This window comes from Erythrolamprus reginae, chromosome 4 (assembly GCF_031021105.1).
Source record: "Erythrolamprus reginae isolate rEryReg1 chromosome 4, rEryReg1.hap1, whole genome shotgun sequence".
Taxonomy (NCBI): Eukaryota; Metazoa; Chordata; class Lepidosauria; order Squamata; family Dipsadidae; genus Erythrolamprus; species Erythrolamprus reginae.
The window spans coordinates 73966904-74463538 of record NC_091953.1 but is presented as its reverse complement, the minus strand read 5'-3'; the positions used below and the strand labels follow the sequence as shown (position 1 = coordinate 74463538).

Sequence of the window (496635 nt, the reverse complement as noted above, 5' to 3'; positions counted from 1 at the left end):
TCGTAAGACGAAACATTGTTTCCCATAGGAAACAATGTAAAGTCAATTAATCCGTGCAACCAAAAAAACCCCCGCAAAAAAACGGCTTTTGGCGACTGCTGGGAAGCCGCGCGGCTGTTTTAAAAGGTGACAGCCGGCCTGGGGGGCTTCCCAGCACCCCCCCCAAACCCGGGTTCGGGGTTCGGGGGTGCTGGGAAGCCCCCCAGGCCGGCTGTCACCTTTTAAAACAGCCGCGCGGCTTCCCAGCTGTCTCCCGAAGCCGAACGCCAAAGCCGAACTTCCGCGTTTGGCTTCGGGAGACAGCTGGGAAGCCGCGCGGCTGTTTTAAAAGGTGACAGCCGGGCTGGGGGGCTTCCCAGCAACCTCCCGAACCGAACTCAGGGTTCAGAAAAATTTTGCCTCTTCTTACGAACTTTGTTCGAGTTACGAACCGGCGTTCGGGAGGCTTCTGGGAAGCCCCGCCGCCCAGCTGTCACCTTTTAAAACAGCTGCGCGGCTTCCCAGCAGTCTCCGAACGCCGGTTCGTAACTCGAAAAAAGTTCGTAAGAAGAGGCAAAATTTTTCTGAACCCCGGGTTCGTATCACGAGTTGTTCGTAAGACGAGGGGTTCGTATCTTGAGGTACCACTGTACTTCCAGCTGTGAAATAACCACAGTACTGAATAATATAGAATTGTTCCTGTCTAGATATTGATTTCATAAGTTGAGTAGGGTTGGATACATTTATTTACATCAGTGTGTGGAAGTAATGGACTTCCTTTGCCCTATACTTCAGCAGTAACTTATTGTTTGGTACAGAAGCAAAGAGCATAGCCCACTTATCAGAAAAGTAGCACTCAGACATTCAAGTGGATGCAAGTATATTTGATGCTTTCAGATTTTGTTCAAGTCAAGATAAATAGCAACTTAACTGAAACACCTTTTTAGTCAAGTGTTGGAATCTATCATCCCTGTGAAGTATTTCTGTTCATGGATAAGTAGTCTGTCTAAATTATTTATACAAATCCATAAGTTAACTCTTGATGAATTGTTCATAAACCTCTGTCATGAAAAAGGGAAAGTACAAAACCCACCCGTTCAATGGCAAAAAAATAATAATTTTAGCTTATATGCCAGATAGCACCAAATTTTTTCAGCTGTTGACTAGGAGGGATTAAATGGTTAGTTAGCCATGCAGAAAATATGGACCCTTTACATTACCAAAGTATCATATTATCTGTAAGCTATACAATTGTAAATAATATTTTCACACTTGTAAAATGATTTGTCATGTTGTAACCACTGTCAACCCCTCAAATAGCATCTGAGAAATAAATTAGAATCCACTCCGCTGTTCTCAAGCAAAAAGTTCGATTTCTTAGCAGAGCCATGTTGGTTATGTTTCAGGCATTCTAGTAATAAATTCTTTCCAGTTCTCCACCCAGGTTAAGATTCATTTCACATCCCCACACCCAGAAGTGCAATCACATGGACCAGTCTGGTGCAGGAAGTAGGATTCACCTACTTCCTCTTTCATAGTTGACATAGAACAAAAATGACATTGAACACTGAGTGAAGGAATTTGTTGTGGCTATTTCTCTTCTACCCATCCCAATTCTCTTATGCTGTGTTACTGTGGCAGGTCAAAGCCTCTAACTCCACATGATGGCTTTCAGACTGATAGGTGGCCCCCCTTTCGCAAAGACCCATCTCCTGGAACGATAGAATGAACACATAGGGGTTAGTACCACTTTCAAACCCTCCTTCGTCCCCCATTAGGCTTGGTTGGGTAATTTTCAGGGAACTGCTGGATTAACCTATCAGCCTTGATATTCCAACCCAGGTAGCCTCCAACAGAAGATACCCCTTCCAATGAATCAAGTACTGTAAATTGCCCTGGAAAATGTGGGAATCTAATTTTTTTTCCACTTCATAGTGGGTTTCCCCCTGTATCACTACAGGGGGAGGGGGAGGCTGTGCGCGTGGCCTAATGTTGGACCCGATCACCGGCTTAAGCAGGCTGCAGTGGAATACAGGGTGGATCCTCCCTAGGATTCTGGGCGATGCAAGCTGCACCGTGACTGGATTGATTACTTTCACAATTGGAAAAGGGCCTAGAAATTTCGGACTTAGCCTTTTGCTAGGCAGAAATGTATTTAACCAAATGTATTTGGTAGACAGGAAAACCTTATCTCCCACTCTAAAAAGGTGTTGGGGAGATCAATGTTTAGCTGCTTGTTTCTTATAGGCTTGCGCTGCCTCCACCAGAGCCTCCCATTCTCTTTTCAATTTCTCCATCCACTCTTCCAATGTGATGGATGAGGGAGGTTCTGTAGGTAGTTTCGGCATGGGAATGAATTCTTGACCACTAGTGACCTGGAAAGGAGTTGCTGTACACTACTTCTGCGAAAGGCAGCAGTTCTGCCCAATTGTTCTGCTGGCAACTCACATAACATCTGATATATTGTTCCACTAGGGACAGAGCTTTCTCTGCTGCTCCATTTGTGGAAGGGTGGGACACAGAACTAAGTCCTTGGGTGGAACCAATGGTGCATACAAATTCCCTCCAGAATCTGGCAGTGAATTGGACCCCCCGATCTGATATGATTCTACTGGGGACTCCATGCAATCTGCAAATATGTTTTAGGAATAACTTAACCAGATGTCTGACTGTGGGTAGTCCTGAACAAGTGATGAAATGGGCTTGTTTGGAGAATAAGTCGATGACAGTCCAAATAACAGTGTTGCCCTTGCTCTTGGGGAGTTCCACTATGAAATCCATCGCTATTTCTTCCCAGAGTCTAGTAGGGTTGGCTACTTGCTGCAGAAATCCTGGGGGTTTTCTGGGTCTATGTTTCCTGGTGGCACAACTTCACACATAATCTTCAACTTCCGCTCTCATCCTGGGCCACCAGAACTGCCTCCACGCCAGGTGCAATATTTTCAGGAACCCGAAATGGCCCCCTAGTCTGGAGTCATGACTCCATTGCAGAATCTCTAATCGCAGGCTGGCAGGCACATGCAGTTTGGTTCCCTTCTAAGCCAATCCGTCCCTCAGTGTTAGGATTTCCTTATGGTTGTTGAACCATGGGTCAGTTGGCAAAGCTGATTTCAATTTGTTCTCCCACTCCCCCTTTCCTGGTGGAAACTGTCTCCTAGTCTGGTCACAGGTGTGGACAGGTGCAGCTTTCTCCTTATTTTCAGGATGTGGGGAAAGACATAGGATGATCAGATGGACTTCTTCCTCTCTCTTGCTATTGTACTGTGGTTTTCATGACAAAGCGTCAGCAAGGAGATTCTTCCCATCCGGGATATGTTTCAGTGTAAAATTGAAATGTCTGAAGTATTGGGCCCGTGCACTTGCTTAGGAGAAAGCCTCCGAGAGGTCCTTAATGCTTCGACGTTCTTATGGTCAGTCCACACTTCAAAAGGAATTGCTCCAACTTCTAGGAAATGCCTCCATGTCCCCATGCTAGACATACAGCAAATGCTTCCTTTTCCCAAATGGCCCACCTCCTCTCGGTGGGAGTTAGCTTTTTGGAAAGGTATGCACAAGGTAACAGCTGTCCTTTCCATCATCTTGTGAAAACACCACTGCTATTGCCATATCACTGGCATCTGACTGGATCACAAATTTTCACTTGGGGTCATGATGTTGCAGGATTGGCTTCTTTGCAAAAAGTCTTTTGAGCCTTTCGAAAGCCTTTTGGCATTACATCGTCCACCTGATTGGCTGAGATGGTTTGGGCTTAGTAGGGGTTGACCCAGTCTTTAGTAGCTTGGTTAGGGGCAAGGCACCTTCAGCGAAAGCTGGAATGAACTGTCGGTAGAAATTTGCAAATCCTAAGAAACTTTGTAATTGTTTGCTTGTTTGGGTAGGTTGCCAATCAAACACAGCCTTCACTTTGGCTGGGTCCATTTCTATGCCTTGGTTTGAAATGCGGTATCCCAAATAGTCTACTGACGTCTGGTGAAATTCGCATTTGGAAAATTTTACATAGAGCTTAGCAGCCAAAAATTTCTTCAAGACTTGTCTCACCAATTTGACATGGTCAGGCAGATTCTGGCTGTAGATAAGAATGTCATCTAAGTACAAAAGAACTCCGTTATAGAGATGGGCGTGTAGAACTTCATTTATGTACTGCATGAACACAGTGGGGGCTCCCTTCAGACCAAATGGCAGAGCTCAGAATTGGAAACTCTCCAATGGGCAGTTGAAAGCACTTTTCCACTAGTCCCCTTCCTTTATTCTGATAAGGTAATAAACCTCTCAAATCCAGTTTGGTAAATATTTCCCCCTTAGCTTGATGATTAAGTAAGTCTTTCATAAGGGGGAGAGGATAAGTATTCTGCACACACACCACATTTAAATTTTGGAAATCAACCACTGAACGAACCCCTCTATCTGTCTTCTCCTTAAAGAGAACTGGGGCTGCTGTCCTGGAATTGGCAGGCTGAATGAATCCCCTTCTCAGGTTGATGTCTATGTACTCTCTCAGCTCTTCCAATTCCCTTGGTGACATTGCATACAATCTAGGCTTTGGGAGAATTACCCCTGGTTCAAATTCTATTGCAGTCTGTTGGTCTGTGAGAGGGCAGTTCATTGCAACCTTCCTCACTGAAAATTCTTTCCAAGTCTCTGTATACCAGAGGCATCTTTCGGAGACCTGGGAGTGTCCCTTCCTTCATCACAGCTACTGCTAATGGGCCGTCTGGTTCTTCCTAGGGAGGGGGTTTTCTCCTGCCAGTCTCTGAAGGAGAGTTAAGGCCGAGGGGGTGGGTAAGCTTGCAATATCCATCCTCCCAACTAATGGTGGGGGTCCATTTGTCCAACCAGGCCAAACCCAACACGACTGCTTCCAACATTTTGGGGGTGACTATGAATCTCAGGAATTCACTGTGTTGGTCCATTCGCAACTCCACTAACTCAGTCAGGAGTGTGTCTGGAACTCCGCCCACTACTGTCTACTTGTTGGAAATGGATGGGTTTGGATTTTTAATTTCTCCACTACCTCAAGCACCCTCAGAGCCCCTATTTCTCCCTCCTCCCCCATGGCCATTACTTTAATCCTTGCTTCAATGAGGAACAGAGGGATGGGCTCACTCACCATTGGGTCATCTACTCCACCAGGCTCCTCATTCCAATCAGGGCTGGGTCCTTAAGGAATAGTTTCTTCACCTTTAGGAAAATCCTCAGGAGGGCACAGCTCCGTTGTTTGAAAGGGCCAGCGATCCGGCAGTTTCAGAGGAGAGAGGGCCGCCAAACAGTTAGCCCCCTTATGGCCAGTCTGGTCACACCAATAGCAATTTATTCCCCTCATGGCCTCTGAGCACGTGAAAAGATAGCGTTTTTAAAAATCAATAGGTACATGGTGAGGGGGAGGGTTCTTCTCAGCACAACTGCATCATCCAAAGCAATTTCCATGGCATGCCAGTTTTGAATGTCCCAGCTGCCTCTGCCACGCAATTCACAAGCTTCTCTCAATTCTGGGCCAATGGCACTTTTAAAAGTATGGACCAAAAGTTTTTCTGGCCATTCTCTCAGGTTGCAGGCAACTTTTCTGAGTTCCTCCACAAATTTCTTCACAGGCTGTCCAGACTGCCTTAACTGACAAATCTGGTTCTCTGCCTGTCTGGCTTGCCACATCATCAACCTCCGGGGCCCCTCATTGTGCAATTTAGCAGGCAGTCTTGTTGTCTCCCCCTCCTCCATCCCTTTTGAGAAGCTATCAATCAACTGCCGATCACTAGTGAACAAATGGTCATATTCCCCTCCAAACCCAGCTTGGAAAGATGGTGAGCCAATTGCAGTCACTGAAGCAGGAAGAAATGGGGTGAGCCAGGGGTGGAATCCTTCCATTGTGGAATTTCCTTGCTGAAAAAGAGGGCTTCCTCTCTGCCTCCTTTCACTTAGAGGGGGAGTCACTTGGGCAAAAGAAAAGGCTGCATTCATCTACATAGTGGCAGTGTAGAGAGGCGACTGCTGTGACACCCCCCCCCCCCCATGCTGGAGGTTTCCTCCCGTACCTTCAACTCTGATTGGATCCTCCAGGAGAGGAGGGTTGAAAACTCCAAGCCATTCCACCTCCAGGTTCTTGGTTAACATTCTCTCTTCCATTCTCTTGAGTCTACTCTCTGCCCATGGTGGGGAGCAAATGGATGGAAAGAAAAATGTGATTACTGGAAAAATGTGATTACTGGAAATAGCATCTGAAAAATAAATCAGAATCCACTCCGCTGTTCTCAAGCAAAAGGTTCGATTTATTAGCAGAGCCATGTTGGTTACGTTTCAACCAATCCAGTAATAACTTCTCTTCAGTTCTCCACCCAGGTTAAGGTTCATTTCACATCCCCACACCCACAAGTGCAATCACGTAGACTAGTCTGGTGCAGGGATTCACCGACTTTCGTACAGTTGACACAGAACAAAAGATGACCTTGAACACTTAGTGAAGGAATTTGTTGTGGCTATAACTTCTCTTCTACCCCTCCCAATTCCCTTATGCTGTGTTACTGTGGCAGGCCAAAGCCTCTAACTCCACATGATGGCTTTCGGCCTGACACCCACCCACACAGTGAAGGGCTACCAAAATTTTTACTACCACACTGTGGCTGTGCCTTATGCAGGAAGCCCTGCATACAACATCTTTCAGTGCAAATCGGTTGCTCTGGGGTGGAGCTCCATTTTTGCTACCCCACTGTGCTCCCCTCCCGGGCAGTAGCCCACCCCTGCATGCAGCCACCCCTTTCCAAATCCCATATGTTGCATTTGCTGGCCAAATTGGAAAGAACTGTTATGATATTCCATTAATGTGCAGTTAACAAAATGTAAATATTTTTTACTTTAGTAACACTAAAAGAATAAGTCTGACAAATTCTGCATTTATTTCCCTTTCTTTATATATAGTAGCTTTATTCATGTGCAAAAAAGAATGTTAAAATTTCTATGTTGATAAATGGGCATATTCTTGTAAAAAGAAACTGCCTGGCTTTCATAAGCTAGCTAATTTTGACCAATCATGTAATCATGGTCAGTCCACTTAGATGAACATGATCTGGAGATCCAGCATTCTAAGTAACTCTATAAAGTCTGAAAAACTGTTTCAGAAATCTAAATTGAATGGTACTGCTTATCCAGTATACCAACCAACTGGCCACAAAGCCTTATTAAGGAACAGATAAAGAACTGATCATTTTGAATCCCCCTATGAAGCATGTTACTTGTAGATGTAATTGCTATTTTGATATAATTTTCTTCTGACTTTCCTATTGGGGGAATAACATACATAGAGCATTAAGTAATCACTCATTCTCAACTGCACTGAGATCCTAAAGATATAATAATAATTATGAACTGGAAAAAGTTCAACATTCTCCAAGAGTCTGAAAATGACATACAGCAAAATCAAATCATTACTTTTTTTATATAAATCAAAGAATTTTACTTAGTTCACTGCCCGATCTGCCCTACATAATACATATGTAGGTAATCCTTGTTTAATTATGGTAATCAGAATTTCTATTGCTAAACAATGCAGTTGTAAAGTGTGGTGTCAATGCATCAATTTTCAATGGCAATCATAGCATTAGGCAAGGATCATAAATCATTAAGCAAAATTCTTCTCACAGGTTCCAACAGGGGGAAAGCCGGCAGGAAGTTACAAGTCCAAGGTGGCTCACAAACAGGCTAGCAGGCAGGTAAGTGGCAGGATGGGGAGGAATGTGTGGGTGACTGATGAAGTCCAGCACTAGCCAAGTAAAGCTGGGATGGCTGCTGCTACTCAAGAAAGCTTACCAGAGCAACTTTCATTTTTCCTTACTGGCTTCTCCATTCCCTTAGCTTAGGGGAAGCAAGCATGGAACTTCATAAATGATGCCAAGGGCTGGTTGCCAAGGGCCCACATTGTGATCACATAACCATGATATTGCTGGGATCGACTGGTTGACGGCTTTGGCTTGGCGACAATGGATACATAAATACCACTTGTTCAATACTAACTTTGAATGATTTCTGAATTAATCAAGACTTCCTCCCTTTCAGGAGGTAAAGTTTATATGTTCATAAGCTTTATCTTATGTATTTAAAAAGGCTAATTTCACTTGTAGTTTACACTATCTCATTCTTAGTTAATTGAAACAAGCATAATTTAATACATAATGACGTTTGAATACTAATTGAAAGTCTAGGCTGGAATTAAGTTAAATAAACTTTCAAAAATGCAGCCTCAAAACTGGTCATTCAAGATGTTTAAATAGTTCAGCATTTTAAGAAATAAATGTTATTTCTTTTTTTGACTCTCAAAATAATATTTCTAAACATATATTTCTCCGTGTGTGAATGTGTATGTATTGTTTATTAAGAATGTATTCAGAAAATCCAGAAAGAATGGATATAATTACTCCAAACTAACAGCCATTGACAAAGAAATTCTTATACGCATCTGAATTGATTCTAGAACAAATTTTATAAGAACTCATTGATGCTTAATTTAATACCTGCATTTTTAGCACAGAGAATTCCAAGATATAATTCTTCGGAGACGGGCGGCATACAAATCTAATAAATCTAATCTAATCTAAATCTAATCTTATTTCCAGATTAAGATATGAAATGAACTTGAAAATCAAATTCTTGAAAATCAAGAATCTTATGTCCTTAGGATATTCACTCATATTGATAATAATATAAAGCGTATGAATAGTTTATTTCAGTGCATATAAAGGCATAATATGTACTCCCTTGACACACACACAAAAAGTATAAGTAGAGTTTAAAATATGAACAAAATTATAAAATATTGCACAGATTTCAGCCTAAATTTACATATGATTGTAGTGTTTCCATTTTGTTGTATCACCAAATCAAACTTTTTGCATACTATATAAATGTAGTGCAGGGGTTGGCAATCTTAAACACTCGATTCGGATCAGTTTCCCACAGAAAAGAATACATCGGGAGCCACAAAACCTTTTTGACATCTAAAATGAAGATAACATTACATACATCATTTTTTACCTTTATGCGATATATTAAAAACTATAGTGTTGCTTATGGGAGCTCACAGCTGGCAACTGACTGCGGGTTACCCACGAATCCAATTGAGAGAAAAAACCTTCGACAAGAAACTTGAAAACAACCTTTTCTCTTTGGTGAGGCAACCCAGATTAAATCCAGGATGACCCTTTTATTGAAAGCAAACAAAGAAAGGCAGGCTTCTGTGATGCTACATTTCACATGGGTCTGTTACACCAATTCAAACTTATAACGTATTAAGCGTACAAAATATAACCAATAAAAATCACACAACTTGTGCTACATTTCAAAGTGCTGATTCATGAGAAAAAGAAAGCAAGAGCGAGAGAAGGGCCCCATCAGCCCACCTCATGATATATAATGTTGCACTTTTCTTAGGCTAGCAGCAAAGAAGGCAAGATAAGAGTGCAGGGAAGGAGAATGTTGCTAGAGAAACTGGGTCATCATACATGTCATGCTCAAGGTCTATGCTTTTCGCATGCACATTCCAAGACACTAGTTCCCGCGTTCCCACAGTTGCTGCTATTATTATTATTATTATTATTATTATTATTATTATTATTATTATTATTATTATTAAATTGGATTTCTTTTTATGAAATCAATGACCTGGTACAGAGAAAACACATTTTTATTTCTGCATGCAACAAAACAGTTTGAACTCCAAAAAAGAAGATGGGTCAAAAAGCTCAATATATCATGTGCCGGCAGGTGTTGCATATTTTATTTATTTATGTGATGCATATTTTGAGTGACAGGGAGCCACAGTAGAGGGATGAAAGAGACACATACAGCTCCAGAGCTACAGGTTGCAGGCCCCTGGCATAGTGAGTGTGTGTGTGTGTGTGTGTGTGTAAGTGAGTGTGTAGATAATCTACAACTGGCTGCCAGTTGTAGGTTATCTACACACTCACTTACACACACACACACTATGCCAGGGGCCTGCAACTTGTAGCTCTGGAGCTGTATGTGTCTCTTTCATCCCTCTACTGTGGCTCCCTGTCACTCAAAATATGCATCACATATATGCAACGCCTGCCGGCAGATGATATATTGAGCTTTTTGACCCATCTTCTTTTTTGGAGTTCAAAATGTTTTGTTGCATGCATGAAAGATAAACTTTCTACATTTAAATGCACCCACATACACATACACAAAAGAGATACATCTTTCTCCTTATTTTAATAATTATCCTTACAAGAAACAATAAAGGAATAATTGAACACAAACCTATAATGATAGACTTTTAAAAATATTTAAAATGTGGATTAAAACATATCAGAAGCTTATGACCAAGGAATGCCTAAGTTTGGCTTTAGAAATATAATGTGATAATGTTATGATTGTATACTAATAGAAGTACTGTAGTTTGTTGTTGACCCAAAAGAAAATAATTTTAAAATGCCTGGTGTATGTTAAGTTTAGGTACAGTTCTGGAAACTAGAAGCTGAGTAAAGGAAGATCTGGCTGGTAATTAAATGGACTAACATGGATTAAATAGTTTCCACGGCTCCTGAATAGAGTCTATTGGTCTGTTCATTCATATCCAGAATAAGATTAGTCTGTCAATTTAAACAGATCAAACCATAATAAGGATTTATGGCTGCTGGGTAAAAATAGGAAACATTTGCAAAAACATTTGGGAGCAAAATCTTGGAAAGAATATAAATATTTATTGTAGAAAAAGCCCTTTTAAAGGGGGATAGTGGGCCAAATAGAATCTTGTCTAATGCGATTTTTTTTTTAATCCAAAGGGTTTTTTGTGTTTGGTGTAAATTATTATTATGTAATTGGATATATTGATACCAGTCTAAGTTGAGGCCAATCTCTGCAAGAGTTTGTTTGGGTATTAAAAGGTCATTTGAGTCAAGTACTTGTTCGTAAGTTATTATCTTATTTATGGGAAGAAGTTTAGGATAAGTAAATACTTCAATTGGTGAAATACATTTTGGAATAGCTAGGTAACAATTCTTCTTAATAAATTGCAAAACATGGATTAATGCATTACGAATGTAATGTTGCTTGATATAAGGTGCTATTTTGTGCAAGTCTGTTAGTGAGATGGCATGCCATCCCATAAGGAGGTCATAGCCTTCTAGTACAAGTAGCCTTCTGTTTTTCAGAGTTATCCACTCCCTAATTAAATTAAACATTGAGGCTTTGTAATACAATTCCATATTAGGGAGTCCAAATCCTCCTCTTGTGCAGTGGTCAAACATACATTTCATTTTTATCCTTGCCTTCTTCTTTGCCCAGATAAATTTACGGAACTTTTAATGTGGTGACTCAAAAAAGGCTTTATTTAATTCTGTTGGGGCAGCTTGAAATAAGTATAGATATCTTGGGAGAATGTTTGATTTGATCGTGGCTAGCCTTCCCATTAAAGAGAGAGGAAGTTTTGTCCATTTTTTCAATTCTTTGTCTACATCTTCTGTGAGTTTATCATAGTTGCACAGTTCGCGGTGATCCATATTTAGGTGATCCTAAATATTTAATTTTTTTGTAGATTTGAGTTTAGATAGTTCTAGTTTAGTTATCTGGATTTGAGACAAATTTTTAATTATCATTTTGGTTTTTTCTTTATTAATATTTAGTCCAGACACGGTACCAAATGTCTCCATTTCTTTAATAAAGTTTGTAATTGTTTTTAATGGGTCCTGTAATATGAAAACCATGTTGTCAGTAAAAGCTTGAACTTTAAAATGTTCATGTTTTATTTTAAGACCTTATTTTAATGCCACAATAAAAAGTAATGGGGCTAGTGGACATCCTTCTCTGACACCTTTACCAATATATATCTTATCTGTGATATCATTGTTGACTAGTATATTCGCTGTCGGGATAGTATATAAGGCTCTACTTAGATTAACAAAGTGATTACCAAAGTTCATAATTTCCAGTTGTTAAATAAGAAATTGCCAGTGTAAACTATCAAAAGCCTTATAAAGGTCAACAAATATGAACGCAGCAGGCTTATCAATATTTTTATTGTAATTTTCTATGGAGTCAAGTATAATTCTAGTATTCATTCCAATGTTCCTTGTCGGGAGGAAACCATTTTGATCAGCATGTATAATAATATTTAAAATCATTTTTAATCTATCAGCGATAATTGTAGCAAAGATTTTATAATCTGAGTTTAGTAGGGGTATCGGACGGTAAGTCTGTATATGGGACCTATTTTTCTCATCTTTCGGGACTAATATTATGTAGGCTTCGTTTCATGTGTCAGGAATTAGAGCTTCTTCTAGTACTTCATTAAATAGTTTAAGAAGTATAGGATTCAAGACTTCCGGCAGGAGCACGACCGCGTCGGGGGTGCGGAGGCACAGCTCTGTCTCCGCATCCTACCTTTCCGGGATTGCAGGGCACAATTTGTGCTGTGCCGACACCCAAAGGGGTCGGCCCAGGACAGGGGGTCTCCTGGATCCCCCGGGACGGATCGCCGCAGCCCTGGGGGCTAGGAAAAGCCCCGCAGCTGCATCAATGGAGAGCTGCATCCAGGCGGCTGCCTGGGTGTAGCCAAAGCGGTTGCTGAGAGAAGGAAGTCAAAAATAGAACAGAGAAGTCTACGAAAAAGCAGATCAACGGATAAAGAAGTCTGATAGCACCACAAGATAATCTTTTGGTATCTCAACGATAAAGCTTGAAAAGAGAAGATCCTAGATTGAAAGGCGAACATAAACAAAGTAAAAAAACCTGTAAGTGATATCCATACGCTCAGAAGGAAAAACGACCGGAACTACTTGCCTTTGTTAATTTTAATAGTATAATTTTCTTTTTTGAATTTTAAGACCATAGTGTGCTCTTTTTTCCTTGCTATTCATATTTTTATAATCATATTATCTTTTTTTAAAATAGTAATCAAAGACTGAATTGCTAATTAGTCAAATTGGATGAAGTAGGAATACCTAAATGAATTGAGCACATGAATACATGAACTGAATAAACTGAACTGAATTGAAATCACTCCATTTGAATGAAATTTTACTGAAACTTTAACTATTTGGAATACATTTTGGACTGTCTATTGTAGTTTTTCATTTTTATATTTTTTTTCTTATTTTTTTTTCTTATTTTCTCTCTTTTTCTCAGAATTTGTGAGACTATTTTTCCTAACCAGACATCGGAGGCGTAAGGACTCTTTTTTTTCCTTTTCTTGTATTTTTTTCTTTTTATACAATAAGAAGACATGGATTTCATTTTTATTTTTATTTTTATTTTGACATTATAGATATTATATTGGATATTGTCTTTGGAGTTTTTCTTTTTGGGCACCTTACATAAAAGCATAACTCATATTTGATATATTTGGACTTACCAGGTTTTTTCTTGGACTCTTTTTCTAGATTTTGATATTCTTTTTTCCTCTTTTTAAATTTTTGGTATTGTTATTACTTTTTTACCTTTTTACTCTTTTAAAATATTATAAATAACACCCTAATATTTTTTTTCTTTTTTCTTAAATAATTCTTAATAGTTTTTCTCCTTTCTCCTCTTTCTTTACCCTTCCCCACTAGAATTATAGGTTTCCCTTTTTTCCCCTTATTAATTAATTATGTGCTAGAAGCTTTATTTTCTTTCCTTCCTCACCTGGTCCCCCTCCCCCCATAAGCTTTGGATTTTAAAAAACTGAACTGTTGTTTTTTTTCTTTTTCTTTAATTAATTACTGTATTAATAGAATTGAATTGATATCCCCTTTTTTCTCTTTTAAATATTATTTTTTGTTTCCAGTATTATATATTTAAAACTTTTCTCTTCTTTAATTGAGAATAAATAAGACATTGATTTAAGTAATTGTTAAACAAAGTAGAAATTTTAGAATATGAAAGATTCTTACAGGGCACAAAGTGTGACTTCAGTGACAACAACAACAACGCGAAAACAAACAACTACTCCAACTTTGACTTCAACTCCCACACCTAAAGTCTCTCCAACATCATCTCCATTACAACAAAGGACTATAACTACTATGCTGGCCAAAGAGAAAGAAAAAGAAAAGTCATATATGGATCCAAACTTCCAGAGTATCCAAGATGCATTGGCAGGCATCCAAGATTTCATGCAGAAGACACAAACACAGACAAAAACTCAACTTGACACTAATAAAGAGGAAATGAAAATGCATCTCCAAGAAATGAAGCAAGAAATGAGGCAAGAGATGAAAGAGATGAAAGATGAGATCAAAAAAGAAAATGCTGAACTTAAAACTGAAATAACAGAAGTGAAAGGAAATGTTGCCAAAATGGATGGGAATATAAAAGTTATGCAACAAAACTTACAAGACAGTGAAAAAAGAATACAAGTGACAGAAGAAACAATGCAAGCTATGGGGCGGAAAGTGGAAGAATACGAAGACTACAACTATGCGGCCCGTAGAGGATTTGACATAGCAATAACTAACCTTGAACTCCAATCCGCATCACACGGCTTGAGATGTCAAAATATTGAAGAAGAAAGAGATGAAGACTTATTTGCAAAAATGGCAGAAGTTATAGGAGGCATTATGCAGGCGGATCCAGCAGAATTGGTAGGAGAAATCGATGAAGTTTACAGAGTCCAGACTGGGTATGTAAGATGCCATAATCTACCAAGAGAAGTTCATGTTAAGTTTTCAAGAAGAATGATTAAAGATGAGATACTGAGATTGACAAGAAATGAGACTTTCCAACGTAATGGAAAAGAAATCACGATTTTGAAACAAGTCCTGAATAGAGTGCGAGAAAGTAGAAGAGAATATTATTTTCTTACAAGCATTTTAATTAAAAAGAACATTGTCTTCAGATGGCTGGTACCAGAAGGTTTGACTCTAATTTGGCAATCAACGAAAGTGAAAATAGAAAGCGTGGAACAAGCAAGATCCTTCTTAGCACGCAGCGGATTGGACAGAACTGAACAAATCCAGATTGAACCAAAGAGTAGTGATGACATGATGGGGGCCCCAGGTGGAAGAGGGGAAGAATTACAGGTAGTGAAGCAGAAACAACCACAGGCTTCACAAGAATTAATCTTGGAAACGAGACTTCGAGAACCAAAAGAAGCTAAAAGGTACTACAAATAAAGATGACACATGATTTGAAAAATTTTCAGTCAATGTAAACGGATTGAATAACCCAAGGAAAAGGAACCAAGTATTAACTAAACTCACAAAACAAAAAACGCAGATAAATATCTTACAAGAAGTTCATACCAAAAAATCAAAACCAAGTCTTCTCAACAATTCAAAATTGGGGAAATTATATACTAGTTTGACCAATCAAAAGAAAAGAGGAGTGGCAATGTATATCAATGAATTAATTGAATCTAAAGAAATATATAATGATAGTGATGGAAGAATTTTGATAATACAATTAGATTTAGAAACAAAACCTTTTGTAAGTGTTTCAATTTATGCACCAAATGACAACCAAAAACAATTTTACAAAGATTTGCATGAAAAAATAAGTGAATTATCAATTGAAAATATGATAATAATAGGAGATTTAATGTAATCTCAGATGATCAAATGGATTATACTGGAAAAAGAAAAGAAAAGAAAAAAAGGTAATCTTACCTGTGACGTTTTGGAAAATGAGTACAGAACTATCATTAAAAGATGTATGGCAAGAATACCATTTAAAAGAAAAACAATATATTTTTTATTCTAACCCACATAAGACCTGGTCCAGAATCGATATGGCTTGGGCTCCAACCCATATAATGGAACAAATCAGTAAGATAAAAATAGAGACAAATATTTGGGCAGATCATAATCCTTTGTGTATATATTGGAAAGGCAAAAGGAAAATAAACAATTGGTCAATGAATAGGAACATAATAAAAGACCCAGAGTATAAAAAATGAATAGAGAAAGAATTAGAGATTTTTTTTAAAATAAACAAAAATAGCAATACTACTCAAAATTTATGGGACACAACAAAGGCATATATACGTGGGTTAACAATATCTTTCATAGCAAAAAAAATAAAGAAAAGAAAATACATTATGAAAAATTAGTAGAACTTTAAAAATTAGAAATGTTAATGCAAAGAGGATAACGGTGATAAAGTTAAAAATCAGAGAGAATTAATAAGACATGGCCTGAGATTAATAGAACAAGAACCAATTGTAGAAAAGTTAAAGAGGGCAAAACAAGAATATTTTGAACATGCAAATAAACCAGGAAGATGGCTGTCATACAAACTAAGAAAAGAGAGAGAAAATAAAATCATAAAAAATCTGATAGATTCAAAAGGTATAATAAAACATAGAAGAAAAAAAGGAAATTGTATTAGAATTTTATAGACAATTACCGTATATACTCGGGGCTGAAAACCCCGATCTCGTCTTATACTTGGGTCACCACAAGAGGGCGCCGAATCACCACAAGAGGGCGCCCTACCAGCAAGCTAAAGGGGGGGATGGCATGAACTCTCTCCAGGCTTTAGAAGCCTCCAGCCGGAGAGAGAAGCAGATTTGTTAAAGAGATCCACTTGGTACGGCAGCAGGGGAAGGAGGAGGAGGACAGCTCTTTCTTTTCCTCCTCCTCCCCCACGGCTGTGGGCTATTCTGGCTCTCCTCCTCCTCCTTTCCCTGCTGCTGTACCAAGTGGATCTCTTTAGCAAATCTGCTTCCCTGCACAACACATGGGGCAATAAAGGGAGACGAGGAGGAGGGAGGAACAGGGCTGGGAGATCCAGCCAACGAGCCAGCCAGCAAGCTAAAGGGGCGGGGGGGATGGCATGAACTCTCTCCAGGTTTTAGAAGCCTCCAGCCGGAGAGAGAAGCAGATTTGCTAAAGAGATCCACTTGTTGGGCAGCAGGGGAAGGAGGAGGAGGACAGCTCTTTCCTTTCCTCCTCCTCCCCCACGGCTGGGGGTTATTCTGGCTCTCCTCCTCCTCCTCCTCCTTTCCCTGCTGCCATCCCAAGTGGATCTCTTTAGCAAATCTGCTTCCCTGCACAACACATGGGGCAATAAAGGGAGACGAGGAGGAGGGAGGATCAGAGGTGGGAGATCCAGCCAACGAGCCAGCCAGCAAGCTAAAGGGGGGGGGGGAAGGCATGAACTCCCTCCAGGCTTCTAAAAACTCAAGTTTAAAGACCCATGGGTTAGGGTTAAAAATGCAAGAGTCTTCAAACCTGGAAAGATTAAGGCTTGTGGACTTCAACTCCCACTCCTGAGGTAGCATGGCTGGTGCAGGAATTCTGGGAGTTGAATTCCACTAGTCTTAAAACTGTCAAGTTTAAAGACCCATGGGTTAGGGTTAGAAATGCAAGTCTTCAAACCTGGAAAGATTAAGGCTTGTGGACTTCAACTCCCACTCCTGAGGTAGCATGGCTGGTGCAGGAATTCTGGGAGTTGAAGTCCACTAGTCTTAAAACTGTCAAGTTTAAAGACCCCTGGGTTAGGTTTAGAAATAGGTTTTAGCTTGGTTGCTGATTGAGCTACTTTTTTTACTTTTTAATTTATTGTTATTACCAGATTGCTTTTGTTTACCCTCTTTTAAATTTACAGAGCTAATTTACTGGTTTTCTTTAAAATAAATATTCTAAAACATTTAATCTACTGATGTCTCAATTAATGTAATTTTATTGGTTTCCATTTTTATAAGTTACCAGTAGCCACTGTATTTTCTAACCTCAGCTTATACTTGGGTCAATAATTTTTCCCAGTTTTTGTGGCAAAAACTGGTGCCTCAGCGTATACTCGGGTCGGCTTATACTCGAGTATATACGGTATATAAGAAAGAAGAAATAAGTGAGGATTTAATTTTTGAATATTTGAAAAAAATAGATTTACCAGTATTAACTGAAACACAACAGCAAAGAATAAATAAACCTATCACAGAAATGGAATTAAAGCAATCTATAAAGAATCAGAAAAACAATAAAGCGACGGGGCCAGACGCGATACCAGTAGAATTTTATAAACTGGATGTAGAAATACTTTTCTCAAATATGTTCGAGATATATAACCAAATAATGACAGAAGGTAAATTACCAAAAACATAATAACCTTAATACATAAGGCATTTATCTTTACTAGATAAATGGTCAAAGCAATGGAAACTTCAGTTTAATGTTTCCAAATGTAAAATAATGCACTTGGGGGAAAGGAATCCTCAATCTGAGTATTGCATTGGCAGTTCTGTGTTAGCAAAAACTTCAGAAGAGAAGGATTTAGGGGTATTGATTTCTGACAGTATCAAAATGGGTGAGCAGTGTGGTCGGGCAGTAGGAAAAGCAAGTAGGATGCTTGGCTGCATAGCTAGAGGTATAACAAGCAGGAAGAGGGAGATTGTGATCCCCTTATATAGAGTGCTGGTGAGACCACATTTGGAATACTGTGTTCAGTTCTGGAGACCTCACCTACAAAAAGATATTGACAAAATTGAACGGGTCCAAAGACGGGCCACAAGAATGGTGGAAGGTCTTAAGCATAAAACGTATCAGGAAAGACTTAATGAACTCAGTCTCCAGTATAGTCTGGAAGACAGAAGGAAAAGGGGAGACATGATTGAGACATTTAAATATGTTAAAGGGTTAAATAAGGTTCAGGAGGGAAGTGTTTTTAATAGGAAAGTGAACACAAGAACAAGGAGACACAATCTGAAGTTAGTTGGGGGGAAGATCAAAAGCAACGTGAGGAAATATTATTTCACTGAAAGAGTAGTAGATCCTTGGAACAAACTTCCAGCAGATGTGGTTGGTAAATCCACAGTAACTGAATTTAAACATGCCTGGGATAAACATATATCCATCCTAAGATAAAACACAGGAAATAGTATAAGGGCAGACTAGATGGACCATGAGGTCTTTTTCTGCCGTCAGTCTTCTATGTTTCTATGTTTCTAAGGCGGACACAGAAAAACAAAAAATTGAGAATTATAGACCAATCTCACTGTTAAATGTAGATTATAAAACCTTTATATCAATATTTGCTAATAGGTTTAAAAGTATTATAAACGGTATGATATATAGTGATCAAAATCGATTCTTGCCAGGAAGACAAATTAAAAACAATTTAGGAATAATAGTAAATACATTAGAATAGTATGAACAGCACCCAGAAAAGCAAGTGTCATTCATATTCCTAGATGTGAAAAAAGCATTTGATAATGTAGATTGGAATTTTATGAAAATACAATTAAACAAGATGGAGGTAGGAACAAGGTTTTTCAACATAATAGACGGTATATATTCTGAACAATCAGCCAAAATTATAAGAAACAGTGAACAGACTGAAAAAGTAGCAATACAACGAGGAGTAAGAAAAGGTTGTCCAATATCACCATTATTATTTATTCTAACTCTGGAAGCATTGCTGATAAAAATAAGAGCAGATAAGGAAATAAAAGGACTGAAGATTAAAAAAGAAATTTATAAAACACAAGCATTTGCTGACGATGTGTTATTTATTTTAGATGACCCAACAGAATCTATTTTAAAGCTAATAAATTTAATTGAAGAATATGGGACCATCGCAGGATTGAAAATAAATAAAGAAAAGACACAGATATTAACAAAAAATATGACAGAGACACAGAGAAAATATTTAGGAGATTTATCAAACATGAAAATCACAAAAAAGCTGAAATACTTAGGGATATGGATGACTTCCAAAGCCATATCTTTAAAAAATGACAATTACTTAAAATTATTAAGTCAGATTAAAAAAGATTTAGAGGTATGGAGTAATTTGCAATTATCATTGGTAGGAAGAATTTCTACAATTTAAATGGATATTCTCCCCAAAATTCTGTTCCTCTTTCAAGTCATCCCAGTAAACCCAGGATTGAAAATTTTAGCAGAATTAAAATAAGATAATAAAAAAGTTCATATGGCAAGGTAAAAAATCAAGAATAAAACAAAACTCATTAGAAGACCGTAAAGAAAGAGGAGTCCTCGGCCTCCCAAACTGGAAATTATATTATCACGCCGCTGCTTTGACATGGATAAAAGAGTGGTTGACCTTAGAAAATCAAAGGTTACTTAACCTAGAAGGTCATGACTTGATGGTAGGTTGGCAGGCTTTCATATGTATGAAAAATTAAAAACACATTCATATTTTTAAAATAATATTATTAGAAAAGCATTGATTGACGTATGGAATGAAATAAAGAAAAACTATTTCTTAGTAATGCCAGAATGGGTTTCACCTATTGAAGCCATCATGCATCCAAATCTTATAAAAAAAGGTAAGATTTGGAAATATAGAGATTTGTTAGATAATCAATTAAAACTAAGAACAAAACAAGAGTTACAAGAATTAGGCATTGACCTAGATTGGTGGCAATACACACAGATTAGTTCCAGATATCAAATGGACGTAAAAACTTATATTTTTAGAAAAGAAAATAATGTATTAAGTAAATTATTATTTCAAAATCAAGTAAAGTTAATTGGAAATGTATATAAATATTTACTAAATCATAGAACGATAGGTTGGATATTGAAAGACAACATGATCAGTTGGTGCAAAAATTTTGGCAAAGAGATAAATTTAGAAACATGGGAAAAGATATGGGTGTATAACTGGAAAATAACAAAATCAATTTCCTTTAAAGAAAATCAAATCAAGATGTTTTATAGATGGCACCTTCCACCATATAGAATTTCCAAAATGTTTCGGTCAGTGTCGTCTATTTGTTGGAAATATAAAAAAGAAATTGGCACATATTACCATACATGGTGGACATGTCCTGAGACTAAAATATTTTGGAACAAAGTAGAGAAATGGATAAATGAAATAACAAAGGAGAAGATTAAAAAATCTCCTGAATTCTTCCTATTGGGCATTTCAAATACAAAGTACAAAAAAGAAATTTATTATTTAATAATACATATATTGGTTGGGCGCGAATCTCATTTGTGCAGAAATGGAAAGAAAAGACAATACCAAAAGATGTTGAAGTATTTTAAAAAATTATAGAATGTGCAGAATTAGATATGATGACAAAACGTTTGAATAATCAAACTGAAACAGAATTTTATAAAATATGGGATAAAGTATATGATTGGTGGAATTTTAAAAATAGTATCAAAAATTAAAAAAGTAAGAATGTATAACTATTTGAAGAATTATAAGATAGAGTGAAATAGTTTATAGTATAATAAAGTTGGAAGTGTTATTTTTCTTTCTGCATTATTAATATTTTGCCTTTTTTAATAAGTATATAATATTTTATAGATAAAGAAATTTAATTAATAGGATCAATATAAAAAATAGAGAGTTAAATTTAATAAAAATGTAATGTACATGTGTGATATTTCGTTATTGATCTGACAACAGTTAGGGTTTTTATATTTCTGTATTAGTTAGACTTCTACGACAAGCGGAGTAATGGTAGCTCCTTAAATGTTTAATGTTGTTTGTCTTTGTCTGTCTTTTTGGAAAAAAAAAATTTTTTTTAAAAAAGAAGTATAGGATTCAAATTTTCTGAGGCTTGTTTATATAATTCAGCAGGAATGCCATCTGGCCCAGGAGTTTTATTGTTTTTTTGATTGGCAATTGCTTTGTTTAATTCAAAAACCGTTATTTTTTATTTATGTGTTCCTGGTGTTCTTTCTTTATTTTGATTAAGTCTGAATGTTGTAAAAATTCTAAGATCAAATGTTCATCTATATCTTCCTTTTTATACAAATTGGTGTAAAACATTTCAATTATTTGTTTTTTATCATTGTGGGCGGTTTTTAAAGACTCCCTGTTCATCATGTAGAGGTTTTGTCTTTCTTCTGTTGTGCGAGTTGAAAAGATAGCCAACTACCAGGTTTATTGGCAAATTCAAATTGTTTTTGCCTGGACATTCTTAATTTTCGAGATACTTTGTCTTGGTTTTTTATGTTTATTTCGTATTTAATCAGATTTATTTCAGATAGGATTTTATAATTAGTTGGTTTATTTGTAATTTTTCTTCTATTTTTTTATTTTTGTGTTTAATATGTCAAATTGAGGGGTTTTTTTTCTTTTTAGCTGTATATGCAATATAAATGCCTCTTATGTATGCTTTCAAAGTATCCCACAGATTTTGAGTTGATGTTGTTCCATCCTGGTTTATTTGAAGAAAAATCTGAATTTCATTTTGGATTAAATTTTAAAACTCTTTTTCCTTGAAAACTGCTTGGTTCATAGACCATCTTCGAAAGTGCAGACTTGAGGGAAATCTTGTTCTGGTTTCTGGTAGAAATTCAGCAAGTACAAATAACTTTTATCAAACACATTATTTCATAAACAAAGAAACTCCATTATATTCTCTTCTCTTCCTGATACACACACATTTCATACTGGCGTATCTCTCCTGGCTCCGTTATCTTTCTTAATTGCATTCCTTACATTCCTTCTCCTGCTCTGCTAGACAAGATTTATTTAGTAAAAGCATGATCACTAAAAAACAGCAGACGGGCAGTTAATCACACAGAATACTTGGCTTACTTGAAGAGCGGCATAAAAATCAACATCTTTTTGTTTGGCAATGTTGAAACTCCACCCTCCTTCTTCACTAGTCCCATGACGTGCCAATTACCTCACTCAATTATTTAACCCATTCATCTCCTTAATATCTTCTTTCAGACCTTTGCTTTCTACGTTTCTGAATTCTTCTGAATTTAGGATTAACCCAGCGTGCCTCTAATTCTCCCTCACTAGATCCTGAACTCATAGCCCCATCCTGTGGCTGGCCTCCCACCTGTTCTACTACCTGTAACCCCGGGGGCCCCACTACTTCATAAACACTATCTGAATCTGAGTCCTCAATATCTTCATCATCCCCCAACTGATCAAGAGTATGTACAACAATTCTTAGTTTCAAAGTTATGGGATTTTGGTCTGCCCATGTATTTGGAAGTATCATTAATGATTTCTGGGGTAGACCAAATCATGTCAATGCGTGACCATGATTTATGGGGAGCAGAAAAGAACATGTATTCTAGACAGTCTGGTTTGTAGTAATGCCAGACGTCTTGTAGTGCAAATTCCATACTCAAATCTTCAAAGGTTGATGGCAGTTGTTTTCTAGATTTAGCTTTAGAGCCTTTGTAATCCAATTGTTTGTTAAATATCGCATTGTAATCACCCGCAATCATTATATTTTCTAATTTTAATTCCATTTTTTTTAATGGAGATTGGAAAAGAATATGGATTGCCAAATTGATGGAGCATATATTGTAATTATATTCACTCTTTTTGAGCCTAGAGAAATTTGTATTATTAAAATCTGACCATTATTGTCAGAATAAATTAATTTTGGGGCAAGATTTGGTTTGGCATATACAACTATTCCTCTTTTTTTTACATTTGCAAGTGATATGAATTTTTTACCCAATTTAGTATTTGGGGCAATTTAGTATCTCGGCATCTCGAAATTTGATATGCATTTCTTGAAGGCAGATTAAATCAAAGTCTTGTTTTATTACTTTGTGAAAAGTTATCTTCCTCTTCGAAGGGGAGTTTAGACCATTAATGTTTACTGAGAATAATGCTATTTCCTTGTACTGGTGGTAAGTTTCAACATTCTCATCTCTTCTCCCTTCTGGCTTCAGTTTGGGCTCTAGTATTTTGTTCTTGTTAAGTTTTTGTGCCAGTACCTGATAAGGTTTTCTTTTTTCTCTTACACGTTGAGGTATTTGACGAAGCGTTATAATTTCTTTCTGTTTAAAAGAAACAGAATTGTCTTTAGATGCATTATATATTTCATCTCTGAAGGTATGCCTCAGGAAGCGAATGTGGACTTCTCTGGGCAGTCGGTTTCTTCTAGCATATGGCGTAGAAATCCTATATATTTCATCCATTTGTTGTATAATCTCTTGTGCGGGTTTATTTGTCATCGTAGCTAGAATTTCTGCCATAACTTGAGGTAGATCTTCTTCTTTTGATTTAGTTACATTTTGGAATCTTAAATAGAACACCATTTTTTCCAGTTCCAGATTTATAATGGCTTCCTCAAGATCTTTGTTGATGTACTCCGTTCTACCTTCAGCATTTTGGAGGCGTGTTTCTATTCTTTCATTGGCTTCTTCAATTTTTTGGATTTTTTGATCATTTTTCATAAGTATTTCATGCACCATTTCCATCCTTCCATTGAGGCATCCAATCCGGTCATCAATTTTCTTTATGTGCTCCTTCACTGTTCCCATAGTGTCTGTCATTGCTGCATAGTTCCTGTCGATAGACTCTTGCATCCTAAGTATCATCTCCTGCAAAGAGGTTAATGTTGTAACTGTGGTCTGATCGATCGGGTTTCTTTCATTTGGTGGGTTTGGCGGGTTGGGAGGATTGTCAGAACTGTGTTGATTAGAAGGTGTTAAGGGTTGAGCAGCCGTCTTTCTCCAGGCCTTCGTTATCGTATTGGTGCTTGAGGTAGACATTTTGAATTTAATCCAAAAGTATTTCCAGATACGTAGTAGGACAATAGTTATTGAAGTAGTTTAGAATTATATAGTGAGGTAGGACTAAGTTTTCATAAGTAATGGGAAAGTGGTTACAGAACCACTGAATTGTTAAAGAATATAGATATAGATAGGAAATGTATAGGCATTATATAGAATATAAAGATATTATTAACAATTATCTCTAAGTATGAAGGAGGAAAATATAAAATAAGGGACAGAATCTTAGTCTTAAAGGGTAACAATCTTAAAGGGTATCAATTCATTTATCAACAATTCATTCGTTAGCAATCCAAAATCAAGTAATATAATATACGTAAAGGAGTATAATAGATCTAATATCTCAAACTGTGATAGTAAATTAGGTTTCAGTGGTTATTATATAAAAAATTGATTCTCAAAAGTAGATCTATATAAGGCCTTATCATTTACTAGGTACTTCCTACTTTATTTAATTTATATCTCAACTTTTCAAGTTTATAATTGTATACAAAATATGTAAAATAAGGGAAATATGTATATATCTATAGCTCAGAAAGAGAAGAAATCAGAAAAGTATCAAACACTATAACACTAATAAGTACTAAGATGTTACTAACCAGCTATCATTAAACAGTAGTAATTAATAAGAAATAACCAATAATTAATTGTAATAAATAATTAATATATCAATGAAAGAGAGTTGGTTAACTATAGATTAATTGAGTTATATAGAACAGAATAATAATAAGTACTAAGCTATTACTAAACAACTCTCACCAAGCAGTGATGATTGCTAGGCAATAATTATTAGTAATTAGTAACCAATAAATTGATGAGAAAAGATTAATTAACTATGCATTGATTGAGTGATGTAAGACAAAATAAACAATTTTACTATTATTATAAACATATTATTATTGTTATTAAAGTAAACATTTATAGTATAATTACTATTGATTGACAAAGAACATATCCTCTAGTCGTTATCTGGAGATAGGCTGTTCCAAGCGGTGTTGTTGATACGTTTGTTACCAGAGTTCTAAAGGCAGAGAGTGTCCAGTCCCTTGATGGTTAACAGAAATTTTATAGATTTTGTCAGTGTTCGGTAGACTGTCTGCAATTATCTGCAATTGTCCGCAATTATCAGAAAGGTCAATGATTCACAAGGTTACAAAGTAGTTCTTCTAGAATTTTCTAGAGTCGCCAAGTGTTCACAATGTTCAGCATTGTTTGTGAATTCTTCTTTTGATGTTCTCTCTTTTCCCTTTCCCAATTTAGTGTTTCAACCGTAGATAGACTCCGACATTGTATCACAATAAAGTATAAGCCAATTTATAATCCACAAGTTCAAATGAAATTCCGGAGTTAAAATAAGATAAAAAATAGGTAGATATCCAAATAGAAAAAGCAATTCAGGGTTAGAAGAGGGTTAGAAGAAGGGAAAACACAATATAAAAAAGAAATTTTGGTCTTCCGGTTTTGTCTTTCTTGGGGATTCACTCCGTCCGCGATGTAATCCTTCAAACAGTTCACAAACTTCAAAAACTTCCACCAACCCTCGCAACTTCCAATGTCCAGCTCAAAACAAAATCCCCACTGCTAATCCTAATCAAGATTTTATCAGTCACTTTTAAATGTCAATTACTGGGACTTTAATATAGTTGTTAAAGTAAAATTTGCATCCTCTCTGGTCACCTACGCAGATCGTTTTAATATTGTCGCCATTTTAACACAGTCGCCGCCTTTCAAATTTGGCAATAAGCTTCAACCTCAGTCCGCATTGACACAAGCAGCAGGGATTCACTTTCTATAACCTTCTTATCATATATAACACTGTTTGTACGCTATCAAAAGAAAAGTCAAAGTTCTCACTTTCAGTTCCTTCTTGCCGTATATTCAGCAGCTTCCACAGAGGAATCTTTGGGCCGATCAAAATGATCGGGTTTTTCGTAAGTCAGTAGGAGGAGTCCTCGCTGTTCGGGGGGGTCTGCCCCCCCGGGGGGCGCTGGAAGTTCCTCTTTTAAAACCCCCAACTCTTCGGGTCAGGAGTTGCCTAAAAGGCACCGAATTTCACAAAAAGCCGGAGTAGCCCCGAGGAGAGACGGAGACCACCCAGCTGACAGAGCAACGCCAAAACTGGAAGTCCCTTCTTAACTTTATTACAGACAGAAACCTAGACTCTAAGGGCCAAAACAAAAGGAAAATGAGAAAACTCCTACCAGAATTTTTCAATGCAATGGTGAATGATTTCCAACTGAAGGATGTCTGGTGTATCCAACATCCCAATACTAAAGCCTACACTTTTTTTCACATTCATAAAAATCCTATTCAACAATTGACATGGCATGGGCCAACCCTGACTTCCAATTCCAACTTTTAGAGAAATCAAGATAGTCCCACATGGAAAAGATGGTCAATTAACCAAATAATGATTAAAGAAAAAAACTTCATTGATATGATGAAAAAAGACTTAGAAATATTCTTCCAAAACAACTATAATTGTATAAATATATGATTTAACAACCATCCAAAACATGTGGAATACCACAAAAGCATATATAAGAGGACTATCTATAGTCTATTCTGTAAAACGGAATAAAGAAAAACACACAAAAATAGATAATTTCACACGAGACCTATGCAAATTAGAAATCATCTCACCAGACGAAGCCAAAGAATTTTATGATCATATTCTAAAAACATCTGAACAGACTAAATCGAAGGAAACTGATAGCAGAGAGATACTCTCCACAGAAGAATTAAACTCTGACGACAATCTGCTGGACAAAGACAGAGAAACCAAAAAATTGGATGATGAATATTTTGGAACAAGGACCAATTACCCGAGAAAAGACTGAAGCCCGAAGAGAGAAATCAAAGGAACTCATACCCCAACAATAGACAAAATAAAATCACATTATTTTCTACTAACATAAACAGTTTAAATTTGCATAAAAAGAGAGCAAAAATCTTTCACAAACTGTCCAATTTTAATTATGATATAATATCCCTACAAGAAACCCACATCTCAAAAGATGAGATTACTTTATTACATTTTCAAAAATTTGAACTCTTCTGTTCATCCGCATCTGAAAAAAAAGAGGTACAGTGGTCCCCCGATTATCGCGAGGGTTCCGTTCCAGGACCCCTCGCAATGATCGGTTTTTCGCGAAGTAGTGGTGCGGAAGTAAAAACACCATCTGCGCATGCGCAGATGGTGTTTTTACTTCCGCAGCAGTAGCGAGGAGCCGAAGATTGGGGTTTCCCCGCCGCCCACGCAAACTCCTCGCTGCTGCCGCGCCCGCCGCTTGTCTTGTCCGCCCGCCGCTTGTCCGCCGCCTGCCTGCCCGCACGCACGCCGCTCGCCCGCCCTTCGCCCGCCCACGCCGTTCGCTCGCGCCGCTTCCCAGCTGAGTCCTGAAGCCAGAAGGCAAAGGCGAACTTCCGCGTTTGCCTTCGGGACTCAGCTGGGAAGCGGCGCTGGGGTTTCCCCACCGCCCACGCAAACTCCTCGCTACCGCTCGCCCGCCCTTTGCCCGCCCACGCCGTTCGCTCGCGCCGTTTCCCAGCTGAGTCCTGAAGCCAAACGCGGAAGTTCGCTTCAGGACTCAGCTGGAAAGCGGCGCGAGCGAACGGCGTGGGCGGGCGAAGGGCGGGCGAGCGGCAGCGAGGAGTTTGCGTGGGTGGTGGGGAAACCCCAGCGCCGCTTTCCAGCTGAGTCCCGAAGCCAAACGCGGAAGTTCGCCTTTGCCTTCTGGCTTCAGGACTCAACTGGGAAGCGGCGCGAGCAAACGGCGTGGGCGGGCGAAGGGCAGGCGAGCGGCAGCGAGGAGTTTGCGTGGGCGGTGGGGAAACTCCTCGCTGATGCCCGCCGCTCGCCCTCCCGCCAGCAAGAGGGGGAAGACCCAGGGAAGCCGCCCAGCAGCTGATCTGCCCGGCGCCATCTACGCATGCATGGCCATAAAAAAAGGGTGCGCATGCCCAGATGGTGTTTTGACTTCCGGGTTGAAAAATCGCATTATAGCCGTTCGCAATGATCGGGATCGCGATACCCGGGGGATCACTGTATAGCTATATATGTCAAAAAATTTATTCCCCTAAACTAACACATGCTGATGGAAACGGCCAGTTACTAATAGTTCAACTAAAACTAGGAAATAAAAAAATAACTATAATAGCAATATATGCCCCATCTACCAAACAATCCACTTTCTTTAACAACCTACATAAAAAAAATATTAGAATTGAATCTGACTAATTTTTTAATAATTGGAGACTTTAACGCCATAGTCGATAAAATTAAAGATCATAAGGGCAATGCTAAACATCACTCGCGCAATACTTTACCCTCCACATTCAATCAAATAACATATGAATTCGCCTTAAAGGACATATGGAGGTATTATCATCCAGACACTATACAATATACTTTTTTCTCTCCACCCCACAAATCCTGCTCGCGCATTGACATGGCTTGGTCTAATCTCTAAATTATAAATGAAATTATAGATATACAAATATTAAATGCAACTTGGGCAGATCATAACCCCTTATTGTTAACATTTAAAGATACTAATGATAAAACTTTCCAAAGATGGTCCATGCATCAAACAATTATCAACCAACAAGAATTTCAAGATAAAATACAAAATGATCTCCCCCTATTTCTTAAAATTAATTTAAATGGAGAGACATCTAATCAAACAGTATGGGATACTTCTAAAGCTTACATTCACGGCACCTACATCTCTTATTCAGCAAAAAAAAACCCAAAAGAAAAATATCCTCAACTACAAAAATTAAATACATCACTACAACTTGCTGAACAAACATTACACAATGATCCCCAAAACAATGCAATCTTAATTGAAATAAAAACAATTAAGCATGAAATAAATTTAATAACACAACAACAAGTTACATAAAAAATAAAAGCTGTGGAACAAATTCATTTCGAATCTGCTAACAAACCAGGCCGATGGCTAGCTCTCAAATTGGCTCATCAAAAGCTTGACAGGAATATTGATGCTCTAATTCAGTGTTTCCCAACCTTTTTTGAGTCGCAGCACATTATTCAGACTTACAAAATCCTGGGGAACATTGAGCGGGGGGGGGGGAGGGAGCGGGGGGGGGGGCTAAAAAAGTTTGGACAAAAAAACCCTCTCTTCCTCCCTTTTGTCCTATTTCTCCCTCCCTCTTTCTTTCCCTCTTTCCATCCCTCTTTCTTTTTTCCTTTCTTTTTTGCTCTTTCTCTTGCCCTCCTTCCCTCCCTCTTTCTCTCTTTCTTGCTTTCTCTCTCTCTGTTGCATTCTTTCTCTCTTTCTCTCTCTCTTTTGCTATTTCTCTTTTATTCTCTCTTTCTCGCTCCCTTGCTTTCTCTCTCTCTCTTTCTCTCTCTTCCTCTTTCTCTCTTGCTTTCTTTCTTTCTCTCTTGCTTTCTTTCTTTCTCTCTTTCTTTCTTTCTTTCTCTCTCTCTCTTCCTCTCTCTTTCTTCCTTTCTCTCTCTCTCTTGCTTTCTCTCACACACACTCTTTCTCTTTCTGTCTCCCTTGCTTTCTCTCTTGCTTTCTCTCTCTCTCTCTCTTGCTTTCCTTCTCTCTTTCTCTTGCTTTCTTTCTCTCTTCCTCTCTCTCTCTCGCTTTCCTTCTCTCTTTCTCTCTCTCTCTCTTGCTTTCTCTCTCTCTCTTCCTCTCTCTCTCTTTCTTTCTCTCTCTTGCTTTCTCTCTCACACACACTCTTTCTCTATCTCTCTCCCCCTTGCTTTCTCTCTCTCTCCCTTGCTTTCTCTCTCTCTCTCTTTCTCTCTTGCTTTCCTTCTCTCTTTCTCTTTCTCTCTTGCTTTCTTTCTCTCTCTCTTCCTCTCTCTCTCTATTTCTTTCTCTCTCTTTCTTTCTCACACACACTCTTTCTCCCCCCTTGCTTTCTCTCTCTCTCTTGATTTCTCTCTTGCTTTCCTTCTCTCTTTCTCTCTTGCTTTCTCTCTCCCCTCCTTTTTCTCTCTCTTTCTCTCCCGTGCACCACGCCAGCAACAGAGAGAGAGAGAGAGCGGAGAGAGAGTGGAGGGTGGCTTTCCGGTCCGTGGCCCCCTGGATCAGCGGCCCCGCATGGCCCCAGCATGGACTTCGCCTTCGCCTCCGCCTAAGAGGCAGCAGCCACATTCAACCCTTCGCCCTCCCAGGTGTCCATGGCACTCAGCGCACGGCCACGCACCACCTCCACGTCCCGGTACCCCGCCCAACCTCTACCTGCAGGAATGGGTGGTGGGGTGCCACGAAGGGCGGCGCTTGGAGGCCACCACAGCACCATTTTCATCACGGCACAAAGCCACGCAGTCCCGGATCGCTCGCTTCTCCGGCTAGCAAGCCGGCTGCCTGGGAAACCGGCGCGCTTTTTAAACGCACGCTTTTCAAACGCGGCGCTTTCCTGGGCAGCCGACTTTGCTGGCCAGAGAAGGGAGCGATTCAGGACTGCGTGGCTTTGCGCCACTTCAAAAAATTCTGCGGTATGGGGGGTTTCCTAATGGCTGTGCAGGCCCACGCTCACGCAGCTTAGAAGCAACAGTGGCCGGCGCCCTCCCACCGGGCCCCAAAAGCTCACTTCCCGTCACCATCAGGGAAGCTCCAGCCAAGCCGGGCTCACGGCACACCTGACCATGTCCCGCGGCACACTAGTGTGCCGCGGCACACTGGTTGGGAAACACTGCTCTAATTGATACTTATGGACATTTGAAAACAAGCAATGTTGATAAAAACCAAATAATTCAAGATTTTTATGAACATCTTTATAAAACTTCAACAATAGACAGTGATCTATTGTTGAAATATCTAGAAAATGAAAAAAAACATTAATAAATGATGAACAAAGATCTACACTAAACAATCCAATTACTATTACAGAACTTGAAATTGCAATAGCAAAACAAAAAAATAACAAAACGCCAGGTCCTGACGGAATTCCATCTGAATTTTATAAACAACACCTAGACATAATTTCACCCATACAGTTAGATATTTACAATTATGCAGTTACTTATGCGAAACTTCCTACTTCTTGGTCCGAAGCATATATAACACTCATTCGAAAAGACAATCAAAACAGGCACCATCTAGAAAATTATCGACCCATAGTATTCCTTAATACAGACTATAAAATATTCACTTCAATAATTGCAGAGCAACTAAAGAAAATATTAAACAACATCATTCACTTCGATCAAAATGGATTTCTTCCATTAAGAAACATAGCAAAAAACACAACAATAATACTAAATACAATCGAATACTATGACAAACATTACGACAAACTAGTCGCACTAATATTTATTGACATTTGATAGTCTTCAGTGGCAATATTTCATAAATCAAATTGAATATATGAACTTTGGTGAAAAATTTCTTAACTTAATTAAAACTATCTACTCAAAACAATCTGCTAAAATTCTTTTCAACAATGACATTACGGAAAAAATATCTATAACAAAAGGTGTTCGTCAGAGATGTCCACTGGCTCCTCTTATTTTTATCCTAGCAATAGAAACACTATTGAAAAGTATAAGAAGCAATAATTTAATTCAAGGCATCACTATTATAACTGAACAATATAAGCTGCAGGCTTTTGCAGACGATGTCGTGTTTATAGCACAAGACCCAATACAAACCGCTCTGATTTTACTCAATGAAATAAACAAATTTGGAGAAATATCTGGTCTGAAAATTAATAAGACAAAGACCCAGATTCTAATCAAAAATATGACACCAAAACAAACCTCACTTCTTGAAAATCTGATTAATATAAAAGTTGCCAAAAAATTTAAATATTTGGGCATATGGATGACCTCAAATTATAGCACCATAAAAAAGGACAGCTATGAACAGTTGCTTAAAGACATTCAAAAAGATTTGTCTAGTTGGTCTAAATTGAAATTATCTCTTATGGGGAAAATATTTTCCATCAAATCTAATATTTTGCCAAGATTTCTATATCTTTTCCAAGTAGCCCCAACAAACTTAAACAAATCATTTTTTGAATCACTACACAAAGAAATAAGGAAATTCATATGGGCAAAGAAGAAGAATAAAACTGAAAAATCTTCAGGATCACAGAATTAGAGGTGGCCTTGGACTCCCAAACTTTCATACATACTATCAAGCAACAATCTTAACTATGATAAGAGATTGGGTGATTCTTAAAAATAGAAGACTCCTAACCATAGAGGGCTTTGATCTTCTTGCTGGATGGCATGCATTCCTAATGATGGACTATTATAAAATACCTAAATATTTCAAAAACCATTACTTATGAAAAACTTTAATAACTTTAAGTAAATGGTTATCCCCAAATGAATTAATTATCTATCCCAACCTTTTTTCCACCACCAATATACTAAGATACCATCAGCTATTAGATAAAAGTAATGTTCTAATACCCAAACAACAATTACAAGATGTAAGGATAAATATAGATTGGCTATCATATCCACAAATCAAATCAAAATACAATGAACAAAAAAAGCAATTTGGATTTCAAAACGATAATGTAATAGATACAATTATTTTGGCCCATTATCAAAAATGATTTCCAAATTATATAATTATCTATTAATACAGGACAACTGTGAAGAACAAGTTAAAGGATGCATGATAGCCTGGGCCCAAAATTTCGGCTATGCGATCAACTTAATAGAGTGGGGAAAAACTTGCACAATAAATTATAAAATGACCACAGCAATGTCTTACAAAGAAAACCAATTTAAAATGTTTTAACGATGGCACCTCCCCCCACCAAGACTATCTAAAATGTTTCCTAATTTCCCCCCTAATTGCTGGAAATGCAAAATAAAACCAGGAACATACTACCATGCATGGTGGACCTGCATATATGCTAAAAAATATTGGACAAACATTAAAAAACTAATAGACCAAGTCATGTCAATTAACTTACTCCTTAAACATGAAACATACCTTTTGGGTATATTCAGGCAGAACCTTACCCAAACACAAAAATATCTTATTTTACAAATTTTGAGCGCAGCAAGAATTTCATATGCCCTCTTTTGGAAACAAGAAAAAACTCCATCAATATTAGTAGTCATTACCAAAATTATGGAATGTGCGGAGATGTCCAAAATTACAATGGAGATGCAAAATAAAAAAGACTCAGAGTACTACAAAATGTGGGACAACTGGTATAAATGGACCACAGCAAAAAAATATCTATCTTTTATGTCTTAAAAGTAATAAACCTATCTCATCTTTGACCGTTCTAAATGGAAATAAAACCAACCTACAAAATAATTCCAAAACCAACTAATATGAAACTCAATTTGAGAACGATTTCACATCATATCTCTCTTTGTCTTTAAACCAAATAGAAATTTTTACTCACACCATAACATTTTAATACAACTACTTATTAACGCCTATATCAACTTTTATACTCTTTTACGTAAGAATACATTTATTATATCTTACATATATATCCCCATCTTATTACTATATCATGTCATATCACCTAAAAACGTCTGTGTTGCACGCAGATTTACCCCCTCCACTATTTCTTATTCCTTTCTTCTCTTAATTAAATCTCAATTTTCTCTAATTATTTCAATTGATTACTAAAATATCCTCTTTCCTTAATTATACTCTTATTTTCTGGTCTCCTTTTTTCATATATTACTTTTAACTGACTAATATATATATATACACATTTGAAACTAAATGTTACGAATTATAAACAGAACATAAGATATATACGGTAATGACAAGGATACTTTGTATGTATATAGTTTAAGAAATAGAATATTGAGATATAAATTTTTGTGTATTACTATGTAACAATTCTATTATTTTCCTACACCCTATTGATTCTGTACCCCCTCCCCCTTTTCTTTTTGTTCATATTCCCTTCTTTTTTATTAACTTAATAAATAAATTTTATTTTTAAAAAAGAAATCAAACTACAAGAAAATCCCTCAGACAAAAAAATTATAGAAACTCTAAATATATTGAAATATAAAATATACTTGCTGACACAGGAAGAATTAGCAAAAAAACTAAAGGGAATGAAACAGATAAATTTCGAATTTGCAAACAAACCAGGAAGGTGGTTGGCACATAAAATTGCGAAACAACAATTAGATAGGAACATAGATGTCTTCATAGATTCTAAAGGAGAAACACAATATGTGAATAAAAACAAGAAAGAGGTAGCCTATAAATATTACACTGAATTATATAATCAAGAAGACACAGAGGAAGATTCAATTAAGGACTATTTGATCCAAAGCAACCTACTGAGTATATCAGACGAAGAACAAAAAATATTAAACCAAAAGAGAACCCTAACTGAATTAAGAAGCACAATAGATAAACAAAAAAACAATAAGACTCCTGGTCCAGATGGAATACCTTTTGAGATCCAAAACCCACATGATCTGATCATGCTTGATCTGTTTAATGAAATTTTGGAACATGGAATCGTACCTGAATCTTGGAAAGAAGGCTACATAACTCTCATTCTGAAAGATATCCAAAATAAAAATAAGATACTGAACTATAGACACATCCCACTTTTAAATACAGATTACTTATTTAATTTTATTTATTTATTTATTAGATTTGTATGCCGCCCCTCTCCGTAGACTCGGGTCAGCTAACAACAATAATAAAAACAGCATATAACAAATCTAATATTTAAAATAACTAAGAAAAACCTTATTAAAAACCAAACAAGCACACACACAAACATACCATGTATAAATTGTATAGGCCTAGAGGGAAAGAATATCTCAGTTCCCCCATGCCTGACGGCAGAGGTGGGTTTTAAGGAGCTTACGAAAGGTGAGGAGGGTGGGGGCAATTCTGATCTCTGGGGGGAGCTGGTTCCAGAGGTCCAGGCCCGCCACAGAGAAGGCTTTTCCCCTGGGTCCCGCCAATCGACATTGTTTTGTCATAGGGACCAAGAGAAGGCCAAATCTGTGGGACCTAACTGATTGCTGGGATTCGTGCGGCAGAAGGCGGTCCTGGAGATATTCTGGTCCGATGCCATGAAGGGCTTGATAGGTCATAATCAACCCTTTGAATTCTGACTGGAAACTGATCGGCAACCAATGCAGACTGCGGAGTATTGGTGTAACATGGGCATATTTAGGGAAGCCCATGATGGCTCTCGCAGCTGCATTCTGCACGATCTGAAGTTTCCGAACACTTTTCAAAGATAGTCCCATGTAGTCGAGCCTCGAGGTGATGAGGGCATGAGTGACTGTGAGCAGTGAGTCCCGGTCCAAATAGGGTCGCCAGAGCTGAAAGATGTTTCTCTAATGGGAGCTGTGGATCGAGGAGGATGCCCAAGTTGCGGATCCTTTCTGAGGGGGTCAATGATTCCCCCCCCCAGGGTGATGGATGGACAGATGGAATTGTCCCTGGGAGGCAAAACCCACAACCACTCCGTCTTATCAGGGTTGAGTTTGAGTCTGTTGACACCCATCCAGACCCTAACAGCCTCCAGGCACTGGCACATCACATCCACTGCTTCATTGACTGGACATGGGGTGGAGATGTACAACTGGGTATCATCCACGTACTGATGATACCTCACCCCATGCCCTTGGATCATCTCACCCAGTGGTTTCATGTAGATATTAAATAGCAGGGGGAAGAGGACTGACCCCTGAGGCACTCCAACAGGGAAAAGCCTAGAGGTCGACCTCTGACCCCCCACTAACACAGACTATGACCGACCAGAGAGGTAGGAGGAGAACCATTGAAGGACAGTGCCTCCCACTCCCATCGCTGGGATTCGTGCGGCAGAAGGCGGTCCTGGAGATATTCTGGTCCGATGCCATAGGTCATAACCAACACTTTGAATTGTGACTGGAAACTGATCCAGCCGACGCAGAGATCATCCATCAACGCGACCAAAGCAGTTTCCGTGCTGTAGCGGGGCCTAAATCCTGACTGCTGAGGGCCTAGATAACGGCTGGAGTTGGAGCACCACCACCTTCTCAACAATCTTCACCATAAAGGGAAGGTTGGAGACTGGCCGGTAGTTGTTAAGAATGGCTGGGTCCAGGGAAGGCTTCTTGAGGAGGGGGCACACAAGTGCCTCCTTATAGGGATCCGGAATGGACCCCCTCCCCAAAGAAGCGTTGACAATCTCCTGGACCCAGCTCTGTGTCACCTCCCTGCTGGCTGAGACCAGCCAGAAGGGACACGGATCCAGTAAGCAGGTGGTGGAACTCAAAGCTCCAACGGCCTTGTCCACTTCATCAGGTGTCACCAGATCAAACTCTTTCCAGACAGATGGACAAGTACAGGCCCCAGTCACCTCGACTGACTCATTGTCAGTCGACTCTGTTATTTATTTATTATTTATTATTTATTATTTATTATTTATTATTTATTATTTATTATTTATTATTTATTATTTATTATTTATTATTTATTATTTATTATTTATTATTTATTATTTATTATTTATTATTTATTATTTATTATTTATTATTTATTATTTATTATTTATTATTTATTATTTATTATTTATTATTTATTATTTATTATTTATTATTTATTATTTAGATTTGTATGCCGCCCCTCTCTGCAGACTCGGGGCGGCTCACAACAAAGTGAAACAATTTACAACAAATCTAAATTACAGTTTAAAAATATTTTAAAAACCCCATTTTCTAAACAAACATACATACAGACATACCATTCATGAATTGTATATGCCCGGGGGAGATGTCTCAGTTCCCCCATGCCTGACGACAAAGGTGGGTCTTAAGGAGCTTATGAAAGGCAAGGAGAGTAGGGGCAGTTCTAATCTCCGGTGGGAGATGGTTCCAGAGGGTCGGGACCGCCACAGAGTAGGCTCTTCCCCTAGGGCCTGCCAACCGACATTGTTTAGTTGACGGGACCCGGAGAAGGCCCAATCTGTAGGACCTAATTGGTCGCTGGGATTCGTGCGGCAGCAGGCAGTCTCGGAGATATTCTGGTCCAGTGCCATGAAGGGCTTTAAAGGTCATAACCAACACTTTGAATTGTGACCGGAAATTGATCGGCAACCAATGCAGACTGCGGAGTGTTGGTGAAACATGGGCATACCTAGGTAAGCCCATGACTGCTCTCGCAGCTGCATTCTGCACGATCTGGAGTTTCCGAACACTTTTCAAAGGTAGCCCCATGTAGAGAGCATTACAGTAGTCGAACCTCGAGGTGATGAGGGCATGAGTGACTGTGAGCAGTGAGTCCCGGTCCAGATAGGGCCGCAACTGGTGCACCAGGCGAACCTGGGCAAACGCCCCCCTCGCCACAGCTGAAAGATGGTTCTCTAATGGGAGCTGTAGATCGAGGAGGACGCCCAAGTTGTTGTCAATAATTCCCCCCCCCCAGGGTAATGGAAGGACAGATGGAATTGTCCTTGGGAGGCAAAACCCACAGCCACTCCGTCTTATCCGGGTTGAGTTTGAGTCTGTTGACACCCATCCAGGCCCCAACAGCCTCCAGACACCGGCACATCACTTCCACTGCTTCGTTGACTGGGCATGGGGTGGAGATGTAAAGCTGGGTATCATCAGCGTACTGATGATACCTCACCCCATGCCCTCGGATGATCTCACCCAGCGGTTTCATGTAGATATTAAATAGCAGGGGGGAGAGGACTGACCCCTGAGGCACCCCACAAGGGAGAGACCTCGGGGTCGACCTCTGGCCCCCCACTAACACCGACTGCGACCGACCTGAGAGGTAGGAGGAGAACCACTGAAGAACAGTGCCTCCCACCCCCAACCCCTCCAGCCGGTGCAGAAGGATACCATGGTCGATGGTATCGAAAGCCGCTGAGAGGTCAAGAAGCACCAGGACAGAGGATAAACCCCTGTCCCAGGGCCGCCAGAGATCATCCATCAACATGACCAAAGCAGTTTCCGTGCTGTCACCGGGCCTGAAACCTGACTGCTGAGGACCTAGATAATCGGCTTCTTCCAAGGACCGTTGGAGCTGGAGTGCCACCACCTTCTCAACAACCTTCCCCATAAAGGGAAGGTTGGAGACTGGACGGTAGTTATTAAGTACGGCTGGGTCCAGGGAAGGCTTCTTGAGGAGGGGGCGCACGAGCGCCTCTTTATGGGATGATGGAAAGGATCCCCTCCCCAAGGAAGCATTGACAATCTCCTGGACCCAGCTTCGTGTCACCTCCCTGCTGGCCGAAACCAGCCAGGAGGGACACAGATCCAGTAAACAGGTGGCGGAACTCACAGCTCCAGTGGCCTTGTCCACTTCATCAGGTGTCACCAGATCAAACTCTTCCCAGACAGGTGGACAAGTACGGGCCTCGGTCACCTCGACTGACTCGTTGTCAGCTGACTCTGTTTTCCAATTGGAGTCGAGGTCCGCCTGGATCTGAGCGTTTTTATCAGCGCAAAACATGTTAAAATCCTCGGCACTACTCTGTAAGGGCTCCCCAACTCCCCCCTGGTTAAGAAGGGAGCGGGTCACCCTAAATAGAGCGGCCGGGCGGGATTCCGCTGATGCAATCAAGGCGGCATGATACGCGCATCTTGCCGCCTTGAGCGCCACTTTGTAAGTCTTAATAAAAGCTCTTACAAGTGTTCGATCGGATTCAGACTTACTCTTCCTCCATCGCTTCTCTAGACGTCTTTTCTGGAGTTAAATTAATAACAGTTAAAAACACTAATAAAATATATCACATTTAAAATCCCTCCCCAATAAATTAGTTAAAATATTAATAAGTAAAAACTCTAAAATACTATCAGTAATTAATATAAATATCAAATAAAAAAAAAAGTTAATTATTAAATAGAAAATGAAGGGAAAAACAGCAGCAAGAGGGAGCCAAACTCCAGGTTGGCTAATGTCTTACTCTTAAAGTGTCTTAAAGTGTCTTAAAGCCAGTGTCTTAGTCTTAAAGTGCAATAATGGAGTGGACTTCTCAGTGATGGCAACTGCCATTAACCGGCACTCCAGGATCCGTCTCTTGCCTTATTTGGGGTTATTCCAAGTTCTCTCCCTGTAGCAGTCCAATTGGAGTCGAGGTCCGCCCGGATCCGAGCGATTTTATCAGCGAAATATGTGTTAAAATCCTGGGCACTACTCTGTAAGGGCTCCCCAACTGCCCCCTGGTTAAGGGAGCAGGTCACCCTAAATAGAGTGGCCGGGCGGGATTCCGCTGATGCAATCAAGGCGGCATGATACGCACATCTTGCCGCCTTGAGCGCCACTTTTTAAGTCTTAATATGAGCACTTATGAGTGTTCGATCGGATTCGGACTTACTCTTCCTCCATCGCTTCTCTAGATGTCTCTTCTGGTGTTTCAACTCCTGGAGGTCCTCGTTGAACCATGGAGCTCGACGGGGTCTAGTGCCGCAGAGAGGTCACAATGGCGCAATCCGGTCAAGAGCCTCCGCTACAGCCTTGTTCCAGGCCTCAGCAACAGACTCTGCCAAACTGTGGACGAGTGCATCTGGAATAACCCAAGCGCCCTCTGAAAGTCCTCTGGGTTCATCAGGTGTCTGGGGCGGAACCACCTAGTCGATTCCGCCTCCCTGCTGGGAAGGATTGGAGCCAGGAAGTCAAGCCGCAATAGAAAATGGTCTGACAAAGGCAACACTTCTAAGCCCCTTAGTCTCAGACCATTACTCAATTGCTCAGAGAGGAATACCATGTCAGGTGCGTGCCCCCCCTTGTGAGTAGGACCCTGTACTACTTGAGTCAGGTCCATGGCTGTCATGGTGGCCATGAACTCCTGCATTAGCCCAGAGGTTTTGCCGAGCAATGGTAGGTTAAAGTCATCCAAGACAATAAGTCTGGGGAACCCCACCGCCAGCCCGGCTACCTCCTCAAGCAGCACAGGCAGGGCTGTTGACACGCAACTGGGAGGCAGGTACGTGAGTAACAAGCCCACCTGAACCTCTAAGTCCAACTTCACCAGGAGGGACTCACAGCCTGCAATCTCTGGAACAACGAGTCTATGCAGACAAAGGCTCTCCCTGGCTATAATAGCCACTCCTCCCCCCTTCCCTGGGGTTGCGGCTGATGCCAAACCTGAAACCCGGCTGGGCAAATTTCAGAGAGAGGAGCTCCTCCCTCCGGGCCCAGCCAGGTTTCTGTCACACATGCCAGATCGGCCTCCTCATGCAGGATCAAATCCTGGAGGGTGGACAAGTACGGGCCTCAGTCACCTCGACTGACTCATTGTCAGTCGACTCTGTTATCCAATTGGACTCGAGGTCCACCTGGATCCGAGCGATTTTATCAGCAAAAAATGTGTTAAAATTCTCGGCACTACTCTGTAAGGGCTCCCCAAGTCCCCCCTGGTTAAGAAGGGATCAGGTCATCCTAAATAGAGTGGCCGGGCGAGATTCTGCTGATGCAATCAAGGCGGCATTATACACGCATCTTACCGGCTTGAGCACCACTTTGTAAGTCTTAATATGAGCTCTGACAAGTGTTCGATCGGATTCGGACTTACTCTTCCTCCATCGCTTCTCTAGACGTCTCTTCTGGCGTTTCAACTCCTGGAGCTCCTTGTTGAACCATGGAGCTCTACAGAGTCTAGTGCCGCGGAGAGGTCGCAATGGCGCAATCCAGTCAATCCTTGTTCCAGGCCTCAGCAAGAGACTCTGTCGAACTATGGACAAGTGCATCTGGAATAACCCTAAAACAAACAACAACAATAAAACTCTGGGACCTGATTGGTTTGCAATATATATAAACAATTTCTAAGTATTATAGAGGACAAAATTTTAGATTTATAGAATGAGGCACTAGAAAAGACTAAAATGCCCAAATCGTGTGGGGGAGGGAGGCCTGGTACAGAAAGAAGATGCAGATCATTGCCAAATTAGAAATTACATACCAATATCTTTATTGAATCTTGATTACAAAATTTTTGCATCTATTTTGGTGGAAAGATTAAAAATAATATTAAATCAAAGTATACATTCAGATCAAAACGGTTTCTTTTTTAAGGAAAAAAATATTGGTTTTCAAATATATTTTAAAACAGACAAATAAACACCAACAAAAGAACCAAGGACAACAATAACAACAAAAATTGTGATATCAGCAAACATTCAGTATTTCTGCATTGCTACATCAGATATATCATTAAATCCTATAATAATATACATATTAATTAATTACAGTAATATTTTTATTATTTCATACAATCACAAAATCCCTATTCAAATCATTCATATTTATATATTTATATTCTTTATTTTACTAATCTTTATATATCTTTTGTGATCTTTTTATTTCTATTTCTTAACTCAATCCATCTGTGCCCTTCTGCCCATATTTCAGGATACTCAGAATCTTTTTTGGCCCCTTAATTCCATTGTCAGTTTGTCCATTTCAGAACAATTATATATTTTATTAATTGCTGCTTTTTCTGAGTGGGTTTCTGTATTTTTCCAATATTGGTTTTTTATTTTGCCAAATAAATTTTTTTGTCATTTTATCTAAGGTTGTAAAATATTTTCTGTCTAGTTTAACTGGAACAACTTGAAATAAATATAATAATTTTGGGAGTGTATTCATTTTAATTATTGTTATTCACTCCAACAGTGATAATTGTAAGTTCCCCCATTTTTTAAAATCCAATTCTATTTGTTCTAACAGTTTTTTATAATTAGTTTCTTTTATTTGTTAAATATATCCATAAGTATTTAACTTTCTTAACTATTTGCAAATTCAAATCTCCTTCCAGTTCTACTTGTTGCATTGTCATATTTTTCATTAATACCTTGATTTTTTTGTTTGTTTATCTTAAGGCTGTTATGCCGGGCTTCATGTTACGAGCCCCAATTAAGTCCAAAGTATAAATTCAAACACACACGGTTGTAAAGTAAACAAAGAGTTGGTTTATCAACAAGAAAATATGGGACACACGCACTTTAAGCCTGGAATGCTGTGAAAAACAAAAACAAAAGCAAAGCAGATAAAAGGCAGCTGTGAAGATGTCACAGCCACCCCCATTCAAGAGTCCTCGCGCTGTACTTAACTGTGAATTGTTCAAAAAAGTCCTTGTAAATCCTGGAGCAGTTCAAAAGCAAACCACACTTCTCTCTCACCAAATGGATAATTTCCCACGCACACTCTCAACCATGCTGGCAATTCATCAGCAACCCCATTAGGCTAATTGCCCAAGCCACAGGAGTTCTCCCTTATTTCCTATAATACTTGTGCAGTTCTTCCCTCCTTGTCATAAACCTGCGCCTGTGAGCATCTATGAATCCCTCTTCTTCCAAGTCTAATGATGATAACTCACTAATGGGGTGATTAGCTAATGGGCTGCCTGTAACTACTCCATCATCTGATCCTGCTTCCAGAATCTTCCCTTCCAGAATTTTCCCTTGACACAGAAGCTTCACTGTCCGAAGCTGTTGGCAGTAAAACCGGTATTTGATAATATGGGGATTCTCCCAAACCAACCCCCGCAGTCCTTGGAGCAGGAGCTGGCCCAGAGCCAACCACAACAAAGGTCAGCTACTGAGCCATATTTTTCTAGTTCTTGGATTAAGCATGGGCCTGACTCTTGTGACTCTTCTAAGAAGAAAACCAAATCGTCGGCAAGGGCCTGTAGTTTATAAGCCTCCTTTTTGACTGTCATTCCTACGATTCCTGTATTTTCTCTAATTTTATTTAACAACACTTCCAATGTCAATATGAAAAGTAAAGGGGATAAAGGGCATCCCTGCCTAACTCCTTTCTGAATTGGAAATACTTTTGTCATGTCTCCATTTATTAATACTTTGTCAGACTGGGAAGAATATACTGTATCAATTATTCCTATAAATTTGTTGCCAAAAACGGTTTCTTACCAAAAAGACAAATTCTGAATAATACTAGTATAATCATGAATGTTCTAGAATATTATGAAATACATTTTAACAAATAATTTGCATTGATATTCATTGATATGCAAAAAGCTTTTGACAACCTTGATTGGATCTTTCTGACAACACAACTAAAAACTATGCAACTTGGTGACAAATTTGTTAAAACTATAGAAGCTCCCAGCAAACAGCTAATATCTTACTTAATAGAGATATGACAGAGAAAATAAATATTAAGAAAGGTGTCAGGCAAGGATGTCCGCTCTCACTCCTTTGTTCATCATGTCTCTAGAAGTCCTCCTAAATCAAGTAAGAGCAAACCAACAGATTAGTGGATTGTCTATAAAAACACAATAGAGAATTTGGCATTAATTGGAATAAATATCAATTGGTGGCCTTACTGTCAAATTCAGTCCAAACATAAAAAGAAATTAATACAATTTGGCTTTCAAAATAAGTACCAGGAATTAGACAAAATCGTACTGGGACCATAAGCAAAAAATTATCACGAAACTATACAATTGTTTAGTAAACACTCCTGATTTGGTGGTGTGGTGTGAATGTTTGTCTGGTGATGGGCACAAAGCACCTGTTTTATGTTGTGTGTGTGTTTATATTTGAAAAAATCAATAAAAAATATTAAATAAATATGTTAATATTAATATCCAAAATAATCATAACCATTTTCAATTTTCATTCTTCTATTTTCATTGTTCTATTATTATTCTATTTTTCTATTTTTCTATTGTTCCATTTTTCATTATTTACCCCCAAAGTATATCATAACATAGCTTAGATATAAAGCTCAATTAATATTCTTGTATCTTACTCACTAATTCCCTTTCTAAATGTCATTCATATCCCCATTGAATTTGTGTTCAATCTCTTCTCAGTATAATTTCTCTATATTAAATTTCAAATAACTTTATAATTCATCATTTATTTCCCATACATCCCACTCATTACTTTACAAAAATTAATTCTTCTAATTTCTAATTTATAATTTTATAATAATCTCGATCTTCTTCTTATTCATAAATTCTGCTGCCATCCATATTTTCTCATTTGCAAATTTATTCCAAATTACAGACTCTTTCTGATAATAATATCCACTATAGTCTGGAAGACAGAAGGAAAAGGGGGGACATGATCAAAACATTTAAATATGTTAAAGGGTTAAATAAGGTTCAGGAGGGAAGTATTTTTAATAGGAAAGTGAACACAAGAACAAGGGGACACAATCTGAAGCAACATGAGAAAATATTATTTTACTGAAAGAGTAGTAGATTCTTGGAACAAACTTCCAGCAGACGTGGTTGGTAAATCCACAGTAACTGAATTTAAATATGCCTGGGATAAACATATATCCATTGTAAGATAAAATACAGGAAATAGTATAAGGGCCGACTAGATGGACCATGAGGTCTTTTTCTGCCATCAGTCTTCTATGTTTCTATGATTGTCCTCAAATTCTTCTTCCCAGTTCAAATACTTTTCACAAAAGTTCTTGTTGCAAACAGAAGATGTTACTTCCTCCATTCTCAAAGGTAAACACAAAATAAACACATTCCAATTTCATGACCAAGACACTCCTGTACCTGCATGGAAGGAGATGGGCATTTCTGCCAAATTGGCAGTTGAAGATTGGTCGCGTGATGGACTTGGAGGTATGTGGGCAAGGGTTTGAACTTTCAACTGGGTGGAGATTCGGGTTTCTCGGAGATGTGCCAACATGGTTCTGTTTATAAATTGGAATTTTGAGGAATACTATTTAGTTTTGGATACTATTTGGAACTCTGACACTAACTTGAATGTCCCTTAAAATTCATCCAGCTACCCTGAATTCTTGGGGCACTGTTCAGGGTCCTGAGCCCCAGCGCCGATCTGCCAATGGACAGTGCAAAGTCTTAGGAAAGATGGAGGAAGAGAAGCATGCCATGTAGGGATATATTGTGTGTTCACACCAAGACCCTCCTCTATCCTTCCCAAGCCATGGTGGAAGCTGAAGAGGCCATGGAGGGGGAATGCCAATTGGGGGGCTCAGTGCAAACAGCCAACTCTTGAGTGCCTCTTCAGCAAGAGAACCTCTCTTTTTTTAGATAAGTTTTTTTCTCCACACAAACATGCCATATCATATATCTTCAATACAATACAATATAAACATATTTCAATCATCAAATATTGTCATTAGTAATTCTTAATTCCATATATATTTACTTTCAGTATGCATCATTTATCTCATACTACTTCCTTTCTAGTTTTGTCATCTGGACTTCTCTTATCAATTCCAATATAAATGGTGTTGGTTGTTAGTTTCTCTATTAGCTGTTTTCTCTTGCCTAACAAATCTAAGCCATAGTGCTTCAATCAATACCTAATATTTTTACTTAACCATTTGTATTTCTTAATCCCTATTTTCCATAAGTAAATGCCCTTTTTGTTCTGGTTTCTGGTAGAACTTTAGCTATTTAAAAATAACTCTTACTAAATGCAGTATTTCATAAACAAAGAAACTCCATTTTTATTCTCTTCACTTCCGTATTCAAAATGCAGTTCAGACTAGCACATTCCTTTTCTCCCATTATCTCTCTTAATTACATTCCACATACATTCCTCCCAGCCTCCGCCGTCTCCCAAGATTTATGTACTCATAGCATGATTCAAAAGCAGCAGGAATGACTGTAAAATAACACAGAATGAATTTGCTCACTCCGGAGCTGGACAGAAACACATTTCATTTTAGCACTACAACATTGAAACTCCCCCCTCTTCCCCACTGGCCCCCTGATGTACCAAATACATCACTCCAGTATTTAATCCATTCCTCCCCTTAATATCTTTTTCTGAACACCTGTTCCTTGCATTTTTGGACCCTTCTGAATTGAGGATTGACCCAGCGAATATCTGTTTCTTCCTCACTAGATTCTGGACTCATAGCAATATCCTGTGGCTGGCCTCCCAACTGTTCTAATACCTGTAACCCAGGGCCTACCACTAATTCATAAACACTATCTATATCAGAGTCCTCAAGCTCTTCATCATCCTCCAACTGACCAGGAGTATGTACAACACTTTTTAAAAGTAAATCCAAATTTACTTATCTTCAAGCAATAGATATCATTTCTTATCAACTATTTTATATCATTTATCTAATTATAACAATATAGGGGAAAAGTGAAAATTTATTCAAATTCCAATCCATTAACTTCTTTCATTATGTAATCATTATATTATATCTTCTCTTTTCATATTACTATCTATTCAATTCAATTCAATTCAATTCAATAAGTCAGAGATATCAAAGTATAATATAATTAAGTTTTTATATAATTAAGTTTTCCCTTAATTATATAATTAATATATAATATTCAAATGACAATCAGCATCCCGAACACAGGTTTTCATTAATCAAAAAATAATCAAATTCAAATCAAGTAATTTTATAACAATACATCACTGGCATACCTCCTCACCCATTTTTGTTTCTATTTTCCACTGTTAATCCCAGTATAATGATCTTATCCTATTCTATTTTTTTTCACTGTAAATCCTAGTACAATACTCATGTCCTTGTCTATTTGTTTTTTCACTGTAAATCCCAATGTAATAATCATACCCTATTCTATTTATTTTTCACTGTAAATCCCAGTGAAATAATCATACTGTCAATGCCCCAAATAGCATCTGAGAAATAAGTCAGATTCCAGTCCAATTCTCTCACATAAAGTTCGAATTATTATCAGAGCCATGTTGGTCATGCTACTGCCATTCTGATATTAACTTCTTTCCAGTACCCAACCCAGGTTAAGGTTCATGCCACATTCCCACACCCACAAGTTCATCACAAGGATCAGTCTGAATGCAGGGATTCCACCGACTTCCTCTTTTCTTCAGTTGATGCAGAACAAAAGAGGACCTTGGTTCTAAGAAAGGAATTTGTTGTGGCTAGTAACTTTCCCCTCTCATTCAACTGCCTCTCCCAATCCCCCCTAATACTATGTTATTGTGGCAATCCAAAGTCTCTAACTCCACATGATGGCTTTGGCCTGACAGGCGCCCCCCCCCCCCCACCTTGCAAAGAACCACATCCTGAAACAATAGAATAAAACACATATGGGTTAGTACCGCTTTTAAACCCTTCCCCCCCCTCGGGGATTCTTAGGCTTGGTGGGGTAATTTTCATGGAACTGCTTAATTAACTTATCAACCTTGACATTCCAACTCTTAACCCAGGTAACCTCCGACAGAGGATACCCATTCCAATGAATCAAGTACTGCAATTTACCCCAGAAAATTCGGGAATCCAAAATCTTTTTAACTTCATGGGTTTCCCCCATATTACTACAGGGGGAGGGGGTGACTGTGTACATGGCCTAATGTTGGACCTGATCACCAATTTAAGCAGGCTGCAATGGAATACTACTACTACTACTACTACTTCTTATTATTATTATTATTATTATTATTATTATTATTATTATTAGATTTGTACGCAGGAATACAGGGTGGATCCTCCTTAGGATTCTAGACAATGCAACCTGCACTATGCCTGGGTTGATTACTTTCACAATTGGGAAAGGACCTAGAAATTTAGGACCTAGCTTTTTGCTAAGCAGCTTTAAATGAATATATTTGGTTGACAGTAAAACCTTATCTCCCACTCTAAAAGGGGGTTGGAAAGATCGGTGTTTGTCTGCTTGTTTCTTGTAGGCTTGTGCTGCCTGTGTCAGCGCCTTCTTGGTGTCCTCCCATTCTCCATGGTAGGAGGAATTAGCCTCCAAGGATGGGTTTGACCTTATCCGATAGCCAATCAGGACTGAGTCTTAGAAAAGTATAAATAGCACCCTCCATCTTATATTTCCCCTCTTCGACTCAGTCCTAACCCAGGACGTGTGCTTGACTGAATCACTTCAGTCAAGAGTTCCTTTTTACATCTACCTGTCATCTACTTTTGCCACTGTGCGCTGAAATTTTATGAAAAAGTTCACACGAGACATTTGGACAAAGAGAACAGAAATGTTTATTCTCTCTGGGTATACCGAAAACGGTTTGCAAAGCGGGTACTCTTCCCAAGGGAAGAGACACTTGTACAGAAGCTAAAGAGCAGGTTATATAGGTTTTACAAATCACAAAGGTACATAGAATTCCTCAACCTATCATAGGGGTACACAGAATTCCTTGCCCAAATATGGTCCACATCCTGCCTCCCTCTCCCGGAGATGAATAGCACCTTATATGGTTTATTGGGTAAACAGCAAACATTTATCTTGTTAAACAGCAAACATTTATCTTGTTAATCAGCAAACATTTATCTTGTTAAAAACAGATTCCAAAATGACAGTCACAAGATAAGGAAAAACAGGAAATCCTAATCTTGTTAAAGTCAGAAACTACAGACAGCAAATACTGATATTCTTAAAATAAAACTTAAATTATTTTATACACAATGGATTTTTCCTTCAATTCCTTCATTTTTCTTCTTTGTTTTCTTTAATACAAAACTGTTTAAGATTTTATTTTATTTCCAACAACTTGCTTTTTCCCCCCCCTTCATTATTCGTTTTCTCTTCCTGAATAGTTTGCTGTTCATTCTCCAGTAATTTCAACTCTTCCCCAATCTTTTTCATTACCATTATAGTTTTAATTGATTATTGACCGGATACAATACTTTCAATGGAACTCTGGACAAAACTTCTAATTAAGGAAATAAGACACGGTAACATCATTAGTCCATACTTAGAACTATCATTATTTCACAAGGGACATATCCAATATTAGGGCATGGGGATCTATTCTATTTACACACCATCTAATCACAATCAGAGTTTGTAGTATCCATTAACTTTCTGCTTGTGTAATACTGTATTAGCCTCATCATATGGCATGCTTATATTCCATTCTACTGCTTCTAAGGGCCATTGGTCCCCTACATATTTTCCCACACACACATAACAATTGGACACATGTCTGAGCAATAGTTTTGGCAAATGTTAAGAACAAATTTCTGGCTCCCTCTGGTACTTAAAAGGTTTCTCAATCTCTTCCCAAAAGTCTGAGAAGAAGGTCTTACTTAATGGGTTTCCTTCTTCTACTAACTTACTAATTTTTAAATAAAATAAACCTCCAGGGTCAATCCCAGATCCATATATTCTTATTCCATGTTGGCTTCCCCATTTACTTATAAACTCTTGTGGATTATTTATGGTAAAATTAACATAATTACATTTATTGTTCTCACAATTACTTCGCACATTTACTTTGGTAAGGTATCCACTGGCTCCAGGGTTAGTATTCCATGTGGCCCAACCTACACAATTCCAATAAGGACAGTATTTTTCATCAGTATTAAAACACTGTTCTTTAGTCTCCTCCCATTTTTGAGGACAGATATATTTGTCATTATATATGTATGTTCTTTGCCAATCCATATTCCCACATCCAGTGGGTACCTTGGCCAACTGGCAAGCTTCTAAAAGTTTTATTAGTAGGATTTCTTATTCGCACTTTAGAATGAAGCTTTCCCTGATCATTTCCCTCCTTTACTTCTAACCAATATTGAACTGGGTTTTCCTTTGGATCATAACATGTCATTTTGCCTTGTTGCTTGCATACATGATATTTATTTATTATTTATTTATTTATTACTTAGATTTGTATGCCACCCCTCTCCGAAGACTCGGGGCGGCTCACAGCACGTGGAAACAAATCATAAATAATCTAACAAATTTAAAATTAAAAGATTTAAAAGACCCCATATACTAACAGACATACACACAAGCATACCATATATAAATTAAACATGCCCAGGGGAATATGTTTCAGTTCCCCCATGCCTGACGGCAAAGGTGGGTTTTAAGGAGTTTACGGAAGGCAGGAAGAGTAGGGGCAGTTCTAATCTCCGGGGGGAGTTGGTTCCAGAGGGCCGGTGCCGCCACAGAGAAGGCTCTTCCCCTGGGGCCCGCCAACCGACATTGTTTAGTTGATGGGACCCGGAGAAGGCCCACTCTGTGGGACCTGATCGGTCGCTGGGATTCGTGCGGCAGGAGGCGGTCTCGGAGATATTCTGGTCCAATGCCATGAAGGGCTTTAAAAGTCATAACCAACACTTTGAATTGTGACCGGAAACTGATCGGCAACCAATGCAGACTGCGGAGTGATGGTGAAACATGGGCATACCTAGGTAAGCCCATGACTGCTCTCGCAGCTGCATTCTGCACGATCTGAAGTTTCCGAACACTTTTCAAAGGTAGCCCCATGTAGAGAGCATTACAGTAGTCGAACCTCGAGGTGATGAGGGCATGAGTGACTGTGAGTAATGAGTCCCGGTCCAGATAGGGCCGCAACTGGTGCACCAGGCGAACCTGGGCAAACGCCCCCCTCGCCACAGCTGAGAGATATGCTATAACTCTAAACTGACACTGCAAAGCTTTTCCACTCATATTTGCTTTGGTAAACCAGAGTTTGCCCTATCTTGCTCCCTGCTTTTACTGTTTTATGCACTTCTAGCAATCATTTCCCTTCTCCCTTATGTCTATTTTCATTGTTGTTGTTATTATTATTATTATTATTATTATTATTATTATTATTTTAATGAGTGGGTGAATCATTTGCACCTTCTTTTCATCAGTCATCCAAAAACTCCGTTTTTAATATTCTGGTTGATTTTGTTATTTTAGTGTCCAAGGCACAATGGCCTGTCCATCCCATAGGTAAATCTGAATACAACTGATTTCCACATTTTATATTGACTGGAATCTTGTGAATAAAGGTAGATGGGATAGTCTTATTCCACCATCCACACATTGCCCATTTTTGTAATTCTGCATTCACCTTACATAATGGATCCTCAGCTCCAATTATAACATAACACTGAAATTCCTGAAATTCCTCCCAGAGACCACCCCAATGGCAAGGATGTGTCTCATCTTTGGGCCATTCAGTTACCATTTCATTAAACACATAAGTACATCTCTCTCGGGGCTCCCATCCCATTTCTCTCCCCTGTCCACCTTTTGCACTTATACAAATCCGATAACCCTCTGCTTTTCTCATTATCAACCCTAGCCATAATAGCATTACCCATCCTTCATTTCTCTTCTTGTGGGTGTACAGGCATCCAGGCTGAAAGGGAAAAATAAGCATTTTATTTTCTGGTTATCCGCAGCTTCAAGGGTCCGACAGGTTGACTTGTCCATGTATTGGAAGCACTGCTTTTCTTCACATGAGTATAATGAGTCCAGCCTCGTTCTGCAGTTCTAACAGCGGTATCTGTAGTCAGCAGCACCTGGAACGGGCCTTCCCACATAGGTTGGAGTTTCTTGAGCTTCCACCGTTTTATCAGAATCCAATCACCAATTTCTTTACTTTAAAACTCAGGACAGATGTTTGCAACAACAGGCTACTCAATCTGGAATATTCAAAAGACTAGGACAATGATTGCAAATATTGTATCAGATCTTTATATGGAAATCTCCTGTTTTTAATCCACTCCCCCCTTAAAGACATTCCAAACAACATTTCATAAAACGTTAACCCAGTGTCTCTTTGAGGCTGAATTCTAATTCTCAACAGAGCTATAGATAATCCTTTGATCCAAATTAGCCCAGTCTCCATGTATAACTTAGTTAAACAATGCTTTATTTTACCATTCATATTTTCAGCCTTCCCAGAAAGGTGCAAGGGCTATGTAAGTCCCAATAAATTCCCAACCCGTTTCATAATTCCCTGCACAATTCTCCCAATAAAGTGTCTACCTTAATCTGAAACAATTTGTTGTGCTGACCCGTACCCAGGTATAACTTGTTCTAGCAGTAATCTTGTTCTGTTTCATCTACACACGGAAAAGCCTCCACCCATCCTATCAACTGATCCACTATTACCAGTAAACATTTAAATCTTCCCACTTGTGACATTTCTATAAAATCTATTTGTACATTCTGAAAGGGATATAATGTAAGTGATCTTCCTTCTCGTTGTCATTGTCTTACATAGTTCTGGTTTACCTTTTGGTTTACACATTTATTCACCACCTATTGTGCTGTAGTATATATTTTTATCCCAGTAAATGTTTTCAATACTGTGTCTATCAATCCTTGAGTTCCCCAATGACTCCCTTCATGTAATCTTTCCATTATTCTCCTAAAATAAGGTTGGTTCAATACTTGTCTTCCATCTGGGAGGAATCATTTCTCATCGTTCCCCTCCTGTCCTCCTATCTGCTTTAGTTTTTCCTGTTTTCCTGAATTTCTTCAGGATCTAATACTTGAGGAATCAGAACAAACACTCCTTCCTCCTCCTTCTGGCCCGCTGCTTGAGCTTCTCTATCTGCTAATCTGTTTCCTTTCTTATCTTCTTCTTCCCCCTTTTGATGTGCTCGAATATGAATTACAGCAATTTCTTGTGGCCCTTTTAAGACTTTTAAAACCTGATATATTAACTCAAAATGTATTAAATTCTTTCCTTGACTTGCCACATATCCCCTTTCCTTCTAAATTTTCCCAAAGGTGAGTACAACTCCAAAAACATATTTTGAATCAATGTATATATATTTACTATCCTTTCTCTTACTTAATTCTAGAGCTCTCAATAAAGCATATAATTCGGTCACTTGTGCAGATCAGTGGTTGGGTAACTTCTTCTTCTTCTTTTTCTTCTTCTTCTTTTAATCACCGACCAAGTTTTCCTCTAATAAATGACCTTGATCATTTAGCTGAATGGTGTAACAACTGGCAACTTCAAATCTCAACCAACAAATGCTCTGTCTTACAGAATCAAAATACTAAATACATACTTGGAAATAATGAACTCATAGCTAACCCTCACCCTGTCAAAAACTTTGGAGTACTCATATCCAATGACCTATGTGCCAGAGCTCATTGTAACAACATTGCTTTTAAAAAAAAGGCATTAAGAGTTACAAACCTAACCTTACATGGCTTCTTCTCCAGAAACACTGAACTATTAACCAGAGCTTACAAAACATTCATCAGACCAATACACGAATATAGCTCACCTGTATGGAACCCACATTGCATAACTGACATTGACACAATTGAGACAGTCCAGAAATACAGTACTTCACAAGAAGAGTCCTTCACTCCTCCTCTCGAAACAAACTACCTTACTCCTCCAAACTTCAAATACTATGCCTAGACAGTCTACAACTACGTCTCCTCCAAACAACTGATTTAACTGTTGTTCATAAGATCATACACCATAACGTCCTTCCTATTAGTGACTACTTCACCTCCAACAACAACAACAATACAATAATAGATACAAACAAAATGTAAATCGCTCCAAACTTGATTGCAGAAAGTATGACTTCAGCAACAGAGTGATCAATGCCTGGAACTCACTACCTGACTCTGTTGTTTCTTCCCCTAACCCCAAAATCTTCAACCTTAAATTATCTACTGTTGACATCTCCCCTTTTCTAAGAGGTCTGTAAGGGGCATGCAAAAGCACACTATTGTGCCTACCATCCCTGTTCTTCTCTCATATTATCCTATTATCCTAATAATGGCATATCCATTGGAACAATGTCCTTCCACTAATCTTGAAGATCCATCTATCACATTCCAAGTATCCTTTCTCCTTGTCCAATTCAAAATCCCCATCTTCTATCTTGGCCTCTGCCTCTGCCTCGGGAAACAAAACCTCTCCTTTCTCTTCTACTAAACTTCAGAATCCTTCTTTACTGTCTCAATCATCCTCTTCCCAGTCTCTTACATTCCAACATCTTTCTAATTGGCTTAAACCAAAACTCCTTCTCTTCCTTTTCTCAAGGACACATCCATCAAGTCAGATCTAACTCTGGTCTGTAATTTAATTACTTCATCTCATTAATTTTATTTGATTCTTCTTCTAAATCTCTTTAAAACTAAGCTGGATTCAAGTTAACATCAGCAGTTAACACTAATCATTTGCTCCATAAGTATTCTCTCATATTTCAAACTCTTTCAATCCATCCGCCATCTACTGGTTTTTTTTGGTTCAAGACCAAAAAGAGAGGTGCTAACTACCACAGTTCCTCCAACAATTAATTTTATGCTTTCTTTCACTAACACTGAAAATATTTAAACCAGTTCTGTAACAATTTCTGAAGGGCAACAACTTGTGCTGTTAACAAATAAGCCCTAAAGTGGAGCACCCTGTCTTCTATTTTTTTTTTATCAATGTGTTCCACACAGAGACATAAAAAGGGGAAAAAATGAACAGCCCTTGCTTTTCTTTTCTTTTCAAAAAACAATCTTAATAGGTATTCTAAGTTAATGCTCTGAAATATATTTGGGGCAAACTTTAGAATCAATGCTTTGCTTTTAGTAAAATGAATCAGATTCAACTTCCATTCAAATGGAAGCAAATTCTCATAAATTAAAACATCAAAATCTTTTCAAAATCTTTTCCATATATATATATGTGTGTGTGTATGTGTGTGTGTTTGTTTAATTAAAATTCTTTTAAAAACCTCAAATTATCTTAAAAAAAAGAATCAAATCCAAACAGTGAAAGGCTTTATGAATAAGCTGCCCATGGTCCTTTCTCAAGCAAGGAGAAGGGGGAGTGAGGGGGGGGAACTGTTAAAAGTGAGCAGCTACACTGAAAGGGGGGGGCTATCCTTTCTCTCTCTTACTCCTTCAAGGCAAAAGAATCCTTGACAAGAAAAATGTCACATATATATATATATCTACACAGAAATGTAATACTTTTCTCCACTCATTATCTCAACAATTTTTTTCTCCTTCTAGCTTTAGTAAATAACATACATTTCATTACCACTTACTGTTTTAAAGAATCAAAAATGCATTCACATCAACTTTTTCTTACTGCTTGTGTAGATCATTTTCATATCAAAATTCCATTTCATACAAATCAATCTACAATTATTCCAGGGAGCTTTTTCATAAGCTAATGAGTTCCATTCTACACACAAACACACACATCATTCATTTGCCGGCCAGTCAAACATATCACAATCAATCCAATTCTACACATCCTTATTATGTTAAATCCCCTATTAATCACTCAGCCTCTTTTCTTACTTGGAGTAAACTTCATGTTTTGGGGAATTTCCATTCTCCTGAAATCTGCATAGTAGTTGGAGGGTCTAAATCAATTTCCAGGCATTTTCAAAATCTAACTTTCCTCCTTTTGTTACTACACAGCTCTTTAACTCTTTAACTCTGGGCTATCTGCCCCTTTAACTCTTTTACTTCCTTAAATAAAAGTTTTAGCAACTCTTTCCCTTCAGGTTCAGAGTCTGAACCAGGCTCTTTTCCCTCTCTCTCTCTCTTTTTCTCTATGTCTGCAGACTCTTTATTTCCCATTATTTTCTTTACTTCTTGATCTTGGATTTTTAAGGCAGTTTTCCCACTAGGAGATTGGAGTATCTTTTAGTCTCCAAACTACCTAGCCCACCCGAGGCAGTTTTCCCACTAGGAGATTGGAGTATCTTTTAGTCTCCAAGCTACCTAGCCCACCTTTCCAAGAATTATCTTGCCCTTGGATGTTAATGGTAGTTTTCCCACTAGGATTTCCCTGTTGGAGTTTCCCACTATTGAGACTTTCAATTCACACTTCACCAACTTTCGTGCCTCCTTTTCTGGCCAATTCCCTCGCGGGAGGATGGAACCGCAAATCAGGAGTCAACTCTCACATCGTCCTGCAGATCCTCTAATAGGACCCCTCAAAAGGACGTCTCACCACACACATTCAATAGTCTCCAAACAACCTAGCCTACCCGCCCAATAACCGTCTGAGTAAGTAGTCCCTTAGTTGTAAAATGTGATAGCAAATTACAGGTACTTACCAGACCTGTGCACAGGGTTGCCCGGTCCTCGAGGAGCCTTCTAGTATTTCTCTTTGTCTCTTTGTCTCTTCCTCTTTCTGTCTCCTTGTCCTAGTGATCTCGTTTAGCCAATTTTACGGGTCTACCAGAGCCAATTGCCTATCCATGGAAGTCCGTCCTCTGTCCAAATGGGACAGGGTGCACCTAAAGATGTTCCTCCCTGGACAGCCAACAGGATGGAATCCCGGACGAGCCCCCAAGTTGTGCGCTGAAATTTTATGAAAAAGTTCACACGAGACGTTTGGACAAAGAGAACAGAAATTTTTATTCTCTCTGGGTATACCAAAAACGGTTTGCAAAGCGGGTACTCTTCCCAAGGGAAGAGACACTTGTACAGAAGCTAAAGAGCAGGTTATACAGGTTTTACAAATCACAAAGGTACATAGAATTCCTCAACCTATCATAGGGGTACACAGAATTCCTTGCCCAAATATGGTCCACATCCTGCCTCCCTCTCCCGGAGATGAATAGCACCTTATATGGTTTATTGGGTAAACAGCAAACATTTATCTTGTTAAACAGCAAACATTTATCTCGTTAATCAGCAAACATTTATCTTGTTAAAAACAGATTCCAAAATGACAGTCACAAGATAAGGAAAAACAGGAAATCCTAATCTTGTTAAAGTCAGAAACTACAGACAGCAAATACTGATATTCTTAAAATAAAACTTAAATTATTTTATGCACAATGGATTTTTCTTTCACCACCGTTACTCATGAGTTCCTTCCCCCTGCTAGCTTCCCCAACACCAATCTGGCCTATAGTTGGGTTGAGGCAGATGTGGGATTTTGAATTCCAGCTGTCGCTCGCTACTCCAGCTGAAGGCCCACACATTCATTACTGCCAGATGCTGGCTGTAGGGGGAAGTGGGATGAGGCCTGACTTGGAGAAGATTTGCCTCAGAATGGATGGTGGTAATGCATAGCGATAAGTCGGGCAGGCCTTAGGTTCGGGAGCTATGGCCATTACTTGAGATAGGGCCCTGGGCACCGTTTGTGGTTTGCCTACCCCTTCCAAATTAATCCTTGGCCTTTTTTTGATCAGGCTGGCTTTTTCAAGCCTTCCTGTTGGAGCCTGTCGGATGGCCAAGGGATTGCTGCCGTGGCACTAGGCCAAAGCCATAAAAAGCTTCCTTCAGGAGCTCTCAGGCTTCCAGCTAGAGGTATAACAAGCAGGAAGAGGGAGATTATGATCCCGCTATATAGAATGCTGGTGAGACCACATTTGGAATACTGTGTTCAGTTCTGGAGACCTCACCTACAAAAAGATATTGACAGAATTGAACGGGTCCAAAGACGGGCCACAAGAATGGTGGAAGGTCTTAAGCATAAAACGTATCAGGAAAGACTTAATGAACTCAATCTGTATAGTCTGGAGGACAGAAGGAAAAGGGGGGACATGATCGAAACATTTAAATATATTAAAGGGTTAAATAAGGTCCAGGAGGGAAGTGTTTTTAATAGGAAAGTGAACACAAGAACAAGGGGACACAATCTGAAGTTAGTTGGGGGAAAGATCAAAAGCAACATGAGAAAATATTATTTTACTGAAAGAGTAATAGATCCTTGGAACAAACTTCCAGCAGACGTGGTAGATAAATCCACAGTAACTGAATTTAAACATGCCTGGGATAAACATATATCCATCCTAAGACAAAATACAGAAAATAGTATAAGGGCAGACTAGATGGACCAGGAGGTCTTTTTCTGCCGTCAGACTTCTATGCTTCTATGTTTCTATGTTTCTATTGATTGCTGCCTTTATCCACACCAAAAAACCATGCCTGCAGTCTTTGGAGGCCTGTCCATCAATGATCCCGGCTGTTTCTTCTTGCTTCAGCCTTTTCCCTCAGCTGAGGCCCTGCAGCACTCTTGCCTCCTTGACAACCAAGCTCTTCTGAATCGGGCGGTGTGATTGGCAGCAATTTCAAATTCATTAACTCCCTCTACGTGTGGTTGGTCGCCATTTGTAAGGGCAACAGGAAGCCAAGGTAGCCATTTTAATAGAGGTTCGTGGCAGTGGCCATTTTGGAGGGCACCATAGAGCTGAGGCAGCCATTTTGGAACTGGTAAACAGTGGTGGCCATTTTGGAGGGCACCATAGAGCTGAGGTGGCCATTTTGGAAGTGGTAAAGGGTTGTGGCCATTTTGGAGGACCTTTCTAGGCCATTATACCTTGCTTATGGGGGCCTCATACCGTCCTTATGGGACAGGCCATTTTGAATGGGCCTACTTATGATGGTCGCCATTTTAAATCTTTAAAAAAGGGGAGAAATGGTAAATAGTACAAAAAGTGAATTATGCATTTATTATTATGCATAAATTAGGAAAAACTCACAGAGTACTGGAACAGTGCTAAAGCATCAGACTATGAATTGTTTTGTTATGCACTGCAAGGAACTGTCTTGTCATGAAATCAGTTAAGGTAACTCAATACAATGCAGTGCAATGCACCCCTGTGTGAATCTGCAGTATAGGACAATACAAGATAATGCAACTTATCAAATTGTGTGTTGCAATGCATTATTCTGCTGTGCAGGGCGATGCATGCAATGCAAAGTTAACTCAACTCCTGTGTGCATCTGCAGTACAGGTCAATACCAGACAAGGCAACGTAGCAAATTGTGTATTGCAATATACTATTTTGCTGTGCAGGGCATTGCATGCAATGCAATTCAACCAATGCTGTCTTGCAAATGCTGACATGACCTGATATGCATTGCAATGTAATATTATGCAATTAAATGTGATACATTGTGGGGTTATAGAGTGTGATGCCATGCAGGGTTCTGATGCCAGTGCAAGCCCTTTCACTGAATTCATTCGATTGGTATGACTTGTAATACGATGCAACATTATGCATTGCAATGCAATGAGGGGCAATAGAATGCAACTCTATGCAATGCTGTGCATGGTAAGAATAAACAATAAACGGAATGTAAGATGATAATTTTCCCTTTGACAAATTCTTTTGCAGACTGCTCTGACTAATGCTGATGTGATTGGCAAGTTCAAAGTTACCTCCAACAGGTCTACAGTGGACAAGCCTCTCGCCAATTTGTTGCCCATCTGTCTCCACTCCTGTGACTCTTCGGCTGTTGGGTTACAACTTGAGTTTGGTGACTTAAGCATCAGAAGGACCAGTAGCCAATCTGATCCATTCCAGCGATGAGGGCGGACAGTTTAAGTACAACCATAGTCAGCCGCTCACAGGTAAGTGGCCGATTTGGGTAAATGGGACTGGCTGTAATGACCAATGCCATATAGAGCCTTTGGGTCACTCTTCTGGCTCATTCCTTGACAGTCAATGGGGCTCTTTCCATTTCCTGACAAAGGTGTCTATGGGTCTCTCTGTCTGGAACCAGATTCTTCTCTCCAGGAGGAGTAATAGTACTATTCCTGACTTTTTTGTTCCAAAGGAGGCCCAGGTCATAATTTTTAAGACATCTAGCTGGTCATTGAGGGTGATATCAGCATCTCGGCCAGAATTTATCAAGTGCTGGTCTTGGTTGCTACTTCCACCAGAGTTTCTCTTACCATGGTGGCCATAAATCAAGGATTAACTCTGCCTTTCTTGGCAAGGCAGCTTTGTCCTATTTTAGTCCTGCTTATTTCTGTCAATTTTCCCCTGTTAGACGCGACTAAATAATCCAGGCAATGCATGCCTTTCTTCCGCTGCAGCAGGGGGTTGGTTTAGATGACTTCCTGAAGGATTCCCAGTCCTGAATTACTATGGCATTGTTTAACTGCCTACTGAAGCTACCTTGAGCTCTATTCTCAAATTCTGGTGCATTCCTGACCTTGGCTCGTGGTCATACTCGCTCAACGCTCCTTAATTTCCAGGGACACTACATGGCCACCAGGTCAGGCATACACTCTCATGTGGTTTCCAGATTTATGTAAATGCTTCTGCTGTCAGAGTCCGGGTACACTGAGATCTTAAGGTGTTGCTGGCTATTGCCCAACTTATGTCCCAAACAATGTATGGTAGATCCATTTTGTACAGCACCATGGAGGTCCACAGTCATGATGGATGGTAGGCCTCTGTCCACCTTGTTTGGTCTCTGGTTTCCAAGCCACCCCCAGTCTGACTCACATGCGCGGACTTTATTCCTCATCCTTGTAGAGATGAAGGATAAGTGTAAACTGGACTCGCTCCTTCCTTCCATATTACCTTTGTCATTGTGGGGTCTTTTGAATTTTGAACACTTCCATGGGTAGACTTCTGGGTGGTACCAAGGGCGGTCTGGGTGGTACCAAGGGCCCAACAATCCATTTAGGGACAGTTAAAGTAGCCAGCCTTTTTGATGATCTCGTGGTCATCTGATCTACTGGATACGTAAATTCTTGTTAGATCTCATCTTAGGAGGATACATGACTTTGTTTGCCGGGTGAAATGAGTCCATCACCCCCCAAATATGGGTCCTTGGGACCCTGTCTTATGGCCTCACCTTTGAACCCATTCCCACTTCCCTGTGGGTTTGGTCTTCCCCGTTTCTTGGGAACACTGCCAGAATGGACTAGAAACCATATAATCATTTGATACTGGAATCAATGTTCCCTCTAATTTTTTTTCGGTGTGGGCCGAAAAGTATAATGTCTCAGCAGCACATTTTCATGCCTGGGCGTGGATCAGTTAGAAACAAAAGGGGGTCACGTGACCTCAGGAGACACAGCAATGGTCATAAATATGAAACGGCAGCAAAGTTTTGATATTGCAGTCATCGGGCTGCTGCAAAGGTCCTAAGTGTGAAAAGGGTGCATAAGTCACTTTTTTCAGGGCCATTGCAACTTTGAATGGTCAGTAAATGAACCATTGTAAGTCAAGGACAACCTGCCTTCCCCCCTAGATGTTTTCCATGGAGCTTCAAAATGGACTCCTGATCTGCTGATCTGCTTCTAAAAGAGTGCACTGGTCAGACAGATAATCCTTGACTTCTGTTCTGACCCCAAAGGAGGCCAACGTTTTTATCTCCTAAGTAAGACGATTATTAAGTGAGTTCTGCCTCACTTTACTACCTTTCTTGCCACTGTCGTTAAGTGAATCCCTGCAGTTGCTTGTCAGAAAATCCAAAAAGATGTTCACATAATCCTGGGGCATTGCCACCATCATAACTATGTTGTCAAGTGTCCAAAGTTTGATCCAATAACCCCTTTATTTTTCTAACAAAGTCCTTTCTTCCTAGAAGGAAGAATAGAAAGAATAAAATGGAAAAGGGGATTAAAAGGGGATACAAAAAATAAAAAGGAAAAGGGTTTGGTTCAAAGTTCTGCTTAGATTAAAGAAATTGGAGTTTGAGAAGGGTTAAGATTGGAGTATTGTTTTGTTTGCTCTTTTTTAACTTTAATTATTTTTTCTATTTAGATATATGAATTTAGGAATTGCTGATCTGTTTTAATAAAGTTAGAAGTATTGATTATAATAAGATATGTAGTAGGTGATACTGATTTGGATTAATGCATAAATGGAATTGAATTTAGAATTGTTGGGGAGATTAATGATGGTAATGATTTTAATTGATTGAAAATAGAGAATATTTAGATTCCCCCCCCCTTTTTTTTCTTTTCTCAAATTGACTGAAATTTAAGATTAATAATTAAGTTAAAAAATGTAGATAAGTATTGTTTTGGTTTCTGGTAGAAATTTAGCAATTACAAATAACTCTTATTAAATGCATTATTTCATGAATAAAGAAACTCCATTTATTTCTCTGCTCTTCTGGAATTCAAACACATTTCATACAGGCACTTATCTGTTGGTCCATTATCTCCCTTAACTGCATTTCTCACATTCCTTCTCCTTCTCCAATTAACAAGATTTATTTTCCTAACAGCATGATTTCTAAAACAGCAGCCCTGACTGTTAATCAACACAGAATACTTTTGCTTACTTGGGAGTGGCAGAGAAAAACCTCCATTTTTCTCTTCGGCAACATTGAAACTCCACCCTTCTTCCCCACTGACGTGCCAAATACATCATTATAGTATTTAACCCATTCCTCCCCTTAATATCTTCTTCCAGACACCTGTTCCCTACGTTTTTGGGCACTTCTGAATTTAGGGTTAACCCAGTGAGTGTCTGATTCTCTCTCGCTAGATCCTGAACTCATAGCCCCATCCTCTGGCTGGACTCCCACCTGTTCTACTACCTGTAACCCCAGGCCCCCCACTAATTCATAAACACTATCTGAATCAGAATCCTCAATATCTTCATCATCCTCCAACTGACTAGGAGTATGTACAACAAGTATTAATTGGCTAAATGTTAGATGGGCTGAAATAATTTTAAATTTGGGATTAGGTAAATGTACTATTTGGGGGTGGGGAAGAAGTCTAAAATTCGTATATGTTTATGTTTTGTTTTTAATTTTCTTTTGTTAACATCTGTCTATACAAGGTTTTTTTGGTTTATAGAAAAATGTAGAAAGAAAGAAGGAAGCACTTTGGCATAATGGTTAATAAGTTAGAAATATAATTGATGTTGTACTTTAAGGAACATTAAGGAGGGAATTTAATTAAAAGGAAATGGATGATCTCTGGCGGGCCCAGGACAGGGGTTTATCCTCTGTCCTGGTGCTTCTCGACCTCTCAGCAGCTTTCCATACCATCGACCACGGCATCCTTCTGTGCTGGCTGGAGGGATTGGGAGTGGGAGGCACTGTTCTTCAGTGGTTCTCCTCTTACCTCTCCGGTTGGTCGCAGTCGGTGTTAGTGGTGGGTCAGAGGTCGACCTCTAGGTTTCTCCCTTGCAGGGTGCCTCAGGGGTCGTTCCTCTCTCCCCTGCTATTTAACATCTACATGAAACCGCTGGGCGAGATCATCCAAGAGCATGGGGTGAGGTGTCATCAGTACGTGGATGATTCCCAGTTGTACATCTCCACCCCATGTCTAGTCAATGAAGCAGTGGATGTGATGTGCCGGTGCCTGGAGGCTGTTGGGGTCTGGATGGGTGTCAACAGACTCAAACTCAATCCTGATAAGATGGAGTGGCTGTGGGTTTTGCCTCCCAGGGACAATTCCATCTGTCCATCCATCACCCGGGGGGGGGATCATTGACCGCAATATGGGTGTCCTCCTCAATCCACAGCTCACATTAGAGAAACATCTTTCAGCTGTGGTGAGGGGGACGTTTGTCCAGGTTCGCCTGGTGCACCAGTTGCGACCATATTTGGACCGGGAGTTACTGCTCAGTCACTCATGCCCTCATCACCTTGAGGCTCGACTACTGTAACGCTCTCTACATGGGGCTACCTTTGAAAAGTGTTCGGAAACTTCAGATCGTGCAGAATGCAGCTGTGAGAGCAATCATGGGCTTTCCTAAATATGCCCATGTTACACCAACACTCCGCAGTCTGCATTGGTTGCCGATCAATTTCCAGTCACAATCCAAAGTGTTGGTTATGACCTATAAAGCCCTTCATGGCATCGGACCAGAATATCTCCGGGACCTTCTGCCGCACGAATCCCAGTGACCAGTTAGGTCCCACAGAGTTGGCCTTCTCCGGGCCCCGTCGACTAAACAATGATGTTTGGTGGGACCCAGGGGAAGGGCCTTCTCTGTGGCCGCACCGACCCTCTGGAACCAGCTCCCCCCAGAGATCAGAATTGCCCCCACCCTCCTCGCCTTTCGTAAGCTCCTTAAAACCCACCTCTGTCATCAGGCATGGGGGAATTGAGATACTCCTTTCCCCCCAGGCCTATACAAGTTATGCATGGTATGTTTGTGTGTATGTTTTGCTTTTTAATAAGGGGTTTTTAGTTACTTTAAATATTAGATTTGTCATACATTGTTTTATTATTGTTGTGAACTACCCCGAGTCTACGGAGAGGGGCGGCATACAAATACAGTGATACCTCACCTTACAAACGCCTCATCATACAAACTTTTTGAGATACAAACCCGGGGTTTAAGATTTTTTTGCCTCTTCTTACAAACTATTTTCACCTTACAAACCCACCGCCGCCGCTGGGATGCCCCGCCTCCAGACTCCCGTTGCCAGCGAAGCACCCGTTTTTGCGCTGCTGGGATTCCTCTGAGGCTCCCCTCCATGGGAATCCCCACCTCCGGACTTCCGTTGCCAGCAAAGTGCTTGTTTTTGCGATGCTGGGATTCCCCTGCTGGGATTCCCCTGCAGAATTGCAAAAACACAGAAGTCCGGAGGTGGGGTTTCCTATGGAGGGGAACCTCAGGGGAATCCCAGCAGCGCAAAAATGGGCGCTTCGGCTGGCAAAAGGGGTGAATTTTGGGCTTGCACGCATTAATCGCTTTTCTATTGATTCCTAGGGGAAACATTGTTTCGTCTTACAAACTTTTCACCTTAAGAACCTCGTCCCAGAACCAATTAAGTTTGTAAGACAAGGTATCACTGTATAATAAATAAATAAACAAACAAACAAACAAACCATTAGAGGTTGTATTTGCTGATATCATTGGCCCTAAGAAACCTAGTTTAGGTGGAGTCTGTTATATATTGAGTATAGTTGATCATTTTTCTATATATGGTTTCTGTTATCTGATGAAAACAAAGGCAGAAACATACCAGCATTTTGTAAACTGATTAAGGCTTGTTGAAAGAAAACAGGAAAAAATCCTGTTTAGTTTAGTAACAGATAATGGTACTGAGTTTACCAATAAGAGGTTTGCAAATATTCTAAAGAGAACTGGAATTGAACATAAGCGTTCTGCTCCTTATAGACCGCAACAATGACACCTTCGACATTACTTTTTATCTGAGAAGCATGGCTAAATGCATTCTATCCTGACTCCATGATCACAGCAATAAATTATCTTGTCTTCTGGTCCGACCATGAATCCACAAAGTCACTACAGTGATCCCCCGATCATTGCGAGGGTTCCGTTCCAGGACCCCTCGCAATGATCGGTTTTTCGCAATATAGTGGTGCGGAAGTAAAAACACCATCTACGCATGTGCGCCCTTTTTTTTCCATGGCGCATGTGCAGATGTTTTTTACTTCCGCACCTGGGAAGACCCCCGCCCAACAGCTGAGGAGCCGCCTGCCCGCCCGCCGCTTGTCCGGCCGCCGCTGGTGCCGCCGCCGCTTGTCCGGCCACCGCTCGTGCCGCCGCTGCTCGTGCTGCCGCCACTCGTCCGGCCGCCGCTCGTGCCGCCGCCGCTCGTGCCGCCGCCGCTCGTGCCACCGCTGCTGAGGAGGAGCGAGAGGAGCAACAAAGTCCCGCGCAAGTGCATCTTCTCCAGGCGGGGGCAAGAGCGGCGGGGTGAGTCCGCAGGAAAAAAGCCGCGGGCGACCGAGCGGATCCTGCCGTTTGCGGCACTCGATGGGCAGGGGCATGAAGGATCTCCCCGCTGGCCTCGGGAGCGCGTGGGAGGGTGGCGAGCCTAGGAAGACGAGGCGACGCCGGCTGCCGTCGAGGTAGAGGAGGAAGCGGATCGGTGCTCCGCCCCGCCAGGGTTCCTCTCCATGAGGGCGTCCGCCGAGCTGCCCGTCTTCAATTCACCGTCTCACCCGGGCTCCCGATCCTGCTGGGCGGCAGGGAGACTCGGCGGGGAGCGCGCGCGTCCGGGACCCAGAGCGCCCTTGTGGCCGCCCATTCATGCCGCTCCGTCGCTGGCTTCCCCTCAGGAGACGCGCCTGAGTGGCCTTTTTGCTGTTCCTCTCAGGAGTTCTTGCGGGGGAAAAGCCGCTAGCCGGCTTTCGGAGCTCCTCCGGCGTCACCCGGCTTCTGGTAGAAGCCTTCTCTCTTTTTTTTCTTGCTGCTTTTCCTCGCCAAGCGCACGAAAAAAAAGAGAGAAGGCTTCTGCTAGAAGCCGGGTGACGGCGGAGGAGCTCCGAAAGCCGGAGAAGAAGAGTCTCGCAGGCGGGGAGGTGGCGACGGGGCCAAAGGGGGCCGAGGGAAGCTCGGCTGCGGTCAAGAGAGGAACGGCTCGGGCTCGCCGCAAGAAAAAAAAGAGAGAAGGCTTCTACCAGAAGCCGGGTGACGCCGGAGGAGCTCTGAAAGCCGGCTAGCGGCTTTCCCCCCGCAAGAACTCTTGAGAGGAACAGAGAGGAACAGCAAAAAGGCCACTCAGGCGCGTCTCCTGAGGGGAAGCCAGCATGGCGAGCGACGGAGCGGCATGAATGGGCGGCCACAAGGGCGCTCTGGGTCCCGGACGCGCGCGCTCCCCGCCGAGTCTCCCCGCCGCCCAGCAGGATCGGGAGCCCGGGTGAGATGGTGAATTGAAGACGGGCAGCTCGGGCAGCTCGGCGGACGCCCTCTTGGAGAGGAACCCTGGCGGGACGGAGCGCCAATCCGCTTCCTCCTCTACCTCGACAGCGGCCGGCGTCGCCTCGTCTTCCTAGGCTCGCCACCCTCCCACGCGCTCCCGAGGCCGGCGGAGAGATCCTTCATGCCCCTGCCCGCCGAGTGCCCCAAACGGCAGGATCCGCTCGGTCGCCCGCGGCTTTTTTCCTGCGGACTCGCCCCGCCGCTCTTGCCCCCGCCTGGAGAAGATGCACTTGCGTGGGACTTTGCTGCTCCTCTCGCTCCTCCTCAGCCGCGGGGAGAGGCGGGCATGTGGGCTGGCGGTATTGGGCTTGGTGGAAAGTCTGGGGGCAGCTGCAGCAACTCCCCTCCCGTGGCTGCTGTTGAGGCGGGAGTGGGGGCAGTCTCCGGCGCGCGGCTCTCTCCATTCTTCTCTTTCCCCCTCTCGGGCTCCGAATGCGGCGGCGGGAAGAGGAAACGAGAGCGCGAGCGAGCAAGAGGAGGGGGGGAAGCCCAGACGGGATGAACCGTTTCTTGGGTGGCGCGTGTGGAAAAGGGGAGCGAGGGGCCGGGCGGGTTGAGGGAATCAAAGAGGGGTGGGGGTGCTGCTCTGAGGCGCTCGGAAAGAGTTTTCGGAAGGCTCTCGTGTTACGGCGAAAGGGCGTGTGGAGAGCCTGATGTTGGCGGAATTGGGGACCAGCGAGGAGCCGAAGAAACCCGCTGCCCACAGAAAGGGGAAACACGGATGTTTGGCTCCTCGCTGCTGCTGGTGCGGCCGCCGCTTGTTCGAGCGCCCACCGCCCGCCCTTCGCCCGCCCACGCCGTTGCTCGCGCCACTCAGCTGGGAAGCCGCGCTGGGGTTTCCCCGCCGCCCACGCAAAGGGGAAACCCCGGCAAGAGGGGAAAGACCCAGGGAAGCCGCCCAGCAGCTGATCTGCCCGGCAAACTCCACCATCTACGCATGCGTGGCCATAGAAAGAAAATGGCACGCATGCGCAGATGGTGTTGTTTACTTCCGGGTTGAAAAATCGCCATATAGCCGTTTCGCAATGATCGGGATCGCAATACCCGGGGGATCACTGTAAACCTAAAAACCCCATCCAAGTTGCACATGATCTTGCCCTCCCTGAAACCATTGTCTATGATCTATCCCTAAATGCCACACTTCACTTCCCCCTTTGTTACAGAGCCCCTGACTACGATATCACCCATGTGAACAAATTAACCTCACTACTAATGTGGGCAGCCTCCTGCGCATACCCCCTTATCTTCCTTGGCAACCTCAACTTACCCCACATTGTTTCCAATCTGGGACTTGACCAACTAGTAACAAACAATACTATACTCAACAGCTACCTATACCTCATATTCTGTAACAGCAAAAGCACAATTTATGGTCTACAAATAAAAGAACCATTTTCCAACAGCGACCACACAATCATTAACTTTAGCCTCAACCTACGCCACTCCAAGACTGCTGTACCCAACACCACTAGAGTCCCAGACTTCAGAAAAGCGGACTTTAACAAGCTCAGAGCGAACCTGGAAAAAAAAAACCTAGAAGGAATTCCTAAAGGGTAAAACCACACAGGAAGCCTGGGAGGCCCTAAAAAACAGAATCATAGATGCCCAAAACAATACAATTCCCATGAAAAAGAAAAACAGGAAAACCAAAATGAAACCAGCTTGGTTAAACAAAAAACTCGCAGACAACATAAAAGAAAAAAGAGCCAAATACAAAAAATGGAAAGAAGGACTCATAACCAAAGCGGAATATCAGCAAACAGCCAAAACCTGCAAACAAAAAATAAAAACAGCAAAGGCCCAACACGAACAATACCTTGCAACAAAAGTCAAAGACAACAAAAAAAGTTTCTTCCAGCACATAAACAATAAGAAGAAAATCAAGGAAACTATCACTACACTAAAAAATGAAGATGGTAATGAAATCACAGACAACAGAGACAAAGCACAGCTGCTCAACACCTACTTTGCATCAGTGTTCACACAAAATGAGACCACCTACCAACCAACCTGCAAGTCTGCAACAAATAGCCCCGGAACTGAACTCAACATAGACAAAAACACAATAAGGGACTATTTGTGGGAGCTCAATGAGTACAAATCACCAGGGCCAGACGGACTTCACCCCAGAGTCCTAAAAGAACTGGCAGACACCATCGCGGAACCACTTCTCCTCATCTATAAAAAATCCTGGACCACTGGAGACCTTCCGGAAAACTGGAAACGAGCTGACGTTAGGATTCCTGCTCAGGCAGGGGGTTGGACTTGATGACCTACATGGTCCCTTTCAACTCTAAGACTAGAAACGAGCCATCCACAAAAAAGGTAAAAAGACTGATCCAGGGAACAACAGACCAATCAGCCTGACTTCTATACCTGGAAAAATACTGGAGAAAATAATTAAAAAACAACTTTGCCACTTCCTAGAAACAAACAACATTATATCCAACAGCCAGCATGGGTTTGTCAGAAACAAATCATGCCAAACCAACCTCATATCATTTTTCAACACCATAACCAAATCAGTGGACCAACACAACGCAGTAGACCTCATATACTTGGACTTCAGCAAAGCTTTTGATAAAGTTGACCACAATCTCCTAATCCACAAATTAGAAAAAAATGGGGTAGGTTACAACAAATGCAGATGGATAAACAGTTGGCTGTCCAACCATACGCAACGAGTTGTCCTCAACGGTTCCAAATTCACATGGAAGAAGGTAGGCAGTGGGGTACCACAGGGTTCTTTCCTGGGCCCTGTACTCTTCAATATTTTCATCAATGACCTGGACGTGGGAGTAGAAGGGGAACTAATCAAATTCGCAGATGACACCAAGCTGGCAGGTGTAAACCAACACCCTAAAGGACAGGCACAAAATACAGAAAGATCTAGACAGATTAACACTATGGGCCCACACTAACAACATAATGTTCAACGTCGACAAGAGCAAAGTCCTTCAGCTTGATAAAAAAAACCCTAGACACAAATACAGCCTGGGAGAAACCCCACTTAGCACCAGTAACTGCGAAAGAGATCTTGGAGTCTTGGTGGATAATCAACTAAACATGAGCCAGCAATGTGCAGCAGCGGCCAAAAAAGCCAACACCATCCTAAGCTGCATCAACAGAGGAATACACTCCAAGACCAGGGAAGTATTAATACCACTCTACTATGCCCTGGTCAGACCACATCTGGAGTACTGCATCGAGTTCTGGTCACCACACTTCAAAAGAGACGTTGAAACTCTGGAGAAGGTGCAGAAAAGAGCAACCAAAATGATTAGGGGACTCGAAACCAAGATTTATGAAGAGAGATTTCGGTAACTGGGCATGGATAGCCTAGAGAAAAGGAGGGCCAGAGGGGACATGATAGCTGTATACAGGTATATGAGGGGTTGCCACAGAGAGGAGGGGGTCACGCTATTCTCCAGAGCACCAGAGGGCCGGATGAGGAACAACGGCTGGAAGCTGACCAAGGAGAGATTCAACCTAGAACTAAGGAAAAATCTCTTGACGGTCAGAGCGATCAACCACTGGAACATCCTGCCTGCAGAGGTTGTGAACTCCCCAACTCTGGACACTTTCAAGAGGAGATTAGACTGCCACTTGGCTGGGGTGCTTTAGGATTCCTGCTCAGGCAGGGGGTTGGACTTGATGACCTACATGGTCCCTTTCAACTCTAACAATAAATAAATAAATAAATAAATAAATAAATAAATAAATAAATAAATAAATAAATAAATATGACCGATGACACTGCTGATGACCTCTACAACATATTCTTGCTTGAAATCAAAAGAATTATCAGACTAAATATACCACTAATAGCTAATAACTATCATAAGCAAGAATAACAACCTGCCCATCTCATTAAGAAAACTACAAACAAACAAAAAAATCCCTCTGGCAGAAAAACAAAAAATGTAGCCAACATGTAGCCAACTTCAAAGGCTGCTACAAAAATATATGCCACCAAATAAAGACAGAATGCTTCAACTATCACAGCAAACAAGAGGAAAACCTCCTGCGCATCAAATCCAACCGTTCCTTCTACAACTTTGTAAATAAACTCAAGGACTCAAGACCCATCCCACCACTAAAAGGACCCAACAACAAAGAATGCTATTATGAATCTACCAAAGCTAACCTCTTCAACACATTCTTTGGCTCAGTCTTTTTAAACAGCAATGGCTCATCCTCAAAATTCATTAATAGCACCTCAAACTCTCACGACTTAACCCAACTAGACTTCACAGAAGACAATGTTGGAAAAGTACTACACGACCTTAAACCACCTCTATCAATTGGGCCTGATGGTCTATGTTCATACTATGTTCATACTAAAAAAGCTCTCCACAACCATAGCAGAACCACTAAGCATAATCTTTGAAAAATCATTCAGGACCAGCTCACTGTGATTGCCAGCAATGGTCATCCCCATCTTCAAAATAGGAAATCCCAGTCTAGTTGAAAAGTACAGACCAATCTCACTATGCTGCGTCACATGCAAAGTCATGGAATCAATCATAAACCAATCAATTACCCTTCACCTAGAAACTAACAACCTACTCTCTAACAAGCAATTTGGTTTCAGGAAAAAAAAATCTTGCAACCTGCAACTCCTTCACTGCAAAAACATATGGACTACACATCTCGATCAGGGCAAATCAATAGATGCAATTTATATTGACTTCTGTAAAGCCTTTGACTCAGTGTTCATGACAAGCTACTTCTAAAACTCAAATCCTATGGCATCCCTCCATAGTTGGATAACTGCATTCCTATCAAACAGACAACAAGTTGTCAAAATATGGAGAGCCTTAGCTAATCCTGTTCCAGTTAAGAGTGGTACACCAAGGTAGCGTACTTGGACCAATATTCTTCATACTCTATATCAGTGTTTCCCAACCTTGGCAACTTGAAGATATTTGGACTTCAACTCCCAGAATTCCCCAGCCAGTGAATACTAGGAATTCTGGGAGTTGAAGTCCAAATATCTTCAAGTTGCCAAGGTTGGGAAACACTGCTCTATATAAATTACCTTTGCAATCACATTACAAGCAACTGTGTTCTCTTCACCAATGATGTAAAACTTTTCAACACCACTGATAACACAGCTTTGACTTTATGTCTGAAAGGTCAAACATCTGGCAATTCTGTAAGGCCATGAAGACCTGGCTTTGCCAGCAGGCCTGGGCAGCCATGAATTAACAACTATCATGTATGTATGTATGTATGTATGTATGTATGTATGTATGTATGTATGTATGTATGTATCTATCAATCTATCTATCTATCTATCTATCTATCTATCTATCTATCTATCTATCTATCTATCTATCTATCTATCTATCTATCTATCTATCTATCTATCTGAGTTGAAAGTGACCATGCAGGTCATCAAGTCCAAACCCCTGCTCAGGCAGGAAACCCTACACCATCCCAGGTAGATGGCAGCCCAATTTCCTTTTGAATGTGTCAAGTGATGGGGCATTCACAACCTCTGCTGGCAGGCTGTTCCACTGGTTGATCGCTGTCATCGTCAGAAAGTTCTTACTTATTTCCAGGTTGAATCTCTCCTTGGTCAGTTTCCATCCATTGTACCTGGTCTGGCCTTCTGGTGTCCTGAAAAATAGTGTGGTCCCCTCCTCTCTGTGGCAACCCCTAAAATATCTGTATATATCATGTCCTCTTTGGCCCTCCTTTTTGCTAAACTATCCATGCCCAGTTCCAGCAACCTCTCTTCATATGTCTTGGTTTCCAGTCCCTTTATCATTTTAGTTGCTCTTTTCTGTATTTCTCTAGAGTTTCAATGTCCTTTTTGTAGTGGGGAGACCAAATTGAATGCAGTACTCTAGGTGTGGTCTGACTAGGGCAGCGGTCCCCAAACTATGGCCTGCGGGCCGCATGCGGCCAGCTGAGGCCATTTATCTGGCCCACGGGTGACTGACAGGAGCACAGGATGCGTCTGCATCTTGTGCTCCTGCCCACTGTTCCCTCTAGCCTTTGCGGTCAAACCCGGGCATCAGAGTTGGGGCAGGGAGCGACAAGGAAAGTGCGGGAAAGTCTTGCGCCAGCGAAGGTTCCACAAAGCCTCCTGTTCAACTTCCAGCCCACCTTGAACTTCAAAGAGACTTGGCACCAGCCCATCCACGATGAGCGGTGCCGGGCATGGAAGCGGCTCCCTCTCCTTCCCCACAGCCTGTGTCTATTGCTGGCGCCTCCTGCCAAGGCGATGATTGCGCCCGGAGGAGGCGGTGAGTCTCTGTGCCCGCTCACTGAGGCACCTCCGCATCCGAAGCCGGAGCGACAGCGGCGAGAATGTCCCCCTTGATCTCATCTCACCCGAGGTAAAAGAAGGCCTGCCGAAAGCCAAGCTGGGCACAACACACACACATATACGCATACACACCCCTCCTCCTCCTCTTTGAGTTGCCGGCTCCCGTTTTCTGAATGGGGATTGAATGGGAGTCTGGGGTTAGAGAGTGGAGGCTTGTGGGGCAAGTCCTGAATAGGGAGAGAAGAGGGAGGGTGAAAGAGGGAAAAGAGAGAGAGAAGTATAGAGAAAGAAAGAAAATGGAAAGAGAAGGGGAAAAGAGGGAAGGAAAGAGAAGTGAAGAAAAAAGAAGGAAGGGAGAGAAAGAGAGGGAGAGAGAAAGGGAGGGAGAGAGAAAGAGATAGCAAGTGAGAGAGAGAAAGAGTGAATGAGAGAGAAAGAAAGCAAGAGAGAGAGATAGAAAAGGAGAGGAAGGAAGGAGGGAAGGAAGGAAGGAAGAAGAAATGGAGGGAACAAGGAAGGAAGGAAGAATGAAATGAATGGAGGGACGGAGGAAGGAAGGACTTTTGGGGAGGGGGGTATAATTTTTAAAAAAAATTCTCTCAGCATACATTCAAACAATACAGTGTACCATCTAATTTTCCATGAATAAAATGCGGTATTTTGTTAGTAACTAATATCAATCATCAAAAAAGTTGCAAAAGTTTTTTTTTCTAATGTTGTCATCCAGATACATACTTTTCTTTTAATTAAATTCCCTTCTTAATGTTCCTTCAAAAAGTACAACACCAATTATATTTCTAACTTATTAACCATTATGCCAAAGTGCTTCCTTCTTTCTTTATACATTTTTCTATAAACCAAGAAAACCTTGTATAGCCAATCAGATGTTAACAAAATAAAATTAAAAACAAAACATAAACATATATGAATTTCAGTGTCAGGCCCAACATTCAGACTTCTTCCCCACCTCTAAATAGTATGTTCCCATTTTGTTTTTTTAACTTTAAAATAAGGTATATGCAGTGTGCATAGGGATTTGTTCATAGTTTTTTTATAGTCCATCCCTCCAACAGTCTGAGAGACAGTGAACTGGCCCCCTGTGGAAAAAGTTTGGGGATCCCTGGATTATATAAATCTAAACTGTCATTGCTTTATGTAATAAATAGAGATAATGAAACAAATTTAAATAGGGTTATAGGAGAGTTGAAGGGAAGAGGGATAACTAAGATAGAACAGTTATATGAGAAGGATGGCAGGCCAAGTAGAAACCATATAGAATGGTGGTTAGGTAAACGAAGGTGGTTACAAATAAATGCAATATGTAAATATCTTAACGAAAGGGAGAATAAAGAAGTACTATTGAGGGAGGAGACAGGGTTAGAGAAAATAATAAGAGAAAAAAGTGAGGGTATAAAGGCGCAAGCAACCAATATATATAAATTTCTAGTGCAGCCAGATGGGGACACGATTGAAGGATTGACTAAATGGTGGCAAAATGAGATACAAGCAGAGGTACAAGAGATGGAAAATATAGTAGAAAATATAAGGAAAATTAAAAATACAAGAATCAGGGAAATGAGAAGGAAAATATTACATAAGTGGTATTTTACTCCCGTTCAACTCGCACACTTTCAGCAGAATGTCAGGGGTAATTGTTGGCATGGATGTCAAGATAAAGGAGTGTTTATGCATATGTTTTGGGAATGCCCCATAGTGCAGGAATTTTGGCAAAAAGTGAAAGAGGCTATCAATACAATGCTAAATATACAATGGACAATCACTAAGGAAATGGCAGTACTAGTTAAAAGTAATGCGATGGGAGGATTTAGAGAAATAAAACAAGCAGCAATAGAAAGCGCTTAGGTGGTAATAGTTTTGGGTTGGAAGGATGCGACAAAATGGACAATGCAAAATTGGTATAGGTACATGGTGGACCATATTCAATTTAAAATTATGGAAAAAAGGATAAATTCGGATAATGAAACTGAATTGGGACAACTGATGGGACGGTGGGACATGGTAAGACGATATATGATGAGCAGAATCCAAGACCAAGCTACAAGAAATAAATTGGAATCACTCTATAATATGTAAATAGATATATTGCTCTTGGGTCAAGTGGATTATATAAGAAACACCCCCGATTTGGTGGTGGGGTATGTGTGTGTGTCTGGGTGGTGGGCACATTTCACTATGCACTGTTTTATGTTGTGTGTATATTAAACTTGTTAAAAATTAATAAAAATATTTTTTTTTAAAAAGAGTTAAGGAATGCTGGACGAGTTGGTGAACAGCACGTAACTCGTTGAGAAAATCACCAGCAAGTGGAAACGGAGAATCAGCAGGAGTGAGCGGAAACAAGTGGGGATGGAACCCATAGTTGGCGCAGAATGGTGTGGTCTGCATAGAGGTATGTTCAGAGTTATTAAAGGCGAACTCAGCTACAGAGATATATTTGGACCAATTGTTTTGCCTGTCATGAACAAAACAACGAAGGTATTGATGCCAATAACTTTTTCGGTGCCCCCGTTGGTTTGGGGGTGATGGGTGGATGCCAAGGAAATCTTGACTTGGAGAGAGGTCATGAGTTCTTTCCAAAACTGTGCAGTGAATTGTGGACCGCAGTTGGAGACTATTGTGTCAGGTAATCCGTGGAGGTGGGAGATGTGCTGGATAAATAGGTGAGCTGTGATTTTAGCTGTAGGGATTCGACGACAAGGGATGAAATGAGCCATCTTGGTTAACGTGTCAACTACTACAAATATAACACTGAACCCTTGAGAAACAGATAAACAGGTGAGCAAGTCCATAGAAATGGTACCCCAGGGTCTTTCAGGTGTAGGCAAAGGTTGTAATAATCCTGGAGGGGGTCCGGTGGCAGCTTTGGCTTGGCGACAATGGATGCATGAGTTAACGTAGGTACTGACATCATGGCGGAGTCTGGGCCACCAAAAGGTATGAGAGACGAGGCGTAGGGTTTTGAAGAGGCCAAAATGGCCGGCTATGGGATTATCGTGGCACTGGTTGAGGATGAGACCTCGGAGTGGGCCTGCAGGAACATAGAGCAGGTCACAGTAGCAGAGCAAGTCATCAGCAACAGTCCATGGAGAATCAGGTTCTAGATCTTGTTTCCTTTGGATGACAAAGGGGTCCTGGCGTTGTGCTTCCTGAATTTGTTCATGAAGATCTACCGCATCCTGGGTGGCTGTGATCGATGCGAGAGGCAGAATGGTACGAAGCGGCACAGGTTCTTGGGTTTAGGTGTATTCAGGTTTGCGAGACAATGCGTCGGCTTGCTTGTTGTCCCACTTAGAAATTTAGGTAATGGGGAAGTCGAATCTGACAAAGAAAAAGGACCATCGGATTTGTCTCTGGCTTAGCTTCCTGCCTTCCTCATTACCTCGAGGTTCGACTACTGGAATGCTCTCTACATGGGGCTACCTTTGAAGAGTGTTCGAAAACTTCAGATAATTGAAAATGCAGCTGTGAGAGCAATCATGGGCTTACCTAGGTCCTACTCCGCAGTCTGCATTGGCTGCCGATCAGTTACCCCTTTTCAGTTCTGAGCTCTCTGTCCAAAGTTAGCTGTCCCCATTGGGTTGAGTGCTGAGTTAGCTTTTCCTGCTAGGTTGAGTCCTAGAGGCAAACTCTCATATAAAGCTTGGACTAACTCCTCAGGGAAATCTCGGATCACAAAATGCGGTCCGATTCCATCTACCCCCACCCCTGTGGAACACAAACTGGTTACCCATTTTTATTTCTGAGCCCTCCGTCCAAAGGTAGCTGTCTCCGTTTGGTTGAGGGATGAGTTAGCTTTTCATGCTGGGTTGAGTCCCAGATGCAAACTCTCATATACGGTTTGGGCTAACTCCTCAGGGAAACCTTGGATCACATAGAGGGGTCTGATTCAATCTGCCCCCATCCCTGTGGAACACAAACGGGTTACACCTTTTCGTTTCTGAGCCCTTCATCCAAAATTAGCTGACCCCTTTCTGTTCAGTGCTGAGTTAGCTTTTTTGCTGGGTAGAGTCCCAGAGGCAATATTTTATATACGGCTTGGGTTATCTCCTCAGTGAAGTCTCGGATTAAAAAGTGCAGTCCGATTCCGTCTGCCCACGTCTGTGGAACAAAAATGGGTTACCACTTTCTCGTTTCTGAGCCTTCTGTCCAAACATAGCTCTCCCCCTTTTTTTGAGTGCTGAGTCAGCTTTTTCTGCTAGTCTGAGTTCCGAGCCAAACTCTTATATATCGCTTGGGCTATCTCCTCAGGGAAGTCTCGGATCACAAAGTGCGCACCGATTCTGTCTGCCTACATGCCTTTGGAACCCAAACAGATTACCCCTTTTTGTTTCTGAGCCCTCTGTCCAAAGTTAGCTGTCCCAGTTCGGTTGAGTGGTGAATTGGCCTTTCCTGCTGGGTTGAGTTCCAGAAGAAGGCTCTCATATACAGCTTGGGCTACGTCATCAGGGAAACTCAGATCACAAAGTGGGGTCCGATTCCATCTGCCCACACCTCTGTGAAACACAAACGGGTGATCTCTTTTCATTTCTGAGCCCTCTGTCCAAAGTTAGCTGTCCCTTTTCGGTTCAGTGCTGAGTTAGCCTTTCCTTCTGGGTTGAGTCCCAGAGGCAAACTCTTATATAGGGCTTAGGTTAATTCCTCAGGGAAAGCTTGAATCACAAAGTGTGGTTCGATTCCGTCTGCCCTCACCCCTGTGGGACACAAATGGGTTACCCCTTTTTGTTTCTGAGCCCTCCGTCCAAAGTTAACTGTCCCCATTCGGTTGGGTGCTGGTTGGATATTGTAGATTATGGATAGATGGGTATACTGATAAGGTGAAGTTTTTGTATGATAAGTTATTGGAAGATGAGCCATGGGAAGTTAAATGGAGAGGAGGGGATGACGATATGTTAGCAGATTTGAAAAAGGCATTGATACAGGTTCCAGTGCTGAGCCTGCCTGATTTGGATAAACCTTTCCACTTATTTGTGGCTATTGAAGATGGAATAGTAAAAGGGGTGTTGGCATAGGTCTGGGCTGGGAAAAAGAAATCTGTAGCTTTTTTAAAATCAAAGTTAATGAGTACCATTAGTTGGGAGCCAGGAGAAAGGGACGGTCTTGCCTTCTCTTTCTGCTCAGGATCCCCAAGGACAATTGTTGGGCCACTGTGACATAGAATGCTGGATTCGATGGGCATTGGCCTGATTCAGCATGGCTCTTTTTAGGTTCTTATGTTCTTAATGGTTATGGTAATCCATGGTTGGCCCAGGTGTATCCATGCAAGTGGCTGCTACTGCCCTTTTGGTAGAGGAAAGTAGGAAACTAACTTTTTGTGGGGCTTTGATGGTAAGTAGCCCTCATCAGGTAAGAAATGTGTTGATGCAGAAGGCTCATAGATGGTTTATTAATTCCTGATTGTTGCAATATGAAGTAATTCTTTTGTCACAAGAAAATTTTGTGATTACTATAGATAGGAATCTTAATCCATCTGAATTTTTATCTGGAGCAAGGCAAGAATAGGATGATATAGGGCATGATTGTGTGGAAGTGATTGATTTACAGACGAAAGTACGTGCAAATCTGAGAGACAGTATAATTGAAGAAGGAATAAATCTGTTCATTGATGGATCATCTTGAGTGAAAAATGGAAGAAGGAAGAATGATTATGCTGTAGTGAATGGGGATACGAATGAAGTACTGTATACTGATTCCTAATATGCATTTGGAATATTGCATATCTGGATGGAAAGTGGCTTGGTAACCAGTAAAGGTAAAGAGCTGAAACAAACTGAGCTGATTAATGCTCTATTGCAGGCAGCTGAAGGCCCGGACCAGCTGGCTGTAATACACGTTGAGGCACATAAAAAGGGAACTTTAAAATTAATTTTGGGAAATAAATTGGCTGATGCAGCTGCAAAGGAGGCAGCAAGGGGGGGGGGGGGAGAAACGGAAATAATGATTTTAATTCCTACTTTAGAATGGGATGTTACTCCAACATTTACTCTTATCTGTATAACACTAAGCTCTTTTTTCAATAGCTTTGCATGCAAGACTTTGTTCAAAATAGTGTAATTATCTATTCACAGCTTACAATGTGCAATCATTCCTAGGTTATTTTTTTGCTACTTTCATTAATCAAATGTCTCAAGTATTTTATCTCTTTCTATATTGTAAATTCTAACTAATCTCTATAACAATTCCTAAAAGGCAACAACTTATGATGCTAACAAACAAACAAACAAACAATGCGTAGTATGGAGCACCTTTAAAAAAAGTTTTTAATTTTGCTTCACATTAAAAAACATACATAACAACCCATATACAGTATCTTCATGCCAATTCATATGTTTATATTATCTCTCATAAACATTAATAAAGTTGGATCCATTAGGCACCTGGGGCAGAACCATGTACAGTGATACCTCGTCTTACAAATGCCTCGTCATACAAACTTTTCAAGATACAAACCCGGGGTTTAAGATTTTTTTGCCTCTTCTTACAAACTATTTTCACCTTACAAACCCGCTGCCACCACTGGGATGCCCCACCTCCGGACTTCCATTGCCAGCGAAGCACCTGTTTTTGCACTGCTGGGATTCCTCTAAGGCTCCCCTCCATGGGAAACCCCACCTCCGGACTTCCGTGTTTTTGTGATGCTGCAGGGGAATCTCTGGCAATGGAAGTGTGGAGGTGGGGTTTCCCAGCGAGGGGAGCCTCAGTGAAATTGCAGCATCGCAAAAATACAGGTCCGGAGGTGGGGTTTCGAGGACTTCGGTGTTTTTGCAATGCTGCGATTTCACTGATGCTCCCTTCGCTGGGAAACCCTACCTCCAGACCTCCGTTGCCAGCAAAGCGCTCGTTTTTGTGATGCTGGGATTCCCTTGCAGCATCGCAAAAACACAGAGGTCCAGAGGTGGGGTTTCCCATGGAGGGGAGCCTCAAGGGAATCCCAGCAGCGCAAAAACGGGTGCTTCGGCTGGCAAAAGGGGTGAATTTTGGGCTTGCATGCATTATACGCTTTTCCATTGATTCCTATGGGAAACATTGTTTCGTCTTACAAACTTTTCACCTTAAGAACCTCATCCCGGAACCAATTAAGTTTGTAAGACAAGGTATCACTGTAATTGGCTCCACCCCCCTGCCGTGGGGGATTTGCCTTTCAAAGTCCAGCCACAGCAGTGAGTGATCTGACCATGACAAGGGTGTGATGTCTATTAACACCAGATCACTCTTCCATTGCTCCGAGTGAAGCACTAGGTTGAACATAAGACACCCACCACCACCACTATGAAAGAGGAAACCCAACTCATTTGTCCACAACTCGGTGGAGTCCCTAGTGTCTTCCTGGAGTAAAGCTTCATTGGGGGCTCTAGAATGGATTGTGCCATTGAAGCCTCTCTGAAGCAGTAGATCCCGGAAATCTCCTTGATTTACCGAGGAACTCCAAGAAATGAAATGCCAAGAGTTGCCTAGAGCAGTGTTTCCCAACCAGTGTGCCGCGAGGTGTGCCGTGAGCCCGGCTTGGCTGGAGCTTCCCTGGCGGTGACGGGAAGTGAGCTTTTGGGGCCCGGTGGGAGGGCGCCGGCCACTGTTGCTTCTAAGCTGCGTGAGTGTGGGCCCGCACAGCCATTAGGAAACCCCCCATACCGCAGAATTTTTTGAAGTGGCGCAAAGTCACGCAGTCCTGAATCGCTCCCTTCTCTGGCCAGCAAAGTCGGCTGCCCAGGAAAGCGCCGCATTTGAAAAGTGTGCGTTTAAAAAGCGCGCCGGTTTCCCAGGCAGCCGGCTTGCTAGCCGGAGAAGCGAGCGATCCGGGACTGCGTGGCTTTGTGCCGTGATGAAAATGGTGCTGTGGTGGCCTCCAAGCGCCGCCCTTCGTGGCACCCCACCACCCATTCCTGCAGGTAGAGGTTGGGCGGGGTACCGGGATGTGGAGGTGGTGCGTGGCCGTGCGCTGAGCGCCATGGACACCTGGGAGGGCGAAGGGTTGAATGTGGCTGCTGCCTCTTAGGCGGAGGCGAAGGCGAAGTCCACGCTGGGGCCATGCGGGGCTGCTGGAAAGCCACCCTCCACTCTCTCTCCGCTCTCTCTCTCTCTCTGTTGCCGGCGTGGTGCACGGGAGAGAAAGAGAGAGAAAAAGGAGGGGAGAGAGAAAGCAAGAGAGAAAGAGAGAAGGAAAGCAAGAGAGAAATCAAGAGAGAGAGAGAAAGCAAGGGGGGGAGAAAGAGTGTGTGTGAGAGAGAAAGAAAGAGAGAGAGAGAGGAAGAGAGAAAGAAAGCAAGAGAGAAAGAGAAAGAGAGAAGGAAAGCAAGAGAGAAAGAGAGAGAGAGAAAGCAAGGGAGAGAGAGAGAAAGCAAGGGGGGGAGAGAGAGAAAGAGTGTGTGTGAGAGAGAAAGCAAGAGAGAAAGAAAGAGAGAGAGAGGAAGAGAGAGAGAAAGAGAGAGAGAAAGAGAGAAGGAAAGCGAGAGAGAAAGAGAGAGAAAGCAAGAGAGAGAGGGAGAAAGCAAGGGAGAGAGAAAGAAAGCAAGAAAGAGAGAAAGAGAGAGGAAGAGAGAAAGAAAGCAAGAGAAAGAGAGAGAAGGAAAGCAAGAGAGAGAGAGAAAGCAAGGGAGACAGAAAGAGAAAGAGTGTGTGTGAGAGAAAGCAAGAGAGAGAAAGAAAGGAAGAAAGAGAGAGGAAGAGAGAGAGAGAAAGAAAGCAAGAGAGAAAGAAAGCAAGAGAGAAAGAGAAAGAGAGAGAGAGAAAGCAAGGGAGCGAGAAAGACAGAATAAAAGAGAGATAGCAAAAGAGAGAGAGAAAGAGAGAAAGAATGCAACAGAGAGAGAGAAAGCAAGAAAGAGAGAAAGAGGGAGGGAAGGAGGGCAAGAGAAAGAGCAAAAAAGAAAGGAAGAAAGAAAGAAAGAGGGATGGAAAGAGGGAAAGAAAGAGGGAGGGAGAGAGAAATAGGGCAAAAGGGAGGAAGAGAGGGTTTTTTTGTCCAAACTTTTTAAGCCCCCCCCCCGCTCCCTCTCCCCCCCGCTCAATGTTCCCCAGGATTTTGTAAGTCTGAATAATGTGCCGCGACTCAAAAAAGGTTGGGAAACACTGGCTTAGAGTGACAATGGAAGTCCAATAACTCTGAATCAGACTGAACACAGCTAAGAGCTTTTATTAAGACTTACCTTGTGGTGATAGAGGTGGCAAAATATACAAATTTTTCCGCTCTTATTGCATCTGGAAATTCCCACCCAGCTGGCCTTTTTGGGGGGTGACCCGTTCCCTTCTACACAAGGAGAAGAGTCCTTGCAGGGTAGAGATGAGGAATATATTTATTTATTTATTATTTTATTTATTAGATTTGTATGCCGCCCCTCTCCGTAATTTGTTCAGTTTCTTGCAGATAAAGTACTCAGATTCAGAATGATCTGGACTCCAATGGGGCAATTCAGACCGAGATGACAGGGAGAGGTTTAGTTCTGTTGTATGGGATGAATTTGACCTGGTAACACCTGATGAAGTGGACAAGGTCATGGGAGCTGTGAGTTTCTCCACCTGATTACTGGACCCGTGCCCTTCCTAGCTGGTTTTGGCTAGCAGATAGGTGACACACAGCTGGATCCAGGCATTGATTAATGCTTCTTTGAGTGAGTGTTCTTTTCCGCAGCCACTGAAAGAAGCGGTTGTATGTCCCCACCTCAAGAAACTGTTCATGGATCCAGTTGAGTTGAAGAACTTTAGACTAGTCTCCAACCTACCCTTCTTGGATAAGGTTGTAGAGAAGATGGTGGTGGTGCAACTCTAATGGTCCTTGGATGAAACCGACTATCTTGACCCTTTTCAATCTGGTTTCAGCACCGGTCACAGCACAGACACTGCTTTGGTCACACTGATGGATGATTGCTGGCGAGCCAAGGATAAGGGTTATTCCTCTATCCTGGTGCTTCTTCACCTCTCAACAGCCTTCGATAGCATTGTCCATGGTATCCTTCTGCAATGGCTGAAGGGATTAGGAGTGAGAGTCACCACTTTATGGTGGTTCTCCTCCTATCTCTCTGGTTGTTCACAGTCAATGTTATTGGGGGGACAGAGATCCACCCCTCAGCCCCTACTTTGCCACAGAGGTTGGTCTTCTCCCCATACCATTTAATATTTAAATGAAACCACTAGGTGAGATCATCAGATGGAAGGGGGTGTGGTATCGTAAGCATGCTGATGATACCCAGCTATACATCTCCACCCTGTGCCAATTCAGTGAAGCAGTTGATGTGATGTGCCAGTGCCTGGAAGCTGTAAGGACAGGCTCAAGCTCCACCCCGACAAGACTGAGTGGCTCTGGGCATTTCCTCCAAAGGACCATTCCATCTGTCCATCAATTGTTTGGGGGTGGCTGTGGCCAGATCTTTGCCCAGGTTCACCTCGTATACCAGTTGAGGCCCTATTTGAATCAGGAGGCTCTGTGCAAGGTTACTCAGGCCCTCATCATCTCTCATCTAGATTATTGCAATGCGCACTACATGGGGCTACCCTTGAAGAGTGTTCAGAGACTACAGATAGTCCAGAATGCAGCCGCACAAGCTGTTATGGTTATATCTAAATACACCCATATCACACCAATGCGTGCTGCACCAGCTGCCAATTGGTCTCTGTTCACAATTCAAGGTGTTGGCCTTCTCCAGGTCCTGTCAACTAAACAATGCAGGTTGATGGGCCCATGGAGGAGGGCCTTCTCTGTGGTTGCTCTGACCTTATGGAACCAGTTGCCCCCGATGGCTGTACTGCTCCCATCCTACTGTCCTTCCAAAAGGCCATGAAGACCTGGATTTGCCGGGAAGTCTGGGGGCCGTGAATGTAACATCACAGCCAAATTGTAACTGATTCTGTATGCATGCATGTTTGTTTGGATAGTTCATTGGCTTAATTATGGTTTTACTGTTCTTTATTAACTAATATTTGACTTCTGTTACATTATTACTGTTGTAAACTGGCCAGAGAATTGGGATTGGGCGGCCTAGAAGTCAAATAAATTGAATTAAATTAAATTAAATTAAATTAAATTGTTCAAATTCTAATTCTATGGAAAGTAAATAGGATGGAGCTAACTAGGATGGAGCACCTTGACTCCTAAGCATTCAAAATACCACATTTTTCAGTGTATAAAACGCACTGGTGTATTAGACGCACCTAGATTTTAGAGGTGGAAAAAAAGGAAAAAAGTGTTCTGAACCAAATGGTGTAGTATTATACTGTTTAATAAAATACCAGTATAGCGGAATACTTTTCACAACCATGTATACATTTTAAAACCATGTACACTTTTTAAAACCCATGTACACTTTTTACAAAGAAAAAGAGTAGAAAGCATAAACCTCAAAATAGATGAATTGGGGCATCAGCAGGGGTGGGCTACTGCCTGGATCGGGGGGGGGGGGCACAGTGTAGTAGCAAAAATGAAGCTTTACTCCAGAGCACCCAATTTGCACTGAAATATGTTGAAAGAAAATGCATAAGCCACACCCACAGTGTGGTAGTAAAAATTTTGGTAGCCCTTCACTGGGCATCAGGCAAGATGATACCCTATTTTAAAGGGTTTTTAAAAAAACATGGTGTGAAAAAAAGCATTAGCCTCCAAAGTTTTGGTTCCTCTTTTATTCAGCACCCTTTTCCCATCTGCCAAAGAAATCAACTGAGAACCACGAATGATTAATCGAGTACCCACCCGAATCCAATCCATTCTAGCCTCTCACCACCCAAACCTCAATAAGGTTAGGGACTATCTATCCTAGCTCTGACTTTTTGTCTGCTCTGTATTGCATGGCAGCCAACTGTCCCATAACTGCTTACCACCCTCTGGGAAGCCACAAATACCCCAGCCCAGAGCTAGTTGCAATTCTCCTTCATGAGACTCCTAACCCCTGCCACCCTGCACTTTGCAACCACAGTAAAACTTTGCTGTTTTCTGTTCTCATTGCTGATGAAGAATGACCACCAGCTGCTAGATCAGACTGGCCTGGACTTCAGCTGGGGGGGGGGAGTTAAATGAAACCCCAGAGCAATAGCATGCTAAACACCCTTTTATAAAAAGCTCCTGAAGTACAGCATTCAAAAATGCCCCTTTGCAGAAAATGTTTCTGAGCCAGGCTAGCAAAGAAAAAGAAGAAAAGAGGGGGGAGGAGAGGGAAAAAAAACCCCAAACAGCCCCAGAATCATATCATGCCAAAAAGTCTTTTTGCCTTTCCTGCTTTAGGTTTTTTATTGGGGGGTGGGGGGATGCAAAGCCTGCCTCACCTAAAAGCTCTTTGGGTATACTATGGCCAGTGAAGGGCTACCAAAATTTTTACTACCACACTGTGGTTATGCAGGACACCCTGCATTTTCTTTCAACATCTTTCAGTGCAAATTGGATGCTCTGGTATGAAGTTCCATTTTCACTATTCCACTGCGCCCATCCCCCCGCATTCGGGCAAAAGCCCATCCCTGGCTATGGGGATATTTTTGGCTTTTATTTCACAGCTTGAAACCCAAGTCCAGGTCAACAATAAGACCAGCCATGTCTTGTTAGCAGAGCAGGAAGATGGCAAAGGTCAACTGGGACAGTACAGCATAACATCAAAAGGGCAAAGGAGAAAAATAGGTAGGTAATATTCCTGCTGTCGTAAGTCGTAACCATAAGATGACTGTAACAATTGTAACTTTGGGCATTAATCCTAAATTTCTTCATTTAGCACTGTTGTAACTTTGAATGGTCACTGGGTGAATTATCATAAACCAAGGTCTACCTATACATTCTTAAACTGTTCGATAAGCTGACGTGTTAGAATTGTGGATCATTTTTTAAATCTATAAATAGCTTCTAGGATAAATTAATATGGCAATATTTGCAGAGGTAAGAATTATGCAAATATATTTTCAAGTATCCTGAAGACTAAAATATAGTATTCTGCCCCAAAGAGGAAAAAGACAATGTGCGATATTTTTTTATAACAATTTATTGTTACTAGACATGAATTTACCTTATATAAATGATCTATACATCCAAATGATGCCCCCATACACAAGAGGAAGCTTTCATCAGGTTTGGGAGTGACCAATATTTTAGTAGATTGCAAAATAATAACAATAACAACAACTATTTCGAAGCTTGAGCAACAAGCTCTGTGAGTTAATGGCCATAATATCTAGAGATAATTTGGATCTGGTTGCCATAACTGAGACATGGTTTAGGGATTCTAATGAATGGGAAATATCCATACCAGGATATACACTGTATAGGAAGGATAGAATAGAGAGAAGGGGAGGTGGAGTAGCCATTTATGTTAAAGAAAGTCTAAAAACAATACTAATTCAAAATACATGTAAAGATCTGGAGACCCTCTGGATTTGCATGCAAAATAAAGACGGTTCTGTCATTAGAATTGGGGTGATCTATAGGCCTCCAGGGCAATCTGAGGAACATGACAACAAGATGGTGGATGAGATTACCCTAATGGCAGTAAAGGGAGATATTGTGGTTATGGGTGATTTCAACATGCCTGATGTTGACTGGAATATCCCCAGTGCCCTTACATGCAAAAGTAAGAATATAGTAGAGGCCTTTACAGGAGCAGCTATGGCACAGCTAGTTAAGACACCAAGTAGAGGGGAGAATATTCTAGATTTAGTTTTTACCAATGGGAATCGGGTTTCAGAGGTCAAGGTGGGAGAAAATTTAGGTTGCAGTGACCATCTATGTTTGTGGTTTGATGTAAAAACTGATGGTGAGCAATCCTATACTGCAACCAAAGTATTGGATTTCAGAAAAACAAATTTTAATGCAATGGGGGAATATTTAAATAATGAATTAAAGGGGAGGGATAAAATGGCAGGAGCAAGCACCCAGTGGACTGTATTAAAAAAGGCCATCTTAAAAGCCACAAGACTTTATGTAAAGCAAGTAACTAAAGGTAAAAGGAAGAAGAAACCGCTATGGTTTAGCAATGATGTAAGGGCTATAGTCAATGAAAAAAAGGCTGCCTATAGGAGGTATAAAGAGTCTGGAAGTATAGCTGATAGAGAGGTGTATAAAATGAGACAGAAGGAGGCAAAACAGATAATATATGCTGCTAAAGCCTCAAAAGAGGAAGAAATAGCAAAATCTGTAAAGAAGGGGGATAAAACCTTCTTCAGATATATTAGTGATAGGAAGAAGAAAAACTGCAGCATCACAAAGCTTAGTACCGGGAATAATACATACATTGATGGGAATAAGGAGATCGCTGACCATTTCAATAGCTACTTCTGTTCAGTTTTCTCAAAAGACACCTTACAAAATAATAATAATACTATAGAGGGATATAGCATTGCTTCCAGCTGTACGGATTCAGCTCCAGTGATCTTAGAAGCCGATGTCTTAGAAGAACTTGAAAGATTAAAGATAAATAAGGCAATGGGTCCAGATGGCATCCACCCCAGAGTTCTTAAAGAACTCAGATCTATCATTGCTACCCCCCTGACTGATTTGTTTAACAAATCCCTGTTAACAGGAGATGTTCCTGAGGATTGGAGAATGGCCAGTGTTGTGCCTATCCACAAGAAGGGCAGTAGAGAAGAAGCTGGTAACTACAGGCCAGTTAGCTTGACATCAGTTGTAGTTAAAATGATGGAGACTCTACTCAAAAAGAGGATAAATCAGCATCTAAAAAACAATAACTTATTGGACCCAAATCAGCATGGCTTTACTGAAGGCAAATCGTGTCAGACTAATCTCATTGAGTTCTTTGACTATGTCACAAAGGTGTTGGATCAAGGTGGTGCCGTGGATATTGCCTATCTGGACTTCAGCAAAGCCTTTGATACGGTTCCACATAAAGAGCTGATAGATAAATTAGTGAAGATTGGACTTAATCCCTGGATAGTTCAGTGGATTTCAAGCTGGCTGAAGCATAGACATCAGAGAGTTATTGTTAATGGCGAGTATTCTGAGCAGAGTCAGGTTACAAGCGGTGTGCCACAAGGGTCTGTTCTGGGTCCTATTCTTTTTAATATGTTTGTGAGTGACATAGGGGAAGGTTTGGTAGGGAAGGTTTGCCTATTTGCCGATGACTCTAAAGTGTGCAATAGGGTTGATATTCCTGGAGGGGTCTGTAATATGGTAAATGATTTAGCGTTACTAGATAAATGGTCAAAGCAATGGAAACTGCAGTTTAATGTTTCCAAATGTAAAATAATGCACTTGGGGAAAAGGAATCCTAAATCTGAGTATTGCATTGGCAGTTCTGTGTTAGCAAAAACTTCAGAAGAGAAGGATTTAGGGGTAGTGATTTCTGACAGTCTCAAAATGGGTGAACAGTGTGGACGGGCGGTAGGAAAGGCAAGTAGGATGCTTGGCTGCATAGCTAGGGGTATAACAAGCAGGAAGAGGGAGATTGTGATCCCCTTATATAGAGCGCTGGTGAGACCACATTTGGAGTACTGTGTTCAGTTCTGGAGACCTCACCTACAAAAAGATATTGACAAAATTGAACGGGTCCAAAGACGGGCTACAAGAATGGTGGAAGGTCTTAAGTATAAAACGTATCAGGAAAGACTGAATGAACTCAATCTGTATAGTCTGGAAGACAGAAGGAAAAGGGGGGACATGATCGAAACATTTAAATATGTTAAAGGGTTAAATAGGGTTCAGGAGGGAAGTGTTTTTAACAGGAAAGTGAACACAAGAACAAGGGGACACAATCTGAAGTTAGTTGGGGGAAAGATCAAAGGCAACATGAGAAAATATTATTTTACTGGAAGAGTAGTAGATCCTTGGAACAAACTTCCAGCAGACGTGGTTGGGAAATCCACAGTAACTGAATTTAAACATGCCTGGGATAAACATATATCCATCCTAAGATAAAGTACAGGAAATAGTAAAAGGGCAGACTAGATGGACCAAGAGGTCTTTTTCTGCCGTCAGTCTTCTATGTTTCTATGTTTCTACTATTACTACAGGAAAACTTTTAAAAGTCCCTTATAAACTGAACTTTTTGCAGACACACAAAACTGTTTTAATAGGGAAGGAGGAGTAAGAAAAATACAAATACAAAAGAAGAAGGGGAAATTAAAAATCCTTGAAGAATTTACCTTTGAAATAATTAAGCGTTGGCACTTCAACTATATCCTGATAGTTTTGTAATTCAGAAATTAAACTGATTTCTACATTTCAAGATACAGTAATTTTATTTAGTGCTGAACTGGGAAATATGAAGACTGGGAGTGCTCATTTCACTTGACACCTTTCCACTAGCTAATTGCAGTAGGCAATTAATAACCATATCTTTGGCTTTGGTGGTGTTCATGTTCATCTCTTGTGATAACTTCATGCTGACTTGATCTACATTTGTCATGATGAACTCTGAAGTCAAGATTTGAGTGGGAGATATGCTGCTGCCCATCACATCCATGATATATTGTTTATAAAGCTCTACTACTTTCTCCTCCAAATAATTATTCAGAATTGAATTTGAAAGAGGCTGCTGATGTTGCATGATGCTGGCCACCTGCCAGCATGATGAATTCCTTTGGGATGATTTCCATGGGACCTCAGCAAGTAGCATTGGAATTGAATCTATTGGCAATGGAATCTCTGATGATTCCAAGAATGGGCATTTTCCACCATCAAAAATAGCATCTCTTTTTATCGAATTCATTGGTAGCACCTGATCACCAGCGATATGCAGGTCACTGTAGTTTTTACAAATGCTTTTACAAGAAGACGGAACACGGTAAGTGTCCTTGCTTATGGATGATTCCACATAGATTTCTACAGGTTCAGATGCTTGCCTTTCAAATACTGGATATTGAATAATTTGTGTCAATGTTTCTTTCTTTTGTTTATTATTTTTGGGGTTTTTGGAAGAAACAGAAATCATAAATGTGTCCATGGACTTATAATTCCAAAATAAGCTTCTACTTTGCATGTTGTCTGTTGATTCATAAGTTACACCATTTAATGACTTCAATTCATGTATAGCCTCTTCTGTTTCTGCTCCATTGAGTGTGTAATTCAAGAGCTCATGATAAGGGATTTTACAGAGATATCCTTCAGACAACATTCTTTGGGGAGCAAGAAGAAAGAAAGATTATTAGAATATGTTAAATATTACTAATAAAACAGAGCTGACTGTGAGTTTACTGGTTGAAATATCTGGCATGGTATTTGAACAAATATAATAAGCATGATATCCAAAGTCATTCTTAATTCATCATAATCATTGTTTCAAAATTAAAACAGGACAAACCAGTCATATTGTATTCATGTAAGGCAGGGGTGGGCAATTAATAATAATAATAATAATAATAATAATAATAATAATAATAATAATAATAATAATTTATTAGATCTGTATGCCGCCCCTCTAATTTTGCCATGGGGCCGCATGAGAAATTGGGATGGTTTTAGAGGGCCGGACTAATATAATTAACTCAGTTCTACCCAATACTGTAAAGATGCAGACCTTGGCCTGACCTCTACAGACCCCTAATTGTTTGCTTTACAGCAACACGGTACACCATAGTCACTGCGCGTGAATGTTTGCATGGTTTATGTACTCGGCTGTTCTCAGTAGGAGGTTGTGGCCTGCTCCAGTGCAAGGATGAAAGAGCTCACCGCAGACCAGTCATAGATAGTGGGCGGGCCGGTCACAGACAGCGGGTGCGCCGGATGTGGCCCATCGGCCGCCCCTTGCCCAGGTCTGATGTAAGGGTTTATTGATAAATCAGGAACCAATTTCTATTAGGGTAGTCACACTTTTTATTTCCCAGTATGAAGACCATGATAAAGGAAAGCCAATCTGGTCCTTTCCATTACAAAAAATAGCTGCAGGGCATTTGCTGAGCTACCAAATAAAAGAACTATGCTTTTGCTAATTTGCTAATTTGGAAAGTACAAGGGCAGCATTACTGTGCTACATTTCTCGACTCCAGTAATTTTAATCACAGTCTTTGGCCTTGGCAATTCTAATCAAAAGAAACAAAGGACAAAAATAGCAATTCAAAAAACCCCAGCAAAAGATTTTATTTTATTTATTTTATTTTATTTATTGTTAAAGTTGAAAGGGACCATGAAGGCCATTGAGTTCAACCCCCTGCCCAAGCAGGAACCCTATATTACACCAGTCAAGTGGCAGTTCAATCTTCTCTTAAAAATGTCCAGAGTATTGGAGTTCACAACGTCTGCTGGTAGGTTGTTCCATTGGTTGATTGCTCTGACCGTCAGGAAGTTCCTCCTTATCTCCATTTGTTTATCTTCTTCACTTACTATTTTCCCAACCTTGAGGACTCCTCTTTATACAAATCTTCATAATATTTCCCCATTATCTTCTCTGCTCATTACCATATCTAACCACTCCACTAGTATCTCTCAATGCTAAAATACATGATTTTTCTTTCCTCTTCTTCAGATATCTCGCCATTTGCTAAATTGATCTTGTCCCCCAGCTCTGTATTTTTTGTTGCCTCATCATTCTCATCTTGTTCCATTTGATCTCATCATACACCATCAATTGTTTCTTTTTCAATTTCAATAAACTATTCCAATCTCTACTTTTAGTTAATCTTAACTGCTCTTGTATCAAATCTATTTCCCTTATCTTCCTTTCCCTCTCTACCCCACCTCTTCCTAATATCTGCTTCCATACATATACATTGTCCCCTCATAAAAGCCTTACATGCATCCCACACAATTGATTGTTTAATACCACCCACATCATTAATTCTAAAATATTCAGATAACTCTGTTTGCAATTTCTCTTTATCTTGTTCACTAGCAGTTACAACTGCATTATATCTCCAAATTCTTTGATTGCGTTTATTTTATTTATTATTTTATTATTTAGATTTGTATGCCGCCCCTCTCCGCAGACGCGTTCCTGACCTATTTCCAATTCTGCCAAAAGTGGGGCATGATCTGATAACCAAATACTTTTAATATCTACTTTTTAAACTTGAATATTGCCCCCCCTATTCATTAATATATAGTCTATGCAGCTAAATGTATGATATCTTGCTGAATAATATGTACTTCTGTTTGAAATATCTGCATGAAGATCCACCATATTAAGTCTGTTTAAATGTAACATCCTACTTTTTGCAATCCCATTTGTTAATTGCATATTAAAATCTGCTAAAAAAGTTGAGCCCTCCATAACGTTGTCTAACTTCCTCTTAGTATTTATTATAAATTGTTGTGTTTTCACATTTGAGGCATAAAATGCTGCTAATATCAGCTTCTTTTGATTTATTTTCCCTTTAACAAATATCCACCTTTCTTCTCCTTCTCTTATTCATCATTAACCTTCTGATGAATAAGAATCGCTGTACCTCTACTATTTTGCGTTCCTCTAGATTCAAACACCCATTTCCAATTTCTATCATTAATCAATTTATCCCTTCCTCCCCGTCTTTTATGTGTTTCTGTCAAAATCATAATATCCACCTTATATTGCTTAGCCATCCTTAATAGCCTAAAACGTTTCAAATCTGATCCCAAACCATTCACATTTAAAACCATTATCTTACACTCCATCATAATATACCAAAATAACCCTTTTCCCCTCTTGTTTTGCCCTTGGTTTAATTTTCCCCCCTTTAACCCCTATTAACCCCCCCAATGTGCCTCCCCCGTGCTCCCCCCCCACCAAGTGGGGGGAGGACAAGAAAAGCCGTTGTCCATTCATGAGGCACATTCTCTTGATTGTGTTCTCACTCAACTAGCTCCTCTTTCAACCCCTTTTAATTGTAATAAAAGAGAAATCTTCCCCTCCCCCTCCTTTCTCCTTTAAATAATTCCTTCTTTAACTTTAACTTCTTTAACCCCCCTTTCCCCCCCTTAGACTTCCCCCACCAAATAACAAATATACAAGAATCCCAAAGACATCTCCCCCCAAAAAAAGTACAAGACAAGGAGACCCAAACAACATCACTTTCTAGCTCTCTTCTCACGCTGAGCTCGTGTTTTTCTCTGCTCTTTTCTAATGGCCTCCACCTGCCCGGTTAACTCCTTCAGCTGCTCTTCCCTTTGTCTTTCCTCATCTTCTGGGGTACTATGACCGTCAAAAAAATCCTCTCCTTCTTGTGCTTGTGCTCCAGCTTCTTCAAACTTAATCCCCAGTTGATCCAATAAAGCCTTTCCCTCCTCCAATGTATGTGCTCTGTACATTTTATTTTCTTGGAACACCAAAATTTCAGCTGGAAACCCCCAAGTGAACATTTTTCCACTTTGATATAAGCGGCTTGAAATTGGTTTTAAAGCAGCTCTCGCTCTCAAAGTTTCCCAAGAGAGATCCCTCAGAACTCTTATCTCATTTCCATCTTGTTTAAGGCAAGTAGAAGTCTTCAAAGATTTGTAAACCATCTCTGCTTTTTTTTCACTGAGGAAAGCCACAACAATGTCTCTCTGCCTCTCCTTATCTCTTCGTGCTGCCGCCCAGTGGACTCGCAATAACTCTTCCAAGCTGACTTGAACGCCTGCTTGCTTATTTATCCAAGCAAAGACTGCTTCCATTAAGTTTGAATCAGAGGCGAAGTCTAATCTGAACCCACACAGACGCAAATTTCTTCTTCTCTGACGGTTAGCAATTCTATCATTCATTTGTTTAATTAATTCATCATGATCCTTCACTTGTTTTTCAACTTTCTGTATCTTTCCAGCAGAAGATTCCTCCTCCTTTTTAATTAACTTAACTTCTGAAGCCAGATCTCCCATTGTTGTTTCTACTTTAATAAATCTCTGCTCAAATCCAGAACAAATGTTCAGCAATTTATCCAGTTTTTTTTCAATGTTCGCTAAGCTGGAAGCTTCTTCTTTTTCTTTTTCCCCCTCCCTCCGCCATTTTAAGATTTATTGTACTCACATCACTTCCTCATTATAGAGAAAGAACCTCCATCTTTGCTTAAAACCGTAAATCTTTAAATTCTCTTTGATGTCCGTAGATTCCTGTACCTCCTATTTTTTTCTAAGAAGGATTTATAATATTTTTAAGGGAGATAAATCCCTTTACATTATATATTAGTTCGGAGCCAGAGGTGAAGCCCCTAGAAATCAAGTCGGCACATGCGCAATCTCCTCCTTATCTCCATGTTGAATCTCTCCTTGGTCAGCTTCCAGCCGTTGTTCCTCGTCCAGCCCTCTGGTGCTCTGGAGGATAAAGTGATCCCCTCCTCTCTGTGACATCCCCTCGTATACTTGTAGACTGCTATCATGTCCGCTCTGGCCCTCCTTTTCTCTAGGCTATCCATGCCCAGTTCCCTCAGTCTCTCTTCATAAGTCTTGGTTTCCAATTCCTTAATCATCTTGGTTGCTCTTTTTTGTACCTTCTCCAGAGTTTCAATGTTTCTTTTGAAGTATGGTGACCAGAACTGAATACAGTACTCCACGTGTGGTCGGACCAGGGCGTAGTAGAGTGGTATTAAGACTTCCCTGGTCTTGGAGTGTATTCCCCTGTTGATGCAGCTTAGGATTGTGTTGACTTTTTAAGCTGCTGCTGCACATTGTTGGCTCATGTTTAGTTGATTGTCCACCAAGACTCCAAGGTCTCTTTCGCAGTCGCTACTGCTAAGAGGGGTTTCTCCCAGGTTGTATATTTTTTCTGCCTAGGTGAAGGACTTTGCTCTTGTCGATGTTAAACATAATTTTGTTGGTGTGGGCCCACTGTGTTAGTCTGTCTAGGTCTTTCTGTAATTTGATCCTGTCTTCTAGGGTATTGGCTACCCCCACCAGCTTGGTGTCGTCTGCGAATCTGATCAGTTGCCCTTCTATTCCCTTGTCCAAGTCGTTGATGAAAATGTTAAAGAGCACAGGCCCCAGGATTGAACCCTGTGGTACCCCACTGCCTACGTTCTTCCATGTGGATTTGGAACCGCTGAGGACAACTCGTTGGGTGCGGTTGGTCAGCCAGCTATTGATCCATCTGCATGTGTTGTAGTCTACTCCCCTTTTTTCTAATTTGTTGATTAGGAGATGGTGGTCGACTTTGTCAAAAGCTTTGCTGAAGTCTAAGTATATGAGGTCCACCATGTTGCGCTGGTTTACTGATTTGGTTATGCTGTTGAAAAAGGATATGAGATTCGTTTGACATGATTTGTTTCTGACAAACCCGTGTTGGCTGTTGGATATTATCTTGTTTGTGTCCAGGTAGTGGCAAAGCTGTTTTTTTAATTATTTTCTCCAGTATTTTTCCAGGTATTGAAGTCAGGCTAATAGGTCTGTAGTTGCTTGGATCCGTCTTTTTTCCCTTTTTCTGGATGGGAACTACGTCCACTCGTTTCCAGTCATCTGGTAGGTCTCCAGTGGCCCAAGATTTTTGATAGATGAGGAGAAGAGGTTCCGCTATGGTGTCTGCCAGTTCTTTTAGGACTCTGGAGTGGAGTCCATCAGGTCCTGGTGATTTGTACTCATTAAGCTCCCTCAAGTAGTCCCTAATGGTAGCTTTGTCAGCAGGTATTGAGCAGCTGTGCTTTGTCTCTGTTGTCGGTGATTTCGTTACCATCTTTGTTTTTTAGTATGGTGACTGTTTCCTTGATTTTTTTCTTGTTTATATGGTGGAAGAAGCTTTTTTTTTTGTCGTTAATTTTCGTTGCGAGGTGCTTTTGCTGTTCTTATGTTTTGCTTGCAGGTTCTGGCTCTTTGCTGATATTCCATCTTGGTTATGAGTCCTTCTTTCCATTTGTTGTATTTGGCTTTTTTTTCTTTTATGTTGTCTGTGAGGTCCTTGTTTAGCCATGCTGGTTTCATTTTAGTTTTTCTGGGCCTCAATGATAGTGTTTTTTAGGGTTCCCCAGGCATCGCAGGGTTTATTCTTCAGGTTTGCTCTGAGCTTGTTGAAGTCTGCTTTTCTGAAGTCTGGGACTGTAGTCGAGTTGGATGTTCTAGTTAGTGATTGCACAATGTTGAATTTTAGGATGGTATGGTCACTCTCACCTAGTGTCCCTTCTCCTTCTATTCCCTCAATCATTTCTTCCCTGTTTGTTAAAATTAGGTCTAGTATTGCAGTCCCTCTGGTTGCTGTTTCCACTTTTTGAGTTAGAAAGTTATCGGCGAGGCTGGTGAGAAATCTGTCAGACTTTCCACTTGGTGCTGAGTTTGTTTTCCAGTTAAAATCCCCCATTATTATTGTGCTGTGCTTGTTGCATATTGCTGATAGTTGGGTTGTAAAGAGGTTGTCCATTGTATCTGTTCGGTTTGGGGGCCTGTAGTAAACTCCAATTGTAATGTTGTCCTTTTTTTCTTTTATGTTAACCCATATGGTTTCAAGGGGGTTATCTTCTTTGGATTGATATAGCTCAGTGGCGGTGTAGTGGTCTTTTTATGTATAGTGCAACTCCACCTCCTTTCTTGTTTGACCTGTTTTTCTTGAAGAGATTGTAGTCCTTTATCTGTGTGTTCCAGTCATGTGATTCGTCCCACCATGTTTCTGTAATACCAATTAGATCGTATTGGCCCTCGTGCATTAGTACTTCTAGTTCGCCTTGTTTGTTCCCCAGGCTTTGTGCATTAGTGTACAGGCATTTTAGGTGTTTGTGTCTGATTCTGGGTACACATTTTTTATCCTCTGAAATGTTAGTGGGGTTAATTTGCACCCCTTTCTTATTTGATTCGCTGTACAGTCTCTTACTTTGGTCACCCGCCCCTCTGAGATCTAGTTTAAAGCCCTCCTGATAAGTTGGGCTAGTCAGTTTCCAAGAAGGTTCTTTCCAGCTCTGGTAAGGTGTAGTCCATCTGTTGCTAGGAGCCCTTCTTGAAGGTATTGTAGACCGTGGTCGAGGAACCCAAAGTTGTTTTGGCGACACCATCTCTTTAGCCAGTGGTTTCTTTGTGGGATTTTGCGTTCTCTGTCAGGATGTTGTCCTCTTGTGGGTAGAATAGAGGAGAAGACGACCTGTGCCCCTATCTTTTTGACTGTATTGCCCAAGTGGTCGTAGTCTTTCATGATTTGGTTCATGTCTTTCCTTGTGTCATTTGTTCCTGCATGGATCACTAGTAGAGGGTAGTAGTCAGTGGGTTTTAGGATTTTAGTGAGGTTTAGCGCTATATCTGAGATTTTGGCTCCAGGGAGGCAGCTCACCTCTCTGAATTGATTGTCCAGTCTGCAGATGGCAGGTTCAGTTCCCCTGAGAATTGAGTCACCAATTACCACCACTCTCCTTTTCTTTTTGGTTCGGTTGGGGAGAGGGGGGGCTAGCCTTCGTGATGACTGTGTTTGATGGTGTTGTATTGTTGTGCTTGGTTCTTGGTGGCTCCTTGTCAGGTGTTTGTTGATCTTCTTGTGCCAGGAGTACTGCATATTTGTTACTTGTAGGCACTGGGGTTGGAGGGAGGTGGGTTGGAGTTGGTGGAAGTTTGGGGATGGTTTGTTTTTTTCTTCTTTGGGAGATATGTGTCCAGTCATTTTCAACCTCAGGGGGGTTGGTTCTGATGTGCTCTTCTGTGGTGTTGGATGTGTTAGGAGTACAGTGGTACCTCAAGATACGAACCCCTCGTCTTACGAACAACTCGTGATACGAACCCGGGGTTCAGAAAAATGTTGCCTCTTCTTACGAACTTTTTTCGAGTTACAAACCGGCGTTCGGAGACTGCTGGGAAGCCGCGCAGCTGTTTTAAAAGCTAACAGCCGGGTGGCGGGGCTTCCCAGAAGGATCCCGAACGCCGGTTCGTAACTCGAACAAAGTTCGTAAGAAGAGGCAAAATTTTGCTGAACCCCGGGTTCGGTTCGGGAGGTTGCTGGGAAGCCAGTGGCTTCAGCTTCCCATTGCTCCGTGGGAGCGGCAGACCGCCTTTGTATTTTTGGCTGGGGGGGAAGCAGGAGGCGCAGGATCGGGCCGGCAGCGGGCGCGCCGCGAGGTAGCAGGTCAGCATCCTGGGCGGCTGGGCGGCGGGCGAGGAGGCGCGGCCGAGCGGACCTGGCTCCGGCTAGACCTCCAGCGAGAATGGGGTGGGTAGTGGGCGCGGCGGCAGCGGTAGCGGCGAGGGTGCATCCGATTCGGGGCTGGCGGCCCCCGACGCAGTGGGGAACATCAGCGCGGGAGGCAGGAGAGGACCGGGCGACTGGAGCAGCAGCGCGGCTTCTTTTTGCCTGGGAGGGAAGGTGAAATGCCGGCGGCTCTAGCAGCTGCTACGAGCGGCATTTCACCTTCCCTCCCAGGCAAAAAGATGCCGGGGAGAGGGGCACGCCTTCCGCCTGGGAAGTCCGGCCCCATCATCCCAGAATGCCGGCATCTTTTTGCCTGGGAGAGAAAGTGAAATGCCGCTCGTAGCAGCTGCTACGAGCGGCATTTCACCTTCCCTCCCAGGCAAAAAGATGCCGGGGAGAGGGGCACGCCTTCCGCCTGGGAAGTCCGGCCCCATCATCCCAGAATGCCGGCATCTTTTTGCCTGGGAGAGAAAGTGAAATGCCGCTCGTAGCAGCTGCTACGAGCGGCATTTCACCTTCCCTCCCAGGCAAAAAGATGCCGGGGAGAGGGGCACGCCTTCCGCCTGGGAAGTCCGGCCCCATCATCCCAGAATGCCGGCAACTTTTTGCCTGGGAGAGAAAGTGAAATGCCACTCGTAGCAGCTGTCTCCCGAAGCCGAACGCGGAAGTTTGGCTTTAGCGTTCGGCTTGGAGAGACAGCTGCGAAGCGGCGCGGGTTCGGGGTGGGTGGGAAGCCCCCCAGGCCGGCTGCGACCTTTTAAAACACCCGCGCCGCTTCGCAGCTGTCTCTCCAAGCAGCTGCTACGAGCGGCATTTCACTTTCTCTCCCAGGCAAAAAGATGCCGGCATTCTGGGATGATGGGGCCGGACTTCCCAGGCGGAAGGCGTGCCCCTCTCCCCGGCATCTTTTTGCCTGGGAGGGAAGGTGAAATGCCGCTCGTAGCAGCTGCTACGAGCGGCATTTCACTTTCTCTCCCAGGCAAAAAGTTGCCGGCATTCTGGGATGATGGGGCCGGACTTCCCAGGCGGAAGGCGTGCCCCTCTCCCCGGCATCTTTTTGCCTGGGAGGGAAGGTGAAATGCCGCTCGTAGCAGCTGCTAGAGCCGCCGGCATTTCACCTTCCCTCCCAGGCAAAAAGAAGCCGCGCTGCTGCTCCAGTCGCCCGGTCCTCTCCTGCCTCCCGCGCCGATGTTCCCCACTGCGTCGGGGGCCGCCAGCCCCGAATCGGATGCACCCTCGCCACTACCGCTGCCGCCGCGCCCACTGCCCGCCCCATTCTCGCTGGAGGTCTAGCCGGAGCCGGAGCCAGGTCCGCTCAGCCGCGCCTCCTCGCCCGCCGCCCAGGATGCTGACCTGCTACCTCGCGGCGCGCCCGCTGCCGGCCCGATCCTGCACCTCCTGCTTCCCCCCCCAGCCAAAAATACAAAGGCGGTCTGCCGCTCCCGCGGAGCAATGGGAAGCTGAAGCCGCCGGCGGTTTCAGCCTCCCTTTGCTCCACGCTGCTCCGCCCTGCCTGTATTTGTGTTTTTGGCTGGGGAGGGGAGCAGGAGGACCTTCCTGACTCCCTCCCCCCAGCACTTCACCCAGGACAACAGGCAGGGCGAAGCAGCATGGGGCAAAGGGAGGCTCAAGCCTCCTTTGGTGGTGGCGGCCGGCTTCCCGGTTTCTGAGTTTTGGGCTTGCACGCATTAATTGCTTTTCCATTGATTCCTATGGGAAACAATGTTTCATCTTATGAACTTTTCACCTTACGAACCCTCTCCCGGCACCAATTAAGTTCGTATCTTGAGGTACCACTGTATATTGGTCTTTCTTGTTTTGATGTTGGTGCTGCAGGGTTTTGAGGTTTCTCTCTAGGTTTTCTATTTTTTCCTCAAGTAATTGGATTACTTTACATTTATTGCAAGTGAAGTTTTGGAAGTTTGATGGTAGGAGTGTATACATGGAGCACAGTGTGCAACTCACTAGGAAGTCAGCTCTTTCATCTTTGTGTGTGGTGGGTTTGTCTTCCATGTGGGTAGTAGGAGTATCTTCTCTCTGAGTTCGTGATTCGTTCTTCATGGTAGGAGGCTGGTAGTGGAGTAGTTGTTGAGTGCTGCTAATGAGTGCTGCTTTTGTATTTAGTTGTGTTTCGGTTGGTCTTGTTTTTGCTGATTTATTAGTTGATTATGCTTTGATTAAGCGTAAGGCTCTGGGGAAGCTCCTGCTTCAGCTGGGTGCCGGGTGTGATGCCAGGACTCAAGGAGGGCTCCGTGCATCTTCCGCTGTTGTCGGGGGTTCCGTGGAAGCTCCCATGTCAGCTGGGCGCCGGGTTTGATGCCGGGGGTTCGAGGAGGGCTCCAGGCTGAGTTAGAGTCCTCCGCTGTCGTTGGGGGCTCTGGAGAGGCTCCCGCATCGGTAGAGTGTCAGGTGTGATGCTGGGGGCTCAAGGAGGGCTCCAAAAATCTTGCCCCAAATCTCTCCAAAAATCACTCCCCCCAAAGCTTCCTATCTAGCCCCAAATCTCTCCAAAAATCGCTGCCCCAAAGGCTTCCTATCTAGCCCCAAATCTCTCCAAAAATCTCTCCCCCAAAAGCTTCCTATCTAGCCCCAAATCTCTCCAAAAATCGATATAAAATACCTAAGAATAATATGTTGCAAATCATATTTTTTACCGAGAAAATATTTTCATTTTCCGTTTTTCCCCATTCTACATCCTGTTTTTTAAATTGTTAACTTGCAAAAAAGGGGTTTTCCTTCCATTTTGAATTGTTTATACTCCTTTATAGGCTGCTGTGAAGGACAATAGTTTCTGGGGGAAAGTTGTGATTTTTTAGAGCAATATATATATTTTTAGCATATCTGAACACTTTGGTTAATATTGGTTAAGCTTAAAATACTAGCAAAGGTTCTCAAAATTATTTGAAAAATAATAAATAATTTGCAATAATTTGACCCAAATTAAACAAATTAATCATCAAGTGTCTCTTTAATAGTATTTATGCACTTAAAATAAGTTCTAAAAGAAAAGAATATCTGTAGCACAAACTTGAACTGTGGAGATCTTTGTGCTCTCTGAACTTGGTTGCTTGCTTGTAGAGGCTTCATTACCCAACTAGGTGACATACCAGTGACTATGGGGTTTGCTGTCTGTTTATATGTAATAGTTTGCCCTGCCAATTTTGGTGAAGATTTAATTTCTCCTTGGTGATTTCTTTGATCAGGTTGTTGTTTTCTGCACAATTGTTTTTCTGGCACTGATCCATTATCTGAATGGGGGCTGATAAAGGGGGATGTGTTGTAATCTTTTTGTTTGCATTCTAGAATTTTGTATTATCTCTTAATGCTATCTAGGCTACTACAAAGGTCTGAGTAATCTATCCCAGCCAACAGTCCAATAAAAATTACTCCAACTGTCTCACTTTAGAATTAGTCAGCTATAGACAGTGAACTTACATTATTTTCCTATAATCTGCTACATATTTTAATAGTAGATTAAATAGAAGATTAAATGGCCAGTGTTGTGCCTATTCACAAGAAGGGCAGTAGAGAAGAAGCTGGTAACTACAGGCCAGTTAGCTTGACATCAGTTGTAGTTAAAATGATGGAGACTCTACTCAAAAAGAGGATAAATCAGCACCTAAAAAACAATAACTTATTAGACCCAAATCAGCATGGCTTTACTGAAGGCAAATCATGTCAGACTAATCTCATTGATTTCTTTGACTATGTCACAAAGGTGTTGGATGAAGGTGGTGCCGTGGATATTGCCTACCTGGACTTCAGCAAAGCCTTTGATACGGTTCCACATAAAGAGCTGATAGATAAATTAGTGAAGATTGGACTTAATCCCTGGATAGTTCAATGGATTTGCAGCTGGCTGAAGCGTAGACATCAGAGAGTTATTGTTAATGGCGAGTATTCTGAGCAGAGTCAGGTTACAAGCGGTGTGCCACAAGGATCTGTTCTGGGTCCTATTCTTTTTAATATATTTGTGAGTGACATAGGGGAAGGTTTGGTAGGGAAGGTTTGCCTATTTGCCGATGACTCTAAAGTGTGCAATAGGGTTGATATTCCTGGAGGCGTCTGTAATATGGTAAATGATTTAGCTTTACTAGATAAATGGTCTAAGCAATGGAAACTGCAGTTTAATGTTTCCAAATGTAAAATAATGCACTTGGGGAAAAGGAATCCTCAATCTGAGTATTGTATTGGCAGTTCAGTGTTGGCAAATACTTCAAAAGAAAAGGATTTAGGTGTAGTGATTTCTGACAGTCTCAAAATGGGTGAACAGTGCAGTCAGGCGGTAGGGAAAGCAAGTAGGATGCTTGGCTGCATAGCTAGAGGTATAACAAGCAGGAAGAGGGAGATTATGATCCCACTATATAGAATGATGGTGAGACCACATTTGGAATACTGTGTTCAGTTCTGGAGACCTCACCTACAAAAAGATATTGACAAAATTGAACGGGTCCAAAGACGGGCTACAAGAATGGTGGAAGGTCTTAAGCATAAAACGTATCAGGAAAGACTTAATGAACTCAATCTGTATAGTCTGGAGGACAGAAGGAAAAGGGGGGACATGATCGAAACATTTAAATATATTAAAGGGTTAAATAAGGTCCAGGAGGGAAGTGTTTTTAATAGGAAAGTGAACACAAGAACAAGGGGACACAATCTGAAGTTAGTTGGGGGAAAGATCAAAAGCAACATGAGAAAATATTATTTTACTGAAAGAGTAGTAGATCCTTGGAACAAACTTCCAGCAGATGTGGTAGATAAATCCACAGTAACTGAATTTAAACATGCCTGGGATAAACATATATCCATCCTAAGATAAAATACAGAAAATAGTATAAGGGCAGACTAGATGGACCATGAGGTCTTTTTCTGCCGTCAGACTTCTATGTTTCTATGTTTCTATGTTTCTAAATAGTGTTTGACCTATATTTACCAGATATAAATATGGCACATATGGTCTTTGTACATACTTGTTCAGTTAACTTATTTTTGGAATAGTCATGTCATCATTATGTGATTTCTTTAATGCATGAATGTGCCACTAATTTCCTTGAATTATTTTATTTTAGACTATGTTTAAAATCCTTACAAATTTAGGAATTTTTAAATTTAAATTATGCAGACACTGTCAGGAATCAGTACTTCCCATGGAGGGATTAGTCTAGCTGTTAAGGCACGAGGCTAGAAAGCAAGAGACCATGAGTACAAGTCCTGCTTTAGCAATGAAAGCCAATTGGTCAGTCACCATCATATGAGAAGGAAAATGTGTGTTTGATAGGTTTACTGCCTAAATTGTAAAAATAACAAAGCTGGGAATAAATATCAATAAATAAATAAATAAATAAATAAATGAATAAATCCTCACTTACCTTCAAGAATTAAACTTTTCCTTTAAAGCAAGATCAGGGCCTAAATGTGTAATGATGAACAGAAATGTGGCATGACACTTTGGATGACATACACATACATATGCAATACTTTTTTTCCATTAATGTGAGCAAAGATTTCTTTGCCATGCCTGTCCCCCTACCATACCCAATTCCTGACTGCATTGTTCATGAAATGGAAATCCCCTGAATGTATTAAAGAAGGAAATGTACAAGTCCCTCACTTCTTTCTTCCTCTTTATTTTCATGTGAAACCTTTTTGTAGAACTGTATTTATTAAAATAATTTATTGTGTGGTAAGGATTTACAGCTTGATCAAAATTAATTAAAATTTAATTTAATTATTAATTTAAAAATGTCAGGTATGATTAGATGAAATGGCTATTATATATTTTGTAATTTCAGATTTCGAATAACATTATTTATAAATATGTGAAATATCCAATTCATGATTAAATTTATGCAGAACCAATGTGTTTGATAAATATATAGGCAAAAAATATTTTATCTTCTTTTGAGGAACAACAGCTTTTTGGTAGATACCCAAAGATCCCAATTTTATAGCCTACTCAGATAAGCTTAGAAAAAAAATAATTGCATAGCTGCTTTTGTTTCTAAAATTTGGTCTAGGTCTGTGATGGTGAACCTATGGCATGTATGCTACAGGTGTCACGTGGAGCCATATCTGAGGGCATGCGAGGTGTTGCCATATGTCAGCTCCAGCACGCTTGTGCACAATGGCTAGTTGATTTTTGGTCTTCCAGAGGATGGGAGGAGGCCATTTTTGCCCTCCCCAGGGTTTAGGAAAGTCTCTGGAGCCTGCGGGTGGCAAAAAGTGGGCCCAATAGGTCTGCTGGAAGTTCTAACTTGCGGTGGGCCATTTTTCATCCTCCATAGGCTTCAGGAAGATTGGTAGGCTTGTTGGGCCCATTTTTCACCCTACACAGGCTTCCAGGAGATTGGGTCCATTTTTTTGCAGCCTACAGGCTCAAGACGCTTTCCTGAAGCCTGGGGAGGGCGAAAAATGGACCAACTGGTCTACTGGCACTCTGGAGGCTTCAGTGAGATCTACGCACAGGTGAGGGGGCAGCATGGGAGGGAGTTGTGTGCAAATGCATGGGAGGGAATTGCATTATGGGTGTGGGGCACATGTTATTGTGCGCATGCATGCCCTTTTTGCATCCAAGCAAAAAAAGGTTTGCCATCACTGGTCTAGGTCATAAAATCACTATATTGAGTCTCAATTATTTGAATTGGTCAATGCATGTAAGTTAAAAAACATAATAGTTATTGTGGGATACTATCATCTCAGCTGAATTCTGTATAGCCCCGACTCTGCTTTTGCTCAACATCTACAATTAAGTTTCTTTTCTTGTTCCTTTCTAATTTTTCCTTTTTCAATTTCTAGTTATAAGATAAAATTGTAATAGTGAAATAAGTTCAATTAATTATTGATATTGATAGATATAAGCAGGGAAAAATTTAATAGAGTGGTATAGACTGTTAAAACATAATATTAATAATATTTTTTAAAAAATCAGTGAATGGTGATTTGGGCTAGAATAGTGAGAATGGCAAGAACAAAATAAGATCATTAGTGAAATGGCAACAATGACAGCAACTACCATTCTTAAGATGCAGAAGAAAGCTGCTTCTAACCCTGCAGTATCTACCCCCACCTCCTCCAGCCAAAGATCAATTGATAATATGCTGACTCTGGAAAAAGGGAGCAGTACGCCATTGATGCAAACAATGAATAACACATTAGTAGTGATGCAAGAGACAATGGTGAAGTTGCAAGAAACAATGACACTGAATCAGAGACTAATATGAACATACAGAAACTGGATGAGAGAATGGAGGTGATGCAGGAGACTATGGCGCAAAATGTTAAGAAAATACAATTGATAAAGACCAAAGCAGAAACTACAGAGAAGGTGGAAAACGTGGGTCAGAAATTTACAGACACAAAAAGAGAATTGGAAAATACCATAGTACATTTAGAAACGGAACTCTCAGCTTTCTACCTTCGATTTCAAAATGTAGTTGAATTGAGAGAATTGAGAGATGAAGATCTGGGGGGGACTTATGGCGGGTATAGTAGCAGAAATATTAAGAAAAGATATAAAGGAAGCAATGAATGAGATTGATGAAATTTATAGGGTATATACGAATTATGCCAAGCGCTACAACCATCCCTGAGAGATACACTCAGGGGTGTGCTGCTGCCCGGACTGGGTGGAACACTGTTCCACCAGCAAAAATGGAATTGTGCACACATCTCCATTGCCATGCGCCATGCACGCAAGATTTGGCCTAATCTTGCCACCCCAGCCAGCAGCAACAACATCCACTGCTAGGTGGGACCAGAGAGTGCAGCGCTCGTTCGGCAGCGTGGGGCGCCTCTGCCGCCGCTGCCACTGGGGCTGACCAGCGGTCATGGGGCTGGGTCCTGCGAGGTGTGGTGGTGGTCAGTCCCATCTGGGAGGTGCCAGCCAGCAGAAAGAAATCCTCCAGGGTGGGGCATGTGGGCGGGTGTGGCTGGCAGCGGGCAGCTACATAGGCCACCCCTCTGAGCTACTCAGCTAGCAGATACGCTCGCTGACCTGCCTGCTCGAGCCACTCCACCCCTGAAAGCGCCCCAGTTAGTAAAGAAAGTAGGGGCAGTAAAGAGGAATTAGTAACAAGAAGTCGGGAGGAAGAAGAATCACTTGAAGAAAGAGAAAGACTAAAGGAGGAAGGAAGGAGACAGGAACAACAGGAGGAACAAAGGGAGAGAAATTTAAGAGAAACAAGGAATCGGAAATACTACCAACAATAAATGTCGGAAGATATAGAAATTATATCAATTAATGTAAATGGACTTAACAATCCTAATAAAAGAAGATTAATATTTACAAAATTAAAAAAATTAAAAATGGACGTGATTGCTTTGCAAGAATTACATATTCATAAACAAAATGCAGACCTATTAGAAGATAAAAAATTAGGGCGCACTATGTATTTCTAGCTGATAAAAAAAAAAGGAGTAGCAATATATGTGAAAAAAACAATTAGTTCAAGAGAAATATATAAAGATCAGGAGGGAAGAATTTTAACAATAGAATTAGAAAAAGATCAAGCAAGTTTACTTCTAACAAGCTAATAAACCAGATAGATGGCTGGCTCACAAATTAAGAAAACAAAAAGAAAGGAAAATTATAGATAGATTGGAAGATGAACAAGCTATCTTAAAATATGACAAAGAAGAAAAGAAATCAATAGTAGTACAATACTATAAGAATTTATGTGTATATGAAGTAATAGAAAAATATATTGAAACGTCAAATATGGAAATATTAACGGAAGAGCAACAACAAGAATTAAATAGACCAATTACCTTAGTTGAATTACCTTTCTTTTTGTTGCAGCGATAAAACAACAAAAAAACAATAAAGCAACTTGTATAGATGGTATACCAGCTGAATTATATAAACAAGAAATAAAAATATTAGAAAACAATATGTTGGAAATTTACAATCAGATAGCCCAAGAAGCAAAAATACCCCAAACATGGTCAGAAGCACTAATATCACTTATACCCAAAACGGAAACAGAAAAAGAAAAAAAAATCAAAATTACAGACCCATATCTCTATTGAACATGGACTATAAAATATTTATTACAATTTACGCAACAAGGATCAAAACATATATACTAAACAAAATGCCAGAATTATTATTAATGGTGAACAGACAGAAAAATTTGAAATTGAGAAAGGAGTTAGGCAGGGGTGTCCTATTTCTCCACTTCTATTCATATTAACAATGGAAACATTACTAGTAAAAATAAGAACAAATGAAGAAATAAAAGGTCTAAGAATAAGGAAAGAAACCTATAAGGTCCAAGCGTTTGCAGACAATTTGGTATTTATAATTGAAGAACCATTGATAACAGCTTCCAAATTGATTAAACAAATAGAAGATTTTGGCAAAGTAGCGGGATTAAAAATAAACTAACAAAAAACAAAAATTATAACTAAAAACTGTACAAAGAAACAAATAAAACATTTAGAACAGATCACTAATATGCAAGTAGTTAAAAAAGTTAAGTATTTGGGAATTTGGCTGACAGCTAAAACGGCGACATTAAAAGAAGATAAGATTAATGAATCAAATTAAAGTGGACCTAAAAAATTGGAAAAATGTACAACTGTCATTAGTAGGAAGAATTAATTCAATAAAAATGAGTGTCCTACCCAAGCTCCTCTTCCTATTTCAAACAATCCCTATAAATCCAGGCAATTTTTTTTTAAAGAACTCGACAAAATAGTATTAATTATATATGGTTAGGTAAAAAATTGAGAATTAAATTAAAGGCACTACAAGATGTGAAAGAAAGAGGAGGCTTGGGGTTACCAAATTTTAAACTATATTATTATGCAACATCATTAGCGTGGATCAAAGAATGGATTATGTTAGAGAATAAACGTATATTGACCATTAAAGGTCATGATCTATTATTAAGTTAGCATGCCTACCTCTGGTACGAAAGAGAAAAACACATTAATATTTTTAAAAGTATATCTTAAGAAATTCTCTTATCCAAATATGGAAGAAAATTAAAACAACAACAATATACCAAGATACCAGAGTAGGTTTCGCCAATACAACTAGCATACCATCCTAGCTTAATCAGACCTCAAAATACAATTAGGTACAAAGAACTACTGGATCAACAAACAAATATAAAAACAAAAGAAGAATTAGAACAAAATGGCAAAATTATAGATTGGTGGACATACTTACAACTAAAAGATGCATACCCAAAGGATAAAAGGGAATATGGTTTCCAAGTGGAGAGAGGCAATTTGGATAGGACACTCCTAAAAGATGATGAAAAACTAATTGGCAAAATATATAAATATCTGATTAGATATGAAACAGAAGTGGAAATCGTAAAAGAAAATATGATAAGTTGGGGAATAAATTTCGGCTATACAATTGAATTAGAGAAATGGGGAAAATTATGGATTAATAATTGGCAGATGACAAAATCAACAGCTTTCATGGAAAACCAACTAAAATGGTTTTACAGGTGGCATCTATCACCGGAAAGACTCAAAAATGTTTCCAAAATTTTCACCATTATGCTGGAAGTGTAAAAAAGAAAAAGGCACATTTTATCATCAATTTTGGACCTGTATACTGGTAAAAAACTATTGGAATAAGGTAACAGATTGGCTCAAAGAAATAACGAAGGAAGAATTTGAAAAAAAAAATCCAGAATTATACTTCTTAGGCATTTTTAATTAAAAAATGAAAAAAGAAGGAATATACTTAGCCATTCATATACTAACAGCAGCTAGGATAGTATACACCCAGTATTGGAAAATAGATAAAACACCAGATAATAATCAAAAAAATACTAGACTGTGCAGAGATGGACAGGATGTCAAAAAACTAGAGGGAAAAGAAGACTCAGATTACTATAAGATATGGGGGAAATTTTTACGATTGGCTAAAGAAAAGAACAACGGAGAAATGATCAAAATTCAAGCAAAGCAACTCGTCAAATAAAAGAAATGACAAAGGAAAATTCTCTGATCGAACAATCAAAAAAGAAGTGGGGAAACTTTTGTTTCCAAAATGTTGTATTTATATGTTTTGGGGTTTTTTTATTTTAGTATTATTATATGTGATATTTATTGTTTGTATCCCTTTTTTGTTGTTTTTTGTTTTGTTTACTTGTTACTTGTTTTATTTAACTGTGTCAAAAAATGAAATAAAATAAAAAAAATTAAAAAAAATAAAGCGCCCCAGCCATGGCCAATGGCACCCACGGTGGCTGCCCTCTCCCTTTCTTGCTCATTACCTGCTCGGGAGAGAGGGAACCTTTCCTGTGCCCCTCCTGCTGCTTGTGCCTGGCCAAGGGCAGCCCAGGATTCAGCAGCACTTCGCTGGTCTCCTCCCCAGACTCCTGCGGCTCCTTGATGGGCTCGAACTGCCCAGCGTATCTCCTGGCCAAGCAGTTTGGAGAGGAGACTTGGCCAGGAGATGCGGACGGCAGCAGCAGGGGAAACAAGCAGTCTGGGCTGCAGCCAAATGCTGCCATTGCCGCCGCTTTCTCTTTAATTTGTCACCTGGCAATAGATGGGATGAAGAGACAAGTGCTGCAGTCTCCCGGTGGAGGGGAGGGCGAGGAGCAAATGAGAGACAGAGAGATTAAAGAATTCAGAAAGACAGCTCTTCCCTCACTCCGCATTCCACCCCACAACAAACCCCCAAACAAACCCAACATCTGCTGCATGGAATGTTTGGGCATCAATACAAAAGGTTTGCCAGGAATGTGGTCCTCCACTATTCCCTTTGTCCATCACTACAAGCTGGACTCCTCTGCCTCAAGTGAGGTGGACTTGGCCACTGAGTATTGATGCAGGTGGCAAGGAAGCCAAGGGATACCAGTCAGAATGAATGATCCTCTCTAAGGGGGGATGCTTTGGCATGTCCCATCCTTGGAGACTAGCTCTCCCTACTGTGGGAATGGGGTGTTGATACTCACCTGAGACACCCATTCTCTTGGGGTAGGGAGCTAGTTTCCAAGACCCACCCTTACTCTAGATTTGTCTGGCTGGGGTGGTCCAGTAGTACATGTTTTCATGTTGATACAAGTAGTTCTATATGAATATCACTATTGTGGTTGGCTCTAGGCCAGCTCCTGCAACAGAGAATTTGAACGTTGATTTAGGGCAGGGGTGGGCAATTAATTTTGCCATGGGGCCGCATGAGAAATTGGAATGGTTTTAGAGGGCTGGACTTTAATTATTTTTTATATTTAGATATATGAATTTAGGAATTGCAGATCTGTTTTAATAAAGTTAGAAGTATTGATTATAATAAGATATGTAGTAGGTGATACTGATTTGTATTAATGCATAAATGGAATTGAATTTAGAATTGTTTGGGAGATTAATGATGTTAATGATTTTCAATTGATTGAAAATAGAGAATATTTAGAATTTTTTCCTTTTTTTCTTTTCTCAAATTGACTGAAATTTAAGATTAATAATTAAGTAAGAATGTAGATAAATATTAATTGTTAGATGCGTTGAAATAATTTTTAAATTTGAGATTAGGTAAATGTACTATTTAGAGGGGGGGGAAGAAGTCTGAAATTCGTATATGTTTATGTTTTGTTTTTAATTTTCTTTTGTTAACATCTGATTGGCTATACAAGGTTTTCTTGGTATATAGAAAAATGTATAAAGAAAGAAGGAAGCACTTTGGCATAAGGGTTACTAAGTTAGAAATATAATTGGTGTACTTTTTGAAGGAACATTAAGGAGGGAAATTTAATTAAAATAAAATGTACCTGGATGACAAATTAGAAAAAAAAACCTTTTGCATCTCTTTTGATGATTGACATTTGTTGCTAACAAAATACCGCATTTTATTCAGGGAAATTAGATGACACACTGTATTGTTTAAAAGTATGTTGAGAGAAAAATACCCCCCCCCCAAAGTCCTTCCTTCCTCTGTCCCTCCATTCATTTCATTCTTCCTTCTTCCTTCCTTCCTCCTTCCTCCTTCGTTCCTTGTTCCCTCCATTTCTCCTTTCCTTCCTTCCTTCCTTTCCACTTCTCTTTCCCTCCCTCTCTTTCCCTCTCTCATTCTTTCCCACCAGGTCTCTCTCATTTCTGAGTATTTCCCCCTCTCCCCCCTTCTCTCTCTCATTTGTTTCTCCCTTTTTGCTCTCATTTCTCTCACCTTAATTTCGGGTGGGGGGTAGAGCTGCAGTGGCAGGCAAACAGCCGTTTTCTTTGGGGAGAGGCCATGTGCCTCTGTGGGGGAGGCTGAGCACGATCTTTAAAAAGAAAGGCTGAGGGAGGCTGAGGCAAGAGCTCCGGTTTGGGCAGCACTGTCACTGAGCAATGGGAGCGACCACCCCTTTTCCCCCACAGGATACACACACACATGGCAGGGTGTAGAAGTTCGCTCTGAGGCAGATTAGCTGTTGGGCAGCAAAAAACGGCGCCAGCTCCACTGCGCAGGGCTTTTTTTGCCCACGCCAGACACAGATAGCAAGCAGGCTGGTCATAGACAGCGAGCAGCCCGGATGTGGGCTGCGGGCTGCCCCTTGCTCACGTCTGGTTTAGGGGAATCCTCAGGGTCACAGAGACTTGTATTATTGCCAGCAGCTTCTGATAGTGAAGATTCATTGCCAAAGTCAGACCGCGGGCAAGCAGAATCAGACGGAGAGATGGGTGCAGCCAGCCGATGAGTTAATGACCCCATTAGTGAGTCATCAGACTCGGAGGAGGATCGGTGGATACATGCCCGAATGCGCAGGTTCATGGCAAGAAGCGACCAACTGCGCAGGTATCGTTGGAGATAAGGGAGAACACCTGTTGCTAAGGCAATCAAGTTAATGAGGTTGATGATAAATTATGGGCATTGGGGAGTGTGCATGTGGGTGTTTATTCATTTGGAGAAGGATCATTGCCAAGGTTTGGACTATTCCAGGATTTCTGTTGACTCTTTGGACAATTCACAGTTAACTCCCATGGACTCAAAGAAGGGGGAGTTGTGAGGAATCACACTGCCTTAATTGTTCTCTTTTGTTCCTGCTTTTGACCGCATTCCAGGACTGTTATCTGGGTGAGAGAAATTTGACTCTGCTTAAACGTGTGTGCTTTTAACGCTGTTTCAGATGAACTACTTTTATTTCTTCTGGCTGGCGTGTGTGTGTTTGACTTTGCATTCCTCTCTCACTGGGGGCTATTAACGAGAAGCCCAGCATAACAATCACTATTATTTTTTTATTGCTTGTTACTACTGTTCTTCTTTTTGTTCAATTAAAAAAAATCCTTTTTCATGTGTTGGAAATGCATGAAGAGTCTGTCAGTTGTCCTTCATCAAAAGAGTGGTAATCTAATGTGAGGGGCAACTTTTATAGTTGGCAGACTCAGTTATGATTGGCTGCTGATGAGGTCCACCCATCTTTGGAGTCTAGCTCTCACCCCCTGTGAGTATCAGGTGAGTATCAATGCCCCGTTTCCAGGAATAGACATAAACCTGCTCATTTGCCCCTCTAAGGAGGTTCAGTCCGTTTCCTCCCATCCACCCAAAACAAAGAGAGGCAATGCCTTCCCTTGTTTGTTCTATTTGTTGATTATAAGGTCCTTGGGGCTGAGAAAAATTGCTGGAAAATCAAGTTTTCTGAAGTGGACCACTAAACTCCTAAAAAACTTTAAAATCATCTAGTAAAAAGAAAAGTTAACCAAAAGACCACACGCAAACAAAAACAAATAAAACACCCCTAGGAGCAAAACAAACTCAACTTTAATTTGTGTGTATTGTTTGATGGACGGCAAAATAGGCAAAATTGACTGCTAAATTGGCCATGCCCACATGGCCAACTAGCCACACCCACCGAGTCACATGATCACAAATCCACATCTACTTTCACATGACCATGAAGTCACACGAACAAAATAAGCAACACCCATAGAACCAATAGTATTAATTAATTAGTATTTGTTCTGTATGAGGTGAATGGATATGGTATGAATGAAATTCTTGGCACACCTGACGCTGGAGAGGCAGGAGGGGAGGGGGCACCTATCTCTGGGGTGACAGAGGGTCAGAATATTCCAGTCTTGCTGGGGAGAGGCAGATATGGCGGGAGCCATGGAGCTAGCCATTCCAGGGGAAGGAGGGATCGCTGCTTAATAGCGATTTCTTCTTCCAGCTCCATGAGCTCAACTCAAGGCACTGGTGACGAGTGGAACTCTGGCCCTGGGCTCAGGCTGCTGCTACTCAATGCCAGGTCCGTGGTAAATAAAGCTCTCCTCATCCGGGATTTGATCCTGGATGAGGAGGCCGACCTGGCATGTGTGATTGAAACCTGGCTGGGTCCAGAGGGAGGAGTTCCTCTCTCTGAAATTTGCCCAGCCGGGTTTCGAGTATGGCATCAGCCCTGACCCCAAGGAAGGGGGGGAGGAGTGGCTATTATACCCAGGGAGAGCCTTTGCCTGTGTAGACTCATTGCTTCAGAGATTGCGGGTTGTGAGCCCCTCCTGGTGAAGTTGGACTTAGGAGTTCAGGTGGGCTTGTTACTCACGTACCTGCCTCCCAGCTGCATGTCAACAGCCTTACCTGTGCTGCTCGAGGAAGTAGCAGGGCTGGTAGTGGGGTTCCCCAGACTTATTGTCTTGGGGGACTTTAATCTACCGTCACTCGGTGAAACCTCTGGCCTAGCGCAGGAGTTCATGGCCACCATGACAGCCATGGACCTGACTCAAGTAGTACAGGGTCCAACTCATGAGGGGGGCACGTATCCGACATGGTATTCCTCTCTGAGCAATTGAGTAATGGTCTGAGACTAGGGGGCTTAGAAGCGTTGCCTTTGTCATGGTCAGACCATTTTCTATTGCAGCTCGACTTCCTGGCTCCAATAATTCCCCACAGGGAGGCAAAACCGATTAGGTGGTTCTGCCCCAGACACCTGATGGACCCAGAGGGCTTTCAGAGGGTGCTTGGGGTTATTCCAGATACAGTCATCCACAGTTCGGCAGAGTCTCTTGCTGAGGCCTGGAACAAGGCTGCAGCAGAGGCTCTTGTCCAGATTGCGCCGTTGCAACCTCTCCACGGCACTAGACCCCGTAGAGCTCTATGGTTCAACGAGGAGCTCCGGGAGTTGAAACGGCAGAAGAGACGTCTAGAGAAGTGATGGAGGGAGTGTAAATCCAAATCCAATCAAACACTTGTAAGAGCTCATATTAAGACTTACAAAGTGGCGCTCAAGGCGGCAAGATGCGTGTATCATGCCGCCTTGATTGCATCAGCGGAATCTCGCCCGGCTGCTCTGTTTAGGGTGACCCGCTCCCTTCTTAACCAGGGGGGCCCTTGCAGAGCAGTGCTGAGGACTTTAATACATTTTTCGCTGAAAAAGTCGCTTAGATCCGGGCGGACCTCAAGGTGACTGCGGCCTGTACTTGTCCACCTGTCTGGGAAGAGTTTGATCTGGTGACACCTGATGAAGTGGGCAAGGCCATTGGAGCTGTGAGTTCCGCCACCTGTTTACTGGATCCGTGTCCGTCCTGGCTGGTCTTGGCCAGCAGGGAGGTGACACGGAGCTGGATCCAGTAGATTGTCAATGCTTCTTTGGGGAGGGGGTCCTTTCCGGCTCCGTACAAGGAGGCACTTTTGTGCTCCCTCTTCAAGAAGCCTTCCCTGGACCCAGCCGTACTCAATAACTATCATCCAGCCTCCAACATTCTCTTTATGGGGAAGGTTGTTGAGAAGGTGGTGGTTCTCCAGCTCCAGCAGTCCTTAGAAGAAGCCGATTATCTAGGCTCTCAACAGTCGGGTTTCAGACCCAGTTACAGCACGGAAACTGCTTGGGTCGCATTGATGGATTATCTTTGGTGGGCCCGGGACAGGGGTTTATCCTCTGTCCTGGTGCTTCTTGACCTCTCAGCGGCTTTCGATACCATCGACCATGGTATCCTTCTGCGCCATCTGGAGGGGTTGGGAGTGGGAGGCACTGTTCTTCAGTGGTTCTCCTTCTACCTCTCTGGTCGATCGCAGTTGGTGTTAGTGGGGGTCAGAGGTCGACCTCTAGGTCTCACCCTTTTGGGGTGCCTCAGGGGTTGGTCCTCTCCCCCCTGCTATTTAATATCTACATGAAACCGCTGGTTGAGATCATCCAAGGGCATGGGGTGAGGTATCATCAGTACGCTGATGATACCCAGCTGTACATCTCCACCCAATGTCCAGTCAATGAAACAGTGGAATTGATGTGCCGGTGTCTGGAGGCTGTTGGGGTCTGGATGGGTGTCAACAGACTCAAACTCAACCCTGATAAGATGGAGTGGCTGTGGGTTTTGCCTCTCAAGGACAATTCTATCTATCCGTCCATCACCCTGGGGGGGGGAATTATTGACCCCCTCAGAGAGGGTCCACAACTTGGGCATCCTCACTGCTCACAGTCACTCATGCCCTCATCACCTCGAGGTTTGACTACTGTAACACTCTCTACATGGGGCTACCTTTGAAGAGTGTTCGTTAACTTCAGATCATGCAGAATGCAGCTGCGAGAGCAATTATGGGCTTCCCTAGGTATGCCCATGTTACACCAACACTCTGCAGTCTGTATTGGTTGCCGATCAGTTTCTGGTCACAATTCAAAGTGTTGGTTATGATCTATAGAGCCCTTCATGGCACCGGACCAGAATATCTGCGAGACCGCCTTCTGCCGCACGAATCCCAGCGGCTGGTTAGGTCCCATAGAGTTGGCCTTCTCCAAGTCCTGTCGACTAAACAATGTCGGTTGGCGGGACCCAGGGGAAGAGCCTTCTCTGTGGCGGCCCTGACCCTCTGGAACCAGTTCCCCCCAGAGATTAGGATTGCCCCCACCCTCCTTGCGTTTTGTAAACTTCTTAAAACCCACCTCTGCCGTCAGGCATGGGGGAACTGAGACATCTCCCCTTGCCTATGTAGTTTTATGTATGGTATCTTTGTGTGTATGCTTTTTAAATAATGGGGTTTTTAGGCTTTTAATGTTAAATTTTAGACTTTTAATATTAGATTTGTTATTATATATAGTTTTATCACTCTTGTGAGCCGCCCCAAGTCTGCGGAGAGGGGCAGTATACAAATCTAAATAATAATAATAATAATAATAATAATAATAATAATAATAATAATAATAATAATAATAATAGTAGTAGTAGTAGTAATGGTAAAAATTTTTAGAATCCATCCCTGAATAAACCAAGGCACGAGTAGTAAAAGCAGTTGTCATGACCAAAATCATTATGTGAAGTCCAAGGTGGGCTTGACACAGCTTGGGAATGTGAGAAAGAGAGAGAGAGATGCCACCACACATTCCTTTCTCCAGTTGCCATAGTAACAAACACAGGAAGGAATCAGGAATCCTGCATAGGATTGGCCCTCATGAATGCACTTGTGGGTGTGGGGATGTGAGATGGGGTTTTCACCCGGAAATATCTAAGGAACTCAGAGTTGAAATGATTCCAGTCAAATCCAGACATGGCTGTTAATTAATACTACCCAGCGAGAAGCAAAGGCATGGAATTGATTTCTTGCTCAAGCTATTTGGTTCGCAGACATTTCAATTCCAACTCTCCACAATCCAAAGAATGGAACAGAGAGAGTTAACCAAGAATCTGAAGGTGAAAGGGCTTGGAATTTCCTGCACCTCCTTCCCCCCTCTCTGCTGCCAGAGCCAGACAGTGTTTCAACTTTGCAAAGGTAAAGGGGGGGGAACAGTCTTGGGGCTGTAATGAACAAGCCAGAAACAATCTATCTTCCTGAGTGGGGGTGGCTGAGATGCCCATGGGTTTCTGAAGATCCCCATGGCCCCCTGAAGTTGCCTCTCTACACGGCAAAAATGAATAATGTAGACTTCCCTCCCACCCCCATTGCTGACTCCCTAAGTGAATTGCCAGATAGAGGCCAGCCAAATGAAGATCAAAGGGATTCCTTTGTAGCGGAATTTCAAAACCTGCTTGGACCCCCCTTTCCTACTCCTCTGATGGCAAACGGCAGATTGCTTCCTAAATTGCATAAGGAGAGGGCTTATGAGCCAAATAGTGCATCAAGTCATTTAAAAAGTGGGTACAGAATTTTCCAATTAAAACAGGCTGGCAAGCCTGTGAAGAATTTTATAGAAGAATTTCAGATGCTTGCCTATAGCCTGAAAGGGTGGCCGGAGAACTGTTTGGTCCATGTCTTCAAAACTGGCCTTGATCCAAAGTTGAGAGAGGCTTGTGAACTGCAGGTGGGAGACAGCTGGACCATTCAAGACTGGTATGCTATAGCAGTCGCTTTGGGTGATGTAATTCTTGCTGAGAAGGGACCTCCCCCACTCCATGCAACAAAGGATTTTTCAAGAGGCTGCCTTTTCCCTTGTCAACTGGGTTCCCCTTGTTCAGGGGTTATGAAGGGAACAAATTTCTACAGATGTGACCAGACTGGCCATAAGGGGACAGACTGTTTGACACCACTCTCTCCCCCAAAACCCAAGCCATGCCTAGTAGCAGAAAGAGGATCAGAAGAAGCCCCTCTGCAGAGTCTCTGGGCCTTTCAAACTACAGAGCTGTGCTTTCAAACTACAGAGCTGGGATTGCACATGTGCCGAATTGAATTCTAGGTGCTCCACCTCGAGCTCCGTACTAATTTATTATGTAAAGGGAAATCTCTCCCTTAAAAATACTATAAATCCTTCTTGAAGAACAGAAGGAAAAACAATCCACACACATCAAAGAGAATTTAAAGATTTATGGTTTTAAGCAAAGACGGAGACTCTTTCATTATAACGAGGGAGTGATAAGTGAGTACAATAAATCTTAAAATGGCGGAGGGAGGGGCAGAATCAAGCTTAGCGAACATCGAAAAAAAGCTGGATAAATTGTTGGACATTTGTTCAGGATTTGAGCAGAGATTTATTACAGTGGAGTCAACAATTGGAAATCTGGCTTCGGAAATTAAATTGATTAAAAAGGAGGCGGAGTTTTCTGCTGGAAAGATACAGAAAGTGGAAAAACAAGCGAAGGATCCTGATGAATTAATTAAACAAATGAATTATAGAATTGCTAATCTGGAGGACCATCAAAGGAGAGAAAAATTACGTCTGCGTAGGTTCAGATCAGATTTTGCTTTGGGTTCAAACTCAATTGAAGCATTATCTGCTTGGATAAATAAGCAAGCTGGTGTTCAAGTCGGCTGTGATGATATATTATGTGTCCACTGGGCTGCTCAACGCAGAAATAGGGAGAGGCAAAGAGACATTGTTATGGCTTTGGTCAGTGAAAAAAAAGCAGAGATTGTTTACAAGTCTTTGAAAAGTTCTGCTTGCCTTAAACAAGATGGAAATGAGATAAGAGTTCTGAGGGATCTCTCTTGGGAAACCTTGAGAGCGAGAGCTGCCTTACACCCAATTTTAAGCCATTTACTGTATATCAAAGTGGAAAAAGGTTTACTTGGGGATTTCCAGCTGCTATTTTGGTGTTCCAAGAAAATAAAATGTACAGGGCACGTATATTGGTGGAGGGAAAGGCATTATTGGATCAACTGGGGATCAAGTTTGAAGAAGCTGGAGCACAAGGAACTATGGGTGACACAAAAGAAGCAAAGGAAGGAGAAGATTTCTTTGACAGTCGTAGTACTCCAGACGAGGAGGAAAGACAAAGGGAAGAGCAGCTGAAGGAGTTAACTGGACAGGTGGAGGCCATTAGAAGAGAGCAGAGAAAAACACGAGCTTAGCGTGAGAAGAAAGCTAAAAAATGACTTTGTTTGCTCTCCTTGTCTTTTTGAATTTTTTTCTTGGAGATGTTTTTGGATTCATGTATATCTGTTATTCGATGGGGGAAGTATAAGGGGGGGGAAGGGTTAAAGAAGTTAAAGAAGGAATTATCTAAAGGAGAAAGGAGGGTGGGAGGGGAATATTTCTCTTTTATTACAATTAAAATTGGTTGAAAAAGGAGCTCAGTAGGGTGGGAACACAATAAAGAGAATGTGCCTCATAATTGGACAAGGGTTTTTCTTGTCCTCCCTCCTTGGTGGGGGGAGCATGGGGGGAGGCACGTTTGGGGGGGGTGACAGAGGTAAGGAAAGGGGAAAAAATTAAACCAAGGGCAAAACAAGAGGGGAAAAGGGTTATTTTGGTATATCATGATTGAGTGTAAGATAATGGTTTTAAATGTGAATGGTTTGGGATCAGATTTGAAATTTTTTAGGATATTAAGGATGGCTAAGCAACATAAGGTGGATATTATGATTTTGACAGAAACACATAAAAGATGGGGAGGAAGGGATAAATTGATTAATGATAGAAATTGGAAATGGGTGTATGAATCTAGGGGAATGCAAAATAGTAGAGGTACAGCGATTCTTATTCATCAGAGGGTTCCTTTTGAAGAGGTTGGAATTCAGAAAGACAGAGAAGGAAGGTGGATATTTGTTAAAGGGAAAATTAATCAAAAGATGTTGACATTAGCAGAAATTTATGCCCCAAATGCGAAAACAAAACAATTTATAATAAATACTAAGAAGACGTTATACAATTTTATGGAGGGTCAACTATTTTGGCAGGAGATTTTAATATGCAATTAACAAATGGGACTGGAAACAGTAGGATGTTACATTTAAATAGACTTAATATGGTGGATCTTCATGCAGATATTTCAAACAGAAGTACATATTATTCAGCAAGATATCATACATTTAGCTGCATAGATTATATATTAATGAATGGGGGGATATACAAGTTAAAAAAGTAGATATTAAAAGTATTTGGTTATCAGATCATGCCCCACTATTGGCAAAATTGGAAATAGGTCAGGAACGCAATCAAAGAATTTGGAGATATAATGCAGTTTTAACTGCTAGTGAACAAGATAAAGAGAAATTGCAAAACGAGTTATGTGAATATTTCAGAATTAATGATGTGGGTGGTATCAAACAATCAATTGTGTGGGATGCATGTAAGGCCTTTATGAGGGGACAATGTATATGTATGGAAGCAGATATTAGGAAGAGGTGGGGTAGAGAAAGGGAAATGAAGATAAGGGAAATAGATTTGATACAAGAGCAGCTAAGAGTAACTAAAATTAGAGATTGGAATAATTTATTGAAATTGAAAAAGAAACAATTGATGGTGTATGATGAGATCAAATGGAACAAGATGAGAATGACAATGCGACAAAAAATACTGAGCTGGGGGACAAAATCAATGCAGCAAATGGCCAGATATTTGAAGAAGTGGAAAGAAAAATCATATATTTTACCATTAAGAGACTCTAGTGGAGTGGTTAGATATGGTAGAGCAGTTAGAGAAGATAATGGGGAAATATTATGAATATTTGTATAAAGAGGAGCAGGTGAAGATAGGAGTCCTCAATGTTGGGAAAATAGTAAGTGAAGAAGATAAACAAATATTGAATGCAGAAATTACACAAGATGAAATTGCTAGAGTAATTAAAGGGTTAAAACAAGGCAAAGCACTGGGCCCGGATGGGTTTACAGGGGAATTTTATAAAACTTATATGAATGTATTGCTGCCGCATTTGGGGAAACTGTTCAATAATATATTGTTAAATCGTGATATCCCGCAGATATGGAAGATTTCAGAAATTGTTACTATTCGGAATATGGGTCGAGACTTAAGAGAGCCTGGGTCCTACCGTCCTATCAGTTTGGCAAATCAAGATTATAAAATATTTATGAAAATATTGGCAAATAGACTAGAAAATATTTTACAAAAAATAATTGAAGAGGATCAATATGGATTCGTGAAGGGAAGGAAAATAAGCAAACCAATTAGAAATGTAATAAATGTGATGCGCCATTTATTTATTCGATTTTTATGCCGCCCTTCTCCTTAGACTCAGGGCGGCTTACAACATGTTAGCAATAGCACTTTTTTTAACAGAGTTAGGCTATTGCCCCCACAATCCGGGTCCTCATTTTACCCACCTTGGAAGAATGGAAGGATGAGTCAACCTTGAGCCGGTGATGAGATTTGAACCGCTGACCTTCAGATCTACAAGTCAGCTTCAGTGGCGTGCAGTACAGCACTCTACCTGCTGCGCCACCCCGACACCATGCTACCATTACTAAAAGGAAATTGGGAGTTTTGAAACTAGATGTGTATAAAGCTTTTGATAAAGTTAACCATAGCTATTTATATAAATTATGTAAGGAACTAAATATGGGAGATAAATTTTGTGAAATTATAAAAGAGATTTATAAAGGGAATGAAACATATATAGGAGTGAATGGACAAAGAACGCAGAGAATTAAAATATTAAACGGCACCAAGCAGGGATGTCCTTTATCTCCAAAATTATTTGGAATAGCAATAGAGATCTTAGCTAATAAGATAAGACAAGATAACACCTGGGCAGGATATAGAATAGGGGAATTAGAAATGAAAATAAATTTATTTGCAGATGATGCAATTATATTGACCCAGACCCTGCTGGAGATGATTAAAGGTATAAGAAATATTTTACAAGAGTTTAAACAGGAATCGGGACTGTCGGTTAATATGGAAAAATCAGAGATTATGTGTTTAAATACAGGTCCGAGAGAGCAGATAGAAATTAGGACTAAAAAAAAATCAAATATTTGGGAATTTGGTTATTGAGAAACCCAGCGAAAATTGAGGAGGCAAATTAGAGATTAATATGGAGGAAAATGTTGAAACAGATGAGGAGCTGGAAAGAGAAAAAGTTAAGGAGAATCTCTAAAAGGACCGTTGAACTTACCTGAACGGTCTTCTCGATGCACTGCAAGGAGAGTCCAGGATGGGTTATTCTCAGCCTGATTGGCTGGGACTGAGTTTAATTTAAATAATTAAATATTAATCAGGCACCGCCCCCTTAGCCCTCCAGTCTAATAATTACGAAGGAGCAGTAATGCAAAAACAACGATTTATTAAACCAGGAACAACCCCCAAGTTCCAACAAGAACAACAACGAAACTGTGACCCTGGTCCCAAAAGAACCAGGCGGGTCTGGACTCTCCTTGCAGTGCATCGAGAAGACCGTTCAGGTAAGTTCAACGGTCCTTCTCCAATGCACTTGCAAGGAGAGTCCAGGATGGGATATACCCAAGTTATAGTTAGAGGGAGGGAGAAGGTTGGACCAGGGGCGCTGAAAATGAGCACACCCCTTGCAAGACCCTCCTTCCAAAGGCTGCTTCCGAGGAAGCAAACGAATCGATCTTGTAATGTCTTATAAAGGTGGATGGAGCTGCCCACGTGGCTGCTCGACAAATGTCCTCGAGTGAGGCCTGAGTCCTCCAGGCCGATGACACGGCCGCACTCCGGGTAGAGTGAGCTGTTATCCCTTGTGGAACTGCAGTGTTCTTAGCGGTATAAGCCTCGGAAATACAATCCCTCAACCAACGACTGATTGTAGTAGGCGACACTTTCTTCCCCATCGTTCTAGTGGAGAAAGAGACGAAGAGACCCTCGGAAGCCCGGAAGTCCTGAGTCCGACGTATATAAATTTTTAAAGCACGTCTAACGTCCAGTTTGTGCCACCTCAGTTCAGACGGGTGGCTGCCGTGGGTGCAGAAGTCTGGCACCACAATGTCCTGTGACCTATGAAAGGAGGTGTTCACCTTTGGAATAAAGGCCGGGTTTAATCTCAGCACGACTCTGTCCGGATAAAATTTACAGAGGTCCTGCCGTATTGACAACGCTGAGATTTCTGAGACCCTCCTGGCTGATGTAATAGCCACCAGGAAGGCAGTTTTAATGGATAGAAACCTCAGGGAGATGAGCCGTAAAGGTTCAAAAGGCGGACCTGTCAACGCATGAAGAACCAAGGACAAGTCCCAGGAAGGGAATCTATGAACCGCAGAGGGTTTCAAGTTGGTCGCTCCTCGCAGAAAGTCTCTGATCCACGGGTCCCTTGAGAGGGGCCGACAGTGGTTCCTGACGAGGACCGTTGATAAGGCAGCGACATGGCGCCGAAGAGTATTTGGAGCGAGACCCCTGTCCATGCCCGCCTGCAAAAAGGAGAGCACCATCAAAGGAGTGGCTCCCTGAGGGTCCACCTGCCGCTGCTTACAGAAATCGGAGAACGCCGCCCAAGTCGCCTGGTAGATCCGCCTTGTAGACGGTCGGCGAGCCGCCTGCATAGTGTCTATGACCGCGTCTGGCACGAGCTGGCTCTTCAGATGTTCCCGCTCAAGTGCCAGATGGTCAGCTGCCACCACTGAGGCTCCGGGTGACTCATTGCCCCCTGCGTGAGGAGTATTCGATGGTCCGGAATTCTCCAGTGGGCCGAAACCGATAGTTCCACCAGATCGGCAAACCAGATGCGCCTCGGCCAATAGGGAGCTAGTAGGAGAACCTCTGCCCGTTCCTCCAGTAGTTTTCGGATCACCTGCGGTATCAGCGGGATTGGTGGAAAGGCATAAAGTAGGCCCAACGGCCACTGTTGGTGTAACGCGTTCACTGCCTCCGCTCCGGGGGAGGGAAAGCGGGAGAAGAAACGGGGAAGCTGGGTGTTGTGGACTGTCGCAAACAGGTCCAGTATAGGTAGGCCGAACCTCCCGACCAGCTCCTGGAAGATCGTGGGGTCCAGGCGCCACTCCCCGGGATCCAGAGTCTCCCGACTCAACCAGTCCGCGCAGACATTGTCCACCCCCGAGATATGTTCCGCTGAAATAGAGGCTAAATTGGCCTCTGCCCACCGTAATAGGGACTCCGACTCCTCCATTAGGCGACGAGATCGTGTTCCGCCCTGCCTGTTGATATGGGCCCGGGTAGACACATTGTCCGTGAGGACCAGGATGTGACGCCCTCAAACCCAGGGGGCGAAACTCCGGAGGGCCAACGAGACCGTCTTCAACTCCAGGAAGTTGATGTTGAACTCCTGTAAGTCCCGACGGTCCCACAAGCCCTGGGCCAACTGGGAGGCAAGGTGGGCCCCCCATCCCAACAAACTGGCATCTGTTGTCAACGTGAGATGGTGTTTCGGCAGGTAGGAGCCCTTGTCCAATGCTGGAGAGGTCCACCAGCGAAGCGAACTGCGAATACCGCCCGGGAGCGAAATCCTCCTGTGCAGGTGGCTGGACTTTGTCCTTTGGAAAGGCAGCAGGAACCACTGCAACGGTCTCAAGTGATGCCTGGCCCACGGGACTACGTCTATACAGGATACCAGGGTCCCCAAGACCTTCGACAGGAATGAGAGTCTTGGGAACCGCTGACCGTCCAGATCTCTTACAAGCCTCCTGATGGAAGACCTCCTCTCTGGGGAGAGGAACACCATACCCAGGGTGGTATCGATGGTGGTCCCCAGGTGAGGCAGCCTCGTCGTAGGCGTCAAGTGGCTTTTGTCCCAGTTTACTGTGAAGCCATGGCGCTCGAGAGTACTGATGGTCAAGTGTAGATCCCGATGCGCCTGATCCTTTGTCTTTGCTAGTATAACAATGTCGTCTAGGTACGCCATAAGGCGTACCGACTGCTGCCTCAGAGAGGATGTGAGAACGTCTAAGAGCTTCGTAAAAGTTCTTGGAGCGGACGAAAGCCCAAAAGGCATTGACCTGTATTGAAAGTGGGTTCCACCTAGACAGAACCGGAGAAAACGCCTGTGTGGTGGAAAGATGGGGACGTGTAAGTAAGCCTCTTTGAGGTCGATTGATGTTAAAAAGTCCTTGTGCCTGACAGAGGCGAGGATGGTTCTCAGTGAGTACATCTTGAAACGTCTGTACTTCACATAGATATTCAATTGACCCAGGTTCAGAATTAGTCTGACCCCTCCGGAAGTTTTGGGGACAAGGAAAACGAGGGAATAAAACCCCTTGCCCCGTTCTTCCAGGGGAACCTCTTCTATGGCTCCTATCTCCAGGAGATGAGAGACCTCTTGGTAAAGGAGGTTCCTCTTTTGAGCATCCAAGGGGACCTGACATGTGACAAATCGCTGAGGGGGGAGGTGAAGAAACTCTATCCTCAGACCTTCGGCCACAGTAGCCGCCGCCCAAGCGTCTGAAGATAACATGGCCCATTGGTCCGCGAAGTGTGTGAGCCTGCCCCCCAATGGAACGGAGATGAAGGAGTCATTTGTGTTTCCTAAATCCTCTCCCAGTTCCTCTGAAGGGTCTGCGTCCCTGATAGGGCCTGCCGCGATCTTGAGTAGCTGACCTATCCGATCGAAAGGACCCTTGGTTGAAGGAGCCCTGGAAGTAAGGCCTCGATGCCTGGGTGGTGCTCGAGGAGGGCTCTGAGCGAAAGGGCTGGTGCCTTTGGTAGGGGGTGAATCGTCTTTCCGGCTTTTTGGACCTTGGCATGACTTTCTTTTTGTCCTTATCCTCGACCAATACGTCGTCGAGGACGTCCCCAAATAGTTTGCCGGCCTTAAATGGTGCTGAGGCCAAGCTCCATTTGGACTTGACGTCCGCCTGCCAGCTGCATAGCCATATGAGCCGGCGAGAGGACACCGACGAGGCCCTGGCCCTGGCCGCGAACTTGGCCGCATTTACCGTCGCATCTGCCGAAAATTCGGTGGCTGCTAGAATTTTATTCAGATCCTGCCGAAGGCGTCCGTCTTCAGGATCCACCCTTGATTGGAGCTCCTTAATCCAAAGGAGAGTTGCCCTGTTAAAAAACGAGGCCGCAGATGAGGCCCGAATGGCCCAGGCCACCATCTGGTGGGTCTTACGCACGATATTCTCGGCCCTCTTGTCCTCAGCTCTGAGACCCTCCTGAGACTCAGAGGGGACCAGGGCATTGGAAACTAGGCTGGTGACCGGTTTGTCCACTACTGGGAACATTAACAGGTCTTCCATTTGCTGGTCAAAGGTGTATAATTTTCGGTCCAGGTTGGATGGGCCCTGTGCAGCCGCCGGATTTTCCCATGGCCTCTGGACAGTCTCCAAGAACAGATGGGAGGAGGGGATGTCCACTGTCTCTTGCTTCGGTAGCACGAAAAGGCCCGCCTTAGGTTGGGACGAATTGGAGGCCTCTGGCTGGCCGCCCTCTCCTGCCTGCTCAATAGTGAGTTTGGCCTTATTGAGTAAGACCCTAAACAGTGATGACTTAAAGAGACCTGCAAAGGCAGGTTGCTCTGGAGGGTGTTCATCCCCAGACAGGTCATCCTCATGATCACTGTAGTCATCCCGAACGGAGTCCTCCTCTTCCATAGACCCAGTCATGGAATGTGAGGCTGGAGCAGTCCAGGGGTCTCTGGATCTCGGTGGGGGGTGGCCCACCACAGCCTGCTGTTGAAGAGCCCCGGTCTCAACGCCTTGGGAAAACACATTCGTGATCAAATCTTGCAGGGCCTGTGGCATGCTCTGCCAGGAGTCCTGGGCGTTGCGCAGCCCCGCAGCCGTCGGTGTAAATGTGGAGGACTGTGCTGGGGTATGCTGAGAAGGGATGTAAGACTGAAGTCCCAGGTTGCCAGACCACATGGCTGCTTGTCTTCCCCAAGGAAATCCCTCTGTGGGAGTAGGCAGTACAGGCCTCTCAGAGGACCAGTCCCGTTCCGAAGCCGAGCCTGCTACCCCTGTTGGAATCACGGGGGAGGCTGGCGGGGGTGTGGGGCCAAATCCTTTAGCAGGCAGAGAGGTTTGTTTCTGTGTGGCCTCCAACTGCCTTTCCAGGGCCCTTATACGTTTTTCTGCCTCCCTGAGCGAGGAGCCCTGAGAGGATTTGGCCTTTTGGCTTTTTTCCTTAGGGGTACTGGGCCTAGCAATGGTGGTGGCCTCCTCCCCTGCGTGGACTGGTGTTTCAGCCATAACTGTACTTTGATAAACTCACGGTCAGGCAGAAAGAATGTCCAAAAAAGCAAGCAAGAAATTCCTATCGTTGTACTTGAAGCAATGACGAAGCACAGATGGGTTAATGAGACTCCACTGCGGCTGCGTATCACCAGGGCAGGAAAGAGTCTGAGGGAGAGCTCATTACCGGCCCGGCCCGGCCCGGCCTCTGCGGCTCTCCCATTGGGTACAAGGCATTGTCTCCAGACGTTGCCATGGCAACCCTCAAGGCAGAGTGACAGCCGCCTCGGCCCTAATAGGAAGAACGGCCGGGCGCAAAGAAACAAGCAGGAGACGGGCGGGGACTCCTTGTCCGCCCTTGCCTGCTGCAGGAGGGTTGGCCCGTCGTCGCTATGACGACCGCCCCAGTGGTCTCGACGGGAGAGAAAAGGGCCGTTTTAATCAGACGGGAACTCTTCCTTCCGTTCCCGCCTTTATGCCCCCCCCAAGATGGCGACGCTCGGTGAGACAGTTTTATCCTCCGACTAGCTTACAGTCGCGGCGCGCCGGGGGGGGCGGGGGCTCCTTCGGGGCGCAAGGCTTCTTCCATCTTCTAGCGGCATATCCGTCATGGGGAGCCGGCCCCCCATGGCGTCAGCTGACCGCCTTTCCACCGGGCGCTACCGCGGAGGCAGGCAACCCGAGCGCTCCTCTCAGGTCCCTCAACGAGCCTCCAGGCTTGAGGACCAGTCAGGAGAGGAGCTGCAGCATAGGGGGTTAAGCCCACTGAGGGAATTAACCCACGCTGCCAACCTGAAGCCGCCCCTTGGTGCCTGAAAGAAAGGAACAAGAAGAAAGGTATTATAACCAATTAAATAATTACACATAACATTTATTAAAAACAGAATTTTACCCTATTAAACCAAGTTTAACAGGAACATCAAACTCAAAGTCCCATTACTGCGACTGAGTTTTTTAGACTGGAGGGCTAAGGGGGCGGTGCCTGATTAATATTTAATTATTTAAATTAAACTCAGTCCCAGCCAATCAGGCTGAGAATAACCCATCGTGGAATCTCCTTGCAAGTGCATTGGAGAATAAGAGCTTTAAAAATGATGATAGTTCCCAAAATGATGTACATATTTCGGGTGCTGTCAGGGGGGCTACCAACATTTAAGTTTAAAGAGTGGGATAAAAAACTTAATTACTGGATTGAAGAAGATAAGAGACCAAGAATAAGGAAAAAGTGGTTAATTGTGAATGAAAAAGAGGGGCGATGGGGAGTTCCTCGTTTGGAGCCGTAAAGGGAAGCTTTTCAAATGGAAAGGTTAATGGAGATGCAACTATGTGAAAACAAATGAGTGGAATTGGAAAAACAGATAAACGGGATGAAGAATAGAGAATTAATTTTTATAAACTGGAATAGGAGCGACTTAGGCAAATTAATAGGTCCCATGAAAGGGACTATGGAAATTTGGAAAAAATGGAAGGGGAAAATAGGATTATATAAATCTAAACTGTCATCGCTTTATGTAATAAATAGAGATAAGGAAACAAATTTGAATAGGGTTATAACAGAGTTGACGGGAAGAGGGATAACCAAGATAGAACTGTTATATGAGAAGGATGGCAGGCCAAGTAGAAATGGTATAGAATGGTGGTTAGGTAAGGAAAGATGGCTACAAATAAATGCAATATGTAAATATCTTAATGAAAGGGAGAATAAAGAAGCAGTATTGAGGGAGAAGACACGGTTAGAGAAAATAATAAGAGAAAAAAGTGAGGATATAAAGGCGCAAGCAACCAATATATATAAGCTGCTAGTGCAATCAGACGGTGATACTATTCAAGGATTGACTAAATGGTGGCAAAATGGGACACAAGTAGAGGTACTACAAGAGATGGAAAATATAGTAGAAAATATAAGGAAAACTAAGAATACAAGAATTAGGGAAATGAGAAGGAAAATATTACATAAGTGTTATTATACTCCCGTTCAACTCGCACACTTTCAGCAGAAGGTTAGGAGTAATTGTTGGCATGGCTGTCAAGATAAAGGAGTGTTTATGCATATGATTTGGGAATGCCCTATAGTGCAGGAATTTTGGCAAAAAGTGCAAGAGGACATAAATAGAATGTTAATTATACAATGGATAATCACAAAGGAAATGGCAGTATTAGTTAAAAGCAATGTTATGGGAGAATTTAGAGAAATAAAACAAGCAGCAATAGAAAGCGCTGAGGCGGTAATAGTTTTGGGTTGGAAGGATGCCAGAAAATGGACAATGCAAAATTGGTATAGGTACATGGTGGACCATATTCAATTTGAAATGATGGATAAAAGGATAAATTTGGATAATGAAACTGAATTGAAACAACTGATGGGACGGTGGGACAAAGTAAGAAGATATATGACGAGTAGAATCCGAGACCAAGCTACAAGAAATAAATTGGAATCACTCTATAATATATAAATAGACAATTTGCTCTTGGCTTACAGTGGGTTATATAAGAAACACCCCCCATATATGGTGGTGGGGTATGTGTGTGTGTCGGGGTGATGGGCATTTTTTTGCACTATGCACTGTCTTATGTTATGTGTATATTAACCTTGTTAAAAAATCAATAAAAATATACTTAAAAAAAAAAAGAACTGTGCCCTCCTGTGGATTTTGCTAAAGGTGAAAACCCTATTCCTTCAGGAACCGGGCCCAATTGGAATGAGAAGCCTGGTAGACAGGACGACCCAATGGTGAGTAAGCCCATCCATCCGTTCATCATTAAAGCAAGGATTAAAGCAATAACCACAAGGGAAGAGGAAGAAATATGGGCTCTGATAGATACAGGGTGCTCAAGATGCCTCATTAGCAAAACTTTAGTGGAGAAGCTAAAAATCCAGACTAGGCCTTTAGCGAAACCCATCCGGTTCCAGCAGGTGGACGGCTCTCTAGTGGGTGGAGTTCCTGCTACGCTCCTGACTGAGTTAGTGGAGCTATGGATAGGCCGGCACCGTGAATTCTTGAGATTCATAGTCAACCCCAAGATGTCGGAACCAATTATATTGGGCCTGGCCTGGATGGACAAATGGACTCCCACTTTTCGGTGGGAGGGTGGGTATCGAAAGCCTTTCATCCCCTTGGGCTCTAACCCTTTTCTAGAGACTGACAGGGGAAAACCTCTTCCCCGGGAGGAGCCAGATGGGTCCTTAGCAGTGGTTGCAATGAAGGAAGGTACACTTCCAGATCTCCTGAAGGTGCCCTTGGAATACAGAGATTTGGGAAGAGTTTTCAGTGAGGAAGATTGCAATGAACTGCCCCCTCACAGACCTACAGACTGTGCGATAGAATTTGAACCAGGGGCAACTCTCCTAAAACCTAGGATGTACGCAATGTCACCGAAAGAATTGGGAGAGCTGAGAAACTACATAGACATCAATTTAAAGAGGGGATTCATCCAGCCGGCAAATTCCAGGACAGCATCCCCATTCTCTTTAAGAAAAAGAACCGAGGCGTTCGCTTAGTCGTAGACTACCGGAACCTTAATGCAGTGTGTGTGCAAAACACGTATCCCCTTCCCCTCATGAAGGATTTTATTTTATTATTATTATTATTTATTGGATTTGTATGCCGCCCCTCTCCACAGACTCTGGGCGGCTAACAACAGTGGTAAAACAACATGAACAATCCAATTAATAAAAACAACTAAAAAACCCTTATTATAAAAAAACAAACATACACACAAACATACCATGCATAACTTGTAATAACCTAGGGAGAAAGGATAATTTAACTCCCCCATGCCTGGCGACAAAGGTGGGTCTTAAGTAATTTGCGAAAGACAAGGAGGGTGGGGGCCGTTCTAATCTCTTGGGGGAGTTGGTTCCAGAGGGCCGGGGCTGCCACAGAGAAGGCTCTTCCCCTGGGGCCTGCCAAACGACATTGTTTGGTCGACGGGACCCGGAGAAGGCCAACTCTGTGAGACCTTATCGGCTGCTGGGATTCGTGCGGTAGAAGGCGGTTCCGGATGTATTCTGGCCCAATGCCATGTAGGGTTTTAAAGGTCATTACCAACACTTTGAATTGTGACCGGAAACCGATCGGCAGCCTGTGCAGGCTGCGGAGTGTTGCAGAAACGTGGGTGAATCTAGGAAGCCCCACGATGGCTCTCGCGGCCGCATTCTGCACGATTTGAAGTTTCCAAACACTTTTCAAAGGTAGCCCCATGTAGAGAGCGTTGCAGTAATCAAACCTCGAGGTGATGAGGGCATGAGTGACTGTGAGCAGTGACTCCCTGTCCAAATAGGGCCGCAACTGGTGCACCAGGCGAACCTGGGCAAACGCCCCCCTCGCCACAGGTGAAAGATGATGTTCCAATGTCAGCTGTGGATCGAGGAGGACGCCCAAGTTTACTAAATCATCTAGCTAAGGGTAAATACTTTACCAAGTTGGATTTAAGGTAGGCTTATTACCACATCAGAATAAAGGAAGGGGATGAGTGGAAAACTGCTTTCAACTGCCCATTAGGGAGTTTCCAATTTCGGGTGATGCCCTTTGGTCTGAAAGGGGCCCCTGCCGTGTTCATGCAGTACATAAATGAAGTTCTACATGCCCACCTCTACAACAGGGTTCTTGTGTATGTAGATGACATCCTTATCTGCAGCCAGAACCTCGCTGACCATGTCAAGTTGGTGAAGCAAATCTTGAAGAAGCTTTTGTCTGCTAAGCTCTATGTGAAAATTTTCAAGTGCGAATTTCACCAGACATTGGTAGACTATTTGGGATACTGCATATCTAGCAAAAGCATAGAGATGGACCCAACCAAGGTGAAGGCAGTGGTTGATTGTCAAGCTCCCCGCACATGTAAGCAATTACAGAGTTTCTTAGGATTTGCAAATTTCTACCGGCAATTCATTCCAGCTTTCGCAGAAGTTGCCTTGCCCTTAACCGAGTTACTAAAGACTGGGTCAGCCCCTACTAAGCCCAGACCCTCTCAGCCAATCAGGTGGATGATGGAATGCCAAAAGGCTTTCGAAAGGCTCAAAATACTTTTTGCAAAGGAGCCCGTCCTGCAACATCCTGACCCCGAGCGGAAGTTTATGATCCAGTCCAATGCCAGCGATGTGGCAATAGCTGCAGTGCTATTACAAGACAATGGAAGTTGCTGCCTTGTGCATACCTTTCCAAGAAGCTGACCCCCGCCGAGAGGAGGTGGGCTATTTGGGAGAAGGAAGCATTTGCTGTACGTGTAGTGTTGAGGACATGGAGGCATTTTCTGGAAGGTGGAGCCATTCCCTTTGAAGTGTGGACTGACCATAAGAACCTGGAAGCATTAGAGACCCCTCGGAGGCTTTCCCCTAAGCAAGTACGATGGGCCCAATATTTCAGACAGTTCAATTTTACACTGAACCATATCCCAGCTGGGAAGAACCTCATTGCTGATGCTCTGTCACGAAAACCACAGTACAATAGCAAGAGAGAGGAAGAAGTACATCCGCTCATCCCATGTATTTCCCCCCCTCCTGAAAGTAAGGAGAAAGCTGCACCTGTCCTCACCTGAGACCAGACCAGGAGACAGGTCCCACCAGGGAAGGGGGAATGGGAAAATGAATTGAAGTCAGTGTTGCCCACTGACCCATGGTTCAATGACCATAAGGAAATCCTAACACTGAGGGAAGGGTTGGCTTGGAAGGGAACCAAGCTGTATGTGCCTGCTAGCCTGCGACTAGATATTCTCCAACGGAGTCATGATTCCAGACTTAGCGGGCCACTTCGGGTTCCTGAAAACATTGCATCTGGCGCAGATACAGTTCTGGTGGCCCAGAATGAGAGCAGAAGTTGAAGATTATGTGAAAAGTTGTGCTACCTGTGCCACCAGAAAGCATAGGCCCAGAAACCCCCCCCCCCAGATTTCTGCAGCAAGTAGCCAACCCTACAAGGCCCTGGGAAGAAATAGTGATGGATTTCATAGTGGAACTCCCCGAGAGCAAGGGAAACACTGTTATTTGGATTGTCATCGATTTGTTCTCCAAACAAGCCCATTTCATCGCATGTTTGGATGGAGAAGCTGAAGAGAGAATGGGAGAATACCAAGAAAGCACTGACGAAGGCAGCGCAAGCCTACAAGAGACAAGCAGATAAGCACCGATCTCCCCAACCCCCTTTTCGAGTCGGAGATAAAGTTTTCCTGTCTACCAAATACATTCAGTTGAGACTTCCTAGCAAAAAGCTAGGCCCAAAGTTCTTGGGCCCTTTCCCAATAGTGAAAGTAATCAACCTGGTCACGGTGCAGCCTGCGCTGCCTAGAATCCTAGGGATGATCCACCCTGTGCAGCCTGCTTAAGCCGGTGATCGGGTCCAACATAAGGTCACACGCACAGCTGCCCCCTTCCCCTGTAGTGATTCAGGGGGAACCCTACTATGAAGTGAAATTTTTTTTGGATTCCCGCTTTTTCCGAGGAAGTTTCATTGGAAGGGGTACCCTCTGTCGGAGGCTACCTGGGTAAAGAGTCAGGATGTCAGTGCTGATAGGTTAGTCAAGTAGTTCCATAAGAATTATCCGAACAAGCCAATGGGTCACGGAGGGGGAAGGTAGGATGGTTGGAACGGTACTAACCCCTATACTTATTCATTGTTCCAGGAGACGGGTTTTGTGGGTAGGGAGGCTGCCTGTCAGGCCCAAAGTCATTATGTGAAGTTCAAGGTGGGCCTGATACAGCTTGGTAGTGAGAGAGAGAGATGCCACCACACATTCCTTTCTCCAGATGCCATAGTATCAAACGCAGGAAGAAATCAGGAATCCTGCATAGGATTGGCCCTCATGACTGCACTTGTGGGTGGGAGATGTGAAATGGGGTTTTCACCCGGAAATATCTAAGGAACTCAGAGTTGGAATGATCCGAGTCGAATCCAGACATGGCTGTTAATAAATACTACCCAGCGAGAAGCACAGGCGTGGAATTGATTTATTGCTCAAGCTATTTGGTTCGTTTGTCTCATTATCTCTGTCTCTCTCCTCCTTTCTTTTCATCCCTGCTAAATATTTTTCCATGGTATCTCTTAAGGGTTTGTTATATGCACTTCATATCTCCTACTTTGTGCTGTATGCTATTGTTCGATGTCCAGTCAACGAAGCAGCGGAAGTGATGTGCCGGTGCCTGGAGGCTGTTGGGGCCTGGATGGGTGTCAACAAACTCAAACTCAATCCAGACAAGACGGAGTGGCTGTGGGTCTTGCCTCCCAAGGACAATTCCATCTGTCCGTCCATCACCCTGGGGGGAGAAACATTGACCCCCTCAGAGAGGGTTCGCAACTTGGGCGTCCTCCTCGATCCACAGCTCACATTAGAGAAACATCTTTCAGCTGTGGCGAGGGGGGCGTTTGCCCAGGTTCGCCTGGTGCATCAGTTGCGACCCTATTTGGACCGGGAGTCACTGCTCACAGTCACTCATGCCCTCATCACCTCGAGGCTCGACTACTGTAACGCTCTCTACATGGGGCTACCTTTGAAAAGTGTTCGGAAACTTCAGATCGTGCAGAATGCAGCTGCGAGAGCAATCATGGGCTTTCCCAAATATGCCCATGTTACACCAACACTCCGCAGTCTGCATTGGTTGCCGATCAGTTTCCGGTCACAATTCAAAGTGTTGGTTATGACCTATAAAGCCCTTCATGGCACCGGACCAGAATATCTCAGGAACCGCCTTCTGCCGCACGAATCCCAGCGGCCAGTTAGGTCCCACAGAGTGGGTCTTCTCCGGATCCCGTCAACGAAACAATGCCACTTGGCGGGACCCAGGAGAAGAGCCTTCTCTGTGGCGGCCCCGGCCCTCTGGAACCAACTCCCCCCAGAGATTAGAATTGCCCCTACCCTCCTTGCCTTTCGTAAGCTACTCAAAACCCACCTCTGCCGCCAGGCATGGGGGAATTAAGACTTCTTCTCCCCCTAGGCTGATACAACTGTATGTATGGTATGTTTGTACGTATGTTGGTTTTATACATTAGGGGGTTTTAAGTTAGTTTTTAGTATTGGATTTTTACTGTATATTGTTTATGACTGTTGTTAGCCGCCCCGAGTTTTCGGAGAGGGGCGGCATATAAATCCAATAAATGAAATGAAATGAAATGAAATGAAAAAGACCCCTACTCCCTGTGGGGGAAAAAGCATGGTCCCTGGGGTCATGTGCCCCCCCCAGCACCACTCTGTGCCCCCACCCATGGGGACCGCCCCACTATTTCAGAAACACTGGATTAAACAGTGATATTGATATTCTCCCTACATTGATACATTGATATTCTCCATACAAATCCAAGCAGCCACCAGCATTGAAAAAAACACATTTGGTAGTATTACTTGATAGACCAAGTAGAAATATACAAATGAATATCATCAGAATATTGATATTAATAATAATAATAATAATGATAATAATAATGATGGCGATGATGATGATGACAATAATAATAATAATAATAATAATAATAATAATGTATTAGATTTGTATGCCGCCCCTCTCCGAGGACTCGGAGTGGCTCACAACAAGCAATACAAAGTACAAATCCAATATTAAAAACAATTTAAAAACCCTTATTAAAAACAATCATACAGCCCAAACAAATCATACATAAAATGGAACAGCCGAGGGGTACAGTGTTCCCTCAATTTTCGCGGGTTCGAACTTCGCGGAAAGTCTATACCACGGTTTTTCAAAAATATTAATTAAAAAATACTTTGCGGGGGTTTCCCCTATACCACGTTTTTCCCCACCCGATGACGTCATATGTCATCGCCAAACTTTCGTCTGCCTTTAATAAATATTTTTTTTAATAAACTTTAATAAATAAACATGGTGAGTAATAATCTGAATGGTTGCTAAGGGAATGGAAAATTGCAATTTAGGGGTTTAAAGTGTTAAGGGAAGGCTTGTGATACTGTTCATAGCCAAAAATAGTGTATTTACTTCCGCATCTCTACTTCGCGGAAATTCAACTTTCGCGGGCGGTCTCGGAACGCAGTCCCCGCGAAAATCGAGGGAACACTGTATATTAATTCCATGTATGTGACCTTGTCCTGTAGCTTCATGTACTCATTGTGTTGCATATAATTATGCAAAGTAATGGTAACACTTCTACCTCTAAATCACATTGCCACAGTCTCAAGACTCAAGATCGGATAAAATATGTCTTCTACAATGTGTTGCACCTTCAGTAATCTGGGCAGATCAAGGTTTCCATAGTGATCATGAATTCCTTATCCACCTCTGATTTTGCAACAAGGGAAGATAGACTTAAATGTAGAATATGCTTTTCTTCAGAATATATTGTTAAGCATAAACAAATAGAAATATATTCAGTATATAAGCAAGATTATTTTTAAATAATATGTATTACATTTGTTATAAATAAATGTATTGGTCTAGCATGATAACAGATTATATTATAAAATAGCTAAATGACTGGAGCCATCTAGTGAAAAACAAAATGTGTGCTCTTAGCTTCTCATTTACATTCTCTATTGTACTGATTTATTTTCATACATAATACATACATATCCATCAAACTATTCTTTTTCAGGTTAAAAAAAACAGAATAGGAATAGGAATAAGAATAAGAATAAGAAACAGAGTACATTAAAGGTATAAAATAAAAGTTAATTTATAAATTTGAAATATACAGCAAAAAAACCATATGCTGAGGAAAAAGAGGCACTCCAGAATTTAATCTTTTGCTATCACATCCTTAACACTTTCACTGCCATACTCATCTGTTATGTTTGACTTTAATTTGCATTGGTAAAATGTGTTTTCAGCATGGTACATCACTAAAATTTTAATTCTTTATTTGAATATGACTTCTATTGACTTCTACTTGAGCTTGGTAAATCAAGATTTTATATCAAATTGACTAGTAAAATGAAGATACACAAAAGCCTTAGAAATATAAAAGTGACTTCCGGGTGACGCTCAATTGCGCCGGGTGGGCGAAGACATTGCTCCGTCTTCGTTTCTCCTTTTCCCTGCTACAGGGTGCATTTTGCACTTTGTCTGAGCCCGGAGGGTCCCTAGGGGCAGATCGCCACTGCCACGAAGGGTAGGGAAAGCCCTGCAGCTGTAGTATGGAGAACCGCGCCCCAGCAGCCGCAGGGACGTGGCCATAGCGATAGGTCTACGGAGGAAGCCAAGAAAATACAACAAAAGTCTACAAAAAGCAGATCTACAGAAAGAAAAAAATAAAAGCACTTACAAGGTAAAAATTTGGTAACTAATACTTGAAAAGTAAAGATCCTGAAATGAAAAGGCGAAGTTAAACAAAGTTTGCAACTCGGAGTGAAATCCTTCCGCAAATATAAGAACAGCCAGACCTACTTTCCTTTGTTAGACTGCTTGTCTTGGAAAGAAAAAAAGTGACGTTTTTACATCTTAGTTATTATATATTGACTTTGGATTTTAAAATTTTTAAATATTTGGATTGATAACTCTAATGTACTATCTATATTACATAAATGACTGGAATGAACTTTTAATTGGATTAATTCAGAAGAAATTGTGACAAATGGCTTAAACTCCCTTTTAATGAATTTTATCTTGTTGGATTCAATTTTTGAATATTTTTATTTCTTTTGAAATCAGATTGCATTAGACATCTATAATTAAGAAAATAAAGAAGAATAAGTTTTGTATTAATTTGGAGGTATACATTGAAGGACTATTTTACTGACGGCAAGAGCGTAAGGACCAAATTAAATAAGATAGATTAGAACCATTTTCACCTTAATTTTTTCCAAATTTAAACTATTTGATTTTTATATTAGCAACATAACTACTTTTATACATTTTTTTACACCTCTTTGTGGACTGTGGACTTATTTTTGGACCTACTTTCTTCCTTTTTTGCTTAATAAAAGATTGAGAACTAAGACAGAACATCCTGGAAAAAAAACCCTGCTTTTTTCTTGTTTCCATTTTTTCCATTTAGAAAACATTTTTATATTTTTACCTCTTTTCATATAACATAAATATTTTTAAAGTTATCGATATGCCTTTTTATTTTTATATTAGTATTTTTTTTACTTCATTTTTCTTTATATACATAATTACATAATTTTAAATCCTTAAATTTCCCTTCCTCCCTTATATTTTTCTTTTTGGGGGTTGTTTTTTCTTTAATTTCTTTTAGTTAAATTTGATATTTAAAATGTGTTAGAGTTTTGTTTTCCCCTTTCTTCACTTGGTGTATCCCCCCAATATAGCATAGTGTTTATTTTATAGTTAAGTGTATTTTTTTAGGAATATTTTTTAAGTATATTGTTTAATTGTTATCGGGTTTTTTTCTTTTTACTACTTAACTACCGTGTTTCCCCGAAAGTAAGGCAGTGTCTTACTTTCTTTTTATCCCCAAAGGCCCCACTGTGTCTTACTTTGGGGGTATGTCTTATATTGTCCCGGGCAATTTTTTAATTTCTTATTTTGAAATATGTAATAAATAAAATCTAGACTTTACAATTTGCGGGGGGGGGGGGGCAATGTAGCCTGCATGATAAATCATTTAAGTATACAGTACTGTACCTCTTTTAAGGACTCAGAAGCGGGAAGATTTTGGTCTTATTTGGCCACCGTAGCTGGTGCTAGGAAGTGCTGATTTGTCCTTTGAGCTGCTCATCATCCTTGGTTCGGGGAGCTTGATGAAAGAAGTGGCAGAAGCGCGGGTGAGTGGAGGCGGGCAGGAAAGGCACGAACCGAGGGTTTTAAGCAGAAGGCGGGGGCGGTTCAAGCAGCGTTCCGCCATCGCCGCCGCTCCTGCGTCTTTCGCGGAAGTTCTTGAATGGGGGCGGCAGCCCTTGATCGCAGCCGATGAGGTTCGGCTTTCTTCGCTTCTCCTGCTGCTTCCTTTGCTTTTCCGCTGCTGACTAAGGCGACGCCGGCCGGGCAATTGGAAGGTACCCGATAGCCCTTTTCGTCACCTTTCCCGGCGGGGAGAGCAAAGGCGGCGGCGGGAGTAGTGGAGGCGAGGCGGAGAAGAAAAAAGCAGCGGATAGCTGGCGAGGCGCCGGCTAGAGGGCTGGACCCCACCGCTTTGCCGCCGCTCCCGCCGCCGCCTTTGCCTCTTGCCCGGCGGGAAAGGCGACGAAAAGGGCTATCGGGTCCCTTCCAATTGCCCGGCCGGCGTCGCCTTAGTCAGCAGCGGAAAAGCAAAGGAAGCAGCAGGAGAAGCGAAGAAAGCCGAACCTCATCGCCTGCGATCAAGGGCCGCCGCCACCATTCAAGAACTTCGCTTCTCCTGCTGCTTCCTTTGCTTTTCCGCTGCTGACTAAGGCGACGCCGGCCGGGCAATTGGAAGGTACCCGATAGCCCTTTTCGTCACCTTTCCCGGCGGGGAGAGCAAAGGCGGCGGCGGGAGTAGTGGAGGCGAGGCGGAGAAGAAAAAAGCGGCGGATAGCTGGCGAGGCGCCGGCTAGAGGGCTGGACCCCACCGCTTTGCCGCCGCTCCCGCCGCCGCCTTTGCCTCTTGCCCGGCGGGAAAGGCGACGAAAAGGGCTATCGGGTCCCTTCCAATTGCCCGGCCGGCGTCGCCTTAGTCAGCAGCGGAAAAGCAAAGGAAGCAGCAGGAGAAGCGAAGAAAGCCGAACCTCATCGCCTGCGATCAAGGGCCGCCGCCACCATTCAAGAACTTCGCTTCTCCTGCTGCTTCCTTTGCTTTTCCGCTGCTGACTAAGGCGACGCCGGCCGGGCAATTGGAAGGGACCCGATAGCCCTTTTCGTCGCCTTTCCCGACGGGCAAGAGGCAAAGGCGGCAGCGGAAGCGGTGGGGTCCAGCCCTCTAGCCGGCGCCTCGCCAGCTATCCGCCGCTTCTTTCTTCTCCACCTCGCCTCCACTACTCCCGCCGCCGCCTTTGCTCTCCCCGCCGGGCAAGAGGCTGGGCGAGCAGGCCGAGGTGCTGGAACTGGGGCTGCCTGTCCTTGGCATGAACGGCGGGCAGGTGGCGCTCGGCACCCGGAATCCCGTCTTCTCGCCACCGCCCGAGCTCCCTCTGGAGCCTGCTGCCGCCGCCGCGCTTCCTCCGCCGGCCGAGGAGTCCTTATCCGCGCCGGGTTTGGGAGACTCTCCTGGGCGCGAAGCTCCCTCGCCAGCGCCGCGAACTGCTCCGACGCCTCCCTCGCTTTTAGTACCGTGTTTCCCCGAAAGTAAGACATATGTCTTACTTTCGGGGTATGGCTTATATTAGCCGACCCCCCTGAGACCCCCCATATGTCTTACAATCGGGGGGGGTCTTACTATCGGGGAAACATGGTATATTCTTCTTTTCATTCTTTCCTCTCTATTACTATTCTTCTTCTTTCATTATTTTTTATTTTTATTAATCTTAATCTCTTTCTACCCCCAAAATATATAGCATATTTTTTGTTTATTCCTTCTTTTTTTCTCTTATCTTATATTTTTCATACTTTTATTAAAATTGTTTTTTTAAAGATTGTTCTATTGTTAAATTGTTAAATCCTTTTTTTCTAAATTGTCTATAATTATTACTTTAATTATAAAGCAAAAGAAGTTCTATTAAGATATTGCATAATATTGTAAACTTCTGAGATATGAAAGGTTCCTACAGGGCTCAAAGTGTGACTTCTGTTACAACAAGAACTCGAAAATAAACATCCACTCCAACTGCAACTCCAACTCCCACCCCAAAGGTATCTCCAACATCATCTCCTTTACAACAAAGAACAATAACAACAATGTTAGCCAAGGAAAAAGAAAAAGAAAAAGAAAAGCCACCAGCAAAATAAAACCTTCAGTCCAAGATACTTTAGCAGGTCTTCAAGACTTTATGCAGAAAACGCAAACACAAACAAAAATTCAACTGGATACAAATAAAGAAGTGAAAAAATATTTTGAAGAAATAAAACAAGAGATGAAAAATGAAATGGGTACCTTGAAAACTGAGCTCAAGAAGGAGATCGGTGAACTTAAAACTGAAATCAGTGAAGTTAAAGGGAGCATGAAATAAAAAAATACTACAAATAGAAATGTCACATGACTTGAAAAAATTTTCAGTCAACGTTAATGGTCTGAACAACCCCAGGAAAAGAAATCAAATATTGGCTAAACACAGAAAACAAAAAGCACAAATAAATATTTTACAAGAAGTCCATATTAAAAAAATCAAAAAGGAGCCTTCTTCTTTTTAAAAAAAATATTTTTATTTGTTTTCCCCCCCCCCAAATATAACATAAAAAAGACACACACAGAAACATATACATACAACATCTGGGAAATAAAAGTTTCCCCACTTTTTAGGTGTTTGATCAGAGAATTTTACTTCATTCACATAGTATTAATTTTTGAATTCTTTTATTCGACGTGTTGCTTTGCTTGAATTTTTATTTATTTCTTTGTTGCTCTTTCTTTTAACCAATCATAAAATTTTGCCCATATTTTATAATAATCTGAATCTTTTTTCCCCTCTAATTTTTTAGATAACCTGTCCATCTTGGCACAGTCCAATATCTTTTTAATTACTATATTTTCTTCTGGTGCTTTGTCTATTTTCCATTGTTGGGCATATACTATCCTGGCCGCTGTTAGCATGTGTATAACTAAATATCTTACCTCTTTTTCCATTTTTTTAATTAAAAATACCAAATAAATACAATTCTGGGGTTTTTTTTTCAATTTCTTCTTTTACTATTTCTTTTAATCAATCAGTTATTTTATTCCAGAAATTTTTTGCTTGTACACATGTCCACCATTGATGATTTGCACTTCCAGCATAATGGGGAGGTTTTAGGGAACATTTTTGATAGTCTTTCCGGTGATAAATGCCACCTGTAAAACATTTTTAATTGGCTTTCCTTGAATGCAGTCGATTTTGTCATCTGCCAAAGAAGAGCCTTCTTAATAATTCAAAATTGGGGAAACTTTATACTAGTTTGGCAAATCAAAAGAAAAGAGGAGTAACAATGTATATTGATGAAACAATTGAATCAAAACAAATATATAGTGATAGTGAAGGCAGAATTTTAATGGTACAATTAGATCTAGAAATGAAACCTCTCGTAATTATTTCAATATATGCACCAAATGACAACCAAAAACAATTTTATAAAGAATTGCATGACAAAATAATTGAACTATCAATAGAAAATATGCTAATAATAGGTGATTTTAATGTAATTTCAGATAGTCAAATGGATTATACAGGGGGGGAAAAAGAAAAGAAAAAAAAGGTAATTTTACCTACAACATTTTGGAAAATGAGCACTGAATTATTATTAAAAGATATATGGCGTGAATGCCACCCACAAAACAAACAATACACTTTTTACTCTAATCCTCATAAAACTTGGTCTAGGATTGATATGGCCTGGGCACCAGCACAAACAATGGAAAAGATCAGAGATATTGAGATTGAAACTAATAGTTGGGCAGATCAGAATCTGTTAGTTATATATTGGAAAGGTAAGAGAAAAGTAAATAACTGGTCAATGAATAGAAACATATTACGTGACCCTGAATACAAAGAATGGATAGAGAAGAATGGATAAAGAATTGGAGGCCTTTTTAAAAATAAATAAAAATAATGACACTACCCCACAAAACCTTTGGGATACAACAAAGGCATATATACGTGGGCTAACAATCTCTTATATGGTGAAAAAGAATAAAGAGAAGTTGCAATATCAAGAGTTAGATGATGAATTGAAAAAACTAGAATTAAAAATGCAAAAAGATGAACATGATGATAAAGTTAAAAATCAGAGAGATGTATTAAAACACAAAATAAGGTTCATAGAACAAGAATCAATGGTGGAACAAATAAAAAGAGCAAAACAAGAATATTTTTAACATTCAAATAAACCAGGAAGATGGTTGGCATATAAACTTAGGAAAGAGGGAGAAAACAAAATTATTAAAAAATTAATAGATAGTAAAGGTGTAATAAGACAAAGAACAGGCGAAAAAAAGGAAATAGCATTAGAATTTTACAGGAAACTATATGGAAAAGAAGAAATAACGGAAGCTCAACAACAAAAATTAAACAAATCTATTCCAGAAATAGAATTACGGCAATCTATTAAAAATCAGAAAAATAATAAAGCCACTGGTCCAGATGCGATACCAACAGAATTTTATAAGTTAGACATTGAAATACTTTTTTCAAATATGTTAGAAATATTTAATCAAATAATAGCAGATGGTAAACTACCAAAAACATGGACAGAAACTTTAATAACATTAATACATAAAGTGGGAACTGAGAAGGAAAAAAATGAAAATTATACACCGATATCATTATTAAATTTAAAAGGGTTAAAGATTAAAAAAGAAATATATAAAGTCCAAGCATTCGCGGATGATGTAGTTTTTATAATAGAGGATTCTTTAACATCAATTCTAAAGTTAATAGATCTCATAGAAGAATATGGGAAAGTTGCATTTCTGAAAATTAACAAGGAAAGACACAGATACTCACAAAAAATATGACAGAGCTACAGACAAAATATCTTGAAAATTTAACAAACATGAAAGTTACAAAAAAGGTGAAATACCTGGGTATATGGATTACCCCCAAAGCTATATCTTTAAAAAATGATAATTATATAAAATTGTTAGGACAGATTAAAAAGGATTTGGAAATATGGAATAATTTGCAGTTATCCCTAGTTGGAAGAATCTCCACAATTAAAATGAATATCCTCCCTAAAGTATTATTTCTTTTCCAAGTTATCCCAATCAATCCTGGGCCAAATTTTTTTAACGAATTAAATAGAATCAGAAAAAAATTTATATGGCAAGGTAAGAAACCAAGAATAAAACAAAGTTCATTAGAAGACCATAAAGAAAGAGGAGGCCTCCCCAATTGGAAGTTATATTATCAAGCCACCGCTTTAACATGGATAAAAGAATGGTTAACTCTTGAAAATCAAAGATTACTTAACCTAGAGGGCCATGATTTAATATTAGGCTGGCATGCCTTTATATGGTACAAAAAGTTTAAAACCCACTCATATTTTAAAAGTAATATTATTAGAAAAGCATTAATAGATGTTTGGAATGAAATAAGGAAAAACTATTTCTTAGTAATGCCAGAATGGATTTCACCAATAGAAGCCATTTTGCACCCAAATCTTTTAAAAGATGATAAGATATGGAAATATAGAGATCTGTTGGATAATCAATTAAAATTAAGAACTAAACAAGAATTGCAAGAGATAGGTGTCGATATAGATTGGTGGCAGTATGCACAGATTGATTCTAGATATCAAAAAGACGTTAGAACTTTTATCTTTAAAAAAGATAACAATATACTTGGGAAATTATTGATTAAAATCAAGGGAAATTAATTGGGAAGCTATATAAATATTTAATAAATTACAAAATGATAGGCTGGATATTGAAAGATAGTTGGTGCAAAAAATTGGAAAATAACAAAATCAATTTCTTTTAAAGAAAACCAAATGGTTTTACAGATGGCATCTTCCACCATATAGGATTTCAAAGATGTTCCCTAATACCTCTCCTATTTGTTGGAAATGTAAAAAATATTTTCATAAATGGTGGACCTGCCCTGAAGCTAAGATTTATTGGAATAAAGTAGAAAAATGGTTAAAAGAAATAACGAATAAGAAGATTAAAAAGACTCCAGAATTCTTCCTACTAGGCATTTACGATACCAAATATTAAAAAGAAATATATTATTTAATAATTCATATCTTAGTAGCAGCAAGAATTACATTTGCGCAAAAATGGAAAGAAAAGGAAATACCAAAAGACGAAGAAGTACAGTGGTACCTCAAGATACGAACCCCTCGTTTTACGAACAACTCGTGATACGAACCCGGGGTTCAGAAAAATTTTGCCTCTTCTTACGAACTTTTTTCGAGTTATGAACTGGCGTTTCGAGACTGCTGGGAAGCCACGCGGCTGTTTTAAAAGGTGACAGCCGGGCAGCGGGGCTTCCCAGCAGCCTCCCGAACGCCGGTTCGTAACTCGAAAAAAGTTCGTAAGAAGAGGCAAAATTTTTCTGAACCCCGGGTTCGGTTCGGGAGGTTGCTGGGAAGCCCCCCAGCCCGGCTGTCACCTTTTAAAACAGCCGCGCGGATTCCCAGCTGTATCTGAATGCCGAACGCGGAAGTTCGGGTTTGGCGTTTGGCTTCGGGAGACAGCTGGGAAGCCGCACGGCTGTTTTAAAAGGTGACAGCCGGCCTGGGGGGCTTCCCAGCACACCCCGAACCCCGAACTTTTGCCAAACTTCCAGGTTCGGGGTTCGGGAGGTTGCTGGGAGGCCCCCCTGGCCGCTTGTCACCTTTTAAAACAGCCGCGCGGCTTCCCAACAGTCGCCGAATGCCGAACGCGGAAGTTTGGGTTTGGCGTTCGGCTTCGGGAAGCTGCTGGGAAGCCGCGCGGCTGTTTTAAAATGTGACAGCCGGCCTGGGGGGCTTCCCAGCAACCTCCCGAACCCCGAACTTTTGCTGAACTTCCGGGTTCGGGGTTCGGGAGGTTGCTGGGAAGCCCCCCAGCCCGGCTGTCACCTTTTAAAATAGCCGCGCAGCTTCCCAGCAGTCGCCGAACGCCGGTTTTTTGCGGGGGGTTTTTTTGGTTGCACGGATTAATTGACTTTACATTGTTTCCTATGGGAAACAATGTTTCGTCTTACGAACCTTTCGTCTTACGAACCTCCCCCTGGAACCAATTAGGTTCGTAAGACGAGGTATGACTGTATTTAAAAAAATTATGGAATGTGCAGAATTAGATATGATGACAAGACGGTTAAATAATCAAATGGAAACAGAGTTCTATAAAATCTGGGAGAAAGTGTATAATTGGTGGAATGTTAAAAAAGAGTTTTAATAACATATGAATAAATTTTAAAACATTTATAATTTGTTTTATTGTATTTTGTTTCCCTTCCCTTCTTTAGCTCTCTCCCTTTCATTGATCCAGTTATAGAACTTGTCCCATGTGGTTATATTTTTTGTTTCCTTGTTGTCTTTCAGTTTTTGTGTTAAGGAGTCATACTCGGCGCAATCGAATATTTTTTTTATCATTTCTCTGTCTGATGGTACCTCTTCCCTTTTCCAGTTTTGAGCTATTGATATTCTGCTTGCTGTTATAATGTGTTGGATTATATAGTAATCTGTTTTCTTTATTTTTGTGTCTATTATTCCTAATAAAAAGGTCTCTGGTTTGAATGAGAGATTAATGTCCGTAATTTCGAATATCCAGGACCTTATTTTGCTCCATAATTTTTTTATTTTTGGACAGCTCCACCAGATATGGAAGAAGGTTCCAGAGGGATTTGAACATCTCCAACAGTTTGGTCTGGTTTTGGGAAAAATCTGTGCTAGTCTTGATGGCGACATGTGCCACCTATAAAACATTTTTATGATGTTTTCTTTGTATGATACTGATTTAGTGATTTTGTAGTTCTTATTCCAGATTGTCTCCCATTGGTCTATATGAATATTGTAGCCAAAGTTCTTTGCCCAGCTGGTCATTGGGTCTTTTGATATTTGAGTTTCCATTTCATAATTTATTAAGTAGCTGTATATTCTTGTAATAAAATTTTTTTCCCTTCCTAATATTAGTTTATCAAGGGGTGTGTCCTGTGCCAGTATTCCTTCGTTTTTAGTGTCTTTTTGCCATTTTGAAAATATTAGCCTGTATGGCCACCAGTCCAAAATTATGTTCTGTTCTGCTAACTCTTCCTTTGTTTTTATATTTCCTTCTGTATTTAGTAAGTGGTTGTAGGTTATCATGTTTTTTAATTCTGTAATGTTCGGGTGGGTAAGGGCTTCCAGACTGGAATACCATCTAGGTATTTTTATATAATGATCTTTTTTTAATTTGAGCCATATTGTTATTAAGACATCTCTGATCATGTGATTTTTGAAATAAGTCGGAATCTTTTGGTGCTGGTTCCATAACATATTATGCCAACCAGAGAGCATGTCATGGCCTTCTAGTGCCAGTAATCTCTCTGCTTTAAGCTCTATCCAGTCTTTGATCCATAGTAAATTAGATGCTAAATGATATATCTTAAAGTCTGGTAATCCCAAACCTCCTTGTTTGGTTCTATCTTGTAGCCATTTTAATCTTATCCTGGGCCTTTTGTTGTTCCATATGAATTTGGAAGTAATTTTATTCAATCTATTGAAGAAATGATTATTTAGTTTTGTTGGGATTGTTTGGAAGAGGTACAAGAATTTCGGCAGTATTGACATTTTGATTGTCGCTATTCTGCCTAGTAGTGAAATTTGCAGCTTGTCCCAATCTTTTAATTGTTTCTCCGTTGTCTTTAATAATCTTTCATAATTATTTTCTTTAATGGTGCTACATTTTTTTGTGAGTAAAATCCCCAAGTATTTGACTATTTTAACTATTTTAATTTCCAAAATTTCTTCCAAATTATTTTCTTGCTCCTTTGTCATATTTTTGGTTATAATTTTAGTTTTTTGAGTGTTTATTTTTAAACCTGCCACCTTGCCGAAATCCTCCACCTCTTTCATAATGTATTTCCCCGATTCCAGTGGGTTTTCTAATATTAAGACTAAGTCATCAGCATAAGCCTGTAATTTGAACTCTTGCCCTTTGGTTTTCAATCCTCTTATTTTAGAGTTGGCTCTAATCTGTCTTAACATGGTTTCTGTATCAAGGATATATAATAGCGGGGATAATGGGCAGCCTTGACGAACCCCTTTTTCAATCTGAAGTCTGTCGGTTAAATCCCCATTAATTGCGATTCTTGTGTGTTGTTTGTAGTAAATTGTCTCGATCATTTTAATAAATTTGGGGCCAAATTTCATATGCTTTATTAATTCTATCATAAATCCCCAATTTAGATTGTCAAAGGCTTTTTGGGCGTCTAGGAAGATGAGAGCCAATTGTTTATCTGAATGTTTTTCATAGAATTCTAGAACGTCTAATATTATCCTCGTGTTATTTCTAATGTGTCTACCGGGTAGAAAGCCATTTTGATCCGAATGTATCTTGTTATTTAAAACTGTTTTTAGTCTGTTTGCCATTATGCTCATGAAAATTTTGTAGTCCACATTTAGCAGGGAGATGGGTCTATAATTTTGAATTCTATGCTTCTCTTCTTCGTTCTTAGGGATTAAACTCGTAATTGCCTCCGTCCAAGAGTTAGGCATTAAGCCTTTTTCTAGGACTTTGTTATAAACTGTTAGTAGGAGGTCTCCTAAATCAGTGGAAAATTCTTTGTAGAATTCACCAATGATACCATCTGGACCTGGGGCTTTATTGTTTTTCAGGTTTTTAATTGTTTCCTCCAGTTCAGTTATCGTAATTTCTTTGTTCAACCTATTTCTTTCGTTATCAGTCAGTTCTCCCGGTTCGGATTTTGTTATATACCTCTTTTGTTCCTCTAATGTTTTTATTTCCCTTTTGTATAATTCTGTGTAATAATCAGTGGCAATTTGTTTTTTCCCTTCTACCGTGGATTGTCTTTCTCCCCTGCTATCTTCTAGCGAATGGATATATCGTTCATTTTCTTCTTTTTTAAGTTTGTAGGCTAGCCATCTACCCGGCTTATTTGCATTTTCAAAATAGTCTAATTTAGCCCTTTTTAGTTTCCATGATAATTCATCCTGAGTCATTAAATTAATTTGGTGATTTAATTTATCCTTTTCCTCTTTAAGTTTCTCGTTTGAAATATCTTGTTGTAAATCTGTTTCTAATTGTTTAATTCTAGTTAGGTAATCTTTAATTTTTTGGTTTTTGATTTTCTTTACTCTAGAGGAGTATGAAATAGTGATTCCTCTTAAATATGCCTTTAAGGTGTCCCATAGGTTTTGTATAGAAGTGTCTTCATTCCAGTTATCTTTAAGAAAAAAAGTTAATTCTCTTTTTACTTGGTCAGTGTAGTTTTTTTCCTTAAGTAATGATTGGTTTAGGGACCATTTTTGGAAGTTTTTCTTTGGTTCTTTTATCTTAATTATAATTGGGTGGTGATCTGCCCATATATTGGGGCCGATCTCCACTTTTGTCTATATTCAGGTCACCCCAGGCCATGTCTATTCTTGACCACGATTGGTGTGGGTTTGAAAAAAAAGTATATTCTCTATTCCCCTGATGTCTTTCTCTCCATAGGTCCAAGAGATTAAATTCTCTTGTTAGTTCAAAAAATTTGTTAGGTAGAATTTTCCTATCCTGAATTCTTTTTTTTTGTTGTTTTGTAGTCTTTTTTTTTGTCAGGGATCGCGTTGAAGTCTCCTAATATACACATGTTTTTCCCTTCTAGTTGTGTTAGTTGATCGTTTATTTTTTGGTAAAATTCAGATTGGTTTGTGTTTGGGGCATATATATCCATCAAGACTGCAGGACTTTGGCCAATTTTGATTTTCAGATTGAGTATTCTTCCGTCTGGATCTGCATAGATTAGTTCTGGTTGTAGCCTCTCTTTTACATACACCGCTATGCCTCTTTTTTTTGTTTCTGCTAGCGCCGTGAACAATTTCCCTAATTTTTTATTCTTAAGTAAGTTCTGGTCTTGTGATCTAATATGTGTTTCTTGTAAGCAGATTATATCTGCTTCTTCTTTCTTGAGTTTGATCATCGTTTGTTTTCTTTTTATAATTGAGTTTAGTCCATTTATATTAACTGAGAAAATTTTTAGTGATTTCATATTTATTTTAAAGAATACGGAGAGAGATAAAGAGAGGGAGAGGGGAAAAAAAACAACAACCCCGAACAAAGCTCTTTTTGGTTAACTTTTTATTTGCTTGCTCGCTGAAGTTCCCTTTCTGTGTTTATTGTTTGTTGTTTATATCTAAGTGTGTGCTCTGTTGTAGTTGGTGTTGTGTACTTTCCTTTCTACTTCCTTTTTGCTGTTGCTCTTGTTGTCACTCTACTTTCTTCTCTAGAACTGAGATCTTTCTCACTTTCTGCACTTTGTTGTCCTTGCTCACTTTCTTCTAGTCTGGTCTGAGGGATTCCTTCAGGGCCAAATGTGTTTTCTCCTTCCAAGTTTTGTAAAATAAAATTATCAGCTTTTTCGAAAGAGTCAATCTTATACTTTTTGCCTTTCCAAGTTACCAACAGACCCTCTGGGATCAGCCATCTAAAGGGAATTTCTCTCCTCATCAGTTTGGCGGTTAAGAAGTGGAACTCTCTTCACCTCTCTCTAATTCTCTTGGGTACCTGTTTCAGTATAGTTATTTCTCTATCATTATACAGTATTTGTTCGTTTCTGGTGTTTCTGTAGATCGCGTCTCTTGCAGTTCTTTTCGTGAATGTACCTTTCGAACATGTACCTCTCTTGGAACTTTGTTCTTTTTGGCGTAATTAGTTTGGATCCTGAAAACCTCGTCTATGTGGTTTTTCACTTCTTCCTCATCTATCTGCAGATTTTCCGATAGAATCTTTACCATTTTGGATTAAAAAGACTCCAGAATTCTTCCTACTAGGCATTTACGATACCAAATATTAAAAAGATATATATTATTTAATAATTCATATCTTAGTAGCAGCAAGAATTACATTTGCACAAAAATGGAAAGAAAAGGAAATACCAAAAGACGAAGAAGTACAGTGGTACCTCAAGATACGAACCCCTCGTTTTACGAACAACTCGTGATACGAAACCGGGGTTCAGAAAAATTTTGCCTCTTCTTACGAACTTTTTTCGAGTTACGAACCGGCGTTCGGAGACTGCTGGGAAGCCGCGCGGCTGTTTTAAAAGGTGACAGCCGGGCAGCGGGGCTTCCCAGCAGCCTCCCGAACGCCGGTTCGTAACTCGAAAAAAGTTCGTAAGAAGAGGCAAAATTTTTCTGAACCCCGGGTTCGGTTCGGGAGGTTGCTGGGAAGCCCCCCAGCCCGGCTGTCACCTTTTAAAACAGCCGCGCGGCTTCCCAGCTGTCTCCGAACGCCGAACGCAGAAGTTCGGGTTTGGCGTTCGGCTTCGGGAGCTGCTGGGAAGCCGTGCGGCTGTTTTAAAAGGTGACAGACGGCCTGGGGGGCTTCCCAGCAACCTCCCGAACCCCGAACTTTTGCCGAACTTCCGGGTTCAGGGTTCGGGAGGTTGCTGGGAAGCCCCCCAGGCCGGCTGTCACCTTTTAAAACAGCCGCGCGGCTTCCCAGCAGTCGCCGAACGCCGGTTTTTTGCGGGGGGGTTTTTTGGTTGCACGGATTAATTGACTTTACATTGTTTCCTATGGGAAACAATGTTTCGTCTTACGAACCTTTCGTCTTACGAACCCCCCCCCCCTGGAACCAATTAGGTTTGTAAGACGAGGTATGACTGTATTTAAAAAAATTATGGAATGTGCAGAATTAGATATGATGACAAGACGGTTAAATAATCAAATGGAAACAGAGTTCTATAAATCTGGGAGAAAGTGTATAATTGGTGGAATGTTAAAAAAGAGTTTTAATAACATATGAATAAATTTTAAAACATTTGAATTTACTAAATTAAATATATGATATATTAAAATTTTAAGGATAGTAGTATATTAAGAAATTTAAAGGATAAGGTTTTTAGATTAACTGATTTTAATTATTTTATTACATTGTTAAAATAGATACAAAGAAGTAAATTTTAAATTGTATCATGATATAGTATAGCAGTATATTAAGAAATTTTAAGTATAAGTTTTTCGTGTTTAATTAATTGACTTTAATTAGTTTAATTATATTATTAAAATTAAAATATAGAACTGAATGTTATATTTTAGTAGTATATCAAGAAAATTTATGGAAAAGTTAATGTCAAAATGGAAACATAGAAATAGATGTTGTAATATAGTAGTATATTATGAATTGTTTTTCTGTATTGATCTAGATTACAGTTAGACTTTTTTTTGTATTAGTAAGACTTCTATGATTAGCGGAGCAACGGCAGCTCCTTTAAATGTTAAATGTTGTTTGTATTGTTTGTCTTAAAGAAAAATTAATAAAAATGTTTTTTTTTAAAAAAGAAATATCAAAGCTACATTCAACATTCCTTGCTTATACTGCAGAAAGCATTGGTCAGTTTTGGAACATTTCTGCCAATATGACATAGTTTAGCCAAAATCCAGTTTTGTTTTATGATTTGTTGTGCTATCTTATGGAAACTAGGATCCGTAATCTATAGATGACCTTGAAAACTAAAGTAAATAACACTAAAATGATGGTACATGCAGTATCCTATCATCCATTCAACTCCCTTTTTGAATTCTGTTCTTAACAATATGCTATTCTGGGACAATAAAAGCATCATCAGTCAAGTAAATAATGTATATTTAAATATAATTTATGTGATATGATATAGGTAAAACATACCGTATATATTTGAGTATAAGTTGAGTTTTTCAGCACAAAAATGTGCTGAAAAATCCAACCTCGACTTATACTCAAGTCACTGATGGAGCTCAGGCAGAAACTCCAGTTCGGAGCAGAGGGCGACTGCGGGAGACAGGCAGGCATTGGCGGCTTGGGCGAGCATGCTGTGCAGGAGCAGGGGCTGCCTCTCCCCGGCTGAAGCAAAGGCAGGCGCTCCCGAAGTGCTCAGCTAAAGCGCTCCCGCAGCCGTATCGCTGAGAGCGCTTTCGCCGAGTGCTTTGGTAGCACGTGCCCCGCCCCTTCTGCAGCCCCTTCACTGACAGCGCTCGGCGAAAGTGCTCTCAGCGAAGGGGCTGCAGGAGGGGTGTGCCAGGCGCTCCCAAAGTGCTCAGCGAAAGCCCTCTCGCAGCCCCTTCATGTCCACATCCCAGGCACCCACCACCACCAAATCGCGACCTGGCGGTGGTGGGGATGGGGGCTCCAAGTAGGCAGCAATCACAAAGGAACGTGATTGTGTCCGTCCCCCGCCCACTCTGGGATTCCTTGCTGCAATCCCAGCCACTCAGCTTTTTAAAAAACTGAACGGCTGGGATTGCAGCAAGGAATTTCTCAAAAGAAAATTACCAGAGCAGGCGGTGGGGGGGGGGGGGCATTCCTCTGAAATGGCCAGAGCAAGGGGCGGATGGGAGCGTGTGGTCCTTGCCAGCCACCCATCTGTTGGGATTTCACTTTCTGCCTGCCCCATACCAAGGCTCCTGCCAGGTGAAAAATCTTTTGCCAGATAAGCTATGGATCCCACTAAAGAAATTTTAGAGAATACTCAAAATGATTCTTAATTTGCTTTGTAACCTTAAATAAAAACCAGTACAGCATTGACTGTGTAATTTACCTGGGGGGCGGGGGAGAAAGAAAGATGCTAGGAAGGAAGAAGGAAGACAGACAGAAAAGAAAGACAGGCAGACAGGAAAGGAAAGGAAGGGGGAGGGAGGGAGGGAGGGGGAAAGAGAGAGAGAGAGAAAGAAAGAAAGAAAGAAGGATGTTAGGAAGGAAGACAGAAAGAAAGGAAAAGAAATATGGTAGGAAGGAAGGCAAGCCGACAGAAAAAGATGGTAGGAAGGGAGACAGACAAAGCAAGATGGTAGGAAGGAAAGAAGGAAGACAGACAGACAAAAAAGGAAAGGAGGGAGGGAAGGGATGGAAGAAGGAAAGAAAAAGGAAGGAAGGAAGAGAGGCAGACAGAAAAAGAAAGGGGGGAGGGAAGAAGGAAAGAAGAAGGAAGGAAGGAGAGAAAGAAAGAAGGAAGGAAAACAGACAGACAGAAATAAATAAATAAATAAAGACCTATGACCACAATTGAGCCCAAAATTTTGATTGTTAAGCAAAAGTGTTGTTAAGTGAGAATCACTATATTTTCCTCTATCTATGACATTTCCTAGCTCTAACAGTGATGTGAAAGTTAGGGAAGTACCGGTACATCTGAAGGCATGTTTTTCCTATCACAGTAAGGGAGGTTGAATGTATATAATTTTAAAAGAGCTGTGTGTATAATGTATGGTATATTTTTGTGTGCCTGTGTGTAATATGTGTGTGTGTGTGTGTGTGTGTGTATATATATGGCATATATACATAGAATTAAATAGTATATTTTGGATGTTCAGTAATAGTAAATAGAGAGGGAAATTGTATCTCTTTGAGGCAAGGAGAGGCCAAGTGCCCTAACCCAAACCAGCGGGAGCAGTGGGGGATTGAGGTAAGTACTTGTATTTTTTTTTGCCTATACCTGCCTTGGGGAGACATATACCTGTTTACCCTCTTTTAAACTTACAGAGCTAATTTACTGGTTTTCTTTCAAATCAATCATTGAACTTAACTTTATCTGAACGATGATTCTCAATCGATTGAGTAGTCCGCAGTCAGTGGATTGACCAAACAATCAGGACTGAGCCCATATTATAAAAGCTCAAGTTCTGTCAACCATTCTGCTTTTTTATGAAGTTCGACGCTTGGGCTCAGTGTGGTCAACGTGTACAAACGATTGACAGACAACAGAGAATCAAGACAACAGTATGTTGCATAGTTCCCTCTAAGCTGAGCAGTGAGCAATCGCTCAGTTAAAAATCATCATCAACTCAGAGTTTTCCAAACCTGCCCAGAAGCTGAGAGAGAAATAGTGGGAGAGAGAGAGGAAGAGAGGAAGAGAGAGAAACAGATAGAAAAAAGAGAGGAAGGAAAATAGAAAGAAAAAGAATGGGAGTAAGGAAGAGAGAAAGAAAATCAAAATCTAGTTTGAAACTAGCTCAACTATTTAAGTGGCATTTTGATATTGATAGAGTTGCCCTATTATGAGCTCACTGTTATAGACACACAGTACAGTACAGTGGTACCTGAAGATACGAACCCCTCGTCTTATGAACAACTCGAGATACGAACCCGGGGTTCAGAAAAAATTTGCCTCTTCTTACGAACTTTTTTCGTGTTACGAACCCAAACCCGAACTTCCGGGTTCGGCGTTCGGGAAGCTGCTGGGAAGCCCCCCGGCTGTTTTAAAAGGTGACAGCCGGGCGCCGGGGCTTCCCAGCAGCCTCCGAATGCCGAACCCGGAAGTTCGGGTTTGGCGTTCGTAACACGAAAAAAGTTCGTAAGAAGAGGCAATTTTTTTCTAAACCGTTCGGAGGCTGCTGGGAAGCCGCGCGGCTGTTTTAAAAGGTGACAGCCGGGCTGGGGGGCTTCCATGCAGCCTCCGAAAGCTGAACGCGGAAGTTCGGGTTTGGCATTCGGCTTTGGGAGACGGCTGGGAAGCCGCCCGGCTGTTTTAAAAGGTCACAGCCGGGCTGGGGGACTTCCCAGCAACCTCCCGAACCCCGAACTTTTGCTGAACTTCCGGGTTCGGGATTCGGGAGGTTGCTGGGGAGCCTCCCAGCCCGGCTGTCACCTTTTAAAACAGCCACGTGGCTTTCCAGCAGCCTCCGAACCCGAACGCGGAAGTTCGGGTTTGGCGTTCGGCTTCGGGAAGCTGCTGGGAAGCCACCCGGCTGTTTTAAAAAGTCACAGCCGGGCTGGGGGGCTTCCCAGCAACCTCCCGAACCCCGAACTTTTGCTGAACTTCCGGGTTCGGGGTTCGGGAGGTTGCTGGGAAGCCTCCCAGCCCGGCTGTGACCTTTTAAAACAGCCGCGTGGCTTTCCAGCAGCCTCCGAACGCCGAACGCGGAAGTTTTGGTTTGGCGTTCGGCTTCGGGAAGCTGCTGGGAAGCCGCGCGGCTGTTTTGAAATGTGACAGCTGGGCTGGGGGGCTTCCCAGCAACCTCCCGAACCCGGAAGTTCGGCAAAAGTTCGGGGTTCGGGAGGTTGCTGGGAAGCCCCCCAGCCCGGCTGTGACATTTTAAAACAGCTGGGCGGCTTCCCAGCCGTCTCCCGAAGCTGTACGCCAAACCCGAACTTCCACGTTCGGCGTTCGGAGGCTGCTGGGAAGCCCCGCCGCCCGGCTGTCACCTTTTAAAATAGCCTGGGGGCTTCTTGGCGGCCTCCCGAACGCCGAACCCGGAAGTTCAGGTTTGGCGTTCAGCGTTCGGGAGGTCGCTGAGAAGCCCCCAGACTGTTTTAAAAGGTGACAGCCGGGCGGCAGCATTTTTTTGCGGGTTTTTTTTTTTGGTTGCACGGATTAATTGACTTTACATTGTTTCCTATGGGAAACAATCTTTCGTCTTACGAACCTCCCCCTGGAACCAATTAGGTTCGTAAGACGAGGTTTGACTGTATTTTATTTTGAAATTCTCTGAGGCAAAACAGGGTGGGTTTTTTATTTGTTTATTTGTTTGTTTGTTTGTTTGTTTATTTATTTATTTATTGTTTCTGTGCTGCCCAGTCCCGAAGGGACTGCCGCTCAGACACTATACTTTTCCACCACCCCCCCCAAAAAATTAGAGGGAACACTGGTATGTTGTGGTTAGCTCTGGCCCAGTTCCTGCCCCAAGGACTGTGGATGTGGGGGAGACATCCACATGCCACAGGCCTGTTTTGCTCCCGGTGGAATCGGCTGATGAAGGCTCCTCTGACAAAAAAGACATGAGTGACAGGGAGGAGGAGAGTGTGGCAGACAGCTCAGAAGGAGATCAATTATCTCTCTCCTCCTTGGATTCAGAACAAGAGTTAATGATACAGCCACGCATGCGGAGAGCGATGCATAGACAGCAACAACTGAGAGATTATTATTTATTTATTTATTATTTATTAGTTGGACTTGTATGCCGCCCCTCTCCGAAGACTCGGGGCGGCTCACAACAAGTAAAACAGTCACAACAATCCAATTAATTAAAATATTTAACGATTTAAGAAAACCCCATGTAATAGCAAACACACACACAAACATACCATATATAAATTTTAACGTGCCCAGGGGAGATGTTTAGTTTCCCCATGCCTGACGGCAAAGGTGGGTCTTAAGGAGTTTTCGGAAGGCAGGAAGAGTAGGGGCAGTTCTAATCTCTGGGGGGAGTTGGTTCCAGAGAGCCGGTGCCGCCACAGAGAAGGCTCTTCCCCTGGGACCCGCCAACCGACATTGTTTAGTTGACGGGACCCGGAGAAGGCCCACTCTGTGGGACCTAATCGGTCGCTGGGATTCGTGCGGCAGGAGGCGGTCTCGGAGATATTCTGGTCCGATGCCATGAAGGGCTTTAAAGGTCATAACCAACACTTTGAATTGTGACCGGAAATTGATCGGCAGCCAATGCAGACTGCGGAGTGATGGTGAAACATGGGCATACCTAGGTAAGCCCATGACTGCTCTCGCAGCCACATTCTGCACGATCTGAAGTTTCCGAACACTTTTCAAAGGTAGCCCCATGTAGAGAGCATTACAGTAGTCGAACCTCGAGGTGATGAGGGCATGAGTGACTGTGAGCAATGAGTCCCGGTCCAGATAGGGCCGCAACTGGTGCACCAGGCGAATCTGGGCAAACGCCCCCCTCGCCACAGCTGAGAGATGGTTTTCTAATGTGAGCTGTGGATCGAGGAGGACGCCCAAGTTGCGGACCCTCTCTGAGGGGGTCAATAATTCCCCCCCCAGGGTGATGGACGGACAGATGGAATTGTCCTTGGGAGGCAGAACCCACAGCCACTCCGTCTTATCCGGGTTGAGTTTGAGTCTGTTGACACCCATCCAGGCCCCAACAGCCTCCAGGCACCGGCACATCACTTCCACCGCTTCGTTGACTGGGCATGGGGTGGAGATGTAAAGCTGGGTATCATCGGCATATTGATGATACCTCACCCCATGTCCTTGGATGATCTCACCCAGCGGTTTCATGTAGATGTTAAATAGCAAGGGGGAGAGGACCGACCCCTGAGGCACCCCACAAGGGAGAGACCTTGGAGCCGACCTCTGACCCCCCACTAACACCGACTGCGACCGGTCAGAGAGGTAGGAGGAGAACCACTGGAGAACAGTGCCTCCCACCCCCAACCCCTCCAGCTGGTGCAGAAGGATACCATGGTCGATGGTATCGAAAGCTGCTGAGAGATCGAGGAGCACCAGGACAGAGGATAAACCCCTGTCCCGGGCCCGGCAGAGGTCATCCATCAACGCGACCAAAGTGGTTTCCGTGCTGTAACCGGGCTTGAAACCTGACTGTCGGGGACCTAGATAATCGGCTTCTTCCAAGGACCGCTGGAGCTGGAGTGCCACCACCTTCTCGACAACCTTCCCCATAAAGGGAAGGTTGGAGACTGGACGATAGTTATTAAGTACGGCTGGGTCCAGGGAGGGCTTCTTGAGGAGGGGGCGCACGAGCGCTTCTTTATAGAGTGTTGGAAAGACTCCCCTCCCCAAGGAAGCATTGGTAATCTCCTGGGACCAGCTCCGTGTCACCTCCCTGCTGGCCGAGACCAACCAGGAGGGACACGGATCCAGTAAACAGGTGGCAGAACTCACAGCTCCGATGGCCTTGTCCACTTCATCAGGTGTCACCAGATCAAACTCTTCCCAGACAGATGGACAAGTACGTGCCCCAGTCACCTCGACTGACTCGTTGTCAGTCGACTCTGTTTTACAATTGGAGTCGAGGTCGGCCCGGATCTGAGCGACTTTATCAGCGAAAAACGTGTTAAACTCCTCGGCACTACTCTGCAAGGGCTCCCCAACTCCCCCCTGATTAAGAAGGGAGCAGGTCACCCTAAACAGAGCAGCCGGGCGGGATTCCGCTGATGCAATCAAGGCGGCATGGTACGCGCATCTTGCCGCCTTGAGCGCCACTTTGTAAGTCTTAATAAAAGCTCTTACAAGTGTTCGATCAGATTCAGACCTACTCTTCCTCCATCGCTTCTCTAGACGTCTCTTTTGGCGTTTCAACTCCCGGAGCTCCTCGTTGAACCATGGGGCTCTACGGGGTCTAGCGCCGCGGAGAGGTCGCAAAGGCGCAATCCGGTCAAGAGACCCGCCACAGCCCTGTTCCAGGCCTCAGCGAGGGACTCCGCCGAGCTGTGGACGAGTGCCTCTGGAATAACCCCAAGCGCCGTCTGAAAGCCCTCTGGGTCCATCAGGCGTCTGGGGCGGAACATCTTCATTGGTTCCGCCTCCCTGCGGGGAAGGATTGGAGCCAGGAAGTCAAGCCGTAGCAGAAAATGGTCTGACCATGACAAAGGCAACGCTTCTAAGCCCCTTAGTCTCGGACCATTGCTCAATTGCTCGGAAAGGAATGCCATGTCAGGTGCGTGCCCTCCCTCGTGAGTCGGACCCTGTACTACTTGAGTCAGGTCCATGGCTGTCATGGTGGCCATGAACTCCTGTGCCAGCCCAGAGGTTTCGCCGAGTGACGGCAGGTTGAAGTCCCCCAGGACAATGAGTCCGGGGAACTCCACCGCCAACCCGGCTACCTCCTCGAGTAGCACAGGCAGGGCTTTTGACACGCAGCTGGGAGGCAGGTACGTGAGAAATAAGCCCACCTGAACCCCTAAGTCCAACTTCAGCAAGAGAGACTCGCAACCTGCAATTTCCGGAGCAATGAGTCTACGCAGGCAAAGGCTCTCCCTGGCTATAATAGCCACTCTTCCCCCCCTTCCCTGGGGTCGAGGTTGATGCCATATCTGAAACCCGGCTGGGCAAATTTCAGAGATTATCAAAGGAAATGAGGCCACCTGTGGTTGGGTGGGGTTGTGGTAATTAGTGAGGCTGCTATAAAGAGCAGCGTGTGGGTTTGGCCATTGTGGAGGATTATCTGATCCTTGTGTTTCGTGCCTGCTTTGCTGACTTCAACCTTGGTGTGTTGCTTTTCCCCCACTTTGAAACTAAAGCAGAGCAAAGGGTGTTTCACTTTGTGAAAGAAGAAGGACTGTGAATTGCCTCACAGCTGCAAGCTAAGTATCTCAGAACTGATAAGGGACTTGTACCAATTACCAGTTTGTTTGGAGACAAGTGCTCTTTGCTATACAAAAAGAGGGATTAGTTTAAGTGAATTTTCGTTATAAATAACATTGTTTTGAATTTTCAAACGTGTGTGTGTCTGCAATTTGTATCTAAATTTTCGGGAGGATTTGCCAGAGAGCTCGACAGAACAGTATAATCCTCCACCTGCACATACTGTTCCAGAGAGAAGTGTTTGGGATTGTTTGCTTCCCCTTTTTCTGGCATTTATCTGATCCTGGCTGCTGGTATGGCAGACATCCAAGCAGTCTTCGACGCTTTGCGGTTGGAGATACAAGGGCTGATGCAGACAGTGCAACAATTACAGAATCAGGTGGAGGCATTATCTCAGCAGCCTGTCATTCCACTGGTGTAGCCAGCAGCTCCTGTGCCACAGCCCCTGCCAAGGAGGAAATGTTTTATGGCTCTGCCTGATAAATTCTGGGGTGACAGACGCATGTTTGCAGCTTTCCTCAGTCAGGTGTAGTTGTTTATAAATGCACAACTGCCCCATTTTCCAAGAGATGCAAAGAAGGTGGCGTTCCTCTGCAGTTTGTTGGCCGGCCCCGCTGCTTCCTGGGTGTCTTCATTGCTGGATAGAGATGATCCGATACTGCAGGATTACATCGCCGTTTGTGCCCAGTTGAGCCGGCAGGTTTCGGGTCCAGTGCGGGAGCAGACAGCCATGAGGGCGTTGAAACAACTGAAACAAGGTTTACGCCCCCTAGTGGAGTATTTAAGTGACTTTCGTAGCCTCAGTGGACAGGTGCAGTAGAATGAGGCCGCCTTGATGGAGGCGTTTCAGGATGGTTTGTCAGAGACTATGCTTGATGAGCTGGTGCACGCGGCCCTGCCCGGCACCCTGGAGGGGCTGGAGCAGCATTGTTTGGCCATTGAGGTGTGGGGAGGTGTGCCAGACTGGGCGGTCCTCCATCCGTGTTTCGGGCATCACGCCAGTGCCTGCTCCACGGCGGGGGGTGTCTGCTATGCCCGTGCTGACCCCGGTTCCTGTACCCCGTCGCTTCCTGCCTGCCCTGCCTCCTCGTCTAGTGGATTGCACCTGCCGGAGAGCCCATGGAGGTGAACTTCGTGCGACACCATTTGTCCCCGGAGGAGAGAGCGCAATGACGTGCGACAGGCGGGTGCTTCTATTTTTTGGGGGGGGGGGGCAGGTCATTTCGCGCATGCCTGTCCCAACAGATGAAGGAACATGGTTGCTGCCATGGTGTCAACTCCTCCCAGTCCTCCTGTTGCCACGCAGACCCTTGCAGGACAGCTCCCAGAGTCCTCAACTCATGTTCCCACCATGGCTCCGGATCCCTCGATCGCTGTCCCCATGCCCCTGGTTTCCCCGCCAGAGGTGCAGTCGGGAAATGAGGTCGACCCGGCTTGGTGGCAATGCTAGGTTGGGCTGGCATTTCATCATTTAAAGATTCTTTGGCTAACAACCCCAGAACGTACCGTCACCTCACGATTAATGTCAAGCTCCTGGTGGACCCTCCATTGACTGTAGAAACCATTGATGGGCGGCTGTTGTTGTCTGGGCCCATCCATTTTCAGACCTTGCTGGTGCGGATCAGCATTGGGACTCATGTGGAGGTATTACAATTTTATGTCACGCGTGGCCTCCATTTCCCTCTTGTCTTGGGGTTGTCATGGTTACGGGAGCATGATCCTCAGGTGGTGTGGTCACAAAACATCATCACGTTTCCCAGTTTGCAATGTGTAGACCACCATCATCATGTGTGTGACGCGCAAGGGCCCGTTATCCCCGCAGCAGTGTTACCAAAGGGCCTCGCTGAGTTTGCGGATGTCTTTAATGAAAAAGAGGCGGACCGCATGCCTCTGCATCGCCCTTATGATTGTGCCATCAACCTGTTCCCTGATGCAAAGTTGCCGGCTGGTCATTTGTACTCTATGTCAGAACCTGAACTAGTGGCCCTCAAGGAGTTCATAGATAAAAATCTGGCCAAAGGGTTCATCAGGCCATTGACCTCCCCATTGTTGGCGCCTGTCTTGTTTGTGAAAAAAAAGACTGGGGACTTACGTCTGTGTTGTGACTACCGGCACCTGAATGCCATTACGGTGTGCAATCGCTATCCCTTGCCACTGATTCCAGAATTAATGGAACGTTTATGAACTGCCACTGTTTTTTCCAAGATCGACCTATGCAGCACTTACAATTTGGTTCATGTAAGGCCATGGGATGAGTGGAAAACAGTGTTTGGCACCCGATACGGGCATTTTGAGTATACAGTGATGCCCTTTGGACTCACCAATGCCCTGGCTGTTTTCCAGCATTTGATAAACCTATTCAGGGACATGTTAGACCATTTTGTGGTCATATACTTGGATAACATTTTAGTTTACTCTCCCTCCATGTCTAGTCATTTGGGACATTTGTGCCGGGTTTTGCTACGGTTGAGAGCATTGTTTATATGCTAAGCTGGAGAAGTGCCAGTTTCTACAGACCACCGTAGAATTTTTGGGTCATGTTATTTCTCCAGGAGGCATCGCCATGGACCCAGGCAAGGTGTCAGCATTAAAGACCTGGCATGCCCCAAAGAGAGTCAAGGATGTGCAGAGGTTGTTGGGGTTTGCAAACTACTATCGCACATTCATACCAGGGTTTGCCCAGTTGACCGCGCCTCTCACCCGGCTGTTGGAAAAACAGGTCTCGTTCCATTGGGGTGAGGAGGAGCAGCGGGCTTTTGTAGCTCTTAAGGACGCATTCATGAAAGAGCCCTTGTTGCAACATCCAGATCTGTGTCGGCTGTTTGTCGTTGAGACTGACGCCTCTGATGTTGCCGTTGGAGCTGTACTTCTCCAGGCCCGTCCCAAAGGTGGTAACTTGTTTTCGTGTGCCTACCACTCCAGCAAACTCATGCCTTCAGAAAGGAACTACACGATCTGAGAAAAGGAACTTTTGGTAATCAAGTCGGCGTTCGAGACGTGGTGACATCATCGAGGGCGCCCGGCATCAGGTGGAGGTCAGGACCGACCATAAAAACTTGGAGTACCTGCAAACGGCCCGAAAGTTGAACCAACATAGAAACATAGAAACATAGAAGACTGACGGCAGAAAAAGACCCCATGGTCCATCTAGTCTGCCCTTTTACTATTTCCTGTATTTTATCTTACAATGGATATATGTTTATCCCAGGCATGTTTAAATTCGGTTACTGTGGATTTACCAACCACGTCTGCTGGAAGTTTGTTCCAAGGATCTACTACTCTTTCAGTAAAATAATACTTTCTCATGTTGCCTTTGATCTTTCCCCCAACTAACTTCAGATTGTGTCCCCTTGTTCTTGTGTTCACTTTCCTGTTAAAAACACTTCCCTCCTGAACCCTATTTAACCCTTTAACATATTTAAATGTTTCGATCATGTCCCCCCTTTTCCTTCTGTCTTCCAGACTATACAGATTGAGTTCATTAAGTCTTTCCTGATACGTTTTATACTTCAGACCTTCCACCATTCTTGCAGCCCGTCTTTGGACCCGTTCAATTTTGTCAATATCTTTTTGTAGGTGAGGTCTCCAGAACTGAACACAGTACTCCAAATGTGGTCTCACCAGCGCTCTATATAAGGGGATCACAATCTCCCTCTTCCTGCTTGTTATACCTCTAGCTATGCAGCCAAGCATCCTACTTGCCTTTCCTACTGCCCGACCACACTGCTCACCCATTTTGAGACTGTCAGAAATCACTACCCCTAAATCCTTCTCTTCTGAAGTTTTTGCTAACACAGAACTGCCGATGCAATACTCAGATTTAGGATTCCTTTTCCCCAAGTGCATTATTTTACATTTGGAAACATTAAACTGCAGTTTCCATTGCTTTGACCATTTATCTAGTAACGCTAAATCATTTACCATATTACAGACCCCTCCAGGAATATCAACCCTATTGCACACTTTAGAGTCATCGGCAAATAGGCAAACCTTCCCTACCAAACCTTCCCCTATGTCACTCACAAACATATTAAAAAGAATAGGACCCAGAACAGACCCTTGTGGCACACCGCTTGTAACCTGTCTCTGCTCAGAATACTCGCCATTAACAATAACTCTCTGATGTCTATGCTTCAGCCAGCTTGAAATCCACTGAACTATCCAGGGATTAAGTCCAATCTTCACTAATTTATCTATCAGCTCTTTATGTGGAACCGTATCAAAGGCTTTGCTGATATGTTGGTCGTTCTTTTTCACAAGGTTCAACTTTTGGATCCAGGACACACCCAGCTTCCAGAATCCCAGAGCGGATGCTTTCTCTAGGAAACCCGAGTTTCTGCATCCGAAAGAGCCGGCCCCATTACAGACAATCTTGCCAGCAGCAGCACTGGCTGCTACCCAGGACCCCGTTGACTTGCAGAGACGTATCCGTGAGATGCAGCGGGGGGATGTGTTTGTGGCACAGCGGGTGAGGGAGATGGTACCCAATTCTCCCTGGACATTTGCTGAGGGACTGCTCCGGTACCGGGGGCACTTGTACGTCCCAGCAGGGCCGCTTCGCAGATTGATTCTGTCCCAATGCCATGACAATCCTGCGGCAGGCCATTTTGGCTTGTTTAAAACCTTGACGCGTGGACTTCCGGTGGCTGCAAGCCGCGTCGGGAGGCTGACGACGGAGCTCCGTCCCCAGACCTTCGTTTTTGCTTTGGCGGTCGCATTTCCAGCGGTGCGATCGGGCACGGAGAGCCCGGTCAAGAACAGGGGGTTTCTCTGCGTTGGAGGGGGTGCCTGCCGCCACCCCCAGGTGCAGGATTGCCCCGCAGCGCCAGCGCAAAGATCCGGGACCGGATTCTTTCAGCGCCCGGCCATAGCGGTGACTCCACAAAGAGGAAGTACAAAGAAAGATCGAAGAAGTCAAAAAGAGTGAAGACAAAGGTACTGTGAATATTACTCCTCACAAAAAGAATAAATAAATAAATAATTGAATTTATTAGAAGTAAGGCGAAGAAGATTAAATAAAAGAGAAATTTCTGCCTACGTGAGCGGACTTCAAGAAAGCGGAAATGGCTGTAGCTTACGTAATTTAAAGCAGCAAAAAGGGGGGGGGAATCACCAATCTAAAACTTTTTCAAACATTATTCCTGGAAGGTTTTTTCCTTACCATCGAAACCGAGGGAATAAAAATTGCCTAAGTTATATATAATACTCTTTTTTATTTCTTGCCTTGGAGTGGACTGTGTATGAGACGTTCGTAGTGTTTGATTGCAACATAGAAAGAAATAATATCTAATATCCAAGATGGAGGATTAATATTTTAAGAACAAAGGAGCTGCCGGACTAGTTTTGGTTACGTTAAATTGATTCCTTTTTCCTCTTTTTTCCTTTGCCTTTATTATTATTATCATTTTTTTTCCTTTTTGAATATTATGTTATATTCTGTTTGGATTGTAGAACATTACTTCTGACTTTTCTTTTTTTGACTGGTTTCTGAGAAGCATTGCTAATGAAGATATTCTTTTTTTCTACCTGAAATTAAAGTGCCATTCGGATTATTTACTTGGACTATTGGAACCAATTGGATTATTATTTGGACTTCTTTGAATTACTATTTGGATTATTTAGACTATTTGGAACTAAAATCTGCCTGCCTTTTTCTTTTTATTATTTTTGGTATTTTTTTTTTGTATTTTTGGAACTGGACTTACAAATATCAAATGAATTAAATGATATTGGAACTTTGAACATTGATTTAATTGACGCATTCCAACCACAAGAAGAGCAACTAAAGAATTTAAATACATTTTGGATTTTTTTTCTTTCCTTCTAAGTCTATAAATGAATTGCTAAATTTCCTTCTTACTCCCTCCCTTGTTTGATTGTCCCCCGTACCTTTTTATCCCCTTTTTATATATTTTTTGATATTACCTGTGTGTTTCTTTATCTTTCGTGGTTTTTTTTCTCTTTATTCTTTTTTTCTTAGGTTTTAAGATTGTTCAGATTGATACAATATATATATATAGAATTGTAAGTGTTTTATTAATTGTTCTTTTAACCGTTTTCTCTTTTTTTAAAAAGTAGATTTGCACTTTTTCCTTTTTTCTCTTCTTTTCCTCCTCTTTTTTGGGGGGGATTTATTATTTTAAATATTTTAAATAGATTTTCTTATTCTTATTTTAAATAGATTTTAAGTAAGTGCTTATTAGAGATTTAGCTATTTGAAACTATTTGATACTATAACTACACATTTCTTTTTTCTTTTTAATTGAAATTGATTTTACATAATATTGAAGGTATTTTGAACACTATTAGATATATTGATACATTGCTATATTGTTGATATATTCTTCCTTGTACCTTTTTTTCCTTAAATCTTTCTGTTTTATTGTTTTTATTGAATTTTAATACTAATATTAATTTTATAATAGTAATACTAAAGATTGAACGACTATTAAATTGATGCCACTTTGGAATAGATTAAAACTTACAGATTTCAGAAGACCCAGAAAAGCATCGAAGATGTCCACCACCTCGACCATTATAAAAACTTCAAAGAAGCAATCTACAACTCCAACTGCTACACCACAAAGCTCCCCTTCTCCATCGCCATCCTCTCTCCCACAAAGAACAATAACAAGTATGCTGGCCAAGGAGAAAGAAAAAGAAAAAACTTCAGCACAACCAACTCTACAGACTATTCAAGATACACTGGCCTTGCTTCAACTTTCTATACAAGCTAACAGAGATGATGCACGGGAAGAGGCCCAGAAACACTATGAAGGTATAAAAGCAGAAATGAGCAACTTGAAGTCTGAGATGGAAAATGTGAAAGGAAGTGTTCAAGCAATGGACGGGAAAATTGAAGCGATGCAACAAACCTTAAAAGAAAATGAACAATGGAAGAAGAAGGTGGACGACAAAAAGAGAAAGCCGAAAAGAGAATGGATAAATTCGAGGATCATAGTATAGTGGCTAACAGAGGATTTGATGAAGCCATCACCAATCTTGAATTACAACGAGCCTCACACAGGCTGAGGTTCCAAAACGTGCACGAAGAAAAAGACGAAAACTTAGGCTCGAAAATGGCTGAAATAGTGGGTGAAATTCTACAGATGGATCCCCAGGATGTAATCAAAGAGATTGACGAAATTTACAGAGTTTCAACTAGCTATGCGAGAAAACACAACTTACCAAGGGAAGTACACATCAAATTTATTAGGAAAACCGTAAGAGATGACATCCTGCACTGGTCAAGAGACGAAAGTTTAAAATATGGAGGCAAAGACGTCATAATAACAGGTACCAAGAAGAGTTCGTGAAAGCAGGAGGGAATATTACTTCCTAACCAGAATTCTAATCAAAGAAAAAATAATTTTCAGATGGTTGATTCCAGAAGGAATTTCTTTTTTTTTGGCAAAGATCCAGAATAAAAATAGAAACAGTCAAAGAAGCAAGAGTCTTTTATGAACAATTTGGACTGAGTAGGCATGATATATCATATAAAGAAATTGGAGCAGGAGGAAAGGGGAGCGACCGCAAGGGAGGAGGAAGTAACTCAAGACCCTAAGAACAAGCAATCTCAACCACAAGAAGAATTGGTACTAAGTACTATACAGTACTTCGAGAACCTAGAGAAGCTAAAAAGTACTACTAACAGAAATGTACTCAGACTTTAAAAATTTCTCTGTAAATGTAAATGGATTGAATCACCAAGAAAAAGAAAACAAATATTTTCAAAACTTAAAAAACTAAGAGCTCAAATTATGATTTTACAAGAAGTTCATATTAAAAATACGAATAGGGATTTACTATGTAATTCCAAATTAGGTAATTTGTTTACCAGTCTAGCTGCGAAAAAAAGGAGAGGTATAGCGGTATATATTGATGAAACGATTGAGGTCAAACAACTCTATAGTGATGATGATGGTAGAATTTTAATTTTACAAATAAACCTAGAAACAGGACCTCTCGTCATTATATCAATTTATGCTCCAAATGAAAATCAAAAATTATTCTACAAAGAACTAAATGAGAAAATAACAGAATTATCTATTGATAATATGATCATAATCGGAGACTTTAACGCAATAGCCGATAGTAAAATGGACTATTCAGGTAATAAGAAAAATAAAAAAAAGAAAACGATTCTGCCTGTAACTTTTTGGAAACTTACTTCAGAATTAATATTACAAGATTTATGGCGAGAGCGCCACCCCACAGATAAACAATATACCTTTTTTTCGAATCCGCACAAAATATGGAGTAGAATAGATATGGCATGGATTTCAACTCAGATCTCTGAGTATGTTGCAAATGTTGAAATTTAATTAAATGATTGGGCGGATCACAATCCATTGACAATTACTTGGAAGGGAAATAAAAAACCAAGATATTGGAGAATGAACAGAAACATTTTACGAGACTCTCAATATAAAGATTGGATAGAAAAAGAATTGGAAATCTTTTTCAATTTAAATAATAATATAGATACTACTGCACAAAATTTATGGGATACAGTAAAAGCTTATGTACGTGGATTAACAATATCCTATACAGCAAAAAAAAATAAAGAAAAGAAATGTCAACTTCAAAAATTGAGGACAGAATTAAAAGACTTAGAAATAATATTACAAAATAATCAAGGTGAAGACAAGAATAAAAAGAAAAGAGAGCTACTTAAACACAAAATAAATTTAATAGAACAAGAACAGGTAGCTGAAAAAATTAAACAGGCTAAACAAGAATATTTTGAGCATGCTAACAAACCAGGGCGCTGGTTAGCATTTAAACTAAGGAACCAAAAAGAGGCAAAAAAAAAAAAAAACCCTAGCAGATAGTAAAGGCATACTTAAACATAGAATTGAGGAAAAGAAAGCAATTGCCTTAGAATTTTATAAAAATTTATATCAAAAAGAAGATAAAAATGAAGATGAAGTCTTCAACTTCCTAAATTCAATAGACTTACCTGTCTTAACTGAAGACCAGCAACAGAAATTAAATTCACCATTTACCATGATAGAACTACAGCAAGCACTTAAATGTCAGGAAAATAACAAGGCCACCGGCCCAGATGCTATACCTGCGGAGTTTTATAAACTAAACAGTAACATACTTATAACAAATATGTTAGAAACATTTAATAATATAATATTAGATGGCAAAATTTCCAAAACATGGTCTGAAGCATTAATAACTTTAATACATAAATCTGATACTAAGAGAGAAAAAATCCAAAACTATAGACCAATTTCATTATTAAATGTGGATTATAAAATTTTTGTTTCAGTATACGCTTATAGATTTAAAAATATTATGTCTGGATTAATACATGAGGATCAAAATGGGTTTCTTCCAAATAGACAGATTAAAAATAATATGAGAACAATCATAAATATATTAGAATATTATGAACAGCACCCCGGAAAACAAATGGCATTAATATTTTTAGATGCACAAAAAGCATTCGATAATGTGGATTGGCTATTTATGAAATTATTACTTAACAAAATGAACTTTGGAACCAAATTTTTTAATATAATCGATGCCATATACTCTACTCAAACAGCAAAAATTATTTTAAATAATGATCAAACAGAAAAATTTGAAATACAAAAAGGCGTTAGAGAAGGTTGTCCTATCTCTCCATTATTATTTATTCTATCACTAGAAGTTTTATTGATAAAGATAAGGAAAGATAAATATATAAAAGGTTTACAAATCAAGAAAGAAATATATAAACTACAGGCTTTCGCTGACGATGTTGTTTTATACTAGAAGATCCATTAAACTCTATTTTAAAGTTAATAGACCAGTTAGAAGAATACGGAACGTTGGCCGGTTTGAAAATAAATGAAAATAAGACACACATATTAACTAAAAACATGATAGATTCTCAGATTCAACAACTAGAAACAAAATCAAATATGAAAATAACAAAAAAAGTTAAGTATTTAGGTATTTGGATAACAGCAAAATCTATGACATTAAAAGAAGATAATTATATTAAACTTTTAAAACAAATCAAAAATGATTTAAAGACCTGGAGGAATTTGCAATTGTCTCTACTAGGTAGGATTTCCACAATCAAAATGAATATTTTACCCAAAGTTCTATTTTTATTTCAAGTAATTCCAATTAACCCAGGGAAAGATTTTTTTATAGAGTTAAATAGAATAACAAAAAAAATTATATGGCAAGACAAAAAACCTAGAATAAGACAGAGTGCTTTAGAAGACATAAAAGAACGAGGAGGCCTTGCCTGTCCAAATTGGAAGTTATATTATCAAGCCGCAACTTTGACTTGGACCAAAGAATGGCTTACTTTACAAAATAGAAGATTACTAAATTTAGAAAGACATGATTTAATGTTAGGATGGCACGCTTTTATATGGTATGAAAAGTATAAAATACATTCCTATTTCAAAAGACATATCCTTGGAACAAACTTCCAGCAGACGTGGTAGATAAATCCACAGTAACTGAATTTAAACATGCCTGGGATAAACATATATCCATCCTAAGATAAAATACAGAAAATAGTATAAGGGCAGACTAGATGGACCATGAGGTCTTTTTCTGCCGTCAGACTTCTATGTTTCTATGTTTCTATTAGGAAAGCACTTATAGATGTTTGGAATGAGGTTAAAAAAGATCACTTTTTAGTCATGCCGGAATGGATATCTCCCATTGAAGCCATAACTTTTCCAAATTTATTACAAGAGGATAAGATCTGGAGATATAAAGATTTAGTAGATAATCAGTGGAATTTGAAAACAAAGCAGGAACTCTGGAATCCGGTCTGGCAATAGACTGGTGGCAATATAAACAGATCAAGTCGAGATTTCATAAAGATAAAACAACATATATACTTAGGAAGTAAGAGAGGGGTGGCATACAAATCTAAATAATAAACAAATAATAAATAAATATTAGGTAAATTATTAACCACAGATCAAAGAAAATTGATAGGGAAAACATATAAATTTCTAATTAATAGTAAATATATAGAATGGATATTAAAGGACAACATGATTAGTTGGTGTAGAAATTTAAATAGAGAGATAGAACTGAATACCTGGGAAAAGGTCTGGACGTATAACTGGAAAATAACAAAGTCAACTGCCTATAAAGAAAACCAGATCAAGATGTTTTATAGATGGCACTTACCACCAAGTAGAATTGCAAACATGTACCAAACTAATTCGCCTAATTGCTGGAAAGGACCGTTGAACTTAACTGAACGGTCTTCTCGATGCACTGCAAGGAGAGTCCAGGATGGGTAATTCTTCAGTCTGATTGGTAGGGACTGAGTTTAATTTAAATATTAGACAGGTGCCGCCCCCTTAGCCCTCCAGTCTAAATTAAAACGAAGGAGCAGTAAAGTCCAACACATTTATTGAACCATATGAAAAACCCCCAACAACATGAAAGAAAGGAACCTTAAACCTTAAGACGGCCCCTGGTCCAGAGCCGGGTGGGTCTGGACTCTCCTTGCAGTGCATCGAGAAGACCGTTCAGGTAAGTTCAACGGTCCTTCTCCAATGCACTTGCAAGGAGAGTCCAGGATGGGATATGCCCAAGAAAAACTCAAGGGGAGGGAGAAGGCTGGACCAGTGGCTCGGCAAAGGAACAAACCTCCTGTAGAACCCTCCTCCCAAAAGCCGCTTCTGATGAAGCATAGGAGTCTATTCGATAGTGCTTTATAAAAGTTGAAGGAGCAGCCCAAGTGGCCGCCTGGCAAATGTCCTCTAAAGACGCCTGTGTCCTCCATGCCGTCGAGGTGGCAGCACTGCGAGTCGAGTGCCCCATGATCCCCTGTGGCACAGGCGAACCTCTAGCTCTGTAGGCCTCCGAAATACAGTCGCAGAGCCAACGGCTGATGGTCTGGGAGGAAACCCTGGACCCCATAGATCTTGATGAAAAGGACACAAACAAGGCTTCTGAAGCTCTAAAGGACTGAGTCCTGCGAATATAGATTTTAAGGGCTCTCCTCATGTCCAGCTTGTGCCATCTCAACTCTAAGGGGTGAGTTCTATGGGTACAAAAATCCGGCAGCACGATGTCTTGTGCCCTGTGAAAAGTGGTATTCACCTTAGGCAGGAAAGCCGGGTCCAGCCTAAGGACCACTCTGTCCAGATGAAAACGACATAAGTCCGGTCTTGTAGACAAAGCCGAAATCTCTGAGACCCTCCTGGCAGACGTAATAGCTACCAGAAAGGCAGTCTTAAGAGTCAATAGCCGTACCGAAATCTGTCGTAGAGGCTCAAATGGAGGTGCTGTGATGGAGTGTAGCACCAAGGACAGGTCCCATGACGGGAATCGATGAATGACTGGCGGTTTAAGATTAGCCGCCCCTCTCAGGAAGTCTCTTATCCATGGATGTTTGCTCAAGGGACGATGATTGTCCATTGTTATGATGCTGGATAAAGCCGCCACATGCCTACGAAGAGTATTCGGGGCGAGGCCGTTGTCCAGACCGGCTTGCAAGTATGTCAGGACCATAGGAGGAGAAGCCGTTTGAGGTTCTACCTGTCTTTGTGCACAGAACCTAGAAAAAGCCGCCCAAGTGGCCTGGTAGATCCTCCTGGTAGAAGGCCTACGAGCAGCCTGTATGGTCTCAATAACCGTGTCTGGCAGAGCGTGACTCCTTAGCCGTTCCCGCTCAAGCGCCACATGGTCAGCTGCCACCACTGCGGCTCCGGGTGTGACAAGGTCCCCTGGAAGAGAGAGATCCGGTGGTCCGGAATCCTCCATGATGGAGCACTTGAGAGTTGCATCAGGTCTGCGAACCAGATCCGACGGGGCCAAAAGGGGGCCAGTAACAGCACCTCTGCTTGCTCCTGCAATATTTTCCGGATGACTCTGGGGATGATGGAAATCGGTGGAAACGCATATAAAAGCCCCGGAGGCCATCTGAGGTGCAGTGCATCCACTCCTTCCGCTCCCGGGGATGGAAATCGGGAGAAGAAGCGGGGAAGCTGGGAGTTGAGACATGTTGCAAACAAATCCATAACCGGCACCCCAAACCTCCTGGTGATCTCCTGGAAGATCCCGGGTTCCAGTTGCCACTCCCCTGGATCTAGGGTCTCCCTGCTGAGCCAGTCTGCACATACGTTCTCCACCCCGGATATGTGTTCCGCTGAAAGCGATGCCAGATTCGTCTCCGCCCACCTGAAAAGAAACTCCGCCTCTGCCATCAGCCTCCGTGACTTTGTTCCCCCCTGTCTGTTGATGTGGGAACGCGTGGCTACGTTGTCGGTCATAATCAATAAGTGCTGATCCTTCACCAGGTGAGCAAAGCTGTGGAGGGCCAATGACACTGCCTTCAGTTCCAAGAAGTTTATATTGACGTTGCAAAGGTCCTGCTGCGACCACAGACCCTGGGCTATTTGTGAGGAAAGATGTGCTCCCCACCCCCGCAGACTTGCATCGGTCGTTACCGTGAGGAATTCCTTTTCCAGAAAGGATGAACTGCTGCTCAAGGCCGGAGACACCCACCACCAGAGAGATCTGCGAACCCTGGCGTTGAGGAAAACCCTCCTGCGAGAGTGGCTTGATTTCCACTTCTGAAATGGGAGAAGGAACCACTGTAATGGTCGAAGGTGGTACCTTGCCCACGGTAGTATGCCAATGCATGACACTAGAGTTCCCAGGAGCTTGGACAGGAATAGCAGACTTGGGTACTGCTGGAGGCGCAGCTCTCTCACCAGCTTCCTGATGGTAGACTGTCTGTCCCGGGACAGAAACACTTCGCCCAGCTTGGAATCTATCGTTGTCCCCAAGTGGGCCAGACGGGTCGTGGGATGCAGGTGGCTTTTGTCCCAGTTTATGGAAAAGCCATGGTCTTGAAGGGTCTTTATGGTCAAATTTAAGTCCCTGAGAGCCTGATCCCGCGTTCTGGACAAAATCACGATGTCGTCCAAATACACCATGAGGCGTACCGACTGACATCTGAGGTGCGCCGTAAGGACATCCAGCAACTTCGTAAATTCCCTTGGGGCCGAGGATAGGCCAAAGGGCATTGCCCTGTACTGGAAGTGTGCTCCGGCGATGCAGAATCTGAGAAATTGTCTGTGAGGAGGAAATATTGGGACATGGAGATATGCCTCCTTCAGGTCTATGGAGGACATGAGGTCCCTGTGGCGTATGGCTGCCAGTATTGACCTGAGAGAGTGCATCTTGAACCTCCTGTATTTGACATAGAGGTTCAAGTGCCTCAGGTTCAGAATCAGCCGCACTCCCCCCGACGACTTGGGAATGAGAAAGATCGCCGAGTAGAAGCCCCTGCCTTGTTGTGCCAAGGGAACCTCCTCTATAGCTCCAATGTCCAGTAAGTGCTCGACTTCTTTGTATAGGAGTCTTCTTCTCTCCCCATCTGATGGCACTCGACACAGGAGAAACCTGAGTGGTGGAGGGCAGAAGAATTCTATCCTCAGGCCCTGGGCAACTGTGGATACCGCCCAGGGGTCTGAGGACATCACCTCCCATGCTGCATGGAAGGACATCAGTCTTCCGCCCAGACAGCCGTTGAGCTCGGAGTCACTTCGCCTTCTTGAAGCCTCTGCTTCCTCCTCTAAAGGGGCGTCGACCTTGATAGGATCTATTCCTGTCAGCCTGGAAGGACCTGTCCGCCCGAAAGGACCCCTGGCCAAAGGAGCCCTGGAAATACGGCCTCGACGCCTGGGTGCCCATCGAGGAGGGCTCAGACCGAAAGGGCTGCCTCCGTTGATAGGGATTGAATCTCCTATCCTGCTTCCTGCTTGCCTTAGGCATGACCTTTTTCTTATCTTTATCCTCAATGAGGACATCGTCCAGTACCTCGCCAAACAGCTTCTTGCCTTTGAAAGGGGCAGATGCTAGGCTCCATTTGGACTTAACGTCCGCCTGCCAGCTCCTGAGCCAAATGAGCCTACGGGAGGCGACTGATGAGGCCATTACCCGGGAAGCGAATTTAGCAGCGTTGACCGTAGCGTCCGCCGAAAACTCCGTGGCCGCCAGGAGTTTGTTGAGGTCTTGGCGGAGTCTACTGTCTTCCGGATTGACCCTGGATTGCAGTTCTTGGATCCAGAGCATCGTGGCTCTGTTGAAGAACGATGCTGCTGAAGCGGCTCGAAGAGCCCAGGCCGCCATCTGGTGAGTCCTGCGTACCACATTTTCCGCCCTCTTGTCCTCTGCTCTCAGACCCTCTTGAGACTCTGAGGGAATGAGGGCATTGGACACCAGGCTCGTAACTGGCTTATCCACCACTGGGAATTCCAGCAGTTCCTCCATCGCCTGATCAAACGTATAGAACCTGCGATCCAAGTTAGACGGTCCTTGGGCGGCGGCTGGGTTCTCCCAAGGACGCTGGATTGTCTCCCTGAACAGGTGGGAAGATGGAATGTGGACCGTTTCCTGCTTGGGGAAGACAAATAAGCCCCCAGCAGGCTGGGCCGTGTCTGTCGCCGCTGTCTGGTCCCCTTCACCTGCCTGCTCAATGGTCATCTTGGCTTTATTCAGAAGGACCCCAAAGAGTGACGACTTGAAGAGTCCCGGAAAACTGGGCGGTTCAGGGGGCTGGTCATCACCTGACAGTTCATCTTCAGCCCCACTGAAATCACCTCTGGATGACCGCTCCTCATCCATCGATCCTTCCATGGAAAGGGTGACAGGGGCAGTCCATGGGTCTCTAGACCTCTGTGGAGGGAGTCCCATGGGGGCCTGCTGCTGCTGCTGAGCCCCAATGGCCACCCCTTGAGTATAAGCTGTGGCAATGAGGTCCTGCAAAGTCTGTGGCATACTCTGCCAGGCGTCATTGGAATTGCGCAGGCCTGCAGATGCAGGTGTGAAAGTGGCAGTCTGACCAGACTGGGCTGATGGAAAAGCTGGATATGTAGACATCCCTGCAGCCCATTGTCTCTCAGCCCTGGGTGTGGGTGTTGTCAGCCTCACCCTTTCCGGAGATCAATCCCTCTCTGTGGCTGTGCCTACCACCCCTGGATGGAACATGGGGGAGGCCACCAAAGGGTTGGGCTGATTGGCAGAAGGAACCGGGCCCAGTACCTTCTGAGAAGCCTCCAACTGCTTCTCCAGCGCTCAGATGTGCTTCTCTGCTTCCCTCAGAGAGGCCCCTTGAGAGGTCTTGGCCTTCTGGGGCTTCTCCTTCGGAGTGCTAGGTCCTGCTGAGGGCTCCTCTACCAGCTGGCTCGCCTGATCTGCCATGCTGTCAATCACGGTGAGATTGCCTGTACCGATATAGCAAGCCAGTCCAAAACTCCGTAACTGCTCTAATCTACCCAGAGCAGAATGACAGTTACGCTCCTCCTCTGCGCCTGCGTGTCACCAGGGCAGATTCTAGCTTTTGATCCTTAGCGTGCCTAAACGGCCTGCAAGCTCCGCCTCGCTGTCAAACTTTGACAGGAAAAAAATGGCCACTGCTGGTTGCCATGGCAACGCCCGAAGCTTTGGCGCGCTAACCTCCGCTGCCGGTCTCACAACAAAGATGGCCGCCGGAGTCTTCAAGAGACGGGCGGGAAAGCCTGCCAGATTCCCGCCTCTCCTGGGCTTTGAAAGCGCTCGATTCCGCGCTAGATCGCTTCCCCACGGGGGCGACGGGGGGGCGCGGCTGTCCTCTGAGGGCCTACGGAGGACCTCTGGCGTCCTGGCCCCTGGTATATTCGCCACGGGGGAGGGCGGACCCCCCCACGGCGTCAACCTACTCCTCTCCTCCGGAGTCTACCTCGGAGGTAGTTTCCCCGGGAGCTCACTCCTGAACCCAACAGACAGGCCCCTGTGTGGGTTTCCAGAAAGGAGGAGCTGCAGTCCTCTGGATTAGACCCACTGGAGGTCTGAAACCAGGGCTGCCTGAGGAGAAAACCCCCAGCTGCACCTGTGGAGAAAGGATAGGAAAAAAAGGCAAGTTAAAATTTTTGTTAAAATTTTCTTAACAATATTTAATTTAATTATTTAAATAATTAATTAATTAATTAATACACAATAAATAATTACTCAAAACCAAACCCTGTTGGCAGAGCAAAAAACTCAAAGTCCCTTTACTGCGACTGAGTTTTTAGACTGGAGGGCTAAGGGGGCGGCACCTGCCTAATATTTAAATTAAACTCAGTCCCTACCAATCAGACTGAAGAATTACCCATCCTGGACTCTCCTTGCAAGTGCATTGGAGAATGTAAAATAGAAATAGGTAGCTATCATCACTGTTGGTGGACGTGCCCAAAAGCTAAAGAGTACTGGAACATAATAGAAAAATGGGTGAAAGAATTAACTCAATTAGATATCAAGAAAGCACCAGAATTTTTTCTATTGGGCATATCAAATTATAAATATAAAAAAGACATATATTATTTAATAGTTCATATATTAGTAGCAGCTAGGTTAATTTTTGCACAGAAATGGAAAGATAGTGAGATTCCAAAAGAAACAGATATTTTTAAGAAGATCTTAGACTGTGCCGAATTAGATATGATGACGAGACGGTTAAATAATCAAGAAGAATCAGAATTTTATGATATCTGGCAGAAAGTATATATCTGGTGGGAAACAAGGAAGAGATGAGTGTGTTGCTATATTATTTTGCATATTTGAATTTAGTATTAGAATTGTATAAGATGGTAATTATTAGTACAAATACAAATTTCTTTCATCCTTTTTCTCTTTTTCTTCCTTTTCTTCCTCTTTGTCTTTTCATTAAAACTTTTTCCTTTTCATATATATCTTTATAAATTTTGATACTGATTTAGATTTATATTAAGATTGAATTTTTTACTCTAATAACAATATGTATTTTATAGATAATTTTTATACTTTTATATGAAGACTTCTACTTTGAGTGGAGCGACTGTAGCTCCATTAAGAGTTATATGTTTTGTTTGTTATTTTGAAAAAATCAATTAAAATATTTTTAAAAAATAAATAAAACCTTGACGCGAACATTTTGGTGGCCGCGAATCCAAGATGATGTTCACTCGTATGTTGACACATGTGAACGGTGTCGTGCGGCCAAGTCAGCCACAGGGGCCCCGCCAGGATTATTGCAGCCATTGCCAACGCCCACGAGACCGTGGGGAGCTGTGTCCATGGACTTTGTCACACAATTGCCCCCCTCGCCGCGGTTCACCAGTCATGGTGGTGATGGACATGTTGACAAAAATGGTCCATTTCATCCCGTCACAAGGTACCCACATCCCATGACTAAATTGTTTTTGCAACATGTCTTCCAGATCCATGGACTTCCAGATCGAGTTGTGTCGAACCGAGGAACTCAGTTCATGGCATGGTTCTGGAAAGAGCTTATGTCTGCTTTACATGTTCAAGTGTGTCTTGCTTCGACCCAGCACCCTCAGACTGATGGAGGAACAGAAAAAAACATTGGCATTTTGGAACAATACCTGCGGTGCTTTGTGTCTGACCGGCAGGCTGATTGGTCACATTTCCTCCCGGTAGCAGAGTTTGCATTCAATAACTCCCGGCATACGTCCATAAGAGTCACACCCTTTTATGCTAACTATGGCTTCCATCCCCGGTTTTTCCCATTAACCCTGTTGGATTCCCCAGTCCCCGCAGCAGAGGACTTCTTATCGGAACTGCACGCGGTTCATGAGATGGTGAAGCGGTATTTAATTAAGGCCAAACGGGTGGCAGACCGATCTCGGTGAGACATCCCCCTGTTGGCTGTTGGTGACTAGGTTTGGTTATCCACCAAACACATCGCTTCGGAATTACCTCGACGTAAACTGGATCCACGCTTCATGGGCCCTTTCCCGATTGAGAAGGTCATCAATCCGGTTGCCTATCGGCTTACATTGCCTGCCAACCTGCAGGTTCACCCCGTTTTCCATCGTTCCCTTTTGGTACCTGTTTCTCCTGAGTGCCCCCTTCATCCCAGTGTCCCTTTGTTGCCTGTCCCCTGTGTTCGGGATCATTTACCCGAGGCCATGGTCCATGCCATCAGGGACTCCCATTGGGTGGACAATTGTTTTCAATATCTTGTGCAATAGGTGGAGGGTGAGCCTGATGATTGTTCGTGGGTGGAGGCTGTCCTGGTTGATGCTCCCTTCCTTATCCAAGCGTTTGATGCCCAATTTCCCCAGAAACCTCATCCCTTGTGCTAGAGCCAGGGGAGGGGCCTTCCGGGAGGGGATGGTGTTGTGGTTAGCTCTGGCCCAGCTCCTGCCCCAAGGACTGTGGATGTGGGGGAGACATCCACATGCCACAGGCCTGTTTTGCTCCCGGTGGAATCTGCTGATGAAGGCTCCTCTGACCAAGAAGACATGAGTGACAGGGAGGAGGAGAGTGTGGCAGACAGCTCAGAAGGAAATCAATTATCTCTCTCAGAACAAGAGTTAATGATAAAGCCACGCATGCAGAGAACAATGCATAGGCAGCAACAACTGAGAGATTATTATTAAAGAAAATGAGGCCACCTGTGGTTGGGTGGGGCTGTGGTAATTAGTGAGGCTGCTATAAAGAGCAGCGTGTGGGTTTGGCCATTGTAGAGGATTATCTGATCATTGTGTTTCATGCCTGCTTTGCTGACTTCGACCTTGGTGTGTTGCTTTTTCCCTGCTTTGAAACTGAAGCAGAGCAAAGGGTGTTTCACTTTGTGAAAGAAGGACTGTGAATTGCCTCACAGCTGCAAGCTAAGTATCTCAGAACTGATAAGGGACTTGTACCAATTACCAGTTTGTTTGGAGATGAATGCTCTTTGCTATAAAAAAAGAGGGCTTAGTTTAAGTGAATTTTTGTTATAAAGAACATTGTTTTGAATTTTCAAACGCGTGTGTGTCTGCAATTTGTATCTGAATTTTCGGGAGGATTCTGCCAGAGAGCTCGACAGAACACAGTATATAGTACAAAAACAGAAGCATGCAATGTCTCTTAGTTGAGAAAAGAAATCGGAAAGAGGTAGGTTGCTAGCACCCTAATGAGAAGGAGAAGGGAGGGCCTGACTGCGGACTACTCAATCGATTGAGAATCACCATTGAGATAAAGGTAAGTTCAACGGTTGATTTTCCAATCATTGGAGTAGTCCACAGTCAGTGGGACCTGCCAAAGCCTGTGTCCCTTGGGAGGGAAATCTAGCTAGCTGGCATAGATGCAGGAATGCCCTTAGGTCGAGAGGTTGCAGACATATTGTAGGCCTTGGCTATGACCACACTTATCCATCTACCTATGGTGTTGGAATTGACCTTTCTCCCCATCGATGCCGGTAAGTATGAAATAAAAAGGGCCTCAGATTTCCTCCAGTCTGTCGTGCGTTTTAAATGTATGTGCAAGGCACACCTGACGTCCAAGATGTGCCACTTTCGTTCCAGTGGATGTACTGGTTTTGAACAAAAGGAGGGCAGGGAGAGCTCCCGAGATCTGTGGGAAAGAGAATTTACCTTAGGGAGAAAGGATGGATCAAGGCGTAGGACTAACTTGTCGGGCAGAAAGAGACAGAGGTGCATAGATAAGGTCGCTAATTTGGAAATTCTTGTGGCCAAGGTGATAGTGACAAGGAAGGCCACTTTTTGAGTGAGATGGCGAGTGGAAGAGTCCCGGAGTGGCTCGTATGGGGGTTTCGTCAGAGAGTCCAGTACCTTGGTCAGGTTCCAGGTTGGGAAGCAATGAGTGACCGGAGGACTATGTAAAGAGGCACTCCTCAGAAGACTTTTAATCAGCGAGTGTTGAGATAAAGGAGAAAAATCCGCACAGGCCAACACTGAGGATAAGGCCGAAACCTGGCATTTTAAGGTGTTGGGGGCCAATCCTTTGGCAAAACCGTCACTCAGGAATCCCAGCATCTTGTCTTCTGTGAGGTCAGTTGGGGAGCATTGCGCTGCCTTGCACCACTGACAGAAGATGCGCCAGGTGGAGGCGTAAATCCATTGTGTAGAGGACGTCTGCTGTTGATGATCAGGTCCATTGCTCCAGAGCAGGGGTAGGGAACGTTGGCTCTTCTATGACTTATGGACTTCAACTCCCAGAATTCCTGAGCCAATCATGCTAGCTCAGGACTTCTGGGAGTTGAAGTCCTCATATCATAGAAGAGCCAACGTTCCCTACCCCTGCTCCAGAGGGTACCTGGCGATTGACTAATGTGAGCCGCTCAAGTGCCAAGCGGTCAGTTTCATCCAGTTGGGGTCTGGATGGCACACTGACCCCTGCTGCAATGCGTTGGTTTACACTGGGAGGCGCCAAGGAGGATCTGCAAACCATGCCCTGCATGGCCAGTAAGGAGCCACCAGTACCAGATCTGCCCTCTCCTCCAACAGTTTGCGTATCACCCTGGGGATTAGGGCAAGGGGAGGGAAGGCATAGAGAAGCCCCTTCGGCCATGGGGAACGAAGAGCATCTGTGCCCTCTGCCCCCCGACAGCGGAACCTGGTGAAGAACCGAGGCAGTTTGAGTGTTCGGGCTGGTAGTGAAATGGTCCACTTGAGGCCGACCGAACTGAGAGCAGATCTGCTTGAAGATGCTGGGATGCAGCCGCCACTCCGTCTGATCTATTGTGGAACGGCTGAGCCAGTCCGCTGTGGTGTTGTCCTCCCCTGCGATGTAGTCCGCGTTGATAGAAAGCAGGTGGTTCTCGGCCCAGGAACATAGAGTCCTGGCCTCCTCCATAAGCGCAGGGGACCTGGTGCCCCCGTCTGTTTATATGTGCCTTGGCTGTGGTGTTGTCAGTGAGGACCAGAATATGCTTCCCCACTGTGAGCCGGCCGAGATCTTGGAGGGCCAGGTAAACTGCCCGCAACTCCAGGATGTTGATGGGCAGAGAGGACTCCTGCAATGACCTTGAGCCACTGAAGAGTTAATGTGGGCACCCCATCCCAAGAGATCGGCATTGGTGGTAAGCACCAGACAGGATGGTTCAAGAAAACAGGAGCCTTGGCTCAAATTCTGTGGCGACCACCATAGAAGGGAATTGTGTACTTTTGGGGGAAGCAATACCCTTAGGGGAGAAGAACCCAGGTCCTACTTTTGGAAAGGGAGAAGGAACCATTGCAAGTCCCTAGAGTGTAGGCGTGCCCATGGTACAATATTAATTGTCGAAATAAGTTTTCCCAGAAGCGTAGAGAGTAGGCGTAGTGGAGTTCTGCGCTGTCGCAGAATGGAGTGGTTTAATTCCACAATACTAGCCTGACGCTCCTGGGAAAGAAACACCCTACACTCTAGGGAATCGATAATGGCTCCCAGGTGCACAATAGAAGAAGTGAGAACAAGGTGACTCTTGTCCTTGTTAATGGAGAAGACATGGTCAGCTAGCGCTGATAAGGTTACCTGGATGTCCTGTAGGGCTTGCAATCTGGAGGAAGCCAACAACAAAATGTCATCAAGCTAACAATGAATTCGAATTGGAAGAGTCCTAAGATGGGCCGCTAGGGCTGCTAACACCTTAGTGAACACCCTGGGGGCTTAGGAAAGGCCAAAGGGTAGAGTCTGGTATTGATAATGGGCGCCCCCATTACAAAATCTAAGGAATTTCTGAAATTTGGGATGAATAGGAATATGGAGGTAAGCCTCTGTCAGGTCAATAGAGGATAGGAGGTCGCCCTTTCTTACGCACGCCAAGATGATGACGGTTCAATCTCTTAAGGTCCAGAATGGCTCTCCACCCCCCTAAAGACTTAGGGACCAGAAAAAGGATGGAATAAAACCCTGATCCAGCTTCAGAGGTCGGTACCTGCTGAATGGCTTTAATGCTAAGGAGATGATTAATGGCCTCATTCATAAGGTACTTCTTTGCCAAGTTGTTAGACATAGGGCACCGAATAAAGAATTGTGGGGGAGTGGAGAGGAATTTAAGGGAGAGGTCAGATTTTACCGTCTCCCTGACCCACACATCAGATGTGGTTTCCTCACATTGATCCGCAAAAAGTGACAGGCGGCCACCAATGGGAGCATACAGATCCGAATGTGACTTACTTGGTGAGCCCCTACCACGGAAATATTGGTTTTGGAACGACCGCTGCCTTCCCCCATGAAAATTTTGTTGCCCATAGAGGATTGGGCAGGAGAACGATAGGGTCTCCTAGAATTAGGGAAAGATTTAGCGTTACCTCTACGGTTGGTATGTTGTAAAATTTTACACTTATCTTTATCCTCCATGAGGAGCAGTTCCAGAGCCGGTCGGAAGAGATGTTCCCCATCAAAGGTGGATGTGGCGAGTTTCCACTTCTGTTTGGCGTTCACTTGCCAGCAACATAGCCAAAGCAGCCTGCGGGCCACAATGGCAGTCCCCATGGACCGGGAGGCGAATCTGGCCACCTGAAGTGAAGCATCGGCAGTGAAGTGTACGGCCACCAACATCTTTGCAATGTCCTGGTGCGATTCTTTCCTGCAAATCTCTCAACCATGTTAAGTTAGCCCGGGCAAAGAAAGAGGCCGAAGTAGCTGCTTTCACCGCCCAAGCACATGCCTGATGATTTTTAATGAGAGTTTGTTCGGATCTTTTATCCTCCAATCTTAACAGCTCCGCAGCCTCACCTGGGAGATTTGTGGGAGACAGGAGTGCAGTGATGGGAGCATCCATCAAAGGAGAGTTAAGACAGGGAGCTAACTCTGGCCCGACGTTAAAGAATCTCTTGTCGTTGACTGAGGGCATAGCACCTGCAGAAGGAAAAAGCCACTGTTGCTGCACTGATTGCACAGAGGAGGGCATGGGATCACCTGAGCTTCTGGTGTAGTAAGAGAGAAGAGAGGGTTAATGTCTGACTCCTGAGTAGTCAAAGGGACTGCATTGGAAATGTTGGCAGCATTCTTGGCCTTAAAAAGTAGGGAGCGGAATAAGGCGGGATGGAACAAACCCACTGTAACTGGGGGTTCTGGTGGTATCCCCTCATCATCTGACAATTCTAAATCTGGTCCCCTGTCATCGTCCTCTACCAGATTTCGGAATTCTGCTGCATATGCTGACTGGGATAATGGGTGGCAAGGCAGAGAGGTCTGGACTGGTTGCACCCCTGGTACAGAGACCTGATTTCCAATAGTGGAAGGGTTCTGAGACCCTCTCATGATTTTCATGCACTGGCTCACACTTTGCGAGACTGCAGCTGAAATTATGGCTTGTAAATTTGAACTATCATTGAGGCCTTGATGCATTGGAAAAGTCTGAGCTGATATTACAGGAGGTGGGACTACATAAGGGACAGTCTGATTAAAGGAGAAAGGTAGAGAAGATGTAGGAGGAAGGGGTGGAGGAGGAAGAGGATTGGAAGGAGCAATAAAGGACTGGTCAGAACATCCCCAGATGTCAGCATCAGCTAATACCAGGTTGTGTGATTCCGTTAAGGCCTTATCTGCCGGGTCAGTAGGCGGTAGAGGCTCATTATTGGAAACCGCCTTGGAAGCCTTCTCACACATTTTGGTCAAGGCCTTGTGCATCCTGGTCTCTGATTTTTTTGCTGCCTTAGTGGCTTTGGGCCATGACTCCTTGGCCTTAAAGGACCGTTTTCTAGAATGAGTAAAAGAGTACCCCACATTGCTGGGGCCCAGGGATTGAGAATCCCTCTGAGGAGTCAGGCTTGAGGCCTCCGGCTTGTGGCTCACAGAATTAGAGTCTGACATATTATTAAGACGAGCAGGCCCAAAACTAAATGGCAGTAGAGACAATAAAATGGCCACCGGTAAGAAACTATAAGAGACAAAAATATAAAATGGCGGGAAGCCCTGTTTTGCTAGTGCTGATAGGCCTCTGAAACTGCAATCTCTAACTGCCAAAAGGAAAAAACCGGCGCCTTACACAATTTATTCACTCACTCACTCCCCTTGACACAAATCCTTCAGACAAATGCAATTTTGGCTTAGCCACTTGTGTTCCACTCCAAAACAAACCTTATTTGTGTGCTGAATATGTCTGATTTTAACCCAGCAACAGAAAGTATTAAAGGAGTCTTTTTGCATGCAGGAGTGGGCGCCGCTCTGCTGCAGGAGCCAATCAGCTGTGAGGCGCTGAGAACAATTAAGGGAGACTGGGCAGATTCGCAAGCCGAAATTATGTCTTATAGCTTCGGCGAGATCGCCGGCTATAACAGACTCTCGGGAAAGGCTTTTCGGCTGCGCAATTTTTTTTAAAATTACCTGATAGAAGAAAGAGGGAATAGGAAGGTAGCAAGGTAAGAAAAAAACATAGTCAAAGAGTTGACCACACGTCTTGTCCTGCTGAGGACTGAGGAAAAAAGTGGCATGATTGACAGAACTTGAGCTTTTATAACATGGGCTCAGTCCTGTTTGGTTGATGGACGGAGGTCAACCCACTGACTGCGGACTACTCCAATGATTGGAGAACAAATATTCTAAAACATTTAATCTACTGATGCCTCAATTTGATGTAATTTCATTGGTTTCCATTTTTATAAGTTACCAGTAGCCACTGCATTTTCCACCCTCGACTTATACTCGAGTCAATAATTTTTCCCAGTTTTTGTGGCAAAAGTAGGTGCCTCAGCTTATAATCGGGTCGACTTATACTCGAGTATATACGGTATTTAATCAAAAAGATTTCATTAAAACTAGACAATAAATAGCAAATTGTAACATTTGACCAATAAGAGATATATTTCTTAACATTAAAGTAACCCATTTATTTCTTTAACCTAAGCAAAGTTCAAAGATTATCAAGTATTATGGCAATGATTTACTTTATTGAGATTCTGTAAGATAAAGGGATAGGAATAGTTTCTATATGAATAGCTTGTGAGAATGAAATGAGTGATGAAGGCAAATACATTAAATAAGAATTTTGTTAATAATGTAATTGTTATTGATTTCTGCAAAAAGGTAGAAACATCTGAGATGAACAAAGATACTTTTTTGTGAGTTACCGTAAATATTTGAAATCTATAATTCACAATGAAAACTAGATAGCAAATGATCAATGAAAGCAAATTCTCAAAGAGAATTTTGAGCAGAAACAAGTCAGGGGTCTGTCAGTCATGGATTGGTAGCTATTTTTTTCAAAATTTTAAAGTCTGGTTTCTTTATTTTAAGTCTACTTCCTTAAAATCCTTATTTTCTGCCAGCCCCAATCAGACCACAAATTGCCAACAAAAAAAGGCATCTTCTTTTGTTTGTTTGTTTTCTTAAGATTTTATGTAGGTTATTGTTTGTATTCTTTTGTAACTGGAAGACTGAGTTTAAATGTCCCTTTATGCAAAAGTCAGCTAGATCAGTGATTTTCAACCTTTTTTGAGCCACGGCACATTTTTTACATTTACAAAATCCTGGGATACACCACCAACAACAAAATGACACTCTAAGACACTCTCCTCTCTTTTTCCATCCCTGTCTCCCCCCCCCCCTTGTGTGTGTGTATACACTCTTGAACCATTTCCAAAACAGGTGAGGGCTGGGATTTTTTTCTCACTTAGTCTTTCCAAAAACAGGTGAGAGCTGGGGTGTTTTTCTCTCTTATTTTTTGGGTGCTTTTTATCATGTTTTAAATCAAAAGTCACTTCTCTCTCTCTTTTGTTTCTCTCTCTCTCTTTCCTCTCATTCTCTGCCTCAATCATTTTCTCCCTTCTCTGTTTTCTCTCATTTCTCTCTCCCTTCTTCTCCTTTTCTCTCTCTCGCTTGCTTTCATTTTCTCTCTCTTTCTTTCTTTCTTTCTCTCTCTTTCTCTTTCTCTCTCTCTCTCTTTCTCTCTCGCTTTCTTTCTTTCTTACTCTTTCTCTCTCTTTCTCTCTCACTCTTTCTCTCTCTCTTGCTTTCTTTCTCTCTCTTTCTCTCTCCTCCCCTCTTTTTCTCTCTCTCTCTCTTGCTCTCTCTCTTGCTCTCATACACCACACCAGCAACAGTGGAATCGGGCAGTCGCCATGGGGCGGCGGCAGGGCGGTCAGCTGCGAGCAGGAGATCCAGGGTGAAGGCACTGACGCCAGTGGCTGGATGCCGTACATGCTGGTGCTGTGCTGGGCATGGGCGTGGGGCTGGCACCTCTGTCCTGGCTCAGCCAGCAGGCCAGTCCCAGCCCCGCACCTATGCCTAGCGCAGTGCCAGCATGTACGGTGTACAGCAATACGTCCAGCCGCTGCTGTTGATACATCCGCCCTGGAGCTCCCATTCACAACCGCCACCCCGTGGCTACTGCCTGGTGCTGCTGCTACCGGCGTCCTCCCACTCCTGCTGTCAGCGCCCTCCCGCTGGGCCCCAAAGCTCACCTGCCACCATCACCAGGGAAGCTCCAGTCGGGCTGGGCACTGCAGCTGCCAGTGCCTCTGCCCTGGAGCTCCCACTCGTAGCTGCAACCTTTGGATGAAATTGAAAGAGTCCATTGGGTTTACGGTCCTCGGAATTCAGCCAATCAAAAAGATATTGTGGTAAGATTTGCCTTGGAGAGGAGAGCTGTGGAAGTTTTTACACAGCTCAAACAGACTCCAAATCTCCATTACAAAGGCTCTCCTGTCCGTGTCTTGAAAGATCTGTCTGCTCAGACGCTGCTGGCAAGAAATCAGATGAGACCAGTCACGAATATGCTCTATCAAAATAATCTTCGTTTTACATGGAAATTTCCAGCCACGATCCTGATCTTCAAAGATGCCAAGACTTATTCTGCGAGTTCTCTGGAAGACGGAATGCAAATGCTTCGACAGCTAGGAATAAACCCAAATATAAATCAGTAGGCAATTTCAACAAAGGAGGCAACTGGAGCCGAAGGGGGAGAAGCAATAGGAGAAGCGATTCCTCTGTTATCTACAGGAGAAGGAGGAACGAAGGAGGAAAGAATCATTGCATTAGGAAAGGAAATAGCTTTACTCCGAGAGAAGGGAAAGAAGGAGGAGGGGCGTGTCACACGCCAAAAGAAGAAATAAGCACTGTATTGTATAACTGGTGTTGTTGTTCCCAGCTGATTAGCTTTTTGGGTATTCTTTTCCCTTCAATACTTAATAAGGGGGAAGGAAGGAATATTTGCTTCCTAAATGGGTAATTTTTTAAAGCGTACTTGAAGGATAGCAAAGCCATGGGTGCCTCTCGGAGCCAATGGAGATTTCTTCCATTGATTCCCCCCTGGGGGAATGTTGAGGGAGGGGCACTTGGGTGGGGGTTTAAGATTACAAATGAAGAATCTTACAATATGCTTCGCTTTACAGAGGAGAGAAACATATCTGAAAGGAATGGGTGAAAAGGTTTTGATGTCATTAAATGTGAATGGATTGTCATCACAGATTAAATGTTATAGAATTATGAAACTGGCTAGGGATAAAAAAGTAGACTTCCTATTTTTATCAGAAACACATAAAGAAAAAGAGAAGATAAATTAACTAACTGTAAGGACTGGGGAGGGATATATGAGTCCAGGGGCAATAATAAAAGCAAAGGAGTGGTGATATTAATAAATAAAGAGTTCCCTTTGAATTGACTCAGACTAAAAGGGACAAGGAGGGAAGGATGTTATTTGTTAAAGGAAAAATGAATAATAAGGTAATAACATTAGCAGTAATTTATGCCCCAAATGCAAATACAAAGCAATTCATACTAAATACAAAGCGTAAATTGAATAACTTTGCAGAAGGTACAGTGATTTTGGCAGGTGATTTCAATATTGAATTGATAGCAGGGAAACAGGGAAAAAATAATCTGCCTTTAAATAAATTAGGTATGATGGATCTTCATGCCGAAGCGACAAATAGAGCTACGTTTTATTCAGCTAGGCATAATAAGTTTAGCTGCATTGACTATATATTAATGAATAAAACTGGGAATACACATATTAAAAGAGCTGAAACTGAAAGCATTTAGTTATCAGACCACGCCCCATTATTAGCAGTGATTGTATTTGATTCAAACAATAAACAAAAAATATAGAGATATAATCCTCTTGTGTCAGGAAGAGAAGAAAATAAATTGAAACTCCAAAAAGAATTGACTGCATATTTTAAAATCAATGATACGGGAAATATGAAGCAATCAATAATTTGGGATGCACATAAGGCCTTTATGAGAAGGAATTGTATTAGTACTGAAATTTATATTTTAAAAAAATGTGAAGTAGAAAGGAAAAAGTTAATTAAAGATATTGAGTTAACTCAAGAAAGATTGAAAATTATAAGAAATAGGGAGTGGAATAATTTATTAAAAATTTAAAAAAGCAACTGAGACTTATGGATCAACAAATATGGAATAATATGAGATTGATTGTAAAGCAGAAAATTATGGGATGGGGGAATAAATCAATGAAACAAATGGCAAATTATTTTTAAAAAAGAAAAGAAAAATCTTGTATTGTTGCATTAAGGGACAAAAAAGGTGTTATAAAACGTAGCAACGATGAATTGCAAAAAATAATGAGTTTTATGAAGAGTTATATAAAAAAGATCAGATCATTCTGCAAAAGATAGAGATTAAGGAGAAACTGATGAAGACAAACAAATATTAAACGGGACAATAACAAATGATGAAATTATTAGAGTTGTTAATGGGTTGAAACCTGCCAAAGCTCCAGGCCCAGACGGACTTACGGGGGAATACTATAAGACTTTTGTGACTCAATTATTACCTCATTTGGGGAAACTATTTAATAACATACTTCAAACCTTCAATATTCCAGTCATGGAAGACATCCGAGATTATCACTATCCCAAAACCAGATGGTGATTTGTTAGACCCGGGATCCTATCGCCCCATCAGTTTACTAAACCAGGATTATAAAATATTTATGAAAATTATAGCAAATAGGATAGAGAGTATGTTACCAAAAATAATTGGTGAAGACCAATATGGATTTGTTAAAGGAAGGAAGATTCACGAACCAATTAGAAATGTTGTTAATGTGTTACACCATGCTACCACTACCAAAAAGAAATTATGTGTCTTGAAGTTAGATGTGTATAAAGCATTTGATAAAGTTAACCATAATTACCTGTTTCAACTTTGTAAGGAACTAAATATGGGAGAAAATTTCTGTCAAATTATAAAAGAAATCTATAAGGATAATACGGCCTATATTAGGGTAAATGGAAATAGAACAGAGAAAGTTAATATCCAAAATAGAACTAAGCAGGGGTGCCCACTTTCCCCCATCTTGTTTGCAATGGCAACTGAGATTCTAGCAAATAAAATTAGAAATGATAAGGACTGGAAGGGTTACCGAATTGGGAAACTTGAATTGAAATTAAATCTTTTTGCAGACTATGCCATAATATTGTCTGAAACCCCCATTGAAATGATGCAAAATTAATGGTGGTACTTCAGGAATTTAAAGACCAGTCAGGTCTCTCAATTAATATTGAGAAATCAGAAATATTTTGTTTGAATACAGGTCCCAAAGAGCAAATCGAGATACGAAAAATTTCAGGATTGAAATTAGGATGTAAAAAAATGAAATATTTAGGAATTTGTTAATTCAAAAACCCAAACAAAATTGCTGAGGCAAATTACAATTTAATATGGAAAAAATGCAAAAGCAAATTAAAAAGTGGAAAGATAAAAGTTTGAGAAAAATGGCCAAAATAAGAGCTCTTAAAATGATTATTCCAAAAATGATGTACTTATTCCAAGTTTTACCAGGTACCTTCTCAGGAGTAAAACTAAGGGAATGGGACAATAAAATGAACTATTGGATTGAAGGAAATAAAAAACCTAGAACAAGGAAACGATGGCTGATTGCCAGAGAAAAAGATGGGAGGATGGGGGTGCCCAAATTTAGAATTATATAGAGAAGCATTTCAAATAGAAATATTAATGGAATTACAATCATTGACAGAAAAGAAGTGGGTGAAACTTGAAAGGGAGATTAACAATGTTAATAAAGAGATTTTATTTTAAAAATGGAGTAAAATAGAAATCAATAGATTAGCCGATCCTTTGAAAGCAGCTCTAGATATTTGGTCAAAATGGCAAGGGAAATTAGCAAATAGGAATTCAAAATTATCAACGTTGCATGTTTTGAATATAAATAATGACGTTAATCTAGGTAGAGTTATAAAGGAATTAAATGATAAAGGCATAATGAGAATAGAACAATTATATGAGACAGATGGAAGAGTTAACAGAACTTGCCTCGAATGATGGTTGGGCCAACAAAAATGGTTGCAGATTAATGCAATATGCAAATATTTGAATAAAACTGAGATTAAAGAAGCATTTTTGAGAGAAGAAAACTGTCTAGAGAAAATACTGAAAGAAAAGATTAATGATTCAAAAGGACAGGCTAGTAAGATTTATAGTATGTTACTACAAGTGGAAGAGGAAGTGATTAAAGGCCTAACAAGATACTGGCAAAATGAATTACAGATCAATGAAAATGAGATGGAAGAAGTAGTAGAAAATATATATGATAAAGAACACAAGAATTAGAGAGATGAGAAGGAAAATTTTACATAAATGGTACTTTACGCCAGTAAAACTAGCACACTTCCAGAGGAAAGGAAAAGGAAATTGCTGGCATGGTTGCCAAATAAAAGGAGTTTTTATGCATATGCTCTGGGAATGTGTTGAAGTTCAAAAATTTTGGAAGGAAGTACAGAATGAAATTAACAATATGCTAAACAGTAATTGGATAATCATGAAAGAATCAGCAACACTAGTTAAACATGGGGAACTACGAGAATTTAAAGAAATCAAAACAGCAGCTTTGGAAAGCGCTCAAGCAGTAGTGGTATTAGGGTGGAAGGACAGCAATAAATGGACAATCCAGAATTGGTACTGGTACATGGTAGACCACATCCACTTCGAAATTATGGAAATAAGATTAAATAACTTTGATGAAAATAAATTGGAGAACCTGATGGCACGATGGAATAAGGTGAAAGATTATATCTTAAGCAGAATATATGACGACAATGTGAAAAATAAACTCCAATCACTCTTTGTATGTAAAGAAATGTAAACCGGAGCCAAGGAAGAAATTGAAATTTACTGTAAATAATTTAACCCCCTAAATGGTGGAGGGGTTATTGGTGTTGGGCACTTTTTCTTTAAGATTTTTTTGTTTGTTTGTTGTGATAAAAATTTAATTAAAAAATATTTTTTTAAAAAAATCAGTTAAAAAATGAGGAATAGCATTATAGGTTGCAGACAGGTTACACCCAAATCTTATATATAAAGACGAAGAAGGGAGAATACTGATAGTTCAAATTGAAGATGGGCAAAAGAAAATAACAATTATAGCTATTTATGCGCCATCCATTAATCAACCAACCTTTTTTGCTGACTTACACCAAAAGATACTACACATAGATCCAGAAAATCTTTTAATAATTGGACATTTCAATGCTATTAATGATAGAAAAAAGGCTTAAATAAAATTAAAAATAGGAAAGTACTCCCCTCGACGTTTCAACAAATAAAAAGTGAAATAAAGATAAAAGACATCCTGAAAGCAAACAATATACTTTTCTTCATCCCACACAAATCTTGGTCAAGAATTGACATGGTTTGGGCAGACCAAGAATTGACAAACAAAATATCTGATATAGAAATATTACCCAATACGTGAGCTGACCACAACTCCTTACTTTTGCAGTGGAAGAGTTTCAGAAACAACAGAAAGCAACGATGGACCCTTGACCAATCACTTATGAGAGATAAAAACTACATAACAAAGATGGAAAGAGAATTAACCTTCTTTTTCCAGACAAACTACAATGAGGACACCTTATTAAATAATGTATGGGATACGACCAAGACCTATATACGGGGAATTACTATAGCATACATAGGCAGAAATAAAAAACAAAAAGAAGAACTAAATAGACTAACCAACAAACTTAAAAAACTAGAAAAAAAATTACAAGGAAACCCGAATAATAATAAAATAATTGGTGAACTTAATATAATTAAACACAAGATTAACTTAAAATCACAAGATGAAATAATAAGGAAATTAAAAATGGTAAAACAAAATAACTTTGAATCAGCTAACACACCTGGAAGATGGCTGGCACACAAACTAGCAAAACAAAAAACAGGTAGGACCATCAAAGCACTATATGATAACAACGGGAAAATTAAAACACAAATGGCGGATAAAAAACAAATTGTGCAAACATTCTATGAAGAACTTTACAAAGTAGAAGAACCAAAAGAAGAGATCGTTAGGAAATTCTTGTGGAAATCACTCTCCCAAATATTTCCAAAGAAGACAAAGTAATGCTAAATAGCAACAAATCATCTATTGAATTAAAGAATGCAATAAGCAGACAAAAAAACAATAAATCTCCTGGTCTCGATGGCATACCATTCGAAATTTACAAAAAGCTCCAAACTCACCTAGAAGTAATAATGGTAGAATTATATAACAAAATCTTAGAAAATGGAGACTAAAAATTAACATTGAAAAAGGAGTACGTCAAGGGTGCCCACTGGCACCCCTTAATTTTTATATTAGCCCTACAAACATTTTTTATAAAAATTATAAACACTAGAGAAATCAGAGGATTAAAAATTTAAAAAGAAGAGTTCAAAGCACAAGTGTTTGCTGATGACTTGACTTTTATATTAGAAGATCTCCTGGAAACTGGACCAGCTCTGATAAATGAAATAGAAAATTTTTGTGAAATAGCCGGCTTTAAAATGAACAAAGAAAAAACCAAAATACAGTAATAGTTAAAAATATGTCACGCAAACAAGAATCTAGTTTAGAAACATTGATAAACATAAAGATAGTCTCAAATATCAATATTTAGGTCTTTGGATATCAGCAAAATGTAGTACAATAAAAAGCGATGATTTAAAAATGTATGCAAAAAGAGCCACTGAAGATAAATCAATACTCAACACCGTTCTACTGTTTAGCAGTGACATCAAAATGAACTTTGGACTTGAAAAACTTTCTATATTATCCATGCAGTGAGGAAAAATGAAAAAAATAGAAGGAATAGAACTGGGAAATGGAAGTGTAATGAAAGCATCAGCAAAGGATGATGGTTACAAATACCTAAGCATATTGGAAGCAGATAACATCTTGAATGGAAAAGTCAAAGAGTCAATGCAAAAGAAATACATAAGGAGGGTCCACAAAATATTAAAATCAAAGCATAATTAAAATGCTGGAAACATAATTAAAGCCATTAATACATGGGCAGTTCCAGGGATATGTTACTCATCTGGAATCATCAACTGGACTGGCTGAACTGGAAAACATGGACTGGAAAACACACAAACTTTTGAATATGCACCATGCTTTACATCCACAACGTGACATTGACAAGTTCTATCTGCTAAGAAAAGTAGGAGGCAGGGGGCTATTGCAAATCCATCAAACTGTAGAAGAAGGAAAACAAAATTTGAATGATTATGTGAACCAAAGTACAGAAAAATTGCTGCAGGCCGTGAAAATGGAGAACATTATAAAAACAAGAAAAACAAAGGCAGAATATAAGGAAAAACAGCTGGATGACAGATTAAATAGACAACATGAACAACACTTTGCAAAACATTGAAGGAAAATGTGATGACAACCTTACCTGATGGTGAGCAATCCTATACTGCAACCAAAGTATTGGATTTCAGAAAAACAAATTTTAATGCAATGGGGGAATATTTAAATAATGAATTAAAGGGGAGGGATAAAATGGCAGGAGCAAACACCCAGTGGACTGTATTAAAAAAGGCCATCTTAAAAGCCACAAGACTTTATGTAAAGCAAGTAACTAAAGGTAAAAGGAAGAAGAAACCGCTATGGTTTAGCAATGATGTAAGGGCTATAGTCAATGAAAAAAAGGCTGCCTATAGGAGGTATAAAGAGTCTGGAAGTATAGCTGATAGAGAGGTGTATAAAATGAGACAGAAGGAGGCGAAACAGATAATATATGCTGCTAAAGCCTCAAAAGAGGAAGAAATAGCAAAATCTGTAAAGAAGGGGGATAAAACCTTCTTCAGATATATTAGTGATAGGAAGAAGAAAAATTGCAGCATCACAAAGCTTAGTACCGGGAATAATACATGCATTGATGGGAATAAGGAGATCGCTGACCATTTCAATAGCTACTTCTGTTCAGTTTTCTCAAAAGACACCTTACAAAATAATAATAATACTATAGAGGGATATAGCATTGCTTCCAGCTGTACGGATTCAGCTCCAGTGATCTTAGAAGCCGATGTCTTAGAAGAACTTGAAAGATTAAAGATAAATAAGGCAATGGGTCCAGATGGCATCCACCCCAGAGTTGTTAAAGAACTCAGATCTGTCATTGCTACCCCCCTGACTGATTTGTTTAACAAATCCCTGTTAACAGGAGATGTTCCTGAGGATTGGAGAATGGCCAGTGTTGTGCCTATCCACAAGAAGGGCAGTAGAGAAGAAGCTGGTAACTACAGGCCAGTTAGCTTGACATCAGTTGTAGTTAAAATGATGGAGACTCTACTCAAAAAGAGGATAAATCAGCATGTAAAAAACAATAACTTATTGGACCCAAATCAGCATGGCTTTACTGAAGGCAAATCGTGTCAGACTAATCTCATTGAGTTCTTTGACTATGTCACAAAGGTGTTGGATCAAGGTGGTGCCGTGGATATTGCCTATCTGGACTTCAGCAAAGCCTTTGATACGGTTCCACATAAAGAGCTGAGAGATAAATTAGTGAAGATTGGACTTAATCCCTGGATAGTTCAGTGGATTTCAAGCTGGCTGAAGCATAGACATCAGAGAGTTATTGTTAATGGCGAGTATTCTGAGCAGAGACAGGTTACAAGCGGTGTGCCACAAGGGTCTGTTCTGGGTCCTATTCTTTTTAATATGTTTGTGAGTGACATAGGGGAAGGTTTGGTAGGGAACGTTTGCCTATTTGCCGATGACTCTAAAGTGTGCAATAGGGTTGATATTCCTGGAGGGGTCTGTAATATGGTAAATGATTTAGCGTTACTAGATAAATGGTCAAAGCAATGGAAACTGCAGTTTAATGTTTCCAAATGTAAAATAATGCACTTGGGGAAAAGGAATCCTAAATCTGAGTATTGCATTGGCAGTTCTGTGTTAGCAAAAACTTCAGAAGAGAAGGATTTAGGGGTAGTGATTCCTGACAGTCTCAAAATGGGTGAGCAGTGTGGTCGGGCGGTAGGAAAGGCAAGTAGGATGCTTGGCTGCATAGCTAGAGGTATAACAAGCAGGAAGAGGGAGATTGTGATCCCCTTATATAGAGCGCTGGTGAGACCACATTTGGAATACTATGTTCAGTTCTGGAGACCTCACCTACAAAAAGATATTGACAAAATTGAACGGGTCCAAAGATGGGCTACAAGAATGGTGGAAGGTCTTAAGTATAAAACGTATCAGGAAAGACTGAATGAACTCAATCTGTATAGTCTGGAAGACAGAAGGAAAAGGGGGGACATGATCGAAACATTTAAATATGTTAAAGGGTTAAATAGGGTTCAGGAGGGAAGTGTTTTTAACAGGAAAGTGAACACAAGAACCAGGGGACACAATCTGAAGTTAGTTGGGGGAAAGATCAAAGGCAACATGAGAAAATATTATTTTACTGAAAGAGTAGTAGATCCTTGGAACAAACTTCCAGCAGACGTGGTTGGGAAATCCACAGTAACTGAATTTAAACATGCCTGGGATAAACATATATCCATTGTAAGATAAAATACAGGAAATAGTAAAAGGGCAGACTAGATGGACCATGAGGTCTTTTTCTGCCGTCAGTCTTCTATGTTTCTATGTTTCTACCTGGACATGTCTTAAGATGTGAACCATCAAGAAAGAAATGAAAGGTTTAATACTCGCTGCTCAAGAACAAGCATTACAAACTAATGCCATGAAAATGAAGATACAAAAATCCACTGACAATTCCAACTGCTGACTTTACAATGACAAAGTTGGATCTCTTTCACACTTAGTATGTTAATGCAGCAAAATCGCGCAAACTGATTACAAACTGATTACATAATCGAGTGGTTTAATTAGTCCACTGGTCATTATGTAAATTTATGACATATCTATATGCAAAAAGACATCGGAGTATGAAGTAGAAAAAATGATAGAATATGAGACGGTGAAGGTCTGTATTCAAAAATCCCAAAAGATCTTCACCGTCTCATTTTGGAAGACAACATTTCAAATATCACGGTGGTTGAGAGCTGAAGAGGACACTTTATTGATATCACTGAAAAAAAGAACTGGAAACAATTACAAAATATCACAATCTGGCTATCGAAACTACACAGCTATGGATGAAACATGTAACAGTGAAATCCATTGTCACCATGGAACTTGGTACAATGTCGAAGAATTTCACAAAACACATCAAGGAGGGACTGTTTGTCACCTTCAGGCTGGCGGCGTTTGCGGTGGTGGCGGGAACACAGAGGACACTGACGGCAGTGGTATTGGGAGGACATGACGTACTTCCGGGAGGCAAACAGCGACCCCCTTTTCTGGCAATGCCGCCGGCCTGTCTTGCAGGCAGGCAGCGAAGACGGATGGCTCTGTCGTCAGGCCGGTTAGGACAGAGCCCACGTCAGGCAGAGCCCACACGGTCGACGAGGGTGGAGAGGTAGGGGCGGAGCCCATGTGGATGGGCTCTGCTACCAAGCCGGCAGCCAGCGTGGCTTTTTCTTGGCTTCTTGGGGGAGGAGTCCACGGGGGCCTTGGCCCCTTGTATGGTCGGCTGGGTGCCCCCCCATATGGCTGTTTAGGCTGGGCACTGCAGCATGGGTGCCCGGATGGTATTTTCTCCCGTGGGGGGGCTGGTTTTCCCACGCACTATGAGGTTGTGGGCATGGAGCCCATATGGCTTGACTACGCGGGGGTAATGTTATATGGGGGTATACTTGGCGGTGCCCTGCAATGGCAACACAAGCTTCCCTGGAGGACATGGTTCAGAGTGTGTGGGGCGGAGGCCCAGGTGTGTGGGCTACCCCCCTTATGGTTCACCCCTCCGCCAGATTTTCAGCAAAGGGGGGTGTCCTAGAATCCCCTCTGGGGCCGCCTAGGCCAAATTTGCTTCACCAGCCCCCTCCCCCCATACACACAGGGGTAATTAAATTGGGCTATGTAAGGGATATATAAACGGGTTGATGTCTGGGCCCAACATGGATTCATTATTGCCTACCCACTCCCCCCAGCATTCAATGGACAGTGGTTTATCTTTGTTCTACTCCCCCTTGGGGGGTCATCGTGTATTGGGTTGGGGTCCAGGGGCCTACTGCTTTACACCCTATTTAATATTAATATATGTTATTAACATACTCCAGACCAGTGATGGCGAACTTTTTTTCCTCGGGTGCCAAAAGAGCATGGGTTTGCACTATCACGCCTGCACAAGTGCCCAGACCCAAAGTTCAATGCCTGAGGGGGACAAAAAAAACTTTCCCCACCCCACAGAGGCCCTCTGGAGGCTGGAAATTGCCTGTTTCCCAACTTCTGGTGATCCCAGTATGTTTGATCCCCATGTTTAAACCTCCCCAGACTCAAAATGCTTTCTTGGAGCCAGGGGAGGGTAAAAATTCCCTCCCCCATACCTCCAGAGGCTCTCTGGAAGCCAAAAATCAGCTGGCCAGCACAGACATGCACATTGAAGGTGAGCCAGCAGCTATGGCTCCGCATGTCACCTTTGGCACCCGTGCCATAGGTTCACCATCACTGCTCTACACTCTATTTATGTGGTCAATAGCTGTAGGATTTAAATAAAAATTCTTATCAGGAAAATGGTCATTGTATATTTTATTTATTTATTTATTTATTATTTAGATTTGTATGCCGCCCCTCTCCTGAAAACTTATTTTCCAGTGTTTTGGTTATGCATGGTTCCAGCATTTGGCTACATGAGGGGTTGCCCAGGGCACAAATAATGAAGGGAAGTTAAATTCCTTTGGGCAATGTAGCGCTCTCTTGAAAATGGCCATGCCTACGTCATTGTCTATTGAGAAGGGTCAAATGGAAGGGGGGCATTGTCACAGGAAGAGGTATGTTGGGTATTAAACTTTGTGCTGGAAAGGCATCAGTGTCACGACCTGTGGTTGCAGTTTGCGAGCGGTCTGCCTCTCGTCCCAGATAGGCCTCGTTTTCTGGCACAAACCTTCATCTTCAATTGAGTAATTATATCAAGTTTTTAATATCTATACCATGCAAGGAAATTCGTGATAATAGGTGCCATTAGGGGCTCTACACCCCGGCGAGATTACAATATGGCAATGGGTTAAATTTGAAGTTTTGAGGAGTAAATTGGCATGGCACAGGACACCGCTTAGGTTGTTTAGCGACGATTAAATATAGACTATCTGAAATATTCAAATTTTATTCAGAACTAAATTCTAAATATACAGTACCTTCTGTATTCATTAGAGGGTTGCGGGATAGGGCAGGATTTATATTTATGATCTGTGTTCTTTTAGCTTTGTGCAATACCAAGTATATGCAACCAAATCATCGGAATATGTTTATAATAGTAATAGTATAATTGGCAATTTTTTCCAGAATTCTGGCAGCTGGGAGTTGGGCCCAGCGGCCAGTTCACTTTGGGGGACGGTGGGCAGGCTACCCTGGGGTGGCTAGATGGCTTCCACCGGCATTGGTGATTCATGGACCCAGTAAGTTAATGGAGGGTGGGCCTCTCTCCCCTGCAATCTATGGCTTTACTACCCTGAGCCTTGTAGCTAGTCAGGTCAGGAGTCAGTTGGTAAGCGACAGTTCACCCTCGTAACACCCAGTTAGCTACCACAAGTCAAAGGGTTCCCAAGTCACCCTCAGCTACATACTGTCAGTAAAAAGGAATGTGATGGGTGGGGGGGAGTGTAGCTGCCCCCACCCGGCATGGTGGCTGAGTTGCCACACACTCCCCCCTCTCGGTCTGATGAGTCGGCCGGCGCATGCAAACTTTTAAGCATCCGGCGTCTGGGGGCAGGTTCAGTCTGCTGGCCAGTGATTGGTGAGGATGCCAGGGTGTGCCTGGGGGGATGGAACTATCCACGCCCCACAAGTAGGAGGCACCACCTGGAGCAGATTTCCTGATACCATATGTTATGGCGGTATAATTGCATTATCCCCTAAACCAACATCCCAATTCCCCACTACAGGAGCTGGCCCAGAGCCAACCACAACACCATCCCCACCGGAAGGCCCCTCCCCTGAACCCTGCACATAGGATAAGGCTTGTCCGGAAACTGTACATGAAAATCCCGAATGAGCTCAGGTGCATCCACCTGGGGGGCCGCCACCCAAGAACAATCACCCGAATCTCCCTCGATCCATTGTATCAAATATTGAAAACCATCCCCCAATCATCGTGAATACTGAATGATGTGGATCGGGGCATCAGGCAGATGATCCCGAACACAGGGTGCAGATGGGCCTGATACACCAGGACAGAACAGGCAGTCAGGACTAACAGGAACCAATAGGGAGCGATGAAACACCGGGTGGATCCTCATTGAGGCAGGCAGGGACAGATGATAGGCCACAGGGTTGACAACCTGCTCCACTGGGAAAGGACCCATGAATCATGGATCCAACTTCCGAAGGGGCGACTCCGAGGAAATGTACTTTGTGGAAAGCCACACCTGATCTCTGACAGCCAACGGGGGAATATCACAATGGGAATGGTCGGCATACCTCTTGTAATCTTCCTTGGTTTTATTGAGGTATCTCTTCACCATTTCGTGCACTGACTGTAGCTCAGACAGGAACACCTCCGCAGCCGGGACCGGAGAGTCCAAAAGAGTCAGCGGGAAAAAACAGGGACAAGAGATACCATGACCATTCGGACAGCCGGTCCGCCATGAAGCACTGCAGGTACTGTTCTAGAATGCCAATGACCTTCTCGGTGCCACCATCGGTCTGGGGGTGCTGCATAGATGTCAAACAGACTTGCACCCACAAAGCCGACACGGGTTTCTTATTTATTTATTTATTTATTTGTCTATTATTTATTTATTTATTTATTTATTTATTTCTTTTATTTATTGGATTTGTATGCCGCCCCCTCCGTAGACTCAGGGTGGCTAACAACAGTGATAAAAACAGAATGTAAAAACCCAATACTAAAACAGCTAAAAACCCTTGTTATAAAACCAATCATACATACAAACATACCATGCATAAATTGTAGAAGCCTAGGGGGAAAAGAATATCTTAGTTCCCCCATGCCTGACGGCAGAGGTGGATTTTGAGGAGCTTACGAAAGGCAAGGAGGGTGGGGCTGTTCTAATCTCTGGGGGGAGTTGGTTCCAGAGGGCCAGGGCCGCCACAGAGAAGGCTCTTCCCCTGGGCCCCGCCAAACGACATTGTTTAGTTGACGGGACCCGGAGAAGGCCCACTCCGTGGGACCTAACTGGTCGCTGGGATTCGTGCGGCAGAAGGCGGTCCCTGAGATAATCTGGCCCGCTGCCATGAAGGGCTTTATAGGTCATAATCAAAATGTGGAATTGTGAATGGAAACTGATCGGCAACCAATGCAGACTGTGGAGTGTTGGTGTGACATGGGCATATTTAGGGAAGCCCATGATTGCTCTCGCAGCTGCATTCTGCACGATCTGAAGTTTCCGAACACTTTTCAAAGGTAGCCCCATGTAGAGAGCATTACAGTAGTCGAGCCTCGAGGTGATGAGGGCATGAGTGACTGTGAGCAATAACTCCCGATCCAGATAGGGCCGCAACTGGTGCACCAGGCGAACCTGGGCAAGCGCCCCCCTCGTCACAGTTGAAAAATGTTTCTCTAATGTGAGCTGTAGATCGAGGAGGACGCCCAAGTTGCGGACCCTCTCTGAGGGGGTCAATGATTCCTCCCCCCAGGGTAATGGATGGACAGATGGAATTGTCCTTGGGAGGCAAAACCCACAGCCACTCCGTCTTATCAGGGTTGAGTTTGAGTCTGTTGACACCCATCCAGACCCCAACAGCCTCCAGGCACCGGCACATCACTTCCACTGCTTCACTGACTGGACAAGGGGTGGAGATGTAAAGCTGGGTATGATCTGCGTACTGATGATACCTCACCCCATGCCCTTGGATGATCTCACCCAGCGGTTTCATGTAGATATTAAATAGTAGGGGGGAGAGGACTGACCCCTGAGGCACCCCACAGGAGAGTAACCTAGAGGTCGACCTCTGACCCCCCACTAACCCTGACTGCGACCGACTGGAGAGGTAGGAGGAGAACCACTGAAGAACAGTGCCTCCCACTCCCAACCCCTCCAGCCGGCTAGAAGGATACCATGGTCGATGGTATCGAAAAACGCTGAGAGGTCAAGCAGCACCAGGACAGAGGATAAACCCCTGTCCCGGGCCCGCCAGAGATCATCCATCAGAGCGACCAAAGCAGTTTCCATGCTGTAGCCGGGCCTGAATCCTGACTGCTGAGGACCTAGATAATCGGCTTCTTCCAAGGACCGCTGGAGTTGGAGCGCCACCACCTTCTCAACAACCTTCCCCATGAAGGGAAGGTTGGAGACTGGGCGATAGTTGTTAAGAATGGCTGGGTCCAGGGAAGGCTTCTTGAGGAGGGGGCACACAAGTGCCTCCTTGTAGGGAGCCGGGAAGGACCCCCTCCCCAGAGAAGCGTTGACAATCTCCTGGACCCAGCTCCGTGTCACCTCCCTGCTGGCCGAAACCAGCCAGGAGGGACACAGATCCAGCAAACAGGTGGTGGAACTCACAGCTCCAATGACCTTGTCCACTTCATCAGGTGTCACCAGATCACTCTTCCCAGACAGATGGACAAGTATGGATCCCAGTCCCAATTGGAGTCAAGGTCCGCCCGGATCCGAGCGATTTTATCAGCGAAAAACGCATTATAATCCTCGGCACTAATCTGCAAGAGCTCCCCAACTCCCCCTTGGTTAAGAAAGGAGCGGGTCACCCTAAACAGAGCGGCCGGGCGGAATTCCGCTGATGCAATCAAGGCAGCATGATACGCGCATCTTGCCACCTTGAGCGCCACTTTGTAAGTCTTAATATTGTTGTGATTCCGTCTGAGGCCCCTCAGGGAACAGCTGATCCTCTGCCGGCTTCCTGCTCAGAGGGGGAGGATGAGGAACAGGAGGTTCAGGCAGACGGGGAGGAGGAATCTCAGGCTGAGGGAGAGGAAGGACAGCCAGAGTCCCCCGAGCAAGCAGCCTGGATTCCTTAGATGAAAATGCACAAGCAATAATCGATCTCCGGCAGAGAAGAGCAACACAACGAAGGGGACAATTAGCCAGGTACTTTCAGCACTAAAGAGGCAACAGCTGGGTTTGGGTGTGGTGCTCTCTGGAAAGGCTGAAAAGGCAGACCCACCCTTCCTGGCTTGTGGAGTATTATCTTTGGGAGTCCTGGGACCTGGCTGTGATCTTTGGCGTCTTGGAATTCTGGTTTGTGACTTTGAATACTGAAACCTTGGGGGGAAAAGGTGTGGGTCTTATTCTCTACAGTGGTGGGTGTGCCAGCAAGAAGTCTGCTGTATTGTCTGGCCATCAGGACTCTGCTGTGAAGTCTCATAGCCTGCCTGTTGGGAAGAACAGGTTTTTCTCTGTGTTTATTTTTCAAACTACAAAGTGCTTTTGCTTTTACCAGCGTGTCTGGCTGCTTTTTCCAGTTGGTGTTGAAGTCTGGGGGCACCCAGACAGAACAGTATAATACTCCACCAACCACCAGACACCTGGTTCTCATTTTGGAGGGGTGGTTTGGTTGTTTATTTTTCTTGCTCTCTGTTGCTGGTTCCTTGTTGGGCATTTTTTGCTTTTTGGCTTCCTGTTTTTGCCTGCCACCATGGACGTTTCTGCAGCTGACATGCAGGCTGTCTTTGCAGAGTTGCGAGGGGACATTGCTCAGTTGACCCAGACGGTCCTGATATTACAACGCCAGGTGGAGGTTTTGTCCCAGCCGGCCCCACCCCAGGCGGCCCCTGTGGTACCTCCTCCAGCACCTTTGCCCAGAAGGAAATGTTTTGTGGCGATGCCGGAAAAGTTCTGGGGGGACCGACGGCTGTTTTCTGCGTTCCAGAGCCAGGTGCAGCTCTTTATCAACGCCCAGATGATGCACTTCCCGGGGGATGACCACAAGGTGGCGTTTCTGTGTAGCCTGTTGGCTGGCCCTGCAGCGTCGTGGGTGGCTCCTTACCTGGCTCGGGATGACCCGCTACTTCAGAACTATGCTGCTTTCTGTGACCTGCTGCGGCACCAATTTGCGGACCCGGTGCAGGAGCAGACGGCCACGTGGGCGCTGAAGCAACTGCGCCAGGGTTCGCGTCCCCTGGCGGACTACATGGCTGACTTTCGGTCTCTGGCCGGGCAAGTCCAGTGGAATGAGGCTGCCCTGATCGAGGCCTTTCAGGACGGACTATCGGACACTATGTTAGATGAACTAGTGCATGAGGTGCTGCCCGGCACTTTGGACGCTTTGGAGTAGCATTGCTTGGCCATAGAGGCCAGGCTGTTGGCCAGGGAAGTCCGTCGAGCGGGACGGTCCAACCACCGTGCGTCAGGCGTCCCGCCGACACCTGTTCCGCGGCAGGGGTTGTCGACCGTAGGCACCCCAGCTCCGGTCCCTGCACCCCGACGTTTTTCACCAGCGCTGCCTCCACGCCTGATGGATCGTGTTGCCGCCGGGGAGCCGATGGACGTGAGTTACGCACGACCCCGACAGACCCCGGAGGAACGAGGGCGTCGGCGGGCGGCAGGGTTGTGTTTTTATTGTGGGGCCCCAGGACATTTTGCTGTCGTTTGTCCCCACAAGAGGCGGAGCACGGTGGCTGCCGTCGTTCCCGTACCTTCCAGCTCTCCCGTGCTTCCCATGGCGTCCCCTGTGCAGTTCCAGGAGACAACCCCTTGTGTCCCCGTCCCTGTTATGAACTCTCTGATGGCGGGGCCTTCGTCTGGACGTACTCCGTCGCCGGAACGATCGGGAAACGAGGGAGGCCCGGCTTGGTGGCAACACTAGGTCGGGCGGGGATCCCACTTTCTCCTGACTTCACGGCTACCGACTTCGGACCGTTTCGACACCTGACGCTTGCGGTGACTCTGCATATTGCGCAACGGACTCGGACTTATCCAGCGTTGGCCCTCGTGGATTCGGGGGTGACGACGAATTTCTTGGACGAAGCCTTTGCCCAATGCCATTCCTTGCCCCTTTGTCCTGTCATCCCGCCGTTAACTGTGGAGCCCATCGATGGGCGGGTATTGCTGGCTGGTCCCATCCGTTTCCAGACCCTGCCGGTGCGGATGTGCATCGGAACTCATGAGGAGGCCCTGCAGTTTTATGTTACCAAGGGGCTTCATTTTCCCCTCGTGCTGGGGTTGTCGTGGCTGCGCGCGCATGACCCGCATGTGGTGTGGTCCTAGAACCTGGTCACATTCTCCAGTTTGCAGTGCGTGGACCACCACCGACATGTGTGCGCAGCCCACGGCCCAGTAGTTCCCGCGATCCAGTTACCCCGTTGCCTCGAGGAGTTCGCCGATGTGTTTAACGAGAAGGAGGCGGATCGGCTACCACCGCATCGGACGTACGACTGTGCCATCGACCTGATCCCTGACGCCAAGCTCCCGGCTGGTCGTTTGTACTCCATGTCAGAGCCGGAGCTTGTGGCCCTCAAGGAGTTTGTGGAAAAGAATTTGGCCAAGGGATTTATTTGGCCATCCAAGTCCCCTTTGTCTGCCCCTGTTTTGTTCGTGAAAAAGAAAACGGGCGATCTTCGCCTCTGTTGTGACTATCGGCGCCTTAACGCCATCACGGTGCGGAATAGGTACCCCTTGCCCTTGATCCCTGAACTCATGGACCGGTTGCGGACGGCAACGGTGTTCATCAAAATTGATTTGCGCAGTGCGTACAATTTGGTCCAGATGCGGGCTGGGGATGAGTGGAAGACAGCGTTTGGCACGCGTTACGGCCACTTTGAATACACCGTGATGCCATTTGGCCTCACCAACGCCCCGGCCGTGTTTCAACATCTGATGAATGACGTGTTCCGGGACATGTTGGACCATTTTGTGGTGATTTACCTTGATGACATTTTAGTGTATTCCCCGAACCATGCCTTGCATTTGGACCATTTGCGCCGGGTCCTGCTCCGGTTGCGGGAGCAGCATTTGTATGCCAAGCTGGAGAAGTGCCAATTCTTCCAGACTACCGTAGAATTCCGTGGGCACATTTTGTCTCCAGGTGGCATTTCCATGGACCCGGGCAAAGTGGCCGCACTTCAGTCTTGGCAACCTCCACGACGGGTGAAAGACGTACGTCTTTTGGGGTTTGCGAACTACTATCGGGCTTTTGTTCCGGGGTATGCCACGTTAACCACGCCCTTGACTCGGTTGTTACAAAAACAAGTCCCGTTTGGTTGGGGGGAGGCGGAACAGCGGGCTTTTGATGCCCTGAAAGCGGCGTTCATGGCGGAACCGCTTCTGCGCCATCCTGATCCGCTCGGCCGTTTGTGTTGGAAACAGACGCCTCAGATGTAGCGGTTGGCGCAGTGCTCCTCCAAGCCCATCGTCCCGGTGACATGCTGTTTCCGTGTGCCTACTTCTCCCGCAAATTGTCTCCCTCGGAAAGGAATTATACTATTTGGGAGAAGGAACTCTTAGCGGTGAAGGCCGCCTTTGAGCATTGGCGGCATTACCTGGAGGGGGCCCGTCACCAAATCGAGGTACGGACGGACCACCGGAACCTCGAGTATCTGCAGACGGCTCCTAAATTGAACCAGAGACAGATCCGCTGGTCCTTCTTTTTCGCGCGGTTCAATTTCCGCATCAGGTACACTCCCAGCGCCCAGAACCCTCGAGCAGACGCCTTGTCGTGCAAGCCGGAGTACACGCACCCGAAGGAGCCGGCTCCTCTGCAGACGGTTCTACCCCCTGCAGCTTTGGCTGCGACTCAGGACCCAGTGGACTTGCATCGCCATTTACGGGAGGCGCAGCGGGAGGATGGGTTTGTAGCGCAGAGGGTGCGGGAGTTAACACCCAATTCCCCCTGGACATTTCAAGACGGTCTGCTTCGGTACCGGGGGCAGCTGTATGTTCCCGCTGGCCCAGTGAGAGGGTTGATTATGACCCAGCGTCATGACTGTCCAGTGGCGGGGCATTTTGGCCTGTTCAAAACATTGGAGCCGGTCTCTCGGACATTCTGGTGGCCACGCATCCAAGATGATGTGCGTTCCTATGTGGCCACCTGTGTCCGGTGTCGTACGGCCAAGGGGGTGACTGGAGCCCCACCAGGATTACTGCAACCTTTGCCCACGCCTGAGAGACCCTGGGGTGCCGTGTCCATTGACTTTGTAACTCATTTGCCTTCCTCTGCTCGCTTCACGGTAGTCATGGTGGTGATGGACATGCTCACCAAGATGGTCCATTTTGTACCTTGCACTAGGGTGCCCACTGCCCAACTCACGGCCCAAATGTTTATCAGCCACGTGTTTAGGTTACATGGGCTTCCGGATCGGGTGGTCTCTGACAGGGGAACACAATTCACAGCCCGGTTTTGGCGGGAATTGATGTCGGCCCTGAATGTGTCTGTGTGCCTCGCATCGACGCAGCACCCCCAGACCGATGGAGGCACAGAAAAGGTCATAGGGATACTGGAGCAATACCTGAGGTGTGTAGTGGCGGATCGCCAGACTGATTGGTCCAGGTTCCTCCCTGTAGCGGAGTTTGCTTTCAACAACTCACGCCACTCCTCGACCCGGCTCACGCCCTTTTTTGCCAATTATGGCTTCCATCCTCGCTTCTTTCCCATGACCCTCCTAGATTCTCCGGTGCCTGCTGCCGAGGACTTTCTCTCGGAGCTGCAGGCGGTCCACGAGATGGTGAAGAGGTACCTGAATAAAGCCAAGGAGGACTATAAGAGGGTGGCTGACCGCTCCAGATGGGATGTGCCCCCCTTGGTGGTGGGGGATCAGGTGTGGCTGTCCACGAAATATGTAGCCTCCGAATTACCCAGACACAAATTAGATCCCCGGTTCCTGGGTCCTTTTCCCGTTGAACGGGTGATCAATCCGGTGGCCTACCGGCTCACCCTGCCGGCCAACTTGCGGGTTCACCCTGTGTTTCACCGTTCGCTGTTAGTCCCTGTCCCTCCCGATTGTCCGCTCCGTCCCAATGTTCCCATGTTTCCTGCCCCATGTGTTCGTGACCACCTCCCTGAAGCTATGGTACATGACATTTTGGATTCCCGTTGGGTGGACGGTTGCTTCCAGTACAAGGTGCAATGGGTGGAGGGGGACCCTGATGATTGCTCCTGGGTGGAAGCGGCATTGTTGGACGCTCCCGACCTTATTCGGGATTTTCATGCCCAGTTCCCTCAGAAACCACGTCGTCTCCGCTGGCAGATGGGGAGGGGCCTTCCACGGGGGGATGGTGTTGTGATTCCGTCTGAGGCCCCTCAGGGAACAGCTGATCCTCTGCCGGCTTCCTGCTCAGAGGGGGAGGATGAGGAACAGGAGGTTCAGGCAGACGGGGAGGAGGAATCTCAGGCTGAGGGAGAGGGAGGACAGCCAGAGTCCCCCGAGAGGGAGCTCTCCCCAGCAAGCAGCCTGGATTCCTTAGATGAAAATGCACAAGCAATAATCGATCTCCGGCAGAGAAGAGCAACACAACGAAGGGGACAATTAGCCAGGTACTTTCAGCACTAAAGAGGCAACAGCTGGGTTTGGGTGTGGTGCTCTCTGGAAAGGCTGAAAAGGCAGACCCACCCTTCCTGGCTTGTGGAGTATTATCTTTGGGAGTCCTGGGACCTGGCTGTGATCTTTGGCGTCTTGGAATTCTGGTTTGTGACTTTGAATACTGAAACCTTGGGGGGAAAAGGTGTGGGTCTTATTCTCTACAGTGGTGGGTGTGCCAGCAAGAAGTCTGCTGTATTGTCTGGCCATCAGGACTCTGCTGTGAAGTCTCATAGCCTGCCTGTTGGGAAGAACAGGTTTTTCTCTGTGTTTATTTTTCAAACTACAAAGTGCTTTTGCTTTTACCAGCGTGTCTGGCTGCTTTTTCCAGTTGGTGTTGAAGTCTGGGGGCACCCAGACAGAACAAATATGAGCTCTTACAAGTGTTCAATCGGATTCAGACTTGCTCTTCCTCCATCGCTTCTCTAGACGTCTCTTCTGGCATTCTTCCAGAATCGTGCCGTGAATTGGGTCCCCCTGTCTGACACCACCCAGTCTGGGAGGCCATGGAACCGGAAAACATGTTGTATAAATTGTATGCGCTCCTTAAATCTATTTTGAAAAACACTTTGGTGAATCGCAGATGTTCCATTAACTTCGAGATCAACGGCAAGTGGTACTGGTTGCACACAGTGATGGCAATAAGTCGTCGGTAATCGGAGCACAGTTGCAGATTTCCTGTCTTTTTCTTCACAAACAAGATGGTTTTGAATAGCATCCCTGAAGTTCGCGGCGGTGTGGGCAGCCCTCGCGGAAGGACGTCTTTTGGCATAATACAGGAACCTGGCTGTTAAGTGCCCCCTTCCCCCTTGATTGTTAGGTGTATGATGCCCCACAGTGCGGGGTCTTACGTCAGCGTCCCTCAGGGGAGACACTGTGTAGCCCAAGGTGGGCAGCACGAGAAGGACTTATGGAGCCAGATTGGTGATGTAGGGGGGTCCCCGGTTTGGAATAGCATCCCCTCCAATGTACAAGGGTGTGTTTGGGCCAATGTGGGCAGTACGAGTTGGGTGCACTCTGTGTTATATGTTTGAGCATTGGCACCTTCAAGATTGGGCTTTAGGGCAGTGTTTCCCAACCTTTTTTGAGCTGCGGCACATTTTTTACATTTACAAAATCCTGGGGCACACCACCAACCAAAATGACACTCTAAGACAGTACATATTATACATTTTGCCCCCCCCCCATGTGTGTGTGTGTATATACACTCTTGAACCATTTCCAAAAACAGGTGAGGACTGGGAGTTTTTTCCCTCTTATTCTTTGGGTGCTTTTTATCATATGCTTTAAATCAAGAATCACTTCTCTCTTTTGTTTCTCTCTCTTTCCTCTCATTCTCTGCCTCAATTATTTTCTCATTTCTCGTTTTTTCTCCCCTTTTTTCTCACATTTCTCTCTCTCCCTCTCCTTCTCTCTCTTGCTTTCTTTCTCTCTCTCCCTCTCTCTCTTGCTTTCTTTCTCTCTCTTTCTCTCTCCCCCCACTCTCCCTTGCTTTCTCTCTCGCTTTCTTTTTCTCTTGCTTTCTTTATCTCTCTCTCTCTTTCTTTCTCTTTTTTGTTTCTTTTTTCTCACTCTTTGTCTCTCTTGCTTTCTTTCTCTCTGTCTTTCTCTCTCCCCTCTTGCGGCACACCTGACCATGTTCCACGGCACACTAGTGTGCCACGGCACACTGGTTGAAAAACACTGCTTTAGGGGCCTGGGAGGAGCCTGGCGGTGGTGCAGGAGGGGGGAGTAGGGTAGGCTCACTGGTAAGTTACCCTCCCCTGCTGTGATGGTAAGAGACTGAAAAATTGGAAAAAACAGCAACAATGTGATCTCCTTTGGGCACCTTTGGGAAGGTGATGGGCCGCTCCCCGACATAATTACAAGGCTGGGCCATCACCTTGTAACTTACCAGTGAGCCCTTGGGGCTCACCCACCACATGCCCAGAGATGACAAACTTATACATGTGTGTAATTTTTAGGGCAAGATCACACAACCTCAATTTGCAACACCTAAACTCACCTATCTAGGAATAAATCCAGTTACTGTATACTCATCTTTCATTGCTAAAATATGTCTTTTAGTTAGGAAATGGGTCATACTAAAGCTTTGCCAAAATCTTCAGGGTTTTAGAGGTGGCTGAATAGGGACAGGTGCTAAGAAATTGTGTTTTGTTTAAGAATACTATCCTCAGTAACGCTGAATGCTGTCAAATGTTTTGTTTTTAAACACCAAATTCTGATCCACTGATTTATTTATTTATTTAGTCAAGTATGTATTAGTAGTACAGTATACAGAAACATAACAATGTTTATATACGTGATACTAGTAACATTAGGACAGGGGACGGAAGGCACGCTAGTGCACTTATGCACACCCCTTACTGACCTCTTAGGAATTGGATGAGGTCAACAGTAAAGGGTAACGTTTTGGGGGTTAAGTGATAATACTACAGAGTCAGGTAGTGAATTCCATGCATTAACTATTCGGTTATTAAAGTCGTATTTCTTATAGTCGAATTTGGAGCAGTTTACTTTAAGTTTGTATCTATTGTGTGCTCGTGTATTGTTATGATTGAAGCTAAAGTAGTCGCTGACAGGAAAGACATTGTATCAGCTGATTTTATGGGCTATGTTTAGGTCGTGTTTAACGCACGTAGTTCTAAGATTTCTAAACCTAGGATTTCTAAGTCTAGTTCCGTAGGGTATTCTGTTGCGAGTGGAGGAGTGAACATTTTCTAAAGTGTTTATGTTCCTGATCGCATGCTATAGAAATACAGTACTTATATCCAAGAATATAGATATGGGATAAACTTCAAACTTTTCACCCAACCTTTGATGACATTTCAGGAATGAAAGTAGAGGTCCCCGCCTGCTCACCAGAAAAAGTCGTAAAGATTTTTAATGGCAACGATTACTACCAGGTAAACGTGCAAAGATTTGCAACTTTCAACATGAGAGAAAGGGAGTTCATATTACCTCTTGACGGACTGGAATGACAGGTTATTTCACAATAGGCAGAGGAACGCGGAAATCATTCTAAATTCCTGGCACGGAGGCAACGATTCTCTCCCCACCATTTTGCAATTCGACAGCCAGCAAGACTCGAGTTAAGCTGAAAGCCCATTAGATACGTCAGAAGCATGTGATCAGTCGTCTCAGAGGCAATTGCCCACTCCAGAACCTTTAGCCTATTTCCTGCACTTGGTGGAAAATCCCGCCCTCATCTACAGTTCGCCTGCTGATTGGCGCCCGAGCGACAACATGTTGGCCTTCGGCCTCTTCTCCGCCTTCAGTATCTCCTTTTGAGCAGCCACGCGCGTTTGCCTTTGAGGGCGCCGGCGTGAGAACCTGTGGATTCTCTGCCGCTTCTTGTTCGGGCAAGGTCGCCTAGGAAACGGGCCAGGGGTGATCCGACCGAGCCTCTCTATGGCCGCGGTTGTGGCCCAGGGGGGAGCGATGGGTCCCCTAGTGGGAGCCATCGACCAAGGGACCAGTTCCACAAGGTTCTTGGTAAGCGCAAATAAATACGAGGAGCGGTCGTTGTTTCCATTCGAGAGAGCAAAGCGAACGAGCCACAAAGGAAAGGCGATTCCATTTGGGAATGTGGAGGACCCCGGCCGGGAGAGGCGACGGGCATGTGACTGCAAGGGGAGCCACTTGTCCGATGGACTGGGCGGGATAGGCGGCAGGACTTCCCTTATCAGGTGTTCAGATTCATCTATAGAAGCGACAGGAAGGATAGATGAATGGACAGTTGAATAGCGATAGAATGAAGTTGTTTTGACCCACTGCGAAATAAAACGAAAGGATTCTGGAGTAGAGGATGTCTTTTGGATGCAAGCCTTCACTGGTTCATTTAGCAAGTCATTAACATAATTATCCTGCTCCTTTGTCTTTCTTTTTGACAGGAAAATAGAACAGATTTTTACTGTTTCTAAATGGGATTATATTTTTAATTGCTCCTAAAGCAATTAAAGAAGTAGAAAAAAATTTATCCTTCTACTGGAGTGAAAGATAGTTTCAATTGGTTTGGCTTCCATTAGCAGCTAGAATATGTACCTTTTTGTCATTCTTGGAAGCCAGGTTTCAATAAGCAAAGTCAAGAAAAACAAGATTGACTTAACAACTGCATGATTTAATTAACAGTTGCAAAAAGTTCATAAAATGGGACAAAACTCACTTAACAACTGCCTTACTGAGCAATGGAAATTTTGGTCCCAATTATGTTAAGTTGAGGATGCTTTCAATGAGGATTTTATAAAGCAGTTTTGTCCTTTTCATCCTCTTCCATTTGAAATCCTTATGCATATCCTGTGTATGGAATGGTTTTGGCATCACACTCTAAGGCTGGACATACTCAGATCATTACATATTCTTTAAATCCAGAGGCAGTGGAAGTTTTTTTTAATGGCATCTAGGTATTTTCAGTGCAAGTTATGTAAATTATCTTGGGCATTTTAATTTTAATCCTATATAACAAAGTGAAGGTTTTTTTAATTTTTGTCAGATTGACTTCTGCTCATTACACTGGAAGTTTTAGTGACTGGTATCAGAAAGGAATTTCTGTAATTTAAGTGCTGTAAAATAATTTTGTAAAAACCTGTGAATTTCACTAATGACATTTCTATTTTTCCCCACTCTAAATATGTCACTTCTTTTTAAAAGGTAAAAGTTACTTGGAGAACAGACTAGAATTCATGAACTTGTTCTTGAATTATGAGTGTGGTAGATGAAATTCATTAACAAGCTAAAGTACCTGCTTTGTTGAAGTAAAATGCCATCACAGAATGTTTATATTGAAGAATATTTAGATTAAAACAATTTTACTCTGGAAATGTGCCAGGAAAAAGTATATTATGTTAAAGGGTTAAATAAGGTTCAGGAGGGAAGTGTTTTTAATAGGAAAGTGAACACAAGAACAAGGGGACACAATCTGAAGTTAGTTGGGGGAAAGATCAAAAGCAACGTGAGGAAATATTATTTCACTGAAAGAGTAGTAGATCCTTGGAACAAACTTCCAGCAGACGTGCTTGGTAAATCCACAGTAACTGAATTTAAACATGCCTGGGATAAACATATATCCATCCTAAGATAAAACACAGGAAATAGTATAAGGGCAGACTAGATGGACCATGAGGTCTTTTTCTGCCGTCAGTCTTCTATGTTTCTATGTAACTGTACAGAAAGTTTAAATGTTTTGGTCGCAAACTGCTTTCAAACATTTTTATTAATAATGATACTAAATCCAGTTTTTTATACTATATATATTAAAAGTTACAAATGGAATTCGTTCTTCAGAAGGAATTGTGAACTGGCAATGACTTTATAAAAGTGGTGCCAATAGCAGCTGCAAAGACTAAGTAACCAGTGAGTGGACTGATTCTTATAAACCTATCTGGGTAAGGAGAATACCACTCATAATGAGTTCATGTGCCCCCCATCAGAAGATTAGAGGGCAGCGGTTTTCCATGTTTGAGCTCCAGGAAACCATAGAATCTGCCATCTTGCAAGCCTTTTAAAAAGATTTTAACTTTATATTTCATGTTTCTAAACTGCCCTTCTCCTTCAAAGTTACTAAGTTCACAAACCTCATTTTCTAATTACTTTTGAAAATTGACTATTAACCATTTAAAAATTATTATCAACCTTTAGAATTACAAGTATGAAAAGAATATGAGCTCAATAACTTAAATTAAACAGCAACTACCTAAATAAAATTTTGAGCTAAAAAGTTATAAATGAATTAATGATTCAGATAAATTTGGAATATTTTTACTATATGATTTTGGAATTAAGTTTAAAAAATAATCAACTTCTTGTGGGAAACAAACCTATTTTGGCTATCCTGCCTCTTGCAAATCATAACAGAAGATAAATGATGATTTTATAAACTAGATCGAGAAGGGACAAAAGTTTATAAGCAGAAGTAAAATGTACAAATCTTTTGTGGATGCCATTTAATACAAAATGACACAAAACATTAAAACAACCAAAATATTACACAAGGTCTTTGAAGAATGGAGTAAGAAATTAGTAACCATTTTATCAGCATTGCCAGTGCTATTGTCTTCTTGTTAAGGAACTTTGACCCTGTGTAGCTAGAATGAAAGGGACGTGTTGTTGAACTCTTCAAGACTTGATGCAGACAGAATGTCTACAGGTTGAGAGGTACAGATTAAACAGATAGCACTTCCTAATTGGAAGGGTTGCTGAGAATTTAGATAAAATAGTGGATAAATTTCTTTTAAGACAAAAGCAATGTTTATTTAATTCAATTTGGTTACCATCCAACTCCATTTGACACTTTTTATCTCAAAAATGGCCTGTTAATTGCTTTTTATAAGGCATTTAGTATGGTCCTTTCTAAGTATCTGGATGCAGAGGAAATGATGATTTGATAAATGAGCAAAAAGAAAGTCGGAATGGGATCTTTAGGCTCCGAACCTTGGCCGTGCCACCTTTGCCTCCAGTCACCCATCTCAGTCCATTCACAGCTAGCTTTTCTCTTTTGCTGGCCCTTCCCTGGCCATTCTATATTTTTTTTATTTTTTTATTTATTTATTTATTTATTTATATTTTAATGCCGCCCTTCTCCTTAGAATCAGGGTGGCTTACAACATGTTAGCAATAGCACTTTTTAACAGAGCCAGCATATTTCCCCCACAATCCAGGTCCTCATTTTACCCACCTCGGAAGGATGGAAGGCTGAGTCAACCTTGAGCCGGTGATGAGATTTGAACTGCTGACCTATAGATTTACAGTCAGTTTCAGTGGCCTGCAGTACAGTACTTTACCTGCTGCGCCACCCCAGCTCTTGGCTGATGGGCCTCTGGCCTTCCGCTCCTCACCCTTTGCCCTGACCCATTCTCTGTGACACTGTTTGTCTTGGGTGTTTCAATATATGGGACAAGAAGTCGCTGACCAATCAGGTAACAGGCAGCAATGATGGTGCTGGGAAGGGTGACTGAAGGGGCTGGGAGGGGGATGCAATTGGTGACAGCTGATAGAAGAGTAAGATCTGTGTGCAGCTCCTGGTGGGGCTGCAGGCTGTGGATATTAGGCAAACACTGTCTACGCACAGCTCCTGAAGGGGACTGTGGTGGTATCGGCAAATGCTACCTGCTTGCAGCTCCTGGGAGAACTGGGGAGGCAATAGTAAGTGGTAAGCATGGTTGCTACTGGTGTGTTTGGGTATGTGTATCAAATGATGTGCCGTGTAATGGGAGGTCTGCCTCCTTTATCTAATTGTGCTGCGTTCCTTTCATTAATTCCTTATCCCTCCTTCGTTTTTCTAAATCCCCTTTTTTATAACTAAATGCCCCTAAAAATTCCGCAATTACTTTCAGAAATTAAATGTCAATTCATATTAGATATTTTATATCTTATATATAATGCCATTTACAATACAGGAGAGGGCAAATATTTTTCCAATTTCAAAGCTTAAACAGATTCATTATACTTGTGTCTTCCCATCTAATGCTTCAGATATAACATTTTAATTTTATTTCCACAGGTCGAATTTCTTCCAATCTATAATATAATTATATTTTCCCAAAATTATTATTTCATAATATAATTAATTACTTTTAAATAGATATGTTAAATTTAATTCTTAAATAAAATTAATCAATATCAATGTCAATATTCTTATAAATTATTAGTCATTCAAAATCCCAAATTTCTCAAGCTTCAGTAGTTTTATCCATTACTAATTGTGATTCTTTTCCTCTCAAACTGTCAATAAATATTTAACAATTTTTAGATTAATCCATCAAATCAAAAATATTAAATATAACCATCCAATATATTTATAGATATAATCCATTATATATTAGGAAAAAGTCATAATAAATAATGATCAAATAATGAAATAGCAATCAACCATCTATCTTTCTTTATTATACTGTATATTCCCCTCTAATATTATCAATATGTCATTTTAAATTTATTTTAGCAGATCCAATTAATACCAATCTAAAATATAATAGTGTTTTCCCAAAATTATCACTTAATTGAATAGTTACTTTTAAATAATTATATTAGATTTAAATTCTTAAAGAAAACCTTATTCATTATCATTAACAATATTAATTATCAACTATATTTTCAAATAAACATTAATCATTCGAAGTTCCGATTTTCCTAAGATTAATCCATTTCAGCCATTGCTAATTATAAATCTTTCCCTTTAGAAATACCAATACATATTTGAGAATTTTAAGTTTAGTCCATCAGATCAAAAATCTTAATTATTAACATTATTATTCAATATATTGAATTATTATTGAATTATTATTCAATATATTCATAAAATTATTTAATTATAAGTAAAGAAAAAGATCATTATATATGTTGTGGTTGGTTCTGGGCCAGTTCCTGCAGCTGGGGATTTTGATGTAGATTTATGGGAATCCTTGGTTTATTGGGGACCTGTTTGGTTGCCAGCTGAATCGGACAGTGAAACTGGCTCGCAGTCAGGCAGACAGTGGAGAGGAGACAGGCAGGGAGATGGGTGCAGCCAGCCCACCAGTCACTTGTCCAATTATGGAGTCATCAAACTCTGAAGGGGACGCTGTTATGGAGGACCCCATTTTGGATCCCTGTGTGCGCAGAATTATGCATGTAGGGATCAGTTGCGCAGGCATCAAAGGAGATAAGCGAGGACAGCTGTTCAAGGGGTAATTAAGCTAATGAGCTCATGATAACAACACTAATTCAAAATACATGTCAAGATCTGGAGACTCTCTGGATTTGCATGCAAAATAAAGAAGGTTCTGTCATTAGAATTGGGGTGATCTATAGGCCTCCAGGGCAATCTGAGGAATATGACAACAAGATGGTGGATGAAAAGGGAGCTGTAAATAGAATAGATGTAGTTGTTGATGATAAGGGGCAAACTAATAAGGAAAATAATGTTCTTTGGGTAATGTGCACGAATGCTCGAAGCTTGAGCAACAAGCTCTGTGAGTTGATGGCCATAATATCTAGAGAAAATTTGGATCTGGTTGCCATAACTGAGACATGGTTTAAGGATTATAATGAATGGGAAATATCCATACCAGGATATACACTGTATAGGAAGGATAGAATAGAGAGAAGGGGAGGTGGAGTAGCCATTTATGTTAAAGAAAGTGTAAAAACAACACTAATTCAAAATACGTGTAAAGATCTGGAGACTCTCTGGATTTGCATGCAAAATAAAGAAGGTTCTGTCATTAGAATTGGGGTGATCTATAGGCCTCCAGGGCAATCTGAGGAATATGACAACAAGATGGTGGATGAAATTACCCAAATGGCACTAAAGGGAGATATTGTGGTTATGGGTGATTTCAACATGCCTGATGTTGACTGGAATATCCCCAGTGCCCTTACATGCAAAAGTAAGAATATAGTAGAGGCCTTTACAGGAGCAGCTCTGGCACAGCTGGTTAAGACACCAACTAGAGGGGAGAATATTCTAGATTTAGTTTTTATGAATGGGAATTGGGTTTCAGAGGTCAAGGTGGGAGAAAATTTAGGTTGCAGTGACCATCTATGTTTGTGGTTTGATGTAAAAACTCATTGTGAGCAATCCTATAATGCAGAGGTCCCCAACCTTTTTTGCACCAGGGACCGGCTTTAAGCTAGACCAGTTTTCCATGGCCCGGGGGGGGGGAGCTAGCTGTCAGCGGCGCCGTAAAAAGGGCGATCAAGAGAGGAATGGGTGAATGAATGGACGGAGGGTGGGAAGGAAGGAAGGAAAGAGGGAAGGGACAGGAACAGAAGAAGGGTGCAAAGGAAGCAAGGAAAGGTGTGAAAGGGGAGAGTAAGAGAGGAAGGAGTGAAAGAAGGGAATGAGGGAGGAAAGAAGGGAGGAAGGAAAAGGAAAGCAAGAAATGGAGGGAGGAAAGGAAGGAAGGAAAGAAAGAAGGGGGGAAGGGACAGGAACAGAGGAAGGAAGCAAGGAAACTTATGAAAGGGGAGAGTAAGGGAAGAAGGTAGGAAGGAGAAAGAAAAGAAGAAATAGAGGAAGGGAAGGTAAAAGAGAGAAAGAAAAAGAGCAAGAAAGAAAGCAAGAAAGAGAAAGAAAGAAAGAAAGGCAACTTCAAAGAAAGGCTCACTGAGCATCTCTCACTCTCTCTCTCTTTCTATCCCTCTTTCTTTCTTTCTCTTCCTTTCTCTCTCTCCTCTTCCTTTATCTCCTCTCTCTCTCCCTCTCTCTTTCTCTCCCCCCTCTCTCCCCTTTCCCTCTCTCTTTCTCTCTCTCCCTCTCTTGCTATCTCTCCCCCCTTTCCCTCTCTCTTTCTCTCTCTCCCTCTCTTGCTATCTCTCCCCCCTCTCCCTCTCTCTTTCTCCCTCTCTTTCTCTCTCTCTCCCCCTCTTTCTCTCTCTTCTTCTCACTTTCTCTCTCTTGTTTTCTTTCTGTCTCTTTTGTTTTCTCTCTCTCTCACTCTTTCTTGTTTTCTTTCTCACGCTCTTTCTCTCTCTTGTTCTCTCTCTTGCTATCTCTTTCTCCCCCCTTTCTCTCACTCTTTCTCACTTTCTCTCTATCTTGCTGTCTGTTGCTATCACTCACTCTCGTTCTCCGTTCTTCTCAGCGGTGACGCGCGCACGCCCTGCCCGCCTCACCTTTGCGAGAGCACTTTCGCCCCGGGCTCTCAGCAAGGGGGTTTGCAGGAGAGGTGGGGCCGGCGAAGGTGATATTCAATGTCGGGGGCGCACAGGCGGTTGCACGCGCTCCCTATCTCCCTGCTAGCCCACTCGGAATATTCAAAATAAGAAAAGCCTTCGCCGGCAAAGGTTTTTCTTATTTTGAATACTCCGAGTGGGCTAGCAGGGAGATAGGGAGCGCGTGCAACCGCCCGTGCGCCCCCGACATTGAAGACCTCCGCTGAGAAAAGCCTTTGCCGGCATTTCCTCTCGGCGTCAAGGAGGCGCAGCGGCGGGCGGAGAGAGGGAGGGGGGGCAGCGGCGTCCCTCCTGGCCTTGGCGGGCCGCCCGACCCTCCCCACCTCCTGCAAACGCGGCGGGCGGCGGGGGGAGAGCGAGGAGCCGGTTCCGGCGGGCGCGGGGCTTGGCTGGCTGGCGGGGGGAGCGCCGCTGGTGGTGCGGAAAGGCCGAGGGGGCCCTGGCGCCGCGGACCGGCTGAAAACCCCCAACGGCCCGGTGCCGGTCCGTGGACCGGCGGTTGGGGACCTCTGCTATAATGCAACCAAAGTATTGGATTTCAGAAAAACAAATTTTAATGCAATGGGGGAATATTTAGATAATGAATTAAAGGGGAGGGATAAAATGGCAGGAGCGAGCACCCAGTGGACTGTATTAAAAAAGGCCATCTTAAAAGCCACTGGACTGTATGTAAGACAAATAACTAAAGGTAAAAGGAAGAAGAAACCACTATGGTTTAGCAATGATGTAAGGGCTATAGTCAATGAAAAAAAGGCTGCTTATAGGAGGTATAAAGAGTCTGGAAGTATTGCTGATAGGGAGGTGTATAAAATGAGACAGAAGGAGGCAAAACAGATAATATATGCTGCTAAAGCCTCAAAAGAGGAAGAAATTGCCAAATCTGTAAAGAAGGGGCATAAAACCTTCTTCAGATATATTAGTGATAAGAAGAAGAAAAACTGCGGCATCACGAAGCTTAGTACCAGGAATAATACATGCATTAATGGGAATAAGGAGATCGCTGACCATTTCAATAGCTACTTCTGTTCAGTTTTCTCAAAAGACACCTTACAAAATAATACTATAGAGGGATATAGCATTGCTTCCAGCTGTACGGATTCAGCTCCAGTGATCTTAGAAGCCGATGTCTTAGAAGAACTTGAACGATTAAAGATAAATAAGGCAATGGGTCCAGATGGCATCCACCCCAGAGTTCTTAAAGAACTCAGATCTGTCATTGCTACCCCCCCTGACTGATTTGTTTAACCAATCCTTGTTAACAGGAGAAGTTCCTGAGGATTGGAGAATGGCCAGTGTTGTGCCTATCCACAAGAAGGGCAGTAGAGAAGAAGCTGGTAACTACAGGCCAGTTAGCTTGACATCAGTGGTAGTTAAAATGATGGAGACTCTACTCAAAAAGAGGATAAATCAGCACCTAAAAAACAATAACTTATTGGACCCAAATCAGCATGGCTTTACTGAAGGCAAATCATGTCAGACTAATCTCATTGATTTCTTTGACTATGTCACAAAGGTGTTGGATGAAGGTGGTGCCGTGGATATTGCCTACCTGGACTTCAGCAAAGCCTTTGATATGGTTCCACATAAAGAGCTGATAGATAAATTAGTGAAGATTGGACTCAATCCCTGGATAGTTCAATGGATTTACAGCTGGCTGAAGCGTAGACATCAGAGAGTTATTGTTAACGGCGAGTATTCTGAGCAGAGTCAGGTTACAAGCGGTGTGCCACAAGGGTCTGTTTTGGGTCCTATTCTTTTTAATATGTTTGTGAGTGACATGGGGAAGGTTTGCCTATTTGCCGATGACTCTAAAGTGTGCAATAGGGTTGATATTCCTGGAGGCGTCTGTAATATGGTAAATGATTTAGCTTTACTAGATAAATGGTCAAAGCAATGGAAACTGCAGTTTAATGTTTCCAAATGTAAAATAATGCACTTGGGGAAAAGGAATCCTCAATCTGAGTATTGTATTGGCAGTTCTGTGTTAGCAAATACTACAGAAGAAAAGGATTTAGGGGTAGTGATTTCTGACAGTCTCAAAATGGGTGAACAGTGCAGTCAGGCGGTAGGGAAAGCAAATAGGATGCTTGGCTGCATAGCTAGAGGTATAACAAGCAGGAAGAGGGAGATTATGATCCCGCTATATAGAATGCTGGTGAGACCACATTTGGAATACTGTACTGTGTTCAGTTCTGGAGACCTCACCTACAAAAAGATATTGACAAAATTGAACGGGTCCAAAGACGGGCTACAAGAATGGTGGAAGGTCTTAAGCATAAAACGTATCAGGAAAGACTTAATGAACTCAATCTGTATAGTCTGGAGGACAGAAGGAAAAGGGGGGACATGATCGAAACATTTAAATATATTAAAGGGTTAAATAAGGTCCAGGAGGGAAGTGTTTTTAAAAGGAAAGTGAACACAAGAACAAGGGGACACAATCTGAAGTTAGTTGGGGGAAAGATCAAAAGCAACATGAGAAAATATTATTTTACTGAAAAAGTAGTAGATCCTTCGAACAAACTTCCAGCAGACGTGGTAGATAAATCCACAGTAACTGAGTTTAAACATGCCTGGGATAAACATATATCCATCCTAAGATAAAATACAGAAAATAGTATAAGGGCAGACTAGATGGACCATGAGGTCTTTTTCTGCCGTCAGACTTCTATGTTTCTATGTTTCTATAAATAAGGGAGGTCGGGACTGTTGGGGCGTGGGCGTTTATCCATTTGGAAGAAGACTGAAGCAGCGTTAAATGTTTTCTGTTGTTCAAGGGCTCTGCAATATGCAAGGCTTTGCATATTTCAGTGTCAAAGAGCTTTGAGGATTTTGGGGTGTGCAGTGTGGTTTTATAGCTGCACCAATTACTCCTTTGTTTTGGCACACTTTAGCATCAGTTTTGGATGAGAGTGATTTGACTCCTCTTGGGGATTGTTTTTCAAGACTGTCTATAAACTTGATTTATTTCTGCTGGTTGTGTTTGAATTTTTTTCTGAACTCACTAGGGGCTAATTGCCAATAGCCCGACATAACAATGTCAAATAATAGTCAAATAATCAAATGCCTATTAACCATTTTCATTAAGATTTCAGGTTCTTAATCTTAACTTCTTTTTTCTTGTAACTTTATACCCCCAACTTCTTTCTCTCTTTTCTTTTTTATGCATAAAATAATTGCCTAAATATCCATTCAAATCTCCTTAATCCCTTTCCCCTGCTACTTTGCCTATCACAATACATGTATCCTCACCTTATTCTTTTTCCCACTGTAAATCCCAGTGTAATAAACATAAAATTCAGTATAATTATAATGTTCAATCATTAGTTTATCCATCTTCCCTTGTGTCTTTATCATTTTCCAACTCCTCCAATTGTGCCTCTTCTTGTCTCAAGAGCTCTTTATTTTCTTGTTTATTTGTTCCTTGCAATCATATTTTCAAAATATTTACTGCGCTCAAGAGCTTTTCCAACGTTTTTCCAATTTTTTCTTCATAGTCCAAAAGGCATCTCTGTAAATCTGTAAAGTTGTCCTTAATAGACACTGTAAAATCCTCAACGTCTAACACCATATTGCCAAAGCTACCATTCACCAGTTTATAGTCTGAAGTAATTGTTTCCCTTCAACTTTCTTTTCTTTCAAGTTTTAAGTACCGTAAATAGAAGTTCATTCCAAGTTCACAACTCCAACAGATAACATGACAATTTTGTTTTGCTTTTTCAAGATCCAAGGCCAACAGCTGTTCAAATCTCTACAAAGATCCTCCACAAAGATCCTCCACAGCAATAATTTCTCCAACCGCCAGGTGGCACCTCCCATCATTTCCACAGGTCTATTTTCTCTTAATTTTTATATTATATCTAAGCCAGATTTATTTTATTAAAGCAGATATTCACTTCAAAGTTAAATTAATAATCCAAATTAAAGGTTATCAACAATTGGGCTTTTACAGCCTTCTTAAAAAGTTTTTCCACTGTGACATTCGATATTAGGTAGATCTTCGTCTTTGTTTTTTGTCTATTCTTTTGTTCCCATAAGATTAGAAAAAAAAACAAAAGTCCCAATCTTCAATACGGCAAACTCACCAGCACAGCTTTTAATCTCCTTCATCTCTACTGCACTTTTCATTAGTTCCTCTTCTCAGGTGACTTCAAACTTCAAAAACAATCTACCTTTGCATTTCGTAGCCACCACAGTTGGATGGCATTTGCAAGCTGATTTCCACTGCCGCCAGTTGAGGGCCCTAAGTTGGTCTCTGGGGGTATGCCCACTCCTATCAGATCCTTGTCCGATGGACAGCATCCTTCTTCTTCACTGCCCCTCCAGGACAATTCTGACCTTGTTCCAATTGAACCAAGTTCCCAAGCGACAGGAATTTGGGGTTCACCTGCAGAGCATGGGAAACTCCGTGTTGCCACAGTGCTTGGCCATGCCCTTCTCAAAAGTTTTTCTTTTCTTTCTCTGACACCCCTCCAATTCTAAATAAAACATGAGGTGGACCTGTTCTCTCTGATCAGTCCTCCTGATTTTGCCTCTTTTAGATTTAATCAGCGTTAAGGTATTGCCTGCAACATTTAGTTTATATATAATATTTACCTTTTAAAGCAGATTGCTATGTGTGTGTGAGAGAGTGAGCAAATTGGTTGGGATTGTGTTTGGCTACAGACAATCTTAATGGGGTTCATATAACTGGAAATCTGTTCATTTTAAATCAAGTAAGAAATGCAGATTAACATTGCTGGAAGTAGTAACAAAATTCCCTAAGTTGAATGCGTTGGAAATCAATTTACAGTACATAAGATAAAGAAACATTGTGTATTCAGAGAAATGCAATGCTAATGGATTATAGAGTGATCCTCTTTCCCAAATCTTGGTGGTTTTACCTGCAGTCTTAATTGGTCCAATTCTCAATCTGGTTTATTGTGTGGTCTTCTGAAACATATAATCAGGAGTTATTTTGAAGGAAATCCTGTTTGTTTTATTTTTTTTAATGGCCTCTTTCAAGAAGCCTGAAGCTGCTGTTGTACTGAAATTAGGCAAGTGGCAAGAAAGTGTGTGCTCTTTTTCCCAAGTGGTGTCTTATTAAATACATAGATGCGCTTGGGTTCAGTAAGTAATTAGGAAGGACAAACGCAAAGACCATGAATTGGCCTCCTGTTTAAAAAGTTTGAGGACCCCTGAACTAGAGCCTCATCAGGATCAAACTTTAGACTATGGTCAGTTAGTCTCAATACTGCATTCTAACCATAAGGCCACAAGGGCTCCTTGCAGAACCACCGTTAGCAACAGTATCTTGGAAGTAATTATTTTATGCATGAATTTATCAGTCTGTCACATCACTGTGGAGGAATTTTGGTCCACTCTATAACATTGCTTTAATTCATTGGCATTTGTTTGTACACAGCTCTCTCAAGATTCCACCAAAGCAGTTCAATCGCGTTTAGATCTGGACTTTGGCGGGACCATTGCAAACCCTTGATTCTTTTCTTTTTCAAGCATTCTATTATAGATTTGCTGATGCACTTGGGATCATTGTCTTGTTGTTTGACCCAATGTCAGCCAAGCTTTAGCTAGAGTCAAATAGTGTCACATTTGACTCTAGAATACTTTGGTATAAAGAAGAGTTCATTATCAATTCAGTGACTGTAAAGTGCCCATGAGCCTTGGTGGCACAGTTGTTAGTGTGCAGTACTGCAAGCTTCTTCTGCTGACTGCTGGCTATAGTTCACAGTTCAAATCTCACCAAGCTCAAAGTTGACTCAGTCTTCCATCCCTCTGAGATGAGTAAAATGAGGAGCCAGATTGTTGGGAGCGATATGCTGACTCTGTAAATCGCTTAGAGAGGTCTGTAAAGCATTGTGAAGTGGTATATAAGGTGCGTTCCAAAAGTAATGCAATTTTTTAAAAAGTAATTTATTGAACAGATTTGCACAAACACTTAAAATTATAGCTCCTGCTGTCTTAAGAAAGTTCAAAACATTCTTCCTGGGCACTTTTTTTTAACTATTACCGTCTATCAGAGGGTATAGAATAATTTTAAAAAGGACAAATAGGCTGAAAAACAGCTTCTATCCCAGGGCAACAACATATTGAATTCTATGGTAGTGCAATATTGGGTTTTCAATTTCAATTATACAGAATGTAAAGGAGGTGTGTTTATGTTTTTATTATTATGTTATAATGTTCATGTGTAAACTAAACTAACTAAGAGAGAAGCAGGGCTCTTTCTATCTAAAAAGAATATGGCAGAATGGCTTATGTTTGCAAAGTTGCATTTGAACAAATCACAAGATTTCTGAAGTCTTGTCATTTGTCCTTTGAACAGACAAGACTAAAGTGAAGATGATTCTTCAAAGTACTGTCCTTGGGCCTCTACACATTTTTTCCAGCGACTCTGCCATGACCGGTACGTGCCCTGGAGGGCGTCTTTGGGGACCTCTCGCAAGGTCTTCGTCATGGCTGATTGGATCTCTTCTAGGGACGAAAAACATGCCTTGCCATAACACGCTACCAGGTCATGAGTTCCTGGCCAAACATCAGGTGCCAATGCTGCCCCACCCACCCCATAGTCCTGACGTCGCCCCAGCAGACTTCTTTTTCTTCCCAGCCTTGACAGGAACCCGTTTTTCGTCCATAGAAGAGATCCAATTAGCCATGACGAAGACTTTGCGAGAGGTCCCTGAAGACGCCTTCCAGGGCGCGTACCAGTCATGGCAGAGTCGCTGGAAAAAATGTGTAGAGGCCCAAGGACAGTACTTTGAAGAATCATCTTCACTTTAGTCTTGTCTGTTCAAAGGACAAATGACAAGACTTCAGAAATCTTGTGATTTGTTCAAATGCAACTTTGCAAACATAAGCCATTCTGCCATATTCTTTTTAGATAGAAAGAGCCCTGCTTCTCTCTTAGTTAGTTTAGTTTACACATGAACATTATAACATAATAATAAAAACATAAACACACCTCCTTTACATTCTGTATAATTGAAATTGAAAACCCAATATTGCACTACCATAGAATTCAATATGTTGTTGCCCTGGGATAGAAGCTGTTTTTCAGCCTATTTGTCCTTTTTAAAATTATTCTATACCCTCTGATAGACGGTAATAGTTAAAAAAAAGTGCCCAGGAAGAATGTTTTGAACTTTCTTAAGACAGCAGGAGCTATAAAGTTGTTTCAAAGAGGGGAGAGGACAACCAATGATCCTCTGGGCAATGATGGAGTGCTGTCCTATCTGCCACTGTGCAATTGGCAAACCATACACAGATGAAGTAAGTTAAAATACTCTCTATAGGTACACCGGTAGAAAGCCATTAGAAGTTTTCTTCATACTGAGAGAGCGGGTCCAGCAGTTATGTGGGTGCTCGCTGTCCAATCCGTCGAGGACCGAGCCTAGTCTTTAAAAAGCCTGCTGGATCCGCCCCTTCCCCAGAATTCGCTCGGTCCTGTGATCCAGCAGGACTCGTGGTGGCTCGTTCCTCTCGCAAAACACCTTCCCTTCGTCTTCTTTCTATTCAGATAAGTAAAATTTATTATTGCCTTTTACTTAGAGCTTGCCTTGGTTGCGCGCCAGCCTTACTGGGCTCGGCGCCGAGAAAGAAGCCGCGGTGCGGCTACTGTGGTTTTTTTCTAAAATGCCCTGCTCGCGCTGCTGCCGGATTGCATTTTCTTGTAAATCTACTCGGCCAGGAGGTTTACCGGCAGGCTAAGGATTGTTTTAAAAGAAAAAAGGGCTTTTTTCCTCCTGCGGTGTGGGACTGTTAGCAAGCTTCCCTTGATTGTCCCCCGGACTTTAGACTTCCCTCCGTTTTTGAAATCTCGGAGCGGTTTATTTTGGCGCGAAGGCCCTCTGCGTCCAGTAATTGTCGGCACTTGCGGATCACCCACGCGCGTCTTGCCTGGCGCCGGTAAGTCCGCCGCTTGGCCCTGGAGTAAGCTTTGAGTCCCTCAGGCCTTTTCTCCCTGGCTAGGCCTCCAAACCAGTGTGCCTTGGTTTACTTTGATTAAAGTTAGTGAGGCCTGCCCTTCTGCACTCCCTGGCACAAACTCTGGTACCGACCAGATTGACTGTGAGTTGCAGGTGCTCCTGGGCCTAGGAGCAAGGCCCCCCTTCCTCTTGGGAACGTTGCCCTAGAAGCTTCTCCCACCAAAGATTTTGGCTCAAGTCTTGTTTTCCTGTAATTTGTTCAGGCCATGACTTCGTTTCCAAGAGAGGCACATCTAAAGGTTCCAGAGAGGTTAGGCCTACTGGTGATGAAATTGATAATATTCCCCAGGCCTCTTCCTCCTCTTCCTCGGGAGCCCTTACAATGGCTAGATCCACCAGGGCTGAGAAGAGAAGGCACCAAGCGTTGCAAAGAATCCATGAAAAATCAGCTAAACGTTTAAAGGTGCAGGCCCAAGTGCACATTCACCCTGACCCTCCAGAGGCTTCTAACCTGCCTCCCTCAGGGGGTCCCTGTGCTCTCTCTGGATGAGCCAAACCTAGAGAGACCCCCAACCTAACTTATGGGGCTTAGGTCCATTGGAGCCAGACATTATGGAAGATCCCTCTGAGCCAGACCCATCCCAGGCCTTCAGGGAATATCCATCATTACCTGCAACCATTACCTGCCATCATTACCTGCAACCATTTCAATCTATGTTTTCTGCCTTATCTAAAGCCATTGATGCCAAGTTCTCAGCTATCAATGTGCCTTCTTACTCTCGTCCCCTTCCACGCGCCCCTGGCCCGTGAGTTCCCTCTCATTCTACAGAATTCCAATTACAGTGTTCCCTCGATTTTCGCGGGTTCGAACTTCGCAAAAAGTCTATACCACGGTTTTTCCCGCCACATAACGTCATTTGTCATCACCAAACTTTCATCCACCTTTAATAAATATTTTTTTAAAATAAACTTTAATAAATAAACATGATGAGTAATAATCTAAATGGTTGCTAAGGAATAGGAAATTGTAATTTAGGGGTTTAAAGTGTTAAGGGAAGGCTTATGATACTGTTCATAGCCAAAAATAGTGTATTTACTTCCGCATCTCTACTTCGCGGAAATTCGACTTTTGCGGGCGGTCTCGGAACGCATCCCCCGCGAAAATCGAGGGAACACTGTAATGAGGATTTGGATTCTTCCCAGGATGAGAAGGAGGACGTAAACGTAGAGGATGATGATGACCCGTTTCAGCACCTGTCGGAAGATGAGGAATCTCAAATTAAGATTTCAGCCCCGGCTGCCATTTTTCCATTCCAACTCTTCAAATCTCTTCTTTTCAAGGCAAGAGTTTCTACAGGCTTAGCCGGGCAAGAAAAACAGTCTACTCCTTCCACAGATCCTCCTGAGGAAAATCTACCATACTTCATGGAGGAACAGGAAGACAAACAACAATTCCCAAATTGTTTAAAGATGCTTTGCTTAAGCAGTGGGACCATCCAGCCTCTGGCTTTAACCCCACAACCAAAGACAAGAAGTTATATAAGCTTTCCCCTTATGAAGATCTTCTTGACTGTCCTAAACCTGATGAACCTGTTAAGACTCTACATTATACGGCGGCTATGCCGGGTGAAGCAGAGGAGGTTCTACGGCCCGAAGACAAACGCCTAGAGCAGATGCTCAAGAGATGTTTCTTCGCAGATACCTGGGCTATCAAGAGTGCTGTAGCAGCATCTTTCTTTTCTAGAGCTATGCTTTTATGGCTTCAACAGCTCCAGCAGCACATTCCCCCTGATGATCTATGGGGCCAACAGGACTTCAACAAGATTTTTGCAGAGGCCCAATATGTAGCGGATACTACCCTGCAATCATCAAGATTTTCAGCCAGGTCAGTAGCGGCATCAACAATGGCCAGTAGGCTTCTATGGCTGCGCCCTTGGCAGGCGGGGGTGAGGCAAAAGTGGCAGCTGGCCATGGGTCCCTTGAAATGCGACATCCTATTTGGAGATCTCCTGGATCCCCTTCTCACAGAGACCGCTGACAAAAAGAAGGTTTTGGGGCCCACCACCAAGAAGGCCACCAAAACTCAACCTTTTCGACGCCCAAATCGTCAACAGGATCAAGGGTTCGCCTTTCAAAGAAACTCAGGTCAGTATTCCCCTCGTTTTCGCTCCCAAGCAGGCAGAAACCCCAGGGATAGAGGATCCCGCTACCAAAGAGGGTCCTCCTCGACCAGAGCTTCTAGGGGGGTGCCTGGCTTGGTTCTCCGCCAGATGGCGCCATTCCTGTAAGGACCCCTGGGTTATTGACACTGTGGAATGGGGTCTCCGTTTAGAGTTTATTTCCATTCCCCCTAAACGTTTTATCTCATGCCCATTCCCCAGGTCTTCCTCATCCCGTATTCGAATGGAGGAAGCTATTCTTCATCGGTTATCTATCAAGGCTATCCAACCTGTTCCCTCTTCCCAGAGAGGTCTGGGCTTCTACTCCATCCTCTTCATGGTCCCTAAGACATCTGGAGGATGGAGAGACATCTTGGACCTTAAAAATTTGAACCAGTTTATTAAGTATAGGAAGTTCAAGATGCATTCTTTGTCATACATCTTAGCCGCTATCCATCCTGGGGATTTTATGGTCTCCTTGGATCTCACGGAAGCCTATCTTCATATTCCCTTTGCCAAAGGCCACAGGAAATTTCTTCGCTTTGCCTTCCAGGGCAAGCACTATCAGTACAGGGCAATGCCCTTCAGGCTCTCCTCAGCTCCTAGAGTCTTTACTAAGCTCCTAGGAACCCTGGCGGCTCATATCTGAGCCACGTCCATCCACATTTTATGCTATTTGGATGACATATTAATTCACAGGGCCTCTAAAGAGGGCACCTGTTCAGACCTCAGCATTACCATGTCTATACTACAGGATCATGGTTTCTCCATTAATCTCAAAAAAAGTCAGCTCCATCCGTCTACTTCTATTCAACACCTGGGAGCCATCATTAACTCAGATATCTCTCAGGTTTTTCTCTCTACTGAGAGAAAAGTCAGCATTAAGGAGCTTATTTCCCAGATATGATCTCAGAGAAGGACTTCCATCGTTACCCTGTCTTCTCTACTAGGAAATATAGTATCCTGCATTGGCATTATCCCCTGAGCCCGTCTTCACGCCAGGGATCTCCAATGGCTTCTATTACCGTTCCAGAGATCGGGGAACAGCAACTTGACACGCCTCATCACCGTTCCATCCATGGTTTTAAGATCCCTTACGTGGTGGACCTCACCCGCTCTGGACAAGGGATCCCCCTTCAGGTGTCCAGATCAATTCATCATCACCATGGATGCCAGCTTATCAGCCTGGGGAGCCCATGCCCAGGGCCTAATAGCCCAAGGCACGTGGTCAGTGGAGGAGGCTTCCAGACCCATCAATTGGCTGGAATTGAGAGCAGTGTCTCTGGTCCTCAAACAATTCAAAACGCACATCATCAATCAACATGTTCTGATTCTTACGGACAATATAGCCACAAAGAGTCATATTTGCAGACAAGGCGGCACCAGGTCCAAGGCCCTGATGAGGGAAGCCCTGAAGTTGGGACTTTGGGCAGAGAGACATCTTCAGTCGTTAAAAGCCAACCACATATCGAGAGTCCTCAATGTACAAGCGGACTGGCTTTCCCGATCGACTCTAGACCCAGGAGAGTGGAGTCTTCATCCGGTTCTGTTTCAGCAAATGTGCCTCAGGTTCGGTCACCCATTGCTAGGCCTATTTGCGACCGAGGCCAATGCTCAACTCCCTTGATTCTTCTCCAGGTTTCCATCCCCGGGAGCGATGGTGACCAACGCACTCAGAATCCCTTGGCCTTGAGGGCTGCTTTACACCTTCCCTCCAACTCCAATTCTCCCAGATGTGATCCACAAGATCATCCTCGAGAAGGCCCAGGTGATTCTGACTGGCCATCCTGGCCCTGGTTCGCGGACCTTCAACATCTGTCCGTCCAGGACCCCTGGTGACTTCCCGTTTCGGAGGATATGTTGCAGCAGGGCGCCTCTCTCCATCCAGATCCAGAGTGGTTCCACCTCACCGCTTGGCTATTATCCGGCGCGATTTAGACCTGCGAGGATACGACCTGGACACTGTAGAAATAATCCTAAAAGCCAGAAGAGTGTCCACCAACAGGATTTACGACCATACCTGGTCCAAATTCCACCAATGGTGCTCACAAGAGGATCTATCCCCCCTGTGTCTTCCCATCCACAGGATAGTGGCTTTCCTCATGAAAGGGTTCCAACAAGGCCTTTCATTCAGCACCATCCATCGTCACCTGGCAGCCATATCTTCGGTCTTAGCAGGACCTCGCAGACAACCACTCCGCTCCTTTCCAGAAATTCAAGAATTTCTTAAAGGTATTTCGAACCTCAGACCTTCCAAGGTCTACAGATATCCATCCTGGGACTTACCACGGGTTCTCCACTCCCTTACTCAGGCACCATATGAACCCCTAAGATCAGTGTCCTTCAGGTACCTATCTTACAAGGTAGCATTCCTGGTGGTGATAACATCTGCCCGACGCATCTCAGAATTGACAACCCTTTCAATCAGGCAGGATCTATGCCAGTTTCATCCGGACAAAGTAGTCCTGCGTTTGGACCCCACCTTTCTACCCAAGGTTAGTTCCATGTTCCATAGATCCCAGGATATTGTTTTGCCTTCCTTTTGTTCCAACCAGAACCATCATCTTGCGGTCAGATGGCACATCCTGGATCTCCCCAGAGCACTGAGAATCTACATCCAACAGACAAGACCCATTCGAAGATCTGAAGCCCTATTCGTGGTCTGCCATCCCAGGTCCATGGGATCCAAGGTATCCTCAAGAGTAATAGGACGTTGGATCAGAAGGACTATCTCAAAAGCTTATGAATCAGCTTCCCTCTCCATACCTAGGAGTATCACAGCACACTCCACAAGAAGTGCAGCCACATCTGCCGCATGGGCAACTCAAGCTCCATTGGAAGAAGTCTGCAAAGCAGCCACTTGGGCCTCTCCAAACTCCTTCATAAGGCATTACAAAATTGACTCTTACACTTCAGCGGATGCTGCCTTTGGCAGAAGAGTCCTCCAATCCGTTATCTCTCACGATAGTGAACTAATCCCTCCCTAGGGACTCATCTATTGGGTATGTCCCACGTGACTGCTGGACCCGCTCTCTCAGTATGGAGAATAGGCGTTGATCACTTACCTGAACGTCTCTTCTCGTATGATGAGCGGGTACAGCAGTCAGTTCCCTCCCTTTATGTTTTTCAAACCTATGGTTATTCCTTTAACCTGTTTTCTTCTTATCATGAGAGTTGAACATTATTGAGCCACCACAATCGAGCCTAAGTCCACGGATTCATGAATTCTGGGGAAGGGGCGGATCCAGGAGGCTTTTTAAAGACTAGGCTCGGTCCCCAATGGATTGGACAGCGAGCAACCCACGTGACTGCTGTACCCGTTCATCGTACGAGAAGAGGCATTCAGGTAAGCGATCAACGCCTATTTTATAATTTTTCCACATTGATTCCCATTGTTCTAAATATATGTTATGTCCTACATTTTTAGCCCAGCTAATCATGTTTCCTTTAACTATTTCTGGTTGCATTTTATAATCAATTAAAAAGTTATATAGCCTAGTTATAATTTTTTTTCTTGGCCTAGTATCAATTTATCTAGTATACTATCTTTTTCCTGAATTCCATTATTCTTTTTGTCTTTTTGCCATTTTACCTGAATTTGTGTATATGGCCACCAATCAATAATAATATTTTGTTTTTCCAATTGTTGCCTTGTTTTGATATTACCTCTCTCATCTAATATATGGTTATAATTCACTATTTTTTTGATTTGAAGAATGTTTGGGGGTGTAAGTGCTTCCATACTGGAATACCATCTTGGTATTTTAATATAATGTTCTCTTTTAATCTTTATCCATGTTGCCATTAAGGAATCCCTAATTATATGATTTTTAAAATATGTTGGAACTTTATTTTTTTCATTCCATAGAAATCCATGCCACCCTTGTAAAATATCATGTCTCTCTAAAGCTAATAATCTTTGATTTTTAACCTCTATCTAATCTTTTATCCAGAGTAATATTGTTGTTTGGTAATAACTTTCAAAATCTGGAAGACCTTGTTTGGTTTTATCCTGTAAGCATTTAAGTCTTATTCTCGGTTTCTTCCCTTCCCTTACAAATTTGGAAATTGTGCTGTTTAATTTTGTGAAAAAGAATTTATTTAATTTTACTGGAATCGTTTGAAATAAATAAATTTTAGTAGGATCATCATTTTAATTGTGGAAATTCTCCCTATAAGTGAAATGTGTAATTTGTTCCATCTAATCAATTGTTCTTCTATCCTTTTTATTAGTGTATCATAATTGTCTTTTTTAATTGTACTACATCTTTTAGTTAGTGTTATGCCTAAGTATTTTACTTTCTTTACAGTTTGAATCCCTAAGCATCTTTCTAGTTCTTGATCTTGTTCTGGTTTCATGTTTTTAGTTATAATTTTAGATTTTTGTTTATTAATTTTTAGACCTGCCACTTCTCCATATTGTTTTATTTCCCTCATTAGGTGTTCCCCTGCTCTGTTGGATCATCTATTATGAACACTAAATCGTCCGCATAGGCCTGTACTTTAAATTCTTGTTTTCTAACCTTCAAACCTGTAATCTTTGAATTTATCCTTATTTGGTTTAACATTGTTTCAACAGATAGTATATATAGTATTGGAGATAGCGGACAACCTTGACATACCCCTCTCCAAATTTGGAATGATTCTGTTAATTCCCCATTAATTATAATTTTTGCGGATTGGGTATGGTATATTGTTTGTATCATTCGGGTAAATTTTGGGCCAAATTTCATTTTTTGTATTAGTTCAGAAATAAATACCCATCTCAAATTGTCGAATGCTTTCTGCGCGTCTAAGAACATGAGCGCCAATTGTCTCTCGGAATGTGTCCCATAGAATTCTAGTACATCCAATATCGTTCTTATATTGTTTCTTATATACCTTCCTGGAAGAAATCCGTTTTGATCAGTGTTTATCCACTTATTCAAAGTTGGTTTCATTCTATCTGCTATAATTGACATAAAAATCTTATAGTCTATATTAAGGAGCGATATTGGTTTGTGATTTTGTATGTTTTGCTTTTTTAAGGTATCCTTTGGTATTAAACTTACTACCGCCTCTGTCCACATTTTCGGTGTAATTCCCTGTTCTAGGACTTCATTAAATATAATTAATAATATTTTCCCTAGTGTTTTTTTTAGTTCTTTGTAAAATTCACCTGGTATACCATCAGGGCCTGGTGTTTTATTATTTTTTTGTTTCAGTATTGCATTTTCCAATTCTGTTAATGTTATTTTCTTATTTAATATTGTTCTGTCTACTTCTGATATCTCTTCTAATTTTATATTTCCTAAGTACACATTTAATTGTTCTTCTTTTATCTCGTCTTTTTGGTATAATTCTGTATAATATTTAACCACAATATTCTTTTTCATTTCCATTGTGTATTGACTATCTCCATTTTTGTCTTATAATCTTTGTATATATCGTTCTTCTTTTTAAAATTTGTATGCCAACCATCTGCCTGTTTTATTTGCGTTTTCAAATTCGTGTTGTTTGGCTATCTTAATTTTACCCGCAATTTCATCTTGTATTAATAAATTGATATTATGTTTTAATTTATCCCCTTCTTCTCTTAATTTCTCGTTTTGTAGGTCTTTTGCATTTCTATTTCTAGGTGTTTTGTTTTATTTTTATATTCATTCAATTTTTTATCTTTAGATTTCTTTGCTTTAGCTGAATATGCTATTGTTAGCCCTCTTATATATGCTTTTGTGGTGTCCCAGATGTTCTGAATTGTAGTGTCATTATTCCAATTGTCCTGAAAAAATAGTTTAAGTTGTTGTTTAATATAGTTAATATAATTTTGTTCTTTTATCAATATTTGATTTATGGACCATCTATAGTGTTCTTTCTTTGGTTCTTTTATTTTTATTAATATTGGATGGTGGTCCGCCCATAAGTTTGGTCCTATTTCAATTCGATAATTTTCCCTATTTCTTTGTCTGCTCAAATCATCTATCCTTGACCAAGACTTCTGAGGTGTTGAGTAAAAAGTGTATTTTAAATCCTGGGGATGTCCCTCTCTCCATATATCTGAAAGTCTGTGTTCTCTCATCATCTCAAGAAATTCAGTTGGTAAGGTTTTCCTCTCTTTAGTTTTTTTTTAAATTGTTTTATAATCTTTTTGAATATTATATACCACATTAAAATCTCCAATAATACATATATTTTCCCTCCTATCTGTCTTACACGTTCTTCTAATTTTTTATAAAATTCTTTTTGATTTGAATTTGTAACATATATTACTATTAAAACTATTTCTTTGGTTCCTATTCTAATTTTTACACTTAATATTCTTCCCTCCTTACCTGCATAGATTTTTTCAGGTTGAAGTTTTTCTCTAATATATACAGCTATGCCCCCCTTTTTTTTAATCTGTTAGTGCTGTGAATAATTTTCCTAATTTTTTATTTTCTAACAATTTACAGTCTTAATTCCTTATATGTACTTCTTGTAGGCATAATATATCTACATTTTGTTTTAATAATTTAGTCATTGTCTGTTTTCTTTTTATAGGTGAGTTCAATCCATTAATATTTACCAAGAATAGATTAAGTGTTTTTGCCATATTTTTTATCTTCTCCCCCCCTCCTTTTCCTTTCCTTCTTTCCCTCTTTCTCCTCCTTCTGCCCCCTCCCCCTCCCTTTCCTTTCCTCTCCCCCCTCTTCTACTGTTGCTTTGCCGCCGCTCTTGTTACGATTCTTTCCTCTTTTTGTATCTCTCCCCTTTTCTGTTCTTTTTCTGTCCTTTTTTCCTCTATTTCTTCTTCCTGGGTCTGATGTTCTATATCTGAGTTGCTGTCTCCTTCTTTCTCTAGGTATTGTCTGATAAAATAATCAGCTTTTTCAAATGAGTCGATTTTGATTTTCCTCCCTTTCCAAGTTAATAAAAGTCCTTCCGGGATTAACCATCGAAATGGTATTTCCCTTGTCATGAGCTTAGCCGTTAAATAGTGGTAGTCTCTTCTTTTTTCTCTTATCCTTTTGGGTATCTGTTTGAGAACAATTATTTCTTTCTCCTGGTACATTACTTTCCCTTTTCTTGTTGTTTTATATATTTCATCTCTTATAGATTTTTTTGTGAACCGTACACGTACTTCTCTTGGTAATCTGTGGTTTTTAGCATAGTTTGTCTGGATCCTGTATGTCTCATAAATATGTTTTTTCACTTCTTCTATTTCGATTTGTGTATTTTCACTTATTAGTTCTGCTATCTTGTTAAATAAATCTTCTGCGTTCTCCGGAATATTCTGGAAGTGCAGGAATTGTGCACACTTCTCCATCTCCAGTACTGCGATCGAGCCCTCCAGCTCTTTATTGGCAGCTCTTAATCTTCCCTCTGCTTCTCCTATTTTGTCTTCTCTTTTTACTATATTTGTTTCCATTTTTTAAATTCTTTGTTCATGGTTTATAATAATTTCTTGTATATTCTCCATTCGTGTCTCTAGACCTTCAATTTTGTCTGACATTTTTTCAAAGTTCTTATTTGTTTATTCCTGGTTTTGTTTTATTGTTTCTTGGTTGCTGAAGCAGATTCCTGGCTCCGTACCATAAATTCCTGGATTAGATCTAAAGACGCCTGTATTGATTGTAGAGATGTTTTTTACACTGTCGCCATTTCTATGTTTGGTTTCGTATTAGTTGTAAAGGGGGTTCCAGGTGTAGATTTCTTCTGGTATTTGGAAATGTTCGTTGACATACTCAGAGTTCTCTCTAGATGTTCTCAGATTTTCCCTATATTTATTTTAAAGTTAGTATGTAGGTAAAATCAGCAATACTAACTATTTAGCGGAAGGAGTAATAGTCTTATTTTGGGGGATCTATCAATCAATCAGTCTTATCACCTTTGTCACACTTATCACACCTCTAAACTTATCAACTATTAATCAATAATTAATGAATAAATTTATAATAAATACCAATTTTAAAATTTCTAATTATATATCTATATATATATCTATCTTAATTAGTCAGTAAATATGTACTGTATGATTTTATGAATTTGCGTTATGAATTTAAAATATACTTGGAAATGTAGAAGATTGATGAAAATTAATAATAGTAAATGCTAAGTGCCTGAAAATTAATTGAGCTTGGAAATATTGAATAAAATTGTGGAAAAGTATAATTTATGGAAATATGTGCAATGTGCATAGGGATTTTTTCATAGGTTTTTTTATAATCTGGCCCTCCAACAGTCTGAGGGACAGTGAACTGGCCTCCTGTGTAAAAAGTTTGGGGACCCCTGATCTAGGCCCTCAGCAGTTGGGATTCAGGCCTGGTTACAGCATGGAAACTGCTTTGGTCGTGCTGATAGATTATCTCTGGCGGGCCCGAGACGGGCTTGTCCTCTGTTCTGGTGCTCCTTGACCTCTCAATGGCTTTCGATACCATCGATCATGGTATCCTTCTACACTGGCTGGAGGGGCTGGGAGTGGGGGGCACTGTTCTGCAGTGGTTCTCCTACCTCTTCAGTCGGTCGCACTCGGTGTTAGTGGGGGGTCAGAGATCGACCTCTAGGTCTCTCCCTTGTGGGTGCCTCAGGGGTCGGTCCTCTCCCCCCCTGCTATTCAGTATCTACATGAAACTGCTGGGTGAGATCATCCAAGGGCATGGGGTGAGATATCATCAGTACGATGATGATACCCAGTTGTACATCTCCACCCCATGTCCAGTCAGTGAAGCAGTGGAAGTGATGTGCCGATGCCTGGAGGCTGTTAGGGTCTGGATGGGTGTCAACAGGCTCAAACTCAACCCTGCCTCCCAAAGACAATTCCATCTGTCCATCCGTTACCCTGGGGGGAGGATTATTGACCCCCTCGGAGAGGGTCCACAACTTGGGCGTCCTCCTCGATCCACAGCTAATATTACAGCACCATCTTTCGGCTGTGGCGAGGAGAGCGTTTGCCCAGGTTCACCTGGTGCACCAGCTGCGGCCCTATTTGGACAGGGAGTCTCTGCTCAGAGTCATGCTCTGGAACTGATTGTGGAATGTTGTTCAGGACAAAAGAACTTATGTAGGGATGTGGTTCACCTCTAGAACCTCATTGAGTTGATCTGTAGTTGCTGGAGCTTCTGCCTCTGCCACCCCTAGGATCTGTTCCTCTGGGCTGAGCAGGATATTGGGAGCGTTGAGAATCACCAGAGTGAGAGCGTTGCAAATCTGTAGATTGAGAGCGTTCAAAATCTGTTCTTCTGGGCTGGTTATACCCTGGATATCTTGGAGCGTAGCCCCTTTGTTGGTAATTGCGACTCATTGGAGCTCTGGAAGTAGCTGCTCTGGATTTAAGTCTACTTTGCATAATAAGTTCTTCTGTTAAAAGTTTGCAAACTCTGGATGTGTTGCGTTGAGTTAAAGGTATGTTATTATATTTTGAAATAGCATCTCTCCAATCATTGTTTAAAGATGTGATGATTTCTGTGTTCATCTGAATGTCGTCAATGCTGTATCCTCTTTCTATTAATTCTTTTTGCATTGCTAAAAGTTTAGATAAATGTGCAGAATTTTCTCTCCAGGCTTTAATTTTGCAATAAAAAATTCAGAAAACAATAATCATGTCCCTTCAGCTGAAATTGGTCTATAAAGTTCATCTAAAGCTTTAAACAAATCATTGGCGCTGATATCGTGTGAAAATCTAATAAATCTGTGTCCATTGACATTAGCATTAATGTACTGGCCCTGGTATCTGAGGCCCTTTGCTCTTCAGTCCATGGTTTATTTGGTGGATGTGATGAACACCTTCACTGTGTAGTCTTATTTTAATTTCATGTAACCATGCTTTATAATTTTGTCCATTATTCTTTAATTTTGACTCACCTTGCATTGCTGATGAAACAGCAACTTGCTTTTGGACTGCAGCTTGTAGTACCACTGGTTGCGGCATTTGAGGAACTGGAACCCACGGTGGTTGTATCTGTGAAACTGGAACTCGTGGTTATTGATCCTGTTGCATTTGCACGTTTTGGCTTATTTGTGGTGTCTGCAGTTTATCTGCAGGGTAGTAGTGCACTGTATGCTCTGTTTGCTTCATCGGATCATGTAAAATAAAATGAACTTCGGCCGGCTAGGAAGGACGTCTTTGTGACGTCAAAGCTCCGCCCATGGAATTCCCTATTGGGATTCCCCACCTCCTTTCCAGCCTCCCGACCGGCCCGACAGCTCCGCAGCTCTTTTGAAAACTAACAGCCGGGTGGCAGGGCTTCTCAGCGTCCTCCTGAACCCGAATGCCAACCCTGAACTTTTGCCAAACTTCCAGGTTCAGCGTTCAGGAGAACACCGAGAACCCCCCCGGCTGTTTCAAAAGGCGACAGCCAGGCGGCGGGGCTTCTCGGCGGCCTCCCGAACGCCAAACCCGGAAGTTCAGCAAAAGTTTGGGTTTGGCGTTCGGGTTCGGGAGGACGCCGAGAAGCCTCACGGCTGTTTCAAAAGGTGACAGCCGGGTGGCGGGGCTTCTTGGCAGCCACCCGAACCCGAACTTTTGCCGAACTTCTGGGTTCGGCATTGGGAGAATGCTGAGAAGCGCCTGGTTGTTTCAAAAGGTGACAGCCGGGCGGCAGCGGTTTTTTGCATTTTTTTTCCCTTGCACGCATTAATTCATTTTACATTGTTTCCTATGGGAAACAATGTTTCGTCTTACGAACTTTTCACCTTACGAACCTCCTCCGGGAACCAATTAAGTTCGTAAGATGAGGTATTACTGTACGTCTTACATAATGGTGGATAGAAAGAAGAATGGAGTTTTGGGGATGAAGAAGAAGGAAGTAGTGTTAGATGTGGCAGGATATTACATCATAATAGGAGGAACTTAATAAAGCACCCACAGTTAATTCTTTAATTACTAAATGTCTCTGGGGCTGGCACTATTCAGCGTGACACATTTGTGGTCCGGTCAGACTTGGAGGGTCTGATCCTAGAACAGGGGGTCTCCCGGAACTCGAGGGGTAGATCGCCACTGCCCCGAAGGTTAGGGATCGCCCCGCAGCTCCAAAAAAGAAGAACCGGGCTCCAGCCATGGCTGGTACCTGGCCATAGCAGCGCGACCACGCAGAAGGAAGGAAAAACGTTTTAAAAAGAAGTCAATCGAAGAAAATAGATCAATAGAGGAGAAAATAAGGTAAAATGATGATCTGCAGTGGCGCAGCAGGTAGAGTGCTGTACTGCAGGCCACTGAAGCTGACTGTAGATCTGTAGGTCAGCGGTTCAAATCTCATCACCGTCTCAAAGTTGACTCAGCCTTCCATCCTTCTGAGGTGGGTAAAATGAGGACCCAGATTGTGGGGGCAATAGGCTGGCTCTGTTAAACAGTGCTATTGCTAACATGTTGTGAGCCGCCCTGAGTCTGAGGAGAAGGGCGGCATAAAAATCGAATGAATAAATAAATAAAAGAATAAATAAAATAAATAAAAGAATAAGGAAATAAGTAAAGATTTCAGATTCCACAAGATTAATTGCTTAAAGAAAGTCAATTTGAAATAAGGCAAACACAGACAAGTTGCTAGAGTTTAATGTCCGCATGAGTGGAAAATTACTAACCGGAACTTGATTTCTCGTGTTCACACTGTGAGAACAAAGAAGTTGTTTAAATTGCTTTAATTTTTCTGATAATCCTAACCCTGGAAAGAACTAAGACTATACCTTTATACAAGACATAGGGGATTAGGATTTGAATTTATATGAACTAAACTAAAGAAAAGTTTGGTTGTTTATTTTTTCTCGGAACATACGCTGTTAAAATCATTTTGGCCTTAAAAAGACAGTGTGAAAGAAGTTTGTAGCGTGAAAAATAATGATAACGAAGGGCTAAAATAAATAAAGTGGAACAAAAGGTCGGATCTTGAGAATTGATTTTATGGTCAATTAAATTGGATATTGCAATTGGATTTATACTTTTGGAGTACAATCAGTGAAGACTGGACTACAGAGGACTAATTTGAGAGAGATTAAATTGTATCTGGATTATATTGATTTTATGGTGAATCAAACTGGACATTGCAATCGGATTTATGTTTTTGGATTAATCAGTGAAGACTGGACTACAGAGGATTAATTTGAGAGAGATTGAATCGTATCTGGATTATATTGGACTACAGTGGTCCCCCGATCATTGCGAGGGTTCCGTTCCAGGACCCCTCGCAATGACCGGTTTTTCGCGAAGTAGCGCTGCGGAAGTAAAAACACCATCTGCGCATGCGCAGATGGTGTTTTTACTTCCGCAGCAGCAGCGAGGAGCCGAAGATTGGGGTTTCCCCACCGCCCACGCAAACTCCTCGCTGCCGCTCGCCCGCCCTTCGCCCGCCCACGCCGTTCGCTCGCGCCGCTTCCCAGCTGAGTCCTGAAGCCAATTCGCTTCAGGACTCAGCTGGGAAGCGGCGTGAGCGAACGGCGTGGGCGGGCGAAGGGCGGGCGGGCGCGTGGGCAGGCAGGCGGCGGACAAGCCGTTCGCTCGCGCCGCTCGCTCGCGCCGCTTCCCAGCTGAGTCCTGAAGCCAATTCGCTTCAGGACTCAGCTGGGAAGCGGCGCGAGCGAACGGCGTGGGCGGGCGAAGGGCGGGCGAGTGGCGCGCGGGCAGGCAGGCGGCGGACAAGACAAGCGGCAGGCGCGGCAGCAGCGAGGAGTTTGCGTGGCCGGTGGGGAAACTCCTCGCTGATGCCCGCCGCTCACCCTCCCGCCAGCAAGAGGGGGAAGACCCAGGGAAGCCGCCCAACAGCTGATCTGCCCGGCGCCATCTACGCGTGGCCATAGAAAAAAAGGGCGTGCATGCGCAGATGGTGTTTTGACTTCCGGGTTGAAAAATCGCCATATAGCCGTTTCGGAATGATCAGGATCGCAATACCCGGGGGATCACTGTATATGAAAATATAATGTTTGGATTACTTGTATAAAAATTGGACAGAACTTTTATATTGGACTACAACTGAAGATTTTTTTTCTTTCATCAGTGGGAGACTGTTTGACTGTTTGCCCATTTATTGGAATAAATTTGAGACCCAAGGATTAAATAAAGGAAGAAAAAGAAAAGAAGGACTGAATTGATATTGTTATATTTAAATAGGACCAAAAATATAGTTTAAGTATATTTTGTTGTTATTTCTTCATAACTTTCTTATTATTGTATCCCTTTGGTTTTTTTCTTGGTATATTATTAAAAATAGAATTGATTGCTATCTTCCCTTTCCTCCCTCCAGGTTTGGTATACCCCCAACTCATAATAAGTGTGGTTTTTTTTGTATTGCTGTGGTTTGCATTATATATTTCTTTCATTTCTTTCCTCTTTTTTGCCATTTTTATTTGATTTGACTAAGTTGATTTTTATTATTTATTATTTATTTATTTATTTATTATTTGGATTTGTATGCCGCCCCTCTCCGAAGACTTGAGTAGATTAAATCTGATTAATTACTTAAGTGTGTAATATCTATATTTACTTGTATTTACAAGTTTTTGAGGTATTTTGATAACTTTTTGATAATTGATTAACTCTTTACTTTTTTGTTCTTTTTTGTTGTTTGACTTTTCCTCTTCTATAATTATTTTAATAATCAAGTAAATTATGTATAAGATTAATATAATCAAGTTTTTCATTATATTTTTTGTTATTAATTAAGTATATAATTAGTATATATTACTAAGCTTTTGATTGTTAACCAGGTGTGAGAAAATCATATAGAAGGTAGGACCTGAAACTCTTATGTTATAGATGTATTCTAGAAGGAGAAGTGAACTTTTAAACCTTGGCACTCCTAGCTAGTTAGGAAGTTGCACAAGATGGGGAAAAACATGTTTATTGCGAAACAGTATGCTGACGAAGTCTGTTACGGGCCAGAAAACCATCAGGAAAGGAAGTAAACAAGGATGATGTATGATTCCGGGGAAGCATTGAGAAATAGGAAGTTGGCTTTGAACAATTTGCCCATATACGGATAGTGAGAGGAGGGCGGATGCTGTTATATTCAATGCTATATATATATATCATTGTATTTGTGGCTAAGTTATCGCAAAACTGTTATTTTGCGATCCCATATATATGGCTTATCTTGCTTTTTGTTTTAATGAATACATTTTTGTTTTAATCAGAGCTCTGGTGGTTTTTATTTTCCTTTTGAGATCTCTAGAGGTTTTTTCCTGACAATTTTGGCGAGCCAGGGCAGGAGATTAGTGACATTTTCCTTGTACAGGCAGGGAGGGGGTGTGTGGAGGGTTTTTTTTTTTCCCCTCTCCTTTTTTCTCCTGATTATTCCTCTTCTGTCTGTGGGAAGGCTCCGAGAATCTAGGTTTACAAGGTCCCGGGACGGGGTGGCGTTTTGACAGCTGCCGGCACACATCGGGGGTGGTGAGTATAAACCATCTGGCATTCTGGAAGTGTGGTGTGTGTGTATGTGATACGGAAGGAATGACCGTTGTTCTTTTTTGGGTTCATTTCTTGTGTCTGTATAGCTTTGATGCATCAAAGTGTTGTTTAGCTGTTGCATATGCTGTGAAGGGGTCTTGTGGTATAAACTGTAAGATGGGGTCAAGACTTTCAGCTATGTGTCAGCGTTTTGGGAGCGTTGCTGAGGTTCCCACTATCTCCTCAATATCCCCATTGGGAGAATTGCTGGCACAGTGGGATGAGGCTTGGCTGTCCCCTTATACCAAGGATTTGTCTAAAGTACTTATGATAACATATTGTACCAGGGAATGGCCAAAGCATATATTGATTAAACCAAATTATAGGTGGAATAAGTATGGGGATTCATATAAATATTGGATTACAGCATTGAGGAAGGTCCTGGAAGCAAAAGGGCTCATTGATCAAATAATGTATGTATCCCCCTGGAATTTTGTTATTTGGGAGAGCCCCCTTACTAGAGGGGGCAGAGGGGTTCCGATCCTTTATGAAAAGGAAGAAGATAAGAAGGGGTGGGATCCCTTAGAGCAGGGGTCCCCAACCGCCGGTCCGCGGACCAGTACCGGGCCGCAAGGCATGTTGCACCGGTCCGCGGAGTCAGCAGCTGCTGTGGAGCCGGCGAGTGCCAAGCTGTTTCCTGTCTCTTTCCCCTCACGTTCACTTGCCTCGGGCTGAGAAAACCTTTGCTTGCTTGCTTTCTTCCTTTCCTGTCTTTCTTCTCTCGTCGAAAGTGGTCTATTTCCTCCTTGCAAAGCCCTTGCAAAGCCCTCGCTCTGCCTGCAGCTCAAACGAAAAGGCTTTGGCATTGTGCAGCTCTTTTTTTGCTAGGCTCCCCCACCCTATTCCCGGGGTCCTGGGTGGGAGCGAAGCCAGGGGTGTGTGTGTGACCATGAAACCCCCACCACCAGCTCTGGTAATTTTCTTTTGGAAGGATTCCTTGCTGCAAGAAAATTACCAGACCTGGCAGTGGTGGGCGCTCCAAGCAGGCAGCGATCGCAAAGGAAGGTGACTGTGTCCGTGGAGGCACCTCCCCCTGCTCTGGGATTCCTTGCTGCAACCCCAGCCGGAACGGGGGGGGGATGTCCTCTGGAACTGCTGAAAGGCAAACGGCGGTCCCGAGTGAACAGGAGGGGAAAGAGACAGGAAACCGCCCCCTCCTACCCTTCCTCCCTCTGTCACCTCAACTCCCCCGCAAAATTAAAAGGGGGGGGGAGAGAGACAATGGAACGATAAGCTAAACCCCCTTTCCGCCCCCACCGGGCCATAGAAAAATTGTCTTGCTGAAACTGGTCCCTGGTGGAAAAAAGGTTGGGGACCACTGCCTTAGAGTATCCCCTCTGCCCATCTTCTCCCCCCCCCCCTGATTATGGGCAAGCTGCTGGACAGGCAGCAATAGCTGGATCTCCAGAAAGGGGTGATGTTAAGCCTGTTATATTGCCATCCCCTTCCCAGAGGGTCACTAGGTCAAAGGCTAGGGTTCTGCCCTTAAGAGAGGTCCCGGGAGGATTAAATGCTGTAGGGGGCGTTATTACTACCTTTGTTAACGTCCCGTTAACCTCCTCAGATTTACGTAATTATAAAATGGTAATGCCTAATTTGAATAGTGACCCCATTGGAACTGCAGACTCATTAAACTTGTTTTTAGGTCCTAATGTGTATACATTTGCAGAACTGCAGTATATCTTGAGTTATTTGTTCACCACAGAAGAGAGGGTTCAGATCTGGACTGCTGCTATGAATTATTTGACCAGGTCCCAGATAGGAGTCATAAATCCTGTAATTGCAGAAGTGAAGTTTCCTTTAGCAGATCCAGAATGGGATGTAAATACTCAGGAAGGTAGAAGACAGTTGGAGGATTTAAAGAAAATTATAATAGAAGGGGTGAAAACTGCAGTGCCACAAGGGACTAATGTAAAGAAAGCCTTTGAGGTAGGGCAATATAAGGATGAGACCCCTCATGATTTCCTTGATAGGATTAAAAACAGCTTAAACAAATTTTCTGGGCTTACGCCCAGCAGTGCCGAATATGAAGCTTTCCTTAAAATGCAGTTTGTGACAAATTCCTGGCCAGATATACAAAAAAAGATCCAGAAATTGGAAGACTGGGCTAGTGCTGACATTACTAAATTATTGAAGGCTGCTCAGAAGGTTTATGTGAATAGGGAAGAGACTAGGAGTAGACAGAAGGCACAGCTAATGGCGTCAGTTCTGAAAGCTGAGAAAACAAGTGAAAGAAAGGAGTTCGGGAGAGGTAGAGGAACGATAATACCAGGTCCCAATAGAAGGATGGGAGTGGGGTCTTCATGGAAAAGGCCCCTAGGTGCAGAAAGTAAACAGTGCTTCGCTTGTGGCAGAGAAGGTCATATGGTGAGGAATTGTCCCCAGAAGGCTAGGGATCAGAGGAGGAATCAGAGGTTATACTCCTTAATGAGGGATGACTGACAGACTCAGGGGTTTGAGGTAAGGTCCCACACTGAACCCTTGATAAATCTTTTAGTGGGACCAGAGAAAGAAGACCAGATTTTTTTAATAGATACTGGTGCAGTAAAAACTTCGCTTTGTGAAGTGCCGAAGGGGGTGGATAAAGGCATGGAGACTAGGAGAATTAAGGGGGTGCAAGGGATTATATTCGAAGTACCATTAGTAAGGAATGTAAAAATACAGTATAAAGATAGGGTCATAGTGTTAGATGTGATTATAGTACCAGAAGCCAGGTCAAATCTGTTGGGTGGAGATGCTTTATCTTTATTGGGTTGTGAATTGACTTTGACAACACGGGTCTGTGATATGAGGATGTTAACAAAAGGACAGGAAAGGAAAATAGACCCGATGGTCTGGGAAGCACCCGGAAATAGAGGAATACTGCAGATTGCTCCCTTAGTTGTGAATTTAAAGGAAGGAGTACAACCAATGCAAGAGAAACAATATAGAATTCCCATAGAAGGAAGGAAAGGATTAAAACCAGTAATAGAGGCATTGTTACGGGATGGTTTGATTGAACCAGCTATGTCTCAATTTAATTCCCCTATCTTACCTGTCAGAAAACCCGATGGCTCTTATCGTTTAGTGGAGGATTTGAGGAAGGTTAATAAATTAATTGCTATTAGGCATATTATAGTACCAAATCCGTATACCCTTTTGAGTCGCATTCCGAATGCTCATAAATATTTTAGTGTTATTGATTTAAAAGATGCATTTTGGACATGTCCATTGGCTGAGGAATCACGGGATATTTTTGCTTTTGAGTGGACAGATCCAGAAACTAATAGGACTCAGCAATTCAGGTGGTGTGTGTTACCACAGGGGTTTTCAGAAAGCCCTAATTTGTTTGGACAAATGTTGGAACTCATAAAAGCTGTGTTAGGGGAGGCAGATGGTCCTACACAGTTAGCTGTAATGCATGTTGAGGCCCATAGAAAGGGGGCTTCAAAGGAGATAATGGGGAACAGACTGGCAGATGAAGCAGCTAAGAAAGCAGCAAAAGGGGAGGTGGAGGTGTCAGTAATGGCTTTAATACCAGTTGTAGAATGGGATGTTGCTCCATTATTTACGGATGAAGAAAAGGATGAGATGAGAAAGGAGGGGGTAAAGGAAATAGATGGGAAATGGTATACGAGTATTGGTCTACAGTTAGTAAACAAACCAACCATGAGGACTATCCTGGAGAGAGTACATGAAGGATCCCACTGGGGAACTCAGGCATTGGTAGACTTTATAAAAAACAGATATGTTTGCAGGGGCATGTATGTAATAGCTATGCAGATAATACGAAAATGTATTCATTGTATTAGGATAAATAAAAAGATTAGCCGACAACAGGATAGGGGTGGTCGAGCTTTAGCTATATGGCCCTTCCAGAGAATTCAAGTGGATTATACTGAAATGCCACCAGTGGGAACATTGAAGTATCTACTTATTATAGTAGATCATTTGACTGGTTGGGTGGAGGCTTTTCCTTGTGCACGCGCTAATGCACAGATGACTGTGAAAATACTTTTAGAACAAATAATACCACGGTATGGTTTAGTTGAATCTATTGATAGTGATATAGGCACACATTTCACAGCCCAGGTAGTGAAACAGGTAATGCATGGTTTAGGTATTACCTCGGAATATCATCTGGCTTATAATGCATCTTCGGCTGGAAAGGTAGAAAGAAAAAACCAGACGATAAAAACCACGTTAAAGAAATTGATGTTGGAGTTAAAACTGCCATGGATGAAATGTTTGCCATTAGCACTACAGTGATCCCTCTATTATCGTGAGGGTTCCGTTCCAAGACCCCTCGCGATAATCGATTTTTCGCGATGTAGGGTTGCGGAAGTAAAAACACCATCTGCGCATGCGCGCCCTTTTTTCTATGGCTGCGCATGCATAGATGGTGGAGTTTGCGTTCCCCGCCGCCCACGCAAAGGGGAAACCCCGATTCGGCTCCTCGCTGCTGCTGCGCTACCGAGCAGATCAGCTGCTGGGCGACCGAAGGAACCTTCCCTGGGTCTTCCCCCTCTTGCTGGCGGGCGGGCGAGCGGCGGGCATCAGCGAGGAGCCGGGGTTTCCCCTTTGCGTGGGCTGCCGGGAAGACCCAGGTTGGGGGTTCGGGGGGTGCTGGGAAGCCCCCCAGGCCGGCTGTGACCTTTTAAAACAGCCGCGCCGCTTCCCAGCTGAGTCCTGAAGCCAAACGCGGAAGTTCGCCTTTGGCGTTTAGCTTCAGGAGTCAGCTGGGAAGCGGCGCGGCTGTTTTAAAAGGTCGCAGCCGGCCTGGGGGGCTTCCCAGCACCCCCCGAACCCAGGTTGGGGGTTCGGGGGGGTGCTGGGAAGCCCCCCAGGCTGGCTGCGACCTTTTAAAACAGCCGCGCCGCTTCCCAGCTGACTCCTGAAGCCAAACCCGGAAGTGGTTTTTTTTTTTAATTAATTTTTTTTAAAATCGCGATATAGCGTTTCTTGAAGATCGAGATCGCGAAACTCGAGGGATCACTGTATTACGTATACGTACAAGTCCAAGAAAGGATATAGGCATATCCAAATATGAAATGATGTTTGGTATATCATATACAGGAAGTGTAGGAAGGCCTAGAATAGAATTAAAAGATGTGTTCTTACGGCAATATATTCGAGGATTGTCGCAGTGTTTTTCTCATTTAAGGTCTAGAGGATTGTTGGCGCAGACCCCTCTGCTTGACTTTCATGTGCATGATATAAGGAGTGGTGATTGGGTCCTGGTTAAAGCCTTGAAGGAGAGAAAACTGCAATCTATTTGGGAAGGACCGTTCGAAGTTTTGCTAACTACAGAGACAGCTATCCGAACTAAAGAACGAGGTTGGGTCCATTATTCCAGGATTAAAGGACCAATTCCTTTACCGGACACTTAAGAGCAATTGCTGGATGGATTGATTTAAACAGTATTCCAATTGCTGGATGGATCGACTTAAACAGGACAAAGAAAGAGACTGAATAAATTTTCCTTTGGACTTGGGTTAAATGGATTTTTGGGAGGTGGAACTGTGTATTTGGTTGAGTGTGGTTGCTCTGTATATGATTATAATAGTCATATTAAGGGAAGATATCACTGAGTGGCTGAAATCCATGCTGTGGATGTCTGTGGATGTAAGTCCCCGAGACCAGGAGAACCGTGTGTAAAGCATAACATTACATATTGTTTTTACTCCAAAGTGGGGGGGCAGTTCACATTAGATTAGCAGTATGGGTAAAGAACAAACTCTGATGCTCCTTTTGTGGGACATAATATTGCACCTACAGGTGGGTATGGGATCAGAGACTGTTTTGCCTAGTTACCCTGTTACATGGCACCAGCTTTGTTTCCATGCTGAATCTGAGGAGCAATATGCCCAAATAACTGCTGTTACGTTGGTTGAACATGATGAGGAAGTTGATGCCGGAGTTTGTATAAGGTCTACTTACGGTGATGGAATGAATTTGGGAAAATACCCTCGATGCAACCGCACATATGATGTTGATAGGGGATGGAAGGAAGTAGCATACAAAATGGAACATATATATACACAATGTCATGAATATTATGGGAATTATAATCCCTCATATCGGAAATTTCGTATAATAGAAGAAGGCTTACTCATACCATATCATGAGATTAAGAACCCTTCCAAGTTGGTATTTATTTGTGGCAATATAGCTCTACGGAAATTACCATATACTTGGAAGGGTAGGTGTACGATTGGATATGTAATGAATGGCATACAAAGGAAGAAGAGAGATGTGAGGGAAACAGAGAGGAAAGATGAAAATGTGTTCCTGGAATTAATGAAAGTAGCTTTAAATAGTACTTCCTTCTGTGTGAATGGGGAAACAACTGAGTCAGATATAATTGCTACCTGTTTTGTTGGGGTGCCAATACCGGGGAAATTTATATTCGATGAAGTGAAGATTATTATGAAACCAAATAATTACAAATTGGCTAAGGTGATAACATTGTTTGGGAACCCTATTAGACCCACTAAATGGACTAACCAGAAGAAAATTGGTGATAGAAGTAAAGAATATATTACCTGCATATGATTATGTAATATATAGGCACCCAGAGAAGAAAATAGAGAAAGTGACATATACAGCAGTCCTGACAGAAAATGTGTTCCCATGTAAAGAGAGAGAGGAGGTGGAAGCTTTGGGACAGGTATTATATCAAGAAAGACTTAATGAATCAAGACTTATCGTATCAAGAAAGACTTAATGAACTCAATCTGTATAGTCTGGAGGACAGAAGGAAAAGGGGGGACATGATCGAAACATTTAAATATATTAAAGGGTTAAATAAGGTCCAGGAGGGAAGTGTTTTTAATAGGAAAGTGAACACAAGAACAAGGGGACACAATCTGAAGTTAGTTGGGGTAAAGATCAAAAGCAACATGAGAAAATATTATTTTACTGAAAGAGTAGTAGATCCTTGGAACAAACTTCCAGCAGACGTGGTAGATAAATCCACAGTAACTGAATTTAAACATGCCTGGGATAAACACATATCCATCCTAAGATAAAATACAGAAAATAGTATAAGGGCAGACTAGATGGACCAGGAGGTCTTTTTCTGCCGTCAGACTTATATGTTTCTATGTGTCTATATCTTCCCAAAGGATGGTTCCTGTTCTGTGGTCTATTGGCTTATTCGTTTATCCCAGCTAATGCAGTAGGGGGTCCGTGTACCATAGGACGATTGACCACAATGATGGGGATAGCACATATTAAAGAGATTAATCAGGAAACACAGTTTTACTATGAAATGATGAATGCTACAATATATAATGGTAATCGTGTTTTGCCAGAAGAGGGAGAAATCACTGATAGAGACGCAAACCAGGAACATGTGCAGGAGGGGGAGGGGGAAATACATACACCTCATGGACATATACCCCCTGATAATATCCCAGTTCCATGGCCAGTGCAATGGCCGGTTTCACCTGTATTATTCAATCCGGATCATGAGAATATATATAGAGGAAAGAGAGATGTTACCGAAATATATGATGCCGGGTGTAGTGATGAGGTGGTGATATTATCAAAAGTGGAAGCAGGATTGATTAGTATGTTTCCCTGGTTTGCCAATCAATATAATCATCAGCAGATGGGACATCTGGTATGTGCCCTGGCAAAGAGTATAAATGAAACATCATCTGTTATAGCTGCTTTAGCTGATGAAATGGGTGAGGTAAGAAAATCAGTGTTGCAAAATAGAGTAGCCATAGATTATATTTTGTTAAGACTAGGTCATGGCTGTGAAGAATTTGAGGGATTATGCTGTTTTGATATAGATGATAAAAAAAAGTTTATAGAAGCTAAACTAAAGCATTTACATAATATTACTACGCATTTGAGATATATTACAGAAAATGCAGCATTTACTGATATATGGAATACATTAACCTCCTGGTTACCTGACTTCAAATGGCTGAGAAGTCTGTTTGTGGGGATTATTGTGATTATAGTATTATGTTTAGTTACATGTATCTGTATTAAATGCATACCTTGTTGTGTAAGCTGTTGGAAAGCTCTATGGAAAAATACCTGTAAAGGGAAGAAGAAGATAGGGGTTGTTAACGACCTTCCCTCTACTAGGGAGGTTCGTATTATGATGCAGGAGATCTGACTGTTGGATCAACAGTCCGATAAAAGGATAGGGGGGATTGTGAGAAAATCATATAGAAGGTAGGACCTGAAACTCTTATGTTATAGATGTATTCTAGAAGGAGAAGTGAACTTTTAAACCTTGGCACTCCTACCGTGTTTCCCCGATAGTAAGGCAGTGTCTTACTATCTTTTTACCCCCAAAAGCCCCACTGTGTCTTACTTTGGGGGTATGTCTTACATTGTCCCGGGCACCGGGGCCGGCTCGTCTTCGGGCGCGGGGAGCTGCCGGAAAGGAGGCGGGCGAAGGAGGGCGCCTGACCGCGCCACTCACCTTTCGGCTGTGCTGATTCTGGCTGCTCATCTTGCAGGGAGCCCCCAATTCTTCTTCCCCGCGTGATGTGATGTGGGCCACCCCCTTCACCTGGTGCACGGGGCAGGGAGAGACCTCGACGTTCGGCGGGTTGCGGGGAGCATCCCCTCGCCGCTCCCGGCAATGTTTCTCGGCAGGGGAGGCCAATTCCGCGACGACACGGACGCTCGGCTGGCTGGCTAAAGGCAGGCCAAGGGGTGGATGGGCAGTCAAAAAGGGTGAGCGGCCGCCGCTGTGCCCTCCTTCGCCCGCCTCCTTTCCGGCAGCTCCCTGCGCGCCCCTCGCCTTCGCTTGCCGCGGTGCCACCGCCTCTTCCCCTGCCGAGGCTCAGCTGCAAGCGGCCAGCGAGGCCGATCGGCTCCGAGGCGAGCGGCCGGAGCTGCGCCCTCCTTCACCAGCCTCCTTTCCGGCAGCTCCCTGCGCGCCCCTCGCCTTCGCTCGCCGCGGCGCCACCGCCTCTTCCCCTGCCAAGGCTCAGCTGCAAGCGGCCAGCGAGGCCGATCGGCTCCGAGGCGAGCGGAAAGGAGGCGGGCGAAGGAGGGCGCAGCTCCGGCCGCTCGCCTCGGAGCCGATCGGCCTCGCTGGCCACTTGCAGCTGAGCCTCGGCAGGGGAAGAGGCGGTGGCGCCACGGCGAGCGAAGGCGAGGGGGCGCGCAGGGAGCTGCCGGAAAGGAGGCTGGTGAAGGAGGGCGCAGCTCCGGCCGCTCGCCTCGGAGCCGATCGGCCTCGCTGGCCGCTTGCACCTGAGCCTCGGCAAGGGAAGAGGCGGTGGCGCCGCGGCGAGCGAAGGCGAGGGGCGCGCGGGGAGCTGCCGGAAAGGAGGCTGGTGAAGGAGGGCACAGCTCCAGCCACTCGCCTCGGAGCCGATCGGCCTCGCTGGCCGCTTGCAGCTGAGCCTCGGCAGGGGAAGAGGTGGTGGCACCGCGGCGAGCGAAGGCGAGGGGCGCGTGGGGAGCTTGGAAGCAATGTCATCGCCCCCCCCCCCGCAATACCCCCGTGTTTCCCCGAAAGTAAGACATATGTCTTACTTTCGGGGTATGGCTTATATTAGCCGACCCCCCTGAAACCCCCCATATGTCTTACAATCGGGGGGGTCTTACTATTGGGGAAACACGGTAGCTAGTTAGGAAGTTGCACAAGATGGGAAAAAACATGTTTATTGCGAAACAGTATGCTGACAAAGTCTGTTACGGGCCAGAAAACCATCAGGAAAGGAAGTAAACAAGGATGATGTATACGGATAGTGAGAGGAGGGCGGATGCTGTTATATTCAATGCTATATATATATCATTGTATTTGTGGCTAAGTTATCGCAAAACTGTTATTTTGCGATCCCATATATATGGCTTATCTTGCTTTTTGTTTTAATGAATAAATTTTTGTTTTAATAAGAGCTCTGGTGGTTTTTATTTTCCTTTTGAGATCTCTAGAGGTTTTTTCCTGACACCAGGTATTAAATAGTAAGTCTTCATTTATAAATTAAACAATAATTGAATTTTATAGCTTTTAAGTCACCAAGTGGATGTCATTTTGGAAACGTTTTAATTTTACTATAGGCCAAAGGAAGTCCAGAAATTCATTTAAGATGTCGAATATATCTACTATTATAAAAACTTCTAAAAAACAGACTTCGACTCCATCTTTGGCTTCACAAGAATCTCCAACTCCATCTCAACAAAAGACGATAACAAGTATGCTAGCAAAAGAGAAGGAGAAGGAAAAAGCATTACCACAACCTTCTCTCCAAACTATTCAAAATTCACTGTCTGTTATACAAGATTTTATTCAGAAAATACAGATCTCTATTGATACCAATAGAAAAGAAGCAAGACAGCAACATGAAGATTTGAAAGCTGAAATGGGAGATTTAAAAGTTGACATGGGAGAAATAAAGGAAAGAATGAAAGAAATGGAAGTAAAAATCGAAGATATACAACAAACTTTAAAAGAGGATGATCAAAGGATTAAGACAGTAGAAGGCAAAATGGAGAAAGTAGAGCAGAAAATGGAAGAATTTGAAGAGTGCAGCAGTACAATTAACAGAGATTCAATAAGGCAATAACTCATTTGGAATTACAGTGCGCTTCGTATGGATTGAGATTTCAAAATATCATAGCAGAAAAGGATGAGGACTTAGGTTCAAAAATGGCTGAGATAATAGGAGAGATCCTACATGTTGACCCTCAGGAACTGATAAAAGAAATTGATGAACTTTATAGAGTACAGACAAGTTTTACCAGAAAACGTAATTTACCGAGGGAGGTCCATATAAAATTTGTAAGAAAGACTATAAGAGATGATATTTTAAAATGGACAAGAAATCAAAGTTTGGACTCAAAGGGAAAGAAATTATAATCTTAAAACAGGTTCCAAGGAGAGTTAGGGAAAGTAGGAGGGAGTATTACTTTTTGACCAGAATTTTAAAGAAAATATAATCTTCCGCTGGCTTATTCCAGAAGGTCTCTCACTGTACTGGCAAGGAGCGAGAGTAAAGATTGAGAATGTTGACGACGCCAGGGACTTTTTTGAAGAAAGTGGCCTGAATAAATCTGATCAACCGCGCAAGGAAGTTATCCAAGAAAGAGGAGATGAGCTGGGGGCAACTTGCCAGGAGAAGGAGGAATCCTTAGGTGCTAGATGAAAGCAACCACAAATACAACAAGAATTGATCTTAAGCAGTAGATTGCAAGAACACAAAGATACCAAGAAATGTTATAAATAGTTATGTTGGCTGAAATGTTATAAATAGTTATGTTGGCTGTCAACATGAATGGATTAAATAATCCAAGAAAAAGAAATCAAATATTTGCCAAACTCAAAAAACAAAGCGCAAATAATTATACTGCAAGAAGTGCATATTAAAAAATCCAACAGAAAACTATTATGTAATCCGAAACTAGGGAAAAATTTTACTAGCTTAGCTGATCAGAAAAAAAGAGGCATTGCAATGTATATAGATGAAACAATACATACCAAACAATTATATAGTGACCAGGACGCTAGAATTTTAATTATACAACTGAAATTAGAATTTGAACCTCTCGTCATTGTATCCATCTATGCACTGAATGAAACCAAAAAGAATTTTATAAAAAATTACATGATAAAATAAATGAATTGGCTATTGAGAATATGATTATAGTGGGCGATTTTAATGCAATTCCTAATAGCTTAATGGATCATTCTGGCAAAAAGAAAGATAAGAAAAAGAAAACAATTTTGCCAACGACATTTTGGAAAATGAGCTCAGAATTATTATTGAAAGATATATGGCATGAGCGACATCCATTAACTAAACAGTATACCTTTTATACTCAAAATTTGGACAAGGATAGACATGGCTTGGGCTTCTGCACATACTTCTGAATATATTAAAGATATTGAGATAGAAACAAATAGCTGGGCAGATCATCTGTTAGTAATTTTTTGGAAAGGAAATAAGAAACAAATTAAATGGCAAATGAACAGAAATATTTTACAAGATTCTCAATATGCAAAATGGATGGAAAGAGAATTAGAATTTTTTTTTAGAATTAATAAAAATTCTGAAACACCCCACAAAATTTATGGGATACAGTCAAGGCCTATATTCGGGGTTTAACGATTTCTTATACTGTAAAAATTTTTTTAAAAAAGAAACAATAACAATTAGAGCAAGAATTAAAAGATTTAGAAACAGTACTACAAAGTGACCCACAAGATAATAAGGTAAAAAGGAAAATGGATTTGTTAAAACATAAAATAAATTTGATTGAAAAAGAACAAATAGCTGAAAAAATTAAAAGAGCAAAACAGGAATATTTTGAACATGCAAATAAACCAGGACGATGGTTAGCTTTTAAATTGAGAAAACATAGAGAATCTAAAATGATAAAGAAATTGGAAGATAGTAAAGGAGAAATTTATATCAAAAAGAAGAAATAAAAGAAGAAAATATTTCTGAATTCTTAAATTCCATAGACTTACCACTACTATCAGATGAACAACAAAAAAGGCTTAATGCTCCATTTACTATGGCAGAATTACAACAAACTTTGAAAAATCAAAAAAATAATAAAGCTACAGGCCCAGTTGCTGTTCCTGCTGAATTTTATAAATTAGATAGTAATGTACTTACTTTGAATATGTTAGAGATTTTTAATAAGATTATCACAGATAGTAAAATTCCTAGAACATGGTCGGAAGCCCTAATAACGTTAATACATAAGCCAGGAACAGAGAAGGATAAAATACAAAATTATAGACCAATATCTTTATTAAATGTAGTTTATAAAATATTTGTTTCTATTTATGCATTTAGACTAAAAAAAATATTAAATGAAATAATTCATGAAGATCAGAATGGATTTTTGCCAGGCAGACAAATAAAAAACAATCTGAGGACAATTATTAATACATTGGAATTTTATGAACATCACCCAGAAAAACAAATGGCACTGGTATTTCTGGACGCAAAGAAAGCTTTTGATAATGTCGATTGGACTTATATGAAATTACAATTAAACAAAATAAAATTTGGCACTAAATTTATAAACTTAATAGATGCTATATATTCGAATCAAACAGCCAAAATTATATTAAACAATGATCAAACGGAAAGGTTAGAGATACAAAGAGGGGCTAGACAGGGTTATCCCCTCTCACCTCTCTTATTTATTTTAACGTTGGAAACTTTGCTAATAAAAATAAGAGCAAATAAGAATATTAGAGGATTAGAGATCAAAAAAGAATCTTGTAAAGTCCAGGCATATGCCGATGATGTTGTATTTATTACAGAAAACCCCCTGAATTCAATACCAAATTTAATAGATCAAACAGAAGAATTTGGGAATGTGGCAGGCTTGAAAATTAATAAATGTAAGACGCAATTGTTAACTAAAAATATGACAGAATCACAGATAAAACAATTGGAAAACTTGACAAATATGAAAATAACAAAGAAAGTAAAGTATCTTGGTATTTGGATTACTGCTAAATCCTTGTCTTTAAAAAATGATAATTATACAAAACTTTTAGATCAAATTAAAAAGGATTTAGAAATATGGAATAATTTACAATTATCCCTACTTGGAAGAATTTTGACAATCAAGATGAATATCCTCCCCAAAATATTATTTTTATTCCAGGTAATTCCAATTAACCCGAGGGAATTTTTTTTAAAGAATTAACAAAGATTATTTAAAAATTTATATGGCAAGGGAAAAAAGCGAGAATAAAACTAAGTGCATTAGAAGATGTAAAAGAGAGAGGTGGGCTTAACCTACCAAACTGGAAATTATATTTCCAAGCCACGGCCTTATCATGGATTAAGGAATGGCTAACCTTGGAAAATAGAAGATTATTGAATCTGGAGGGACATGATTTAATGTTAGGATGACATGCCTTTGTATGGTATGATAAGTATAAGATTCATTCATATTTTAAGAGACATATAGTTAGAAAGTCATTACTGGAAGTATGGATTGACATTAAAAAAGACCACTTTTTAACAATTCCAGAATGGATTTCTCCAATCAAAGCAATATGCCACCCCAATTTATTACAAGAAGGTAAGTTATGGAAATATAAGGATTTATTAGATGAACAAATGAAATTGAAAACTGACAAGAATTACAGGAAGCTGGAGTAATAATGGATTGGTGTCAATATGCCCAGATTCAGTCTAGATATCAAAAAGATGCAAGAATGTATATATTAAGAAAAGAGAATAATGTTTTAGGGAAATTACTAATTAAAAATCAAGGAAAACTGATCGGGAGACTTCAGAGAGGGGCGGCATACAAATCTAATAAATTATTATTATTATTATTATTATTATTATTATTATTATTATTAATATCTGATTAGTTCTAAAACAGTTGGTTTGATTTTAAAAGACAATATGATTAGTTGGTGCAGAAATTTTGAAAAAGAAATAGATTTAGATACATGGGAAAGAGTTTGGACATATAACTGGAAAATAATGAAATCATTTTCCTTTAAAGAGAATCAGATTTTACAGATGGCATCTACCCCCTAATAGACTTTCAAAAATGTTCCCAAATACATCCCCAAATTGTAAAAAAGAAATTGGCTCTTACTATCATCAATGGTGGACTTGCCAAAAAGTCAAACTCTATTGGAACAAAGTAGAAAGATGGATTAGAAAAATCACTTCACAAGAAATTAGGAAAACCCCAGAATTTTTTCTACTAGGTATTACACATTATAATTTTTTTTAAAAAATTACTATTTAATAACTCATATTTTAGTAGCTGCCAGGATTGTTTTTGCACAAAGATGGAAAGAAACGGAAACCCCTAAAGAAGAAGAGGCAATTAAGGAAATTATTGTATGTGCTGAGATGGACATGATGACGAGGCGGTTAAATAATCAAGAAGAATCCGAATTTTACAAAATCTGGGAGAGGATTTATACTTCGTTGAATAAAAAAAATGTTTAATTTATATATATATATATATATATATATATATATATATATATATATGTATGTATGTATGTATGTATGTGTGTGTGTATATATATATATATATATATATATATATATATATATATATATATATGTCACATGTTTAAGCTGAATTTGAAAATTAAGGGAGACTAGGATAGATCTATTTCGGCCTTATTTTGGCCTCATCAGCTAGCCATACCCACTGGGACTTGAACCTGCAACCTTTGCCTTGTAAGGCAGAGAATTATCCTCTAGGCTACAGTATCCAATCCCTTCAGCTCTGTACCAGGGAAGGGTTACATTTTGTGTCGAATCACCCTGGTATATTGAAGGAACATCACAGCTCCTGTTTTGCCTCTCGGCCCAACCCAGGGCCATTTCCAAGGCAGTTAATTTTATTGATAGCCGACAATTCTATCTGTATGTGTCACATGTTTAAGATGAATTTGAAAATTAAGGGAGACTAGGATAGATCTATTTCGGCCTTATTTTGGCCTCATCAGCTAGCCATACCCACTGGGACTTGAACCTGCAACCTTTGCCTTGTAAGGCAGAGAATTATCCTCTAGGCTACAGTATCCAATCCCTTCAGCTCTGTACCAGGGAAGGGTTACATTTTGTGTCGAATCACCCTGGTATATATCAGTTATATATATATGACGGTCTTGGCATATTCGGGTTTCTTCCCATGTAGGATTTGGAAATTTCTGGCGACGTTTCGACGAGGTACCACTCGTCATCTTCAGTCAGGCTGGTGCTTCTGTCCTTGTTCTAGGGCGAACACAGCGAGACCTGAGCTGCCTTCCTTCTGTAAATACTGGTGGCTGGGTGTGGTTTGATGGCTCAGCAATTGCCTGCTGTGTAGAAACTTCCTGGTGAGTCGGTGGGATAACACCTGGGATCGTTGATGTTACTGAGGTATGCTGATTAGTTAACGATTATGGATTAGGCGTGATATCCTGAGTAGTTGGAGCTTGCAGGCTACTTGGTTGTTTTGCAATGTGTGTTCTGAGTCTGGTTTCAGTTTCTATGGCTGGGATACGTTTGTTAATGAGGGCTGGTTTCCAGATGTCTAGTAGGCGGGAGGTATCATCCCACTTGTTCATATTTTGGGGATGTTTTTCTATCTCGATGGCTTCCATGATTATTCTTTTGCTGTAGAGTTCTGTTTTGGAAATTAGTTTAGTACTATCAAAATCAATTTCATTTCCTGTAGTTTTGAAGTGTTGAAAAAGGGAGGAGGTTTTTTCTTTTTTCCTTAATGCATTCTTATGTTCTGCAACACGTGCATTTACTCTCCTGTTAGTTTGTCCAATATATGTGGCTGGGCAGATTTTACACGGTATTTGATAAACTCCCTGGTTTTCTAGCTGGATATTGTCTTTGGGGTTTCTTAGGATGTTGGCTATTTTTTTATCTGTACCAAAGACTGTCTTGATGTTGTGTTTGCGGAGAATTTTGCTGATTTTATATGTGGTGCTTTGATGTAAGGGAGGAGGACGATGCCATTGTCCTATTCTGTGTCTTGGTTCTTGGGGGGGTGTCTCTTTTTGGATTAAGTTGGTGATTGCCTCTCTTTGGAATCCATTGGAAATTAATACATTTGTGAGACTGTGTAATTCAGGTTCTAGGTGGTTTTTGTCGGCTAGGCATTTGGTTCTGGAAATGAGGGTCTTGGCTACTGAATTGATCTGTGCAGGGTGGTGGTGGGATTTTGCGTTCAAGTAGCGGTTGGTGTTGTGTCTTCTTCTGGTAGACGGTGTGTCCTAGGGAGCCATTGGGTTTTTTGTAGATTAGGACATCCAGGAAGGGAAGTTTGTTGTTGGTTTCTATTTCCATAGTGAATTGTATTTTTGGGTGTAGGCTGTTGAGATGTGTGAGGAAGCTGTCCAGTTTTCCATGTGGCCAAATTACAAAGGTATCATCTACATATTTAAGCCAGAGTTTGGGTTTGTGTTCAGATTTGTCCAAGGCGTTGGTTTCAAAATATTCCATGTATAAGTTTGCGATGACGGGTGACAGGGGTGATGCCATGGGGGCTCCTTCTATCTGTTTGTATCTTTGTCCATTGTGGATGAAGTATGTATTCATCAGGCAGTGGTTGGTCAGATCTAAGATTGCTTTGGGGGGTTGTATTTGTTTTGGATGGCTGTCAGGGCTTCTTTAATAGACACTTGGGTGAAGAGAGATATGACATCGAAGCTTACGAGAAGGTCATTGGGTTGTAGGTTTTGTTCCTTTATGATTTCTATGAAGTGGAATGAGTTTTGTACGTGAGACATGATGGATTCTGCATAGGGCTGGAGTTGTTTGGCAAGAAATTTGGCAAGATTCTGTAGGGGTGAGCCTCTGGAGCTGACTATGAGTGGTGTTCCTTCTTTGTGTATTTTGGGGAGGCCATAGAGCTTGGGGCATCTGGATGATTTTTCTCTGGGGATGATTCTTTGCTGGATTTCTTCTCTGATGGGAGAAGCTTTTATTTTGGATTTGGTGGTTTTTTCCAAGTAGGTGGTAGGATCTGTGCTTAGAGGTTTGTAAGCGGGGTCTTGGAATAGGTTGGATAGCTTGTCTTGGTAGTCAGATGTGTTCATCACCACAGTGGCATTGCCTTTGTCTGCTAGGAGGATGATTATGTTATTGTCTTTCCTCAAGTTGTCTTCCCTTCAGTTATTTGATCAATCAATTACCCGTCTGTCTGGAATACCGGCCTGTACTTCCCAATGTACAACCATACTCAATGGAGGAAATAGGCTTATTTCCTGGACTCCTCATCAAACATGGCCGAGGAGGTTCTACTTTGGCCATTAGAGTGGGTGCTGGCATGTGTGCTGCCATAGGAGCTGCAAAAATGGGAGAAACACCTCTGATTCTTCCTCGCTGCGGGGGGCTCCCTCTTAACCCAATCCCACTTGCGAGGAGGGAGGGATGTGCCGGAGTTGGGATCTGCACTCCCAGGGCTGATGCGGCAAAGACCTGGTTCACTGTCCCACGATCTGGGGTGAGGCTGGGCGTCAACTGGCATTGCACCCACCCTATCTCTGGGAAGAAAGCCACCCCAGAGTAGTGATCCTGATAATGGGGATCCATATTCAGTAGTCAGGATGGAGCTAGCAACCCCTTGCTTCCCCCCTGTTTGAGTTGGGGACTCCCCAGGCTAGTTTGGTATGCCATTCTCAACTCGGAATGAAGGTTAGCACAAATGGTCTTCACCCCTGAGGAGGTGTCTCTGGGGTTCTTGCTTGCCAAAGTGTGGAAAGATGGGATGTCTCCACTTCTTAGGGTTCCCACTTGCACCTTTGGGAAAGAGAACATGGGCTGGGCCAGATGCCATCTCTTGGGTTCAGAGCCCTGTTGGGGATGTGTCCAATTTATGCTTAAGCGCTTGAATTCGTCAGGAAGATCCATCAGTTATTGACTGCAAGACATTGGCTGGGATCCTTCACACTCAGAGCAGCTGGTGAACGTGTTCCTCTGAGGCCTCCACTCACGGGTTGAGGCCAATGAGGCACCCATCTGAGCTCCCCACTCTCGGTGTGGAGAAGGGCTTGATTCCCTCACCACACTTTGGGAGAGGTAATCAGGAGCTAGGTGCTTTCGCCTAGCCCCTTCATGGCCTCTGAGTCGTCCATCACCTCCAGAGGTGGAGAATTGAAAACTCAAGTGCACTCGATTGATTTGTCCTTGGCTTGTCCTCTGATGATTTGCTCTCCCTTTCCCATCACATTTGAGTCTACATACCACCCAATGCCGGGATCTGTATTTAGGGCTCAGGACTCCAAACAGCACCCCAAACCAGGGTAGCTGAATGAAATTAATGGGAGATTCGGGTTAATGTCAGCATTCCAAATAACATCTGAGAAATAAATCAGAGTCTGAGTTTTGGCCTTCCTCTATGTTTCAATTTATTAACAGAGTCATGTTAGCACGAACTGGAGAAGCCTGAATCTAAATTCCCATGGGTTTCTTCAGTTTAAATTTCATCCCCTGTTCTCACACCCACAAGTTCATCACATGGATCACTCTGGTTCTGCCAATGCCCATGAACCTCCCATCGACTTCTGGACAAGTGCTGAACAAAAGATGACCTTGAATATCTGGAAGTATTCTTCCAGAATACTGGAAACATGCTAGTATTCTTCCCTCTCATACAACCGCCCCTCCCAAATTACCACAGTACATTCTAGCATATGGCAGGCCAAAGTCTCCAACTCAAACAATGGTTTCAGCCTGACACTCAGCTTTTCATTCAAGTACAAATGGGGCAGTTGAACATATGAACACAGTGGTAGAACAATACATCTATTGTTATGTGGATTACCAGCAGGACAATTGGTCATAGTTGCTACCATTTGCACAGGGAGCATATAACAATGCTGTCCATAGTAGCATTGGCCTAACTCCTTTTCAGGTTACTAGTGGCATGGAATTTGTTCCATTCCTGAATTATCCAGAGAAGCCCCCACTTCCAGGTCTCTAATGGAGTGGATAGAGACATTGAAAAAGGGGTGGGAGAAAACACTAGCTGAAGTGTCAAAAACCTACAAGAAGCAAACTGACAAACATCGATCACTCCAGCCCCCCTTCTGAGTTTTCTTGTCTACCAAATATATCCAGTTGAAAATGCCTAGCAAGAAACTAGGGCCCAAATTTTTGGTTCCTTTCCCAATAGTCACAGTTCAGCTTGAATTACCTAGAATATTGGGAAAGATTCATCCTATCTTTCATTGCAATTTATTAAAACCCTACCCCCCCTCCTCCAGTAGTCATAAAACAGAAGACTCATTACGAAGTTAAGAAGATTTTAGACTCCAGAATATATAGGGTTGTTTACAATATTTAGTACATTGGAAGGAGTACCCTTATCTGAAGCTACCAGGGTAAAAAATTGGAATGTGAAAGCTGACAGGTTGCTGAAGCAAATTCCATGATAAATATGCGGATAAGCCAAAGGGTCCCCCTGGGGGGAGGGGAGATGGTTAGTGATGCTGTGTTAACTCCTTATGTTATTTTCTCTCTTTTCTTCAGGATACGGTTTTCTCCTGAGATGAGGCCATCTGTTAGACCTAGCCATTTTATTGCCACACTTTATACTATTTCACCATGCATTTTCTACTGTGGGAAAATGGGAGGGGGAATTATATGAGGTTGTTAATATGTAACCATAACAAATTATTTCTAGAAAGCCAAGGTCATCCTTTGTTTCTGCACCTCTGTATCTGCATGGAAGCAGATGGGTGGACTCTGCCAGCATGGCAATAGAAGATTGGACAATGTGATGGATTTGTGGGTGTGGGGGTATAGACCTGAACTTTCACCTGGATGGTGAAACCCAGAGGGCTTCAGATTCAGGTTTCACCCAGATGCCAACATGTCTCTATTAATAAAGTGGAACTTTGAAGAATCCTTTGCTTTGGAGTCTGTTTTAATTTTGGATGCTACTTGGAACCCTCACACTTCATTTGTTTTCTACTTAGGTGTCACATTTTTCTTCAGATTGTCTTTCCTTTAAATCTGCTCTGTGATGCAAACATTGTAAACAAGGTGTCTCCAGAAGGAGGAAAAAAATAAAGCCTGTTTTCAAATATACAGTACATAATCTCAGTTTAATAAAGAAATGTCTTCACATAGTTTATTTGAATACTTTTCTTCCAGAAAATTGGGGGGGGGGGTCTTATACTGTTGATCAAAGTAGACAATGACTACTCAGGAACTTGCATCAAATAAATAAAACTTAAGTGATGGTCTTTATTTAAAAGTAGATACTTGCTCATCTGAGTCAAAGATAAACAAGTTAGATAAGTAAATAACCTTATAGTTAATGATTAACAATTGTTACTCTTACAATCACCCACCTTTCATCATTATGACTTTGTTGTATCTGTTATATTTGAACTTTGGAATTAAATATTTTTAAGCATATTAACTGAAGAACAGTAAATATAATTTAGAAATATAAAAGCAATCTGCTTGATGCAGGCCTATAAAACACAAAATGTTTCCCAAATATTTCATATGACATAATTATGCAAACATTATGTTTTAAAAGTTGTGTGGATTTATAGAGATACACTGAATATATCTTAAGTAACATGCTTTGTCCAATTATTTTACAAAATTATTTCTCAAAATTAATTTATATGACAATTGCTTGGTTGTCATGTAACTGAAAATTAGTTCTACTGATTATTCTCACAAAAATATAATGTGATTCAATGATACATTTTACTTTCATAAGGTTTTATTTATTTGTATTCCGCCTTTATTGTTTTTACAAGTTATTCAAAGGCAGTTAACTTATCCATCATACCTTCCTCCTCCCATTTTCCCCGAAACAGTAATTCTTTGAGGTGATTTGGGTTGAAGAGAGAGTGACTGGCCGACCAGGCTAGCTTTCCTGGCTAAGGTGGGACTAGAACTCATGATCTTCTACTTTCTAGTCTTAATCACTAGATCAAACCAGCTATCTTAATTTGTATGGAATATATTTTCTGGTCACATTCCTCCCTCTAATGAAATAAGTAAGTTGCATGGACAAAATCATCACTGCATGCAGTTGTTATATATTGCTTCATTTTAAAAGGGCAAGGATATATTCTTTCTTGTTTCTTGTTGCTGTCCATCACTAGTAAGCAGTATTTAGTTAGGGGCTCCCAGTTTTGCATTATTCTGTATAATTAACCATTGCTAAAGCTAATAGGAGTTGCTTCACAATATCTGAAGGGCACCATGTCCCTGTTCTACATAATTGTCATGTTTCTAATATGCAACACAATAAGAGTGTGTATGTGCATCATATAAATTAGGACAATGAAAATATTGAAATCTGGATGTACTCACTACTACAATCAGAAGGATACAGTATAATGAGCAAGGCGGGGTTTTTTTTGTAAAATAATACTTTTGTACATCAATTTGATAGAATGATTGCTGATTCTGCGTACTAACTTCTAGGAAAAGGTAGATATAACCTAGGTTTATGTATTCCTGACAAGCAAGGAAAACTCATCTTTAGCCTCATTTTTATAGACCAGAAAACATAGGTTCACAGTTGCCATCTATTCATAGATCAGATGTTCAGAATTTTGTACTCTAATTATATTTCTATGAATATTAGAATATGTCTTTAATCAGTAACAGGCCACCATTCCCGGCACCACCGGAACGGGGCCAAAAACGTGCGTGCGGCACAGGATTTAGCTTCTGTGCATGCGCAGAAGCCGAATCTCGCACAAGGACATGCAATTTCCAGCATTTTTTGCTTATGTGAATGCACAGAATCTGAAGGGCACCATGTCCCACTGCTAGTCCTGCTGCAAGCAGCGACTCTGCTGTGAGCGGCCTGAGTGCTCCGCCAGCCGCCTGCTCTGCCGCGAGTGGCCCAAGTGCTCCCTGCCTGCCATCTGCCTTACCTTTCTGTACCGTGCTTGCGCAACAGCTTTCTCACCGCGCCGACAAGATGGCATACGGCAGGGGGAGGAGGCCAGCGATCCCGAGCTCCAGCCGCACAGCCTGTTCTGTTCTTTTCCATGCCGCAGGCATGGCAATGGCACCCCAAGTGAGTCGTAGACTTCGGGAGCACAGCGCTGCTGCTCCCAAAGGCCGCGACTCACTTGGAGCACCATCACTGCACCAAGAGATGCCTGCAGTGTAGGAGAGCAGAAAGCAGGTTATGTTGCTGGAGCTCAGGCACACCGCTGTTGCTGCTGGCCCCAGCTGCCGCTCTAGGTGCTGCAGCGAGATATGGCTGCTGTGCATGTGCAGCAGCCGAAATCTCACACGAATGTCTTTCTGGCAGCAAGATTTGGGCAAAATCCCCCAGTAATTTTTACCAGAATTGTGCCAGTTGCATGCATATAGCGCATGCATGCCCGGCGGCAATGAAACTAGACTATGCACTCCATTTCTGCCACCGGAACTGCGTTTTCCACCAGGCCAGGCCCATCCCTGGTCTTAGTGTTTGTAAAACATTATTCAGAAACATTAAGCATGATGGCAGTATTTTAAAAATTATTGTAAAATGGATTAAGAAATAAAATTTGATTTATTTAGTTATGGATATAATTTATGCATATTGGGCTTTGGATGTAAAATTATGTTATTTCAAAGATCCATTTGTTTTCAATTTTCCATTTTGATAATGGCTCATATTGTGTAGCAAATATTCTTTATCTTTATTTTTCTATATAAGCCTCATAAACCTCAATTTTCCAATTAACATATTCTTCATATATCAATTCAATTCAATCTTTATTGTTATTGCACAACATGTGTTCAGTGAGAGTGGCTGAGCTTGTGTACCCCCCAAATCATACAAACAACACAATCTTCTATACATATATGTGCATAACATTACATTATAATATATTGCACCAATATGAATATGTTGTGCCAGCCCTACAAGTCTTATCATACTACATACATATGATGTTATGTTGCATTCTGGAGTCTGACAGCCCATGGATAAAAGCTGTTCTTTAGCTGTTCGTACGATTGGCTATGCTTCTATGAGGGTCGCCCAGAAAGTAATGCACCACTTTTTTTTCTTAGCCTACAGTAATAGTATGAATGTGAAACTTTAGATATACATTATTTCAATTGTCAGTAGTATGTGTGTAAATTTTGCATTTCTTCAGACAGATAGTGTAGCTGCAGCAGTATTTCAAAATGGCGTCTGTAAGTGATGTACGTTACAAGTAGCATGTCATCACTGAATTTCTCGCTGCAGAGAAAGAAGCTGTTGGGAACATTCATAAATGATTGTGTACAGTTTATGGAGAATTTGCAGTTGACAGAAGTATGGTTAGTCGCTGGGCACAGAGAGTGAGGGCATTAGAAGATGGGTCGGCAGAGCTCCAAGATTTGCAGCGTTTATGGCAGCCAGCCACAACTTTCACACCTGAGAAGACGCAGCTTGCTGATGTGCTCATTTGCAAGGACCAACGCATAACGACTCAGCAGTTGGCGCTGAAGCTGTCAATCAGCAAAGGAAGGGTGGATGCAATCATCCGTGCTCTTGATTACCCAAAAATGTATGCACGATGGGTCCAGCAGTCATGTGGGTTGCTCGCTGTCCAATCCACATAGGACAGAGCCTGTCTTTAAAAAGATTGCTGGATCCGCCCCTTCCCCAGAATTTGCTCAGTCCTCCTACCAGCAGGAAGCGTGACTCAGCTCCTCTCCAAACACCTTCCCTTTTTCTTCTTCTCACCTAAAACCAACAGAAAGGATAAGTAATTCGTTCCTTCTTATCGGCAATTGGCTCAGCTCCGAGCGGAGAAGCCGCAACAAGGCTTTTAGTTAATTGCACAATTGCTTGCCTCATCGCTACAGCCGGCCGAGTTTATCTATTGTTAAATCTGCCGGGCTGGAAGGTTTTTTATTACTAATTGGCTTCTGTTACCTCCTGCAGAGTGGGATGCTTTTACAAGGGCGCTTGTTTCTGTCCCCTGGACTTAGTCTGACTCTTATTGAGTTTCCTTGGCGCGAAGGCCCTCAGCGTCCAGTGATTCCGGCACCATAGGGCTGCCCATGCACAGGCCATTTTGTGCTTTACAGTCCACCGTGTGGCCCTGAGTAGGCTGCGAGAGTCTCGGGCTTTTACTCCTGTGCTAGGCCTCAACCAGTGTGCCTTGGTTGCTTAGTCAGTGAGGCCTAGCCCTTCTGGACTCAATGGCATGAACTCTGGATTGATCCAGATTGTCTTTGAGTGGCAGACGCTCCTGGGCCTAGGAGCTTGGGCCCCCTTCCTCTTGGGAATTATTGGTTCAGCTTATTGCTTCTCCCAAATTTTGGCTCTAGGTCTTGTCCCCGTAATTTGTTCAGGCTATGGTTTCTTCTAATCCCAAGAGAGGCACTTCTAGAAATACTCAGGACCTTAGGCCTACTGGTGATGAAATTGAAATCATGCCTCAGGCCTCGTCCTCCTCCCTTGCAGCTTCCCCAGTGGCCAGGCCTACCAGAGCTGAAAAGGGAAGGGATAAAGCACTCCAAAAATCCATGAAAAATCAGCTAAATGATTAAGAGTGCAGGCCCAAGTACATGTTAGCTCACCTGAACCCCCAGATCCCCTTGATCTGCCTCCCTCAGTTGTACCTGTCTTGTCTCTGGATGAGCCAAACCTAAATAGACCCCAACCTAATTTATGGGGCTTAGGTCTAGAGGTACCAGACCATTTGAATCAAGGTCCCTTAGAGCTTGAACCTTCCAGGGCCCGCAGGTTTTCCTCTGATTTACCTACTTCTATTACTAACCTTTCTCCTGAGCTGCAATCTATGTTTTCTGCCTTATCTCAAGCCATTGATGCCAAATTCAAGACCATCAATGTGCATTTCCATCCTCGTAGTCACTCTTGTTTCAGACCCATAACTTCCTTCTCAACCTACAGTGTCCCACAAGAACCAGACTCTGAATCCTCTGAGGAGAAGAACGTGGATGATGAAGATCCTGAAAACAGGGATGACCCCTTCCAAGGCCTGTCTGAGGATGAAGAATCTCAAATCAAGACAACCCCCCATCCTCTACTATTTTTCCCTTTCAGTTGTTTAAGATTCTACTGCTCAAAGCTAGGTCAGCCACAGGCCTCTCGGGTCAGGACAAACCTGCACCGACCTCTGTAGCTCCACAAGAAGAAAATCTCCCTTTCTTCATGGAGGACAGGAAGATACTGAGGTCATCCCCATGCCTAAACTATTCAAAGATGCTTTGTTGAAACAGTGCGATAACCCAACCATGGATTCTAATCCCTCCTCCAAATATAAGAAACTGTACAAAGTCTCACCTTCTTATGAGGATCTTCTTATTTGCCCAAAGGCAGACGAGCCGGTCAAGACCCTGCATTCTACAGCAGCCATGCCTGGCGAGGCAGAAGAAGTCTTAAAGCTGGAAGACAAGCGTCTGGAGCAAATACTGAAGAAATGTTTCCTGGCTGACACCTGGGCCATTAAATGCGCAACGTCAGCATCCTTCTTTACTAGACCCATGCTTCTGTGGTTACAGCAACTTCAACCTCCCGCTGACTTGAGGGGCCAGCAAAACCCCAACAAGGTCTTTGCAGCGGCCCAGTATGTTGCGGACACCACCCTGCAATCCTCTAGATTTGCAGCAAAATCGGTGGCTGCCTCAACAGTTGCCAGGAGGCTTCTCTGGCTCCGTCCCTGGCAAGTGGGAATGAGACAGAAGTGGCAGCTCTACTTGGGTCCCCTAAATTGTAAGCTATTATTTGGTGATTTACTTGATCCTCTACTTACAGAAACCTCTGATAAGAAGAAAATCCTGGGTCCTACTACCAAGAAGGCTACTAAAATGCTTCAGTCCTTTCGGCAGTCCAATCGCCAACAAGATCAGGGGTTCGTGTTTTGAAGGAACTCAGGTCAGTATAATTCCCGCTTTCGTTCCCCATCAGATAGGACCCCCAGGGACAGATGGTCTCGATATCAGACAATCTTTCCTCGAGGGTCTCAAAAAGGTCCAGGTGGTAATGACCACTCTATCCCCATTGGGGGGCGCCTGGCCTGGTTCGCTTCCAGCTGATGTCATACTTGTAAGGACCCCTGGGTTATTTCCACAGTTGAATGGGGGCTCCAATTTGAGTTCATTCCCCCCCCCCCATCATTTAATATATTGCCCTTCTCCTAGATCCACTTCCTCCCGTCTCTGCATGGAGGAAGCGATCCAACATCTGCTTACTATCAGGGCAATCCAGCCAGTTCCATCCTCTCAGAGGACCTGGCTTCTACTCCATCCTCTTCATGGTCCTTAAGACCTCCAGAGGATGGAGAGCCACTTTGGATCTTAAAAGATTAGACCAGTGCATTAAATACAGAAAATTCAGGATGCATTCCTTATCTTCTATCCTGGCTTCTATTCACCCGGGGGACTTCATGTCTTCCTTAGACCTTACGGAGGCTTATCTCCATATTCCCATTTTAAAGGGCCACAGGCAATTTCTTCACTTTGCCTTTCAGGGCAAACACTACCAGTACAGGGCCATGCCTTTCGGCCTGTCCTCAGCACCTTGAGTCTTTACTAACCTCTTGGGTGCCTTGGCAGCTCATATCTGGGCTACCCCATCCATATTTTGTGTTATTTAGATGACATTTTAGTTCACAATCCCTCCAAAGAAGGCACCCGTACAGATCTTCAGTTATCCATGTCTATCCTACAGGAGCATGGTTTCTCCATCAATATAAAAAAAAAGTCAGCTTCATCCTTCTACTTCCCTTCAGCACCTGGGGGCATCATAGATTCCTGCTTATCTCAACTTTTCCTTTCTACTGAGAGGAAGATCAGCATCAAAGAGCTTATTTCTCAAATTAGTTCCCAAAGAAAGGTATCCATCGCCTCCCTGTCTTCCCTACTGGGAAAGATGGTGTCCTGTATTGGCATCGTTCCCTGGGCACGTCTTCACGCCAGGGAACTCCAATGGTTCTTGTTCTCATTGCAGAGGTCAGGAATCAGCAACTCAGCGTGCTCCATTCTCATTCCTCCTGTCGTCCTGAGATCCCTCTCATGGTGGACCTCCTCCGCCCTGGACAAAGGATCTCTATTCAGGATTCCAAACCAGTTTACTATCACCACAGATGCCAGTCTGCTGGGCTGGGGAGTCCATGCTCTGGACCTGATAGCCCAAGGCACATGGCCTACGGAGAAGTCAACCAAGCCAATCAATTGGCTGGAACTGAGAGCAGTGTCGCTAGCCCTCAAGAATTTCAAACCACAGATTCTCAACTGACATGTCCTGATCCTAATGGACAATATGGTGATGAAGAGCCACATCTGCAGACAAGGAGGCACCCAGTCCAAGGCCCTGATGCAGCAACCACTGAAACTGGAAAGACATCTGCAGTCTCTGTCGGCTGACCACATATCGGGAATCCTCAATGTGCAGGTGGACTGGCTCTCCCACTCAACTCTGGATTCAGGAGAGTGGAGTCTCCATCCAGATCTATTTCAGCAGACCTGCCACAAATTTGGTCACGTGTCACTAGACCTATTCACGACCGCAACCAATGCTAAGCTCCCTCCATTCTATTCCAGATTCCCATCTCCTGGAGCAGAAGCAACCAAAGCACTCAGAACTCCTTGGCCTCCAGATCTACTATATGCCTTTCCACCAATTCCAGTTTTGCCAGACGTAATCCACAAGATTCTCCTTGAGCAGGCCCAGATGATAGTGATAGCCCCTCACTGGCCTTGCCGGCCCTGGTTTGCAGACCTCCAGCGGCTATCCGTCCATGCCCCCTGGCGACTCCCCATTTCAGGTGACATGTTGCAGCAGGGGGTCTCTCACTATCCAGACCCGGATTGGTTCCACCTCACCGCTTGGCTGTTATCTGGTGTGACCTAGACTTTCGAGGTTATGACCCAGACGCCGTAGAAGTGATCCTAAAATCTAGAAGAATATCTACCAACAAGATTATGACATACCTGGTCTAAATTCCACCAGTGGTGTACACAGGAAGGCCTCTCTCCCTTGTGTATTCCCATCCACAGGATTGTGTCCTTCCTCATGAAAGACTTTCATCTAGGTCTCTCATCCATCACTATCCGGCAGCACCTAGCAGCCTTATCCTCAGTCTTGGCAGGACCCTGAAGACAACCGCTACGTAGTTTCCCTGAAATACAAGAGCTGTTAAGAGGCATCTCAAACCTCAGGCCTCCCACTGTCCATAGATATCCATCCTGGGACTTACCTTGAGTACTGCACTCAGTACTCAAGGTAAGTCTCCTACTCAGGCACCATACGAACCACTAAGTTCTGCTTCCTTCAGACAGTTGTCCTACAAGGTAGAATTTCTGGTGGCAATCACCTCCACCAGATGCATTTCTGAGCTAGCAGGTCTTTCCATTCGCCCGGACTTATGCTAGTTCCATCTGGACAAAGTAGTCCTTCGATTGGACCCCACCTTTCTACCAAAGGTCAGCTCCATGTTCCACAGATCTCAGGACATTGTATTGCCTTCCGTTTGCTCCAACCAAAACCACCATCTCTCCGTCAGATGGCACACTTTGGATCTCAATAGAGCTCAGCGGATTCATATCCAATGAACCAGGACCTTTTATAGGTCAGAAGCCTTATTCGTAGCCTTCCACCCCAGATCCCTGGGGACCAAGATCTCGTCCACTGTATTAGGCCATTGGATCCGAGGGACAATATCCAAAGCTTATGAGTCAGCATCCCTCAATGTACCACGAGGCATCATGGCACACTCTACAAGAAGTGCAGCTACAACAGCAGCTTGGGCAACTCAAGCCCCCTTGGAAGAAGTCTGCAAGGCGGCCACTTGGGCCTCTCCCAACTCATTCATAAGGCACTATAAAATTGACTCTTACGCTTCAGCAGATGCTGCCTTCGGCAGAAGAGTCCTCCAATCCGTTATCTCTCCTGATAGCCAACTAATCCCTCCCTAAGGACACATCTATTGGGTATGTTTGCCCAGGTTCGCCTGGTGCACCAGTTGCTGCCCTATCTGGACCGGGACTCACTGCTCACAGTCACTCATGCCTTCATCACCTCGAGATTTGACTACTGTAATGCTCTCTACATGGGGCTACCTTTGAAAAGTGTTTGGAAACTTCAGATCGTGCAGAATGCAGCTGTGAGAGCAATCATGGGCTTCCCCAGGTATGCCCATGTCACACCAACACTCCGCAGTCTGCATTGGTTGCCGATCAATTTCCGGTCACAATTCAAACTGTTGGTTATGACCTATAAAGACCTTCATGGCATTGGACCAGAATATCTCTGGGACCGCCTTCTGCCGCATGAATCCCAGCAACCGATTAGGTCCCACAGAGTTGGCTTTCTCCGGGTCCCGTCGATTAAACAATGTTGTTTGCCGGGTCCCAGGGGAAGAGCCTTCTCTGTGGTGGCACCGACTCTCTGGAATCAGCTCCCCCGGAGATTAGAACTGCTCCCACCCTCCTTGCCTTCCATAAACTCCTTAAAACCCACCCTTGCCGCCAGGCATGGGGGAATTGAGATATCTCCCCCGGGCCTATACAATTTATGTATGGTATGTTTGTATGTATGTCTGCTTAATAATGGGGTTTTTAAATGTTTTTAAATTATTAGATTTGTTATGAATTGTTCTATTGCTGTTCTGAGCCGCCCTGAGTCTACAGAGAGGGGCGGCATACAAATCTAATAAATAAAATATATAAATAAATAAACAAACAAACAAATAAATATCCCACGTGACTGCTGGACCCTCTCTTTCAGTACGGAGAATAGGCATTGATTGCTTACTTGAATGCCTTTTCTCGTACACTGAGCAGGTACAGCAGTCACTTCCCTCCCTATGTACTACTGACTATGGTTGTGCCTTTTTTCTTCCTTATTTATGAGAGTAGAGCACTATTTGAGCCACCACTTTTCAAGCCTAAGTCTACGGATTCTCAAATTCTGGAGAAGGGCGGATCCAGCAATCTTTTTAAAGACAGGCTCGGTCCTATGTGGATTGGACAGCAAGCAACCCACATGACTGCTGTACCCACTCCGCGTACGAGAACAGGCGTTCAGGTAAGCAATCAATGCCTATTTTATGGTGGACTACAAATCACTCAGAAAAAAATATTTCTTCTGAGCTGCTGAAACGTTTTGAAGCTGAGGGGGGAGCGTTTTTGTCCAGAATTGTGACAGATGATGAAACCTGGCTTCACCATTTTGATCCTGAAACAAAACAACAGTTGATGGAATGGCATCATCCTCAATCCCCACAGAAGAAAAAATTCAAAGCAACTGCTTCAGCCAGTAAGATCATGATCAGTGTGTTTTGGGACTGTGAGGGTGTCATACTCATTGATGTGATGCCAAGAGGCAGCACCATTAATTCTGAAGCTTATGTGAAGATATTAACCAAACTCAAGAAGCGCTTCCAGCGACTTCAGCACCATAACAACCCAGGTGAAGGTTTGATTCAACATGATAATGCTCAGCCTCACACAAATTTGAGGACTTCGGAACACATCACTAAAAGGTTTGGACAGTGTTACCCCATCTACACCTACAGCCCTGACCTAGTTCCCTCAGACTTTCACTTGTTTGGGCCATTAAAAGATGCCATTCGCGGAAGACATTTTGAAGATGACAAAGAGGTGATTCGCACAGTGCCAAAATGGCTTTGTGACCAGAACAAGGCGTGGTACTGACGGCATAGATGCCCTTGTGTCTTGCTGGAGTAAGGCTATAGAACGGGATGAAGATTACGTGGAAAAATAGGGAGTGTAGAAGAAACATCATTGTTTTTTGTGTGTAAGTTTCACTGTGTTCAATAAATAACTGTTGAAGAAAGAAAATGTGGTGCATTACTTTCTGGCCGACCCTTGTATATCTCCTACTCAGTTATAGGACAGTAAAGAAGTGCTGACCAGGGTGTGAGTCGTCCCTGAGGATTCTCCGTACTGAAGGAGCGGGTCCAGCAGTCACATGGGTTGCTCATGTCCAATCCGGTGGAACTGAGCCTAGTGTTAAAAAAGCTTGCTGGATCCGCCCCTTCCCCAGAATTCGCTCAGTTCGCATATCCTGCGGTTGTATTGTGATAGCTCGTTCAACATTCTAACACCTTCCCTTCGATCTTTCCTTCAAAGTAGTAAGAATTGTTTATCCTTATTTGTTTACTTGCACTAATAGCGCCAGCCGTTTGTGGCTCGGCTTTTTTCCTTGGGAGAAGTTGCGGTTTCGTTTCCCCCGGCTGTTTTGCCGTTTACGATCCCCGCTGCCGCTTGTGGATTCCTTTAATCCTTTGGCCTGGAGGTCTTGGTGCAAGTATTGCTTCATTGATTTATTACAGTATTATTGTTAAAGGGCTTAAGAAATACCTCCTGCGGAGTGAGACGCTTCTTTCTAGTCTCCTGGACTTAGTCGATCGCTTCCCCTTTAAGAGTTCTATTACGGAGCGATTTTTCGGCGCGAAGGCCTTCGCGCCCTTTTTAAATTTAGGCCTCTCGTGTTGGCCTTCTGCCAGCCGCGTAGGCCTCAGTCCACCGCTTGGATCCCGGAGTGGGCTTTGGGACGCTCAGGCTTAATTCTCCACCGGCTAAGCCTCCAACCAGAGTGCCTTGGTTACTTTAATTTAAGTTTAGGGAGGCTGGCCACGCTGTATTTGGGGACACGAACTCTGGGTTTGCCCAGATTGCCCTCAAGTCTCAGCAGCTCCGAGGCCTCGGAGCAGGATCCATTCCTCTTGGGAAGTCTTTGAAATCTTCTCCCTAATTATTCAGTTATTTGGCTCAGCCTTGTCTTCTGTTAATTGTCAGACTATGGCTACTTTTCCCAAGAGAGGCACCACTCAAGGTCCCAGAGAGGCCAGGCCTACAGGCGATGAGATTACCAGTATCCCCCAGGCCTCGACCTCCTCTTCTTCAGGGGCCCGCCCCTCGACCAAGGTCACCAGGGCTGAGAAGAGAAGGGACCTAGCCCTACAAAAAATCCATGACAAATCAGCAAAGCGTTTGAAAGTACAGGCCCAAGTACTCAGTAGTCATGACCCCCCAGAGGCTTCTAATCTGCCTTCTTCTGGGGTCACTGTGTTATCTCTGGATGAGCCAAACCTAGACAGACCCCAACCTAACCTATGGGGAATAGGTCCAGAGGAACCAGATATTATTGAAGATTCCCCCCAGCCAGGATCCTCCCAGGCCTTCAGGGATTCTTCTGCCATTCCTGCTGATATTTCTAGTTTACCTCCTGAATTCCAATCTATATTTTCAGTGTTATCCAAGGCCATTGATGCTAAACTCTCTACCATCAATGCGCTTCCCTTACCTCCTCCACCTCCTCGTCCCTCCCGCCCCTTGGGTTCTTCCCCAGCGGTTAGAGCTCCTATTCAGGATGAATCAGATTCCTCTCAGGACGAATATGAGGACATGGAGGAGGATGAGGACCCTTTTCAAGGCCTCTCAGATGATGAGGAATCCCAAATAAAGGTTCCTTCTCCAATTACTATTTTCCCTTCTCAATTGTTCAAATCTCTCCTCCCCAAAGCTAGAATTTCTACGGGATTGGCGGCCCAGGAGAAACAGGCCTCCACATCCACTGATCCCCCGGAGGAGAATTTACCTTACTTCACAGAGGAACAGGAGGATAACGAAGTAATTCCTATGCCTAAATTGTTTAAAGATGCCTTACTTAAGCAGTGGGATTTCCCAGCCTCTGGCCTTAATCCCTCAACCAAGGACAAAAAGTTGTACAAACTCTCCTCTTCCTATGAGGAGCTCCTGTCCTTTCCTAAACCGGATGAACCTGTCAAGATCCTTCACTCGGCGGCTGCTGTGCCAGGCGAAGCAGAGGAAGTCCTCCGCCCAGAGGACAAGCGGATTGAACAAATGCTCAAAAGAGGATTCACCGCAGATTCCTGGGCCATTAAAAGTTCTGCAGCGGCTTCCTTTTTCTCCAGAGCCATGCTTCTGTGGCTTCGCCAACTTCAACAGCATATTCCTCCCGATGACTTGAGAGGTCAACAAGACTTCAACAAGGTCTTTGCAGCTGCTCAGTACGTGGCTGATGCCACTTTACAATCTACTAGATTTTCTGCTAAGTCTATTGCAGCTTCTACAACGGCAAGAAGACTCCTATGGCTTCGCCCTTGGCAAGCAGGAGTACGTCAGAAGTGGCAGTTATCTCTGGGACCCTTAAAGCGCGACCTTCTCTTCGGGGATCTTCTGGATCCACTCCTCACGGAAACCACAGACAAGAAGAAAGTATTGGGTCCAACCACCAAAAAGGCTACCAAAACGCAGTCCTTTCGTCGCCCAGGGCGTCAGCAAGATCAAGCGGCTTCCTATCAGAGATCTCCAGGTCAGTATTCCCCCCGCTTTCGTTCCCAAGGTAGGAACTCCAGGGGCAGAGGTTTTCGCTTCCAAAGGGGAGCGTCCTCTAACAGGGCTTCAAAAAAACCTAGGTGGTAGTTTTTCCTCGATTCCCATAGGGGGTCGCCTAGCCCATTTCGCCTCTAATTGGCGTCTCACCTCCAAGGACCCCTGGGTCATTGACACTGTTCAAACAGGCCTTCTTTTAGAATTTATTTCTCCCCCCCCGAAACGTTTTATTTCCTGTCCTTCTCCCAGGTCCTCCTCAGATTGTAACCGTATGGAGGAGGCCATTTCCCACTTATTGTCCATCAGAGCCATTCAACCGGTTCCTCCCGGTCAGAAGGGTCTAGGTTTTTATTCCATCCTATTTATGGTTCCAAAATCCTCCGGAGGTTGGAGAGCTATTTTGGATTTAAAGAAGCTCAACCTATTCATCAAATATAGGAAGTTTAAGATGCACTCCTTATCATCCATTTTGGCCGCCATTCACCCGGGAGATTTCATGGTCTCTTTAGACCTCACTGAGGCCTACCTCCACATTCCTATAGCCAAATGCCACAGAAAATTTTTACGTTTTTCCTTTCAGGGCAGGCATGTCCAGTATAGGGCGATGCCATTTGGCCTTTCCTCGGCCCCTCGGGTCTTTACAAAGCTCTTGGGGTCCCTGGCGGCCTATATCCGGGCGTCTCCCATTCACATTTTATGTTATCTTGATGATATTTTGATTCATGGGAACTCCCTAGAGAAAGTGAAAACAGACCTTTCTGTAACCATGTCAGTTCTTCAGGACCATGGATTTTCCATCAACTTTGACAAAAGTCATCTCCAACCTTCCACATCCATCTTACACCTGGGATCCGTTATTAATTCAGAATCCTCCCAGGTCTTTCTCTCTCCTGAGAGAAAAATCAGTATAGGGGAGTTAATTTCTTGCATTTTATCTCATCCTTCAGTATCCATAGTAACCCTGTCTTCCCTTTTGGGGAAGATGGTGTCATGCATAGGCATCATTCCCTGGGCTCGCCTTCATGCTAGGGAACTACAGTGGCTCCTATTACCCTTTCAGAGATCGGGGCACAGCAACTCAAGTCGTCGCATTGTCATCCCACCAATTGTTCGCAGATCCTTCAAGTGGTGGAAGTCTCCGGCAATGGACAAAGGATCCCCGTTCAGGTGCCCGGATCAATTTGTCATCACCACAGATGCCAGTCTATCGGGATGGGGCGCCCACGCCCAGGGGATGATAGCCCAGGGCACGTGGTCCCCGGAGGAAGCTTCCAAGCCAATCAATTGGCTAGAGTTAAGAGCCGTTTCCCTGGCTCTGAAGCATTTCTCTCCTCGCATTCCCAACCGGCACGTTCTCATTCTCACCGACAACATTGCCACAAAAAGCCATATCTGCAGACAGGGGGGCACGAGATCCAAGGCCCTCATGAGGGAGGCCCTCAAGTTAGGCCTTTGGGCGGAAAAACATCTTCGGTCGCTCCTAGCCGACCACATCTCGGGGAGCCTCAACGTCCAGGCGGATTGGCTATCTCGAGCAACGATAGACCCAGGAGAGTGGAATCTCCATCAAGACCTGTTCCATCAAATCAGCCTCAGATTCGGCCTACCAGTTCTGGATCTCTTCGCGACCAATGCGAACGCCCAACTCCCTCGCTTTTTTTCCAGATTTCCATCCCCGGGAGCGGAAGCAATCAATGCCCTCCGGAGCCCATGGCCTCCAGGCCTACTTTACGCATTCCCTCCCATTCCAATTCTCCCGGACGTGATTCACAAGGTCCTCACCGAGAGGGCCCGAGTAATCCTAATCGCCCCTCATTGGCCCCGCCGGCCCTGGTTCGCGGATCTCCAACAGCTGTCCGTCCAGGACCCTTGGCGACTCCCCGTTTCGGGGGATATGCTGCGGCAGGGGGCCTCATTCCATCCAGACCCGGAGTGGTTCCACCTCACCGCCTGGCTGTTATCAGGAGAGACTTAGAACTGCGTGGCCACGACTCCGATACAGTGGAGGTCATTTTAAAGGCCAGAAGGGGTTCGACCAATCGAATCTACGATCATACGTGGTCCAAGTTTCACCAGTGGTGTCTACAGGAAGGCCTCTCTCCCCTGTGCATCCCCATACACAGAATCATTTCCTTCCTCATGCAAGGTTTCCATCAGGGACTCTCCACCAGCACCCTCCGGCGTCATCTGGCGGCCATTTCCTCTGTCCTAGCGGGGCCCCGCAGACAGCCTCTCCGCTCCTTTCCAGCAGTTCAGGAATTCCTCAAGGGCATAGCCAACCTCAGACCTTCCAAGGTCCACAGGTATCCATCCTGGGATTTGCCACGGGTTCTCCATTCCCTCACGCAGGCACCATACGAACCCCTAAAATCGGCGTCCCTCAGGTACCTATCCTTTAAAGTAGCATTTCTGGTGGCTATTACCTCTGCCCGACGCATTTCGGAGCTGGCTGCCCTCTCAATCAGGCAGGACCTCTGTCAATTTCATCAGGACAAGGTAGTCTTGCGACTGGACCCCACCTTCTTACCCAAGGTCAGTTCCCTGTTCCACAGAACTCAGGATATTGTCCTACCTTCCTTCTGCCTCCAACGAGACCATCCCTTGGCAATTAGATGGCACACCCTGGATCTCATTAGAGCGCTGAGAATCTATATCCAACGCACAGGACCCTTTCGGAGGTCAGAAGCACTTTTTATAGCCTATCACCCCAGAGTCATGGGTGCCAAAGTGTCTTCAACAGTAATAGGCCGTTGGATCAGAGGGACTATATCTAAGGCCTACGAGTCGGCCTCCCTCTCAGTTCCAAGGAACATCACAGCGCATTCCACCAGGAGCGCAGCCACCTCGGCCGCTTGGGCGACTCAAGCCCCGTTGGAGGAGGTCTGCAAAGCAGCCACTTGGGCCTCGCCAAATTCCTTCATCAGGCACTACAAGATTGACTCTTACGCTTCAGCGGACGCTGCCTTCGGCAGAAGGGTACTCCAATCCGTTATCTCACACGATAGCAATCTAATCCCACCCTAGGGACCATCTATTGGGTATGTCCCATGTGACTGCTGGACCCGCTCCTTCAGTACGGAGAATAGGCGTTGATTGCTTACCTGAACGCCTCTTCTCGTACGGTGAGCGGGTACAGCAGTCACTTCCCGCCCTTGTATGTGTCTTCTTTACCTTCCTATAACCTTTCTTCCTCTAACAATGAGAGTTGAACACTACAGAGCTTCACAGCTGAGCCTAGTCTATGGATTCGCGAATTCTGGGGAAGGGGCGGATCCAGCAAGCTTTTTTAACACTAGGCTCAGTTCCACCGGATTGGACATGAGCAACCCATGTGACTGCTGTACCCGCTCACCGTACGAGAAGAGGCGTTCAGGTAAGCAATCAACGCCTATTTTCCTCACTTTTCTAAGGCAGTGAGTCCTAGCAAGTTCATCTAATGATGTCAGGGGGCAACCCATGATGTTTGTGTCGTGCTCATCATCCTCTGTAAGGTCTTCGTAATATCTAATTTCATATAGAGCCCTCCATTCCTTCATTCGCAACAGAATACCCTACACAACTAGACTTACATTTCTAGGTTTAGAAAGCTTAAAATTATGCCACCTTAAACACGACCTAATCATAGCCCATAAAATCATCTGCTACAATGTCCTTCCTGTCAACGACTACTTCAGCTTCAACCACAACAACACACAAGCACACAACAGATATAAACTTAAAGTAAACTGCTCCAAACTCAACTCCAGGAAATACAACTTTAGTAACCGAGTAGTTAATGCGTGGAACTCACTACCTGACTCTGTAGTATCATCGCCTAACCCCCAAAACTTATCTTTAGATTATCTACTGTTGACCTCCCAATTCCTAAGAGGTCAGTAAGGGACGTGAATAAGTCCACCAGCGTGCCTTCCAACCCCTGTCCTAATGTTTCTCTCTTACGAGTATAATGTACATAAGCATTGTTATATCTTCGTATACTACCAATACGTACTTGACTAAATAAATAAATAAATAAAATATTGAGTTTTCCTATTACAGTGTTCCCTCGATTTTTGCGGGGGATGCGTTCCGAGGCCGCCCACGAAAGTTGAATTTCCGCGAAGTAGAGATGCGGAAGTAAATACACTATTTTTGGCTATGAACAGTATCACAAGCCTTCCCTTAACACTTTAAACCCCTAAATTGCAATTTTCCATTCCCTTAGCAACCATTCAGATTATTACTCACCATGTTTATTTATTAAAGTTTATTAAAAAAAAATATTTATTAAAGGCAGACAAAAGTTTGGCAATGACATATGATGTCATCGGGTGGGAAAAACCGTGGTAAAGGGAAAAAACCCGCAAAGTATTTTTTAATTAATATTTTTGAAAAACCGTGGTAAAGACTTTCCGCGAAGTTCGAACCCGCGAAAATCGAGAGAACACTGTTCTGCAAAATTATAGTCGAAAAACTCTAATTTTGGATCCAGAAGGGCTTGTACCTTTTAAATAAATTATTTTAAAATTATTATTTGCTATTTGTTTCTAGGGTTAAGTGAGCATTATGCTACAATTCTGTTATTTGACAATTTCCTGTTGTATATGAAGAAATCAGTATACTGTTTCCTGATAAGATGTTGATGATGAGCTTCCTTGTGTATTCTATTCTTTTGACTATGGATATACAAACTGATTTGGTAACTATATATTTTACTGCTTACAGGTTTTCAATGCAAACACAGCTGAATTATTGAGTCATCACCAAGTGGAAATCCAGCAGAAATTCCCGAAAGAAGGGTATTGTTATATATTTGAATATTTTGTATTATGTTATTAAATTCTTTGTAAAAAAGCTAATTATGATTTTTTTTTAAACTGATGGAATTGTTTCCATCTATATGACAAATGGTATGGTTTCCTTATTTCCTCCATTTATTATGTTATTGAAATCTACTCTGTCAGCAAAAACTCAAATTCAAATTTTTGAGTATGGTAGAAGTTGCATTTTGGACAACTGAGAAAATTCAACACAGAATATTGTTTTTCTTGGATCTTAGAATTTAAATATGTCCATCATGAATAGAAAGGCAGTTCGTGTGTTCAAATTTTTTATATGAGCTCTTCTCATATAATGAAATTTTTATATAGATTCATTGTATAGAGTTAGGATATTTTTTGTTTCCATTCAAACCTTAACGTTTATATTGCTATAAATGGAATGGCTTTTTAAGATTAACATCATAAGCTGGGTATGGTTGCAGTAGGATACTTCCTAATATCCTTTAGACTTGCACAGTAATTTTAGAGGTTTGGTGGTATTTAGTTTATATCCCCAAGATAACTTTTGTATGGTTTACTAAATAAACAGTACACTTGAACACGCTATTCAATAATTGTGTGTGTGTGTGTGTGTGTGTGTGTGTGTATCACCCATCATAGAAGTGCTACTATGATTAACTTCTATATCAGGTATATAAAACCTGCTATGAGTAATAATTCCAATACATGCCTCAGTGCATAAGATGCTTGAATTTTTATTTAAATCCCAGCAATTTAAACTTTGCATTTTAAACTGGATTCTTAATAATAATATTGTGACAGAAAGGCTACATATTTTAAACATGATTTTATGAGTATCATAGAATAGTAACAAATGACAAAACCGGATGAAATCGCATCCTTTTTGTTTTCACATTCCACAGAAATTCTGTTTCCCTAACAATATGATCTATCCCCAAAATAAGCCCTAGTCAGGTTTTCACATTTGCATCTAATACTAAGTCCTACCCACAAAATAAGCCCTAGTTAAACCTCACCATCTGATTGCTTATGGCTGCAACAGGGCAGGAGGGTGAGCAGCACTGCCATGAGGTGAGGCAAGACAGGTGGTAGGAGCTGCCATATGCATCTTGTAGGTGTGTACCTCAGGGTCCCCACAACCAATGTTCCCTCTAATTTTTTTTGGTGTGAACAGAAAAGTATAATATCTGAGCAGCAAATTTTCATGCCTGGGGGTGGATCAGTTAAAACCCGGTTGTTAAGTGAATCTGGCTTCTCCCGACTCCCCCATTGTCTCTGCTTGTGAAATGGCCACAAAAGGGGGTCACATGTGACCTCAGGACACAGCAACAGTCATAAATATGAAACAGTGGCCATGTTTTGATCACACGATCGTGGGTCTCCTTCAAAGGTCATAACTCGTAACCCTTTCCTCCCTCCCTCCTTCCTTCCTCTCCATTTCTCTTTCTCTCCCTCTCTTTGCCCTTTCTTTCTTTCTTTCTCTCCACTTCTCTCTCTCTCTCTTTTCCCTCTTTCACCCTCTCTCATTCTCTCTGACAGCTTCAAGACTTGTGGACTTCAACTCGCAGAATTCCACCACCAGTCATGCTACCTTAGGAATGGGAGTTAAAGTCCACACGCTTTAATCTTGCCAGGCTTGAAGACCCTTGCACTTCTAACCCCTAACTCAGGGCTCTTCAAACTTGACAGCTTTAAGAATAGTGGACTTCAACTCCCAGAATTCCTCTACCAGGGCCAGGACCGCAACTGTCTGATGCTCCCGAGCTGCTGCCACACACCCTGCCTCACCTGCCCGATGGCAGTCGTTCCTCCCCACTTCTTCTGAGCTTATCGTCCGGGATAAGCTTCCTGGTTTTACAGCCAGCCAAGCAGGATCCACTTCTCTCCTGCACTCCACGCTCCAGGTTTCTTGGATCTCTGGATGAGCTCCACCCCGCGGCTCTGGTTTCAGACGCTGCTACAGGGACCCCCAAGAATATGGCACTGGTGGTGAAATCAAACTGCTCACTTAGGAACGGGACCGCTGCGGAGGCTCCGGGGCAGGGCTCTGTCCCCGAGACTCCTTTCACCCCTCCAGAGGTCGCGGATTGCGGTTGGATCGGGTCCGGACGGTCCGATCCCAGAACAGGGGGCTTCCCTCTGTCCGAGGAGCTATCGCTGAAGCTCCGGAGGCAGCGGTCTGCCCCGCAGCTCTGGAAAAAGGGAGAACCGATCCTCGGCACCCAGAGATGCGGCCATTGCGATCCCCCCACACCAGTGGGAAGCAAAAAAGTGAAAGGAAGAAAGTCAAGATCTCCGAAGTCTAACAGAGTGAAAAAGAATACTAAAAGAAAAGAAGAATCAAGGTAAAATTTCATTGTTCCATGTTAAATACAGAAGATTGAAGTAAAGTGAAAGTTATAAGTGAAAGTTTTCTTAACAAGGCGAAAGAGAAAGTTGGTAGAAAAATTCATATCCTGGAGCCAAACAACGGCCGGATCTATTTTCTCTCTTTCGTTTCTTAAGTTGAATTTGAACTTTTGAACTTTTAAATTTGGAAGAAAGCTGGATATAAAATTTAAATTGGTAAGAAAATATGAAGAGTTATAACTTGGCAAAGCTGAAATAAAGATTGGAATTCCTAAATCTTCAGAATGACATCGAATCCCGGACACTATTTTTGATAGCGGAGGGATTGCGTTTCTTTTGTTCCAACTTCTAATCTTAAAATAAAATAAACCTGCAATCTGCAATTAATTAAACAACTCAATGAATTGACGATTTGGTGACTGATGAACTAAATAATTAAGAAGATTTACACTGTTTGAGTGATCGTGATTGGAATCGCTGTTATTGGATTATTGGCTGTCTCTTTGGACTCGCAGTAAAGAAGAGATCGTCTGCTTTCCTTGGGCTGCTTTTGTAGGATTTATTTTAAAATCTGGAACTGTCCTAAATTTAATAAATTTTGATCTGGAAAAATACTAAACTTTGGACTTTGGCATAGTGACTGAATAAAACTTAATAAGACTTGGACTTTCTTGGCATTATTTGGCATTTCGAGACTTTGGGATCATTATAAAAGGTTTTGGAAAATCAAATAGAACTTCAATCAACATCTACGTTTAAAAGAAGATTATAAGTATATTATTGTTGTATTTTTTGATATCTTGTTTTTTTTTTCTACTCCTTTCCTTTTTTTCCTTTACATTACTTCTGGTTTTTTCCCTTGTTCTCCTTGTTTCTAGACATTAGTATAAATTTTAAAATAGAAATAGTTTGAAATAAATGAACTGCTAAATATTCCTTGATCCCCTCTCCCTCCCTGTGGTGGTGTTCCTTTCTTTTTTTCTTCCCTTTTACTTTTTTCTTTTCCTTATTTTCCCACTTCTGCTTTCTTCCCTCTCTTTGCTGCTCTCTCCTCTCCTCTCCTCTCTTATTTTTTTTATTTTTTTCTCTAAGACTAGTAAATTGGTTAACTGAGATTGATTTGCTATAATAATATACTATACATTATTGCTTTTTGAAATTGAAAGAAATTTTTTGAAATTGAAAGAATTTTTTTGAAATTGAAAGAAACTTTAAAGGCTAATTTCTTTTCTTTAAAAAAAAACAAGAATAAGGTTTATTAAAAATTTATATTTTTAAACATTGATAAGGTATACATTAAGTATAGATATATATAGATTTTAAAGCACCAAGATTATTGATATCTCTGTTGTGTTTGTTGTGTTTTTACATTGTGATATTTAGAAATAATTATTGAAGTTTGATAGGATTGGAGTTTGTTGGAGTTTTCTTCCCCTTCTTTAAAATTTACAAATAAGAAATAACACAGAAAAACGTTGCAAAGCAAAGTATGTCGAGTACGTCTACATATACTAAGACCATTAAAAAACAAACATTAACGTCGGCCTCATCTCCCCAAGTATCACCTCAGCCATCTCCTGTACACCAAAGCACTACTGCAACTATGTTAGCCAAAAAGAAGGAGAAAGAGAAAGCACAACAGCCTACCCTTGTAACGATACAAGAGACATTAAACGCAATGTAATATTTTATGTTAAAATCTCAAGAAGACGCAAATCAACAACGAGAAGCTTTATAAGCAGAAATGGGTGAATTAAAGGCTGATACAGGAGAGATGAAGGAGCAAATGAAGGAAATTCAACAAACTTTGAAAGAAAATGAAGAAAGGATGAAGGCGGTAGAACTGGAAAAATGGAAAAGAGAATGGACTACTTTGAAGGCAGATCCGATGCACGCTATCGAAAATATGATGAATCAATTACACATCTTGAAGTACAACGAGCATACTATGGCTTAAGATTTCAGAACATAATAGAAGAAGAATGAAGATTTACAAGCAAGAATGGCAGAAATTATTGGAGGAATCCTTCAGATGGATCCCACAGAACTGACAAAAGAAATTGATGAAGTTTTCAGAGTACAAACTAGCTATGTACATCGGCACAACCTAGCAAGAGAAGTCCATATCAAATTTGTTAGGAGAACTATAAGAGATGACATTTTGAAATGGACAAGAAATGAAAAACTACAAGACAAAGGAAAAGAAATCACAATACTGAAACAAGTTCCAAGAAGTATAAGAGAAAGCAGAAGGGATTATCATTTTCTGACCAAAATTTTGATCAAAGAAAACATAACTTTCCGTTGGCTTATTCCAGAAGGACTATCATTTTATTGGCAAACCAAAAGATATAAAATAGAAAATTTGGAAGAAGCAAAAGACTTTTATGAAACCAGTGGAATACACCAACTTGAACAACCAATGAAAGAATTGCCAGAAAGAAGGGAAGAGGACACGGGGAGTGCCGCACAGGGAGGAGAGGGGGACCTAGGTGCAAGAAGAAAACAACCACAGCGCGAAACTAAAGATACCAAGAAATATTACAAATGACTACGTCAAAAGATTTGAAAATCTTTTCCGTAAATGTGAATGGTTTAAATGAACCGAGAAAAAGAAAACAAATATTCACAAAAATTAAAAATCAAAAAGCTCAAATAGTAATATTACAAGAAGTTCATATAAAAAGGACAAACCAAAAATTATTATTAAATCCAAAAATTGGAAATATGTATGCTGCATTGGCAGATCAAAGAAAAAGAGGGATAGCGATGTATGTCGAGAACTCCACAAACTCCAAACAATTATACGCAGACCAAGAAGGTAGAATATTAATTGTGCAGATTAATATAGAGCCTAAACCTTTTGTCATTGTCTCTATTTATGCCCCAAATGAAACTCAAACGACATTTTATAAACAATTGCATCAGAAAATAAATGAATTAAATATTGAAAATATGATTATAATTGGTGATTTCAATGCAATTTCAAATAGATTATTAGACCATTCGGGGGGGGGGGGAAGGTAGCAAGAAAAAGAAAAATATATTACCAGCTACTTTCCAAAAGATGAAATCAGAATTATTATTAAATGATATTTGGAGGGAAAGACATCCTCAAACTAGACAGTATACTTTTTATTCAAACCCTCACAAAATTTGAACAAGAATAGATATGGTGTGGGCTTCAAAAACAACTGCAGAACAAATAAAAGAGGTAGAAATAGATGTAAATACTTGGGCAGATCATAATCCTGTAGTAGTTTACATCAAAAGTAATAAGAAACACTCAAATTGGCAGATGAATAGAAATATTTTAAAAAGATAAAAAATATAAGGAATGGATAGAGAATGAATTAAAGATTTTAATTTGAAATAAATAAAAATTTAGATACTACCCCTCAAAACCTATGGGATACTGCCAAGGCGTACATCAGAGGATTAACAATTTCCTATACAGCAAAGGTAAATAAAGAAAAAAAAATACAATATGAACAGTTAATCACTGAATTAAGACAAGTAGAATCTTTATTGCAACAAAATACTAAGAACAAGGAGCTAAAGGGAAAGATAGAAGTAATTAAACATAGAATTAAACTTATAGAGCAAAATCAAATAGCAGAAAAGATAAAAAGAACTAAACAACATTATTTTGAATATGCCAATAAGCCAGGAAGATGGCTTGCATATAAATTAAGGAAACACAGACAGTCAAAAATAATTAAAAAGTTAGAGGACGAAAACGGAACAATACAATATAATATAGATGAAAAAGCAAAAATAGTACAAATTTTTTTCAAAGAGTTGTACAAAAAAGAAGATATTAGTGAGGATGAAGTTTTTAATTATTTAGAATCTATAAAGACACCGCAATTAACAGAAGAACAACAGGAAAGTTTAGATAGTCCAATAACAATTGAGGAACTTCTTACAACTATTAAAAAGCAAAAAAATAATAAAGCCACTGGACCTGATGCTATACCGGCAGAATGGTATAAAATAGACAGTGAAGTAATAACAAACAATATGTTGGAAATTTTTACTGAAAGTAGAATGGATGGTAAAATTCCAAAATCATGGTCAGAATCTTTAATAACCTTAATTCATAAACCAGGAACTGCAAAAGAAAATATTAAAAATTACAGACCTATATCATTATTAAACGTTGATTATAAAATATTTACCACAATTTATGCTGATAGATTAAAAAAGATTTTAAATGGAAAAATTCATCATGACCAAAACGGGTTTCTACCAGGTAGGCAGATTAAAAAGAATCTTAGAATGATTATCAATACATTAGAATATTATGAACAACATTCTGAAAAATCAGTATCATTAATGTTCTTAGATGATAAAAAAGCCTTTGACAATGTTAAAGTCAAGAAATAAACTACAAGAAGAAGGGATTACAATTGACTGGTGGCAATACGCTCAGATTCAGTCTAGATTTCAAAGAGATAGTATGACATACATTTTTAATAAAAGTAAAAATTTCTTAGGTAACTTACTAGTTACTAATCAGACTAAATTAATAGGGAAAGCATATAAATATATGATTGCTCACAAAAATATAGATTTGACCTTAAAGGATAACATGATAAGTTGGTGCAAAAATATTGGTAAAGAAATTGATATAGATACATGGGAAAATGTTTGGACTTTAAATTGGAAAATGACAAAATCAGTTTCCCTAAAAGAAAATCAAAACAAGATGTTCTACAGGTGGCACCTCCCACCAAATAGGATAGCAAAATGTTCCCTAAGACGTCCCCATTATGTTGGAAATGTAAGAAGGAAATAGGGTCCTATTATCAGGAAGCAGCCGCACCAGGAATGTCACATCCACGCCCCAGGCACCCACAGCCGCTGCCGCCGAATCACAAGGCTGAGAAGGCCCTGAAGGGGCAGAGCCATTGCCCACACCAGTGCCATGTTCTTGAGGGTCCCTGTAGCAGCGTCTGAAACCGGAGCCATGGGGTAGACCTCGGTCAGAGATCCACTGGGACTGGCTAACTTGGGTAGCACGTCTACCTTATCCCTGCTAGCTGGAGGAACAAAGTTTTAGCTACTGCTACAGGGACCCCCAAGAACATGGCGCTGGTGCAGGCGATGGCTTTGCCCCTTCAGGGCCTGTTCGCCAATCTCCGCAGCCTCGCGACTTGGTGATGGTAGTGGCGGTGGGTGCCTGGGGCATGGACGTGACATTCCCGGTGCTGCTGCTTCTCTAAGAAAAGCCGCTGGGCCGCCTCAGCAGTTGCCGCTGCCACTGCCTTGTTCCTCCAGAGGCGCATAGTGGACTGGCAGAGGAACGGGGAGCTCGTGAGCAGGCTGAGTGCTCCGCTGTGAGCTTTAAAGAGAAAGGCAAGAGAGAGGGCAAGGCGAGACCTCCAGTTTGGGTAGCACTATCAGCCGAGCAACAGGAATGACCACCACTTTTCCCCCACAGGACACACACACACACACTCCTGCGGCGCTGCTCAAACCGGAGGTCTCACCTCGCCCTCTCTCCACCTTTCTCTTTAAAGCTCGCAGCGGAGCGCTTAGCCTCTCTCCCAGAGGTGTGCATGGTGGGCTGGCAGTGGAACAGGGGGCTCACACAAGCGTGAGACATTTAGAGGAAAAAAACTTTGTGGCCGGAAGACTTCCCTGCACTTTCTTTGCTGCTCCCCTCCCCCCAACTCCAGCGCTCGACTCCACTGCGCAGCCTTGGAGGTTTGTTTTTGGGTGCACGGCCGCACACCTTAGAGGGAACACTGCCCACAACCAGGCCACTCACTCCTTGGTGTCCTCCCCCCATCAATTCAATGACCCGACTGCCTGCCCACCTCTTCCCTTTTACTACTTCTATAGCCAGACGTCCATGCAATAGAGCAGCGTTTCCCAACCGGTGTGCCGCGGCACACTAGCCAGGTGTGCCGCCAAGCTCCAGCTGGGCGGGGCACTGCCAGTGCCAACCTGGAGCTCCCGCTCGCAGCTGTCCCCTGGCTCCTGCTCGATGCCACGGTTTTCGGCGCTCTCCTGCTGGGCCCCAAAGAAGGAAGGCAGGAAATAGGAGAGCTCCATTCTTCGCGCCTTTTTCCCGCCTTCCTTCTTTGGGGCCCAGCAGGAGAGCGCCGAAAACCGCGGCATCGAGCAGGAGCCGGGGGACAGCTGCGGGCGGGAGCCCCAGGACGGAAGTACCGGCAGCGCTCCGCCCAGCTGGAGCTTCCCTGGCGTCGGCGGCAAGTGTCCTTTGTGGACCGGCGGGAGGGCACTGGCGGTGGGAGCGCGGGGGGTCTGGCTGCAGCGGCCGCAGGCAGTCGCGGGGAGATGGCGGCGAGAGGGAGCTCTAGGCGGCGGCGAGAGGGAGCGCTCTCTCTCTCTCTCTCAGCTGACTGCAAGCGGGAGCCCTGACGGTGGCGGTTGGACGTGCTGCTGGACGTCGTACATGCTGGTGCTGCGGGCCTGGCATATACGGTGTCCAGCAGCACGTCCAGCTGCTGCCGTCAGGCTCCCGCTTGCAGTCAGCTGAGAGAGAGAGAGAGAGAAAGAAAGAGAGACATAGCAAGAGAGGCAGAGCAAGAAAGAGAGACAGCAAGAGAGGCAGAGAGAGAAAGAGAGAGAGAAAGAGAGACATAGCAAGAGAGGCAGAGAGAGAAAAAGAAAGAGAGACATAGCAAGAGAAAAAGAGAGACTTAGCAAGAGAGGCAGAGAGAGAGAAAGAGAAAGAAAGAGAGAGAAAGAAAGAAAGAGAGATAGCAAGAGAGGCAAAGAGAAAGAAAGAGACATATAGCAAGACAGTGAAAGAGAGAGAGAAAAAAGCAAGAAAGATAGCAAGAGAGTCAGAGAGAGAGAGAGAACAAGGGAGAGAGAAAGACATAGAGGAAGGGAAGGAGGAAGAGAGAAACAGAGCAAAAAAGAGAGGAAGAAAGAAAGAGGGATGGAGAGAGAGAAAGAAGGGAAGGAAGGAAAAGAGAGAAAGAGGGAGAAATAGAGTGAAAGGGAGGAAGAGAGAGGGTTTTTTTGTCCAAACTTTTCTTTAGCCCGCCCCCCCCGTCCCCCCCTTTCAATGTTCCCCAGGATTTTGAAAATATGAATAATGTGCCGCGGCTCAAAAAAGGTTGGGAAACACTGCAATAGAGGATGGGCGGGTGAGATTGGTCCCCTTACCCAGTCCATTGTTTCAGAGCGAGGGGGGAGTGATGGCAAAAGGCTTCTGTCAGCGCTGTGCATCCACCTCATCTGCTATTGGATCACAAATTACTTGCCCAGCAGCAGTTGCCACCTCCTCCACCTGTTGCTTTGGTCCTGCAGCACTCCCTTGTTCTGCCTGCCTGAACTGAACTTTCACCATTTAAAAAGTTCAATCAGACCTTCCAACTTTTTGTGAAAAGATCTTGAGAAGTTGGAAAGTCTAATTGAACTTTTTTTTAGATCCACAAACTTATTTTGTTGCTCTGCATGTGGCTGTGGAGAAACACAACGGAGCTGGAAAGCAGGTTAGCGAAGGAATCTTTGGAGAAGAGAGGGAAGCTGGGCGGTGGTACTCCAAGCTCTCCAGTTCTGCAGTGGCAAGGCCACCCCACCCCCCAAGGGCTCCAGGTGCTGAAACGGACCCACCTTAAGGCAAAGCCAAGATCTACTGAAACGCAGTGGTAGAGCTGCCACCTTCAAAACTGCAAATAGGGACCAGGCAGTGAGGCAATGCCATAAGACCATAGGAGGAGGAGGTATCAGCCATTGCTGGGAAGGTGATCTGCGTGGCAGGATGGGGGGGACAGAAGACAGCCCCTCCAGTGGCAGACACATGATGTGCAGCAGCGGTAGAGACCTTTCACCTTCACTTCTTCCCAGCTCTGATACAGCACTGGGGGACTGGGTAAAGGGACTGAGCTTCACCAAACCATGACAGTCCAGCTCAGGAGTGAAGTGAAGGGGAAGTAATGGCCGGGCATCTGGATCATTGAATGGGTGAAGCAGCCCCTTTCTCATCTTAGTCGGCTGTTGATGGGACGGGGGAGAATCTGGGGAAAGATGTAGAACAGCAGGGGCAGAGTGTGCAGGAGCTATGGCATGGTGCCTGCCCTGCCTCCTGCCTCATCTGGCCCATTCATCATCTGATCTGCAGAGCCCTGATGCTGGCGGGGTGAAGTGGCAGCAGCAGCCACTAGAGCAGCCCCTTCTCCATCTCACCCAGCTGTTGATGAGGTTGTTCAGCGCTGCCACTGAATGGACCAGGCAAGGCATGAGGCAGGGGTGAAGCTGGAGGACAACATAGGGCAACCAGGGTGGAACAAGCATGGGCCATGGCATGGCGCAACCCCTGCCCCACCTTCTGCCTCACCTAGTCCATTCATCAGCCAGCCTGCAGCCCCTTCATTGTCTCACATAGTGACGGTCAGTGGGGCACCGCCTGCCCAATTCTATCATTGGTTGCCCTGGCTGAGACTTGTGCTGCTGCCTCCTCACCCCATCAGCATCAGGGTTCTTCAGGCCCCATGGCCCAACAGTATTCTTTGCCACCCATCCGGACAGGGCCCACACAGAGATGGGTGGCATTGCGAGGCTAGGGGTGGGAGGCTGCAGCTGCAAGAAGGAGGAGAGGGCCCAATGGGAAGCAGTAGCCTCCTTTCTAGTGGGGAAGGCCAGGCCAGGCAAGGACAACCAGTGTTCCGCAGAACAGGCTGCCTGTGTGCTTCGCTCTGTGTTCCACCCCAGAAGTGGAATCGAAACTCTGGTAAAGCGACCCGCTGGGCAGAGGGTATAACTTTTCTCCTGGCTCTTTCTTCCAGCTTTCTTTTTTCTGGATGGACCTTTTCCGACACCCCGACCGCTTTGTCTTCCACTTTACCTTACCTTTTCTCAAAGGGGGTGGGTAGTCCCAACCTACCTCATGCCTTAGCTTGGTGGTGGGACCAGCCTGTTGGATCATTGCACAGCTGCCTGTGTGTGGGGAAAAATAAGATACCCCCTGAAAATAAGCTCTAGTGCTTATTTTGGCGTCCAAAAGAAAATAGTATTTTTAGGAAAACTCAATGTATAAGAGACACAGCTTTTCACTTTACAATACACTTTTTATATTTTGGATGTCTGTATTTTATTTTCTGATACGTTTTTCTTGTTCTAAAGCCAACAATGAAAGATACTGTTTGATTTTTATTCACTATAGTAAGAATAAACCATTGTTGCAGGATTTTGTAGGAAAAATTAACTGAAAAAAGATACAGTCATTCTGCTTTTAGGAAACTGGTTAATAAATGAAATTATTTTTGGAAAATGGTGAACTCCTTCAAAGGCAGGGGTGTCAAACTCAAGGCCCATACCAATCCACAGTGCTTCTGCTAATCAAAGTGTCCCCCCGGTGCCCCATTTTGGGTAACATGGTAGCGTAGGAGGCCGTTCAGGCCCAAAATGGGTGGCCTCCACAATGTGTGTGTCTGGCCTCTGCGTGTTTCATTTTGGCTGCCAGGGTGGTGCAGGAGGCTATCCAGGCCTAATATGGGGAGTGGGGGGACGATGGACGGATGGACATGGATGGCTGTGAGAGTGCTGCAGGAAAATAGTCGAGAAAGAAAATAGTTGGGAACACAAGCAGCAATCAGGGGGAAAAATTTGGTCAGGAAAGCATTTTTTTCAGAAAAGGAGGTGACCAGAGAGCAGAGTCCAAATATAAGTTGCAGAGAAACATACTGTCAAAGAAGAAATATGGAAGGCATAGGAATGAGAAAAGCAGTTTTAAAAAACAAACTTTGGACTGAATAAGAAACTTAAGTTGCAATGAAATCCCTCTTACAGGGTCAATTTCTTAAAACAGCAAAATTCAGCACTTGATATAAATCTTTGAACTGACAGGTTGAAGAGATTTCTGAATTGGGAAATTTTGACCCCTAATTTTGCTTCACTGACACTAGTGTTTCTGGTATTATTTTTTTTATTTTTTTCCTCCACACCTTACAGAAATACAAATTCACATACCTTCAAATTAGAATACAATACAGTATAGTAACAATTACCAAATTCTTAATCAAAATTCTTAATTATTCAACTGTTTTGTGCTATTTATCTTGTGCTACCTCCTTTTTTAATTTTGTCATCCGTATTTCAAATATAGTTTTCTGTTCTCATTCAGGTTCAAAATGCTATTAGCTATCAAAAATTCTCTTGGCTATTTACTAAAAACTATGCCATAGTGCTTCAGTCCGTTTCTTATGTTCTTACTTATCTCATTCATGTTTTTTAAACCCTCATTTTAATATGACTGCCCTTTATGAGGAAAGTTCCAAATTTACTTCTCTTTACAACAAGGAAAAAAAAATGGTTCATATCATGCCTCTGATCTAATTATAACAATAGCAATACAGGTTATTATTAATAATTTAAATTATATTATCTTCTTTCTGTGCTTAAACATTATATCATTCTTTTCATTTTACAAATATATCATTTCTAATTTAGCAAATCTTAATTATATTGTAACATATTTTTCTATTTATTTTTCACTGAAAGTATCCTCCATTATCAACCTCAGTACAATAATAATTTTCCCTAATCTATATATTTTTCACTGTCGTTCCCAATGTAATAATTTTCCCTAATCTATAACTTCCACTGTCAAACCCAGTGTAATAATCTTCACTAGTCTGTATATCACTGCCATTCCCAGTGTAATAATCTTCCCTAATCTATTTGGTTTCACTGCCATTCGCAGTTTGATAATCTTTCCTAATCGATATATTTTCCATAATCTATGTATCTTTCCTATTTTATATATCTTCCTCTGTTGAACTCGGTGTAATAATCTGCCTTAATCTATTTAATTTCACTGTCATTCCCAATGTAATACTCTTCCTTACTCTATCTTTAGCTATCATGCCCAATATAATAATAATCCCTAATCTGATTTTCATAAATCGTCTGTGAAATAATCTTTCATCTATTTGTTTTCACCATCTTTCTGAAAATTATAATCTATTCAGTTGAAATCCCAGATACATACATACATACATACATACATACATATATACATATATATATGTATGTCACATGTTTTTTTGCTGAATTTGAAAATTAAGGGAGACTAGGATAGATCTATTTCGGCCTTATTTTGGCCTCATCAGCTAGCCATACCCACTGGGATTTGAACCTGCAACCTTTGCCTTGTAAGGCAGAGAATTATCCTCTAAGCTACAGTATCCAATCCCTATATGACGGTCTTGGTATATTCGGGCTTCTTCCCGTGTAGGATTTAGAAATTTCTGGCGATGTTTCGATGAGGTCCCACTCGTCATCTTCAGGCTGGTGCTTCTGTCCTTGTTCTAGGGTGAACACAGCATGACCTGAGCTGCCTTCCTTCTATAAATACTGGTGGCTGGGTGTGGTTTGATGGCTCAGCAATTGCCTGCTGTGTAGAAACTTCCTGGCGAGTCAGTGGGGTAACACCTGGGGTCGTTGATTTAACTTGATGTTATCCCACTAACTCACCAGGAAGTTTCTACACCAGCCTGAAGATGACGAGTGGGACCTCATCGAAACATCACCAGAAATTTGTAAATCCTAGACAAGAAGAAACCCGAATATACCAAGACGGTCATACCTGTACCCGTGAAAATCTACGAAAACATATATATATATAAATCGTAATCAGTACTATTTATTTTCCCATGTTAATCCTCCTTTAATAATCATAGCTTTATTATATCCCTTTTCCCTTTCCCCATTTTTCTTTACCATTATATTTCACATAATAATCTTATAATTCAAATAATCAATAAATTCAAAATTGTCTCTACAAATCCATTTAAGAACCTTATACAGTTATAAATTTATCATTATCTAAGTCTTCTACCTACTCCTTCTCCTTTCAGTATTACAAATATAAGCTATCTCACATTTCAGTGGACTTCTGGGGCGGTGCTATGGTGATGTGGTGGGAAGTCTAGCAGCTGCTGGATTTTATCTGAGATTTTCCATTTGAAAACCATATGATCGGTAATGTTACTCCGGTAACATTATATGCTAAACAAAGGGGAAAGGCTAGAGCTGTGGGTGGTAGCACAAACCCTCACTGGGACAGGTGAAATCCCTGTGATCTGGCAGGAAAAAGAACTGAAGTTTCTTTCGGTCTGAAGACAGGGCGTGCTTAATTTACAGCTGGGAGGGAGAAAAGAGTAAAGCGGCAACACCAGTGAAATCGTTTATAACAGCTGAATTAGTCACCCATAAGAATTCAAGCAGAGAAGTTCGGTGAAAGGAAGCTATAAAAGCGAGTCTCCTGTTTGAAGCGATTGGCGATTGATAAGATTGGAGCAGATTGGAGCGGATGGTAAAAATGAGTGAAAGTTATTGGTGGCGGAAGTTGATGGTAGAAAGTGAATGATTCAGAGCGAAGTGGCAGCGCAAGTGGGAGACAGAACTTAAAAAAGCCGGACGGAGGTTTGGTGATCATTATAATAGTGCGGTGTAACGGGATTGGAGGAGAGTGGAGGAGATTGGAGATGGAAAGTCGGGAGATCCTGTGGAGATCGGGGAGCAGAGATTGAGAGCCGGGAGAATCAGTGGAATATAGTGAGAAAGGGGTCCTTTTTTACACCAGACATTGAAGAATTTAAGACATCGTACGGTGTGTACTTGGATTGAAAACTTTACTTTGCTATGTCTGATCGACTAGATTGCTGGATTAGTGATTACTGCGGACGGTCTACTGGCTATTTTTTTTTTTTGACAGCAGATTGCGAACTACTGGGTTTTGAGCTGACTTGAGATTAAGCTCAAGAAGAAATATACGAACTTCAAGGACAATCAATGTTTTTTCTTTCTTTTTCTTTTTCTTCTCTTTGCGAACTGAAAAGGGAGCGAACTTCCTAGTCCGAGGCAATACAGAAGAGCTGGCTAACTATATATTTGAGATTGACATGGACACATAATTTCCTTTATTGTTCATTCCTTTCTTTGGTAATTTTTGGTAATTTTTTTCAACATTAAAATTAGGATAGGACACAAAGAAATGGTTTTGATAGTGATATATGCCACAAACACAAATCAAAGAGACTTTTACAAGAAATTAGAAGAACAAGTAAGACAAATAGGAGGGGAAAACTTATTGGAGAGTTCAACACAGTTCATGATATCCAAAAAGATTATAAAACAGCTAAAAAGAAAAACGAAGAAAGAAAAACCCTACTAACTGTTGTGGTTGGCTCTGGCTCAGCTCCTGCCCCAAGGACTGAGGAGATGGATGTGGGGGAAACATCAACATGTCAGAGGCCTGTTTTGCTGCCAACAGAGTCAGACGGTGAATTGTCCTCTGCAGAAGGAAGTGACAGTGAGATGGAGGAGGGGGACTTGGAAGACAGTCCAGGAAGAAGTCAATCATCCTTATCTTCCTTAGATTCAGATGAGGAAATAATGATAGACCCACGCATGCGCAGAGGTATGCATAGGAGTGAACAGCTTAAAAAGTATTATAGGAGATAATTGAGTCCACCTGTGGTGGGGTGGGGTTCAAGTAATTAGGGCTGCTGTTAAATTGACAGCGTGCTGGCCTTGCAGTGTGGAAATTATCTGATCATACTGGTTTGGATTGTGACTTGCTGTTTCAGGACTCTGTTGATTTTTCAAGACTTTGAAACCAAGGCAGAGCAAAGCGTGTGTGTTTCAAATCGTGGAAGAAGGAGGGCTGTGACGTTTCTTCACATCTGCTAGCTAAGTACTTAAGGACTGCTTAAGGGTTTTTTACAGCCTACAAGTTTGTTTTGGGAATAGTGCTCTTTGCCATACAAAAAGGGTGCTTTGTTGCTTTTGAATTTTGATTAAAAAAACATTGTGTTTGAATTTTCAAGTGTGTGTGTGTCTGAATTTTTTACCCTTGAATTTTCGGGAGGCTCATACCATAGAGCCCGGCTGAACACTAACTGAGTTTTTTGAGATGGTGAGAGAACACAGACTTATAGATATATGGAGAGAAAGACACACACAGGATTTACAATACACTTTTTTCTCACCACCTCAAAAATCATGGTCAAGGATCGACATGATTTGGGTAGATAAGGAAGTAGAAAATATTATGGAGAAAATTGAGATAGGACCAAATATATGGGCGGACCACCACCCAATAATATTAATGATTAAGGAACCAAAAAGAGAATATTACAGGTGAACACTCAACCAAACATTGTTAAAAGAAAACAACTACATGAAAGAGGAATTAAATTTTTTCTTCCAAAATAACTGGAATGATGAAACAATACAGAATCTATGGGACACTATGAAGGCATACATAAGAGGATTAACGATAGCATATATGGCCAAAACAAAGAAAACTAAAAGCAAACAGATGAAAGAATATCAAAACAAATTGCAATATATAGAAACGGAAATGCAAAAGGTTTTTCAAAATGATGAGCTAAGAGAAGAGAGGGATAAATTAAAAAACAAAATTAATTTATTAATACAAGATGAGGTTGCTTTTAAAATTAGGAACGCTAAACAAAATTACTTTGAAATTGCGAATAAAATGGGTAGATGGTTGGCGTACAAATTTTAAAAAGAAAAGGAAGAGAGATATACAAGAGCTAGAAGACTGTAACGGTGACAAGCAATTTATAATAGGGGCGAAAAAGAAAATCTTGGTAGATTATTTTACAGAGCTTTACAAAAAAGAAGAGATGAATGAAGAACAGTTGAAAGCATACATAAATAAATTAGAATTAGGAGAGGTATCAGAACTAAACAAAACATCATTAAATAAAAAAATAACAGCACTAGAGTTAGAAAACACAATACAGAAACAAAATAATAAAAAGTCACCAGGGCCAGATGGTATCCCGAATGAATATTATAAAGAATTAAGAGAATCATTACAAGAAATACTACTATTAGTAATACTACTATTACTACTAGTAGTAATAATACTACTACTATTTAATGGGGTGTTAGAGCAGGGGGTGATACCGTGGTCCTGGACGGAGGCGCTGGTAACCCTGATACCAAAAGGCAATTCAGATAAACAGGAAGTACAAAATTACAGTCCGATATCGTTACTCAATGCAGATTATAAATTTTTTATGACAGTTGTGGCAAACAGAATGAAACCAATTTTAAATAACTGGATGCACACAGACCAAAACGGATTTCTTCCTGGTAGGTATACTTGAAGCAATATAAGGATAGCACTTGATATATTAGACGTTTTCAAGGCCCATCCCGAAAAATTCATGGCCCTCATGTTTTTAGACATGCCAAAGGCATTTGATAATCTAAAGTGGGAATTTGTACTTAAAGTAATAAAACAAATGAAATTTGGAACCAAATTTATTAGAATGATAGAAACAATTTACCACACTCAATCAGCAAAAATAATGATTAATGGAGAACTAACGGAGTCACTTCAAATTTGGAAAGGTGTGCGCCAGGGTTGTCTGGACATTTTAAACAGAAGATTGAACTGCCACTTGACTGGGGTGCTATAGGGTTCCTGCTTGGGCAGGGGGTTGAACTTGATGGCCTTCATGGTCCCTTTCAACTCTAACAATAAATAAATTACTGGTTTGAAAATTAGAGGTCAAGAATTTAAATTGCAAGCATACGCAGACGATTTGGTTTTCATAATAGATGAGCCATTAAAAGCGTGAAGACTTACTGAAAGAGATAAAGGATTATGGGGAGGTGGAAGGATTAAAAATGAATGAGCAAAAAACTAAAATCATAACAAAAAACATGAGAAACGAGCAAAATCAAGAATTAGAAAAACTTCTAGAGATTCAAATTGTTAAGAAAGTAAAATATTTAGGGATATCATTAACAACAAAGTGTAGTACAATTAAGGAGGACAATTACAATATACTAATAAAGAAGACTGAAGATCAGCTTGTAAGATGAAACAAACTACACATTTCCTTAATAGGAAGAATCTCTACTATCAAAATGTCAATTTTACCCAAATTCCTTTACTTATTCCAAACAATCCCAATAAAACTTGAACGACCAATTTTTTATAAAATTGAACAGAATTATTTCTAAATTTGTATGGGGTGGTAAGAAGGCAAGAATAAAACTAAAATGGCTACAGGATAAACCAAAACAAGAAGGTTTTGGACTCCCAGATTTCGAACTTTATTATCAAACAGCTGTACTACTATGGATTAAAGATTGGATAGAAATTAAAAACCAGAGATTGTTAACGCTAGAGGGACACGATATTTTACAAGGATGGCATGGATTTTTGTGCAATGAAAAAAGTAAAATTCCAACATACTTCAGAAACCACATAATAAGAGAGGCACTATTAGTGACTTGGAATAAAATTAAAAAGGAACATTATACAAAGATACCAAGATGGTACCCCAGTATGGAGGCATTGATGCACCAAAATACAATACAGTTAAGTAAAATGGTAAAATATGATCAAGTATTAGATGAAAAGGGAAATTTGAAAACAAAACAACACCAGTTAGAACAAGGCATTGTTATTGAGTGTTGGCCGTATAATCAAATCCAGGCGAAGTGGCAAAAGGATTAAAAAAATAATGGAATCCAAGAAAAATTGTCAAATTTTTGGACAAATCAGTCACAAGAATTAAGGAATAAAGATGAATCATGTTATTATGAGGTTTGGAAGGAATTCTACAACTAGGTGGATAAGAGAAAATGGATAATAACTGTATATAAGAAATTTGTGTTTAAGACTATAAAAAACATTTAAACATATGCCAAAATCCGATATAGTGAAATATTGTACAACTTTTTGGTTACACATAAAACCACAGTACAACCGCTGGTGTTATAGGCTGTAGAAATGTAAAAGAGAAAAAACTGTCTAGGTAACAGTTTGGGGAGGGGGATGTTATATGTCTTGTTGTGGTATTTGTTTTGTCTCCTTTAAGACATTTCGCACAAATAACAAAATCAAATAAATATGTAACAAAATGATGTATTATGTAATTATGAAATGTCTTGTTTTAATGTGTATATATTTAATAAACTTTTCTTTAAAAAAAATAACTCTCACATTTCAATTAGTAGTTCAATTAATAATCAAATGACAATTTATCAGTCTTGTAAATTTGTAGTTTTATCATTGTCCAAATCTTCTCCCATCTGCTCCTTCTTATTTCAATTCTCCTTTTATTTTCTTGCTTTTTTAATTATTATTTTAAAATGTTTAGTCCCCTTTCTCAATTCAATTTCTGTGCTGCAAATAAAAGCTGTATTATCCACATGTTTCTGCAGTTCTATAAAATAGTTCTTGTAGAACAATAGAATTTTTCCTCTTCAAGATGTTGTACCTCCAGATGGAAATCATTAAGAAAATTCAGAGTCAACAATCAGCATAGATAAGGTGTTTCCGGAGCCAAGGTCAAAAAACAGATTATATGTCCAACAAATCTTCTCCTGGCAAACTTATTAATTCCACAAAAAATATTTTAAACTTATTTATATAATAAAAACTTACTTTTCTCAGCTGATTAAAACCAATCTGCTAAAATTCATAAAAATAGTTCAGTAATCCGATAAACAAATTTTAAAATCCTCAATCTTGGGCTTTTATTGTCCTTCCAGAAGCTTTTCACTATTGTATCTAATTGCCAATTATCTGCTTCCTCTCCATTTTTTCCCAAGCTTTTGTTCCCATTTAAAAATCAAGAAAATCAATCTAAGCTCCAGTTGGCTGAATCACTCACCAGCACCACTCTTAACTCAGTTCCTCTCGCTCCAGCACGTTTCTTAATTCCTCTCCCTCCAGATGACTTCCAGCTTACTTTAAAATCCTTTCGTTGCGGTGTTGGCTCGGTTTGGTCGGCTTAGGCACAGCAGCCTAGCCTATTTCACCCACTGCTGGTGCGAGACAAACCGGTTCGACTGGTGGGGTTTGCTGATCCCAAACCAGACCTCCAGCAGTGTCCCCTGCATCCCCTCCATAGGAACCAAAGCCCCCCAGACAGTGAGGATTCAGCATTTCCCCATGGACAAGGGGGAACTCTGTGCCACCAGCGCCATTGACTCCGCCCCTCTCCCCGCTTCACTGACACTAGTTGAGAGGACTGGAAGACTTGATTTTGTGGCAGAGAGGGCCACAGAAGGGATCCTTGAGGCTACGTGTACTCAACGTTAGGCAGTTTTAGTCAATCAAAATTTTGCCTACAACTAATGAAGGCAAGGTGATCTCCTTAGCGGCATTTCTTTCCTTTCACTCATTCAGCCTTTTTCTTAATCCAACTTTTCACTGCACTTTCTAGTTTGCACTTGTCATTTTTCCCTATAGCCAGAAGAGTTTCTTTCCTTGCTTGGGCAGTTGCCTTGGATGCCTTTTCTAGGATGAGTCTCCTTTTCATTCTTCCTCTTGTGTTCCCACAACTTCCTCTGCTGTGACTTTTGCTCAAGAAGCTCTTGCAATTTGCATTGTTGTTCCACAGCCAGCTTTTCTTGACTTGCTTCTCAACTCACTTTCTCTTCTTTCTGAGACTATTCAGAAAATCATATCCCGCACGCCACCCCCTTTCTGGTTTATATTCAGCAGATAGATAGTCCTATGTTGACTTGGACTCTGCTTCTCTCTCTCTCTCTCTCTCTCTCTCTATCTCTCTCTATATCTCTCTATCTCTCTATCTCTCTATCTCTCTCTCTATCTTAATGGTCCAAATCTGCTTTTTCAACTATGTCAACCCAAGCAGCCCTATAATTTTTTTCCCCTGAGGCCTTTATGACTAATTTCTGAACTTGTACCCTCATCCTTGAAGCTTTTTGTCATATTATGAACTCATTATCTTTCTTCCCCAGTTTTTACACACATAATTCAATTAAACTCAAATAGCCACACTTGCTTTCTGTTTCCCTGTTCATCAGTGAAGTTGACTCCTACTAACTGTTTTCTAGAGGAAAGAGCCAAGCTGAGCAAGCTGACTTTTCTTGATGGTTTCATTCTTATTTCAAATCAAGTAGCATGGAAACACACACACACACACACACACATGCCCTGTTTTGGCTGCCAAAAACAAAAAGAGAAATCTTTCCCCTTTTGCACTTGAGCATGCAAGAAGGGGCAGGAAAGGAGAAAGGAAAAGAGGAATTAAAAAAGGGGGGGGAAGGAGAGGAGAAGGAAAGGGAAGAGGAAGGGAAAGGGAAGGATAATGAGAGTGAGGGAGAGTCTGAGGGAAGTCCTGCCTTAGCACTTGGCCACCACAGGTGCCTCCTGCCACACGTTCTGTGTCAGGGCCACCATGGCCATGGCTACCATGACCCTCCAAGGTCAAACAATCCTGATGTGACCCTCAATGAAATCGAGTTTGACACCTCTGTTCTAAAGCAATGAAGCAAACAAGCCATTGTGGTTTGTTGACTCTATTATATTAATTGCCAGACTTCTAATGTGGGCCTTGATGTTTTCAAGGTGGGTAGAACAAGACCCAAAGGAAATACTGCAGTCTGTCTATGAATGTGTTGAAAGGACTTGTGAGAAATTGAACCAGCTGAATATAGACATTTCCAACATAAAAGGTATTTTTAATTCTATAATAATTATGAATATCCTTCTAAATCAAGAGAAAGTGACATACCTAAATTACAGAGATGAATGGAGAATAAATGTGATGTTAATAAAATACCTTTAAAGGAAACTAAAATATTTTACAATTCAATCAAAAACTGTTTTAAGTGTGCCAGAAGACATTTGCTTGGGCAAATAGGTGTGCTGAATTCTGTTAATAATTGCCTCTCAATGTTGTCTTCTCTGCCACATTGTACTTCTCTCTGGATTATTTCTTTACTCTCGGAAGTGGCTTGTGATAAGTACAAAGAGCTTATAGTAGAAGAACAATCAGGATTTCATTCAAAAGCAGAGTTTTGCTCAGGTTTTGTAATAATATGTAATAATCTGTAAAATGATAGAATGTTTGTTTTGTTCTTAAAAGCTGTTGGAGTTAGCAATCAGAGAGAGACAACTGTAGTTTGGGATAAAGAAACTGGAGAACCTCTCTATAATGCTATTGGTAAGTCTATTGAACTGTTGCAAATACTTTTTAATTGATATACAGTAGTTCCTCTTGTATCCACATATATCTTATATGTTCTATGAACATCAGTAACAATATGTCGCACCAGGTATTAATCTTTGTTTTTATTATTAAAATGCCCAAAGAATTATTTGCATTCCAAAGCAGTTCTATTTTTTTTTACTTTTGCTCTCTTCTTTAGAAGATTTGTTCCTACTGTTTTTGTTCTGTAAAGAAACTAATAAAGTTCTACATTGAATGGACTTAGTTGAAGCATAATTTATTAATTCATCATGTCAAGATTTCTTAATGAACTGTTGAATCAGGACATAAGTAGCAATCATAAGGACAGAAAAAAACATTTTATTATTTCATTCCAGCATAATTCTTCAATTTGGTGTTCTTTCATTTAGTTGCCTATACAAAATGTTCATAGTAATATGAAATACCGTATTTTTCAGAGTATAAGACGCATATTTTCTTCCCTAAAAGAGGCTTAAAATTTAGGTATGTCTTATACTCTGAATGTAGCTTTTTTCGAATGTAGCTTTTCCCCCCAGCCCTAACTAGATGCTAACAATCTTCCCAGCTCTTACCTTGCAGGTTATTTCATTGTTACTCTCTGCAAATAATTTTTCCCAAGCCCTAAGTCTTTGCAGGGTTTTTTTCATTGCTCTAACTTGTTCCGAATAGGTTTCTTTCCAGCCCTAACCAGGTGCTAACAATGTTCCCAGCTCTTACCTACTTGCAAGCTCTTTCATTGTTACTCTCTGTGAAGAGTGTTTTCCAAACCCTGTCTTTGTAGGGTTTTTTCATTCCTCTACTTGCTCCAAATGTTTCTTTCCAGCCCTAACCAGGTGCTAACAGTGTTCCCAGCTGTTACAATCTCTTTCATTGTTACTCTTTGCAAAGAATGTTTTTCAAACCCTAAGTCTTTGCAGGGTTTTTTTCATTGCTCTACTTGCTCTGAATGTTTCTTTCCAGCTCTAACCAGGTGCTAATGATTTTCCCAGCTCTTACTGGCTTGCAAGCTCTTTCATTGTTACTCTCTCCAAATAAGATTTTTTAAAACCCTACCAAGGGGGTTGAATAATGTGCTGAAGCTAACCAGACTAAGGATGCTAGCTAGATGAATATCTGATAAGCTGATTCTTTTCCCTTTTTTTCCTCCAATAAAACTAAAGTACGTCTTATATTCTGGTGCATCTTATACTCTGAAAAATACGGTAAATTTTACATTTTATATGAGTAAACCGCTAAGTTGTACATTTTGAACAAGATGCAAGCATTAGCAGAACTCTTCTAAATGCTAATATACAGAACTCTTCTAAATACTAATATACATGAATTGAGCATTGATAACTAAGCATAAATTGCTATAATAAAATTGCTGTTGGTACATCCAATTTTTACGGGTTAGATCCCAGGAGATGCTATCAGAATGAATAAGCTCCTCCAAAGGAATATAGGCTAAGGATAGACCTATGAAATGAAGAAATCTATTCTGGAATAAACTTGTAATTTAAATTCATTTCATTCTTCTTTGTTTTTAAAATGTCTACTCTCAATTTTTTATTTTATTTGGTTTGATAAATCACTAAGTGAGGTAGGTTTACTTAGTGTACTTTAAACATTTTTGTTAGGTAAATAATTTGTTATTTGGAATTGAAATTGCATTAGCTTAGTCAGAAGAAGCATGATTTACAATGATAAAGTACCAATTTAAAAATCTAATCTGGTTAAAAGATCCAGAAAATGTGGAAATAAAGGAAGAAAGGGAATTAAGTAAACATAACATTAACCTGATGGTACAGGAGGAGATAGCCCAAAAAATTAAATCCATGAAACAGAATCATTTTGAACATGCGAATAAGCCAGGAAGGTGGCTAGCATATAAATTAAAAAGCAAACTGAAAAGAAATATATTCAACAATTAGAAAATGAAATGGGAGAGAAACAATTTGATATAGAGGAGAAAAAAAAGATAATTAAAAATTATTTTCAAGGACTATATAAAAAAGATGAAATAGGAGAAGAAGACAGAATTATATTTAAATGAGGCTGAATTGCCACAAATATCTGAAATTAATATAGATAGGATGGAGAAAGACATAACAATGATAGAATTGGAGAGAGCGATTAAGAGACAAAGTAATAATAAAACACCCGGGACAGATGGAATTCCCGCGGAATTCTATAAACAAATACATTAACCTACAAAAAAGCTAATGCTAGTAATGTTAAATGAAGTGCTAAATAAAGGGGAAATCCCTCAATCATGGAAAGAGGGATTAATTACTTTGATACCAAAAGATCCAAACTAAAGACAATTAATTAAACAATATAGACCAATAGCATTATTGAACTCTGACTATAAAATTTTCACAACAATACTAGCAGAAAGGTTTAAAACGATCATTAATGAAATAATACACCCAGACCAAAATGGTTTCTTACCAAATAGGAACATTAAAAATAATCTGAGAAATATAATAAATATATTAGAATACTACGAAGTAAATCCTGGGAAGAATTTGGCTTTGATATTTTTAGATGCAGAAAAAGCATTCGACAATCTAAATTGGAATTTTTTTTATAAATCAACTAACAAAGATGAAATTCAAAGAAAAAATTATAACACAGATTTGATCCAATAAAGACATCAAAGAATTAAAAATAAAAGGACAAGAATATAAGATCCAGGCATTTGCTGATGATTTGGTATTTAATATAGAAGACCCCATTGAATCCAGTGAAAAACTATTAAATGAAATTGCCAAATTTGGGAAAGTAGCAGGATTAAAAATCAACAAACAGAAGACTAAAATACTGAGAAAAAAATTAACGTAAAGAAAAGCAAATATTAGAAAATAAATTAGAATTACAAATTGTAAAAAGAGTTAAATATTTAGGTATAAAATTGTCACCAAGGGCAATAACAATTAAAGAGGATAATTATACAGTCTTGATGAAAGAAATCCAAATAAAATTAGAAAAATGGAATAAATTACCTATTTCACTTATTGGAAGAATATCAGCAATTAAAATGTCTATTCTACCTAAAATACTATATTTATTTAGTACAATCCCAATTAGTTTTAAAAAAAACTTTTTTCCAAAAATTAAATAGAACTATAACAAAATTTATTTGGACCGGGGAAAAACCCAGGATTAAAATACAATATCTACAGGACAATATAAAACAAGGAGGCTTTGGTCTACCCGACTTTGAAATATCTGTCTGGGAGAAGTTTGACTTAGTGACACCTAAGGAAGTGGACGCCATTGCAGCTGTGTGTTCCGCCACCTGTCTACTGGATCCGTGTCCCTCTTGGTTGGTTTCGGTCAGTCGAGAGGTGACACGGAGCTGGGTCCGGGAGATTGTCAACGCCTCCTTGGGGAGTGGGTCCTTTCCGGCTCCTTATAAGGAGGCACTTGTGCGCCCCCTCCTCAAGAAGCCTTCCCTGGACCCAGCCATACTCAATAACTACCGTCCAGTCTCCAACCTTCCCTTTATGGGGAAGGTTGTTGAGAAAGTGGTGGCACTTCAGCTCCAGCGGTCCTTGGAAGAAGCCGATTATCTAGGTCCTCAACAGTCTGGATTCAGGCCCGGCTACAGCACGGAAACTGCTTTGGTCGCGTTGATGGATGATCTCTGGCGGGCCCAGGACAGGGGCTTGTCCTCTGTCCTGGTGCTTCTTGACCTCTCAGCGGCGTTCGATACCATCGACCATGGTATCCTTCTGCACTGACTAGAGGGGTTGGGAGTGGGAGGCACTGTTCTTCAGTGGTTCTCCTCATACCTCTCTGGTCGGTCGCAGTCGGTGTTAGTAGGGGATCAGAGGTCGACCTCTAGGTCTCTCCCTTGTGGGGTGCCTCAGGGGTCGGTCCTCTCCCCCCTGCTATTTAATATCTACATGAAACCGCTAGGTGAGATCATCCAAGGGCATGGGGTGAGGTATCATCAATACGCCGATGATACCCAGTTATACATCTCCACCCCATGTCCAGCCAACGAAGCAGTGGAAGTGATGGGCCGGTGCCTGGAGGATGTTAGGGCCTGGATGAGTGTCAACAAGCTCAAACTCAACCCAGACAAGACGGAGTGGCTGTGGATCTTACCTCCCAAGGACAACTCCATCTGTCCGTCCATTACCCTGGGGGGAGAATCACTGGCCCCCTCAGAGAAGGTTCGCAACTTGGGCGTCCTCCTCGATCCACAGCTCACATTAGAGAAACATCTTTCAGCTGTGGCAAGGGGGACGTTTGCCCAGGTTCGCCTGGTGCACCAGTTGCGACCCTACTTGGACCGGGAGTCACTGCTCACGGTCACTCATGCCCTCATCACCTCGAGGCTTGACTACTGTAACGCTCTCTACATGGGGCTACCTCTGAAAAATGTTCGGAAACTTCAGATCGTGCAGAATGCAGCTGCGAGAGCAATCATGGGCTTTCCCAAATATGCCCATGTTACACCAACACTCCGCAATCTGCATTGGTTGCCGATCAGTTTCCGGTCACAATTCAAAGTGTTGGTTATGACCTATAAAGCCCTTCATGGCACCGGACCAGATTACCTCAGGGACCGCCTTCTGCTGCACGAATCCCAGCGACCAGTTAGGTCCCACAGAGTGGATCTTCTCCGGGTCCCGTCAACTAAGCAATGTCGCCTGGCGGGACCCAGGGGAAGAGCCTTCTCTGTGGCGGCCCCGGCCCTCTGGAACCAACTCCCCCCAGAGATTAGAACTGCCCCCACCCTCCTTGCCTTTCGTAAACAACTTAAAACCCACCTCTGCCGCCAGGCATGGGGGAATTGAGATCCTCTTTCCCCCTAGGCCTTTACAATTCTATGCATGGTATGTATGTATGTATGTTTGGTTTTTATATTAATTGATTTTTAATCATCAATACCAAATTACTATTGTACACTGTTTTATTGTCGCTGTTAGCCGCCCCAAGTCTCTGGAGAGGGGCGGCATACAAATCCAATAAATAAATAAATAAATAAATAAATAAATATTATAACGCTTCAATCATAGATTGGCTAAGGAATTGGATTAAACTAGAAAATAAAAGATTATTATCATTAGAAGGGCATGATTTGATGATAGGGTGGCATGCCTTTCTTTGGGACAAGAAAGATAAAACTCATAAATATTTCAGACAGCATATTATTAGAAACTCAATATATGAGATATGGACCAGAATTAAAAGAGCACATTATTCACAAACCCCGAAATGGTTTTCTAGCATGGAGGCGATAATGCATCCCAACACAAAAGATTTAAATAAAATTACTATCAGTTACTGGATGGAAGAGGCGAATTGAAGACAAGGGAACAATTAGAAAAAAGTGGGATAATAATGGATTGGTGGCCATACAACCAAATGAAATCAAGATACCAAGAAGATAAAAGAAACGGGATACAAAAAGGAGAAGTAGAACTTGATAAAATAATTTTAAACCAAGATAAGAAAATGATTTCCAAAATTTACAAATACTTGCTAAACTATAAAATGGAAGATTATATAGTTAAAAACAATATACAGTGATCCCCCGCTCGTTGCGAGGGTTCCGTTCCAGGACCCCCCGCAACGAGCGGGTTTTCGCGAAGTAGCGCTGCGGAAGTAAAAACACCATCTGCGCATGTGCAGATGGTGTTTTTACTTCCGCAGCGCTAGCGAGGAGCCGAAGATTGGGGGCGGCGCGGGTGTTTTAAAACGTCGCCGCCGACATGGGGGGCTCGCTAGCACCCCCCTAACCCGGGTTGGGGGTTCGGGGGGTGCTAGCGAGCCCCCCATGTCGGCGGCGATGTTTTAAAACACCCGCGCGGTTTTCCAATGAGTCCCGAAGACAAACGTCAAACTTCCGCGTTTGTCTTCGGGACTCATTGGAAAGCCGCGCGGGTGTTTTAAAACGTTGCCGCCGACATGGGGGGCTCGCTAGCACCCCCCCCGAACCCCCAACCCGGGTTTGGGGGTGTGCTAGCGAGCCCCCCATGTCGGCGGCGACGTTTTAAAACACCCGCGCGCCTTCCCAACTGAGCCCTCAAGCCAAGCGCCAAAGGCGAACTTCTGCGCTTGGCTTGAGGGCTCAGTTGGGAAGGCGCGCGGGTGTTTTAAAACGTCGCCGCCGACATGGGGGGCTCGCTAGCACCCCCCCGAACCCCCAACCCGGGTTTGGGGGGGTGCTAGCGAGCCCCCCATGTCGGCGGCGACGTTTTAAAACACCCGCGCCGCTTCGCAGCTGTCTCCTGAAGCCGAACGCGGAAGTTAGCGTTCGGCTTCAGGAGACAGCTGCGAAGCGGCGCGCGTGTTTTAAAACGTCGCAGCCGGCCTGGCGGGGCTTTCCAGCAACCCCCGAGCCCGGGTTGGGGGCTCGGGGGTTGCTGGAAAGCCCCCCCAGGCCGGCTCCGATCGTTTTAAAACAGGCGCGCCGTTCTCCGCTGACTCCTGGCGAACTTCCCCGCTTTAGGAGTCAGCGGAGAACGGCGCGCCTGTTTTAAAACGATCGGAGCCAGCCGGCTCCGATCGTTTTAAAACAGGCGCGCCGTTCTCCGCTGACTCCTGGCGAACTTCCTGGGCGAAGGGCGAAGGGCGGGCGAGCGGGTGCTGGGGGGGCTTCGCCCTCCCGCCAGCAAGAGGGGGAAGACCCAGGGAAGCCGCCCAGCAGCTGATCTGCCCGGCGCCATCTACGCATGCGTGCCCATAGAAAAAAAGGGCACGCATGCGCAGATGGTGTTTTGACTTCCGGGTTCAAAAATCGCAAATTACCCTGTTCGCAATGGTCGGGGACGCAATAACCGGGGGATCACTGTACATAGCTGGTGTAGAAACTTTGGCTACAGAATATACTTAGATAAATGGGATATAATCTGGTCAAAAAGCTATAAATTAACGAAATCAATAGCATTTAGATAGAGGCTATTTGGAGAGGCAGATATGGCGGGAGCCACGGAACTAGCCGTTCCAGGGGAAGGAGGGATCGCTGCTTAACAGCGATCCCTTGTTCCGGTTCCGTGAGCTCAACCCAGGGTGCTGGTGACGAGTATAATTCTGGCCCTGGGCTCAGGTTGCTGCTACTCAATGCCAGGTCAGTGGTAAATAAAGTTCTCCTCATGCGGGATTTGATCCTGGATGAGGAGGCCAACTTGGCATGCGTGACTGAGACCTGGCTGGGCCCAGAGGGAGGAGTTCCTCTCTCTGAAATTTGCCCAGCTGGATTTCAGGTATGGCATCAACCGCGATCTCAGGGAAGGGGGGGAGAAGTGGCTATTATAGCCAGGGAGAGCCTGTGCCTACGTAGACTCGTTGCTCCAGAGATTGTGGGTTGTGAGTCCCTCCTTGTGAAGTTGGACTTAGGGGTTCAGGTGGGTTTGTTGCTCACGTACCTGCCTCCCAGCTGCATGTCAACAGCCCTGCCTGTGCTGCTCAAGGAGGTAGTCGGGCTGGCGGTAGGATTCCCCAGACTTATAGTCTTGGGGGATCTTAACCTGCCATCGCTCGACGAAACCTCTGGGTTAGCTCAGGAGTTCATGGCCACCATGACAGCCATGGACCTGACTCAAGTAGTACAGGGTCCTACTCACGAGGGGGGGCACGCACCCAACATGGTATTCCTCTCTGAGCAATTGAGTAATGGTCTGAGACTAAGGGGCTTAGAAGTGTTTCCTTTGTCATGGTCAGAACATTTTCTATTACAGCTTGACTTCCTGGCTCCAGTCCTTCCCCGCAGGGAGGCGGAACCGATTAGACAGTTCCACCCCAGACGCCTGATGGACCCAGATGGCTTTCAGAGGGTGCTTGGGGTTATTCCAGATGCACTCGTCCACAGTTTGGCGGAGTCTCTTGCTGAGGCCTGGAACAAGGCTGCAGCGGAGGCTCTTGACCGGATTGCACCATTGCGACCTCTCCCGGCACTAGACCCCGTAGAGCTCCATGGTTCAACGAAGAGCTCTGGGAGTTCAAACGCTAGAAGAGACGTCTAGAGAACCGATGGAGGAAGAGTAAGTCCGAATCCTTGTAAGAGCTCATATTAAGACTTACAAAGTGGTGCTCAAGGCGGCAAGATGCGCGTATCATGCCACCTTGATTGCATCAGCGGGATCCCGCCCAGCCACTCTGTTTAAGGTGACCCGCTCCCTTCTTCACCAGGGGCGGAGTTGAACCCCTGCAGAGTAGTGCCGAGGATTTTAATATGTTTTTCGCTGATAAAATCGCTCGGATCCAATCAGTCGAGGTGACTGGGGCGGTACTTGTCCACCTGTCTGGGAAGAGTTTGATCTGGTGACACCTGATGAAGTGGACAAGGCCATTGGAGCTGTGAGTTCTGCCACCTGCTTACTGGATCCGTGTCCCTCCTGGCTGGTTTCGGCCAGCAGGGAGGTGACACAGAGCTGGGTCCAGGAGATTGTCAATGCCTCCTTGGGGAGGGGGTCCTTTCCAGCTCCTTATAAGAAGGCACTTGTGCGCCCGCTCCTCAAGAAACCTTCCCTGGACCCAGCCGTGCTTAATAACTACCGTCCACTCTTCAACCTTCCCTTTATGGGGAAGGTTGTTGAGAAGGTGGTGGCACTCCAACTCCAGCGGTCCTTGGAAGAAGCCGATTATCTAGGTCCCCAGCAGTCTGGATTCAGGCCTGGCTACAGCAGGGAAACTGCTTTGGTCGCCTTGATGGATGATCTCTGGCGGGCCCGGGACAGGGGCTTGTCCTCTGTCCTGGTGCTTCTTGACCTCTCAGCGGCTTTCGATACTCCCTTGTGGGATGCCTCAGGGGTCGGTCCTCTCCCCCTGCTATTAAATATCTACATGAAACCACTGGGTGAGATCATCCAGGGGCATGGGGTGAGGTATCATCAGTATGCGGATAATACCCAGTTATACATCTCCACCCCATGTCCAGTCAACGAAGCAGTGGAAGTGATCCACAGTGCTGGAGATGCAAGGAACACACGGGAACCTATTACGATATTTGGTGGACCTGCCCAAAAATTAAAAAAAATTGGATCAAAATACAAAAGTGGATAACGTATATGCTACAAATAAAAATAAACAGAAGACCTGAAGCGTTTCTTCTTGGAATTGTAGATCAAAAAATAGATAAAAATAAATATAATTTAATGGTACACATATTGACCGCAACTAGAATGGCAATAGCCCAATGCTGGAAGCAACCCAATCCATTTGAAGATTCACTAATAATAAAAAATTGGACTGTGCAGAAGCTGATGCTTTAACCCTTAAATTAAAAAACAAAGAAGACTCTGATTATTATAAAACATGGAATTCTTTTTATGATTGGTTTAAAAGGAGAAAAAAAGTTTAAATTAAAATATAACAATAGCAATATTTCTTTTTCTTTCTTTCTTTTTTTGATATAACAGATTAAATATGATATATACGCAGTGCTGTGTTAAATTAAAATTTGTATGAAATTAAATTAATAAGGACTGTACGAAAGCAGCTAAGAAAATAACAACAAAAAAGACATTGATAACCAAAAGGAATAACAGTGAATACTTATTGTTTTTTCACCAGAAAATAATTTGATACTAGAAGAGTCTGTTTATTTTTTCCTCCTCACAAGAGAATACAAACGATATATATTTTGTTGTTTGTTTACTGTCATTGTTGTCGTTGTCAATATTGTTTATTGTATTTAATTAATTAATCAACTTATTATTATTATTATTATAATTATTATTTTTTCTATATGTTTTGGTTTGGTTTGGTTTGTATCTTTTTCTTTTTTTCTTTTTAAGTTTTGTAAATGTGTAGATGTATATATATTTTAAATTAATAACAATTTATTTAAAAAAATTAAAAATCTAATCTTAAGTCTGTTTTCTTGAATATTAGATGATTTTGTGAAGTTTGTCAACAGAGACCTATTCAGAGATTCAGAACCTGATTCTATTCAATCAACATATTCTTTAAATATTTACTTTTACTAATATTAATACCTGTCTTTGGATTCTAGTATGGCTTGACCTAAGGACTCAATCTACTGTTGAAAGACTTCTTAAAAGGATTCCAGGAAAGAATAAATCCTTTTTTAAGGTAAAAACTGACCTTAGAATAATTAGAGTATGTTACACAGTGCAAATTATTATTTTTTTATGCTCGTGCTAATGTGAAAAGGAGAACTAATTTAGTGTAGTGGTTAAAGGCACTAAAGAAACCAGGAGATTGTAAAATCTGTGTGAAGCCGACTGGGTTTCTTTGAATCAGTCACTGTCAGCTGCAGAAAGAAGGAATGTCAAAACCAAAACTTCCAAAAACATTCCCAAGAGGGACTTGAGCAGGAATGCAGATGGAGTCAAAGCTATCAAAATAATAATAATTAAAGAAAAAATGAAGTGGATTAGTAGATTTATTTTACTGTAAATGTTTATACATTATGATTGATTACTTTCAACCTTGCAGAGTAGGACTGGTCTCCCTCTTAGCACATATTTCAGTGCTGTGAAGCTATGCTGGCTTTTGGACAATGTGAAAGAGATCAGGCAAGCAGTTCTTGAAAGAAGAGCTCTTTTTGGTACTGTTGATTCATGGTTAATATGGGTATGTATCAATATACAATAATTAAAACAATTTATTTGCTTTCTATACTTCCTCAGCTTGTTTTTAACATTCTTAAAAACTACCATATTTTTTAGAGTATAAGATGTACCGGAGTATAAAACGCCCCTTAGTTTTTGGGGAGGAAAATCGGGGGGGAAATCTGCCTACCAGATATTCATCTGGCTAGCATCCTTAGTCTGGTCAGCTTCAGCACATTATTTTATCCTCTGGTTAGGGCTTAAAAAAATCTTATTGGAGAAAGTAACAATGAAAGTGCTTGGAAGCTGGTAAGAGCTGGGAACATCATTAGCATCTGCTTAGGGGTGGAAAGAAACATTCAGAGCAAGAAGAGCAGGGGTAGGCAAAGTTGGCTCTTCTATGACTTGTGGACTTCAACTCCCAAAATTCCTGAGACAATCATGCTAGCTCAGGAATTCTGGGAGTTGAAGTCCACATGTCATAGAAGAGCCAACTATTCCTACCCCTGAAGTAGACCAATGAAAAAAATGTCTTTGTAGACTTAAAGCTTGGAAAACATTCTTTGCAGAGAGTAACAATGAAAAAGCCTGCAAGGTAAGAGCTGAGAAAACTGTTAGCACCTAGTTAAGATGGGAAAAAAGCTTCAACAAAAAAAAGCTACATTCAGAGTATAAGACGCACCCAAATTTTCAGCCTCTTTTAGGGAGGAAAAAGGTGTGTCTTATACTCTAAAAATACAATAGTCAAGAAAAAGTCAACTTTACAGATTACAAATTAACAGAGTTGGAAGGGACCATGTAGGTCATCTAGTCCAACCCCCTGCCTAAGCAGGAGACCTATACCATTTCTAATGGCAGTCCAATCTCTTCTTAAAATTCTCCAGTGATGAAGCTCCCAAAACCGATGAAGTTGTGGAAGTTCCCACAACTTCCAAAAACAAGCTGTTCCATTGGTTGATTGCTCTCATTGTAGGAAAATTTCTCCTTATTTCTAGGTTGAATCTTTCCTTGACCAGCTTCTATCCATTATTTCTTGTCTGACCTACAAGTGCCTGGGAAAACAGGTTGACCCATTCCTCTCTGTGGCAGCCCCTCAAACATTGGAACACTGCTATCATCTCTCCCCTGTTCTTTCTCACCACTAGACTAACCATACCCAGTTCCTGTAACCATTCTTTATATGTTTTAGACTCCAGTCCCCTAATCATCCTGGTTGATCTTCTCTGCACTTTTTCTAGAGTCCCAACTTCTTTTTTATAGTGTGGTGACCAAAATTGGATGCATTATTTTAGGTGTGGTCTTACTAGGGTTTTATGGAGTGGTATTAATACTTCACTTCCTCTAGATTATATCCCTCTGTTAATGCAGCTTACAATTGCATTTGCTTTTTTGGCTGCCGCTGCACACTGCTGGCTCATATTTAGATGGTTGTCCACTAAGACTCCCAAGATCTCACTCACAGTTATTATGTTATTATTATTATTATTATTATTGTTATTATTATTATTATTATTACTATTATTATTATTAATTAGATTTGTATGCTGCCCCTCTCCACCTTACTGCTATTTGCCGCCTTACTGCTATTAAGCCGGGTTTCACCCAATCAATATGTGTACTTTTGGTTTTTCTTGACCAAGTGTAAGATTTTACTTTTCTCTAAATTGAATTTCATTTTGTTGGGCCCAGTGTTCAAGTCTATCATGATCCATCTGGATCTTGAGCTTATCATCTAGGGCAGTGGTTCTCAACTTGGGGGTTGGGGGTTGAATGTTTCGCAGGGATTTCCTAAGACCATGGAAAAATACAAATTTCCAATGGTGTTAGGAATTTAAAGCTTCTATTCTGGTGCCTTGGACCATATTGTTACAATCCGACCAATCAGGCGTTTACACCAGGGTGTCCCTCTGACCTTTGTGCCACTCAACTTAAGGCTCTGTTGGGGGAATTGACACTAGATTTATGGCTGGGGGTCACCACAACATGAGAAACTGTAATAAGGGATTGCGGCATTAGAAAGGTTGGGAACCACTGATCTGAGTGTTGCCTATTCCTGCCAGCTTAGTATCATCTGCAAATTTTGGAAGTTCCCCTTCTGTTCCCTCATCGAAGTTATTTATTAAGATATTGAAGAGTACAGGGCCTAAGAGGGAACCTTGTGCTACTCCACTGAATATTTCTCTCCATGTAGATGGAGATGTAGACCCATTAAGGTTGAGTATAGTTTGTCAGCTAGTTATGAATCTATCTGTTGGTAATGCTATCTATCCCACTTTTTTCTAGTTTACCAAGAAATAGGTTGTAGTCTACTTTATCAAATGCCCTCTTGAAATCTATATTATGTCCACAGTATTTTGCTGCTCTACTAATTTAGTCACTATATTGAAGAATGAAATAAGATTGGTTTGGCATGATCTGTTTTTAACAAACACGGAGAGGGGCAGAATCATGGCGCTGGCAACACAGAGTTTCCATTTGTCCATGGGGAAACGCTGAATCCCCGCTGCCTGGGGGGCTTTGGTTCCCATGGAACCAAGTCTGATCTTCCCTGAAGGGGAGGGGATGCAGGGGACGCTGCCAAAGGGCTGGTTGGAGATCGGCATACCCCACCAGTCGAACCGGTTTGTCTCGCATCGACAGTGGGTGAAATTGGCTAGGCTGCTGTGCCTAAGCCGACCAAGCTGAGCCAACACCGCAATGAAAGGATTTTAAAGTAAGCTGGAAGTCATCTGGAGAGAGAACTAAGAAATGTGCTACAGCAAGAGGAACTGAGTTAAGAATGGTGCTGGTGAGTGAATCGGTAGATTTGAGCTTGGATTGATTTTCTTGATTTTTAAATGGGAACAAAAGCTTGGGGGGAAATGTAGAGGAGGCAGCTAATTGGCAATTGGATACAATAGTGAAAAGCTTCTGGAAGGACAATAAAAGCCCAAGATTGAGAATTTTAAAATGTGTTTATTGGATTACTGAACTATTTTTATGAATTTTAGCAGATTGGTTTTAATCAGCTGAGAAAAGTAAGTTTTTATTATATAAATAAGTTTAAAATATTTTTTGTGGAATTAATAAGTTTGCCACCTGCTGGTTGGAGGAGAAGACAGGGGAAGATTTGTTGGACATACAATCTGTTTTTCGACCTGGGCTCCGGGAACACTTTATCTATGCTGATTGTGACTGTGAATTTTCTTAATTATTTCCATCTGGAGGCTACAACATCTTGAAGAGGAAAATTTATATTGTTCTACAAAAATTATTTTATAGAACTGCAGAAACGTGGATGTTACAGATTTCATTTGCAGCACAGAAATTAAATTGAGAAAGGGGACTAAACATTTTAAAATAATAATAAAAATAAAAGCAAAAAGTCATATGGAGAGAGAACTAAGAAATGTGCTGGAGCGAGAGGAACTGAGTTAAGAATGGTGCTGGTGAGTGAATCGGCCGATAGGAGTTTGGGTTGATTTTCTTGATTTTTAAATGGGAATTGAAATAAGGAGCAGATGAGAGAAGATTTGGACAATGATAAAACTACAAATTTACAAGACTGATAAATGGTCATTTGATTATTAATTGAACTACTAATTGAAATGTGAGATAGCTTATATTTGTAATATTGAAAGGAGAAGGAGCAGGTAGAAGACTTAGATAATGATAAATTTATAACTGTATAAGGTTCTTAAATGGATTTGTAGAGACAATTTTGAACTTATTGATTATCTGAATTATAACATTATTATGTGAATTATAATGGTAAAGAAAAACGGGGAAAGGGAAAAGGGATATAATAAAGCTATGATTATTAAAAGAGGATTAATATGGGAAAAATAAATAGTACTGATTATGATTAATATATTTTTTTTGAAGTATCTGGGATTTCAACTGAATAGAAGATTATTATTTTCAGTCATGTGGTGAAAACAAATAGATGAAAGATTATTTTACTGAGACGATTTGTGAAAATCAGATTAGGGATTATTATTATATTGGGCATGATAGCGAAAGATAGAGTAAGAAGAGTATTACATTGGGAATGACAGTGAAATTAAATAGATTAGGGAAGATTTACACTCATTTTTACAGTGGAAGATATATAGAATAGGGAAGATACATAGATTAGGGAAAATATATAGATTAGGGAAGATTATCACATTGCGAATGGCAGTGAAACCAAATAGTGGGTGTCAACAGGCTCAAACTCAACCCTGACAAGATGGAGTGGCTGTGGGTCTTGCCTCACAAGGACAATTCCATCTGTCCGTCCATTACCCAGGGGGGAATTATTGACTCCCTCGGAGAGGGTCCGCAACTTGGGCGTCCTCCTTGATCCACAGATAACATTAGAGCACCATCTTTCAGCCATGGTGAGGAGGGCGTTTGCCCAGGTTTGCCTGGTGCACCAGTTGCGGCCCTATTTGGACCAGGAGTCATTGCTCACAGTCACTCACACCGTCATCACCTCGAGGTTCGACTACTGCAATGCTCTCTACATGGGAGTTTCTTTGAAAAGTGTTCAGAAACTTCAGATCATGCAGAATGCGGCCACGAGAGCTATCGTGGGGATTCTAAGATCTGTCCACGTTTCGGCAACACTCCGCAGCCTGTACTGGTTGCTGATCAGTTTCCGGTCACAATTCAAAGTGTTGGTAATGATCTATAAAGCCGTACATGGCATTGGACCAGAATACCTCCGGGACCGCCTTCTGCCACACGAATCCCTGTGGCCAATCAGGTCCCACAGAGTTGGCCTTCTCCGTGTCCCGTCAACTAAACAATTCTGTTTGGCGGGACCCAGGGGAAGAGCCTTCTCTGTGGCGGCCCCGGCCCTCTGGAATCAACTCCCCTTGGAGATTCGAATTGCCCCTACCCTTCCCGCCTTCCGCAAGATGCTGAAGACCTATCTCTTCCTCTACCACCACCTTTTTTCCTGACTGTAATATATGAGAATGGTGTGATTGTGCAATAATTATTGCTTTTAATATTTATGAGTTTTAAATCTCATCTTTTAACTCTATTGGATTTGTATTCTATGTATTGTATTGTTGTTGTGAGCCACCCTGAGTCTTCGGAGAGGGGCGGCATACAAATCTAATAAATAAATAAATAGATTAGGGAAGAAAATTACACTGGGAATGACAGTGATATATAGACTAGGGAAGATTATTGCACTGGGTTTGACAGTGGAATTTATAGATTAGCGAAGATTATTACACTGGGAATGACAGTGAAAAATATATAGATGAGGAAAAATTATTATTGTACTGGGATTGATAGTGGAAGATACTTTCAGTGAAAAATAAATAGAAAAATACACTATACACTATATTACACTATAATTATGATTTGCTAAATTAGAAATTATATATTTGTAAAATGAAAGGAATGATATAATGTTTAAGCACAGAAAGAAGATAATATAATTTAAATTCTTAATAATAACCTTTCCTCCCCCCTGTATTGCTATTGTTATAATTAGATCAAAGGCATGATATAAACCAATTTTTTTTCTTCTATGAAGAGAAGTAAATTTTGAACTTTTCTTATAAATGGCAGTCATGTTAAAATGAGGGTTTAAAAACCTTAAATGAGATAAGTAAGAATATAAGAAATGGATTGAAGCACTATGGCATAGTTTTAGTAGAAAAAAGAAAATAACCAAAAGAAATTTGATAGCTAATAGCATTTTGAACCCGAATGAGAACAGAAAACAATATTTGAAATCCGGATGACAAAATTAGAAAATGAGGTAGCACAAGATAAATGATGTATACCAAAACAAAACAGATAAATAATTAAGAATTTTGGTTAAGAGTTTGGCAATTGATACTATATTGTATTGTATTCAAATTTGAAGGTATGTGAATTTGTATTTCTGTAAGGTGTGGAGGAAAAAATAAATAAAAACCCAAAACAAACAAACAAACCCAAGCTGACTGCTGGTTATTACTTTGCTTGTTTCTAGATGTTGGAAGATTTGAATGTTTATTATCATTTGTAGTATCTTCCTGGGTATTGATGATATGGTCTCTAGTTTCCTAGGTCTAGTTTTTTTTTCCTTTTTGAAGATGGGAATCACATTAAACTCTTCTCCAGTCCTCTGATACATACCTGGTACTCCAGGATTTTTGAAAGTTGAGGTACAGTGGTTCTGAGATAAAATTTGCCAGCTCCTGTAGAACTCTGGGATGTAGTCCATAGATCCCAATGATTTGCATTTGTGAAGCTCAGACTCCCCCCCCCCCCCATTTTAACTTTTATTTCTTCCCTGTCTTTTACAGTTATTTTTTTTTTTGTAGGTTGGGCTATAGTTTCTTTTTGTGTGAAGACCAATACAAAGAATGAGTTAATCAGCTCTGCTTTCTCTCTGTTGATTGTTACTTTCTTGCCATCTTCTCTCTTTAGTGGACTGACTGTTTCCTTAATTTTTTTTCTTTTATAATTTTTAATTTTTTTTACATATATACCGTAGTTACATATTTCTAGCTAATCTCTTTTGTATTCATATCAACACCTATATTAATAGGTTATCAGTCTCTATTCATGTTTCTCTTTCTTACTCCCCTCCTATTCTCTCCATCTCTCCTATACCTTCCTTTCCTTCTCTCCATCCTTCCTTCCTCTCTCCACCCCATCTCTACCTTTTTTCACCCACTTTCTCTCTTTCCCTCTTAACCTTTGCTTGAATGATTTCGGTTCTAATACATTTTATATTAAACAAACTATTACAAGCTAATTATATTATTTTTGTATCCCTTCTCTTATAGTATTTTTAAAATATTTATAACTGTTATCCTTTAGTTATCGCTATTATTTAAAACTAATATTACCATTTCCTTACATTCTAGTTTGTCATTAAATCAGTCCTAATCTTTTAATTTTCTGCTCATTTTACTTCTAACTATATTCATTTTCTATCCAATTATAAAACTTCATCCAAACATTATAATATTCAGATTCTTCTCTATCTTTAAGTTTCATTGTCATTCTGTTCATCTGGCACAGTCCAAATTTTTTAAGTACATCTTCTTCCTTTGGGATCTCAGATCCTCTCCATTTTTGTGCAAATGCAATCCTTGCTGCTGTTATCACGTATACAATTAAATATATATCTTATTTATCAAAATTATTTGGCAAAATGCCTAACAGGAAAACCTCTGGTTTTAATTGTAACTTCTGTTTTAACATTTTTTCAATCCATATCGGTGTTTTAGTCCAAACTTTTTTTTGCTTCTGCACATGTCCACCACATGTGATAAAAGGATCCTGGTATTTGTTGACATTTCCAATATTTAATCGTCTTGTCCTTAAACATTTTAGCAAATCTTTCTGGTGACCTATGCCATCTATAAAATATTTTGTATAAATTTTCTTTATAGGCATTGCCATAGTCAATTTATAATTCCTTTCCCAAAGTTGTTTCCATATTGTGTACCATAGTATCTTTTACTTGTTCAAATTCTAACTCAACACGTAACAAATAGTTATATTATTTCTTAATCAGATTTCATCTAGAAACATAGAAGACTGACGGCAGAAAAAGACCTCATGATCCATCTAGTCTGCCCTTACACTGTTTTTGTATTTTATCTTAGGATGGATATATGTTTATCCCAGGCATGTTTAAATTCAGTTACTGTGGATTGATCTAGTGGGATCACAATCTCCTTCTTCCTGCTTGTTATACCTCTAGCTATGCAGCCAAGCATCCTACTTGCTTTTCCTACCACCCGACCACACTGCTCACCCATTTTGAGACTGTCAGAAATCACTACCCCTAAATCCTTCTCTTCTGAAGTTTTTGCTAACACAGAACTGCCAATACAATACTCAGATTGAGGATTCCTTATCTACATCTAGTAATATTTTATCTAATTCAGTCTTTTTCACCATAATATTCTCCGCCTTAGTATCTTTTTCATATCTCTTCTAGATTTGTAATCTCATAAAAGGCAATGAAATATTGGAAGACTGAGCTTTTCGTTGGGAATGAAAGCTATGGAGTGATCAACATCAGAAAGGGCATCTTCCAGGGGGACTCTTTGTCCCCATTGCTATTCATCATCGCTATAATCCCGCTGTCACTCATCCTACAGAAAACAAACCTAGGCTACCAAACTGCTAGGAATTCACCAAAAATTTCACACCTGCTGTATATGGATGTCCTGAAGTTGTACGGAAAATCAGAAACTGAGATACAGTCACTAACCAACACTGTGCGAATCTTCAACAATGACATCAGCATGGAGTTTGGCCTGGATAAATGTGTCATAGTGGCACTGAAAAAGGGGAAAATCTCTGAAAGTGAGGGCATTGAAATGCCAAATGGTCAAGCCATCAAGTGCCACCAGCCAGAAGCCTACAGATACTTGGGTATCTTTCAACTGGATAATATCAAGCATGGCCATGTGAAAACTGTGATCAGCAAAGAGTACATCCAAAGGACTAGAAAATTTTTGAAGAGCAAACTGAATGGTGGAAACACTATCAAGGCTATAAATATGTGGGCCATACCTGTAATTAGATACACAGCTAGCATAGTGAACTGGACTCAAGCAGAGCTGGACAACCTGGACAGGAAAACCAGAAAATTAATGACGATCCATCATGCACTACACCACTGCAGTGATGTTGACAGGCTGTATTTACCAAGGAAAATAGGCGGCAGAGGACTTTTGCAAGTGAAGCAGACAGTGGAAGAAGAGAAGCATGGTTTAGCTGACTATGTGAAGGAGAGCAAAGAGTCAGCATTGATGGAGGTCAACAATAGGAAGCTTCTCAAGGTGAAGCAAACTAAGGACCACTACAGAAAAACTAACTCGATGTCGTATGGACAGTTTGCGGAACAAAGCATTGCATGGCCAGTTCTCTGAGAAGATTGAAGGTAAAGTGGATAAAGAAAAGACCTGGTCATGGCTTACAAGTGGAACACTCAAAAAGGACTAATACTGGCGGCACAAGAACAGGCCATTAGAACAAATGCTGTCAAAGCCAGAATTAAAAAATCAACAGACGATCCAAAGTGCAGTCTCTGTAAAGAAACAGATGAAACAATCGATCACATACTCAGCTGCTGCAAAAAGATCGCACAGACTGACTACAAGCGTAGACATGATGCTGTGGCACAGATGATCCACTGGAACTTGTGCCGGAACTACCATTTACCAGTGGCAAAGAACTGGTGGGATCATAAGCCCGAAAAAGTGGTCGAAAATGAACAAGCAAAACTACTGTGGGACTTCCGACTTCAGACTGACCGAATTCTGAAGCATAACACACCAGACATCCTGATTGTGGAGAAAAAGAAAGTATGGATCATCGACATCGCAATCCCAGGGGACAGCAGAATTGAGGAGAAGCAGCTAGAGAAATTAGTAAAATACGAAGATCTAAAAATCGAGCTGCAGCAACTCTGGCATAAGCCAGTGAAAGTGATCTCAGTGGTACTTGGCATGCTGGGCGCAGTGCCAAAGGATCTCAGCGGACATTTGAAAACCATTGGAATTGACAAAATCTCCATCTGTCAATTGCAAAAGGCCGCTTTACTGGGATTGGCAAACAAAATTCGCCGCTACATCATGCAGTCCTAGGTGCTTGGGAAGTGCCCGACTGGTGATGAAATATGAAATCCCGCATAGTGAACTCGTCTGCTGTGTTGTATTGACATAATAATAATAATAATAATAATAATAATAATAATAATAATAATAATAATAATAATAATAATAATAATAATTCTTGTCCAGCAGATTTTATTCATGATGAGATGGAAGTTGATTTTATCTTGAGCTTGTTAATTGTCCCAGCAGCTGAGTGGTCATCCCCCTTGTTGGAAAATCAAGACCAATGTTCCCTAATGTTCAAGACCAATGTTCTAATTTTTTTTTCGGTGTGGGTGGAAAAGTATAATGTCTGAGCGGCACATTTTCATGCCTGAGCACAGATGTCACCCAAGACAACTTGTTGCGTAATTATTTGGGGTTCGGTGCTGGGTCAGAATAAGGTCCCTTCCCACTATGTTATTCTGTTATTTTATATTTCAATTAATATCATTATCCTCTTATAAATCCAGATAGGCCATCATGCCTACTCCTCCTTCTTATATATTCTTCTTAAATAAAACAAATAAAACAAAACCAAAATCTTTTACTATTAAAACTAAAAAAATCAACAAAACCAAAAGCACAACTATTAATAAATCCATGCTTTAAAATCTTCATTTCTTAAATATTGATCATAGTATTATAGTAATCTAATGCATCAATTAATATATTTCCATATTTACTTTTCTATAATTTCAATATTTCCAAGATCAATTAATTTTCAGGCACTTAGCATTTACTATTATTAACTTTAATCAATCTTCTACATTTCCAAGTATATTTTAAATTCATAATGCAAAATCATAAAATCATACAGTACATATCATAAACCCCTTATTTATCATATATATCTTCCATTACTTTTACCTATGTAATTCCATATAGTTCTAAAATTCTAATCCAATTTTACAAATTAATACAGTAATACTTCATCTTATGAACTTAATTGGTTCCAGGACAAGGTTCGTAAGGTGAAAAGTTCGTAAGATGAAACATTGTATCCCATAGGAATCAAAGGAAAAGCGAATAATGCGTGCAAGCCAATAGGAAAATAGAAAATTTTAGAAGCGAGGCGAACAGAGGATGGGAAGGGGCAGCGAAAGGGGGTGGGTTGAGGAAGAAATGACGGGGGGGGGATTCCTGGAAACGTGAGGAATGAAGGTGTCTGAAAGAATAAATGGCAGGGGATCCTGGAACGTGAGGAATAATGGTGGCTGAAAGAATAAAAGGCAAGGGATCCTTATTATGCATAGAGGAGGGGGGAGAAGTTTTCGGTGACGGCAAAGGAGAATCCCAGCTCTTCAGCTTCAGACAAAGCTCCCTTGACAATATTCCCCCTTCCTTCTCCTCCTCTGGAACCCGCGGGGACACCCACATGCTCCCCTTTTTCTCCCCGGATAAAGAAGTGGCGCCCAATTGAAGTAATGATCCAGAGTCCTAATCCGGCCGCTGCTTATCCTCCCTCTAATCCAGGAGAAACCGCTGAGTCCTCTTCGCCCCTCCTGCCCATCGGAAAGAGAAAGAGAAGGAGAAAAAGAGGAAGGAAAAGAGAGAGGGGGGAGTGTGTGTGTGTGTGTGTGTGTGAGAGAGAGAGAGAGAGAGAGGCTGACTGCCTCCTTTGCAATGATACCAGAAGCTGCCTGTCTGCTGTGCTGGGCTCGCCCCCTGGACATGCCCAGCGGCTTTGCCTGACGACGAGAGAACAGTGGAGGGACTGGGGAACACGGGTTTCTTTCTTTATTTCTCCACCCTTCAACCTTCTCCTCAGAGGCTTCCTCCCATGTGTGCCTCATGCAGTTTTGCAGCCTCGTGTTTCCCTGGAGGGGTTTGTGTGTGGATGGGGGGGGGGCTTCCCTGTCTTTCCCGGAGCTATTCCCCTCCCTCCGACTGAGTGTGTTTTCGTGGTGTGCTGGGCCAGTAATGGGCTGGCGCTCACGAAACCCGGGTGGGGGCTTTCTTTCTATCTATCCATCCATCCATCCATCCATTCTCTCTCTTTCTCTCTCTCTCTCTCTCTCTCTCTCTATCTATCTATCCATCCATTATCTATCCATCCATCCATCCATTATCTATCAATGTATCTTTCTATCAATCTATCTATCTATCTATATCTATCTATCCATCCATCTATCCATTATCTTTCACTCTATCTTTCTATCTATCTATCTAACTATATCCATCCATCCATTATCTGTCTATCTATCTATCCATCCATCCATCCATCCATCCATCCATCCAATGAATGAATCCATCGAACAGGCTGCCACCAGAAGTTGTGAATGCTCCAACACTGGAAGTTTATAAGAAGATGTTGGATACCCCTTTGTCTGAAGTAGTGTAGGGTTTCCTGCCTAAGCAGGGGGTTGGACTAGTAGACCTCCAAGGTCCTTTCCAACTTTGTTATTATTATACAAGGCAGTTAGAAAATGTTTCACATTTTAAAATATCTGTACAAGCCACAAGAGACATCTCTTTAGAGCAGGGGTCTCAAACTCAATTTACCCAGGGGCCGCTGGAGGTAGAGGTAGAGGTGAGGCTGGGCCGCATCAGGTTTTCCACAAGAAAAGCTCTTACAAAAACATTCCAATGTTATCAAATGTCTTTATTTTTTCATCTTATTTTGTGTTAAAAAATGATTCATAAGAAAAATTCCTAAGAAAAAAAACAGTAATAAATTAAAAAAATGAAAATGATAATAATAATAATAATACAGCAGATATAGACTGAAGAAACCACATATAGTTGCTGACTAGAGAAATGTAATTATTATTATTCAGATTCTGTAATAATAATTAGTGTTGGGCAAACCCAATGAAGTTCGGGTTCGGCGGGTTCGGCCGAACTTGGCGGCGGAGTTCAGGTAAGTTCATCGAACCCGAACCCGAACCCGATCTGCCTGGTGCAAAGTATTTCAGCTTTTCCCAAGGTGACAACCCTTGGAAGGAACATGCATTTAGGCTCTCAGAAACCATATGGGCCAAAAATAATTGTTTTCGTGGCCAGCTGCGCAGTTATACCATTGATAGGATTCGAAAACAGAACACACACAAATATTTCCATAAAAATAAACCTGGATATCTCAGCTTTTCCCAAGGTGACACCCCTTGGAAGGAACATGCATTTAGGCTCTCAGAAACCATATGTGCCAAAAATAATTTTATTCATGGGCACCTCCAGTTATACCATTGACAGGATTCGAATACAAACTATACACAAATATTTCCATAAAAATATACCTGAATATATACATACATACATGAATTTTATAGCTGTCGGTGGGGAGGTGGTGATGGTAGTGGTAGCAAACATTCTAACCACTCAGTCAGGTGGTGGCACAGCCAAGTCCTGTGGGATACACGTCTGGTTCATTTTAAGGAATGTTAAATATGTCCACAGATAGTCGGATCCTTTTGTCAGTGATGACCCCTCCTGCGGTGCTGAACACACGCTCGGATAGGACACTTGCCATAGAGCAGGCCAGCACTTCCAGGGCATAGAGGGCAAGCTCTGGCCACATGTCCAATTTATCTACCCCAAAATTGAAGGGGATGGAAGCATCTCTCAGTACCATAAGATGCGTGATCAGGTAGTTGTCCACCATGAGTGTCACATTCTGCCTTCTGGTATTGTGGGCTATCACATCCGATGGTGGGGGATGTGTGGGACGATGGAATAGGTTTTCTCACATTGGGGCCATGTTCACCCTCCCCTGTGAAGTGCTGCCAGGGCCCTTCTGCATTGGCGACTGCGTCCTCCTCCTCTGTGTGCCACCACTGAGCCCTCCAATTCCTGTGGTAATTCTGCCACTAGTGCATCCATGAGCACACACTTGTACTCTCTCTTTTTGCGCTCCTGTTCGAGTGCTGGGATCAAGGAGGTGATGTTGTCCTTATAATGGGGATCCACCATGGTGGCCACCCAGTAACTGCCAGAGGTGATGATGCGGGCTGCCCTGGTGTCATTGCGCAGGCACTGGAGCATATAGTGGCTCCTGCGAGCCAGATTGCTCTGAGTCAAGGAGAGGTTGTCAGTAACAGGTCTCCTCTTCTTCCTCCTGCTTCTCCTTCTAGCCATGCTCCATTGATGCCCATGAGCTGCACTGGGGGCCGCCCTGCTGCAAGTCCTCCTCCTTCCCCAAAACTCTACTCTGGCTGGACAGCGGAGTACCTGACTGCTGTCGGCCCAGCCACCCACCCTGCGAGCCATGGATGCGCCCCCCTGCTGCCTGGGGAAATGGGCCTTCCTCGTCGTCATCCTCCTCCTCTGCGTCCTCCTGTGCCACATCCTCCATCATGGCCTGAAGGGTTTTTTCCAGTAGGCAAAGGATGGGGATGGTAGCACTGACAATGGCATTATCAGTGCTGACCATATCACTGGCATACTGGAAGCACTACAGCACAGCACAAATATCCCTCATCAAGGCCTAGTTATTGGTGGTAAAGTGCTGTTGGTCTGCACTTCTACTCACCCGGGCGTTTTGAAGCTGGAACTCCACTATTGCCTTCTGCTGCTCACACATACTTTCAAGCATATGCAGCGAGGAATTCCACCTGGTTGGCAAATCGCAGATGAGGCAGTGGGTGGGAAAGCCAGAGTTCCTCTGCAGGAAAGATAGGCGAGCAGCAGCAGGGTGGGAACAGCGAAAGTGTGCGCAGACCGCACGCACTTTATTCAGCAGTGCTGACATGTCTAGATAATGGGCCAGGAACTTCTTCACCAGCAAGTTGAGCACATGCACCAGACAAGGGATGTGCGTCAACCGCGCTCGGCCCAAGGCTACCACAAGGTTCCACCCGTTGTCGCACACCACCTTCCCAGGCTTTAGGTGCAGCGGCAGCAACCACTCATCTGTCTGCCCCTTGATGCCGGTCCACAGCTCCTGGGCTGTGTGTGGTCTCTCGCCCAAGCAGATGAGTTTTAGCACTGCCTGCTGCCGTTTCCCCATGGCCGTGCTCAAGTCTGAGGTTGCTGCACTGCGTTTACTGGATGTGGAGGGTGAAGAGGAGGAAGCTGCATAGGAGGAAGAGGCAACAGGAGGCACCGACTAATGTCCAGCAATCCTGGGAGGTGGAAGGATATGCATCAAATTGCTTCCAGCCTCATTCCCAGCCGCCACTACATTCACCCAGTGGGCAGTGAGAGAGATGTACCGGCCCTGGTCATGTTTACTGGTCCATGTATCGGTGGTGATGTGGACGCGGGAACTGACAGCATTGCACAGTGCACACCTAACTTTCTCCACTACCTGTTAGTGCAGGGCAGGGATGGCCTGGCATGAAAAGCAGTAGCGGCTGGGAACAACGTATTGTGGGACAGCCACTTCCATAAAATTTTTGAAACTTTCTCCACCAGGCGGTAGGGGAGCATTGCAAATGCCAGCAGCTTTGAAATGCTGGCATTCAGGGCCTGGGCTCATGGGTGAGATGGGCCGAACGTCTGCTTTCTCTCCAAAGTTTGATGGACAGCTGAAAGCTTCCCTGGGACGGTATAGACAAGCTTGGCGATGGTGGTGGTGCTGCTGCTGCTGCTGCTGTTGGTGGAGGTGGTGTTGGTGGTGATCCTACATTGTCCCTTTGGGGAGAAACAGGTGGCCTTGTTGTTGGGGAGGCGGTGGCAGGGGCCAAGGCAGCTTGGGCAGAAGAGGAAGACCCAGGCATTTGAATACTTTGAAGGTATTGCTGCCAATGAAGCTCATGTTTTGTATTCAGGTGCCTGGTCATGCAGGTGGTGTTGAGATTATTAACACCTCTCCCTTGCTTCAGGGACTGGTGGCAGAGTGTGCAAATGACCTTTGATCTGTAAACTGCTTGAAAAAATGCCACGCTGGTGAGATTCTTTGTGGCACATGTGGCGTGCTCGGTCCCTGGCCACAGTGGGCAGTAGAACCAGCAGACTGAGCGCTGAGGGTTTGCACCCTTCTCCCTCTTCTGCTGGCTGCCTGGGACTGTGGGACCACCACAGCCTCTTCCTCCTCTGAACTCTGCCGGCCTTTGGTCCATGTGGGATCTAGCACCTCGTCATCACCCCTGGCATCTTCTTCCACCCACTCCTCCCTGCTAACCTCCCTCTCAGCCTCAACATTGCAGTAAGCGGAAGGAGCAGGGATTTGGGTCTCATCATACTCCATCATGGTTTTCCCTGATGATGCCCTGGACACCTCCTCGTTCTCCAGCAGAAGCTCTTGGCTATCCGGAAGCCCAAGGTCTGCAACTGGGGATGGGGCAGGTGGATGGCCCATGGCATCGAAGAGCATTAAAGACTCCACTGCTTCTGGCTGAGATGGCCTTGCTGCTTTGAAGGGGGGTGATGACAAGGGCTCTGAACTTGCAGCTTAGGTGTAGTGTGTAGAAGGCAATACCATGGAACTGGTAGCGCTGCATCTTCAACTTCTTCTTGCCTTGCCACTCTGGAAGCAGTTTTGGGGTCTGCCAGTATAGGTCCAAACCCAGGCGCCTGCTTGCACCACAGATAGGGGTTTGAGGTGCAGATGTTACACACTCTCTCCCTGCCCCTGCAGCACCAGCTCCATCACCACCACCACCACCAGTATCATGGCCACGGCCCTTTTTCGCGGCTTTCTTCATGGTTGAAGCCCTGCAGTGACACTGGCCCAAGAAAATTGGAAACAGAAGAAGGTGCAGCGTTCAGGTGGACCTAGAATTGAAAAATTAAATGCCCTGTAAAAATTAAATGCCCAGACAGCAGTAGAGCCCTTGTATTAGGCAGAAAAACAGTAAATTCACAGATACAGGAAGTGGCCCCGTGTTTTACCCAAAATTAAATGCCCAGACAGTAGTAGACGCCTTGTATTAGATAGAAAAAGGAAGAGAAAGAGAAGTAGGAAGTAGAGAAAGGAAGTAGCCCCATGTTTGACCCAAAATTAAACTGACAGAGAGCACTAGTGGCTCTTTATTAGGCAGAAAAAGGAGATGCAGAGAAAGAAATTAGCCCCGTTTTTGACCCAAAATTAAATTGACAGATGGCACTAGTGGCTTTTTATTAGATAGAAAAAGGAAATGTAGAGAAAGAAAGTGGCCCTGTGGTTGACCCAAAATTACAAGTGCCAGAGGTCAGTAGCAGCAATATAAGACTGATCCCCCCCCCCATTTTAATTACTGGAATGGCTTGATTTATCCCTTCTACATGAACTTTTCAAACCCAATCTGCACATAGGACAAGTCTATCGTTGACCCAGAGGTCAGTAGCAGCAATGCAAGACTGACCGCCCATTTTAATTACTTGAAAGCCCTGATTTCTTTTTTCCACCCAATCTGCAACTGGGATAAGTCTATCATTGAGAAATCTACCAATATCCCAGAGCTCAAAACAAGGTGCTACTGCCTTGGAATCACATTAGGTTTAACAAGTAGATTCATTAATGTAGTCTCATGTTTCTCAACCATGACATATTTAAGATGAATGGACTTCAACTCCCAGAATAGCGGCCCCGTGTTTGACCCAAAATTAAATTGACAGAGAGCACTAGTGGCTTTTTATTAGATAGAAAAAGGAGATGCAGAGAAAAGAAGTGGGCCTGTGTTTGACCCAAAATTAAATTGACAAAGAGCTCTAGTGGCTTTTTATTAGATAGAAAAAGAAAATGCAGAGAAAGAAAGTGGCCCTGTGGTTGACCCAAAATTACAAGTGCCAGAGATCAGTAGCAGCAATATAAGACTGACAACCCCTCTCCCCCCACTCCGTTTTAATTACTGGGAAGCCCTGATTTATCACTTCTACAGTAACTTTTTCAACCCAATCTGCACGTAGGACAAGTCTACCATTGACCCAGAGGTCAGTAGCAGCAATGAAAGACTGATCGGCCCCTTTTAAACTCTGGACTCCCTAGATCTATCACTGCTACGTGAATTTTCAAACAAAATTCCGCACATACCAGAACTTTGCAAGTTTGGTTCCCCTTTCAGTGGCAGCCAGCAGATGCAGCGAGACAGGCCCTCAAAAAGTCTTTTCCTTAGTTTGCCTTGGATGGATGGCTAGGCTGCTATGCCCAGAGAAACAAAATGGCACACTTGAGAAATGCAGAAACCCCAAGATTCAAGGAAACTGCAAAAAAAGACTTTTTCTTTCATTGGCTTTGATGGATGGCTAGGCTGCTATGCTCACAGGAACAAAATGGCACACTTGAGAAATGCAGAAACCCCAAGATTCAGGGAAACTGCAAAAAAAGTCTTCTTCTTTGTTTGTCTTGGCTGGATGGCTAGGTGGCTTTGCCCACAGGAACAAATTGGCACACTGGAGAACTGCAACTTGGGCACAGAAGAACTGCCCCCTGCCCACACAAGTCTTGTACTTTCTTTGCCTTGGATGGATGGATAGGTGGCTGTGCCCGCAGGAACAAAATGGCACACTTGAGAACTGCTCCTTGGGAACAGAAGAACTGCCCCCTGCCCACACAAGTCTTTTACTTTCTTCGCCTTGGATGAATGGACAGCTGTATGTGCCCATAAGAACAAAATGGCACACTTGAGAACTGCCCCTTGGGAACAGAAGAACTACCCCCTGCCCACACAAGTCTTGTACTTTCTTTGCCTTGGATGGATGGGTAGGTGGTTGTGCCCGCAGAAACAAAATGGCACACATGAGAACTGCCCCTTAGGAAAGAAGAACTGCCCCCTGCCCAGTCTTGTACTTTCTTTGCCTTGAATGCCAAGATGATCTGACCTTTTGAAGACAATGGCACAGTTGAGAAATCTCTCTTTCAGTGGCAGCAGCCACCAGATGCAGCCTAGGTGATCTTAGAAATGTCCCCAACCTATCTCTCCCTGTCAGCAGCAGCAACAGCACTGTCCCTAACTAACAAATCGCTCTTTTAATGGTGATGGACCGCATGGTCCTGATGTTTATACAGACAGGGTCAGGTGTCCCTCTGGACCAATCACAACCATGTGTCCGGCTGGCCAATCACTGGTCAGCAGGACGCGTGGCCAATCACAGCCAGTCCTTGTGTTTCCTGCCCGGATACAGCATGGCTTCAGCTTACAACAAGGCTGTTGATTGGGGCATCGCAGAGTTCATTCGAACCCTGAACCTGAACACAGATTTTTTTTAAAGTTCAGGTTTGGCATGCCGAACAATACAAAGTTTGACACGGACCAGAACTATGCAAGTTCGGTTTGCCCAATACTACTTACGAACGCCTCTACTAACGAACTTTTTGAGATATGACCCCAGTGTTTAAGATATGTTTGCCTCTTCTTAAGAACCATTTTCACCTTACGAACCCGAGCCCAGGTATGTACGCTCTCTTACTTGCATGTGCACTCTCTTATGGCCGCAGGGATTCCCCTGCCTTGTGACTGCTGACGGGATTTCCCATTTGCTTGCCGTCCTCACCGGGATTCCCCTCCTCTGGGCTGCCAACATTGACTGTTCCCCCCGAAGCACCTGGGATTTTCCCTTAGCTTTCCAGCGGCTGAAAAACAGTGGTGGATATTTGAGGAGGGGGCTCAAGACGCTAAGTGGGAAGGCAGACCCTCCTTCTCCCGGTTGGGAACGATGGGTGTCAGTATCTATCCACGCCAGCTCTTAAAAGTCCCCAAAACATTTCTTTTAAACTTTTGGCAGCATCCCAGCCAATTCCTCGCTGGGGAAGCCAAGGCGGCCCCTTCTGTTAAGGGCGGTCAAAAGACTGCTGGGGCCCCTTTGGCTCTCACTTGTCTGCATTTCAGGAAGCCACATCACTCGTCCATGGGTCCCTCTGAGTGGGCAGGGAGAGCCTGGCTTGTCCGCCCGATTTCAGCCAAGGAGTGTGTCGTGGGAGGAACTCACTGAGAGAATCAGCCCGCGTGAGCTGAAATGAGACTACCACGGAGGTCGATGGATTTGAGCAATGAGGAGACCTTCATAACGAAGTTAACTTTATTAGAAAAGTAAAAAATGATTATAATGCCTGGAGCGGCAGAAAGTATGTCTTCACATCTTAAAGACTATGAAAGAAAGATGTCTGCTATCTTATCTTCCTGTGTAAGGGAGGAAGTGAGGAAAGCAGGGTTACATCATAGAAAGGGAGGAGCTACATTAACAAACAAGAGTTAACCATTTAACTACAAGATGTTTCTTAATGCCTTTGGAGGCTGTCAACCCACAGCGTGACACCCCTTCTTTGGCAGTCATCAGAGACATGAGGGACATCAAGACATCAGTTCACTTAAGGCACATTTTCTTGGAGAGGTATTTGTGTTGGTCAGCTGGCAACGGCTTATTCAGCAAGTCAGCGATCTGTTCAGTAGTAGGCACATACTGTATTTTCAAGAATCCTTCTTTCACACACTCTCTGGTATTTCTATACCGGATATCAATGTGCCGTGAACAAGCTCCAACATATTCAGCTTCAGCAATGTATGTAACTGAAATATTATCTTCCATGATAACAATTGGTTTCTTTGGACATTCCCAAATACTATCAATGAGAGCAGAAACAGAGGTTAATGTATTGCAACAATCAGAAACACATCCATATTCAGCCTCAGTTGAAGAACAAGAAATAAACTTCTGTTTCCTAACTTTCCAAAAGATAGGACAACCATTTAAAAACAGTATGTAACCAGAAGTACTTTTTCGTGTTTCTACATCACCTGCCCAGTCAGCATCTGCGTAGCAAATCACTTCAGGGTACTTATCATGTTTCGGCTCCAGGAACAACTTCGTGTCCTTTGTAAGCTTCATGTATCTCAACAGTCTCTTTATGCAAGACCAATGAAACGTAGTCACTTTGCCAACGTATCTGGACAGTAGATTCACACTCAGTGAAATGTCAGGTCTTGTCCAACTGCTGATGTACAATAGGGATCCAATCACTGACCGATACAGCGTTTGGTTCTCAAACTCAGGATGTTCTTCTTCGGCTAACCTGTAAAAATCAGTCTGCATAGGAGAACGACAAGTGTTCGCATCATACATATTACAATTCTGCAAAAGCTGGTCAACCTTACTTTCTTGCGAAAGGGAGAACCCCTTCTCAGTTTTTTCAATCTGAACACCTAGATAATCATTAATATGCCCTAGGCTTTTTAAAGTGAAATGTTTCTCATGACCCCTAGCAAAAGTTTCACTCATGTGTTTGTTGGGACCAATGTAAACAATATCATCAACATAAACAAGAACAATTTCATAAACCTTACCTTGCCCTTTTGTGAACACGCATTCATCAGAGACGGACTTAATAAAGCCCATTAAATTTAGCTTTTGAATGAGGCAGCGGTACCACATGAGGGCGCTCTGTTTCAGGCCGTAAAGACTTTTGTGCAGGTACCAGACATCACCTTCTCGGTCCTGGAACCCGGGAGCACTCTTGACGTAGATCTCTTCATTTAGATCAGCGTTCAGGTAGGCAGTCTCTACATCGAACTGAAAAACCTCTAAGTTCAAAGCAATAGCTGTGGTCAGGGCAATTTTGACACTTTCATTTCTGACAGTGGGTGAAAATGTATCAGTGTAGTCATCTGGATAAATCTGTGAAAATCCTTGAGCTACGAGTCTAGCTTTGTATAGCTTTCCTTCATTAGGTTTTTGTTTGACTCTGTACACCCAACGTGTGCCAATAACTTTCTTGTCTGTTGGAGGCTCTACTTGTTGGAACACCTTAAGTTTCTTTCCAGTTCATGTTCCATGGCCTCATACCATTTCTCTTGTTCAGATTCAGGCAAAAGTCTTATCTGATGAAAATGTTCTGGTGGAAGTGTAAGATTGTTACACAAGAAAGAAAAAGGAGATTGAGATACTTTCTGTGCATATCTGTTTGGAGGAGTTCCTTTGGTGGTTCTCTTTGAACGCCTGGGAACCTTGGTCCATTGTTCATCATCTCCGTCTCCAAGTTCATCGTCAGGGATTTCCTCTGCGACTGTTGAAGACTGTCCATCATCTGGAACATCAGGATCATCTGGAACAGCTGCCTGGGAATCAGGTTTCGCCGCACCATCTATATCATCCTTAGGAAAATAAACTGAAGTGTCATTACTATGTATGCTGGACCAATTAGTGTCTTCCTCAAATTTGGCTGAATTAGAAATAAGAGCTCTATGGTAAGTGTCAGCAAATTTGTAGTACTTAGAGCTTTCATCAAAGTCGATGAACCTCATTCTTTCTGACACTGGACCTCCTTTTCTTCTTTGGTCAAGTGGAATGTTAATAGTGGCGTAACAACCAAAAGTGTGGATGTTTTGAACATCAGGCTTCTTTGCATGAAGCAAGTAATAAGGAGTCTCTTGTATAACGCTACTCCATGTTCTGTTAACAATGTAATTAGCATACCTTAATGCTTCGCCCCAGTATGAAAAGTCCATGCCTGCATCCTCTAGAAGACAACGAAACATTGTCTGCAAAACGCCATTTCTTCTCTCTGAAATTCCATTCTGAGGAGGCGAATGAGGAGGAGACGTCTGTTGACGGATTCCATTTCTTTTCATCCATCCTTGGAACTGCTGGGACATGAATTCTCCACCATGGTCACTTTGAATTCGCTTGATCCAGACATCGTATTGCGTAAGTACCTCTGCAGCAAAGTCTTTAAAGACCTGAAAAGCCTCAGATTTTTGTTTCATTAGAAACACAAAACCATATCATGAGTAACTGTCAACAATAGTTAAGAAATACTTACCGTTACCTTTTGTAGGCTGAAATGGACCAACAACGTCGGTATGGACCAATTCAAAAATGCGTGTGGACAATCTAAGGGCAAACTTTGCGACCGGAGCTGCCCGAGATTTTGCCCTGTTGCACACCTTACAATCAAGATGAACTTTGCAATCACCATCAATTTTAAAACCATTCACAAACTCAGGCATCTTTGCTAAAACGGGATAAGATGCATGGCCCAAGCGATGGTGCCATCTGTGAATACACCTGGAATGAAAAGATTTGTTTGTTAATACAGGTTTAACATTAGAAATAGTATTAGGAACCTCGGAGACTTCATTGGCTTTATGAGCCTCTGGATCTATAGTGGCACCAGGTTTTCTCTCTGGACCTGTGCTTTCGCCCTTTGGAACTTTTATACTTACATCACCCTTAGGTGGAGGTTTAGGTTTTAAATAGTAAACACCTCGGATAGGGATACCAGTGGCAAGGATTTTGCCATCCCTCATAATGTAAGTTTCTGACAGTTCATGGGTTACTGTAGTTCCTAATTCTTCATTCAGGCGGTACACGCTGAGAATGTTGTTCTTGACACTTGGAACGTAGAAAACATGTGAGATGTGTCTGTCCAGTTCTTTGACATAGACAGTTCCTTCTCCTTCAACTTTGCAGAGATATGCTGCTACTCCAATCACCTCTTTGACATCTGTCTTGTGGAGGTCGGTGAAGAATCCCTTCTGGTATGCGATGTGCACGGCTGCTCCGCTGTCCAATGTCCATAAGTGACGAATGTCATACTGTGGACTCTTTGTCAGGAACAGTGTTGAGGAGGAGAGTGTTAACATAAACACGTTTCTCACCTTTTGAGTCTTTTGGAGTTGACTTGGCACCTCCGGAGGCTCTTCCTCTGGATCCTTTCTTTTGCGCCCCCTTGGGTTGAGTTGGATATGAAGGAGATTCAGACTCGCCAGATTGAACACTTTGCAAATCACTGGATTGGGATTTTTGAGTGTCATCTTTCTTGGATTGCTTCTGGCGTGTGTATCTCGATGTGTAACCTTTGTGTTGACTGCTCTTGGCCAAGGTAGGTTTGTATGCAGCTGACATTGGTCTGAGCCTAGTGTGCAGAAAACCTTCTTCTTCAATTAACATGTTACAGAGTCTCTGTGTAGTTCTTTGGCCAAGTGGGAAGCTGTTAAATTTGAAAACTGCCTCCTTCCATTCAGGGCCAAGGGAATTTATGATGGCTGCATTGACTTGCAAAAAGTCCATATTATAGCCCCGCTCCGTTAAGTCCTTGTGCATTGATAACATCTTGGACAGATATGGAGCAATTTCATCCCCAGACTTAAATTTGGCATTATGGAATTGAGATAGCAGAAGGAAGTTGCCTTCTTCTGAAATAGGCCTGAACAATTCTTCAAGTGACTCAAGAAGTTCTGCAGAAGTAATGTCAGGAGAGTACCTCACTGAGAGGTCAGAGTCTATTGACATAAGAATGAGGAACGTCGCTTTTATGTCCGCTTCCCTTTCTTCTTCAGTCCACTGCCTTACTGGTGGATTTAAAGCCATATGATCGATTTGATGTGTGAGTAAGAGCAGTCTCATCTTATGAAGCCATATCCTATAGTTGTGCCCATTCCCTTTCAACATTGACTCACCTTTCAGGACTGATGAAGTGATAGCTTGCCTTGTAGATGCAGCTGGCATGGCTGCTGGTGGCTGTTGCACTTGAGGCACAATAGCCTGTGGCAAGATAGGAGGTTGAGGAGCTGGCTGTGGCAGATGAGGAGTGAGGACTGGTGGTCTCTGTTGCGGTACAGAGCTTGCTGGAACTTGTGGAGGTCTGTTCCGTTGCATCTGGGCAGCCTGGGATGCCTGTGAGAGTTTTGGCTTAACAACAGGTTGATTAAGCATCTCAGTTTTAAAAGATTGAGTAAAATCTTTAACATCAGGAATTGGCTTAGATTTGTAGCCATACCATCCACTAGAGGCCGCTGCTGCACTGTAAGTTTCTGCAGCTGCTTGGGTGAGGGGGATTGCCCCCCTTCTCTCATATTCCAGCATGGAGTTATCTTGCTGAGGTGCAGCGGGGAAATAATGAGAGATGGACGCATGCTCAGTTTGGATTGGATCAGACAAAGGCATTTCTGAGCTAGCATACGTGGCAAAATTCTGATCAGACTGCACATGATCGCTTTGAACTACAGAGGACAAAGGCATTCCAATGCTATCAGCTTTCTTGGTTTGCGCATGCTCTGAGTTTGAAATAGAAACAAATCCCATTTGATCAGTTAAAAGCTTAAATTGCAATTTTCTTAAGTCTCTCAATTCCTTTCTAGAAGTTGTAATCTCTTCTAAATAGCATTCATAAGAAGCTTGCTGCTGCACAGTTTTTCCTCCAGCTAAATTATCCATGTGAATACAAAATGACTCCAAGTCATGGATTTCATTCTGAAGCTTAGCAATTATTCCCTCTACCCTTTCGAGATCTGAGAGATTCTGCCTGCTTTTGTTAGAAGTTTGAGACACATCATCATCAAGGTGCTTTGTTTTAGCAGTTGCCTTTAATGGATGATTGATGATTGAAAGCTCAGGGATTGTGAGCCAACAAGGGTGAGGACACTTTGGTGGCCAGAAGAACTTTCTATGGGGATTCCCATGATAGTTTTTCCTTCTTTTCCCCCCTTCTCAATCATGTAAGATATTTGACTTACGGTTTGATGAGAAACAGCCACTTCCAGAGCTTCCAGCAATTGATGCTCAGACATGATGAGGTTTCTTTTCTCTTCCGAAGTGTGGATGAGAAGTTTGAGGTCAGCTAGCTGATCTTCAGAAATTTCATCAATAAAGATCTGGGAGAAGAGTTTAGTCTTCTTCCTTTTAGCCGGCATTGGGGTGGGCCCAATAGCTCATGGGAGTATAAAACTGCCTTTTGCTTACCATGTCGTGGGAGGAAGTCACTGAGAGAATCAGCCCGCGTGAGCTGAAATGAGACTACCACAGAGGTCGATGGATTTGAGCAATGAGGAGACCTTCATAACGAAGTTAACTTTATTAGAAAAGTAAAAAATCATTGTAATGCCTGGAGCGGCAGAAAGCATGTCTTCACATCTTAAAGACTATGAAAGAAAGATGTCTGCTACCTTCTCTTCCTGTGTAAGGGAGGAAGTGAGGAAAGCAGGGTTACATCATAGAAAGGGAGGAGCTACATTAACAAACAAGAGTTAACCATTTAACTACAGGATGTTTCTTAATGTCTTTGGAGGCTTTCAACCTACAGCGTGACAGAGTGTTGGGAAGCTGGTCATATGCCAGCCAGCGGAAGACGCCGAAGCGGGGATGGAGCAGCTGGGCGAGATGCCCCCCTTCCTCTCCCTCCCCCTCCTCCAGAGCTCACGGGGACAGCCATGCGCTCCTCTTTGTCTCCCCGGCCAAAAAAGCGGCGACCAGTTGAAGTTGCGGCCCAGAGTCCTAATCTGGCCGTTGCTTCGCCTCCCTCCGGCGAGCCTGCACAGCTTATTCATATAGGAGAAACTGCTCCGAGTACTCCTTGCCCCTCCTGCCCATCGGCCAGTTGGATTGCAACTGCTGCCTGTCAGGATCCTCCAAAGACGGCCCGGCCGCGCCTGCCTTCCCCCACCACCCCGTCTTGCCCAGCAGGTGACGAAGCGCTTGAGGGGATGTCAGGCTCGGTGTCTGGAGTTGCCTCCTCTTGGTGCCCCCAAGCTGAGTCAGCAGCTCCCCGCTTCTCTGAGCCTCCCCCCCAGAAACCCCAAAGCCGGGATACCGCAACTGTAGATCCTTTCCCTCTAGATAGATATATGGATGGATGAAGGGCTAGATAGATGATAGATGGATAGATGATTGATAGATGATTGATAGATGGATAGATGGATAGATAGATAATTATAAATAGATAATTATCTCTCATCTATCCATCTATCAATCATCTATCCATCCATCATCTATACATTCATTCATCCATCCATCTTTCTATCTATCTAGAAGGAACAGAGCTACGGCGATGGCTAAATAGATAGATAGATATACATCCACCTATCCATCAGTCATCTATCTATCTATCTATCTATCTATCTATCTATCTCCCTATCTATCTATCTATCTATCTATCTATCTATTTATCAGGAATGGAGCTACGGCGGCGGCATCCCAGCTTCGGGATTTTTGAGGGCAGCCTCAGAAAAGCGGGGAGCCCCAACTCAGCTTAGGGGCGCCAGGGAAGGTGACTCCGAACCCCGAGTCAGACATCCCCCCAAGCGCTTCATCGCCCACCAGGCAAGAGGGGGGGAGGCATGCACGGCCGGGCTGGCTTTGGAAGGTCCTGGCATGCAGCAGTTGCAGTTCAATCGGCCGATGGGGAGGAGGGGTGATGAGAACTTGGATTGGTTTTTCCCATACGGAGAAGCCACGCAGACTCACCGGAGTGAGGGAGGCGAAGCAGCGGCCGCCTCAGGAAGGATGCCATGGTCAATGGTATCGAAAGCCGCTGAGAGGTCAAGAAGCACCAGTGCAGAGGACAAGCCCCTGTCCTGAGACTGCCAGAGAGTATCCTTCTGCACCAGCTGGGGGGATGCGAGTAGTAGGCACCATTTTACAGTGTTTCTCCTACCTCTCCAGTTGGTCGGAGTCGGTGTTAGTAGGGGGTCAGAGATCGACCTCTAGGTTTCTCCCTTGTGGAGTTCCTCAGGGGTCGGTCCTCTCCTCCCTGCTATTTAATATTTACATGAAACCTTTGGGTGAGATCATCCAAGGACATGGGGTGAGGTGTCATCGGTATGCCGATGACACCCAGTTATACATCTCCATCTCGTGCTCACTCAGTGAAGCAGTGGAAGTGATGTGCTGGTGCCTGGAGGCTCTTAGGGTCTGGATGGGTGCCAACAGGCTCAAACTCAACCCTGGCAAGAAGGAGTGCTGGGGTTTTGCCTCCCAAGGGCAATTCCATCTGTCCGTCCATTAGTCTGGGGTGGGGATAATTATTGACCCCCTCAGAGAGAGTCTGCAACTTGGGCGTCCTCGATCCAGAGCTGATTTTAGAACACCATCTTTCGGCTATGGCGAGGGGGGCGTTTGCCCAGGTTTGCCTGGTGCACCAGTTACGGCCCTATTTGGACAGGGAGTCTCTGCTCACGGTCACTCATGCCCTTATCACCTCGAGGTTCGACTACTGCAATGCTCTCTACATGGGGCTACCTCTGAAGAGTGCTCGAAACTTCAAATCATGCAAAATGTGGCCGCACGAGCAGTCATGGGTCTTCCCAGATACACCCATTTCTCCAACACTCCGCAGCTTTCATTGGCTGCGGATTGGTTTCTGGACACAATTCAAAGTGTTGTTGATGACCTATAAAGCCCTACATGGCATTGGACCAGATTACTTATGGAACTGCCTTCTGCCACATAAATCCCAGTGTCTGAACAGGTCCCACAGAGTTGGCCTTGTCCAGGTCCTGTCAACTGTTGTGGTTGACTCTGGGCTAGCTCCTGCAATGAGGACTGTGGACATTGGTTTGGGAGAATCCTCAGGTTCCCAGAGACTTGTCTTACTGCCAACAGCTTCGGACAGTGAAGATTCTTTGTCAAGTGCAGATGCTGGGAGTGAAGCAGAATCGGAAGGTGAGGTAGATGCAGGCAGCCCATTAGCTAATGACCCCATTAGTGAGTCATCAGACTCAGAGGAAGATAGGTTAATAGATGCAGGTTTATGACGAGAAGGGAACAACTGCATAGGTATCATAGACAATAAGGGAGAACACCTTTGGCTGGGACAGTTAGGCTAATAGGGCTGCTGATAAATTGCCAGCATTGCAGAGAGCGCATGTGGGAGATTATCCGTTTGGAGAAGGAGACCTTGTGATTGCATTTTGTTCCTGGCTTTTCACAGACTCTTGGGGATATTTCACAGCTAAGTAAAAACTTGTGGACTGATTGTAAGAGGTTTGACTGTGACGCTTCTACAGCTGCTCTTATCTGTTTTGTTTGTTTTTGTTCTTGCAGCTTGGAAGGACTGCTGTGTATGAACTCATTTGCTCAGTTTCAAGTGTGTGTGCGCCGTATTATTTTTGAATAAACGTTTATCGATCTCTGACCCCCCAATAACACCGACTATGACCGACTGGAGAGGTAGGAGAAGAACCATTGTAAAACGGTGCCACCTATTCGCAACCCTTCCAGCCAGTGCAGAAGGATACTCTCTGACGGGCTCGGGACAGGGGCTTGTCCTATGTCCTGGTGCTTCTTGACCTCAGCGGCTTTCGATACCATCAACTATGGTATCCTTCCTAATGTGGCCGCCGCTTCGCCTCCCTCCCTCCAGAGAGCCTGCGCAGCTTCTCCGTATGGGAGAAACCACTCCAAGTCCTCCTTACCCCTCCTGCCCATTGGCTAGTTGAACTGCAACTGCTGCATGTCAGGACCCTCCGAAGCCAGCCCGGCCGCGCCTGCCTCCTCCCCTCTTGCCTGGCGGGTGACGAAGCGCTTGGGGGGATGTCCGACTTAGTCCGGAGTCGCCTTCCTTTGGCGCCCCCAAGCCAGCCAAGTCAGGGCTCCCCGCTTCTCTGAGCCTCCCTTCCATCTCTATCAGAGACAGGTTAGATGGTCTCTGATGCCCCCTCCATCTCTATCATTCTGTATTAGTTTCCTGCTTCAATAGGGGGTCAGATTAGAGGGCCTCTGAGGTCCCATCCATCTCTATCATTCTGTATCAATCTCCTGCTTGAGCAGGGGGTTGGACTAGATGGCTTCTGAGGTCCCATCCATCTCTATGATTCTGTCCTGCTTGAGAAGAGGGTTGGACTAGATGGCCTCTGAGGTACCTTCCATCTCTATGATTCTGTATCAATTTCCTGCTTGGGGAGGGGTTCTGAGTAGAACTGGTATGTGTGTGTGTGTTTTTTTTGTGTGTGAAAGAGCTCCTAAAGTCCTCTCCCCACCGCACTTCTCAAGACGAATGAGGGAGGGGGTGAAAAGAGGCATGGGATCATCTAGATGCCCAGACTGTGTCCAGACCTCTCTATCTGTGGGAATGGGCAAGATCATTAGACCTCCTCCTCTTTCTCCCCCAAAGCCCTCTCCGCAACTTACTTCTGGGGACCCTCAAGACGAAGTGGTGTGTGTGGGGTGTGTGTGTGTGAAAGAGGCTCATCTAGATGCCCCAGAGGGTCTCTGGATCTCTCTTGGAATCAGACCTCTATTTCCAAATTAGCGTTTTAAGGATTTAGCATCGCTCAAGAGGAGGCGAACTGTCCCATTTTTTCCTTCCCAAGGTAGCATTTTGTTAGGACTGTTCTGATTGGATGGCGGCAAAGTGTCCCATGTGGCCAAAAGACTGAGGCTGAAAGTGGTTTTTTGTGACAAAAGGGCTGGGGCAAACAGCTAGGGGATTTTGGGTAAGGGAGAAAAGGCAGTGGCCTATCATCAGAGATCAAAGGCTGAAAAGAAAGAGCTTCGCCCAACTGGCTGAGGCAAAATGTACCAGACCCCTTCCCAGAGAGGGGCAGCATACAAGTCTTAATTATTATCCTCTCCTATTATTATTGTTGTTATTGTTAATAATAATAATAATAATAATAATAGAGGAGAGGCTTTTGTGACGCAAGACTGAGTAGAGAAGGGGAGAGGAGAGGTCGATTGTAACTACTCATTAATTTCAAGCTGTGTTGATTTATCAAGCCCAATCACATAGTTTGGTAGAGGTGCATGGTTATTCAGCTAGTCTCTTATATAATCTGTGTTTAATAGTATATTTTTATAGCAAATCCAGTGGAACTTAAAAATGTTAAGAATTGATGTTTCTAGAACTGAAGTCAGCTACGTAATTATAGATTAACAGAGGAATAGAATAGAATAGAATAGAATTCTTTATTGGCCAAGTGTGATTGCACACACAAAGAATTTGTCTTTGGTGCATATGCTCTCAATGTACATAAAAGAAAAAGATACATTTGTCAAGAATCATGAGGTACAACGCTTAATGATTGTCCTAGGGGTCAGATAAGCAATGAGAACACAATCAATATTAATAAAAAATCTTGGAGGGACTTCCGGTGGTGACTTGGGGTGTAGCAGCTGGAAAAGAGCGATCTCCGCTCTCTAAGTCTGCTTTATTTTCCATTTTTTGGAGACCCTTTGAGGCATGGAGAGTGAAGGTTGAAGTGGGGAAAGAGGAGCAACCCAGGTGACAGCGGGGACGAAGGCATTCGCCCGCTAGAGCGTAGGGCATCCTTCCTATCCAAGATGGAAACATCTGCCTGATTCGTCATGGTGGTCTGAAGCTGCACAGATCTGCTCAAGAATGGAGCTTTTATAAACCCAGGTGAATTACATTGGAGAATGTCTTCAAAAACACTTTAATCAACTGCTGGGGAGACCGATCTGTAGCAGCGAGAGAAAACTCCAAATTTTGGAATAGAGGCAGCGATCGTGAGGGGAAGGCGAGAGGACGCGTTGGAGTGTTGAAAGCCCGAGACCAAAAGGGAAAGGCGAGTGAAAGTTACTTTAAGGAACCCGGGATCTCGGACAGAGAAGCTGCTTTGCAAATGATTTTAGCACTTTAAATTGCTGCAGAAGGTACAGTTTTGTTCAGATTTGTTTAAATTTAAATACCAAAGACTCCAATAATGTGGTATTTTGAAGAAATAATTCTATGAGAGAAAGAAGAAGTGACTGAACAGAAAGAAAGACAGTGAACATCTTAGTGGGAGAAGTAAATGCTGAATAATTTGTAATTTGTAAGACTTGAGGAATACGATCCCTATTTTTATTTTTATAAATTCAAGACATTTTAATTTCCATTAACTACCATTGATATTACCATATATCTAAAACATTACTGTATATCTTAGATCTTTATTAATCTTAAGAGACAGTAAAGAGGATATTTGACACCTGTCAGATTTTAAGTAAAGAAACAACTGTAAGAGATTTCAGCCCACATGCTGATTTAACTGTTATTACCGTATATACTCGAGTATAAGCCGAGTTTTTCAGCCCAAAAAATGGGCTGAAAAACACAGCCTCGGCTTATACTCGGGTCATTGACAAAGTCACCACACGAGGGCGCCATTGCTTGAGCCAGAGCGAGGAGGCACCAGCTTTTGTCCCCTCTCGCACGCCGTAGTTCCTCTCCCTAGCTCAAGCAGAGGCAGCCATTTGCTCCAACCGAGAGGGGAAAAAAGCAATGGTGAGTAACTATTCCTTGCTCTCTCTGCATTGGTATTTTGTGGTAGTTGCTGTCCTTGCTTGGATAGGATCTAATAATGTGTTATGAGGCAGAGCTAGACAGGAATTCTTTTTCTATCTGTCTATCTTTCTATCTATCTATTTTTCTATCTAACTATTTTTCTATCTATCTATCTATCTATCTGTATCTATATCTATCTATCTATCTATTTTTCTATCTGTCTGTCTGTCTATGTATCTTTCTATCTATATCTATCTGTATCTATCTATCATCTATCTATCTGTATCTATTTCTATCTATCTATTTTTCTATCTTTCTATCTATCTATTTTTCTATCTATCTATTTTTCTTTCTATCTATCTATCTATCTATCTATCTATTTTTCTGTCTGTCTGTCTATCTATCTTTCTATCTCTATCTATCTATCTATCTATCTATCTATCTATCTATCTATCTATTTGGTTTTCTATGCTGATAACCTCACAGCAGCTAATGCTGAAGCTCTTCTTTGGATACACTTATTTATTGTTTGTTTGTTTGTTTATTTATTTAATTGGATTTGTATGCAATCCCTCTCCAAGGACTCAGGGTGGCTCACAGCATATATAAAAACAGAACAATAATGTAAATCCAATTAATGATGAGAAGGAATCCAGTTTTGAAGGATTTTAACTCTTAGGTTTTAGCTTTGTTCCTGATCGAGCTACTTTTTTTACTTTTTAATTTATTGTTAATATTGTTAATTTGTTTACCCTCTTTTAAATTTACACAGCTAGTTTACTGGTTTTCTTTAAAATAAATATTCTAAAACATGTCTCAATTAATGTAATTTTATTGTTTTCCATTTTTATAAGTTACCAGTAGCCACTGCATTTTCTAACCTCGGCTTATACTCGGGTCAATACGTTTTCCCAGTTTTTGTGGCAAAAATTGGTGCCTCGGCTTATACTCGGGTCGGCTTATACTCGAGTATATACGGTATATAATGGATTGCCTATTTACACAGATACTTTGATACTTACTTAGATACTCACTATTGTACATTGTAACCTTAACTGTAAACTATACCATATATAGATAAGAATTTAGATATTACTATTACTATTATTATTAATTTAAGTTAATTTAATATTAATATAGTATTGATATAGTATTGATTTTATATATTTTTTTCTCTTTGAGTTTCTTTTTTCTACATAGACTCCATATATACTCTCTAGAAATTTATTTTTCTGTTCTCCTTCCTCTTCACTCTTTCCTTCTATCTTCTGGCTTTTAAGGTAAAACATATCTATAGAACCATATAAGTATTAAGTTCATTATTCTGTTATATTATTTACCAAATATACTTACTTCTTACAACTCAAAAATATAGTTTAGATAGTTTAAAATTATAATGTATAGGTTATTAGAGATTTAATAATATTTAATAGATTTACTAGATTGAAACGAATATTATTGTTTATCGCGTATTGAATATTATTGTTTATGCATATTTAATATTAATAGAATAAGAATCTCTGTTATAAATTGTTTAGTTATAAGTATATGTAGATTTCTAGATATAAAACTATTGATAGCTATAAGTTGAAAAATAGCAGAATATTGAAGTGGAAGACTTGGTGAATGGTGACTTGGGATAGAATTTTTGATATATTTATATTAGAAAAACAAAACAAAATATTAAAAGAAATGTCAAACACCAGCTACAATGACCATAAAGGGAGGTAAAAAACAACATATTACAGGGGCAACTGGGGGTGCTTCCCCAGCAAGCCAATGATCTATTGAAGATCTATTTACACTAGAGAAAGCAGGGAAAACAGAGAATACAACATTGCTACAAACCATGAACTTAACATTAAATACGGTCCAAGAAACGATGGCTAAATTACAGGAAATGATGATGCAGAACCATGCTGAGTTAAAGTCCGATATCTTAAAATTAAATAATAGCATGGAATTGATGAGAGGGGATATTAAGAAACATGAAGATCAAATCAAAACAGTAGAACTCAAGACAGAATGCAATGAGAAAAAAAATAGAAAAAGTAGAACAAAAAACAAACAAATAGCACAAACAACTCAAACACCAATTAACAAATTAGGAAATGGACAGGGCATCGTACTTCCTAAGGTCCCAAAACACTATAGAAATAAAAGAGGAAGACTTCCGGTGGTGACGTGGAGCATAGCAGCTGGCAAGAGCGATCTCCGCTCCCCAAGGCTGCTCTATTTTTCCGTTTCTTGGAGACCCTTCGAGGCATGGAGACCGTAGATTGAAGTGGGGAAAGAGGAGCAACCCGAGCCACAGCGGGGGCGAAGGCATTTGCCCGTTGGAGCACAGGGTATCCTTTCTATGCAGGACAGAACATCTGCCAGACTTGTCATGGCGGCCTGAAGCCTGTTCAGATCCGCATAAGAAGGAAGCTTTTATAATCCAGATGAATTGCATCGAGGAATGCCTTTAAAAGCACTTTAGTCAATTGCTGAGGAGACCGATCTGCAGCAGCAAGAAAAAACACCACATTTTGAAACAAAAGCGGCGATTGCAAGGAAGAGGTGAGAAGACGCGACGGGGTATTGAAAGTCCGAGGTCGAAAGGGAAAAAGAAGGCAAGTGAAAGTTGTTTTAAAGAGCCCGAGATCTCGGACGGAGAAACCACTTTGTAAATGATTTAAACGCTTTAAATTGCTGCAGAAGGTATTGAAGATACAGTTTTTGTTCAGGTTTGCTTAAATTTATAAACTAAAGACTTTAACAACGTTGTATTTTGAAGAAATATTCTTTTAAGAAAAAGAGGAAGTGACTTGACAGAAAGAAGACAGCGGACATTTTAACAAGGGAAATAAACGCTGAACAACAATAATTAATAGCTTCTCAGACGCGAGGAATTCGATCCTTGTCCTTATCTTATAAGACTAAAATAAGACATTAAATTCTATTAATTTATCCTATTAAGAAACAGTGAAAAAAGATATTTGACACCTGTCAGATTAAAAAAAAAAATCTGCAAGAACTTTCAACTCATATGCTGAAGCAACTTTCATGGTATAACAAACTATCTGTTCACACAAACAAGTAGAAACATTTGATACTTATTTAGATACTTAGATACTGGTTATTATTTATTGTAACTTTAACTTTAAATGTGATTCCAAAATTTACTATAACTATATCAAATAGAAAAATATAATTGTTACTGATATCATTATTATAATCAATTCAATTTAGATCATTATAATGTTATAAGCTAATTCAACTTAATAATAATATATTCTGAGATATAGTGCAGATAGAGTATTGATTTTATAAAGATATATGTATTTTTTCTTTTGAATCTCCATCTATCCTTTCTTCTATTTAGTAGAAACTCCATATACACTTCATATATATTTTTGTTCTGTTGCTTTTTTCTATCTTCCTTTTTTACTTTTCCTATCTTTTACCTAAAGATTAATTTAGTTACATTGAATAAATATATTGTGTTCTTAAAACTGAAATATATAGCTTAAATAATTTAGATGGTTTAGATAGTTCAGATAGTTTTGGATATAAAAATATAAGATTAAATTTATAGGCTATTAGAGATTGAATAATATTTAACAATAGTTGACAAATATAATAGATTTAATAGTATTAATAGTTGTTGACATATTTACAAATAGTGCTTGAATTTAAGAAATTACAACTTGTAACAGTTTATTAATTACAAATTTATTTATATATTCACAGCCATTAGACTAAAACAGTTATTATTATATATATTACTTATGGGTACATTGAATATTATTGTTTATATTTAGTTGATATTGATATAAGAAGAAATTATATTAGAAATTATTTCAGAAATTGTTTAGTTATAAATAGATATAGATTTCCAAATACAAAATATTAATAGCTATAAGCTGAAAAAATAATAGAATATTGTGTAGAGGATTTGGTGAATGGTGGTTTGGGATAGAATATTTGATATATTAGAAAAGCAAAATAAAATATTGAAAGAAATGTCAACCACCAATACAACCACAATGACTATAAAAGGAGGCAAAAAACAGCAAATAACAGGGGCCACTGGAGGTACATCTCCAGCAAGTCAAAAATCTATTGAGGATCTATTTAAACTAGAGAAAGCAGGGGAAACAGAGAATACAACATTATTACAAACTATCAACTTAACATTAAATACAGTACAAGAAACAATGGTTAAATTACAGGAAATGATGCAGAACCATACTGACCTAAAATCAGATATTTTGAAGTTAAATACCAGTATGGAATTGATGAGAGGGGGTATTGAGAAACGTGAGGATCAAATCAAAACGGTAGAATTCAAGACAGAATGCAATGGAAAAAAAATAGAAAAAGTAAAACAAAGAACAATTAAAGCTCAAAAAGATCTTGAATATCAATTAATAAATTTAGAAATGGACAGGGCATCGTTTTTCCTGAGGCTCCAAAACATTATAGAAACAAGAGAGGAAGATATAGAGGATAAAATAGCGGAATTGATAGGAGAAATACTCCAAAAGGATAAAAACAAGGTTAAAAACGAAATAGATGAAGCTTTCAGGATACAGACAAATTATGCCCGACGTCTCCATCTGCCCAGGGAAATACATGTTAGATTTGCAAGGAAAAAGATAAGGGATAGCACTCTTATGGCCACAAGAGGGAAGATTTGGCCATACAAAGACAGGAGATCAACATATTAAAACAGATACCTAGAAGAGTTAGGGAGCAAAGAATTACTACAAATTTTTGGCATCAACTCTAAACAGAAAACACTTAAACTTCAGATGGATCAATCCTGAAGGAATGATAATAACCTGGGAGGGAAAGGGGATCAAGGTAGATACATTAGAAAGAGCACATGAAATAAATGAACAACTGCAAGGTATAGAGGAAATAACCAAGACAGAGAGGATAGATTAGAAGGAATAAGTCAAGAAGACAGACAGGAAGAGAGGGAAGAGGAAGGAAAGGAAAGATCCAAAGAAGGTAGAGACCAAATCCAAAAAGAGGAGGGAGTAAAAACTAGAAAGCAGACGGCAGTTAAAACTAACAAGTAAAAACAAAAGGAAGGAAAACAACTAAAAGAAACAACAAACTAAACAAATGAATAAAGAAATTAAATTGATTTCGATAAACATTAAAGGATTAAATTCCCCAGAGAAAAGAAGGAAAATATATACAAAATTAATTAAAGAAAAAGCGGACATTATATGTCTCCAAGAGACACATATAAAAGAAACAGGAAAAAAATACTTAGAGAATACAAAACTGGGAGTATTATATACATCACTAGGAAATTAAAAAAAGAAAGGAGTAGTAACATATATTAAAAAAGAAATAACAGCGAAAGAAATCTATTCAGATCCGAAAAGAAGACTCTTAATTACAGAAATCAAATTAAGTTAAAGGAAAATAAATTTAATAAATATATATACCCCAAATAAAAAACAAAAATAATTTTATAAGAAACTGGAAACTGAAACTGAAACTGAAAAGATACTAACACTAGAAAATAAAATATTTGCATAATAGGAGACTATAATGGAATTATAGATGAAGATGAAGATTATAGGAAAAGTAAAAATAAAAATACAAATAGGACTACGCTGCCCAACACATTTAAAGATATGATAGAAGAACTAAACATGACAGACTTATGGAGGTTAACGCACCCCCCCAAAAAACAATATACATTCTATTCAGCACCACATGGATCCTATTCAAGGATAGATATGATATGGGCAAATAGTGAAATGCTACGAGACATTGAAACGGTCGAAATAGATATAAATGTTTGGGCAGACCACAACCCACTAGTTGTGACCTGGAAAGGGACCAAAAATCATAATATTATTAGAAGAAGAATATAGTGAAAGAATTATAAAAGAGTTTGAACTTTTTATAGATGAAAACCAAAAACAACCAACAACCACCCAAAACTTGTGGGATACTCTCAAGGCCTACGTAAGAAGTATCACTATAGCATATAACATAGAAAGAAACAAAAAAAGGAGAAAGGAATATAATATGATAATAGAAAACATTAAAAAACTAGAAAAGCAACATCAAGAATTACCAGAGAAAAAGGAAATATATGAATCTTTATTGGGTTATAAACATGAACTAAACCTAATAGACCAACAAGAATATAGCCAGAACATCAAGCTAGCCAGGCAAACATTCTTTGAAAATGCAAACAAACCAGGTAGATGGCTGGCACACAAAATTAAAAAAGAAAAAGAAAATAGGATGATACATCAATAAACTGATGTAGAAGGGAGATTACAACATAATGAACAAAAACTAGAAGAAATTATTCTACAATATTATGAGAAATTATATTCACAAGAGGAAATAGATACAACTAAAATAGATAAATACTTGCAACAAAATAATGTGATGGAAATAAACGAAAAAGATAGGGAAATGTTAAATAGAGAGATTACCCCAATAGAGATTCAAGATGCAATTAAAAGACAGAAAGGTAACAAATTGCCAGGTCCGGATGGTTATCTGGGAGAGTATTACAAGCACTTTGGAAAGACTATAGAACATCTACAGTTAAAAGTTTACAACGAAGCACTGTTGGAAGCTAAAATACCTGAAACATGGAAAAAGACATATATCACCACGATACCGAAAGAAGGTGCCAGTACAAACCAAGTCAGTGACTATAGACCAATTGGTCTTCTAAACACTGATTATAAAATCTTCACTTCAATATTATCCGAAAGATTAAAGAAAATACTAAATAAAACTATACATATTGATCAGAATGGTTTTCTACCATCGAGACAAATCAGGAATAATACAAGAATTGTATTAGATATAATTAAATATTATGAAGCACATCCTGATAAACAAACCGCAATGATCTTTCTGGATGCACAGAAAGCTTTCGATAATGTGAATTGGCAATATATAAAAAAGTTAATAAAGCAAATGAAATTTGGTTCTAAATTTGAATTACTATTAGATAATATATACACTACTCAGAAGGCCAAGGTAATAGTCAATAATGGAATAACAAAAATGTTCCAAATAAACAAAGGAGTTAGACAAGGATGCCTGCTATCTCCCCTACTTTTTATACTGGTACTCGAAACTTTGTTAAATGAAATCCGTAAAGACAACAATATTAAAGGAACAAAGATAAAAAAAGAGGAATACAAATTGCAGGCCTTTGTGGATGACTTAGTTTTCTTTTTAGAAGAACCATTAGAGTCAGGGCAGCATTTAATTGGGAAAATAGAACAATATGGAGAAATAGCAGGCCTAAAAATCAACAAACAAAAAACAAAATTCACGACCAAAAATATGACAAATAAGCAAACCAAGGAACTAGAAACTAAATTAGGATTCACTAGCACGAAAAAAATTAAATATTTAGGAATAAATTAAATCAATAGATGCTCAACAGTAAAAGAAGATAATTATATAAAACTAGTAAATCAAACCAAAGTAGAATTAGGAAAATGGAGTAACCTACAACTGTCATTGATGGGAAGAATAGCATCAATTAAAATGAGCATACTTCTGAAATTTCTATACCTATTTCAAACCATACCAATAAAATTGAACTCTAAATTTTTTACGGAATTAAATAAAATAATATCCAAATTCATATGACAAGGTAAAAAATCGAGAATAAAGATAGTAGATTTACAAGACATAAAAAACAGAGGGGGATTTGGAATGCCAGATTGGAAAATGTATTATAAAGCAGCTTCATTGATGTGGATAAAAGAATGGATCAATCTTGATAATAAACGAATCTTACAATTGGAAGGCCATGATTTGGAGAAAGGTTGGCATGACTACTTATGGGACATAGGAGATAAAATACCAAAATATTTTAATAGACATCTAATCAGACAATCTTTACTTAAAACATGGAAAGAGATAAGACATAAACATTATATAAAAATACCAAATTGGCTATCCACAATGGAAGCTCTAATATACCCAAATACAATAGAAACAACCAAAAAAATCAAATATAAAGAAATATTAGATACTAACTGTAGACTCAAAAGCAGGGAAGAATTAATAATACAAAATATAAATATAGATTGGTGGACATATCTACAAATCAAATCTAGATATAAAAAGGATATGGAACAATCAGGTATAGAAAGAACTACCCAACCACTAGACAAACTATTGACAGGCCCAGAAGAAAAAGCAATATCTAAAATATATAAATATCTGATGGAATATGAAAAACCAGAGGAGATAGTCAAAGGTACAATGATTGTGTGGGTGAAAAACGTTGGCCATAATATATATAGAGAGGAATGGGAACAGATTTGGAAGAGAAATATCAAATTAACAAAATCTACAATATACAAAGAAAACCAATATAAAATGCTATACCGTTAGCATCTTCCACCCAAAAGATTAGCCAAAATGCACAAAAATTACAGTCCAATGTGTTGGAAATGTAATAACACTCAAGGCACCTTCTTTCATCTATGGTGGTTATGTCCAGAGACAAGAAAATATTGGAAAAAAATAAATAATTGGTTGTGTCAAATAACAAATACAAAAATAGAATATATGCCAGAGGTTTTTTTTACTGGGTATTATGAGAGGTACCTATTCTAAAAATGTAAAATATTTAAGTTTGCATATTACAACATCTGCAAGGATTGTATTTGCACAGAACTGGAAAAATCTGCAAATACCTGAAGACAATGAAATCATCAAGAAAATATACGAATGTGCAGAGATGGACAGTTTGACAATGGAGCTTAATAATCGAAAAGAATCGGATTATTATGAAACCTGGACAAAATGGTACCAATGGACAAAAAAAAAAGAAACTTAAAAGAAGCATTGAAATAAAATATTAATTTAAAAGCAATTAAAAGACAATATCGATGGGAATGTATATATGATGTAGATTCATCTGTAAATATGATATATTTTTTTAAAAAGAAATAAAAGAGGAAGATATAGAAGACAGAATGGCGGAGTTGATAGGACAAATACTTCAAAAAGATAAAAACTAAATTAAAAGTGAAATATACAAAGCATACAGGATACAAACGAATTATGCCAGGCGCTATCATTTGCCCAGGGAAATACACGTTAGATTTGCAAGAAAAAAGATAAGGGATAGCATTTTTATGGCCACGCGAGGGAAGATTTGGTCATACAAAGGAAGGGATATTAACATACTTAAGCAAGTACCTAGAAGAGTTAGCAAAGGAACGATTACATTTAAATTTCAGATGGATCATTCCAGAAGGAATGGTAATAACCTGGGAGGGAAGGAAGATTAAAGTAGACACTATAGAAGGGGCGCAAGAAGTAAACAAACAACTACAAGGCATAGAGGAAATAACGGAGAGAGAAAGTGAAGACAGATTAGAAGGAATGAGCCAAGATGATAGACAGGAAGAGAGGGAGGAAGTAGAAAAGGAAAGACCCAAAGAAGTGGAAGACCAAGTTCAGAGAGAGGAGGGAGTAAGGGCTAGAACACAAACAGCAGCAAAAACTAACAAGTAAAAATAAAAAGAAGGAAAATAAGTAAAAGAAACAACAAACCAAACAAATGAATAAAGAAATTAAATTAATTTCGATAAATACTAAAGGATTAAATTCCCCGGAGAAAGGGAGAAAAATATGTACAAAATCAATTAAAGAAAAAGCAGGAGACACATATAAAAGAAACAGAAAAAAAATACTTAGAGAATCCAAAATTGGGGGTATTATACACATCATTGGGAAACAAAAAGAAGAAGGGAGTAGCAACGTATATTTAAAAAGAAATAACAGCAAAAGAAACTTATTCAGACCCAAAAGGAAGATTTTTGATTACAGAAATTAAATTAAAAAAAATAAATTTAATAAATATATATGCCCCAAACAAAAAACAAAAAGAATTCTATAAGAAACTACACGATAAAATATTAACTTTGGAGAACAAAAATAATTGCATAATAGGAGATTATAATGGAATTATAGATAAAAATAAAGATTACACTACAGGTAAAAATAAAAATACAAATAGAACTACACTGCCAAACACATTTAAAGATATGGTAGAAGAACTGAATCTGGCAGACTTATGGAGGCTAATACACCCGGAAAAAAAGCAATACACATTCTACTCAACACCACATGGATCTTATTCAAGGATAGACATGGTCTGGACAAGTAGTGAAATGCTACAAGATATTGGAACAGTTGAAATAGATACAAATATTTGGGCGGATCATAACCCATTAGTTGTGACCTGGAACAGGACTAAAAACAATAATAAAAGATGGAAATTAAATCCACACATGCTACTAGAGGAATACTAAAAGAATTACAAAAGAGATTAAACTCTTTTTGGAAGAAAATCAGAAACAACCAACAACTACTCAAAACTTATGGGACACTCTCAAAGCCTATATAAGAGGTATTGCCATAGCATACAACATAGGAAGGAATAAAAAGAGAAGACAGAAATACAACATGTTAATAGAGAACATTAAAAAATTAGAAAAACAACACCAGGAATCACCAGAAAAAAGGAAGTATATGAATCTCTAATGGGCTATAAACATGAGCTAAACCAACTAGATCAACAAGAGTATAGCCAGAATATTAAACTTGCTAGGCAAACATTTTTTGAAAATGCAAATAAACCGAGCAGATGGCTGGCATATAAAATTAAAAAGGAAAAGGAAAATAGAATCATAGATCAATTAACTGATGCAGAAGGGAGATTACAACATAATGAACAAAAATTAAAAGAAATTATCTTAGAATATTATGAGAAATTATATACACAAGAGGAAATCAATACAACTAAAATAAATACTTGCTACAAAACAATGTGATGGAAATAAATGAAGAAGATAGGGAAATGTTAAATAGAGAGATCACTCCAATAGAGCTTCAAAATGCAATTTAAAAACAAAAAAGTAACAAATCATTACCCGGGGGAATATTATAAGTGCTTTGTAGAGACCTTAGAACAATTACAATTAGAAATTTATAACGAAGCATTGTTGAAAGCTAAAATACCTGAAACATGGAAAGAGACATATATCACTATGATACCGAAAGAAGATGCCAATACAAACCAAGTCAGTGACTATAGACCAATTGCCTTCCTAAACACAGATCACAAAATTTTCACCTCAATACTAGCGGAAAGGTTAAAAAAAATACTAAACAAAACCATACACATAGATCAGAATGGTTTTCTACCAACAAGACAAATTAGGAATAACACAAGAATTGTATTAGACATAATAGAATACTACAAAGCACATCCAGAAAAACAAATAGCATTGATCTTTTTGGACGCGCAGAAAGCCTTCGACAACGTGAATTGGCAATACAACAAATGAGATTTGGCCCCAAATTTGAACAACTAATAGATAATATATATACCACTCAGAAAGCCAAAGTAATTGTTAACAATGAAACGACCAAAACATTTCAAATAAATAAAGGAGTTTAGCAAGGATGCCTGCTATCTCCTTTGCTCTTCATATTAGTACTTGCAACATTTGTTAAATGATATTCACAAGGATAACAACATCAAAGGAACAAAAATAAAAAAGAGTATAAATTACAGGCTTTCGCGGACGATTTAGTATTTTTCTTAGAAGAACCGTTAGAGACACGGCAACATTTAATTGGAAAAATAGAAGAATATGGAGAGGCAGCAGGCCTATAAATTAATAAACAGAAAACAAAATTCATGACCAAAAATATGACAAATAAGCAAAATAAGGAATTAGAAATTAAATTAGGATTCACTAACACAAAAAAATTAAACATTTAGGAATAAATTTAACTAATAGATGCTCATCAATAAAAGAAGATAACTACCGTATTTTCCGGCGTATAAGACGACTGGGCGTATAAGACGACCCCCTAACTTTTCCAGTTAAAATATAGAATTTGAGATATACTCGCCGTATAAGACTACCCCTCTTCTGTACATCATAGACCTGACTGAGTCTAGGTCTATGATGTACTTGCATTGAGAAAAAAATCATTTCTGAACATGATAACACAATATTTTAATTACTAATGATGAAGATCTTATTGTTAAAATTATGAATGAATTATTTAGAGAGAGAGAGCCAAGTGGGAGCACTCTTCTGTCTCTCTCTCCATATGTCTCTGTCTATCTGTCTTGTCTGCCTCTCATATTTCTCCTCACCACAATTAAGTTTATTATTATAACTCATCATAATTTGTCAACACAAAAAGGTGAACCTGGCTATTTTTCTTTCTCCTACCATCTATTCTGCAGGTATCTTTCAGTCTAACATGCAGCATGCTGACACCTATGTGAGAATCTATTATGGAATGAGAATCTGTATGTGATATCATGATATGGCAATCCAAACAGCCCATCCATTTTTTCCTCTTTCCGCACTTTCTGTCTTTATCCTCTTGCAATGTCACTTAAACAGATTTTAACTTGTCGGGTTTAATTAGTGACCCTGCCAATTTTCAGTACTGTGCAGTGTGCTATGATACAGAGCAGGATGAATAATATGACCTCAGCTTTTAAAGTTATTTTAAAATGTTGCCTAAGAAATATGGAAAGATGATTCTTTTTGGAGGAAAAGTACATTTTCAATGGTTAAACATAAGAACAAATACAAACAGGCAGAAATAAATGCATCCAGTTTAACATTCAATTTTGCAACCACTAATAATGTTGGTCAAGTAGGTACAAAAATACCTGGAGAAATGATCAAAGTCTGGGAAATGGGACCCTTGTCAGTTAAAAGGAGTGCTGATTTACCACCTGCTAGAGCAGTGATTTTCAACCTTTTTTGAGCCGCAGCACATTTTTTACATTTACAAAATCCTGGGGCACACCACCAACCAAAATTACACAAATCTAATAAATAAATACATACATACATACACACACACACACACACACACACACACACACACACATAAATAACCCCCTCATATATACAATCCCATGTAACATCCCCTTATAAATACAGTCAATCATCAATCATCCCTCCTCAAATTTATACCACTGTCTCATTTCTGGGTTCTTCTCCTGTCTTTCCCCCTTTTCTCTCTTATGTTTCTCATTTCTCTCTCTTCCTCCCTTTTTCCCTCATTCCTTCTCCCTCTCACTTCTCTTTTTCCATCCCTGTCTCTCTTCCCCCCTTACACGTGTGTGTGTGTGTGTGTGTGTGTGTGTATACACACTCGAATCATTTCCAAAACCAGTTGAGGGCTGGGGTTTTTTTCTCTTTTATTCTTTTCAAACACAGGTGTGTGCTGGGGGGGGGGTGTTTCTTATTATTTGGGTGCTTTTTACCATATGCTTCAAGAATCACCTCTCTCCCTCTCTCTTGTTCTCCGCCTTCATTGCTTATTTGATCCCTATGACAATCATTAAGTGTTGTACACATGATTCTTGACAAATGTATCTTTTTCTTTTATGTACGCTGAGAGCATATGCACCAATGCAAATTCCTTGTGTGTCTAATCACACTTGGCCAATAAACTATTCTATTATATTCTATTCACGAGCGGGCGGCTGTCTGGTTTCAATGCAAAAGCGCCTCTCGGAGAAAACGACCACGAAGCGCGCAGGGGAGACTAAGATTGTCCCCGGTTTTGGTACGCGTTCCTTCAGCTACGCTACACATAGACGGGCGAACACCTTTCTAAAGCGCAGGTTGAGAGGCGACGAGGACCAGTGGGGGCGAAACTTCAAGCAGTTCAGAGACAGGCGGAGGAAGAGAGAGTGAGAGGAAGAGTGGGAGAGAGGGAGGGAGAGAAAGAGATGCTCCTCCGTTCCTTTGGGGATCCAGCTAAAGTCGTCCTTGGATTTCCGGCAGGCAGCTCTGCCCTTCCCCCCCCCCCCCCCTTCCCCGGGAGAAGCCGCAGGCGAAGCGCGGGATAGCGCGGGGCTTACAGGTAGGCGGTGAAGGGCCTGAGGCCGGCGGGCACGGAGCCCAGCACCCCTTCGGAGCAGTCAGCGGAGAGCGCCACGCCGTCCTCCTCGCAGTGGAAGAGCGGTGGGCAGAGGAGCATCACCCGCGGCGGCGGCGCCCAAGCCAGAGTGCCGGAGAGCGCCAGGACCAGCCAGCCAGGCAAAAGGCCGCCCGGCCGACCACCCGCAGCCGGCATGCTGGCCGCCGCTTGGCCCTCTCCCTCGGCCCGGGCGGTGTGCGGGAAGGCTCCCCCAGGGCTCTGGCGGCCGGCTACACCTTCCGAAGCTCCCGTGCGCGTCTTGGTCGGCGCCGGCGGGAAGAGGAGGCATGGCTGGATGGTCGCGGTTATTGGGTTTCAGGCGGGCTGGGCTGGGCTGGGCTGGGCGGTGAAGGCACGCGGGGAGGAGCGCGCAGGGGAGACTAAGATTGTCCCCAGTTTTGGTACGTGTTCCTTCAGCTCTCTCCCCGCCGGGCAAGAGGCAAAGGCGGCGGCGGGAGTAGCGGAGGCGAGGCGGAGAAGAAGCGGCGGATAGCTGCGGCAAGGGCTCGTTACGCCGGCTACCCCCCGCAGTTCCTGCCGCCGGGCGTGGCGCTCAACCCCAGCAAAGCCGGCGGCGGGAGCGGCGGCAAAGCGGCGCGGTCCAGCCCTCTAGCCGGCGCCTCGCCAGCTATCCGCCGCTTCTTTCTTCTCCGCCTCGCCTCCACTACTCCCGCCGCCGCCTTTGCCTCTTGCCCGGCGGGGAGAGCAAAGGCGGCGGCGGGAGTAGCGGAGGCGAGGCGGAGAAGAAAGAAGCGGCGGATAGCTGGCGAGGCGCCGGCTAGAGGGCTGGACTTCGCCGCTTTGCTGCCGCTCCCACCGCCGGCTTTGCTGGGGTTGAGCGCCACGCCCGGCGGCAGGAACTGCGGGGGGTAGCCGGCATACGCTCCGGCTAACAAGCCCTTGCCGCGGCTATCCGCCACTTCTTTCTTCTCCGCCTCGCCTCCGCTACTCCCGCCGCCACCTTTGCTCTCCCTGCCGGGCAAGAGGCAAAGGCGGCGGCGGGAGTAGCGGAGGCGAGGCGGAGAAGAAAGAAGCGGCGGATAGCTGCGGCAAGGGCTCGTTATGCCGGCTACCCCCCGCAGTTCCTGCCGCCGGGCGTGGCGCTCAACCCCAGCAAAGCCGGCGGTGGGAGCGGCAGGAAAGCGGTGAAGTCCAGCCCTCTAGCCAGTGCCTCGCCAGCTATCCGCCGCTTCTTTCTTCTCCGCCTCGCCTCCGCTACTCCCGGCGCCGCCTTTGCTCTCCCCACCGGGCAAGAGGCCGGGCGAGCAGGCCGAGGCGCTGGAACGGCGGGCAGGTGGCGCTCGGCACCCGGAATCCCGTCTTCTCGCCACCGCCCGAGCTCCCTCCGGAGCCTGGAATCAGTATCCGGCGTATAAGACGACCCCCCACTGTGGAAAAGATTTTCAGGGGTTAAAAAGTCGTCTTATACGCCGGAAAATACGGTATATAAAATTAGTAAATCAAACCAAAGTAGAATTAGGAAAATGGGGGAACCTACAACTATCATTGATAGGAAGAATAGCATCTATTAAAATGAGTATACTTCCTAAATTTCTATACCTATGTCAAACCATTCCAATAAAACTGAACTCCAAATTTGTTTCTGAATTAAATAAAATAATATCTAAATTTATATGGCAAGGTAAAAAACCAACAATAAAGATAGTAGATTTACAAGATATAAAGAGTAGAGGGGGATTTGGAATGCCAGACTGGAAAATGTACTATAAAGCAGCTTCATTGATGTGGATAAATGAATGGTTCAATCTAGATAATAAATGAATTTTACAATTGGAAGGCCATGATTTAGAGAAAGGTTGGCACGCTTATTTATGGGACACAGGAGATAAAATACCGAAATATTTTAATAGACATTTAATTAGACAATCTTTATTGAAAACATGGAAAGAGATCAGACAGAAACATTATATAAAAATACCAAATTGGATATCCACAATGGAAGCCCTCATCTATTATGGATTGGTGGACTTACCTTCAAATCCAATCAAGGTATAAAAAAGATATGGAACAAACAGGTATAGAAAGAGTTACCCAACCAGTAGACAAATTACAGACAGGCCCGGAAGAAAAAGCAATATCAAAGATTTATAAATATTTGATGGAACATGAGAGACCAGAGGAGATAGTCAAAGGTACAATGATTGCTTGGGTGAAAAACTTTGGCACAATATATATCTAGAGGAATGGGAACAAATCTGGAAGAGAAATATCAAATTGACCAAATCCACAACGTACAAAGAAAATCAATAAAAAATGCTACATCGTTGGCATCTCCCGTCCAAAAGACTAGCTAAAATGCATAAAAATAATAGTTCAATGTGCTGGAAATGCAATAAGACACAAGGCACCTTCTTTCATCTATGGTGGTTATGTCCAGAGACAAAAAACCTTTTAAAACAGCCTGGGGGCTTCTCGGCGGCCTCCCAAACGCCGAACCCGGAAGTTCGGGTTCGGCGTTCGGGAGGTCGCTGAGAAGCCCCCAGGCTGTTTTAAAAGGTGATAGCTGGGCGGCAGCGTTTTTTGCGGGGGGGGGTTTTTTGGTTGCACGGATTAATTGATTTTACATTGTTTCCTATGGGAAACAATGTTTCGTCTTACGAACCTTTCGTCTTACGAACCTCCCCCTGGAACCAATTAGGTTCGTAAGACGAGGTATGACTGTATATGGAAAAAAGGTAGCACAGGATGAATGATATATAACAGAATAAATTGGATAAATAATTAGAAAAATTTGATTAATTTGACTAAGAATTTGGCATCTGATATTATATTGTATTATATTTTAATTTGAGGTATGTAAATTGGAATCTCTATAAGGTGTGATAAACAATAAAAAAATTATACCCCCCCAATATTAATAAAAAATCTTAAGGATACAAGCAACAAGTTACAGTTATACAGTCATAAGTTGGAGGAAATGGGTGATAGGAATGATGAGAAAAAACTAGTAGTAATAGTAGTGCAGACTTATTAAATAGTTTGGCAAGTGTTGAGGGAATTATTTGTTTAGCAGAGTAATGGCATTCGGGAAAAAACTGTTCTTGTGTCTAGTTGTGTTGGTATTATTCTGTCTCTGTCTCTTTCTTTCTTTCTTTCTTTCTTCTCTCTCTCTCTCTCATACACACACCATAGCAGATATAGGTAATGGCCTTAAAGAGCAAGAGAATAGCTGCTACTAAGGCACCAGTCTATCAGCACTCCCGATAGATCAGATGGGAAACACAACCAGATGAGCTAATTCTACCTATAAGGATACATTAATAGAATCTTGGAAGTTTGATAACAGAAACCTTCATCTCCTGAGAAGATGAAGGTTCCTTTCTGAGTTTCTTTCTGTTCTCATTATGCATTCTTTTTTTAAAAATATTTTTTAATTGATTTTTAACAATTTAACATCACACAACATAAAACAGTGCGTAGTGAATTGTGCCCACCACCCCGACATACACACATTCCCCACCACCAAATTGGGGGTATTTCTTGTATAGTCCACTTAACCCAAGAGCAATATATCTGTTTACATATTATAGAGTGATTCCAATTTATTTCTTGTAGCTTGGTCTCGGATTCTGCTCGTCATATATCGTCTTACCTTGTCCCACCGTCCCATCAGCTGTCCCAACTCAGTTTCATTATCCAAATTTATCCTTTTTTCCATAATTTCAAATTGAATATGGTCCACCATGTACCTATACCAATTTTGCATTGTCCATTTTGTCGCATCCTTCCAACCCAGAAGTATTACTGCCTGAGCGCTTTCTATTGCTGCTTTTTTTATTTCTCTAAATTCTCCCATCGCATTACTTTTTACTAGTACTGCCATTTCCTTAGTGATTGTCCATTGTATATTTAACATTCTATTGATATCCTCTTTCACTTTTTGCCAAAATTCCTGCACTATCGGGCATTCCCAAAACATATGCATAAACACTCCTTTGTCTTGACAACCATGCCAACAATTCCCCCTGACATTCTGCTGAAAATGTGTGAGTTGAACGGGAGTGAAATACCACTTATGTAATATTTTCCTTCTCATTTCCCTGATTCTTGTATTTTTAATTTTCCTTATATCTTCTACTATATTTTCCATTTCTTGTACCTCTACTAATATCTCATTTTGCCACCATTTAGTCAATCCATCGATTGTGTCCCCGTCTGACTGCACTAGCAATTTGTATATATTAGTTGCTTGCGCCTTTATCCCCTCACTTTTTTCTCTTATTATTTTCTCTAACCCTGTCTCCTCCCTCCATAATACTTCTTTATTCTCCCTTTCATTTAGATATTTACATATTGCATTTATTTGTAGCCACCTTCCCTTACCGAACCACCATTCTATAGGATTTCTACTTGGCCTGCCATCTTTCTCGTATAACTGTTCTATCTTAGTTCCCTTCAACTCTCCTATAACCCTATTTAAATTAATTTCATTTTCTCTATTTATTACATAAGGCGATGACAGTTTAGATTTATATAATCCTATTTTCCCCTGCCATTTTTTCCAAATTTCCATAGTCCCTTTCACTGGGCCTATTAATTTACCTATATCACTCCTATTCCACTTTCTAAAAATTAATTCTCTATTGTTCATCCCGTTTATCTGTTTTTCCAATTTTGCCCATTTATTTTCACCTAATTGCAACTCCATTAACCTTTCCATTTGAAAAGCTTCCCTATACAGCTCCAAACATGGAACTCCCCATCCCCCCTCTTTTTCATTCGCAATTAACCACTTTTTTCTTATTCTTGGTCTCTTGTCTTCTTCAATCCAATAATTTAGTTTTTTGTCCCACTCTTTAACCTTACATACCGATAGCCCCCTCGACAGCACCTGAAATAGGTACATCATCTTGGGAGCTATCATCATTTTTAAAGCTCTTATTTTAGAGAGTCTCCTTAGCTTTTTATCTTTCCAGCTCCTCATCTGTTTCAACATTTTCCTCCATATTAATCTATAATTAATCTCTTCAATTTTTGCTGGGTTTTTCAATAACCAAATTCCCAAATATTTTATTTTTTTAAGTCCTAATTTCAACCCTGATTCTTTCCTAATTTCTATCTGTTCTCTTGGATCTATATTTAAACACATAATCTCTGATTTTTCCATATTAACCGACAGTCCCCATTCCTGCTTAAACTCTTGTAAAATATTTATTATACCTTTAATCATCTCCATCGGGGTCTGGGTCAATATAATTGCATCATCTGCAAATAAATTTATTTTCATTTCTAATTCCCCTATTCTATATCCTGCCCAATGTTATCTTGTCTTATCTTATTAGCTAAGATCTCTATTGCTATTACGAATAATTTTGGAGATAAAGGGCATCCCTGCTTGGTGCCGTTTAATATTTTAATACTCTGCGTTCTTTGTCCATTCACTCTTATGTATGCTTCATTTCCTTTATAAATCTCTTTTATAGTTTCACAAAATTTCCCCCCCCCCATATTTAGTTCATTACATAATTTATATAAATAGCTATGGTTAACTTTATCGAACGCTTTATAAACATCTAATTTCAAAATTCCCAATTTCCTTTTAGTAGCGGTAGCATGGTGCATCACATTCATTGCATTTCTAATTGGTTCACTTATTTTCCTTCCTTTCACGAATCCATATTGATCCTCTTCAATTATTTTTGGTAAAATATTTTCTAATCTATTTGCCAGTATTTTCATAAATATTTTATAATCCTGATTTGCCAAACTGATCGGACGGTAAGACCCAGGCTCTCTTAAATCTCGACCCATCTTCGGAATGGTAACAATTTCTGAAAGCTTCCATGTTTGCGGGATATCACGATTTAACAATATATTATTAAACAATTTCCCCAAATGCGGCAACAACACATTCACATAAGTTTTATAGAATTCCCCTGTAAACCCATCTGGGCCCGGTGCTTTGGCTTGTTTTAACCCTTTAATTACTCTAGCAATTTCATCTTGTGTAATTTCTGCATTCAAAATTTGTTTATCTTCTTCACTTACTATTTTCCCAACCTTGAGGACTCCTATCTTCACTTGCTCCTCTTTATACAAATCTTCATAATATTTCCTCATTATCTCCTCTAACTGGTCATTACCATATCTAACCACTCCACTAGTATCCCTCAATGCTAAAATACATGATTTTTCTTTCCTCTTCTTCAGATATCTCACCATTTGCTGCATTGATCTTGTCCCCCAGCTCTGTATTTTTTTGTCGCATCGTCATTCTCATCTTGTTCCATTTAATCTCATCATACACCATCAACTGTTTCTTTTTCAATTTCAATAAACTATTCCAATCTCTACTTTTTGTTAATCTTAACTGCTCTTGTATCAAATCTATTTCCCTTATCTTCCTTTCCCTCTCTCTACCCCACCTCTTCCTAATATCTGCTTCCATACATATACATTGTCCCCTCATGAAGGCCTTACATGCATCCCATACAATTGATTGTTTAATACCACCCACATCATTAATTCTAAAATATTCTGATAACTCTGTTTGCAATTTCTCTTTATCTTGTTCCCTAGCAGTTACAACTGCATTATATCTCCAAATTCTTTGATTACGTTCCTGACCTATTTCCAATTCTGCCAATAGTGGGGCATGATCTGATATCCATATACTTTTAATGTCTACTTTTTTAACTTGTATATTGCCTCCCCTATTCATTAATATGTAGTCTATGCAGCTAAATGTATGATATCTTGCTGAATAATATGTAGCTCTGTTTAAAATATCTGCATGTAGATCCACCATATTAAGTCTGTTTAAATGTAACATCCTGCTATTTGCAGTCCCATTTGTTAATTGCATATTAAAATCTCCTGCCAAAAAAGTTGAGCCCTCCGTAAAGTTGTCTAACTTCTTCTTAGTATTTATTATAAATTGTTTTGTTTTCACATTTGGGGCATAAATTGCTGCTAATGTCAGCTTCTTTTGATTTATTTTCCCTTTAACAAATATCCACCTTCCTTCTCTGTCTTTCTGAATTCCCACCTCTTCAAAATTAACCCTCTGATGAATCAGAATCGCTGTGCCTCGGCTTTTTTGTGTTCCTCTCGACTCAAACACCCATTTCCAATTTCTATCATTAATCAAGTTATCCCTTCTTCCCCTTCTTTTATGTGTTTCTGTCAAAATCATAATATCCACCTTGTATTGCTTAGCCATCCTTAATATCCTAAAACGTTTCAAATCCGATCCCAAACCATTCACATTTAAAACCATTATCTTACACTCCGTCATAATATACCAAAATCACCCTTTTCCCCTCTTGTTTTGCCCTTGGTTTATTTTTTCCCCCTTTCTTTACCCCTATTACCCCCCGAACGTGCCTCCCCCTGTGCTCCCCCCACTGAGAGGGGAGAAGACAAGAAAAAAACTTGCCCATACATGAGGCACATTATCTGGATTGCGTTCCCACTCAACTAGCTCCTCTTTCAACCCTTTTTAATTTTAATAAAGAGAAAATTTCTCCCCCCCCCTCCTTTCCCTTTAAATAATTCCTTTTTTAATTTTAAATTCTTAAACCACCTTTTTCTCCCCCTTAGACTTCCCCCACTGAATGACAGATATACAGGAATCCGAATGCATCTCCAAGAAAAATAATAATAATAATAATAATAATAATAATAATAATAATAATAATAATAATAATAATAATAATAATAACAACAACAATAATAGTAATAGTAATAATTCTTTTCCTTTTTTTTTTCCCCACAACAAGACAAGGGACCAAACACCATCACTTTCTGGCTCTCTTCTCACGCAGAGCCCGTGTTTTTCTCTGCTCCTTTCTGATGGCCTCCACCTGCCCGCTTAACTCCTTCAGCTGCTCTTCCCTTCATCTTTCCTCCTCGTCTGGGGTACTCCGACCGTCAAAAGCCTTCATATGCTAGTGCTCCAGTTTCATCAAACTTAATCCCCAGTTGATCCAATAAAGCCTTTCCCTCCTCCAATGAACGTGCTCTGTACATTTTATTGTCCTGGAACACCAAGATGGCCACTGGGTAGCCCCAGCTAAATCTGGTTCCACTTTGATATAACCGGCTTGCAATTGATTTCAAAACAGCTCTCGTTCTCAAGGTTTCCCAGGAAAGATCCCTCAGAACCCTTATCTCATTTCCGTCTTGTTTAAGGCTCGTAGAAGTCTTCAAAGTTTTATACATCATCTCTGCTTTTTTTTCACTGAGGAAAGCGACGATTATATCCCTCTGCCTCCCGTCTCTTCTGGGGGCCGCCCAGTGAACTCGCAACAATTCTTCCAAGCTGACATGTACGCCTGTCTGTTTATTTAACCAAGCACAGACAGCTTCTGTTAACTTTAAATCAGAGGCTGAATCCATTCTGAACCCACGTAAACGCAAATTCCTCCTTCTCTGTCGGTCCTCTAAATTTGCGATTCTATCATTTATTTGTTTTATTTTTCCATTGTAATCCATCACTTGTTTCTCAACTTTCAGTATCTTTCCAGCAGAGGATTCCTCCTCCTTTTTAATTTGCTTTACTTCTGAATCCAGCTGTTCCATTTTAGTTTCTACTTTATTAAATCTCTGTTCAAATCCAGTGCAAATGTCCAGCAATTTATCCAGTTTTTTTTCAATGTTCGCTAAGCTGGAAACGTCTTCTTTTTTCCCTCCCTCCGCCATTTTAAGATTTATTGTACTCACTTATCACTTCCTTGTTACAGCGAAAGCACCTCCGTCTTTGCTTGAAATCGTAAATCTTCAAATTCTCTTTGATGCCCACAGATTCCTGTACCTCCTATTTTTTTCTAAGAAGGATTTATAGTATTTTTAAGGGAGAGAAAACTCTTTACATTATATATTTATTCGGAGCCAGAGGTGAAATGCCTAGAAACCAATTCGGCACATGCGCAATCCCCTCATTATGCATTCTGAAGGCTATGTCCTCTTATCCGATTATTTGCTATCCAGCATATTTTTCTCTCCCATCTCCCAAGCTCATTTTTACACACAGTTACAGAGTTGGAAAGGAAGAAAAATTGACAAAACATATGAGGCAAGCATATCAATGTCACAGAAAGATAAAATAAAATGGGAAGTACATTCAGACTTGCAAGGTTCTATTACTATGTTTATTACAGTAAAAGTAGTACTAACCTGTATGACATCTACTGTATCTTGTTGGTCTCCCCCCCACACACACACACACACACTGAACATACAGGTTAAAATTGTACCTGATAGATTATTTTCTTATAGTTAATAATTGTAAATAATAAATGTAGAGTTTGCATATTTCTTTTATTAATTTTCCAGTTATTCAGTAATGATCAAAATTGTTTATTCATTCATTTAAGTGCTTGACTGGTGGAAAAAATGGAGGTATTCATTGCACTGATGTAACCAATGCCAGTAGGACAATGTTGTTTAACATTCATTCATTAGAGTGGGATGATGAGCTCTGCAAGTAAGTAACTTACTTCTACATATTTTCAATAATATGTTTTAATGTATGCCTCCCAGACTCACTTGGTATGAGGTGGGCAGTCATATAAATTTGACAAATAAATAAAAATTGTATTTAACATGTCAGATTAAAACTTTAATCTGATTTTCTTAGAAATAAGAATTTTTACAGCAGAATAATTAATTTTAACAGCTGTTAAAATTAACATCTTATTGTCCCCTCAGAACTTTCTGTGGAGAGAATCATAAGGACAACTTTGCAAAGATGATTCACTAGAGTCACTGAGCCATCTGATCTTTTATTGTTCCCTTTAGAACAGGGGTGTCAAACTGGTGGGCTGTAGACCGGATATGTCACACATAGGCCATGCCCACCCCAGCTCTGCAAAAGGAAAAAACATTGCAAAACATCATGTAATGGCAACGTGACGCTGTGAGTTTTGGCAGCGGGCTCCGGAATCACTAGCATTCGCCGGCTCTGGTGCTTTCTGAACTGTGGGGGTTGGAAGAAGGCGCAAATGAAGTGCTTTAGCAAGCAGGCAATTTTTTTTTGTCCCCGTGGTGATGTCATGATATGGTGACCCGGGAGCAGCAAGGCCCTTCAAATTTACGTATTCAAAGCTCAAATCGAGTTTTAGTGTAGCTGGCTGTGCTACAGGCTTGGGGGGAATCAGGCGAGAGAGCATTAGAGCGAAATGGAGGAAGATCCCAACTTACACCGAAATTTGGCTTACGATCCACCGTAGGAACGGATCGACGTTGTAAGTCGGGGACCCCTGTATCTTGATTCTGGCTCCTTTGATTATGTAACACGAATTTTGTTCCCAGCTTTTAAATGTTATATTCCAATTGCTTATGTCTAAAACAAATTAAAAATTGCTTACATTCATCATAAACTTCGCTTTTGTGACCACGGCAACGAAAATTATGCATTTTTAGTATAGAAACAGATGGTTTTGCATCTTCTCATTTATACAGTCAGACTAAGAACACTATATGCATATACCAAAAACTGTTCAGAAGTGTGCGGATTTCCGAGATTTATGACTCTACTGCAAATCAGTTTCACAAATCAATCCTCAAATATAGTCGCCCATCATGTTTTTGTTATATTGTCCTTGGTAACGGTGTTCAAAGTTCATAATGTCCTGGTGAAAGCACTCGCCTTGCTCCTCTGAATAAGCTTCCCTGTTCTCTTTGAACTTATCAAGATGAGCATCAAGGATATGGATTTTGACTGACATCCTGCTGTCCATTGCAGCATAGTTCTTTATCAGAGTCTGAACTTCCTCTGATCTGTGACATGGACGTTTTCATCTAACAAGTTCCATTGCTTGAGCCTTGATGTCAGAAGCTCAGCGTTGGACTTGGTGAGACCAAGGTCTCTGATCAGATCGTTGAGGACTTTTTGGTTAGGGTAGTATGGCTTCCGCTCCTCATCTGCAAATGAAGAGAAATCGTGAACTTCAATGTCTTCCATGGTGTCTGACCTGCTGCTTTCTTTTGAAGGTGGTGTAGCTCTGTCTGGAGATGTTGGTACAGGAAGTTCAGGGCAGTGTGGTACTGGGGCAATAGATGATGTCAGGATATGTTACAGGCGGTGCATTTTTGCCAGTGCAACGTTTGGAAGGGTCCACCATGCAGAAGTAGCAATTGGTTGAGTGATCAGTCGGTTCACGCCAAATTCTTGGAATAGCAAAATGCATGGCTCTCTTCTCTCCTCTGAACCAACCTATAAGCAAACAAAATAATATTTGGATTGAGAATTTGATTTAGGCCTATTTCACACTAATGACTAGTGACATTTACAATATTAACACAGTTAATCTGCTATTTAAGAGAGTAGCATTTATCCACTTACCTTCAAAAGTTTTCTTGCAGTGCTCACATTTGAAATGAGAAGCCCATGGTTTGTCTCCGTCACCAACAGGCATGCCGAAGTATGCTTTGTAGGCCTCACACATCTTAGCAGATGCTTCCACAGAGTACTTTTTCGCTCTTGTCTTTATAAACTGGCCACGTGCGTAGCAAAATGCGTCTGCTGGATGTATGCAACCTCTTGATGCCATCTAAATTGACTAAGTTGCTGTGTAAAGGATGTCTCTCCAGACTTCATAAAAATGGTATTTATTCCATGCAGTATTAAAGTACAAGAGTGTACTGAGGATTCAACAGAGCAAGATTGATCACCCGGTACCAGAGTAACACACAATATATACATTTACATTCCTAAGCTCCTCCTGTAATGGGTGTGGGGTGAAGTGTGAATACTGTTGTTATCAGAACCTGAATAGATATTGAATTCACACCTGTCTGTCTAGGTCAGAGGTCCCCAACCTTTTTAGCACCAGGGACCGGCTTTAAGTTAGACGAGTTTTCTACGGCCCGGTGGGGGGGGGGCTTTGGTCATATGGGGGTGGGGTTATGGAGGGGTGGAGCTTAGTGACGCAGCCCTCCACACTTCTCCACAGGGCAGGGAGAATGAGGAGGCTCCTTTGGCGGCTGGGGGCTGCCTGGCTTTGTGATTTTGACTGGGGGGGGAACTTAGGAAGGTCCTACTTCTCCCCCCCCAGCCAAAAACTCAAAGCCTATCTGCTCCAGAAACTTGGCGATCGCGCCCCACCGCCGCCGCCTCCTCCGTTTCCCCCAACGGCAAGCAATCTAAACGCGGGAAGGGCATTCCGGCGCTTCCCTTCAGCCTCAGAAGCCCCCTCGACGCTGGAGGGATGGTTATGAGGGGAGCGAGCGAGGAGAAGAAGACGTCCCACTCATCGCTCCTGAGGGAACGGGCGAGGGCGTCGGAGACCCAAAGCCCATCCTGTGTGGAGGGAGACGGAGCCAAGCGGGGCCACCCGGAGACCTTTTCCCGTCTTCTTCTCCTCGCTCGCTCCCCTCACAGCCAGCAGCCCCGCTCGCGGGGGGATGCCCGTTCGTAGCTACCAGCCCGCCAAGCGTCGAGGGGGCTTCCGAGGCTGAAGGGAAGAGCCGGAATGCCCTTCCCGGGTTTAGATTGCTTGCTGTTGGGGAAAACGGAGGAGGCGGCGGTTCTTTTCTCCTCGCTCCAGAAAGTAGGCGATCGCGCCCCACCGCCGCCGCCGCCTCCTCCGTTTTCCCCAACAGCAAGCAATCTAAACCCGGGAAGGGCATTCCGGCTCTTCCCTTCAGCCTCGGAAGCCCCCTCGACGCTTGGCGGGCTGGTAGCTACGAACGGGCATCCCCCCGCGAGCGGGGCTGCTGGCTATGAGGGGAGCGAGCGAGGAGAAGAAGACGGGAAAAGGTCTCCGGGTGGCCCCGCTTGGCTCCGTCTTCCTCCACGCAGGATGGGCTTTGGGTCTCCGACGCCCTCGCCCGTTCCCTCAGGAGCGATGAGTGGGACGTCTTCTTCTCCTCGCTCGCTCCCCTCATAACCATCCCTCCAGCGTCGAGGGGGCTTCCGAGGCTGAAGGGAAGAGCCGGAATGCCCTTCCCGGGTTTAGATTGCTTGCTGTTGGGGAAAACGGAGGAGGCGGCGGTTCTTTTCTCCTCGCTCCAGAAAGTAGGCGATCGCGCCCCACCGCCGCCGCCGCCTCCTCCGTTTTCCCCAACAGCAAGCAATCTAAACCCGGGAAGGGCATTCCGGCTCTTCCCTTCAGCCTCGGAAGCCCCCTCGACGCTGGAGGGATGGTTATGAGGGGAGCGAGCGAGGAGAAGAAGACGTCCCACTCATCGCTCCTGAGGGAACGGGCGAGGGCGTCGGAGACCCAAAGCCCATCCTGCGTGGAGGAAGACGGAGCCAAGCGGGGCCACCCGGAGACCTTTTCCCGTCTTCTTCTCCTCGCTCGCTCCCCTCACAGCCAGCAGCCCCGCTCGCGGGGGGATGCCCGTTCGTAGCTACCAGCCCGCCAAGCGTCGAGGGGGCTTCCGAGGCTGAAGGGAAGAGCCGGAATGCCCTTCCCGGGTTTAGATTGCTTGCTGTTGGGGAAAACGGAGGAGGCGGCGGTTCTTTTCTCCTCGCTCCAGAAAGTAGGCGATCGCGCCCCACCGCCGCCGCCGCCTCCTCCGTTTCCCCCAACAGCAAGCAATCTAAACCCGGGAAGGGCATTCCGGCTCTTCCCTTCAGCCTCGGAAGCCCCCTCGACGCTTGGCGGGCTGGTAGCTACGAACGGGCATCCCCCCGCGAGCGGGGCTGCTGGCTATGAGGGGAGCGAGCGAGGAGAAGAAGACGGGAAAAGGTCTCCGGGTGGCCCCGCTTGGCTCCGTCTTCCTCCACATGGGCTTTGGGTCTCCGACGCCGCGGACCGGCTGGAAAACCCCAACGGCCCGGTCCCGGTCCGCGGACCGGCGGTTGGGGACCTCTGGTCTAGGTCAATTCCCCTTTGTCTGTGATAGCCATTGCCCACTTAGTGTGCAATTCTAATCAATTAGATCCTGTCTCTCAGGAAGGGCTATAGTGGCCCTATATAACTGTAGTTATATAGCTACCTACAATTCTGTACAGTCCCAGAAAGTTCTATATAATTCTGGACAGTTCTAGAAACTTCTTGATAGTTCTCACAATTCCAGAAGCTTCTTAAGTATCTTGAAATATTGCGAATATCCTTAAAAATAGATCAATTTCAAAATATCATTGTGCTGACCACAAAAGCAAAGTTTACAGGGAATAATAACTTTTTTCTATTCATTTAAGGTACAAACAATCAGGAAAACACACTTAACAACTGGGAACAAAAATGTTTTTGAAAATAGTTACATGGTGAACAGTTTCCAAAGATCCTGGAGCCAAGCAGCTGCTGCTAAATTGCAACTTTATATCTTTTCCTGGCTACCCAATATTTTGATGGGCTATGAATGTGCACTAGTTGATCCCAAACAGCAGACCATCAATTTAGATGTGCAAGAGAACTTTCCAGCTTTACCCAGGAACACTTATTTAGCTTTTTTGCATATATCCAGCCAGCTGGATATCTCAGTGGCATAACAATCCCAAAATTCAGAAGGACCTTTTCCTTAGCCAGATTTAATGTTCTCTCAACAGCAATTACTGAAGGAAGTTATCAAAATATCCCCTTGAAGCAGAAGCTATTATGTCCATATGGTGGAGAAATAATTGAATCAATGGAATACTGTATTGTCTCTCTATGCAGGTGCTAGCCAGGAATTATTATTACTACTCTTTACAAAACATATGCCCATTCCAATTTGTTTTTCCTCAAGATAAATCTGATTTTATTTCCTTGACGACAGCTACGTACTGTGCTATAGTCTGCAAAATGCATCATAGTGTTAACTTTAGCCTTTAAAATACATTTTAAATAACTATATTTTTCCTTTTATCTTAAATGACTCTTCTGTTTTATTCTATGATCAAATAAAGATTCCTTATACATTTTTATATTTTAAATAGATGTGTGTGTGTGTGTGTGTGTGTATATATATATCACATGTTTGTTGCTGAAATTTTAAAATTAAGGGAGACTAGGATGGCACCATTTCGACCTTGTTTCGGCCTTATATTATATTTTATATATATATTTATATATACATATACATATACCAAGGTAAATTTTGTATTGGTGTTTTCTATAAATATAGAATTTCAAATAATAAATGATTTGATTTAATTTGAAATGTTTTCAAATGTATCAGAAATATAAAAATGAAAAGAAGTGAAAACTTTTTATTTTTACCAGCAAGGAAGAATTCACACTAACTTTTAAAAAATACTTCTAGTTTTTTTGAAATTCCCATGGAAATGCTTCCCAAAGTGCGAAGTTCCTCAGAAATCTATGGATTACTGGTATGTATTTAAATGTTAAGTAAATAGATTTATGTTAAGTAAATAGATTTACTTAATCGATGTTGCACATGTGGTTTGTACTTAGCAGCTCATGTAAATTGAAATATATTTTATGAAACAAGTTTTATCTAACAGGAAGGATGTTATTACCATTATTATTTATTTATTTGAATTTATAAGTCACCGAACTATAATGAAATCTGGATAATATACAAAACTGGATGAGCCATTAAAAAAAATTAAATCAGTCAGATAGCCCAGACTAAAATAATCTTATATAGCCACACAGACAGGAACCCCACACAAAGAATTATACATCAAAGCTAGGTTTTCCAACCTGTTGTGAGCTGTCAGAATCATTGAGAGTGATACCTCATCTTGCGAACCCCTCGTCATATGAACTTTTCAAGATTCAAACCCAGGGTTTAAGATTTTTTTGCCTCTTCTTCTGAACTATTTTCACCTTATAAACCCAAGCCGCCACTGCTGGGATGCCCCGCCTCTGGACTTCTGTTGCCAGCCGAAAGCTCCCCTCACTGGGAAACCCCACCTCCGGACTTCCGTTGCCAGCGAAGTGCCTGTTTTTGTACTGCTGGGATTCCCCTGAGGCTCCCCTCCATGGGAAACCCCACCTCTGGACTTCTGTGTTTTTGCGATGCTGCAGAGGAATCCCAGCCGGGGAATCCCAGCAGCGCAAAAACAGGCACTTCGCTGGCAACGGAAGTCCGGAGGTGGGGTTTCCCAGTGAGGGGAGCTTCAGCGAAATCGCAGCATCGCAAAAACACAGAAGTCATTGAAAACCCACTGCAATTTTGCTGAGGCTCCCCTTGCTGGGAAAACCCACCTCTGGACTTCCGTTGCCAGCAAAGTTCCCGTTTTTGCGCTGCTGGGATTCCCCTGCAGCATCGCAACAATATAGAAGTCCGGAGATGGGGTTTCCCATGGAGGGGAGTCTCGGGAATCTCAGCAGCGCAAAAACGAGCACTTCGGCTGGCAAAAGGGGTGAGTTTTGGGCGTGCACACATTAAATGCTTTTCCATTGATTCCTATGGGAAACATTGTTTCGTCTTACGAACTTTTCACTTTACGAACCTCGTCCCGGAACCAATTAAGTTCATAAGACAAGGTATCACTGTATTATTATTGTAAAAATTCTTAAGAGATTTACAGAATAGTTTTTGTTTTTTTGTCTTATGAAAGCTTTTTTCTGTCTTATGAAGTTACTGCTTTCTCTGAATTGTATATATTTATTTTTAAAAAGATAATAAGGATTTAGATGTGCTATTGTCGCTTACTTAAATTAATTCCAAAGGATCTATGTATATACTGATAAACACTGTAAGGATTATGTAAATTGCCTAGGTATAAGGTTTTCAGTTCCAATGTTTGCTATATCATCTCTAATATCTCAGTGTAAATGTGAGACTTTCAAATTGTATGTCACTAGTTAAATCCAGAAAAGTATATCACACAATGAAAATCGTTTTTGTCAAATCAGTCTGGGAAGCTCATAACAAAATTGAGTGCAGATGTTTCCAGTAACATGATCTTCTTTTATGAATCAGTACAGCTATTTGAAACTTACATGTCATGGATTATGATTTTTGAACTTATTTTTAAAGTGAAATAACAACAAACTAATAACATTTACTTGATTAAGCAATGTTTGCTTTATTTAAAGATAAGTTTTAACTTTTATTTTTGTTGAGTACATCTTCTTGGCTCAATTAATATGCAAATGTTGGACATTTGCCTGTTTTTTTTACAGTTACTTTTAACTATTTAAAGCATTCAAATTGCTGTGCATAAAGAGTTTGGTTACCTACTCAGTTACTTAAGCAGTGTTTAAACCATTCTTATCTCACATGTTTCATTGCAAGGTGTTTAGGGGAAGATGGATAATATAATTTTGCAACTGAAATGCTGAGCAAAAGTAGTGATTGCTTGGATAATGTTTTCAGCTTTTAAAGGAACAGAAAATATTCTTTTTAAAACCCCTTTAATACAAATTGTTCTACAAGTAACTAAAAATTTCATACTAAAACTTCCAAAACTTAATATTTGGCTACAGGAGGAATTATTGAACACACATCCTATTCATAGAGTTGTTGGGATTGGAAAAACACAGTCTCTACTATGACCTTCCTCTTTTAGTCATAATTGCTGAAAACTGAAAGTCAAGTTTTCAATATTTTATAGAAGAAAGATAACATGATGATCTCTGGCGGGCCCGGGACAGGGGTTTATCCTCTGTCCTGGTGCTCCTCGACCTCTCAGCGGCTTTCGATACCATCGACCATGGTATCCTTCTGCACCGGCTGGAGGGGTTGGGAGTGGGAGGCACTGTCCTTCAGTGGTTCTCTTCCTACCTCTCTGGCCGGTCGCAGTCGGTGTTAGTGGGGGGCCAGAGGTCGACTCCTAGGTTTCTCCCTTGTGGGGTACCTCAGGGGTCGGTCCTCTCCCCCCTGCTATTCAACATCTACATGAAACCGCTGGGCGAGATCATCCAAGGACATGGGGTGAGGTATCATCAATATGCGGATGATACCCAGCTTTACATCTCCACCCCATGCCCAGTCAACGAAGCGGTGGAAGTGATGTGCCGGTGCCTGGAGGCTGTTGGGGCCTGGATGGGTGTCAACAGACTCAAGCTCAACCCGGATAAGACGGAGTGGCTGTGGGTTCTGCCTCCCAAGGACAATCCCATCTGTCCGTCCATCACCCTGGGGGGGGAATTATTGACCCCCTCGGAGAGGGTCCGCAACTTGGGCGTCCTCCTCGATCCACAGCTCACATTAGAACAACATCTTTCAGCTGTGGCGAGGGGGGCGTTTGCCCAGGTTCGCCTGGTGCACCAGTTGCGGCCCTATCTGGACCGGGACTCATTGCTCACAGTCACTCATGCCCTCATCACCTCGAGGTTCGACTACTGTAATGCTCTCTACATGGGGCTACCTTTGAAAAGTGTTCGGAAACTTCAGATCGTGCAAAATGCAGCTGCGAGAGCAGTCATGGGCCTACCTAGGTATGCCCATGTTTCACCATCACTCCGCAGTCTGCATTGGTTGCCGATCAATTTCCGGTCACAATTCAAAGTGTTGGTTATGACCTTTAAAGCCCTTCATGGCATCGGACCAGAATATCTCCGAGACCGCCTCCTGCCGCACGAATCCCAGCGACCGATTAGGTCCCACAGAGTGGGCCTTCTCCGGGTCCCGTCAACTAAACAATGTCGGTTGGCGGGCCCCAGGGGAAGAGCCTTCTCTGTGGCGGCCCCGGCCCTCTGGAACCAACTCCCCCCGGAGATTAGGACTGCCCCTACTCTTCCTGCCTTCCGTAAACTCCTTAAAACCCACCTTTGCCGTCAGGCATGGGGGAACTGAAACATCTCCCCCTGGGCACGTTTAATTTATGCATGGTATGTCTGTGTGTGTGACTGTTAGCATATGGGGTTTTTTAAATATTTAAATATTTTAAATTTATCTGATTGCTTATGATTTGTTTTTTACATGTTGTGAGCCGCCCCGAGTCTTCGGAGAGGGGCGGCATACAAATCTAAGTAATAAATAATAAATAAATAAATGAATATTATAGTGTAAACAATAAAATATATTTGTAACACTTTTTAAAAAAGTAAAATAACTCCCTCTAAAACCTTACCCCAGCCACACAGATCCATCTATTCTGCCTTTAAAAATATCAAATGGAGTTCTAGGTATTTAAAATGTTATGCACACACACACAACACATATCCATTCTAATCAAAGAGGATCCCTAGCATTGAAAAATATCTGATGATATCTTACGTAAATGTATTTCTTAAAGGAGTATATGCTTAACAATCTTAAGTGCGATTTGAATTTCCATAACTAAACAAAACATATACTGTTTAGTGACAGCAATTACAGTCGTCCCAGTTGTAAGCATTAAGTGAAGACCTCACTCTTCTGTCTAAGGAGATTCTCAGTCATCTATGTCATGGTTGTCCCAAAAGTGCTTTTTCAAAAGGCAACTCTTTTTTTTCTTAACAGATGAAAAGCAAAATGTTTTCAAGGAAAAACAAAGTTCATTTCCTTTTGAGAAAGCACCTTTGGAACCTCACTCTTCTGGTTGGCAAAAACTGTCAGCTCTGTCTTTCAGCAAATAAGCATCCCATTCAGCTCCCCCATCCGTCTATCAGTTCTCCACTGCTGCTACCTATCCCTGTTGCCACCACTGCAGGTGTATCTCATCAGCAGTCAGAGGAAGAAACAGTGACATTCAGCTGGGTACAGTAGGGGTGGACAGCAGTGGCAGAGTGCAAGGTAGCCAAACTCAGAGGTTGTTGGGAAGATTTGCAATTGAAGGGCTTATTGCTGTCATAAATGCAGGTGGGCTGCCAAGCACTCAAATTTTGATCATGTGAGTACCATGATGCAGGTTTTAAAATTATGAACTTGTTTATGTCTCTTCCTCTCTCTCATTACCTATTTTGCTGGCAATAGAAAATCTCTCCTACCCTGGTGAGTAGGATTTTGTTAGGATACAGTCAATTTACATCTTCATTCATATACAGTGCATTTCTTCAGGGAAAGTCCCACTGTTGTAATGAAATCTCCTTCTCAATATTTAATTACAATTGAAGTTCAGTTGATCACTTTGCAGATTAGAAAAATGAGAGTAACAATTATGTAGTTTCTGGCTAAAAATAGATTTAAATTAGATAAAGTTTTTGTTTTTTAAAAAAATCAGTGGTAGCTTAAAAAATAAAAATATCCTTGAATGGAAATGCACCGGCTACATCTTATGCATGGCTCACTAAGCTGATCACTGCTGTTGAGAGTGCATGTGCACATATAATATTTGAAAAGAAAAGCTGTTTTTGTCTCAGTGATGTAGCTATTGTATTTTTCGGAATATAAGATGCACCCCACCCCACCCCAAAATGGGTGGAAATGTTAGTGTGCCTTATACACTGCATAAAGCATTTTTGGTCTCAAAAAGCCCCGCCCAAGCATCCAATTTTTGAGAAAAATGGGCCCGTTTTTCACATAAATGGAGTGCACAAAGGTTTTTGGAGCCCTGCAGAGTGCTTCTGGGGACGGGGGGAAAGCAAAAACACCTAAATTTTTGTGAAAAAATGAGCACAAAAGGGTCAATTTATGCAAAAATGGGGGTGTTTTTGCCTTCCTCCTAGGAGAACTAGGAGAACTCTGTAGGCCTCCCAAACAGTCTACACACCCAATTTTTGCAAAAAAAATCCCAAACCCCAGTTGAAAAGCGGGCTATAATTCACAAAAATTGGCATTTTTGCCTTCCCCCAGCCCCAGGAGCAGTCTGCAGGCTTCCCAAACCCTCTACGCACCACATTTTTGCAAACAACGGGTAAAAAAAGGGGGGGGCGTACACTTAGTATTTCTCTCGGTGCAGTAGGAAAATGATCTGGTTTTAAGGGGTATAGTCATAACACCCTTGTCATGGTCAGATCCTTTCTGAGGCTGGATTTTGACCAACCAATCCCCCATTGCAGGGAGGCAGAATTGACTAGGTGATTCCACCCCAGGCGCCTAATGGACCTGGATAGGTTTCAGAGGGAGCTTGGGGTAATTCCTGACTCATTTGTCTATAGTTTGGCCGAGTCCCTGGTGACGGCATGGAATAAGCCTGCACTGGGGGTTCTGGACCAGATTGCACCTTTGCGGCCTCTCCAAGGTAGTAGACCCTGGAGATATCCTTGATTTACTGAGAAACTCCGGGGGATGAAACGCCAAAAGAGACGCTTAGAGGCATGGAGGGCCAGTAACTCTGAGTCAGACTGAACACAGGTAAGAGTCTACATTAGGACTTACCATAGAGGCGGCAAAGTTGGCATACATTATTTCCCTTATTGTGTCTGCAGATTTTTGCCCAGCCGCCCTGTTTTGGGTGACCCATTCCCTCTTGAATAGGGAGGAAGCGGTGGAGATCTTGCAGGGTAGAGCTGAGGAATTTGTTCAGTTTATTGAAGATAAAGTCGCTCATATTCAGAATGATCGGGACTCCAATTGGGCAATGCAGACTGAGGCAACAGGTTCAGGTCCTAGTCCTGTTATTTGGGATGAGTTTGACCTGGTAACTCCTGATGAAGTGGACAAGGCCATGGGAGCTGTCAGTTCCTCCACCTGTTTACTGGACCCGTGCCCCTCCTGGCTGGTTTCAGCCAGCCGAGAGGTGACACATGGCTGGATTCAAGTGTTAATTAACATTTCCTTGAGTGAGAGATCATCTGTGCAACCACTGAAAGAAACAGCAGTGCGACCCCTCCTCAAAACACCATCCCTGGTCCAGCCAAATTGAAGAACTTCAGACCAGTCTCCAACCTGCCCTTTTTGGGTAAGGTTGTTGACAAGGTGGTGGCACTCCAACTCCGGCGGTCCTTGGATGAAGCCGATTATCTGGACCCTTTTCAGTCTGGCTTCAGAAACAGCTTTAGCTGGTGGGCCCGGGATAGGGGTCATTTCTCTATCTTGGTGCTTCTTGACCTCTCAGCAGCCTTCAATAGCATTGACCATGGTGTATCCTTCTGCGACGGCTGGGGGAGTTAGGAGTGGAAGGCACCATTTTACAGTGGTTCTATCCCTTTGGTTATTCACAGTCAGTGTTAGTGGGGGGACAGAGGTCCATCCCTCGGCCCTTACTTTGTGGGGTGCTGCAGGGATTGGTCCTCTCCCCCCTACTATTTAACATTTACATGAAGCCGCTGGGTGAGAATATCTGATGGCATGGGGTGAGGTATCATCAGTACGCTGATGATACCCAGCTATACATCTCTACCCCATGCCAATTCAGTGAAGTGGTGGGTGTGATGTGCCGGTGCCTGTAAGCTGTAAGGGTCTGGATGGGAGCCAACAGGCTTAAGCTCAACCCAGACAAGACCGAGTGGCTATGGGCATTTTCTCCTAAGAACTATTATATCTGTCCATCCGGGAAGACTTTGATCCCCTCAGACAAGGTCCGCAGCTTGGGTGTTCTCCTAGATCCACAGCTGAGCCTTGATCACCATTTCTAGGATGTGGCCAGGGGGACCTTTGCCCAGGTTCACCTGGTATGCCAGTTTCTGGAAAAGGAGGCTTTACGCACAGACACTCAGGCCCACATCACCTCTACATGGGGCTACCTTAAAGAGTGTTCAGAGACTACAGTCCAGAATGCAGCTGCGTGAGCTGTCATGGATATACCTATGCTCCACGAGCTGCACTGGCTATCAGTTAGTCTCTGGCCACAATTCAAAGTGTTGGTTATTACCTATAAAGACCTACATGGCTTAGGGCCAGACTATTTATAGGACTATCTCCTGCCGTATACCTCCCAGAAACCAATAATATCACACAGGGTTAGCCTTCTCCAGGTCCCATCAACTAAGCAATGCAGGTTGGCAGGGCTGCGGGGGGAAGGCCACCTCTGTGGACGCCCCGGCTATATGGAACCAATCCCCCTCCCCAATGTCCGTACTGCTCCCACCCTGCTGGCCTTCCGAAAGGCTATGAAGACCTGGCTTGCCAACAGGCCTGGGGCCATGAATTGTACATCTTTCATGGCCAAATCGTATTGAATAGTATGTGCTGCTTGGATTGCTGAGTTGTGGGTTTTAACTGGGGTTATTATTTTAATTTATATTTGACTTTTTATTGTTAATTGTATTTTTATATTGTAAGCCGCCCTGAGTCTTTCGGGATCTGGTGGCACAGAAGTTAAATTAATAAAATAAAATAAATTTAATTAAATGGGCCATTTTCTGTAAAGATAGGGGCATTTTTGTCTTCCCCAGCCCCCAGGAGCACTCTGCAAATCCTCTGGGTGCACCATTTTTTGCAAAAATAGGTGAAAATGGGTCTGCTTTTGTGAAAAACAGGGTGCGCAGAGAGTTTGGGAGGCTTGCAGAGTGATCCTGGAGGCTGGGGGAATGCAAAAATGCCCCCAGCTTTTGTGAAAAATGGGCCAATTTTTGTAAAAAACTTAGTTGGGTGGCTTGCAGACTGTTCCTGGGGGCTGGGGGAAGGCAGTTTTGTGAAAAATGGGCATATTTTGCAAAAAATGGTCCACACAGAGGGTTTGAGAGGTCTGCAGCCTGCTGCTGGGAGAAGGCAAAAATACCTCGCTTTTGGTGAAAAATGGGCCCATTTTTGTGAAAAATTGGGTACACAGAGAGTTTGACTGGCTTGCAGAGTGCTCCTGGGGGCCGGGGAAGACAAAAGCATTTTTTTTAACTTACCTCTTTGAATTCTTGGTGCGTCTTATTACATTGGTGCGTCTTATAGTCTGAAAAATATGGTATTTGCTAAATGTCCATATATTTTCACTTAGAATATAAGTCCTCCAATTCTTCCACTTCTATATTAATAGGCACTGGTTTGTGAAGCATGTTATTGATCTTTTTTTACTATAGCCTCAAGGAATTCAACTGATGTCTGATTTTGGGTTGGGTAGGCTCCAGGCTGCTTCCTAGATGCCATTTGTGGATTTCCAGTATCTTGAGAACATGACACTAAGATTTAATGGCAAAAATCTTTTATCATGATGTAATCTGAAGCTGTGAGTAGTGTAAAAATGGGAATAGCTGCAAATTTGCCCCCCAGAACCCAAACTTCACACTTGTTTTTCCTGGTGATATTCAGGATTTTCGATCCATTTCTGCACCCCCAAAAGATTTTCTCTTTCCTCCCTGCACACAGGGGAAATCTTTTGGCAGGCTGAGGAAGGGAGCTGAAAACTGAAGATACTTTCACTTGCAACATCCCCTGCTGCTTTCCCCATTTCTAGGAAAGATAGCATAGAAGATTACAGTTGGTGATCACATGATCATAGGGTGCTTGGCAACTGGGTATGCAAAAGCATTCTTTCCTATCAATTTGAATGCTCATTAAATGACCAATCATTAAGGAAGGACTAAGTCCATGATTCAGTTTTTTCCCCATCATTCCTGGTTGTTTATCATACTTAATGAAGCTACAGGGAACTATACTTCAGCAGCATTTGTAGGAAGAGATGTGTCCCTCATCATTGTGCCACATAAGAGGGATTCTCAGGACAGCTCCAATGCAGTGGAGAACCTAATATGCAGTGGTGAAATTCTACCACCTCCACCCACCTTGGCGGAGTTGGTAGGGACGATTGAAAAAGTTCAGTGAACTGAACTGATTCAAAGTTCATTGACACAGAGGGTTCTGTGCATGCACAGAAGAGGCACATGTGAGTGCGCTCACATCTCCCAGCAGGTAGTGAAGGTAAGTGCATTTTACCTCCGCTAATATGCCTTTTATTTTATTAGCTTGCCAGATGATAGTTTTCTCTGTTCCCCTTATTATTTTTATTTGCAATTTGCTAACAATTTTACATTTTTTATTTTAATTTGCTTATGAGCTACAAACAATCATATTATACATTATTTTCCTTATTTGAAAACTAGTTGAAAATAGCTGCATAATTTTTTTTAATGTCTTTTTTGGCAGAGTTCTGGAGCTTTGACTGGTGTGCCAATTTCTGGGGTGAGTTTCTTAAATAAAGCTAGGATATTTTAATATAATTTTTGCCAAGTATTAGAATCTTCAACCATATTTATTTGATATAACTTGTTTTATTAAATTTAATAAGAAAATAAAAAAGTAATGTGTGACAAAAATATAGTAATTATTTTTGTTATGTTTCCAAGTACGGATGTGGAACAGATGAATTTATTTAAAATGATCACAAATTCATAAAGCTAATCAAAGTAATCATATTCCTTAAGAACATAATGCAAAATCTTGTCATATAAATTGGATGTCCACTAAACAATTACCGCACTTTTTGGAGATGCACCAGAGCATAAGACATTAGTTTTGGGGGAGGAAAATTTTTGGGGGGGATCTGCCTAACAAGTATTCATCTGGCTAGCATCCTTAGTCTGGTCAGCTTCAACACATTTTATCCCCTGATTAGGGCTTTAAAAAAAACCTTATTCGGAGAGAATAATAACGAAAGAGCCTGCAAGCAGGCAAGAGCTGGGAACATCATTAGCACCTCGTTAAGGCTGGAAAGAAACTTATTCGGAGCAAGTAGAACAATGGGGAAAAAAGCCTGCAAAGACTTAAGGCTGGAAAAACATTCTTTGGAGAAAGTAACAATGAAAAAAGCCTGCTAAGTGAAAGCTGGGAAGATTGTTAGCATCTAGTTAAGGCTAAAAAAAAGCTTTGAAAAAAGCTACATTCAGAGTATAAGATGCACCCAAATTTTCAGCATCATTTAGGGAGGAAAAAGGTGTACTGTATCTTATACTCTGAAAAACACGGTATGTTTGCAAAGTGACTAAATATAATGATCTAAACTTTTGTCTATGGAGATTCTTAGTTATCCAGGTCATAGTTATCCCAAAAGTGCTTTTTCAAGAGGCAATTGGACTTTCTGTTTTTTCTTTGAAAACATTTCCCCTCCCCTTGGTCTGATGGTTTGAAAAGAGGGGTCAAAATTGAACATTTCTCTCTCAACAAAGGGGGAGGAATATGATATAATCTATGTCCAGTCTACAACACAGTTCTTACAACAGTTCCAAGAAGGCTCCACCCCCATTTGCACCATTCAGGTGATACTGAGGACACAGATAAACCTCCAGATGGCCTTAACAACTTGCTAAAAGAATGCAAATGATCATCTGTCTGCAAGGAGTATAAATCCTTCCATTCCCCACCATCCAGTCAGAGCTGAAGAAGTTTCTTGGATGAGAAGTGAAAGGTCTTGAAAGAAAAATCAGAAAGTCCAGCTGCCTCTTGAGAAAGTTCTAAACATTTCTTGATAGTATATGTAAAGAAAATCAGCCACAATTATTCCTCTAAAAAGAACCTAATTTGATTATATAAATAAATTAATTAATAAATTTTTTTGGTTAAATATTATTGAATTATTTATTTTTCCAGTGTTTAGGTGATCAGTCTGCTGCATTAGTAGGACAAATGTGCTTCAAGGATGGCCAAGCAAAGAATACGTAAGATTAATATGAAATATCATATTATAGACTTATTGCAGAAAGGAAAATCAATACAATTTTAGCTGACCTTAGATATGTGCAGATAAAGCTATCTTTTTTTTCTGTTTTTTGGTTAATTTCAGTGTTACAAAATTTTGGATCTTTAATAAAATATCCATAGGAATAAAAGTGGTGATCCATTTATTCAGCATGTAAACATTGGACATTTGTCTTTTAACAACCAAAACTACACAGTGTGCACATTTGTTAGGCAAATTGTATTTTTGAGAATTTTATTATTGAACAACCACGGTGTTCTTGGTCAATCCAAAATGTTACTAAATCTCAAATCTGAATATTTAAGAAAATAAAAATGAGGTTTTGACTTTCCCAGAATGTGTGCAAAATTATTGGGAATTATTATGCAACTAAATAAATCAAAATTTGCCCATCTCAGTTGTTTATTTTCCTCTCTTAAAATGAGAATAATAAACAAACAACTCAAAATGTACAAATAAACATTTTTGACATTTCAAAAAATAAAGTCCGGTGACCAGTATAGCCAACCATCTTTTCAATAATAGTCATAAACCTTCAATTCATGGAGTCTGTCGGTTTCTTGATCTGTTGACAATTAACTTTTTGTGTAGCAGCAACCAGCCTCAGCAACCAGACACTGTTCAGAGTGGTGTTCTTTACCGGCTAGCTTTGAAGTAGAATACTTTGATGCATGCAATGGAACATTGTCCTGCATAAACATCATGGTCTTCTTGAAAGATGCAGACTTTTTCTTGGACCACTGCTTGAAGAAAGTGTCTTCTAAAAACTGGCAGTAGGTTTGGGAGTTGATTGTGAGTCCATCTTCAACCCAAAAAGGTCCACTAGCTCATCTTTAATAATAGCAGCCCATGCCAGTACCCTACCCCCACCTTGCTGCCGTCTTGAGTCAAAGTGGAGCTCTGTACTCATTAACTATTTGTAAAGGGTTTTGATTATATATGAAAACTGATATGGAAGCGATTAGGAGAGATTTGAAACATTTCAGCCTATTCAATGTGAAATACAGTGATCCCCCGTTTATTGCGTCCCCAACCATTGCGAACAGGGTACTTCGCTATTTTTCAACCCGGAAGTCAAAAATACCATCTACGCATGCGTGCCGGGCACGCATGCGTAGATGGCAGCGGCTTCCCTGGGTCTTCCCCCTTTTGCTGGCGTCAGCGAGGAGTTTCCCCACCGCCCACGCAAACTCCTCGCTGCCGCTCGCCCGCCCTTCGCCTGCCCACGCCGTTCGCTCCCCCCTCTTGCTGTCGGGAGGGCGAGAAGCCCTCCCCAGCACCCGCTCGCCCGCCCTTCGCCCTGGCGGAGAAATTCCAGCCCCCACCTGGTCCCGCCCGATCCTCCTCCCTGAGGCAGCTCGCCCTCCCATGGCCGCTTCCTCCACCCTCTATTGCAAGCCTCTCTTCTCCCATATTCTGCCCCCCTCCCAGCTTCCAAGCCGCATTCGCCTTCCTCCGCCACCACCAGCATCCAGCTCCCGGCCAAGCAGCCAGGAAAGCCGAGCCGGGCGTGGCGGGGAACATCGGCGCGGGAGGCAGGAGACGGCCGCCGTCACCGCCATACGCGGCTCGGCTTCCCTGGCTGCTGCTCCGGTCGCCCGATCGTCTCCTGCCTCCCGTGCCGATGTTCCCTGCCAAGCCTGGCTCGGATTCCCTGGCTGCTTGGCCGGGGGGGGGGGGGGCTCGGCCGAAAGGAGCTGGAGACGCAGAGCTGAACACACCCCTTCATCCCCAAAGGCCGGCCTTTTTGTCTGGGAGGGAAGATGATGTGCCGGTGGCACAGGGGCGAGGGGCGGGAGGCAAATCGCTGCGTCTCCAGCCCCTTTTGGCCGAGCCCCCCCCCCTCCGGCCAAGCAGCCAGGGAAGCCGAACTGGGCTTGGCGGGGAACATCGGCACGGGAGGCAGCTTCTGCCGGACATGGGCAATGGGCGGGACAGAGAAGCGGGGAGAATCAGGAGGCTCCTTTGGCAGCTGGGGGCTGCCTGGCTTTGTTGTTTTGGCTGCAGCGGGTGCCAGGCAGCCTCCAGCCGCCAAAGGAACCTCCTGATTCTTCCCGCTTCTCTGTCCCGCCCATTGCCCGTGTCCGGCAGAAGCTGCTGCCTTATTGCTCTTTGCCGGCGGGATGCAAAGTGCTGGGGTGGGAGGGTGTCCTGACAGCCCCCCCACCCATATGCTTCGCCTCCCGCCGGGCAAGAGCGCTCGGGTGGCAACTTCTTCTAGATACGGGCGATGTCCACGCTCTCTCTCGGCGCTTTCGAGCCGAGTCCGTGAGCGAGTTCGCTCCCGGACTCGGCTCGAAGGCGGCGAGAGACAGCGACAAGGAACGGGCCTGTCCACGCTCTCTCTCGGCGCTTTCGAGCCGAGTCCGTGAGCGAGTTCGCTCCCGGACTCGGCTCGAAGGCGGCGAGAGACAGCGCCAAGGAACGGGCCTGTCCACGCTCTCTCTCGGCGCTTTCGAGCCGAGTCCGTGAGCGAGTTCGCTCCCGGACTCGGCTCGAAGGCGGTGAGAGACAGCGCCAAGGAACGGGCCTGTCCACGCTCTCTCTCGGCGCTTTCGAGCCGAGTCCGTGAGCGAGTTCGCTCCCGGACTCGGCTCGAAGGTGGCGAGAGACAGCGCCAAGGAACGGGCCTGTCCACGCTCTCTCTCGGCGCTTTCGAGCCGAGTCCGTGAGCGAGTTCGCTCCCGGACTCGGCTCGAAGGCGGCGAGAGACAGCGCCAAGGAACGGGCCTGTCCACGCTCTCTCTCGGCGCTTTCGAGCCGAGTCCGTGAGCGAGTTCGCTCACGGACTCGGCTCGAAGGCGGCGAGAGACAGCGCCAAGGAACGGGCCTGTCCACGCTCTCTCTCGGCGCTTTCGAGCCGAGTCCGTGAGCGAGTTCGCTCCCGGACTCGGCTCGAAGGCGGCGAGAGACAGCGCCAAGGAACGGGCCTGTCCACGCTCTCTCTCGGCGCTTTCGAGCCGAGTCCGTGAGCGAGTTCGCTCCCGGACTCGGCTCGAAGGCGGCGAGAGACAGCGCCAAGGAACGGGCCTGTCCACGCTCTCTCTCGGCGCTTTCGAGCCGAGTCCGTGAGCGAGTTCGCTCCCGGACTCGGCTCGAAGGCGGCGAGAGACAGCGCCAAGGAACGGGCCTGTCCACGCTCTCTCTCGGCGCTTTCGAGCCGAGTCCGTGAGCGAGTTCGCTCCCGGACTCGGCTCGAAGGCGGCGAGAGACAGCGCCAAGGAACGGGCCTGTCCACGCTCTCTCTCGGCGCTTTCGAGCCGAGTCCGTGAGCGAGTTCGCTCCCGGAATCGGCTCGAAGGCGGCGAGAGACAGCGCCAAGGAACGGGCCTGTCCACGCTCTCTCTCGGCGCTTTCGAGCCGAGTCCGTGAGCGAGTTCGCTCCCGGACTCGGCTCGAAGGCGGCGAGAGACAGCGCCAAGGAACGGGCCTGTCCACGCTCTCTCTCGGCGCTTTCGAGCCGAGTCCGTGAGCGAGTTCGCTCCCGGACTCGGCTCGAAGGCGGCGAGAGACAGCGCCAAGGAACGGGCCTGTCCACGCTCTCTCTCGGCGCTTTCGAGCCGAGTCCGTGAGCGAGTTCGCTCCCGGACTCGGCTCGAAGGCGGCGAGAGACAGCGCCAAGGAACGGGCCTGTCCACGCTCTCTCTCGGCGCTTTCGAGCCGAGTCCGTGAGCGAGTTCGCTCCCGGACTCGGCTCGAAGGCGGCGAGAGACAGCGCCAAGGAACGGGCCTGTCCACGCTCTCTCTCGGCGCTTTCGAGCCGAGTCCGTGAGCGAGTTCGCTCCCGGACTCGGCTCGAAGGCGGCGAGAGACAGCGCCAAGGAACGGGCCTGTCCACGCTCTCTCTCGGCGCTTTCGAGCCGAGTCCGTGAGCGAGTTCGCTCCCGGACTCGGCTCGAAGGCGGCGAGAGACAGCGCCAAGGAACGGGCCTGTCCACGCTCTCTCTCGGCGCTTTCGAGCCGAGTCCGTGAGCGAGTTCGCTCCCGGACTCGGCTCGAAGGCGGCGAGAGACAGCGCCAAGGAACGGGCCTGTCCACGCTCTCTCTCGGCGCTTTCGAGCCGAGTCCGTGAGCGAGTTCGCTCCCGGACTCGGCTCGAAAGCGCCGAGAGAGAGCGTGGACAGGCCCGTTCCTTGGCGCTGTCTCTCGCCGCTTTCGAGCCGAGTCCGTGAGCGAGTTCGCTCACGGACTCGGCTCGAAAGCGCCGAGAGACAGCGCCCCCCGGACCCCCAACCCGGGTTTGGGGGGCTGCTAGGAAGCCCTCCATGCCGGCGGCAAACAGCCGCGCCGCCCCCAATCTTCGGCTCCTCGCTAGCGCTGTGGGAGTAAAAACACCATCTGCACATGCGCAGACGGTGTTTTTACTTCCGCATCGCTACTTCGCGAAAACCCGCTCGTTGCGGGGGCTCCTGGAACGGAACCCTCGCAACGAGCGGGGGATCACTGTACTAGAATTCGGAACAGCTTAAATGGGGTTTTAGCTAATAGTATATTTCTATAGCATTAAAAAATTGGGCAGCTATTTTTATTCAGATGTCAAAAGTGAAGGTGGTAGCATTGTATTCTATAACTTCCTGAAAATGATTTATTGTAAAACAATTTGATGTTGTTGTTATAATTTTTATTGTACTGTGATTGGAGAGGGAAAAAAATTCTTTGCCAATACATTTATTGCAATCCTGTTGACTGTTGGCAAAAAATGCTTAATTGGTTTATTTATTTATTTTATTTATTGTTAGAGTTGAAAGGGACCATGCAGGTCATCAAGTCCAACCCCCTGCCTGAGCAGGAATCCTAAAGCACCCCAGCCAAGTGGCAGTCCAATCTCCTCTTGAAGGTGGTTTGGCATGATTTGTTTCTGACAAACCGGTGCTGGCTATTGGATATAATGTTGTTTGTTTCTAGGTAGTGGCAAAGTTTTTTTAAAAATTATTTTCTTCAGTATTTTTCCAGGTATAGAAGTCAGACTGATTGGTCTGTAGTTGCCTGGGTCAGTCTTTTTACCTTTTTTGTGGATAGGGACTACGTCAGCTCGTTTCCAATCTTCCGTAAGGACTCCAGTGGTCCAGGATTTTTGATAGGAGAATTGGTTCCGCAATGGTGTCTGCCAGTTCTTTTAGGACTCTGGGGTGAACTCTGTCTGGCCCTGGTGATTTGTACTCATTGAGCTCCCACAAGTAGTCCCTTTGTTCTGCCGGGCTCTATGGTATAAGTCTTCCGAAAATTCAAGGATACAAATTTCAGACACACACACGTTTGAAAATTCAAAAACAAAGTTCTTTATCACAAAATTCAAAAGAAACAAAGCACCCTTTTTGTATTGCAAAGAGCTCTCGTGCCAAAACAACCTTGTAGGCTGTAATCAGCCCTTAAGTACTTAGCTAGCAGCTGTGAAGGAACGTTACAGCCCTCCTTCTCCCACGAAGTGAGACACACACACACTTTGCTCTGCTTTGGTTTCAAAGTCGTGAAAAATCAACAAAGTCTGGAAACAGCAAGGCACGATCCTGAAGAAACAATCATCAGATACACAATGGCCAAACTAGCACGCTGCTATTTATATCAGCAGCTCTAATTGCTGGAGCTCTACCCAAACACAGGTGGCCTCTCTTATCTCCTGTAATATTTCCTCAATTGGTCTCTGATGCATAATTCTGCGCCTGCGTGGGTCTAACACTTTGTCATCCGAATCGACTGAAGATAATGGAGATTGGCTTCCTGGGCTGTGTGCCAAGCCCCCCTCTTCCAAATCACCCCCACCTTCTTCGTCCGAGGAAACTGCACTACCTGACTCTGCCGGCAACAAAACAGGCCTATGATATGTTGACATTTCCCCTGCATCCACCTCCACATTCCCTGGGGCAGGAGCTGGGCCAGAGCCAACCACAACACCCTTATTGTGTTTTTCTCTATGTTGAGTTCGGTTACGGGGCTATTTGTTGCAGACTTGCAGGTTGGTTGGTAGGTGGTCTCACTGATGCAAAGTAGGTGTTGAGCAGCTGTGCTTTGTCTCTGTTGTCTGTGATTTCATTAACGTCTTCATTTTTTAGTGTAGTGACTGTTTCCTTGATATTCTTCTTGTTGTTTATGTGCTGGAAGAAACTTTTGTTGTTGTCTTTGACTTTTGTTGCAAGGTATTGTTCGTGTTGGGCCTTTGGTGTTTTTATTTTTTGTTTGCAGGTTTTGGCTGTTTGCTGATATTCCACTTTGGTTATGAGTCCTTCTTACCATTTTTTGTATTTGGCTTTTTTTTCTTTTATGTTGTCTGCGAGTTCTTTGTTTAGCCAAGCTGGATTCATTTTGGTTTTCCTGTTTTTCTTTTTCATGGGGATTGTATTGTTTTGGGCATCTATGATACTGTTTTTTAGACCCTCCCAGGCTTCCTGTGTGGTTTTACCCTTTAGAAGTTCCTTCCAGCTTTTTTTCCCCAGGTTCGCTCTGAGGGTCTGGGACTCTAGTGGTGTTGGGTACAGCAGTTGGTGATTATAATATGTTGAATTTAAGGATGACATGGTCACTCTCACCCAGTGTCCCTTCTTCTTCAATTCCCTCTATCATCTCTTCCCTGTTTGTTAATATTAGGTCAAGTATTGCAGTCCCTCTGGTTCCTGTTTCCACTTTTTGGGTTAGAAAGTTATCAGCGAGACTGGTGAGAAATCTATCAGACTTTCCACTTGGTGCTGAGTTTGTTTTCCAGTTAATGTCAGGGTAGTTAAAGTCTCCCATTATTGTTGTGCTATGCTTGTTGCATATTTCTGTTAGTTGGCTTGTAAAGAGATTGTCCATTGTACCTGTTTGGTTTGGTGGTCTGTAGTATACTCCAATTGTAGTGTTGCACTTCTTTTCTTTTATACTAACCCATATGATTTCTAGGGGGTTATCTTCTTTGGTTGGATATAGTTCTTTGGCAGTGTAGTGGTCTTTTATGTAAAGTGCAACTCCACCTCCTTTCTTGTTTGACCTGCTTTTCTTGAAGAGGTTGTAACTCTTTATCTACGTGTTCCAGTTGTGTGTTTCGTTCCACCAGGTTTCTGTAATTCCAATTAGATCGTGTTGCCCCTCGTGTATTAGTAATTCCAATTCGTCCTGTTTGTTCCCCAGGCTTTGTGCGTTTGTGTACAGGCATTTGTGTCTGATTCTGGATGGGCATTTTTTATCCTCTGATTTATTTGTGGGCTTGACTTGTTCCCCTTCCTTGTTTTGTTTGTTGTTCAATCTTTTAGTTTGGTCACCCTCCCCTCTTGGGTCTAGTTTAAAGCCCTCCTGATGAGTTGGCCTAATCGATTTCCTAGGAGGTTCTTCCCAGCCCTAGTGAGCTGTAGCCCATCTCTTGCTAGAAACCCTTCTTGTATGCCATGGTCGAGGAAACCAAAGTTCTTTTGGTGACACCATCTCCTTAGCCAATAGTTTATTTGTGGGATTTTGTGTTCCCTGGCCGGGTGTCATCCTCTTATGGGTAGAATGGAAGAAAAAACAACCTGTGCACCTATCCTTTTGGCTGTATTGCCCAAATGGTCATAGTCTTTCATTATTTGATTCATGTCTTTTCCTGTGTCACTTGTTCCTGCATGAATCACCAGTAGAGGGTAGTAGTCCTAGGGTTTTAATATTTTGGTAAGGTTTTGTGTTATGTCAGAGATTTTGGCTTCAGGAAGGCAGCATACCTCTCTGGATTGATTGTCTGGTCTGCACATGGCAGGTTCATTTCACCTGAGAATTGAGTCTCCAATTACCAGCACTCTTCTTTTTTTTTTGGTTGGGTTGGGGAGGGCGGGGTTAGCTTTCGTTGTGGAGGCATTTGGTGGTGTTGTGTTGTGCTTGGTTCTTGGTGGTTCCTTGTCAGGTTATTGCTGATTTCCTTCTGCCAGGAGTACTGAATACTTGTTGCTTGTAGGCAGTGGGGTTGGGAGGAAGTGGGTTGGAATTGGTAGAGGTTTTGTATTTGGTTTGTTTTTTCTTCTTTGGGTTATGTGTATCCAGTCATTTACTATCTCGGGGGAGTTGATTTGGCTTTGCTCGACTGGGGTGTTGATTTTGTTGGGAGTGTGTTGGTCTTTCTCATTTTGATGTTGGTGTTTCAGGGTTCTTAGATTTTTCTCTAAGTTTTCAATTTTTTCTTCAAGTAATTGGATTAGTATGCACTTGTTGCAAGTAATGTTTTGGAAGTTTGAGGGGAGGAGTGTGTACATAGAGCACAGTCTACAGCTCACTATGGAGTCAGTTCCATCTTCATCTTTGCTTATGGGGGGTATGTCTCCCATGTGCATGGTTGGTATGTCTTCTCCGTGTGTGTGTGTGGATCGTTCTTCGTGTGTGTGGAAAGTTGCAGGGTGGGTGAGGGAGAATGCAGTGATGGCAGTTCTGCTTTTAGTGTACTAGGCATGATTGGGGTTCAGTGTCCAGTTGTGTCTGGTGGTGTTCAGATGGGTGCTGTTAATGTGTTATTATTGTGCTTTTTGTTGTGTTTATGTTTTTGTTGATATATTTGCTGTTAGTTGTTTTGAATTTGTTGTTATTTGTTGCTTGTTTCTTTTCTTTCTGGTGAGTTCAGAATACGTTTATGTAGGGTTGGGGTTTTTTTGTTGGTTCTACCAGGTTCTGGTCACTGATCTCTTTTGTTCTTGTTGTTTTGTTGGCCATGTGGTCTGTTGGCCCTTAATGGCGACCAGTCAGCTCCCTGGGGTCCGTAGAAGTCGGGTTGGGGATTGAGGGGAATCCCTTGGTGCTTTGAGAGGGGTAATTGGCTGGGCGTTGGGGCTCTGAGAAGGGCTTGATCCGGAGGCTCAGGGGGAATCCAAATGCCCTTGCTACTCTTTAGAGGGATCAGCTGGACATCAGGGCTCTGCTGGGCTCGATCCGGAGGTTCTGGGGGAAGCCGCCTGGTCTCGCTGTTCTTGGGGGGGGGAATCAGCTGGGCATAGGGACTCTGGAGAGCTTGCGGAAGAGCTCCAAAGGCTCAGGAGGTCTTGCCGCTCTTGGGGGGGGGATCAGCTGGACGTCGGCGCTCTGTGGGGCTCGATCCGAGGGTTCCAGGGTAGCCACCTGGAAGAGATATTTCTCGGTCTTGCAATAACAATGTTACGATTTCTTTTCTACATTAAAATGGATTTGTTCTTGTTCCCACTTCTTGTCCCTGAAAAAAAACCCAAAGATTTTGAACTTGGAAGCGTGGAACAAGACTCAATGAGGCAATTAAATCAGTATTGGTTGTATATTTGAAAACTTCAATCTTCAGATACATCTCAAGCCTGCGAGGTCAATCAAGTCTCCGACTCCTCTTGCTCGAGCTGCCGCCGGCGCTGACCTTTGCTTTGTAAGGTTCTGTGATCATGCCCCAATATCATAGCAATTTCAAGAGTGCTACATTTAAAAGACTTTTTAAATAAATTTTGACTTTTCAGAGTTTAGTTAAATCTCTTTTTTATCAGTTAAATCTCCATTTTGCTTGAGGAAAAGAAGCTGCTTAATAATTATACACACCTTGATATAGGGTTTGGATCTTCTTATGCCACATCTTCCCTCATTATACAAATACACATCGCCTGATATGCTTATAGCCTGTGGAAGATGTGTATAAAAATGAAGATATGGTCAAAATACTCACTTGCCTAATAACTGTGCACACAAACTATAGAGCAGTGATGGCAAACCTTTTTGTTGTTGCCTGCCAAAAATGGCAGTGCAAGCACCATTACCCATAATGCAACATGCCACCTACATGTGCACGCAACTCCACCGCTACCTTCACTGTGGATGTGCAAAATGAGCTGCAGCCAGATCGATGCCCCTGCATAGTCCTCACCATGTCTTCAGCCAGATGATCTAAGCCAGGGAAGGAACAGAGGGTGGGGCAGATGGCCATCCAGTCAGCAGATGCTAGCCCTTATGCCTGAGCTGGCTCCCAGTATTCCTTCTGTGCATCCCCACCACCCCAGAAAACCACTGGCAGCTACGGGGGAAAGGGCAAGAGCTACTAGCCACCTCATACACACCTTGCTCTCCTCCCGGGATTCCCTTGCACCCAGTGAAGGGCTACCAAAATTTTTACTACCTCACTGTGGGTGTGGCTTATGCAGGACACCCTGCATTTCCTTTCAACATCTTTCAGTGTAAATTGGGTGTTCAGGGATGGAACTCCATTTGCACCACCCTACTGTGTCCCCCCCCTGTCCAGGCAGTAGCCCACCCCTGCTCACACCCCCATCTTCTTATCAGCCTTTGCCACTACTGCTGCTTCTACGAGCACACACACCTGACAGATTTATTTTTTTTTAAAAACCAAAATACAAGGGGGAGAGGGCGGTCAAGCCAGCATTCTCAAAACCTGGAGCAGGTGAGTGGGCAGGCCACCTGGGGTGCTCTCCTCACTTTAATGGCCATGGTGGGCTTTGGCAGCATGTTTCCCCACTTTGGGAGGGAGGCTAACTTGCGAACTTGACTTTTAGGCTCCCTCCTACTGGGCGGCAATGGCGCTGGGGGGAGAAGGAAGGCAGTAGCGGCGGCACAGCTCTGGCTCCATTTTCAGGCCAGTCGCCGCCTCCCCTTCCCTTCCTGTCAGACTTCCAACCACTGAGAAGGTGAATATCAGAATCCGGGCTGCCAAGCACTGCCTGTGTTTTCTGTCACCTCCTGCTTCTTCCTGGTTGCTTCACCCTTAGCCAGGGACAGGGTTTCCTTGAAGATGTTCCAAAATCCAAGCAGGAAAAGGGAGAAAAGGAACCAAGTCTCCCAGCAAGGAGAGCAAGATCTGGAAGGCAGGCAAGCCTGGCCGTAGCCTTCCCTTCCTCTATCGGCACCAGGTGATCACTGGAGCTTTTCAGGTCTCAATTTCCTTGCAACAACTGTGGTGCTGGCAGGAAAATGAACTGGCCAGTGGCTCCATAGGGAAAGATCTCATGCCAACCGTTTCTCAGGAGCAATCAAAGGGGTGCTGGGATCAGGGCCCTGGTTTGGTGGGTGGGGGAAAAGTGGCTGGGAGCAGGGTGTGCATGGCAGGAGTGTTGAAGGGGCCGGTGGAACTTATGGTTGGCAAAGCAGCCAAGAGTGAAGCACAGAAGAGCTGCCTTCCAAAGGAATCCGGCCAGGCCCTTTGGGCAGGGTGGCTGAGACCTCCCTGCCTCTGCCAGCCTCTATTTTTAGCAATTCCAGAGGTGGCCAGCAATGAGACTGGAGGCTTCGCCCAGTTGGTGGCCACTCTGGTCTCATGAATGTAGCCAGGGCACCTTAAGGTGCGGCTGAGACAGCCGCCAATTCTCAGTGCTTTTTGCTGGGAAGGGGCTAGCCAGCCAGCCCAGATGAATCTCAGATGATGGGTCCAACTGCAATCCATGCAGCACCTCCTCCCAGTCCCTGCTATGCCTGCTGCCAGCTGAGCTGAGGAAGGAGCAAAGGCAGGGCAGGTAGCCACTCAGCTAGCAAATGCTGCCCCATGCATTTAAGCTGGCTCCCAATATTTCTCATGTGCAGCCCCGCCACGCCAGAAAAGAACCAGCAACTGCAGGGGGGAAGGGCAAGAGCTACGCACTCCCTTGCGCACCCTGTATTCTCTGCCTTCACTGCTGCTGCTGTGAAATAGAGGGTGGCAGAGGCAGGGAGGGTTTCAGCCACCCTGCCCAAAGGGCCTGGCTGGATTCCTTTGGAGGATGGCCCCTCTGTGCTGCACTCTGGGTTGCTTTGCCAGCCATCGGCCCTACCATCCCTTGATGAGCTCCTGCTACATACGCCTTGCTCCCATGATCTTTCCCTATGAAGCCACTGGCCAGCTCACTTGCCTGCCTGCCTGCACTACAGTTGTTGCAGAGCGAGATCCGAAAGGGTTTGGTGAGCACCTGATGCCAACGGAAGAAGGGGAGACGACGGCGAGGCCCGCCTGCCTTTCGGATCTTGCTCTCCTTGCTGAGAGACTCAACAGTTTTTATTCTTTTCCTGGTTCCAGACCCCAACGAACACCCATTCTTTCAGGCAAAATGGAGTTTGCCTGTCACACACTTGCAGACTGATTCCAACCCTGTTGGCATCCCTTACTTTTTGTGTGCCTTCATAGCTGATCTGCCAGACCCTTTTGGCTCTGACACCAGGAAATGACTGACATTGCCTGACTTCATCCCATTGGCGGGACAGCTTGGCTCTGACACACGCACAGCTTTTGGAGGAGGCTTTTCTGAAGCCTGGGAAGGGCAAAAATGGCTTTCCACCTCCAGAAGGCTGAAAATCAGCTCGTCAGCATGTGCATGCACACTGGAGCTGATATAACGCCTCGCATCAACTCGGATATGGCTCCGCATGCCACCTGTGGCATGCGTGCCAAAGGCTTACCATCATGGATATAGGGAGTATAGGAATAGGAAATGTGGACATTTAGATTGTTGCTCTTCATGAATAGCTTTAGAGTGATTTTTAATTGTAAGGTTTTTTTATATGTATCTGCGGCAGGTTCATCTTAAGCAACTTAGCTGAAGAATTACATTCTGTTTTCAGATGTACTTCAGTAACTTGTTTTCCCCCCCATTGTAGGTATGGAACAGGCTGCTTCTTACTCTGCAATACAGGCCATAAGGTTGGTGCTATGAGTGAAACAAGTTGCTGTTTTTCAAAGAAATAGACCTTAATTGTATATTTTTTTAAAACACGGTTCAGGTATGTTCTCTTTGTCTTTAATGTCTTCTATATAATTTTTAAATAATTTCAAATTCATGTAGCCATTCATCTCACAAAAGGCAAGTCAGAATTACGTTGTAATAGGACTCCTGGTTCAGGCTTTAGCTGCATAATATTTTTGAGAAAATGATTAGTATGAAACCCTTAAAAGTGATACCCATATTAGAAAATTAATATATTAGTCAATGTTTAAGGCAACAGAAGAAGAATTATTTTAGTATTTTGGCAATGCCCATCTTTAACAGTTGAAATAGCCAATTAGAGTTCTAGATAAGTAATTTAATATAACTAAAAAATATTGTTTATTAAGTTGTCAAAAATCATAATTCTCCCATGAAATATTTATTGGTTAGTAATTAATACTTTAAACTTTCCACTTCAATTTCAAAATTGTACATGACTATTATACTATTTCCTATAAAGCAAAAATAAGTAATAAGTAATATTTTCTTTTTCTGTTTTTCTCAGCCTGCACTCTCTGAGCACGGCCTCTTAACCACTGTGGCTTACAAATTGGGCAGAGACAAGGCTGTATGTTATGCATTAGAAGTAAGTCTATTTATTCATTGCAGGCATTTTGGTATTTCAATTTCAGTGAGTGCACAGCAGCCACTTATTTATAGGTAAACACTCTCATGTTGCTATAGTATATTTATCAGAGATTGTTGCATAAAATTAAATCCAGAAGCACATACAGATAACTGATTCAGTTGGATTCGTTAACTTCTATATATATATATATATATATATATATATATATATATATATATATATATATATATATATATGTTTTCGTAAATTTTCACGGGTATATGTATGTAGATTGTTCTGAGTTCGGGTTTTGCCCTATGTAATGTTTTGCATGTCTATGCGACGTTTCGGTGAAATCACATTCACCATCTTCAGGCTGGAGTTCCAATCTTTGTGTTGTTGTAAATGGAATATTATATTTTTATATATTTTTATATATTTATATATATTTTTATATATATATATATATATATATAAATAAATACCACAAGTAGTGTGCTTCTTCAATATAGTAGCAGTTATAAGAAAAATACAAGCAACTTTTAATTTAGTGTTCAGAGAGTACAGAGTGGCTTGAGCCACACCTAGCCTTTTGGTTTCAGTTTTGATTCTCTGCCCAGACTCAGATGTGTTTAGCTCCCATTGGCTGACTTAGTTCGTATGCCTATTCATTGGCTGACCTTGTTATCCCAGTTCATGAATATCTTCACGTCTTTGATGTCAGCATCATTTTATGTGGCTCTGAGAAAAAATGTCTACTTTGAGTAGTTCATATATATATAAATCTAATTGATTACAAGTAATGTGGACGCAGTGAAAAGATACAGTATTTGAAGGGGTAGAAATCCTTTATGTACTGGTAATTTCAGAATCATTTCACGTGTGCAAGTCAAACAGGTTTTCAACTAGACTGAGTTTCCATTTTAATTATGAATTAAAAGACTATTTAAGACTGCTTTAAAAATAGTTATAAGAGCTGCAAAAATTTATGACTAGGACATGGGCAGCATATACATTTAATTAAGTAAATAAATAAATAAATAGACCTGCATCAATTTTAATATATATTTAGATGCTATATAGTAAGAACAATCATGAAGTAATACATGAAACAATTTTAGTCTGTCTTTTTGTTTTAGGGCTCTGTTGCTATTGCAGGAGCTGTTGTTCGTTGGTTGAGGGATAATCTTGGTATTGCAAAATCTTCAGAAGAAGTAGGTGAGTATAGCTTTTTAATTTATTGTAAATCTGTAAGAATGCAGGGACTCAGCCGCTGCTCGTCCACCGCCCACTCAGCTGTGTGGCTTGCAACAACTCTGCTGTGGGCGGCCTGTCCGCTTTCCTGCCCCCCCACTTTCCCATGCCCCTCGTGGCAGCTCTGCCAGAAGTGGCCTACCTGCTCCGCTGTACCACGAGCAACAGCTGTGCCACAAGCGGCTCACCCGCCGCTCCGCCCATTGTGGCTCCGCCAGGAGCAGCCTGCCCGTTTTGTGCCATAAGCAGCAGCTTTGCCATGAGCGGCCCATCTGCTCACCCACCCCACCACTCTGCCGCTTCACCTGTGGCGGCTCCACCACGAGCGACCTGCCCACTCTGCCACAAGCAGCAGCTCCACTTTGCCAAGAGCAGCAGCTCCGCTATGAGCAGCATGCCTCTTCTGCCCCCAGCCCTTATATTGTGCCTTGCTCCGGTGCTTGCATGATCTCCTGCAGGGTGCCGAGAAGATGGGGATGGCATGGGGAGCAGGCCAGGTGGCCCCAAGCTCCGTCCGCGCAGCCTGCTCTGTGCTCTCCTGTGCCACAGGCATTTCTTGGCATGGTGATGGTGCCCCGAGCAAGTTGTGGCCTTCAGGAGCATAGCACCGGTCTCAAAGTTCACGACTCGCTCGGGGCACCATCGCTGCGTGTGCTGAGATATACCTGCGGTGTGGGAGAGTAGGCCGTGCAGCCTGAACTCAGGCAGGTCGCTGTTGCTGTTGGCCCCAGCTGCTGCTCTAGGCACCGCAGCAAGATTCAGTTGCTGTGCATGCGCAGTAGCCAAAATCTTGTGTGAAGCAAGACTTGGGCAAAAATTGCTGATTTCTTTGCTTCCGCGCATGCAGTAATTTTTGCTAGAATTGCACCAGTTGCACATGCACAGCACATGCATGCCTGGTGGTAATGGAGCTGCATGTGCAGCTCCATTTCTGCTACCAGAGCGGCGTTACACACACACTCACACCACCCATTCTGGACAGAGCCCATCCCTGTTTAGATCCCTCTCTAAGCAGTTTACAATCTGAGTCCTCATTTTACCAACCTTGGAAGGATGGAAGGATGAGTCAACCTTGAGCCTACTGAGATTTGATCTGCCAAACTGCTGGCAGCCAGTGATCAGCAGAAGTAGCTTGCAGTACTGCACTGTAACCACTGTGCCACTGAGGCTTATGCCATTTTTAACCCTAGGTACCTAATTTTTGGGCTTGGGGACCCTGTATTTCTTCTGAAAATATAATAGTGAAATATGACTATTGCTAGTAGGAGTAGGAGTAATAATCACACAAACGAGTCTTCGGAGAGGGGCAGCATACAAGTCTAATAAATATTATTATTATTATTGTTGTTGTTATTATTATTATTATTATTGTTATTATTATTATTATTAAACTGTCAATTATTATAATTAATTAAAACTTCAATTCTACACAATTTTACTTGGGGGGGGGGAGAAGAAAGCTTAGTAAGATTTATTTTTGTTCAAGTCAGGCCATAAGCTTTTGTTTATGGATATTAATGATCTGTGAGAGCTATATTGTAGTTCAGCATATCCAGAAAATACCAACTTGTTGAAGATTATAGCATATATAAAATTTATAATTCTGCTTTCTGGTGCTATGTTTGTTATATAGATTAATGCACTCAACAGTTATTTATTCTAGAAATTACTTACATTATTTTTTGCAATTCCTTGTTTTTAAGTGACTATTTCTTGCAGAGATAAGTTTTCTATTTTGTATTTATCTTAGAGAAACTTGCTGCTGAAGTAGGCACATCTTACGGCTGCTACTTTGTTCCTGCATTTTCAGGATTATATGCACCATATTGGGAACCCAGTGCAAGAGGGTAAATATTATCTGATTGAATGTTAAATAGTATTTTTCTGGTATTCTGATAATAAAACAGAATTTATGAATGACCAACAACAAGATTGTTATGAAAGATTGAGTGTATATCCAGCTTTATGCCAAAGGAAAGTATCATTGCTGACATCTATATTCACTTCATTTGATATTCCCCAGCCCTGTACTCAGTTTTCCTTTAAAAATTAAACCAGATGTAAAAGAAGCTGACCTAATTGTTTTAGCTGACATAAATAATGATGCTTCAAAAGCATCTTTATTCCTGAGAATACTTTCTTGTCCACATTTATTTGAGAAATGGTAAAACTCCTTATGGCAGCTATTTAAAGGCATCTGCTGACCTTTATTCCATATTATAGATAACAATATATTGTTCAAATGCAGATCTACCAAAATCATACAAACAGTAGGGCAAAAATAATTTTAAAGAGTGAATGTTTTGTTTGAATTAAAGGTGTGTTAACCTGATTATGATTTATTGGATTCTTTCCCCAAATATCATTTTCCTTGACAAGGCCTGTACAAATTATATCAGAAGCAGCAGCGTATATGAACAAGAATTAAATGTCCAATTTTACTCTCTCGTTCAATTGGTGTGATTGCCGCATATGTAATGCCATACTATTAATCCGTAGTTGGATTCTATAGATCGGGGCTGTTAAAATCACAGCTTCCATGCCAGATCCATCACACGCTGACCACCCCTGCTTTAGTGAAGGGGGAAAAAGTCCCAATACATCATGTGATGCCGCTTTAACGATATATGTTTGACATCCTGTTAAGCTTCCAGGTAACATGTCCTATGAAATAAATCTTGTTTCATAGGACATGTTACCTGGAAGTTTAACAGGCATCCATTTTCCATTAGAGCAGTGGTTCTCAACCTGGGCGGTCAGGACACCTTTGGGGGTGGAATGACCATTTCCCTAAGACCATGGGAAAAGAAAAATTTTGGTATTTTTACAATCCGACCAATCAGGTGTTGACAGTGGGGTTGTCCCTCTGACCTTCCTGTCAATCAGCTTAAAGCTCTGTTGGGAGAATTGGTGGTAGACTTATGCTTGGGGCTAACCACAACATGAGGAACTGTATTAAGGGTTCACCGCATTAGAAAGATTGAGAACCACTGCATTAGAGTCTATATATTAGGAACATATCAAATTGGTAAGGGTGTAATTCTGACTCTGACCCAGATCCGAAATTACAGCCAATAAAAACCAAAAGACAAAAACATCCCCTGAGTCACAATCTCCAATCAATTCTCAGGCCATCATTCCAGTGTCTCCAAACTCCATCTTCCTCTAGCTGCAGCCATCTTCTCTGTTCCCACGGGAAAGAATGCCACCTAGACATAACATTCCCCCTTTATTTCTATAATCTTCCTTTAAACAATTAGAGGCTAGCCTAAATTCCTTTATTAGTGAACCTAAAAACTAAGAAAAGAATAGACAATAAAAAATGTCTACACAAATGTCATTTTCAGGGCTGACAGGCTGTCCCCATGAAGTGAAAAGAACTTCTTTCAAAGAAATAACCATAATAGATTATTTAAATTCTAATCTCCCTTGCCACCTCCAGGAATTCTCTTTGGCTTATAAACATTCCTCTCATGAAAACTATTTATTGATTTGTCAGCATTTATCTTGCAGCTTTTTAGCCATGTTACTTTTGAAATAGGGTATCCTTTCCAATGTATTAAATCCTATAATTGACCCTAATAGATTCTGGAATCTAAATAATAATAATAATAATAATAATAATAATGACAATAACAACAATAATAACAAACAACAGTAGTAGTAGTAATAATAATAATAATAATAATAATAATAATAATAATAATAATAATTATTATTATTATTATTAATTAGATGTGTATGCCATCCCTCTCCAAAGACTCGGGGCGGCTCACAACAACAATAATAACAATGTTACAATGGAAACAAATCTAATATTAAAAAACATCTTTAAAAAACATTTTTAAAAAATTTGTTTAACCTCTTAATGGGGTTTATTTTGCAAACAGTTTTTTCATTTTTTTTCCCAACACTCCATACATAAATCAATATACCCTAAATACAGCAACATTACAATAAAGTACATAGTTATACATTTTAATCAATCATTCATAAATTCTTTATATATAACACATTATTCCAGATCTATTTTACTAAAATGGTACTGCTTCTATAAAAAAGGGGGGGGGGGTCTAATTTTTTCTTCTGGGATCCTCACCAATTAATTTCCCCCAAAAAAATTCTTCCCCAATTGACCGCTATTAGCTTAATTTATTAAAATAGTTCTTTCTCTTGCCTTTTTATTTTAAGCCATATTGTCTACTGACTTTTCTTAATCTTTTTATTCATTCTTTATTTTCCTTATTCCATTTTATCATAATTGTTCTGGATTCTGGTAGAACTTCAGTTACATTGGGAATAACACTTTCTGAATGCAGGATTTCATAAACAAAAACTCAATTTTTATTCTCCTCTCCTCTGTATTCAAAGTGCATTACAGACAGTCACATTCCTCTGTCTATTATCTTTAGCAATTAGACCACACAAACATTCCTCCATGCCTCCTCCTTAAGATTTATGTCTATACAGAGTAGTTCAAAAGCACCAGGAATAGCTGTGAAATAACAAAGAATAAGCTAACTCACTCCGGAGCCAAAACAACACACATCCATGATGGATTTACAACATTGAAAAACTCTGCCCTTCTTCCCCGCTGGCACCCTGACGTGACGAATACATCACTCCAGTAATTAACCCATTCCTCCCTTTAATATCTTTTCCCTAACACTTGCTCCTTGCGTTTTTGAACTCTTCTGAAGTGAGGGTTTAACCAGCGATTGTCTGTCTCTTCCTCACTGGAGTCTGGACTCATAGCAACATCCTGTGGCTGGCCTCCCACCTGTTCTGATACCTGTAACCCAGGGCCTGGCACTAATTCATAAGCACTATCTGTATCAGAGTCATCTAACTCTTCACCATCCTCCAACTGACCAGGAGTACAGTAGTCCCTCACCTATCGCTGGTGTTACGTTCCAGACCTGGCCGTGATAGGTGAAATCCGTGATGGGGAATTTATCGACTGATAGTACTTATTTAAGTATTTATATTGTAATTGTTTGGTAAGTTTTCATTGTTTTAAGTGTTTATAAACCCTTCCCACACAGTATTTATTTTAAATACAGTATTTAAATACAGTATTTACAATTTTAGATATATATATATATATATTTTTAAACCTGCCGATCGAGTTCGGCGGGCTGTTTAAATCTGCCGATCGACTTCCTCAGAAACCCGCGATGAAGTGAAGCCGCAGTAGGTGAAGCGCGGTATAGCGAGGGACTACTGTATATACAGCAATAACTAAATGCTCCATAAGAATCAAAATTTATATAATTTTCTTAAGTTCTCATAATGCTTCTCACATCATTATTTTATCTATGTTATTCCAAGTCATTTAATTCTTCAAATCTCCACATAATGGATTTTTAAAATATATTTAAATCGATCTCCTATATAAAATATAAAATATAAAAATATCTTTGTTTTTCCATTTAATCTATTTCCACTTTCTCTAATTCTTAGTTTTCCACATTTATATTAATAATTAATTAATTATACAAAATCAACCTATATAAACAAAGCAGGAAATTCTTAACTATTAAATACATATATCAAATTCTAAATAGTTAACATTCTTATCACAATTAAATCTAAGGTAGTAATTGTAATAAAGGGAAAAATAAGAAGAGGGAAAAAACATTTCTATAACATTCCGACACCACTCATCTGCTTCCTTTTAATTTTTCAACTATTTCCTGTATAAATATTGTATAAATATTGTCTTCATCTCCATAACTTCTTCCCTTTCTTTCTTTTACCTTTATACAAAAAAGTTTTTTTCCCCACAATCCTTTTCTCTTCCTTAAATCTATCTTCTGTAAACTTCTCTTTCCCAAAACTATTTTTCTCCTTCTTAAGTCTGTTTCTGTATATCTGAAGTTTTGGGCCCAATGTACTTGCTTAGGAGAAAGCCTCCGAGGGTTCTTTAATGCTTCAAGGTTCTTATGATCAGTCCACACAAAGGGAATTGTTCCGCCTTCTAAGAAATGCCTCCATGTCACCAGTGCTACACATACAGCAAACACTTCCTTCTCTAAATGGCCCATCTCTTTTCGGTGGAGGTCAGGTTTTTTGGAAAGATATGCACATGGTAGCAGCTGTCCCTTTCCATTGTCTTGTAACAACACAGTTGCTATTGCCACATCACTGGCATCTGACTGAATCACAAACTTTCTCTCTGGGTTAGGGTATTGCAGGATTGGTTCCCTTGCAAAAAGTCTTTTGAGGGGGATGGGACTTTTTGGATGAAGCCAGTTGGATGAAGCATTATCTTCCACAGCAGCTGATAGGCCGCTGCATTCTCTCCCTCACCCAAAGGCCCCTAGCTCTTCGCCCCAGCCCTTTCGTCACAAAAATCCACATTCAGCCACAGCCTTTTGGCCACATGGGACACTTCGCTGCCATCCAATCAGAACGGTTGTTACAAAATGCTACTTTTGGAAGGAAAGAATGGGACAGTTTGCTCTTTCATACACACACACACCAGTTGAATGATAGAGAGGGAAGGGACCTCGGTGGTCATCTAGTCTGACCCCCCTTCTCATTCAGGAGTCTTACAGAATGATAGAGAGGGAAGGGACCTCAGTGGCCATCTAGTCTGACTCCCCTTCTCATTCAGGAGACTTACAGAATGATAGAGAGGGAAGGGTCCTCAGTGGCCATCTAGTCTGACCCCCCTTCTCATTCAGGAGACTTGCAGAATGATAGCGAGGGAAGGGACCTCAGAGGCCATGTAGTCTGACCCCCCCCCCCCCGTCTCATTCAGGAGACTTACAGAATGATAGAGAGGGAAGGGACCTCAGTGGCCATCTAGTCTGACCCCTCTTCTCATTCAGGAGACTTACAGAATGATAGAGAGGGAAGGGACCTCGGTGGCCATCTAGTCTGACCCTCCTTCTCATTCAGGAGACTTACAGAATGATAGAGAAGGAAGGGACCTCAGTGGCCATCTAGTCTGACCCCTTTTCTCATTCAGGAGACTTACAGAATGATAGAGATGGAGGGGACCTCAGAGGCCATCTAGTCTGACCCCCAGCTCAAGCAGGAGAATGGAGGGGACCACAGAGGCCATTTAGTCTGACCCCCAGCTCAAGCAGGAGAATGAAACAGAATGATAGAGATGGAGGGGACCTCAGAGGCCATCTAGTCTGACCCCCAGCTCAAGCAGCAGAATGATAGAGTGGGAGGAGACCTCAGAGACCATCTAGTCCAACCCTCTTCGCAAGCAGGAGAATTGGTCTTCCAGTCAAATTCATGGGCTGCTAAATTGGCTGGTGGAACTCCCTCTAGTTTGTTTTGTCATAACCGCTTGTTCCCTTTGCATCTGCCTCGAGGCATAGTAAAAATTCCACAGACAATGACGAGCAGGTCATAAAGGGGCCCCAGACAGCAACCAGCCTTCACTTCTGTCCTTTGCTAAGAGAATGCTACTTAGTCCATTGCCCCAACTAAATGTGACCAGATTTGCCAATTTGTAGAATGATAACTCCTATATTTTTCTCATTTTTTGGTAATTCCTGTTTCTTTGACGATGAGGAGCTTTTTGGTGATTTTAATTCTATATCTATTGATGGGATAACTATCAGAGTTTAACTTTGTTGAAAACAAAAGTTCATCGCTGCTGATAATATGTGTGTGTGTGTGTGTGTGTGTGTGTGTGTGTGTGTGTGTGTAAGAGCTCCCAAAGCCTCCACGCACTTTGGGGACTCTCCACATGAATGCAGAAGAAGGCATGGCATCGTCTAGATGCCCAGAGTATGAACAGACCTCTCTCTCTCTGCAAACAGAAAAGGATCATTAGCCTCCCCAAGTTTTTTCCCACAAAGCCCCCTGCCCCCCACTTTGGGGACCCAGGCCTCTTTTCACCCCTCCTTCATTCCTCTTGAGGGTTCCCAGAAGTGGGAGGGGGAGAGGGCTTTGGGAGCTCTTTCACACACACAAACAGCCACACATACCGATTCTACTCAGAACCCCTCTTCAAGCAGGAAACTGATACAGAGTCATACAGATGGATGGCACCTCAGAGACCATCGAGTCCAGCCCTCTTCACAAGCAGGAGAATTGGTCACCCAGTCAAATTTCTGGGCTGCTAAATTAGCCCCTGCCTCACAAAAAGCTCATCGTTAAAAAGCTAATTTGGGAAGCCAATCAGATTGGTTCTCACAAAAGAGGGGTGAGAGAAAGAACTAGGTAGCATTCTCTTAGCAAAGGACAGAAGTGAAGGCTGGTTGCTGTCTGGGGCCCCTTTATGACCTGCTCGTCATGATTATCTGTGGAATATGCCTCCAGGCAGATGCAAGAGGAACAAGCGGTTATGACAAAACAAACTAGAGGGCATCTAGTCCAACCCCCTTCTCAAGCAGGTGACCCTTACAGAATTGGATGGGACCTTAAGGAGGTCATCTAGAATCATAGAGATCATCTAGTCCAACCCCCTCCTCAAGCAGATTTCTACAGAATCAGACAGATGGAAGGGACCACAGAGGTCATGTAGTCCAACCCCCTTCTCAGGCAGGTGACCCTTACAGAATTGGAATGGGACATTAAGGAGGTCATCTAGAATCATAGAGATCATCTAGTCCAACCCCCTTCTCAAGCAGATTTCTACAGAATCAGACAGATAGAAGGGACTACAGAGGTCATGTAGTCCAACCCCCTTCTCAACCAGGTGACCCTTACAGAATTGGAATGGGACCTTAAGGAGGTCATCTAGAATCATAGAGATCATCTAGTCCAACCCCTTTCTCATAGAAACATAGAAACATAGAAGTCTGACGGCAGAAAAAGACCTCCTGGTCCATCTAGTCTGCCCTTATACTATTTTCTGTATTTTATCTTAGGATGGATGTATGTTTATCCCAAGCATGTTTAAATTCAGTTACTGTGGATTTATCTACCACGTCTGCTGGAAGTTTGTTCCAAGGATCTACTACTCTTTCAGTAAAATAATATTTTCTCATGTTGCTTTTGATCTTTCCCCCAACTAACTTCAGATTGTGTCCCCTTGTTCTTGTGTTCACTTTCCTATTAAAAACACTTCCCTCCTGGACCTTATTTAACCCTTTGACATATTTAAATGTTTCGATCATGTCCCCCCTTTTCCTTCTGTCCTCCAGACTATACAGATTGAGTTCATTAAGTCTTTCCTGATACGTTTTATGCTTAAGACCTTCCACCATTCTTGTAGCCCGTCTTTGGACCCGTTCAATTTTGTCAATCTGCTTTCTCAAGCAGATTTCTACAGAATCAGACAGATGGAAGGGACCACAGAGGTCATATAGTCCAACCCCCTTCCCAAGCAGGCGACCCTTACAGAATTGGAATGGGACCTTAAGGAGGTCATCTAGAATCATAGAGATCATCTACTCCAACCCCCTTCTCAAGCAGATTTCTACAGAATCAGAGAGATGGAAGGGACCACAGAGGTCTAGTCCAACCCCCTTCTCAAGTCAGTGATATCTACAGATTCCCAAAAAAATTAACAAGTGTTGGAAGGGACCCTGGAGAGAGACAGAGAGAGAGATGCAAAGGGAGTTTGAGAGAGGACCATGTAGCAGTGTGTTCCCCCGGCCAATTTAGCAGGTCAGAATTTGTCAAATGTGTATGGGTGGAAGGACAGGGTGGGACTGGATGACCACCAAGGTCCCTTCCAACTCTTGTTAAATGTGTATGGGTGGAGGCCGTGGGTGGCCCCCTACCGCCACGTCTGGGGCCTCCGAGATTTTGCCTCTCTAGACACTTTCTTTTGTCATAAGTGCCCCACGCATTATAAAAATTCCAAAGATTACCATGAAGAGCAGGTCATAAAGGGGCCCCAGACAGTAACCAGTAACTTCACATCTGTCCTTTGCTAAGAGAATGCTACCTAGCACTCTCTCCCACTCCTCTTTTGAGAGGACTGCTCTGATTGGGTTCCAAAATTAGCTTTTAAAGAATTAGCTTGTTGTGAGGCAAAGAATTCCACCAGCCAATTTAGCAGCCCAAGAATTTGACCGGAAGACCAATTCTCCTGCTTGCAAAGAGGGTTGGACTAGATGGTCTCTGATGTCCCCTCCATCTCTATCATTCTATTTCATTCTCCTGCTTGAGCTGGGAGTCAGACTAGATGGCCTCTGAGGTCCCTTCCCTCTCTATCATTCTGTAAGTCTCCTGAATGAGAATGGGGATCAGACTAGATGGCCTCTGAGATCCCCTCCATCTCTATCATTCTGTTTCATTCTCCTGCTTGAGCTGGGGGTCAGACTAGATGGCCTCTGCGGTCCCCTCCATTCTCCTGCTTGAGCTGGGGGTCAGACTAGATAGCCACTGAGGTCCCTTCCCTCTCTATCATTCTGTAAGTCTCCTGAATGAGAAGGGGGTCAGACTAGATGGCCACTGAGGTCCCTTCCCTCTCTATCATTCTGTAAGTCTCCTGAATGAGAAGGGGGGTCAGACTAGATGGCCACCGAGGTCCCTTCCCTCTCTATCATTCTGCAAGTCTCCTGAATGAGAAGAGGGGTCAGACTAGATGGCCACTGAGGCCCCTTCCCTCTCTATCATTCTGTAAGTCTCCTGAATGAGAAGAGGGGTCAGACTAGATGGCCACTTAGGCCCCTTCCATCTCTATCATTCAACTGGTGTGTGTGTGTATGAAAGAGCAAACTGTCCCATTCTTTCCTTCCAAAAGTAGCATTTTGTAACAACCGTTCTGATTGGATGGCGGCGAAGTGTCCCATGTGGCCAAAAGGCTGTGGCTGAATGTGGATTTTTGTGACGAAAGGGCTGGGGCGAAGAGCTAGGGGCCTTTGGGCGAGGGAGAGAATGCAGCGGCCGATCAGCTGCTGCAGAAGAAAGAGTTTCGTCCAACTGGCAGAGGCAAAATGTCCTAAACCCCTTTTGAGCCCTTCAAAGCCTTTTAGCATTCCATTGTCCACCTAATAGGCTGAAATGGTTTGGTCTTAGCAGGGGTTGACCCAGTTAGGGGCAAAGCAACTTCAGTGAAAGCTGGAATGAACTGTCGGTAGAAATTTGCAAATCCTAAGAAATTCTGCAATTGTTTGTGTGTTCCTTTACAGATTGCCCTGTTTGTTTTAGTAGGCCAGTCTGTTTCTCTGCATCTACCTGGCTTGCAACATCTAGAAATCTCATTCTCATCAGTTCAATAAAATCAGCCACATCATTTAGCTCAGGAACTGCTTCATCATCTGCTTCAGCCTCCTATTCTGATGCTTCTTCTTCATTTAATCCCTCGGAAATGCTATCAATAAACTGTCAATATCTTGGGAACAAATGGCCATATTGTCTTACATATGCCCCAATTCTGTAGAGAAAATAGACAAGTTTCTTGGCTTCAAAGGAAGGCGGGCCTGGCAGGTTGGGACGGTCTGTGGCAAGCACAGCAGCAGGCATGGGGGGGACAAATAGAGGATGAAACCCCCCACCCCCCACTGGTGAACCCCCCTGCTGAGGGGGAGGGCTTCATCTCAGTCCCATTCTGCTGGAACAGGAGTGGCTGGGTAGAGAAGGAGGTGGCAGTCATTCCCATGGTTGCAGTGTAGAGAAATGGCTGCTGGAATTCCGGGGCAGGGGGAAGACAGGGGGTCCACTAGTACTGAGCCCATTCCATCCCTGGGATATACACAGCCCCAGGCCTCTTCATGTCAGGGCATTCCTCAGGCTCTTATCTCCCACGGTGGGGGACTCCTCAACTGGATCTTGGGGCCAACCTGGGCTCAGAAGGAAGGGTCACCCAGGTGATTTTCAATTCAGTGAACCTTTAGTGGATTTACTCACAGCCGTATAGCACAAAGGGGTTTCTTTGCGTCGCAGGGACCCCTTCGTTAACCCAGTATAAGGATCCCCTTCAATGCCCATTCGTGGGCTGGGAGCCTTGTTTAGGGGATGTTCACTTACAGTTAGGCATCCAAAATAATCGGGAAGTTCTGCCAATGACTGGCTCCTGGACACGAATTGGGAGCTCCCCAATTCTGACAATTTGGCTTCTCAGAGATCTCCAATCAGAGTAAGGTGACCAGATGGCCCTATTTGGGCCTCAGTTCCTTTGGTCAGAGGCTCCTGTCCTCCCATGGCTCCAAGAAGAGAGAGATTCTGAGGAGGGGTTGTTTCATAAGCAGCTCTTTTCCGCTGCCACCCCCACCCCTCGTGCTTTCAATTCTTTTTGCTCCATCTGGGGGGAGGGGTTCTCAAAACTCCAAGCCTTTCCACCTTAGCCTTTTTGGTTAACCCCTTCTCTTCCAAGAGTTTCCTTTCTGCTTGTGGCTGGGAGCAGAGGGAAGGGAGCTCAAGTCCTCAAAGAAAAAGGAGTATCAGAATTAGTTATCATCACCCTGAATAGCAGCTAAGAAATAAATCAGATTCCAGTCCAATTCTCTCACCCAAGGTTCGATTTATTATCAGAGCCATGTTGGTCACACCATCTCCATTCTGATACTAACTTTCTTCCAGTACCCCACCCAGTTTAAGGTTCATCCCACATCCCCACAACCACAAGTTCATCACGAGGACCAGTCTGAATGCGGGGATTCCACCGACTTCCTCTTTTCTTCAGTTGATGCAGAACAAAAGATGACCTTGGACTCTAAGAAAGGAATTTGTTGTGATTAATAACTTTCCTTGTCATTCAACTACCTCTCCCAATTCCCCTAATACTGTGCTACTGTGGCAGGCCAAAGTCGCTAACTCCACATGATGGCTTCAGCCTGACATCCATACTCTTTCCCAATCATCTAATTCGATCGTGTGTTCTATATTTTGGGCCTAGGTAACCATAACTTCTTTGATTCCTTTTCCATTTTGTAATTTGAGATAGTTATAAAATCTCAAGATTACTTTTTCTTCCGGGCCCAATAGTATCTTGTCCATTTCCTGATAATTTGTCTGAAAACCAAATTGTGCCAAATCAGATTTATATTTGTTAGGTACAGGAGGTGGACAACAAAATGGAAACACCTTGAAAAAACATCAATATATCTTTTAATGTGGTGTTTATCCACCTTTTGCAGCAAATATAGCCTCAATTCTCCAATTCATACAAATTGTGAATTGTTTCCAAAGGAATTTTAGCCCATTCTTCAGTTAAAGCACCCTCCAGTTCTTTTAGAGATGATGGTGGTGGAAATCGTCTTCTTGCTTGAATCTCTAAAATCAACCATAAATGCTCAATAATGTTGAGGTCTGGTGATTGTGGTGGCCAGATGAGATGCTGAACTTCATTACAATGTTCCTCGTACCATTCTTTAACAATTCTTGCTCTATGGATTGGTGCATTATCATCTTGAAAGATGGCATCCCCTCTGGAAACAGTTCTTGAACCATAGGATGAATTTGGTTGGCCAAAATTCCTGAATAGGGATGGCTGTTAATTCTTCCATGAAGGGAAATCATTGGCCAGGTGGATTTCCAAGAAATAGCACCCCAGATCATCACTGAACCCCCGCCATGTTTGATGGTTGGGAGAAGACTGTCTGGATGAAATGATTCTTTTGGCTGTCTCCAGACGTAAACAAGGCCAGAGGTTGGAAAAAGGGTAAATGATTCGTCAGAGAAAATCACATTTTGCCACTCGAGGGACCATTTCTGGTGGTTTCTACACCACTCTAAACACTTTGAAACATTTGTCTTTGAGAGCAGAGGTTTTCTAATTGCAGCTCTTCCGTGGAATCCAGATTTGTGAAGCTCCTTTCAAACAGTTTTTGTGGAAACTGGGTTCTGTACGTGTCTATTAAACTCTGCAGTGATTTTAGGAGCTGTGGTCTTGCGATCCGCTCTAACAATTCGCTTTAGAGTCCGACGGTCTCTCTCAGACAACTTTGACTTTCGACCATACCTGTGCTTGGCTGAGGATGTTTTCCCTTCTCTTTCAAAAGCAGTCATTACTTTTGAGACATTTTGAGACTTTTAAGACATTACCTCTTGAAATGCCAAACATTCAGGCACTCTCTGTTACACTAGCACCTGCCATTCAAGCATCAACAATTTGGCCTCTTTGAAAGTCTGAGAGGTCTGCCATTTCTAGAAGGCTATAACCAATTTCCTTAAATTTCTATTAAAAAAGGTAGTTTAAAAAACATATCAAATAATAGAATTTTTTAAAAACATTAAAATATGTCAAGTTTTGATTGATTTGAACATGTTGAAACATTATGATGCCAAAAAGTCAAGTGTTTCCATTTTTCTGTCCACCCCGTAGTTGATAGTATGGCCACCAATCAATGTTTATACCCTCCAATGCTAGATCTTCTCTCGTTTTAAGTTTATCAAGTTCAGCCAATAATATTTTATATACAATTCTATTGTTTAAGTTTACTAAAATAGGATGGGTCACAGCTTCCAAAGGTGATATCCACTTTTGACATTTGAATATAGATTTTTTTTCCTGATATATAACCAGCTTTTAAATACCCCCCCACCCTAATATGATGGTTACTAAAGTATTTGTGAATTTTGTTTTCATCATTCCATAAATATTTGTGCCACCCATACTGCAAATCGTGTCCTTCAATAGTTAAGACTTTTTTGTTTATTAACAAGACCCACTCTTTCAGTCAGGTCATGGTTGCTGCTTGCTGGTACACCTTCCAGTTGGGTATCCTCCCTGACCCCTTTTATCTTGCATTAATTTGTATTTAATTATGGGCTTTTTCCCTTTCCATACCAAGTTCCTAATTTGTCTAATTCTTTGTAAAAAAAATTGTCTAACTTAACCGGAGCTGTTTGAAACAGATAGAGCAGTTTAGGTAAAATATTCATTTTTATAATAATGAAATTTTTAGTTTCGTCCAGATTATTTAGTCCTTTTGAATGTTTTTTAACAATTTCAAATAATTATCCTCTTTTATTGGCACACATTTTGCTGTCATCCAAATTCCTAGATTTTTTATTTTTTATTTTTTTTATTCCCAATATTTTTTCTAATACTTCTTTTTTTTTTTAAATTTTTTTTTTATTAAATTGCAAAGACAGACAAAACATACATTACATGTAACATTTAGTGGAGCAACAATCGCTCCTCTCAAAGTAGAAGTCATCTTTCTATTTTTAATAAGTAAAAAAGAAAAAAAAACTAACTTTAAACCTAATTTTAAAATACTTGAAAATATCAATTGTAAGATAATAAGTAAAAAACACATCTAAAACATTTAATAATATATAGAAATTTTAAAATTATAACTTGAAATAAACTATGAAGAAAGAAAGAAAAAAGAGAAATGGTAGAAGAGGAAAGAAGGAGTTTATCTTTATATTGTTAATAATCACTATCTAATACAATATAACTACTAAGTACAAATATGTTTAAAATAATGTAAAAATAAGGTTATCTCTGTTTCTTTGTATCCCACCTTTTACCAAACCTCATAAAATTCTGATTCTTCTTGATTTTTCAACCTTCTTGTCATCATGTCAAGCTCAGCACATTCTAAGACTTTCTTTAATATATCAGTTTCTTTTGGGGTCTCAAGGTCTTTCCATTTTTGAGCAAAAGCTATCCTAGCTGCTACTAAAATGTGGATTATTAAATAATATACAGTAGTCCCTCACCTATCGCTGGTGTTACATTCCAGACCTGGCCGCGATAGGTGAAATCCGCTATGGGGAATTTATCGACTGATAGTACTTATTTAAGTATTTATATTGTAATTGTTTGGTAAGTTTTCATTGTTTTAAGTGTTTATAAACCCTTCCCACACAGTATTTATTTTAGATACAGTATTTAAATACAGTATTTACAATTTTAGATTTTTTTTTTTTTTGAAAAACCTGCCGATCGAGTTCGGCGGGGTGTTTAAATCTGCCGATCGACTTCCTCAGAAACCCGCGATGAAGTGAAGCCGCAGTAGGTGAAGCGCGGTATAGCGAGGGACTACTGTATGTCTTTTTTGTATTTCTTATTTGAAATGCCTAATAAAAAGAATTCTGGTGTTTTCTTAATTTCTTGCTGGGTTATTTCTTTTAGCCATTTTTCTATTAAATTCCAGTATTCTTTCGCTTTTGGGCATGTCCACCAAGCATGGTAGTATGTACCTATTTCTTCCTTACATTTCCAACAATTGGGTGACGCTGTTTGGAACATTTTTGAAATTCTATTAGGCGGCAGATGCCATCTATAAAACATTTTGATTTGATTTTCTTTAAAAGAAGTTGACCTTGTTATTCTCCAGTTATGTGTCCATACCTTTTCCCAAGTATTTAAGTCTATCCCTTTGTTTAAGTTTCTACACCAGCTTATCATATTGTCCTTTAATGTCCATTCTGTATTTTTACAATTAATTAAAAATTTATATATTTTTCCAATTAACTTCTTTTGATTTGTTGTTAATAATTTACCTAAAATGTTATTGTCCTTTCTAAGTATGTATGTTGTTTTATCTTTCTGAAACCTAGACTTTATCTGTGTATATTGCCACCAATCTATAATGATACCTGTCTCCAGCAATTCCTGTTTCGCTTTTAAATTCCACTAATTATCTACTAAGTCCTTATATTTCCAGATCTTGCCTTCTTGTATTAAGTTTGGATAGGTTATGGCCTCTAAGGGAGATATCCATTCTGGTAAAACTAAGAAATAGTCTTTCTTTATATTAATCCAAACATCAATAAGTGCCTTCCTAATTATATGTCTTTTAAAATAAGAATGTGTTTTATACTTTTCGTACCATACAAAAGCATGCCATCCTAACATTAAATCGTGGCCTTCTAAGTTCAATAATCTTCTGTTTTGTAAAGTAAGCCATTCTTTAATCCAAGTTAAAGAGGCAGCTTGGTAGTATGTCTTCCAATTCGGGAAGACAAGACCACCTCTTTCTTTTATATCCTCTATTCCAGTGGTCCCCAACCGCCGGTCCGCGGACCGGGACCGGGCCGTTGGAGCTTTTCAGCCGGTCCGCGGCGCCAGGGCCCCCTCGGCCTTTCCGCATCACCAGCGGCGCTCCCCCCGCCAGCCAGCCAAGCCCCGCGCCCGCCGGAACCGGCTCCTCGCTCTCCCCCCGCCGCCCGCCGCGTTTGCAGGAGGTGGGGAGGGTTGGGCGGCCCGCCAAGGCCAGGAGGGACGCCGCTGCCCCCCCCCCCTCCTTCCCTCTCTCCGCCCGCCGCTGCGCCTCCTTGACAACGAGAGGAAATGCCGGCGAAGGCTTTTCTTATTTTGAATATTCCGAGTGGGCTAGCAGGGGGATAGGGAGCGCGTGCAAATACCCGTTCTCCCCCGACATTCAATATCACCTTCGCCGGCCCCGCCTCTCCTCCAAACCCCCTTGCTGAGAGCCCGGGGCGAAAGTGCTCTCGCAAAGGTGAGGCGGGCAGGGCGTGCGCGCGTCATCGCTGAGAAGAATGGAGAGAGAACGAGAGTGAGTGAGAGCAACAGACAGCAAGATAGAGAGAAAGTGAGAAAGAGAGAGTGAGAAAGGGGGGGGAGAGAAAGAGATAGCAAGAGAGAGAACAAGAGAGAGAAAGAGCGTGAGAAAGAAAACAAGAAAGAGTGAGAGAGAGAGAAAGCAAAAGAGACAGAAAGAAAACAAGAGAGAGAAAGTGAGAAGAAGAGAGAGAAAGAGGGGGAGAGAGAGAGAAAGAGAGAGGGGGGAGAGAGAGAAAGAGAGGGAGAGGGAGAAAGAGAGAGGGAGAGGGGGGAGAGATAGCAAGAGAGGGAGAGAGGGAAAGGGGGAGAGAGGGGGAGAGAAAGAGAGAGGGAGAGAGAGAGGAGATAAAGGAAGAGGAGAGAGAGAAAGGAAGAGAAAGAAAGAAAGAGGGATAGAAAGAGAGAGAGAGTGAGAGATGCTCAGTGAGCCTTTCTTTGAAGTTGCCTTTCTTTCTTTCTCTTTCTTGCTTTCTTTCTTGCTCTTTTTCTTTCTCTCTTTTACCTTCCCTTCCTCTATTTCTTCTTTTCTTTCTCCTTCCTACCTTCTTCCCTTACTCTCCCCTTTCATAAGTTTCCTTGCTTCCTTCCTCTGTTCCTGTCCCTTCCCCCTTTCTTTCTTTCTTTCTTTCCTTCCTTTCCTCCCTCCATTTCTTGCTTTCCTTTTCCTTCCTCCCTTCCTTCCTCCCTCATTCCCTTCTTTCACTCCTTCCTCTCTTATTGTCCCCTTTCACACCTTTCCTTGCTTCCTTTGCACCCTTCTTTTGTTCCTGTCCCTTCCCTCTTTCCTTCCTTCCTTCCCACCCTCCGTCCATTCATTCACCCATTCCTCTCTTGATCGCCCCTTTTACGGCGCCGCTGACAGCTAGCTCTCCCCCCCCCCCCCCCCCCCCCCCACCGGGCCATGGAAAACTGGTCTAGCTTAAAGCCGGTCCCTGGTGCAAAAAAGGTTGGGGACCTCTGCTCTATTGCACACTGTTTTATTTTAGTTTTTTTATCTTGCCATATGAATTTTTTGTTATTCTCATTAATTCTGCGAAAAATTCTTTTCCAGGGTTTATTGGAATTACTTGAAATAAAAACAAAACTTTAGCCAAAATATTCATCTTAATTGTAGAGATTCTACCTAAAAATGATCATTGTAAATTCTTCCAAGTTGCTAAATCTTTTTTGATTTGCTTTAAGAGTTTATTATAATTATCTTCTTTTAAGGACATGGATTTTCCTGATATCCAAATACCTAAATATTTTACTTTCTTAGACTCATTGCTCCGGAAATTGCGGGTTGCGAGTCTCTCTTGATGAAGTTGGACTTAGGGGTTCAGGTGGGCTTATTTCTCACGTACCTGCCTCCCAGCTGCATGTCAGAAGCCCTGCCTGTGCTACTCGAGGAGGTAGCCGGGTTGGCGGTGGAGTTCCCCGGACTCATTGTCCTGGGGGACTTCAACCTGCCGTCACTCGGCGAAACCTCTGGGTTGGCACAGGAGTTCATGGCCACCATGACAGCCATGGACCTGACTCAAGTAGTACAGGGTCCGACTCACGAGGGAGGGCACGCACCTGACATGGTATTCTTTTCCGAGCAACTGAGTAATGGTCTGAGACTAAGGGGCTTAGAAGCATTGCCTTTGTCATGGTCAGACCATTTTCTACTACGGCTCGACTTCCTGGCTCCAATCCTTCCCCGCAGGGAGGCGGAACCAATGAAGATGTTCCGCCCCAGACGCCTGATGGACCCAGAGGGCTTTCAGACGGCGCTTGGGGTTATTCCAGAGGCACTCGTCCACAGTTCGGCGGAGTCTCTCGCGGAGGCCTGGAACAGGGCTGCGGCGGAGGCTCTTGACCGGATTGCGCCTTTGCGACCTCTCCGTGGCGTTAGACCCCGTAGAGCCCCATGGTTCAACGAGGAGCTCCGGGAGTTGAAACGCCAAAAGAGACGTCTAGAGAAGCGATGGAGGAAGAGTAGGTCTGAATCTGATCGAACACTTGTAAGAGCTTTTATTAATACTTACAAAGTGGCGCTCAAGGCAGCAAGATGCGCGTACCATGCTGCCTTGATTGCATCAGCGGAATCCCACCCGGCCGCTCTGTTTAGGGTGACCCGCTCCCTTCTCAACCAGGGGGGAGTTGGGGAGCCCTTGCAGAGTAGTGCTGAGGATTTCAACACGTTTTTCGCTGATAAAGTCGCTCAGATCCGGGCCGACCTCGACTCCAATTGTAAAACAGAGTCGACTGACAACGAGTCAGTCGAGGTGACTGGGGCACGTAATTGTCCACCTGTCTGGGAAGAGTTTGATCTGGTGACACCTGATGAAGTGGACAAGGCCATTGGAGCTGTGAGTTCCGCCACCTGTTTACTGGATCCGTGTCCCTCCTGGTTGGTTTCGGCCAGCAGGGAGGTGACACGGAGCTGGGCCCAGGAGATTACCAACGCTTCCTTGGGGAGGGGAGTTTTTCCAACACTCTATAAAGAAGCGCTCGTGCGCCCCCTCGTCAAGAAGCCCTCCCTGGACCCAGCGGTACTTAATAACTATCGTCCAGTCTCCAACCTTCCCTTTATGGGGAAGGTTGTTGAGAAGGTGGTGGCACTCCAGCTCCAGCGGTCCTTGGAAGAAGCCGATTATCTAGCTCCCCAGCAGTCGGGCTTCAGGCCCGGTTACAGCACGGAAACCACTTTGGTCGCGTTGATGGATGATCTCTGGCGGGCCCGGGACAGGGGTTTATCCTCTGTCCTGGTGCTTCTTGACCTCTCAGCGGCTTTCGATACCATCGACCATGGTATCCTGCACCGGCTGGAGGGGTTGGGAGTGGGAGGCACTGTTCTTCAGTGGTTCTCCTCCTACCTCTCTGGCCGGTCGCAGTCGGTGTTAGTGGGGGGTCAGAGGTCGGCTCCGAGGTCTCTCCCTTGTGGGGTGCCTCAGGGGTCGGTCCTCTCCCCCCTGCTATTCAACATCTACATGAAACCGCTGGGTGAGATCATCCAAGGACATGGGGTGAGGTATCATCAATACGCCGATGATACCCAGCTTTACATCTCCACCCCATGCCCAGTCAACGAAGCGGTGGAAGTGATGTGCCGGTGCCTGGAGGCTGTTGGGGCCTGGATGGGTGTCAACAGACTCAAGCTCAACCCGGATAAGACGGAGTGGCTGTGGGTTATGCCTCCCAAGGACAATCCCATCTGTCCGTCCATCACCCTGGAGGGGGGGGAATCATTGCCCCCCTCAAAGAGGGTCCGCAACTTGGGCATCCTCCTCGATCCACAGCTCACATTAGAAAACCATCTCTCAGCTGTGGCGAGGGGGGCGTTTGCCCAGGTTTGCCTGGTGCACCAGTTGCGGCCCTATCTGGACCGGGACTCATTGCTCACAGTCACTCATGCCCTCATCACCTCGAGGTTCGACTACTGTAATGCTCTCTACATGGGGCTACCTCTGAAAAGTGTTCGGAAACTTCAGATCGTGCAGAATGCAGCTGCGAGAGCAGTCATGGGCTTACCTAGGTATGCCCATGTTTCGCCATCACTCCGCAGTCTGCATTGGCTGCCGATCAATTTCCGGTCACAATTCAAAGTGTTGGTTATGACCTTTAAACCCCTTCATGGCATCGGACCAGAATACCTCCGAGACCGCCTCCTGCCGCACGAATCCCAGCGACCGATTAGGTCCTACAGAGTGGGCCTTCTCCGGGTCCCGTCAACTAAACAGTGTCGGTTGGCGAGCCCCAGGGGAAGAGCCTTCTCTGTGGCGGCACCGGCTCTCTGGAACCAACTCCCCCCGGAGATTAGAACTGCCCCTACTCTTCCTGCCTTCCGTAAACTCCTTAAAACCCACCTTTGCCGTCAGGCATGGGGGAATTAAGACATCTCCCCCTGGGCATGTTTAAATTGTGTATGGTATGCTTGTGAGTGTGTCTGTTAGTATATGGGGTTTTCTTTTAAATCTTAAATGTTTTAAACTTGCTCGGATTATTTATGATTTGTTTTCTCTGCTGTGAGCCGCCCCAAGTCCTCGGAGAGGGGCGGCATACAAATCTAAATAATAAATAAATAAATATTTTCATTTTTTATTTGTTTTCTAATTGTTTTGTATGACAGTCTGTCATATTTTTAGTTAATATTTGTGTTTTATCTTTATTAATTTTCAAACCAGCTACTTTCCCATATTCTTCTATTACACCTATTAACTTTTATTACAACAAGCAAACAAACAAAAAATCTTAAAGAAAAAGTGCCCAACACCAATAAACCCCACCACCATTTAGGGGGTTAAATTATTTACAATAAATTTCAATTTGTTCCTTGGCTCCGGTTTACATTTCTTTACATACAAAAAGTGATTGGAATTTATTTTTCACATTGTCGTCATAAATTCTACTTAAGATATAATTTTTCACCTTATTCCATCGTGCCATCAGCTTCTCCAATTTATTTTCATCAAAGTTATTTAATCTTATTTCCATAATTTCGAAGTGGATGTGGCCAACCATATACCAGTACCAATTCTGGATTGTCCATTTATTACTATCCTTCCACCCTAGTACCACTACTGCTTGAGCACTTTCCAAAGCTGCTGTTTTGATTTCTTTAAATTCTCGTAATTTCCCATGTTTAACTAGTGTTGCTAATTCTTTCGTGATTATCCAATTAATGTTTAGCATATTGTTAATTTCATTCTGTACTTCCTTCCAAAATTTTTGAACTGCAACACATTCCCAGAGCATATGCATAAAAACTCCTTTTATTTGGCAACCATGCCAGCAATTTCTTTTTCCTTTCCTCTGGAAGTGTGCTAGTTTTACTGGCGTAAAGTACCATTTATGTAAAATTTTCCTTCCCATCTTTCTAATTCTTGTGTTCTTTATCTTATATATATTTTCTACTACTTCTTCCATCTCGTTTTCATTAATCTGTAATTCATTTTGCCAGTATCTTGTTAGGCCTTTAATCACTTCCTCTTCCACTTGTAGTAACATGTTATAGATCTTACTAGCCTGTCCTTTTGAATCATTAATCTTTTCTTTCAATATTTTCTCTAGACAGTTTTCTTCTCTCAAAAATGCTTCTTTAATCTCACTTTTATTCAAATATTTGCATATTGCATTAATCTGCAACCATTTTTGTTGGCCTAACCACCATTCGAAGTGAGTTCTATTAACTCTTCCATCTGTCTCATATAATTGTTCTATTCTCATTATGCCTTTATCATTTAATTCCTTTATAACTCTACCTAGGTTAACAAATTTATTTATATTCAAAACATGCAACGTTGATAATTTTGAATTCCTATTTGCTAATTTCCCTTGCCATTTTGACCAAATATCTAGAGCTGCTTTCAAAGGATCGGCTAATCTATTGATTTATATTTTACTCAATTTTTTAAATAAAATCTCTTTATTTTTAATATTGTTAATCTCCCTTTCAACTTTCACCCACTTCTTTTCTGTCAATGATTGTAATTCCATTAATCTTTCTATTTGAAATGCTTCTCTATATAATTCTAAATTTGGGCACCCCCATCCTCCATCTTTTTCTCTGGCAATCAGCCATCGTTTCTTTGTTCTAGGTTTTTTATTTCCTTCAATCCAAAAGTTCATTTTATTGTCCCATTCCCTTAGTTTTACTCCTGGGAAGGTACCTGGTAAAACTTGGAATAAGTACATCATTTTTGGAATAATCATCATTTTAAGAGCTCTTATTTTGGCCATTTTTCTCAAACTTTTATCTTTCCACTTTTTAATTTGCTTTTGCATTTTTTTCCATATTAAATTGTAATTTGCCTCAGCAATTTTGTTTGGATTTTTGAATAACCAAATTTGTAAATATTTCATTTTTTTACATCCTAATTTCAATCCTGAAATTTTTCGTATCTCGATTTGCTCTTTGGAGCCTGTATTCAAACAAAATATTTCTGATTTCTCAATATTAATTGAGAGACCTGATTGGTCTTTAAATTCCTGAAGTACAACCATTAATTTTTCCATCATTTCAATGGGGGTTTCAGACAATATTATGGCATTGTCTGCAAAAAGATTTAATTTCAATTCAAGTTTTCCAATTCGGTAACCCTTCCAGTCCTTATCATTTTCCTTCCTTTAACAAATCCATATTGGTCTTCACCAATTATTTTTGGTAAGATACTCTCTATCCTATTTGCTATAATTTTCATAAATATTTTATAATCCTGGTTTAGTAAACTGATGGGGCGATAGGATTATTTCTACCTCTCAGTCCACTTTCACGTAGTTTGAGAGGGCTGTTAAGGGTTAAGATTTGTTTTCTCTAATCACATCTGGAGAGCGTTCCGTGGGAGCGTCTACTCTCGACGCATGCGCAAAGACCTTATCCTCATTTATGTCTTCTTTGTGGTATAAGTTTTTATAAAATTCTAGCGCTCTCTTTTTTCTCGACAGTTTGATGTCTACATATACCTTTACTGTCTTCTAGTTTTTTTTATTATTCTGGACTCTTTTTGATTCCTTAATTTATATGCTAACCATTGGCCTGGTTTATTAGCGTGTTCAAAATGTTCCTGTTTAACCTGCTTAATTTTTTCTGCCAATTGTTCTTGTTCTATTAAATTTATTTTATGTCTAATTAGTTCCCTTTTTTTTTATTTTTGTCTTCACTCTGACTGCTCTGTGATGGTGCTTCTAGATTTTTTAGTTCTGTTTGTAGTTTTTGGAATTGATTTTTCTTCTCTTTGTTCTTTTTTGCGATATAAGATATGGTCAGTCCGCGAATATATGCTTTAGTTGTGTCCCATAAGTTTTGTGGGGAAGTATCTGTACTGTTATTTAAATTAAAAAAAAATTCTAATTCTTTTTCCATCCATTCTTTGTATTGAAGATCATGCAAAATATTTCTATTCATTCGCCAATACCTCTGTTTTTTGTTTCCCTTCCAAGTAATTGCTAGTGGATTGTGGTCAGCCCAATTGTTTGTTTCAATTTCAATGTTTGCAATGTTATCGGAAATCTGAGTTGAAATCCATGCCATGTCTATTCTAGTCCAAATTTTATGTGGATTTGAGTAAAAGGTATATTGCTTATTTGTAGGGTGGCGATCTCGCCATGTGTCCTGTAAGGCTAGTTCTGAGGTCAAGTTCCAAAATGTTGTTGGTAAAATTGTTTTCTTTTTCTTATCTTTCTTTTTACCAGAATAATCCATTTGACTATCAGCTATAGCGTTAAAGTCTCCTATTATAATCATATTTTCAATAGACAATTCTACTATTTTTTCATGTAATTCTTTATAAAATATTTTTTTGTTTGAGCTTCTTCGTGTGCATCATTTCTATTAGCATTCATGGAGATCTGGAGCAGGGCCAGAGTGTCCTGGATGGTCTGCAAAGTTGGCTGTGCTGGAGTCTTTTCTTTTTCTTTCTCCTTGCCCAACATACTTGTTATTGTTCTTTGTGGTAAAGGAGATGGTGATGGTGAAGGAGATCCTTGTGGTGTAGCAGTCGGAGTTGTAGTCTGTTTTTAGAGGTTTTTATGATAGTAGATGTGGTAGACATTTTAGATGATTTTCTGGGTCTTCCAAAGCCTGTAAAATTTAACTGTTTCCAAAATGGCATCAATTCAAGAAATCTACAATATCTAAAATTGGAAAGAGAAGGGCTTACATATATAGAATGGCTTGTATATGTAAAAGATATCTCCAAAACTATGCAATTTAATTCTTTCAATATAGAAATGTGATATCAAACCTTAAAATCAATTAATATAGTTGTTAATTATTATTAATAAAATATTCAAAAATATCAGTTCATTAAAAGATCTAACATACAATTTAATAAGAATTTAATAAAGAGGAAAAGAGAAAAAAATTCAATACTTAGACTTTAACTTCATTCATTTAAAATTCATTTTAAAACAAAGAAAAAAAGGCACACATGAAAAAGGAAGGGAAGGAAAAGAAAAGATTTTTTTAAAATTCAGTCTAAATTAGCTCCAGATCTATTTATATTTTAAAAATAAAGAAAATCATAAAAGGAAAGAGTCATAAAAAGGAAAGCAAAGAGTAAAAATATGTTTACGGTTTCTGTATATCCAAAACAATCCTAATATAACAGAGAAAACTTAATATCCAACTAAATATAAAAGAAGTTATAGGGAGGAGTGGGGGGCACCAGACAAAGGGGAGAGAGGAAAGAGTTTAGCAATTCATTTGTATTAGATAAAAATAAAAGAAGCTAAAGGATAGGAAGGAAAAAAGAGTACTTAAAGTCAGTTTTCAATAATATCCAAAAGGGACTTAAATTGTTCTTCTTGTAATTGGGGGAAAACAATTTAGTCTTATTTTTTGTCTTGTTAAGTCAATGTCCAAATTAAGTAGGTTGGAAGTAAATCAATACCCAAATTTCATGTAGTATTCCAAATCCAAAGTTAAAATGACTGATGTGTCCTTATTGTTCCAAACAGAAGGGGGAAAAAAGGAGTTGGAAAAAGACAGGTTTTAATCCAATTGAGTCAATTAAAAAAAATCCAGGTGGTTCAAATAGTAATCCAAATGCAAAAGAGCAGGTAAAATCCACAAAAAGAAAAGAAAAAAAATCCCAAAAAGTTCTAGGCAAGTTTTATTTAATTTGACAAAGTTTTTCAACAGGAAAAGAGAACAATAAAATAATCCAGGAAAAATAGAGTTATAATCCAAACTGAAGTTGTATTAAGATAGGGGGGGAGGGGGGATTTTTATTTTAAAAAACCGAAACCAAATATAGCATCTTTGTCTTTAAGAAATGCTAATCCTCCATCTTGAGTGTTTTTTAGCTGCTCCTAGGTCTGCAAGCACACCATGTAAGCTCTGTTCCAAAAGTAAGTAAAGAAAACAAAAACCCCAGTTGTTTTAGGCTTAGGAAATAATGATCAATTTAAAAGAAATCTTATCCCCTCGGTTCCAGTATGTTAGGTGACCTTCCAGGAATGAAATTAAAGAGTAGATTTTAAGTAAATTCGAGCTGACGCTCTATTACAAAACTCTATGGTTATGTGAGCTGAGAAAGATAAAGTCCACTTTCTAATATTTCTATTTGGTTTTTGGGGATGTTCTTAGTTATTGTCTTTGTTTTACATTTGTTATTTTTTTTTTTGCTATTTTTCCAAAATTTTCCATATCTGTCAATAGGATAGGTGTCAGCCTCGCTATGTTTCATCTTTCCACTGCGCTTCGGCTGTCATAAGTAACGGGGGGAGGTGGTAGCATTTGGGGGAATTTGGGAGGGGAAGGTTTCTGGAGGGGCCCTGATAACTTTGGTTTCTCTGACGAAGGCCAGGATGAGTTTCAATTTTCTTTGAGACGAGGTGAGAAGAAAATCCGTTAGAAGCTGCATTCCATAAGCATGACGCAAGGGTGAAGATGTGTCCACCTGACAAAGACGGACAACGGGGATTGGCTATTTCCCAAAGGGGGGCAAGTGGGATTCTTTGATATCGGTAACTATCGAGCCTTTTTCTTCAGACTTTGCTTTGCTTCTGATGCATTCATTTCTGATTTGAGTAAATTTCACTTTTGAAGTTCAAAATGGACTCTGAGTTTTATTTTTCTTAAATTCTGAGTGAAGCCAGACTGACAATAGGTCCTGAATTCAGGGGGTCTTCAGTTATGTATACCGTGTCATCTGCAAAAGCTTGAGTTTTGTATTGCTCATTTTTTATGTGCAAACCTTTAATCTCTCATTTTGTTTAATAGTACTTCTAATGACATTATAAATAATAATGGAGAAAATGGTCATCCTTGTCTCACACCTTTTCTAATATAGATCTTCTCTGTTGTCTCCCCGTTAACTAGAATATTTGCTATTTGTTGTGAATACATACCTTCTATCAATTTAACAATTTATCGCCAAATTGCATTATTTTAATTTGTGTTTTTATAAAATTCCAATTTCAATTGTTGAACGCTTTTTGGGCATCAACAAATATCAGCGCCAATTGTTTTTCATAGTATTCCAGTAAGTTCATTATAATTCTGGTGTTATTTCTTATTTGGTGTATAATTGGGTTTAGAACTATCTTTAGTCTTTCTGCCATGATAGAAACTAATATTTTGTAGTCTGTATTAAGAAGTGAGATAGGTCTATAATTTTGTATGTAGCCCTTATCCTTTTATTCTTTATGTATTAGTGTAATATATGCCTCCCCCCATGAATTTGGCATCTTGCTATTCACTAATATTTCATTGTAGAGTTCCAATAGTCTGTTTTCAAATACAGTGGTACCTCTACTTACGAACGCCTCCATTGATGAACTGTCAACCTTCGCTTATGCTGCTGCAACTCTCTTGCTTGGTTGTCAATAGTAACGGGGTGGGTTAGAGATAAGGTGTTGTGGGAGGGAAGCGCACAGGAGGCCCTATGGAGGAGATAAGTTTTGTTTTCCCGGGTGCCAGGAGGAGACCGTTAGAAGAACATTCCAGAAAGGTGTGAAGATGGACCCACCTGACGGTCATGGACATTAGGGATTGGGCATCTACCCAAGGGGGGTGGTAAAAGGGGTTTTGATATATGCTTGTATCATGCCATTTTCTTCAGACTTTGCTTTTCTTTCAATGCATCTAGTTCTGATTTTGATAAATTTACTTTTGAACTTTTTAAAAAAGGACTCTGAGTTTTATTTATCTTACATTCTGAATGGCAGCTTGACACCTCGCCTCTTCCCTTTCCTCCTCCTCCTTTTCCTCCACGACCACAACTGACAGGAGAAAAGAAAAGAGGAGAAGGGGAAGCAGCTGACAGCAAAAGAGGAGAGTGAATTCTCCTCTTTCCTTTCCTCTTCCTCCACGGTTGCAGGTTACTCTGGCTCTCCTCCTCCTTCTCCTCCTTTCCCTGCTGTCATCCCAAGTGGATCTCTTTAGCAAATCTGCTTCTCTCTTTGGCTGGGGGCTGGAGAAAGTTCATGTCGATTGCCCCCCCCCCTTTAGCTGGCTCGTTGGCTGGATCTCCCTCCCACTCCTGATCTCCTCTGTCTCCCTTTATCACCCCATGTGTTGTGCAGGGCAGCAGATTTGCTAAAGAGATCCACTTGGGACGGCAGCAGGGAAAGGAGGAGGCTCGTGCGCACCAGCCGGGCTACTGCTCCTCCCCTTGGAGCTCCAAACGCACAGCTGGAGAAGGCGGCGGGCTATGGATGACCAGGGCTCCCACAGACACATTTTGGCAGCGAGATGGTCTCGCCCTCTCCTGCAAGAAGCCTGCGAGGGGCCAAAGCCGGGTGTGGGGAAGGGCAGAACTTTGGGCTTCTGGATGGATAGGAGAGCCTGGAGCCACCACATTCCCACCCACCCGCCTTGCCGGTTGCCCCCCCCCCTCGCCAAACATTTCCATCATCCTAAGGTTGGGGTTGGAGAAGAACGGAAGCCTAGTCACTGGCGAGAGATTTGTATTACAAAATAGCTGGACGGGGGTTTGCATCAGGAACTTTCCCCCCTTTTTGTACATCCAGTTCTATTTTCTAAGCACAATTAAAATCTCTCCAATTTGGAATAGGAACGCTGGTCTATCAGCCTTGTTGCCGAGCTGATAGACCTTGTTTCTTTGTTCCTTCAAAGATCCTAATGCCCCCCTCTGCTCCCCCGCCCCCACTTCACTTTACTTGCTGGAGATTGATTTAAACTCCCCTAAAGCGGCTACGGGATCTAATAGCGGATCGGCTTGGGGGAAGTAGGCAAGCCGATCCACTATCACATGCATTAGCACGGGGCAGGGTGACAAAGAACGGGCTGACCTTGCGCTCTCTCTTGGGACCCGCATCCTTAACCGGGGATCTCCTTATTTCCCACCCACCCTCCAGTTCCCCTCTGCTGCAAACTCACATGGGGAGGAGTTGGGGGTGTCTCCCTGCCTGCCTTTCTGGCCGCTGCAGGTGTGGAGAAGGAGGGAGTGGGAGACGGTGGAAGGCGCCCTATCGTTCCAAGCTGACTAAGTTTCCCCTTTCGTTTGCACGGCGCGATCACCTTATTTGACAAAGGAGGCGAAGATGCAAAGAGTTGGGAGGGCTCAGGTATCTAGGGAGGGGTCCTATCGAGAGAACGGTGGTGGTGATGATGCTGGGAGGGTGGGAGAGAAATGCTTTTTCACGTCCCCACACACACACACACACAAACCCGCCTCGCCAAAAGGGGATCATGAGGTGCAAGGGAAATGGGAAACTTGGCCAGCCTTGGGCACAAAATGCGGCTGGACCAAGAGCACCTTCCACCATCTCACCCTTCCTCCTTCTCCACACCTGCAGTGGCCAGAAAGGCAGGCAGGGCGACCCCCCCATCCCCTCCCCATGTGAGTCTGCATCAGAGGGTGACTGGGGTGGGTGGGTGGAAGATGAGGAGAGCCCCGATTAAGGACGTGGTCCCAAGAGAGAGTGCAAGGTCAGCCCGTTCTTATTACCATCACAAAGCTGAGGAATCCCTGCGGCGGCAGCAGGCGGGGAATCCCGGCGGGGGCCACAAGCAAGGGGGAAAACCCGGCGGGGGCAGTCACGAAGCAAGGGAATCCCTGCAGACATAAGAGTGCACGCGTAGTGAGAGAGCTCGGGTTCGTAAGGTGAAAATAGTTTTTGAGATGAGGCAAACAAATCTTAAACACCGGGTTCGTATCATGAAAAGTACATATGAAGAGGCGTTCCTAAGACAAGGTACCACTGTATTTCCTCTCAGCTGTCTCTTCAACAATTATAATCTGACGTGTATCTCCCTCATCATCTTAATCATCTTGCGAAGGTCGTATTTATCCTGTATACTTCGTTGATTCTCTTGCCATTTCTTGTTTTGTTCTGTCTAATGCCAGTCCTAGATCCGGTAGGTTTTCATCTCTGAATTCTTCAATATTTTGAATCTGCAAGTAAAATGCAGATCTTTCTAACTCTAAATGAAGCATGGCCTCTTATTTATTTTTGATTTGATTTGATTTGATTTGATGGTTTGGTTTGGTTTGGTTTGGTTTGGTTTGGTTTGGATGGATGCTGCCCCTCTCTGGAGACTTGGAGCGGCTCACAACTCTTTCAAATTCTTGTTTACAAATTCCAACTTACCATCTGTTTTCTCTATTCTTTTTTTGGTCACTTCCGTTCTCTTCTTGACATCCTATTTTTTGTTTGTTCTTTCATAAGCTGTTTGTATAGCTCCTACTCTTTCATCAAGCTCCCTCATGTTATACTTCATTTCACTTATTTTGTTTTTAACCCCCTTTTGGCTATCTTGCATTTTTAGAAGTGTCTCTTGTAAAGTATTCATTTTTTTTGTCTTCTGCTAGCATGCTTTCCAATTAACATTGTCTCATGGTGTTGTGGTTGGCTCTGGCCCAGCTCCTGCTCCAACGACTGTGGGGGTTGATGTGGGAGAATCCTCACATTATTAGAGGCCGGTTTTACTGCCAACAGCTTCCAACAGTGAAGCGTCTGTGTCAGGGGAAGATTCTGGAAGTGAAGTAGGATCAATAGAGGAGGTAATTACAGGCAGCCCATTAGCTAATTAGCCCATTAGTGAATCATCATCATTATCATCGTTAGAGTCAGAAGAGAAGGCATTCATAGATGTTCGCAGACGCAGGTTGATGTCAAGGAAGGAACAACTGCACAAGTATTATAGGAAATGAGAACACCTGTGGCTGGGGCAATTAGGCTAATGGGACTGCTGATAAATTGCCAGCGTTGTTGCCTCTCAGCGTGGGAGTTTATCCGTTTGGAGAGAGAGAGAACTGTGTTTTACATCAGGATTTTTCAAGGATTCTTTGAACTGTTTCAGGATTTTACAGGACTCTTCGACTAATTCACAGTTAAGTTTGGCTTGAGGACTCTTGACGTCTCCACAGCTGCCTTTATCTGTTTTGCTTTTGTTTTGGCTTATCACAGCCTTCAAAGTTTGTGGTTTGTGGGAGAGCACTTTGGCTGATAAAAATGCGTTGGGACAGTATTTTTCCGTTGTGACAAACTGCCTTTGTTTACTTGGCAAGAGAGTGTGTGTTTCCACTTCAGACTTAATTGGGGCTTGTACCATGACACCCGGCATAATACATGGGGTAGTTAGTTGCATTATTTGTCTTCCTCCTCCTTTGTTTTGTATTATTCTTGAAGCCATTGTTATTAGTTTAATAGTAATAATAATAATAATAATAATAATAATAATAATAATTTGCAAAATAGAAACACCAAAATCTGATCTGGCACCAGTAGAAGCTCCAATAAGATCTGGAGCCACTGCACAACTAGAACCTGATGAAAACTTGGAAAGACAGCAAGAAGCTGCAGATGAGACACTTGACACTATGACTCAAAGGCAGCAAGAACTTAAGGACCAAATACTTGCTCATGCAGGGTCCAATGCAGAGCGAAAGAGACTGCCAGCCTTAAAAAACATAAGCAAGAAACAACTTGTCTCACTGATGGAAGATATTAACTCTGCACTTGTAACTGTCAATGTAACTTCAATTGAAGAATTGAATCAGCTTGCCTACAGTACAGCTGTGATAATAACTGAAGAACTAGGGTTACTGCAACAGAAACCAATTGGAAAACCAACTGGAAAACCAAAATGGAAAATCCAACTAGAACTGAAAATCAAAAGCTTGAGATCAGATGCAAGTAACTTGAAGAACATTAAGGAGCAGAAACTGAACAATCAGAAGATCAAAGACTATTTGATAAAAAAGTACAGGCTTCGTACAAGAAAGATCGAGGAAGCTCTGGAAATTGTAAAACAGCAGATAACAGTGACAGCCAGGAAAATTGAGCGATATGAAGCTAGGATCACCCAGTACAGGCAGAATCAAACATTTCAATCCAACCAGAGACAGTTCTACCAGAATCTGCATCAGCAAACAGATAAGAAAATTGAAAAGCCAGAGGTGAAAATAACAACAAAGTTCTGGGAAGATCTCTGGGAAGTCGAAAAGGACTATAACAGGACTGCTGGGTGGATAATAGAGTTTGAGAAGGAATTCTCAGGGAGCAATATGCAGCAGCTGGAGATAACACCTGAAATGATTACAGAAAGAGTGAAGAGGGTAAAGAACTGGACATCTCCTGGCACTGATCAAGTGCATGGTTTTTGGCTGAAATACCTGACCAGCCTGCATGCAAAAATGGCCGAATTGTTCAACAAAATGCTGCAGACAGGAAATATTAGTGAATGGCTTACAACTGACAGAACGTATTTAATACAGAAAGACGCAGCGAAAGGAGCCATACCAGGAAACTACAGGCCAATAACATGTTTGCCGACCATGCTCAAACTGCTGACAGGTATCATAGCTGACAGAATTCAGGACTACCTAGAAGAAAATGACATCATGCCAGTGGAGCAAAAGGGCAATAAAAGACGAAGTAGAGGTACGAAAGACCAGCTCCTAATTGATAAAATGATTTTGGAGAACTGTAAGAACAGGAAAACAAACCTATACATGACCTGGATTGACTACAAGAATTCCTTTGACTCATTGCCACACAGCTGGATCATAAAATGCCTGGAAGTCATTGGAGTCAATGAAAACATCAGGAAATTCATAGAAAAGACGATGAAATATTGGAAGACTGAGCTTTTCGTTTGGAATGAAAGCTATGGACTGATCAACATCAGAAGGGGCATCTTCCAGGGGGACTCTTTGTCCCCATTGCTATTCATCATCGCTATAATCCCGCTGTCACTCATCCTACAGAAAACAAACCTAGGCTACCAAACTGCTAGGAATTCACCAAAAATTTCACACCTGCTCTATATGGATGACCTGAAGTTGTACGGAAAATCAGATAGATTAGGTATGCAGCCAAGGCTCAGAACTCTGGATAGTGATCCTCAGTGATGAATCAAAGGAAAAACTTTTCATTTTGTAAAGTCAGAATAATGTCAAGCTTCCAAGTAATATGTGGCCTGAAATAAAACCCAAGGCATCCATTTTCCATTAGAGTCTATTTATTAGGAACATATCAAATTGACAAGGACTAGGTGTAATTTCGACTCTGACCCATATCCAGAATTACACCCAATAAAAAACGGAAGAAAGAAACATCCCCCCTGAGTCATAATCTACAATCAGTTCTCAGACCATCAGCCCAGTGTCTCCAAACTCCACATTCCTCCAGCTGCAGGCATCTTCTCTGTTCCCATGGGAAATAATGCCACCTAGACATAACATTATCTCTATAACCCCCATTTAAACAGTTAGAGAGTGGTGAGCCTGAAGTAATACTAAATCCCTTTACTAGCAAACCTAAAAACTAAGAAAAAAATAGACAATTAAAAATGCCTACACATATGTCATCTTTGATATACGCTTGCTATAGATATTGCCAATATACCATTCCTGGCAGGAACAGTGAGACAGTATATTTTATTTAATATTATTTTTATTCCTAACTGTAGTGTCGTTTCTCTTCTTTTTTAGAATTATCTGCGGCCTTACTCAGTTTACAAATAAAAACCATATTGCCTTTGCTGCATTAGAAGCCGTCTGCTTTCAAACACGGGAGGTATAGATTTATTTATTTATTTAGTCAGTTAGTTAATTAGTTCAATTTGTATGCCACCCAACTCCTAAGAACAATTATACTGTATTATTAGGATTTTTAGTTAGGTTTTTTTTAATGTTACTGTAGTTTTTATTTCTATAGGCAACCATGTCTAAATGTGTTTAAATTGTAGCTAATTTCACCTTATGGTAAATTTGTTTAAAAATCTAAAATAAAATGTTCAACTAATTGTTTCTCGTACTTTATGTTTTGTTTGCTCTCACTTATTTTTTATAATGCCACAAAGTCAAATGTTTCAACTAAATATTTTTGCTGTATAATTTATTATTTGGAAAAAAATTATATAAATTGTTTGTTTTAGATATTGGATGCAATGAATAAAGACTGTGGGATACCGCTTAGTCAGTTACAAGTTGATGGAGGAATGACCAACAACAAGATCCTTATGCAACTCCAAGCTGATATTCTTTGTATTCCAGTAGGTAAGGTAAAATTCTTCTTGCATTTTATTTTGGATTGCTATGTATAAGACCCACCATGATTTTTGAAAAAAATATTTCAATTTATTTACATTAAAATGTCAGGCTGAAGCCATTGTTTACTTGGAGACTTTGGCTTGCCACACTTATGCTGTACAATGTGTTCCTGCTGTAGGAATTTGGGAGGGGGTGTTGCATTAGGGATGTAGAGATTCCTTTTAGATTCTCAAGTTCATCCTTTGTTCAGTACCTGCCCAGATGCTGATGAGAGTAACGGACACATTGGCAGAATAAGACTGGTGATGAGCTTGTGAGTGTGGGAACAAGGGAATGAACTTTAAACTGGGTGGAGAAACCCTCCTTGCTTTAAATTCGGGTTTCTCCCAGATGTGCCAACATGACTCTGCTAATAAATTGGAGCTTTGAGGAATACTTTGCCTTGGACTCTGATTTAAGTTTTAATGCTAAGAAAATTGCAGTTCATAATTTTTGTTTCGTTTTTGCCAATTTAGTGTTCTTCCTTTATTTTGAGTAATTGTTAGTCAGTTAAACAGATATTCAGTAACTATCGTATTTTTCGGACTATAAGACACACCTTTTTCATCCCTAAGAGGGTAAAAATTTGGGTGCGTCTTATACTTCGAATGTAGCTTTTTTGAAGCTTTTTTTCCAGTCCTAACTAGATGCTAACAATCTTCCCAGCTTCCTAATCCCTTCAAAGAAGGTTTTTTCCCCAGCCCTAAGACTTTGCAGGCTTGTTTTCATTCGTACTCCCTCTGAAAACTGCCTAAGGAGCTGCTGATACAGTTCTAAAGAGGAATCATTGGGTCTGTCATTTACACTTTTATAACTCTCTGATTTGGTTCTGCAACCCAACAAGACTGACACAGACTTCGGAGGATAATCTGAACTGCAGAAAAAATAATTGCAGCCAACCTGCCTTCCATTGAGGATCTGTATGCTGCCCGAGTCAAAAAGAGGGCTGTGAAAATATTTACTGACCCCTCACATTCTGGACATAAATTGTTTCAACTCCTACCCTCAAAAGATCGCTATAGAGCACCTCAAGACAACTAGACACACTACTATTACTACTAATTTTTTCTCATCATTCCTTTCACCCATCTCCTCCCAGTTATGTAACTTGTTGCTTGTATCCTTAATTTTTTTATTAATATTGATTGTTTTCTGATTGCTTATTTGACCCCTATGACAATCATTAAGTGTTGTACCTCATGATTCTTGACAAATATATATTTTCTTTTATGGGTACTGAGAGCATATGCACCAAAGACAAATTCCTTGTGTGTCCAATCACACTTGGCCAATAAATTTTTTTATTCCATTGCATTTTTTAAATTCCTACTTCCTCCGAAGCTATTTTTCCTGCCCTAAGTCTTTGCTAGCTTGTTTTCATTCCTACTCCCTCTGAAAAAGTCTTTTTCAACCCAAACCAAGGGATAAAATAATGTGCTGAAGCTGAACAGACTAAGGACACTAGCCAAATGAATACCTGTAGGTAGATTTTCCCCCTATTTTGCTTCCCCAAGCTGCGTCTTAAGCTCTGGTGCATCTTATACTCCGAAAAATACAGTACAAATAATAGGAACCCTCATTTAGGAACCTTGCCGTGACTTGTTTATTTAAAGATTTATATTTCTCTTCCTGTCACTGACAGTGCAGTCATGGAAACACAATTCTCTGCTAGCACCTTCCTTTAAAAATGCTGCAATCTGATTGAAGGGTAAGGAAGTTTACTGCGGACTGAGTTCTAAATCTTTAAATTTAAGAAAGCATTTGAACAATATTGTCATAGTATTATACTATGAATATTGAGGGAAGGAAGCATATAGGCATGTCCTATACCATGTTTCCCTGAAAATAAGTCCTAATCTTATTTCTTTTAGGTTCAAAATAAGCACTAGGACTTATTTTTGTGGAAACATGATTTCAGAGCGATCTGCCTTGCTCGGTGCCCCCCCTACCCTGGCATACACACAAAAGATCATGAACATGTGGGGGCCAACAACTGGCAGCCGCTGCAGGTGACCAGATCCTTGGTCAGTGCCCTCTGGGGTTGCATACACTGGGCAGCAGAGGTGAGTTGATTACCTATCCAAGCAGCAGATGGCTGGCCGTGGGAGGCTCATCTTCCTATGGCAACACTGGCAGATGTGTCACATGGGCCACAGACAAAAAATAGTGGGCCAGCTATGGGAGGCTTGTCTTCGCATCTCCCATGCAGTGCATCAGGATCACCTGCCTTCCCCCATGCTCCACCATCTGCTGCCAGTTACACTGCATGAAGATGAGCCTCCCATGTTGCCACTTGCTCCGGCCCATGGACTTTCAGGTTTCCTGCGGCCATGCAGTGCATCCGTATCCCCTTCCTCCCCACTTCTGCTTCCACCTGCTGCTTGGACAAATCAGTTCAACTTTACTACACAGGCTGTGCCTGCTGTAGGACACACATTGTCTCCAATGCTGGCCATGCCCACCACCACCCCAGGCTGATGATGACCTTCACTAGGACTTATTTTGGCGCTTATATTAGGCGCACACTTAAAAATCAGGCTACGTCTTATTTTCAGGAAAATGGTATTAGCAACAGTGCTGAAATATGATTTAAGAAACCAAAGTTCCAGTATCCACTGAATTCCAAAATTAAATGGGCAGTGAGTATCCTTACCAATTTATTAGATAGTTTGGATATAAAAATAAAATTGTAGGCAAACCTCTTTTGCATCACTTTTAAGCTTTTGAGGAAAGACAAGATATGCACTTAATATTAACTAAATGAAACTTTTAATGATTCCTTTACAAACACAGATATACCTGCAAGAACACCTGTCCATATGTCAGATGCAGTTTCACTGCAATGCAGTTTTGGTTTGATGCCTTCTGTGAATGGATTCACAACACAAATACAATACTAGATAACACAGTATCAACAGTAGAGAATTTCACATTTCTAAGTTCTATCATATCTCAAAGACCTAAAATGATTACCTAACATCAAAAATGTCATAAAAAAGCACAACAAAGAATGTGTTTTCTGCACCATCTCAGGAAGCTCAAACTGCCCAAGGAGCTGCTGATACAGTTTTACAGATGAATTATTGAGCCTGCCATCTGCACCTCTATAAGAATCTTGTTTGATTCTGCAACACAACAAGACAGACACAAATTTCAGAGGGTAATCAGAACTGCAAACAAAACCCAATTACTGCCTCCTTGTCTTCCATTGAAGACCTGTATACTGCACAAGTCAAAAAAGAGGGTCATCCTGTACATAAATTGTTTCAACTCCTACCCTGAAAACAATGCCATTGAGCACTGCACACCAAGACAACTAGACAAGAACAGTTGTTTTCCTGAATGCCACCACTCTGCTAAACAAATAATTCCCTCACCACTGTCAAACTATTCACTAAGGCTGCATTACTATTACTATTAGTCTTCTTATAGTTCCTATCACCCATCTTCTCCCACTTATGACTGTATGACTAACCTATTCCTTGTATCTTTACAATTTATAGTAAGATTGTTTCCTGATTGTTTATTTGTACCCTATGACAATCCTTAAGTGTTGTACCTCATGGTTCTTGACACGTGTATCTTATTCTTTCGTATACACTGAGAACATATGCACCAAAGACAAATTCCTTGTGTGTCCAATAACACTTGGCCAGTAAAGAATTCTGTTCCGTTCCATTCCACTCCATTTTAAAAGCAGTACTTAATGAATAAAATACATGGTGGATGTAATTAACCACATTTGGCAATTGAAATTTGAAAAATATTGCCTCTAGGTTTTTTATTTTGGTATGGGGGTTTTTTGGTCAAAGGATACTGTCTTTTTAAATTAGTTGTAATTTAATAATCTACAGCTCATTTTGAATATATAGGGTGATATTTCTTTGTGATATCAATTAACCCTGGAATCCCCGTCGGGTCTAAAAGGACCCGAAATGAAGTTTGAGACCCTGTAAAAATATTTCCCTCATATCTGAAACTTGAAATTCCATGACTTTTTCTCATTTGAGGGGTTCTTTCTAAGGGTGGTGGGGTTTTTTGGTGTGTGTGTGTGTGTGTATAGTATTTGCTGGGCAAAAAAGTTACCAATGTTACCCTCCGGGTCCTTTTAGACCCAGAGTATAAAAGGGTTGGTTCTAGCTAATGGAATGGTCTTTTTGAATACTTTTTCACTAGTATATTAATTTGAACATTTCTGAACACAATGATATGAAAATTGAAATGAAAAAATTAATGCTTATTTGTTTATTTTGCTCAGAAAAGGGCCTCCCCCCCACGGCTGTGTGCCCTTTTTTCAATTTATAGATAGAATAGATAGAATATGACCCAGCGAACTTCAAGTGTTCAAAACATTTTTTTCCATTTCATTATGTTCAGAAATGTTCAAATTAGTATGCTAATGCCAAAGATGGTCATAAAATTCTGATTTGGCAGACTATTCTATCTATAAATTGAAAAAAGTGCACACAGCCATGGGGGGGGAGGCCCTTTTCTGAGCAAAATAAACAAATAAGCATCAATTTTTTCATTTCAATTTTCATATCATTGTGTTCAGAAATGTTCAAATTAGTTTCCCAAATTAGTATACTAGTGAAAAAAGTATTCAAAAAGACCAATCCAGTAGCTAGAACCAACCTTTTTATACTCCAGTTCTAAAAGGACCCGGAGGGTAACAAGTGTATAGTAAATGTCTCTGGGGAGGGGCGGCATACAAATCCAATAAATAAAAAATAAATAAATAAATAAGTAAGTAAGTAAGTAAGTAAGTAAGTAAGTAAGTAAGTAAGTAAGTAAGTAAGTAAATGGGAGGAGAATACCAGGGTTAAGATAGGTTTGCACTGGTTATTAGTTCCCTATATTACAGCTGATTAGCAAACTGTTTTTCATTAAATGATCCTTCTTCGTAAAAGCATATTTGTCCTTAATTCATTAGCTACTAATACTTTTCAGTCAGTTGAATGAAAAGTAAAATAAAGAAAGGTATGAAAGTAGGGAAAAAATCAATACCTAATTAAATACTTAAAATGTTCACATTTTGTCTATATACATTTTGTTCCATTAGTAAAGCCATCCATGCCTGAAACAACAGCACTTGGAGCAGCAATGGCAGCTGGAGCTGCAGAAGGGGTGGGAGTGTGGAGCCTACATCCTGATGACTTCACAGCAGTAACATGTGAACGTTTTGAGCCACAGATCAATCCAGAGGGTAAGAAGGATTTTAAGATCTGCTATGTAAGGTTGCTCAGCCCATGCCAATTAGTTTATTCATATTGTGATAAGATTAGCATAGTTTGTTCTGTCAGGATAGTTGTGCTACCTCTGTGAATAGTAAACTATCTTGGAAAAATTATATTGGAGGAAGGAGGTTGAAACTTCCCTTATCTTTATTTAAATTTTGAAGTTTTCAGACAGCTTATGAAATTCCTATGCATTTTAGAAGACTTCTCCATATATTACAAAGTGCTTGTACATTAAATAAAGATAATTGCTTGAATTTTTGATAAAGATGTTGTTTATGATTTCAGAAAGTGAATATCGTTATACCAGATGGAAGAAAGCTGTTAAGAAATCAATGGGGTGGGAAACATCAGAACCTCAAGGAAACAGTGAGTTATCATTCATGCATTACTTGTAAAAGTCAAATTGCTTTTCCATACACAATAGATTATAGCAAATTTTTAAAAGGTTTTTGTATTGATAGTAGTAGTATTTACAATCCAAATGTTTTAGTAAGTGCCTAGAAATTGAAAATATAGAACAATGTGTAGACTTACTTTTGAATAATTTATGTTGAGATGTACAAGCAGATAGTAGCAAGATAGAAATATACTCTCAAATTAATTGAGGAATACATTTCTACTGGCAACTTGTCACTGAGTTGTATGAAAATTTCTGAAATCTTGAATACAGCAAGTAATATACTCAAATGAGGACCCGGATTGTGGGGGCAATATGCTGGCTCTGTTAAAAAGTGCCCTGAGTCTAAGGAGAAGGGTGACATAAAATTGAATGAATGAATGAATGAATGAATGAATAAATAAATCCTGCCACTAGGTTTTAAAATTTAATTTAATTTTAAATTTACAAACAGTTTAAACTGTTCGTAAATTCAGAAATTAATCATACTAAATATATAAATTCATATAGTCACATTAATTTGATTTTTCCTGGCCTTAATTTCCTACTTAATCGCCAGTCACAGTGATTGGCCTGAAAACAAAATGCAGATCTAACCAGTAAACAGAAACAGTTGAAATGGTTTATAAATTACATCAAGAGCTTAAGACAATTGTATATCAGTTTTGCTTAAAAATTGCATTCTAAAGCAATTTTTAAAATTTTGAAAGTGTCTCCAGACAAAAGTTGTAATAAAAAGCTATTTCAGTTTTGTTCCAAACTACTGAAATAAATATTGTATAATACTTTATTTTCACATGAAAATGAAGGATTAATTTATTTTTACATTAATCCATGGAAGCTATTATCCATCAAGATTAATTCTGAATATAAATTGCTTTATGTATTACATGAACTAGCTAAATAAATATTCAACCCCCCATTATTGACAGCTGACATACTAAAAATAGAAAAAACAAGGTGGTAAAATTTATTTGCCTTGATAGCTGCATTTTATTAAAATGCAATTAAAAATATATCTGAATTTGTATGAAACATATTTGTTTTTATTCATTAATGCTATTTTACAACTTTTAGGTTTCATGAGTATTTCTTTTTAGAAATATATTCTAATAAATTCAGTTAGAATTCGTATAAAATATATTTGTTTTAATTCATTAATGCTATTTTACAACTTTTAGGTTTCATGAATATTTCTTTTTAGAAATATATTCTAATAAATTCAGTTAGACTATTGTCCTTTTAAGCATGCTTAAACTGTAGCTCAGTAGGTTTGATTTGATTATTATTATTTTTCAGTATAATTAAGTACAGTCAGAAAGTTTAAAGTATAAATTCACTGTAATTTAAAAAATTGAAAATAACTGTAAAATATTAACTCCTCCAGCCAGGAGCATGAAGATGCATCAGTTAGACCAAAAGTTATTTGTGGCAATAGATTCTGGTTTTAGACAGAAGAACAAATCAAGACCTTATTAGACACTGCAGAAAGAAAGGGGGGGGGGGTCTTGTTGTTGGAAAGATATGGGCAGGTTAGTAAAGGCAATGATATATAATGTTTAGTTTTATAAGTCCCGCTTATTATCTAATTGACTTGTTGACTGAGTCAAAATTACAGCTTCACTGGTTTCAAGAAACTACCATATTTTTCGGAGTATAAGATGCCCCCCCCCCAAAAAAATATATGGTTAAAAGTGGGTGTGTCTTATTTAGCCCCACCCAGCCACCTCCACCCTTTGGTCTCTGCCTTGCAGCAATTTACCTCCTTGCAGCAAACAGCCCAGAACCTGATTAGCACAAGCCTCTCATTATATGCCTACTGATCCTGCAGACAAGCCCGTGTGCTAAAATGAAAGTGAAACTAAAGCTACATGGAGGCAAATTGCTGGCAGGGGGAGGCAAGGCAGAATTGTATTTTCTTGTGCTAATCAGACTGTGCTGAAAGTGACTGTTTTCTTGTTTGCTGCAAGGAGGTAAGTCAATAACTATAAATGCCTATAGCATGGCATTGGCATCCTTCAGTCTCAGAAGACCATGGTGTCATGCTCTGGATTCCCCAGAGCATGAAGCCTGGGTAGGTTAGTATGGAGGATGCTTATAGAATGTTCAAATTATTAGACTTACTTTTTAAAGACTGCTTTATTATTGTTCTAGAAAACTTAACAAAATGAAGAAGCTTTTTAAAATAAATGCTTGATCTGAAGAGACCCAGTGCTACTGTATCTTATTTTAAATAGTAGGAAATAAGTATACTTCCAGAAAGTCACATCAATTTTAACAGGATTTGTAAAATCAGAAATGTAGCAGTGGTCCTGATAAGGCAGCTGGGTTAAACCCTGACTTAGTCATGTTTGTAGAAGATCTATTTAAATAATTGGGAGGAGTTAGTGTGACTACAGTACATTTAAGAAAACTTGCTGGCATTAATATACTGCCGTAATGTATATTTCTCCAATTCTTTGCTATTTCTATGGGTCATACCTCTGGAATGCCTCGAGCAATTTCAACCAAACTTGGTACGCAGATAACTTATTATCTGGAGAAAAATACTGTGCGGATTAGACAACCCTAGGGATGTGTGTGTGTGTGTGTGTGTGTGTGAATTAATATGTAAAAACTTGAGAATATTTTAATTAGATGCAATACTGAGGGCAGTTTAAATGCTTGTTGCTACTTGAAAGTATTGTGCTACTTGCTGCAGAATACTATACACAACTGCTCAGAAATGATTGGTAATTAATTCAGCGAACCTTGATAAATGATACAACATTGCAGCTTTGCAATCTTTCTATATATGAGTGTCATAAATGTCTTTAGTACTGTACTTGCTCATTTATAATTAATAATAACAATTTTATGCTTTCAATCCAAGTCTGGAGACAGTTGGTACATGTATATTTCACTTGCTGATAGTATAATGTGTATGATGGAGCAGGCACAATGCATGATTGAACTTAAGAATATGTGCCCACATTACATGATACTTCATACACAGTCAATATTTTTGAAAAACAAAGATAGTTTGAGATAGTTTGTATGTGTATAATTGGACACACATGAATTCACTCTTCTATTTTCTATGGTACATTCTTTTTCCTTGCAGTACTTGGAATGCTTAATGTCAGTTTTATTTGAAATTCTGTACTATCTACTTTATTAGTAGTGAATAGTTTCTGTCTAAATCAGTGGTTCTCAACCTTTCTAATGCCGCGACCCCTTAATACAGTTTCTCTTGTTGTGGCGACCCCCAACCATAAATCTAGCGCCAATTCTCCCAACAGAGCTTTAAGCTGATTGGCAGGAAGGTCAGAGGGACACCCCCAATGTAAACGCCTGATTGGTCGGATTGTAAAAATATGTTCCAAGGTGCCAGAATAGAAGCTTTAGTTCCTAACCCCATGGGAAATTTGTCTTTTCCCAGGGTCTTAGGCGACGCCTGTGAAATGGTGGTTCGACCCCCAAAGGGGTCCCGACCCCCAGGTTGAGAACCACTGTCTAAATAATCTTAAATATTGACACTGGACGCAAGACTGAAATATATCTAAGCATCAGTGTTTGTCCTATTTCTAATTATTACGTGCTAAACTATCTGTAGCATTTTGTAAAATTTCTGTCACTTCTAATTTTCTTCATATAATTCTTAAATAGTGCAATTTACACGTATCTCTCTCTTGATTTGTTTGACTGGAACCTCTCTTCTGGATGACATCAGGTGAAAGTAGTATCTTCTGTAGTCTGCCTTTGGGCTTTTTTATAATGAGTAGCCTGTTAATATTAATCGGAGCAAAGTATATCTCAGGTTAGTTTATATTTTGAAATGTCTTGTTTTTACAAGATAATCACTGCTAAATGATTTAAATATTTTCAGTTTGAAAAAAGTGTTTAGTATGTTGTATATGAAGAAATATTAATGATACTGGCTCTAAACCATTTTAATTTAAAAGTTCATATAGAAAATTTAGAAAATATTCAGAAAACTGCCATTAATTTTTTCTACTTATTATTTCTTTTTTGAGGTTTTATACCTACTGAAAAAGCCCACATATCTGAAAAAATCAGAATGTGTGATTTTATAAGTAAAATTTTTAAACATTTCTAGATTAGAAAAATATATTGTAAAATCTTATATCTGAAGTTGATTGTTATCCCTTTCAACTTAGTTTCCTTTAGATATCACAAAACTCATAACTTAAAGCAAAATTAGCTTCCCTAAAATATTGCTTATTTTGATTTAAAAATAAGTTTCATAATTTTTCTATTTTAAAAAACACTAGTTAATATTTCATCAGAGTTTCTTTTCCTATTCAACTGTTGAGAAATGTGAATAGCTAAATTAATTTGATCATATTTTGATTAGCAAAATGAAGGATCTCTTCATAGCTTAAATCATATACAGAAAATATAAATTATCTTGGACAGATAATACAGATACTATTGGAGAGGAAATTCAAGAAACATTTATTCAGGTGATATTTACTGGAAGTAATGAACTCCATCCCCCACCCCCCAAGCTCTGTACAAATGGGTTGTTACATATAAAATATAATTTTATTTTCATTCTTTAATAAACTTAAACAATAGGTAATTTGTTCTTTAAATTACCAGTATTTACAATTTACAAAAACATTACTTGCTTGATTAATTATATGGTATATTATTCTCTCATGTGATCAGTTACTTACTACAGATTCTTCTTTTTTAGGCAGAAATCATTCATATAAAATACACGTATATGAAAGACAAATCATAGATGGAGAAAGAATTATGTAAAAGACTTAAATAATGAGACTTAAATAATGTTTGCTTATACTAGATTTACGTGGATTATAACAAGCTATATTTATTAATTAGCACAATTCAGATTTAAATATGAATTTTTAAAACTTGTTTAAACTCCAAAAATACTAGATACTTATCATGTAAGGTATAATACTTATTTAATGAATACAGGTAGTCCTCTACCTATGACCACAATTGAGCCCAAAATTTAAATTATTGAGACATTATTATTATTGAGTTGTGTCCCATTTTATGACCTTTCTTACCACAGTTGTTAATTGAATCACTGCAGTTGATAAATTATAACATGGTTGTTAAGTGAATCTGGCTTCCCCATTGACTTTGCTTGTCAGAAGGTCTCAAAAGGAGATCACATGACCTTGGAACACAGATATGGCCATAAATATAAATATTCAGCTGCCCTGAGTCCTACAGGATTGGGCAGCATATAAGTCAAATTAATCAAATTAAATTATTCAGGCCAAGCATCTGAATTTTGATCACATGATCAGGGGAATGCTGCAAAGTTCATAACTGAAAAATGGTATCACATTTTTCAGTGAAGATGTAACTTTGAACAGTCATTAAATGAACTGTTGAAAGTTGAGGATTGCCTGTATACAAAAGGAAGGAATGCGTGAAACACTATATATGGTCCAAAGTAGGTCTCTATATAAAAATCTACTAGTAAGATGCTTCCAAGTTTGAACTTGCTGTGTCATGCTCTCCTTCCTCAAATGTTGCATCCCCCAAATCTCGCAAAATCTTTTACAAGCTGCTTCTCTGGAAGCCCCTGTATGATTCCATAGTAACTTATAGCAGGAGTCACTTTCTGCATATAATTACATTATTATTTTTCACTTTTTCATCATAATATTCAATGTGGCATAATATTCAAGACGGAGTTTTCTGGCAACTTATTCAAAACTAGACTTCTTGATTTCAAGACAGTTCTGCTGAGACCATACCTTGGTGCAGTAATGTAAGACTGCAACTGAGTTATATTTTCAATAGAACATTTGAATGTAGAAAAAGAAATGTTTTATGAGCCACAGAGGTGGTCTGCCGAGTATAGAAGTATTTCTAGTATAAAGTGGGAAGTTTAGAGTATATATCAAAGGACAGCTTCCTTACACAAGGCAAGCATATATAATTCCATTTTATTTTGGATTAAATGCATAAATAACATTTGATGTTTAAACTACTCCATTTTTAATATTTATTAATTCTTTTAAAAACATATTATATAAAAGCAATTTCTGACTTGATAATTCTTGCTTAAATTTTGAAAGCAGTTTTGTATGCAGCTTTCTTGAGTACTGCTGCTACATGTGTTCATTTGCAGTTCATATATGTAAATACGGTGGTTCTCAAAAGTTTGTGAAATCTTTTGAATTTCAGTATTTCTATATAAATATGACCTAAATTCTGGATAATTTCCCTAATAAATCAACAATCAAGTACAGTGTATTTGATTCATTTGTTTTCATTGGGTTTTTTAAAATCAAATTTTAGGATTCTGTGAAGAAAGTTCATATTTACGTCATATTTCTGCAGAAATTTTGAAAATTCAAAAGAATTCGCAAACATTTAAACACTGTGTATTTAGAGCACATGTAATGTTTTTTAGTGAACATATGTTCTCTGGGCAGATATATTTATACATTTTCTGGATAGATATAATTTCTGAATAGAAAACTATTTTTTTTGCTTTTAAGTTGCATACAATGGTATTTTGTGAAGTTGTAAACCATTTTTGAATGAATGTTGCTTTATAGTTGAGATGCAAGCTGTTCCATTTAGTTTTTAAAAAAATCATTTCAGCACTTGACTATTTATATTTATAAAGTTTTTCTCTTCTGTTCCTATTCCAGTAGATGAAGATCTTGTTACATTGAAATGGGAAATGGGGGAAAAGGCAATTAGAGTAGCACTTTAAAATTCTCTAGGGCTGTTGTTACTCAATAAAGCAATTGCCATTGAATATGTTTTCTACAATGCAATTTCATGCTTCTATAGGCTAGATCAGTGATGGCGAACTTATGGTACGGGTGCCAAAGGTGGCATGCGGAACCATATCTGCCATTGCCCTAGTCCAGCTCCAGTGTGCATGTGTGTGCCGGCCAGCTGATTTTTGGCTTGCACAGAGGCTCTGGGAGGGCGTTTTGGCTTCCAGAGAGCCTCTGGGAGGATGGGGGAGGGCCTTTTTACCCTCCCTTGACTCCAGGAAAGCCTTTGGAGACTGGGGAGGGTGAAACATGAGCTTACTTGGCCCACCAGAAGTTGGGAAACAGGCCATTTTCATCCTCCAGAGGGCCTCCAGGGGATGGGGGAAGCTGTTTTCACTCTCCCCAGGCATTAAATTATGGGTGTGGGCACTTGCTGCTCTTTTGGCACCTGAGGAAAAAAAGATTCACCATCACTGGGCTAGATAATATAATCCATGCCTCAGGTTGGCACTGTTAGAATTTGATAGGTGATTTAGTTTCAGTTAATGATTTCCCCAGAAGATATTATAAGCAGTGCATTATATTTATCCTCTTAATAAAAATTATTTGATTACTGATCCTTTTTTTCCCTTTCAGGTAAATTCAGATGAGACATTTTAATGGATTTCAGGAGACTAACATCTCAAGAATGTGGTGCTTTCTTAACAATTTTAATGGCATTATTTTGACACAGTTCATTATCAAAATAACTATTTTGGAAAAAGATTTAATTAGGAATGAGCAAATTATAGTTTCTACTACTTACCTGCTTTAAAAGTAAAGTGGAAAAAAACTCTTGGTTAACTTCTGTAACTGCCATCACTTGTTTTGTCCACTTTGAAAAGAAACATGAAATAAAAAAAGTTAACGGTTTAAGAAAAATCCAAATGGTACACTTCAAGAACTTCATTATATACACTTACATAAAGTTGTGGTGATTTATTTTTAGAAATTGCTTAAAGCAATATTTTCCAAAATCATTTTTCTTATCCATTCATAGGAAACTCACTGAGAATTGAAGATACAATAATATATTTTGTAACAAAGAGAGAACAATTATTTACTCCTCCTTTTCATATGCATTGGTTAGATTCTAAACTACTAAGTAAAACAGGTAGACTTCAGAAAACGTATTTAAAATTAATATTTAAAATATACTGCGTATGTATAGCAAGAAAGCTATATATTTAAAATATTGTACTATAAATTGAATTGCCAAGTGTATGGATATGAGCTTAAATGGTTCAGGTAACATTTTAGTAAATAATTATAATATTTATGGGCTGTAGTTGAAAACCACAAACATTTTGCAATCTTTCATTTTACTTAAAAGTCTGGACCAAACTTGCTTCTCAGTGGAATACATTATAAGCAGTGGCAATCATGATTTCTGGATATAATATTTTAGATAGCTAAAGAAAATAAATTTTATAGGTCTCAAAGGTTAACACTAATGTATGTCAGAACAATATGATATTCATTCTTTCATTAAGAATTAAAACAAAATTGGTGGTTCCCTGATTCATGCTCTCTTTTCTTTCAAACTGAGGAAATATCTGTAAATTTTTGACAAACAGCCCATAGAAAGTTCCATGTTCCTTGAAATTTATCTTCAATGCATTCTTTTCATAGTTAAAGACTTCTCTAGGATAGGGCTCAGAATTTGCTTTGTCCACTACTGGAATGAGATGGAGTTGAAAATACAGTGAATCTAGACTTTTCTAGTATAATGATAAAATGCATGTGGAGAGAGATTAGTATAGCTTCTTTCCTGCATTAAAAAATATATGAATATCATTAAAAGTTAGTAGAAAATTGATCTGCTCTTTTTAAATAAAAATCACCTGATTCAAAGTGTGTAAACATATTGAAAGTAGCACTATTATAATGTAAACACGCTAGCACTGTGCATGATGAAATGGTTTCTGGGTCTCTCATTTCCTATATTTTTATAGAATATATATGTTATCAGTAAGGAAATAAGAATTGAAAATTCAAATAATGTTAAACTAAGGCTTTTCATAATTGTAAAAATGATTTTTTGCTTTGCTTTGAAATGTAAAACACTTAGAGCAATTGTTGAACATTTTAACTGAAAACTAGTCTTCATAATCAATATTTCAGCTTTTTTATAAGCTGAATCTAAGACTACTTGTTCTTTCTTTTGTATCACAATTTATTGGTATATGTCACCATAAATGAGCATAAGCTTCCAAATGTCAATTTAACTGTACTAGACAGGGTTGTTAACTGTACTTCTGGACAAGCTTTATATATTTTAAGGCCCTATTTGTCAAGCCAACATTTCCCCTGCTTTTAACAATGTAAAAGATTCCCCCTTCAAAAAAAAGTGTAAAGCTCAGAGGAGAAAATACTTTTCTTAATATTTCTTCGGCAAGCTTGGCATAGATATCTTTGACTATGGCAAGCTTGGTATAGCCATACTTGTTCACAATATGTTACATAGGAATTTATACTGGGGCTGAAGATATAAATTTTTAAAGTTCTATTTTATAAACCTTGAAGTTAAACTGAAAAATGGCTTGTTTTATTATACTCCCAGTTTAATTTTCCTGTTTTGTATAGTGTTTTGAGATATGATTCATGGAGGTATACAGGATATTAAACTAAGTTGATAAGATTATAATTCTAGTTGGAATTTTGCACAATATATTACCACTTTTTCTATAAAATTAAATTGTTGGAATTGCTCACTCTTTGTGAATGGAATTTTTTTTCTATACAATTTGAATTATTAAAATGGATACAATAAAAATGTGAAAAAGAAAAGTTGTCAATATTGCACTTGTAGAAATATATGTAATTAAAATGTCTTTAGTCTTATTCCCAATTATGTTTGTGATGGAGTCCATTAATAAAATGCTAATGAAATCTTCACTTCTGGAATTATTTTACTGAAGCTTGTGATAAATAATGTAATATCAACTTTAAAAATCACAATCTTGAATATATATATATAGCCCTAAAATAAAAACTTTACATTTTAAAGTTAAACTGAATATTTTTTACCCAACCTTTCAACAGTTAGAAAACCAATGCAATATAATAATCCTGTATTATCTGTAGCAAGAAACCTGAGAAACTTCATCTGCTTATGGTTAATCAAGTTTACTTGAACTACTACATTCTAAGCAGTTATCAGCTCTCCAATCAGTTCAATGTAATGCTACTAGCACCAGCCAATGATAGATCATAAAACTGAACTCCACTGAAATTAACAATAAGCATGCATTAAATTATTTAATGGATAACATTTTTGAAACAAGTCTGTGTACTACAGAAGTACACTGCAATGCACTTTTTTTTCTAATTGAAGAATGGAAAGATTAAAGTCATTTTTAAGTAAACCAAACTATAAGATTGAACCATGGATAACCAATATCAGGATTATTACACCACATTTATAACAAATTGTAGTACTGTATTTTTCCAAGTATAGGACGCACCGTTTTACTCCCCAAAACAGGGTGAAAACTTGGGTGCGTCTTATACACCGAATGTAGCCCCCCCCCCCAACCCTTTGGTCTCTTTACCTCCTTGCAGCAAATAGCCCAGAGCCTGATTAGCATAACTAATTGAGTATCAGTCTCCTGACACACAGCTGATTCAGAAACAGGCAAGCCACTGCTAGAATTGAAAATGAAATTAGCTGCAAGGAGTCAGATTGCTGCGAGGTGGACTGCTGGCAATATTGGATGACTGAAACTGCAAGGTGGTAAGTCAATAACTATAAATGTCTATTGAATGTTCAAATTATTAGACTTATTTTTTAAAGAGTGCTTTATTATTGTTCTAGACAACTTAACAAAATGAAGGTTATCTTCTTTTAAATAGCAGAGTATGCCTATACTCCCAGAAAGCCATATCAAATGTAAAGATCTGTAAAAGTCTAATCTGAAGTGTAACAGTATCCTGTTTAGTATTAAGATAAGACAGCTGAGTTAAATTCTGAGTTAGTCATATTTGGAATAGACCTATTTAAATAATAGGGAGGAGTTAGTGTGACTATATTTAAGATAGCTTTCTGGCATCAGAATATTGCCATAATGTACATTTCTCCAATTCTTCATCTGGGGTACCTCTGCCACTAGAATCAGAGGTTGCTTCTCCTCCTCCTGCTTCTCGTAACTCTCCAACTGGTTCAGCTTCTCCAAACTCGATACCCAACTGTTGCAATAATGCTTTCCCTTCCTCCAATGAACATGCTTTAAGCATCTCATTTCCTTGAAACACCAAAGTAGCTGCAGGAAAGGTCCAGGTGAACTTTACTCCACTTTGAAACAGGCGCCTTATAATTGGGCATAAAGCAGCCCTCTCTTTCAAGGTTTCCCAGGAGAGATCTCTGAGAACTCTTATCTCATTTCCATCTTGACTGAGGCCAGCGCAGCCTTTCAAATATTTGTACATCAATTCAGCTTTCCTTTCACTTGCCAGCGCCATAACAATATCTCTTTGCCTCTCCGGATTTCTGCGTGGGACACTCAAGTGAACCCGTCCCATATCCTCCAAATCAATTTGAACTCCATTCACCTTTAACCAATCATGGAGTGCCTCAGCCAACTTCAATCCTGCACCAAAACCTTATTTAAAACCACGTAAACGCAGATTTTGTCTCCTTTGATGATCCTCTAAATTAGTAAGCCTGCAATTATGCTGTCTGTATGCTTCAGTTTGGCCTTTCACCTGTGTCTCTATTTTTTAATTTTTTTTCTGCTTGCTCTTCTGAACCCTTTTTAACTATTTGGACATCCTTGGCGAGGCTTCCCAGCACCTCCACCACAGATTTAAATATTTCTTCCAGAGATGCAAATATATGAAGCAATTTATCTAATTTCGCTTCAGCACTTCCCCCAGGGCTTAGAGCTCCTCCCTCCACCTTTGTTGTAATATTTCTACTCACTTTTGCAGATTACAAAAGCTAGAAAGCGTCCTCCCCTTTCAACATTTATCTCCAGCTCTCTTTGATCTGCTTTAATTACTTTTCAGCTCTATATGTCTTTTAAGGAGTTGGGGGATGGGTGGGGTTATTTTCCAACTTTTCAAACCCACATTTGGGAGCTCTTTGTAGGAGTGTCTACAGCTGTCTGTGATGCATGCGTAATCTGGATGAATGTGTTTGTTTAACTTTTTAACTATGGGGATTTTTTAGATTGTAATTTTATTGAAATTTCTAACGTGTTTATATTACCTTTGTTGTAAGCTGCCCTGAGTCTCAGGAAAAGGGCAGCATAGAAATCGAATAAGTAAGTAAGTAATTAAGTACGTAAGTGTTCTGCCGGGGTGTCCCAACCGCCCGTAATTACAGGGTAATTAGTCCAGAAAGACACACACCACACGATAGAAAGAAAACCAAAAGTCTTTATTTATTTATTATTTATTTATTTTTATTTATTATTTGGATTTGTATGCCGCCCCTCTCCGAAGACTCGGGGCGGCTCACAACAAGTGAAAAACAATCCAATACAATCCAATTAATTAAAATATTATAAGTTTAAGAAAATCCCCTATACTAACATACACACATACAGGCATACCATATATAACTTCAACGTGCCCAGGGTGAGATGTTTAGTTTCCCCATGCCTGACGGCAAAGGTGGGTTTTGAGGAGTTTACGGAAGGCAGGAAGAGTAGGGGCAGTTCTGATCTCCGGGGGGAGTTGGTTCCAGAGGGCCGGTGCCGCCACAGAGAAGGCTCTCCCCCTGGGACCCGCCAACCGGCATTGTTTAGTTGACGGGACCCGGAGGAGGCCCACTCTGTGGGACCGAATCGGTCGCTGGGATTCGTGCGGCAGAAGGCGGTCTCGGAGATATTCTGGTCCAGTGCCATGAAGGGCTTTAAAGGTCATAACCAACACTTTGAATTGTGACCGGAAACTGATCGGCAGCCAATGCAGACTGCGGAGTGATGGTGAAACATGGGCATACCTGGGTAAGCCCATGACTGCTCTCGCAGCTGCATTCTGCACGATCTGAAGTTTCCGAACACTTTTCAAAGGTAGCCCCATGTAGAGAGCATTACAGTAGTCGAACCTCGAGGTGATGAGGGCATGAGTGACTGTGAGTAATGAGTCCCGGTCCAGATAGGGCCGCAACTGGTGCACCAGGCGAACCTGGGCAAACGCCCCCCTCGCCACAGCTGAAAGGTGGTTCTCTAATGTGAGCTGTGGATCGAGGAGGACGCCCAAGTTGCGGACCCTCTTTTCAACAGAAAAGCAGAAAAAACTCCCTTTTTAAATGTCAAAGAGATTTTCTGGTACACACAAGGCACAGGTTAAATGCAATCCAATTTCTCACCCAGTAACTCGGAAAATTGAGTCCAATTCTAAAGTCCAGAAAGTCCACACACAGTCTTGAACCGGGAAACAGCAAAAAAAACGATCTTGACGAAACTATGAATCAGATAAACTTCCACAAGGCTAAACCAGCACGCTGTTCTTTTTATCTGTAGCACTAATTACAGCAGCCCCACCCAACCACAGGTGGCCTCGCTTATCTCCTGGAATAATCCTACAGTTGTTCTCTCCTATGCATCACTCTACAGACGCCTGGATCTGTCATAACTTCTTGTTCAGAATCCAGGGATGATAAGGATGATTGATCTTCTTCTGGGCTGTCTGCCAAACTCCCCCCTTCCCTGCTACTCACGCTTCCTTCATCAGAGGAGCCTTCGTCGGGAGATTCTATCGGGAGCAAAACAGGCCTGTGGCATGTGGATGTTTTCCCCACATCCACCTCCACATTCCTTGGGGCAGGAGCTGGGCCAGAGCCAACCACAACAGTAAGTAAGTAAGTAAGTTAGTAAATAAATAAATTTCATCTGTGCTGTTTGCTGTTTGGCAAATTGCTGAGGGACTTTTTTCCTTGTTTTCCTCTCCCAAAACTAAGGTGCATCTTATACTCCAAAAAATACAGTAATTTCATACATGAATAAACTCTATTCCTATTTGCTGTTTCACCCAAGACCTACACTGTACCTACTGCACTTTTTGAATGCATCATTAATATATTACTTGGGAATCAAGCAAGTACCATAGATCAAAATAATGTATGTATTTATACACTAGGTAGCAGTCTAGTTAAGCATTCACATGGTACGCTGGTCATTTTCAGTCCTATGCAGGATATTCTACCTTTACTTTTTTACAATATTTTCAGAGAGTATGAGATCATCTGTCAAAGTATATGTCAATAATTTATGAATCCAAGCACTTTAAAGTTTGTCACGGTGCATATCTTTATCAAATTATCAAATAGGTCTTAAGACAGTGGAGGTGAAACTTCAACATTTTAATTAAAAATTAGCTCAGTTCAGAAAATAAAAAGAATATAATGGTATAAAATGTGCTTATTTTAATTTTCATTTTATTTTAAAATAAAGTAGTACCTCTAGATACGAGGTGCTCCACATGCGAGTATTTCAAGATACGAGCCACAAGGGGAGAGAAATTTCTGTTCCAGTCCCGAGCTCAAATTCGGGATACGAGACGAGCGTCCACTAGGTGGTGCAAGAATCCTTGCTTTTGGTTATCTCAGAGGGGAAAAACAAAGTCTAAAGTTATTTGTTCCAGATACGAGTTGCTCGACATACAAGTTCCCTTCTGGAACGAATTATGCTCGTATCTAGGGGTACTACTGTACTTTTAAAAGTATATAATTAAATCATGACATAGTGATTATAACAAAAAGGCCAATATATTTATTATTTACTTATTTCATTCACTTAACTTATATGGCTGGGCAGCAATTACTGAACAAAAATACAAAATAGATAATTGGCAGCCAAGATAACAAAAATTAAAAAACCAGTACAAATACAATTCAATGTATTTCAATGGAACTAATTGACAAGTTGCAACAGAAAATACAAAGCATTCAATGCAAGCATATCATCTGAGCCTTGGAAAAGGCCAACAAATTTGGGGCCAATTTTATTTCCTTGGAGGATATTCTGAAGGACACACTGCTTTTCTAATACCCTTTTTACAATTCCAGGCTGTTTTCATCATTTATATTTATTTATTTATTTATTTATTTATTTATTTATTTATTTATTTATTTATTTTGTCCAATACAAATTGAAAGTTAAAGAGAATAAAAACGTGTAGTAGTAAATATCAGGAAAGGGATAGAAGAAGAGATGAGAATAGAATACATCAATGAAGAGTAGAGGAAGGATATATGGATGGGAGAAAAGATATATAAAATATAGGAGAGACAATTGGACAGGGGACGGAAGGCACACTACTGCACTTATGCTCGCCCCTTACTGACCTCTAAGGAATCTGGAGAAGTCAACCGTGGAAAGTGTAAGGGAAAAATGTTGGGGGTTGGGGGTTGATACCACGGAGTCTGGTAATGAGTTCCATGCTTCAACAACTCAATTGCTAAAGTCATATTTTTTACAGTCAAGTTTTGAGCGGTTGATATTAAGTTTTTACCTGTTGCGTGCTCTTGTGTTATTGCGGTTGAAGTTGAAGTACGGTAGTTGTTGACAGGCAGGATGTTGCAGCATATGATCTTGTTGGCAATACTTTGATCATGTTTAAGGCGTCGTAGTTCTAAGCTTTCTAGACCCAGGATTGTAAGTCTAGTTTCATAGGGTATTCTGTTTCGAGTGGTGGAGTGAAGAGCTCTTCTGGTGAAGTATCGTTAGACCTTTTCTAGGGTCTTGATGTCCGAAATTTGGTGTGGGTTCCAGACAGGTGAGCTGTATTCGAGGATGGGTCTGGCGAAAGTTTTGTAAGCTCTGGTGAGTAGTGTGAGATTGCCAGAGCAGAAGCTACATAAGATCAGGTTGACAATTTTAGAAGCCTTTTTGGCGATATTGTTGCAGTGGGCTTTGGCACTTAGGTCATTTGATATTAGTATTCCAAGGTCTTTTACTGCGTGGGGGTTGTTTGTCAGATTTTGTTTATTTAGTTTGTATACGAAGTTCGGATTATTTTTGCCGATGTGGAGAACAGAGCATTTGCTAGATGATATTTGAAGTTGCCAAGTGTTAGACCAATCTGAGATGAAGTCAAGGTCTTTTTGGAGAATAGTTGTGTTGTCTGTGGTATTGAAAAGTTTTACATTGTCGACAAAAAGAACACAGTTGCTTATGATATGATCGCAGAGGTCGTTGATGTAGAGAATGAAAAGAATAGGTCCTACTATGCTGCCTTGGGGAACACCACTTTTAACAGGAACGGGGGTGGAAATGGTGCTTCCAATTTTGACAACTTGTTGTCTGTTTGACAGGAATGCTGTAATCCAGCTGTGGAGGAATCCTGAGATGCCATAGGATTTAAGTTTTAGGAGTAGTTTGTCATGGACCACTGAATCAAAGGCTTTGCAGAAGTCGATATAAATTGCATCAATAGATTTTCCTTGATCTAGGTGGGTAGTCCATATGTTTATGCAGTGAAGTAGTTGTAGGTTGCAGGATAATTTCCTTATGAATCCAAATTGTTTGTTAGAGAGTAGATTATTAGATTCTAAGTGAAGAGTAATTGATTGATTAATAATTGATTCCATGACTTTACATGAGATGCAGCATAGTGATATTGGTCTGTCGTTATCAACGAGAGAAGGATCCCCTTTTTTGAAGATGGGGATAACTAGTGCTATTAACCATAGTTTGGGCTGGTCCTGAAGGATTTTTGGAATATAATGCTTAGAGGTTCGGCTATAGCAGAGGAAAGCTGTTTTAGGAAGTATGCACAAAGACCGTCAGGTCCGACTGATAGAGAAGTTTTGAGATCTCGTATTGCTTTTTCAACATGGTCTACAGTGAAGTCGATTTGGGTTTGGTCGTTGAGTGGGTTAGAGGTGCGATTTGTGAATCTGGGGGATGAGGCATTACTGTTAACAAAGACAGAGTCAAAGAAAGAGTTGAAGAAGTTGGCTTTGGATGGACCATCATGGTATTCTTTATTGTTGGGTCCAATGAGAGGTGGGATAGGTCTAGAGTCTTTGAGTTTGTTGTTGACGAAGTTGTAGAAGGCACGGTTAGATTTAGTGCGAAGGAGGTTTTCCTCTTGTTTGCTATGATAGTTGAGACATTCTGCTTTTATTCGCTGGCATATGCTTTTGTAGCGGCTTTTGAAGTTGGTTACTATATCTATTCGTCATATCTATTCATCATATCTTTCTTGATGAATACCATATTTCAACTTGTATATGTGTAAGTGGTTTCCAAAATTCACAACACTTTTTTGTGGAGCCATATTGGCTTTTGCTATACTGTCATTTTAAAAACAAAATTACAGTATATCACACGAGTACACCCCCTCACATTTTGTAAATATTTTCATGTGACAATACTGAATAAATGACACTTGGCTACAATGTATAATAATGAATATACAGCTTGTCTTCGGAGAGGGTCGGCATACAAATCTAATAAATAATAATAATAACAATAATAATAACAACAACAACAACAATAACAACAGTGTTAATGTGCTGTGCCCTCAAAATAATGCAACACATTGCCATTAATGTCTAAACTGGTGGCAACAAATGTGAGTTACACTCCTAAATGATAATGTCCAAATGAAGCTCAAGTAGCTGTTTTCCCTGCTTGGTATCTTTTGACTCATTAGTGGTATAAGGTCTCAGGTGTTAAATTTGGTGTTATTGCTCTCACTCTCATACTGGTCACTGTAAGTTCAACATGGCACCTCATGACAATGAGCTCTCTGAGAATCTGAAAAAATGAATTGTTGCTCTACATAATGGCCTAGGCCAGTGATGGCGAACCTTTTTGAGAAACTGCAACCCAACACCCACATATTTATCTCCAAGTGCCAATAAGGCAAGTTACCATATTTTTCAGACACCAAGATTGTGAAGAGGTAAGTAAGAAAAAAAACTTTTGTCCCGCCTGCTTCCCCCAGGAGTCTTTTGCAGGCCTCTCAAACCCTCTGCACACCCCGCTTTTTACAAAAATGGGTGAAAAACAGGCACATTTTTGCAAAAAATGTGGCACACAGAGGGTTTGGGATATCTCAGAGTGCTTCTGTGGGCTTGGGTAAGGCACAAACACCCCAGTTTTCATGAAAACTGGGTGCCATAAGTTCACCATCACAGAGCTATAGGATGAGGTATCATCTTCACTGTCCATGTGGCTTAAAGGTATCCTTGGCTTCTGCTTAGGAAACGCACAACTAGCAGCAGCTGTAGCACTCCACCAGTAGTAAGGGCTGGAAGGGACCTTGGAGGTCTCTGTAACCTTAAAACACTCCAAGAGCCCTTTAGACCTGTCCTTTCCCACAGTAAAGGAAACACTGGGAGCCCCAGAACCTGAATGAGCATTGCCAATATCTCCCCCTTGAGTCACATGAACCTCTCCAGCCACAAGTGGGTGAATGTCTTCCTCCCTTCTTTCCTGCCTTCCTTCCTTCCCTCCCTCATTCCTTCCTCTTCACTTATTTCCCTCCTTCTCTTTTTCCCTTTTCTTTCTTTCTTTCTTTCTTTCTTTCTCTCCACTTCTCTTTTCCCCCTCTCTCATTCTCTCCCTCCAGGTTTTTCTCATTTCTGTGTACCTCTCCCTTTCTCTCTCCCTTCTTTCTCTCATTTGTTTCTGCCCCCTTTTTGCTCTCATTTCTCTCTTTCGTTTGTTTTTCTCTTTCTTCTCTCTCTCTCCACCCTTTTCTTTCTCTCCCCTTCTCTCTCTCATTTGTTTCCCTTTTCTTCCTATCTCATTCTCTCTCTTTCAATCATTCCCTCATTTATCTCTCCCTTCTATATACAATTCTTCTTTTCTCTCATTTGACTCTATTTCCTCTACCTCATTTTTCCCTCAATCATTTCCTCATTTCTCTTTCTCCCTTCTAACCACCTCATTTCCCCCCTCTTTTTTCGATCCCTGTCTCCCCCCCCCCCGTGTGTATGTGTATTCAGTAAAGGACAGCCATTCGCAGCCCTACTGGAACGCTCCAGTGGGGGGGGGGGGGAGTGTGGATTGGAAAGCATGGGCTTCTCCATGTGCTTCTGTAAGCCTCAATTCCGAGTGAACCACCTTCCCTCCTTTCCCAATGGAGCGGTGTTGCAAAAACCATCTTATCTCTCCCCTTCCCCCAACTCCCCAACCCTATCTCTTTCACATAACCTGACCTCTTTCCTTTTCCTTCAGGGCCGGTGTTATTTGCCTGCCCCACTGCAGAGAAAAAAAAAGTTCAAAAAAAGTCCTGAGCCAGAAGAGTCACATTTCCTGTGGGGAACCCAGGCTGGCTACTGAGCATGGATGTCAGCCACCTGTCCTGCTCCCCCTTTCGTGTCCCGATCTCAGCTGGCAGAAGGCTGGCAGCTGTGTGACTTCCCCAACAAAGGAGAAACTTCTGCAAATTGTGTGCTGCTGGCAAAGCAGGTGCAGAGCACGAGCAACTGGCTGGGGGCCGCCCAAGGCTCGTGCTCTGCGCCAATGGGAAAGTTGGGTTTGTACAGGAAATGCAGCTGCCGGTGCTGCCGCTGACCTTGCCTGATTGGAGTGGAAGCTGCTCCTACTGACCGACCACTGGCAGCAGCAACCCGGAACTGTGTGGTGTGACTCCCAGGCGGGCAGGGGAGGCAAGGAGTACCTTTGCACTGGGACAGAAGGGGAGGGCTGCTGCCTCCACCACACCTTGTCCACCACACAGCACAAGAGCGCGGAGAGAGCTGGAGACACGTCCTCCTTCCCCTTCCCAGGTATAAATCTGGAAGAGTGAAGGAAGGGAGGCTGATGAGCTGCCGGAGGGTTACTTTCCTTGGGCAGCTCCCAGCTCTCAGGACCATCAGTGAGAACAAAGGGGTTGCTTTGGGGCATGTCAAAAGCGCTTTTCCATTTAGGGAAAGCGGCACTCTAGCTCTTGGAGGTTTCCCCCCCCCCTCTCTTCCCTTAACCCTTCTGTGATGGTTTCACCTGCGAAGCCCTCCTTGCCTCACTGCTGCTGCACTTTCCCCCTCTACCTCTTGTCTCTCTTCCTCCATCTGCAGCAGAGGCTATCTTCACGTGGAAAGCTGGATCAGGAGTGGCGGCTGAAATGTCTGCACTCCACCAATCCCGGTGGAATCGGCCGCAACGCCAAGCAAGCTGCCACTCACATGGTTTCCCCCCCTGGCCCCCACTGACTCACAGCTATAGTGCGGTTGCCGCAGGCAAGTGGGGGCCAGGGGATGCAAGCTGGGCGGGTGGCAGCTTGTTCAGCACTGCAGCCGATTCCACCAGGATTAACAGCACACAGGGCACAGAGGTTTCAGACACTGCTGGTATAGGTGGGTCTTGAGTAGCTTACGAAAGACAAGGAGGGTGGGGGCAGTTCTAATCTCCAGGGGGAGTTGATTCCAGAGGGCTGGGGCTGCCACAGAGAAGGCTCTTCCCCTGGGGCCCACCAAACGATGTTGTTTAGTCAACGGGACCCAAAGAAGGCCAACTCTGTGGGATCTTATCGGTCGCTGGGATTCGTGCGGGACCGGAATATTCTGACCCTCTGTCACCCCAGAGATAGATACCCCCATCCCTCTTGTCTCTCTACTGCCAGGTAGGCTAAATTCTACATTCATATTATCCCCATTGGTCCCATACATACCATCCTACCCACCCCACTCATTCATATCATAAAAATCACACCACCAATCATTCATTCCATTCATTTCATACATACCTTCCATCCGATCCCAAACATCCATCACTAAAATTACCTCCCAATAAATTAGTTAAATATATATAAAAATTTAAAAATTAATTTAAAAAAGTCAACTGGTCAATACGAATCAAACTGAGACAATCATATAATTAAAATCAATTAGTATGTAAATCAGTTCTTAAATCAATAGTTCAAAATTCATCAGTCAATCAGTCAATCCAGTTCAGGATGATAATAGTGACTTCTATAAATCCTTCTTTAAGTCTATTGTGTTATAGGATCTTCCACTAGGGGCGCAGTTCTCCAATGGTATTCAATAGGGAATAGGGAGTAAGGAAGATGGAAGTGGGGGGGAGGAGGGGGGAAGATGACAAAGCAAAGATCTTAACATTTGGCTGGCCTTGATGGTTTTCGGCAATTCAGTTTCCATAGTTCACTCTCCCCCAACTCTGGCCACACTGTTCTTTCAGTCCAATCCCAGCCAACGCTCCGCTCCACAGGGCAGCTCCAACTCGCCTCAGCCTCCTTCCTGCATGTTCCGGCCATCCATCTCCCATGTCCCCCTCAGTACCAGTAGCTCCCACTCACTTGCGTCGTACAGGGGACTGTGCTGCCATTCCTCGCCCACCAGCCGGGATCCCCAGCTCCTCTGTTCTCCGCAAACGACCTCCGGTGCCAAGAGCTGACCACTGCGACCAGCCTGCACCCTCGGTGTCCTCAGTCTCACAAAGTAGGTAGATTCGTCCCAGCCTCGGTGATTGCCTCCGCTCCGTCATAACAGCACCTCTGTCGCTTTGGCACCAGTCACTCTCACTTCCTGGTGCCTCGCTAAGAGAGTCGGTTTCTTCCCTGGGTTGTTCTCCGCTCACTTCTCCCCAGCTCACCTCTCTCCACCTCAGCGTTTGGCATCTGGGAGCTGCCACCATCTTCCGCTCCCCAGCTGATCACCAAGGCAATTTCTCGGGGCTATCCTCCCTGGCGCCACACAAAGCAACACGGCAGCATTTAATTTTAATCTCCCAAACACGGGGGGTTGCAAAGCCAGAAAGAATCAGACAATGTCTGATCTGGATTGACTCATTTCCGATGAACTTTGCCGTTGTCTCAGAGGAGCGGCAAATCCTCCATTTCCTCACCGCTCACACCGGAACCGGAAAACACAGAGAGCCACAAAATCTGAATAGGTGTGGCGGGAGAGGGTGTCATGACATCGAGATGGCCATGCCCAACCAGGTTTTGTGGATCCTGGTGCTTTGTTTTCTGGGGGAACTTGGTTCAAATGGCTCTTTGAGTTTTTAAGGTTATAGACCCTTGGCCTAGGCTGTAACATTGCCAAGACCCCGAAACTGAGCTGCAGCGCAGTGGCCAAAACCAAAAATGGCTTAACAGGACAGGTTCCACTCAGAACAGGCTTCACCATGATCGAACAAAGAAGTTGAGTGCCCATGCTCAGCATCATATCCAGAGGTTGGCTTTGGGAAGTAAACCAATAAGTGCTGCCAGCATTTCTGCAGATTGAAGGGGTGGAGGAGAGGTCAGCCTGTCACTGGGCAGACTATACGCCACATGCTGCATCAAATTGGTTTGCAGGGTTGTCATCCCAGAAGGAAGCTTCTAAAAATGATGCACAAGAAAGCCCACAAAGTTTGCTCCCAATAGGTAATAGGAAAAGGTTCCCCTTCTTCGATCCATATTTTGGATAGTTTTAAGTCAATAAAGTAAATAACATATTTTCATTAGAAGATAGCTTAAACCAAAAATCAGTTCATTTCTTATCTAAGTAAATTCATTCCATTATTTCATTATTAATTCCATTTTCAATACTTGTTTCTTATATTCTTGCCACCAAATCCATATATTTCCATATACAGTAATCCCTCACCTATCGCGGGAGTTACGTTCCAGACCTTGCCGCGATAGGTGAAATCCGCGATGGGGAATTTATCCTCCTTCCCACCAGCTCCGGATGCCTGGAGGCGAGCAACGGCCGGCTAACCTTTCCCCCCCCACTACTACTTACTCTGTTCTTTGCAGCAGTTCGGCCAAATGTTGTGTTTTTTGCCTTGCCCCGGCTGTAAAGTCCCTGGTGAGCTGCCCCGGCTGTTTCTTTTTTTTCTCTCTCTCTCTTCTGCCCTCGAGCACTTCCTCTTCCGCCCTCGAGCCCAGTCTGGAAATCCCCACCGCGTCGCGTTCCTTTCTTTTTTTTTCCTTTCAGCACTGGCGAGGGGGATTGAACGAGGGGACGGGCCTCCGCCGGAGCTCAGTCCCCGCCCCGCTCATCATTTGGGAGTCCCGCTGGGGGATTCTAGCGCTTGTTTGTGTGGTAAAATCATTCAAATGAAGCTGACTTCAAAACCCGCGATGAAGTCAATCCGCGGCAGGTGAAGCGCGATATAGCAAGGGACTACTGTACACATGTGATTAAGATAAATCCTAAGTTCTAGATTTAATTTTAAATTTTCCCAAATATTAAATTTTTCTTCATGAAACATTTTCAATTTTTGCAAACTTTTAAAATTGCTTTGTATATAAAGAAAAAACATTTTCCTTAGAAAATAGCTCATTCCAAGAATCAGTTCATTTCTTATCTAGATAAATTCATTCCATTCTTAATTCATTGTTAATACTTATTTCATACACATTATATCTTATATCTTATAAAAATCTTATAGAATCAATTAGCTGTTTCTAAAGTTTAAAATCATTTTCTTATATTCTTGCCATCGCTTAGCATACTTCACTCCTCCATTCAGATCGCGTATTTCCATATAAACATGTGTTTCTTTTATATACCAAGTTCTAGATTTAAATTTAAATTTTCCCAAATAGTAATTTTTTTTTAAAGAAAAAGGTCTAATAAAAAATTTATAAAAAGAAAAAAATACAAAGAGTCTGTCAAAGCCTCATTATAACCAGTATCTGTTGTGATTCCGTCTGAGGCCCCTCAGGGAATGGCTGATCCTCTGCCGGCTTCCTGCTCAGAGGGGGAGGATGAGGAACGGGAGGTTCAGGCAGACGGGGAGGAGGAATCTCAGGCTGAGGGAGAGGGAGGACAGCCAGAGTCCCCCGAGAGGGAGCTCTCCCCAGCAAGCAGCCTGGATTCCTTAGATGAAAATGCACAAGCAATAATCGATCTCCGGCAGAGAAGAGCAACACAACGAAGGGGACAATTAGCCAGGTACTTTCAGCACTAAAGAGGCAACAGCTGGGTTTGGGTGTGGTGCTCTCTGGAAAGGCTGAAAAGGCAGACCCACCCTTCCTGGCTTGTGGAGTATTATCTTTGGGAGTCCTGGGACCTGGCTGTGATCTTTGGCGTCTTGGAATTCTGGTTTGTGACTTTGAATACTGAAACCTTGGGGGGGAAAGGTGTGGGTCTTATTCTCTACAGTGGTGGGTGTGTCAGCAAGAAGTCTGCTGTATTGTCTGGCCATCAGGACTCTGCTGTGAAGTCTCATAGCCTGCCTGTTGGGAAGAACAGGTTTTTCTCTGTGTTTATTTTTCAAACTATAAAGTGCTTTTGCTTTTACCAGCGTGTCTGGCTGCTTTTTCCAGTTGGTGTTGAAGTCTGGGGGCACCCAGACAGAACAGTATCACATAAAACATAAAAATCTTTTTACTTATTAAATAATTCCCCTTTCCTCAAACCAGATACTCTCCAAAACAAAATACATTCCCTCTAAAATTATACCCCCCCCTTTTTTTGGTTGTCCTTAACGAATTTCATATAATAACCATCTTATCCTAATTTTTAAAAAAGATATAAAAACATAGAATCCTTTCAAAATACTATTTTCCCTCCTGATGTTAATACTATCAAATCCATATTATTATCAAGTAGATTGCATATCCAGAGTCCCCCCCCATATATAAGCCTGTTAATAAATTCAATAATTTTAATATAGTTAAACATTTAAGAATATAATGGCTCTTATCAAGTAATATGTCCACGATTCTAACATTAAGGGAACTATGAATGCCAACATGTACTGTGACATACTGAAGCAGAGCATGATCCCCCACCTTCAGAGACTAGGTCTAGGGCAGCCCCACAGGTCAGATCTAAGGCTGACATGTTCCAGCCCAGATGACCGCCACCGGGTTGTAGATAGTGCCCAGCAGGCCTGTGTCGTGTAGACACCACAGGCCAGGCCATTACTATTTCCAGGACAATCTCATGGGCCAAATGGAGAGATTGCAGCGCCAATGTCCATGCCACCAGTGGCTATGGCTTTCTCAGGTGGGGGTAGGAATGGTCCCTATTGTGGTTAGCTCTGGCCCAGCTCCTGCCCCAAGGAATGTGGAGGTGGATGTGGGAGAAACATCCACATGCCACAGGCCTGTTTTGCTCCCGATAGAATCTGCCGACGAAGTCTCCTCTGACGAAGGAAGTGTGAGTGATAGGGAAGGGGGGAGTTTGGCAGACAGCCCAGGCGATCAATCTTCCTTATCATCCCTGGATTCTGAACTTATGACAGACCCACACATGCGGAGAGTGATGCATAGAAGAGAACAACTGAATAATTATTACAGGAGATAAGTGAGGCCACCTATGGTTGGGTGAGGCTGCTGTAATTAGTGCTACAGATAAAAAGAGCAGCGTGCTGATTTAGCCTTGTGGAAGTTTATCTGATTCATAGTTTCATCAATATCGTGGTTTTGCTGTTTCCCTGTTCAAGATTGCATGTGGACTTTCTGGATTTTGGAATTTGGACTCAATTTCCCAGTTACTGGGTGAGAAATTGGATTGCATTTAACCTGTGCCTTGTGTGTACCAGAAAATCCCTTTGACATTTAAAAAAGGGAGTTTTTTCTGCTTTTCTGTTGATAAAGACTTTTGGTTTTCCTTCTATCGTGTGGTGTGTGTCTTTCTGGACTAATTACCCTGTAATTATGGGCGGTTGGAACATGCCGGCGGTACAAGTCCCAATGAAAGGGAAGCCTTGCAGGTGCAAGGCCAGATCAGTGAGTGGGGCATGAAGGTTCTGGTGTGGGTCTGATCTATTCTACAACCTGGTGGTGGACATTGGTTTGGAAAGTGGTCAGTCTTAGATCCATAGCGGCACCTGGAGGCTTATTGCATTCTGAGCACCCTTTAACCTAGGATGTCAGTTGTAGCGTGCATGGTACTTCCTGAGTGCATGCCCAGGAGATAGCCTCTTACTGATTCCTGGGCAGCCCTGTGAGTCAGATGTAAGGCTGACCACATTCTGACCCAGATGTCCACTACCAGATTGTACAATAGATCAGACCTGCACCAGTCCCCATGCGCCACTCACTGATTTGGCCTTGCAGCCAGCAAGGCTTTCCTTTCACTGGGACTGCCCCCACAGTGGAAATCCACAGCCAGTGTCTCCCCATACCCTCACTCCTTCTTGAGTACAGAGGAAGGTGATGGGAATGAGAGGGAGGGAGGGAGGAAGGAAGGAAAGGAGGGAAGGACGCAGGGAGGGAGGGAGGGAAAGGAGATGCCCCAGTTCACGCAGGAATCCTCAATCCATTGACACTTGGGCTCAAAGGAGAAAACAATGTTGTATTCTGTTTTGTCAGAGATAGGACTTTGTTGGCAATCCAAGTATTCTTGAATTATGAGCTCTTAGGAAAGTACAGGGGGTGGACAAAAAACCAGAAACACCTTGAAAAATCATCAAAATATCTTTTAATGGGGTGTTGGTCCACCTTTTGCGGCAAATATAGCCTCAATTCTTCAAGGTATTGATTTATACAAATTGTGAATTGTTTCCAAAAGGAATTTTAGCCCATTCTTCAGTTAAAGCACCCTTCAGTTCTTTTAGAGAGGATGGTGGTGAAAATCAACTTCTTACTTGAATCTCTAAAATCAACCATAAATGCTCAATAATGTTGAGGTCTGATGATTGTGGTGGCCAGATGAGATGCTGAACTTCATTAGAATGTTCCTCGTGCCATTATTTAACACTTCTTGATCTATGGATTGGTGCATTATCATCTTGAAAGATGGCATCCCCCTCTGGAAACAGTTCTTGAACCATAGGATGAATTTGGTTGGCCAAAATTCCTAAATAGTGATGTTAATTTTTCCTTTAAGGGAAATCATTGGCCCGGCAGATTTCCAAAAAATACCACCTCAGATCATCACTGAACCCCCGCCATGTTTGACAGTTAGGAGAAGGCAGTCTGGATGAAATGATTCTTTTGGCTGTCTCCAGATGTAAACATGGCCGGAGGTCGGAAAAAGGGTAAACAATGATTCATCAGAGAAAATCACATTTTGCCACTGCTCGAAGGACCATTTCTGGTGGTTTCTACACCAATCTAAATGCTTTAAAACGTTTGTCTTTGAGATCAGAGGTTTTCTAATTGCAGCTCTTCCGTGGAATCCAGATTTGTGAAGCTCTCTTCAAACAGTTTTTGTGGAAACTGGGTTCTGTACATGTCTATTGAGCTCTGCAGTGATTTTAGGAGCTGCGGTCTTGCGATCCGCTCTAACAATTCACTTTAGAGTCCAACAGTCTCTCTCAGACAACTTTTGACCAGACCTGTGCTTGGCTGAGGACATATTCCCTTCTCATTACTTTTGAGACATTACCTCTTGAAATGACAAACATTCAGGCACCTTCTGTTACACTGGCACCTGCCATTTGAGCATCAACAATTTGACCTCTTTGAAAGTATGAGAGGTCTGCCATTTCTAGAAGGTTATAATCAATTTCCTTAAATTTCCATTTTAAAAAGGTAGTTTAAAAAAACAAATCAAATAACAGAATAAAAAAAGAAAAAAACATTAAAATATGTCAGTTTTTGATTGATTTGAACATGTTCAAACATGATGCCAAAAAGTGTTTCCATTTTTTTGTCCACCCCCGGAATCTCCTCCCTATATGTTGCGAACAGCCATTTCTAATAAGGAAAAAGAACAAAGCAAAGAGTGGGGAAAATATTTTCCTTTGCTATATTTCCAGTCTGAATTAGACTGGATTATGTATTAATAGAAAAACAATTAACACCTCTGTTCCTAAACACATATAATTGCATATAAAAACAGAGGAGCTTTGATCAATTTATCATAGCCACCATTTTCACAGTTTTGTTGTACTGTTGTCTGGATGCCCCCGCTAAATGCAAGCATGGAATAAACTGAGCCTGGTTTGTTCTGTCTTTTCAGTGGCCACAAACTACTAGCAAAAGTGGCATTTGTTCACAAGGCAAGGAGTTATCAAGAAATGGTTCGCCTTGTGCATTTGAGCATCTAAGAAGGGGCAGGAAAGGAGAAAGAGAAAGAGAAAGAGAAAGAGGAAAGACAAAAAAAGGAAAGAAGGAAAGAAAAAGAAGGAAAGGGGAGGGGGGCAAGGAAGGAAAAAGAAAGAAAGAGAAGGAAGAAGGAAGACATGAGAATGAAGGAAAGGAAAAAGAAAAGGAAAAAAAAGAAGATTATGAGAACAAGGGAAGGTCTGAGGGAAGTCCTGGCCACTAGCAGCCCTGCTGCCCTTTCACCATCCCCTTGTCCCCTCCTCTCCTGGTGGTCTCCATCCTAGAGTTGAGGATCTTTGGTTACAAAGCCAGGTTTTCTCATAAAGGAGAGGGAGTGAGCCTCCCTCTGACCCACACTTGGCCTTCCTGCACATACCATGAGCAGCCTGTTCAAGGAGAGCAAGCATAGTGGCAACAGTCTCAAGGAGGTAAGCACAGCCGGGTACCCTCTCAGGGATGTGGATCTGTGCTGTACAGGGCTGTGGGTTGCTGATGCCCTAGGAGCTTGAGGACCAGGCTGGGCCCTTGCCTTCTACTGCCCAGGACTTCAGGCAGCCTGCAAGCATGGGGAAAAGGTCAGGGGTCCTCCGCATGACTGACATGGATAGCCGGCTCCTCTGGTGGACAAAGGTTTCACCTTCTTCTGCTGGAGACAATGGATTTCCCCCCAGCCCTGCCCGGGCCACCACAAGCATCCCTGATGTGAGAGACTTTGAGCTGGCCATGCCCACACAATTAGTTGCAATCACCCCACCATGCCTGCCCCCCCCTAACCCGCCCCCCCCCAAGGTCAACCACAACCCTGATGTGGTCCCCATCAATTATTTGAAATGGTGAAAAAGTTTCATAATTTTGCAGAGTATACAATTTTGCATTTTCGCTTTCTGTTGTGGCCTATCGGCCATCAGTCCCTCCAGCAGCCAAGTCAGATGAGGTGGCATGGGAGTCAGTGTCGGCATCAAGGCAAGCTTACAGCTCTAAGGGGAGAGAGGAAATGGAGCCATTAGAGAGAGAGAGACAGAGGCAGAGCCTGGGCCACGTCAACCCTCAATAGTCCTAAAGTCTGGAGGTGGAAGAGGAGGAACAGCTGGTTCCAGTGCCTGATGCGTGGATGCGCAGAAGGCAGAGGAGATGACATCAGTGGAAATATGTGGGCTTACCCTTGGGACAGAAGAGCCACTGCTGCTACTGAAGCCCCACCCTAGCCCTAGGGATAAAAGGCAGGGGGTAGAGATGAATAGATGTGGAAGACAACTATTCATCTCCCAGCAGGACAGTCTTGTTAGCCTGCTGTGTAAGATAATTTTTTTGCCAGGGCTGATAGCGCTCCTAATAAAGGAATCATTACTTTAAGTACAGAGAGTTTATTGTATTTAGGGAGCTGGATCAGAACACTCATCTGCTCTGGTGATGACTCTTGCACAAACCGTATTACTGGTATTACTGCTTTATTTGTTTGTTTGTTTGACTTCTATGCCGTCCTTCTCCATAGACTCAGGGCGGCTCACAACAAGGATCAATACAAAAATACAAAAGTAGAACATATAAGAAATCCAAATCTAAAATGTAGACTAAAAACTCTAATTCTTAAAAAACATTCATCCACATCCATATCATCAGCCGGAGCAAAGTGTTATCACTCAACAGCGCCAGACCTGCCAGCAAAGGTGGGTTTTTAAAAACTTGCAAAAGGCCTAGAGGGTGGGGGCAGTATGAATCTCTGGGGGGAATTGATTCCAAAGGGCTGGGGCAACCACAGAGAAGGCTCTTTCCTTGGCCCCGCCAGATGGCTGATAAAACCTGGAGAAGGCCAACTCTGTGAGACTTAACTAGCTGCTGTGATCCGTGAGCTAGAAGACGGTCCCATAGGTAATCTGGTCCTAAGCCATGTAGAGCTTTATAGGTTATAACTGTTGTGTGTACTCCCTTGCAGTGTGAGGAGTTTTCAGATTCCGATGATAAGTGGGATTTTGAGATCATAAATCTTCCTGCTCTACCAACAGTTAGCAATGTTAGTGAAGACCACGGAGCTAATGACATAGACATGAGTTTGAGTGACTCAAATGGGGGAGATCACAGATGGAGGGATGCTCATTTCAGAAGGTTTAAAAAATGCTTGGAAGAAAGGGGGAGGAGATATTAGAGAGTAATTAATTAATGAATTACTTCACATCTGGATGTAAAACAGAAGAGACGCTGAATTCGTTCAATCTTGCAAAATAAGACTGGCCGCATCCCGAACTTGGTCCAAAGTGTGATTTATTACTTGTTAGCTATCGTGTGATTTATTACTTGTTTCTTTATGACTCTTGGCTAGCCCTAATTAGCCATAAATTTTAGAATGACTTGTGGAATGTCTTTTATGTTACTGCCAAGCTTATCTACTTAGTTGATGAGATAATAATGATGAAGGAAGAAAACTGCATGCAGAGTTGAAGTGTTAAAGGAGAAATTAAAGATATGTTTTACAATGAGATGCATTGAGAATTCCTTTATTCCAAGTATTATATGAATCAGCCTGAAATCAGAACAATAACCAACACTTTAAATTGCACTTGGAGACCAACCAGCAGCAAATTCAGCTTGTGGAGTGATGGTAAGACATGGCCATATCATGGGAGGCGCATGACAGCTCACGTGATTGTATTTTGCACTGCCTGCAGTCTCTGAACATTCATGCAGAGGGCGTTGCAGTAATGAAAACTCGAGGTGATGAGGGTGTGAGTGACTGTGAGAAGAGACTCATGTAGATATTTAACAGCAAAGAGGAGAGGACTGACTGCTGATGGACCCTACAAAGGAGGGACCTAGGAGCCAACTTCTGACCCCCTGCCATCACTGACTGTGACTGACCAGAGGTAGGAGGAGAACCACCGTAATATGGTGCCTCCCACTCCCAACCTCTCTAGTCAGTGCAGGATACCATGGTTGATGGGATCAAAAGCCACTGTGAGATCCAAGAAGCACCAGGATAGAGGAATGACCCCCTATCCTGGACCCACCAGAGATCATCAGTGTGACCAAACCAGTTTCCATGCTGTAGCTGGATTTGAAACCAGACCGTTGAGGGCCCAGATAATCAGTTTCATCCAAGGACCATCGGAGCTTGAGCGACACCACCTTCTCAACAACCTTCCCTAAAAATGAGCCGGGTGGCACAGCAGGTAGAGTGCTGTACTGCAGGCTACTGAAGCTGACTGTAGGTCAGCAGTTCAAATCTCATCACCGGCTCAAGGTTGACTCAGCCTTCCATCCTTCCAAGGTGGGTAAAATGAGGACCCGGATTGTGGGGGCAATATGCTGGCTCTGTTAAAAAGTGCTATTACTAACATGTAAGCCACCCTGAGTCTAAGGAGAAGGGTGGCATAAAAATCAAATAAACAAACAAACAAATAAATAAAGTTGGAGACTGGATGATAGTTGTTTAAAATAGCCAGATCCAGGGAAGGCTTCTTGAGGGGGGGTTACACCACCACCTCCTTTAATGAATACAGGAAGAACCCCTCCATCAATGAAGCGTTGCAACCTGGTATCATAAGGGAGGTGCTCCATTTCCTTTATTATTCTTGTTGCCCTTTTTTGCACGTTTTCCAGTTCCATTATATCCTTCTTGAGGTGCGGTGACCAGAACTGTACACTGTACTGCAAGTGTGGTCTCACCATTGATTTGTACAGAGGCAATACAACACTTACCAACTTATTTTCGATTCCCTTCCTAATTATGTCAAGCATGGAATTTACTTTTTTTACTGCTGCTATGCACTGGGTTGACATCTTCATTGAGCTGTCCACCAAAACCCCAAGATCCCTTTCTTGGGTTGTCTCAGAAAGTTTGGTCCCCATCAGTTGGTAGATATAATTGGAGTTACTTGCCCCAAGCCTTTTGAAAGCCCCCTCCTCAAGAAGCCTTCCCTGGACCCAGCCGTGCTTAATAACTACCATCCAGTCTCCAACCTTCCCTTTATGGGGAAGGTTGTTGAGAAGGTGGTGGTGCTCCAACTCCAGTGGTCCTTGGAGGAAGCTGATTATCTAGGTCCCCAGCAGTCTGGATTCAGGCCCGGCTACAGCACGGAAACTGCTTTGGCCGCGTTGATGGATGATCTCTGGTGGGCCCAGGACAGAGGCTTGTCCTCTGTCCTGGTGCTTCTTGACCTCTCAGCGGCTTTCGATACCATCGACCATGGTATCCTGCGCCGGCTGGAGGGGCTGGGAGTGGGAGGCACTGTTCTCCAGTGGTTCTCCTCCTACCTATCTGTTCTGTCTGGGTCCCCCCAGACGCCAACACCAACTAAAAAGAGTATCCAGACACACTGGTAAAAAGCAAAGGCAGTTTATATATTTGAAAGCAAACACAGGTAACAAAAACTGTTCTTACAGACCGGAACGTTATGAAGCTTCACAGAGGTTTCACGACGGCCAGGCAATAAAACAGGATTCTTGCTGGCAAAAACAACACTGGAGGTAATAAAACCCACGCCTCCCCCAAGTCTTCAGCCTTCGAAGCCACAAGCCAGGATCAGAGACGCCAAGAATCGAAGCAAGGTCACAGGACTCCCAATTGATAACTCTCCACAATACAGTAAGGGCGGGCCTGCCTTTTCAACCCTGCTGAGGAGAACCACACCCAAACCCAGCTGTTACCAATTCAGGGATGGAAATACCTTGCTAATTGGCCCCTTCTTTGGGCTGCCCGTCTCTGCCTCATATCTATGATAGCCTGGGCGTCTTCATCTAATGAATCCAGGCTACTCGCTGGGGAGAGCCCCCCCCCCGGGGGTCTCAGGCTGCTCTCCCTCCTCCTCTTCCTCTTCTGCCTGGTCCTCCCCCTCCTGTTCATCGTCCTCCCCCTCTGAGCATGGATCCGGCAGAGTTCCAGCCGTTCCCTGAGGAGCCTCAGGCTGAATCACAACACTATCCGGTCGGTCACAGTTGGTGTTAGTGGGGGGTCAGAGGTCGATCTCGAGGTTACTCCCTTGTGGGGTGCCTCAGGGGGTCAGTCCTCTCCCCCCTACTATTCAATATCTACATGAAACTGCTGGGTGAGATCATCCAGGGCATGGGGTGAGGTATCAGTATGTGGATGATACCCAGTTATACATCTCCACCCCATGTCCAGTCACCGAAGCAGTGGAAGTGATGTGCCGGTGCCTGTTGGGGTCTGGATGGGTGTCAACAGACTCAAACTCAACCTGGATAAGATGGAGTGGCTGTGGGTTCTGCCTCCCAAGGACAATTCCATCTGTCTGTCCATAACCCTGAGGGGGGAATTATTGACCCCCTCAGAGAGGGTCCGCAACTTGGGCGTCCTCCTCGATCCACAGCTCACAGCTCACATTAGAGAAACACCTTTCATCTGTGGCAAGGGGGGTGTTTGCCCAGGTTCGCCTGGTGCACCAGTTGCGGACCTATCTGGACCAGGACTCACTGCTCACAGTCACTCATGCCCTCGAGGTTCGACTACTGTAATGCTCTTTACATGGGGCTACCTTTGAAAAGTGTTTGGAAACTTCAGATCGTGCAGAATGCAGCTGCAAGAGCAATCATGGGCTTCCCAAGGTATGCCCATGTTACACCAACACTCCGCAGTCTGCATTGGTTGCCGATCAATTTCCAGTCACAATTCAAAGTGTTGATTATGACCTATAAAGCCCTTCATGGCATCGGGCCAGAATATCTCCGGGACCGCCTTCTGCCGCACGAATCCCAGCAACCAGTTAGGTCCCACAGAGTTAGCCTTCTTCGGGTCCCGTCGACTAAACAATATCGTTTGGCGGGACCCAGGAGAATAGCCTTCTCTGTGGCGGCCCCGACCCTCTGGAACCAGGTCCCCCCAGATATCAGAGTTGCCCCCACCCTCCTTGCCTTTCGCAAGCTCCTTAAAACCCACCTCTGTCGTCAGGCATAGGGGAATTGAAATTTTCCCTTCCCCCTAGGCTTATAGAATTTATACATGGTATGCTTGTATGTATGATTGGTTCTTTAAATTGGGGTTTTTAAGATTATTTTTAATATTAGATTTGTTTACATTGTCTTTTTTATTGTTAGCCGCCCCAAGTCTTCGGAGAGGGGCGGCATACAAATTTAATAAATACTAATACAAATACAAATATACAATATCAACTGGGTCCCCTTCATCTATGTGTTTATTTACACCCTCAAAGAATTCTAACAAGTTAGTAAGACATGATTTGCCTTTGCAGAAACCATGTTGATTTTCTTTCAGCAATGCCTGTTCTTCTATGTGACCAGTAATTTTATCTTTAATAATGGTTTCCATCACTTTACCTGGAACTGAGGTTAAACTGACTGGTCTATAGTTTCCTGGATCACCTCTGGATCTTTTCTTGAAGATCGGGGTTACATTTGCCTCCCTCCAATCCTCAGGTACAGTGCCTGATCTTAGAGAAAGCTTATATATTTTAGCTAGAAGTTCAGCTATTTCATATGAGTTCCTTGAGAACTCTAGGGTGGACGCCAACTGGACTTGGCGATTTGTTGACATTTAGTTTAGAGAGGCATGCAAGAACATCTTACTTGTTTATCTCTATCTGGTTTAATTCTTCTAATTCCCTCCCTGGGAAAACTAATTTAGTGGCAAGCAAATGCTCTCTATCCTCCTCTGTGAAAATGGAGGCAAAAAGTCATTTAGTCTCTCAGCAATCTCGTCTTCTCTGACCATTGTTATCAAGTGGCCCAACTGTTTTTCTGGTTGGGTTCCTGCTTCTGATGTACTTAAAAAAGGTTTTGTTATTATTTTTAATATTCTTTGCTATATGCTCCTCAAAATCTCTCTTGCCTTTCCTGACTATCCCCTTGCATTTGGTCTGCCAGAGTTTGTGGTCCTTCCTGTTCTCCTCAGTAGGAAGAGCCTTCCATTTTTTAAATGAGTTTTTATTCTTTCCAATAACCTCCTTTACCTCATTCATAAGCCATACTTGTCTCTCTTTCATGTGTAGAACAAGAATTTACCCAATCTATTTGGGGATAGTTGAAGTCCCCCATTATGACTACCCTATTTCTTTTTGAGCCCACCTTAAATTCATTTTCCAAATAGCAATCTGCCTCTGGAGTTTGGTTGGGAGGGTGATAGCAGATCCCTAATGTCAGATTAGTTTCCTATCCTGGGATTTTTTATCCACAATGTTTCTGTGGGTGAGTTTGAATTTTCTTGAATTTCAAGTTCATGAGATTCTAACTCATTTATGTACAAGGCCACACCATCACAATTTCTCCCTCTACTGTCCATCCTATACAGTTTGTAACCTGGAATACTTGGGTCCCATTGGTTTTCATCTGTCCACCAGGTTTCTGTTATGCCAATAATATCAATATTATTTTCTTTCGCCAAGCATTCCAATTCCCCTATTTTTACTTGAAGGTTTCTAGCATTCATGTACAGACATTTTTATATGTAATTTTCTGGTGCACTTACAACTTTGTAGATTTTGGCTAGAATTTGACTGTAGAATTTGTAGATGGTCTACCATGTCCTTCTGCTTGACTATTAAAATTTAGCTTTCTTGTTGACTCACCAATGTGTGCATAACTTCCACCCTCCATATTTGGCAGTGCGCCTTCTTGAACCGGAAGACCCGTTGTACATACCTGAACGGTCTTCTCGATGCACTGGAAGAAGAGTCCAACATGGGTACTTTACCAATCCTATTGGTAGAGACTGAGTTAGAAATTTACATATTAATTAAGCACCGCCTCCTTGCGGTCCCCATGAGCCCAGTTTTAAAAACAAAGACAATGTAAGAGAATAACCAAATTTTATTGTTACAACCAAATAATTAAACAGAATCCCAGTCTCTGGCGTCCCTGAACTTCAACAATGCCAGGTGGGTTTGGACTCTCCTTCCAGTGCATCGAGAAGACTGTTCAGGTATGTACAATGGGTCTTTTCCACTGCATCTGGAAGGAGAGTCTAACATGGGATATACCAAAGATTCAAGGCCCATGGGAGGGAGAAGGTCTTGTTAGGGACGTTGGAGATGAACACACTCTTTGTAGAACACTTCTACCAAATGCTGCCTCCACTGAAGCGAAGGAGTCCAACTTGTAATGTCGAATAAATGTTGAAGGTGCTGCCCAGGTTGCAGCTCTGCAAATGTCTTCTATAGATGCTTGTGTTGACCAAGCAGCTGACGTGGCCGCACTCCTGGTTGAGTGGGCAGTCAAGCTCACCGGTGGAGTTTGGCCTCCTGCTCTGTAGGCTTCCATAATACAGTCCTTAGGCCAGCGGCTGATGGATTTAGAAGACAGTCCAAGTCCCATTTTATGTTGTGAAAAGGAGATAAACAAGGTCTCAGACTTCCTGAACATCTCAGTCCTTCTGATATAGATCTTCAGAGCTCGTCTGATGTCAATCTTGTGCCATCTTAGCTCCGATGGATGGCTACCATGTGTGCAAAAATCAGGCAGTATTAGTTCCTGTTTCCTGTGGAGTGACGTGTTGTCTGGGTGCTCCCAGACTTCAACACCAACTGGAAAAAACAGCCAGACACGCTGGTAAAAGCAAAGGCACTTTATAGTTTGAAAAATAAACACAGAGAAAAACCTGTTCTTCCCAACAGGCAGGCTATGAGGCTTCACAGCAGAGTCCTGACGGCCAGACAATACAGCAGACTTCTTGCTGGCACACACACCACTGTAGAGAATAAGACCCACGCCTTTCCCCCCAAGGTTTCAGTCTTCAAGGCCACAAGCCAGAATCAGAGACGCCAAAGATCACAGCCAGGTCCCAGGACTCCCAAAGATAATACTCCACAATACAGGAAGGGTGGGTCTGCCTTTTCAGCCTTTCTGGGGAGAACCACACCCAAACCCAGCTGTTGCCTATTTAGGGCTGGAAATAACTGGCTAATTGTCCCCTTCGTTGTGCTGCTCTTCTCTGCCTGAGATCGATGATGGCTTGTGCATTTTCATCTAAGGACTCCAGGCTGCTTGCTGGGGAGAGCTCCACCCCGGGGGACTCAGGCTGTTCTCCCTCTCCCTCGGCCTGATATTCCTCCTCCCCGTCTGCCTGAGCTTCCTCCTCCTCCTGCTGTTCCTCCTCCTCCCCCTCTGAGCATGGAGCCGGCAGAGGGTCAGCCGTTCCCTGAGGAGCCTCAGACGGAATCACAACAATGACGTATTCACCTTTGGTATGAAGGTGGGGTCTAAACGAAGTACCACTCTAACCGAATAAAAGATGCAAAGATCTGGTCTCACGGAGAGAGCCGATAGCTCTGACACTCTGCGTGCAGAGGTTATCACCACCAAGAAGGCTGTCTTAAGGGAAAGTAACCTAAGCGAGATAGATCTTAGAGGCTCAAATGGAGGTTTTGTCAGTGCTCTAAGAACTAACGTAAGATCCCACGACGGGAACCTTCGAACTGGTGGGGAATGTTTGTTCAAGGCTCCTCATATAAAGTCTCTTACTCAGGGGTGCTGGGCCAACAAGCGAGTCTCTGATGCCTGTATCATGGTAGAAAGAGCCGCCACCTGTCTTTTTAGGGTATTAGGGGCCAGACCCCGTTCCATCCCTGTTTGTAAAAACTCTAAGACGGTAATCACCGATGCCTCTCTAGGATTTCGGTGGTGTTTGTCACAAAATTCACAAAAGGCTGTCCATGTCGCTTGGTATATTCTAGAGGTTGATGGGCGTCGTGCAGCTTGCATTGTATCGATGACCTTCTCTGGTAATTCTAGGTGTCTTAGTCTGTGCCTCTCAAGTGCCATACGGTCAGTTGTAGCCATTGGGGATCTGGATGTTGTAGATTCCCCTGGCTGAGAGAAATGGCTTGATTCGGGATTCTCCATTGAGGAGACACCGATAGCGCCATCAGGTCGGCGAACCATGGACAGCATGGTCAATTCAATGTGGGGCCACAATTAGTACTTCTGCTCTCTCTCGGAGAATCTTCTCCACTACTATGAGGTTCACGGGAGGGAATGCATACAGAGGCCCGGGGGGCCAAGGGGATAGTAGGGCGTTGACGCCTTCTGCCCCCAGTTCTGGGAAGCATGAGTAGAACCTTGGAAGCTGAGCATTCTGGTGACTTGCAAATAGGTCTACTGAAGGAGTTCCGAATCTGTGGGTCATTTGCTGGAAAAGTGTTGGGTCCAGCCTCCACTCTGATGGGTCCAGGGTGGTTCTGCTGAGCCAATCTGCCTGGGTGTTGCTGGTTCCGGCAATGTGCTCTGCAGACAATGATGCTAGGTGGAGTTCGGCCCAATCGAAGAGATTGGTTGTCTCCTCCATGAGTCGCTGCGACCTCGTGCTCCCCTGGTGATTCAAGTGGGCCCTGGTCGCCACGTTGTCCGTCAACACCAGCACATGTCTGCCCTGGACAATTGGAGAGAAGGCTTGTAGGGCCAAGAAAACCGCCCTTAGTTCGAGAAAATTTATATTGATTGGTGATAGGTCTTCTGTTGACCATAAACCCTGTGCCATGTGGTGCCCAATGTGGGGCCCCCATCCGTAGAGACTGGCGTCTGTTGTAAGGATGATTCGATCTCGTAATTGGAAGGGAGAGCCCTTGTGTATTGCTTGAGATGTCCACCACCTCAAGGACTCTTTGACCTTCCTTGGTATCTGGACCCACCTGTGAGAGTGGCTCACCTTGGTTCTTTGCGCTGGGAGTAAGAACCACTGTAGGGTCCGGATGTGGTGTCTGGCCCAGGGTACGATACCTATAGCCGACACCAAGGTTCCCAGTATCTTTGATAACAATGATAGCGGCGTCCGCCTGTGTTGTTTGAGGCTGGCAATCAATCGTTGTATATTTTCCTGTCTCTCCGGGGAAAGCGATACTGTGCTTGACAGTGTGTCTATGATGCAGTAGTCTGGTCTTGGGGGACAACTGGCTTTTCTCTACATTGATGGTGAAGCCATGGACTTCTAATGTTTGTATAGTCCAGCTCAAGTCCTTCCTTGCCTGTGTTGGGGACCTAGACAGTATAATTATGTCGTCCAGGTAAGCCATCAACCTGATGGATTGAGAGTGAAGGTTGGCAGTCAAAGCATCCAAATGTTTTGTAAAAGTTAGTGGGGCCGACGAAAGGCCAAATGGCATGGCCTTGTATTGGTAATGCATTCCCTCGGAGCAAAAGCGGAGATACTTCCAATGCGCCGGGTGTATGGGAACATGTAGGTATGCTTCTTTTAAATCGATAGATGTTAACAGATCTCGAGACCGGATTGCAGCTAGGATTGTTTGCAGGGAGTGCATACGGAATCTCCTGTATTTTATAAAGATGTTCAGCTGCTTTAAATTGAGGATTAGTCTGCATCCCCCTGAGGCCTTGGGAACGATGAAAATCACAGAATAGAACCCTTTGCCCTCCTCCTGTGGGGGGGGGGGACCGGTTCTATGGCCTGGATGTCCAGTAGATGCACAATTTCCTTGTGTAATTGCTGTCTGTTTTGGGAACCCCAAACTATTGGACATTGTACAAACCGATTGGGAGGATGTCCTACGAACTCCAAGTGGAGACCTCGCGACACCATGGCTAGGACCCATTTGTTGGAGGATGTGAGTTGCCAGGAGGTACTGAAGTGTTGAAGTTTCCCACCTATCGGCTGTAGGGTGGCCGAGTCATTTGGAGCATCGAAACCCTCTGGTTGTTCCCCCGAAAGGGCCGTCTTGATTGTTGTTAGCCCCTTGGTCTGTCCTGGAACGATCCTTGATCACTTCTGAAGGGCTGTTGGGTATATTGACCCTGCGTGAATGGCCTTTGGTTCTGACCTGCTCCTGTGGAGGATTCCCAGCGGGAAGGTTTGCGCCTCGTGTACGGAGTAGACCTGCAGTCCTGGCGTCTATTGGCCTTGGGGAGCACCTTCCTTTTGTCTTTGTCCTCTATGAGGACCTTGTCTAGTATATCCCCAAACAGCATAGAGCCCTGAAGGGGGGCCGAGGCCAGACGCCACTTAGATTTTAACTCTGCCGGCCAGTTCCTTAACCACAGGAGACGACGTGAGGATAACGTGGTTGCCATACTCCTGCTCGAGAACTTCGCCGCGTGGAGAGTGGCATCCGTGGAAAATTCTGCCGCTGCCAGCAGCTTGCTCAGGTCTTGGCGTAGTCGGCCATCTTCAGGTCCAAGTCGCAATTGCATCTCCTGCAACCACATTATTGAGGCTCTGTTAAAGAACGATGCTGCGGCAGCTGCCCTGAACCCCCAGCTGGACATCTGATGCGCTTTTCGTAGAAGCGCCTCCGCCTTCCTATCCTCCGGTTTCAGGCTTTCCCCTGTTTCCAAAGGTACCAGGGCACTGGAAACTAGTGTCACTACCGGTTGGTCTATGGGAGGGAACTAGAGAAGTTTCTCCACCTCCACATCGAACGTGTAAAATTTTCTCTCCAGGTTCAATGGGCCTTGAGCCGCCGCAGGGTGTTGCCAAGGACGCTTGACCCCCTCTACAAATATTTCTGAGGACGGGATATGGTCGGACTCGGGTTGAGGTTCCTTTAGTAGGGTAGCCGATGTTTTGCCGGTTTCGTCAACCACCTTAGTTGTTCCTGGTAGGTCCATTACTTGCTTCTCTTTGAAAAGCAGAGTCCTGAACAGTGTTGGTTTAAACAGACCCACCGCTGGTGGTTGTTCAAGCATTGTTTCGTCCTCTGATAGATCATACTCTCTATCACATGGAACTGGTTCCTCCATCAAGGATCCCAATCCCGAAGGGGGCGGTACCAACCAGAGGTTCCTTGTCTGTACTTGTGGGGGTTGCTGGGTATACTGGTGCACCCCCACCGCCATGCCTTGTGAGTATGCACTAGCAATAATGTCTTGTAAGTCAGATGGCATGTGTTGCCATGTGCCCGACTGTGCCCTTAGTCCCGCTGCTGTGGGGGTGAATGTGGCTGAAGGGCCCTGGGGACTTCGCCTGGGATGACCTGCTGATCCAGGCCTGGTCCAAGATGTGCCCGGCGAGGGCATGACTTGAGGCAATGATGGAAATTGTCTGTCCGGTGACCAGTCCCCTTCATTAAGGGCCTCAGTAGGCCCAAATGCAGATTGTGGGGTCATCGGTTCGGGAGTCGATGATTGCCTCTGTGTCAGCGGTAGCGCTGAAGAAGAGGTATGTAGAGCTGCCTCCAGTCTCTTTTCCAGGGCTTTAATACGCTTCTCGTCTTCCTTAAATGAGGAGGCCGAGGCAGGGGATTGTGAAGCCTTTCATTTCTCCTTAGATTTCCCCTTGCTTTTGTCTTTGGGCATAGCAGGGGAACCGGCTTTCTCACTCCCTGGGTGATCCTCCATCATTACTCACTATGACCTTTATGGATTTCTGGTGGTCTAGAGGAACCTCCGACAGCAAGGGCACCTCCGATCTGCCTCGTCAGTCTCGCAAAATGGCGCCCAGTCCCCACTTGTTATTGTGCCGGCGTACTAGGGCTTGTTGCCCTTTTGCGCCTACCAGCTGTAGGAAGTATATCCGTTTTGCGCCCTCATGATATTGTGAGGGTAGCAACCCAAAATGGGGGCGCCCATGCCGTTCACGGCTTTTTTCGGGCTTACTTCTGTTTCCAGCTGATTCCCGCCTGCTGGTATCTCTCCTGCCGCCTCCTTACGATTTATGCCTGCGGCCCTTGTTAACGCCGAGCCGTTGGTGTTTTCGATGTCGTCGTCAGCGGCATCAGCAGCGGCTGCGGCTTGTCCGGCAGCCACCAAACAGCTGAGAGGTGCTGCTCCGCTACCTTCACGGAGTCTTTGGGGGTGATAACGCCTTTGAGCCTCCCAGTGGAGGGGGGCAGACCCCCCACCTTCGACTCGCAGCCCTAGTTTGGCCTTGGAGGCCAGGGACCCTGGGCTGAGGTGCTCCTCTTCAGGGAAGTTCCCTCGGAGGGAAGCAAACCCCTAAGGAGTAACGTCGGGGGTGGTGTCCGCGGAGGACAGAGACCCCATTGCCAACGATATTCAGTAACCTGTAAGGAGACAAAAAGAAAAACATAAACAGGTAATTTACTCATACAATTTTACTTAGAGCAAAACTCAGTACGTCTCTACACTGGGACTGAGTTTTTAAAACTGGGCTCATGGGGACCGCAAGGGGGTGGTGCTTAATTAACATGTAAATTTCTATCTCAGTCTCTACCAATAGGATTGGTAAACTACCCATGTTGGACTCTCCTTCCAGAGGCAGTGGAGAAGTTGCCCAGCTCCTGTCGACTTGCCCCTATGGATCAATTTAAAAGCTGCTCTGAAATCTTTTAAATATTAATCACCAGCAGTCTGGTTCCATTATGATTCAAGTGTAACCTGTCCCTTTTGTACAGGTGTGGCTTGTCTAAAAATGTTTCCCAGTTCCTAATGAATCTAAAACCTTCCTCTCAATACCACTGCCTCATCCATGCATTGAAGCTCCTGAGCTCTGCCTGCCTAGCTGGCCCTGTGCATGGAACAGGTAGCATTTCTGAGAATGCAACCATGGGGGTCCTGGACTTTAATCTTCTACCTAGCAACCTAAATTTGGCTTCCAGAACCTTCCACTTAGCTTTCCCAATGTCATTGGTACCAACATGTACCACAACTGTTGGCTCCACCACAGCACTATCTATCAACCTGTCTAGATGCCTCATGATGTCTGCAACCTTTGCACCTGACAGGCAGTTTACCATGCGGTCAATACTTCCATCGCAAACCCATCTCTCTATATTTCTAATAATCGAATCGCCCACTACAAGAAGCCCCCCTCCTACTACCTGTGGAGAAATATCCTTGGTGCAAGAGGATATGGGCACATCCTCCAAGGAAGGGGTCCCAACTAAAGGAGCCTGTCCCTCTTCCACAGATTGATTGTCCTCCCTGCCCAAGATCCCCATTCTCCAAAGCTGCTGGAGAGCTGCTCAGCATGGAGTGGGATGCTCCTACTGCATCCCTGAAGAGCTTCTCCTGCCTCACTCTCTCTCTGCTTCTCCAGGTCTGCTATCTTGGCTTCAAGGGAAAGAACCTGTTCCCTGAGAGCTAGGAGCTCATTGCACCAATCAAACACCCAAGACTTCTGTCCAGCAGTCAGTCATACATGTGACACTCAATGCAAAACACTGGGATGCTTCCCTCCGTCTGCCAGCTATCTACCTCCATTTCTTATTAGTATGTGTTTACTGTTATCAGTGTACAAATTACTTTAGAAAAAAGATATTTAACTTCCTATTCTACATATAGATGATATTTTGATAGTTTTGATAAGGTTAATAATTTTATTCTATTGATTTTTTTAAAATAAACCACAGCTTTTTAGGTTGTTCAAATTTTTGTTTTGGTCTTAGTTTATTTTTAGGATTATATCAAACTCACCCCACAAACTTACCAGGGCTCAGCAGGTATTCTTCCCAAGGTTTCTGCCAAGTTCCTTCCCCCCTTTTTATTTTCTGTTTTATTTCTTTTTGAAAATGCTCTGCTTAAATAACAAGCAGTTACCTCCCTGCTTCCCAAGGAAGAATTACAATACCTAATTCATTGGATGTGTTACCCTTTGTCGGAGGCTGGGTTAAGAGTTGGGATGTCAAAGGTGATAGGTTGATTAAGATTCCATGAAAGATAGCCAACAAAGCAAAAGAGCCTCCCTGGTGTGGGGAGAGAAGGTTAAAAGTGATATTAACCCGTGTGTTTTATTCTATTATTTCAGGAGTTGTTTTCTCTTTGCGAAGGAGGACCACCTGTCAGGACAAAGCCATTATTTGGAGTTAGAGACTTTGGTCTGCCACAGTAGAATAGTATCAGGGTTATTGGGAGGGGTAGTTACTTGAGAGGGAAAGTTACTAGCCACAAAAAAATTCCTTCCTTAGAGTCCAAGGTCACCCATTGCTCTGTACCAGTGGAAGTAAGGAGGTGGTCAGTGAAATCCCTGCAACCGAACTGGTCCTCGCGATGAACTTGTGGGTGTGGGGCAGCACTCCCCAAGAGTATTTAAGTGGAGGGGTTTTGAGAGTGCTCTTTGCAAGCAGTCAACGTTTGAGACTTTGGAAGAGAAACAGCCTGTGAAGAGTATTTTGTTTGACAATTAATTACTGATCAGTGATAGGATTAAATTCTTGTGAGTGACTCTCGGCTGAGAAGCAAGAGTGTGGGAGTCATTCTCTTATCAATTTGGCCTCATGCCTGGACTTTGGCAAAGGCAGAGACTTTGTTTAATGCAGTGTTTGTGAAGCAACAGAGGTCTCATAAAAATAACTTTGTTTTGCGTAAAAGAAGTGTGTGTGTTTGAGTTTACATTTTTGGGGATAATTATCAGCTGCTGCTGTGCAGGACAGAACAGGGGGGAGGGATGAAACTTGACCTGGGTGGGGTACTGGAAGGAAGTTTATATCGGGATGGCTACACTGTAATCAACATGGCTCTGTTAATAAATCAAACCTTGGATGAGAAGTGGACTGGAACTGATTTATTTCTCAGATGCTAACCTCAACTGACTCATTGTCAGTCAACACTGCATTCCAGTCGGAGTCTAGGTCTGCGAAAAACTTATTAGAATCCTCAGCACTGCCCTAGAATGGTTTGTCAGTCCTCCTCCAATGTTAAAGAGGGAGCAAGTCACCCTAAACAGGGCAGGTGGGTGAGATTCCATTGATGCAATCAAGGCAGAATGATACGCACATCTTGCTGCCTTGAACACCACTAAATAATACAGTGATACCTCGTCTTATGAATGCCTCTTCATATGAACTTTTCGAGATAAAAACCCGGTATTTAAGATTTGGTTGTCTCTTCATAAGAACTATTTTCACCTTACTAACCCGAGCCCGGGTGCGTGGGCTCTCTTACTGCCTGTGCGCTCTTACTGCTGCAGGGATTACCCTACCTTGTGACTGCCACCACTGGGATTTCCCATTTGCTTGCCGCCCCCACCGGGATTCCCTGCCTCCTTTTGCTTGCACCTGCAGTCCCGAGGCCGGGAACGCCAGAGCTGCCCCATTTCCCTGCCACTTTCCCCTCTAGCCCTCTGCTTCCTCTGCTCCCCACAGGTGCCCCATCCACTGCCAAAATCCCCCCTCCAGATGCTACCTATGCCACCCCAAATCGCCTCCAAAATCGCTCCTCCAAAAGCTTCCTACACTGCTCCAAATCGCTCCCAAAATCACCCCTCCAAAAGCTTCCTACACTGCCCCAAATTGCCTCCAAAATCGCTCCCCCAAAGCTTCCTACACTGCTCCAAATTGCTCCCTATGCCACCCCTCCAAATGCTCCCTATGCCACCCCAAATCACTTCCAAAATCACCTTTCCTTTCAAAATGCCTTGTTTCTCCTTGCTGCCTTTCTTCACTCCATTTGCCTTTGTTAGGACCTTGATTTGGGGTGGCATAGGAAGCGGTTGGAGAGGTGATTTTAGGAGCGATTTGAGGCAATGTAGGAAGCTTTCGGAGGGGTGATTTTGGGAGCAATTTGGGGCAATGTAGGAAGCTATGGGAGGGGTGATTTTGGGAGAGATTTGGGGTGGCGTAGGAACATCTGGAGGGGTGATTTTGGGAGTGATTTGGGGCGGCCTAGGAAGCGTCTGGAGGGGTGGTTTTGGGAGCAATTTGGGGTGGCGTTAGCCTTTGTTAGGACCTCCATTCCTTGCTTCTCCTCGCTGTCTGTCTCCATTCTGTTAGCCTTCACTTTGTCCACCCCTCTGCTTTTTTTTAAGCCTTAGTTTGGATTTTCCTAATGGGTTTGCACACATTATTTGCTTTTACATTGATTCCAATGGAAACATTGTTTCATCTTATGAACTTTTCTACTTACAAACCTGGTCACGGAACGAATTAAGTTTGTAAGATGAGGTTTCACTGGGTAAGAATTTAATAGTGTTCGGTCAGATCCAGATTTACTGCGCCTCCAACGCTCCTCTAGATGTCTCTTCTGGTATTTCATCCCCCTGAGATCTCCCAGGTCTACTGCCACAGAGAAGTCACAAAGACGCAATCCACTTTAGAGGCCCCGTTGCAGCCATATTCCAGGCTGTTACTAGGGACTCTGCCGAATTGTATATAAGCAAATCCGGCATTTCCCCAAGAGCCCTCTGTAAGCCCACTGGGTCCATTAGGTGCCTGGGGCGGAACCACCTAATGAGTTCTAGCTCCCTGCAGGGAAGAATTGGAGCCCTAAAGTCAAGCCATACCAGAAAATGATCTAACCATGACAAAGGCAAGATATCTAAGCCCCTTAAATTCAGATCATTGCTCAACTGCCCCGAGAGAAATGCCATGTCGGGAGTGTGTCCCCTACTCGTGAGTCAGACTCTGTATTAACTAGGTCAGGTCCATGGTTGCCATGGACTCCTGCACCAACTCAGAGTTTTCTGTGAGTGATGGTAAACCTGTCTGGGCACATTTTCAAGAAGGGAAACACCCGCTTTGAGTCCCAGCCAGGTCTCAGTCACACATACCACATTGGTCTTCTCATCTGAGAGTAAATCCTGCATAAGGGGAGCATTTATTTATAACCAACCTGGCATTGAGTATCAGCACTCTGAGCCCTGGGTCTGGATTTTGCTTGTCACCAGTAACACGGGTTGAGCTAGATGATACTGAGGGGCTGGAACCCCTCCCCCTCCTGGTTTCCACCATACCTGCCTCTCCCCATCATGACCGGTATGCTCTGGCCCTCTACCACTACAGAGACAAAAACTATGGAATCTCTTATAAAGATGAAGCATTTCTTAATATGGTATAGATGGCAAGCAGTTCTAATAGGGTTATAAATACAGAAATGGTATCAGCCCTGGAAATAAAAGCTGCAGCCTTGGCGAGAATATTTCAGTAACCCCAAATTGGTCATATCTGCTCAAAGACCAATCTGTAGATTCCTATAGGAATTTAAGCACTCTAGTTTGCATGATCAGTGGGAATGAAAGAGAGCCTTACTATATATTTGCTACATGTTATGCTGGGATTCACGTTACAAGCCCCAATTAAGTCAGGAATGTAAATTCAAACACACACGCTGTTGTAAACTAAACAGAAAAGCAATTTATCCAAAATAAAGCTGTGCACATGCACTTTAAACTGAGCAAATTAGCACACACACAGATAACAGTCCTTGAAAGCTGTGAGAGACAAAAACAAAGAGGAGACAAGAGCAGCTGTGAGAGCGTCACAGCCAAACCTCTTCAAGTGAGTCCACAAGATTTACTTAGCTGTGAAATATCCCCACAAGTCTTTGAAAGTCCAGGAACAATGCAAACACGACATATCCTTCTCCAGACTGATAAACTCCCACATGTGCTCTCTACAATGCTGGTAATTTATTAGCAACCTCATTAGCCTAATTGCCTCAGCCACAGGTGTTCTCCCTTATCTCCCATGATACCTGCACTGTTGGTCCCTTCTAGCCATGAGCCTGCGCATTCTGGCATCTATCCACCGATCCTCCACCTCCAAGTCTGATGACCCGCTAATGGGGTCATTAACTAATGGGCTGGCTGCACCCATCTCTCTATCTGATTCTTCTCCCCCAGCATCTGACCTTGGCAATGAATCTTCATTGTCAGAAGCTGATAGCAGTAAGACAAGTCTCTAGGAACCTAAGGATTCTCCTAAACCAACATCCAAATTCCCCATTGCAGGAGTTGGCCCAGAGCCAACCATAACTCTACAGTTACCAAGAAATAGCAGAAAAGAGACAGAAGAAAGTTTGATCCTTTGTTGATATCCAATGACAACTAAGCTTCATTTATTGTTGTTCTATTTGGTGATCAGTCTGTTCTACTATACTTCTTGAGCTCTACACTTCAGAAAAGAACCAATGGGTGAAAGATGAACAAGAAGAGAAGCAACTTAGAACTAAGGAGAAATTTCTTGACAGTTAGAACAATTAAACAGTGAGCAGCTTACCCCCAGAAGTTGTGAATGCTCCAGCACTGGAAGTTTTTAAGAAGATGTTGTATAACCATCTGCCTGAAGTAATGTAGGGTTTCCTGCCTAAGTAGGGGTTGGACTAGAAGACCTCAAAGGTCCCTTCCAACTCGTTGTTGTTATTATTAAAGTCTTTACAAAGATACATCCATATACTTTGGATCAACTTTCTATAGACTGGGCTCTAGAACCAATTTGCGGTCAATTTTAATTTGGATTTTTCCACAGCAACTAGCAGTTTCATTAAATTGTTTGTAATAAATAGCTCCAGATGCTTTTAAATTAAAAGCAGTTTAGTAAATAAGTAAAACATTCTTAACAATTACATTTTATTTATTTCTGCTGTCAATGGTACTTCCGGATAGGATAGCCTCATCAACATCAGCTGCAATTGAGGCATTTTATTGCAATAAAATGTTTGCAGCTGTGTTGAATAGCCATTTGTCAAAGGTTCGGGAGTTCTGTCTCTAGAAAGCATGATTTGCCATTTGAAATACAGTGTAATTGTTGAAAGTAAAACGTTTTGTGTGCAGCAATTGCCCACTCCTTTTTCCAACAACCAGTTTATAATATATAAAGCTGAAATTGGTGCAATTCCCATAATACTCTTACTAACACTTGCCTTTTAAAACAGACAGAAAACATAGAACTACTTAATGAGTTTTCTTACTTGCATTTCATTATCTGAATGTGTATCATGTTGCTCAGTTTACCCAACAGGAACTTCTGTCCCTGGTCCTAGGCTGTGATTTTTACATATACTGTACTAACTTAAGAGAAAACCCAATTCTTTTGAATTATTTTTTATGGTTTAATTGTAAAAATAAGATTTTATTGTTTGGGCCACAACTCTAATTCACTAATTTTCTTCCCTCCTTTTCAACCCCCACATCTAGTTATTAAAAAAAATGTTGATTTAAAACAAACCTGCAAATGTAGCAACTGGGATCCTGTCATTCTGAAGTTCACCATTTATTCAGCTTAACATCTAACACTATAATATAAAGCCCTGTATGGCTTGGGACCAGATTATTTGAAGGACTGTCTTTTCCAGTCACATCTACCCAATCCACCAGAATAGGAGATGGGTCTCCTCTCTTAAGGAAATATATCTAGTGCAGGGCTGTCAAACCTCTGTTGCATGGGCCAGATACGTGCTGGCCATGCCCATGCCTGGTTTAGCAAAGGAGAAAAAAGCCCTGATACATCACATGACACTGTGATGATGTGAGTTTGATACCCCTGATCTAGTGGGAACAAATAGAAGACCTTTTCCATGGAACATCATCATCCCCAAAAATAAAATTGCTCCCACTTTGACTCTCTTTTGCAAGGCCCTGAAGACCTTGTTTTGTCAAGTGTCAGGGGAATCCAGAGTTGAAATGGAGTCCCATCAAGTGGCTTATTTGATTAACTTGTTGTTGAAAAGAGTGTGGGAGTATTGTCTTTTATATTGAATTAACATTCAAGGTGACATTCTCCGGAGTCACTGAGAATGAATTGGGTGGCCATATATATATACAGTATATATTTAAATAAATATACTGCAGTTTTTTTGTTGCTGCTGTTTCTTTTCCTATCTTTTTCTGATGTTTGGCTTAGCTTTTCCATATGCTGTCAGTCTCTATCATCTTTAGAGATTGAAAAATTCTCACTAACAATCCATAGGATTTCATACCTTTTCCCTTTTCTTGCCTTTGCAAGTTCCTTTGAGTTTTTACTTCACATCTATTACTCACCATTCAGATGTTCTCTCTAATAATAGTTCACTTCAAATATGCCAATGCCTCTATTCCACCCAGTAAGAAATATTGCTGAAAATTTTGCAATCCTATACAATAACAAAAATATCTATACAGAGCTATCAGAAATTTCCCTTATATAAATACTGTACATTTTAAACCTCCTAATGAATTGGCTTTCCTTTCTCTTTCTATATATAGCTCCAAACCAGATAGCCTCCCAACTCAGCCCCTCAACCTAGGCCACTGTTTGGGGGAAGAGTCATATCTTTATGGAAGGCCTGACTCAAAACGATTGACCTGAGGGGCTGCTTTGGTCTGGTGTCTGAAGAGAGGTTAATTCTATATTTTTATTTTTATGGATTTTTGCAAAATGTATAAAATAATAATGTGGCCATATACACCCTGAAAGTAAGTAACTAAATAGTTGTCTCTCAGATTACCAGATTAATTATTTTGAGTATTTATTACACTAATTATTTCAGCGCTTGTTCCAGAAAACAGTGAAGTTAAACGGTTTAATTTTTACCAATTGGCTCTCCATGGAAATGAATGGGAGCCATGGATCTCGATCATCTTGTGGGGATAGCAGCATGGTTTGCTGTGCTGCCTTGCCATGTGGTGGCCATTCTGAGTAAGGGGGCCACCATTTTGGATCCAGTTGGCTGCCATGTGGGAACGATACAGGAGGGGGTGCAACTATTCTTGCCCCCTAAGATTTTGGGACAGGGTTCCGAGTGCTGCAGCATTCCAAATTTGATCTGGACTGTTATTAAGGTGCAGTGGGCCTGGCTGCTGCAGAAAGAATCAGGCCCAAATCTTGAACTCACTGCTCCTCATTGAGGAAGGGGAAAAGGCGGAGACAAAGAGCTTTGGAGAAGGGAGTTGCCAGAATAGGAGATTTTTCTGTTAGGCACAGTTGTTTAACCAGCAGTGAGATGGCTGCGCCCTTGGCACAATGCTCCCTGAGCGGGTGGCTCAGGCACTGCAGGCCACTGGCACAATACACTCCCCTGAAATCCTAGAGGACCTCTTGGGTTCCAGCCTTCCAGCTTGAGCTCTGGGAGTCTGACTTCTTGTCCCTAGACCTCTTGGCCCCACACAGTTCTAGTCCAGGGTCCAGTATTCCAAGTTCGCAGAACCCCCAGAGGCCACCTTTACACTGACTGTGGCTGGGCTCCTGCCTGAAACTTGGCACAAAGAGGATATGCCTTCCTTTATGAAGCACAGGATAGCCATCAAAGAAGGTATTGCAGAGGAGTTGCAGTAGAAGCTGCTAGCTGGACCTACCTGCCCACCCAGGAGAACCTCTAGGATTATGCGGCCACCTATCAGGACTTTCAGGATCAGATTTCCTGTGCCCCTTTGAGAATTAGCCATCAATATCTCTTTGAAGGAGAGCTGTTGGAGGAGGGGGGATTCTCTGATAGAGTGCAGGAGGCACTTGGCAGGCTTTCATTCATGGAGCTTTTCAATCTAGTTCTTTTCCATCAGCTGCTTGCTAAGGCCAGCCAAGTTGGGCAAGGACTCTGAGTTTCAGGAGCGAGCTTCTGAGGTAGGGGGCCAGGAGGACTATCTGTTGACTGAATGTATCACGACTCTGGATTGCATCCCTATTCCAAGAATGTTTCTGGACCTTATTAAAAACATAGAAACATAGAAGATTGACGGCAGAAAAAGACCTCGTGGTCCATCTAGTCTGCCCTTATACTATTTCCTGTATTTTATCTTAGGATGGATATATGTTTATCCCAGGCATGTTTAAATTCAGTTACTGTGGATTTACCAACCACGTCTGCTGGAAGTTTGTTCCAAGGATATACTACTCTTTCAGTAAAATAATATTTTCTCATGTTGCTTTTGATCTTTCCCCCAACTAACTTCAGATTGTGTCCCCTTGTTCTTATGTTCACTTTCCTATTAAAAACACTTCCCTCCTGAACCTTATTTAACTCTTTAACATATTTAAATGTTTTGATCATGTCCCCCCTTCTGTCCTCCAGACTATGCAGATTCATTAAGTTCATTAAGTCTTTCCTGATACGTTTTATACTTAAGACCTTCCACCATTCTTGTAGACCGTCTTTGGACCCGCTGAATTTTGTCAATATCTTTTTGTAGGTGAGGTCTCCAGAACTGAACACAGTATTCCAAATGTGGTCTCACCAGCTAGTACAGGTGCCTAAGGTGGACCCTTTAGTAGCAGCTCTGACCTTGTCTTCCATCCTTTCACCTGATGTGGAGGATGCCCTTAAGGCAGAGAAAAAGGAGATGGCTCTGCGTAGGGCCACTTGGCCGATTCTTGGGCCATTACAGCAAAGACGGTTGCTTCCTTTTTCACTAGAGCTTCTGTCTGCTGGCTTCATCAGCTGCAAGGCAGGGTCTCCCCTGAAGAACTTAGGGTCCATCAGGATTTGGGTAAAATCATTGCAGCAGCAGAATATACAGCATCTCTGGCAGCTGCAAAATTTTCAGCTAGAGCCATGGTGATTTCAGAGACAATCTGTTGCCTACTGTGGCTCTGTCACTCGCACATGGATGCCAAAAACAAATGGAAACTTGCTTCCATCCCCTTTCAGGGTGACAATCTGTTTGACCTGTCCCTTTTTCCCTTTTAGTTGAGACTAGGGACAAGAGGAAGGTGCTTCCCGCGCAGGGTTGCTGGGCAGCTTTCCTCCCGTCACCATATTTTGGGTAGCCTTCCTTGAGGCAGAGGTGAACCAGGCAGGCTTTCCTCATAAGCAGAGGCCCTTTCCCCCGAGATCTGAGTATCAGCCTGCAAGACCCAGCTTTGGTGGCAGAGACAGCTCCAGAGCAATTATTCTTCATGTGGATCATCCTTCTGACTATTCAAGTGTCAAAAGTGACTGCCAGCCTCTTCCTCCCATAGGGGGTTACCTTGGTCTCTTCTATCTGTAATGGGAGGTGACCACATTGGACGCCTGGGTCAGGGAGACCATAAGATATGGCCTGTCCTTGGAGTTCCTTTCTCCTCCTCCAAGGTTCTTCCTTTGCTGCCCTGTGTTCAAGGACCCATCCAGATGTCATCTTATGGAGGAGGCCAACAAGCATCTGTTGTACATCCGGGCAATCCAGCCAGTGCTTCAGGACCAATGGGGGTTGGGATTCTTATTGCCGATGCATAAGACAAAGCACTTATTGGGTGAGAGTTGTTTGCCCATCTGATACATAGTCAAGGTCTTTTTGAAGGGTAGCAATATTGTCAATGGTATTAAATAATTTAACATTGTTAAATTAAAGTGATGCCATTAATTCCCTTAAAATCACCTAAGGTTTTGAAGCAACAGTAAATGGTCTTGACTGAATGAAGTTCCATGCCTGTTTAAGTGGCCACATAAAAGCAAACTATCCTTTCCCTATATAAATTCTTGCTGAAATTTTTAAAAAAATATTATACATATCTTTGGACAACTAAAAACTAAAAACATGTATGATGTGATGTATAAACATTGAAGACAATAAAATAGAACATTATATTTATTTTATTTTATTTAACATACAAACATTTAAACATCGAACAAAATGACATTAAACATTTACGATTTATATATATACAAAATTTATCTTTTACAATTCTATTTGCTATACCTTTTTCTTAATTTCCACCCAGTTGTATATTTTCTCCCACACTCTGCAATAGTCCTTATTTTGTTGGTTTTGTATCTCGTATGTTAATTTGCTAATATTTTTTTAATCACCATTTCTTCGTTTGGAGTCTTTTCTTGTTTCCATACTTGTGCATATGCTAATCTTGCAGCTATAAGTATATAATTTATTAAGTAATAATTTTCTTTACTATGTTTGCTTCTAATTATTCCTAATAAGTACATTTCTGGTTTTATCTCAAGTTTATAATCCAATATTTCTTCCATCCATGTCTGGATTTGGATCCAATTTTTTTTTGCTTCCTTACATCGCCACCAAATGTGGTAGTATGTTCCTACCTCTTTTTTGCACTTCCAACATTTGTTGCTTACATTCACATTTATTTTGGCTAAGCGCGCTGGCGCATAGTGCCATTGGAAAAACATTTTATCAATGGATTGTGGTCTGCCCAATCATTTAATTCAATTTCGACATTTGAAACACACTCAGAAATCTGAGTAGAGATCCATGCCACGTCTATTCTAGTCCATATTTTGTGCAGATTCGGAAAAAAAAGTATATTGTTTATCTGTAGGATGGCGCTCTCGCCATAAGTCATGTAATATTAATTCTGAGGTGAGTTTCCAAAAGATTATGGGTAGAATCGTTTTCTTTTTTTAATTTTTCTTATTACCTGAATAATCCATTTTGCTATCGGCTATTGCATTAAAGTCTCCAATTATGATCATATTATCAATAGATAATTCGGTTATTTTCTCATGTAGTTCTTTATAGAATAATTTTTTATTTTCGTTTGGAGCATAAATCGATATAATGACGAGAGGTCTTGTTTCTAAATTTATTTGCAAAATTAAAATTCTACCATCATTGTCGCTGTAAAGTTGTTTGACCTCAATCATGTTGTCAATATAGACCGCTATACCTCTCCTTTTTTTGCAGCTAAACTAGTAAACAAATTACCTAATTTAGAGTTGCATAATAAATCTCTACTCGTATCTTTAATGTGAACTTCTTGTAAAATCATAATTTGAGCTCTTAATTTTTTAAGTTTTGAAAATATTTGTTTTCTTTTTCTTGGGTGATTCAATCCATTTACGTTTAGAGAAAATTTTTAAATCTGAGTACATTTCTATTAATAGTACTTTTGGTTTCTCTAGGTTCTGAGTCTCGTGCTTAGTACCAATTCTATCTATCATATCATATTAGGTTTAACTATTTCTTCAATATTTTCGTAGTTTAGTAGATAGTTATACATTTTGGTTATGAATTTTTTGTCAGAGCCTGTTAATATTTTGTCTATTTCATTTTGTTTTTTACATATTCTGAATTTCACCAGGTCCTTTTTGTATCTACTTTGAATTTGGTAAAATGGTAGCCAGTCTATTACTATGCCTTCATCTTTAAGTCTTTCTCTAGTTTTTAGACTTCCTTTGGTATTTAGGAGGACTTCATAGGTTATTATTTGTTCTTGGCTAATTATATTTGGATGGATTTGGGCTTCTAATGTAGATAGCCATCTGGGTATTTCATTATAATGTTTTTTCCTAACTTTTCGCCAGTATTTCAACAATGTATTCCAAATTTGATGTTGTTTAAAATGTGAGTGTTTTGTATGTTCTTTTTCCCATAAATGTGCGTGCCAACCTTCATTTATATCGTGACCTTCTATTGTTAAAATTCTAGAATTTTCTAGGTTGACCCATTCTTTAATCCATAGTAGTTTAGTGGCTTGGTGGTATATTTCTAAGTTGGGCAAACCAACTCCTCCTCTTGTTCTTAGATCTTGTAAGGCTTTCATATTTATTCTTGCTTTTTATTGCACCAGATAAATTTGGAAATTATTTTATTTATTTTAGTAAAGAACGATTTGTCTAATTGTATTGGTGCTGTTTGGAAGAGGTAGAGCCACCTTGGGAGTATATTAGATTTTATGGTATTGATCCTTCCCATTAAGGATAAGTTTAAATTTGTTCATTTTTCTAAGTCTTCTTTTGTTTTATTTAATAGTTTCATATAATTTAATTCTTTTAGTGAGGAGTACCTTGCCGTAAACCAAATTCCTAAGTATTTAATTTTTTTTTCTATTTGAAAACCTGTTTCCTTTATTAGTAATTTATTTAAATCTTGATTACAATTCTTGGTTAATATTTTAGTTTTATTCCTATTTATTTTTAATCCGGCCACTTTTCCATAATTCTCTAATTCTTTTACTAAATGTATCATTGAGCTGACTGGATTTTCTAAAAAGAAGACCAGATCATCGGCAAAAGCCTGTGCTTTATATATTTGCTGTTTAATTTTGGTGCCTTGTATTAGTGATTTCCCTCTAATTTGGTTTAATAGGATTTCTATAGACATTATGTATATTAAGGGAGATAATAGACAGCCTTGTCTCACTCCTTTTTTAATATCGAATGAATTTGTTAGATCTCCGTTTATAATTATCTTTGCCTTTTGTTTGGAATATATTTTATTTATCGTATTTTCAAAATTCCCTCCTAAATCCATATTTATTAATTTTTTAAAGAAATTCCAATTGAAGTTATCGAAGGCTTTCTCAGCATCTAGAAATAGCATTGCAAACTCCTTATCGTTATGACTTTCATAGTATTCTAACATATTTAATGTAATTCTTATGTTATTTCTAATTTGTCTATTAGGCAGAAAACCGTTCTGATCAGGATGTATCATTTTGCTTAATATTTTTTTAATCTATCTGCTATGATTGACATATAAATTTTGTAGTCTACGTTTAATAGAGATATTGGTCTATAGTTCTTAATATATTTTGCATCTGTTTCTTCTTTGTGTATCAATGTTATATTAGCTTCTTGCCATGATGCCGGACATTCACTGTTTATTAACATTTTATTATAGATTTCTAATAATAATTCTCCCGTTATGTGGAATGTTGCTTTATATAATTCAATTGGGAAACCATCTGGGCCTGGTGTTTTGTTATTATTCTGTTTCATAGTTATTTTTTCCAGTTCTTCTTTAGTTATTTCTTTGTTCAACATTTTTCTTCTTTACTTATTGGTTTAATTTGGCATGTCTCTAAATATTTTAATATATCTCCTTCTTTAATATTTTCTTCACTATACAGTTCTTTATAGTATTCTAGTGCTATTTCCTTCTTCTTTTCTAATTGGTAATGTGTTATTTCTTTTTTATCTATTAATTGTTAGATTAGTTTTTTTTCTCTTTCTTTCCTCAATTTATAAGATAGCCATCTACCAGGTTTGTTCGCGTGTTCAAATTGGTTTTGTTTTACTTCTCTTAATTTCCTTGTTACTTCTTCTATCTCTATTAATTCTAATTTATGCTTTATCAGCATAATTTGTTGCCTTCTATTTAGATTTCCTGGGTCCTTTGGGGATTCTTTTTCTAATTTTCTTAATTTAAGTGTCCACTCTTTTTGATTCTGTCTTTTTTCCTTATTTTTTCTTGATTTATAGGCTATTGTTAGACCTCTTTGGTAGGCTTTGGCTGTGTCCCATAAGTTCTGAAGAGAGGTATCTAAATTATTATTTTCTTTTAAGAATAATTTCATTTCTCTTTCAATCCAATCTATATATTCTTGTTCTTTTGATATTTGTAAATCTAATCTCCAACTCCTGTTTTTCTTATCCTCCCCATTCCATATAATTTTTATTGGGTTATGGTCAGCCCAGTCATTTTTATCAATTTGAATTTGTTTTATTAAATTTCCTATTTTATTGTTGGCCCACGCCATGTCAATCCTAGACCAACTTTGGTGTGCATTTGAACAGAATGTATATTCTTTTTTATTTTGGTTTCTTGTTCTCCAACAATCTCTCAGGTTTAATTCTTCACACATTTGGTGGAATGTTTTCGGAAGTACTTTTCTTTTTTTATATCGATTTTTATTAGCACTTTTATAGTCCTTAATGGGATCGATTATACCATTAAAGTCACCTATCATGCAAATATCTTCTACCTCTAATTCAATCAGTTTCTGGTGCAAGTTGTGAAATAATTTTTTGATATTTTTATTCGGTGCATATATGGCTACTAATGATACATATACATGAACAATTTTTACTGTCATAATTAAAATTCTTCCTTTTTTGTCTGCATATATTTTTCTTGGGT

General features: G+C 42.1%; 2 protein-coding genes across 12 annotated transcripts; one reads left to right on the top strand and one right to left on the bottom strand.

Annotated features, from left to right (window-relative positions):
* Positions 1-83837: 83837 nt before the first annotated feature.
* On the bottom strand, positions 83838-210317 carry TASL (TLR adaptor interacting with endolysosomal SLC15A4). 3 transcript variants are annotated; one of them, XR_011559021.1, is made up of 3 exons: positions 210155-210317; positions 88528-89642; positions 83838-85709 (listed from the first exon to the last, which is right to left on the bottom strand). XR_011559021.1 is itself a non-coding variant. In XM_070750610.1 (3 exons), the coding sequence occupies exon 3, from the start codon at positions 89639-89641 to the stop codon at positions 88766-88768; it is 876 nt and encodes a 291-aa protein (XP_070606711.1). In that variant the 5' UTR covers position 89642; positions 102865-102904; positions 210155-210316; the 3' UTR covers positions 88252-88765. The 3 variants fall into 3 exon arrangements, 2 of the variants coding, with proteins under 2 accessions (XP_070606711.1, XP_070606710.1); XM_070750610.1 differs by lacking the exon at positions 83838-85709 and adding an exon at positions 102865-102904 and having other exon boundaries at positions 88252-89642; positions 210155-210316; XM_070750609.1 differs by lacking the exon at positions 83838-85709 and having other exon boundaries at positions 88252-89642; positions 210155-210316.
* A 98-nt stretch (positions 210318-210415) lies between these two features.
* GK (glycerol kinase) lies at positions 210416-449366 on the top strand. 9 transcript variants are annotated; one of them, XM_070750598.1, is made up of 21 exons: positions 210418-210688; positions 256285-256335; positions 280758-280831; positions 302547-302653; positions 303067-303144; positions 313127-313206; positions 313573-313710; positions 368405-368514; positions 374223-374289; positions 383757-383792; positions 385197-385264; positions 397819-397861; positions 398431-398511; positions 399633-399711; positions 401498-401594; positions 433465-433549; positions 433911-434031; positions 439127-439270; positions 439590-439670; positions 443414-443500; positions 447066-449366. In XM_070750598.1, exons 1-21 carry the CDS (start codon positions 210605-210607, stop codon positions 447077-447079), a joined length of 1725 nt encoding a protein of 574 aa, XP_070606699.1. In that variant the 5' UTR covers positions 210418-210604; the 3' UTR covers positions 447080-449366. The 9 variants fall into 9 exon arrangements, with proteins under 9 accessions (XP_070606700.1, XP_070606706.1, XP_070606704.1 ...); XM_070750607.1 differs by lacking the exon at positions 256285-256335 and adding an exon at positions 221571-221676 and having other exon boundaries at positions 210422-210688; XM_070750599.1 differs by lacking the exon at positions 447066-449366 and having other exon boundaries at positions 210416-210688; positions 443350-443431.
* Positions 449367-496635: the final 47269 nt, after the last annotated feature.

Excerpts from the sequence above, each read along its gene's own strand:
- TASL (XM_070750610.1), bottom strand. The coding sequence starts at position 89,641 with ATGTTGTCTGAAGGATATCTCTGTAAAATCCCTTATCATGAGCTCTTG.
- GK (XM_070750598.1), top strand. The coding sequence starts at position 210,605 with ATGGCCGCGGTTGTGGCCCAGGGGGGAGCGATGGGTCCCCTAGTGGGA. Across the intron at positions 210,689-256,284 it reads CCAGTTCCACAAGGTTCTTG|AATGGATTTCTCCAATCAAA; the intron begins GTAAGCGCAAAT and ends TAACAATTCCAG. Across the intron at positions 368,515-374,222 it reads TGGGATGATGAGCTCTGCAA|TTTTTTTGAAATTCCCATGG; the intron begins GTAAGTAACTTA and ends AAATACTTCTAG.